Genomic DNA, 515021 nt, shown 5'->3' with positions numbered 1-515021 from the left:
ATCACAGCAAAAAAGTGTAGGTTTCCGTTTTCCGGAAACCTTCCGGATACCTTCAGCAACCTTCAGTTTTCTTGGTACTTTTTCGGATATGTTTTTATGTCTTTCACACTAATTTGAACAAAATGCACCGCCAAGAACTTTTCCGGAAGAGGTTTCCGGAATGTATCCGGGTTGGATTGAAAGTGGGAAGGTATGCAGAAGGTTTCTTTACACCGTTTTCTCTGTGTTTACTCGAAAATAGGCCCTGATATGTCAAGTATACAATATGTTGTACCTGAAATATCACCACACCTTTCCGGCATCGCTGATTGGTTACCCACCGAATGATGGCGGAGTTGGTAGATAACTGGGTTACCCTCACACAATACAATGTATCAACATCAAACGAAGTCAGAAGTAATAGCAACATTTTATTTGCATAGTGATACAATGTAGAATAATGTTGACACGAAGAGGTACCGATATTAGTGGTCTGATTGAAACGTTTTGTCATACATCTTGAAATCATGAACTTGATTAAATACTAGTACCAGAATGATTTCATGCAGATGTGCCCTTCATAATGAGAGCATGTTCGTCTGCCATTGGATAAAACATTCGACAGTGAATACAAAATAACAGCGAGCCATCGCGGGACTTGGGTACTCTGCCCTTTCGTGCGCGATATCTCGCTGATATTTTGTACACACAACCTGGTGTCATCTTGAAATTATCATGTAATACCCAACAGACATTTTACATACATATGAACCAACATCTAACGATAACTTTTCTCACGTCATTCAAAACTATATGTCTTGTAGGACGAGAAGGATATCTACTTTGGGAATACATGTATGGCGGCTCTAATTCCAACAATCGTTTATCTTGAATATTTCAGGTTTACCCGTGTTTACGTACATGTATATGTAGGTCTTTTTTTCTTTAGGATTTGATTAAAAACAAATGGTCATTTAAAACGTCTCTGACCGGCAAATAGCTAGAAAACCTCCAATGTATAAAGTGAAAGGTAGTGTGTAGTGTTGCGTTACACCTTAGTGAAAGAATCTTCATGTTACACATCAACCATAGTACATGTTAAAAATGTCAAATTGGCTGAAGTTTTAGTGGATCTTAGTTCCAGTCCAAAGGAACCAAAGAAGAAAGATTCTTCATATATGAGTTTCCATAAAGAGAAAGTTCGTTCGGAATTAATATAAGAACTAACTGAATTTACTATGAGTAGAAATATAATCAGGGCGAATGTATTTCCTTCAACGTCAAACATCACCGCCTTTCATCCTGACAACGACAGTGTGTTCTCTATGTTCTCAATTTTTTCTGAAAGAGAAGTTTTTAGTCATAAAGCCATATTGTCCAAACATCTGGAATGTCAGGTGTCAGGTCCACACGCTCGCTGTCTTGATAGTGCTACTCTTAAAAATAACCCTCAACATTGTTCAGAACAGATCGTCGAACACCCGGGTATGGTTGTATAGCCCACTGTGGAACAACAATGCCCCGTTGATATCTGTCCCTCATTTCACAACCTGCCTTCTTTTAAACCGTACCTGCTAACACACAGGTACGTATTTGTTATGGCTTGTTTATCGGTTGATTGTTGTTCCACTTCTGTGGAAGTTTTTGGCAATGTCACCTTGAGATCTTGCAACATCGCAGGGTTTTATGCATAATGACCTACAAGCCTCAACCCTGAAGGTCAAGATGACATAAAACGAACTAAAGAATGACTTACGAAAGACTTCACGACCACCTTGAGTCATCACTGATTTTCATTGATTCATTCAGAATATTTTTATCACTATTATGCCTATTACGTTAAATGGAATCTGTTTCTGCAGATAATCGACACTGATAGTTCTCTGGCGATGACGTTTTAAATATATATTTACATTACATTAAGCATTTGTTTAGGTAACAATTACAAATTAGAAATAATTATTGCAGACAAACATGAAAAGTAAAGGTGCACACATTTATGTCAAATATTGAAATAAATGTGAGGTAAATGATGATGTTCTCAATGTCACAACATGGGGAAAGATTTACTTTGCAAAATATAATGTGAAATGTAAATTTGAATGAGTAAAGATGGTAAATAGTTGACTGAATCAGACTACATAATTTTATAACCTTACCTTACCACCTTTTATTTAATTAAAATGACTCTAGCCCATGTGATTATAATAAGACTGAACACTTATTTTGTTTTGCAAATGGAAACGTATCTCCTCCATACTTCTTGGTGAAATTGGCTAGGTCTAACACTGTAGAGCTTTCTACATCGTCTGGGTCATCATATTATACGCTATACGCTTACAGGATTAGCATGTTCATCATTGTATATATACATTGAGTAAAATCAATTTATTCAGTACATCTCCTTTTCTAAAACGTTTTAAGACAAATATAAATAAAATGCACTTTAGGTGGGTCCCTTGACTTCTAGGAAATGGCTACCTGGACGTTTTCCGTGAAAAACTCTCTTACCTGTTACACAAGTTTCCTTGGTTACATCCTGGTAGGTGAGGCTGGGCGTCTTTCGTGCCTACTGAACCGTCACATAGTTTTTAACAGGATATCCCCAGGGATATCGTCGTTTGTGGCTCTGTTGACATCAGCAAATCTAACGAATCTAACAAAATCTGAGTGGGTCATCGCTCCAAATAACCCACGATCTCCATCTACTCATCAACTAAGAGGTTGCAAATCCGGGTAACAGAAAAACAGAAAGAGTGTCTTGGAACATCCGGCGGGTGTTCAGGGTACGTTGCAGTATTACTTATTAAAGGCATTGTAAACTATTCCTGGTTGAAAAAAAACTTATAACGGTCAGACTCGTGAATTTTAATCATTTGATCTTCATGAGTTACAGGGTAATTTGTTGGCTGGTTGGTTTGTTGTTTAACGCCGCACTCAGCAATATTCCAGCTATATGACGGCGGTCTGTAAATAATCGAGTCTGGACCAGACAATCCAGTGATTAATATCATGATCATCGATCCACGCAACTGGAATCGATGACATGCATCAACCAAGTCAGCGAGCCTAACCACCCGATCCCGTTAGTCGCCTTTTACGACAAGCATTGTCACCTTTTACGACAGGTATGGGTTGCTGAAGACCTATTCTACCCCGTACAGGGTAATTACTATTATTTATTAGGTTATGCAAAAAACGAATTTAATTAGTAATTAACCACCCGACAGTTTATATGAACGATTATTGCCATGTTTAAAGGGAAAACATAAGTAAGAATTAATATTCATTTAAACTATTGGCTCAATAGGTGTCTGTATACTCCTTTCCGCCCTACACAGGTACACAGGCCCTACAGACTGATAGCCAATGTCACTGAAACAGTGTTGCTAGATTGCTATGAAAGGTTACCTGATGGCTACAGACTGATGGCCAATGTCACTGATACAGTGTTGCTAGATTGCTATGAAAGGTTACCTGATGGCTACAGACTGATGGCCAATGTCACTGAAACAGTGTTGCTAGATTGCTATGAAAGGTTACCTGATGGCTACAGACTGATGGCCAATGTGACTGATACAGTGTTGCTAGATTGCTATGAAAGGTTACCTGATGGCTACAGACTGATGGCCAATGTCACTGAAACAGTGTTGCTAGATTGCTATGAAAGGTTACCTGATGGCTACAGACTGATGGCCAATGTCACTGAAACAGTGTTGCTAGATTGCTATGAAAGGTTACCTGATGGCTACAGACTGATGGCCAATGTCACTGAAACAGTGTTGCTAGATTGCAATGAAAGGTTACCTGATGGCTACAGACTGATGGCCAATGTGACTGATACAGTGTTGCTAGATTGCTATGAAAGGTTACCTGATGGCTACAGACTGATGGCCAATGTGACTGATACAGTGTTGCTAGATTGCTATGAAAGGTTAGTTAGTTTGGATCAAATTTCGTTTGGTTATCGTCGTTAATGTTCTGATGGAATTGTGCCTTACATAGATTATTGGATCTGATGTTTGAAACAAACAACGTTATAGAGTTATTACTCAGAACAAAACTGCGCATGTTCTGCCCCTAAAGTGGTAGACTCCCTGGTGCAGCAGGACCACAGATGACTGCTGTGTGTAACAACGACATAAACTAAGTTATGGCAGGAATTCAGGTTCAAAACGTCACGTGTTACGGCACAGTGCGATGGTCCACGAATATAGTTGTCTCCATCTATTCAGTAGAAATTGGAGAGTGTTCGGAGTGAACATACGTATCGGCAACAATTAATCACTTAGTAATAAGATTTCAGTAATGTAATTGTTTGAATAGAAAATTATGCTGAATGGTTAAGAGGTTGCCAAGACACCAGTTTCCATTCAAACATTTCAAGTTAAAGGAGTGCCATGTCCATTGTGACATGTATAAAATGATTTCAGATCGAACAAACAATGGCTTGGCTGTAACGGCATCATCCCTGAATGTGCTTCCTGGCTCTTATTCACGTTACCTATGAGACCACCTCTGTGATCTAATACACAGAGCGTCTGCCCGGGGATAGGAACGTCTGTGGTACGATCCCCGACGGCGTCATACCAAAATATGGCACTTGTTGTTGTCCTGCCTGGGGCTCGGCATTAATGGGATAAAATGAGATCTAGATGGCTCGGAGTATTCTGTGTTAATGTGACATTGTATTTTTAAGTCGGCTAGCAAAAAAAGAACCAGTATTAGTCCGGACTAGTTAACAACAGATAAACACACACGTACACACACCACACATACATACATACATGTATGTATGGTACTTGTTGTCTGGCGCACGGAATTAAGGGGCTAACATAAGGACTGGTCGGCTCGGAGTCAGTATACTGTCTGAGTGGGGTAATCATGTTAAACTGTGGGTGGCATGGTATCTCAGAGAGCTGGCACTATAACTCGGCACCAGCCAGGACTAGTACAAGCAGCCACGCACACACACGTGTGCGCACGCGCGCGTACATACACATATACATGTATACACACACAGACCACGCACACATACACATACATACACGCGCGCGCACACACATACACACACGCACACCCACGTTGCTATATGAGTGCAGTTATCATTAACGTGACATCAAACCTCTCCTCGCCTCGCCTCGCCTCACCTCACCTCACCTCACCTCGCCTCGCCTCACCTCACCTCGCCTCGCCTCGCCTCGCCTCGCCTCGCCTCGCCTCACCTCACCTCACCTCACCTCACCTCACCTCACCTCGACGTAAGGTTGGTAAACACTGGTTAATACAGTGCACACATTCCATCTGAGTATCAGCCTTGTTTCCTTTTCGCCATTGCACACTTTCAAATATATGATTGCTTATTCACATCGAATTAAGTTGTCTAAGTCAAAACATGATTTCAACGTAACAGTTTGTAAACAACTTTATTTATCTTTATTTTAGGTGTCTGTCTGTGCTCTGGTCCACGTCAGATGTAGTCAGTGTACCATAGCGTGCAGACACCGCTGGAAATCAAGGGCACAGATGTTTTCACGTGCGCATGACATGGGAGTTACAGGGGAAATTCCCATAGGACCCACTGAACCGTAACAACGTTGCTCGGTAACAATAGAGTTTAAGAGTGACTGCGTTCGACAATAAATACAAGAAATCACCCAGCAACAACACCACAAAACAAACAGCATGTTCATTATCCACTGAGGCTAAGGTTATATGAGTCACATAATGATCTACGACCAAGTTTTTATTCACCTTCAGCAATTCTAGTTTCGCAATTCTGCTAGGGATGTTGCAATACCAAGTGCTTTACTGCCAGCAGTGTTGTATTCCGACTAGGACAGTGTGACATACAACACCTGGTGATTCACTCATGACAAGTATACAAAACGTGCAACAAAGAGTTGGTTTGGTGTTTTGATCAAGTAGCACTGTATGTTGTCGTAAGATCCTCGTTTCTTGATTTAATTGAAGGCATCATTCGATCACTCTCATTGAGGATACTATCATTAATATGTGTCCCTCGGAGTGAGTGAGTATGGTTTTACGACGCTTTTAGCAATATTCTAGCAATATCACGGCGGGGGACACCAGAAATGGGCTTCACACATTGCACCCATGTGGGGAATCGAACCCTGATCTTTGGCGTGACGAGCGAACGTATGAACCACGAGGTTACCCAATCGCCCTGCGTCTCAAGTAAATAGGTTGTTAATTCTCTGTCCCAGAAGTAACATAAATCGGCAAGTCGTCAATATTTGACATCACATTAGTGTTAGACTTAGCATGTCATGTGAAGTGTAATAAGATGGTATATCACAGCACGAGACACTTTGTAGTATGAAATTGCGGTTGGTACGACCAGAATACACTTCAAATGTCGGGATAACCTCATACCCGTCTCGTAAGCAGGTTGATTTTTCCGTTTGACAATGGCTTTCAGTGTAAAATGCATCCTGTTTGGCTAATCCGGGTACTTGGGTATGTAACCACCAGGAGCGTGCATAAAACACGCTCGACCATGTTTGCTCACTCATAAAGAACTTCTCCTGTTGTATTGAAGTCGAGAGGAAGAACTAGAGCGGTATTATCTCACGAGGTAAGTACGCTTGTTTGTACCAGCATCTTACAATATGCATGGTGACACTTCTTAAAAAACAGGACTACTGGTCGTCATGTATGTATAACTAGATAAACCTCTTGAGCCTCTTACATCTATTTCATAAGATTTGGGGGCGAAAGGTATACCTGAATGTGTCTCAACGATCATCTTTTTAATGTTCATTACAATTTGTAATTTAGTTGCTGTCCTCAGTAAGGAGGGTAGACCGTTGTCTATTCAGTAATAGGTGTGAAAAGATGAGGTTGCACACACTGATGCATCGTGTTAATATCTTAATGTACATTACTTGAGTTCCAACACCTTCATCGTCGGATTACCCGGATGAAGCCATTGTTATGGAATCCTAGAACGGTCGTTGTCACAATGTCGCAGTCGCATAAACCTGGCAAACACTGACGAAGGTTCAACGTCGCAACAGCGCGTTGCGTTTTGAATAATTTGTTTTTTTGTTGTTTTTAATCAATGAGCGACAATGCGACAACACGACATTTTTCGAGGTCAGAAAATGTCACGTTGTCGCATTATCACCCTGTCTAATATATGAAATGCGTTAAAAAGTGCGACAACACAACGATGTATTGTTCAGAACGGGATGATACGACAGTTGGTCACAATGTTGCGTTGACGCATTGCCCCGATATTGGATAATAACAGGTATCCTTTTTCATATTAATATCTTTTTTTAAATTAAGTCTTTTCACACACAAAAAAACAACATGCGCATGAAACATCGCCCTGACGACGTATCGATGCATAAACTAATGGCTGCCAATAAAATTGTATACATTCGATAGCATCGGGTTAATGTTGAACTAGTGATTGGGATTGTCACATGGGTCCACGTTATTTATTGATAGCATTGTCACAGTGAGCATCTAGTTTGGCGGCCATGGACCACAAAGACTCAGGTTCTGCCACGTTCGGGGTGGGGAGATAGTAATTCGTCATATTATGCATTACTGTTGGGGAAATATTTCAAACCAACTGCTAATGAGGGCAACTTCAAAATAATATTTATCCAGCTTTTGGTCACTATTTCTGACACCCTGTGAGCCCTATATGGGAGCTGTCTTGTCGATTTCCAAGAAATGACTTGTCGTGGGGATTTCCAAGAAATGACTTGGTTGAGGCTAAGCAGTGCAATTATGCAACAGGTTGCGATGAAATCGCCCTCATGGTAGAATGGACATAAACACACAAAAAGTAACCTCATATTTGTACATTTGAAACCTCGCGCTAACAGGAGGTATCTAAATCCACAGTAGAACTACATCAAATTACAAAACACAGTAGAGTTATCTCCTGGTTACAACCGACCACATATGCAACATGGTCACCAATACCAGCGACCCAACAATGGAGAAGTAGTTATGTTACAGTAATTCATTATAATATTTAAACGGCGATTGTGTGTAAGAACCTAGATTGGCTTCATCGATTGATGTGTCGGGTCTTCTCACATCTGTGCAATGGAATCCCCATTATTATTAACCGAAGGGGATCCGAATGTGTGTTTCATTCTTGATACTGACTGTTTTACAAGATAGGCATTGTCTGCTTGAAACTGAAAATGATACTCAAATTACCGAAATACATGATTTTTTTATGCCACAACTTATACAGGGTGAAAATGATCAACATGTATGTACTGATACTCACCACACACCAAACTACTCATATTATTAATACGAAGCTGCATATGATTTTGTAACACACATTATTGCAATTCCGGAAGTTATGTTTGCCAACATATCGGTCATATTAATTGAAAGTCACTCACAACTTGATTTACCATATTTTTACACGTTTTACATATGTCACAGGTTCTAGAAAATGACTGCATGCTATGATTTAGAAATTAATCTCCCCAAAAGCAAAACAAAGCATGCCAAATGTACTTAGAAAAGTTTGTGATGCTACGAATACATATTCAAAGGAATTCGTTTGTTTTTGATATTACATGAATATATGAGTACAAAAGAAGAGGTTGCGATCTTCAAAGTCACAACATATGGATTCTGCTCATCTGTACCCTGTTTTCGTGCAGTCACAACAACAGGCTGCGTCTTAATTATGATACACAGCATGGTGAGGGACTAACTTTCTTCTGTCGTCTTTAAATGCTAGCGTTTTGGAGAAACAAATTGCTTGCATATGTTCTTTGTGTTATCCTCTACCTCTCATGTTTTACTGTCACGGCCTATTGATACAGGAAGACATTCGAGACAACAAAATAGTGATCTTCACAAGGCGGCCATCTGTGCCTCTTCCTCGCCTTTGCTTTTTCAAGTCTTTTTGGGGAGCATGTCATTTGGACAATATAAACACAAGAGACATATAGAACAGATTGATAAAACATGTTTGTGACATAAAAATGCTAAAAGTTGTACACACAACTACAACATGCTGGCATACTGTACGGTGCGCCAACTGAGCAAACAAAGAACGGGAACGCAAAGATCCAAAGAAAGAGAATCTTTCAATTTATTTTAACATAACCATCTTTGGCCCCCTCGCTCCTCCAGCGACTAGGTTTGAATATTCTATCAGGGATGTCTCTATTGGCTGCCATTTTGGCTCCACCTGACCTCAAACTGTGCAGACCATGGCATTTTATATTAGGTACATGAGGCATGAAGGCTTCAAAACACAACTACCTTATTATTTTACAGTGGTTTGTTCTCGGCTGTAAATGCATAACCATCAATGGCCGAAGTACAGAGTCTAAAAAGATAAATATCAGCATTCGCTTGTTCGTTTAAACCAGAGTGTTTTAGAATCATTCCACAGCATACATCTTTATCACTGTCGAACCAATAATCAACCAACTTCCATCTCAATATATACTGAACCAAATTAAAAACTTCACAATCCTAAAATTTTAACATTTTGACCAGTTATCATTGTGGGCCCTTATTGTGTATTTAAACAGTAATCGCCACGTATTGTCTTCAGATAACACCCGTTTTTGTGCAGGTGAATCGATCAAAATCATGTGCGCAGCACTATAGTGGCAAAAGTGATTTTTCACGTGCAACTGGTCACATGGCCTTAATACCGCACGTGTTTTCAGCCATACTTGTTAGCAGTCATTAACAAAAAAAGACAAACACATGAAAACAAAAGTCTTTACTGCCATTTGCCATGCCACGCCTTTCAAATGTGCAACGTGAACGTGCCATCGGCATGTTGCAGACGGGAACGTGCGTAGGACGATGGGATGTAGTCGACGGACTGTTTATGATTTACAGACTCGTCTACAGCAAAGGGGTACCACCGCTGATCGCCCTCGGCTATGGCGTGTGACGTCACATGCAGAGGATCGTCAGATTGTCTTACGTCACCCCCCTAACCGATTTTTGACGGCTACATCAACCAGAAATGAACTGTTTAGGGGTAGACTGAGTGCGCAAACTGTTCGAAGCCGTCTGAGAACTGCTCACCTTCAAGCACGACGGCCATACTGCGGGCCGATTCTGACTCAATTACACAGACGTCAGTAGTTGTGTGCAGCGGTTTGGGACCGCTCCTGGCTTCTGATTGGTCGGTTGGTCTGATGACGTCACTTTCCGGTATCGGTTTGGTCACGTGACTGCGCATGCGCACAGGGCATGATGGGTCCGGTGGCGTTCGCCTCCAAGAGGGCGTCGCATCCGTTTCCGGGGAGGAGGGGGGAAAACCCAGAGAAGTGGTCGTAAAAAGTGAACAAGATCGACATTGTTGTCCTTTTGTTGTTCTGAACATAGAAGTGGCGGCGGCGGCGGTGGGGAAGGGAGGAGGAGGAGGAGGAGGGAGGAGGAAGGAGGGAGGAGGAGGGATTCACGGAGGGAGGAAGGCGGGAGGGGAGTCGGGTTCTTTGTTTTGTTTTGTTTTGGTGGGTGTGTGGCGATGGCATGTGGAGATGATAGCTCACTGAGACGAGCTTATGACACACAGTCGACGACCCTGCCACTTTGCTGCTAGGTTGACGTCATATCGGCGAAGGATTTTGCAACAACATGTCACAAATCATGTCATCGGGTATGGTGATGTGTTTGTCAACTTTGAGGTGCAAGGTCTCGTTCCACAAGGCGATCGTGTATTGTAGCCCGCTATGACAGTCGTTCGTCTAAGTTAGAAGTCGGTGAGTGGCGAATTTAAAGGTGCTAAAGGTGTTGGCTGAATTCTAAAGGTGAATCGACAGGCACAGACATGAACGTGATGTAGGTATATGCCTGCGTGATGTACTTCGTGTTGCCATGCAAAACGTGGTGTCATGTGTGTGTGTCTTCAAACAGAATGATACCGAGGTGCTGGCACTCGTGTAGGTTGACAGGCGTACTGTCACGCGTGTCTCCATGCACACGTCATGTACTACGTGTTGCCATGCAAACGTGGTGCCATGCGTGACTACAAACAGAGGTTGACGTTGATCCATAGGATGATTATTATTATGAATGAAACCGAGGTGATGGCACTCGTGTAGGTCGACATGCGTACTGCCATGCACACGTGATGTCATGCGTGTGTGTATTGGAGGTGCGCGCACCAACGGAAACGGATGTGCCGCCATCTTGGAGGCGCACGCTACCGGAAACGGATGTGCCGCCATCTTGGAGGCGCACACAGGACCCATCATTTCCTGCGCGCATGTGCAGTCACGTGACCACATCGAAACCGGAAGTTACGTCATCAGACCAACCGACCAATCAGAAGCCAGGAGCGGTCCCAAACCGCTGCACACAACTACTGACGTCAACGTCAGTCGTGGGCACAGCGACACTTACGATGGAATCAAGTCGTCTTCAGTGATGAATCCCGATTTAATCTTCGATTTGCTGATGGTAGGGGGAGGGTGTGAAGGCGCCGTCATGAACGTTACGCCCAGTGTTGTGTACAGGAAGTTGACAGATTTCGAGGCGGAAGTGTCATGGTGTGAGGTGCTTTCTGTGGCAATGCACGTTCCAGGCTTCTTGTCATCCGTGGCAACCTCAACGCTGCTGCTTACCGCGACCAGGTAGTGGCACCAGAACTTCTGCCTTTTATGGCAGCACATGGACCCGGTTTGATATTCCAACACGACAATGCCCGACCCAACACAGCAATTTTGACAAGGAATTTCCTTCTCCCGACCTCAATCCCATCGAACACGTCTGGGATGCTCTTGGCAGAAGTCTGCGCAATCTCAAGAACCAACCACAGAATTTGCAAGATCTTGGCACCAATTTGCAACAACAATGGCGTCGTGTTCCCAAGCATGTGTTCACAAGCATCACAAGGTCCATGTGGAGGCATTGTGTGGCAGTTGTCAACGCACATGGTGGCCATACACGCTGCTGAACTTTTGTGCCATCAGATTCTCGTGCTTGGGACTTATGATTTGAACTGTTGATGTTATTAGACTCTTTTATCTTTAAGAATTTACTCACTTTCGGTTTGTCGCTTATAAACAAATTTATCACCAGTGCGTTGTCCCATAGGTTGGGAAAGCCACCATAACATGAAACTGTCTTACGCTATAGAACGCTGACTACCTGTATCAAGGACAAATAAAGGCACAATATGAGGGAGATAACAGTAACGCTACAAGCATTTAGTTAGACAGAGCCCACATTCTCCAAGCACAGAAACCACAAATCCTGGTTTGGCTTTGGCTTATTCTTTCACGCGTGGTGGTAGTCAGCTATCTAGTCACCAGAAGTATGATCAAAAGCACTTGCAACAAAAAATTAGAAACTGAACCCGAATGGCCATCATGGCATCTTTGTAAGTAGGCAGATAAACTACATGCAAAACAAGCTGTCCTCCAGGCAAAACAATGCCCCCAAACTTGCAGTATTCTAAACAGGTACTATCAACATTGCCCTGCCATGATATATGCTAAAATGTTCTGATCACTTCGATACCAGAATGATGTTGCTTTCAGGTCAATTCTTTGTTAAATACAAAGATCCATATGATCTGGAATAAAATGTTGTTGTTATTTTACATTCAAATTCATCTACGTGAATATTGTGTGTAATCCCCATACTGTGTAAGTCCTGAAATACAAAATCACTGATACCGATGGTCCGTGTACTCTAGCTCACTAAAGTAAACCGATCTGACATCTTCTGACTGGGGTACCCACTGCATCTCCAACAGATTCTGACCTTGTAGAAATACCTGTAAGATATACTTTGCATAGACCCTTTAGCCCCAACCGATTCGACATTTATATTGTCAGAAACATTTCCTGTGCGTATAAGGCAACGCAATTTTTTCAACCGTCCACTCTCCATGAGATGCTCCTCACCAAACTGCATACAGAAATCTCCACTCTACTGGACTGATCACACCATGACCACTTCTCTGTCGATATGTCTATCTCATGTATCCAAACTCGGCTTGATGTTTACTGTACTGTCTCATATTAGCAGACTCGTTCGATGTTAGACTCAACGTCTGCACAGACAACGACCTGGTCATGAGCTGAGTGACAGATCCTACACCCAAGCTCATGCGACTGAAGCCACTTTTCTGACAGGAACAAACCCGCTACCATTCAATAACTGTATGATACCCCACTGTAGCTTATTCATCTACATACGAGGAATCGATATGTTCATAAAACTCGTGTCAATTATCAAAACTAGCCATTTCATTATTGATATGTAATCCATAAAACATTTTCGGGCTTTTTTGTACAAAACAGGACTATGTGCGATTTTGTTTGGGAGCATTTCCAATAACGGTTTTATTAGTCATAGAATCACCGGACAAAATACCATCATCAGGAAAAGTGACAACTGTATATCATTTGTACCGCCAACATTTAACCAGCTGTCTGGTTACTTTTGGTGAAAACATAAGCTTGTGATGTCTTTTCTTTGGAGTATTCGAAAGACAATGACCATAATTATTCATAGTCCCAGTGCAGTATGCTTTGACGCTTAACCCGCTTAACTGCTGTTGTTTTAACGGATTACAACTGAGGGGCCATCTGGTGTGCGATGTCAGTGGTTGTGTTATGCCCCTTGACAACACCCATGACGTTTGCTACGGAAGAGCATGATATTTCAAAGTGGAGGTACCGTAGCAATTTGCATTCAAATATTCAAGACCTATCGAGTGCTACATCTTGACACACACGTATCAAGACGCCGCCAAGACGTGGTACAGCAGCAATGCGATACTGCCACCACAGTGTTCCAAATTATTACGATAGAGTTACGACATCGTCAAGATTTGTTTTGGTTGGCGCAAAACACCACAAGTAAAATCATCCCTGAAACCTGTGATATCATTACTCTTGAAATGGGCGATGAAGTTATGCAATGTCCATGCAAACCGGAAAACACATTCGGCATGTTGTCTCACTGGTTCAGCTGCCTCCTCACTACAACGCAACAACTCCCTCATAGAGTGGGAAGCATCGTAATGGCCTGTAGTGTGATGCAGAACCCCTGGCGATGAAATACCCACGTCAGACTGCACGGATGATAGACATGGAACATCCCAAAACCCATGAAGTGCTCTCTGGTACCTGGCGAGATGACAGAATCCTTTTAACATTGCAGACGCAATGCAGACACTTCTGCCAAGGTGGCCAAGATTCAGAGTAACTACCTCAAGGATTATTACAACTCCCGCTTTGGCCAGTCACGACATACCCGATACCACGACATACTCATACAATGATGCTGCCATGGATCACGATTGTTGTTCCACAACTACAATAGATCACAACTTTTTCACATTCCCGAAAGAATGCGGTGGCCTCGGGTTCCATTACGGTGTGCTTTGGTGGACCACGATTGAACACGAATATGTGTTTGACGCAGTTGCGTTGTAAATACCCAGATAGCATACCCAGACTTTCGCCCAATGTTGTCAATGGTTGGCATTGTTCATTCTGAAATATTAACGCGAGTAATTATTTTCCTGAAATTGAAAACACCACGTTCACTAACTTCCTGACGGAAGCCGAATAATATGTCACTCTGGTGGTTTGCAAATAATAGCATACTATCATCCACACCATGATGAAGGGCAGTCACTATTCGTTATATTCGGGAGGTTTCTGGTCATATTCAAACATGAGCCACAAGGAAAGAAATGTGCGGACATTTCGATCTCACACAGGTATCAGCACGCACAAACACAGCTAGACGTGCAGTAAGGCGTGTTTTCGTGTGAGATATACGATAGTATGTTTGGTGTTTGTGTTGTTCGAAATAAATAATTTTACAGATAAAAAAAAATAACATTTAAAGTTTCATTTACAAGTACTTCGATATGCTCTCCTTTGTCAACACAATTATTGCTGGTGTTGTCGTATGGCGTTGGACACTAAAAAACGGACGAGCTAAATATATACACCTTGCCAGTTTGAGCGTGTATGTGTGTGTGGATATTGTAATAAAATATAAATATATACACCTTGCCAGTTTGAGCGTGTATTTTTATCTGGATATTGTAAAACAATATAAAGATTTGGTGAATCCTGAATTATTTACTCTTTGCTTTGGAGACGACCCCCTCTCAATCCGGATTAAGCAACACAACTGCATGACTGATTTCGAGAAAAATTCACATGACGTTCCAGGAGGGGAAAAAACAGTTGGTCTTGACTTGACCTGTACCCTAAGAAAACTCAAAGTGTTAAGTATTACGTGGGAAAATATGTGACACTGTCAATATGGTGACATGCCGAATGAATATCGAACTTTTTGTCAATACTCAACAACAAAAGTTCCTGTGACACCAATATTTTAGTGTATTTTTCAAACAAGTAAAGTTTGGTTTTCAATATTATAGTACATATGTGGAATCAAGTCACAAAAACGCAACTGCTACAGAAAAGCATGTATTCCATGCAAAAGTTGACTTTTATGCAAGCCCCGTGCATTTCACTACCCACGAATGGGTATAAAAACATGTGCATTAACGGGATTCCATATGCATTGTTTAGCATCGTGTTGACAACAACCACTCAGAAAAACAAAAAACTTACGCAATTATTCAACATTACGAAATGCCACGCCTGTCCGAAAATGAGCGTCTGTGAGCCATTGGTATGCTTGAAGCAGGATCGAGTCAATGTGATGTTGCAAGACAATTTAACGTCCACAGAAACACCATTTTGGTGTTAAAGGCAACGTTGGCAGACGAATGCAGTCAGAGACTACAGTGGTGTAGACAGCGTCTACGCTGGATGGTAATGCAGTGGGGACAAGTTCTATTCACTGACGAGTCTCGTTTTCACCTCAGCCACAGCGATGGACGGATTGGAGTGTACCGACGTCGAGGTGAACGTTACGTCAATCATTGTGTCATGGAAGAAGATTGGTTCGGGGGCGGCAGCGTTATGGTATGGGGTGGGATAACAGCAAGACAGAGGACCCGTTTGATAGCGGTAGAGGGAAACTCAATCGACAGCGCTACCGCGACGAGATCATCGGCCCTGTTGTTCTACCGTTTTTTTGCGTCGTCATGGCCCAGGCATTACCTTTCAACATGACAACGCCCGGTCTAATATTGCTCGACTTGGCCAGGATTCTCTTCAACAAAATAACGTGAATGTCATCCTATGGCCGGCTCGCTCCCCTGATCTCTCATCAATCGAGCACATGTGGAATGAGATGGATCGGCGCCTTCCACGTCAACCACGTGTTCCACAAACACTTCAGGAACTTCGAAAGATGCTCCAGCAGATACTGACAGATATCCCACAGGACTTTGTGCGACGCCTGGTCCATTCCGTGAGACGAAGATGTGTTGCTTGCATCGCAACCAGAGGTGGACACACACGCTATTGATTTGTAAATTGACATTTCGGCATGTTCAAGTTTTATTTATGAAATCATGCATTTTCTGAAGTCAGTTTGACGAATTAAATCATTTGAACACTTACAGGAGTCTTTTATCTGTTGCAAACCGAAATTGTTTCACATAACTTTGCATGTCACAGGAGTAAGTGAGTGAGTGAGTGAGGTTTATGCCGCTTCTACCAATATTCCAGCATTATCACGACGGGGGACACCACAAATGGGCTTCACACATTGTACCCATGTCGGGAATCGATGTCACAGGAACTTTTGTTGTTCAGTATATATACATCATAGCTGTCCTCGATCTTCACATTTCCGATTGTTTCCATACATGCTGGTAAACCAATGACATGTCTAATATCAGTGTCTCTTTACTTCAAAATTGGATTTAGACTGACGAAGAATGTGTTACACTGCCTTTTTGAGTAATTGTGACACAACCCCTCTGATACAAAGTCTGCTTAAATGTAGCAGACTTGTTGCGACTTGAATCTTTACTGGTAGGCGTTGAATCAGACGGGATTTTGTATCCATTTCCTATAACATACAAGACCTAGTATTAAAATTACCACACAAACAAGCAGCGATTTGGTTAATATGTCCACCCCAATAAATTTTACATGACCCGGTTCATACTCAAAATAATGACCAATGAGTAAGGTATGACCTAACCCATACTTAAGTTGAGAGACCGTTATATTATTGACCGCGACATCCTCCTCCTCGTCCTCTAGTCTGAAGAGATCGTTGAATATACATTGTCTATAAACTACTAAAATGTTGGCTTATGGGGGTAGCCTAGTGGTAAAAGCGTTAGCTCGTCACGCCAAAGACCCGGGTTCGATTCCCCGCATTGGCAACATGTGTGAAGCCCATTTCTGGTGCCCTCCGACGTGATATTGGTGGAATATTGCTAAAAGCGGCGTAAAACGATACTAACTCACACCCTCCCTCACCCACACACTCACAAACAAAAGTTGGCTCAGAATCAAGTTTTGATGATACAAAAAATCATCCAACAAATATAGATTAAATTACCCCGGTTCGCAATGATGTGTAACCGCCGTAGGACCACAGTTCCACGATGAACGGTCATGCATGCAGTCATAGGCACTATGTTTTGTTTTGTTTATTTGTTTGTTGTTTAATGCCGCACTCAACAATATTCCAGCTACATGGCGGCGGTCCGTAAATAATGAAGTCTCGACCATACAATCCAGTGATTGACATCATGAGCATCGATCCACGCACTTGGGATAAGATAACATGCATCATCCAAGTCAGCGAGCCTGAACATCCGATCCCGTTGGTAGCCTCTTGCGACAAGCATAGTCGCTTTTACGGCAAGCTTGGGTTCCTGAAGACCTATCCTTTGGATGTACTGTGACAGAATCGTTGAACCTTTTTATCGGAGATTAACAACAACATTTGCTTCTGAAGATGGAAACAACTGAAAGCACTTATGTCCTCTCAGCGTCCGAGACGTCATATGACCGAAGAATTCGGCAGGTGCATAGGCATGCTTGAAACTGGAAGTCACGTTCCAAACGTCTTTGGTGTCAGTCAAAGTATGATCAACAGGCCAAACAATCGATACCAGACGTTTCCAGCGACATGGTCGATAGCGTCCCACCACACAGCGGGATAGACAAGTTTCTCCTGATTGCAGCAAGACGCCATCACTTCATGACTGTTATTATACGTAGAAATGACCAGCGGAACCCCAGTGGCGTTAACGTTTCTATTCAGTCAGTCTGCAATCGTCTCCGTGTGGATGGACTCCGGTCGCGAAGGGTATGCAGTCAATAGAGGTGGAAGAGCCGATCTCCAACAGCGGGACACGATGACAGGTGTGCGCCACAGGGATGACAGTCTGGATGTGTACCTTGAACCGCATGCTTCTGGACCAGACTTCATCCTCATGGACGATAACGCACTCCATTGTGCCAGTGTCGTTGATGCCTGCTTGTGAGCAGGAGACCATTGTCCGCATGGAGTGGCCAGCCCGGTCAACAGACCTCAACCCTGTCAAAAGCATGTGGAAGAGCTGGAGATCGCCCTCTCACAACGCTCTGTCCTCCCAGGAACTCTACAGGAACTCTACAATCTTCCTTGTCAATCATCAAGATACATATTGGGAGCATAGGACGATCACATACGGGCTACTGAGAGATTGTTTAACAGATTTATTTTCTGCTGGTAGGATTTTCTTAAAGTCTTTAAAGTCAGACGGCACATCTCGTGCAAGATAACTGATCATTCAGACTATTTATTCTTGAACTCAGCGTTTTAGTATGCAATGAGAAACGTCAGAATTTGAATGCACGATCGTTCACGAATATCCTCGCTACGACCCATCCCAGAGAACTAAGCGACGAAAGGTATATCAACACTATGGTAGTATCGACTCCGAACCTTCCGCTCTCCGGCCGGAAGCTCTATCACTAGACCACGGAGGCTGTCGGGCCTGGCTAGTCTCCACGTAACGTCTTATACGGTGAGCTAGACACCTCCATACTTCAAATAATGTTTGACAAATTTGATGTTTTTCCTTATTGCAGTTGTCAAGACAAGCAGAAACAGTGCATACCGAATCCCTACAACACGCGTGCTTTTATACCCTGGTTTACATAATCAATAGCATGATTACTGCATGAAAGACACTTTTTGGCTTCAGATCGTGTTTTTTCTGCTGAGGTTGCGTTTGTGTTACATGTATTCATATTTTCGTATCCGATTTGAACACCAGAAAGGTTGTTTGTATCCACTCGATTGTTTGAACTTTTGTTGCTGAGTACATATATTCATTTCAGTGCCGGCTGTCAATCAAGTGCACGTACGCGTGCATCAAGATGCCCTTTCCCCCCTACTTGGGCGTGGCCACAGTGCTGGCCGGGCTGTGTCTAGTGCTTGTGTGTGACGCGGAACCCCACAGCCACCTTAACTGGCTGGTAGGTACATCAGTAGAGTTACTTTGTGTCATTTATACCGTAATCCCACTGTAAAGTACAAGATGTTTTTTTATGACAGGCTTCTTTCGTAATTGATGGTACATACCTACATACATAAAAATATTGAGGCTTAAATGTGCAGCAGTTAAACTTCCTCACTACATTCAAAGTTCTATTCACAAGCCACTATTACTTGACTGCTTGAAGACATTTATCACTTTTAATAAAATGCAGTTGAAATACAGTGCACTAGTAAATTGTTTTCTTGACATTTATTTGTTTTTCATGATGTGGCAGAGGATGTCTTCACTCCGCAAGAAACGCCAGGCGCAGTCGTCAAGTGAGTATAAATCTTTCTCTCCAAATTTTAAAAGTCATGGTGAAATCACACATTTATCAGTCTCGTTAGTCCGAGGCAGTGATCCACGTACTCCGTATCTGCATATTTCAACGGCTGCAGAGAAAAAACTTGCTTAACAATAAACAATCACTGCTTTAAATAAACAAAACATGATAAATCACATGCCTAGATTACCTCAATCTCATCAAAATCGGATACAAGTTCTCGCTACCGCTAAGGACATCCCATTACAGGTCACTTCAGAAAGACCTTTCGCGAACTTTGACCGACCAATGAAATTACTAACAGGACGTCGACTTTAGCCACTAAGAAAGCAGCTTTCTTAAGCATTGCGGCACTAGTTTCAAATTGGCGGCTTCCATTCCAGACTTTGCTTTAAAAAGTATTTTGAATCATTCATACAATCCGTAACAGCAGTTTTATTTCAAACTGTAGAGGCAAACTCCCGCTGACAATGTAACACTACAATATGAATATTTCCTTTACTCGTTATGTTTAATTTTCCTATTTCAATTCTTCCTTGCACGTTTCAGGCACGGCACCCGCCATCACAAGCCCCTCCTACACTACCTGTAAGCCTATTACGACTGTCCAATATTCAATTGATACTATCGTGTCAAGAGAGGCTATCCCGCTTGTGTGTTTTGGGGAGGGTACATACTAGTATCCTGAATAAATATTATGAATTGGACATTGTTTTCATCGAGCCAAGGCGAGCTTAATACATAGCCTTTATTTCTAATACAGGATACTTACTCTCCCTAAACACACAAGCGTGATAAGCTCATTATCATATAAAGTCATTCTTCAATTCTGTGCTCGAAAGTCTCTCTCCATCTCTCACAAACATTACCTCCACATTCAAGTTTTCCTGGAATGTGCGCATTAAGATAATAAGAGATGTGTCAGTCGGAAAATGGCAGTAGCCAATATAGTTCCAACTGAAACCTGTTTCTTAAGCAGTGGTGTAACTACATGCAAAACAACAATTGCCAACGCAAATTGTTTTAACTTGCCTTTCGCTGCCATCCATCGGTCTGTCCGATAGAGCACAGGAGTCCGTATCTAAAAATAGACGCCCTCATGCATATTCATGCCCCTTCGGGCTCGCGTGTGGAGATGGTCATGAATATGCATGAGGGCGTCTTTTTTTTAGACTCCTGTGGATAGAGTAACTGCCAGGGAAGCTACTCTAACCCTAGTCTATGAAACGTCACGGCCACAGCCAGACCTTGTTGACAGTCGGCCTGTCCTGTCATAACATTACGAAGTGCAGTCAAATGTACGTACACACAGCGACAAAACGAAACAAGGTAGCAATTCCAACATATTTCGGCCAAATCCAACTCTTTTAATTTGTGGAAAAGGTTCCAAGCCGCAGAGGTCTACAAGCCAAGATATGGCTACTTATGCCCGCGCAAAATTGTTTCGCAATTTATAAATCCAAAGTTGTCCAAACTTCCGAAATGAATTAGCTACATCACCATTAAGACACTGGTTTTCACTCTATTAGGCTATTCTTTTGATAATGAAAGCAATTGTCACAGTAGTTTTCCAGATTCTCGATGGTTAATTCTGACTCAATCGCCGAATGACAAGGGCGATGCCATGTTTGTTTATAAACAGTGAAAATATTCCGTAATTGACCTTTGATATTTGCATCTCTATCTGAATATGACCCCAACGGATATTGTTTTTATCCGAGAAACCCACCCATTATGATAAATATAAGATACTTGTAATTGCCTAGAATATGGGATAATTGTCACATGCTTTCCTTGTGATCTATGTCACCAGACAGATGAAATACCACTGAACTTGTACAACATACAATCGGTGTGTTACTGTTTCGAATACCGACTCTTGTCCTTGTTCTTGGTCTGCTGGAAGCCACTGCAAAGAAAATACACAATGCATTAGTCTTTTACCTCCATGGGTGAGGTGAGTGAAATTTGTTTGACACCGTTGGTGCAAGCAGTATAGTTCGTAGATGGATCGGCTGGTCAGGCTCGTTGCCTTGGCTTGTGGATCGATGTCCATACTGTCAATCACCTCGATTCTTTACAGACGGCCGTCATATAGTGGGAATATTGCTGAGTGCGGCCTTAGATATAAAATATAGACCCAAAACCCTAATGTAATCAGTTAACACTAAGGATATTAGAAATTAACTGGTTTCATTGACGCAGTCCTTTTACCTCTTTAGACCATATCGATGCCTTCTGTAGATAACATATTCATATTGGATGCCCAATTTACAAGGGCTGGCAGGAACAAGGGCCGGGACTACAAACACTCTTGGATACGACAGGGACACGACCACCAACTCAACCTGTAAGTAACACACACTATGCAAAGACAAGGTTATTTTAGACGTGTACGCTAACCTAACCAAAGCAATGTCTGAATACAACCCGAGTGCAGTTAGTTCACTCACGGCGTATATCACCTTAATGAACCCGTAAAAACCTAGGCGGGACTTGGTCTTCAGCAATGACATTATTCATGCTTGTCGTAAGTGGCGACTTACAGAATTGAGTGGTCAGGTTAGATGACTTGGTTGATGCATGTCATCGTATCCCATTAGCGTAGAACGATGCTGTTACGTATTGATGGCTTGAGAGTTACCTCCCTTACTGTACGCATATAAACACACGTCACTGTGAGCGTCGTCTGATGGCGTTCTAGAAGCTGAGAAGTAAATTCAATGACCAACTTGGTAGTGATGAAGTCTAGTAGCATCAAACACATAACAGATGCCCATGATGTCAAACACTCGATCATGTAGACCGCCGTCAGGTATGGCTGAAATATTGCTGAGTGCAGCGTTAAACAACACACAAACGAAACAAATGAGCAAATTGTGAATCCATTTGACATATTACAATATCGAGGTAACGTCTTTTCCTCCGCCAGCAGCATCATCTCTGTGAAGAAAAGATTGTCATTATTATTCGAAACTGACTGAAATTGTTTTTAAGGCAATTTACAAAACTCCAACATATTTCAGGCAATTTACAAAATTAATATTTTCCAGTCAGATTGACTAAAATTCATAAAACTGTTCAAAAGGTTTCAATCTCATTAAAATTAGATTAGACCATTACGGGTCAAGTCAGAACGATTTTTCATCCGACCAATCAAAGCGTTGCTTACCAGATCATGAAATGTGTTTTCGAATCAGGCAACCTCGAAAACGTTAACACGGGGTATTCTCGATCGGCAGTTGTGGCCCGTATGACTGATTCCGACTGATCTCTCGCTTCCGTGGGATAAACATTTGAACGGAGAAGGGGTTGCACACTACAAAGGATGTAATCGCAACCATATAAATTAGACATTCTGGAATGTTCGTTTGTTCCGTTTTCAAAATTTTAATCGAGAACTGTGTCAACATATTTTTCAAGCGTAGTCTGAAATGGAAGTCGCAAGGTTGAAACGAGTGCCAAGCTCAAGAAAACTGCTTTCTAATTGGCTGATGTCGACTTCTTGCTAGTCGTTTCAGTGGTCGGTCAAAGTTCTCGAAAGGTCGTTCTGACGAGAGCCGTGATGGGATGTACTCAGATCTTTGTTTAGCGGCAGCAAGAACTTAGATCTTATTTTTTGATGATATTGAAAAGGTCTTAAACACATTACAATAGACTAATAACGGTGGGAATAGAAGCCAGAGATATACATCGAGCTTAGTTTTCTCTTCATCCTATAGTTTCAGTCTCTGGGGGTGAACTAGAGAATAGAAATGTTTGGAATTGGTTATATCAATATAAATGGACAATCAATTGCTAAATGACGTGCAGATGATTACAAATGCTATTCTCTTTTACAGTTCCAGCTTATTTTAACATGTAACCTGATCCCCCAAATGAAGATGCATGTACAACTGTACATGACAGAAATATTTATTTATTTGTGTAACCGCCACAGCTTCAAGTCACGTGAGCAAACCTTCTCAGTTTACAATAGACGGATATAGGAAATATATTAATATTTCAGACACCTGTGTGACGGACCTCGACCAGAATAATGGTACAATCCGCAGCCCTGTGACTGAGGGTGGGGTGACCTACCCAGCAGACACCTTGTGTATTTACTACCTCGACCTGGGAGATTCCCTCAAGACTGTTACTTTCACAGTCAGGGTCTTTGATGTAAACTGTGGTGATTACTTCATCGTTAACGGACAGCGTTTCTGTGGAAACAGATTGACCCAGACTACATGTGAGTAGTGAATCAATGTCAATTTCTATGTTTCTTCACGCATTCTACTATTACTACTATCAAGATACCAAATAAACTAAATAAAATGATATTTGTTATTATTATTATACAATGTATACCCCGTTAATAAATGGGTCAGTGGTACACAGATAAAGAGTAAATCTCACTTGACTGATCAGGAATTGTGATCTTGAAAAGTGTGACTTGATCTCAGACACAATAGAGTTTTCAATGTATATATCAACCTAGAATCCACCAAGCTAACACTGTTTACTGGATGTGCGCTTTTTTCTACAGTCCATCTGACAGGGAGGGCCAACATGACCTTCTTGTCCAATAGTTACAGCACAGGACGAGGAGTGGATGTCGACTACCTTGTAACTAATTGTAAGTGGCATTATAGTTTGCTTGTTTGGTGAAAAGAAAAGAAAATGTGTCGATAGATCGATATTTTATCCGTCTTTTCCAAAGAATAGAAGAGCACCATGCCCGAAGTTCAGATGAATTTAGTTTGCAAGTTTTATATATGAAGAACAATCCTTACTCAACCCAACTTTCTTATTCCAGTCATCATACAACAGGTTTCAGCAATTCAGGGTGTACAGTTTCTGAATGAAAGTCATACTCGTTCAGTGTGTTGTGAATTAATTGTTGATTTTGATATAAGTCCGTGTTATACTGGACAGCACTCATTATAACCTTGGCATCCTGTGTAGCAAATTATGACAACATCGTTGTGTTGCAGACACATGTGATCGAGTATATCGTACAACGTCAGGGATTTTGGATTCTTACTCTGTGTCAAGAGTTGCACTCGCACAAGACATGGACTGTGAATACATCGTTCGTCCCCCGTACTACCCTTTCCTCATGACAATGTACTTCAGTCGATTCTTTATGCCGTACAACTTCACGGACAACAACGGCACGTGTTCTGGCAGCTATGTGGAGATCAACGGCACACAGTATTGCGGAACTGTTTATGGCCAGTATCACTGTAAGTACTATACTATACTACTACTACTACTACTACTACTACTACTACTACTACTACTACTACTACTACTACTACTAGTGTATTGTAATATATTTGTTTTAATATAGGGTGTCGCATTGTTATAGGTGTATGCATTTAGAGCAGATAAGTTAAACGAAATTGAAGAAAATGGTTTGTTTGTTTGGTGTTTGACGTTTAATTTATTCCATGACGGCGAGCTGTATATACTCAAATCTGGATGAGACAATCCAGTGATTGATATTATGAGCAACGACTCACGTCGTCATGTGCGATGAAATGCAATCAATCAAATCACTGAGCTTGGCCACACTATCCATTAGCTAGCCTCATACAACCAGCATACACCAGCATATGTTGCTATGGACCTGTTATAACCCAAAATCTCCACGGGACGTCGAACATGTAAAGCACATGGATCACACCTTATCAGCCTTGAAACGCTGTACTGAAAATCCAAAGTGATCAGGTTAAATTGGAATTTGTAATTTGTCATAAGGCCCTACTTCACCAAAAAAACAGAAATCGTAACTTGATATGTTTCCAGTCTCATCCGAGGAGCCTGAGCTGCCTGTTAGGTATCATCACTCTGTTAATTCAGTCACACGGAGGAGGGAAGTCTTTCACATCTACTTCAGCACAAGCCCCGGTAGGTATCTCAGATGACAAATGTGTGATTAAAGATTAACTAGATTTATTGCCCTTGAAATGCTTCTTCAAATACTTATATAAGATAGGTACGAGATAAATCGCAAAGAACAATAAAGAATGAGGCCTGGTTTACTTCACATTAAACATTGTGCTATCATGACGTCATTTCTGGACATTCGAACATACGCTCGCATATTGATAATGTCGTAACTGGATAACGGTATTTTTAGCGGGTAGTGAGTTGTTCCCCAAGATGTAGCTGGGCAAAAGTGGCCAAAAGTGGGCGCGATATTGCTATCTGTATTGGAAGAAGGTACCGATAATAGGAGCGAAAATCGTGAGAATATTCAGAAAATACAAACTTAACCTGCCTGTTTATAAGTTCCGTCCAAATGAATAATGTCAATTTCTCAGTTTCATGTAATATAACGCTGACCGACACTGCGGGCTACATCAACAGCTATTCTGGTCATGGCTATGCGTCAGTGTACAGGCGTTCCTACAACGACGGCACTCACTGTATCTTCACCATAAAGGTGGACGACGATGTGGGTCAGACAATTGTCTTTAGTCTCAATCAGTTCCACCTGGAGGACCCTGACAACAGCACATCTGTCTGTAATGACTATGTGGATATGAATGGCGAAGAGAGACTGTGTGGATACCAATACGGGACTCGCAGCTGTAAGTGAAGGGCTTTTATCCCCTTTATTCAAATAAGAGAAATGTGTTATTATGCGCAGCCAAATGTAATTAATGAATCCGGTTTTAGTCACGTATACAGAAGAGCTCTTGCCTCAAGGTCCATAACAAATAACAATGTTGTAATTGTCCTGGATTATATAGGTGTGATTCGTGATTATCTTTCTTACGTTCTACAGTCTGACATTTTAAAACATATTATACCTCTTTCTGTTACAGTCAACTTTGACGGTACATTTGTCGTGACCTTCATCAGTGACAATAATCAGACAAACGTGGGCTTCAACATCCGTTACAAGATCGTGCCAGGTGACTTTGTCAATAATTAATTTCTCTTTCTTAAAGACTGTCAATGACATGATGCACATTGCTCCGTGTCTGTGATCACAAATCGTTTTCAACCAGAATGATCAGTCACAGACAAAACCCATATTCTTTATAAATTACAAAAAACATTAAGCTGCTGCTGTTTACTTGGATGATACGTTCCTTTTCATGACATTATGTCCATAGAAACAATGGCACCTTGCCCTTCTTTACCAAAATCCTATAATCCTGTTGTTGATCACATAGCATGCATCAATTTTCAGCTGGATGCCTGGTAACGTACAACACCACTGAAGGCACTCTCATCAGCCCCTTGGCAAGCAGTGGTCTGTACCACAACAACCTTGACTGCCGATACACCATGTTAACATCCTACACCCAGACTAAGGTCACGGTCACCGTCAATGCTTTCGACCTTGAATCCCCATCGTACAGTTCGAGCTACTGTTACAACGACTATGTATCATATTCAGACGGGTCCTACACTTCCGGGAGGTACTGTGGTGCCATCGCTGCAGGAACCACGTTTACTTGTGAGTAACGTTCATGTTATTTTCTAAATACAGTAGTACTCATGATTTGTTTATCTTTATTATCATGCTCTTCAAGTAAGACAAATGCACTTTTATTTCTTGAAGGGTACACGAATGCGAGACAATTCGACTTTGTCTTCCATACAAACAACGAGATCAGCAGACAAGGTTTCAATGCGTCCTACACGATTGAAGAAGGTAATGGCATAAATTATACAATATGATATGTTTTAAAAGACAGAAATGGTGGTTCCCTTTCATAAAGGTATGAGATCGTAAATTGACCAGACTGATAAATATCATGCATATAAAAGATCGATGGATTAATAGACTCCCCATACCAATCATCTTGATATATTCCAATATTGATATAACACTTTATTTCCTTCGAAAGACGACATTCTCCCTTGAAAGAAAAGATTTTCGTCATTATCATAATTCTCAATTTGGTATTTCAGATATTTGCGATGAGCTATTTACCGACTCCAATGGCACAATAAGGAGTCCCGTATACAGTACAGGTCTCTACAGACGTAATCTGAACTGCACCTATATCATCAGACCTCCAACGCAGGGTCTTTACAGGTTCAATCTGACGTACTCTCAGTTCGACGTTCAGAGGATGTACTACAACTCCTCATCTTACAGTCTGAGTACATCATGTAGCTACGACTTCGTGGAGACCAAGTTCTCGGGATTCACCGGCACCAGCAGATTGTGTGGCAGGATGAGATCACCAAGAACGTACTTCTGTAAGTCATGACCCCCGTGAGTGTGTCAACTGTGTATACATACATTTGTGCTTCATTGCAGGTACCATGCTACCAAAATCGTTTGAGTTCAAATCAGTGAAATTAATTAGTACAATTCCTATTCCCTGATATCTTATCAAAATTAAAATAATTTTGTGAAAATATTCTATAAAACAGTGTACAAAAGAATTTAACGAAGGAAATAACTATATATTATAATCTTTATAGTAGGATAGGGGCGCCATCACTATTTGCTAATATGCATATCTCTCTTCTACGATTGACAACTAACTTGTACTGTCCGTTACGTGTGGGTTTTATTAAGTTTATTATATACTATTTCACCGCCTCCGTGATCTTGTGGTAGAACGTCCGCCCGGAAAGCGGAAAGTCGGGAGTTCGATCCTTGGCGTCATACCAAAAGACGTTAAAAGATAGCACTTGTTGTTACCCTGCCTGTCGCTCGACATTGAAGGGCTAAAACAAGGACTGGTCGGCACGAAGTCAGTATACTGTGTCTGAGTGGTTTATTCGTGTTAATCTACGGCATGGTATCTCAGTGGGCTAGCATTACAAAATCGACATTAGTCCCGACTTGTACAAACAGCCAAGAACACACAAAGACGTATATGCACGTCGCTATATAAGTGCAATAATCGTGAACGCAACGACGTTAAACCTCATTTCACATCACCTCACCTAATATAATAATTATATTTTCCATGTTTAACTTGTCTGTTTTTTGTCCCATCTACCTTATGAGCATTAATGAGGAATCCTGGGTTAAGAAAGAAATATTCTATTTTGTAAAAGCCCACGTGATTGTTCTTTATACAGATGCGGGAACAATCATCATCAATAAAACACGTAATTGTGGCCAGACATACCATATTTCGAATGTTTTTTGCTCAAAGACACATGTGGCCAGTGATGGACATTGGCAATATAACCATGGGAATATAACCGAGAATTGTGAGAATTTCCAGTAATAGTTAAGTATTTATATTTCAGATAACAGTCTGAATGGAGATGTAGTCATCAAATTTGTGACAAACGGCAACATTGAGAGAAGGGGGTTTGTGCTGAACTATTCATACGACGAAAGTACGTTCACATGTCACATGTTTATTGAATCCATCACTATGCTTGTATATTCGATCACCTGTTAACGATGTCATCAACCATAGGCCATACAAGACGTCATGATCAAATCAACGTGTATATATACGGTTACTGGCGCGAGTTCCCTTAACCATGGACCCTGTTTTCAGTTTTGTGTCTTGATGTCAATATCTACATTGACGGAGATACACGTGTGCAGTTTAAAGTTGTCGATATTATTCCTTTTACTTTTTCATCATGCGTGCGTGTGTTCCCGGTCCGTACGTTTGATGTTTAACGCCGCACTCAGCAATATTCTATCTTTATGAGGCCAGCCTTTAATAAAATATGCTATTCTGGAACAGAAAAATCAGTCACTGACATAAGCAACAAACCATGCCGTTGAGGCAAGATGCCATCAACCAAGTCACAGAACCTGACCACCCTCTCAATTATGTCGTCTCTTGCGACCAACAGAGGAATCACCATGGTGATCCAGATAAAAAGTTGTTTGGGCCATATTTCAATTTCATATATGATAGCCATTGTTTTGGAGTAAAAGATTTACCTTTGTTTCTCATCACGTCTCTCTTTTAAAAATGGTGGCTAATATATTTCACATGTCAGAAAGTTTTGTTGAATGATATTAAAATGTGTATTTCGGTTTTATATATTGTAACCATATTGCAGATACTGTTAAGTTTTGTCTCATTGCTGTGACCTACATCAATGTGTCATCACAATCTGATGACGTGAATGGTCACCCATATTAATGCTGTGTCAAACTTTCTAATATTGCGTAAAACTGCATTCTTTCGTTTGCCATATGATCGATCAGTAAGTAATATTCAGTCTCGAGAAAGATGATGTTTCTGGAAAAATATTTGCTATTGTTATAAGTGTTTTTAACTGTGTATATATATATATCATTGCATTAGTCCAGATTAATGTTGGTATAAAATACAGATCAAATCTTCTTTTGCTTCCTCAACAGACAGCTGTTACCAGGTCCTGACAGATGCTGATGGACAGATTCAGGTCCCTGATGATGGCAGCACCACCTACTCACCTAACCTCGACTGTCTGTTCACCATCAGGCCTCCAGCAGGTCGGCTGTGGGTTGTTAACATCACTCTGGAGGAGTTCGACGTGGAGAGTTATTATTCTTATTACAGTAACAGTTTCTCCACCTCCTGCAGCAAGGACTACATACAGATGCTCTACGATGGCTATTCTTCCTCCAGGATGTGCGGAACCAGGACTTCACCCAAATCTTACATATGTTTGTACCATCAATGCTTGCCATCACCATTTGCTTGATAAAACAATGTTGGTACATGTACACATGACATCTTTAATGTATGTTTAAATGGATTTGCTCGATTGTTGCTCAAAAGATGTGAAACATTGGAACTGCTGGCATATTGCTGGACATAAATGGAAAGTTGATCCATTGGAAAGATGAAGTCATCCTTTCTTTCATCCAGTGTTGTGGATAGTTATTGTTACTTTGAATCTGTAGGCATATATCTTAATCAGATGAGGCAGTCTCTCGGGATTTCTCATCTAATGCTGAGGTGGAGAAATCAGTTGAAGGGAGTTGGCTATTTGACCATTATTGAATGATATCAGATCATCGAAATACCTGACCCTGATGTTAACTTTTTCACTAAATTCCAATGTTCTATTTTTCCAACTAGTGCAGAGATTCTGACTTGTATGCGTAAATAATTAGATCTGCAAGGAGGAAAGCACAGTTGGTGCCCATGGGGATGCCTACATTATTGCATAAATATCATGCTCCCAATGTCACATCGATGCTATCTGTGAGGAAGTCCATCACTTTACGAAGTGTTTTCCAAGGAAACTTCAGATAACATTTGATTCAGTTTTAAGAAAACAAACCTTGGAAGATAGAGATACTAACTACATCTATGGTCTCCACGTTCATGGACAAATGTCCCATGGATCAGAGACCGAAGAAAGACAATTACATGTGTTTAAAATGGTAGTTTATATGTGTATACATTTTACTTCCTTATCTTCAGACAACATCTATGACAGTGATGTGAATATCACTTTCCACAGTGATGACTCCGTTCAGAGGAATGGTTTCAACATATCTTTCTCCTACACTGAAAGTAAGCAGACGTCTTGCAATAGAAGGTTATATGCCCTGATTTTGTGTATACAAATACTCACTAAATGAAGCACAATTAATCTTTATCAATAAATTATCCATGTGCATCTTGAAAGGTGCAGCTTGTTACAAATGCTAATCTCTATTGCAGTTCCAGTCAGTTTAAACTTGTAACCTGATCCCCAAATGAAGATGCATGTACAACTGTACATGACAGAAATATTTCATAAATGTATGTCACCCCCACAGCTTCATGTCAAGTGCTCAAATCTATATATTATAGCAAACTGACATAGCATAATGTGTTGACATTTCAGACACCTGTGTGACGGACCTCGACCAGAATAATGGTACAATCCGCAGCCCTGTGACTGAGGGTGGGGTGACCTACCCAGCAGACACCTTGTGTATTTACTACCTGGACCTGGGAGATTCCCTCAAGACTGTTACTTTCACAGTCAGGGTCTTTGATGTAAACTGTGGTGATTATTTCATCGTTAACGGACAGCGTTTCTGTGGAAACAGATTGACCCAGACTACATGTGAGTAGTGAATCTATGTTAATTTCTATATTTCTTCACGCAGTCTACTATTTAGAGCATATGACTGAAGTGACAACGTCAATGATTTGGCAAATCTCAAGAAACCCAACGATGGTCTTTACACTCAGTCCCGCCAATAAGAATTTCTAATTTTTCATACATTGCCGTCACGTTAAGCCCCTGAATACTGAGTAATGTTTGTAGCGTACATTTTCATATGATCTGGAAAGTGAATGTTGTGCGAAAAATGGACTCGCGTGGCATCAGATCTACCGCTCACCTTAAAATTACGCATGGATGTGGATTATTTATTTTCCCATCTGATGGTGTGAATTTAACTGCAAATCTTGGAAACCTGTTTGAAAAAAGAGAAGACTGCTGAGTGCTTTCCGAGATGATGTAAAGCCTTGTTAAACAGTAAATTTCTCCACTTTCTAGTCTACGCTAATAAAAGTAATGTGCGACAATTTTTGCTATTTAATAGCTCTGAATGACATAAATAAATATCAAATGTATTTTTTGGCTATTATATAACTTTATACATTCAACAAAAAATAGCTTGCCATAAAGGACGAAAATCAATTTTTCTCTATTCATTATTGTACTTGTATAGACTTTCGGATCCAAAATACTATTCCAGAAACATAAATAGTGAGCTACATAGATGATATATTGTCTCAGTGTAATCTAAAATTGGGAATGCCGAAAAACAAGTAGTACGACTTTACTTCAGGGAAAATACAGTTTTCAATGTGTCCATTTAGACCTCATAAAACTACTATTATTTACTGGATGTGCGCTTTTTTTCTTCAGTTCATATGACAGGGAGGGTGAACATGACCTTCTTGTCCAATAGTTACAGAACAGGACGAGGAGTGGATGTCGACTACCTTGTAACAAATTGTAAGTGGCATTATAGTTTGCTTGTTTGGTGAAAAGAAAAGAAAATGCGTCGATAGATCGATATTTTATCCGTCTTTTCCAAAGAATAGAAGAGCACCATGCCCGAAGTTCAGATGAATTTAGTTTGCAAGTTTTATATATGAAGAACAATCCTTACTCAACCCAACTTTCTTATTCCAGTCATCATACAACAGGTTTCAGCAATTCAGGGTGTACAGTTTCTGAATGAAAGTCATACTCGTTCAGTGTGTTGTGAATTAATTGTTGATTTTGATATAAGTCCGTGTTATACTGGACAGCACTCATTATAACCTTGGCATCCTGTGTAGCAAATTATGACAACATCGTTGTGTTGCAGACACATGTGATCGAGTATATCGTACAACGTCAGGGATTTTGGATTCTTACTCTGTGTCAAGAGTTGCACTCGCACAAGACATGGACTGTGAATACATCGTTCGTCCCCCGTACTACCCTTTCCTCATGACAATGTACTTCAGTCGATTCTTTATGCCGTACAACTTCACGGACAACAACGGCACGTGTTCTGGCAGCTATGTGGAGATCAACGGCATACAGTACTGTGGAACCGTTTATGGCCAGTATAACTGTAAGAACTGTACTAAAAGTAAAAAATATAGGGTGTCGCATTGTTATAGTTTTTAGAAATTGAAGAATATGTTTTTTGGTTTGTTTGTCGTTAATGCCACATTCAAGTTATAATATAGCTTTGTGACAGCGGCCTTTAAATAATCGAACCTGGAACAGACAATCCAGTGAGCGATATTGGTAGCAACGATCAACACCGTTGGTGTAAGATGATACGCGTATATATCAGCCACCTTACGTGACAACCCGAACCATTCTCCAAGAGGCTGCGTCCTATGACCAACGCAGCCTGCCGGGGACATTCGTAGCGCAAATACCCAGCAGATAAAGTGCAAGTTATCTATCTTGAAAAGGTGTGCTGAACATCAAACTGATCAGGATACTGACACTAATATATGATGTGTAATAACGCCCTACTTCTCCATATCGAGATAGATGTCGTAACTTGATATGTTTCCAGTCTCATCCGAGGAGCCTGAGCTGCCTGTGAGGTATCATCACTCTGTTAATTCAGTCACAGGGAGGAGGGAAGTCTTTCACATCTACTACAACACAAGGCCCGGTAGGTTATCTCGATGATAAAAAGTGATCAAAGGTGAACTAGGTTTATTGCCCTAAGAATGTTTCTTCATGTGGTTTTATGGTCATTTTCAATAAATTACCCATTCTATATATCGATATACTTTACGTATACACATTTGATAAGTTGCGTCCAGATGAATAATGTCAATTTCTCAGTTTCATGTAATATAACGGTGACCGACACTGCGGGCTACATCAACAGCTACTCTGGTCATGGCTATGCGTCAGTGTACAGGCGTTCCTACAACGACGGCACTCACTGTATCTTCACAATAAATGTGGACGACGTTGTGGATCAGACAATTGTCTTTAGTCTCAATCAGTTCCACCTGGAGGACCCTGACAACAGCACATCTGTCTGTAATGACTATGTGGATATGAATGGCGAAGAGAGACTGTGTGGATACCAATACGGGACTCGCAGCTGTAAGTGAAGGGCTTTTATCCCCTTTATTCAAATAAGAGAAATGTGTTATTATGCGCAGCCAAATGTAATTAATGAATCCGGTTTTAGTCACGTATACAGAAGAGCTCTTGCCTCAAGGTCCATAACAAATAACAATGTTGTAATTGTCCTGGATGATATAGGTGTGATTCGTGATTATCTTTCTTACGTTCTACAGTCTGACATTTTAAAACATATTATACCTCTTTCTGTTACAGTCAACTTTGACGGTACATTTGTCGTGACCTTCATCAGTGACAATAATCAGACAAATGTGGGCTTCAACATGCGTTACAACATTGTGCCAGGTGACTATGTCAATAATTAATTTCTCTTTCTTAAAGACTGTCAATGACATGATGCACATTGCTCCGTGTCTGTGATCACAAATCGTTTTCAACCAGAATGATCAGTCACAGACAAAACCCATATTCTTTATAAATTACAAAAAAACATTAAGCTGCTGCTGTTTACTTGGATGATACGTTCCTTTTCATGACATTATGTCCATAGAAACAATGGCACCTTGCCCTTCTTTACCAAAATCCTATAATCCTGTTGTTGATCACATAGCATGCATCAATTTTCAGCTGGATGCCTGGTAACGTACAACACCACTGAAGGCACTCTCATCAGCCCCTTGGCAAGCAGTGGTCTGTACCACAACAACCTTGACTGCCGATACACCATGTTAACATCCTACACCCAGACTAAGGTCACGGTCACCGTCAATGCTTTCGACCTTGAATCCCCATCGTACAGTTCGGGCAGCTGTGACAACGACTACATATACTTCTCAGACGGGTCCTACACTTCCGGGAGGTACTGTGGTGCCATCGCTGCAGGAACCACGTTTACTTGTGAGTAACGTTCATGTCATTTTCTAAATATAATAGTACTCATGATTTGTTTTTTATCTTTATTATCATGCTCTTCAAGAAAGACAAATTGCAATTTTATTTCTTGAAGGGTACACGAATGCGAGACAATTCGACTTTGTCTTCCATACAAACAACAAGATCAGCAGACAAGGTTTCAATGCGTCCTACACGATTGAAGAAGGTAATGGCATAAATTATACGATATGATATGTTTTAAAAGACAGAAATGGTGGTTCCCTTTCATAAAGGTATGAGATCGTAAATTGACCAGACTGATAAATATCATGCATATAAAAGATCGATGGATTAATAGACTCCCCATACCAATCATCTTGATATATTCCAATATTGATATAACACTTTATTTCCTTCGAAAGACGACATTCTCCCTTGAAAGAAAAGATTTTCGTCATTATCATAATTCTCAATTTGGTATTTCAGATATTTGCGATGAGCTATTTACCGACTCAAATGGCACAATAAGGAGTCCCGTATACAGTACAGGTCTCTACAGACGTAATCTGAACTGCACTTATATCATCAGACCTCCAACGCAGGGTCTTTACAGGTTCAATCTGACGTACTCTCAGTTTGACGTTCAGAGGATGTACTACAACTCCTCATCTTACAGTCTGAGTACATCATGTAGCTACGACTTCGTGGAGACCAAGTTCTCGGGACTCACCGGCACCAGCAGATTGTGTGGCAGGATGAGATCACCAAGAACGTACTTCTGTAAGTCATGACCCCCGTGAGTGTGTCAACTGTGTATACATACATTTGTGCTTCATTGCAGGTACCATGCTACCAAAATCGTTTGAGTTCAAATCAGTGAAATTAATTAGTACAATTCCTATTCCCTGATATCTTATCAAAATTAAAATAATTTTGTGAAAATATTCTATAAAACAGTGTACAAAAGAATTTAACGAAGGAAATAACTATATATTATAATCTTTATAGTAGGATAGGGGCGCCATCACTATTTGCAAATATGCATATCTCTCTTCTACGATTGACAACTAACTTGTACTGTCCGTTACGTGTGGGTTTTATTAAGTTTATTATATACTATTTCACCGCCTCCGTGATCTTGTGGTAGAACGTCCGCCCGGAAAGCGGAAAGTCGGGAGTTCGATCCTTGGCGTCATACCAAAAGACGTTAAAAGATAGCACTTGTTGTTACCCTGCCTGTCGCTCGACATTGAAGGGCTAAAACAAGGACTGGTCGGCACGAAGTCAGTATACTGTGTCTGAGTGGTTTATTCGTGTTAATCTACGGCATGGTATCTCAGTGGGCTAGCATTACAAAATCGACATTAGTCCCGACTTGTACAAACAGCCAAGAACACACAAAGACGTATATGCACGTCGCTATATAAGTGCAATAATCGTGAACGCAACGACGTTAAACCTCATTTCACATCACCTCACCTAATATAATAATTATATTTTCCATGTTTAACTTGTCTGTTTTTTGTCCCATCTACCTTATGAGCATTAATGAGGAATCCTGGATTAAGAAAGAAATATTCTATTTTGTAAAAGCCCACGTGATTGTTCTTTATACAGATGCGGGAACAATCATCATCAATAAAACACGTAATTGTGGCCAGACATACCATATTTCGAATGTTTTTGGCCAGTGATGGACATTGGCAATATAACCATGGGAATATAGCCGAGAATTGTGAGAATTTCCAGTAATAGTTAAGTATTTATATTTCAGATAACAGTCTGAATGGAGATGTAGTCATCAAATTTGTGACAAACGGCAACATTGAGAGAAGGGGGTTTGTGCTGAACTATTCATACGACGAAAGTACGTTCACATGTCACATGTTTATTGAATCCATCACTATGCTTGTATATTCGATCACCTGTTAACGATGTCATCAACCATAGGCCATACAAGACGTCATGATCAAATCAACGTGTATATATACGGTTACTGGCGCGAGTTCCCTTAACCATGGACCCTGTTTTCAGTTTTGTGTCTTGATGTCAATATCTACATTGACGGAGATACACGTGTGCAGTTTAAAGTTGTCGATATTATTCCTTTTACTTTTTCATCATGCGTGCGTGTGTTCCCGGTCCGTACGTTTGATGTTTAACGCCGCACTCAGCAATATTCTATCTTTATGAGGCCAGCCTTTAATAAAATATGCTATTCTGGAACAGAAAAATCAGTCACTGACATAAGCAACAAACCATGCCGTTGAGGCAAGATGCCATCAACCAAGTCACAGAACCTGACCACCCTCTCAATTATGTCGTCTCTTGCGACCAACAGAGGAATCACCATGGTGATCCAGATAAAAAGTTGTTTGGGCCATATTTCAATTTCATATATGATAGCCATTGTTTTGGAGTAAAAGATTTACCTTTGTTTCTCATCACGTCTCTCTTTTAAAAATGGTGGCTAATATATTTCACATGTCAGAAAGTTTTGTTGAATGATATTAAAATGTGTATTTCGGTTTTATATATTGTAACCATATTGCAGATACTGTTAAGTTTTGTCTCATTGCTGTGACCTACATCAATGTGTCATCACAATCTGATGACGTGAATGGTCACCCATATTAATGCTGTGTCAAACTTTCTAATATTGCGTAAAACTGCATTCTTTCGTTTGCCATATGATCGATCAGTAAGTAATATTCAGTCTCGAGAAAGATGATGTTTCTGGAAAAATATTTGCTATTGTTATAAGTGTTTTTAACTGTGTATATATATATCATTGCATTAGTCCAGATTAATGTTGGTATAAAATACAGATCAAATCTTCTTTTGCTTCCTCAACAGACAGCTGTTACCAGGTCCTGACAGATGCTGATGGACAGATTCAGGTCCCTGATGATGGCAGCACCACCTACTCACCTAACCTCGACTGTCTGTTCACCATCAGGCCTCCAGCAGGTCGGCTGTGGGTTGTTAACATCACTCTGGAGGAGTTCGACGTGGAGAGTTATTATTCTTATTACAGTAACAGTTTCTCCACCTCCTGCAGCAAGGACTACATACAGATGCTCTACGATGGCTATTCTTCCTCCAGGATGTGCGGAACCAGGACTTCACCCAAATCTTACATATGTTTGTACCATCAATGCTTGCCATCACCATTTGCTTGATAAAACAATGTTGGTACATGTACACATGACATCTTTAATGTATGTTTAAATGGATTTGCTCGATTGTTGCTCAAAAGATGTGAAACATTGGAACTGCTGGCATATTGCTGGACATAAATGGAAAGTTGATCCATTGGAAAGATGAAGTCATCCTTTCTTTCATCCAGTGTTGTGGATAGTTATTGTTACTTTGAATCTGTAGGCATATATCTTAATCAGATGAGGCAGTCTCTCGGGATTTCTCATCTAATGCTGAGGTGGAGAAATCAGTTGAAGGGAGTTGGCTATTTGACCATTATTGAATGATATCAGATCATCGAAATACCTGACCCTGATGTTAACTTTTTCACTAAATTCCAATGTTCTATTTTTCCAACTAGTGCAGAGATTCTGACTTGTATGCGTAAATAATTAGATCTGCAAGGAGGAAAGCACAGTTGGTGCCCATGGGGATGCCTACATTATTGCATAGATATCATGCTCCCAATGTCACATCGATGCTATCTGTGAGGAAGTCCATCACTTTACGAAGTGTTTTCCAAGGAAACTTCAGATAACATTTGATTCAGTTTTAAGAAAACAAACCTTGGAAGATAGAGATACTAACTACATCTATGGTCTCCACGTTCATGGACAAATGTCCCATGGATCAGAGACCGAAGAAAGACAATTACATGTGTTTAAAATGGTAGTTTATATGTGTATACATTTTACTTCCTTATCTTCAGACAACATCTATGACAGTGATGTGAATATCACTTTCCACAGTGATGACTCCGTTCAGAGGAATGGTTTCAACATATCTTTCTCCTACACTGAAAGTAAGCAGACGTCTTGCAATAGAAGGTTATATGCCCTGATTTTGTGTATACAAATACTCACTAAATGAAGCACAATTAATCTTTATCAATAAATTATCCATGTGCATCTTGAAAGGTGCAGCTTGTTACAAATGCTAATCTCTATTGCAGTTCCAGTCAGTTTAAACTTGTAACCTGATCCCCAAATGAAGATGCATGTACAACTGTACATGACAGAAATATTTCATAAATGTATGTCACCCCCACAGCTTCATGTCAAGTGCTCAAATCTATATATTATAGCAAACTGACATAGCATAATGTGTTGACATTTCAGACACCTGTGTGACGGACCTCGACCAGAATAATGGTACAATCCGCAGCCCTGTGACTGAGGGTGGGGTGACCTACCCAGCAGACACCTTGTGTATTTACTACCTGGACCTGGGAGATTCCCTCAAGACTGTTACTTTCACAGTCAGGGTCTTTGATGTAAACTGTGGTGATTATTTCATCGTTAACGGACAGCGTTTCTGTGGAAACAGATTGACCCAGACTACATGTGAGTAGTGAATCTATGTTAATTTCTATATTTCTTCACGCAGTCTACTATTTAGAGCATATGACTGAAGTGACAACGTCAATGATTTGGCAAATCTCAAGAAACCCAACGATGGTCTTTACACTCAGTCCCGCCAATAAGAATTTCTAATTTTTCATACATTGCCGTCACGTTAAGCCCCTGAATACTGAGTAATGTTTGTAGCGTACATTTTCATATGATCTGGAAAGTGAATGTTGTGCGAAAAATGGACTCGCGTGGCATCAGATCTACCGCTCACCTTAAAATTACGCATGGATGTGGATTATTTATTTTCCCATCTGATGGTGTGAATTTAACTGCAAATCTTGGAAACCTGTTTGAAAAAAGAGAAGACTGCTGAGTGCTTTCCGAGATGATGTAAAGCCTTGTTAAACAGTAAATTTCTCCACTTTCTAGTCTACGCTAATAAAAGTAATGTGCGACAATTTTTGCTATTTAATAGCTCTGAATGACATAAATAAATATCAAATGTATTTTTTGGCTATTATATAACTTTATACATTCAACAAAAAATAGCTTGCCATAAAGGACGAAAATCAATTTTTCTCTATTCATTATTGTACTTGTATAGACTTTCGGATCCAAAATACTATTCCAGAAACATAAATAGTGAGCTTCATAGATGATATATTGTCTCAGTGTAATCTAAAATTGGGAATGCCGAAAAACAAGTAGTACGACTTTACTTCAGGGAAAATACAGTTTTCAATGTGTCCATTTAGACCTCATAAAACTACTATTATTTACTGGATGTGCGCTTTTTTTCTTCAGTTCATATGACAGGGAGGGTCAACATGACCTTCTTGTCCAATAGTTACAGAACAGGACGAGGAGTGGATGTCGACTACCTTGTAACAAATTGTAAGTGGCATTATAGTTTGCTTGTTTGGTGAAAAGAAAAGAAAATGCGTCGATAGATCGATATTTTATCCGTCTTTTCCAAAGAATAGAAGAGCACCATGCCCGAAGTTCAGATGAATTTAGTTTGCAAGTTTTATATATGAAGAACAATCCTTACTCAACCCAACTTTCTTATTCCAGTCATCATACAACAGGTTTCAGCAATTCAGGGTGTACAGTTTCTGAATGAAAGTCATACTCGTTCAGTGTGTTGTGAATTAATTGTTGATTTTGATATAAGTCCGTGTTATACTGGACAGCACTCATTATAACCTTGGCATCCTGTGTAGCAAATTATGACAACATCGTTGTGTTGCAGACACATGTGATCGAGTATATCGTACAACGTCAGGGATTTTGGATTCTTACTCTGTGTCAAGAGTTGCACTCGCACAAGACATGGACTGTGAATACATCGTTCGTCCCCCGTACTACCCTTTCCTCATGACAATGTACTTCAGTCGATTCTTTATGCCGTACAACTTCACGGACAACAACGGCACGTGTTCTGGCAGCTATGTGGAGATCAACGGCATACAGTACTGTGGAACCGTTTATGGCCAGTATAACTGTAAGAACTGTACTAAAAGTAAAAAATATAGGGTGTCGCATTGTTATAGTTTTTAGAAATTGAAGAATATGTTTTTTGGTTTGTTTGTCGTTAATGCCACATTCAAGTTATAATATAGCTTTGTGACAGCGGCCTTTAAATAATCGAACCTGGAACAGACAATCCAGTGAGCGATATTGGTAGCAACGATCAACACCGTTGGTGTAAGATGATACGCGTATATATCAGCCACCTTACGTGACAACCCGAACCATTCTCCAAGAGGCTGCGTCCTATGACCAACGCAGCCTGCCGGGGACATTCGTAGCGCAAATACCCAGCAGATAAAGTGCAAGTTATCTATCTTGAAAAGGTGTGCTGAACATCAAACTGATCAGGATACTGACACTAATATATGATGTGTAATAACGCCCTACTTCTCCATATCGAGATAGATGTCGTAACTTGATATGTTTCCAGTCTCATCCGAGGAGCCTGAGCTGCCTGTGAGGTATCATCACTCTGTTAATTCAGTCACAGGGAGGAGGGAAGTCTTTCACATCTACTACAACACAAGGCCCGGTAGGTTATCTCGATGATAAAAAGTGATCAAAGGTGAACTAGGTTTATTGCCCTAAGAATGTTTCTTTATGTGGTTTTATGGTCATTTTCAATAAATTACCCATTCTATATATCGATATACTTTACGTATACACATTTGATAAGTTGCGTCCAGATGAATAATGTCAATTTCTCAGTTTCATGTAATATAACGCTGACCGACACTGCGGGCTACATCAACAGCTACTCTGGTCATGGCTATGCGTCAGTGTACAGGCGTTCCTACAACGACGGCACTCACTGTATCTTCACAATAAATGTGGACGACGTTGTGGATCAGACAATTGTCTTTAGTCTCAATCAGTTCCACCTGGAGGACCCTGACAACAGCACATCTGTCTGTAATGACTATGTGGATATGAATGGCGAAGAGAGACTGTGTGGATACCAATACGGGACTCGCAGCTGTAAGTGAAGGGCTTTTATCCCCTTTATTCAAATAAGAGAAATGTGTTATTATGCGCAGCCAAATGTAATTAATGAATCCGGTTTTAGTCACGTATACAGAAGAGCTCTTGCCTCAAGGTCCATAACAAATAACTATGTTGTAATTGTCCTGGATTATATAGGTGTGATTCGTGATTATCTTTCTTACGTTCTACAGTCTGACATTTTAAAACATATTATACCTCTTTCTGTTACAGTCAACTTTGACGGTACATTTGTCGTGACCTTCATCAGTGACAATAATCAGACAAATGTGGGCTTCAACATGCGTTACAACATTGTGCCAGGTGACTATTTCAATAATTAATTTCTCTTTCTTAAAGACTGTCAATGACATGATGCACATTGCTCCGTGTCTGTGATCACAAATCGTTTTCAACCAGAATGATCAGTCACAGACAAAACCCATATTCTTTATAAATTACAAAAAACATTAAGCTGCTGCTGTTTACTTGGATGATACGTTCCTTTTCATGACATTATGTCCATAGAAACAATGGCACCTTGCCCTTCTTTACCAAAATCCTATAATTCTGTTGTTGATCACATAGCATGCATCAATTTTCAGCTAGATGCCTGGTAACGTACAACACCACTGAAGGCACTCTCATCAGCCCCTTGGCAAGCAGTGGTCTGTACCACAACAACCTTGACTGCCGATACACCATGTTAACATCCTACACCCAGACTAAGGTCACGGTCACCGTCAATGCTTTCGACCTTGAATCCCCATCGTACAGTTCGGGCAGCTGTGACAACGACTACATATACTTCTCAGACGGGTCCTACACTTCCGGGAGGTACTGTGGTGCCATCGCTGCAGGAACCACGTTTACTTGTGAGTAACGTTCATGTCATTTTCTAAATATAATAGTACTCATGATTTGTTTTTTATCTTTATTATCATGCTCTTCAAGAAAGACAAATTGCAATTTTATTTCTTGAAGGGTACACGAATGCGAGACAATTCGACTTTGTCTTCCATACAAACAACAAGATCAGCAGACAAGGTTTCAATGCGTCCTACACGATTGAAGAAGGTAATGGCATAAATTATACGATATGATATGTTTTAAAAGACAGAAATGGTGGTTCCCTTTCATAAAGGTATGAGATCGTAAATTGACCAGACTGATAAATATCATGCATATAAAAGATCGATGGATTAATAGACTCCCCATACCAATCATCTTGATATATTCCAATATTGATATAACACTTTATTTCCTTCGAAAGACGACATTCTCCCTTGAAAGAAAAGATTTTCGTCATTATCATAATTCTCAATTTGGTATTTCAGATATTTGCGATGAGCTATTTACCGACTCCAATGGCACAATAAGGAGTCCCGTATACAGTACAGGTCTCTACAGACGTAATCTGAACTGCACCTATATCATCAGACCTCCAACGCAGGGTCTTTACAGGTTCAATCTGACGTACTCTCAGTTCGACGTTCAGAGGATGTACTACAACTCCTCATCTTACAGTCTGAGTACATCTTGTAGCTACGACTTCGTGGAGACCAAGTTCTCGGGACTCACCGGCACCAGCAGATTGTGTGGCAGGATGAGATCACCAAGAACGTACTTCTGTAAGTCATGACCCCCGTGAGTGTGTCAACTGTGTATACATACATTTGTGCTTCATTGCAGGTACCATGCTACCAAAATCGTTTGAGTTCAAATCAGTGAAATTAATTAGTACAATTCCTATTCCCTGATATCTTATCAAAATTAAAATAATTTTGTGAAAATATTCTATAAAACAGTGTACAAAAGAATTTAACGAAGGAAATAACTATATATTATAATCTTTATAGTAGGATAGGGGCGCCATCACTATTTGCAAATATGCATATCTCTCTTCTACGATTGACAACTAACTTGTACTGTCCGTTACGTGTGGGTTTTATTAAGTTTATTATATACTATTTCACCGCCTCCGTGATCTTGTGGTAGAACGTCCGCCCGGAAAGCGGAAAGTCGGGAGTTCGATCCTTGGCGTCATACCAAAAGACGTTAAAAGATAGCACTTGTTGTTACCCTGCCTGTCGCTCGACATTGAAGGGCTAAAACAAGGACTGGTCGGCACGAAGTCAATATACTGTGTCTGAGTGGTTTATTCGTGTTAATCTACGGCATGGTATCTCAGTGGGCTAGCATTACAAAATCTACATTAGTCCCGACTTGTACAAACAGCCAAGAACACACAAAGACGTATATGCACGTCGCTATATAAGTGCAATAATCGTGAACGCAACGACGTTAAACCTCATTTCACATCACCTCACCTAATATAATAATTATATTTTCCATGTTTAACTTGTCTGTTTTTTGTCCCATCTACCTTATGAGCATTAATGAGGAATCCTGGATTAAGAAAGAAATATTCTATTTTGTAAAAGCCCACGTGATTGTTCTTTATACAGATGCGGGAACAATCATCATCAATAAAACACGTAATTGTGGCCAGACATACCATATTTCGAATGTTTTTTGCTCAAAGACACATGTGGCCAGTGATGGACATTGGCAATATAACCATGGGAATATAGCCGAGAATTGTGAGAATTTCCAGTAATAGTTAAGTATTTATATTTCAGATAACAGTCTGAATGGAGATGTAGTCATCAAATTTGTGACAAACGGCAACATTGAGAGAAGGGGGTTTGTGCTGAACTATTCATACGACGAAAGTACGTTCACATGTCACATGTTTATTGAATCCATCACTATGCTTGTATATTCGATCACCTGTTAACGATGTCATCAACCATAGGCCACACAAGACGTCATGATCAAATCAACGTGTATATATACGGTTACTGGCGCGAGTTCCCTTAACCATGGACCCTGTTTTCAGTTTTGTGTCTTGATGTCAATATCTACATTGACGGAGATACACGTGTGCAGTTTAAAGTTGTCGATATTATTCCTTTTACTTTTTCATCATGCGTGCGTGTGTTCCCGGTCCGTACGTTTAATGTTTAACGCCGCACTCAGCAATATTCTATTTTTATGAGGCCAGCCTTTAATAAAATATGCTATTCTGGAACAGAAAAATCAGTCACTGACATAAGCAACAAACCATGCCGTTGAGGCAAGATGCCATCAACCAAGTCACAGAACCTGACCACCCTCTCAATTATGTCGTCTCTTGCGACCAACAGAGGAATCACCATGGTGATCCAGATAAAAAGTTGTTTGGGCCATATTTCAATTTCATATATGATAGCCATTGTTTTGGAGTAAAAGATTTACCTTTGTTTCTCATCACGTCTCTCTTTTAAAAATGGTGGCTAATATATTTCACATGTCAGAAAGTTTTGTTGAATGATATTAAAATGTGTATTTCGGTTTTATATATTGTAACCATATTGCAGATACTGTTAAGTTTTGTCTCATTGCTGTGACCTACATCAATGTGTCATCACAATCTGATGACGTGAATGGTCACCCATATTAATGCTGTGTCAAACTTTCTAATATTGCGTAAAACTGCATTCTATCGTTTGCCATATGATCGATCAGTAAGTAATATTCAGTCTCGAGAAAGATGATGTTTCTGGAAAAATATTTGCTATTGTTATAAGTGTTTTTAACTGTGTATATATATATCATTGCATTAGTCCAGATTAATGTTGGTATAACATACAGATCAAATCTTCTTTTGCTTCCTCAACAGACAGCTGTTACCAGGTCCTGACAGATGCTGATGGACAGATTCAGGTCCCTGATGATGGCAGCACCACCTACTCACCTAACCTCGACTGTCTGTTCACCATCAGGCCTCCAGCAGGTCGGCTGTGGGTTGTTAACATTACACTGGAGGAGTTCGACGTGGAGAGGTATTATTCCTCCTACAGTAACAGTTTCTCCACCTCCTGCAGCAAGGACTACATACAGATGCTCTACGATGGCTATTCTTCCTCCAGGATGTGCGGAACCAGGACTTCACCCAAATCTTACATATGTTTGTACCATCAATGCTTGCCATCACCATTTGCTTGATAAAACAATGTTTGTACATGTACACATGACATCTTTAATGTATGTTTAAATGGATTTGCTCGATTGTTGCTCAAAAGATGTGAAACATTGGAACTGCTGGCATATTGCTGGACATAAATGGAAAGTTGATCCATTGGAAAGATGAAGTCATCCTTTCTTTCATCCAGTGTTGTGGATAGTTATTGTTACTTTGAATCTGTAGGCATATATCTTAATCAGATGAGGCAGTCTCTCGGGATTTCTCATCTAATGCTGAGGTGGAGAAATCAGTTGAAGGGAGTTGGCTATTTGACCATTATTGAATGATATCAGATCATCGAAATACCTGACCCTGATGTTAACTTTTTCACTAAATTCCAATGTTCTATTTTTCCAACTAGAGCAGAGATTCTGACTTGTATGCGTAAATAATTAGATCTGCAAGGAGGAAAGCACAGTTGGTGCCCATGGGGATGCCTACATTATTGCATATATATCATGCTCCCAATGTCACATCAATGCTATCTGTGAGGAAGTCCATCACTTTACGAAGTGTTTTCCAAGGAAACTTCAGATAACATTTGATTCAGTTTTAACAAATAGTCCTAAACCTTGGAAGATAGAGATACTAACTACATCTATGGTCTCCACGTTCATGGACAAATGTCCCATGGATCAGAGACCGAAGAAAGACAATTACATGTGTTTAAAATGGTGGTTTATATGTGTATACCTTTTACTACCTTATCTTCAGACAACATCTATGACAGTGATGTGAATATCACTTTCCACAGTGATGACTCCGTTCAGAGGAATGGTTTCAACATATCTTTCTCCTACACTGAAAGTAAGCAGACGTCTTGCAATAGAAGGTTATATGCCCTGATTTTGTGTATACAAATACTCCTTAAATGAAGCACAATTGACCTTTATCAAGGAATTATCCCTGTGCATCTTGAAAGGTGCAGCTTGTCACAAATGCTAATCTCTATTGCAGTTCCAGTCAGTTTTAACTCGTAACCTGATCCCCAAATGAAGATGCATATACAACTGTACATGACAGAAATATTTCATAAATGTATGTCACCCTCACAGCTTCATTTCAAGTGCTCAAATCTATATATTATAGCAAACTGACATAGCATAATGTGTTGACATTTCAGACACCTGTGTGACGGACCTCGACCAGAATACTGGTACAATCCGCAGCCCTGTGATTGAGGGTGGGGTGACCTACCCAGCAGACACCTTGTGTATTTACTACCTGGACCTGGGAGATTCCCTTAAGACTGTTACTTTCACAGTCAGGGTCTTTGATGTAAACTGTGGTGATTATTTCATCGTTAACGGACAGCGTTTCTGTGGAAACAGATTGACCCAGACTACATGTGAGTAGTGAATCTATGTTAATTTCTATATTTCTTCACGCAGTCTACTATTTAGAGCATATGACTGAAGTGACAACGTCAATTACTTGGCAAATCTCAAGAAACCCAACGATGGTCTTTACACTCAATCCCACCAATAAGAATTTCTAATTTTTCATACATTGCCGTTACGTTAAACTCCTGAATACTGAGTAATGTTTGTAGCGCACATTTTCATATGATCTGGAAAGTGAATGTTGTGCGAAAAATGGACTCGCGTGGCATCAGATCTACCGCTCACCTTAAAATTACGCATGGATGTGGATTATTTATTTTCCCATCTGATGGTGTGAATTTAACTGCAAATCTTGGAAACCTGTTTGAAAAAAGAGAAGACTGCTGAGTGCTTTCCGAGATGATGTAAAGCCTTGTTAAACAGTAAATTTCTCCACTTTCTAGTCTACGCTAATAAAAGTAATGTGCGACAATTTTTGCTATTTAATAGCTCTGAATGACATAAATAAATATCAAATGTATTTTTTTGGCTATTATATAACTTTATACATTCAACAAAAAATAGCTTGCCATAAAGGAAGAAAATCATTTTTTCTCTATGACGTCAAAAGACCACACAGAGGTAACATATGCACAAAGAAGTGGGGGTATAACTCTGCTATGTTTAGCATTAGTTCATTGTACCCCTGGTCACTTTTTGAGGATTTGCTGTGGATCAGGACAATATATTTTTGTATGTTTTTTTTCTCGAGGAGCCAAACTACAATCGGTTAGCCGAAATACAGCTAGTATGACCTTACCTCAGGGAAAATACAGTTTTCAATGTGTGTGTGTGTGTTGTGCCCTGTAACACATTTTCTATTTGCTGTGTAATATGTAATGTTATTGCAATCTTGATGATTGTTTATATTTACCTGCACATCCTTGTTCGTTGTGTACCAATGTCTTATTTCCTTTGCCTATTCATTATTGTACTTGTATAGCCTTTCGGATCCAAAATACTATTCCAGAAACATAAATAGTGAGTTACATAGATGATATATTGTCTCAGTATAATCTAAAATTGGGAATGCCGAAAAACAAGTAGTACGACTTTACTTCAGGGAAAATACAGTTTTCAATGTGTCCATTTAGACCTCATAAAACTACTATTATTTACTGGATGTGCGCTTTTTTCCTTCAGTCCATATGACAGGGAGGGTCAACATGACCTTCTTGTCCAATAGTTACAGAACAGGACGAGGAGTGGATGCCGACTACCTTGTAACTAACTGTAAGTGGCATTATAGATTCCTTGTGTGGTGAAAAGAAAAGAAAATGCGTCGATAGTTCGATGAATATATTGTGAATTATTTTCTCTGTCTTTTTCAAAGAACAGAAGAGCATAATGTGTCCAGTCACCGTTCAACAGTTAGAAAATACTTAAAACTTACAGTGCATGAATGATTGTCCCACACACGTTTAGTGTTCTTTAGAATAGTATATGATTTTGTAAATGAGTGAATTGAAATACAGGAAAACACTGATAATCACCTTTGCTATCCCTAAAAGCATATCATGACATCGTTTTCTTTCAGACACATGTGATCGAGTATATCGTTCAACGTCAGGGAATTTGGATTCCTACACTGTATCAAGACTTCCTCTTGCACACGAAATGGACTGTGAATACATCATTCGTCCCCCTTACTACCCATTCATCTTGACGATGTACTTCAGTCCCTTCTATATGCCTTACAACTTTATGAGCAGCAACGGCACGTGTTCTGGCAGCTATGTGGAGATCAACGGCATACAGTACTGTGGAACCGTTTATGGCCAGTATAACTGTAAGAACTGTACTAAAAGTACAAAATATAGGGTGTCGCATTGTTATAGTATTTAGAAATTGAAGAATATGTTTTTTGGTTTGTTTGTCGTTAATGCCACACTCAAGTTATACTATAGCTTTGTGACAGCGGCCTTTAAATAATCGAACCTGGAACAGACAATCCAGTGAGCGATATTGGTAGCAACGATCAACGCCGTTGGTGTAAGATGATACGCGTATATATCAGCCACCTTACGTGACAACCCGAACCATTCTCCAAGAGGCTGCGTCCTATGACCAACGTAGCCTGCTGGGGACATTCGTAGCGCAAATACCCAGCAGATAAAGTGCAAGTTATCTATCTTGAAAAGGTGTGCTGAACATCAAACTGATCAGGATACTGACACTAATATATGATGTGTAATAACGCCCTACTTCTCCATATCGAGATAGATGTCGTAACTTGATATGTTTCCAGTCTCATCCGAGGAGCCTGAGCTGCCTGTGAGGTATCATCACTCTGTTAATTCAGTCACAGGGAGGAGGGAAGTCTTTCACATCTACTACAACACAAGGCCCGGTAGGTTATCTCGATGATAAAAAGTGATCAAAGGTGAACTAGGTTTATTGCCCTAAGAATGTTTCTTCATGTGGTTTTATGGTCATTTTCAATAAATTACCCATTCTATATATCGATATACTTTACGTATACACATTTGATAAGTTGCGTCTATATGAATAATGTCAATTTCTCAGTTTCATGTAATATAACGCTGACCGACACTGCGGGCTACATCAACAGCTACTCTGGTTATGGCTATGCGTCAGTGTTCAGGCGTTCCTACAACGACGGCACTCACTGCATCTTCACAATAAATGTGGACGACGTTGTGGATCAGACAATTGTCTTTAGTCTCAATCAGTTCCACCTGGAGGACCCTGACAACAGCACATCTGTCTGTAATGACTATGTGGATATGAATGGCGAAGAGAGACTGTGTGGATACCAATACGGGACTCGCAGCTGTAAGTGAAGGGCTTTTATCCCCTTTATTCAAATAAGAGAAATGTGTTATTATGCGTAGCCAAATGTAATTAATGAATCCGGTTTTAGTCACGTATATAGAAGAGCTCTTGCCTCAAGGTCCATAACAAATAACAATATTGTAATTGTCCTGGTTGATATAGGTGTGATTCGTGATTATCTTTCTTACGTTCTACAGTCTGACATTTTAAAACATATTATACCTCTTTCTGTTACAGTCAACTTTGACGGTACATTTGTCGTGACCTTCATCAGTGACAACAATCAGACAAATGTGGGCTTCAACATCCGTTACAAGATCGTGCCAGGTGACTTTGTCAATAATTAATTTCTCTTTCTTAAAGACTGTCAATGACATGATGCACATTGCTCCGTGTCTGTGATCACAAATCGTTTTCAACCAGAATGATCAGTCACAGACAAAACCCATATTCTTTATGAATTACAAAAAACATTAAGCTGCTGCTGTTTACTTGGATGATACGTTCCTTTTCATGACATTATGTCCATAGAAACAATGGCACCTTGCCCTTCTTTACCAAAATCCTATAATCCTGTTGTTGATCACATAGCATGCATCAATTTTCAGCTGGATGCCTGGTAACGTACAACACCACTGAAGGCACTCTCATCAGCCCCTTGGCAAGCAGTGGTCTGTACCACAACAACCTTGACTGCCGATACACCATGTTAACATCCTACACCCAGACTAAGGTCACGGTCACCGTCAATGCTTTCGACCTTGAATCCTCATCGTACAGTTCGAGCTACTGTTACAACGACTATGTATCATATTCAGACGGGTCCTACACTTCCGGGAGGTACTGTGGTGCCATCGCTGCAGGAACCACGTTTACTTGTGAGTAACGTTTTATATTATGTTTGTCAATTTGATCATCGTGATTTGTTATCGTCAATGGACTCTTTTACTGCTCTTCAAAGTTAGACCAATACTTTTTATATTTCTTGAAGGGTACACGAATGCGAGACAATTCAACTTGATTCTTCACACAAACAGTGAGATCAGCAGACAAGGTTTCAATATGTCGTACAGGGTTGAAGAAGGTAATGGTATACTTTATGTGATATTCTTAAAAGATTCCCATTCACAAACGAATTAGAATATAAATTGATGAGATTGGCGAATAACATACCAATAACAGATCGAAGGACATGACGGATTCCCAAACCAATCCATTGGATATAAATCAATATCGAGATAACATATTCTCTTTCCTGAGTAAAGAAATCCTAACTATCATTATCATTATTATTCATCATTTTGTTATTTCAGATCTTTGCGATAAGCTATTTACCGACTCCAATGGCATAATAACGAGTCCCGTATATAGCACTGGTCTCTACAGAAATAATCTGAACTGCACCTATATCATCAGACCTCCGACACAGGGTCCTTACAGGTTCACTCTGACGTACTCTCAGTTTGACGTTCAGAGGACGTACTACAACTCCTCATCTTACAGTCTGAGTACATCATGTAGCTACGACTACGTGGAGACCAAGTTCTCAGGACTCACCGGCACCAGCAGACTGTGTGGCAGGATGAGATCACCAAGGACGTATTTCTGTAAGTCTGATTATGCACTTTGAAAACATAGTATAATTCACTCTACACCCGTATGGCAACAACTCCTGTCGTTGTTTTGACGAAAACAACTGTAGAGGTGAAGGCAAATTATGTTCGGGTAAAATCCTGACAAAAATATCACATTTTCTACTCATGTTACACTGTAATACTCTACTAAAACAAAATAAACTCTAACCATGTAGTCATAAACAAACAATACTAAAAGGTGCAACAGTGTCATTCAGTATAGTGATATATATGTTTACAATGTTTGTATAATAAACAATGCATTGTGTAATACGGCCCTCTGAAGTGAGGCATACAAGATGACTGTTGTAGATAAAAGATCTACTGTACTTACGATTACAAGTATGTAACGGTTGTAACCTGTATACATTGAGTTAACATTTTGAATGTACTTGGTGTGACCTGGATGTCTAGCACCCATTATTATTTATCACTTTGTATTTCATACTTAATGAGCGATCTAAGACATGTTGTGCGTTCTAGTCAACTAAGACAATCCTTGTGTGGAGGCATGGATGAAGGCTATCTAAGACATGTTGTGCGTTCTAGTCAACTAAGACAATGCTTGTGTGGAGGCATGGATGAAGGCTATCTAAGACATGTTGTGCGTCCTAGTCAACTAAGACAATCCTTGTGTGGAGGCATGGATGAAGGCTATCTAAGACATGTTGTGCGTTCTAGTCAGCTAAGACAATCTTTGTGTGGAGGCATGGATGAAGGCTATCTAAGACATGTTGTGCGTTCTAGTCAACTAAGACAATGCTTGTATGGAGGCATGGATGAAGGCTATCTAAGACATGTTGTGCGTCCTAGTCAACTAAGACAATCCTTGTGTGGAGGCATGGATGAAGGCTATCTAAGACATCTTGTTCGTTCTAGTCAACTAAGACAATCCTTGTGTGGAGGCATGGATGAAGGCTATCTAAGACATGTTGTGCGTTCTAGTCAACTAAGACAATCCTTGTGTGGAGGCATGGATGAAGACTGCTTTGGAAGCATGTAACAGGGAGGTATAACATATTTGATTTTGAACATTCTTATAACCTTTATTTGCATCAACACAAATGACATATTTCAGATAATGCATTTGGAGGTGATTTTGTCATCAACTTCGTCGCTGATAGATCTATACTAAGACGAGGATTTGTGATGGTTTATTCATATGAACAAAGTAAGTATTAACGAATGTATATTTTTATTTGTAATAGTGAGTAAGTGAACTTGATTAAACGTGACATACGAATGTCCTTACTGCAGCAGATGTACATGTGAATCGCCAAGGCTGCCTTCCATCTGGACTTTTGTACTCTCTCATCGTTACTCTAGAAGCTATTACTAACAAAATATGTTCAGTGAATTTAGGACAAAAGTCTTCCTTAAATAAGCATCACACAGAACCATACCCATAGTCGACATGTCTCCTGCCTCATCCACAGACAGCTGTTACCAGGTCCTGACAGATGCTGTGGGGCAGATTCAGGTCCCTGACGATGGCAGCGCAACCTACTCACCTAACCTCGACTGTCTGTTCACCATCAGGCCTCCAGCAGGTGGGGCGTGGGCTGTTAACATTACACTAGAGGATTTCGACGTACAGAGATATTATTCCTCCTACAGTAACAGTTTCTCCACCTCCTGCAGCATGGACTATGTCCAGGTCCTCTACGACGGCTATACCTCCTCCAGGATGTGCGGAACGAGGATTTCACCTATATCTTACATACGTAAGTCATATGACCGTTTAGGATTATTGGACGTATACCGATTTATGTTAAAAAATGTATACGACCAAATGAGGCTTGAAATAGTTGTCTGTCTGTGTCATTCACTATAGTTTGTAGCCTGGACGATAAGCCAAGTAGGAGGCTTATAAAAATAGGTTATTCCACACCTACTTCATTAAAGGTCTGACTACACGTGCAGGAGAGCCTGCTGGACATTTCTAGGTACCTTTAAATTCCAAATTATAGGGGAAGGAAGTAATTAGAGGCAGTGTATTGCCAGGTACCTATTGTAAAAAACAAAACGTATTTTATGAATATATCTGCATTGAGGGATAGATACAACGTGTGTAAAACTGGTATACGAGTCATAAACTTATGAAACATGGTGCAGAGTAATGTCAGAGACAAAGAATATTTCATTAATTAGCCAATGACAGTTTTTTATCACTTCCATTGCCTCTAACAATAAGATTTAGGCAATGTATATTTCTAAACATATTCAGGTATTATCCCCAATGAAGCATTCAATTTATCTATAAACATGTATCTACCTAATCTATCATAAAACATGCAGTTATATATGTACCATAACGCGACACATCTCTGAAAATGTCCTTCTATTCCAGATAACATCGTTGATGGGGATCTGAACATCACTTTCCACAGTGACAGTTCCACCCAGAAGAGGGGAGTTCTGATCAGATACTCCTACACAGAAAGTGAGTAACATTCCTGGCATTGTCTCAGTCGTATGTTTAATCTTCAGTAGACACAACGTGAGCTCCGTGCAATGAACATATTTTCTCGCACACAGATATTTGTGACTACGTATTCACCGACAGCTACGGAGTGATCGAGAGTCCAAATGGCGGTAATTACTACTACCAGAGCAACACGTTGTGCAGGTACACAATTATAGGCGGGAACGCCCTCTACACCGTTTTCTACAACATCTCCTACTTCGACTTATACTATTCAAGGGGTTGTAGTGGCGACTATCTTCAATTCCCGGATGGTCAGCGGTATTGCGGGACCTACATGAGAAACATATCATGTGAGTTCCCTTAATATTATCCATAAGTATATAACCTTCAGTGTATATGCTACAACACAGAGTCACCTTCATGTTCCCTTAATAATCATCATAAGTATATAACCTTCAGTGTATATGCTACAACACAGGGTTACCTTCATGTCCCCTTAATATTGAACATAAGTATATAACCTTCAGTGTATATGCTACAACACAGGGTTACCTTCATGTCCCCTTAATAATCATCATAAGTATATAACCTTAAGTGTATATGCTACAACACAGGGTTACCTTCATGCTCCCTTAATATTGAACGTAAGTATATAACCTTCAGTGTATATGCTACAACACAGAGTCACCTTCATGTCCCCTTAATATTGAACATAAGTATATAACCTTCAGTGTATATGCTACAACACAGGGTTACCTTCATGTCCCCTTAATAATCATCATAAGTATATAACCTTCAGTGTATATGCTACAACACAGGGTTACCTTCATGCTCCCTTAATATTGAACATAAGTATATAACCTTCAGTGTATATGCTACAACAAAGAGTCACCTTCATGTCCCCTTAATATTGAACATAAGTATATAACCTTCAGTGTATTTGCTACAACACAGGGTTACCTTCATGTCCCCTTAATATTGAACATAAGTATATAACCTTCAGTGTATATGCTACAACACAGGGTTACCTTCATGTCCCCTTAATAATCATCATAAGTATATAACCTTCAGTGTATATGCTACAACACAGGGTTACCTTCATGCTCCCTTAATATTGAACATAAGTATATAACCTTCAGTGTATATGCTACAACACAGGGTTACCTTCATGTCCCCTTAATAATCATCATAAGTATATAACCTTCAGTGTATATGCTACAACACAGGGTTACCTTCATGTCCCCTTAATATTGAACATAAGTATATAACCTTCAGTGTATATGCTACAACACAGGGTTACCTTCATGTCCCCTTAATAATCATCATAAGTATATAACCTTCAGTGTATATGCTACAACACAGGGTTACCTTCATGCTCCCTTAATATTGAACATAAGTATATAACCTTCAGTGTATATGCTACAACACAGGGTTACCTGCATGTACCTTATTGCGATGCCATGGAATATTTTTAGATAGATTTGGATGTTCTGTTTCAGTCAGTCAAAATGTAACCTGTTATAGACTTATGTATTAATTAATGTACATACACAGGACAAGATGGTTTTAAGTAAAAAAGGGAAATCTTTTATAGTCATTTGTTTTATGCTTTGTTCGTGTTTATCTCAACTGGCTAATGCAATCACTGTCAAGCACCTAATGGTGCATATGATAACATTCTAATGTATTCATTACGTTTGATGCATGTATATTCATCAGATTCTACAGTAGGCAACACCAGTTTGACCTTCCGATCAGATGCATCATATTCCCGTCGAGGTTTCCGACTTCATTACAAGGTGCTTCCGTGTACGTCTTGGTATAGCTACAACACCTCAGTAGAAACATAACCAGCAGAGATATCGAAACGGGCTGACATTGTAATGTATGGAAGAATGTGAAATACACTGTTTATATTTTGAAAATGTACTCTCGTATGCAAGAATAAACATTATTTTATTTGGATAAACATCATGCATACAACATACATAAGATTGCTGTTTTCTTTGGTATTCGCTAACTGCATCTATTTTTCCATCTAGTATGATATTTGGAAGTTCTGTTTCTTTCATTTCATTATATTTCTCGTCATTTTTAAGATACGTAACTTGTCTTTGTTAATCAGTCAACTGCTCCCGGGTTTACACAGAGCAGGGTGGCATGATCTCCGACCCTGATCTTTCTGGCGTGGACTTCAGTGGAGACATCAGATGTGACTACACATTCCTTGTGCCCTTCTACCCTTTCATTGTAACCTTCACACCCCTCCTGTTTGGGCTCCAGGACGCGGGCACAGACGGTGTGTGCACTACAGAGTACGTCAGTCAGGACGGGGATCGATTCTGTGGCCAACGCAATGAATCGTGGCAAGGTCAGAACGTGTTTTTCAGTTTGGAGATACAAGTAAAGTTTTCTGTACAAGTCAGCTGCAATATTTGTTTGCTATCGATTCGTCTTTCTTTAAGATTTCACGTTGAAATAAACAGAGCATTTCCAGCTATATGACTCACGAGTGTTCCCATATCGTTTCTAGCAATTTCAGGAGACAACACAATGGAACTGCATTACTTCAGCACTGGCGCCGTGAGGGGAAACTACTCCGTGTTATATCACGTGACTCCAGGTAAGTACACGAAATACACAGCTGGGAATATGAATGACATATATCTCACATAGAGAGAGTGGAGTATCTTTCAAGGGTCGGTGTGGTATGTTTCTCTCTCATGGTGCTTGTGATTCATGACTGTGTATTCCAGGGGTGCCTTTAGTGTGGTATGTTTCTCTCTCATGGTGCTTGTGATTCATGCCTGTGTATGTGAAGGGTGCCTTCAGTGTGGTATGTTTCTCTCTCATGGTGCTTGTGATTCATGACTGTGTATTCCAGGGGTGCCTTCAGTGTGGTATGTTTCTCTCTCATGGTGCTTGTGATTCATGCCTGTGTATTCGAGGGGTGCCTTCAGTGTGGTATGTTTTTCTTTCAGGAATGTGCAACATGACCTACACGGGCCGATCTGGTAGCATCAGTGGCAATATGTCCAGCGATATCAGCAACTCCACATGTTACTACAGGATACAGAACAACATGGCGGCATCACAGATACACATCCGATTGGTCTCGGATGCTGAATGTAACTACCTAGACTTTGATGGCCTTGAGAGGAGATGTGGCAATAATGGAACAAGTGGCACAGAGATATCATGTACGTACTCGTCTTACCATAACATCGTGTATCATGGGTGGATGAGGGTCTGCTAGAGGTCATAGGGGAGTGGGATGGGAGGGGGTTGTGGAGTGTTTTTCTTAATAGTACCATATAGCACGTATCAAGACATGTCATTATCTTACAGATAATTCACTAAAGCTCTAAATACATGTAACATTGATCATAAATATTTTCGAAAAAAATATATATGAGAATTGATAATTGTATAAATGACTACAATGGTCCTTTGACAGCCATAAACGTAGCTTCGCAAATATTCACAAATACATCTAAGCAATTTATTTATATTGATCTTATTCATGGTTTGTGGTGAATTTGCTTTGAGCAAATGACCTGATATTGAGCTTTTCACTTTCCTTCAGATGCCTATGATGGCGACTTTCTGATTACTTTGTTCCATGCGCCTGATATGGAGGCACCGTCGTTCCAATTGTACTACAATATTGTTCCGGGTAAGTTTCAAGTCATAAGGATTCAACATGATATCAATATTTGAAAGAATGATAGAGCATTACCAAAACTATGATTGCGCTCACACAATTTTGAATGCATCAGAAAGAATATGTGTGTCCCTTTCGCAAAATTGTTTTTAAAAAGTACTTTGTCCGAATAATCCATATAATGAGATGATGAACATTTGTTTGATGCTTTAATAGAAAACTGCATCCAACGATTCACATCGGACACGGGATCATTTGCAAGTCCAGCTGATACTGACGGCAACTACGTAAACGATCTTGCGTGCTCCTACACCATCAGTGGCGGTAGTTCCCCATACGTCCTCCTTCTCAACTTTGTTTCCCTCGATCTTCAATACTCCTCCTACTGCAACAACGACTACGTCCGATTCAGCTACAGGGGCTCCTCTGGTTACAATACCACCACTTCAAGATACTGTACAGGGCCTCGCTCACTCAGGTGTAAGTCTTTACTTGTGACACTTGGACATAGCACGTTGTAGATATACAGGTGAAAGTCTTTACTTGTGACACTTGGACATAGCATGTTGTAGATATACAGGTGTAAGTCTTTACTTGTGACACTTGGACAAAACACATTGTAGATATACAGGTGTAAGTCTTTACTTGTGACACTTGGACATAGCACGTTGTAGATATACAGGTGTAAGTCTTTACTTGTGACACTTGGACAAAACACATTGTAGATATACAGGTGTAAGTCTTTACTTGTGACACTTGGACATAGCACGTTGTAGATATACAGGGCCTCGCTCACTCAGGTGTAAGTCTTTCCTTGTGACACTTGGACATAGCACTTTGTAGATATACAGGTGTAATTCTTTACTTGTGACACTTGGACAAAACACTTTGTAGATATACAGGTGTAAGTCTTTACTTGTGACACTTGGACATAACACTTTGTAGATATACAGGTGTAAGTCTTTACTTGTGACACTTGGACATAGCACGTTGTAGATATACAGGGCCTCGCTCACTCAGGTGTAAGTCTTTCCTTGTGACACTTCGACATAGCACTTTGTAGATATACAGGTGTAATTCTTTACTTGTGACACTTGGACATAGCACGTTGTAGATATTCAGGGCCTCGCTCACTCAGGTGTAAGTCTTTCCTTGTGACACTTGGACAAAACACTTTGTAGATATACAGGTGTAAGTCTTTACTTGTGACATTTGGACATAACACTTTGGAGATATACAGGTGTAAGTCTTTACTTGTGACACTTGCACCAAACACATTGTAGATATACAGGTGTAAGTCTTTCCTTGTGACACTTGGACAAAACACTTTGTAGATATACAGGTGTAAGTCTTTACTTGTGACACTTGGACATAACACATTGTAGATATACAGGCGTAAGTCTTTACTTGTGACACTTGGACATAACACATTGTAGATATACAGGGCCTCGCTCACTCAAGTGTACGTGTTTACTTGTGACACTTGATCACAAAACGTTGCGGATATACAGGGCCTCACGAACTCAGATGTGAGTCTCTACTTGTGACACTAGGGCATAACACATTGTAGATATACAGGGCCTCGCTGACACATAGTTAGTCTTTACTTGTGACTCAGGAACGCACGAACACACATACACACACACACACACACACACACACACACATTTGATTTGTTATATATATTAATTTCAGATTCTGTGTCGAGTGGGGATTTCAAGGTATCTTTTGTAACGGACTCTCGTGAAGTAAGGAGTGGATTCAATGTAACATACGTCAAAACACCAGGTAGGTTCAAAGTGGGATACATCAGAACACTGCAAGCTCCTTACACTCTGTCTAATGTTGAGGAAGCACGGCTTTAGTTTACTTGCTGTTGAAAGATCGGTTTGCCTCACTACTTCAGAAATTCACTACAATTTAATTTTATGAAAATAACTTTGAACAATATCAGAAGCTATGTAATATATTCAATTTTATATCATTCATCACAATTTCCTTACGTTGTATTTGCTGTCAATGTTCTGCTTGTGTCTAGTCAGCTGTAACCTGACCTACACGGCCGACGAGGGCACTATAGAGAGCACCCCTGGAGATGGCTCCTACTACCCTAACAACGCCTACTGTACGTACACTGTACAGGGGAACTCCAGCCTGCAGACTCTGCAGCTCACTGTGCAGACCTTCTCCCTGGAGGCTCAGTCCAGCTGCCGTTACGACTCGCTCCAGTTCGGCTCAACTTCCAGCAGGAAATACTGCGGGAGCTCTCTGTACGCCGGCGGGGTTCTCACATGTGAGAATTATATTTTGCTGTTAATATTATTTTGTATCTTTCAACTACTTTATCTTTTGAAGATTAATAGTTTCAACTCGTTATATCAATGGCACAAAACAATGGAATCTAACAAACAAAATCAGAAACGTCGTACATTTCTTTTTTATGTGTGTGTGGCAGGGTGCTGGTGTTAATTCTGGTTTAATGTGGAACACATGTTAAAAATATCATTAAACATGAGGGGCAGGGGCGTCCCTGGGGTCAGTCGCTACAATACGCTTTCGAATGTACTTATAATCAAGAGTCCAAACCCAGATTCGGGTTTGCGAGCGCCGTTCAGTGCTTGTGGGTTTAAAGTGCCGATTCGGGCTTTCTTCACACATGATACGCCATGATCTATCTGAAATATTGATTAAGCTGCGTCAAACCAAACTCACAAAAAGCTGTATCATTAATATTTAGTCATGTGCTTTGTGAGCTTCCATATGCTGGTCAGAATGAGTGTGTAAATGTTGAATTTTTATAATTTAGTTCGTGCCTCTTATATGCCAACAGATACGTTCAGGAACAACTTCATCTTGTACTTCAAGACAGATGGTAGCGTCACCAGGAGGGGATTCGTCATCAACTACAAGAAGGAGCCATGTAGGTGTTTGCTAGCCAGAAACTGTAGAGGGGTAGTCAAGTAATCTTAAGGGAGCGAACAAAAGTGATGTGCACTGAGAAGTTGCGACAGAGTCTGGTAATTGCTACATCCTGGTTTAAAGATGTTTATATTATAGCGGCGCTATACGTTCACTGAAAAAGATGCGAGGAGGTTGACCAAAGCTGTTGTGAAGTATTCATATTGGATACTAAACACATGCATGTTGGTTAAAATGTGATGATTTCGATGCGACTACCAATTACAATCAGACTCCTTGAACATTAGAAATCGAAATGTTTACGAAATGTGATCATGCCTTTTTGGTTATATCTTTTCAGATGTTCCCACAACCACTACAACAACAACAACAGCACCGCCAACACGTACGTATGCATGACATTTCCCGATAGACGTGACACACCGTCGACTCCCCCATGGCATGTCTTGATTCTGATGATGTTTGTTCCTGACGATACACACTTCAGTATACGAGTAGATGGATCTCCCCCTGTTGTAATTAGCATGCGTCTTGCATACAATGTGTCTTGGTACATGTATTTGTTGACACCCTGGTACATGTAAAAAATATCGCTTTATAATATCGTTCTGAATTCAGAATTACTTTTAAATACAGAATTTGTCACGGGAGAGTTTCCAGGAAGTTGGATCGTTGGTATGATAGTTCCTTTCTACAAGTTTTTTGATCAGGTGGATCCGAATATGTTTTGGGTCATCTCACTGTTAAACATTATTGTGGTTAAGCTTTTCACATCTATTCTTGAAATTCGTATAAGATTGCGGTGTGGAGTTGAATAACATCTAAGATGAGTCTCATATAGGTTTTACTCAACATTTCCCAATATATTTTGTTTTGCAATCATTATCCCATACGTATCTGATAATGTTCAAAAATAGGTTTCATGATCAATTAATATACTTCTGTAGAGCGTTTGTATGGAATCCTGGAACGGAACATTGTCGCGTTGTCGTTTTCACGCATTTTCTGCACACATTTGATATGGGGCGATTCCATATGTTTGATTTGATTGATAGAAATACTTGTATGTTGTTATATGTATTGATACTATGAGATGTAGTATAACAAAAGTCTTGTGCTTAAAGAGCTCACATCAAGTCTGAAATATTTAAGTTTTTTTACTACTGAAATAGAGCACAGAGATATTCTGCACAGAGAACTGCCCCGTCTTTGACGACTACGCCACCCATGCCGCTATGGATTTTTTTTCTTAATGGAAATAACATTATTATTATTACCCTTTGGACAGCGGCAATACATTTATTGATGACACAGTTCCATGCATTGGCATGCAAAGACAATAAGATTGATTGGTGTTTTAAGAAAACTGGTTTCGTTAAAGGCACCATATTAAAAAAAATACTGAATGATTAGAAGTATTTTGGTGGCCCTTTATCCAGCATAGGCCATTAAAAAGCATATTTTCATTGTTTTTCGATGTTTAGGAAATATCCAACATTTCCCTATGACATTTTTAGAAATATTCTTGATTCTTTTATGTTGCTCAACATATAATTGTGTGTAAGTAACCTAGTTTCTCCTAAGACAGTTGTTGGAAGATCTTTAGATATATGAATTATGTTTTAGCTATTATAGTAGCTGTCTCAAATACTTACAAATGGAAAATCACCGTTACCCACAGGCTTTTTACCAGATGTTAGAAACGTATGACGAATATTGGACTATAACTAGGAATCCCATGCTAGAAATATAATGTTCCAACAGGATTTTCTCATGTTTAGCTAGCGCAGGATTGTGGACATATTGATATTTCCCATTGCTTATTTCAAACAAAGCTGTAAGGATATTGGATTTCTTTATTGGCACATTAAAATTATTAGCTTATTATTCTTATGTGCGTATTCGTATCACTCCTTGATCCTGAAAAGTATGTATCAAAATTAATGCCACATAAGGATTTTATCGGTATATTGTGTAAGTGTCGTTGATTATTACACATATATTAAATTTGGGGATAAATTTACCATGTTTTCAATGTAGAGCCAAGTTACCTGGAAATTTAAGCGTGCTTAATAGAATTTGGAACCGAACCCGCAGCAACTTCGTGAACCAGCGTGATGTGGGCATACGTAAAGAAAATTAGCAAGACTTGCCAGGTTTAGTTCTTCAATGCACGTCACTATTATGACGTCACACTGTGACGCAGATGATGTCACAGTCGGCTATAGAAAAGTGCCAAAATTCAAGCTCATTCTGGTCCCTAACACTTGAAATATTCTCTTTTTAGGCTATTTCTATCGTCTGTTTTGCCCGAAATGTATTGCCAGACACACTTTTAATATTTGTATCAAACACAAGTCTCCATTTTGCAAATAATAATATTTACCGACGTTGACTGAGAAAGGAGTACTGTTCTATAAATATTAGTCTCTGCGGTGATGCGACCGTCAAATCGTCTGTTTCCATCAGAAGTGTTCATTGTGATTTTTTACCAATCAGTAACTTCCTTATTCATGTTGGAATATACAACAGCTCCGTTTTCATGTTCAGTAAGTGAAGATATTATAATCTGTAATAGGTGTGATAGTTGTCAAAGTATGGACGAATACAATTTTATGTTGATTTGCCCATATCATAATGTGAGCAGAAAACAGCATATTCCAAAATATAATTATCCCTCAGGACGTTCTGTCAACTGATATCTCAAAGTGACACTTATACCCTTATAGGTCTATCTATTTTCTTAAAAAGAAATCTGCCGATATGAAAAACAAAGAAAAAGAGTATGCGTATCTTCATAAGTACCAGGTACCTCTGGATGGACAAAATGTACAATTGTACTCTGAGACATTAGGCCTTTACTACACAATACACGTCTGAACTTGACTTGTCTTTTCTATTATAGGATTTCTGTTTACATATTTCAACATTGAAGTATGAATACCGATGTTCTGTGTGAAAAAACAAGTTTGCTAATGATTAAGCTTTACATGTTTCCAACAATAGGTTTATAACAAAATATCACATAAATCAAAACAAATTCATGGGAAGATAAACAGTTAGAGGTTGTTGTAGGATGACAAATCAGGTGACTACTTATTTATGATCATAAACTGATCAATACGGCTCCCTAGTCAATGGCCGGTCAACGCAACCTTCTTAGATCCTGTCGATCAAGGAAAGATGCGACAAACTGAACTCCAACGCGTTATCAGAACAAACACTTCATAGCAACATTAATTAACGCATTGAGCAAGGAGCTCTGCAGTACGTAGTTTCACATGTCTTTCAGCATAGACGGGAATCTTATTTTATGTATGTTCAGGGACAATAATGATATCAGCTACTTATGATTGGGCTGGTGCTACGATTTTTGCCTACAATCGCTTTGTACGCATGGATTGTAGTCTAAGCCTTAAATCGCTACCTTACAGATGTGCAAAAAATGAAGCGATAAGATCGTTTTGTGCCAGTGAACCTAGCAGCTTGGAGCTCCCCCAATTGTGGTGAAAGCAGTCAGTCTCGGTGGGCGTGGCTTATCTTTTACATATATAATCAAACAGATTTTACGAATTACAATTAATACACAGCCTATTTAATTATATGCCAATACACAGCTGTTTCTACGTAGTTATATTACGAGATACGTGTTCATAGTTGTTGTTGTTGTATTATATGGCAAAGAAATCACATCTTCACAGCTGTTATTTCGTTCTTAAAGTATATTGCTCGTGTTCATAGCTGTAACTTCATACTCATTAGTGAGTGCGTATGGTTTTACGCCGCCTTTAGCAATATTCCAGCAATATCACGGCGGGGGACACCATAAATGGGCTTCACACATTGTACCCATGTCGGGAATCAAACTCGGGTCTTCGGTGTGACGAGCGAACGCTTCAATCACTAAGCTACTCGACCGCACCTTACTTAATGGTAGTACTATATGGCGGTGAAAGCACCTGTTCACAGCTGTTACTACGTACTTATATCATGTGGCATAGTTGTTAATAAATGGTTGTAGTACATGGCTTAGTATATGGGTTTGATGGTATAAACGTAATGTTAAATAACCACGCCTTTCAGCCAACTGTAATGCTACGTTCACCGCATCCAACGGCCAGCTTCGTAGTCCAAACTCCCCCCGCGAGTACCCCAACAACATCTACTGCCGCTACACGTTTGTGGGAAGTGGACAGACCCAGTCTATAACACTGGATTTCACCAGCTTTGCTGTGGAAAACCATGCCAGCTGTAGATGGGATTGGGTCATCATCAGTGGCGGGAACAAGAGGTGTGGCTTCACGGAATTCAGCAGTACATGTACGTATTGTGACGAGCAGACAGACAGTGGGTGTACGCGCTGGGAAGTAGTGTTACAATAAGTGCAAGGCGCTCTTCTCACTGTAGTCGTGTTTGCTCTAGAGCGTATTCATGGTTTCAAGTCATCAATACATTTTATTAATAATGATTTGACAATTACTCATTCGATTTGTTAACATGTTTTGTTGTAAACAAGGTTACCAATCATTTATTAAAGGGTGAGTAAGTTGGGTTTTAACGCCGCTTTTAACAGTATTCCAGTCATATCGCGTGTCAGCTTAATGTGGGAGGAAAGCCCCAGGTGATGCAGGTCCCAGACGTTTACCACTTCGGTGAAACCCGCGAGCACGGATATGGTGCTGACAAACCAAGAAACATAATCGGGGCGAACCGGGATTCGAACCCACATCATAGGTTTCTGGCGTGCCAAGGGACGCAACTCTGCACAGCGAATCGCGGCGCCTTAGACGACTGGGCCAAGCGTGCCCCCTATTAAAGAGTGATCATTGTTATCACAGATATATGTATCATGTTCAATAGACTCACATAAACCACTTGACGACCTTAATCATACATTTTCATGTATGTATTGTTGATATTTTACAGATACATTTGTTGGGAACTTTACGGTGGAATTCCGTACAGATGGAAGTGTCACCTACAGTGGCTTTGTTGCCAACTACGTTGTTAGTGACGGTATGTACAGAGACTCTACCTGGTATAAAGAGTTCATGGCTTCACTCAACGTTCTTACTCCACTATGTCGTATAAATAGTTAACTCATGTGTAACTTCGTGTATCTACACTTCGTCCTTTTGTTCATCTATCAGGATTTAAAGCCATTTGACATTTGACATCAACGAATTTGATGCTATCCTGTCCCGCGAGCCTCACCTATTTTTAAATTTGAATTTACCAACACATGAAGGATGTTGAACATTAATGACATATTCTGATTTATTCTGTTAAAAAGTAGTTCAATTATACTGAATGTACATGTGATATATGGGATGGAAATATTCTTCTGTAACAATAAGATCGTTGATATTTTGCATGGATCATCCCTGTCATGGCATCTGTCAACTTTGCTCACTGAATTAGTTATGATCCGTAATTAAACATACCACGTATGTGTTTTGGAATGTTCACGTTTTGCCCCTGCGGTAAACATTGAGCTCCGCAGGCCCCAGTTGATCCCGTTGAAATCAGTGCTCTCCCCACCCCGATAATATCCTGCTTCCAAAACCTCAGTAGATCCCGTTGAAATCAGTGCTCTCTCCAACCCGATAATGTCCTGCCTCCCACGCCCCAGTAGATCTCGTTGAAATCAGTGCTGTACCCAATCCGATAATGTCCTGCTCCCCACACCCAAGTATATCCCGTTGAAAACAGTGCTTACCCCACTCCGATATTGTCCTGCTTCCCATACCCCAGTAGATCTTGTTGAAATCAGTGCTCTCCCGATCCCGATAATGTCCTGCCTCCCACATCCCAGTAGATCTCGTTGAAACCAGTTCTCCCCCCATCCCGTTGATGTCCTGCCTCCCACATCCAAGTAGATCTTGTTGAAATCAGTGCTCTCCCCACCCCGATAGTGTCCTGCCTCCCACACCCCAGTAGATCTTGTTGAAATTAGTGCTCTCCCCACCCCGATAATGTCCTGCTTGCCACAACCCAGGAGATCTCTTTGAAATCAGTGCTCTCCCCACCCCGATAATGTCCTTGTTCCCACACCTAAGTATATCCCGTTGAAATCAGTGCTCTCCTCACCCCCATAATGTCCTGCTTGCCAAACCCAGTAGATGTCGTTGAAATCAGTGCTCTCCCCACCCCAAATAATGTGTTCAAATGTCCTCAAGTCGTCCCCTTTGGATGGTAGTGTTTGCCATGTCTGTAGATTTTTTGGTATATAGGAAAATGATTGGACCTCTCGTCGTTGGCAATGTTGGGCTAAAAGTAAATCTGAAGACGTTTTTGGGGGGAAATATAAGCATGAGTCTCACTTTTAGTCGATAATTTCTTGAGTTGCTACTGGACAAACGATGTAATAAAAATATTCTCTTTGAGTTTCTCTCTATTTCTGTATTCAGCGTGTACTTGTTCATGAATTAGACTTATTATTATTTAGCCTTCTTAGTATATAAACATATCTGAAATAATGTTACGATTCGTCTCCAAAATTGGACAAGGTCCTAATTTGTGACGCCTGTATTAAATAACGTGTGCAGTGAAGTATATGTTGAGTAGTACTTTAGATATATTTATTACAGATATAAAACGTCAACGCCAGATAACAACTAGTCACGACTATCTAACTCTTTTCATTTCAATTGTAGCGAGTGACGTGCAAAACACAACTTCAAACCCCATTTGGCTGGCGCCAAACAACGGTGAGTGATGTACTTCAATATTAACCCTGCTCATCGTTCAACCTTCAACAGTAGTTTTATATCATTTCATCCGAAGGGTCATGCCAGCTAACGCTGTGTAACGTCGTCAACTGTATTAAGCTGTTTTCCAGGGAACATATAATTGTATCCAAAGTAGCATATTTTGATGCTTTAACTATGTCATCAATGCAATTCCAATGGAATGGTTACATTTTAATTCCTTATGAAATTGGATATGAAATGAGTTGCTCAGTGGATCGCTCCCTCAATCTGATTTCACATATTAGGTTTCTTTGCGTTTGAATTGATCTTTTAGGACGTGATATTCAGTTTACCTAGGATATATACAGTGCTCTCCCCACCCCGATAATGTCCTGCTCCCCACACCCCAGTAGGTCTCGTTGAAATCAGTGCTCCCCCACCCCGATAATGTCCTGCTTCCCATACCCAGTAGATCTCGTTGAAATCAGTGCTCCCCCCACCCCGATAATGTCCTGCCTCCCACACCCCAGTAGATCTAATTGAAATCAGTGCCCCCCCCCACCCCGATAATGTCCTTCCCACACCCCAGTAGATCTCATTGAAATCAGTGCTCCCCCCACCCCGATAATGTCCTTCCCACGCCCCAGTAGATCTCGTTGAAATCAGTGCTCTCCTAACCCCAATAATGTCCTGCTTGCCAAACCCAGTAGATCTTGTTGAAATCAGTGCTCTCCCCACCCCAAATAATGTGCTCAGATGTCCTCAAGTCGTCCCCTTCGGATCGTAGTGTTTTTACCATGTCTGTAGATTTTTTGGAATATAGGAAAATGATTGGACCTCTCGTCGTTGGCAATGTTGGGCTAAAAGTAAATCTGAAGACGTTTTTGGGGGGAAATATAAGCATGAGTCTCACTTTTAGTCGATAATTTCTTGAGTTGCTACTAGACAAACGATGTAATAAAAATATTCTCTTTGAGTGTCTCTCTATTTCTGTATTCAGCGTGTACTTGTTCATGAATTAGACTTATTATCATTTAGCCTTCTTAGTATATAAATATATCTGAAATAATGTTACGATTCGTCTCCAAAATTGCACAAGGTCCTAATTTGTGACGCCTGTATTATATAACATGTGCAGTGAAGTATATGTTGAGTAGTACTTTAGATATATTTATTACAGATATAAAAACGTCAACGCCAGATAACAACTAGTCACGACAGTCTAACTCTTTTTTATTTCAATTGTAGCGAGTGACGTGCAAAACACAACTTCAAACCCCATTTGGCTGGCGTCAAACAACGGTGAGTGATGTACTTCAATATTAACCCTGCTCATCGTTTTATATCATTTCATCCGAAGGGTCATGCCAGCTAACGTCGTCAACTGTATTAAGCTGTTTTCCAGGGAACATATAATTGTATCCAAAGTAGCATATTTTGATGCTTTAACTATGTCATCAATGCAATTCCAATGGAATGGTTACATTTTAATTCCTTATGAAATTGGATATGATTGGAGTTGCTTAGTGGATCGCTCCCTCAATCTGATTTCACATATTAGGTTTCTTTGCGTTTAAATTGATCTTTTAGGACGTAATATTCAGTTTACCTAGGATATATACAGTGCTCTCCCCACCCCGATAATGTCCTGCTCCCCACACCCCAGTAGATCTCGTTGAAATCAGTGCTCCCCCACCCCGATAATGTCCTGCTTCCCATACCCAGTAGATCTCCTTGAAATCAGTGCTCCCCCCACCCCGATAATGTCCTGCCTCCCACACCCCAGTAGATCTCATTGAAATCAGTCCTCCCCCCACCCCGATAATGTCCTTCCCACACCCCAGCAGATCTCTTTGAAATCAGTGCTCTCCCCACCCCGATAATGTCCTGCTTCCCATGCCCCAGTAGATCTCGTTGAAATCAGTGCTCTCCTAACCCCAATAATGTCCTGCTTGCCAAACCCAGTAGATCTTGTTGAAATCAGTGCTCTCCCCACCCCAAATAATGTGCTCAGATGTCCTCAAGTCGTCCCCTTCGGATCGTAGTGTTTTTACCATGTCTGTAGATTTTTTGGAATTTAGGAAAATGATTGGACCTCTCGATGTGGGCAATGTTGGGCTAAAAGTAAATCTGAAGACGTTTTTGGGGGGAAATATAAGCATGAGTCTCACTTTTAGTCGATAATTTCTTGAGTTGCTACTAGACAAACGATGTAATAAAAATATTCTCTTTGAGTGTCTCTCTATTTCTGTATTCAGCGTGTACTTGTTCATGAATTAGACTTATTATCATTTAGCCTTCTTAGTATATAAATATATCTGAAATAATGTTACGATTCGTCTCCAAAATTGGACAAGGTCCTAATTTGTGACGCCTGTATTATATAACATGTGCAGTGAAGTATATGTTGAGTAGTACTTTAGATATATTTATTACAGATATAAAAACGTCAACGCCAGATAACAACTAGTCACGACAGTCTAACTCTTTTTTATTTCAATTGTAGCGAGTGACGTGCAAAACACAACTTCAAACCCCATTTGGCTGGCGTCAAACAACGGTGAGTGATGTACTTCAATATTAACCCTGCTCATCGTTTTATATCATTTCATCCGAAGGGTCATGCCAGCTAACGTCGTCAACTGTATTAAGCTGTTTTCCAGGGAACATATAATTGTATCCAAAGTAGCATATTTTGATGCTTTAACTATGTCATCAATGCAATTCCAATGGAATGGTTACATTTTAATTCCTTATGAAATTGGATATGATTGGAGTTGCTCAGTGGATCGCTCCCTCAATCTGATTTCACATATTAGGTTTCTTTGCGTTTAAATTGATCTTTTAGGACGTAATATTCAGTTTACCTAGGATATATACAGTGCTCTCCCCACCCCGATAATGTCCTGCTCCCCACACCCCAGTAGATCTCGTTGAAATCAGTGCTCCCCCACCCCGATAATGTCCTGCTTCCCATACCCAGTAGATCTCCTTGAAATCAGTGCTCCCCCCACCCCGATAATGTCCTGCCTCCCACACCCCAGTAGATCTCATTGAAATCAGTGCTCCCCCCACCCCGATAATGTCCTTCCCACACCCCAGCAGATCTCTTTGAAATCAGTGCTCTCCCCACCCCGATAATGTCCTGCTTCCCATGCTCAACCGGTAGATCTCGTTGAAATCAGTGCTCTCCTAACCCCAATAATGTCCTGCTTGCCAAACCCAGTAGATCTTGTTGAAATCAGTGCTCTCCCCACCCCAAATAATGTGCTCAGATGTCCTCAAGTCGTCCCCTTCGGATCGTAGTGTTTTTACCATGTCTGTAGATTTTTTGGAATTTAGGAAAATGATTGGACCTCTCGATGTGGGCAATGTTGGGCTAAAAGTAAATCTGAAGACGTTTTTTGGGGGAAATATAAGCATGAGTCTCACTTTTAGTCGATAATTTCTTGAGTTACTACTGGACAAACGATGTAATAAAAATATTCTCTTTGAGTGTCTCTCTATTTCTGTATTCAGCATGTACTTGTTCATGAATTAAACTTATTATTATTTAGCCTTCTTAGTATATAAACATATCTGAAATAATGTTACGATTCGTCTCCAAAATTGCACAAGGTCCTAATTTGTGACGCCTGTATTATATAACATGTGCAGTGAAGTATATGTTGAGTAGTACTTTTGATATATTTATTACAGATATAAAACGTCAACGCCAGATAACAACTAGTCACGACTATCTAACTCTTTTCATTTCAATTGTAGCGAATGACGTGCAAAACACAACTTCAAACCCCATTTGGCTGGCGTCAAACAACGGTGAGTGATGTACTTCAATATTAACCCTGCTCATCGTTCAACCTTCAACAGTAGTTTTATATCATTTCATCCGAAGGGTCATGCCAGCTAATTCTGTGCAACGTCGTCAACTGTATTAAGCTGTTTTCCAGGGAACATATAATTGTATCTAAAGTAGCATATTTTGATGCTTTAACTGTGTCATCAATGCAATTCCAATGGAATGGTTACATTTTAATTCCTTATGAAATTGGATATGAAAGGAGTTGCTCAGTGGATCGCTCCCTCAATCTGATTTCACATATTAGGTTTCTGCTGTGCGTTTGAATTGATCTTTTAGGACGAAATATTCAGTTTACCTAGGACATATACAGTGCTCTTCCCACCCTGATAATGTCCTGCTTCCCACACCCCAGTAGATCTCGTTGACATCAGTGCTCCCCTCACCCTGATAATGTCCTGCTTCCCATACCCAGTAGATCTCGTTGAAATCAGTGCTCCCCTCACCCCGATAATGTCCTTCCCACACCCCAGTAGATCTCTTTGAAATCAGTGCTCCCCCCATCCCGATAATGTCCTTCCCACACCCCAGTAGATCTCTTTGAAATCAGTGCTCTCCCCACCCCGATAATGTCCTGCCTCCCACACCCCAGTAGATCTCGTTGACATCAGCGCTTTCCCCACCCCGATAACGTCCTGCTTCCCACACCCCAGTAGATCTCTTTGAAATCAGTGCTCTCCCCACCCCGATAATGTATTGCTTCCCACGCCCCAGTAGATCTCGTTGAAATCAGTGCTCTCCCCACCCCCAACAATGTGCTCAAATGTCCTCAAGTCGTCCCCTTCGGTTCGTTGTGTTTTTACCATGTCTGTAGATTTTTTGGAATATAGGAAAATGATTGGACCTCTCGATGTGGGCAATGTTGGGCTAAAAGTAAATCTGAAGACGTTTTTTGGGGGAAATATAAGCATGAGTCTCACTTTTAGTCGATAATTTCTTGAGTTGCTACTAGACAAACGATGTAATAAAAATATTCTCTTTGAGTTTCTCTCTATTTCTGTATTCAGCGTGTACTTGTTCATGAATTAGACTTATTATTATTTAGCCTTCTTAGTATATAAACATATCTGAAATAATGTTACGATTCGTCTCCAAAATTGCACAAGGTCCTAATTTGTGACACCAGTATTATATAACATGTGCAGTGAAGTATATGTTGAGTAGTACTTTAGATATATTTATTACAGATATAAAACGTCAACGCCAGGTAACAACTAGTCACGACAGTCTAACTCTTTTCATTTCAGTTGTAGCGAGTGACGTGCAAAACACAACTTCAAACCCCATTTGGCTGGCGTCAAACAACGGTGAGTGATGTACTTCAATATTAACCCTGCTCATCGTTCAACCTTCAACAGTAGTTTTATATCATTTCATCCGAAGGGTCATGCCAGCTAACGCTGTGTAACGTCGTCAACTGTATTAAGCTGTTTTCCAGGGAACATATAATTGTATCCAAAGTAGCATATTTTGATGCTTTAACTATGTCATCAATGCAATTCCAATGGAATGGTTACATTTTAATTCCTTATGAAATTGGATATGAAAGGAGTTGTTCAGTGGATCGCTCCCTCAATCTGATTTCACATATTAGGTTTCTGCTATGCGTTTGAATTGATCTTTTAAGACGTAATATTCAGTTTACCTAGGATATATACAGTGTGGACGCAAAAGGGTTGAAATCAGTCTCGTATGTGGCATAACAATGGCCCAATACCTGGTACAGCAATATATTTATTTCATTTGTCTGTAGTAATTATGACCATTTTCCTCTCGACTCGGACAGAAATATAGTACCTTTTCAAAATGAAGAAGAGCTTGTGAGATATTTAAGTTTAAAAACTATGAATATTGCAGTGTTCACATGACAAAGTTACGATGTATGAAAAATAGATAAAGGTTCTCTCTAAAACTGCTATTATGCTTAATCACAAAACGGCTTCCTATCCAGGTGCCTGTGGCACAACGCTGACATCTTCCACAGGGCGCATCTACTACCCAACTAACGCCAATTACACCAACAACGTCCGTTGCCAGGTTACTATCAGACCTGGGGCTGGACAGACATTCAACGTCACCTTCACAGACTTCGACCTCGAGTCTCACCCTTCCTGCAACCACGACTCACTAGAGTTCCAGATGTACGGGGTCACCTCTACGAAGAACTGCGGTCGTAACAGAGCAGGCCTAACACTTAGCTGTACGTACTTCGTTTCTGAGTCCGGAAAAGTTTTAAAAGACCATTATTGTCAAACGTGCCTAAAATGTGATGTTGATGATTAAATATATCAGTCCTTGAATGTGAAAGTTGCCTAGTTAACTTCTACAGTAAGCATGTCTCAAACTGTTGCAGTCCCCTACACCAGCGGTGACATCGTGGTGAACTTCAGTAGTGATAGCAGCGTCACAGGAAGAGGATTTGATCTCAACTATCAAGTGACCTAGGGTGAGGCGATTGGGTGCAGATGTACATGTATATATAGTGACGGAAAAACGTAACCGTGTTTCATATAAAGTTTGATAAAAACAGATTTATTTTAAAATTAAATAATACATCTTTCAATACATATTCATAAAGACATCTCCTCGACTTTAAAATCGTGATGAACAATTTTCATTTGTCAATGTACGGCGCACAATTTGGATGTTTGAGTGATGTTGTGAGTATGATATTCATTCACGTGGTGTTTGAAAGTGAACAGCACACAATGATTTTTTAGCTATCAGGTGTTCATTTACAATCTTTTGTTTAAGTAACGCCTACGCAATGCCACGACTTGTTAAAAAGAAATCTTCGCGTCTGTGTATGATGCAAACAGAAATGTCGCAAAACGAAGTTGCAATACTGCAATGTTCATCAAAACATAATATCACCTCTTTGAAGACGTTATCTACAGCAGGGCAACACTCATGACTTGCCACGGACCTGCGGTCCACGTGTGACATTACAGCAAGCGTATTCGGTTGGTACATCTACAGAATAGATATCAAACTGCCATAAACTGACACATTAACAGCTCGGACAATTACTGGGTTGAGATCAATTAGTTACATAACCATAACCACATCCGGCAACAACGTCCAGCGATACGCCATATTTCCACGTCACCGCCAGGAATACTTAGCTCAGTGTAGGTATCATCTGAGGTTCAGGGGACGAGACTGGAACAGTATACTGTTGAGAGACAGGTCCAGGTTTCATGTTGTACCCTTTGTACCAAAGCAGGGACGTAACGCCAGGACGCAGCAGGATCATTACTGCCCACATGTTGCACGTCTTGAAACAGAAATTTTGAGGCTGTTAGTAGTGTTAAGACCGAATGTTTGCGAGGATTAATAAGATTAATAAGATTTCTGAATTCAGTTACAACAGTAACCGTACATGTATTTGTGACATTAAGTCATTTCATTCAAATTTGTTTGGTATGATTATGTCTTATAATTATTTTAGGATGGAAGGTACAGTTACCAAATATAATATGATGAAATATCAATTCATTATGACCATCTAACCCTCCTTACATTTAAGATAACTATTTTAAGAATATAGTACTTAAAGACATTGCAACAAACCGAATAATCAGGGGGGAGACTTTATACTGAGGGGGCGCGAAATATATCCGCCCGGGGGAGATTTTATTACCGGTATAGTGGTCACACCCGATATTGACATTGTTAATAGAGTTGTTACACCACCAATTTGTTCGGGCCTGTCACTTTGTCTCCCGTCACTAGGTATGGATTTGTTATAATAAAACATTGATCATAAGAATGACCAAATAATACGTTTATTATTTTCAATAGCATAACATTTACACAACTTTATGTGAAGCACAGTTACTTTTTTTCGTTAAAAACGTCACTATTTGGAAAAGATTCCTACAGTCATAGACCGAGGTTAATGCGCGCAACGACTAACACTTTTTCTATTACATCGTCAAGCGGAACATTTATTGTAGTAGTTTTTACCTGCTCCTTAAATATGAGTAAGGTGCAGTTAGACATACCTTGAGTATCAGCAGTGACCCTAAATTTATACATCCTTTCTATAATATTTAAACATTTACGTTTTAGTGTTGCATTTCCTCACTATATATCAATGAATCAACCCATTTTCAGGACAAGCATGCCTTTCCTGGCCGATGGCTGTACCTGCTGAAGCCCTGTCTTACTTGACCATTGATGAGACGAGTCAGCCATCCAACGTAGACACATGCACCATTAACACCTGTCTGGTGGCATATTACACATGGAAATAATTAATATTTAATCAGAAATCCATATAGCGATAGTGCCTGAAGCTTAGCTTTGTCACACTTATTGTTTTATCCATGCATGTTTACTGTTGTTTTTCTTCTTTTTGATGGTTAATGTTTTGTCTTTGATATATTGTAGCACAAGTGTTCTTCAAGAATTATAGCTTTCTATTAGCTTGACTATCTTTTGTGTTCTTGTTTTCACTTTGTTTTAATATGTATACTGTTAGGATATTTGTAGTATATTTTTTGTGTTTGTTTTACTATCTCTGAAACATTATTTCACATTAAGGATTCCCATGCATATCCCTTTGTTACCCAACTTACATTATGCATTATGCACTGTGTGATAATTAGGCAGTGATTATGATATATTGTTTAGTTTGAATTTCTATTTCACGCTAATTTTATCGAGTTATCAGCTGTTCCATAGCACAGAACATAGAAATAGAGATTACTGTACGGGTATGTATATCGAATGACGTCAACATTCTTCAGCTATGGCGTCATTTCTATTGTGACGTCATTACCACCTTACGTCACAATGATATCCAATGATTCCGGATGACGTAAACAATACACCGGTGTGTGAAGTGATATTTGCCCAATTAACTCGGTTACCTATTACCCTAATAAATAGTATAGTTATAGGCGCAACCACAAGCGCACACAATGACAAAGAGGAAGAGACATGCAAAATGCTTAAATATCCTGAGAGATAATGGTAACGCTAACATTCCCCTCCACATTCAATTGGACATTTTTTCACTTTCGTTTAGTCTCAAATCAATACAATGTTTTCGCAAATGACTAGCTGTAAACCCTCGAGATCTTGGCATCCTATACATTTTAGGATTCTTATATTGTGCTTTTGAAGTGCTGTACTGTACGTCTATTTCCTTGTTGTGAGCAACATCTTAGTTTATTCTATTGTTAGTTAATACTAAACGTTTTGTCATGCACGCTTTAGAAATAAAATTGCAAGAATTAAATGCAATTATATTTATTTGTTATCAATAGATGTTACATTTGTCCATAATATTTATGGAATACAACATGGTGCACGTCACGTTTCCACCAACGGAAGCTCAAGATCTTCGCAAAGATATGGTTCATGTTATGAGAAATATTATCAAAAGACATACGCTCATAATGTTAAGTCTGTTGACGTTTCAATTTCAATTTCATTCACAACGCCAATGCCTGTGATTTTCACATTTGTATCACTGTCGAAAGAACATCACACGAATAAATTGCAGAAACTACACACATGGATCACTATAGATTAAGCACCGGGTTCACGAGTGTGCATGATGTGTAAGCACCAAAATTGTGGCACAAGAAGAGCAAGAAACACGATGTTGTTCAAATATGATTTGATCATTTGTCATCTCTTTTAGAAAAACTCTTTGGTCCCAATGAAATCCATGAAACCTTTTTCCCATTCAGCTTTGGGAAATTCAGAGACTTCGATTTGGAAAAAAAACAAGATTCTGGAAGCCATAATGATAAGAAGGTGTTCGGGTTTCAGTTGGTCTTCGGCAACTGCAATGCTTGTCTTAAGAGGCGACTATGATCATTGGGATCAGGTGGTCAGACGCGCTGACTTCGTAGATGCATGTCATCGTATCCCAATTGCTTAGATCGATGCACATGATGCTAATCACCTGACTGTCTGTTCCAGACTCGATTATTTACAGACCGCCGGTATATAGTTGTAGCTGTGCTGTGGTGTTAAACAAGAAACAAGCAAACAAAACAAATTAAGTTTGCCAACAAGGGCATGGATTTTATCATTTTAGGCAATATTTTCAGAAACGAACATCTCAACATTATTTTCAAAATAAAGAAGCACGAATTTTATCAAGACCATTGCAAGTAAATTATTTAAGCACAAATTCGGTGGCACTTCCAGAAAATACGATTGCCAAACTCCTGCCTTGATAATCTCTGGATAAATGATAATGTTTCCCTTCCACACTTGTGACTAATGTCACGATGCTTAACTAACGATTGCGCAAATTCTTGGGAAATTCTGTCTTAATACATGTAGACATGTACAGGTTCAATTTTCATAAACCTAAAATACTGCCATTGACTTTTATCTAATTCATGTTATAAATGTTGTTTAGTTAATGTTAGACTTTCTTTATTTTCATTGAATATATTTAACGTCTGATTCACACAGGGAATATACATAATCCCTAAATAATCCCTAAATTGTTCAGGTATTATACATATTCGCTGATTTAACACCAAATTTATGCCACTCAAGTCTGACATGTGTCAACAAAAACTAAATTGTTCTTGTTTGTTAAGTCATTTAACATCAAGTTTGTAAGACATATTCCCTGAATTTACTTTTGAGGCTCTCATATGGTCAAACTTGATCAAACAATCGAGAAAACAAATGTATTTGACATGATAACAAATACCTTTCACTTAAGTTAACAATTAGTTTTAACTGTAATCAAAATTGTTTGTTAAGTAGCATTTGATATGGCATTGTTTTGATTACAGTGAAGACTACGGTAATTGGTTAGTTAAGTGAAAGGTATAATTTGTTATCATGTCAAATATATTTGTCTTCTCATAAACAATTTGTGTTTTTTATCAAGTTTGACCATATAAGAGCCTCAAAAGTAATTTCAGGGAATATGCCTTAAAACATTGATGTTAAATCAGGGAATATGTATAATACCTGAAACATTTAGGGATTATATATATTCCCTGAGTGAAAGGGGACATTCAATATTTTCCCTGAAAATTTCAGGGATCATACATATTCCCTAATTATACATATTCCCTGTAACATATATAGAGGTGACACAGATTATTTCACCCTGAACATACTTAGGCGTCACCTTAACTTGAAACAGGGTAGAGACACACCACGTCTATCCAGACAATCGAGACTGAATGAGGACTCATCTGAAAACAGCAGAACATAAACCATCGGCGATTCCCTCAGTTACATTGTGCTCAACACCAGTGGCGTCTGGCTAGAATGTGTCGACGATGGTACAACACGTAGTCATGGACCATGACGACTAGCTGCATGAAGAGAATGTCTAATCGTCAGGTCAGTAACCTGAACTCTGGTGACCTGCTGCGAGTGAATTGCAAGTTGCATGGCTGTTTAGACTCGATTTCTTAACGCCTGATTTCGGATTAGTCGATCCTGAACTTGTGTTGTTGACGTTGGGGGCCCTGTCCGGGGCTGATCATTAACATTTTGTGTCACACTGAGACACATTAAACATACTGACTACCTCTCACTGAAGTCTACCAGTCCGAAGCATGCCAATAGCCTTGGACGTTCATCACGAGAGGACGACGACACATTTCCAATCTGCTCATAAATGAAACATTGAAACAAAACGTGTCACTGAGAGTAATGCATATCAACAATACTAACGGCTAATATCGATATGACGACGTCTTGCCTAAATCAACAATGGTCCCGTGCCCTCGTGCACAGAGGTTCACGTGCATTGTGTCGGGTATGTTGATGCATTTTGGTTCCGAAACTGTTCAATCTGTAACCGATCATACGATTTATATGCATCATACCCGACTTGTTAATGTGCACATGTAAAATATAAGTATAATCCAAAATACATCAATGTACAATGTCAGTGTGCAGCACAGCGATAATAGATTTCTAACACTTGATCATATCTATAACTAACCATAACACGTCAAACTACTTGTAGAAGGGGTCGCTACACTTCATGAAATTAAATTAATTGAATATTGTGTTAAACACCTAACTGGCGCCATCAGTGTCTTCAGAGAATATAACGATTTATGTTCTATTATTGATCTTAAACGTTTGTACAAGCATTTGTTCGATAGCGTCAATCTTAGCTACATGTACAAACGTAGCTGGAAATATTTAGTATTGTGACTCATTATGGTCGCAATAATGAAGATAATAAGATCACAAGATCTTAACTGTTGCGTATCAGTCTTACCACCAAGTGTCAAGATTACCTCACGGAACTCCCAAGCTAGGAAAGGAGGACCAAGGAGGAAACTGAAATCTTTTGTCCAGAGATCTTTCAGCTTCAAGGCAGTTCTCCGGAGTTCATCCCGCTAGAGTGAGTAAGTGAGTGAGTTGGGTTTAACGCCGCTTTTAACAGTATTCCAGTTATATCACGGTGTGTCAGATTAATGTGGAAGGAAAGCACGAAGTGATGCAGGTCTCAGACGTTTACCACTTTGGTGAAACCCACGAGCACGGGTATGGTGCTGACAAACCTAGAAACATAATCGGGGCGAACCGGGATTCGAACCCACAATCAAAGGTTTCTGGTGTGCCCAAGGGACGCTATAAATCAAACTTGCACCATCCATGGACTTCTTCTTTTTTAAATGATTAAAACACTCTTTTTCGGAAAGCACTGTGACATTTCCAACTCGTGGATGCTACACATGGTTGCTCCTATTTGTCTCATTACTATTATTTGCCATCACAATATTCTGCATCTGAAAGGTACATCTAGTTCACAAGCTGTCATAATTTAATCTCCATTAATCTTGTTCTTGACAACATGAAGTAAAAGGAGTAATGCACATATTATGCGCTGTATTCTAAAAGATTGATAAAAAGCCCAAGAAATGAACGCATAGTTGGAAACAATACATACTATAGCGTTAAGCTGAATTGTGCCACTTAGATAACAGTTGAGATTAGTGCCTAAGGTTTAACAAACGTCAGAGGTGACGCAGAGAGTATGTGTTTGTCGTTCACGATTTGTATTTAATGAACACTGTCCCGGATTCTGTGAGTCACACAATTAAGAAAATACAACAAGGACTGATTGGCTCGAAGTCAGTATATTGTGTCTAAATAGGTAACCCGACACGCTAGAATCTATCTATCTACATAGAATCAGTACCTGCATACATACGGTAGATGACAGTCCACCAAACCTTCATGTCGAATGTGCAACATACACGTAGTTGCGTACTTTAGAATTAATCGGTATCCACGATGTATGATCTACAATACCGACCCCGTGCTTGCGTTGAAGCAAGCTTTTTGCCGTGACTCCGCGGCCGTCGTTCGTGTACGATCGCCAATTCGGCACAGTGAGTAAGTATGGCTTAACATCGCTTTTAGCATATGCCACGGCGGGGGACACTATAAATGAGCTTCACACATTGTACCCATGTGGGAAATCGAACCAGGGTCTTCGGCGTTACAAACGATCGCTTTAACCACATGGCTACCCCACCGAACCTACTAGACACAGGGCATTGCACAACTGAACATAAATGCGAACCTTGTAATTTCAAAGGGAGCGGGTCAAAACGGCCTCATGTCATAACGGCCTCAAAAGGTAAAGTCAAAACGGCAACAGAAAAAGTAAAAAAACGCCACAACCTTTAGTCATAACGGCGACAGCAAAAAAGTCATAACACAATATACACACAGCCATTGTCATAGTGTGAGTACACAATCCTCAATGTTTTATATGTATTAAGTTGACACTGAATTTTACTATTCACGAAATGGATAAGTTTGAAATAAAAAAGGTTTCATCATTAGGACAAATTATTGTTCATGTTTCCACAATAGATTGTTACTGCAAGCATGGGTTACTGAAGACCTATACTATCCCGGATCTTCACAGGTCCTAGTATTAATAACAACTTTATTATTACCTGGACATTTGACTTTGTTTACATTGAGATCGAAAACACGCGAAGGCTTACAGTGAAAATGTAACAGGACACTAATGTTTGACAAAAAGCGACGTTTTCTAGATTATAGTTATCCTTGAAGTCCGAACCCATAAAATCCCCCAGTTTGTTTTGTTTGTGCTTTCTGAGTGCGAGATAATTTCTTCACTACAACTGCTACTCTAACGCCGCACGTTTTGTTATTGATGTTGTTAATCCCTTTGGGACACGTGTGCGTTCACCAGTGCTGCACCTGCCTTGTTTGGGCGGGAAACACTTGTGATCATATTTGCGTCATGTTTGGCTTTATGTTTGATGTGCAGCATTTGTGTTGTGATGTGACGTGATGTCCTCATGTGTCGCGTCGGATTATCAATAGTAGAAACATAATCGGGACGAACCGGGATTCGAACCCAAAATCATAGGTTTCTGGTCCTTTGGACATTCCTTTGGAGCACAATTTCCTTTTTGCAAACAACGCGACGACTACCAGATGGAATTAATCCGAGCCCATGAAACCCGTGGGTAGGTGAAGCATTCACTTTGCTGACAATGTTATGTTTCTCCGTTTATATGCCTTTAATGTTATAATGTTTATAATTTAAACACGGCAATTAGATCTCTCGATACTGATCATTTTGTTTTGTGTGGAGATTGGAATAAAATTCAAAATTATTCAAATGATGCATCCAATTACAAAAATGTAAATAACCCAAAAACTATACATAGAACTTAAGGACGAATTGATCTAATAGATGTATGGGTGAACATAACCCCCTCAGTAAAAGATATATACGGCGCTGTGACTACTTCTTAATTTCCCATAATGTGTTGCCTTTCGTTATGAAAAGAGAACTTTGTTTCAGATCGGACCACTCACCAATGACATTGACTTTTAAACTCACAGAGCTCAAAAGGGGCAAGGGTTTTTGGGAAGATCAATTAAAAGACGAAACGTTTCTTAAATTCGTTAAGACTGCCATTGAAGAAACAAAGCAGCAGTATAAAAATGATAATATAATAGAAACCGAATTTTATATAGACTACAGCTTTTCTAGGAAACACTGCTTATTACGATAAGAGGTAAGACAATACATTATTTACTCTACAAAAAGGAAAAGCAACATATACAGGAAAGAAAAACTCAAGAAAAGTTCTTCTGACTAAATATTTTGGTGAATTCCCAGAGCAAAAGAGGAAATTCTACCAGTGATTAAAATAGTTAATATAGATTTAGAAGAAATCATAAAGCATACAACAATAGGTTTAATGGTACGGGCAAAAACACAATGGATGGAGTAAGTTTTAAGAAACTATCGAAATAAAGCTATAAACAGAATAGAACTGGAACATGGCAGAATGATTAAATGATGATATGCCAAAGGAAGCAAAAATCTATTATTCCAAACTGAACTTAAAAAAAGGATATTTCAAAAATAGACCTTATGTCGCTACTAAAATAATAAGATATCCCTAAAGTAACTTATGAAATAGCACAAGGTTAGAAGGTAAGCTGACCTACAAATGAGGTACAAGAAGCTGTTAAACAAATAATAATGACAGGAGTCCTGGACCAGATGGATATATGGCGGAATTTATTTCTTACTGGAATGACCTTGGGAAATATCTAATAAAATCCTTAAATGACGCTAACAATAATGAATTTTTCAATACCACAAAGAAAGGAACTAATAACGTGTATCCCAAACGGAAATAAACCAAAACAACATTTGAAAAACTGGCGACCAGTAAGCTTACTATCAGTATTTTATGAAGTCTCATCATTGGCAATATCACAAAGTGTAATATCTGTCTTAAACATCCTGAATAACGAGGACCAAAAAGGATTTATAGCTGGAAAATGCATTGGTGAAATAATCTACTGGACTACACGGGTACCTATCAGATACCAGGTTTATTATTACTTGTAGATTTTGAAACGACCTTTGATAAAGTTGATTGGAAATTTATAGACGAAACACTCAGCATTTTTGGCTTTGGAATTTCAATAAGAAGATGGATAAAAAACCTTTTACAACGAAATTCAAACACGTGTACCAACTGATGGCTTTGGATGTCCAGTTTTCAAAATAGCTAGGGGTTGCAGACAAGGTGAGCCAAACTCGACAGAAAAATGAGAAGTCAAATTATATGTGAAAGTATGAAATGTCCCCAAATGCTAGAATTAATACATGCGCAATATCAATATCAATATCAATACCAAGGTGGTGTCCAATATTTGACTAAACTACAAGGGTTCCAGTGTCAATTTGTACATCATATATTACCAAGAAACTGTCTTCTTAATAAAATGGGATACGTAGACAGTACAAGTTGTAGCTGTTGTTCTAACGAAACAGAAGATGTTATACATATATGCCCTGTCCTGTATCTTTTTATATATACTGTATATTTGCAAAATGATGAATATGTTGATGGATTAATGTTGTACCTTTAATGGCGGGCTGAGTGTCATAAGTTAGGTTCAGTTAAGGGAAAGGAAACAAAGTGAGCTCTGTCTGGCGAGACATGGAAACACAACACAAAGCCCAGTAACAATATCAAAGCAAAATATTCCTTTTGATTATTTATCCAAAAATAACAATCCTTTAAACCTTATCATTATTTGTCAAAACGAATCATTTTCAACTTTAGAACTAATAACTATTCACCAACATTCCAATTTATACAGGATCTCACTGAATGTTTTAAGTTAACAAAGTATACTTCAGTTATTTATTGTAATAGATATTACTTTCATAAGCTTTGGTCAATCTGTCATGCTTTATTTCTTTGAATATATTATTATGCAAAACCGTTTAAATGCTTAAGAAAATAAAACATAAAAAATATTCGTGTCACTCTTCTCTCATTCATATATCCGTGATCTTATAGGATGTCAATTAGCTAGTTAACACATATTCTCACCAAGGGATATTCAAATATAGACAGTGTGTCTGTGATATGTATCCGATTCAAGGTTGAGAGAGATGTTTGAAATAACTCCACGTTATGATATCTCTCTGCGTGTGTTATGCTACATAGTTCGCTCCATCACCTCAATCACTACCTGACAGTTTATTGCTTCTATTATTGTGTACTTGCTACAACCAGACAACCGCGAGGTGAATGCCCATCTGTCTTTCATGTGTCTGACACTAGATAATGGATAGATCAACGATTTGTGAGTGTGGAGTGGGAAGAAACCTAACATGTGCAAACCAAGTGGGCGTTGTCTTATGCCTCAGGCGCTAAAAGCCAACGTTTTGAAACAAAAATGTCAGATTTTATAGCAACAGAACACCCACTTAACTACGTCAAATAATCAACGGAGATTGTACATCATTGTTTTCTTGCTAAAACCCATTTGTCATTTTGACTTGATAAATTATATATATTATAAAACATGATGAGGCAAATAAAAACTTGCTTGTGTCCATTTCAACGGGAAATATGTCTGTAGAAAATGCCTAACGGAAAGAATTGACGATTGTGTGCTTTATATGATATTGTCAAACATGCAGAATTTCGAATCTGATCATTGCCTTTCTATACGCCGAGGACCATTTTCAGTGAACCAAAGCATGAAGCAAAGAATCGTTAAGCCAATATAAGCCATGTGGTTGTTCAAATGAGTCGGTGTACAAACAACATGATTTACTACCAGGGTTATTTCAAAGAAATGTGCACATAAAACAGGAATATCAGATTTTTGAATAGGCTACAAATCATGTACTAGGAATAGGCATGGCTAAAATGCTAAAACAACGTTATCGTTTAACGTGTACAATTAGATCGACATATATTTACTAGTTATAGGAAAACGTGAAACTGCCACACACATTAGCACATGATAATGACATTAAATCCATATTTCAAAATCATATAGATGTTCCCCCGCAATAATATCTTGGCACACCATGTGGATCAAATATACGTCTGCCTTCGAGCCTTGCAAAGGACACAGTGATGTGGTGTTATCTTTCGCGTTTTAATTTTATAAATATTCTTAAGTTCAATATTCGTAAGTTCAATATTCCTAGATTCAACATTCCTAAATTCAATAAAGATGCATACATTTGGAAACAGTTTGAAAACAATTTGTCTGATCATGAACTGATGGGCGCCTTCTCTTGAGTAGAAGGACAGGATATGCTGTATATTGATTTTGGGCAGATATGTGAGTATGAATACGATGGATGGCTGAAAGGTTCTTAGCCTAACTCGAAAGGTATATGGTACACTCTTACCATTTTGCATATATTTAGAACAATACTTCCAAGGCTTACAGGCTGCATTTGAATCAATTACAAAACCAGGAAGACAAGATATTCTCTGTTGATGAAAAGGGACAAAATTGGCTACGGCACTGTCATCAATGATTTCCAACTGAAGGACTCTAGTAGTCTTTCGTGTGGACATGGTGTCAACAGTTGGGGATGATAGTCCTTCCTTTGCCATTGTTAAGGTGTGGACAGCGGTATTCAATAGGGGAAAAGAGCCTCGACGATGATACAAGACCACGAAGACCTTAAATTGCCACCACGAAAGAAAATGTTAATAAAAAATGTGCTATGATTATGGATGATCGACGACCCACGACACGTTACACAGGCGATATAGTAAACATTTCTCATGAGAGATTTAAGAGCTTTCTGAACTGTAAACGACCAACCAACACAACTTAAGACCTGAGTGAATAAACAATCAATTTATATAAAGAATTAACATAGTTCAAGATAGCGAGTTAGTGAGTTGGGTTTAACGCCGCTTTTAACAGTATTCCAGTTATATCACGGTGTGTCAGCTTAATGTGGGAGGAAAGCCCGAAGTGATGCAGGTCTCAGACGTTTACATCTTCGGTGAAACCCACGACACGGGTATGGTGCTGACAAACCTGAAAACATAATCGGGGCGAACCGGGATTCGAACCCCTAATCAAAGGTTTCTGGTGTGGGACGTAACTCTGCACAGCAAATCGCAGCGCCTTAGACGACCAGGTCACCCGTGCCCCCTCACGATTCGCGACTGTCTGTCGTCCGTATTATTATTACTGGTCCCGGATTATGTCCGATGTGCGTTATCATTTTGACCCTTGGGAGGTTTAATATACTTAAATACAGTTTGTAATATTCCCTATTTTCAATCCTCAATATGTGGCATGTAACGTGATAACATATTTGTAAAACATTTCCCCCTTGTTAATAGTATCCCTTTGTTCTTTTACCATTTTGTCCCGACATTTCCATAAGCAAAATAGAATCCAAGATATTTACATTATAAGAAACAATTTCTGTACGTTCGAAGTGCTCGTCGGGCTTACTGCTTACTACAATGGCATTCTTGATCATACCATCTTCTTGTAAAGCATCTCTGAGTATACCTAAACTTCTACTTAAATATATAGGCAGCATGTACCATAGGGCACTAAAATATACTGACCCTTGAAGATTCCGGGATAGAATAGGTCTTCAGCAACCCATGCTTGCCGTAAAAGGTGACTAACGGGATCGGGTGGTCAGGCTCGCTGACTTGGTTCGTGCATGTCATCGATCCCAATTGCGTGGATCGATGCTCATATCAATCAGTGGATTGTCTGGCCCAGACTCGATTTTTTGAAATCTGTTTTTCAAACTTGACTGTTATCAAAGACGAAGGCTTGAAACTCAATAAAAATGTCATTGCTAATTTTGAATATTGACCTAACACTAATTTATTGCACCCGAACACAACATTTGTTGATTTTTCGCCAATATACAGCATCTTGAAACCAAACTGGGAGAAATTGCATGGAGAAAAAGCTGTAAGCATGCTGCACGTGCAAATACGGCTACTTAACCTTTATACCGACTTTAATATGATGAAAGGATATTTCCTGCATTTCGGCAATGGATCTAAAATATTTTCTAAAATATGTATACTATTGCTATTTATTTTTCATATAATGTCGAAGACTGCTGAGGTATATAAACACACGAGTATGATTTATCAGCATTCACATAGGAAAATGATATATCGAACATTAAAACAATACCTAAATGCATGTATTCATTCTAACAGTACTCGTTTCGTCAGTATTGTTAGTATGCACGCGGTCAACCCACATGTCAGTGTGCTGTGGCCACCTGTTTGTGGTGGCTGGCGTTTATCGCAGGGGACATGTTAATTATAACAAAGGAGTTTAACGTTTTTGAAATAGTCACTCTTGTTAACAGCTTGAAGTTTCTGTAGGGCGGCTCTTTGTCGAGGTATCCCTTGTTTGTTGAGGTGCCTTGGCATGTGTTTGTGACGGTTGTCACCTGTGGGGCAGTAAACTCTCACCGAGGGGTGGTCTCACGCCATTGATATTTTGGAGGTATCACTACACTGAAGAGATCATTTGTTCCGTCGTGGTGTGAAATGGTCAGAGGTCGACATATCATGTATTTGAATGGACATTTAGTTGTCATGTTTACATGTAAGACATGTAAGTGTATGTTTTGTAATGATTATTCCTATGTATGGGTGACCTGTGTTTTTTTAAAGACACGGAAGATGACAGATGACAAGTGTGCATGCAATAGTTCAATGTAAATAAATATAATATATATTCCGTGATGAAAGTTAACTGTAATGACTCATACCTGTGTCATAAAGTATACAGTTATGACAAAGTAATGATCGTGTACAACGTTGATCTTGATTGATGATTGGCGAAAAGTTTTCAATCACAATCCTACATGATTATCCTCGAGACGTTATAGCCTCATCATATACCTCGTAAATCTTTATGTTAATAATCTTCTGGGGCGTCATTGCAAAATCACGCAACTCGCATGTGACTATTAAACAACATAGGATTGCATGAACACAGCATAGCTTGTTCACTTGTTCACATTGAAAAACACTTTACTGTGGCCGTTGACCTATTTTACAAAGTAAAAGTTACAAAGTCAATGAGTGAGTATGGTATTACGCCGCTTTAAGCAATATTCCAGCAATATCAAGGCGAGCGACACCAGAAATTGGCTTCACACATTGCATCCTTTTTGGCAGTCGAATACGTGTAATGCTAAACAAATCTTTAGATTGAAAACATGCCTTTCTGCTCAATCCATATATCTTCTCATATCACCATGGATATATTGTTATGCCCCCATTTCTCTACTGACAAAGTAGGTAATGAAGAAGGCTGCAGTTGGGTTAAGTTGGGGAGTCTTCACATTCTCCGAAAAGGTCTGGGTGGTTTTTCAAGGAGAGGCTATCTGAACGATCGCTTCATCGAGTTTATATGCAGTGTGTTGAGAATATCAGCAACCCTGCAGAGTCCTTCGCTTGGATGAAGTCGGCGGGCTTGAAAAGTTAAACAGAAGGCTGAGGACCTGTCACTTCCCTCTCGAAACCGTCAATGTGCATCAAAATCTCAATATGAAATGTAGATTATGCAATGCATTTAATGAGACTGTCCAACACATTCTCGGTGGATGCCTAGCTTAATCGACATGATGGCGTGGATAGATCTTTCCGTCTCCGCCATGCTTGTGATTTCGAAGAAGTTGAGGTGAAATTTGGTTTAACGTCGCGTCCAAGATTATTGTACTTATATAGCGACGTGCATGTGCGTGTGTGTGTGTTTGTGTGGCTGCTTGTACTAGTCAGGACTGATGCCGATTTATAGTGCCAGCCCACTGAGATACCATGCCGCAGTTTAACATGAATACCCCACTCAGGCACAGCATACTGACTCCGAGCCGACCAGTCCTTAATGCCGAGCGCCAGACCGGGTAACAACATGTACCATCTTTTAACGTCTTTTGGTATGACGCGGCTGGGGATCGAACCCCGGACCTTCCGCTCTCCGGGTGGACGGTCTACCACTAGACCACGGAGGCGGTCTTGATTTCGAAGAATATGTTGGCGTATATAATATAAGGCGTCATGGAAAATGATTCATACAAAATTCTTCGGAATAGGTCCGTATACAGCCTCAAACCAATCAATGCCAACAAACCGGATCTTATCCTTTTTCATGAATCCAATGACATCATTTATATCATTGAATTTTCTGTCCCTTTTTGACACTAATGTGATTGACAAGAATCAGGAAAAACATGGGAAATATGCAGACCTCGTTTTTGAAATGTCACGCTTGCATCCCAAGGACCAAATTGTCCGACTCCCCATTGTTCTCGGTGCCTTAGGTTTGTTACCTCCCAATATGTTGACTGACACTGGGAGAGTGCCCGGGTTTGCTGCCATGAATACAGCCCTTCTGACAATCTGGGTAATGCACAAGGCTGCAGTGTTGGGGAGTCTTCACATTCTCCAAAAAGTCCTCGATGGGTTCGACTATGTGTTGAAATTGATGGGAGCAGACAAGTGATATGGGTGATGGTCGATGTGTTGAGGAGATATTGATGGGAGCAGACAACTGATATGGTGATGATCGATGTGTTGATGAGATAGTCATGGGAACAGACACGTAATATTGGTGATTATCTATGTGTTGAGGAGATGGCCATGGGAGCAGACAAGTAATGTGGGTGATGGGTTGAGGAGATAGTAATGGGGGCAGACAAGTGATGTGGGTGATGGGTTGAGGAGATAGTAATGGGGACAGACAAGTGATGTGGGCGATGGGTTGAGGAGATAGTAATGGGAGCAGACAAGTGATGTGGATGATGGGTTGAGGAGATAGTAATGGGAGTAGACAAGTAATGTGGGTGATGGGTTGAGGAGATTGTCATTGGAATAGCCAAGGTGTGGTGGTTAATGTGGTGATACTATCGTTCTATAAATGGCGATGTTTCAGTCTTTAAGAGGGTGGTAGGACTCGATGAGAATGTCATTCCTGTGTAAATTAAAATCAAAGTCCCCTGAACATGATAGCATGTATGTTGATGTCAAATAGATGCGTCTGTTTTAACGGCTGTCTAGGTTTTTTACAAATGACAAACAATTACAAACATATAGTTTTTGTAATGTTTGATAGGGGATCCATATATGCCAGTTTAGTATGGAGCCACTGTGACACGTTGTCATCTTGTTAATATGTAAGACGAAGCAATCATGCACTTGTCAAAAAGTGTTCCGCACAGATGACTGCCTTGCCGACCGCGTCAGTATAAAAGATAAAGGAGAAGGATACTGTCGTCGAAATTGTTTGCTCTTGATCCATTGGACTGTCGGCGATGTCAGCTGTATCTACACAAGTACTCCTGGTGAGTTCTTATTACTCCACGTAAAGATGTATTTTACAAATGGTTTTTTTCCACAAACGAATTTATTAAAAATTTAATTATGAATTGAGATACTTTATAAGGAAAGTTAATTTGATGAGTTTGGTTGTATATTCTATTACTAGTCTATACTAAGATTGCCTGATGTCACAGAATGTATCTGCATAAGAAGGTATTTCCACGTTATTGATAAGTTATTGGAAATATTAAATGAATCATCTGTATCATTTGTGTAATCATTTGATTAAAATTAGTTGCATATGCATATATACTCGTACATCACTTTGTTTGTGCATGTCCTATATAAAATATAGGCACTGTCAGGCAAACAACACCATGAAAACGCAAAGTGCAATTTCAGAAACAATTTTCAGTGAACTGACGGAAAACAAAGAAATTGGATTGCGGCAGTGAGACCTTAAGGCATGTAACACTGCAATCATGGTGTCATTCACGTTGTCACACCTGGACATAGGCTTCCCGTCACTTGTTACATATCAAGAGTTAAAATCCACTATGCGTTGTCAAAGTGATTCAGTAAAATATCGTGTTGATTTAATACCACATTTATTGGGGACACAGTCTACGTGAACCTAATTATCGTTCATCTTTCCTCGACATTGAGACGTAAAAGACCAACATTACTATTACTAGCCTAAGCATCAATAAGAGTTAATGTTTTTTATGTTACAAGCCGCAAGTGATCAACTATGTTGTCATATCAGGACAACTTTGATCAATACATGTAATTAGATGAATTCGCCCAATGTGCTGATTGCAAACAGGACCAATACTTGTCAGACATGTCTAATTATGGTGTTCTTTAAATACATTTATCATCTTTAAAGACACACATTTATTAGAAATAATAAACAGTGTACATTGAAAAGGGACAGATATTCAAATATATTTACTTCAGGGTCATAGTGTATCTCATGATATCATGCCTTTTGTGCCATCACGTGTGTGCTGATAGTACTACTCGTATATTGTACATGTTCTGTCAGGAACAACAGCATGGTTCAAGTGCCATGTGTTTGTTTGTAGAGCGCCGTGCTGCTGCTGCTGGTGTGGCCCGACGTCAGTCAGGGATGGGGAAGTAATTCTCCCTCAAAGGGGCGTCTTTTGCAGCTGCAACGTTTACGGGCATACAGATCATATTATGCATCAGACGGCGATGGTGACGATGATGACGATGACGACTACCCTTCATACCGTTCATACCCTTCATACAGAAGAAACTCCTGGAGAAATAACCTGGTGTCCATAAGGAGGACAATTGACAGACATGACATTGACGTTGACGACTACCTAGAAGACTATCGCAAGTACAGGCAGCGTGCGTTTTCACGATTACGTCAAATTCGGGATGACTACTACAGAAACCGCAAGAATGGCTCCGGTCGCAGCGATGCTGATGACCACGGCAACCAATCGTTGGGGCAGCGTCGGGCCGCATGGGGAGGTAGACAAGCCAACAATAGAGGAATGAGTCGACTCAATGCCAGGCTCCGAGAGTACTTACAAACCAATGGTGCATCGCCTGCATACAACTAACAGTAGCTCAGTGTGTTCCCACAAGTGATGATTATAAAATAGGATCAATCAGTCACGCTAGCAGTCATCAAACCAACACTTACAACATAGCAGAAAACCTTATGCACACATGTAGTTATCAACAGGTTTGATTAAATGTGATACTCAACCGTTACATTGCGTGTTTATTTGATGTGATACGTACACTTATATTAAACTTGAGCAACTAGCGAGTCTTGGTGTTCGCCCTTTGTTGATGATCTCACCCTATGAGTATGTTCGATACATGTACCGTGTCACCTGAAACCCAACATGAATGACTTAATTTGTGCAGTAAAATGTTAGTATATAGTCAATAGTTGAATGATCACAACACCATTTCGTTCACAGCATCCTTGATGATCTTTTCAAAGATTCAAAGATGCAGGCGATGAACCAGACATGTTCTTGGGTGTGATAGATTGCAAGACCGTCAACTATATGATGAATTACAATAGACAACATTAACAAATCAAAAGGTTCCATAATCGTTATTCGTTTCATCCTTAATATGCCAAATACGTGTATGCCTTTTTGAAAACGTTTGAAGTCATTTGTAACCGGTCTCATTCATCAGAGGTCGAGCTATAAACGTTAATACAACATTTGTCATATCCGACTTAGACACTTGAAATAGATCGATGTTAAAGAAAGAAGATGGTTAGGAACGAGAGTTTAAAAGATGGCAAAGTTTAAAAGAAACATAATTTCACCAAGCTTAGTAGAAGCCGCCATGTAAACTCGTCCAACTTACCAAATCCTGCCAAGGAAAGCGTGAGATTGGTTCCTCCCGTTCTTAAAATAACATCCTCATTGTGCAATATAACACCATTTCTCTTTACACTTAAAGTGTAGCGTCCTTTGAACCCTCTGATTGTCGCTTGTCCCGTGGATAGAGAGCGCGCTTGGTCTACCGTCCTCCAGTCTCGTTTGAACAGCTTCTGCCACCTCTGCCCAGCAGCGTTCGGCTGATGAATTGAACAGTAAACATGACCAGATGAAGCAAAATCTGTTGCATTACTCGGGCATTTAAAAATAAAAAGATGCTTGCCATCGACGGCGAAAGCTTATTCTTATTTCCTTGTGCTGTTCATCGAGTGCTATTCATACAAACATATTTGTGTATAGTCATTCCTCAACAAAAGTTGCAACTCTTAAATGATGAACCAACAAGCTGACATGTACTAACAACTCCACTAAATAACAGAAGGGGGAGACAGTGCCCGGGTACGTCTACCTTTCACGCAGGACGGTGCACCTGGTCTGTCTAGGCACGTAGTTTATTGCGTGATCATTGGAAAGTTTCATCATCCCTTTGGAGCCCCGGTAAGAATACGTCCTCAGCATTATTACTTGCAAGAGGTGACTTAACTAGATTGGGTCGTTTCGCTCGTTGACTAGTTGACAGCGCATCATCGGACCCCGACAACGCAGAACATTGTTTCTGATATGTTTCTGATATGTCTGGATAAGGTTCGATCATTGAAAGTCTGCCTTCATATACCTGCAATGTTGCTGGCAGAGGCTCATTCGCCCACATACTGATCAAAATGTGGAAAGTCATTTACTCCATATCACCATAATCAGTTAATGATTTATATGATCAGATTTACTTTGGAGTTGAATTTACAAAAGTTTATATCATTAGCGTCAGTTCCAAGTATTGCAAACATGAGATTCAGAGATTGTTAATCATGTGTCATATCAATCATCCAAGAAAAGGAAACTGCCGTCTCATTGAAGGTCAGGTAAGAAGCTTACAGTTACACTTTGCCCCGAGGCAATAGCAGCCACAGGTTTGGAGTGTTTGCCATCCCAAAATCCCCAAAACATGATGCCATGTATCTGAGGCGTGCTGAAATACAGTCGGAGAACGTCCTCATACAGGTCTGCCTTGCGGTCTTCCAGTGGCTCGCTGATATCCAGCTCCGTTATCCAAATAGGCAGTCCTGTTGATATTATCTGATCAAGTCGGTACTGGAACATCACACGTCTGCACGTCAGGTATGTCTCGCTTGTATTTAAGATTATTGACAGTGATGATACAAAGCAACCGTAACCTTTTCATGTCAGATTTCCTAATGGCCATCAATGTCATGAAGCAAGCAGGACATATTTCTCTTTTTAGCAAAAGTACGAAATATTCTTATCGAGGTTAGACCTATTATACATTATTAAGAAATATACAACATTTTGTGTGGTCTTCTGCCGTGGTCGTTGCACATTGACCGGGTGCCACCTGGACCGTTACCAATACATGAAAACATAACCGTGTAAGATGTTACCAACGTCTCATTGAGATTATTGTCTCTTCACCTTGAGAACAGATATGTCTATGGGCGGGAAGAGATGACTCTGTATGCCGAGTCCGTAGAGAGGGACATTGGGTGTATTCTTGAACATCATCGCCTGATCGTAGAAGGCCTGAAAAGAAAACATATTAACTGTCAACTAACAACTCAAAATACGAATTGTGAAGACGGTGTGTTTTTACAAACAAACTGGGTGGTCATGAATACCTGTGTGGAATGGCTGTCCTTCACCACACCGAAGTCATTGAGAAAGAGTTTGACATCGGGATCAAGCTTGTGTATCTCTCTGAACATCCACATGGTGGCGTTAGCATCTCCAGTTCCAATTTCGTAGAAGTGGCCGTGCACATTCTCGTTGTTAACGTCCCAGTGCTCAACCCTGTACAAATCAATGACGCGATCTTAGTGCTAAGACTTACAAACGTCCTCTATTGCAGCATATGGCGTGGCGTATGTATGGCTAGTGATATAAAGCATTTAACAATTTCCTGAACTATCAAGTCTAGTCGTCAAGTCAAGTCTTCACTGCAGTATTTTACGCCTCCGGCGCAGACAACATGTTATATATTACTATTTGGTATTTACATATTAACACAGAGAGCGTTCTAAGACACTACAAATCTCGTCATGTTGGTCTATGTCTTGCATCTCCCTGGTTCAATTGCCAGCCTCATCTGAGTCTACACTGAGCAGCTCTCAGTATTTGCAAAGACGAATACATTTTTTTCTGGTTCGAAGAAGAATTTAACCATACTTTAATATCGTAATCTTGTTTGTACATCACCAGTCCAGGTTTGTCTCCAGCAATCCGGTCATATCCTACTCCAAGCCGAGCCAAATCCCACATAATTTAACAACTTCTTCACATATGTTGCCAATGTAAGTCCAAATGATACTCGTTGAAATGACTTGCTTTTTGTGTACCTGGTAGATGGCACATGTAATAATCTCAACCTGTATTTTAAACTATATTTTATGTAATGAACATAAAATAGAACTCTTCCCAATTCACCATATAAAGCTGCTTTCTGTTTAACCTGACATACAGCATATTTTTCTATTTCTGCTTTATGTGCTAATATTTTTTCTGGTCTTATCCCATGAAACTTACATCCATATACTGAACTATGAAATCTATGAATAAGCAATAACAGCTACCTTTGGATTTTGATAAACATTTCTGGACTAAAGACTGCTGTACAAAATGTATTATCACATGAAATGTATCCCTTTCTGTAGCCTGCTTGTTCTTCATCAAAATACATTTTCTATTTCACACTAGTGGACAAGTACGTTGTATATTTTTTTAAGATTTTGACAAATACAGATAATGAACGGACGTTTCACCTTTTTTCTCATGAGAGAAAACAATAGCCTCTGTCCATGCTGAATGGAAAACACTAACTGACATTATTTTATTAAACACTGTGTAAAGAAAAGGCAATAAACATTTGATATTACGAGGACTTTTGGCACACAAGGTTATTTTCATAAATCTAATCACACGAACAAATGATTTTAAGATTTAAGTTGATCAGAGATAATTGTAACCCGTGACCTTCCTGGAAATATTATCAAGTAATAAACATTTTTCCTTTAGTTACATGACTCTGACAACAACAGCAGTTTATTGAATTGCACGACCATTGGAACAGTACGTTGAAATAGGGGTCTCACAACACATATATTCTGATATTAGTATGCTGTGTCATAATTATAGTAATCCAGTAATAGTTTACATATTTATTATATAAGTGAAAAGAGTTCGTTTCTGTATGGTAATCTTGTCCATCAGTATATATTTGATCGAAAATCAAGGGCGCAACCGGGCAAACTCCTAAATGTGATCCCGTATGTACAACCTGTAGTCTTTCTCTTTTTCCGATTGTTTTTTTGCAATTCTGGTTCTGACATCGGAGTTGCTGTTGGTAAGGTGAGGCGTGGTTTGATCAAACCAAACATTTTCCAATCCTTGTCCCCAATAATTCTGACAAACATGTATTTTGCTGTCATTGAACATAGACTTAGTTTACAAATATTGCATTTTGGAACTGTAATATGATGCTCTGCTCTACGTATTCTTTGTAGGTTCGAGATATAATTACTCTATTACATCAGTGTAATCGATGACTAACTTCCATCACATATATCAATGTCATCCAATTCAACTTTATCCAGACGTCTTGAGACGGTCCATAAAACATTCTCATCGTCATCCACAGACTGTTCAACCTTTTCAAGGTAGATACTTCGAGTGCTTCTGGAACTGTTGGTTGCATGAAGTGTTCTATTGATGAAATAGTGTTGTCAAATATATTGCACGTCGCGTTTAGATTCGCGCTTAAAGAAGTTGTAAACCTCTGACAACATACCTCAGCTTCGTCAGAGTCACACAACTGTCCACATCAGTATACGATGATTGTGATGGATAACACCGTGTGGAAAAGTATAGTTGACGGACTATATTAGGGTAACGTAACAATCTGAAAGGCCAGTCATGTTACGGGACCTGTATTTGATTCGAGCAGGCAATAACCGCACTATTAACAGTCTATCTTTGAAGTCCATTTTCTCTGCAATATGTACCACAAGGTTTCAGCAAGATCCGTTTTCAAACATCTGTTTACAGCGTGCACCCCTCGCATATCTACCTGACCATTCACGTTACCCAGAGTAACTAACTAATCACATATAGCCTCACTTTCCCTTTGTCCGAGGTATGACACCCTGTATCCGCCTCTCCATCTGCTTCCACAGCGTCTGTCCAGTCATCCCCTGTTGCCATTTTGGTATGTTTTTGTCTATTCCCCAAAACACGTTATGAGCTCGGATTTTGACCCTGAAACAAAGATAGATATTGAAGTCTCGACACTGTAAGATGTAACACTGTTAAACAGAGATGTGTGTTTTGTGCAGTGAAGGTGATGCCTTTCAAACCTTACATATATTTCTTAGTTTAAGTTTAGATTATGTCCTTGAATTTAAACTCCAATACCCATTTCTCATTTGAGTAGATACTAAAACATTATTTGATAGGCACTCTAAACAAATGACACCAAATTGAATAAGTAACACAAACCTAACTTACCTCGAAATAACGCAAATTGATATTGTTTCAGAAATACATATACCACATAAAAGCTTTGTGTGGACACATTGGTTTAATAACACAATCGATGGCCATGGTGTCGCTGATTCACCCGGGTTATTGTCTTTGGTTGTCAGCAGCAGCATCAAACCTCACCTTCATGTCATATAGCCAAACTCACTAACTTGATATCTGATTACCCGTCTTGAACTGTGAAGTGAACGAACTCACCCACTAATACATTTAGTCTACTAAATATAGTATATGACCTCTTGTGTGTGATATATGTTAACAAAATCTATCTTACATAAGAATGACCACTAGATTCAAATATCAGCGTCTTAAGGTACACCCCAAATTGTAATGTCTGTCATACGAACGCATGCAAAGACAATACTAGGTTGTCGTGGAAAGTACACGTTCATAAATATTTATACTCTAGAATCACCAATGGAACAGAACTAACCCGTGTTTTAGCATGGCGTCGATGGCGTTGAGGGCTGTGTCATAGTCAACATGTCCCTGTAATAATATACACATTGAAACGAATAAGTCCAATAACATGATTGTCGCTATGTGTAGTTGCGGAATGGACCACCAAGACACCTAGTATTATATGTGCTTGACACCCGAGCAATGCATGTTTGCAAATATACTTTACATTTAAGCAACATTCCACTTCATTAAAGTAAGGACAAAATGGTTAAGGATACACATATGAGGGTTCGTTGAAAAGCATTACAGATATATGAATCAACTATGAGTGTTTCGTACCTCAGACCATTCCATTTGCTTCCACTTTAGCTTGTTCTCTATGACACCCCATTCAAAATTATCATAGAAAAAATCTTGGTAAGCTTTGTACTGACTGTCCACTAACATGTCGGCATGGACAGCTGACCCAAAACCGAATTCGTGTTTCTCTTGGTTGACCTGTAAAATCATAACGGAAACAGTTATTATGACAGTGTACTCTGTTTCATCTCCAAATATGTTTCAAGGCTTGTTAGCACCATATCCGTGCTCGTAACTATTTTCACAGAGTAAGCATCAGAAGATCTTTACTATAATTGTCTGTACACTTTGATGGGCGAGATAACGAGAAGACATTATAAACTGATGATCAAAAGAAGGTTGACATGTATATATACCTATATATTGACTGTAAAATGAAAACAAAGACCCAAAAGATGTTGATTCAATTGATTATGTGTATTCAATTCAGTTGTTGTCAGTCATGTAAAATATCAAAACGCATACATACAACTGAACACCAATGGAGGTCAGTGTATATGTCTGGGGATACCCAAAGTCAGTTCTCAAGAGGTTCGTGACATAGACTGTGGCCCATAAGTGGGTGGAAACATCACCAGACACTAAGGTGGTATTGGGCGACGTCATGACACCGCGTATGACCTCCCCCGGCAAAGATGAACGCTTCAATGCGCCGTCTCATGGGTGACCTCAAACGTCTGAAGACGAGTGTCGGAATATGTTGCCAAACACCCTGCGTGGTGTGTTTCAGGTCCTGAAAGTTGTTTGGATGGTTGGGTCGTCTTCTCAGCTCCTCAGCTCTCTACCCAGATGATCCCACAAGTGTTCGACGGGAGACTTGTCGGGAGGACATGAGGGTCAAGGCAGTACGGGCGTTGTTTAGAAAGTCCTGCGTGAACTTGGCGGTGTGTGGTCGGGCGTTATCCTGTTGCAGCAGGATCACCCTGCTGCACCGCTACTCGTTGCTTTACGATTGCCAGTGGACAACAAAGTGTGGTGTCTTCTGGTCGTCATAGATTCGGTCAAACACCATGAGACCACGACCTCCATGGGGATGGACATCTTGTATACACCCCGAAACCATTCTTTCACCCCTACGGCGATAAACATGGACCCTCCCGTCTGCATGGAATAGGTTGAACCTGATCTCATCGGTGAACAAGACACGTTGCTATTCGCGCCGCTGCCAAAGTCGTACATGTCGAGCCGACCGTAGTCTGTCTTGGCGATGTTGTAGACCCAACACCATCCCACTGAATGGCCTGTATGCCCTAATGCCAACAGCACGCTGACAAGTGTTGTGTTCTCACTGTGTAGCGGCGGACACGGTGACCCAATGCCTTCCTGCCAATTCCGTGACTGTCAGGAACCGGTGGCGAAGATGCAAGGTTCGCAGATAGCTATCTTCTAAGGGGTGGTTACACGTGGCCTACCACCCCGACCCCTGTCAGTGGTGTCGCCAGTCCTGTTGCACCGTGTGATCAGTTTGCTGATGATCTGACGTTAGCAACCGAGTTTTCTGGGTATCTGAACTTCTGGAGTCCCCATCATGGTCATACCAATGACCGCCTCTCTCTCTCTCTCTGTTTTAGGGCATATAGTTTGTCGACAGACAGTCGGACAGAGGATAGTAATCGACAGCGCATCATCATCGTCAGTGATTAAGATGGGCCTGGACTGTACGTCGTTGACGGCGACGTGACTGACAGAGGATAAAAGCCGGTTCTGTCTATTCAGAGCTGATGAACGACAGCGTATTTACACCGGCATGCTATAAGGAGGTCGTGCCGTATGGTGAAGGGGGTGTTATGGTGTGCATCTATGTTTTGTGTTTTTCAAAATTAGGGTGATTAGTAAGTATGGTAAAGTTTGTTTTCGCCGTCAGTATATTATTTGCCCAAGTTTAGATTGTGTTCGTTTGCAGTATTTGATAAAACGCTTATAATATGATATGTTTCAGTTTCATATCTGTTGTCTATAGCAGTTATTGTATTTATTGAAAATGTATTTCAGCATAGACCTTTGTTGAACTTCACGCAGTCTTTTCGTTTATTTTTCTTTTACACGATTGGCCGAAGGTCCTCCTGAATCTCTGTATGCTATGATTATACAGAATTTTTTTTATGGTATGAAGAACGCTCCATTTCCTATTTACTAACTCTCTACACAGGAATATATCAAACTGTTACCTCAATGGTCAGGTCTTTTAAGGCACGAAGTGATCCCAACGCTCTGAAAAGGAAAGCCGTTGTGAGAGGAAGCTGGGAATGGGAACTGTTTACTAGTATTTCCGAATGTTGCCTTAACCTGTCAAGGAAAACACCAATCACACGTAAGGAAGTGAAAGAAAGGGTGAATACTTTCAACGATGCATTCAGCGCCATAACAATTTCATCATGACGATGTTGAAGTATTAGACGAGGTTAGAAGATTGCGTTAGCTCTCATGATATGAATACAGTGAGTCCGATCCTCTAATTAATCATTGCTGTCCTGCTCGGACCTGATATTGAGGTCAGCCTTCCTGTATTTCTCAATGGCGACGTCGGCCTCTGCTCTCCAGTTGTTGGGGATGGTAGGAATCTCGTGCAGCGTGGACGTGTCCAGCAGGTAGTTCACATCTGTATCGGTTATCTGGACGTACAGCTGAACAGCCGTTACATCTAAGGACAAAAGTCAACAAAAATACTGAGACCTACCACTTATTCATAACAGTACACATAACACATTTTTCCATTTACTCATTTCACTGTATTTTCTATGACGACACACATACATGTGTACGCCGTTATCTATAATTATAAGTATAAATAAGTAATTATAAGTATATATTTACATGCAATTACATTTAAAGGAAACGTTAACGCGCCTGCTGGTGTGGAGAAATCCCCGCCGATGACCTGCCACATCAGAGGTTCCATGAAGCGCACTTCACTCACCAAGGCATGTTTCACCGACCCTGCAGAGACGGAGACAACATTTAAGCATATAAGTATATAACCTTCAGTGTATATGCTACAACACAGAGTTACCTTCATGGTCCCTTAATATTCAACATAAGTATATAACCTTCAGTGTATATGCTACAACACAGAGTCACCTTCATGTTCCCTTAATATTGAACATAAGTATATATATAACCTTCAGTGTATATGCTACAACACAGAGTTACCTTCATGTTCCCTTAATATTCAACATAAGTATATAACCTTCAGTGTATATGCTACAACACAGAGTTACCTTCATGTTCCCTTAATATTCAACATAAGTATATAACCTTCAGTGTATATGCTACAACACAGAGTTACCTTCATGTTCCCTTAATATTCAACATAAGTATATAACCTTCAGTGTATATGCTACAACACAGAGTTACCTTCATGTTCCCTTAATATTCAACATAAGTATATAACCTTCAGTGTATATGCCACAACACAGAGTTACCTTCATGTTCCCTTAATATTCAACATAAGTATATAACCTTCAGTGTATATGCTACAACACAGAGTTACCTTCATGTTCCCTTAATATTCAACATAAGTATATAACCTTCAGTGTATATGCTACATCACAGAGTTACCTTCGTGTTCCCTTAATATTTAACATAAATATATAACCTTCAGTTTATATGCTACAACACAGAGTTACCTCCATGTTCCCTTAATATTCAACATAAGTATATAATTTTCAATGTATATGCTACAGCACAGAGTTACCTGCATGTTCCCTTAATATTCAACATAAGTATATAACTTTCGGTGTACATGTATATGCTAAAACACAAGAGTTACCTACATGTTCCCTTAATATATAACATAAGTATATAACCTTCAGACCTTCCGATCAAATGCATCATATTCCAGTGTTCACGACATTCTTAGAACATTAATAGGAACATACCTGATGTTGAGTACACAGCCGTCATGACTTGGACCTTGGTGAAGAGACTGCCATGGTGTGTGTTAAGAAGCTTGATCTCGGCTTTGAAGTAGTAGTTCTTGCTGCCAGACAGTGTCACGTTGTACGCCATACCTCCCCATTTCCTCACTCTGGGAATGTTTGTTCATTTAGTCAAATTAGTTATCAAAACCTTTTGAATGGTTTTTGTAGGCATGTTACTTATATTTCATTAATCTTCATGTTGAGATACAGCTGTGAGTGATTAACAAAAAAATACTAATGTCACTGTGCATTGCACATTATGGTGAGGAAAGATCAAAGTCTGGGAGTTAAATCAGTGTTCTGGTGTTTATACAATTCAGCACAATATAGACACATACAATTACATGATCATCAATAATTCTCATAATATATATCCCGTTATGTACAGGTATTTCTTGGTCCCATGCCAAGTATGGAGAGTGTGGTATGGACAGTTGTTGACAAATATGACAAGACTAAATTACCTTCCAGATATATTAAATGCTAGGGCATCAGAGGGGAGCTTCACGTGCAGATTTCAATTTTCTTACCGTTACTAAACAAATTTCCAAGACGACGATAGTTACATAGTTTACAGTGAAACTGGACTAAGCATAAGTTGAATAATGGCAGTAGAACCGATAATGTCACATAGCCATAAAAGCAAAATTAGCTTACCAAGAGGTGCAAAATAAAGAGGTTTAATGTGTTATAGTGTGAGTGACAAATTCCTGGGTCAAAATGATCACATCAAGGGCATGCAAACCATTAGTCAGGAAACACCTACGATTCCGTAAAAAGTGCAACATGCCAAGATTAACAGAAGTGTAAGCAATGTAGCGCCCAGCACCATCACAAGGCTATAGGATCGGTTCCAACAGCATGGGTCAACACGTGATCGGCAAAGGCCGGGACGACCAAGAGTAACCACCCCTGTCCAAGATCGTGATATCCGACGGCGCCACCAACGTGAAAGGGCGACCACAGCCACCTCAACGGCATCCCAAATACGTACCGATAACTGAGATGACAACGATCACCAAGTGTTCTCTCCTCAACATTTTTGCTCAATGCCGTGTACGGTTCCTCGTATAAATGTATTTCCCTACCTCACACAAAGTTGGCTTTGCGTTTCTTATGATGTCTAAACACTAGAGCTGGATAACCAATCAAGATTTTCCGTCCGCAAAACTTATAGTACACTATAGTAATTATGTATTAAACATATTTTCCAATTTTGAGTGAGTGAGCAAAATAGTACTTAGTGTCGTCCCATCAGCAATATGTGCACACCTTTGCTGCATGTAATCAGACAAGATCATCACAATAAACTGTAAGAACTGACATTCGAAACTAACAACTGTATCTATCGTACAGGTGAGTGAGCTGGGTTAAAGCCAATTTGAAAAGTATTCCAGTTAAATCACGTCGTGTCAGCTTGATGTGGAAGGAGACGTTTACCACTTTGGTGAAACACATGAACACTCGATCGTATAAGGTCATATCTTCAGGTACCCTTGAACTAAGTGCTTACTAATAAAAGATATTTTAAACAATGTAAATACGTAACAAATCAATGAAAAGTTCACACACGTGCGGAATAGTGAGCACAGGATACACTGACACGGATCTTCTCCCATCAGAGCAAACGAATGTGTATGATGACAATGTCCAATGCGACGTCAACCGTATCACAACTACATCTTGATGACATACATCATCCTGATTGTGCTTCCCATAAAGAGTTGGATTGCCTGGATGATGACCTGTCTACTTCACACTGCCGACACCATCGTTCACCTTCTGTACAGTTTCTGCTTGTAGTTGGAGACTGCCAACTCACACACTAAGAGTTGATGAAATATTATTTTGTTGATTGCCTGTAAACAGGGCAGACTATCAGAACATATCATATAACTACCCTTTTCAGATTATTCAATATATTAGACAGTTAATGGTATCGCCTTTGCTTCTGCTGTTAAAGTGGAACCTCCATTAGTAAACCTTACAGATATAGTCAGTTGTAACAGCTGCAGCCGATACCTTCTCGACGTCCTATGGTCCATCTGCGTACATGTAATTTGTACATACCAGTTGAACTGACATAATGGTCTTTTTTACTTACCTGTTGATGTTATAATGTATTTGTATCAAACTTTTTCAAGTTCACAAATACTCCCTGGCGGAAGCACAAAACATGCATATACACATGTACCATCATCAACTGGTTTCAAGGTTTTTTTTCCAATTATTGTTTGGTATACATTTTCTGATGTACAAATGCATAATTTATTAGAATTCTGAAAGCATAGCATATTGAGAGCGATGCGTATGTTGAAAAAATGGACTTTCCAGGACACCAAACTCCCAAGACATGACAATTTGACAGTATGTACATAAGGCAAGAAGGGAATTTGATTAAATGATTTCATGGATAAATAGTCAAGAGATTACTAAAATCCTTACTTCCACTGATTAGTCCCGATATAAAATGTTTTGGTTTCTGCCTGTTATTTCTTTCCAATTCATTGGAATACCTGGCAATAGCCGGTGATACTAAACTGTTCCTTTGATATTATACTTTGTTTTCAGTGTATCAAGTAGCATACGACCTCTTGCATTACCTATATATTTTATAGAAGAACGCGTTATTGAACCATTCGTTCTCTAAACGTTTCAGTGGTCACCCTTGGATCATAACTTATCCGCTGCAACACAAGAGGAAGTCGTACGTATTTGCCATGAACGTTCAGGTTCCCAATTTGACGATCTTTCTTCAAGTTCGAAACACCCATTTGTCGCTATTACCTAAATGGTTACTGTCCCGTCGGTTGCAGTCAGTCATACATCCAGAGCCGACCACGGACGCCTAGTCTGGTGTCCTGTGTGCGTTCCAGGCATCACCGACGTCAGTGACACACTGTTTGGTGACTCTTAACATCTTATTCCCAAATATATTCCTGAACTGAACGCTGTGTATAACCATATGCTGAAAGTGTAAAATAATACAAGTTGGTCTGCACCTCATCTTACGTTTGTAATGCCTCCAAATATATTCTGTGAAGAGTTTTGCCAACCTGTTTGTGACCTTAACGCTATGTTTTCCAGCATAGCTGTCAGAGCTCCAGTCAGCGGTGCATCCATTACCGTACCAGCCCCCATCCTCAGGCCGGAACTCCTTCAACTCAAAATCCGAATTGTGTAGAAGTTCTGTTACCCCCAGTACGCTAGGCGCCACAAGTAACACACACACCGTCTTCCACCACATTGCTGCTAATCTATGTGTGCTTGTACGATAAGACGGACATGCCTCTCTGTAGAACAAGCATATGGTTACCCACTTAGGTCAGACAATAGATTGAGTGTAAAGAAGTCAAATGTTAGGGGAGATATGTGCGCCATTTTCAGTAACATTAGTTTGGTGTTATTGTGGTACACTATTTCAAGAAGGTATAAGAACACATGGTTACTGTGTACTTGCTAATACACATGTACATAATTATTAGTTTTGGGTTTGACGTGGAATGTTTGCACTTGTTAAGATTTGTGTCGTGTGCAATACATTGTCGATGCATGAAATTGAGAAAAGATCCCTGATTTCGTAGGACATGACAATGAAGGCCTCCTGTCGATGTTGGTTAAGGGAGTTGTCAGCTCAGCGGATTCGGATGCACAGATAGCTGACTTGAATTTTGTTTTACTGCACGCCTTGAGTGCTGCAGCATACCGCAGTATAAGCAGATAAATCACAGTGGGTTATGCGACAACACAACACTCACTTCTTTATCAGCAGTCAGCAGTTATTTGTGGCAAAAGTTATCTCCCGTTTTCATAAAAGACAAACCAAGGTATAGGATGAGGATTGTAGAGTAGAGTAAAATGGCGTTTAGGTTTCATCAAAATATACATTCGTACGTTTTATCTGTTGTTTTTTGTGATTGTTAATACCCGAACGTAGATATTTGCATCTACAAACTTAGTCTCTAGAGTACGACTGAAGGATATGTATTCGCCTCTACAAACTGTAGGTAGATCCCTTGTGAAATATTTTTTTTCAGTTTACCCACGATTTGCCGACTTGTCATCAAATACCAATAATGTCACTGACAAGGAATGTATGTACATTGTGCGAGTTACAGATACATGTTTGTGCGCATTGATATCGTTTAACCCCGGGGTGATAAAACCTCGATGAGTCTGTTTCCTATCACATATAAGTGCGGAGAGTGTTAGCAACAAACCCAATTCATTTTCATCACACTCACACTCACTCACACATGCTCACTCTCGCTCACTCACTCTCACTCACTCACTCTCACTCACTCACACATGCTCACTCTCACTCTCACTCACTCACACATGCTCACTCTCACTCTCACAGACGCTCACGCTCACTCTCACTCACTCTAAATCACTCTCACTCACACCTGCTCACTCTCACTCTCACACTCTCACACTCTCACACGCTCACACTCTCACACTCGCTCACTCTCACTCTCACTCTCACTCACTCACATTCACTCACACATGCTCACTCTCACGCCCACACCCTCACTCACTCACTCACATTCACTCACACATGCTCACCTCACTCTCACATTCACTCTCACTCTCACACTCTCACTCTCACTCTCACATTCACTCTCACTCTCACACTCTCACTCTCACTCTCACATTCACTCACACATGCTCACTGTCACTCTCACATTCACTCACACATGCTCACTCTCAGTCTCACACTCTCACTCACATTCACTCACACATGCTCACTCTCACTCTCACACTCTCACTCTCACTCTCACATTCACTCACACATGCTCACTCTTACATCACTAAGCAGTGATCACCGTTAATTGTCTAATGTTTCGCTAAGGTATAGCCTTGGTTAGGCTACTTGCTTTGTTTTGAATATCTGATTACCGCCGTGCAATACGTTCTGTATTAAAACATTTTCAAATGTTCATTTCCATTGATCTGACAAGTGGAATCACATCAACGTCAACATTAGTGAGATGGATGGGAATGAAGTGGCGCGATCTTTCCTGACGTGAACCTAGTCACGTAAGCTGGATAATGCAGTGGCTGCATATATGATAGATGTAAGCAGCTATAAGATAGGCAGGTCATGACAGTGTACTTTCATAACTACGGGCATCGGTTTAAGAAAGGCCGCAAAAGAGTCTCACACTCTCACTCACTCAAAAAAAGGCTGCAAAAGATTTTGTACTCATCTACCAAGCGAGAAAAGCCAAGCAATCCCCTCTCAACTACTACTGACCTGTACCCATCATATCAATTTTACTTTCATGTTTTAAGTGCATTGTAATGCAGTTGTTACTGCTGGGCGTCAGGGCAGCTTGACCGATTCAGATTGCTTACAGGTCCAAGCATGCACCAATACGCAGAATATATATGACCGTTTAGAAATGCACGTGTGCTGTCAGTAGATTTATCATCTGCTTTTAATAAAACTCAGCCACATATAATGATTCAAAATCCTTAGGATACGTTTCTAAATGTATTTTAAATGGACTATAAGTTTCATCCGAAAAGGAACTCAGGTAGCTACTGTTGATGGTTGCCCTTCCCTAAACCAAAAGGATCCGTACATCTATTTTTCCCACCACCAACTTCTTAAGTATTAGTTTTAAAACCTTGAGTCCGTTGAATATGGCCACTATTTCAAGACGTCACACACATTTCTCCTTAAGTTGCTTTATAGTTTTCCCTTGGCTGATTTCCATGTCACATCTTAAGTTATTAGCCCTTAAATCGTGTGTCTGTTAAATATGGCCACTATGTTGAAGACGTCATACACTTTTTTCATAAATTGTTCTACAATTTTGTATTGCTTAATTACACCTTCTAAATGCGAAGTGCTATAGGCATTGTAAACACAATCCTGTCTAGTTGCTTTTCGTGTTAATCTGAATTTGTGTCCTCATTTATGTTTTCCGTAAACATAAGCCTTTCCGCGATGTAAACCAAATCGGACAATACAATCTCATCTAATGGCTCTTGCAAATCTGCGATTTATTCAAGTTAAAACCACAAGTAGGCAATGCATGGTACTTTGCGTGCAATAGCACTTGTATTCCTGGGCTAATTTGCATGCTGTCATAAAATATATCCGTCTGTGTGTACATCCCCCAAGAACCGAAAACATTGCTTAGTTTTATCACGCCGTTTATTGCCGTACGCCATTGGCTGTATTTATAGTTCAGTGACTGATGGCCTTGACACTGTAGATACACATGTTCCTACAACACTAGATGGGATAGTGTGTCCTTATTTAGGCTACAGGGAACATACATGTTCAATCCCAAATACATATGAAATGGAACAACAATATATAATTCTTATTTATTCATTCAATCATAATTTTGTAATCGGTTTCCTGTTTCAATATCTAATTTACATATGGCGATATCATGCTTCAGACCTGTCCCTGTTGGTCTTAAGAAATATTTCAAACTCTCAGGTTGGCCTTATTTCCCAATCTCCTTGTTGCTGCCTATCTTATAGAAGCCACATATAGTAATAACTTCGTTTATAATTGAAGTTAGTTATTGATTATTACCTTTAAAGATAATATGTTAAAAATTATATTATGCAGTGATATTCAAGCAATTTGCCAAATTACACAATTTAATTAAGACTATTCCTCTTCCACTAAAATTTTCCATTATAAAAGATAAATATTTCAAAGCATATGTCAATGAGCCTTTTAGATGATTGAAAATGTAATGTAGGAAGTATGATTTTATATAAAACGGTAGTATTTAAACAAACCCAACTTCATTGATTTTGTGACACATGTTCACATGTTCCATAAAACAGAGGAATATACTATTTCAGTACCGATGTTTAGGTCTGAAGAGTATGATTGCTTGTCATCAAAACACTTCGTCCTGTGACCCATTTCGAAGTCATGTCAAATACCAGATGCATTCTAATAATGAGTTGTTTGCACTATTCGCGCACTCGTGGAATTCACCACATCGTACAGTACATTCACGTTTCCATTACTTCGGGCTTTTCCCGCATTGTGCTGACACATCGCGTTGTATACTGCTCTTGAAAAGCGTTAAGTCCGACCCTTTTACTCACTCACTCACTCATTCAAGTCATGACAGCAGGGAATCAAGTTTTCTCTGTCTCTACGCAATTCACTTTGAACAATACGTATTAATCGTGAGGGGGATTCCAATTCTAGCCGACGTTAAAATATCGCTTTGCTCTATGCCAGTACAATGTCAGAACAAATTATGTTTCTTATGGCACCAGGCTAGAGACTGGTCTTTGAGGTCGAGGGGGAATCACGCTGGAATAAACTCCACTGTTATATATGGTATTTCTGTGGAGGTCATTGTCGACATCAGCGTCATTCACGTCATGACCTTGACCTGTTAGGTTACAGATAATCGCTTGGGGATCGCAATCCGCCGAGGCCATACATGTCCTAGAAAAGATAACCAATGTTCTTAAGTTCGGTACATGGATGTAGTGCCAAAACTCATGCCAAATAAGGAGATAAGCATGAGGGAAAATATTGATAACTTGAACTGGTCAACATTATTTTTCACGTAGATATAATGCCAGAGGATTGATATCCTTGGACAATGACATTTATGTTGCAATTAGGAAATTTGTACATTGCATGTGTACCGTTCTTTGCATGTAACACTCAGTTTACAAAATAAGGAATATCTAAGTGTACAGAATTTAAACATGTATGTCATAGGCATATAGTCAGCATATTGCAATGTTTTTCTCATGTTACTGTAATCAACATTACCACGAAAACAAATCTTGCACAGAAAAATGTGTTAGTTCAATATCATAATTGCATTTCTCCACTGTGCCCATATCGATACACCGGAAATTTCTTGAAAAATTCGTGACTCTATATATCCTGTATGAAGATTTCTGATTTGTCGCCATGGCGTGTTTGTGTCATGACTACGTTGAAGACATAACAATGAGGGTTAGTTGATACATTCTGAGCCTTACATAGAAGGCCACACCTAAAGTATTAAAACTATTTATTTTTCGACATAACCCCTTTTTCAAATTGTACCAACGATGTTGGAGTGCGTTTATCACAGTTTCGTAGAATCATTTTTCTTGGATTTCCAAACAGTTCTCCACAACTGCTGTGTCGTCAATCGATTCGAAAATGGTTCCAACTAGAGCTTTCTTTATGAATTATATCTGAAGGAGCCCGATCAGGAAAATCAGGTGGGTGCTGAAGGAATCCAAAGGCTCCACACTCGTGGATTGTAGCAATGACAATAACTGACATGAGCATTAGAGCATTGTATTGATGGAAGAGCACACCTTCTCTCAGGTTAAGAATCTTAGTCTTAGTTGTATCCCGTAATAACCTCAAAAGTGCAGCATTTCCTCAAAATGCAACATAATCTGCACTGCATATTGTCTAACCTTATGATGACACTCCTGGACATCATTAAACATGGAGGTCATAGCCGTTCCAGCAGATGGGATACTCTTTGCCCTCATTGGTGGTGGTGATGGCAAATGTTTCCACAGTTTGGAAGTGGTGAACTTAGGTTTAATCTATAGTTATAAATCGTTACAAGAACCTTTCAATATCAGCTTCAAACAGCTATATTATTACAGGACATGTTGTACCTGGTGCGTCTTTTATCAAATGTTAGAAGTGTTGGAAGTAGACGAGTTGATCGTCGATCTTCCATCCAAGGAGTAAGAAAGTCCCAGTAATTGTATGCAGTTAACCAACCAGAAGGTTCAGTACAACCCTGGCCTGCTTTCTTTGCTACTGAATAACAAAGATAGTACATCCAAGATATGCATCCTGGTTGCCCGGCAGGCTCTTTACCCACGCAACACACAAGACAATACGGTATGTAACATGGTGTATTCAGTGTGTATAAATACATGACAGAAGTTTCAATGTGTTATCCAACAAGAATGTGAGACACTTGCATGGTGTTTCCTGCAATGGAAAACAGAAGATCAAACAGACACCGTTCAAATGATAACAAGCATGACCGCCCCGTCTAACGTTTTACATGTATATCCAGGATTGAAAGATTTAGTGTTCGTAGACCAACATGTATGACTGGAGTTTCCTTATAGTGAGTGAATGTCATGACGCAGTCGGCTATGTTACACTACAGTAGCCCGTAACCCAGTGCGAATCAAGCCGATTGATGGTTAATAGTACCGTATATTAGATCGGCTAAGAGATATGTGAACATACCAAGGCCCGAGGACGGATGAGAGGTGTGAGTAATAAAAGCAGTACCTGATCCACTGACTGTAACGTTAAGGTCCGCCCCTTTACTTGTCAATGTAAACTTTTCCTCCTTTAGTGTGTGACCACCCTTTGTAACTCTTAGGGTGTACTGGCCCCTGAAACCTCGGAGTGAGGCGTGTCCAGATGCTATAGGCGTAGTTATATTGGTCCTTCAGTCTCGCTTGAACAGTTGCTGGTATCTCCGACCAGCAGCGTTAGGCTAAGTACAGGATATGCATAAAAACATAATTAGCTTTCTCAAGATTTCTAAAAAGTCTCAAAGGGTTATGAACAATCCCAATCTGGAATTCTGTAATTGTAATTATATATAAACGTTTTATTTAATTCATTTTTGGAAACCATTTCTCTAAAATTTACTGACAGAATACTTAGCATATTTCTCTTACTTTAAAATCGCTTCCAGTAAACAAAGCCCGGATGGGTGCATGCATATTTCCGTCCCAGAATCCCCAGAATATAATTCCCTCCACTTCTGGTGTGCTGAAGAAGAGTGTGAGCAGGTCCTCCAGATAGTCCGCCCTGCTGTTGTCATCACGTACATCTAGGTCAAACTCCGTGATCCACAGGGGCATTCCGGTTGACACCATCTGGTCCAGGCGGTACTGACATCATATGCATAGGGTTATGATACACATGCTGTGATGACTATGGGCGGTGGGAGCGGTAGGAGCGGTAACACGCATGACATGAACTAATATATTTCAATTAAATTATATCATTATCCAAGTGTACCATGAACATGCAAATTAGTAATGTTTACATTTCGTCATGTTTTGTTGTCTGATTTCAAAGTGTGTAGTATTTGCTACCGTATACCTTGACGACAGACACATCTATAGAAGAGTGCATGTGCGCTTGTATTCCGAGGCCATATAGAGGGGAACATCGGGTCTCGCCTTGAACATCATCGCCTGGTTGTAGTAATCCTGGAGCATAATAAGAGCACTGTGTTGTCCAGTGTCCTCGCCAGAGTTACAAGTAAGAAGTGAAGTAAGTATCTTATCATAATAACCACATGACAAACATTCTTATACAGGTAACTAGCTCCTAGAGATTTGTTACCTGTGTAGAATATCTGTCCTTCACCACGCCGTAGTCGTTCAGAAAAAGCTTGACTGTGGGGTCTACCTTGTGTACCTCCTTGAACATCCACATGGTGATGTTCACGTCGCCTGTGCCGGACTCGAAGAAATTACCGTGGATGTTTTCGTTGTTCACGTCCCAGTGCTCAACTCTGTTCAGATCAAACACATGTCACGAAGAGCTTTATAATAAGTGCCTTGGTAACTTCGTGGCATACAGGGAACTGATACATGATGCAACTGTGGAACACACGAACCGCCTGTGTTAACCCTAGTCGGATCGGGGAAGTAGTAGACACACATAAACAACACTTACAAAAGCCTAAATGCAATCATGCAACTACAGTCAGCATTATTTCATACATAAGATGTTCGCATAGCTGCCGCCTCCGTGGTCTAGATAATAGAAAGTCATGTAAGCGGAAGTTCGGTGGTTTGGTCCCATGGACGCGTCACACTGCAATACTTCAAAAGATGGTAAGTTATGTTACTCTCCATAGCTTTAAGAACGAAGGGTATAAAACAAGGATTGGTCGGTCAATATTATACGTCTGAGGGAAGGATCCATGTTAAACTGTGGATGGCATAATTCAGCGATTTAGCACTTTAAAACCAGCATGTATCCAGACTAGTACCAGCAACAACACACACACACACACACGCACGCACGTACGCACGCATGCATGTCGTCGCTATATAAGTGCAATTATCTTGAACACGCCGTGAACCCACATTTCACCTCCCCCACCTCATACTGTACCCATGTTGCCACTGCATTTAAGATTTTAAATGTTTAATCCTGTTTATGTAAGACCATGACTGTGTTGATAACCGCAGTATGTATTTCAAAGCTCATCTTTCACAAACCAGATCGTTAGCTAATTTCAAATATTGATTTCGCTTTATGAAAGCCTGAACGTACGGTGTAGTACAAGTTGAGCAAGTTTGACATAATGTTTCATACAGAAAACCCGGCAAACAACGCCTTAAAGAGTTTACTGCGTAACGTAGCACCATCAACACAGCTTTTCATTTAGCTGTGACGTACTGTGACGTCATGTCTACCGCGTCACCATGGTTGGGCAACGTTATCCGTTGACATCATGACGTAATAGTGGTGTGTAGTTCAGACGACTGAACGCTGTAATAGATTCATCATTTCCCTGTGGAGGACAGTAAGGATACTGCCTGCAGGATTCGGTTTTGAATGACATTTAACGAGTATCGAATTTACGTCGAAATTACATGGTGAGTTCATCTTCAAATAAGATTGACATTTGGTTTTTAGTAGTGCTGTTTTCATAGATCAAAATATAAATCCCAAAATAAAAGAAAGCACTTGATCATGTCAAACTATATTTTCCAGAGCAAACGGCTTGAACATGGACTTGCGTACCTACGTCGCTAAACAATACTACTACAAGTGCCTATGCGTCCTATGGACCACCAACTGCAGGAGCCTTCCAATATGCCTGTGTGTTGCGATACACTTACAGCTTTCACTTTATATGATGCCTCCTTACAAGTGATGTTCTCTACAACATGAGCTTTACCCAATGCATCCACTCACTCATACAACAGCCCGTCTCAGTTCGTGTAACCATCTTCACTTACTTGCCCTTGGTCCTTGGAACAATGCCATTGATTCTTCTTTCCATTTGCTGAATGAGAGCTTGGCCAGTAGTGTTAGCTAACCAAGCGGGCACATTTGATTTTCGGTCCCAGAACAGGTTGTGTGCTCGTATCTTCGTCCTGGATGCATAAGGGCGTATAATATATCTTTAATTAACAACTGACTTCAATATTTTGTTTGCGGTTATGGAAGTATACACGTACAGCCGGTGTGCACAATGTAGGCGGATTATAACTCCATAAAAGCCAAAACATGTTCATGTTCTTCCACATAAGTACGACAATAATAATAACTACACAGAGTGCTTATTGAATCACACACAAAACTGTTGACAACATTGCAACATCGGTGACATCATTCAGCACATGCAACACAAACCCCGCCCAGCCAATCAGGAAACAGTTATCCGTTGATGGACGTGGCCTATAAATGGTGGTTTAAATAATATTGCTTGGAATCAGTGGCATTTTATTTCTAATTGTAATTGCTTCTATAGCATCTCCTTACCCGTGCGTCAGCATCTCATCAACAGCATTCATAGCGGTGGCATAATTCACTTTTCCCTTGTAAAATTAAAAACAAATGTCTCATATCAGATGAACAATGCATAGAAACACACACTGAATAATGAATATATTTCATTTCAGTTAATTATTGTGAGTCAGTTGGGTTTGATCTCGCTTTTTTATATATTGCTGCGTGTCGAATTGATGCAGGTCTTTCACGTTTACCGCCCACGAGCACGGACGTGGTGCTCACGAACACAAAGACGTGATGAGAGCGAATCAGGGATTCGTTCCAACGATCACAGGTCCCTGATACGCCTAAAGGAAGCAGCTCTACATAGATGACTAGACCATGCGTGCGCCTTAGTGAGTGAGTGAGTGAGTTGGGTTTAACGCCGCTTTTAACAGTATTCCAGTTATATCACGGCGTGTCAGCTTAATGTGGGAGGAAAGCCCGAAGTGATGCAGGTCTCAGACGTTTACCACTTCGCTGAAACCCACGAGCACGGGTATGGTGCTGACAAACCAAGAAACATAATCGGGGCGAACCGGGTTCGAACCCACAATCATAGGTTCCTGGCGTGCCTAAGGGACGCAACTCTGCACAGCGAATCGCGGCGCCTTAGACGACTGGGCCACCCGTGTCCCCTCCGTGCGCCTTAAATATGAGGAACAGTTTTTAAAGACACATCTTTCTGGTCCTCAGATTAGATGTGTAACATGCGTGTATAAACCCGTACCTCTGTCCATTCCATCATGCGCCATTTGAGAAAGTTCTCAATTGTTGCCCATTCAAAATTGTCATAAAAGACTTTCTGGTATGTAGTCTCTTGGGGATTAGTCATTGCACTGGCCTTTACCGCAGAGCCAAAGCCAAACTCGTGCTTGTTCTGGATAACCTAACAACAAAAACAAATTCAGTAAACGTATAACAGTTGTTTCGTAGAAATGTGAGTTGAAATGGGTTTAACGTCGCGTGTAGGATTATAGCACTTATATCCCGACTTGCATCCACGTTTTGTGTAGGTCTGCTTGTACTAGTCTGGACTAATACTCCACTCAAACACAGTATACTGACTCCGAGTCGACCAGTCCTTGTTTCAGCCCCATAATGCCTAGCGCCAGACAGGGTAACAACAAGTACAAGATGTTAACATCTTTTAATATAACGCGGCCGGGATCGAACCCCCGACTTTCCGCTGTCCGCCAGATGCTCTACCACTAGACCACGGGGGTGGTCGTTTCGTAGAAAGAACTATATGACTGTCAACAACGGCTTTACTAGAACTCTATGTCAACTGAGGATATGATATAAAGTATACGCGTGTGACGCTTGGTGCATGACGATCTCACCTCGATGGTGACACCAAGAAGATCCTTTGTTGATGAGTGTCCATAGACGCTAAAACAGTTAAAAAAAGAAGTTTATAATCACAAAGGCAATTTCAATATTGCAGCCAATTAAGGATGAAGGAATGTTGTAGAATAGCAACGTTGACGTTTCGTTAGAATAACAGAGGTATCAGAAGCCCGTGCTACCATCTTTCAAAATGTGCATACTTACATTTATGTAAAACACAACAAATCATACCGCTTTCTTATATAGAGCTACCTTATTGCATGTTCGAACGGAAACACAGTGTTGAACGGTAACTCATTATTAAATCTACTCAGCATGCAAATATATATACAGTATATTTCCATTGTATTATGGGCCGGTGGCCTGGAGTACCGAATACATTTGTCTGTCTGTCTGTCTGTCTGTCTGTCTGTTACACAATGTTGTTCAATACATTGTTGAATCAGTGATACAGATTTTTCTCCTTACCTGACAGTAATATCTGCTTTCCTCATCTTATCGATAGTAGCATTAGCCGTGGTTTTCCAGTTGATCGGGAGGGGTGGTATTTCGACCAGACTAGAGGAATCCAAGAGGTAGTTGACACTCGCGTCCTTTGACTGAATGTACAGTCGAGCGGACGTTAAATCTAATCCAGGAATACACACAATTAAGTACATTACATGCACGCTCGTCACGTGAATTATCGACAGCAACAATTAAACGATTGACTGCAAACTTCTACTTTACCTCGAAACAAACATTTCCAAAGGTCCAGTGTAAAGTAAACTCCAGAATTCTTGCGTTAATTGTCTACGTGTTTGTGGCCTGTCTATTAAGCCAGTCCCAGTACTTAAATGTCACGCCTGCAGGTGTTGAAAAACCTCGCTACTACAGCCTACACGTCGGAATTGGAAATCTTCCAGACTAGGGATTACCAATCGGAGTAGGAAAGTTCCCCAACCAGTGAATACCCGTCCTCTTATTCAGCCCGGCTTACCAGCTGGAGTTATAAAGTCGCCTCCAATAGCTTGCCAGATGTGCGGCTGCATCACCTTGTTCTCAGACAACGTCAGGTACTTAGAACCTCAAACACACAAATTCAACAACTTCACAGAATGGACATGTTGGGATGTGTATATAAAGACCTGTAAGCAGCATAAGGAAGTAATAGGCGGCTGAGTGGCGATAGCCAGGAAATACAGCTTCAGCCATGTGTGACGATGTACCATGTGAGCGAGTGAGTGAGTATGTTTTGTTGCCGCTTATAGCAATAATCAAGCAATATACCCGGCGGGGACACCAGAAATGGGCTTAAAAAATTGTACGCATGTAAGGATCGAACACATGAATGTGTGTGACAATGTAACAGGTGTATTGTTGACATGCAATGTAACAGGTGTATTGTTGACATGCAATGTACCATGTATGTGTACGTCAATGTACCAGTTGTATCTATGACACACAATGGACTGGGTGTATTTATGACATACAATGGACTGGGTGTATTTTTGACATACAATGGACTGGGTGTTTTTTTGACATACAATGGACTGGGTGTATTTATGACATACAATGGACTGGGTGTATTTATGACATACAACGGACTGGGTGTATTTATGACATACAATGGGCTGGTTGTATTCATGACATACAATGGACTGGGTGTATTTTTGACATACAATGGACTGGGTGTATTTATGACATACAATGGACTGGGTGTATTTATTACATACAATGGACTGGGTGTATTTATGACATACAATGGACTGGGTGTATTTATGACATACAATGGACTGGGTGTATTTATGACATGCAATGGACTGGATGTATTTTTGACATACAATGGACTGGGTGTATTTTTGACATACAATGGACTGGGTGTATTTTTGACATACAATGGACTGGGTGTATTTTTGACATACAATGGACTGGGTTTATTTATGACATACAATGGACTGGGTGTATTTATTACATACAATGGACCAGGTTTATTTATGACAGACAATGGACCAGATGTGTCTCTGACAAATACCAGGTGTATGTATGGTCTGTCGAATAAAAAATAAGAACAATGATAATAATCGCGTGTTAACAACCACATTTGATCTTTATCTGAATGATGATGCAACTGAAGACTTTCCAATGTGGAGACGGAGACAATCCAGGACACATTCTTACCGCTGGTCATTTGCAGGAAGACCATCACCTGTGTGTACGCAGTCAGGTCGTGTGTAGGGACATTTTGTAGTTTTATGTGAACCTTGAAGTAATAGTTGGTGCCTGGTTTCAAGGTCAGATGGTAGCTCATTCCCGCCCATGTTCCTCTCCTAGAAATTGTAAATCTAACATGGTACCTTTTTTCTGACTGCAGCTGTGATCCGATGTCTTTATTCATCACATAAACTCACCCAGTGAGTGTATAGCCAATACCGTGTAGTGCCACATCCACACCCAGTGAGTGTATAGCCAATACCGTGTAGTGCCACATCCACACCCAGTGAGTGTATAGCCAATACCGTGTAGTGCCACATCCACACCCAGTGAGTGTATAGCCAATACCGTGTAGTGCCACATCCACACCCAGTGAGTGTACATCCAATACCGTGTAGTGCCACATCCACACCCAGTGAGTGTATAGCCAATACCGTGTAGTGCCACATCCACACCCAGTGAGACACCTAGTATGTGTAATCGTGCCCCAACCACGTGTGTTTACACGTACCAACCTGCTGATTATTAATAACCAAGGCAATTTTAAAACATATATTATTACAATTTGAGTGAAACAAATAACGAGACAAACTCTCACCCGAGATATGAAATATATCAACACATATCAAAAGGGTGGGATTCTATTTATCATTAAACATCACTCTCCCTAAGCTTTTAGTCTGTAAACAGTAATATTTTTAACGAGAGAGTAGAAAGTACAGCTAACTATCTTCAGTGGCAGAACGATTAGTAATGGCATTTCATTTTTGTCTTCACAGTAACCGGTGACGTCACAATGGTCTGCAAATCACCATAGTGACTATATCCTTTGATCTCACCAAAGCGATATCTACTGTGGAAGCCAGTTTTGGACGATAGAAAGGTTCACAAAACCATTCTAATGAGGGACCAGATTTACTACCTGTGGTGATACACGAGTGCGGGACAAACGGACACTAGGACGACTGTGTTTTGAGCAAAGGGTTCATACTTCAGCACTCCGAAAGCACCCCTGAACCCCAGCTTGGTATCTTTGGAAACGTCTTGGAGATATGGTGGGCTAAACAATGCTATACATTGTTTCTGCTTTCGGGGACCCCCGAGCTTCAGGTAACTGTTGCAATGTGTTTGCAGTCTATGTCTGACCTGTTGGTGACGAGCACGCTATGGGCACCGGTGTAGCTGTCGGCTGATGCCGTGGCGGAGCAGCCATTTGCGTACCAGGCTCCAGATGACTCACTGAACGTACTGAGCTCAAAGTCGGCGTTCTTCAGCAAGTTGACTTCTCCAAAGGCGAGACCTATTGCCACAGTTGGTAACAACACCAACACCGACCGATGCGACATGCTGACAACAGGTCACCAGCTGACAGTGAAAGCAGTCACCGTATTTACCTTATCTTTCTTATCTAGTACAGGTGTGCCGACTGCATATACAACGATGCATATAAAATGTAAATACACTCGGTGAAAACACAATATTGAATGTTATGGCCACTCACATGAAACTAGTTTATTTCTAGATGCAAGTGTTTGTGAACTAACATTTGTTCCACTTTGTTGACAGTTGGAATATCATGATTCTCCCTAAACGCATTAATATACCCTGCAATAAACGCAGAATGGTTTTAGATGTATATTTTAATTTATATCATTCAATAATCAACAGCTGGTAATCGATTGTTCAAAATTGGCAAATTACCGTTGACCCAGATTCCATACGACACACATGAAACAGTAGATTTTCAAGATGAAGGTCATCTATTCTCAATATATTTGTATGGCCACCATTTCCAAAACTGACTGGCTTCATCATCCCATCGAAGCAATCAGATCACGAATTGTGGCCTGGGGAATGTTCACCCACTCTGCCTGCAGTGATTGTGCAGTGAGTGTGGGAGATGCTGTGGTTGTTGCTGACGTAATTGCAGTCGTTGATCAAGTGCATCCCATAAATGTCAAATTGGGTTTAACTCTGGAGACCTGGAGGGCCATGGCAGGACCTGGATGTTGCGATTCCTGAAAAGACTGTTGTCAGTCTGGCTGTATGAGGTCGGGCATTGTCTTGCCGGAAAATGATGATCACTTATTGCATACTGGGAAGGACGTGTGGCCATAGACTCTCATCCGTGTGCCGTTAAATTCCCCAGAACTTGCAACAAGTGTGTTCTACCAGTGTAGAAGATCATCACACTGCCACCACCAAATCTGTCCACTCCATGTATGCAGTTTCGTGCATAACGTTCCCCGCGACGCCTGTAAACACGATGTCTACCATCCGCATAACGAAGCATAAAACATGACTCGTCAGTTAAAATTATTTGTCTCCCTCTCAGTTACGGCCATACTTTGTGACCTTGACACCATTGACGTCCCACCCGACGACGCAGTTCCGTTAAAATGACACCTCGAACCTGTCGTCTAGCGAGAATACCTTCAGCGCATAAATGTCTGGACTGATATCCTACGCAACCCTGGTATTGCCGTAGCTGTAGAGGTGGCCGTGGTGGCGTCTGTACCGTGTGTCTGATAACGGTTCCACAGTCTGGTAATGGTGCTTGGTGCTACTTGGAAAAACCTGGCTACAGATGATTCTCGTGTTTGCAATCGACATTGTTGCGTTTGGCTTCCGTCACCCGAGGCATGTTTTCCATGTTCAAGGTCGTAAGGTTGTGAAGGCACATGAAAACCAAACGTGTTTATAGCTAACAAGTGATGTTGCACGTGCATGTCATTTTTTTGTGTCAGCGCCAGGCTCTCACGTGTGTTTTTTGCGATTTTTCCATCTTTTCACCAAATTTCTACAATACCTCATTCTTTCACCACAAATCAATCTCTGTCCATGACAGAATGACCAATTCATTTAGGTATTAATACTGTATGGATGTCGGCAACACTGTCAGATATTTATGATTACACTACTTTTGCATATTTATTTGTTGAGTATACTTCACAAATGTGGAAGGCGTTATGTGGCCTAAACATTTCAAGCTTGACATTAACATTAACAGCTGAATAGTCCCCTCTAATCAGCACTAATTTTCAATGTAGATATTACCCTATCAGTCTAGTCTGAATTGTTTTGACTTTCCAAGCTTCACGAGTAATGAAGTGTTTCAGGTATCAGGCGTACAGGTATCCACTTAATTTGTATTTACGAAATGCCACGTCCCTTTCTCACGTGGAAAGAAAACAAGATAGAACATAATCATGAACGTTCCTTTTATGGAATATGTGTATACAATTGATTCAGAAAATATGCATCATCCCTGATATTGGTCAATCAGGTTCGTGTTCATAAACCAGTTTTAGTTTTAGCAATGCCAAAGGTGAAATGTCATCATTTGTTGATATGACATAAGCATCTTGAATAAGTGATCAATGAAGAGAAAACATCCTAGTGGAGAGAGCGTCTTTAAATATTTTCATTATTCTTCTATGAATAATTTACCATTAAAATTGACCAAAAATGAGCAGAGAACGTAACGTATCTTTAACTCTAGATTCACCTTCCCGTACTTACAATGATCAATTTATTAACGAAATGTATTTGAATTTACTGACATGACGCCATTTCCGTGAATCAAGTGTTTTTATAGTCGGCAGACAATAATGGCCAGCTAAAGATTAAGCGATATCTCTGCTCCGCAGGAACCGAGTGTAAACTGTTGCTCTTGAACAGTTGTCCCATCCTTCTTGACTCGAAGTGAGTAGTTCCCCTTGAATCCACGAGTCCTGACTGTTCTATCCGCCAGAGAATGTGTTTCGTGTGTCCGCCAGTCCTGTTTCACTAGTTGATGCCACCTCAGCCCAGCTGCATTTGGCTACAAAAACAGCAAGACACAGTTGTAATATCTGCCGGAACTAAAACGCTATTGCTCGGATAACAGTTCCGATCTCTCTCTCTCTCTCTCTCTCTCTCTCTCTCTCTCTCTCTCTCTCTCTCTCTCTCTCTCTCGGCAGGTCCATCCTTGACTTTTTAAAGACTGCCGTCATATAGCTTGAACGTTTTTAGTGCGGCGTTAAACAACAAACAAACAAACGTGCCCAGTACATGATGCCAATGTCGGGTTAAAAGAAGACTTCATTCGACATATTTGCACCATGCACACACATCGGGGACAAGTAATCTGCCTCAAGTACAAAGAAACAAATACGGACACTTGACTACATATCTTGTAATATTTACATCAAAGCAATGTTATCTAAATCTACCCTCACTGTTCAGACAGGTAGCCCTATGTTCGATATAGAAGTTTCCTTTAGTGATGTGAAAGATAATACCACCTAAGTATCGCCAACAGTCTTAAGCCTGTCAAATGAACCAAACGAAAATGCCGTTCTCCGTGTACAGGAGAGATTTACGGACGCATCAGGAGGATGACTGAGCGTATGTGTCCACGTGTGAGGGTGTTCACGGTGTGATTGAGTATTGGCGTGTATGCATGTATGCGGGTAATGCGTGTAAGTGTGTGCATGGTGTGGGTGTGGGTGTTAGTACCACAATACGTGTGAGTCCATGTGTGCGGTGTGTGTGTGTGAGAGAGAGAGAGAGAGAGAGCGGGGGGGGGGGGGGGGGTAGCCTTGTGCCAAAAAAAGACAGCTTTAAAGATATCACCCGTTTAATAGATATACAGCTGTATTACACATTGTGTACTACCAAAACGAGTGCAAATATTGAAAGCCCTCAACATCCTTTGGCCTATTCATCGACATTACGTGTGAAGATGATAGATCGCCGAGAGGAGCTTATGCACACCGGATGACCCTATATAGCTAGCAACCAATGTTTCGCCTATGGATCTTGCAACACAATTCCACAAATTACGTCATCGGGTATTGTGACGTGATTGTAAACTTTGTGGTGCAGGGCCCCGTTCCACGAGGCGATCGTACTCTAGCACAACGAAAGTCTATATCAAAGTATTTTGGTTGCGATAACCTTGGTGCTACAATAACTTTGTGGAACGCACGCCTGAATTCTAAACGTGGACCGTTATAAGGTATTAAATTAATACGTTTCAACTTTTCACGTGTTTGAAGTATTATTCTGTAAAACTAAATTGGATTATGCTGTGGATCGTGCAGCTGTCAGTCTATTCACACACGACTGTATAATTCTAAAAAAAGTTTTAAATGGCAAGTAATAGATAAAATACTAAACTAGCTCCCGTGTAAAACCAATTTTATGTATTGGTTTAGTATTCTATATCAATACCATGCCCGGTTCAACTAAAGCCATTGGCAACATCCTTACCGTGACAGATTCTCCGTTAGCCAGAGCAGCATCAGTCTTCCATATCTTGCCGTCCCAGAACCCCCACAGTGTGACGCCGTGTACGGCGGGGGTGCTGAAGTACAGGCGCAGCACGTCCTCCAGGAGTCCAGCCTTCTTGTTCTGGTCAGGCTCGTCAATGTCCAACTCGGTGATCCATATCGGCAGCCCTACCTCCACTATCTGGTCCAGGCGGTGCTGGAAAAAACACGAGATGAGTGCAGAAGATTAAACATATGACCGTGGCAATAGGACACAGTTACACTGTTGACGATTAGATCAATCTGCACCCTAAACACCAGCATCAAGTACACTGGCGTACACTGGTTCATACGGGTCTCACCTTGATGAGCGTCAGATCTAGGGGAGGCTTCAGGTGACTCTGGATCCCTACGCCATACACAGGTGTTTCACTCCGGAACATCATGGCTTGGGTTCGATATGCCTGACACGATGTGAAATACAGAAAATTGTGATCATGACATGTTTCTTACATTTCTGATATCCAAAAGTAATCATAACTAGTTGTGAAATGACATGAAAGACCAGCGATTCCCACTGGTGTGCGAGTCCAGCCTAAGGAACAGTATACTTGTGGAGTGCTGGTATGACTGTTATAATATTTCAGTTACTTGATGGCGTTAGTTCAAGTATGTTAACATAATCAGTGTGCTCTAGGTGTTTGTGATACTCAAAGTTTTGGATGCATGTTTTTTCGTCACATCGTTAGCTTTTGTATATGTTTAAATTCCCGTACCTCCTGCATACCAGTATAGTAGTATTCCACAGCTGTGTTGTTTCTAGTACCAATATACAAGTACACTGTAAAGCTACTTGCTAGGGACAGTTGAACTTGTCTGACGTAGAGTTGAAATAGCTCAATAAGCATGACCCATATGCCAACTTACCCGAATATAGAGTTCTTGTGACTTTAACACTTCGTACAACTTCATACCTGAGTAAACTGTCCTGAACTGACTATAGCAAAGTCATTGAGGAAGAGTTTAGGCTTGGGATCCATGGAGCGGACGGCGGAGAATATGTCCATTGTGATGTTTACATGTCCTGTAGCCTCCTCGTAAAAGTTGCCATGAACGTTTTCATTGTTCACGTCCCAGTGTTCAAGTCTGAAAGGATGACATGTTACAATGTAGACATGTAATCTCTGTGAGACATCAGCATAAGTGCGTGTATCTTAAACCGTACATTCTTCTCTAGCTTGATAACGGTGTAAGAATCTACATAGAAACGTCACTATATGTAATAAACCAAAAGTTGTTAATACCCATAAAAATGTACGTTTTCTTTCTTATTCTTAAAGTGTTTGAATGAACAAATGATGCATGTACTCACTTCCCTAGAGTCCTTGACGTCACATTCATCCCCCGCGCCACCATCGCTTGTACGAGCGCATCCCCTTGTAGAGACTGAACCCAGGCAGGGTCCTTTGTAGGCACGCCCCAGAAGACAGTGTGGCCTCGCACCTTAATGCTTTAAATATAATATGTTTTTAGACGTTATCTTTAGGACAGGACCCGACACTGGTTGCAGTTTAAACTTTTCGTATTAGTTCTGCAAACACCAATACAGTGAAAATCAGAAACAAGCCACACGTCAATATTCGTCCGTGATAATTTTGAACATTTACAAAACCCTTAAGACACTTGGTATGATTTGATGTACTTGGTACATTTATCCTCAGATACAGCTGTAGAAAGGGTGAACACTTCAGTCGTCTTATCGCGTGTAATAGCTGCGTAGGTGTTTCCGCCTGAACAGCCCGTGTTTTCCCTTATGTACAACGATGCAGGTTTCTCAACTCGATTTTTCGATTTTCGAAGACGCCTCACTTTCAGTCGTCAACATTTTCGGCAGATATTGTCTATGTCATGAACATTAGTTTCATTTTGCACCAACTTGATTTTCAAGTTCTCAGTGTTTCAACAACAACTAGAGTTAAAATAAAGTATCTAAAATATTTTATCATTGGTAAAAGGACTAGGTTGAGAAGGTTGTTACTCTATACTGTAGCGTTCAGATGAAAAGAGTGCTGCCTAGACTCAACGAACAGAGACCGTACAGGGAACATGGGAACTACGCCCATCTACATGGGGTTGGGCGACCAGTCTTCAGTTCAGGTAAACCTCCCCGGGAAGTAAGCACATACGTTGGCACAGGTGTCATTGAACTGAATGCTATATAGTGTGTGCGTCTCTGTTTCTCAGTCACCGTGCGTTACCAGAGAGTTGTGTAACTCACCCTCGTTCAACAAGCTCGTTCACAGCGGTCACCCCAACGTCGTAGGTTAAAACATCCTGGCGAACACAAACCGATTATAACACAGCACGTATATAAGACAAGTTTAGTCTACGTACCTAGTTCTCAGCGATATGTAACCAAGTCAATTACAAAAGTACTCATATATTTTCAAATTCTACTAAATTTCTACATGTACATTTGGCTTACATTTTGTTTGTTTTCTGTATGTACAATGCACATTCGTGAAATGAAGTCACGTTAGTTGAACATTAGTTTGTTATTTTTAAGTACAACTGATCACAAGAGCTTATGACTGATGCTCTGAATTATAACGTACATATTCCCGTGTGTGACCTGTCAGTCACCTATGGTCAGAGAATGTTCGAGTTAGGCTAAAACTCAGTGTCCCTCTGTGTTTTAGGTCTACATATGTTTACCTTATTTCTCTCTGTCTGTGACCACTTCAGCTTATTTTCAATAGTTGCCCACTCAAAGTTGTCATAGAAGAAGTTCTGATAGGCTGTGTAGTTGCTGCTTTGGACTATTCTGTCAGCGCTCACTGCAGTGCCGAACCCGAATTCACTTGTTCGTTGTTGTATCTGTAGTAACGATAGGTATCTGTAAAAGCATGCTCCTCAAGGCAGTGGTCATGAAATCCACAACAGTGGCGACTTGACTTGACGTTCTCCGATCTGTACCCACCTGCTGTAGGAGACATATTCAGCCATAACGTTCACTTCCCTAGGAGCGAACATTGTAAATTCCCGTCGTTAAATGAAACACTGCTATGACTCAACAGAAAATTGTAGTTTGTAACATGCGTGTGATGTTTCACTTGATGAGGATGCTTGTGATTCACCTACCTCCACAGTCACTCCATCAACTCTGCCGGAAGTAGCACTGCAAGAAGCCATACATGGAATGTTATGTTAAAATAGAACTAATTACAACTGCAGCAAGGTAACCTGTGAATGGCCTGAGACATAAACTAGAGGGCAAACAAAACGCTACCAAAAAATATTGGTCGTCAGTTTTCAACAGATTTGCCAAAGAGCACGAAACAGTTGGGAACACATAGCTGGGGTGGAACTTACCTATTCCCTGTGAACATGGGCACGTACTTCACATGATTTGCGAGAAAAGTTAATTTAATCACTAAAAAATGTAAAATGTGCACAAAGTTACTCGTATGAAATTCTGGTTGAAAACGTGAGCAGCATTGTACTCTCTCACCACATGAAACCGTTTAAAACAACGAACATGCCTCGACTAACCGCAGAGCAGAGGGAGAAAGCCATCGGTATGTTGCAAATGGGAGCGACGCAGGAGCACGTTGCCAGGATCATGGGCTGCTTCAAGTGCACCAACGCAAGACACGTCACAGGCAAACTGGCAGTACTGCAGTACTGCAGATAGGACGAGGAGTGGAAGACCCAAGGTCACGACTCCACAGGAAGACCGGTATTTACGGGTGCTTCACCTGAGGTCCAGATTCCTAACTGTGACGTCATCATCAGCAAACAGCATTTGACATTCAGTCAGCAGAAGGACCGTTGCTAGAAAACTCGGCCTGTATGGTCACCGTGTCTATCGACCCTTCAAGGGCATGGCGGTAACGTTTCTACACCGACGTCACAGATTGAGTAGGGCCTGGACTCTACAGCAGTGGCAGCAGAGAATTTGGCGAAGACTGCTCTTCAGCGACGAGAGTAGGTGCTAGCTCTTCAAGTGTGATGGGTGGGTTCGAATCTACCGAAGACGTGGTGAACGGACGGCACGTTGTAGTAGTGATATGGTCTGGGGTGGCATCTGCGGGGAGCAGAAGACAGATCTGGTCATCATCGACGGAAATCTTTCTACGTCGTTACGTTGATGAAGTTTTGTGGCCTGTGGTGCTGCCTTTCCTGCAACGACACCCACGGACGCTTTTTCAGCAGGACAACGCCACCCCTCATATAGCTCGAGTCACTAGCGACTTTCTGAACGCCACCAACGCGACGGTATTACAGTGGCCAGCCAGATCACCGGACCTGTCACCCATAGAGCACCTCTGGGACCAACTTGGACGCAGAATTCGGAAACGTCAACAACCGCCATTGACGAGGGATGCCTTGGCAATTGCCCTGCAGTAAGAATGGCGTAGGATACCCAATCAGGATGTCAGGAGACTCGTGTACTCAGTTCGACGTCGTGTTAGGGGGTCACATCCGATACTGAGCCATTTATGAAGCACCGGACTTTAAAAGAGATCGACGTCGATTCTGCGGACGTGATCGAATACTGGACCGTGCACCCAGCATGATAAACGTGTTTGCAGAACTTTAAGTACATGTTTTTTTATCTTGTCATTTCCAAATACCGTTTTTGAAAAATTGTTGTTTTTTTATGATAAAACATCAACTGTTACGTCTGTTTTGTTTTAGACCAGAATGTTGTTTGGTGCCGTTTCTTTTGCCAGTTATATTATATACATGTACTGTTCCCCTTTAACATTCCTTTTCTATACGATTTGGTTTACAATAGCTGCCTTTATTGGATCAGTGATTACATACACAATGTTGATGTCCGTTTTACGAATGGCGTCAATGGTGGCGTCGGCAGCAACGTCCCAGTTCCCAGGCAGCGACGGGAGCTCCGTGAGTGACGTTGTGTCCAGCAGGTAGTCTACCACGGGAGAGTACACTTGTATGTACAGGATGTACTTGTCATATCCTGAAACGGTGAGTGGGGGAACAGCATTTCATTTATACAACGGCGTGTCAGTATAAAGTAGGAATGAATCCCAGGTCTGGGATTCGAACACACGATCACACGATCCTTGCACGTCTTAGAGACGAAACAATACATATCGCCTGAGTGCCTGAGTCTCCCGACACACACACTCACACACACACACACACGCACACACACACCCACGCGCGCGCGCACACGCACACGTATGTGACATACGCACGCACACACACACACACACAAACACGCACGCACACACGCACGCACGCACACACACACTAATATGCATCTTAGTACATCTCACACCCGGTGTTACATATCATTCTGTGCCTGTTTCGGGTCTGTGATGTAACGTTCTCGGTAAATGTTGCTTTGTGTCATTATGAAACGTGAATTCTCTATGAGTTTGTACCTGAAAGGATGGTGATATCCCCGCCAATTCGCTGCCACATGTTGGGCTGCATGAACCTCACACTAGAAACATGCACATACTTCTTCGCACCTGAAGTCAAGAACCACAAACAAACTACACGATCGTCCAATTAGGTTGGGTATCGAACGTGACCTACATTTTATATAACATAGGATTCACTTGTACTAAAGCACTGTCACTTTGATGTTAGTTTGAAAGATGCTAAATTAAAATAGGAAAACTTATTGTAAACTTTTGTTTCAAAGATTCCATTTAGTGAAAATAGGTCCACCTGTCGAGCAATTGGAAAGTAACGCAGTAATGACGAAGCTGCATCGTTTTAGATGTTAGAATGTTACGTGGACATTCGTCCTACCTGTGACGGTATTGCGATAATTGAGCGTGACGGTAACCTCTGCCGTCATCTTGCCAGCAGCTGTGTTGAGAAGTTGGATGAAGCCACTGAAGAAGTATTGTTTCCCTGCCTCTACACTGATGGACTGGGCGATACCTGCCCATTTCGCCTGTCTGAAAGCACATACGAATTAATATGAAACTTATATTTCACCCGACCGCCACCGTGGTCTAGAGGTAGAGCGTCCGCGCGGAGAGCGGAAGGCCCGGGGTTCGATCCCCAGCCGCCTCATACTTTAAAGGTGGTACTAGTTGTTACCCTCTCTGGCGCTCGGATTTAAGGGGCTAGAACAAGGACTGGTTGGCTTGCAGTCTACTGTATGCGGCATGGTATCCCAGTGGGCATTAGTCAAACAGCCAAACACACACATACACACGTGCAAGCACGTCGCTATATAAATGCAATAATCTTGGACATGACGTTAAAGACCAGTGGGGCATTCCGGGTTACATCTGGTCCCCAGCAACTGATGCCGGTCGTAATATTCGTAGGGGTCGGGTGGTGACATGGTCAATTGTGCGTCATCGTATTTACATCCCATGTGTGTATCATTGCACAACACCACGCATCCTTTGACATAACATATCGATATGCCATAACCGTCCCGATGGTTATAAAGGGTATATACGTGATGTCCTATCCTCTGCGTTGATCTAGACTGCTTGTACTGCTTGTGTGTTGACGTTGTATATTTCAAAGACAAAGCGCAGCTGCTGTAAATTAACACACATCTGTGATGTCATTCTATTGTTGAAACGCTCCATTATGTTTCAGGAATGGACAGTTGTTTCTCAATAATACGTTATCTTGGACCAACATTTCAACTAAATTACACTTGGAATAGACGGAACTATATTTTTTATATTTTGACAAGTGAATGATTTCAAATTTTGTCGGAAAATATGTGTTGCCAATGGGGTTGAGGACGTTTTACTGTCAACCTCAGCTACGGCGACACATGACGGTACGGTGTGAAAATCACTACTTGTGTTAAATATTTACAAATGTGTGCATAATCCTAAAAAGCAAAAAAGATAATATGTTTTAGCAGGTACCCTGTACCACTGTTCGTGTTTATTACAATTAGATAAAAACTTTGACGAAAATACTGATCAGGTAAACATATATATATTCATGTTCAGGGCTCTATATTTGAATTTATCCCCGTCAGGTTGTATCAACAACGGGCAATTGACTGTCAATGATAACATACATGTTTAGGACACCACGAAATTATGAAGAGCCGTGTACCATGTATTGGAAATATGAGCTAGCGACGAAGTTAGTTGCACGTGCAACATCAGGAGAGAACGTATTCCTCGTGCATCACGCAAGGCGACTCACACAGTATAACAGTCCACAAACACTTCTGGTTTATATGTAAAATATATTCCACAAGAGAATGTTTGATCAAAGTGTAAAAGGAGGCATGTGTTTTAAGCAGGGCAATATCCTCCGTAACTCTTCAAATAAGGGAGCCCGGGACTTGATCCTGGAAATTGGTCTGCGTGTAATCGGTTCCATTATGTTTGAAGGAATGGCGAATTACTCGCACTTTCCTCTTGACACCCTACAGCACAAATCCGAGCCTCGTTTCATTATAACAGTTCTCATCACCACATTAGATGGGCTATACTGCGGATGAACTTTTTTATAATAGACATGTATTTTAGAATGTACGTAATACAAAAAAATGCTGGCTTGACGACTCGATAGGCACAGATGCGGGTTCTGATGCACATGTTGGATTTCATTTTAAAAGGGGGTGTGGCAAAAATTTCCTAAACAGATAAATGTTTGTGACCTGTTGGATACCCGCACACTGCTGATGCCCGTGTAGCTGTCAGAGCTGAGGGATGTGGAGCAGCTTCTCCCAAACCAGCCACTGTTGGCGTTACTGAAGTCCCCCTGTTCCAGATCGCTGTTGACAAGCAGGTTGACACCAGATGCCGCGCAGGGAAGTAAAATGGCAATCACGAGACTGAATCTTAGCATCCTGAAAATACAATCTGAATACCATAATAAAATTATTTCGCTTCTGTTCATAATTCAAATTAACATGAGTTAGACTAACATATAGGAAACGAACTTTGTGCTGATTCAAAACAGCCATGTACGTTAAGTCATTGAACAGGAAGACGAAGCAGCGACACACACCACGAAGTTCCGCTATGTGATAATACTAACAATATTTCAGATTTGGAATATATATCCATTCATGCCCATTTGAAATCGATACATCCATTTCAATACATTGTACATAGACTAGACCTACTCCATATGAGACCCGTGAAGATTCGGGGTAGAATAGATCTTCAGCAACCCATGCTTGCCGTAAAAGGTGATTATGCTTGTCGTTAGAGGCGCCTATCTGGATCGGGTGATCAAGCTCGCTGACTTGTTTGATGCATGTCATTGTATCCCAATGGCGTGGATTGATGTTCATGATGTTAATCACCAGACTCGATTATATACAGACCGCCGTCGTATAGCTGGAATACTGCTGAGTGCGGCGTTAAACAAGAAACAAACTAACAACCAATGATATTCCTGAACGACAAGCACTATAAAAATATTGGTTGGTGTTTATATCAGTATAATTTAACAGTTTTCATACAAGCGAAAAACATCAGGATATTAACCAGTTAAATCAGGAAAGGATCTTAATCAGTCTGGTGAACTTATGAATAGAGGTAGGAAATTCATAAACTATCTTGACAACTTTGAAGGGTAGGGTAAATATATGTTAAACCCTTAGAAAATGATCTGATTTCTATACTATGCACAACAATGTACTCACTTTGCCGCCACAGTCGCATCTGTTTCCGTGTCCTGTGGCCGCTGTTTATATGAGACTGGTGCTGATAAACACCTGTCTCTATTGACGCTGGTTATCGCCCTGACAATGTACATATAGCTCCGAGGGTGTGTGTTGTGGTACGAACTTAACTGGTGTAACAAGATAATAGGACATTGCCGCGAGGGTGTTTTATGAAAGGTAGTTCAATTGTTTCCCACAGCCATCAACCATCCGGAAGGACTTGGTAGTCGGATAATACCTACGTGTATAGTGAAAAACAATAAAGATGATAGAAAATGCCTCTTTAAATAGCAGCTGATATTAGACGCCGACTGTTTTACACGACAACATTGAACAACTAAGGGTGTTCGTTACAATAGCATAATAGAGCCTGTATTGACCGTACGCCTTATCACAAAGCTATTCCTGCAGTAGTTGCACTTAACGGAAAACGGATGAAGCATCGTTTATAGTTCGGAAACAAGATAAGTTTTATGTGTTTCAGCTATGAATGGATCAGAGTCCATAGCAATAATCTGTATCTCTTCCATTCGTCAGGACAGACGAATATCTATATTACTTTTCCTGAAACTATTCATTAGATTTCGATTCCCATGACGAAAACATTTGGCCATTTCCATTGAATACTTTTATATTTTACCTCTCTACATCCATTGGGTGAGTGAGTGAGTGTTGAACAGTATTGGTGTAATAAATCGTGCATGTAGAAAGGCCATGTTGACATTGTTCGTTTATCCCAGTTGATGAATATGCTTCACGAAGTAAATTATTCCAGTTCTGTTCAACGCCGCTTTGAACAGTATTCCAGTTATATCACGACGTGCAAGGTTAATGTGGGAGGTAAGCCCGAAGTGATGCAGGTCTCAGATATTTACCACTTTGATGAAACCCACGAGCACGGTTATGAGGCTGACAAACCCAGAAATATAATCGAGGATTCGAACCCACAATGATAGATTTATGGCGTGCCTAAGGGACGCAACTCTAAGACGACTGCATCACCCGTGTCCCCACACGTTTATTGAATTTCTGTTTGTTGTTTAACGTCCAGAAACACGAGGGCTGTAAATAATCGTGTCTGGGCCAGACAATCCAGTGATTGAAATGACAAGTAGAACATTCCGAATTACCTTTCATTGAAACTGTATCCTAAGGAGCAAATTATTGTAATCCTTTGCTGTTATGCTTTGCCATGAAATAAACTGTTTATACTAAACAGTCGAAACCGATTACATTCTGATATTTATGTTATATTCATATAAGTAAATGATGCATCTTCTAATTTTAAACTTGGGAAAGTAAAACCTCTACCGTATATGACGTCGCGAAATACATACGGAATTGCTGAACGTTTCACAACACTAACATACCCGCACATTGCTTTGTATGTGAACTGTTGGCAACTTGTCATAGCAATGAGATGCAGCCTAGGAAATAGAAGGACGATCTCCACACTGAGTGCTCGCACCGTGGACATAGTTAACCCACTATAAACTAACTGCTTTAAAAGCTATTTGGAACTATGAGAAATACCATTACAAAGCAGCTCGAAATCGTCTTTTAGTAAATGTAGTTGAGAGAGTGCTGTTACATATATTTATTAAGCAACCACAAGAACTAGAACGTCTGAGAGAATCATGTCGATATATCAGGCAACAGTTAAACACAGCAATTTAAGTGTTGTATATTTCGTTGGCGGGGGATATAGAAACGGGCTCCGTCCGTCCGTCCGACCGTCCGTCACGTTTCGTTTCCGGAGCATAACTCATAAACCGTTCAATATTTTTTCATCAAACTTTGCAGGTCTGTTAGGTACATGCTGAACTGTTGCCTTTTGCTTTTGATAAATTTTATGAATATTTATTTTTTTACGTTTCCATGGCAACAAGATGGACATAGGTTCTGTGAGGGTAGGGTTCGTTTCTTGAGCATAACTCATAAACCGTTCAAATTTGTTCATCAAACTTTGCAGGTCTGTCAGGTACATGCTGTCCTGATGCCTTTTGCTATTGAGAAATTTTAGAAATTTTATTTTTTACGTTTCCATGGCAACAAGATGGACTTAGGTTCCAAACTCATCCTTTTTTACAATTTCCATGACAAGTTCCACCTCGGTTAAAAAAGGTAAGGGTTTGTTTAGATTTAATTATGTCATAAATTCTGCAACAGGGGCGGGGGATATAGCCACGTTAGTGGCAAACTCTTGTTGAACTTGCAATATACATCATGTACCGTGCTTCAGTCATCTAAATCTAAGATATAAAATATGTTGCGTCATCTGTGTTCAGTTTATTGTTCATTACTTTGTTAAATAAGTATAATCGATTAATCAGGCCTAAAACCTACACACGTTTTAGCAGTAATGATCGTTATCTTCTTCAGAAACCGTTTGATTCCAGTACATATTTACGTGGAACGTTGTTTACTGTACAAGACGTCGTACACTTTACTATATATCTGTCATAATATATTATCAAACATTTGTCAAGGCTCATTTACAGCGTGACCATCTAACCATGGTTTATGCACAATCGGATTGTATAAATTGACGCAATTGACCCGAGGCGATAATTATCAATAGCTCCACATATATGAAACGGCTGAATGAAACGAACTGATAAGGTGATATGCGTTAGCGATATATAACAATGTACCTCGGGAACAGACATACCTCTGACGTAGGTTTACATTCTTGGGAATGTTAAAGTCAGCATACCAACAAAACAGACTAATTCCTTCAGTGAGTGAATGAGTGACGCCGTTTCACGCTTGGTAATAATCAGGCCCCTCACAGCAGGGGACACCAATGAGTCACGTCGTTTTGTATACTTGTGGGCAAACTAGTCCGGGCAGACACTATAACTACACTCACAGGCAAATTGTGGTTACGGGATCTAGAGGAAAATTACTTTAACCGTGAAAGTTTGATACACTTACGGCAAGATGTTATTTGGACAATTAGGATATAAAAGCAGTGTAGCTTGTCTTCTGTGGCACCCAGGTCACCGTAATACCACAACGACCAAGTAGAACGAGAAGGGGCAATAGGTATGCTTTGGTTTTTTTGTGGTTTTTTTGTTAAACGCCGCACTCAACAATATTCCAGCTACATGACGGGGCTCTGTAAAATAATTGAGTCTGGGCCTGACAATCCAGTGATTATCGATCCACGCAGTTGGGATTCGATGACGTGCATCAACCAAGACAGCGAGTCTGACCACCAAATCCCGTTAGTTGCCTCATACATCAAGCATAGTCGCATTTCAAGACAAGCACGGGTTGCTGAAGGCCTATTCTACCCCGGATCTTCACGGGACCATTAGGTATGCTACAGATGGGAGCTGAAAATGACCGTGTGTCAAGATTTGTGGGTTGTACCACACTCCAATCAAGAGTATTTACACGTCATACGCCTGAGGAACAGATTCGTCACAGTGACGTCATTGTCAGCAACTGCCCTTGGACATCATGTCAGTCGGAGAACTACATCGAGGAGACTACGACAACAGACGTGCCTTTCAACCTCGACGCCCAGTTGTATTCCCGTACCTACAAAAAAAACACGGACCATATTCCACCAAGACAACGCCCGATCACACACAGCACAAATCAGCATGAACATTCTCAATGCCAACAATGCGAACGCTGTTATGGCCAGACCGATCCCTGACGTGTCTCCAATCAAACATGTGTGGGATCATTTGGGATGTGAGCAAGACAGGTTCCTGGGATGACTAGACAAGGTGTACTGCAAGCACGCTACATTCCATCTCAAGACATTCCGTCCTCCGCTTACCGTCGAGGGAGGGCCTCTATTCATGCCCGTTGTGTGCACATACGATACTGACAACATTTATGACAAACATACGTAAATGCATCATTGAATGATGGAATACATGACAACTTACCCCATCCTCATGATTTTGCACTTGTACACTTTATGTTACCAACCTACCATTGACTACCATAGTATGTTAGTACAAAACATTAAATTTATCAATTACAAATATCATTTCTCAACTCTCCTGTCTCTTCGTCAATGATTGTCATATCTTATAGTTTCTTTTGCTCGTGAGTGTAGTTACCAAACCACCTGTCCTGATTGTTTTTTAAACCTTTTACAACCACGCCACAATATTTAGATGACGGTCCGTAAATCCAGGATGATCATATTAGTTATTACAGTAAATAATACAACAAATCGTGAACTTGTTCAGCCAACATTAACATGGTCTCGTTTAATAATGCAAACAGACAGCAGGAATTTTGTACTTTTTGTAACAAAAAGTCTTGAAAGAGAAATATTTTATATGGTGACATTAGTCCTGGGCATTATTGCCAATCATTTTGTTGCCTTCAAGCAATACCCTTTAAAAAGATTAACATAATCAGTGTACGCCCTTATTTTGCTGCGCCTTCTGCATTTCGTATAAAAACTCGGACGATACAAACATTAACATTAAATTAATTCAGCTGGTATTCGTCTGACTGCAAATTGCATTTTCCATCAAGAACGAATGATATCACTTTATGTCGATTTCTGTTTGAATTGACATCGTTTGGAAAGTATTTCTTAATTACTGTTCATAACAAAGATGATTTACTAGTATGAACACTTTTTTAAATTTAAAATTGTAGTATTTTGGGGGGTTGCCAAATATTACGACTTTCGTCTCCACACTTGCAATAACCTTGGTCTAAAGTTTGAGATATGTTGTGGAACCTCGGACTTTGTTCCTACTAACACCGTATCTTCTGCAAAATGCAATTCAAACTGTCCTTAAATTACAAACGTTACTGGCTGAAGGTTGGCTTCTATAGCCAGCAGTACCAGCGAGACATCTCCCTCCTGTCACACACCTGGTGCACGTCATACGAAGCTTCCTGGCACCCTGGCCTCAGTAGGTGCCAGAGGAGGAGATTCTATCAGATAATCACGTAATGTTCGAGATTCCATGAGATTGCAATGCGCATGCGCGAGTCAGTGCAAACCGCGCTTTTAGCGAGTGTAGACGCATTTAGAGTTGGGACAATTTTCAACTCATTTGCTATCAGACAGTGTATAATTACACTGTGTGGTCATAGTATCTGACAGAGTAAAGTTATTATTAACTTGCTACTAAGTACATCTAAGCGTAAATTACGCTCGAATTTTCCACAAGTCAAAACAATGGCTGAGGCCGTGTTGAAAAGTCCCCGTCCTGTCGACACGGGTGTGTCTAAATCCTCTGTAGGGAAACAAAAAGCCACTAAATCCCCTAAACCGTCAACATCGACGGCTTCTGCCACTTCTCAAGCAGATCATACTTCCCCTCATCTTCTGGGACTTTGCTTGACGAATTTCGCAAGATGAACGAACGCATGGAAAAGAGAATGTCTGATTTTGAAGGCAGAATTGACACCCTTACACAAGATTACGCTTACGATGATGAGCAGAATTTTATTTATGATGATGATGATGATGATTATATTCCGCCAAGTCAGGCACATATTGCGAAAATCTACGAAACGGGGACTGTTGACATAGCAACAGAACTACTTAGTGGCGAGGAAGTCGTGCATGAGCATGACGAAATCAGTGCCGATCCTTCCGGTTTAGAAGTTGTAAACCTCATCAGAGAAACTCTGCCGATAACAACGACTGATGGGGACCCAATTGACACCAAACTGGCTGAATTGGTTCATCAGGTATTCACTACCAAGTTTGATGACGCGGTCATCGCACAGAAACTAAAAGACCTGAAAAAGCCAGCTAACTGTTCTGATTTGAACACGCCCGAAATAAACAAGCTAATATGGGATTCCCTGCAATCTGACACACGTTTGATGGACGTAAAAATGCAGCGTGTCCAGAGTGGAATGATAAAGTCGACCATAGCGGTGACAAATACACTGAACAGTTTAATTGCTCACAAGCAAGAGGTGCCAGCCACTTTGTTCAGAGATATTGTTTCCAAGTTGAGTGACTCACTTACGATGTCGGCTTATGTCCATAGAGAATTAAACCTCAGAAGGAAGGAACTGATAAAACCACAGTTGAATGATCACTATCGTGCACTGTGTACCCCAAGTGCTCCGACAAGTTCAGATTACCTATTCGGGGAGGATGTGGCCAAACACTTGAAAGACATTGCTATGTCAACTCGACTTGGTCACAAGACTACTAGTTATGGACATGGAAGAGGCCGTGGTTGGCATAGATATCAACCCTATCTATATGGTGGTAATAGATGGGCGAGAGTCCGTGGCAGAGGCAGATATTTCCATGGTACGCCTTTTTTAGGGAACGGCAGAGGCCGCTGGAACAAGTTCTCCGAAAAAAGAGGAGGGGGAAAGTCGGCCAAGCAATAGATGGCTGTACACAGACAACAGATGATGGCCAGGTAGGTGAGTACCTTGCTATGTCTGATTGCTCAAATGTTGATTTTATGGCTGGTCGATTATCTTCATGTTTACATGAGCGGGAGAAACTAACAAAGGATCCTTTTATATTGAATGTCATAGAGGGTCTCATAATTGACTTTATTGAAAAGCCAAAACAATTGTTTGAACCTCATCAAATTAGAAATAATCTACAAGAAAGTGCTATCATTAGTGAAGAAATTCAAATCTTACTCAAACAAAATGTTATTGAACCAGCAGAGGAGACTGCTGATCAGTTTGTTTCAAATATTTTTATTAGAAAGAAGAGTAGTGGAAAATACAGACTAATATTAAATTTGAAACAGCTCAATGAATATGTTCAATATCACCACTTTAAAATGGAAAGCTTGCAGAATGTGTTGGACATGATCACTCCAAATGTCTACATGGCATCCATAGATTTGACAAATGCCTACTATTCAGTAAATGTCCATGTTGCACACAGAAAGTATCTCAGATTTAGATGGGGAAATGGTCTCTATCAATTTACATGTATGCCGAATGGCTTAGCTTGTGCCCCTCGGGTATTCACTAAGATACTGAAACCAGTCTATTCCTATCTCAGGTGTCAAGGTAATCAGTGCCTCGGATATATTGACGATTCTTTCACTCAAGCAACAAAAAAAGAAAACTGTTCAGTTTCAGTATGCGAAATGTCAAGAGCCTTCAGTTCACTTGGCTTTACAGTTAATTTTGAGAAATCTGTTTTAGAACCATCTACTAGAATAAAATTTCTTGGTTTCCACATTAACTCAGAGAAAATGACACTGGCTTTACCGGATGACAAAGCTCAGGCTATCCAAACTAAATGTAATTTAGTTTTGACTCAGCAACAATGTTCTGTAAGGACAGTGGCTCAGTTGCTAGGTCTATTTGTAAGCACATTCCATGCTGTCATTTTCGGACCACTGCACTACAGACAACTAGATAGGGAAAAAACGGAGGCACTTCAAGATAATTATGGTGACTTTGATGCAATGATGGTATTATTAGAGGATGCTAAGCAGGAAATAAAATGGTGGAAGGACAATGCCATGGGTGCTGAGAAACACATTACAACTTCCTCCGAGCCAGATATGGAAATTAGTACTGATGCTAGTCTATTAGGATGAGGGGCTTGTAATAACAATAAGTCTATAGGAGGGCGATGGTCACTCCAGGAGAAGCAGCTCCATATTAATGCCTTGGAAATGAAAGCTGTCTATCAAGCCCTTCAAGCTTTCTCACTGACTGAGTCGTTTCAAGGAAAACATGTCCACATTTTATGTGATAATACTACAGCAGTGGCTTACTTAAAAGCTATGGGAGGTTCAAAATCTAAAGTTTGTAATGATCTTGCAAGGGAAATTTGGTTCTGGTGTATAGAACATAGTGTGTGGTTGACAGTGGCTCATGTGCCGGGACTGACAAATGTTGAAGCTGACAGAGCGTCAAGAAATTTTTCTGAGCGAACTGAGTGGTCTTTGGAAAAAACTGTGTTTCAGAAAATCCTTGAACACTTTGGTGTGAATCCAGCCATAGATATGTTTGCTTCACGTTTAAACACGAAGCTTCCACGGTTTGTCAGTTGGCGGCCAGAGCCTGAAGCTGAAGCTGTAGATGCCTCCAGTTTGTCATGGTCAAAAGAGCTAATTTATTGCTTCCCACCTTTTTGTCTCTTGTCTAAGTGCTTGCAGAAAATACAGTCAGATAAAGCAGATGCTCTTGTTATTGCTCCACTATGGTCAACCCAGTCATGGTTTTCGCAATTAATCAAAATGATCTGTTGTAGGCCTGTCAAGTTGCCCAAAGGGAAGACTGTGGTGACGTCACTGGACGGGAAGGTTCACCCGCTAGGAAAGAGACTGAATCTGACAGCTTTCCTACTCTCCGGCAAATATGCGCAGACAGAGGCATTTCTTCGGATGCAACCAGTGTCATCATCAGTTCGTGGCGTTCTGGCACCAGGAAGCAGTACGCTACATATATCCGGAAATGGAGACTCTTTTGTTGTGAAAGGGAAATTGATTTTACTAGACCACATCTAGGACAGGTGTTGGACTTTTTTATGTGTTTATTGAACCAAAAACTTGGTTACAGTTCTATACACACAGCACGATGTGCGTTATCAACATTTATTGATTTGGACGATAGACCTTGTGGATCACACCCTGTAGTGTGTCGGTTTCTGAAGGGTGTTTTCGAGATGTTGCCACCAAAACCACGTTATACAGAGATGTGGAGTGTGACAGATGTTTTGCGTTTTGTTCAGAAGCTTACACCGCTGAAAGATTTATCTTTAAAGGATTTGACTATCAAGTTAGTATTGTTGCTTTCATTAGTGTCTGCCCAGAGAGGTCAGACCTTACACTTGTTAGATATACACCTTATGACAAGGAGTCAGGATGATACTTTGTTTACATTTCATATTGACAAATTAGTCAAGCAGTCTAGACCAGGTAGATTGCCTAAACCATTTGAAGTCAGGGCCTATTCTCATGACGAGTCACTTTGCCCACTGAACACTTTGAAGTGTTACCTCAGCAGAACTGAGAGCATCAGAGGATCGGTTACACAGCTATTTATAACTTACATTAGGCCTCACAAGGCAGTGTCAAGAGACACACTGGCGAGATGGACAAAACTCGGACTTCATAAGTCTGGTGTGGACATTCAGGTATTTAAAGCCCATAGTGTTCGTGCTGCCTCCACCTCTGCAGCGAGGTGTGCATCTGTACCCATTTCAAACATTTTGGAAAAGGCTGATTGGTCATCAGAGAGAACATTTGCCACATTCTATCACAAGCCTATTGTAGAGGACAGAGGTCTGTTTGAATCAGCAGTGTTGGGCAGTGTGATTGAGTAAATATTGCTGGGTTGGAAAAGCTGGCAGGACTTGTCAGTCAATGCAATGTACTTTTAAGTCAGTGTACACAATGTTTATGTGCGACTTATGATGGTTATATTGTCAAGGGTAGCTACCTTCACTGTCATTGTATTTGAGAACAATACATTTAACAATAAAAACTCTTTTGAACGTTGCCATTCTTATTTCATATTTGGAATAAAGGTTTCCATTTATGGTGTATTCCCAGCTCATACGAGTGTATATCAGTCTTTAAAATCTCATGGAATCTCGAACATTATGAGATTAGCTGATAGAATCTAAAAGTTAAACGAGACTTACCTGTAAGTTGAAGGTTGACTGTGGTTCTATCAGGTAATCTTAAGTAATGGAGGGATTACATGCCCTCCCGTGGATTCCCACCTTTTTTCTGGGTATAAGTAATATTTCTGATACACACTCGTACTTTAAAGTCTGACTCGCGCATGCGCATTGCAATCTCATGTAATCCCTCCATTACTTAAGATTAGCTGATAGAACCACAGTCAACCTTCAACTTACAGGTAAGTCTCGTTTAACTTTTAGATTATATCGGAGGTCTGTCGTGTTCATTTCTAGTGCTGATGTCTGTAGTGCATTCTACTGTTGCTCAGTCTATACATTCAATGTGTTGAATGTAACAATGTGTATGATGTCGGCCAATTTTATGGCTTGTACTTGATGCGAATGTATTACGAAGCGCCGTAACTGTGCCGGACTTTCTCACATAGTTCCTTACAGACCTTTCTCGTCTAATTATTATATTGCATTTGTATTTGAATCTATTTGTTTAAATCAAACTACAATTCTTAATGTAGCAATTGGATCATAAATTCTCTCATGTCAACTGTCCTTTTGGGGAACCATTTTATTTCGCGAAAGAGCTGGATGTTATATGGCTGTCTGTAAACACGAAGTCACTGTTATTAAAATGAAGATCCTTCGCGGTTCAAAATAGTTAAACAAAAAAAATAAGAAATGATATTCACTTTGTGTGAGTTCATTGGAGTATGTGTGTAGATGACACTTGGAGGTATATACACATGTTATCTGTTGTTTTACTGTCAGCATTTTTCTATGAATGTATGTTTCTCCACGTTTCTCCTGTCGGACACCTTGTGCACATGGGACGAAGCTTGTGAGTGATCAGTTACTTGATAAACTTAGATGACCTTCACACATGAGTCGCGATTGATACGCAGGTCACGGTCTGTCACATTAGACGCCGATACGCATCAGGGAACATGGCGGTGACACCCTGGCCACAGTAGGCGACAGAGGAGGAAAGGATATCTGAAGTCTGTCGTGTTCATTTCTAGTGCTGATGTATGTAGTGCATTATGCTGTTACTGAATCTAAATTCAATGTGTTGAATGTAAGAAAAGCATGTTTTCTTCAAGTATATTGACCTATCAACTATATCTAATGTAGCAATAGCATACGATGTCCTGGGTACCAAGAATAAACTTCAAAATGCGTATGAATATGAAGAATGATGATATTTTAATCGCATATACAACAGGGACAGGGTGTGGCAAAGCAGCATCCTCAAATAACGGAACAAGTAAAACTCGAGGGGTTTAGTTCCACATCGCACGTCACAGCTCAGTGTGACTCAGAAGATATGACGTCACAGTCGGCTACAGGAAAGCGCCAAAAGTCAAGCTCTCTGCGGTCTCTAAAACTTGAAATACACTCTTTTTGTAGATTTGTATAGTGTTTTCTGCTAAAATTGTACTGCCACACATATTTAGAAAATTGCAGTGACCGCAACTCGGCATTTTGTAACCTATTGTTGTACACATGTCTTAAAAAATTCCTACCGACATTGACTGAGAAAGAAGTGCTTTTCTATAAGCATTAGTCTCCGAGGGGAAGTTTCAATCAGATGTGGTTATTGTGATTTGATACCTCTGATCAGGATCGAGCAATTTCCACATGCATGTGGGTATCTGTAAATAAATTAGCTGTACTAGGTGAAATTGTATGCAATTTGACTTTTACACGGGGACGGGTAGGATACAACTCGAAATCCACATGGTCTTCGACTACAGCTGCATTGGGAACTGTCGTATACGTACGTCAGTAGACAATCATGTTTTTATTGTGAATCTTACACTATACACATCATTTCATTGGAAGAGAGGTCGGTCACATGACCGCGAAGCTGACGTTCAAAAGCGTGTGAAGGACACATTATAAAGTGTATACGTTTTTCCCCAGACTGTATTGAATTTCTTAAAATGACGTAAACCCGACGGACTACTTCCACAGTCCTGGTCCCTGTGAATTCCTTAGCACGAATAAATACAGAGGCATCGTTTCTGATCATTTAGATTCTTTCATATTGAGCTCAAAGCAAACACTGGGAAAAGTCAGGGAGGTTTTGATTGCATGCCCGTTTACGAATACCCTCGCTACGATCAATCCTAGTGAACAAAACGAAGAATCTACTGGATCCGTGTTTAGAATGGCGGTGATAGTCTACGGCAGTCTTTGAATTTACCTCAGAATCTATTTGACATATCTTTAGAATCACCTTCCAGTGATCGGCAAACTGATCAATGATGGCAAACATCTGCAATCACCACACGTTCGCCAAACTTCGGAAATCGGTCATGTCACGTTTTGACGTCTGCACTTGATGTGAATGTATTACGAAGCGCCGTAACTGTGCCGGACTTACTCACATAGTTCCTTACAGACCTTTCTCATCTAATTATTATATTGCATTTGTATTTGAATCTATTTGTTTTAATCAAACTACAATTCTTAACGTAGCAATTGGATCATAACTTCTCTCATGTCAACTGTCCTTTTGGGGAACAATGTTATATGGCTGTCTGTAACCACGAAGTCACTGTTATTAAAATGAGGGTCCATCACGGTTCAAAATACTGAAATACAAAAATATAAGAATTGATATTTATTGGAGTATGTGTGCAGATGACACATGGAAGTATGTACACATGTTATCTGTCTGTTGTTTTACTGTCAGCATTTGTCTATGAATGTATGTTTCTACATGCACATGCATATTCCTACAACATTATGAAGAGTAAATGAAAGGCAATCATTCATCTAGATATAAAACACGAACACACCTTACTAAGTTAAGCCTAGAGCCGCTCAACATTTACAATTGTGCGCGATGTTGACGCCTAGAAACATGAACACTATGCAGGTGGGCATAAGCTGTGTTTTATTATCCTCAGTTGTCAGTTATATGTTGATTACATTGCCACGTTAAAGGTCCTCTACACTCAAAGTCAGATTGTCCTGTATTTTAGAGGGTTACAAATAGTAAATAATTACAGAACGTTTGTGCTGAAGAGAAGGAGCTACAGGTCGGTTCCTAAATAGTGGAGAGTCCATGTGTCTCGTGAAATATCACATTTTTCTCATCGAGTGACGGGGGAGATACTATCTTTTTCACAAGATCAGAGAAACATGATATTTCACGAGACACGTTGAATATCCTGTTTATTATATTTTTGTGCAGTTATCTAGCGGATAATTAATCATTTTATTACAACGTTTCATCACCCCTTGTAAATAGTAGTTCCTTGTTTGCAAAATCATAACAATATCAACAAAAGTTATAAAAATATATTTGATGTCAATAAAAGTCTTTATCTTACATTTGGATATGATTATAATTTATATAAAAAGAACTTTGACAAAAGATATTCTCGAATTCTACGAGACTGTTATTTTAAGCGAAAGGATAAACGTTTTTCAAGTAACAAAAAATGTTGCTTTTGTCGTCTCGATTGACGAATTAAATGAGAAATTTACAATTTATAACGAAACATTTAACTCCATAAATGACCGTCTGTCATGTCAATGAGGAACCAACATAAAATAGGAAGTCAGCAGTATGTGTACGGGAGGGTCACGTACGAAAACGGGAGATAATATGCGGGGAGGTAACTCTTGCAAGACATTACTTCAGTTATGTTCAATGAAATATCAAGTGTTATGTTCACTGCAATGAAAATATCACTTTTCTCAACTTCAGAAAACTCAGACTTTCACACTGAAGTATATTGCATAAAAAGCCATCTCTGAACATGAGTTGTTCATATAAATACATGTTGTTTGTTATTGACCTTCATTTGGTCTCATAAGTGAGCATTACAACGCTCAAATTCATATCACCTATTAACTACGAGTACGATAACTACATGTAAGCATGATATACTCACCGACAAAAGAAACGCGTATACCGTACATGTTTGTTAATATATGAAGAATTACTCATTTTCAAGAGATATTAAATTGATTAGATGCACAAACGAACATACTTTTACTTTGAGTGAACGGACACACGTGAACGCATGTGACGTCATCTCCATGACCCGAGATGCACCATGTGTCTCGTGCAGGATTAGCGAATAACGTCTGGAAATCACATTCAGCATATCGTGATATGAATAAAGACACTGTAGTGACACTTGACTGATTGTCGGTTTGGTCATTGTCAATGGTACATAATGGAAACATCTCTTCTTAACGTACAAACCTCTTCTATATGTTTCTATGGTTCGCGTTTCTTTGGGCAGTGAGTATATGATATATCCATGATATAAGTAATATATGCAACCTAACATCATTGGAAAAAAACTCATTTAAAATACGTTAAGAAAATGCCTCCGAATGGTTCGTAACCGTTTCTGCGATAACGTTAATCTGGAGTCAATGATGTCACTAACCCGACCAACGGAAAAAAGTGTCTGTGCTTCAAATAAAGTTAAATAAAAATAGAGTTATTCTGAAATTAAATAATGCATATTTCAATGCATACTCATAGAGACATCTTCTCGACATTAAGGTCGTAATTCACAATCAACGTCTACGCGCAGTTGGAATGGCACAAAACTAAGTTGCCAGACATTTTAATGTTCATTGAAACACAGTATCATCTCTTTGGAGATCTACACCAGGGCTAAACTCATGACCTACCATGGGCCGACGTAACGTCACCAAGACAACCCTATTCGGTTGGTGCATCTACGGAATCGATACCAAATTGCCACAATAACAGTTCGGAAACTTTCTGGGTTAAGACCCGAACAAAACCGATTGAGGGAGCACAACATCTGGCCCCAGAGTTTAAGACATACGCCCACTTTTGCCTCCATATCACCATCAGGCACACCTCGGTTCTTGTACAGAGCATATGGTTCTGTAGGCAAGACTGGGACAGCTCAGATGGTAATGCAAGGATTTTCAGGCGTACAGGTGAACGTTTTAGCTAAGCTTGTGTTATTCAACGCCATCAGTGTAGGAAGTGGTGACATCATTGTTAGTCGCAATTTGAATTACGCTAACGAGACGACATAGTTCGAGATTAAGTTCCACCCTGTTTGCAAATGCAGCGATGTAACGTCAAGTTGCAAAAGGATACTGCCCGCCCACATGTTGCACGTGTTGTAACAGATTTTTTGAAGCAGGATAGCATCGCTGTACTGCCATGGCTGTCTCCAGACCTCTCCTCCATAGAACATATCTGTCGTGAGATAAGTGGACGCCTACGACAGGACCAGAACCAGCCGTTAACTTTAGCTCAGTTGGACCAATCTTTTGTTGGCATTTGGAACAACATTTCCCAGGTTGTTTTCAATCATCTGGTGTCTTCGATCAACGCCTGCATCAACGCAAATGTCGGTTACTGTCTTCTACAATATTATCAAAAACATATCTCAGCTTTCACTCGGAAACGATATCTCTCTATATGGATCTGAGGGCACCGCCATGGTAGTCGCGTCCAGTGAACCCTGAATGAACCTACGTGACTTCTTGAGCCAGTCGGAGTCAGCGTACGATTTGGCGTCATATGTTTAGCACCTCGATACCTAAATTTCGATCTTATCAAAAGATTGATTTTCAAGATTCAGAAATCAGATCTACTTGTCTAGATCTGTTTCACTCACTTTATATTTAGATATAAGAAGGTTCGATGCAGTAAGGTGTATTCAAAATGTTTGCTGACGCTGTAAGTGAACCGTAAATCATATTTTCAGCATCCACGAACACCGTTGTACCGCTGTCATAGTCTCATACACATACATTTCTACTAGGGTAGACAATACTAAGTCATTATTTACATTGGGTATATAGACGTATAGTCACATACCACATGTTAATAACTGAAAGGTTGCCTTGTTTTTTCAATGAACTTGACCAGTTGAGCTTCATAACTACGGGATTATAACAGAAGGCGCCCAGGTTACCCGCAAGGGATGATGGTGCAACATATTGTTACACTGATCCAAGGTGAATTGATTAATATATAGTCTTTATCAATATCCATTACGCTCATGTAAGATTACCTTTAAGATGACGTGTGTGTTAATGTTTGAAGTCAGGCACATTGCATGCGCTTATTGCGATATAGTTTTCAATGTAAGCGTATTCTCTTCTCTCATAAGGACGTGAGCAGAAAGAGCAATTGTGACCTTTTGTCAGTTTGGTTAAAATATGTGCTTTGTTCCTTGTTGTTTCCGCATTTTGTAATTCCGAATAACAAACATGAATTTGACACTAAGTTATTGTCGTAAGATTCACAGCAAAAATAACTTGTGCAGTGTATGTTAAGAATTGTTGGTAGATTTAATTACTTATTTACTTACTTATTAAATTTTTTATTTAAGCACAAATAACAAATGAAATGTCATCATCAACTCCATGCCCAAATATTTTAGTTAAATATTGTTATGAATGTTTTTTGTGTTCTGTGTCAACCATCATATTTGTTCTTACTTAATGTAAAACCCTTTATATCACCGACATCACACATCAAGTTTCACAGTGAGTTGACGACACGACTGAAAGCTGTACAAATAGAAAACACGACTGGAAGCCCAAATGTTAAGTGAACGACGACAAAACAGTACTTATGGTCATTAACTTTGTTATTGGCTGCTGTAGAGCTGCTGTTTGCATGGTGTTTTTATCGTTTTGTTGTCTTTGTTGTTTTCTTCTTGTATTGTTGTATAGCCTTCGTTTCTGGCTCCACAATCTTGTCAGTCGCCATAGCACCATTATTATTCGGTTTAACCTCGGTTTGCCGGCACCCTGAATGTTATGATAAGAGATTAAATGTGCCAGCAATTTAGATGTTTATCTAAAGGATTATAGGGACCAGTGAACCCTGCTTCATTAACGGTGAGGCGTGGCTGATACGAACTGTTGAACACTTTTCAGTGTCAGTGTCAAACGTGAGTTTCATATCATGAAGAAGATTGCTGCAGACAACAACATTCCCCTAGCCCCATCAAAGACTTTGAAGCAGCTGCGCTGAATGCCGTCAATAATGATCCAGAAACCCATTGTAAAAACCTAACAGACTATATAATAAACGCATCCAAAACCTCCATCCCACGTTCCCAACATGGCACCTCTCTCACTTCACTTCAGGCCTTAACAGGAGAAATGCCACTAAACCTACGTAGGCAACACTTAACCCTTAATTTCTGGGCCTCGTCCCAATCAAACCCTCTCATCCAAAACCTCATAAACGAAAATATCCGCCCTCGTAACCAGGCTCTAACTAGGAAGCACCCTTTACTTACTCCAATATCTCAACGAATTTTCAACTACCTAAACGAAAACCAAATAGATAACCTCCAACAAAACTGCAAACCATCAAATATATTTACCCCAAAACTAAAAATCCCCAAAATAGACACATCTCTGGCAAACTCAATAAACAAACAAACCGATCCAAACATAGCTAAATCCACCACACTAGCTTACATACACGAAAACTGGCCAAATTGGTGCCACATCTACACAGACGGATCTTCAGATCCGATCACAAATCGCACTGGTTTCGGAGTCCACATAGCACAACCAAATAGGAACACTCAATCTTATCGACTCCCAAACAACCAATCCATCTTCACTGCAGAGTTAATGGGCATAGCATCCGCCCTCCATAACCAACATGCTAAAAAACATAAAAAAATCCTAATACTCACAGACTCACTAAGTGGACTACAGGCCCTCCAAAATAGAAACACCAAAAACCGCCCTAAACTCATTAACCAAATACTCAAAAGCGCAAATAACTTAACAGAGGCAGGCAAACAAATAGCATTTATCTGGATCCCAGCCCACGTAGGAATATATGGAAACGAAAACGCCGATCAAGCCGCCAAAAAATCCCTCAAAATTCCTGAAATAAGCCTTAATCTACCAATATCTAAAGCAGAGATCAAAAGCATTAACAAACGTAAAATCACCCAAAAATGGCATAAGACATACCTAAAAACAAACACACAGATAATCAAAATCCTCAAAAAAACTCTAACCAAACCTAAAATCCTCCATCCATCCAAGAAAATTGATAGAATAATCACCAAACTCCAAACAGGTCACACTAAACTAAACAGTCAACTCTTAAAAATAAAAAAAACACGCAACCGGAAAATGCCCACACTGCCCACACCTGGAAACAATAGAACATGCACTCTTACACTGCACGCACTACCAAACCCACCGAGCAACACTCCAAACAAATCTAAAACTAGATAAAGCCATAACCCTAGAATCAATCCTAAATCCACATAACAATATAGAAAAATTTAAAGCACTAGGCGTATACTTAACTAAAACCAATCTAATGATCCGCATCTAAAAACACTCAACCACGCCACATAAACAAACAAACACACACCAACACACTCCCTTAGTACACTACCACACCCCTAGGCATGCATTCCAAATTTCAAAATCTCCAAAACTTATATAAGCAACCACTAAAACCCCCCTCTGGTTGCAACACCTTTATTTTCCCTTCAAAACCACGCTAAATGGCCCGACCGGGCCCGTGTGCGAAATACGCTCCAGTCGGAAAGCGCACGTTAAATCTCCAAACGTAAGTAAGTAAGTAACCTCCATCCCCTTCAAAACATCTAAGACAGGCAAACCGACCGTACCATGGTGTAATGAGGAAATAGAACAGACTAGACGAAAACGTAAGTCAGCCTTCAATAAAGCAGAACGCGACTACAAACATCTAACATAGCCCACGAACTAAACCACCAGGTTCAAAAACTAGTCCAAATAGCCAAAAGTAGAGACTGGATAAATAACCGTACAAATGCCAAAACGGTGTGGCGCAAAATCCACGCCATTAGGGACTTAAAACGACATAAAAAAACACACAGCATTAACAACTCAACCGACCCCGCCCAAAAAGCAAATAATCTCGCCAACCACTTCAGCCAAAAATTCCAAAAAACTTAAAACAGAAAACAAACCAACAAAAGAACCAAACAACAACAATCTGGAAATAAACCAACCCTACACAATGGAGGAGCTCCTCTACGTAATCCAAAACAGGAAAAAGGGCACAGCCCCAGGATTAGACCCAACTTCTTACCAAATAATTAAAAAACTCCCCCTAAAACTACTCCAGGCACTACTCAAACTATACAATCTCATCTACCTAAACGGACAGGTTCCTACTCCCTGGAAACAGGCCCTAGTCATTCCAATCCCTAAATCTAATAAACCAGCTAATCAAGCTAATTCATATAGACCAATATCCCTAACTTCAAACTTATGTAAAGTAATGGAATCAATGGCTAAAAATAGATTACAACATTACCTCACCCAAAATAACATAAACCCAGATCAAAGCGGTTTCACTCATGGCCGCTCAACCCTAGATAACCTCGCCCGACTAGAGCAGGATATTAAGACAGGACAACTAAATAAACAATATACCACAGGCATCTTTTTAGACTTCTCTAAAGCTTTCGACATGGTATGGCACGACGGGCTAATACAAAAACAGCTAAACTTAAATTTCTGGGCCGCGTCCCAATCAAACCCTCTCATCCAAAACTAAATAAACCAAAATATCAGCCCCAAAAAACCAAGATCTAGCTCGTAAACACCCCTTACTTACCCCAATATCCCAAAGAATAACAAACTACCTAAATTAACTACCTAAATTAAATCTTAAACAAAACTGCAAACAATCAAATATCTTCACCCCTAAACTCAAAATACCCAAAATAGACACAACACTAGCTAGCCAAATAAATAAACAAACCGACCCAAACATAGCTAAAACCACCACACTAGCATACATACACGAAAATTGGCCAAATTGGTGTCACATTTACACGGACGGATCTTCAGATCCGACCTCCAAACACACAGGTTTCGGAGACCATAGCACACAACCAACTAAAACCACACAATCCTTCCGACTCCCAAACAACCAATCAATATTCACGGCAGAACTAATGGGCATGGCCTCAGCCCTCCATAATCAAGAATCCAAAAACCACAAAAAAAATCCTAATACTTACCGACTCACTAAGTGGACTGCAAGCCCTCCAAAACAAAAATACAAAAAACCGACCTAAATTAATAAATCAAATACTTAAAAGCTCCAACGACCTAACTAAGGCAGGCAAACAAATAACCTTCTTGTGGATACCCGCCCATGGGAATATGCGGTAATGAAAACGCCGATAAGGCAGCCAAACTATCCCTCAAAATCTCAGAAATAAGCTTAAACTTACCAATCACAAAATCAGAAATTAAAAGCGTAAACAAGCAAAAAATCACCAAAAATGGCATAACCTATATCTAAACTCAAATAGCCAAATCAAAAATGTACTCAGCAAACCACTGACCAAACCGAAAATTCTCCATCCATCAAAAAAAATCGACAGAGTAATCACTAAACTCCAAACAGGACACACCAACCTAAATAACCACCTAAAAAAAATAAAAACACACACTACAGGTAACTGCCCAAACTGCAAACAACTAGAAACCCCAGAACACACACTCATCCACTGCACACACTACCTAACCCATCGAACCGCATTACAAACCGCCCTCAATCTAAACAAGGCTCTCACTCTAGAAGCAATACTAAACCCACAAACTAAACCAGAAAACTTCAAGGCCTTAGGCGTATTCTTAATCAAAACGGAACTAATAAAACGCATCTAAAAAACTATAATCTACCAAATCAAAATCACATAAACAAACAAACAAACATCCACCATACCAAGCTCCCTTAGTTCTGGTAAGCTAGGCAAACAGGGGTCATCCAAATATATTCAACTTCATTGACAGTTTAAAAAAAGAACAGTGTTTTGTAGAGTCACTGCTGCTGCAAATCCAGGCTGGTGGGCGACTTCCTCCAAAGAGGAGGAAGTACCACAATGTGGATAGCGGTATTGAGAGGGAAAAGCAGGAGTTGTTGGCAGAGCTCAAGTCACCAACAGAATATGCTGGTTTATTGGTTTGTGAGTTAAAATGTATGTTAAGTGTAAATAATTAATTTAATTTCTGACTTTAAGTTTATATATTTTGTATGTATGAACACATGTATGATTTATAATGTATGCTGTATGTTCATGAGAAATAAAATAACGAAAGTCATGTTGCCCTCTTTTAAATCCCTTTTTAATCCTCATAATCCCTCTATTGTACACTTGTCTGTAATGGTTGGGTAATGTTTAACCCAGAACAATAGGTGCCGGCAAACCGAGGTGTCCCCCTATTATTCATGTGCTTTACTCATGGCTTTACCTGATGTTTGTCAATGTATTGTACAGCAATCTTCATTGTTTGTTTTGTTGTGTTTATTAGAAATATCAAGATTATCATTTACATGTCCCAACTTAATGATATCACTGAAAGAGTACCCCGGTTCCGTCTCTGTTGCGCAGACACATGTCACGATAGGATACACACATACATGTTACTGAGATTACTGAAGATTGTGCATGCGTCAGGTATAGTGGTCGATATTTCCATCAGTTCCCGTATTTATTCGTCAAACAAGTTAACTGGGACCAGGACGGAACACCAATACCTATTGGGAGATCATCGGACAGGGTGTGACAGATGGACAACATGACGACCATGTGTGACCCAGTATCGAAGTGGTCAAAAATGACTGAATAATGCTATGCTCCAATGCAATTCGCAGAAAATGTTCTAGAAGTGCCTTGTTTTGTAATAAACCTATCAGCCAGTCAGCAACGTGTGGTCAGCAGTCATTCCTAACCAACTGCCGAGCTTGACACAAGGCAGTGTCATAGAGCTACAAACAAACACATAGCAGGTGAAGCCTTACAGCCAGTGTGAAAGGGACAAAGCTTGCTTTACAGACGTTTTGTATTCTCTTGAAACATCTGGAATCTAGTCAACTTGACCTGCTGTCTAATGGGCTGTGGGAGGCGCCAGCTGTAAAGAGGACAGATGGAGCTATGTAGACTAACATTTAGTCTCTGAAATCTTATATTACACAATATCCTTCTTGACTCTAAAAATAAAAAAAATTCCCTATGCTGATTTCAGAGTAGAGCTAGCTTGGGCTGGCTAGACTTGCTTTTGTATTAGCTTCATTACATTGTGGAAACCTTCCTCTGTCTATAGAAAGTGGCAGGTATACCAAGCCTGTGACTCCTTTGGTAAATAGACTTTGTCAACTATGTCAGGAACAGTTAATCGAAGATGAAGTGGTGTGCAAATTCTACAATGTTTTAAGGAAATGTTTATTTGATACATGCAATAATCATTTCAGTGGTTTCTGTGAACTGTCCACGTTAGATAAATATAAGTGGTTGATGAACACTGAATGTATCCAGCTAGAATTGGCGAGATGTGTTCAGAAAATGTATTACAAAAGGCTGCAAGGTGTAAAACAACTTAATTATTGAATTTGAATTTTATATGAAAAGTGTAATTGAGTGTCTGAGGTTATGGGTTATGGGTGTGTGTGGGGAGGGGATATGAAAGATGGTACGGCCAGAAGAAAGGATATGGATTGTGTGTAGATGCATGGGTTTGGGTATGGGTGTATTTGTGAGTGAGGTTGAGTGTGTGTGTGTATGTGTGCGTGCGTGTATGTCTCGAGTGACGGGGTGGGGGATATCTGAATCTGTTTGCGTGTTTGTTTAGTATGTGCGGGAGAATATTAAAATGATTGATTGTGTGCATGCGTGAGTGAGTGCGTGAGTACGTATGTATATACGTGTGTATGCATGGATGCATTATGTGATTGTGTTAGTGAATATGTGTATATGTAGATATTAAGAATGTGCATGATTACTTTTTATATCTAATTGTATTTTAATATTTGTAATACCTTAAGGTGTCATTTCGGCCCACTGAGGCCTGGTGTTTGTATTTTAAGTATGCGCTAAATGTTGTATTGCTTTGTAACACATGACACTGTAATAAACTATATTATTATTATTATTATTATTATTATTATTATTATTATTATTATTATGTATGGATTTCTAGATTATTTTTGTATGCATTTGTAGATTATTTTTTTTCATAAAATAAATATATTCCACGGTCATGGTGCAGGACTAGGAGCTATGTGGTGGCAGAACTACGGCAGCGGTTTTAGATTGCTTTCTGCGAGGAGTAACTACAGAAAGGTTATGAAGTCTTAATAGCTGCGCTTTCTGGTCTTGCAGTTACATGAACAGTAAAACCTGTAGATTATTATTATTTCTCATTGGAATTCAAGATAGAAATTGGAAGACTCAGTGAAGAACAGTAGGTGCTAATAATCCGGGAGCCAAGACTTGTGACATGATGTAAAATTACCCCCTCTGATATAAAATTGTGGTGATTATTTCCAATAAAGGGAACACACTGGCGATTTACAAAAAACAATGTTGGGCAACTGATCACTCTTGCAAAAGCGTTATAGTCAGATTTTGAAAAAGAGTCAATACTTAATTCATTTTGTTTGCACTCTTGACAAAGTAAACGGACTCCTTTTACCTTGTATATTGATATTATTTATCAGAAACGTCATACAATAAGTAAACATATTAATATACACATATATATATATTCTTGACCCGCATAAGAATTATTAAGATGGACGCCTAGATTCAATGAAATTCGTATTCATTCCGGGGGATTTCGTCCTATAACATTGCTATTTTTAAATATATGTGTATGGTTATTATTGTCAATCAAGGGCTTCCTCGGGCAAATGACCGCTCTTGCAGAAACATTATTATTTACGATCATTGTTTTTTTTAAAAATAATGTCAGCATTAGTTTTTCAGTCATTATTGATATATTTTTAGAAAAAACATCACACTGTTAAGCCAACTGTCACTGACTATCTGGATTATGAAAAAATAATAATGTGGAAACACTAATAACACAGTTAAGAAGAAGGAAACATCAATAGAAAAGATTTGATCTGGTATCTTGTATTACAACATGTGCATTCTGCTTATCAGATTCACGATATGGGCATTTGTAACACATGTAATAGTTTTCAAATGCATCACACTAGTGGGATGATTGAGGTGAAAATTGTGCACTTTGATTTAAAGACACCTTGAAATACCGAAAAAATAATCGAATAAAATGAAAATAATCGAAATTTCGAGTTTTTTTAGATAAACTGGAAATAACGAGACAGTATACGAAGTAACGAAAATTCGAGAAGATAACTGAAATAATGAGAAAATTATGCAACCAAAGTGGAGCCATTAGGCTTTCGTAAAAACGGCGACAGATTGTATGTTCAGTTGTACAAATTATGATCCATTCATTGCTTTCAGACTGATGCAATAAGCTTCAAAGCAGCTCAAGCACCTGTAATATTCTTTGTTTAAATATAACGTTGTCTGCTAAACTTACAAATTCTATAAAGAAAAGGACAGCTATATCATAATTCCGTTCAATATGTTATGACTTAGAAGAAGAATATCATTTATTAATAATTTGTGCAACTTATGAAGACCTGAAAAGTAGAAAAATGTTTCATCTAGTCAAATTTCAAATTAGTTTTATTGTTGTCAACCACCAACATAAGATAAGACAACCTTATAGAAACAAATCAATACTGACTTCTCTCTGAACACTTACTTGCCATCACAATCTTACATAAGATAAGACGACCTTATATATACAATTCAATACTGACTTCTCTCTGAACACTTACTTGCCACCACAATCTTACATAAGATAAGACGACCTTATATATACAATTCAATACTTACTTCTCTCTGAACCCTTACTTGCCACCACAATCTTACATAAGATAAGACGACCTTATATTTACAATTCAATACTGACTTCTCTCTGAACCCTTACTTGCCACCACAATCTTACATAAGATAAGACGACCTTATATATACAATTCAATACTGACTTCTCTCTGAACCCTTACTTGCCACCACAATCTTACATAAGATAAGACGACCTTATATTTACAATTCAATACTGACTTCTCTCTGAACCCTTACTTGCCACCACAATCTAACATAAGATAAGACGACCTTATATATACAATTCAATACTTACTTCTCTCTGAACCCTTACTTGCCACCACAATCTTACATAAGATAAGACGACCTTATATATACAATTCAATACTTACTTCTCTCTGAACCCTTACTTGCCACCACAATCTTACATAAGATAAGACGACCTTATATATACAATTCAATACTGACTTCTCTCTGAACCCTTACTTGCCACCACAATCTTACATAAGATAAGACGACCTTATATATACAATTCAATACTTACTTCTCTCTGAACCCTTACTTGCCACCACAATCTTACATAAGATAAGACGACCTTATATTTACAATTCAATACTGACTTCTCTCTGAACCCTTACTTGCCACCACAATCTAACATAAGATAAGACGACCTTATATTTACAATTCAATACTGACTTCTCTCTGAACCCTTACTTGCCACCACAATCTAACATAAGATAAGACGACCTTATATATACAATTCAATACTGACTTCTCTCTGAACCCTTACTTGCCACCACAATCTAACATAAGATAAGACGACCTTATATATACAATTCAATACTGACTTCTCTCTGAACCCTTACTTGCCACCACAATCTAACATAAGATAAGACGACCTTATATATACAATTCAATACTTACTTCTCTCTGAACCCTTACTTGCCACCACAATCTAACATACTTACTTACTTACTTACTTACTTTGGAGATTTAACGTGCGCTTTCCGACTGATGCGTATTTCGCACACGGGCCCGGCCAGGCCATTTAATGTGTTTCCGAAAGGGGCGAGGGTGGTCTGTGCAACCCAAGAGGGGGCTTTTGGGGTTGCTTATATAGAATTTGGGAATTTTGAGATTTGGAATAGATGCTGATGGGGTTGGGGAGGAGAACTAAGGGAGCTGGGTATGGTGGATGATTGTTTGTTTATGTGATTTTGATTTGGTAGGTTATTATGGTTTTAGATGCGTTTTATTAGTTCCGTTTTTATTAAGAATACGCCTAAGGCCTTGAAGTTTTCTAGTTTATTTTGTGGGTTTAGTATTGCTTCTAGAGTGAGAGCCTTGTTTAGATTGAGGGTGGTTTGTAATGCGGTTCGATGTGTTAGGTAGTGTGTGCAGTGGATGAGTGCGTGTTCTGGGGTTTCTGGTTGTTTGCAGTGTGGGCAGTTACCTGTAGTGTGTTTTTTAAAAATTTTTAGGTGGTTATTTAGGTTGGTGTGTCCTGTTTGGAGTTTAGTGATTACTCTGTCGATTTTTTTTGATGGATGGAGAATTTTTGGTTTGGTTAGTGGTTTGCTGAGCACTCTTTTGATTTGGCTATTTGAGTTTAGATATAGGTTATGCCATTTTTTTGTGATTTTTTGTTTGTTTACACTTTTAATTTCTGATTTTGAGATGGGTAAGTTTAAGCTTATTTCTGGGATTTTAAGGGATAGTTTAGCTGCTTTATCGGCGTTTTCATTACCGTATATTCCTACGTGGGCGGGTATCCACAAGAAGGTTATTTGTTTGCCTGCTTTTGTTAGGTCGTTGGAGCTTTTAAGTATTTGATTTATTAATTTAGGTCGGTTTTTGGTATTTTTGTTTTGGAGGGCTTGTAGTCCACTTAGGGAGTCAGTAAGTATTAGGATTTTTTGGTTGTTTTTGGATTCTTGATTGTGGAGGGCTGAGGCCATGCCCATTAGTTCGGCCGTGAATATTGATTGGTTATTTGGGAGTCGGAAGGATTGTGTGGTTTTAGTTGGTTGTGTGGTATGGACTCCGAAACCCGTGTGTTTGGAGGTCGGATCTGAGGATCCGTCCGTGTAAATGTGACACCAATTTGGCCAATTTTTGTGTATGTATGCTAGTGTGGTAGTTTTAGCTATGTTTGAGTCGGTTTGTTTATTTATTTGGCTAGCTAGTGTTGTGTCTATTTTGGGTATTTTAAGTTTAGGGGTGAAGATATTTGATTGTTTGCAGTTTTGTTTAAGATTTTTAATTTGGTGTTCATTTAGGTAGTTTGTTATTCTTTGGGATATTGGGGTAAGTAAGGGGTGTTTACGAGCTAGAGCTTGGTTTTTAGGGCTGATGTTTTGGTTTATTAAGTTTTGGATGAGAGGGTTTGATTGGGACGCGGCCCAGAAATTTAAGCTTAGCTGTTCCCTGCGTAGACTTAGTGGCATTTCTCCTGTTAAGGCCTGAAGTGAGGTGTAGGAGGTGCCATGTTGGGTGCGTGTAATGAGTTTGAGAGCCTGATATTGTATTGAGTCAAGTTTTTTGGATAGAGAGTTGTTTAGGGTGTTGTATATGGCGCAGCCGTAGTCTAGTTTTGATCTAATTAGGGATATGTAGAGAGAGAGGAGAGTATCTTTGGAGGCTCCCCAGTTAGAGCCAGTTAGGCATCTTAGGGTGTTTAGGTCTTTACTGCATTTAGTTGTTAGGTTTTGGATGTGAGCATCCCAGGTGAGATGTTCATCGAAAATAAGTCCTAAGAATTTGGTTTGTTTTTGAAATTTGATTGTTTGGTTGTTTAGCTGGAGGATTGGGGAGGCGGGTTTCATGTTTTTATGTTTGAATACTATTCCTGTTGTTTTTTCTGAGTTAAGGGAGAAGCCCCATTTGTCAGCCCATTGTTGTATTTTATTAAGAGATTTTTGGAGTAGATTTGTGGCCATTTTCATGCTTTTAGTGCGGATCCAGATGGCTCCATCATCCGCGAATTTTGATGTGTTTACTTTAGGGGATAGACCCTCGAATAGATCGTTTATCATTATATTGAAGAGGGTGGGGCTGAGGATACTGCCCTGTGGAGTGCCATTTTCTAGGGGACATTGGTCCGATAGAGTTTGGTCTATACACACGGTTATTTTACGATTGTTTAGGAAGTCCTGGATGTAGTTTATTATCTGACCTTTGAGTCCTATTTTTTTAAGTTTTTGTATTAGCCCATCGTGCCATACCATGTCGAAAGCTTTAGAGAAGTCTAAGAAGATGCCTGTGGTATATTGTTTATTTAGTTGTCCTGTCTTAATATCTTGTTCTAGTCGGGCGAGGTTATCTAGGGTTGAGCGGCCAGGAGTGAAACCGCTTTGATCTGGGTTTATGGTGTTATTTTGGGTTAAGTAATGTTGTAATCTATTTTTAGCCATTGATTCCATTACTTTACATAAGTTTGAAGTTAGGGATATTGGTCTATATGAGTTAGCTTGATTAGCTGGTTTATTAGGTTTAGGTTAGGTTTCTAACATAAGATAAGACGACCTTATATATACAATTCAATACTGACTTCACTCTGAACCCTTACTTGCCACCACAATCTTACATAAGATAAGACGACCTTATATATACAATTCAATACTGACTTCACTCTGAACACTTACTTGCCATCACAATCTAACATAAGCCTGTGTCAACAAATTGAGATGTAAGAATAATACGAGAGTCTCTGATTTCTTAACATGTTCTCTTAGCATGTCCCCTTATACATATAGTGAACACATGAAACTATCTGGCTTCATTGTGGTTGGTATGTGGGACTCGATGCGGGTGAATTCTTTTCCCGACAAGCGGATTTCGTCATGAAACTAAGCATTCCATATTGCGTTTGATAATACTTTTCAGTAAAACGTCTATGTTTTTTCTTACATTCTGCCAACAACGTGAATTCACTTGCCATAGAAGCATATGAGATCATCTATTGTATCATGCTGTTTGGGTACGCGTGAAAGAGAGTGCAAAGGGAAATTGCCGATAAATGTCCCTGTTTATAATGAAAACACACAATGTTTTGTGATATCGACAGTCCGCACACTCGTGACGTAGCTCCATGCAATGAGAGTGTAGAGGAATATATCAAGCCATGACGTTTGCAGAAATTAATGCTGGGTGATGTTAAAAGCCTCATGTTTGTCAGGTGGAATGTGTTGTTTGTCTTCTGAAAGCCTTTAAATGAGGAATATATTGCTGTAATGAATTAGCAAGGGGGGAAAGGCCTGCCATTAAATGACATGGTTTTAACAGTCGCAGTTTGTCTTGCATGTTTCACACAAGTGAGTTTGGTGCAGCCTGGCGTGATGGCTCGAGATCTCTCCTCCTGTCTGGTCCTCGGCTTTCTCCTAGTCCACAACACTGCTTATTGCCATGGCGCACTGACTTCACCAAAAGAGGTTTGTAAACTCTTGATATGGATGTAATCATAAGACATGTCACACTGAGACAAAGACACACTCCTTTATTGAAGCACCATTGCTGTAGCATCAGTTTGGCTGATTAACTTCGATGCATAAAAAGAAAGTCTTTTAGAACTTAAAATCGTTGGGCAACTTTCAGTAAATGCCGGGTTTTTTAGATTATCTTACGTAATGAAAACGTGATACATAGTTTAGGTTGGAAAAATGAGTTTCTTTGCCTTGGTCTGTTACATATATGGATCTGGCGAATATCAAGTATATTGAGGATTGAGGTTGATTTAACCAGGAACAGCGTTTAGCGTTTCAGCAAAATACATCATTTCGACCCCAGCTTCACCTGGTCGGGTGGTAGATTTAGTAGGTATACTAGCAGCACTTTGTATAAAGATATTTTTGCACATATTTTGGTCTTATTCTATTTTCACAAACTTATCTTGTCCATGACTTACATATTTAAATTTACTCTTTATATATATCTAACAAATATCCATTATGCGTCGTCGTCGAAGGCGCCGTGATTCGCTGAGCAGAGTTGCGCCCCCTGGGCACACCAGAAACCTATGATTGTGGGTTCGAATCCCGTTTCGCCCCGATTATGTTTCTAGCGGCGTTAAACCCAACTCCCTCACTCACTACGACATCTATTTGTGTCTGGAGCAAAACATCCCTGTATCCTAGAAGTTGGCATGTTTTAAAATTTAATGCAATTTACCACTGTCCTTGTTGACACACCGTGGTTATGGGGGGCAAACTTGCTGAATTTTCTTTATTTCATCATGGCTACAGATCGAAAATTAGACAAACTCGCAAGGTCAAAAGAAGGTAATTTAGCCAAGAAGTTTAACTTAAGCTTCAGTTATATGGATGATCTAATATCGTTCAGCACTCCCACCCGATTCAACTGAACATGTATGGTGTGAGCCTCAACAAAGCCCGCTATCAAGATCAGTTGCAGTTCCTTGTCGCCATTCTACGGACATGGCACTGCATAGTATGTGCGCTATTTGTATATAACACTTCCCATTTTAATTCTTGAAACCCAATAGTCAAAACTCTATGGTCTTTGCCAAGCCTCGGTCAAAGGTATTTACAAAATTAAACATCTCAATCTTTACACTATGTGGCCCATGGGCGAGAATATTTTCATTTGCTCAAAACTCTTGTATTTGTTTAGCAAGTATCATGACACAAAATTTAACATTGAAATATTTCGCCCATGGGCGAGAAAAAGGTTTGGCTCTTTGTTTGTGGATACATGTATTTGTTTGATAGGTATTACACATTTTCGTTGATATGTGGATATATTAAGCACAAAGACACAAACAGTTTATGAAATATGAATTGGTGCCTTGATATATTCAACGACAACGAATCTTGTATTTTCTCCGCGATCCTGATGTGTATCATCGTTTAATGGGTCATTCATCAAAAGTATGTTGTGAGGCGATATCAAAGGCGCCGCCCAATTTACATAATGTCGTCCGTTTCGCGTGAACTACCACCCCACCCTGTCAGTAAGAGTTATGTAATCGGTACACAAATATCTTTGATGCGGTTTCAGTGTGGAAAGGGTTTGAATTACGTCCGCCACAGAAATCCTCAAAGTATAGTAACGATCAACAAGGTAGACACAATCAAGCCATCAACCTTTCCTCTGCTCACCCAAAACCTGAGATCGAACACCTCCGCCAAGTCTTCACCCGCCTCAATAATTATCCACCCAATCTCGTCGACAAAGTCATCACCTCTGCACATGTACTCCATCCCACACCCAGTCCTGCGACCCTTAAAGGGGCACTGATCTAAACCAATTCCCCGGGACTGGTTGTTGCCTTTGTTATTGTTTTTTTCCATTGAGTACCCGGATGATATATCAGAAATCTAGACTAGTTCGCAACATGTGCTGCACAATTCGTAAGCGCATTTGTCACTATTATTGATTATATGGGGAGTATGGTCACATTGATCAACAAAATGAAATACAGTTTTGGAAATAATATGGAAATGTAGGTATCTTTGTGGGTAGCATCGGTAATGGTGACGAAGTTTTGATAAGTCACTTACTTGGTAATTGTGCGATTTTCGTTTACACTATTTTGATTTACAACACACACAAAAAAATATTTCTCCTTAGCATTGCTTATTTTATCGTGTTAATATTCTTACTGTCAAAATGTGCAAAATTTTTACTTAGCGAATTTATTAAACGCCTAAATATTCAGTTATTTTACAAATTGACTGAAAAATATGTCCATCTGTATTATTATGACAACGAATTCCAAACTTTGTTATCTTTAATATCATCACCAAGAGACTGAAAAGGTTACGATGAAAATTACATTTCTATATTGTTTGGCTTGTAATCCTACATAATAATCTATTGTGATGTTTTTAGACCCTTTTGATCGTCTTAATCCATTTTAGTCTGGACAGATTTTTCAGTCAAAAGTTGCCTGAGAGAATCACATTTTACAAATAGACTGTAATATATACATGCTTACAAAGGAAACAACTTGTGAAAACAACGTCTATCGCGCATCGAAGAATTTCCCAACCAAGGCGTAGAGGAACAAGAATGAATCTGTTCACTACTACAGCAAATGAAGGAAAACGAAATGCAAATTTCATAATTACAACCTACCAAATTTATGGGTATAATTTTAGGCAGCTTCCTTGTTCGAGAAATGTATCCGTGAATATCCACACAAAGGAACAATATCCCACACGTCTGCAAAATGTACAAAGAAACTTATTCGATGTCACTTGTCTCTGTATTTTAAAATATATACTAGTATATCGTTTCGGGGTATTATAACCCGTGTTCGTTTCTCAACCGATCACTTAGATTGTTTCAGGTGTTTCACATAGGTGTCAAGTCTCAAAGGTCGGCTGAGAAAGCCCCCGTGACTATTTTCATAATAGAATTCGAAAAACGAATGACGAATAACGAACCCACTGGTATCTTATATTTGTTATACCAAGTCTGAATAACGATCCTGGTGCTGGTTTGTTTTCGTTAATCAAAAGTACTGAATAACTAAACAGCTTTTGGATGATGATGTAAGACGAACCTGCTGTCATATAATAAATGAGTTAGTGTATTTGACCACATTACCGTTGTTGTTTAATATACAGCCTTTGAATAACGAACCCGGTATTAGCTTGCTTTTCGTTATTCGAAAAACGAATAACGAATAACCAACCCGCTGCTAACTTCAGGCCCCTGTACTAATTACATTTTGAATGTTATCAGTTTTGCGTTCTGAGATACAGTGATGTAAGTATTTTCTACAATCAACAATACATGTATATTTGAAAATTCTTACGAGCAGATACATTAGATTTCTTCTTTGATGGTCATTTAGAAGTTGAAGTATTAAGTATGGTTAAGACTTTATGGATGAACAACTTCTTTATTACAATTAAGAGCGATGTTTCGATGTAGGTTCTAACACCGTTATCAAGCAAGATATAACTTACACCGAAACGTCGCTCTTAATTGTGATAAAGAAGTTGTTCATCCATAAATTGTTATCCTTACTTAGATTCATTAGAGACAGTGACTACGTAATCCGTATCAATCAAAGGTGTAAAAAAAAACTGAAAATCATATCTGACGAAGACCCACCAAATTACCAAGTTTTATTAATTACTTTATTTATTACAATGCAAATACTTAAGTGATACATTTTTCAGAGGAGAGGGCATACACACAAGTATTTTGATTCCGTGTGTGAATGCAGGTTATACTTGGCATCTCAGTTCTCAGCTTCAAACCGGTTGTATATCTGAATTTTTATATGAAACCATGCGTACATCATGACAATTACTTGCTAGTCGTCAGTCTACAACAAAATACGGTCCAACAATTTTTGGCACCGCTTTTGTGCAAGTTGTTTCGTTCAATAATGTTATATTAAAATCTATTTCCATTTCTTTTCGTCACGTTCCCTCCCTATTCCATTCCTTGCATGTTTATGTTGCTACATTGTATTGCTCATGTTCCCAAGTATTATAAAACACTTTAATGTTTCTCCTTTCTAATCTAACGTTATAACATTTCAGGGCATTACCATCATCTAATACACAAGAGATGATACCAAGACATATTTTATTCGGTTTTATGGTCTATGCGGTCTTAATCTTATGTCTAGTGCATATTTTTACAAACAGGGCTGGAATGGTGGAAGACTAAACTCAGAAGTGAAGGTTTAGACGACAGGAGCCAGGTATATTGTAGATGAATGACTAAACTCAGAAGTGAAGGTTTAGACGACAGGAGCCAGGTATATTGTAGATGAATGACTAAACTCAGAAGTGAAGGTTTAGACGACAGGAGCCAGGTATATTGTAGACGGAAGACAAAACTCAGAAGTGAAGGTTTAGACGACAGGAGCCAGGTATATTGTAGATGAATGACTAAACTCAGAAGTGAAGGTTTAGACGACAGGATCCAGGTATAATGTAGGTGGACGACTATTTTCAGAAGTGAAGGTTTAGACGACAGGAGCTAAGTATATTGTAGATGGACGACTAAACTCAGAAGTGAAGGTTTAGACGACAGGAGCTAAGTATATTGTAGATGGACGATTAAACTCAGAAGTGAAGGTTTAGACGACAGGAGCTAAGTATATTGTAGATGGACGACTTAACCCAGAAGTGAAGGTTTAGACGACAAGAGCAATGTATGTTGTATATTGAAGACTGAAGTCAGGGGTGAAGGTTTAGAGGACAGGGGCCAATGTTCCCGATGAGGAGACCCGCGTCACGACTTACTGTACAATTCGTCCACTTCGTTCGACGATCTTGGTCGGTCTCTCTTTTTGAGGTAGATGGTTGATGTAGGTAGATGTATTACATAACGTAGCTGGAAGGTGAGTGACCCACGTACACGTAGGCAGGTGTTAATTATGAGATAACCCAACTGAGTGTTGAAATGTGATATTTCAAATGTATAATGAAGAGGTATATAATCTACATTTGGACTAGCAAATAACAATTATAACATTCAGTTATCTAGTTCGGATGTTTTCGCCCACACAGGGTGCTGGAGCAGTAACAGAGCTCGGGTGTCACACCCACCCAGCTGCCATGGTTCCTGAACGCTGCATCCATGATCGCCTCGGCCCCGTAGACACAGTTAAGCTATGGTCTTCACGAGGACCTTTCCCCAGCGGCTCTGTCTGCGTCTTTCTACTAGGCGAGATACACACTTGTAATCGCTGTGATGGGGGAATCTGGAAGCAGTTTCCTTGTTCTGACTGTAGGTGGCGTTACAGCATTACTTACATACATGTAGGGGTGTCGTGGATGCCTTTTGATAGTTGGGAATGTTTGACATAATTTCCGTAGCAGCAAGTTTAACTTAGACTGAAAATGGGTGTAGTGCTCGTTTCCGGAGCAGATCTTGAAAACCGTACAATATTTCTTCACCAAACGTGGCACATAGATAGGTTGGGATTTTCTTAGAATATTTCCATGGCATTCGTTTCCGCATAACTAAGAAACCGTTTACACATTCTACAAAGAGACCTCTGCAGGGTTGTCTGAGTAGCCTTGACAAATATAATTGTCAGTAGGCACAAATCAAGGAAAGGCCTTAAACATGTAGTTTTTGATGAACACGGGATTGTGGTAAACAAAAAAGGGTTGGATGAGATGACTAGAATGCGGAGTGATCGACTGTTCACCTGGACACATCCTGTACAGAATGGTCTTGGTGCTGGTCTCAAGGTGTTCGATCAGTCAATGCTCATACTGAAGATGTGAAGAATGATATGTTTGTTTGTGTGGTTTATGTTTTGTGTTTAACAGAAACTCATATCAATGATTACAGTAAAATATACTTCCAAGGTTATCAAGTCTAAACAGGAGACACTACACATGGTATTGCTGTTTCACAAACAGTGTGATGTAACGTCATCCCGCAGGATTGAATACATTTCCCTTCTTGTTGGCAAGTTCTGCATTGCTTGTGTGTATGTTCCTCCAAACAAGCCGTGGGTATGGTTCTCGCATTCACTTGTGAACATGTTCTAGTTACTGGGGATTTCAACTGTGATCTGAGTGAAAAACTACAATTTAAGATTTCTTTAATGTGCAGAAAATGACTCAACTCATTCACTCACTGCCTTGGAGCTACACTGGACTTGTTGTTTACTGATCATGCCAGTGCTGTAGCATTCCAGACACCAGTCTACTACTCAGATCATCAGATGATTGGTGCTGTACTTCTCAGTACACCCCATGGTAACCCCTGCTCTCAATGATCTCTAAGTAAAGTAAGAACACCCTTACTTCTCTGACTATTGTTTCAATAATAACACAACTCATCACAAATACAGTTACATATCCTAACATAAACTGCAGATAATAACTTTTTAGTGCTTGCAATTAGGCCATTTACAAAAAGGTCCAGTGAACATAGTTACAAGGGGTAAATTCCTTGCACACAACCGGACATGTCGTATTAGCGGGGGATAGGAGTATTTCATGCTCGTGTTATATAATTAGACCTCAGGGTGGACTTAGTGAAATAAGTTATCTGCTGAGTCATGCTAGTTGACCTGAAGGATTTGTGAATTAAATACAATTGGTCAGCCCCTCCTTTCTAAGGAGATGTTTTAAAGCAGTTCCCTCCCAACTCTCAACTTACCATCCCACCTCCATCCACCCTCAACTTACAATCCAACATCAACCCACCCTCAACTTACCACCCCACATCCACCCGCCGTCAACTTAACACCCTACATCCACCCGCCCTCAACTTAACACCCTACATCCACCCGCCCTCAACTTAACACCCTACATCCACCCGCCCTCAACTTAACACCCTACATCCACCCGCCCTCAACTTAACATCCCACATCCACCCGCCCTCAACTAACAATCCAACATCCACTCACCCTCAACTTACCATCCCACATCCACCCGCCCTCAACTTAACACCCTACATCCACCCGCCCTCAACTTACCATCCCACATCCACCCGCCCTCAACTTAACACCCTACATCCACCCGCCCTCAACTTAACACCCTACATCCACCCGCCCTCAACTTAACATCCCACATCCACCCGCCCTCAACTTAACATCCCACATCCACCCGCCCTCAACTAACAATCCAACATCCACTCACCCTCAACTTACCATCCCACATCCACCCGCCCTCAACTTACCATCCCACATCCACCCACACTTAACTTACCATCCCACATCCACCCGCCCTCAACTTACCACCCCACATCCACCCGCCCTCAAATTAACACCCTACATCCACCCGCCCTCAACTTAACACCCTACATCCACCCACCCTCAACTTAACACCCTACATCCACCCGCCCTCAACTTAACATCCCACATCCACCCGCCCTCAACTTAACATCCCACATCCACCCGCCCTCAACTTACCACCTTACATCCACCCACCCTCAACTTACCACCCCACATCCACCCGCCCTCAACTTAACACCACCATCACACCCCACCTCCACCCCCCCCCTCCACCCCCACACACACACCCCCCCCCCACCCCCCCCACCACCCCCCCTACATAAAAATATGTGTGTGTTGTTCTGCTGCTTAACATATCTGTGTGTTTCTGGAACCTGCTTGGCAGATATCGGCGAGAGGCGGGTAAGGCGTCAGCTAGAAATGGGTCTGCTGCCTGGAGCTGTGTCCCCAGATATGCTTCACATCATGTGCCAGTTCTTCTGCAACAGTATGGGTTCTAACACCGAAGCCAGTGAACGTAAGGGTCACATGCATGGAGTTTATAAACCTATTCATTGGGATCGCTATTAAGTAAGAGACTTCTTTCTATAGGCATTAAGACCTATTGTGAGGTTTTACTTTCCAGTCGAGTTAAATCTCATAAATAGGGACGTGGTAATGTCCCTGGGATTTTATATAATATCCCAGGTATTTTAAATAATGTCCTGGGTATTTTATTCATATAACTTCCGTTCAGATTGTAACATGTAATGAAATGTAAAATCAATTTACATATGTTTTCCGTATATTCCCGAGGATCGAATTCGCAACCTTCATATCTGTAGCCCAGTGAGTGTACGACGAGGCTACGGGGTGTTGATAAGCCTCAATAGGTTTTAGAATGTCCTTTTCAAGATCCGTACGCCGCAACAGATATTTTACGCGCGTTTCCTAAGGTTCATGGAAAGCATGTTCGAAACATAAAAATGTTGATAAATGTTGTTTTAAGTTTCTTTTTTCGGTTTAGAAGCATGGAAAAACACTTTCCCTCGGTTTTGGTAGACAGAGCATGCCCTGGCGAGAGGGAAAAACCAAGGAGGCAAAGACCCCGCGGTTTTTCCCTCTCCCCAGGGCATACTCTGTCTACCAAAACCGAGGGAAAGTGTTTTCTCCAATACATAACATACGGCTGAATACGACTTCATGATAGGTTATTAATAATCAATTCATAGTTAGACAGGTATCACAGTTATATGGTCATTGTTCTACCATGACGTTCAGTTAATATATACTGATGAGCTAGACATTCTGCTTTATGAAACAGATGCAGGTAGCGGGCTATACCAACTCCCCGCCATCGTGTGTCCCTCTGTACCAAGTCCGATCGTGGCGCCCCCTGGAAGAAACTTAGCCGTTGTCAAATGGCAATTACCGCAAGCCAACTCCGCGGATGGTACTTTTCTTCTGTGAGTGACTGAGGACAGGGAATCTTCATAAGTCTTCTAGAGACTCCCTGGCCATGTTTATTTTTGTTCCTTGCTGTTAAGTTTAGATACTAATCTTACAAGATTAGAAGTATTCCATGGTCATTTGAAAAATCAACAAACTTTTATAATATCAAACGGTGAAATTGTGACGTCATTTATCATGTAAATATTGTGTACGTGGTGTGTAGCCTGATGTTGTTAGTTGTCTCTGTTGCGCTATAGCCCCGTGCCTGTGTCGGGGTCCCAGGCGTCGGGGTCGGAGTTCTCTGAGGGCAGACACACCATCACGTACGCCGTCATGGACTCCACTGGCTTCAAGGACACGTGTACATTCTCGTTTGATGTCACAGGTCAGGCCTAAGCATCATATACTTCTCATACACTAAAACGAATAAGCATGTTTTAGCGGATAACGTATTTGTGATTGCATGTCGTATGTATTTTCACTCAATTACAAACAAGTGGTAGAAATGTTGACTGTACAAGGAAAGCGTCAACACACCACGCACACTATAATGGTAATGCACTGGTCGTAACATCTACACTGTGGGGTGAGTGGGGACATGTTGGAAGGACTGTTTGTCTTTTAAATCAATTCCGGAACAGATACTATTTCCGTGTTGCTGCAAGTACTTGCTTCATGTGATTGTTGCACAGTAATAAGGTGTGGAATGCCTGCCTGGCCGCGCAACGGCAACCGAAGTTGTGGACACGGCGACGTGATCTATGGTTCCACCTGCAGCTACACCTGCGACCCTGGCTACACCATGGAGGGCAAGCCACGCATCACCTGCCTCTACGACGGATCGTTCGACTTCCAACCACCATCATGCAGAGGTACATTAAATATCTTGTTTTGGGATTTCTTGGTAAAATCAAATTTTGAAATTGCCATTATGATATCAGAACTATGAAAATAACTCTGTCCTCGGCATGACATCATATCATGATGATATCCTCTCATGCTTAGTTCCTTCTGAAACCCGAGCTATGGGTGTCGTTTCTGATAGGGAAAGTGTGAACTTATTCAATTAATAATTATTTTCTGTAAACCATATTTTCTATTCTGGAATTATAATCAATCAGGGTGTATCTGGACGGACTAATGTACACATTGATGATTTTAGTCATAGAGTCTCAACATATTTTAGATCATGCAGTGGATATATATGTTTTTAAGATTTACATATGTACAGTCGAACTCCGTTATCTCGAACTCCGTTTTCTCGAATATATCGAAATCCCGAACCAACTGTCCGGTCCCAACAGCCTCATTATATAAACACATATACATATGTCGAAGTTGCAACACGGTCGCGCTAGGTTCGCGATAACGAGGTTCGGCTGTTTTTATCAATGTTGGTTCACTGAAACTATTTGTAGTTCGTAACGATTGTGTGGTGTTTGTTATATATGAAAGGGGTAGACGTTCATGATAATTATCATTTCTACTCAGCCAGGACGTGTCCGGGATTGCAGCTGCCCCAACACGGTGTAGGGCACCAATGCACAAACAGCCTTTACTCTGGTAGCGTCTGTGTCCTCGTCTGCAGCAGCGTCCTCGGCTTCCAGGCATCGTCCCCTGGCATCACCTCGTGTCTGTCCACTGGTGCGTGGACAGTGCCACAGCCTCGATGTGTTGGTCAGTACTATACGTCCTATGTAGGATTTACACCGCACCTGCATGCATCTATTTTCATGGTTTGTTTCTCCTTAAACTTATACTTTGGGTTGAAAACTTCCCCAATGATGGGCTAAGTAATGGCAGCTGAATACGACAGCTTCATTCGTTTTGATGTGTAGCCTTACAGTGGGCTGCCACAAGCATGTCCTCCTGTATGAGATCGGCGCTTTATGGGCAATGGTTGTATCCCTAAACTCGTGAGTGAGAGATTTGGTCCTGATGCCCCTTTAATCAACACGCCATGACATACGTGATGTTACCTTGGACAGTGAAGTGTAAATCTATAATTTGGCTATCCACGCCTGTGCACCAAAAACACTTGCACCTATAAAATGTCGCATGGATACTGTAAAAGCCAAAATTGCTGTGTCCCTCTTTCTTTTACTGAACATGTATTCAATTTATGTATTGAAGATCTTCTTCCTCCAACATTTGAGAACTGCCCAGACACGAGCATTGTGATTCAGGCTGAGAAGGGAACGACCACCGCTCTGGTGACGTGGCCGGACATTGTGGCCAAGGACAACTCTGGCTACAGCAATGTCCAGCAGAGCAAAGGTCTTGCTCCAGGGTCAAGGTTTACGCAGGGAGTGACCGAGGTTAGGTACACGGCGGTTGACGGTATTGGCAATACAGCACAGCCCTGTTCCTTCACCATCATCGTTGAAGGTTTGGCATACAACTTCTAGCTGTTTGAATAGACAAATATACTCGTATAACAGTTCATTGGGAGGTGGACAATAACACGGGTTTGACAGCATCCCCTAATGACACCACCGAGTGGACAGTCAGAAAGAATTCACACTTGTTGTTAGCGTAGTCTAGATATCACAAATATGTGTACTCCTTATTTCGCTGTATTGTATTGGCTTATAATTTATCCTATTAGGTAATTTATATGGGGATTTATTAAAAAAGACAAAACTAGATTAGCAAGTTGTATAAAGTCCTGAAGTTTCAAACAACACGTGTTCTTGTTCACGCACTCGACGTGAATGGATAGATCCACCTAGCAGTACCTGCGTGCACTATTGACATCACACTAAATCTAGCCGGGAAATGATAAGCATGCGGTAGACATTGCCGTTTAATAACCAACAATTACCTCAGGTTGATGCAAAGGTTAGCTGAGAACGCCAGGGCAATCTTTGCGTACAAATAACTTCAGAACAAACGCCCTATATTTCAGTACCCAAGTGTTCAGTGCCCAGCTTCAAGGATCGCTACATGGAGGCCGATTGCCCATCGGGGTTTAATTATGGTGCCCGCTGTAACATCTCCTGCAGAATGGGCTTGCCTCTAGAAGGGGCTACCTCGATAACATGTGAAATAGACAACAGCATCTCACCCACTGCATATTGGTACTGGGGGAGAGCACCGACACCCGTATGTAGAGGTCAGTACAACTGATAGTAACGATTATCGTAGTGCATCTACATATTTCCACAAATCAAGTGTTTACTCCCTTCATCCAACTCAAAACATCTAGTTACAATTTGTGTAAATAAACACATCAAACTATTTCTGGCTTATACGTTGTATTGAGTAAATTGTACTATGAGGTAAGGGCGGTTGGGTAGCCTCGTGGTTAAAGCGTTCGCTGTCACCAGGGTTCGATTCCCGACATGTGTACAATGTGTGAAGCCCATTTCTGGTGTCCCGGCGTGATATTGCTGGAATATTGCGAGAAGCGGCGTAAAACCATACTCACTCACTACTATGAAGTTCCTATTATTCCTCTTTGTAGAGAGGCCGTGCGGAGACTTGAACCAGCCGCGGAATGGTGCTGTTGTGTGTGACAGGTGGGCCGGAGGGACCTTATGTCAGATGCAATGCAATGAGAAGTTCGATGTCCCGCGGACGGTGGCCATCTCTCAACATTTCGTCTGTGCCTTCTCGACAGGCCAGTGGAAGCCAGCACCTACTGTGCCGGACTGCACAGGTTTCACAGATATTCTCTTTATATTTTTGTGGTGCAACTGGTTGAGATGTGTGTTTAGTATAATTCAGTCACACAAAAAAACGAATATTTTATGCACATTTATCTCAGGCAGGTGTATAACTCACCGATAACTTGTCTGTATATGACTGCCGCCGCCTTTCTTAACCACATGGTGCTTGGACATCTCAGGGATATCACATGTCACATGTTACATGTCACATATATAGATCGAGGGTGCACGGATGGCCCAGTCGTCTAAGGCGCCGCAACTCGCTGTGCAGAAACCTATGATTGTGGGTTCGAATCCCGGATTCGCCCCGATTATGTTTCTAGGTTTGTCAGCACCATACCCGTGCTCTTGGGTTTCACTGAAGTTGTACCTGAATCATTTCGGGCTTTCCTCCCACATTTAAGCTGACACGCCGTGATATAGCTGGAATAATGTTAAAAGCGGCGTTAAACCCAACTCACTCACTTACTATATAGATCTACTTTAAAGCTGGAAAATTGTTTTCACATATTGTTATATTATGTAAGGGATGTGTTTACCACATATCTCGAGAAGTGATGTCTTGTCTTGTAAGTGATGTCAATACAGCGGAAATTCAGGTTCCTCATTGTGTTAGCTGAAGCTGTACTCGGGTACTTGAAACTGGCATGAGGCTGAAGCAAGTATGCATTTGAACAAACTGAAAGTACGTAATGGTATCACACTGAAAATGCGTAGTGCTTTATAATGATTTCTGTGGACTGTGTTTTTTTAAGTAGTCAGAGAAACATACATCGACTGCTGAGTGCAGATTAAGAATGAATCAGTTTGCGAATGATTTCATACCACACAGTCAATGTAGCATATCAAAGACGGTGGTTTTCTTCTCCGACTTAGATGCAAATAAAACTTGCAAAAGTCTGCATACCTTGTGTGAACAGACTTATCTTATTTAGTTAACTTCAATGATGTCTCGGTCTATATTATTCCCCTTCGTTTCTGGAAATATTCTAGTATTGTTGGTTAGGGCACAAGAGAAATGGAATGTGAGAGGAATGTACTCCGAGCCTCTGGAAAAAAGGCTTCATGATGCTCCCAGATGAATTGGAAATTACTTTATACGAGGGGTGACTACTTAGCACTGAGCCTCACATAGAAAGACTTGTCCTGACGATATTAAAATGATTCCCTTCGTCGCTGATGCACTTCTACCAACTATGTCTGTGTGTGTGTGTGTCTGTGTGTGTGTGTCTGTGTGTGTGTCTGTGTCTGTATGTGTCTCTGTGTCTGTGTGTGTGTGTGTGTCTGTCTGTGTGTGTGTCTGTGTGTATGCCTGTGTGTGTGTCTCTGTGTGTGTGTGTCTGTGTGTGTATGTCTGTGTGAGGGTGTGTCTGTGTGTGTGAGGGTGTGTCTGTGTATGTATGTCTGTGTGTGTGTGTCTGTGTGTGTATGTCTGTGTGTGTGTATGTCTGTGTGTGTCTGTGTATGTCTGTGTGTGTGTGTCTGTGTGTGTGTGTGTGTGTGTGTGTGTGTGTGTGTGCGTGTGTGTGTGTGTGTGTGTGTATGTCTGTGTGTGTGTATGTCTGTGTGTGTCTGTGTATGTCTGTGTGTGTGTGTCTGTGTGTGTGTGTGTGTGTGTGTGTGTGTGTGTGTGTGTGTGTGTGTGCGTGTGTGTGTGTGTGTGTGTGTGCATAATGGAAGGGCAGCATAATATGCTCCCTTTATTGTCTGGCCTTTTTGTCCGCCACCATGATACTCTTGGTATCCCGAACACGGGAGTCATAACCTTTCCTCCTGCCTTTTATGCTGGTGGCGATGTTAAATGCTTCCAGTGTTTTGATGTTGTTTGGACTAAGTATGGACGCGGTGAAACAGGTTTTATACAAAGTCACAAATTGGTGCAAGAAACTGTCTGGCTCAGCTTTAAACAATGCCTTTTAACAATACCTACTGAACTCCCAATGGCAACTGAACTCCCAGTGCCCACGGGACTATCAATATGACGCTGTCATGAGCCATGTTGTGGTTTCTCTGGATCATATCTGGTGTTGCTGATGTCACAGGCCTTCCAGGACGAGGGTCGTTCTCAAGGATCTCCCTGCCATCTTAAACTTTATGGATGGCTTTTGATGTTAAAACTTTTTTTCTGCAAGTACTGCTCGTCCCTCAGGTTTGTCTATCTTTAAAGTTCGCAGACCCCTGCTTATTCTACTGACTTGTCTCAGCGAAACAATTTGCTCAACTGACTCCAGGTTGTGTGTATATTCATCTATGGCATTAAAGTATATCAGCAACAAAGGATTTCTCTAGAAGGCGAACCCTTTTATGTGAGGCTCAGGATTCATCAATCAGCCCTCGTATAAAGCAAATCCATAAACGCTGTATTTTGAAGGCCATTCCAGAAAGTAGATGTTGGAATATTTCTACCCCGTGCATAGTAGTGCAAGACTTATACTTATCTGAAGGCATGTACGGGTTGTCCTTGCTCACCTTTCGTTTTTCAGAGTTACGACGTCCAAAAAGTATGCTGCTGCCGTCGGAGCTGTACTACTACACCGGGAACTGTGGCTCACCCTCTACTGTGGAACTCGTCAAAACCCAATTCATCATGTCCTTAAAAGGTTCTGGCTCGTGGAAAGATGCATGTGCAAAAGATAAAAACTGTAAGGTAGAAAACGTGCAAGTAGAGTGTGGGGACATGCTCCGCCGTCGTCGTCATGCGGCTATGTCCAGTCGGAAAAAGCGGGCGCCGACCCTGGCGGCCCTGTTCACGTGGGACTTCATGGTGGACTTCGAGATGGGCAATATGACTGTGGAGAACGCCATTAACAAACATAAGGATATGCTGAAGGGCATGGCGTCCAGGACCAAGATTGACGTGCAGCAAGGTTTGTACGACATCAACATCACTGGATTCCAGCTTCGACATGATTCGTTCGCCTCTGGCTGGAGTGACTTCTACTGCGGCAAAGGCTTGGTTCCCGTGTATGCTTCAGCGTCATGTGGTGAGAATGCTTCTTATATACATCTTCCCGAGGCAAGAGAGTATACTGACTATAAAAGTCCAGTTTCCACCATTGCCGAACTAGGCTGGTATTATGGAGTTACATTTGGCTGGACTAACGAGTCTATGCATAGTCCAATCAAAGCGCAACGAAATCGAAATCCGCTTCGTAAACTGTCGTGCAGATCTCGATCGATTGCAGGATTTGCAAAGCATGTGCACCGCCAACTCGTTGTCAGCAGATTTTTTCCAAATCTTTTCATGTTTTTAATCAAGGTGCTTACGTGATGTGATGCAGTTCGCGATGTAAGACCCGTTTTATCACAATATAGATCTTGATTATCGATCAGATCGTCCTGACTGAGCGCCACCATTTTGTGTGAAGCAAACGCAAGTGATATGAGATGTGGAATCTGATTAGTCCATTGGAAAGGCTTAGAAGGGACATAATTGGTAACATCCACTGGTGGCGCAACGATCAAGCCCAGTAATTCAAGCCTAGTTCGGCTAGGGTTGAAACTGGACTTATAAAGTCAGTTAACTCCCTTGCCTCGGGAAGATGTGTTATATAGTGCATACAATGCAATGTAATCCCAGTGACCTGGTACAGATTAAAGAACATACTGTATACTGGGACTTGTCAGCACATGCTGCAGCATGACCTATTATGTTTGTTTCAGCGGCATGCCCTACCGGGACGTACTACAACAACATCAGCGACTGCGCCCCCTGCCCGGTGGGGATGTACCAGGACAAGGACGGGGCGTTCTCGTGCAAGACATGTCCAGCTGGAACAAGCTCGCTCACAACAGGGGCTAAGGACATCGCGGAATGAGCAGGTGCTTTTTACCGAAATAGTCCTGCATCTTGATATAAGTTATCAAAGTAATAGAATAACTATTCTAGATTGTTGTTATTATCTTTAGGAATATGAAGCTTCAGTAGTAAATATTATATTTGTCTTCATTTAGGGTGTCATGTTTAAGTCGTTGCGATGCATCGCGAACATGTACAAGGGACATGACATTCCGTTCCTTATCGATGTCGATTCCATATTCATAAACGACTTATGTTAATGTTTGTGTATGTTACTGTATATAAATTCGTGTTTATATTTATCGTGACGGGTGTAAATACATCAACATAATCGGCTCTACATCTTTTTAAGGTTTAAAGTATTTGGTGGTGGTCAATTATGTAAAAAGGAGGCGTTATTGCGAACTTTATCACGGTCAGCCAGTTTAAGGAAAATAAATAATCCGGTAACATATCTCCTTTTAATCATAGTGGTCAAAAATGTTAGAAGATTTAAACTAATCTCAGAGAAAGATTCAGAATAGTTTGTCACTGGATAGAGCTGTGTGGCCCCGGCATGTTTTCCCCGACACGCAGCCTGCCCTGCTCGCCCTGCCCGCACGGCTTCTACCAGCCTCACCACGGAGCAGCGTCGTGTCGTCCCTGCCCTCCCGGCACCACAACGCAGTCAACACACAACAACAACGTCTCAGCCTGCACGGGTACGTCATTTATAACTCATCATTGTGAACATTGTGAATGGACATTGTACCATTGTCACCAAGCGAACATAATACACTTATTGCACACCGCTTCGAAGCAAAACGCTGCACGCTGTTACGAGTCAATGAGAATCACGTGAAACAGCATAAGTTGACCTCAGTTCAATCGAACATTGTTTTCAATTCGTATTAATTTTTTTACAAAGGCAGATTGAAACATGTCAGCAAGCTAAATCCCTTGTAGCAATATATAATCGGGGTATATGTGGTTTAGTATGATACTGATGATGATATTGTTGTTGTTATTGTTGCTTTAAGTGTTGAAGAGGTCGCCTCCTGCCTCAGCAATTTTCAGCTGCTCGATTTATATACGTTCGAGTCCATGCAGAAATAGAGTTAGCTTGGCCCTCGCTATTGCATCTCTTGGCCGGGACGTGGTCTTAACATTCCAGTAACAAGTGAGCAATGGAGTCAGGTTGATTGCAAGTAGGGCATACCTTGTCACAGTGCTTCTTGTCACTGAGTCTTCAACTTTCACTCTAACTGAGCATGGGCATGGGTTTTTGTGGATACTTGGTTTTAATTTGGTATCGCCATCTACCGATCTCATTTGCGCGCAAGTGGGCTGGCCAGTTCGGGGCTGTTTGCTGAAAGGGAATATATGATTAGGCTGTATATGTGTTTTGGCTTTATCCGTCCCTCGTTATGTTTTATAACAGGGGCCTAATTACAGTTCAGATCACCTAATTCTCCTAGAGTCCAGATCACCTAATTATCCTAGAGTCAAGATCACCTTATTCTCAAAGAGTCCAGATCATCTAATTCTATCTAGAGTCCACATCACTAATTCTCCTAGAGTCCAGATCACCTACTTCTAGAGTCCAGATCACCTACTTCTCCTAGAGTCCAGATCACCTACTTCTCCTAGAGTCCAGATCACCTAATTCTCCTAGAGTCGAGATCATCTAATTCTATCTAGAGTCCACATCACTAATTCTCCTAGAGTCGAGATCACCTACTTCTAGAGTCCAGATCACCTACTTCTCCTAGAGTCCAGATCACCTACTTCTCCTAGAGTCCAGATCACCTAATTCTCCTAGAGTCGAGATCATCTAATTCTCCTAGAGTCCAGATCACCTAATTCTCCTAGAGTCCAGATCACCTAATTATCCTAGAGTCAAGATCACCTAATTATCCTTGAGTCCAGATCATCTAATTATCTTAGTGTCCAGATCACCTACTTCTCCTTGAGTCCAGATCACATAATTCTCCTAGAGTCAAGATCACCTACTTCTCCTAGAGTCCAGATCACCTAATTCTCCTAGAGTTCAGATCACCTAATTCTCTTAGAGTCCAGATCACCTACTTCTCCTAGAGTCCAGATCACCTAATTCTCCTAGAGTCCAGATCATCTAATTCTCCTAGAGTCCGGATCACCTAATTCTCCTAGAGTCCAGATCATCTAATTCTCCTAGAGTCCAGATCACCTAATTCTCCTAGAGTCCAGATCATCTAATTATCCTAGAGTCCAGATCACCTAATTCTCCTAGTCCAGATCATCTAATTCTCTTAGAGTCCAGATCACCTAATTCTCTTAGAGTTCAGATCACCTACTTCTCCTAGAGTCCAGATCATCTAATTCTCGTAGAGTTCAGATCGCCTAATTCTCTTAGTGTCCAGATCACCTACTTCTCCTTGAGTCCACATCACCTACTTCTCCTAGAGTCCAGATCACCTACTTCTCCTAGAGTCCACATCACCTACTTCTCCTAGTCCAGATTGCCTAATTCTCCTTGAGTCCAGATCACCTACTTCTCCAAGAGTCCAGATCATCTAATTCTATCTAGAGTCCAGGTCACCTAATATATGTGATCACTGGGAAAGGTCAAGTAGTTACACGGGGTACAGCTACTCTCATTTTACTCTTCTGACGTGTAATTCTTAAAACAACACAACCTACCACATGTTAATGACGGACCACTATTTTAAATTGAAGAGAAAGCTTTACAAGTGTGATATGGAAGAGATTAATATCAAACAAAGGTTCAGTAGTGTACTAACAATATTTGAGAAAAGGTAGGAGAGATGCGCTTCATTTCTCAGCAGGAAACAGAAATATATAAATATATATACAAGTTCCTGTGACACCAATATTTTAGTGTATTTTTAAAAAAAAAAAAAGTTTGGTTTTCAATATTGTAGTACATGTATAGAATCAAGTCACAAAAACGCAACTGCTACAGAAAAGCATGCATTCCATGCAAAAGTTGACTTTTATGCAAGCCCCATGCATTTCACTACCCACGAATGGGTATGAAAACATTTGCGTTAAAGGGATTCCATATGCTGACAATAACCACTCAGAAAAACAACAGAATTACGCAATCATTAAACATTACGAAGTACCATGCCTGTCCGAAAATGTGCGTCTGGGAACCATTGATATCCTTGAAGCAGGATCGAGTCAACGTGATGTTGCAAGACAATTTAACGTCCACAGAAACACCATTTGGTGTTTATGGTAACGTTGGCAATAGACGAATGCAATCAGAGACCATCCTCGGAGTGGCAGGACACGCGTAACCAATAATCGACAAGACAACTGGATTCGAACAACACACATACGAAATCGATTCCAGCCAGCAACTGACTGCAAGAAGCATCCCGGCCCTTCGACGAATATCTTCACAAACCGTACGTCGTCGCCTCAGACTTGGAGGGATTGTCGCCAGAAGACCCACCAGACGTCCCATTTTGACAGAAAACCACCGTCAAGCACGTCTACAGTGGTGCAGACAGCGTCTACGTGCAGTGGGGACAAGTTCTATACACTGACGAGTATCGTTTTAACCTCAGCCAAAGCGATGGACGGATTCGAGTGTACCGACGTCGAGGTGAACGTTACGTCAATCATTGTGTCATGGAAGAAGATCGGTTCGGGCGCGGCAGCGTTATGGTATTGGGTGGGATTACAGCAAGACAGAGGACCCGTTTGATAGTGGTAGAGGGAAATATCAAAGGACAGCGCAACCGCGACGAGATCATGGGCCCTGTTGTTCTACCGTTTTTGCGTCGTCATGGCCCATTCATTACTTTCAACATGACAACGCACGGCCTCATATCGCTCGATTTGTTCAGGATTCTCTTCAACAAAACAATGTGAATGTCATCCCCTGGCCGACTCGCTCCCCTGATCTCTCACCAATCGAGCACATGTGGGATGAGATGGATCGGCGCCTTCGACGTTAACCACGTGTTCCACAGACACTCCAGGAACTTTGAAACATGATCCAGCAGATATGGACAGATATCCCACAGGACTTTGTGCAACGCCTGGTCCATTCCATGAGACGAAGATGTGTTGCTTGCAACCAGAGGTGGACACACACGCTATTGATTTGTAAATTGACATTTTGGCATGTTCATTTTTTTATGAAATCACGCATTTACTGGAGTCTGTATGGCAAATTAAACCATTTTGAACACTTACAGGAGTCTTTTATCTGTTGCAAACCGAAATTGTTTCAGATTTGGTAAAAAACATAACATTTGCATTAAATCTTATTCAATGTCAAAGGAACTTTTGTTGTTCAGTATACATAGAATTCATGTTAGTATTTTCGAGAAAGCGAACGATGCTATAGCAGTGTCTTTCATTAATCATGCGCGCGGAAGTCACGTTTAAAATAGCGTCAAAGGACAGAAAGAAGAGAGATCATACTTGCGGTGCACGGAATCGCACTGCCAGGGAATTCTCCAGACCGTATATGATCGGCTGTTGAAGATTGAACAAGACCACAACCATCCTTCAGCTGTGTATCTGCATGATGTGGGCATTTAAGGCCTGGCGTCTAGACTGTGCTGGGACCGAGATGACATCAATTCCCAAGATCTACGCCTAATGTTATATCTCTGGTTATAATTATGACAAGCCCGAAAAAACCCTCCTCACATCCACAAATTACTTGTACCTATGTTACAGGTGAAAGTTAGGCCTGATTACATGTACCTATGCTGTGCACTCGCCTCTCTGTATTACACTGATTGAGAGATGGGAGTAGTGATAGACTGACCTCTCTGTATTACACTGATTGAGAGATGGGAGTAGTGATGGACTGACCTCTCTGTATTACACTGATTGAGAGATGGGAGTAGTGATGGACTGACCTCTTTGTATTACACTGATTGAGAGATGGGAGTAGTGATGGACTGACCTCTCTGTATTACACTGATTGAGAGTTGGGAGTAGTGATGGACTGACCTCTCTGTATTACACTGATTGAGAGTAGGGAGTAGTGATGGACTGACCTCTCTGTATTACACTGATTGAGAGTTGGGAGTAGTGATGGACTGACCTCTCTGTATTACACTGATTGACAGTTAAGTGTAGTGATGGACTGACCTCTTTGTATTACACTGATTGAGAGATGGGAGTAGTGATGGACTGACCTCTCTGTATTACACTGACTGAGAGTAGGGAGTAGTGATGGACTGATCGCTCTGTATTACACTGATTGAGAGTTGGGAGTAGTGATGGACTGACCTCTCTGTATTACACTGATTGAGAGTTGGGAGTAGTGATAGACTGACCTCTCTGTATTACACTGATTGAGGGTTGTGTGTAATGATGGACTGATCGCTTTGTATTACACTGATTGAGAGTTGGGAGTAGTGATGGACTGACCTCTCTGTATTACAGTGATTGAGAGTAGGGAGTAGTGATGGACTGACCTCTCTGTATTACACTGATTGAGAGTTGGGAGTAGTGATGGACTGACCTCTCTGTATTACACTGATTGAGAGTTGGGAGTAGTGATGGACTGACCTCTCTGTATTACACTGATTGAGAGTTGGGAGTAGTGATGGACTGACCTCTCTGTATTACACTGATTGAGAGTAGGGAGTAGTGATGGACTGACCTCTCTGTATTACACTGATTGAGAGTTGGGAGTAGTGATGGACTGACCTCTCTGTATTACACTGATTGAGAGTTGGGAGTAGTGATAGACTGACCTCTCTGTATTACACTGATTGAGAGTTGGGAGTAGTGATGGACTGACCTCTCTGTATTACACTGATTGAGAGATGGGAGTAGTGATAGACTGACCTCTCTGTATTACACTGATTGAGGGTTGTGTGTAATGATGGACTGATCGCTTTGTATTACACTGATTGAGAGTTGGGAGTAGTGATGGACTGACCTCTCTGTATTACACTGATTGAGAGTTGGGAGTAGTGATAGACTGACCTCTCTGTATTACACTGATTGAGAGTTGGGAGTAGTGATGGACTGACCTCTCTGTATTACACTGATTGAGAGATGGGAGTAGTGATAGACTGACCTCTCTGTATTACACTGATTGAGAGATGGGAGTAGTGATGGACTGACCTCTCTGTATTACACTGATTGAGAGTTGGGAGTAGTGATAGACTGACCTCTCTGTATTACACTGATTGACAGTTAAGTGTAGTGATGGACTGACCTCTTTGTATTACACTGATTGAGAGATGGGAGTAGTGATGGACTGACCTCTCTGTATTACACTGATTGAGAGTAGGGAGTAGTGATGGACTGACCTCTCTGTATTACACTGATTGAGAATAGGGAGTAGTGATGGACTGACCTCTCTGTATTACACTGATTGAGAGTTGGGAGTAGTGATGGACTGACCTCTCTGTATTACACTGATTGAGAGTTGGGAGTAGTGATGGACTGATCGCTCTGTATTACACTGATTGAGAGTTGGGAGTAGTGATGGACTGACCTCTCTGTATTACAGTGATTGAGAGTAGGGAGTAGTGATGGACTGACCTCTCTGTATTACACTGATTGAGAGTTGGGAGTAGTGATGGACTGATCGCTCTGTATTACACTGATTGAGAGTTGGGAGTAGTGATGGACTGACCTCTCTGTATTACACTGATTGAGAGTTGGTAGTAGTGATGGACTGATCGCTCTGTATTACACTGATTGAGAGTTGGGAGTAGTGATGGACTGACCTCTCTGTATTACACTGATTGAGAGTAGGGAGTAGTGATGGACTGACCTCTCTGTATTACACTGATTGAGAGTTGGGAGTAGTGATGGACTGATCGCTCTGTATTACACTGATTGAGAGTTGGGAGTAGTGATGGACTGACCTCTCTGTATTACACTGATTGAGAGTAGGGAGTAGTGATGGACTGACCTCTCTGTATTACACTGATTGAGAGTTGGGAGTAGTGATGGACTGACCTCTCTGTATTACACTGATTGAGAGTTGGGAGTAGTGATGGACTGATCGCTCTGTATTACACTGATTGAGAGTTGGGAGTAGTGATAGACTGACCTCTCTGTATTACACTGATTGAGAGTTGTGTGTAATGATGGACTGATCGCTCTGTATTACACTGATTGAGAGTTGGGAGTAGTGATGGACTGACCTCTCTGTATTACACTGATTGAGAGTTGGGAGTAGTGATGGACTGACCTCTCTGTATTACACTGATTGAGAGTTGTGTGTAATGATGGACTGATCGCTCTGTATTACACTGATTGAGAGTTGGGAGTAGTGATGGACTGACCTCTCTGTATTACACTGATTGAGAGTAGGGAGTAGTGATGGACTGACCTCTCTGTATTACACTGATTGAGAGTTGGGAGTAGTGATAGACTGACCTCTCTGTATTACACTGATTGAGAGTTGGGAGTAGTGATGGACTGACCTCTCTGTATTACACTGATTGAGAGTTGGGAGTAGTGATGGACTGACCTCTCTGTATTACACTGATTGAGAGTTGGGAGTAGTGATGGACTGACCTCTCTGTATTACACTGATTGAGAGTTGGGAGTAGTGATGGACTGACCTCTTTGTATTACACTGATTGAGAGTAGGGAGTAGTGATGGACTGACCTCTCTGTATTACACTGATTGAGAGTAGGGAGTAGTGATGGACTGACCTCTCTGTATTACACTGATTGAGAGTTGGGAGTAGTGATGGACTGATCGCTCTGTATTACACTGATTGAGAGTAGGGAGTAGTGATGGACTGATCGCTCTGTATTACACTGATTGAGAGTTGTGTGTAATGATGGACTGATCGCTCTGCATTACACTGATTGAGAGTAGGGAGTAGTGATGGACTGACCTCTCTGTATTACACTGATTGAGAGTTGTGTGTAATGATGGACTGACCTCTCTGTATTACACTGATTGAGAGTTGTGTGTAATGATGGACTGATCGCTCTGCACAGCTTATGACGTGCTTGTTGTTGGTCCGATCTCCTTCAACATGAGGAACGCCCTGACCGACGACCTTGGCGACTTCACCCTGGTTACATGGATCAAGACAAACGCAGCAGGGGCGACCAACACCGCCATATCTATCACACATCCGCACCGGGGAACTCTCGTCAGCTTGGAACTCGCGCCCACTTCTTGGACTCGGCATGCAAGGCAAGGGAATAGTTTTGTGTTTATAATAATAATCCATAAGGGCGAAAGCCCGAAAGGCTTATTTCGCTATTACCTGCGCTTTGATGAACATTATCTTCTCCAGTTGGAATTCCGAGTGAAAGAAGGTACACGGTACCCTAAGCTTGTGATTTAAGTGGGGATCATCTGGCCAGGCTCTGTGACATGACGCTCATACTTTCAGTCATTGACTACCAAAGTCCACACCCGATTTTCACATTCCGCCATGACAAAGCTTTAATATTGCTGACTGTGACCTCAGAAAAACATTCACTCATTCACTTTTATTCTCTGGAAACTGAAACATCAACTGCAGGTGGTTTGTAACACATGTTAAGTGCGTTTTACATTGTAGTAATGGCAACATATCTTCAACAATAATGTTCCCTGTTGAGACATGGACACACGTAGAGTTATCCTGGCATGAATGGAGAAAGGAGTTGTCAGTCTACGTTGGAGGGGAGCCCGTCGTCACCCGAACCTTCGCAGCAGCATCCTCTCCACTCGTCACTGCTGGAGCAAGCCTGCGTGTCAGCACAGGCCTGCACAGTGGTAAGTAGTTGTGTCACTATCTCATGTCTCTGTATGTACATTGTATCAGGATAACTAGAGGGAGGCGTACAATGAAGAAATCATGATACACATTATGACTTTTAAACACCTTGAACTTGTATCTAAGTGCTGAACTATCTCTGTTGTAGAGGTGCTTCTCCAGGGTCTTTTCCTTCTCAGTTCACGACGTGATGCTCATCAGATCAGAGCAATGGCGCTTACCTGTGATCATCCCACTGAGAGAGCGCTCTTCTCCCTGGACGACATCCCCAAGACAACCAGCAGCAGTATCCTTGTCATCACACCTTCAACATGTGATGGTCAGTGCCAGACAGGAACCACATCAGTCTTAGTACACAGCTACTACAACAACGTTGGCTCATCCCTCCACGTGAACTTTTCTCTATTTGTCTTCAGATACCACGCATACAACTGAAGTTATATAGCGTCGATTTTTTTTAAATCAAGTACAGTTGTAGTCCGTTTCTATTCGGCACTTATGTACTAGTAGCGCGCACCTGTTATTAACAGCACTGTCACTGTCGATATCTGAAATACATCTATAGCTTTTCACGTAAAACTGTTAAAGCCAGTTCTTCTATGCTTCTTTTTTCAACAGCCATCGATGAATGTGAACCCATACCGTGTCCAGGCCACACGTGCATCAATAGACATGGCAGCTACAAATGTCTGTGTCATGACGGCTTCACCGGCAGCAACTGCACAGGTGCGCCCGACTTCTGTGCGGACAACATCTGTTACGGGGGCGCCTCCTGTGTAAACGAAGTGTCCAACTACACGTGCATTTGTCCCCCTTCCTTCACTGGCCGCTACTGCCAGAATAAGATGAGTAAGTTACAACAAGGTGTAAATGTCTATAAATACTCACTTTGATCCTTGAGCAAATGTATATCAATACACACATTGCATCCGTCTGTGTATTGGTCTCTTCTGCAGTTGACGTAGATGGTGGCTGGAATTTGTGGACTGATTGGAGTACGTGTTCGGCCTCGTGTGGTGGAGGGTGGACAGTACGCATGCGTGAATGTAACAGCCCTCCACCTACGTACAATGGAAAGCCATGCAATGGCTCGTCTGTTGAGAAAAAAGAGTGCAACACTAACGAATGCCCTGGTAAGTTCATGACATGATATTTAGAGTAGTATAATGTTCATCTGATTCACTCCCAATATGCAATCTTCAGTGTTACAACGTTTAACAGTAGCTCCAGCTGTGTTTAAGCTGTGTGTGTTTCAGCATGTTTAATGGTAGCTGTGTGTGTTTCAGCATGGTTAATGGAAGCTGTGGGTGTTTCAGCATGCTCAATGTGAGCTGCGTGAGTAGTATAGGGAATGACAGTTCTAGACCACTTCCACTGGCGCTACAGAGGGAATTTTGTAAGCCCAACCCACGATGCGATTCAATGAGTGTCATGAGACTAAGTTACATTGACTCTAGCTCATCACCACGACATACATTTTTATAGGCAATGACAGTATTAGCTCACTTCCACTGGAGCTAGATTGATACCACAGAGGTAATTTTTTATACAAAAAACGATGATGTGATTCGATGAGACTTAACTAAATTGTAATGAAAATATTCTCTAATATTTCTACTTATATGCATACCATTATTTCGAACAAATTTATAATTAACATTTTTCTTCATTCATTTTACTAGGAGACCAGACTGTATACCCTTCATTCGAAATTGAAAAGAAACAATTGATAAACGTATTTGGTTGGTTTGACATCCCTGATATAATATATACCCTGTGGTAATTCTCCATTATTATAGACTTATGTGTGCATTCGTCTAAATGTGACTCAACAATGTATCCAGGAAACAATCTATTCTTAATCTCCAACCAGTTTTTTGGTTTTGCACGGAATAATTTATGTGCTTGTTCCCTGTTCTAAGAACTTTTTTTCTCATCTTCACAAATACCACTGGTCTTACGAGAATTTGAATGAATCTCCTGCTTCATTGTGTTGTATTTGGTTAGTTCTGACAACACAAAACGAAACTCCTCCTCGGATATCTTACAATCAGCCAGTTGAAATATGATCCTCAATGCTATTCAACTTTGTTTTAGCTCCCAAGCCTCATAATAAGTTTCATAATCCAAGTCTCAACTCCCTCTCCTTCTCTATTCGATGTTTTATGTCGCTTATTTCTTGTAAACGAAATCCATCAACAGTATCCATCTTTTCAGATGCTTCATCAAGTATCGGATATAAACCCATAATGTATATTATTATATTATGTAAGAGTTTTAATTGGTCTTGCTTAAATGTCTTGAGAGTATACATCAGCCTTATTAAATGTATATTATATGGCATATCTATCTTAGTAAGCGAAATGCTTTCACTTTTTTTTAACTTGGACCCCCTAAAGGGTTGCAACGAGTGATGCTCCCATATAAACAATGCTGCAACGTTGACGTCGGTGTTTCTTAAGCCATTTAATTGATAGACTCGAATATCTAGGTAATATAGGTAATATCTCGAAGGCATCTTCTGTCGCATCCCCAAACAAGACTTCAATAATAAGTGTAGAAAGATCAGGTATAGCGTTCAAGTTATTCAATAAATCATTGTATTCAGTAACCAAATTTAAACTAACCTTTTTGTAATGATGAACGACTCAATAACATATGGGCTGGGTCATCTGGCAGGGGAGCGACTAACACACTCTTTCGCTTTGAGGGGATATAAGCCCGAGTATGATCCAACTATTCATTATCTTAGTTAAATGATGACCCTTACCCATCGTCACATATGGTGGGGTAATGATGATATTCAGTTGGCACTCGATTTTTGCTTCGAACATAGTCCATTCATTATCATCATTGTGAGTAAGAGTGTATGACGTGTTTTTATTGAGTCTACTAACGTTAACATCATTTAAATCTCCTAGATTAGGTGCAGATGCTGTGAATACAAGTTCTTTCTGCTTGTATACATTATCTTCTAAGTGTAAAGCATATAACTTACCATCTGTACGGGGTTTATCAAATCCTTCTGTGTCTCCAAGATCGGAAAGCGCAATTGTATTACATTGTCTGAGGTTATGCGTTCCAGGGCCTGAAGAATCAACCATTATTTATAATATGGAGTGTTACACTCAAATATCCTATATGTACAGATTGATGTTTTACATCAATGAAGAAATTTTGAGATCTGAAATAATACGCTGCTTTAACTTTTTATATTGTAATGATGAGAAAGATTCCGTTCTACCACTATTGTATTTTTCATCTTTGACTGGAATAGCTAGTAGCAGCATTGAAGGACTTTCAAGTTGACTATTATCTGTTGTACTGATCTGATCAAGATGGATGCACAACTCTTTATAGGGAACAAAATCAGGGAATCTAATTCCATGCACTGTTGTGTTGAGTAATACTTCTTTTCTTATAAATCCAAGTGTATTTATTGCTAAGTTCCTGTGATGAATTATATCCTTTTCTCTACTGCTTAAAATCAGCATCCCCTTTGACTCATTCTGTGTTAGACTAGCTCCAAAAGGCTTCAAATTTGCAAATCATTGAGTGAGCATATGCTGTAATACCCATCAGATATAGTGTGCCAGTCTCTATTTTCTCTAATATCTTACGCTTACTCTACCTGGAACTTTTTGTCTTTACCTAACAGCAGTGGGGAAGATTCGGAAGTCACAGATTTAATTTTAAATGCATCGGATGGTTTCTTCCCGATTAATCTTGTTACATCATTATTTAGCGCTGATACAACAGCTGATAATTGTGTCACCCATTATGTTGATCTTAATCGTTCCAATTTCATTTCAATCCCATACTGATATCCAAACGTTCTGCTAATGTCCGGTTAAATACTTTAACAATAGCTTGACTATGGTGGGCCTCTTTTTCACCACGCCTGATTGCGACATGGTGTTTTGTTAATAGTTTAGTTACTGATCCCATAAACTCGTGACCGGGATCAACTTGAAATAGCTTGGGACATTTTAGTGATCCACATTTATATATGCGGCTCGGTGCATTAGCTACTTCTGTTGAATCTTTTGAGGTTAATGGTGCAGCCTCTTTGTATTGACTAGCCACATCTACTATGGTTAAAGCGTATTTATATGTTTTGCATCTTACCTTATCGTGGGGGAGAAACAAGAGGTCAGCCTGATGAACTTCATTCTTTGTAAAAATATCAAACTTCTTCCTCGGTATATAACGTGGAGCCGGTAAATATATTTGCCATATTGCTTGTTTCTTTAACCAGTCCTTGGCTACATCATTAGATACCTTAGCCACATTGGCTAATTTTTGTATTGATCCTATACCTTTCCAATATCCTCGTGGCCTATAGTAAATTTTATTCATTATCAATTAATATTGATGATTCTTTTAATAAGAGTCATGACGATCATTGAATCGCATCAGCGTTTTTGCATAAAAAAATGTCCTCTGTTGCAGCAGTATAGGGGGGTAAATCTAGCTCCAGTGGAAGTGGTCTAGAACTGTCATTCCCTATACCACTGCGTGTGTTTAATGGAAGCTGTGTGTGTTTTCAGTATGGTTGATGGTAGCTGTGTGTTTTAGCATGTCTAATGGCAACTGTGTTTTTAAGCATGTTTAATGGTAGCTGTGTGTGTTTCAGCATGTTTAATGGCAACTGTGTGTGTTTCAGCCTGTTTAATGGCAACTGTGTGTGTTTCAGCAAGTTTAATGGAAGCTGTGTGAGTTTCAGCATGTTTAATGGAAGCTGTGTGAGTTTCAGCATGGTTAATGTAAGCTGTGTGTGTTTCAGCATGTTTAATGGAAGCTGTGTGTAACTGTGTGTTTCAGCATGGTTAATGGTTGCTGTGCGTGTTTCAGCATGTTTAATTGAAGCTGTGTGCGTTTCAGCATGTTCAATGGAAGCTGTGTGTTTCAGCATGTTTAATGGCAGCTGTGTGTGTTTCAGCATGTTTTGCAATAGACCTGGTACGAGGCTACGGGACACGGCCTACCTGTGTAGGAGACCAACATGACCTGACGTGCTCCGTGTCATGCAGGGATGGTCTCATGTTCATAGAGAACCCACCTCTCTATCGCTGCACTGGTGGTATTTGGAGACCAAGCAACCACATAATACCATGTACACGTATGTTGTTGAAGATTGATTTATTCACTATGATGTTTTCAAAATACATATATGGACAATCTTACATAGGATTGTTCCGTCATCCAGATCTTTATTTATTTCTCCAGGAGCAAATTCTCCCAAGCGACTAGAACTCAGATTCGAAGGACGATACAAATCTGCAAAATGTATAGACAGCGCAAAGGCGAACATCATGTCACAAAAGCTTAAGGACAAATCAGCAGACTTTAACTGCCTTATTGGCAACATGTGCAACATGACTGCCAAAGTAGAGTCTTGCCTACCTATCACCAGACACAAGCGCTCATCACATGACACGGCTATCAGCCTGTCCGTTGTCTTAGCTGTCGACGTGAAGGAAGGTGACTTTGACCTGGAGTCTTATCATACTCATAAAAGAGGTAATTACATAACGCACAGACACAGTTATAACCATTCGTAATGATTCTTAATCCTACTTAAATGGAACTGAGGACAAGCAATATTGTTATTAATTTGTTATTGATGAGGTTACATGTGCGAATTTCATTCCCAGTCAGTCCCCAATTAGCATCTGTCCTGTCAGCTGTGAAGTCCCTGGAAGCAACAGCATCACGGCTGAAGGAGACGGACTACGCCGCCTTTTGTGTGGATGACGACTACATCGTGGAGGACATGGCCATCACATCACATGTCACGTGCCCTGCTGGATTCATCGCTCGGAATGCTTTTTGTGGTAGGAAATGCATTTGTTGTTAAAGTAAAGAAAATGATAACTATGGAAAAGGTCTTCTAAATAATTGTCTCATAAGAGTTTAATGTACACATGCTGGGGAAGGATGAGATAAAACAAGGGCTGCTCGACTGTAAGTCAGTACACTGTGACTGAGACCGGTATCCATGTAACACTCCGGCATGGTATCACAGTGGGCTAGCACTATAAAACCAGCATTGGTCCGGACAAGTACGTCTCAATGGATAGGCTGATTGCCGTGTCATGTGGTGAGCGCTTGTGTCTGGAGATAGGTAGTCAAGGCTCTACTTACGCAGACATGTTTCACAAGTTGCAAATAAAGCAGTTAAAGTCTGCTGATTTGTTCATCAGCTTTTGTGTTAATTCTGGATAGCTGCAAAAATCTTGAACGCAACGTAAAAACACAAGTTCACCTTACCAATGTACACATTGTCACAATGTGTTAACCTTTAACAGTTGCTTGTCCAATGGGAGCGCACTTCAGAGGAGGGAGGTGTTTACTATGTGACGCAGGCACATATCAAAACGAGGCCGGCCAGCGAATCTGTCACCAGTGTCCACCTGGACGAAGCACAGACTTCCGCGGCTCTACGAACACCAGGCAGTGTACACGTAGGTTGTGCTATTTCGATTAAACTTGGTTCCATATATAAGAGGAGATTCTGGGACAGAATAAGGATTCCGCGATTACCATCGGAGCCGGCTTTTGATGATCGGCGGTCACAATGTCTCACCTGGTTTGGTGTAGTGTAATTGGAATTTACTTATAAACTGATAATACCCCTACATGTCTACTATTGATAAGCAATGAACGTGTGCCCATCTTCATAGTACTCACTCACTTATTCATAATAACAGTGTATATCCGGGTTAGAATTTAGGTCTTCAGTATCCAATGCTTGTCGTGAAAGGCGACTATTCTAGGTGACTTAGTGACCTCAGTCACACATCCAGCGATGCCGGGAAAGATTAGTTTACGATGCCCGAAAAGGCTGAAAATCGGCAAAATTAAGAGACGGACGATCATCTGTGAGAATTGGCCGGACGATCATCTGTGAGCATTGGCCATGTTTTTGACATCTGGAAGACCCCGGTGGACACATCGGAAGAAAATAACTCGGAGATATTTTCTTCCGATGTGCCCACCGGTGGTCCACACCCCATCGGTAATGGATCCGTGACACACATTTACAAAATCAACTGAAATGCGATACAGAACTTGCAGCAATGTCAACGGCGAACACGAGCTATGGTCGACCGGGCACTGAGCGGGCTCCTTTTATTGCGATCAGGAAACGGGCGGTGTTCATCCGCGCATCGGATTTGTTCAACCGCACGATTTGGTTTACATCGGACGGGCACAGTCCGGGTATCGGGAGATTACCGGCCGATTCCCGCCAGATGACTGGTCAGTCACTTCACGGTATAAGCCTACCATTTTTACCAAATTCATTCGGACACCCTCCAGCCACCGGTCGATCATCTTTGGTTTCATGACTACTCCACCGATGTGTCACAGATGTGGGCAAAACCACATCGTCCGGCGACCGTTGTATATGTGACTGAGGCATAAGGGGATCGGATGGTTGATGAAAGGCATCGTCTCCAAATGGTGTAGATCGATGCTCATGATATCAATCACTGGATTGTCCTATCCTGGCTCGTCTTTTTACAGACATATAGCTGGAATATTGCTTTGTGTTTAATGTGAAGGGGACAAAAAACGTTCTCAGTTATAAGTTGCGACTACAGGCTGCCACCTCTTCCTCCTTCATGTTTACATCGGTAAACCAGGTTAGAAATGTTCAATTATGCGTTGTTTGCTTAACCGGTTTTATGCCCGTGTCGCGTTTAATGCTTTGTTTGTCTTCCAATGGTGAATGACGGACCATGGCCGATACTGCGAGCATTCATTATATCAACAACGAAAGGTGGCTGAAAAGTTCTAAGGGTGTGTAGTACACCTTTGGCAGTTTGCATTTCTTACATACAATATTCCCCATGCTTTGCGAGGTGAATTTTGAACCACATACACATCCAGGCAGCATATTTGTGCAGGCATCCAAGTGACAAGGTATTCTGTGTCTCTGTGTGTAAACAAGGTTCATCATCTCGCATCTTTAAAAGCAGATCGAGCTGATTTTGTGAGGTGGTTTGTAACCATTAATGAAAAACAGGCTAAAAGTTTCGTCGCCGAAGGATTCCTACAGGTGGACTACACCCCGAAAGGTCAGACCATTAGTGACCAAAATTATTCTGATTTGCTGAGGTAACTGCGTGAAAATACCTAAGCTGAACATCGAGCAAAACTCACATGTGTTCTGTTCCTCCAGGACAATGCACCTGTGCTCAAGTCTGTTGTCGCCATGGCTGCAATGCATGATTTTGAGGTTTCTAGGTACCCATCGTGCAGATACCTTGGACATACCTAGATGCTCATGATTAATGGTTACACCAGTTCCAACTGAAATTTGGAATTCCCTGGAAAGTTCAGATACTTTCACTCGTCGGTCAGACAAAATTCTTCTTTCTATAGCAGCAATGGTTTCCGGTTCCATCTTGAAGGCCTGCCTGACCTTGGGTCATCGTCTATGGACTCCCTACCCCTTTTAAACTGTAGAGACCAACGGCAAACTGTGGAATGGTCAGGAGCATCCTCACCCATCACTTTACACATGCGATCATGGATTTCTTTTTCTTTGCATCCCTCCTTGGTAAGGAACTTTATTACAGCGAGTTGTTCATGTTTGAGAGAATCCATGATTGTGACCACCCTCAGGTGAATGAAGCCATCACATCTAACTTATTGTTGTATCTGGAACTTGTTATGACACGTGTCAGCCTGATGTTATGACTAGTGTCACACCTGCCACAAGTTGACATTGTTTTTGTAAACACAAATGCCCAAGTTTCAAAACTTACCGAACTCCCTCATGCCTGCCATATCCAAAGAAAATACAGGCTGAAAGTTTGGCTCCAGATATTGGTTCAGAGCTTCGCTTATTTTGGGGAACATGCAGTTTCTTGGAATTTGTGCCAAGCTTTGCCCAACTGTGTGACCCACTAGACAATTGACACGAGCCAGTGTTCGACTACATCTCCTTCATCCCAAAACGTGACATCCCAACTTGTTGATGATTCTGAAACCCGTCATGTTCAATTCGCCATACAACACAGACAAAGGTGTTTTGTCACCAGTTCTTCCGAGTTACATTCGTGTTGTTGTTATTCTGCTTTACGTTTCAAATATATTACAAAACTCCGTTCAAATATTAGCTCACCTGGTCCGAAGGACCAAGGTGAGCTTATGCCATACTGTGGCTTCCGTCGTCCATCCGTCGTCCGTACGTCAACAATTAATTTAAACGACTTCTTCTTCTTACTGGAAATTAACGAAATTTGACTGGAAGCATCCAAGTGGTGGGGATTCAAAATTGTACAAATTGCGAGGCTGAGGGGCGGTGACAAATAGGAGTAATTTGGCTTTATTGCTTTAAACAACTTCCTCTCAGATAATGATATCAACCATATTTGGTTGGAAGCATTCTCGGTGGTGAGGATTCAAAATTGTACAAGTGGTGGGACTGACCCCCAAAAGGGGCTGAGGGGCGGGGCCAAGTATAATGAGAGGAATGCACATATGCTACCAGGACTGGCCCTTCTGTTCATCTGTCCGGCAATCCCATAGGAGTTAAAACCTTGACCCTAACATGCAAACCGACATTATACCCACCCTCTAATAAACAGATACATTGTATACATTTGTTTGTTATGAAGAGAATAATACATTTATGCCAATAGGATCTGCCCTGGGGTCCAGCCTTGCCTCTGGAAACTTAGATCCTGGATCAGAACATGGAAACGGTTCAGATCTTTATGCTACAACTGTATCTAGAGAAATACACGTTCATGTTGTCAGATTTGCCATCCACCTATTTGGGGGGGGGGGGGGGGGGGGGGGGGGGGGGGGAGGGGGGGGGGGGTCCGAGTAGCCTAGTGGTTAAAGCGTTCGCTCGTCACGCCGAAGACCCGGGTTCCAATCCCGACATGGGTACAATGTGTGAAGCCCATTTCTGGTGTCCCCCGCCGTTATATTGCTGGAATATTGCTAAAAGCGGCGTAAAACCAGACTCACTCATTCACTCACTCACTCACTCACTCATGTAATGGACCCGTGAAGATCCGGGGTAGAATAGGTCTTCAGCAACACCTGCTTTCCGTAAAAGGCGACTAACGTGATCGGGTGGTCAGGCTCGCTGCCTTGGTTGATGCATGTCATCGATCCCAATTGCGATGCTCATGATGTCAATAACTGGATTGTCTGGTCCAGACTCGATTATTAACAGACCGCCGTCATATAGCTGGAATATGGATGAGTGAGGCGTTAAACAACAAACAAACAAACAAACAATCTTATGTAATGAAACACGAATTGTAAAGTTATACAGTCGAAAGATAACTGCAAAAGTTTCGTGCGGCCATAGCTGTTTGAATGAGTATTACTTTAAACACACGTCATTGTCATCCATTTTCTGGTTTCCATGTACGCAAGTATGCCCATTTTGTTAACACAAACGTAAACTATGTGCCCAAGTTCATGACATTTGTACGAGTTAACGCCCATTTTTGGGGAAGAACCAAGTTAGTTAGAATGGTTTTGAGTATATATCCCTGCTGTTAATGCTTACATTGATGCCCGCACCCTTTTCTCCTCAGAAAAGTATAGTACGGTGCCGTATGTCTTCCTTGTTTCAGAGATGAAAACCAAACCTTCGCATGGCATCGCTTTTGCCCCGGGTGAAAGTCAAAAGTCTCCATTAGATGACGTGACAAATGCTCCAAACCTACATGATGATGGGACCGCCGTCATCGCCATTGTCGTCACCATCTGTGTCGTGGCTGTCGTCGTGGTCGGGAGTTTCAACCTCATCATCATATACAAGAAACTGAAGTATGTGGAAACTGTCTTTGGAACTAACAAGATGAATAAAGCATTTGAAGTGCATTATATTTCTATATTATGACGTCCTTTGTGTGGCTGTATGGTTCATTGTTCATCCACGTGTTTCAGGAGAGATCGGAAAGAATACATGAGCCCTCCCCCTTGGATGTGGTCACTTCTCCGTGGTTCTCAGCACGTTAGGCCTGGCGTCAGGAACCCCACTACAGCTACTACAAGTACCTAACCACCTCAAGAAAGTCAGCGGGACACAACATATACACCCATTACGCAAATTATGCTCCGGCGTCCTCTATTTATTGAGACAAAAGACGAATTTTCACGGTTAAAATAGTGACTGGTTTGGGATGAAGAGCGTAGTTTACATTGGCGATACTGGTACCATGTCCTTCATGGACATGTAAGACTGAAGTACATGAAATCATTCATTACGTGATTTGTGTGCAGATATCACCACGTACACACAACCTCCCTCTTTCTTTACATTATTTTTAATGTTGGCTGTTAGGCATCTGTCACGTGGATTGGCAGTTAATGTTATTAATGTCATTCACTGTTCAGGGTTCACGAACCATGTCTTCTTCCCATCTATATCCATGGTCAGCATCCATTGAAATCCATACAAAACTACCTTCGCGGGTTATATGATAATTTCAGTCTTCACTCGATCACACATACGCCGTACTCAATCACAAATACGCCTACTCGATCACACATACGCCTACTCATCACACATACGCCGTGCTCGATCACACATACGCCGTACTCGATCACACATACGCCGCACTTGACAGAGTACAGCAAACAACTTCCGTATCTGTTTACACTCATTTGTATGACATCATGATTTAGGTTCAGCGGCAGGCGACCTCCTCACTTCCAGATCTGCCGGATTTCGTAGGACAGCGCCATCTTTTTGCGCAGTACACACACTATCAAGATGCATCACGTCATTCACACAAAAGTGCCCACGGTTGTCGGTATTATCTCCATTAACACTTCAGTTAAACTGTGCAAGACAGCCTTATGAAGTGATTAACAATGATGACAATGGGCAGACAAACCATTGTGGGCTACATGTAATTATAAATTAACTTGTACTTCTATATTTCCATATCGAACTCAATGCCATTATAGATCCTAACACAATGTTTGTATAATCTAATTGTTTCGCACGTTTCAGTTGGTAGAATAATAAAGGGTTTACTTGTAGTAGTGGTGAAAATAGTTACTGATATCACGCAATTATAAAACTTCATTCCTAGATCTATGATGCATTTGTTACTAAACGCGGATAGCTTAGATTCCAGTTACTTATCTATCTTCTGAGGTTCAGGACAATTTGTAAAAAGTTAAAGCAAATGTCAAATGGCAAGTTTACTGAGAAAACAATATGTGAAGTGCCGGACTTCCTTATTGATAACATCTATGTAAAATATAGGGGCAAGATATTTGGGCACGAGATGGGCATCCCAATTGACACCAATTGGACTCCCCTGCTTGCTGACCTGCTTCTTTTTGCATATGTATCATAATTTCTTGGCACGATCAGAACGAGATAATTTGGCCAAGAATTGTATTCTTGTAAGCTTCAGGTACATCGATGATCTGATATGTCCAATGACAGTCAATAGCATATTACCTTACACTGATTTACCCACCTGAACTAGAAATATAAGAGACCTGAGAAACCGCCCCATCTGTTTCATATTTAGATCTATGCATTAAGATGCAATGACAACTCTCCACAAAACTGTATGACAAGAGGGATTACTTCAACTTTCCAACAGTCCTTTTTTTGAAGAGCAACCATTCAGCAGCTCCAGCATGTGCTATCAACATTTCACTTTTCAATCTCAACTTTTCAGATACTAATCGAGCATGGCTTTCTATCAAGATTTTCAAAGAGTTTACGACCCTTGCTTCAACTTTCCAATAGTCAGCTTTCCCTTTATGTCAAGCAATATTCCAGAAACTCCAGCCTTCGGTGTCTACATTTCAGAACTTTTCAGATACAGTCGAGCATGCTCCTGTAGGAGCCAGTTTTGGATGATAAATTTGTGAGGCTGAACTCGCAGAACTATGGCAATATGAAACTGAAATGGTGCTGATTAAAAAATTAAAAGCGTCAAAAACATTTCCACATTCGTATGTAATCTCTGCCAATAGCAGGGTCGACTGCACAATTCTGACATTACTTGTATATCATGACTGTGTTTCTGAATCACTATCAGATAGTGATTATACTCGGTGTTCGCAAACAGGTGATCGTAATCCGCCCCATCAGTGGCACCCTTCACAAACACATGTAAAGACAAGTCAATTGTTCACCTGTAAAAACACGAGAACATATGGTAAAAATCAAAATAAGAAATAGCATCAGACAATATTATTGTCACTGAAGCTTTAAATTTGGAAATGTCCTCCACGCATCTGCCATGAAACGTTCTAATAGCTTAACTGAGACCGTACATGTCGTAACCCTGACAAAAAACAGCTTCTGAGCAAGATTCGTAGGTCTCTCTTTGAAATCTTCGTAGAAAGAGCATGCTCGACTGTATCTCAAAAGTTTTGAAATGTAGACACTAAATGAGTGAGTGAGTGCGTTGGGTTTAACCCTGCTTTTAACAGTATTCCAGTTATATCATGGCGTGTCAGCTTAATATGGGAGGAAAGCCTGAAGTGATGCAGGTCTCAGACGTTTACCACTTCGGTGAAACCCACGAGCACGGGTATGGCGCTGACAAACCTAGAAACATAATCGGGGCGAACCGTGATTCGAACCCACAATCAAAGGTTTCTTGCGTGCCCAAGGGACGCAACTCTGCTCAGCGAATCGCGGCGCCTTAGACGACTGGGCCACCCGTGCCCCCTGTAGACACTGAAGGCTGGAGTTTCTGGAATAATGCTCGACATAAAGGGAAAGAGTCTGGAGGAGAGCATCCTGGCATTCTGAATATCTATGCATAGATCTAAATATGAACAGATGAGAATCACTTATTCTAGTTCAGATGGGTATATCAGTGGAAGCTAATTGGCCATTTGATGGTTATTGAATGGTATCAGATCATCCATATACCTGAAGTTTGAGTTAACTTCTTGGCCAAATTACCTTGTTTTGACTGTGCCAATCCAAGCAAAAATGTATATGCATAAAAAAATAAATCAGCAAGAAGTGGAGCACAATTGGTGCCCAAGGATGCCTACTGCTTGCCTAAATGTTTTTCCCCCCAAATAAAGTGGATGTTCATATAGGTGGAGTTTTCTGGCAGCCAATGATGACAGCATACATGATAGTGAGTAGATTTCTTCACCATAAAGATGCTTTTACAAAAAAACAACTTCTGTGTATAACATCATTTGTAGCTCTAAAGGCAACCTGAGGACGCTGAAGTGTACTTCTTGTAACAAGGGAATATACATAGCGCACAAAGGCCATAGCCAGCAACTAAAATGCAATAAGAAAGGGGGAGGAAAGGTATATTGGACTATATCCTTCTAGTATGTATTACCATTTAGTATAAAAACTAGAACAATGATTCCCTTAAGTGTAAGCCAGAATTATCTACTGAATCTTGTGGGTGGACTGGATGATCTGTTCATCCATCATAGATGGTTGGATTACAGTCACTCACACCAACATGTCTGCACATCCAAACTTATTAATGACTTGTGTATTATTAAAAAGTTAATGATTACCATGAGACGTTTAACACATTGGACCAATCACAATGTCTCAATTCCAACTTTCCTGGAAATGGAAATGAACCTCAGCCATGGAATAATTGTGTACTTCCATTTTTTGTAAGTTTTGTGACAAGTAAAATATGATTACCTATAACATGTTTTATTTAGATTGTGTGTGTGTGTGTGTGTGTTAGTTGTGTGTGTTAGAGTGAATAACAAACAACTGATTAGCTTTGATTGGCCAGTTTATTTTTCACGACATCTCCATTATCACAGTTCACGTGGAATTTCACATGTCAGCACAAATTCATTACAGTACATTTAAAGCTGAGAAGTGATACACAAGTTTCCATGTGACAACAAAGAACATGAGCGACTGACGGAGATTACAGTATTTACATCATAATCCTATTCTCATAACTAGCAAATGCCCATGTTACCCCATAAGATGCTACATTAACTGGGACATTATATCCTAACTGCCTTGATGCTATCTATAATCCTGTTTTCAAGTGTCTGCTGCAGAATGCGCTTGTCCGGGCTCTAATACCACCATTATGACCATTTTGCAGTTTTGAGACATCAAATTGGGAAAAACTTTTCGATTAAAAGAAACATGACCACCTGTCTGACATACCCCCTATGAGAAAACGGACATATTCTGATGGCAGCAACCATGACTCCATCTATCTAGGGACACATTCTACACCTGTATCAGTTCCATCCATCACTATGTCCCCACTTACAATGAAAGCTATACCTTTCCATCTATATGTTACCGTGCATACAGAACAAATTCAGTACTTGTAACTTTATAAATAGTATTTAATGCTTAAACAATAATCTTGGACAGTCACACCTAAACCATAAGCTGTGATGATGCCACTGAAGGCAACCATTTAAGTCTTACTGTAAACTGGTAACATATCAATGTCATTATGATGGATGTCACTTCTCAGCTTTTAGCTTTAGTATTTGTACTGATCAACTGGCAAGATATGTCCCTGACTGGAAATACTCTGTCACATGCCCAGCCAGTGGGAGTCGGCAGCTGGCACCAGCCAGGTGACAGCATCATCTCTAATGCCACCCAATGCAACAAGTTTGTACATGTAACACTCACCAACATGAAACAGCTAACCAGAATACCATGCTGACATGTTGCATGGCCATAGGGAAATACAATATTCACATTTTGATTACAAAGACCATATATATATAATATATATATATATATATATTCAAATCTGATGCACCATACAACAGCACGTATGCTGAAATGATGTAGAAATTCCTGCCAGAGTAAAAGAGATCGACATGCGACAAGGTAGGCCATTCTCAATGATTATTTCCTCATTCTACCACAGTTCAGTAGCATACTCTAGCTACAGTCTTCCAAATACAGGAATTCTTTAACATGTTATAATCACTCACCATAACATAACAATAACATAAGAATATAAAATCAGGCTGTAGTTCTGAAGCCGTTTTCACATAACAGAGATTAAATAATTTGTTCTAAAAACTTGATGTCAATAAAGATATCACATTCATTGTAAGCTGGTGATTACCAGGAAATAACCATTGAGGCCAATGTGTATAGCAATACATGAACAAGTTGCCAACAAGCTGTCACACTATATATACAAAAGCCTGCTTTAATACAAATATACAAAGCTAGTGTGGTTAGCATATTCACATGAATGGAGCAAGTCTTCCCATTACTCTCCATTAGGGGTACAGCCATTTGTGAAAAGAAATGAATGTACAAAACATACATTTGTTCAGCAAAGGCTAGCTCCCTTAAATAAGAAGGATTTAAATATTTATCTGTTGAATTCTCATTTAATCTGTCCTTTTATGTCTCCTGTGTTGACACCATGTTCAAGTTGTACTGATTATTACTGAAACTATGACAACAGATGATCATCATGATTACTCTATTTCTCTTTGAAAGTATTACAGTGTGTTTTCTTTATAAGATTAGATAAAAAGTCTTTTCTTGCTACACATACTTTTGTTCCAATGGGAAGTGTAATACATCTAGCAATATCCAAAGACTACCACATCTGTCCCCTAAGCAGGCACATGCACTGGATGACAGGGTTTGTAAAGTCCCATGTTACAATAAATGCGAATAAGAGCACTTGTTGGACAATGCACTTGTAGGTTCCTGATGAGAGATGGAAATGTGGGATGTCTTTACGGTTCCAACACCAATTAATAGTCTATTTACTTGATGGCTCACAAATAGCACAACTACGTCATTCCTCAGAGTACAAACACTAAGAACACCAACTACAAACAAGTTTGTCTTGAAATGTCTGTATAACTATACTTTCTTATACATAGATATATGAGAGGTTCCTGCTTGACCTTCTATGCAAAGACTGTAGTAATCCTGTGTACAGCTATCGATCCCTACACAAGAGGTACAAGTACTAAAAGTAACCAGAAGTAAGTTTAACCTCTCAGCCAAGACACACTGTTGACAAGACAAGGACATGTGAAGTGTGTGAAACTAACTTAAATATAGTCCACTGTCAATGATGCTGCCTTGTTTAGTATGGTGCATGACTTCCACTTGCTGCCAGCAAGCAGCACACATGCCACAAGTGGTCATGGTGAAACTGCTGTTCCATGTCGTCTATGGGGTATGGTACAAAGCAGCATGGAAAACTTGAAATCACTTACAGTTTCAGCAAACCTGAACCATATCCTGAGGGTCAGAAGAAGCATATATCTTTGAAACATGACATGTGGTGTAGCAAGGTGGTGAGTCGTGCCCTTGTCACACCCTCCACTACTGGTTGATCACTAGCGTATCCTAAAAGTAAAAGTGCTCTTACATGCTTCAGAATGGGGTTATAACTTGAGTATTTTGATATGTTTCATCTCAACATCCACACTTCTTGAACTAATACTGTGTGCTGATCTCAATATACCTATATCAGCAGATGCTGCAACGGACAAACATCAATCAAGCATTCTTCACATCACCATTATTTACAATGGTCGACTCGACAAAAATAAACAACTCTCCTGTTGGGAGATAAATTGTGATCTGATTCTGGAGTAAAATATTGGGTAATTTTCCAGGTCACAGTGGTTTTAGTTGAACAAATTGTATGCAGCTTTCAAACAAAATGCAGTATAGCGTTTTTGGTTAAGGTAGCATGAGGGACTAGATGACTAAAACATTCATACTCATAATTGAAGACAGCCAGGTAAGCACTATAAATGGAGCACTACAATCTGTCTTTACTTGTACTACAAGGATTGTACAACACAGAAACGTCACCACAATGGGAAACACTCTTCAATACCTAGTTCTCAATGAAAGACTGATAACAAAACATAACTACAAGATTTGCTGTGATGGAGAGATGTACATTAAGTCATCGTCACTATTTTGTCTGAGATATGTACAAGCTACCTTGCATGGTGTATGCACACCCCGATAAGTGAGGCAACAATGATTGTCAACTCGCCCTGTGTGTTAAAGTCTCTCGTACTTGTAGAACTACTTATTGTATACATCAGTGAGTTTTCCTGGCTAGGATATAAGCGTCAACACAAAGCTGCTATGTCCAGGGCTCTTCCTCCAATCTGCCCTGTTTACGTAAGAGTTGATGGCAGTCTGCCACCTTCCCAGTTTATTTACATGTCATGTACAGAGATAGCTTGCTGTAGTGTCTCTCAGCTGATGACTGATGCACTGATCACACACACATGCTACATGATAGCTGTCTGTTTCCTCACAACCAGCTGCTATTTCTTCTTTGAGTGCAGCATCTCCAGGAGCAAGGTCTGGTCAGGCACTTCTCCACTCAGGTGTTTGTAGTAGAGAAACTCCTCTCCTTGAATACTAATGAGACGGATTTCAGGAAGTCGCAACAGTACTTGACCAAATTTGTCCTTCATTTCTGGGTAGAAATTAAGGCAATATTCAAGGAGTGCAGCATTTACTTTTTCCTGGCTCTGCTCGACATAGTGACGGTTTTCCAATCCTGACACATCTATAAGATATAAAACAGAGAGTCAGACACTGTTTTACAAGGCTGAACGACAAACAAAACAACATAATGTAGACTCAAGCAAGAACAGCTGATCAATAGATAACAGTACAGCTGTCTAATCTGGGGTATAGTGTAATACATAGGACCACTAGATTCAAGGGTGTAGGTGAATGTCAGTCTCAAGGAAATCAAATGAGAAAACAAGTGTAACACCAGACAACAACAAACCACATGTTACATGCTTCAATGATGTCAGAGCTATGCTGATTAATTACAGCTTGTCTCCAGGACATTCCAAAATGGCTGTGATTTTCCGCAAACATCTTTTCCTCACAAGATTTTTTTTCTGCATTGGTTGCAGCATTAGATTGAAACAGTCCTCATACAAGGGTAATCAAGAACAGCCAAAGAGTGACACATTTCTACATAACAGACATAACAACTGCATGTTCACTGAATAACATATTGCTATATCTGTCCTTGTCTGTCAGAAGGCTAACTTACACATTTTCAACATGGCAGTCACAACAGGACATCAGCATGATAAACGCCAAAGTTTGGACAAATATCAAGATTAAACAACACAAAAACTCTTAACATCCTCACTGCATGTTTCACTATAGTCAAATAGAATTTACAATGTGACTGCCATGTTAACCATTAGATCAGAATTCTGGGAGCAAAATGGAGATGCATCATTTCATTGATCTTCCATGCAAAGTGTTAGCTTCAATCAATGGGCAAAAGTATCATTTTCGATAAGGCTGCCATCGTGAACAAATCAAAATTCTCTAAACAGAATAAGGACACATTATCATTAGCATCATGACAGCAATATTTCAGCTTCATAGTGGTGGTTTCAGAGCAGATATAAATGTTCATACCAAACAGACAGACATACCAGACAACAGGATATTAGCATACGTTAACTTTTGGTTCAGGTGAGCAAAATGTAGAGTCACAAGGCTCTGTAGCTCACCTGAATTTGCTTGTTGCATGTACCACCTTGATTTGAACTACCGGTTCAGGAGATGTCAAAATGTAAACATTTAAGACAGTCAATAAAATACTCAAGATACTGTGTGTACAATACAATACATCTAGGTTTTGCTAAGTATCTTTACCAATTGCAGGTTCCATTAGTTGGTGTTAAACAACCATGGTAACAATACTTTCTGAAAGAAATTATTTATAATTCATTTCAAGATAGAATGGCCTTTATACACAAATTAGACATCTGTTATGAGCATATGGTATAGAAAACCAAATGCAGCAGACAAATTGCTCACACTATTCAGCCCCATTTACAGGGAGCTGCCTAATTAGCTGCCCGATAAAGTACCAACTTCAACTAAACACAACTTGAAATTTTCTTTTTCTTACCCACAAAAGTGTTTTGCTATGCTTTCAGGTGAAAGATTGCTTAAATGCTTACCATTCCTGTAACACAAAACACTTCTTAGTGTTTCATATCCAAGTGATAGTCATCAGCAGATATCTTTACTGATGTGAACACAACTGACTTACTAATGTTCCCTTGACATTCAAAATGTTGATGACTTAAGGCATGATAACGTCAACAATGAACAACTTTGTAATAACCTCAGCGATCCACCATTTCATAACACATTGTTTTCTGGACAGGCAGCATGTCCACTTATTCTTTTGGGTGAATATCCCCAGAATATCCAATGGTACCTAGGCTTGTCTTACCGAGCCTCCTCGTTTCATGTGTCTGCATGTGAGTAATAACCTTGTCAAACTTACCTTGTGTTCATGTTGACTTACCTGCTCAACATGTCAATCTTGGATAACTTATATATTCATAATTATGTACAGTGCTAGAGTTCACATGCTTTGTTTCCTATTTCTGACTGATTCAATGGCTGCACACACACCAAGCAATGAGTGTTTTAATGTGTCAGTAAACTACGGTGTACTGCCAGGCATCATCTTGTTCAAAAGGGCATGCATATGGTGCACATTCTAGAATCAACTGATGCATGGCACCAAGCACATACATTATAATTGTAATCACAGAATGAAAAAGCATGTAAGCTACCGGTATTCATATACCAAGCAGAAAATCCTTCAGATCATTTGAGCGTTGCCATGTAGCTTGCAAAACCATACAACTTAGATTCATTAAAATCACATTTGCTATTCATGTAAGGCATGATTGAAGGCATGCATATTCCACATATGTTATTAGTAAATGCATACTTGAACAAGGGGAGTTGTTTGCCCCGAGTCCATCACAACAATCAAGGTCTTGATTAGTAGAAGATGCTACACACACACACATATATATATATATATATATATATATATATATATGTTTCTTAATTAAAATAGATGTTTCTTAATTATTTAAATAAATAAACCATCATTCACATGCTCATGAATATGAACATCAGATGAAAAGTAAACCAGAAATCCTTCACAACAGTGCTCATCTGCGAGCATGTGTAGCCACCGTCCACCTTTATACAGTTGGCTGATTTACAGATACATGTCTACAGATAGGTAAGTTGGCATCCTAGATGAAGTTTAAATGTCCTGAAAGTAATCTTGCACAATTTAATATTGACCAGTTAGGCTGGCTGTAGAATATTCTCCAATGAGGAACTACTAAAGAACCTATCTTATTTGTTAACGGTATTTGTAGCTGTCATGTCATGCTATGGATTTAAACATAACTATACTGCTTGCCTGTCATCTTTGACTTCAATCTACATTTGTACAGTTCAATACAAAAATGAGTCACAGGACAGGTTTACACCTTGGTATGAGGGCTGGTTGACACTGTGTTTGGGGAACTGTTTTCCACGAAATATGTCCACCAACAGCCCTGAATTGGCAGTCTGGTGACTGTGAGCGGTTGTATATAGCAGTGAACTTGGCCAATAAATACACCTTTTTTTCTATCAGTTCATGCTTTTATTGCATGTATGTGGCACACACAGCTAAATATAGCCTAAACATAGGCACCTGACTGCCAAAACTTACCCAGATAGTGATCGTGTAATCAAAACTCAATGATGATGTTCATGGCTAGCAAATTGGATACTTCTTGAAAAGCACACTTTGCAATTTTTGTCATTACTACAAGTAATATCTCTTTTGGAGGAATGGCTTGTTTTAACTTTTATAGTATTAGTACACATGCAGCTATTTTCGTCAATTAATCATCATGATATTTTGTGATTCTATTTCAATTGGCAAGAACTGTAGACCTTGCAGTTTCTTAGAAGACTATTAAAGATTTTCACAAGGTTAATTCTTTTTGATTTTCTTAAAATACAACTTATATAATGTCATTAACAAATCTGAGTGCGATTGTGATGCTAGACATCTTATAAAAGTCTTAGGATCATCCCTTCTGCTGTTTCACAGAAGTTAACAGATGGATGACAAACATGCTATGATTTATAAGCTCACTTGGGCCTTTGGTCCCTGTGAGCCAAGATGTTTCTTCTTCTCATACTGTTTAACAACAAATATTAGTCATGTTTCCATTTTAAAAATACACAGTGCCTCTACAGGTGGAAAACATTACATTAAATTGTCAATGTATTTGGCTCTGTTTATGAATAGAAGTAAGAAATGTAAAATTGTGTAGACTTCTTGGATGAATGTATAACTTCATACACTTGCCAGGTATGTTAGGGATATAATGAAATTACACTTTGACAATCTTACAGAAACATACATGGTAACTCAAGGTGAAATATTTCAGTACATATTTAAGTTTATTTGTTTTTTGTTGTTCAATGCCACATTCAGCATTATTCCAGCTATATAATGGCTCTCTGCAAATAATTGAGTCTGGACCAGACAGTCCAGTGATTGTCATTGTGAGCATCGATCTATTCAACTGGAATGCCATGACATGCATCAAGTGAGCAAGTCTGACCAGCCAATTGGCGTTCAATTGTCTTTGAGGCTTGTTACTTTCTAGTCATAAGGCTAAACAAACTAATAAATATTTGTCATCAACAATTCTCCAATGTTTGATAGGTGGTGTCCCATAAATGAATTGTATTTCTTCCTGTAACCAGGTATCCTGCTACTGATGCAAAGATGCAGGAAGTTTCATGTGGGATGGAAGTGCCCATGACAACACTCATCAGTTTGATGCAGTAGCTGATGCATATTAAAAATAAGTTTTGACATAAATAATCTTTATTGACTGTCACATATTTTTGGCAAATTCGATGGGGAAGTAACTATTTTCAGAAGTAATTAACAACCAGGACGCTCTTTGACAAAAGTAGGCCCATTCCTACCTTTTCCCAAAACACTGCCACCTCAAAAATAAAGCATGAACTATTTGAAGAATGCTGACCTCATCAATATCTATCCCATCTTTAATTTTGTTTAATGAGGCATAACTTAGTCCCATTTCTCTAGCTACTAATTGACAAAGAAATAAGACCTTCCAGTTTATTGACACATTGCCAACACATCTTACTGATTTAGTAATAAAATTTTGAACACCTCTGGTTTAATGACATGATTTCCAGCTTGGTAAAACACAATTCCTAAGCAGTACAACTTTGAAACAGAGTTCTATGCCTCTAGCTGCCTCATTACAAAGATATATGCACTCAGAGTCTTTGGACCTTGACCATAACTCTTGGCCAAAAGCTTCAAAATAAAAGTCACTACAACATAATTTAAACACAGTTTGAATAATTCTGTGATCTGAGCTTGACCCATGGCTAGTGCTTCAGACAGTGTTTTCAAAATCGAGTATTCTGTATTTTGATATGGTTTTATCAGAATCAAAAAGAATCCTCTCAAATAATCATCTACCTTTACATTAAAGTGGAAAACTGTACATGTGTTTTAGAGGATTTCAATGGATGCACTGACAGGGTCTATTCTTTATTGCTGCGGCGACTTATTTGACCCATCGTACTGCATTTTGTGATTGTAAACCCAAAACTGTGTGTTTCTAAATAATTTGTTAACTATTCTATTTGTATTTACAGACTTCAAAATTTAGTTCTGTATGAAACAAATTTCTGGATTACCGGTAACTTCTGTATTTCAATTTGGAAAACACCTCGTAACAACATAAACATTTACAGTCAGCATCACATAGTGTCTTAGTGTAAGACAAGATAACAAATAAGAGTAAATGCTGTGCTGAAATGCTTATTTTTATAGCAATCACTAAAGGTAAAATTTTAATGAAGTTGTTAAATATATGAGATTGTTTTAGACAATTCATCTTCAAATAAGAACAACAAAGAATTCCATTAGATTTCTTATAGATACTTGCACACTTTACGTTTACAATCTATTCACAACATGAGACAAACTTTAACATGCAGTAGTATTATATAAAATGAATTTAAAGGGAATTATGCCTTACCTGGATTGAGCAAAATCAGAAATTTAAGGCACGCATATTCATAGACATCAATCTTAAGGTCCTTGGCCTTTTTTATGAGTTCATAAATTCTAGCCTTTACATCACTCAGGCCCAGTTTGTCCAGCACATCGAAGCCAATCCTATGGCCACTTGCCTGAAACAGTAAAGGAACACAATCAACCAAAAAATATTTTGTATCCAAAAAGTGAAACCACAGGGTTCAGTTGGATCAGTCAGAGTATTTGCAACGTCATAGACCAATATTATTAAAAAACACCATAAAGATAAAACAAGACTCCTAAAATAATTAAAGTACCACAGGCACTGTAGCTCACCTGGAAATGTAGTCTCTTATTACTCAATTAGCTAATATTGCTATTCAAATATTTTCACACACAAATACTGAGGACTAAAAACTTAAAACTAAAATCAAATGATTTGAACAAAACATGATGTCAAGATAAGGAGGAACACACATGCCAGAGCTCAGCTTCCTCAGCCTGGCAGTTCCATAAGAGTATGTTATGCAGACCATTAGAAGTTTCAGCTATCATTGTGGTTGAAAATAAGGTCAAAACTTAAAATAAAGTGTTATGTGGTGGTGTCTAGAGTAAGTTGATTCTGATGATTGTTAGGATCAGTTAATGGAAGTGCTCATAAAATGTCAAGAGTTAATGAGACTGGACCAGAGAGATTGGATGCCTCCTACGATTTGACTTGCAACTTATCTATTTGGGCAGTGTTGACAGCATAGCTTCCAATGCCTGCTTCCAATACAGTTTCATGGACTCAGAGCAGAGCACATGCCTCATTCAAGACATTCAACAATGACAAGTTCTGGACACATGTGAGAGCATTGACTTGTGTAACAGGGTCTGTTATTCATTGCTGCTGCCACATGTTCATGATTAGAAACCTCCAAGCAGGTGTCAGAGCGAGGTCTGGTGTTGTCATGCTGGTTCCAAAGGCTACAAGGAAAGCGTGCATCACCCTTCAGCCAGGTTGCAGTGACATAGTTAATTGTTAATTGTTCAATTTTCCTTCCATCTGCATCCTGCACTTGGTTGATTGGCAGAAGAGGTAAGGCTGCAACTCACGCCTCAGGTTTGGATGAAAAGCCTTTCACAGTTTTCACGTTTTGCTCCAGAAACGACACCTACCTCCCCTTTTGAGACAAAATCCAAATTGTTTCCATGGAAATCGAGAAAAATAAAACTAACTAACTAAGACTAACAGTGAGACGAGGCGTCGACTATATCCCGATAACGTCGATAAAATGTATGTTGAGCCCCACTACTAACTACACATGTATCAAATATTCATTCAACTTTGAACAAGAGTCATCAGAAAGATGGCTTATCCCCCCGGCAGCTGTCTGTAAAGTAACCACAAGTAAATGTGCAATTCTGAATGTAATGAGTCAAGAGTTGAATGTTCTTCAAGAAGCATACATTTTATTTGTTATACTCCATACGTGAACCAACCCTATATTAAAACTTAAATCCAAGTTGTTGCCATGGAAACATAAAAAATAAAATTTATAAAATTCCTGAATAGCAAAAGGCACCAGTTCAGCATGAGTCTGACAGACATGCAAAGTTTTGTTAGAAAGTTTTGAATGGAGTTTTGAGTTTTGCTCTGGAAACGAACTCTACCCTATAGAACCTAAGTCCAACTTGTTGCCATGGAAACGTAAAAAATAGAAATTTATAAAATTCCTTAATAGCAAAAGGCACAACTTCAGTATGTGACTGATAGATTTGCCAAGTTTCGATCAAATACACTGAATAGTTTTCGAGTTCTGCCCCGGAAAAGGAAATGATAACGGACGGACAGACCAACGGACGGACAGACTGGCTGATTGCTATATCCCCCCGCATTATATGCCGGTGGGATAAAAAGAAATGGATAGACATAGGTTTTTCAATATGATTGACGTGGCGGACACATTGAAAAATGGATTTCAGCCTCTTGAATAAATCTTTGTGGGAACGAGCATGTAAGCTTCATTGGCCAATTTGTTTCTGAGAAGACATGATGATGTACTATGCAGGCTGGACAAACGTAACGTCAATTTACTTAAATGTTTTGTTTGTGTGTTTGTTGTTTTACGTCACACTCAGCAATATTCCAGACATGTGATGGCGGTCTGTCAATAATCGAATGTGGACCAGACAATCCAGTGATTGACATCATGAGCATCTATCCTCACAAATGAGATATGATGACATACATCAACCAAGTCTAACCCCCTATCCTGTTAGTTGCTGCTTATGACAAGTAAAGTCGCCTCTTCCTGCAAGCATGGGTTGCTGAAGACCTATTCTAACCCGGATCTTCATGGGTGTTCAGTAAATGTGGCTAAAAGTGGGCCAAAGCTTCATAGACAGTCAGTGTTCTGCAAAAAGATCATTTCATGTACACATGAATTATGGGGGTTACATTCTTAACATGGCTTTCAATCTATGAATGAACATGAATGAACAATGAGAAATTGTTACCCTGACCAGACAGGAGTTTGCATTACATGCAAACACAGAAGTGGACATAAAAAGGATTTTCAATGTGACTGCTATAGCGGCCATATTGAAAATCAGATTTGAACTGCTTGAACAAACTTGGCGTTTTCATTTGTTGGAATAAGCATGTGAAGTTTCAACTTAACCTGTGAAGCTTTTGAGCAAATGTTAACAGTGCATGATGGACACACAGGCCATGACATAAGCTCACTTGATTTTGATTTTTTTTATCAATTCTCTTTGAAAATGTTTGTATTTTGTTACAATAATATTTTGAATATCATATACCGCTGCGTAGAAGGCAGGTTTTTAACACCTAGAATTAGGGCGGCTTTCAAGGGGGGATTGTCTTTTAGACAGGGTTGAGTTTTGATTATTTTTCCCTCCACACAAAGACATTACTGTGAGCATGTTACACCGAAAATACCATGTCAACAAATCAGTACTGAAGTACGCAAACTAATCATGGCATGGTTATAAAAAGTGTTTATTGTATATCTGGACTTATATCTGTAATCTATTTGATCAATTCTATTAAAAATTTCTTTTAATATTGTTTACATTCACTTCGGCGAAATCGTGTAGGGGTAGTTTGAAATAATCTTGAACTTGAGTAATATTTGTTACATTTATCACTACCGCTTTTCAGAACGTTCTCTGAAAGCTATGTACCCTAGTGTAATTACACGTTCCAAGTGACTAACATTTTAAAGTGTTCCAGCCCACTGTCTTTTCATATCTGAGCTTGTATCGCTGCGGATTGATGCATCCTATTTTAACTTGGAAACACGCTCAAATTTCAAAACACAGTAGGTTAATCTCCTAAATGTATGTTAAGAACTACCTCAGTAAGTGAGTCACAGTGCATTGTGATACATTCCAAAGTGAGTTCCAAAGTCATCAATGAAACTGTGGCGATAATGTCTTTGTCATCATTCGACATAACACTGAAGAATGCTGGATTCTGATTAGTTAAATAAGATTAAATCAGGTATCTACTTCCATTTGAAACCTCAGATGAACTGGAATTTCGCTCACAATGATCGTGAAAACCCTGGTAATTGTCAAAAACTTGTCCGCAAGCTCCTCCTGCCTATGTCATTCTGCGGGTATCCATGACCCAGATTTAATTCCCTGTTTCTTCCTTTCGTGGCATGCCAAGTATCATTTGCTTAAGGTCATCCATATATATATATGTGAGTTTCTCATCTCTAACCTCACCAAACAAAAGAGCGGGCAGATGAAACAAAATATAAAATTTAACAAAATTTATTTTCGATAATTGTATAAGTTATTTTAGGTAATATTTTATGGAACTTAAAAACACTTGGTACTAGTCTATAAATTAGTTTATGATAAAAGTCTCTTTGCTTTGAAACAGCTGAAGAAAGATAAAGTTGACCTGGTTCTTTTATGATGGTGCAATAGCAGCAGTAATTAGATCGGTGCACAAATTTCCACAGCTACAGGAAAAGATGAGATACGAAAACTTTATATTATTTCATGAGATGGGGAACTCAGATAAAACATGGAGAGCCTCACATACTTTGAAATGTGGTTCAGATAAATATTTTGTTCACATTTATTCTGCCATGGCATGAACATGGATTTCCACATGATTATAATCAACATTATTAAGGTCGCTGGCTACACGGATCATCATCTCTTGTAACTACTTCGACATGAACACTTTTTTGGGTCTTTCAGCTCAAAGTAACAATGTCACTCTCAGAGGCATTTTTTCTCAATCCATGACAAGCATCTGTCATAATGTCAATGCCTCGACAATCTTCCTGGTCAGTTGGTTTCAACAATGTATACACACAACCTCATTCACGGCGTCATCACAAGATTCCTTCCAATACACCCCACACACACACAATCAGGGTTATGACCTCGGGATGAATTAATAAACAAATTTGTTTTCATTAGTTAAGAATTGTTTTCGTGAATATTATTATAAAAACATGCTGTGCATGGTATTTTATGATTGCACTGCAGGAGTCTAGATTGTAAAACTTTTTGTTTGCCCCTATTCCGACAACGTGATATCCTAGCAGCCATGCCTCAAGCGCGCATCCAAATTTGATTACCGGTACTGCTTATGACAACAGTTTACTGTCAAGTACTTTACAAGTTCGCTTGTCTTCAATATGAGCAAGGAAACATTTTGTGAGACGCTTAATTTGTCGGAAGAGTTGTTCAAGATGATCAGGGGAGCCTTTTGACATTTCCATTTTGACAATGATGACTTTATCGTAGAGAAATTTCCAATTCAAGAAGACATCATTCTGGATGTCAAATCGAATCAACAAGATGGCGCCTCTCATCCCGCCCTTAAAGTGCAACAAAAACTTTGAAAAATTCAGTGCCGATTCTTGGGATCAGTGGATCAGTGTCACAGCCAGATTTCATTGTGGAACCAGTGTAAGGCAAAGATGTCTGTTCACACTGCTTTTGTCAACCATACGTGACACAGCACAGGCAATCTTGGTTTGGGAATGGTGCCCCACCAAGTTGTAGAAATGTTCTCGATTTGAAAACAGTGCTACAAAAACTTCTGGACTGAGCTGAATACACAAAGTTTTTTGAGAGATCCTAAGTACTTGGACTTGGAGAAATGGATATTAAACGTAGCAGCAGATGAAGGATTGGTGTAGAGAAAAGGGAAGTAATGCCAGATAGTGTTTTAAAACTTGTGCGTGAAGTGTGTTCAAATTCACCAAACAAAATAAAAATCTAATGATCTAATGATCAAACTCGTGGGAATTATGTCAAAGAAAAAGATATCCATAATTAACATTGCCTTGGAATATGTGTAACAGATTTTTTGTTTATTGTAAGTACAGTATTATTCAGATAGGCCTAATGTAGGTCAAATCATGTGGTTATATTTTGCTACGTATTTAAGGTAGGGTTATTTTGTCAATTGTTTTTGAATAACTATGTACTTTGTAACCATTATTTTGAACTGGTAAAGAGTATAGTAATTAATCTTGAACTTGAGTAATATTTCTCATGTTTGTTACAAAGTATGACCCCTTTTCTACTCACCAGAATAATGTCACTAGACCAAGACTCGCTGACTTGACGGAATACTAGGTCCAAAATAAGTATTTCACTCCAGGAGTTTTGGAGTAGCTTCATCTGATCTTCCACCTGCAAGAAATATATACTGTGTTAAAAACATGGCTGACATTTGTCAACAAAATTAACCATACGATTGCAAACAAGAAACTCAGGCTTTTGGTTAAAACAAAACATATCTGATGAAAGGCTACAACTCAATAATAAATGCAGACAACAGTCCTAAAGACTGCAGAAAGACCATAACTCTGCTGGAGCTCCCATCACTCAGTAAGAGCTCCCATCACACTACTATGAGCTCCCAACAGTCTGCTATGAGCTCCCATCACTCTGCTAGAGCTCTCATCACTCTGCTAGAGCTCCCATCACACTGCTAGAGCTCCCATCACCCTGCTAGAGCTCCCATCACTCAGTAAGAGCTCCCATCATACTGCTATGAGCTCCCATCAGTCTGCTAGAGCTCCCATGACTCTGCTAGAGCTCCCATCAGTCTGCTAGAGCTCCCATGACTCTGCTAGAGCTCCCATGACTCTGCTAGAGCTCCCATCACTCAGTAAGAGCTCCCATGACTCTGCTATGAGCTCCCATCACTCTGCTAGAGCTCCCATCAGTCTGCTAGAGCTCCCATCAGTCTGCTAGAGCTCCCATCAGTCTGCTATGAGCTCCCATCACTCTGCTAGAGCTCCCATCAGTCTGCTAGAGCTCCCATCAGTCTGCTAGAGCTCCCATCAGTCTGCTAGAGCTCCCATCAGTCTGCTATGAGCTCCCATCACTCTGCTAGAGCTCCCATCAGTCTTCTAGAGCTCCCATCAGTCTGCTATGAGCTCCCATCACTCTGCTAGAGCTCCCATCACTCTGCTAGAGCTCCCATCAGTCTGCTATGAGCTCCCATCACTCTGCTAGAGCTCCCATCACTCTGCTTAAGCTCCCATCACTCTGCTAGAGCTAGACTGGTATAGGAGACCAGACATTGTATCCCCATTGTTTCCAATGGGTACCAGTTGTGCTCCTCTCCCATGACTCTGCTAGAGCTCCCATCACTCAGTAAGAGCTCCCATGACTCTGCTATGAGCTCCCATCACTCTGCTAGAGCTCCCATCAGTCTGCTAGAGCTCCCATCAGTCTGCTAGAGCTCCCATCAGTCTGCTATGAGCTCCCATCACTCTGCTAGAGCTCCCATCAGTCTGCTAGAGCTCCCATCAGTCTGCTAGAGCTCCCATCACTCTGCTAGAGCTCCCATCACTCAGTAAGAGCTCCCATCACTCTGCTATGAGCTCCCATCAGTCTGCTAGAGCTCCCATCACTCTGCTAGAGCTCCCCTCACTCAGTAAGAGCTCCCATCACTCAGTAAGAGCTCCCATCAGTCTGCTAGAGCTCTCATCAGTCTGCTATGAGCTCCCATCACTCTGCTAGAGCTCCCATCACTCTGCTAGAGCTCCCATCAGTCTGCTATGAGCTCCCATAACTCTGCTAGAGCTCCCATCAGTCTGCTAGAGCTCCCATCAGTCTGTTAGAGCTCCCATCACTCTGCTAGAGCTCCCATCAGTCTGCTAGAGCTCCCATCAGTCTGCTATGAGCTCCCATCACTCTGCTAGAGCTCCCATCAGTCTGCTATGAGCTCCCATCACTCTGCTAGAGCTCCCATCACTCTGCTTAAGCTCCCATCACTCTGCTAGAGCTAGACTGGTATAGGAGACCAGACATTGTATCCCCATTGTTTCCAATGGGTACCAGTTGTGCTCCTCTGCCAGTTGATAAGTTACTTTATGCATACCAGTCAGAATTTCTTCTTAGATTGGCAAAATCAAAACAAAGGGATTTTGCCGAGAAGTTTAACATAAGTTTCAGGTATATCGATGATCTGTCACATTCTATTATGGTCAAACAGCCAATTACCTTCCACAGATTTACCCACCTGAACTAGAAATAAAAGAGACCAGTGAAACATGTCTCATCTGTTTCATATTCAGATCTATGCATAAAGATTCAGAGTGATAAAAAAACTCTCCACAAGACTGTATGACAAGAGTGATGACTTTAACTTTGCAACAGTCCTTTTTATTTTTTTGGTAGACCAATTAACCATTCTGCAGCTCCAGCATGTGCTATCAACATTTCACTTTTCAATCTCAACTTTTCAGATACAAATTGAGCATGGTCTTTCTATCAAGATTTGCAAAGAGTTTACGACTCTTGCTCAAAAGTAGTTTGTTCAGGCTTCATACATTCAAGGCCTTGGCAAAAGCCTTATGGTTGACACGGGAGTGTATTCCCGAATTATTTACATCGAATACGGTACTTATGATGCAGTCGGAACAGTACAATAGACTCTGTGCCAGTGTTTTGTCACTTTTATTTTATTGACATGGTGCCAAACCAATCAGCCCAACAATTTGTCTAATGATCCACAAAAAGAGTCCACAGTCAATAAAATACCGACTGGCCAGATGGACCATATTCTGGTACTATCCCAACTGAATCAACAGTTTAAAATGACAACAAAGTCAGCCACTTAACAAAACCTGCTGTCAGCATTGCTATTCAAATTTTTTTTCTGCATAAATACTTGAGACAAAAAGTATCAACAAATATGGAACAATGTTTCTCAATCTGCTAGAAGGTATATATTACCTGTTGTGATACACAAATTAATTTTACACAATTTTTCCCTCTAAGCCTTATATTTCCAAGGAGAATATTTCTGCATTACAATTTTCCCAGAAAACACTACAATTTTAACAAGAAATCATTTGATGCGTTCCTTGAACGCAGTGGCAAAATTTTTGTTTATTAGATTAAATCAACAACAAAATAATTTCCCAAGAATATTTTACAAGCTGTGAACGTCGAAAGGCCGAGAATGGCTGAATCATCTTTATGAATCTTCTATAGTTGGTTTTAGTAAGAGAAACAAGTAAGAACCGAAGCAATCCCTTCACCACTGTATCCCCATGTCACAGGCTGCTTATGATGTAGTATCTACAAGTTCATTTGATCCACATACATCAATGTAAACAAAATGATTTGATTCAAGAACCCTGCGTAAGGCTAATTCCAACCATCATGCCAGTTGCAGCCATCTTACAGGACCTTTCACTTGTGCTCAATTCAGACATCAGTAGGAAATACATGCCTACAAAATACAACCTCAGATCAGGCTCAAATACTTGGCATCTAGCTACCTTTACACAAGAGTCATCAGAAGTTGACAAATCCCCCCGGCCCCCTCCAAATTTGAAAGAACAAATCATCTGACTCTTATTGTAAGTCCAACTTCACGAGAGAATTTCTATTGAATCTGTCTGTTTGTATACAAGAGTAGTTATTGAGCTATCAAAACTATACCATGGGAGTGGGATTCAGAACTTTGTATTTCAATGTTAGGTACACACCACAATGAACCGTGTCAAAATCAAATTAAGGAAAACATTTTTTTTTTCTAAAAATAACCTAAATAGCAAAAGGCACCAGTTGACAACATGGTCTTTGTGTGTGCACAGTTTTGAAAGAATACCAATTAGTCTTAGAGATATGGTCCGGACAAATACACCACTATGAACAGAGTCAAACTTGTAGACATGGAAACAGGAAAAAATCAAATTCCTAAATAGCAAAAGGCACTGCACTCCTAGATTAATACATGTACCAAGTTTGAATGAAAAATGCTGATAGTCTTTTAGTTCTGCTCCGGCAATGAAACCTGCCTCCACAAGTAAATGTGCAATTCTGTATGTAATGAATCAAGAGTTGAATGTTCTTGAAGAAGCATAACATTTTCTAAAATTCCTAAATAGCAAAAAGGCACCAGTTCAGTATGTGCCTGGTAGACATGCAAACTTTTGTAAGGAAGGTATTTAACGGTTTTTGAGTTTTGCTCCTGAAATGAACACCACCCTCATAGAACCTAAGTCAAACTTGTTGCCATGGAAACGTAAAAAATAAAAATTTCTAAAATTCCTAAAGAGCAAAAGGCACAAATTCAGTATGTGACTGATAGATTTGCCAAGTTTTGAATTGTTTTTGAGTTCTGCCCCGGAAAGGAAAAGGAAATTATTACGGACGGACAGACAGATCGCTATATCCCCCACATTATATGCCGGGGGGATAAAAATCTGTAAATAGCAAAAGGTGCCACTTCAGGATCTGTTTGATATATCTGCCAATTTTTGTTGAAACATATTTAACGGTTTTCGAGTTACGCTCTGGAAACGAAATGATTACGGTCGAACGGACGGACAGACGGACGGACGGACGGACGGACGAGGTGTTGACTATATCCCCCTGAATTATATGCTTGGGGAGAAGATGAAAAGGAAAGGCTTTCTGTGACCTTGAAATATAAGCTCAGGATCACCTGATTCATCCATTGTCTGTTGACATTCCAAAGAAACCTTTCATCAAAATTTGAACACAATCCATACTTATAATAGAAATATCTTGCTGACAACCTGGAAATTGGTGAAATGCTTTCTATGATCACCCATTTCAACTTGGGTCAGCAAACACCCATAAATAAAAGCAATAAAATCATTTCCATATTTATAAGAAATCTCTATTGAAAGCACATGTCTATAAATCACATTCAAGTGATGATACCAAGGGTTTGTGTAAAGGTGAGCATATGTACCTTCAGTGGCACCCATCACAAACACATGCAAAGGCAAGTCAATTGTACAACTTAGAAAACATAGAAATATACGGTACAAATAAAAAATAGGGATTAATATCAGACAACATTTTGGTTACTGATGCAACAAATTTGGAAATGTCCTCCACGTGTTACCATAACATCTTTACCGAGGCCTTGAATGTTGTAACTCCCCAAAACAACTTTTGAACTTTGAACATGATTTGAAATGCTAATGAATATGTATCACAGTACCTTTGAAATATACTGGTGTATTGTAGTTTTCAAAATCATGCATATTTTCATCTTGTTGACAAAAGTTTAAGTGGGTGACAAGTCGCAACCATCTTCCTGTATACGATGTGTTTGGTTAAGTGGTCAAAAGTGTGCAAGGAAAGTCCAACGTATGAGTCCATTTTCAGTCAGGTTCATAACATTAGCGGTGAAAGGATACATTGGAAGTTTTCATGCCATGTATTGATACATGTCCCTTTTTTCTGTATTGATACAAAACGATACACTAGCTAAAACAATTACTTACCACTCGTTTGGTGACACACAGCATTTACTTCAGTCAAATGTCGCAAAATGCGTAATTAGGGTTTCAAGTTCACTACCAAACATGGTCACTACTAATGTGTCTGGAGCTAGCTTTATGTTTTGAACCTGCTCTGAAATATTCCATGCCATTTGACGTAAATAGGCATGTCAAGATATCGTGACCTATGTCTTGTGATACGTATCATATCATGACCTTGCAGTAAATATGCATATTGTGATTCGACATAAACATACATATCGTGATACGTATCATATCATGACCTTGCAGTAAATATGCATATCGTGATTTGACATAAACACGCATATCGTGATACGTATCATATCATGACCTTGCAGTATTGTTTCAACCCTAGCACATATCTCAGTACATGATTCCTTATTACAAAAACTTGCAATACAAAAGCCAGGCTAATACCCATCACTAAGGAGTCATATGATGCTCTTTGAAATCTTCATAAATTGAGCATGCTTGATCATACTTCAAAAGTTGTGACATTTTGACACCAAAGGCTGGAGCTGTTAGAATAATGCTAGACTGATTATTGGAAATTTGAAATCGTCCTTCTTGTCACAGAGTCTTTTGAATAGTTTTATGTCATTGAATCCTTCTAGTTCAGGTGGGTAAATATGTGGAAGTAATTTGTCTATTTGACCTTTACTGAGCAAAATCAGATCTTCGATATACCTGACTCTTGTGTCAAACTTCTTGGCTAAATTTGCTTGTTTTGACTATGCCAATCCGGGTAGAAATTCTGATTTATATGCATAAAGAAGCAGATTAGGAAAAAGGGAGCGCAAATGGTGTTCATGGGGATGCCCACATCTTGCCTAAATGTCTTACCCTCAATTTCTACAAAGATGTTATCAATGAGGAAGTCCAGCAGATATGTAACTATATCTATGGTCACCAGGTTTAGTAACAAATGCTCCATGGATCAAGGAATGAAGTTTTCTTTAAGTTTGTCATGTTGGATCTGCGAAGGTGAAAAATCATTTTTTTTACTGAATTGAACTTGGTTCTTTTCTGAGATAAGCAAACACATAACGTTGACGATGGATGCCACCCTGCGCACCCCATGACAACAGCTCCAGCCCAGCACAGATTAGTCAGAACGATGGCATTAAGAAATCGGTTGCAAACTGTCACTCAGATAATGGACCTGCTGCACCAGGCAACTGTGTAAGAGTACATGCTCAGACAGTGCGGAATCATCTGCACAGATGGAATTTGCATGTATGACATCCACGTGTCATCCCACAACTAACGTCACATCATTTGAAACAGAGGCGTCAGTAGTGAAAGGAACGTCAGCACTGGGATAATTGACGTTGTGCTAATGTAATGTTTTCTGACGAATCCAGGTTCATTTTCGACTTTCATGGCTGAAAGAGTTTGGAGACTTCCTAATGAGTGTTTTGGAATGGAATTTAATGTCATATATAGCATGATGGTTTTGGGTCCATAATGGTCTGGGGTGGTATCCCAATGACAGGTCAACATTATCGGGACAACATCATTGGACCACTTGTGGTGCCATGTGCATAATGTGTTGGGCATCTTTCAAGGTGATAATGCTCATGCTCATTGTGCCAGGAATGTAACCCATTCATCCAACAGCAGATATCCATGTCATGCCATGGCCAGCACTCAGTCTTGACCTTTCACCCTTTGAACATGCCTGGGACTTCATTGGCAGATGAGAAAGTCAACGTCAAAATCCACCCACCACCCTCAATGAACTTGGTGTTGCTCTCACTGATTAGCAGAACAACAAGTCAAGCTGACATTGGTTGACCCATCAGAAGCATGAGCCAACGTATTTGAGCACGTCTGGCCAAAAGAGGATGCATACAAGTGACTGCTGCGAAAAGCAAATTTTGAAATTGATCCCCGACATCTTTCATGACCTAGCGTGCCACCATCACACCAACCATTAGAACTCACGTCCTTATTTGAATAACTGACGAAAGTCAGTGATTATATGTGATTATATGATTAGCTGGAATATTGCTGAGTGCGGTGTTAAACAACAAACAAACAAACTTGCAAAAGTGTCCTTCAGACAGCACAAAGGTAGCTTATCTTGGAGACTCGCCACTCCTTTACCAGGACCGACTGCTGACTTCCTAACTGTTAAAGGTGACCCCCTGACCTCTCCTACCCATTTTGGAGCTGTTGTTGACTGTTCAGCCAGCCAGACCTGCTGATGTGGCTGGACGTAGCTGCTACATTCAACTGGTTGCTTGGAAGAAACTGGGACGTGGATCCAAAACATTGTTCACAGCTCCCATGACATCATAGTTCAGTTCTGGACAGAGCTTTCTTCATCGTTGGGAACAGATGGCAGTCTGAAGGCGTGAGATCAGGAGCATAAGGTGGGTGCTGAAGGAGTTCAAGGCAACACTCATGGATTGTAGCCATGGATGATTTGACCACTGGTGCATTGTCCTGATGGAAGAGCACGACTTTTCTCAGCTTCCCACATCTTTGTCTCAATTTTATATCGTAATTGCATCAAAGTGCGGCTGAATATGCTCCATTATTGTCTAGCCGTTAAGGAAACAGTCCACATGATGACACCGCGGCGTCCCAGAACACAAAGACTACAACCTTGCCAGCTGATGCGACAGTCCCTGCCTTCTTTGGTGGTGGCAATGTCAAATGCTCTCACTGATTTGATTGTTGTTGGGACCCAGGCTTGAAGTGTTTCATTCATAGTCACAAATTACCAAACAACCTATCTGGATCAGCTTCAAACAGAGCTAGAATATCACAAAACATGTTGTGCAAGGTGTGTTTGTGATCAGATGTCGGAAGCTTTGGAACCCAACAAACTGATACTTTCTTCAATGACAAAGTTTCTGTGATAATGTTCTGTCTCCTGGGAAATGCCTACTGAACTGGTAATATGATGTTCAGTCATTCGCTTGTCACTATATTGTGGATTCTCTGGATCAGTTCTGGTATTGCTGATGCAACAGACCTTCCAGGAATGGGGTCTTATGCAAGGCTGTCCCGCCAATCGTAAACTCTGCTGCCAACCTCTTTACAGTGGTATATGAAGGACATCCTTCCCTAGTGTTGTGCTTATATCTTCATGGTTGGCTTTTGGTGTTAAGCCCCGTGCCTGCTTTACTTTATCACTGCATGTTCCTGAAGTTCATCCATTTCCAAAAATCACAGACCCCTGCTTATTCTATTGACTTGTTACAGTTACACAATTTGCTCAAATATTTTGTGGAAACATTGTTATGACATCCCCTAATGTGCGCAACAAAAGATTACACTATTACGCAATTCCTTCTACATGAGGCTCAGTACTTATTAGTCAACCCATGTGTGATTATGACATTGAACATGTAGATTGGTTATTGAACCTGCTCTGAATTTACTTGTCAAATCTGACCAATATACAGTCATGCCCCGCTTATACGGACTTCAGATATCCGGAAACCTCGGTTCCCGGACGATTTTCATTCAAAACGAAATAATTACTATATAAATTTACCCGTATATCCGGAAATTCAGTTTCCGGAACCGGACTGTCATTTTCATACACAAAACACTGAAATGCACTCAAAATTGTCTCACTTATCCGGACAATACACTTCCGCTGGTGGTAATCCTTTGATTCGTGAGAAGTCAATTAACCAAGTGACACTGAGTTACGTTTGAGACGAGCTTGTTTATTGTACATGTAATCCCCTTCGATAAATATGGCGTCTGTGGAGGTCAGAGGTCAAAGTTGTGTAAGTATGGCCTGTAAGTATGGCACTGACTTTGGACATACCATAGGAAATTCGACAATTGGTGACAGTTCAAACTTCCATGACAGACTTTGTCATCTGTCATGAGTTGCATAATTGAAGGGAAGTAACTCTTCCAGTAAGAAGCTGGTTTCAGTTATACGGAAATTCGTTTATACGGACGAATTGTGAAATGACGCAAGTGTCCGTATAAACGAGGCACGACTGTACATCAATGTGTTCCAAGTGACAAGCCAGTGCTAATTATCCAGTAAAGAATCACAAACAAGTTGCCGACATGGTAATGAGACCTTAGGCCTACCTACTACAGTCGTGCCTCGTTTATACGGACACTTGCGTCATTTCACAATTCGTCCGTATAAACTTCCCTTCAATTATGCAACTCATGACAAAATTCCTTATACATATTGTTTTTATTAATTTCGGCGAAATCGTGTGTGAAGTGATCGGAAGATCGCACAACTCACCGTTATTAACAGCAACCACGGTCAGAATACCGCTATTGACTCCTTGAAACGAACTTTAGTTGACAGAGAATGGATACATATATCATAAATGCCATACTTTGACTCGTTAAAAGTCATATTTGTTTTTGTTTGACGATTCTATGTCAACATGAAATTCTCGCGATCACGCGATCACGTGTGCGTGAGCCTTGACGGTGACTGGTCAGACTGGTTCCATGTAAAAAATAATACCCGAGAATAGCGATCAGCTGCTTTGCTTAGGGTTATTATTATTTTAAATATGGTTAGTAAAGGCTGCATATAATTAAGAAAATAATGAAATATATTATTCAAAAAAAAAAAAAAGTTTCAGATACCATTGTTGTCGATCCTTGCATTAAAAATCCTATAAAGTTATATCATTGGGTGTGTCTTGACCGAATCACCGGTCGATTCCAAGAAAACGTGTGTACAGCTGATTGCTGTTTCCGGCTTAGTTTACGAGAAAATACACAAGGTAATCTTAATACCTAGATATAAAACAATGCCTCGTAATGTTCTCGTAATACGTAATGAAGTTCAATTTTGACCTCTGACCTCCACAGACGCCATATTTATCGAAGGGGATTACATGTACAATATACAAGCTCGTCTCAAACGTAACTCAGTGTCACTGGTTAATTGACTTCTCACGAATCAAAGATATTACCACCAGCGGAAGTGTATTGTCCGGATAAGTGAGACAGTTTTGAGTGCATTTCAGTGTTTTGAGTATGAAAATGACCGTCCGGTTCCGGAAACTGAATTTCCGGATATACGGGTAAATTTATATAGTAATTATTTCGTTTTGAATGAAAATCGTCCGGGAACCGAGGTTTCCGGATATCTGAAGTCCGTATAAGCGGGGCACGACTGTATTGGCATGAAGTGACTGGTTATTGAACTTGACCTATACTGCAGAAAGGATAATGTTAATATCAAATTGGGTAAAATCAATACTTGTCTACATTATCGTTCTTAAAACCAGTAGGGGGCATGGGTGGCCCAGTCGTCTAAGGTGCCGCGATTCGCTGTGCAGAGTTGCGTCCCTTGGGCACGCCAGAAACCTATGATTGTGGGTTTGAATCCCGGTTCGCCCCTATTATGTTTCTAGGTTTGTCAGCACCATACCCGTGCTCGTGGGTTTCACCGAAGTGGTAAACGTCTGAGACCTGCATCACTTCAGGCTTTCCTCCCACATTAAGCTGACACGCCACGATATAACTGGAATACTGTTAAAATCGGCGTTAAACCCAACTCACTCACTTAAAACCAGTACAGGACTGGATGTGTGATCTTTCACCTATTAATTATTGATTCAGATTGTTATTGAACTTGCCTAAATTATCATCCAATATTATTACATCCCCTCTAAATCATCAACACCAGACACTACTTTGTCACTGATATCTGACCTACCATATATTGCTTTCTATCAACCTTTTAACTGCCTCCTATGAAAGGCAATACATAATCCAAAATCCACTGATTTGAGGTGATCTTGCTTGTGTAGTTGTCAAGTTCTAGGTAAGAACTAAACACCCAATTAGAAAAGTGTCTGCATCACATGCAAAGCAGCCCCCATCCCCTGTAACCTGAATGCCTCCAAACAAGTATCATGAACCATTCTGACCGTATCAAGTCAGGTGACTCCATCCAAGAAATGTATATATGTCTTATCAACTTCTAACTAAAAATATCCAAATTAAAAGATACACAAGCTGTGACCTTCAATCTCATCTAATCACATGCGTTTTGAACATGTTTTGATTTTTCATGAATTAAATCCAAAATGTCATGGAGCCACAAAATGTTACCTGTTGTTAATCTGACCTCATATAAAGGTTACCAACTTCATTCCATTGAGACCCTAGACTGATTTATCCAAGGCGACATAAAATGTATCAGTGACCTCCAGCTTATACAGAGGTCACAAAAAAGTTGCTGTTCCAGATTTCACCATAGCCATATGTATACTGATCAATTCCAATCATAAATACTCTATTAAGTCAAATTAGTGTACTCAAGTCCACAAACATTGTTGATGACTTATTCATATGGCATGACCATGACCGTCAATGTCATCTAATCACTTTTCAGAACAATATAGGAGGTATGAAATCTCTAACAGACGTCATAGCATGTGGGCCAGAAAACCAATAGCGGCTGGGGTGGAGCAAACACATGAAGCAGTCCCCCTTAGGCCCCATAAGGTATTGCTTAAACCATGAGTCATGAAACAAGCATCTCAACTTGACTGTCTTCTCAGTCGCTACCTGCAAAAGATTCCTCTACTCCAAGGGTAGAACTCTGTGACTTGTTACAATGAACGGAAATTTTAAAAAACATCTGAAAATGGACATGGCAGCCACGTCCCAGTAAGTAAAGGAGACATAGATGTCTGATCTTCAGTTTGGTCTCTGAGATGTGTACAGGGAACGTTATGAACACAAAATGAATACTTGAAAGTCATTTTCCAACAAGATGCCTGATCTCCCCCGGCAATACTAAGAACAGACTTTTTGAGTAATCACAACATCCAGGTCCAGCCATGGCCCTCCAGGCCCCGGGATCATGAAAGTGGTCTTAGCTCAAATTTTGCTAAGCACGAATTTTGTCTTAAGTTTTTAAGATTTTGCTTAGCTAAGATTCGGTCTAAGACTGGATCTTGAAACGGTCTCAACAAAATCTTAGCTAAGTCTAAGTCTAAGACTGTCGTCATAGGGACACGCGCACGTAATATCGCACTACTGTAATCATTGGATGCCGAGGTTATTTTTCTGACGCACATTTTCCTAAGATCGGAAAAAGAGAAGGTTGTGCGAGAATTGCACTCACCCGGCACTGGATCTACCTCTGGCTATAAAATTGTAGAATATTAAATTTCCTATCTGATGGTGTAAATTTAACTGTAAATATTAAACAGGTTTGAAAAAAAGACGCTGCTAAGTTTTGTCCGAGAATTTATTCTGCGTCGAAAGACAGGAAATTTCTCCGCTTTTTAGCGTACACCAATAAAAGTACTGTGCAACAAAAAAATTTATTTAGCAGCTTTACCGAAACTGTGAGCGAACATAATACTGCCTAATATTTGAACGACATAAATATATATCAAATGGAGTTATATGAGTATGAATAACGACATAAATTCAATGCACAAAATAGCCTGACGTAAATGACGAAAACTGATTTACCGCTATGACGTCAAAAAGCGACAGAGTGGTTACACACGTTCAAAGGAAAGGGGGCATAACTCTGCTATGCTTCGCACTAGTTTATTGTTACTAGGGTCACTTGGTGAGAATTAGCTGTGGGTAAGGACAGTGTATTTTCGTGGTGTTTTGTTCACGAGGAACCAAACTATTCCAACACAAATATCGATATTGAAACTGTATATGTTTAGGCATAAAAAAACCATCAGAAATGATGAAATTATACTTCATAAAAAATGAGTGAAATGGATGGCCCTATGTAAACCATAAATTAGTCCTTAGATTCCAACATTCTCCTGATTGTGCAAGTGTAATTTGACTAATGTTGCACCTATCTAATTGGATCACTAGCAGTATCATCAAATGTAATTGATTACCAAGAAAATGACACAATTCTATTTGACGTCATGGCTGCTTGTTTGTCTTTGACAACGTCGGAGAAAGACGACACTGGTATTTTGATTGATATATATCTCCCCTAATTTTCGTTCATGATATGGAAAAAGTCCATGTGTTTAAAACGGAATTTGGCGCTTTTTTGACACAACATAAAAAGACTGCGTTTACCATGTAAATAATGTCTTGAATAGATAAACAATTTGATAATGTACAGTGTATCCTAATTGGACAAGACACACACCTGTTTGGCATCAATTTTACGTAATCAAGTACTAAAAATTTTATTTCAAACCAAACAAAATTATTATTCAATATTGTACATGTATTTGTTCATTATTATGTAATTATTTCTCATCATCTTGTCTCAAAATTATACCATAAAAGATGCGAAGAAAGCTCTCTTGGTATAGAATTAACAGGATAATCGTATAAGGATAATCGTCCACCAACTGGGTACATGGCACGGGTTATATTTTAAAACTTTTTACAATTCTTGTAGAAATATAGTAAACAGTTTAATATCATGGGGTCACAATATTTGATAAAGGATGAACCCATTGATTATATAATGCAAAACTAGAGAAATAATTCATAAGTCGTTTGTGACTAACGCGCACCAGGCGAATTGTTAGATATCACTGTTTTGTATATCAAACGGCATAAAAAGAATTCCAAGACAAGGACAATTCTTCTAGAAATGTGTGCATATATTTTAACGAAAAATAATATCAATTTTCTTTAAGTTATATCTTCAGTTTAGTTATACAGCTATTCGTGGACACTGTTTATATGAACCTATAATATTGACTATTACACACCCTAGAAATACATACATGTTGCAGTTGCATTTACATTTCATCTAGTATCGCTTGTCCAAAATAAAGAAATATCGTATACGACACTATAAACTTATCAATTTCATATGTAAACATTGTTCAAATAAACAGGATATTATTAAAGGTTCATACAAGTTGTGGCCTATATCTACTTATGATATCATATTGAACATTGATTAATATCCAAAGTGAAATTAAATGTGTGAAAAAATGTACACAAGACATGCACGATCTACATCATAATTGAAACTGTAAATAGCCTGCTAGGACACAATGATCGTGTGTACTTTCATTCAAGGACCTTCACCTCAAAGAAATTACCTAATATGTACAACATATATTGACGTATGACATCACTACCAGTGACCGACTTTTACAAAATGGCGAGTTGATTGTCAACAGTACGCGGGATTTTACAAGGGGACTTTCATTGATTCAGGGTTCGTATATACATAAATGTGACATGTAAGTAATCAGACCCATTCTGACAATCTGTGTACTGTTATTTGTTGTTATATTTTTCATTGAAACCAACGGAAATTCAGATAAATACTGATAAATACCTACTTACTTACTTACTTACTTTGGAGATTTAACGTGCGCTTTCCGACTGATGCGTATTTCGCACAAGGGCCCTGCCAGGCCATTTAATGTGTTTCCGAAAGGGGCGAAAGTGGTGTGTGCAACCCAAGAGAGGGCTTTAGGGGTTGCTTATATAGAATTTGGGAATTTTGATAAATACCGTTGTCGTTGTGCGTGATTTTGCGTCAGTCATAGCTGGACAGGAACTTCGACAAGTTCTGTTGAAAATATCAAATCATTGCAATGTATATATTCCCTAATTCTCCCTACGATTCTCTTCCCGTGTTTATTCTGAAAATACTGAGCCAATGTACTCAACGAATAGACGAATGGCTTTGTTTACATTTCCAACAAGAGCACTTTTTTCAGCGTTCGTTTCACGACTCATTTATTTTGCTTCATTACATCTAGCCAATTTGTATTGGTGACAAAGACCATTTGGCATTTGATTCTAAAATGTATGAGGCATTCAAGGATGTAGGTATCGCAGCTGATTTTGAAATATACGTGATGGTCTTTTCGTCTCATTACCGGTGTACGTATAACATGATTTTGTAAACACTATCCAATATGGCTGACACAAAGCGACTGAGCAACTGAAGGTGAAAAACCCCAGTAGCAAAAAACTGAAGGAATATCAAAACTTGAATAATAGGTGGGAGACAGTGGGAACGCTGAGTGGGGTAGAATCTATGCCAGTTCATCACCGGTTAGACCAACGATGAAAAAGATGGTAGGACGACGAAATCTATATCTCTCAAAGAGCTCTTCGTCGTTGTACAGATCAAGAGGGTTGAATCGGCCTCGAAATGTCCGATGAATTGCTATTTTGTCCTTTTTAGCCCCTAGGCTACACATGAGGCGAAGAAACTCCGCCATCTTTCTTGCTACAAATTGTGTCTTAAGTCTACTCAGGGGCAGTCTTAGGACTTGAGATCAAATTTTGTCTTAGGCTTAAGATATTCTCATAGATTGTGCTTCGTGATCCCCGATTTAAGACAAAATTTGGTCTTAAGTCTAAATCTTAAGAGTTAAAGACAAAATATGGTCTTAAGTTAGTTTCATGATCCCGGGCCCTGGTCTCCAGATTTTAACCCAATCAACAATGCATGGGAAGCATTGGATCAACGACTGGGAGCATGTCAGCAACAACCACTGAACCTCCTTCAAATAGCACAAGCACTGCAAGCAGAGTGGGTTAACATTCCCCAGGCCCCAATTCGGGATCTGATTGCTTCCAAAGAATGAAAATGATAGTCACTTTTGGACTCTAATGGCGGCCATACAAGATATTGAGAACAGATAATCTTTATCTTGAAAATCTACTGTTCCATGTGTGCCATATGGAACCTGGGTCAATGACAATGATGTGCAATTATTAACTGTTCATTATCTAAATTATATATATCTATATATATATATATATATCTAAAATCACTTCTGCGTTTCTTTTTTTTGCAGAGTATATAATTGTCTATGATACTATTTAAGAAATGACTTTCACATTGTGTGAGTTCCTTGGAGTATGAACCTTCATAGAGAGAGGGCCAAACAGTATGAACGTCGTAACTTGAACTAAGAACCTGTGGTTACATGTTTTAGTCATCACTGATCAATTGGCCGATGATTGAAAGGTGATTTAACATGTGTGAAATGGACACGAAGGTAAATTCATAGATTGCTGTAGACTGAAACTGTCAAATTCAAACTTTGCACTGCACCTCGCCTATTAGTATATAAACTGTACCCCTAGTTAGAAAAGAATCCATGAAGTAGATTTTAAGTTACAGATTTCACAAATGTTGAAGTAAAAAAATATTTTAAGTTGAAAACATGAAAAAAAATCATGTTAATTTTCAGAAAATATAGTTCAAAATTAAACTTTGCACTGCAGCTATTCTTTTAGTACGGAAACTGTTTCCTAATTTTATAGGAATCCATGAAGTAGATTTGACCTCATAGGTCGCACAAACGTTGAAGTAAAAAAAATATTCACAACATCAAAATCATATTTTTTCAGAAAATACACATATCAAAATCAAACTTTGCACTGCACTTCTTCTATTAGTATGGAAACTGTCCCTTATACTTGAAAAAATCCATGCAATAATTTCCTAGTTATAGTTCACACAAATGTTTTTGTAAAACAATTCTAAGTAAAAAAAATGAACAAAAGCTGTAATTGTTTCAGAAAATCCAAATATTGAAATCAAACTTCACACTTCCTATAGGTATAAAAAGTGTCCACCAAGTTAGAAAAGAATCTATGTAGTAGTTTTCAAGTTAAAATATGTCACTAACAAAAATGTCTTTGGAAGGACAGAAGGAAAGAAGTCGAAAGGACGGACAGAAGGACGGAATTCGGTGACATAACTATATATAACACTGCCCTTACAGGTTGGGGGTATAATAATGTAATTGATTATGCATATATGAGGAATACTGTTACAAACTGTAGCTGAAAAATGATCAACCAAAATTATTTAAGAATAATAATTAGAAGACAAAGAGAAATTTACTTTCAAGTAAATCACTTTTGGGTCTAAACATGTTTTAAGATTTCACAAAGATGAAGCTAGATTTTATCACAAAATTATGATGTTAACATTGACATGTTTACAAATCAAGAGCCCCAGCAGACACTTTCGATGAAGAGTAACCACAAACATGGATCTTAACAGATTGGGGATTCTGTGACAATTCCTCTTGTCTGCGTCAACAAAGAATGTTAGCATGAACAACATGCTGAAGACAGAGCTTTTTGATGAATACATGGTTGGGACAACCTTCATGTACTTTGAAAAGACACTTGAGCCATTGGTAAGTGAGCACCTCCCGGCTCGACGTGATGAAGAGGGATACATTCCTTGTCAGACGAAAGGCCTCCCTCTGAAGTGCTTGGGACAAGCAATAGAAAGGTAAAGGTCCAAGGATATTACATCTCTCATCCAAACACTGGCTCAGGGTATCATATCTACTTCAGTACTAATTGTATTACTTATAGAAATTATGTTCTTAGTGCGCGGTATGGCGTCGTTTGAAGACTACTTCTACTGAAAAGGAACTATACTGAACCGCAAAAGAAATATCATCCCAAGTAACATTGCATGAAAAGTTGTCATTTAGATATCTTGGTAATTTTTGTCAAAGTTTCTAAAATTTAACATTACCTTGTCTGGAAAAATGATATTTGATGATAAAAAAACAAAGCAGATGTCAATAAAAGCGATCACCCAAACGCATCACGGCAACGGCTATGGTAACCCCCATGCACGTGAGTTCCGTGCAAATTGAAATGCACATGCCTTCCCCCATTTCTTGCCCTATAAAAATCCACCCAGATCGGATACATTCATTCGTTATTGAATTGCTACCACATGCCAAGATTGACAAGCCCTTTCACGATTGCAAGCTGGACAAACCGCCCCGCAAGTAGCCAATGCATTTCGAGTCCACGTAAGGACCATATACAGGCTCCAGCAACGGTACCAGACCACCAACACTACAGATGACCGACCAAGGGTCAACACCCGCCGTCAGGATCGTCAGATTGTGCGATAGCATCTTCAAGATCGCTTTGTTACTGCTGCAGAAACTGCTCGACAAACCATGGGGACACACCAACGACACATTAGTGTGGACACAAGATCAGTGAAGAAAGTTATGGCCACTGGGATGCAAAGGGTGTGATCCTTGTTGATTACATAGAAAGAAGATTACCGGTGCCTACTATGCTTATTTGTTTCATTGGCTGAGAGATTCTTTCAAAGAAAACTGCTGGAGTTCTACTATTTCATGACTACGCCTCTTCTCACACATCCTGACTTGCAAAGGCTGCTGTGTGACAATGTGGTGTCGAAGAGCTTCCTTCCCCCTCTATACTCTCCAGACCTGGCACCAAGTGATTTCCAGCTAAACTGAAAGGACACCTTTGTGGAAAGCGCCATGATGACAATGATGACCTCAAAGCTGCTGTTAATCGTTTTTTCAGGATGGCTTCAGAAAACTTCTTCCTTACTGGAATTGAAAAGCTTCACTATGGATATGAGAAGTGTATTGAAAAGTAGGGAGATTATGTTCAAAATAAAATTAAAAACACTTTCACAATTGTTTGTATTGCTTTTTTGACCAGCCCTCGTATAGAAAGGAATATACTTTGGCATATTCAGGCAGGTTTCCAGTCACAGAGACAACCAGCAAAATGCAACTGAAATGGTTTTCCAGCCAGCACTCACTTCAGGTACTCATCTGTTGAGTGTTGTGTATTGGATGTGATGCATAAGGCATTTTGTACTTTCATTGAACACAGCTATCTTAAATACTACAAATGTTGGATGTTCCATACTTTGTTGAAATAGTAACATAGCACAATGACTCTCACATTTCTCATTTACCTATTCCCACTACATAACTGTGTATGATCTGAGTCAGCTGAAACATACATAACCACAAGTCCAGTAATAAAGAGTACACTATGATATGGGGAAGAGTGGGCATACCTATGTCGAGTGGATTGAGACAATATACATATCCAGAGTCAGATTGAATGTGAAAATGTTTGTGGTAATATTGATGCTTTATAAATTCATGTTCAGAAGGGAAACCACATGTTTTGCTGGCAGTCATATTTGATTTACATTGATGAGCATTGAACAAACTCTTAACTATGTATGGTGGCTATTTCATCCAGCAACTTTCACACTTCACGCTTTGAAGGAGGAGATTTTTTAAGGTGTTTCAATTTTAACATGGCTACCTGGCTGCATTATTAGAATCACAGTTTCATTGCCTTGCATCAACTTAAACCACACACATTTCTACAGAATCCATCCAGTCATTTCAGAGAATAGAAAAAAAGTTTATGGAATATGACGACAACTGACGACTTGTAATAAGTTTAAGACCAGGCGAGCTAATAATCACAAGTCATTCTGGTCAAAGCTCTTTGTATTGTTTGTTGTGATCTTGACCTTCAAAGTCAGTTATTCCTGTGGTTTTATGCATGAACACTCTTATTAGTATAATCGACATATAGATGACAATTGGATATTCCATTGATTTCACAAACCTCATTTCACCTACCATCCATTTCAAAACATCTTCCAAAGATTTTAAAGTAATGTGGGGAATAGTTCTGTTGGAGAGGATATAGAAGACTGTATTCTCCACTAAATGTGATATGGCAAAAACTGTTTTGAATTTCTGAAAATGAAAAGTATCCTTTGTTGTAGCCCTTGACATTGCACAATGTTATGGTAATATAATATTATAATGTTTGGTAGTTTTGAAGAACAGTTCTTAAGTTCAATAAAAAAGGAAGCATCAATGGATGGATGACAACATAAACTCATGACATATGTTCACTCTGATTATATCAGGGTGCGCTAAAAGCGATATGTGGCAGTGGCAACATTCAAGTTGTAACAAAACCTTAAAGCATCCTCATTTATTTTAGGCTGCTTAAATATCAGCTTCATGAAATCTTCAAGTGTCCTGTAGGTGAACAAGTATCCAAATAAAATAAGCAAAGGTTATTTCATACACCATACATTCGCTGCATATGAGGCATATGAAGATATTTTCAATGAGGCTGCAGTTGCAGACACTATTTTTTTAATTTGTTCATGATCATCCTTGCAAAGTTAAATGTGATGTTCAAAATGCAGTAAATCATGCAGTATGTAAAGAATGCCAAAGGTCAGAACAGAGTCACAAATACAAATTTGCAAAAAGTCATTCCATATGCCATTGAACATATGCCCTTCTTACTGAATAACAATTCATAATTGTACAACCAGAAAAGGCTAACTTAAGAGCCCAAAATGACATTTTCAATAAGATATCCATGTTAAACTTGATTGGAATTCTGTGAGCATGTTTTAGATGTACCATAGCTGTTAACTTCCATGCAAAGTTTCAGACTCATGTCTTGTGGTTTCAGAAGTGATGCTGAAAATGCAAGAGTTAATGACAGATGGATGACAGATGAACATACCATAATAAAATGAACAGAGAATGGTATCTGATGATATAATATATAGTCTTAAAGTATTATCAAGCCATATTTAACAATGGAACACATTCTCGATGGCTTGTGTTGCCGAATCTGAACATGAAGAGCTATTTCTCCAACACATAGCATTCACTGACCCCCAATGTTTTAGAGACATGCAACTTGCCTTGAGTTCCTTGAAAAAGAAGCAGCTGCGTGCCCACTCCACCATGAGGAAGAGCAGCTGGTCAGTCATCTTACACATCAGTTGTAGAAAATGCTCTGGGTGTCCTGCTACATCCAGCTGCCCAAATTCAGTCTGTAGAAATGTTAATAGCTTGTGTTTGACCTCGGCTTCCTCAGCCATACTTGACTTAAGATCTGCCACTAGTTGAGGAGGCATGATTGCTGTGGACATCTGAGGTGTTGACGGGTGGTAGGTGCGCAGAGCATCCATCACTGAGGGGTAGGAGGATGACATAGGATAAGAGTTTAGTGGTGACAGAGCACGATGGTGTGAGGTTAGAGGCAGTGGACTCGAGGTATGTTGGGCAGTGTTGTTTTGGTTACTGTTGCTGTTGCTGTTGCTGTTACTGTTGTTACTGTTGCTATTATTGTTATGGTTACCAAGAGGAGGAGATGGACATGTTATGCTGGTCTGACCACCCATACTTCCAGGGGGTGAATCTATTCTGTAAGAGATGTTTAACAGAGCTGGATCTGGCTTGATGTCTTCTGGGGATCCAGGCATCGCTGCCATACCATTCGCTAGTCTCATCTGGCAATGGGACACTATCTGCTGCTGCTGGCGAAGAGCTTGCTGCTTTAATGCTCTGTCTCGCTTGTACATTGGACCAAACTTGTTTCTTCCTCCTCGCATTCTGTCTGATCTCACAGCTGTAGGAAGAAAAAGAAGGTACGTGAAGGTATATGATAATCAATTTGTAAACCGAACCAGAAGCAGCTCAATCATTACATTCCACCACACATTTCCAGTGTGATGTCCCTTAGTAGGTGGAGTTCAATGTGACAGCAAATACATGGCATATACACAGTCCTCACTTGTCACGTATTCATATAAATTCATTTAACAACTATGTTATACATTAAACATATCTGCAGAAATAGAGATACATGCATGAACACTTTAGGAAGATGTGTAACCACAAAGTGTCTTGTGACCTTTTCATGATTAGTTCTAAAAGAATTTGCCCAGAGACATCTGTAAGAAGTCTGTGGAATAAATATATGATGTCAATAAACTTTGGAGTTGGCCTAAAGAAACCCACCAGGGGCAGGGTAATGTCAACATATGCCAATCAGGTTGTGCTGTGGGAGGTGCTGAGATAACAAACAAAACCACCTCAGAAATGATGACACTAGCTCTGTCTTATGAACATTTATCATACAGAGTATCATTTCTAATCCATCAACGGTTTAATTGCTTTCATCCCATAACGACATTATGGCTTATCAAAATACTATATAGACTGTGCAGATCAGGTTATGCTCACATACCAAGCTGACAGCCTGTAAATGCTACAAACTATTATTTACCTGTTAATATCCAAATGGAAACGCTTGACAAGTCTTTCAAGCTTCAAGTTTTTTTTCTTACTAAAAGTATTGACATAAAAATACATTCTCAACGTATCACTTTGGTACATCGCCAGTTTGTTTTTATACATTAAACAATTTGAAATTGAAGTCAGTGACTGCAAAAACACCTGGAATCCAAGCTACTAATGGACATTCACCAACATGTATCGCTCTTTCCGGCATGTTCAGAAAACCGAAAAACTACTGTTAATCATAAAATTAATGTGCCACCTAATTAATGCAGGCATAAAATGCCTCATGAATTTATTGAAAACTCTACTGATCGGCAGTCAACACCAAGACTGCAGACAGAGAGTGCCATGAGACAACAGTTGGATGATCAGCAGTCAACACCAAGACTGCAGACAGAGAGTGCCATGAGACAACAGTTGGATGATCAGCAGTCAACACCAAGACTGTAGACAGAGAGTGCCATGAGACAACAGTTGGATGATCAGCAGTCAACACCAAGACTGTAGACAGAGAGTGCCATGAGACAACAGTTGGATGATCAGCAGTCAACACCAAGACTGTAGACAGAGAGTGCCATGAGACAACAGTTGGATGATCAGCAGTCAACACCAAGACTGCAGACAGAGAGTGCCATGAGACAACAGTTGGATAATCAGCAGTCAACACCAAGACTGCAGACAGAGAGTGCCATGAGACAACAGTTGGATGATCAGCAGTCAACACCAAGACTGCAGACAGAGAGTGCCAGGAGACAACAGTTGGATGATCAGCACTCAACACCAAGACTGTAGACAGAGTGTGGGTGAGTGAGTGAGTTAATATTTAAAGTCACATCGGCAATATTTCAGCAATATCGTGACTAATGCAATTTATACATAAAAAACAACATTAATTTAGACTATATAAAAACCTGTCAGCAAAGGACGGTAAAATCACTAGACTTATCACTTATTAATTTTTAAAACTAGTATGTGACCATAAAAAGCTATTACTAACCAGAACAATACATTGTAAAAACAGGCTATAGATTGCCGGCAATTGAAGGTAGATCACCATACTAGGGACCATGGGGACTTATAGTACCTTTGCTACCTACATGGACCCCAGCAGGATTTACACCATCCCTTCAGTCACTGGCAATTGTACGGAAGTTTAGCCATTGATTAAAACTAACAAATATAAAACTGATGTAAGAATAAATGTACTTATAAATGTGGTCTTAAATATCCTCTCAGGGGGCTGTAGACAGAGAGTGCCATGAGACAACAGTTGGATTATCAGCAGCAAACACCAAGACTGCCGACAGAGAGTGCAATGAGACAGTGAAGGTGACAGCACTTGGATGATCTTCAGTCAACACCAAGACAGTAGACAGAGAGTGTTACAAGACAGTAAAGGTGACAGCAGTTGGATGATCTTCAGTCAACACCAAGACAGTAGACAGAGATTGCCATGAGACAGTGAAGGTGACAGCACTTGGATGATCAGCAGTCAACACCAAGACAGTAGACAGAGATTGCCATGAGACAGTGAAGGTGACAGCACTTGGATGATCAGCAGTCAACACCAAGACAGAAGACAGAGATTGCCATGAGACAGTGAAGGTGACAGCACTTGGATGTCAAGCAGTCAACACCAAGACAGAAGACAGAGATTGCCATGAGACAGTGAAGGTGGCAGCACTTGAATGATCTTCAGTCAACCCCAAGACAGTAGACAGAGATTGCCATGAGACAGTGAAGGTGGCAGCACTTGAATGATCTTCAGTCAACACCAAGACAGTAGACAGAGAGTGCCATGAGACAGTGAAGGTGGCAGCACTTGAATGATCTTTAGTCAACCCCAAGACAGTAGACAGAGATTGCCATGAGACAGTGAAGGTGGCAGCACTTGAATGATCTTCAGTAAACACCAAGACAGAAGACAGAGATTGCCATGAGACAGTGAAGGTGACAGCACTTGGATGATCAGCAGTAAACACCAAGACAGTAGACAGTGAGTGCCACAAGACAGTGAAGGTGACAGCACTTGGATGATCAGCAGTCAACACCAAGACAGAAGACAGAGATTGCCATGAGACAGTGAAGGTGACAGCACTTGGATGATCAGCGGTCAACACCTAGACTGTAGACAGAGAATGCCATGAGACAGTGAAGGTGACAGCACTTGGATGATCAGCAGTAAACACCAAGACAGAAGACAGAGATTGCCATGAGACAGTGAAGGTGACAGCACTTGGATGATCAGCGGTCAACACCTAGACTGTAGACAGAGAATGCCATGAGACAGTGAAGGTGACAGCACTTGGATGATCAGCAGTCAACACCAAGACAGTAGACAGAGAATGCCATGAGACAGTGAATGTTGACAGCACTTGGATGATCAGCAGTCAACACCAAGACAGTAGACAGAGAGTGCCATGGGACAGTGAAGGTGACAGCACTTGGATGATCAGCAGTAAACACCAAGACAGAAGACAGAGATTGCCATGAGACAGTGAAGGTGACAGCACTTGGATGATCAGCAGTCAACACCTAGACTGTAGACAGAGAATGCCATGAGACAGTGAAGGTGACAGCACTTGGATGATCAGCAGTCAACACCAAGACAGTAGACAGAGAATGCCATGAGACAGTGAAGGTGACAGCACTTGGATGATCAGCAGTCAACACCAAGACAGTAGACAGAGAGTGCCATGGGACAGTGAAGGTGACAGCACTTGGATGATCAGCAGTCAACACCAAGACAGTAGACAGAGAGTGCCATGGGACAGTGAAGGTGACAGCACTTGGATGATCAGCAGTCAACACCAAGACAGTAGACAGAGAGTGCCAAGAGACAGTGAAGGTGACAGCACTTGGATGATCAGCAGTCAACACCAAGACAGTAGACAGAGAGTGCCAAGAGACAGTGAAGGTGACAGCAGTTGGAATGAATCATTGAACTGCACAAACAATTCTTCTCTGTCTTTACATGGTCTCAAATGTCCAGGACCCCAAGAGCAGGATGGTAAAAGGTTTCCAGTGTGGTAACATGAAAAGGTGCAATCCTTTGAACTCACATATGTTTGCAGTGCTTTTAGTTGTAATAATAAGATTATTTTGAAAGGTTACCAAGAACAATCATCATACACGGTCAGCGACTGTCATGACAGCTTGATGAACTGTGTAAACCGACTGAGCACAGTTGGCACAGTACCTGCATGTTGAACACCATCTCACACTCTGTTACACTATACTGGGAGCCTTGTTATGCAAGTCACTGTTTCCGGAATATGCATTCAGCCTTACGCGACCAAGGACTCCAATATGTCCACAGACTCACATTTTTCGGATTAATTTCATGATCTACAGTATCCTGATTTCCTTACTCCATATGATTCCTTACTACATATGATTCCTTACTCCATAAAATTCTTTACTCCATATGATTTCATTACTCCATATAATTCCTTACTCTATATGATTCCTTACTCCATATTTCATTACTCCATATAATTCTTTAGTCCATATGATTTCATTACTCCATATGATTCCTTACTCCATATAATTCCTTACTCCATATGATTCCTTACAAAATAAATGCCTCTCCACCCCCAACTTGGATATGACAGAATTAGACTTACATCACGGTTACTCACAGCTCACAACTGTCAATGGCTGTCAATGTTGTTTACCTAACGCTACACGAAGCAAGATGACAGATGATCTATGATGTGGTTGCATATTAACCTGAAGATTTAGCGGCATCTGCTAAGTGCAAGAGTCTGCTGTCATAGTGGCATCGGCTAACTGCAGGAGTCTGCTGTCATAGTGGCATCTGCTAACTGCAGGAGTCTGCTGTCATAATGGCATCGGCTAACTGCAGGAGTCTGCTGTCATAGTGGCATCGGCTAACTGCAGGAGTCTGCTGTCATAGTGGCATCGGCTAACTGCAGGAGTCTGCTGTCATAGTGGCATCGGCTAACTGCAGGAGTCTGCTGTCATAGTGGCATCGGCTAACTGCAGGAGTCTGCTGTCATAGCGGCATCGGTAAAGTACCAGTTTCTAGTATGCGGTCAAAAAGGTAATACCGGTACCCTAAGGATTTCAGAAATGTATTGTAGTTTGGGTAAACGTTCTGCGCACACTTCGGCCGCGTGAAAAGTAAGCATGTGGATTTATTTATTGCTATTTTGTTACTCTTTGTACAATTTTATCCCCGGCCTTTCCTTGTCTGCATTGAGAGGACTGCCCAGGGCCTGCTCTTTCCACAGATACCATACTGTTTCTTGTTTTCGACATAGGTCTTGAAGTATAAGGGTCTAGTCATAGGCAGTTAAAAATCACTGAAAATTTGGATTTTTTCATAATTTCAAATGGCTATGAAGTCATTATTTTGGTAGTTTGATTTATTTTAGAGAAACTATCAAATGCATATTTCCAAGCTTTCCATATATCTATAACGGATAATATGGTTTCCGAAAGGGGTCCCGCGACCAGCCCCTAATGTATTATGGTCGGAAATTATGTTAAAACCTGGTTTGGGCGTGCAGAGATTATAGGCTAAATTCTTCATATCCTACACAGTTCATTCAACAAATCACAATATATGGGCAAAGGCTTGCAATATTTCAGTCAGTTTTCTTGTGTTGGCCCAACTTTTCCACAACATTCTTCAAGGGAAGCTACTCCTAATTAACACCAAGCAGCCAATACAAAAGGAAGAGACTGCAAACCTTGGATAGATCTGACACTGCAGTCAGTGCTTACTTAATCAATGTGTTTATGACATGTTCAACTCATTTTCAAACATTACATGTGAAAAAAGAAACAATGTCCATTCAAACATAAAAGTAATTATGTGGAATATAATCCTAACGTCCATGTCTAAATCTGTAGAAAATGTCGTAACACTGCAGGTATACATGTGTTTTGATTTTCTAAACACCATATATCAACACACCTCCAAGTCAGAATGATGAGATCTGGTTGGTTCACGTGATCTTGATAAAATACTATCTATCCCGCCTTGGAGGGAAATAAAATTCTCAGCGGGGAGAATAAATACCTTTGACCCCGCCCTGAACAAGGCGGGCTGCATGTGGATTTCTCTGCGCGAGAATAAATCCCTTACACCCTGCTTCAAAGCAAAAAAGCCGCACACTTTTTCAGAGTCAATGAAAGTCAAATGACATACCACAAGTGAACCTCAGCTCAATTGAACTGCTCTTTTCTATCATCTTTGAATTTGTTTTAATTTTTTTACAATGTCATATAAAAACATATTGGTAAGATAAATTCATTGCAGCATTATCACGAGGGGTACACATGTTTTACGGGTCCCGCATTAAGGTTTATACAATGAGCCGGAGTTGTATAAACCTAACGTTGGACGCATAAAACCATATGTAGCCCTCGTGATACTGCTAGCTACAACATATTTCTAGCCAAAAGTAAGGACAAGAGCAAATACAAAGCAAAACAAGATATTATAATTTACAACGTGCGCTCAACTGAGTCGCACTCTCAGGGTCAGCAGGTCACCAGACAGGGACAAGCAAGTGAATAGCCAAACAACCACTTACATACGTATTTAACAATAACAATGTAATTTTCGTGGCAGATAGTTTCTTTACTTTTTAAGAAGTCTGAAACATAATTATTATTTTTAAGAAGCCTGAAACATAATTATTATTTTAAAGCAGTATCGGGGACAATTTATATTTTCGATGAAATCCCAGGTCTCCCCTCACCCAAAATATCAAAAGGTCCGTCCCTTAGTTCTTATTTGTGATGGCTGCGGTGAACATGAAATTCATAATGAGGTGTTCTGAAACTTTAGCATTGCATGTGCATGTCACACAGTCCAGCTAACTCCTACTGATCAATGAACGGAGCTTCAACATTGTCCGCAGGATGTAACCCTGCGAGTTCGGTTCGGTTTCGGTTTTTGACAGGAATGTCATAGTTACTTGCAAATCTTAAAAATTGTTGGGATAAAGCTCGAAACAAAAGCACAGTTCTCTTTGCATGAGATCACTATGTGTTACAAGTCTGGGCAATATTATCTACCTGGATACATACCTATGTATTTGTAATAACGCCATATCATTTTGAGCTATGGCTATATCATGACCAAACATTGGTTGATATTAAGAAATTATGAACTACCATTTAGAGTGAAAGTAAAAGTCATAATTACTTCTTAATAAGGTTACGGGAAATGCTACCGTGCATTTTCCCAACCAGAGGAACATTTGGTAGTCTTATCGGTTAATGAAATTTAAGAACATATGTGATGAAACAAATAGAGGTTATCACTTGAGTGTGATTTGGGCTGGTAAATATCTTGTATTAGGAATAAACATTGTATTTAGCCTTGGTGAACTAAATACATAGTGTTTATTCCTAATACAGGCTATTTACCATACCAAAACATACCATCCTCAAAAGCTCTTTATCTTATACCGTATTAGACGTAAGAAGAGCCCAGGGTGATCTCAAAATCAGAAATAGGGGGGCGCTTATTAGAATATAATTTTTGCGGGAAAAAAACAGAATTGAACGATCATAAATTTTGTGGTTAGGAGTACGCAGAAAACGACTGCTCTAAGTATTTAACCCCTTTAGATAAATATGTCTCTTACAAATACTACTACCTTGCATGCTTGCACATATTAACTTACATATCTATATATTTGTGATAATGCAACTCAACATTAACGATGAGTAAAAATAATTGTTGACACCATTGTTCCACACAGGAAGTACCGGTAAACAGCAGGTAAAGTTGAAAAATAAAACATCCGCTTTGTATTAGTAATTTTCAAATATTACCTTTTATTACTTACATTTATTTTTCGGTGATGATGATGTATTAAATGTTAATTACCTAGTATATCCTCCAGTGGACAGTAAATGTGCTCTGATCTGAGCAGAGATTGTGGAGTTTCAAGTTACAAAATGACATTCCATGAACAGGCTCAGTGCTGGTCCTTATGCAGAGGGGCCTAGGGATGGCTTGTCTTGGAGACATAAAACGGAGATCATATTACCAAGCAAAAACCACTGTGTAACAAAGTATACCGCTTGTGTATTTCAGCTACTCAGTTGTAGAAATGGTGCTGGTCCTGACAGGTCACCAGGTATATCCAGCTTGGGAATGACATACTACAACCACCTACCTGAGATTTATTTATAAACATTTTCTGAAGAAAATGTATGCAAATATCCTAAAACGTAATCTAGTTTTTAATTAATCATCATTTTCAGAAGTAACATAACTTCGCAAAACAGCACTGCCACAGGCTAATTTGCATATCATGTGACCAGACTTTTCTCTCGATTTTAAACAAACGCTGAAATCAGAAAAGACTGACGCTTTACATATTGTTTTGAATAATTATTTGCAACTAAAACTGCAACTGTGAGGTTCACAACAATATATATTTATGTATCAAAGTGATCGTATTGTGACCTCTACATATGGCATCGATGACAGCATGTGATTTGAGATATTTTCTCACTGAAAGTTAACCATGACAAATGTTTATCTTGATGTGTAGACTCGTCAAAAAATAAAACAGAAGAAAATAAGATCATTGTTGCATTGATAAATATGAGTTAGCCGGTATGTGGTAAAGCGGGTTCTATGGAACGAGCTGAATGGAAGTGGTAAGTATTGTAGGGACACGATTTTGCCGAAATTATTATGTTAATTTTATTAAATACAATTTTGAATACAATTAATCAAATAGATTACAAACATAAGTCCAGTTATAAAATGAACACTTAAATAGTGTAACAAAAGGGTTAACTTGCATATTTCAATACAGATTTGTTGATATTCTATTTCCGATGATGGATCATGACAGTCATATATTAATTTGTTTTCAACTTGGACAAATCCATTGAATTTATAATGGTTCATTACAATGTGAAGTAGCTTTGTTTTGCACATAAATGTTATGTTTAATTGTATATTTTTGGGTCTTGGTCACTCAGTTCATTAAATTTCAATATATGTTAAAAATAAATGAATACAAATCATTGCCCAGAAGGCGGTGGCTCATTGGCCAATCCGGTAGATCTATTATAATTTAATCTTGCATTAATACTTCTGCTTGAGTATACCGCCCTAGTGTCCTTGGTGCTGTCAGTTGGAGACCCACTGGGGTATAGCATTGTCTTATTGATACTCCATGGTGGGTGGGGAGCTGGGACGATGAACCTCTATACATTTACCATGATACCCCCAAAACAACTAAAATGTACGTTAGAAGATAGTACATCTGATGATGATACTGTTTCAAGAAACAAGTCTGACGTTTGTTCTCGATTTTTGGTGATCTCAGCATCTGATGATGGACCTTTGAAGATAAATCCCTGTGCTCCTCACAAAGCAATTTAAGGTATCACTGGAGATGTCGTGACCATGAAAAAGATATGATCTGGCTGTATCCTAGTTGAATGTAAATCTGCTTCACAATCAGCTTCACAAACATCATGTTTCTGTGCCAGTTACAGTGTCACTCAACAGTTCTAAAGGCATTGTCAGGGACCGGGAACGTTGTCTTTCGGACATGTCTGAAGATGATATAGCTTTTGAACTGACAGGCCAGGGTGTAACAGGTGTCAAACGATTTACCAAGAGACAAAACGGTCAAATTGAAAAGTTAAACACGTATCTCTTAACCTTTTCTCTTCAGGTTCCACCAAAATCTATCAAAGCAGGTTATTGTAATATTGGTGTGGACAGGTACATACCGATCCACTCCGGTGTTACTCATGTCAACAGTTTGGGCATGGTGCCCAATCATGTACAAACAGAAAGAAGTGTCACCGATGTGGACAATCTGATCATGATACATTAGACTGCTCAAACAATCCGAAATGTGGAAACTGCTCTGGAGATCAAAATCCTGTCCTGTCTGGCAACTACAACACCAGATAGTAAAAATGAAAACTGAGAGGAATATTTCTTTTTCAGATGTCAAACATTTGATAATGTCATCTACCACTCCAACTACAGCTGTATCATATTCAGCAGCCGTTACAAGTACATCTCCAAAAGGCTCCAAATCTGTTCACTCTGTTGAATGCCAGACAGACATCACCTGGGTTAAGACCAAGGAATATTCACTTCTCAATACTCAGTCTGTTGCATCTACCCAAACAAACTCTCCATCCAAATCACCATCTCGTTCAACATCTCGTTCACCATCTCCCTCTGTGGTAAATGCCAGCAAGACATTTAACTATACACAGAAATCTGATTGAATATCAAAAGGTAAACGTAATCCTGTCCAACTTTTCAACAAATTTCAGCTTCTAGAGGACATGGATGTCACACCTCATCCCCGAACGTGAAAAAATAGTCATTCGCCTCGGGCTAGAAACAGATCTCCTGTCCTGTAACATGAACACTAACTACCCACTAATTCAGTGGAACTGCAGAGGACTTAGGACCAATTTTAATGAAGTACAGTTATTGGTACAAGCTGTTAAACCTTCTGTTTTCTGTCTTCAAGAAACATATTTAAAGCAGACAGATAAATTTGATTTGCGTCAGAATAATGCTTACCATTCCTTTTCTCCACCAGTCAACAAAGCCACTGGCGGTTCATCTATCTTGGTGAGGCAGGGTATTATACAAGCCCTGTTCATCTTAACACTACTCTTCAGGCTGTTGCCGTCCGTCTAACTTTGCACCTTGCATTTACTCTGTGCGCTTTGTACATACCTCCATCTTCTACGCTTCAGCGATCTGAGCTTCAGTCCTTATATGACCAGCTCCCTCAGCCCTGCATAATCATGGGTGATTTTAACGGACATAACCCTTTATGGGGAAGTAGCAGCACTAACACCAAGGGGCACACGCTAGAGGATTTCATATCTGACAATAGTCTGTGTTTTTGATGATGGTTCCAAAACATATTTACACCCTGCAACAGGTAGTTATTCAGCCTTGGACCTTTCACTCACAGATGCAACCCTTTCGGATGAATTTTCGTGGTCAGTTCCTGATGATCTATCACTACAATATATCACTTAATTGGCTTCGAACCCTTCAAACCCAGCATATGCCTGTGTATTCAATCCTCTTTATGAGGAACTGTTCTACTGTAAGCCCAATTTTGTTCCACCACTCGGCTATCGTATCCAAACGCATGTCATTGCTGCTAATTTAGATTTATATTGAATCACTTCTTATTGACTTCTGTCTACTCCTCCTTGGCAGTTTGTCAGACCAGAAGTGGACCTCTCACTCACTCAATTAAAGAAATCTGACACAAATGATTTAAATACCAACAGGAATATTTACAAGTATGACGCAAATATTATTCACATCGTTCAATCTTCATGGATGGATCCAAGGATAGTGGTAAAGTTTCCAGTGCCAATGTCATTGGATCAAAAATCATATCTACTAGAATCCCAGACAATAGCTCTATTTTTACTGCTGAGGCAAGCACTATAAAAACACCCTTGGACTTCATTCAACATCAGTCTTACAGTAAACAATTTATCATTTTTTCTGATTCTCTTTCATGCCTTCAAGCTATAAAAAATCTCTCTCTAAATCATCCATGTACTTGTACAATGATCTGTCTACTGGCCAATGCGACATCATATTTTGTTGGTTACCAAGCCATGTTGGCATCGTGGGCAATACAAAAGCTGACGCTGCAGCTAAGGCTGCCCTTGAAAAGTGTGTCTCTAACATTCTGATTCCACACTCTGATTTCAAATCTTGTATAAAAGATTATGTCAAACATTTAAGGCAAAGAAATGAATACCCAGTTAGGTAAGAACAAACTGCAGGCAATAAAACCAACTCTAGGATATACCTACTTGGGTAGCCAGTCACGAAACGAAGAAGTTGTGTTACGACGATGTCGCATACACCCATCAATATTTGCTATCAGGTGAAGATCATCCGTTTTGCGTCCCTTGTGATGAAAGAATTACAGTCAAGCATATTTTGCTTGACTGTATAGACTTTTCTCTCACAAGGTCTTCAAAGGGTCTTTTTATCAACATTCGTTTTATTCTCATTTTTTTTAAAGAAATAGAGTTATTTGATAAATTTTGAATTTTGAATTGTTTTAAATTAGTGTGATATTATTAACAACTGATATTATTGAAGGCGGTGCCATGCACTCGGGGTAATATTTGTATAAAATTATTGTCCTCTTGACTCTGGCACGCAAGTCCATCTAAATAAAAGTGTATAATATCAATTAGTGTTTTAATTACTTGACTACGGTTTGATTTTTTAATATTGGTTAGCACTGAATATGACCACTTGTGACCAAAGTGATGACATAAATCCTGCTGGGAATCATGCAGAAAGCAAAAGCACTGTAAGTCCCCGTGATCCCCAGTTAGGTGGTCTATCTAGCTTTGGTTGCTGGTGGTATATAGCCCAGTTTTATCTTGTATCTAATCTACTGAAGAACTTTTTGTTTTTATTGTGAACTGGTTTGTTTATACCTTAGCTGTGATACATGACTTTCTGTTTTACTGTCCTTTGTCGACAGTAATTTAATAATAATTAACTTGTTTTCATCGCAATATGGCTGCAATATTGCCGATGCGATGTAAATTTTTAACTCACTCACCTCATTCTTTGACAGTGGCATAGCTACATATAGGCAAAATAACAACTGCCCACACATATTGTTTCTATGTGCCTTTCGCTGCAATCCACCAGTCCACCCCATAGAGTAACTGCCCTATATCAAATAGGAATCTACTCTAACCTTAGGCTATGGTACGTCACGTTCGTTTAGAGTCTACCTGTCCTGTCATAACGTTATGAAGTGCAGAATCAGATGTACACACAGCAACAAAATGAAATAAGGTAACAATTTGGACATATTTCGGGCAAATCTAATGATCACAGAGATATGGCAACTGCTAAGCAAGTGTACTTGGCCCAGGTAAATTGTTTTGCAATTTATATTTTTAAAGTTGCCCACACCTGTAAAATGCCTCTGCGAAATCCCAGTTAGACACTGATTTTCACTATCTTTGACTATTTTCTTGATAATGATAACAATTATGCCAGAACAGTTTCTCCATATTCCCGGATATAATATATATGGTAAATTCTGGCTGGATCACATGTCTGTTTGTATATACTGTAAGTAGTACCTACCTGACCTTTCATATTAGCATCATTATCCCTATACTCAAGAGATACTGTTTTTATCTGATGGCTTTGATCCTGCCAGGAAACGTACCCATTATATGATAAAACATTAATATCCAGGGCACTGTTCAAAGGTTGTTGATGCTAAATATATATTACAAGACATCCATGTCATTCATTAAATTAAATTAAAAATAAAGTTAAGAATTTGATGAGGAAAAATAGGTACAGATTTTTCAGGTCTTTAAGTATCCAGTCATGAAAAAACACATTTCATTGTCCTGATTTAAATTTGATTTATTCTAACTAATAGAGACAGATTATTTCACATTATGATGGGCCCTGTACCAGTGTACAGGCAGCAATGTAATTGTACATAAATGACTTGCCCTTTACACTTGCAAAAGAGTGTTTGCATGTACTTTTGTAGCAAAATGTTGGAATAATATTGGAAAAGTTGCACTATTGGTTTATCCTTGTGAATTAATCATATAAGAACTGGAATCTGTTTTTCAGTGACTAGATGCTGGATTAGTTACAAATATTGTCAATATGGGGATTGTCTCACTACATTTCAGTGGATGGATATGGCTATTTTTTTACAGTAAAACTAGCTTCCCTGGAGAGTTATTTGGGCTACAGGCCTCTAGATAAGGGCTGCATGTACAGACAAAGAAACTGTGAGATACCAAAGTATCTGATATCTGACAATCTCATTAAAATCATGTGGCAGTGTCATTTCAATAATTTATCTGTATATATATGGTATTGGTTTTAGACAGTGTAATTGGTGTATTTTATTAGATCATGTACGGTACAAGTTTCCAGCCTGATTGCTCCAAGCTGAACTTGGGCTGGCAAGTTCTTTTGTTTATTGTGAGGGGCGAGAGTATTCTTTTGTCTTGCTTTTAGAGGGCAAGCTTCTATACTAACACAAGCACTAAGTCAGTCTACTATATACAGCTCTCTCTGGACAGTCACGACATGAGAGTCATATTTTGACACGTATTGTGCCCAGGACTTTCACAGCTTCATCTTCACTATAAATCTCCAAAGGTTAGTTTTAATACTAGATTATAAACATTATGTAGGATGTAATATTTGTTTTAGTACAGCATGTATAATTTAAACATTATTTTAGTGTAGATATACTTGTGTGATTTGAGTGTATGAATGTAATTTATGTCATAAGTACAGTAACGATAATAAACACTCCATTCATGGTTATGATTCTCTGATGTAATGTACTATAATATGTTTTTATGATAAAGGCGACAGATATAAGTATTTGTGTCCGCCATATTGTTTGCCATGAGAAATGTGTGTTGTTTATAATCATGAGCATATTACAGCACAGGTAATATGTATATTTATGTAGGTTTATCTATGACATTCTATTTGAGATAATGTTGGTAGTAGGTTTAGATTGAATTAATATGGCAGTAGATTACTATGTATATTATTTTCTGATATTTATATTAAAGTTAGAATGACATGTGTATGTTATTTATAGATGGATCTGAGTGACGAGTGATTTGGCCTACTATCACCTGAGTGCCATACATTCGGTAGGCATAATAATTTAGTTATTCAGTGTTTATATTTCATGTCTGTATTATATACATCTTGTATATTCAAGTGCATTGATGCAGTTGAAGTAATATGGAAACCATCATATAATATTGTGGTGAATGCATTTTAATTATTATATAAATAACGGTGATAAGTGCAATGTTTCAATGAGTATAATTATTTATTTATTATTTGTTCAATTATGTTCCAGGGTGAATATTGGTATGGAAAATAAATTTGTGGCTTTTTGGTCGCAACTCACCCCCAGCAGGCGTTGGTCTTAACTGTGATATTTACACCACCCTAACCTGCTACAATCAGATCTTAGTTCTCGCTATCGCTAAACAGATCTAAGGATGGCCCATTAGGGGTCACGACAGAACAACCTTTCATCCGACCAATCAGTGCGCCGCTTACCAGATCGTGAAAGTCAGAATGTGAATTCTGATCATGCAACCTTGAAAACCTTAACACAGGGTATTCCGAACGATAGTTATAGGCTTAACAACTGAATCGATACAATCTAGACCATCTATTTAGCCATTCCAGAATGTTCTTTTGTTCAGGTTTCAAATTTTTAATCGATAATTATTCAAAATATGTTTCGAAACATAGTCGCCAATTTGAAATTGGGAGAAAGCTGCCTTCTGATTGGCTAATGTCGACTTCTTGTCAGTCAGTCATTTGGTCGGTCAAAGTTCGCACAAGGTCGGTCTCATGTAACCTGTAATGGGGTGTCCTCAGATCTTTGTCTAGCAGTCGCAAGAACAAAGATCTGATTTTAATAAAATTGGATATCTGATAGTATAAACTTTACTATTTACAGCTGTATTTCACAAGTTAAAATGTATCATATCAAACAATATTCCTCTCAATCTCATTAACATCATCATGATCATAGCTAAGTGCTCACTACACAAGCTGCAGGGCATCTTTCATAAATCAGTTTATTCTTATATTATTATTTCATAAAACCTGACGTTGCTTGTTGGCAATATGGATCAACTGAATGATCTCTAAAATGGAGCAGCTGAGAGAGCACTGGTGAAGGGATTAATTTCTTTGGATGTACTAAGAATGACAAACTTATTCCAAGTTTGATAACTAATCAAAACATAAGCATATACTTACAATCATATTCACCCTATTAAGCACACCTGGCACTAACTAAGTCATCTGCCAAAGGGGATGCTTGTTTGGGTACTCCTGGTGGATTGAAAATTTTGTGTCAACCTAACTGGACCAAAACATTGATCGTATGCCTAGGAACTCATGACAGTTAATATTTGTAATGTAGTAATAGGGGGCGCTTATTGGGGGACAGGAGCTTATTCAGAATACAGAAATTATAAAACTTTTTTATAATTTTATTAAAAGTATATAATTAAAAAAGGTTTTATTATTTATTTTATTAATTTGTAACTAAAGAGATTATGGTGACTTGCAACCACCCACAAGGTGGTTTTGTTTTGTGCATGCTCAAAACTATCTTTAAGAACAACTTTCAAATGTTTGAACTGAACTTCAATACAATCACTTCATAGTATACTTTGGCATTATTTGATGTTGTTTGCACATCATTACGCATAACTCAATTTACTTATTTACATAAAACTCATCAATTTACTCATCTACAGGAGTCAAGACTTGAAATAATTGGTAGGTCACCGTTCTAGAAACAACAAAGAGAAATATGGCCACACTTTGGATCTCTACCTGTACTGTATGGGGAGACGTGTAAAAGAAGGCCTTCTCGTCTCTATTACTGAAAGTATTTCAGTAAGTAAAATATGGCAATCATTAACATCATTATTCTCTGTAAAACTGAGACGACATCTTAGTTATACTTTTATTCCAGTATGTGACCAATAAGTAGTTTTGACATATTTGTGAAGTTCATTACTTGTAATTGTCGGAGTACCATGTACAGTGTTCCCTTGCAATTTGCACCCTTCAATATAGCGCTAACTCAGTTATGGCATGCGGTAAATGGCTCCCAAAATATGTGTACATTTATAATAAACTCCGACACTGACATGATGCTTTTCCCCCAACGAAAACACATTACCAGCTGATTACCATGAGCAAGTAACACTGGAAGTACCAGTCAACAGATACGAACTGAAGTACGCAATTTAATCCCATAATCACACTATCTGGCCATAAAAACATGTTCATTTAATATCTGGACTTATGCTTGTAATACTTTTTATATTAACTTCATTCAAACTTTCATTCAATATTGTTTACATTAATTTTGGAGAATATGTTATTTACTCACCGTTATTTGTGGCAACCACGATCAGAAGACCACTATTGATGCCTTGAAATGAACTTAAGTAGCCAGAGAATGGCTACATACAGTGGAATCTGTCCAATCTGGACTTGGTTGGGACTAGCAAAACAATCTGGTTTTCAGCCAGGATTACACAGTCCATTGAGTCACAAGTGATTTCAATAGCAGCGTACACTACCATGCTTTGAATGCTCTAACAACTCCTTGATCGAGTCACTGCAATAAAGAGATGATGTCAGGAGGCAAAGATTTAATTTCCACGTTGGTCAATATGTTTGGATGAGCTGGAGCGTTATCCATAAAAAGAAGAGGGGCGGTCGGGTAGCCTTGTGATTAAAGCAGTTGCTCGTCACGCTGAAGACCCAGGTTCGATTAAGGACTTGGGTACAATGTCTGAAGCCCGATTCTGGTGTCCCCCGCCATCTAATTGGCCGTCCACATAACTTGACATGGTCGTGACAGAGTCAATCTAATTAAGCTGAGTTTCCCATTAACAGGTGAGTAAATTAACTAAGCAGACAACAAAGTGTTTTACTCAATAGGATTACATGCAGGATTAGCTTTTTTGTTTTAGCTGACAATAACTGAGCGTACTTCAAATTGAGAGAGCATTCGGTCCTGTTCGGTCTGGTCCGCTTTAGACAGCTTCTTTTCAATACTAAATTGTTCATTGGACAGTAATTTTTGTCTGAAGTCTGAAGTGCATAAAGTCTGAATTACAGAGTTGTAGGTCAATCCAAATTTGACCCAATTTGGACAGATTCCACTGTTAATGCCATACTTTGACTTGGTAAAAGTTACATTTGTTACTGTTTGACTATTATATTTCAAAATGACGTTTTCACAATTGCCATGTAGGGCAGAAAATCTCAATGGTAACTCATTGCAATCAGCTGAACCAAAGTGGTACGCAAAGTGAACCAAAGCAGGAGTGAATATTTTTTTTTTTTTTCCGTATTGGATACGATACTTGAAACCGTAGTTTCGTACACATGTGCTGATAACTACTGTTACAATTATTTGAAATATATAGCAAAAGCTACAACTAAAATAACACGCTATTGGAATATATTATTCCCAATAAAATAAGTTTCAAATACAATTTTTTCTGATCATTGCTTCAAAATTATTTGAACTGATATTATTAGTATTTTGTAACTGAATCACTGGTAAGAAAGGGAGAAACGTGTGTACAGCTGATTGCTCTTTCCGGCTTAGTTTATGAGAAAATACACATGGGAATCCTAACCTCTGCGTATTAAACAATGCCTCACAGAACAGGAAATACACAAATTCACATTTTTATTAACAATGTTTGTTATCACCTGTTCATTCACCTAACTTTGCTGAAGAGATACGATGTGGTTGTTTACTGTGAATAATACTTGATAATTTCTATTACATTATGAATCGTGAAAAACTGCTATATTCTAATCCTTTTTCAATCTCTCATAGTGCAATGTGTGAGGTGAGGCTATAGTGGTATAGATTGTGTGAGGTAGGCTGAGCATGTACTGTTGTGTTGGTCATCTACCCCCTACAACTCCACCTCTGTTAGACTGCTGATCGTCAAAATAACGCTCATCAATTATTTGGTTTCGTCATATATTCGTGAGTGAAGACGCAGACTTCTACGTGATCCACAGCATAATACAATACAGAATAATACTTCAAACACGTCATAAGTTGACACACATTAACTTAACTAGAAAGTGTTTTTACTCGTAAAAACATATGTCTCCCCCCACTCCCCTAACCCCCATTCATTCGTTTACTTCACGTTAAACCCCATCTCTTCATTCCCACCCTCCATTACTAAATAACAGAGACAAAAATAGAACTCCTAGAAATTTCAAACAACTAATTGGCACCACTTCAGGACTTGGTTAATATGTTACAACTTCATGAAATAATATTGAACAGTTTTTGAGTTATGGTCCGGAAACCAAGCTTACCCCCATTCAGAGTCAATGTTCAAGTTATCTCCATGGAAACGAGAAAAAATAAAAATGTCAAAAATCTCTAAATAGCAAAAGGCACCACTTCAGTGCTGGGTTAATGTGTATACAAAGTTTCGCGAAAAAATATTAAACGGTTCTGAGTTATGGTCAGGAAACAAAGCTTACCCCCATTCAGAGTCTATGTTCATCTTATCTCCATGGAAACGAGAAACAATAAAAATGTCAAAAATCTCTAAATAGCAAAAGGCACCACTTCAGTGCTGGGTTAATGTGTATACAAAGTTTCGCGAAAAAATATTAAACGGTTTCCGAGTTATGGTCCGGAAACCAAGCTTACCCCCATTCAGAGCCTATGTTCAACTTATCTCCATGGAAACGAGAAACAATAAAAATGTCAAAAATCTCTAAATAGCAAAAGGCACCACTTCAGTGCTGGGTTAATGTGTATACAAAGTTTCGCGAAAAAATATTAAACGGTTTCTGAGTTATGGTCAGGAAACAAAGCTTACCCCCATTCAGAGCCTATGTTCAACTTATCTCCATGGAAACGAGAAACAATAAAAATGTCAAAAATCTCTAAATAGCAAAAGGCACCACTTCAGTGCTGGGTTAATGTGTATACAAAGTTTCGCGAAAAAATATTAAACGGTTTCCGAGTTATGGTCCGGAAACAAAGCTTACCCCCATTCAGAGTCAATGTTCAAGTTATCTCCATGGAAACGAGAAAAAATAAAAATGTCAAAAATCTCTAAATAGCAAAAGGCACCACTTCAGTGCTGGGTTAATGTGTATACAAAGTTTCGCGAAAAAATATTAAACAAACAAAAAATCACAAAAAAATGGCATAACCTATATCTAAACTCAAATAGCCAAATCAAAAGAGTGCTCAGCAAACCACTAACCAAACCATCCATCAAAAAAAATAGACAGAGTAATCACTAAACTCCAAACAGGACACACCAACCTAAATAACCACCTAAAAAAATTTAAAAAACACACTACAGGTAACTGCCCACACTGCAAACAACCAGAAACCCTAGAACACGCACTCATCCACTGCACACACTACCTAACACATCAAACCGCATTACAAACCACCCTCAATCTAAACAAGGCTCTCACTCTAGAAGCAATACTAAACCCACAAAATAAACTAGAAAACTTCAAGGCCTTAGGCATATTCTTAATCAAAACGGAACTAATAAAACGCATCTAAAACCATAATAACCTACCAAATCAAAATCACATAAACAAACAATCATCCACCATACCCAGCTCCCTTAGTTCTCCTCCCCAACCCCATCGGCATCTATTCCAAATCTCAAAATTCCCAAATTCTATATAAGCAACCCCTAAAGGCCCCTCTTGGGTTGCACAGACCACCCTCGCCCCTTTCGGAAACACATTAAATGGCCTGGCCGGGCCCGTGTGCGAAATACGCATCAGTCGGAAAGCGCACGTTAAATCTCCAAAGTAAGTAAGTAAGTCTAGTCTACCGTACATCACTTGTATGATAACAGTGTTAGCGCCTACACCAAGACGTCACTCCTAATTGTATCATTATTACTATACATTTATATACCACAGGTACCCAGGTACCAGTATCAGCTCAACTGCTCAGCTCAGTCTTCACACTACTCAGTATTCCAACTATGAAATACCTATCAGAGACGTTAAAGGGGTATCTGCGGTAGGAACTACCACACTCTAGTGGGCGGAGCTTATACAATTGATCTGACAGGCCAATATGATGTCATTAATAACACACACATTTCATTGGTTAATACGTAAACGGGTGATGAGGCGACATGATATGTAAACACCCACCCACATGGCAAAAAGGACGTAGGTTTGTGCAATAATACACTGACAATTAATGGTAATAAATATTCATCAAACTATTCCACGACTTCTCAACAAACGCGTACGTCTTTGGTTTCAAAACTTTCCTGCTATTTTGTCTTCGGTGATAGCGTACATCTTCATAAAATGTCACTGTGAAATGTCCCCGATCTATGTTTTCATTTCAGTCTTACACACACAAATTCGTCCTGTGCTTGTATACAAACACAACCTGTCTCAATAATAATTAATAATTTTGTCCGCGAAGTAAGATGTGTTGTGGAGTATTCTGTCCCCAAACACAGAACCAAAAAAGAACTATTTGTCTGGAATAAAACCAACACACAACCTATCCGGACTGATTAAATCCATTTTGTCCACTGATAATGCATCTAATATTGAAATACCAAAACAATCTTGCATCAATGTTAAGTAAACAAACTTGCGAATGAAGGTGACCTTCGACACACACCAACATGATCAGGGTTATGAACCCGGGATGCACTAAAAAAGAAATATGCATTTTAAAGTAAAGATTTGTTTTCGTGAATCATATTATAAAAACATGATTTACGTGCTATTTTTGGATTGCAATTATTTATATATATTATTTACAAATGGGATAAGGCACAACTTGTTGAAACCATTGTGGATTTCTTCTAATCAATTTCTGAAACTTTTTGCATGCCCCCTTTCCGACCACACAATCTCCTAGCAACCATGTCCCGAGCGCGCATCCAAACTGGATTACTGCTTACAACAACTGTCGAAGAAGTTTGCAAGTTACCTTGTCTTCAATATGAGCAACAAACATTTTAGTGTGACGCTTAATTTGACAGAAGAGTTGTTTCAGATGATCAGAGGAGCCTTTGGTCATGAACAGACGGATGTTAAACGTAGGTGCGGATGTGGGATTGGTGTGGACAAAATGGGAAGTGATGCCAGATTGTGTCTTAAAACTTGTGCGCGAATTATATCCAAATCCACCGAACAAACAATAAATGGGACACATGTGGATCTAATTATAAAACTTGTTTAGATGTGTGAAAAATTTGTGAAAGAAAAGGAAATCAGTGATTAAAATTTTCTTGGAATATGTGCATTGGATTTTTCGTTATCGTAAGTACAAGTACAATATCTAGAATGGTCTAATGTATGTCACAGCATCTAGTCTTGTATCTTTGCCTTTTAGTACAGTTGGTATCAGTTGCTTTTGTGCATTGTTATGCTGATAGACGTGACATGTTGATGCATTGTTGTCAAAGTAAGAAATATTGTCACAACTTCTGGTTTTTTAAATTTAGCATATTACAAAACAATAGTTGTAAAGCCTTATTAATTAACTTTTTAAAAATGTGATCTGGCTATTGTGTGATATGATAGGCTCAACTCTGGAATGCAAGTAACCAAACAAATACCCAAATATTTACATTATTATCCGAAAAAATTGTATAATCTTGTCGCTAAGGTTACTGTTACATTAACCAACAATGTTGTTGTGCTGCTGTTCATCTGTAAATATATACTCCAAATTACAATTTGACAGCAAACTCATCTAAACTGTCACATGAACACATGACCATGTGCTTTGTTATTTATAGCGCACCCGTAAATAAACTCTGCCAAAAGTGTTGATGCCTAACGCGATCGATTCGATTTTTTATGTTTTAGTTCAATACTTTCCATGCTTACAGTCTCTATTTGAAACAAACACACAACCAGGCACCATGTAACTCCTTCCTCTATTACATCATAGCCATTTATTCCTATTTTGGGAAAGAGCGTGTGCACTCCAAAATCGAGATGCACATATTGCAAGGGCTTATCCAAAGATAATTTTGAGAAGCTCTATAAAGCAATTAACTGTCCAAAATCTAGAAACTTTCTACATAAGTCCCTCCCAAAACGAAAACTAAATCAGAAAAGTGTTCTCTCCGGTAAATTGATTTCCTCAGAGAAACACATGGGTGTCAAAGGGGTGATGGATAAAGTGAACCTAGTCTTGCCTTTAGAGGATAGATTATGTTACTCAACCCACCCACCCGGGGACATCAGCCCTTTGCCTGGGTTCAGTGGGTAGTTCCGTCATTCAAGGTTTAAGAGAAACCTCTGAGCCATAACTATTCCACTACCCACCTTGAGTATGAGTGAATTGTCTCAAACACTAACCACGTCTATGTCATATTGGAGAAAAGTTTCCAAGTTATGTCACGTGACTTTGATGCTCTAAAACAATCTGTAAATCCAAAGGAAGATACGACTAGATCCCATGATTCAGGTATAAGCAGAGAGTCCTATTCATACACAGATCACAGGTCAGGCAGTTCACAGGACAAAAAGCGAAGTGTATCCATGGTGATAATAGGCCTTCCTCGCCAAATACATCTGGGACAAAATGACTGTCCAGGCACCCCAGCAGAGTTTTGTTTGCAGAAGAGTGAGGACCTTGGAGGGGATTTTGTTGAAACACCTACCAACTACCTCATCATGAATTCAAAGAGAAAACAATTTGCTTACAATGCTACTCTCAAGCTCAAGGTGGTTGCCTTGCGGAAAGAGCAATAATTGTGCTGCTGCACCTGAGTTTTCAATGAATGAGTCCATAGTTCAGAGTTGGAGAAAAGCGAAACTATCACTGGTGGAAATGCCAAAGACGAAGAAGGTCAAGCAGGGATCAGAGACTCCATTAAAGTCACAGGAAGTTTTTTTCAGTGGATCAGTAACTTGTAACAGTAGGCATGCATGATGATACGGCAGCAAGGTCTCCATATTTATCGGACGAGAAAGGACATGAATCTCCCGAATTCGTTCAAGGCATCGGGAAACTGGTGTTCGCGCTTCTTAAGAAAACACTGAGGCAGAAGACGCACATTCCACAGAAACTTCCTTATGAAGTTGAAATGAAAGGCGATATTTTTCAACAGTTTCTACTCTGTGAGCGGAAGAAGGTTGAATATGAGTTAAGCCAGATCGGAAATATAGACGAAACCCCTCTCAACTTTGACATGCCAGGATCAAGGACCATTGACACCAAGGGGACTTCAACGGTGTCAGTACGAACATGTGGTGCAGAAAAACAACACTTCACCGTGGTGTTGAGCTGTATGGCTAATGGGACCAAGCTGACACAGATGCTGATATTCAAGTGGAAGACGATGCCGAAAGACAAGTTCCTAAGAGGCGTGTACATCACAGTAAAAGGGTGGATTGACACTAGTACACAAGTGGATCGACAATGTCTGGATGGACCTGCTTGAATAGGACATGTTCCGGGCTCATTTGTGCGAAGCTGATCAGGCAGTGATCCCAGGTGGCTGCACATTCCTGTTGCAGCCACTTGATGTTTGTCTCAATAAACCATTTAAGGAGAATGTGAGGTAGGGGTGGAACACGTGGAAGATCAATGGTGATCACACCTATACCAAAACAAACAGAGGAAGGCACCGCTACCAGTTGTTGCAGAATGGGTGAAGGCAGCATGGATGGAACTAGCAGCTGACATGGTTAAGCGAAGCTTCTTGAAGTGTGGTATTGGTAAACACAATGGATGGATCACAGGACAATAGCTTGTTCGAGGATCTGGTTAAGTCGGCTGAAGGCGAGAGCTGACACAACTGACACAGTCGCCGATATCCCAGACCATTTTTAAGATGAATTGAATGAGTATTATGACGACAGAACAGATTCGACAGCCTGGGGCGTTCTGTGTGAGGAAGACTCCGACTCTTGAGTTTGACAGTTTCACTGAGGTCGATTTGTGATTATGTCGTAATGAAAACTATATATGACAGCAGCCTGTAAAATAAGTAAATAAGTCTGGAAGAGACTTGTGTGATTTTATGTATGATTTACGGATTTAAGTATGATTTTGTTTTTGTGTTGTTTAATGCCTGTTATATGACAGCAGCCTGTAAATAATTAACAGAGATTTGTATGAATTTGAGAGTGTGCGGAAACAAATGGCTTATAACTTGAAATATGTTCTCATGTTATTACTTTATTCTACAGGAACCAATTTGGTGTCGCGCCTTGTAAACACAAAATGGCGAGGTGTGCTGGAGTTACACACTCAAGCAATCATCGCAGAAAACCCCCCAAAAATGTCTGGTGTCCCCACTAAAAGCGGCGTAAAACCATACTCATTCACTCACTCACTCACTCACTACATCCAGTTTGCTTTATAGAGGGGGTGTAGGATTTGGGGACGAATTTGAAGGCATGCACAGGGCGGTCGCCTTAAATACCGCCATGTATGGTAACTCCATTAACACAGTCCATCATTGTAAGGCTCAGAACTTTTCAGCCATTTCTCATAATAACGAGGAAGATTACTCAAGCTAAAGGCTCCATCTTGTAGAAAGTCAGTCTCCATCTTAAATGTCTATCCAACAGCTCATTTGCAAGTTTCCATTGTGCACTGCAGTTATCCATATTTAAGTTTGTAGTATTCCTGTTTTCATAAATACATCATATATTATGGAATTAACATGAATACTCTACCGTCTTCTACTACAACCGAGACTTCAACATACTGGAATGCATGTTCCGTGAAGAGACACTGGTAACACTTTCAATAAAAAAGAACACTCACCCTGGGTTCTTGGCATCTTTGTTAGCCACCCTCAACTTATACTCTGACCACCCGATCTTCTATGTCACCTCTTATGACCAGCACATGTTACTGAGCAGTCTGACCACCCAATCTTCTATGACACCTCTTACGACCAGCACATGTTACTGGGCACCCTGATCCACTAAGTCACCTCTTATAACCAGCATATGTTACTGAGCAGTCTGACCACCCGATCCACTAAGTCACCTCTTATGACCAGCATATGTTACTGAGCAGCCTGACCACCCAATCCACTAAGTCCCCTCTTATGACCAGCACATGTTACTGGGCACCCTGATCCACTAAGTCACCTCTTATAACCAGCATATGTTACTGAGCAGTCTGACCACCTGATCCACTACCACACCTCTTATGATCAGCATATGTTATTGAGCAGCCTGACCACCCAATCCACTAAGTCCCCTCTTATGACCAGCATAGGTTACTGGGCAGCCTGACCACCCAATCCTCTAAGTCACATCTTATGACCAGCATATGTTACTGAGCAGTCTGACCACCTGATCCACTAAGACACCTCTTATGATCAGCATATGTTACTGAGCAGCCTGACCACCCGATCCACTAAGTCACATCTTATGATCAGCATATGTTACTTAGAAGCCTGACCACCCGATCCACTAAGTCACATCTTACGACCAGCACATGTTACTGGGCACCCGATCCACTAAGACACCTCTTATGATCAGCATATGTTACTTAGCAGCCTGACCACCCGATCCACTAAGACACCTCTTATGATAAGCATATGTTACTTAGCAGCCTGACCACCCGATCCACTAAGTCACATCTTACGACCAGCACCCGATCCACTAAGACACCTCTTATGAGCAGCACATGTTACTGGGTACCCGATCCACTAAGTCACCTCTTACGACCAGCATATGTTACTGGGCACCCGATCCACTAGGTCACATCTTATGATCAGCATATGTTACTGAGAAGCCTGACCATCCGATCCACTAAGTCACATCTTATGACCAGCATATGTTACTGGGCACCCGATCAACTAAGTCATCTCTTATGACCAGCAAAGGTTACTGGGCAGCCTGACCACCTGATCCACTAAGTCACCTCTTACGACAAGCACATGTTACTGGGCACCCGATCCACCAAGTCACATCTTATGATCAGCATATGTTACTTAGCAGCCTGACCACCCGATCCACTAAGCCACATCTTATGATCAGCATATGTTACTTAGCAGTCTGACCACCCGATCCACTAAGTCACCTCTTACGACCAGCGCATGTTACTGGGCACCCGATCCACTAAGTCACATCTTATGATCAGCATATGTTACTTAGCAGCCTGACCACCTGATCCACTAAGTCACATCTTATGATCAGCATATGTTACTGAGCAGCCTGACCACCCGATCCACTAAGTCACATCTTATGATCAGCATATGTTACTAAGAAGCCTGACCACCCGATCCACCAAGTCACATCTTATGATCAGCACATGTTACTGGGCACCCGATCCACTAAGACACCTCTTATGATCAGCATATGTTACTTAGCAGCCTGACCACCCGATCCACTAAGACACCTCTTATGATAAGCATATGTTACTTAGCAGCCTGACCACCCGATCCACTAAGTCACATCTTACGACCAGCACCCGATCCACTAAGACACCTCTTATGAGCAGCACATGTTACTGGGCACCCGATCCACTAAGTCACCTCTTACGACCAGCACATGTTACTGAGCACCCGATCCACTAGGTCACATCTTATGATCAGCATATGTTACTGAGAAGCCTGACCATCCGATCCACTAAGTCACATCTTATGACCAGCATATGTTACTGGGCACCCGATCAACTAAGTCATCTCTTATGACCAGCAAAGGTTACTGGGCAGCCTGACCACCTGATCCACTAAGTCACCTCTTACGACAAGCACATGTTACTGGGCACCCGATCCACCAAGTCACATCTTATGATCAGCATATGTTACTTAGCAGCCTGACCACCCGATCCACTAAGCCACATCTTATGATCAGCATATGTTACTTAGCAGCCTGACCACCTGATCCACTAAGTCACATCTTATGATCAGCATATGTTACTGAGCAGCCTGACCACCCGATCCACTAAGTCACATCTTATGATCAGCATATGTTACTTAGAAGCCTGACCACCCGATCCACCAAGTCACATCTTATGATCAGCACATGTTACTGGGCACCCGATCCACTAAGACACCTCTTATGATCAGCATATGTTACTTAGCAGCCTGACCACCCGATCCACTAAGACACCTCTTATGATAAGCATATGTTACTTAGCAGCCTGACCACCCGATCCACTAAGTCACATCTTACGACCAGCACCCGATCCACTAAGACACCTCTTATGAGCAGCACATGTTACTGGGCACCCGATCCACTAAGTCACCTCTTACGACCAGCATATGTTACTGGGCACCCGATCCACTAGGTCACATCTTTTGATCAGCATATGTTACTGAGAAGCCTGACCATCCGATCCACTAAGTCACATCTTATGACCAGCATATGTTACTGGGCACCCGATCAACTAAGTCATCTCTTATGACCAGCAAAGGTTACTGGGCAGCCTGACCACCTGATCCACTAAGTCACCTCTTACGACAAGCACATGTTACTGGGCACCCGATCCACCAAGTCACATCTTATGATCAGCATATGTTACTTAGCAGCCTGACCACCCGATCCACTAAGCCACATCTTATGATCAGCATATGTTACTTAGCAGTCTGACCACCCGATCCACTAAGTCACCTCTTACGACCAGCGCATGTTACTGGGCACCCGATCCACTAAGTCACATCTTATGATCAGCATATGTTACTTAGCAGCCTGACCACCCGATCCACTAAGTCACATCTTATGATCAGCATATGTTACTTAGCAGCCTGACCACCCGATCCACTAAGTCACATCTTATGATCAGCATATGTTACTTAGCAGCCTGACCACCCGATCCACTAAGTCACATCTTATGATCAGCATATGTTACTTAGCAGCCTGACCACCCGATACACTAAGTCACATCTTATGATCAGCATATGTTTCTGGGCAGCCTGACCACCTGATCCACTAAATCACCTCTTACGACCAGCACATGTTACTGGGCACCCGATCCACTAAGTCACATCTTATGAGCAGCATATGTTACTGAGCAGCCTGACCACCTGATCCACTAAGTCACCTCTTATGACCAGCATATGTTACATATCATAAGGAGAACTACTACTGCAACAGGAACGTTATGTGCAACAACAGCTAGAGCACCAGGTAAGTAACCAAACTTAGTTTCGCACAATAGGCCCCTGTCTACAATGCCAAATGACAATGTTAATTCTTCACTTTTATTGCCAGCTCTCACATCTGTTACCACAGCTCCTGCCCCTGTCCAGGCCGCTCTGGCAACCACAGCTGATCACCTATCTTAACACTTTTGAGCCATCATGGAACATATCAGAAATAATGATTCCTTCGTCATTTCTTCTAGGCCACCCAACAGTTAGCGGGCTGAGCAATGTTACTGGTTATTCTGCCTGTAATTTCCCCGCATGTCACTGCCTCCCCTCTCCTACATGGCTGACAATATTGGTGCACATGTGAAGCAAGCAATGAGGGAAAGATTTGGAAAGGGGAATATGTGGATCTGGCTGTGCTGTCCCATAAAGTAAACGAAGCCAAAGAAGATGAAGGTACTCTTAGACTGATGACCGACAGCACAGGTAAGGTGGTGTTGACACAAGTACAGCCTCAAAGCTTGCCTGGCAAGTGACTTGGCATTGGTGCATGAACAACATCCTTTCATGTTTTCTATTAACACAGTGCTGGGTATGCTGTCATACATGGAGGCTATACGTAACGCAGTATTCAGAATTGGTGGCGGTGGGTGGTCTACGTATGAGTGGTGGTGGTCTACAGTTTCGTCACCAAATGGAGCAGACCCGATGAGACAATGGTACCGCATCACAATAGGTCAAGGAATCAATCTAGCACAGTAAGTGGTAATACTACTTCAGTTAAGGAAATCCTACAAAACGTTTGTTGGGATTTCAACAAGGGTTCATGCCTCAGGTTTCCATGTACAATTCCAACTTTCTTTCGACCCCCAGAGATCATTAAGACCACTGCTAGCAGCACCCAGCAGAGCAGACAATTCCACTCAGTCAAACATAATGTAAACAGCACCAACACCAGCAAGAATTGAAAACTGGAAGCCTTATTTGCTGCGTTATGCCAGTGTTCACAAACAACATGCAGTTTCATTGTTTTTACGGTTTTCAGTATGCTTTCCGACTTAGGTACCACAGCTTCCGCACATATAGGTTGGCAGACAACTTGAGTTGAGCACAAGGGCCAGAAGCAAGGCACTTGTTCAGGCAAAACTGCATAAGGCTTGGCTTGTTCCGCCCGGCCATTCTACCCAAAGCTTTCATTCGGCCTCTGTCCCAGAACATACAGGTGTCACCAATAGACCTAGTCCATAAAAGCAGGAGTTGGTAACTCCATCTGCTGAAGGTAAGTCACCTGATAGCTTCAGACTAATACATCACCTTTCATACTCGCAGGGTCAGACTATTTCAAGGGCAACATTTCTTCACAGGATTGCTCAGTTACATACTACCTGTTTGATGAAGCAGTGAGGATGGTACAGGAGTTGGGTCCACGAACATTGCTCTCCAAATTTGATGTTTCATCAGCATTTTGCATCTACTTTGATGATTTCTTAACTTGTGGTAAAGCAGGTACGCAGGATTGTAGCAATAACCTACATAAAAGCTGGAAATACTTGAATTCTTTGGAGTCCCCCGTAGCTCCGGAGAAGACGTCACGTTTTTGGGGTTGCAAAATGACACAGTGGCAATGCCGGTTAGGAAAGAAGATCTGTCTACCTGGCTAGAGTTTCTCACCGATAATAATGGTGTCCCAATCTTTCAACAAGCTCAGTTGGATGACAATAATAGTACATTGCAGCTTTTCACTGATGAAGCAGACAATGCAGGTTTTGAGGCTTTTTTCCAGGGTCACTGGGTCAGTGATCATTGGCCACAACAATGGATTGTTCAACTCATGGCCAAGGACTTGACTTTGTTAGAGTTATTTCCAATCGTACTGTTCATCAGACTCTGGGGTAAGTCACATGACAACAAGATGGGACTTTTCTTTTGTAATAACCAGGCAGAAGTCCACATCATCAACAAGCAGTCCTGTAAGGTTCCTAAAACTATGATTCTGGTCCACATCATCAACAAGCAGTCCTGTAAGGTTCCTAAAACTATGGCTCTGGTCCACATCATCAACAAGCAGTCCTGTAAGGTTCCTAAAACTATGATTCTGGTCCACATCATCAACAAGCAGTCCTGTAAGGTTCCTAAAACTATGGCTCTGGTCCACATCATCAACAAGCTGTCCTGTAAGGTTCCTAAAACTATGGCTCTGGTCCACATCATCAACAAGCTGTCCTGTAAGGTTCCTAAAACTATGATTCTGGTCCACATCATCAACAAGCAGTCCTGTAAGGTTCCTAAAACTATGGCTCTAGTCCACATCATCAACAAGCAGTCCTGTAAGGTTCCTAAAACTATGGCTCTAGTCCACATCATCAACAAGCAGTCATGTAAGGTTCCTAAAACTATGGCTCTGGTCCACATCATCAACAAGCCGTCCTGTAAGGTTCCTAAAACTATGGCTCTGGTCCACATCAACAAGCCGTCCTGTAAGGTTCCTAAAACTATGGCTCTGGTCAGACAACCGGTTTTGCTATGCCTCAGGACAATATTCTTTTTAAGGCTATGGATATCAACACAAATGCAAAATTCATTGCTGATACTCTCTCAGGATTCTAGTGGGCTCATCTTCGGGAAGCAGCACCAACAGCAGACCTAGCTCCAACGCTGTTGCCACACAACATAAGGACGTTCTAAAGAAAGAAGGGTGAAGACTACTCAAACAGTCACTGGCCAGTAACATGTAGTCAACATACGAAATGGCGGTCAAGGTGCTGCAGGTTTTCAGAGCAACACATGGGTTGTCTCAGGTTTGGCCAGTTCCAAACATCTCATTTTCAACATCATTGCATATATGTCGGTGAAGGGATTCTCCATTAATATGGTAAGAACCTATGTATCTACTATATCTATGAACCATAAGCTAAGGGGCATGTTGGTCTGCAGCGATCATTTCTTGGTGCGTAAGCTCATATCTGGTATGAGTAAGGGCAAGCACAACACTGACACTTGCAAACCTGTTACAGTCATTTTGCTGCAAGCCATTATTTTAAGCTTACCATTTACAGTAAACTACGGTTATAACGAACTCAAAGAGACCACTAAATTTAGTTCGTTATAAACACATATACAGCATATATACAACAAATGGACGGGACTAAAAAATAAGTTCGTTATATCGGTCAGTTCGTTATAATCGTGTTTGTTATAACCGTAGTTTATTGTATTTGCATGTCAGCTTTTGAAACTTTGGAAACTCTATGCAGCTGTGTTCTCCATTGCTTTCTTTGTGTTTTTCCGAGCGGGTGAGCTGGTACAAAGTAAACCAGACCAATAGAGCGGGGACAGGTAACATTCATCCCAACAGGCTCCATCACCCTTGCAGCTATTCCACATCATCCTCTGCCCAGTCACAGCAGTCAAGGGTTATTTCCATGTCCACCCAACCGGTGCTGACTCAGCATTTGTTCACTTCGGGGGTGCACATTCAGCATCCCAAATTGTGGGGACAGTTTGTATGTCTGTCAAAGGGCTGTAAATTTCCACTCAATCTGCGAAGCCCTGATGTAAGTAGTATGTAAACAAGTAAGTAACACCTAATTCGTCTGTGGATAGTTGTGGGGTCCCTCATGGTTCATGGTTTTTGGTGTGGGTTTAGCACAAGCCACATGGCGTGGTTCTTGTGGGCTAAAAATGTCAATTCCTACTTCATCACCAACTAATCATCAAAATTATCAGGTCCCTGCTCTTCAGCGGGAATCTGTTCAGTCTCTCTGCTTCTCGGCGGATGGGAACCTCTTAGCTTAACGTAATTCATGTCTGCTTTTCATCAGAAACTTAGTATTTTGCTGCTGGCAACATAGTTGCCCATTGCTGTTCTGATGCTGCTGCTACTGCTTGCTGGTAACTCAATTGCCGAATATAACTCATTCTAATAATAACTTAGGGCACACCTATGACCTTGAATCCAACATACACTTTTCTTGTTTCTCTTGCCTTGTCAACTTTAACAGGTCTTGTAATGGTGTTTGGTGATACGTGCAAAAACCTGGCTACAGCTTTAGATGATTCTCGTGTTTGCAGTCAGCCGATGGCATTGTTGCGTTTGGTTTCCATCAGTCATGGCATGTTTTTGCATTCACTTGCTGTAAGATTGTGATGGCATCCAAATGAAACCTCAACAAGTGATGTTGCATGTGCATGTCACATACATGTGTTTTTGAGAAGGGGGATAACACATCGGCTAGGATATATTTGATAATAGATATATGGTGAAAGCATTAGGTCATTTATCACAGCCATCTTGATCATGTAACCCTCTATACAGAATTGATGACAGATTAATTGTTGTGTACCATGTGCACTGTTTGATATTATTTAAAAGAAATAGTACCATGTGTAAGGTCTTCAGCATATTGTAAGATTATCTTCATTGACTTGAAAATATCCTTTTTTCACTGATCATGTCTAGCTCAATCAAGAGTTACCTTCCCTTGGAATAACTTTTTTAACAAGCTCCTTCCCAGCACATGACACCTTCGTCACACTCTCAGCAACATTGCAGCCGCCATTGTGGGCACGGCCATTACAAGAATCTTGAAATTTGCCCTCTCACCTCATATGTGGTAACATAACTCCAACACAAGACACAGAACATACCTATGGTGGGATGTAGTCCTGTGCACAGTGCATGGGTCACAAATCAGGCAAGTCAGCCATAGAGTGTCTTTGGATGTGCAATCTTGTTTGCCAACTTGACTCCTGAGAGTTTCTATGGCTGTGGTCCTACCCCTCACTGAAGCATATGTAGCACATCTGGTGTCACCTACGGCAAGTGACTGTTCGGACTACATCTCTGTTCACCCAGCAGTGAATTGGTACCCGGTAGCATTAGATATTTCTGTCCTCCAACATTCTGTGGTTGTTTGGAGATTTCTGCTTATTTCTGTCCTCCAACATTCTGTGGTTGTTTGGAGATTTCTGCTTATTTCTGTCTCTTGAAGCCTTCAATACAGGCTCAATGTCAATTTGGAGCCTTTGTATACCGACAGTAGCAATAGTATAGGATTGCCCAACATATTTCCAGTGTACTGTTTCTGACTTTTGAAGAGCATATGATACAAGCCTTCAGCTACTTTAATGATCAAGCTATATGCACTTCAGGTTCAAAGTGAGTGTGTGAGTGAGTATGGTTTTATTCCACTCTTAGAAATATTCCAGCAGCATCATGGCGGGCGACACCAGAAATGTAACCATTGTAACCATGTGGGGAATCAAACCCAATCATGTCTTTGGCGTGACGAGCGAATGCTTTAACAAGGCTCCCCCACCACCCCTCAGGTTTAAAGACAAAGTTCAAACTTTGATTTTTTAAATATTCCTATTTTCATTAAATCTGAGGAGTTGGTCCAATTAATGAATCCATGATATTATTAGTTGTAATAAGAAGTAAAAAGCAGTATGAACATCACAAATTGTCTGACAATGATTCATTTTGTAAATGAACAATTAAAATAAATTAACCTGTCAAAATAAATTAACCTGTCATGAATTTTAATGTTTTCATTAACAAGGATATCATTTGTACAAGTTCAAGGCTTTTCAAGCTAGTTGTCATTTTCAAGGCTTTTGTACATTGACACTAACAAATCAAAGCTTTTCAAGAGGGACCTTCAACTACAAGTCCTTTTCCAGTCTTTATGAACCTTGAAGGACCTTGACCCTCAATTCAGCCAATCATATGTCAGAACCTCCCTTGCATCAAACCTACAAATATGAGATCAGAAAATGACTTTAACTCCTTCATCACCGGTCAACCAGAAGCTTTTACTGCTCTCACACCGACTTTCCAGTGTCTCTGGGGTAATGAAGCCTACATTCATCACAGAAAATACCAGCTTGTAAAACATCTTTGCTACTACATGTCATACACCATTTGGAAGGTCTAATCCTACTGTTTATAAATATGAAAATTATGTAAATCACATTTTATAAATAATGCATTATGTTATAGCTTAGCTTATGTTTATATTAAAAATGAACTTAAAACATTCATAAATTTCAGATTAAACATCAATGAAGTGAAAAGTGTGGCGATTTTCAGAAATTGTAAAATTTCATAATATCCACTTACCCATTTCTTTAATATTTTCATTGTTTATGAATTGGAAAATGATCATAAGATGAATTATAAATAACATCTATCATCACCTATTTCTCGATAACAGTGGCTTTCTGCTCAGAGGCATCAGGAAATACATGTACTGGGATATACATCCATTTTTATTAGATATAACACCCTGAACATCAATAATCTCACAGTAACCTCACCAAGAGTTATAATTGTAACATGCAATTCTATTGGATAGAAATTGGTTTCTAATGACAAATTTTTGCCGAAATGCTTGTTTAATGATCAAGGATTGGTCAAATTCAAGCACGTGACCTAAGGCTGCCAGTCCAATTACTGCAATGGATACCGTCCTGCGGTGTTGAAAGAGTTGGATGAGTTGATTCAAATATTTATTCAAAATACAGGGGTCACATAAAAGTTGATTTCATGAAGACTTTACCCCACAAGCTTTCCTTATGCCCAGCTCACACTCAGTGACCTTCAATGTCACAGCACTGTAGCTCACCTGGATAAGGAGTTGACAGTTTAAAATGAACAAAATATTCTGTAAACATTGAGAATGAATGTCTTCACAAATACGTAAGAAGTACTGAACTTAACATCATCTTAAATGAATGTAACATTGAATGATATTGTTGAAATGCAGAACAGTAAAATTCACAATACACAAAGGTTAAACTCTGATTTTGTATGTGCCTTCTATGGAAATATATTTTGCTTATTCTAAACAATTTTTACAAACATTTTATATATACTACTCAAAATTTGATAAGGATCACTAAGTGATATGTGTGTTAGTTACCACAAACATAACAAAAGACATGACTCTGACTCAGAAACGTGTTTAATCATGTTATGAATGAAAATTCATGAACGGCATGAACTTGTATCAATATGGAATGTTTGAAATCTGCAAACACCAAAAGGCATTTCATTAAAAAATGTTAACAGCAAACAAGAGAAAGAATTACACAGTTATGAGGGATAGTCCATCATTACACTTAGTCGATGAAGTGTCAATATCGAGTATGACCTCCCCTTGCATCAATGACGGCCTGACAACGTCGAGATATGCTGTCAATAAGCACCCGGATGTTCCCAATGGGAAGGTTGTTCCACTCTTCCACGAGGGCATGTCCGAGCTCTGCCAAAGTCGTGGGTTGTGGTCTACGGCGTGAAAGGGCAACCTGCAGCATGTTCCAGACATGCTCAATCGGGTTCAAGTCCGGCGAGCGCTCTGGCCAATCCATGCGGACAATTGTCTCCTGCTCAAGGTACTGCTCAACCACCCTGGCGCAATGAGGACGGGCGTTATCATCCATCAGGATGAACTCAGGGCCAACAGCACCAGCGTAGGGTCTGACGTACACATCGAGGATCTCATCCCGGAACCTCACCCCCGTCATTGTTCCTCTCTCCAGGACATGAAGATCTGTCCTTCCATCTCTGTTGATTCCACCCCAGACCATGATAGAACCACCACCATAACGGTCATGTTCACTGATGTTGGCATCATGGAAACGTTCACGTTGTCGTCGCCACACCCGCTGCCTCCTGTCTGTAAAGTCCAAACAATACCTGGACTCATCGGTGAACAGAACTGGAACCCAATCGTTCCGTGTCCAAGTGACATGTTCTTCAGCCCATTCCAATCGCTCCCGCCGGTGTCGAACAGTCAAGGGGATTCGGACACATACCCTTCTGGAGTAGAGACCTGCATTGTGAAGACGATTCCGTATCGTCTGAGTGGACACATTCACCCCCGAGGCGTTCAGGAGGTCGTTACGTAGGCTGGTTGCTGTCCAGAAGGGATGACGTCGTGCCTGAAGAGCCACAAAATGATCTTGGCGTTGGGTTGTCGACCTCTGACGACCACCCCCATGTCGGTGTGCTGCTGTACCAAAATTTTGCTGTCGGGACCAGGCCCTGCTTACAACGCTCTGGCTGACGTTTAGTGCATTGGCAACGTCACGTTGTGAATAGCCAGCATCAAGCATTCCAATACATTTGCCCAGTTGTTCTGTCGTCAGGCGACGCCTTACACGTTGAGGGGGCATTGCGTAGATAAACGTAGTGTAAACACTCAATTGAGTTTAAAGTTTCAGAATAAATCAGACACCGTTGCCTGATTGGAAATCGTGCAATGGTAGCAAAAGCATGAACTGTGATGTGAAACGCATTTCCCATGGCATGAAATGCACGTGCAAGTGTGTTGGAGACGTTTTTGATTTCACTTGAACACAATATTGCCAGTTATGCAGTTATTTTGTTTTTTTATTCAGAAAAATATCTACGATCCTTATCAAATTTTGAGTAGTATATGACAAACATTCCACTTTGATGACTTTCATAAAACAGAACTCCTTAATTGTGACAAACATGACAAATATTCCAGTATGCTGTATCTGAGAGGCTAGAATGTAACATCGCATGAAGTTGTGAGGCCAGCCCTTCAAAATAGGAAGTTGAATACAGTTGGTTGCCAAGGGCTACAGAACAAAATGGCAGTGTGCACGTGATGACAATTTATGTCCTCAAGGTGATTTCTTGATAGTTTTGACCACGACAATACACGACATAAGATACACGACATAAGACATGCAATTGCAGAGCATTAAAAAGATGTTGGAAATTCAAAACTGTTTTCCATTTTCCATTGTAAAAATGTGACATTATTTATGGCTACAAACTTGAATCTTATAAAGCCATTAACATTCACACATAGTTTCTGCTTCTACTTTTTGCAGTTCTTGAGAACGACACTTCACAACAATTTGGCTTCGTCAGTCCAATAGTTCTACAGGAGAAGACATATACAGCAGGGATTCAGATCACCATTGGTCATCGACCATTGTCTAATGGATATTTTGAATTCAATATTTACAGAACTAGATATGATGATTTACGATATCAGTCTACAAGCTTTTTACACAAGGCATTTCCCATATGCAAATAAAAATATTAATGGTGTATATCTTGCAAAATAAGCAAGAAAAATAGCAATCAGCTGTACACACATTTTCTCCTGTAATGTACTGGTTATTCAAGTAAAACATACCCCATATCATAACTAAAAGATTTTTAATGCAATGATCAGAAAAAAGTGTACCAGGAATAATATTTTCTATTATTTTGTTTTATCAGTTGTTGCTTTTACTGTATATATTTAACATTAAAATAACCATAGGTGTGGCAATTTGATATATTGCTGGCTGTTTTGTAATACTGTTTTACACAAATACAGAGAAAGAAAGATTGTGAGCAGAGGGAGAGGAGACAGAAATAGATGCAATCAATTTAAGTGGTGAACCTAACATCTACATACCTTCTAACTTCATGCCCACAGTCAGACATTTTTGAAATCTGCAATATGGACATCTTTTTCGTTGACTCTTGTCTATTTGGCAGCTTCTATTATCTACACAGGAATATACTTTCTTGTTTTGGACTGTTCTCTTGAAGAAACCTGGAAGAAGAACACAATGACTATAACTTAAAGTGTGTATGACAGCTGAAGTAAGCAAACAAATTATGTGTCTGTGTCTGTGTGTGTGTAATTATAGATTTTTTTGTGCACACACACACACACACACTGACTAGAAAAGAACACCTTGTAAGTTCTTCCATGACGTTTGCATGATATTAAACCTGTTTTCCCATGTAATTCCCCAGTGAAAATCATTGAACGCCCAGTGTCATCATGCCACCACTTACCAAGGGCTGCTTAATTAGAAGTTAGCAGTCTCTCATCATTGAGTCCAGGTAACACCCCAGCTGGACTATTACACTGACATTGCAAAGAGGATACCAGTCTCATGAAGACTGGACTGTTCCACTTAGCAAAGGGGTGTTTTCTCAGCTTATGGCATGTGTAACCAATGAGAGACAATCTTCTCAGCATGTCCCATATTCACCCCACTTACTGGTAGGTACAAGTCGTCCAAGTGAACACTATGCATCCTTACCCAAACATTCTTTCTGTTTATATTCTTTTGCTTAATCTTTACATTTATTTGAATACTCTGCAAAATAAAACTCAATTAATTAGTCGCAACTCTCAATGATTAAAACACGCTCAATCTAATGATAAATATGTAAGAATTTTAATCACATTAAACATAAGATATCTTTCTGAACTACCAGAGTTCAATTTGAAATTTACTCTTTTGAAAAGAAATGAGGAAAAGAGCATGAGTATTGTGACAGATCTTAACAAATCTGGACATTAGAAATTAGTTGAGTACATTGCAACTTATTCAACTAACCTTTGGAAGAGAAAAATGGATTTTAGTTCTCAAGAGGATCTTGTCAATGTAATTGCAGTTAGAAACCACAAACAGTAAAAACTATGACCAACAAAATTTAGTTTCAGTCAGTTGAAAAGGTTATTTAAATGTATCTTAAATAACAATGAAAGGACAGTGTTTCCCAACTGAAGAAATTCACTGGCACCAATGGGTCACCCGGCCATGAGTTTCAGTCAGGTGAGCTACATCAGTCCAATGCCATCAAGGATGCCTTGATCAGAATCTGCTTATCACCACTACCACACACACAGACTTTGTTGACTGAAACATGAATGCAAAACATCAACTTCCATCTAACAGACCTTAAGAATATTTTACTGTAAAAAAAGACAACCACTGACCAACATGGCATATTAATTGTTTTTCCAGTATGTTCTGCAGAAATACTGAGGACTAAAACCTTAAACACTGAACACAAGTGAGCTGAACAAACTAGTATCAATTTGTGTCATCACAAGGAGAAACATACTTGCCAAAGTTCAGCATGGCAATTTCAGAGAAGTTTGCAGAGGCATACACAAATGCAGTTGGAGAGAACATGAAAACAATGTACTTCTACTTTGCACAAGAATGGCTGACAGTATAGTTGAACAGCAAATGTCAACTCTAGTTGAAAATTTAAAATATTGCAAAAACTGAACATATACAGCCAGGGGGGATAAACATGACATTTGTGTCTTCACTTCATAACTGTTTTAATATTCATTTTTGTGGTGAGCCCTATATTCTATGACCGATGTTATTTCAGAATATCTTTCACTAAGCCACAATGGCGTTCTCAGCAGAACACTTTTATCCAAGGGTGTAAAAATGAAAAAGGACAAAAACATGTTAGGAAAAATGAATATCACATGTAAAATGAAACAATACTCAAAAATGGAATGAGAGAGAGAGAGTACAATATTTTAACACAAGACATGATTTTCTTTTTCAACTTGAAAATTATGAGTACCTGGTAAAGAACACGGTCAAAATTGAAATGACAGCTGTCAAAAAGTAAAAACAAAGCATATCTGTCATTTGCTTTTAAAATATCACACTGAGTATCCAGAATATTGCCTACGTTCGAGGTCCAATGTGGCTTGTAAGTGCTCAAGGTTGAAGCACATCCGGTAAAGGAGATCAATCAATCTTTCAACTACGCCTATGGGCTAAAAGTGCTTCATTTTTCTGTTTTTAAGACGCTACTAAATAACAATGGGGCTTATGATCTCCAGTGATTCACTTATACCCATTGCTTAAAATAATTTTAAGAAGTATCTATTGTACCAGAAATAAAATACTCTATTATTTTTTTTATTTTAGTTGTTGCTTTTACCATATCTATTTTAGATACAAAATAGCACTTTGGTACATTATCTGAGTCAAGAGTCACTGATTGAGATCACTTTTATGATAGATATATATGTCCGTTCTCTGAAAACTATGGTTCAAGGCGTCAATATCAGAAATCTGATTGTGGTTGCTGTCAGTAATGTTGCAATCTGCCAATCAGTTTTCACACGATTTCACCGAAATTCACTTGTGTCTGTCATGTACCATTTGTCTTACAACTCTTTGTTTGAAAGCATACTGGATGGATACATGTCAAAGGTCTGTAGCTCACTTGAATTTTGTGGATTACTGTGTGATCAGAGATCAAATTAGAAATGTGTTTGCAAGTACAGTGTTCCCTTGCTACTGCACTCTTCACTATAGCTCTAACTTGGTTATGCATGGCCCCAAATCTACTTACATTTTCAATAAACTCAAGTTACACACTGAAATACCAGTCGACAAATCCGAACTGAAATATGCAATTTAATCCTGGTCATAAAAATGTGTTCATTGTATATCTGGGCTTATGTTTGTAATATAATATTATTATTAATTTTATTCAAAAAATTATTCAATATTGTTTACATATATTTCGGTGAAATCGTGCGTGAAGTGATCAGTAAATTGCTCAACTCACTGTTAGCAACCACAGTTAGATTACCGCTATTGGCAAACTATAGTTGACAGAGAATGCATACATATGCCATAAATGCCATACTTTGATTGAAAGTCATGTAATAGTCAAATTGCCACAAGCATGTCAACATGACATTTTCGCAATCGAAATACATGTAGCGCGGGTAAACATGGTGACTGGTCAAATTATTCCATTCGTAAAAAATTCCCTGCAATAGAAATCAGCTGTACCAAAGTGCTATGCATATGGTTCTAATAATTTTAAATATACATAGTAAAAGCTGCAACTAAAATAACAAGATACTGGAACATATCATTCCAGATGAAATAATAATTTCTCCCGAGCATTGCATCAAAGTTCTTTGAAGTTGTATCGTTGGGTTCTTTTAAACTGAAAAACACTGGTCGGTTCATTTGTCACCTCTCACCCCTTTCCCCAACCTTCAAGAAGACTCGTCCCCCTATGGACAAATGTAATGTGCAAAAATACGACAAACCAAACCGATTGCGTGTATGACTTAGTACTTCGGTCAAAGAATCCCACAGGAATAATTTTTGATTATACATTTGTCTTACATCTAAATATATACCCAATCACACTGTATAATACCATAAATAGCATCTGGAATATATATGATATATTAGGGAAATATATGTGAATCAGTTCGCAATGAGTTGACAATTCTTTTAGCTATGCCTATTTGCACTAAGACCCAGTGGTAAAAATAGCCATGAGAGGGGCACGAGTCGCCATTCGTCTTGTCTCGGAATAACAGGAGTTGGTAACGAATGCAGTACATTGGGAGAAAACGTGCGCATTGCTATATACGGCTTAGTTCATGAGAAAATACATGGTAATCTTAATCTCTGCACATAAAACAATGCCTAGGAGAGCAGGAAATACTATTCAAATGGTAAATCATCATCATAGTAATGTTAAAATCAAATTTCATATATTTATTTTCAAGTTTGCTATGCATGTTCGGTCAACTGAATTCACTGAAGGGATATGATGTATTGTTTTTACTGTGCATAACAGTCGATAAATCTTTTTGTAAAACTATGAATCATAAACAACTAGTATTCTAATCTTTTATTCAACACTGAACTTGCAGCGCAGATCAGAGATGTTGAGTTGGTCATCTACCCCCTACGACTCCACCTCGGACAAACCGCTGATCGTCTATAATGGTCATTAATTATTTGGACCCTAAAGGTAGCGTTGGAGTGAGGGATCTTTGTACTTGCAACAATTTTCACAATTGTTTTTTCTTTATTCATCTTAACACCATGAACAAATCTCAGTTAGATAACAAAGCCAGTGGAAGTTAGATCACTTGTCAGATTACTTGTCTGCCATTAGGTTCAACATAAAACACTTGAGACTGTTAAAAAATGCAACATCCATAAATTCTACTTTAGTGTGACGGGGTCTTTTGTTGCTCAATGATCACACATAGTACCACTAGGCTACCCCAATGCCCTAGGACTGCTTACATAGTACCATGCAGGTCTTCCTGCCCACTTGGCTACCCCAATGCCCTAGGACTGCTTACATAGTACCATGCAGGTGCTCCTGCCCCCTAAGCTACCCCAATGCCCTAGGACTGCTTACATAGTACCATGCAGGTCTTCCTGCCCCCTAAGCTACCCACATGCCCTGGGACTGCTTACATAGTACCATGCAGGTGCTCCTGCCCCCTAAGCTACCCCAATGCCCTAGGACTGCTTACATAGTACCATGCAGGTCTTCCTGCCCACTTGGCTATCCCAATGCCCTAGGACTGCTTAGATAGTACCATGCAGGTGCTCCTGCCCCCTAAGCTACCCCAATGCCCTAGGACTGCTTACATAGTACCATGCAGGTCTTCCTGCCCACTTGGCTACCCCAATGCCCTAGGACTGCTTATATAGTACCATGCAGGTCTTCCTGCCCACTTGGCTACCCCAATGCCCTAGGATGTCTAACATTGCACCATGCAGGTGCTCCTGACCACTAGGCTACCCCAATGCCCTGGGACTGCTTACATAAAATTATATAGTTACATAAATAAGAATGTTCCAGGCACTTCCGTTTGAATGATTCCATTTCATGTCTAATGCAAGAGAACTTTAAAACAGAGAGTATCATGCCTCTGGCTTTATCATATACCAATCACTTTACCCAATCACATGACATATTATTTCTTGTTGAAGACATTGGGATAAGTTCTACAACTGGTAATCCTAGGGCAGCTGACAGCAATTATCCATGTTGGATCCATACCATAATACCTGAATCCCCTTGATCGTCTGATCAAAACATGACATCAATAAGGCAAATACAACCTAGTGCAACCTTGTTTCGCTGAAGGGGGTTGGTATTAATTTGAGTGCTCCGAACATAACTTTCAAACTATCTTATGAATGACAGAGCAATGCCTACAAATCTATGTAAAGAAAAAAAAACGAAGGGCTTTGTAAAGCTGATTGCGAGTGGTCTTTTTTTTTCAGTAAACCAATGTTGCAGTTTTCCACTTTCGTTGCTACGGCGGACACATTGGCTGTCAAACGCCGATGTCAGTTCAGAATCCTTTTGTTTTTTTGTGAAAAAGCAAAAAGCTTCTTCTCCTAATAAAAGCATTGAAGAAACACAGAACTGTTTCACACGAGACTGTCAACCATGATGACACCGATAACCATAATAGTAATGAAACTGAGGGGAAATGCAAGGACGATGTATCATGTCCACATGTTTTTCAAAATACATGGTTGCAACTTTACCCATGGCTGTCATTTGACCAACCAGCAAATCGTATATATTTGCTAATAATACAGGTGCTTGACTTCGTCAGTAATTCATAATCACTTTGAATATTTATTGTGTAAACAAATCAGTCAAGCTTGCAACAACAAATTAATAAGCTGATAATTGGACCGCAGTATAAGAATGGTGTGGAGTGGCATGTCCGTGAATGTTACACACTTGTTAGTGACAAGGATAATTACTTCACAAAGACCTCATTTAATTTGACCAAATTTACAAGATAAATGGATAGAGCTAGCTAAAAATAATGAACTAAATAGCGCTCATCTACATCCTGTAGGGCCAAAATCTTAACCATGTTAACAGACAAACACACTTCATGCCACTTGTTAAGTCCAAACTGGCCACCCTGATTCTGCTTCTCGGGTTGACAGCATCATACCTGCATGTGCTCGTGGATTAAAAAAAAAAATTGCAGCAAAGGGTTAAACATCTAAAGCCTGCATTTTTGCCATCATCCTGGGGTTTTTTGTAGCCAAAGTTACATTTTAAGTAAATCCGATCTTCATGCATTTCAACAAGTTTTAAACTGTATTTCAAAATGATAAAGTGGGTATCAACCACATACTTTAGAGACAATTTGGTATCTGGAGGTGAATGTTTAATCATTTCTTACATACAATTATATGTAAACTTTCTAGTTTATCCATACCCCATCTTTCAGCATCTTATTACAGAATAAGTTCCCAATGGACAAGAGCAAGTACACTGCAAGTAATCCCATGGTGAAACTGGCCGGTGCTAAACAAGGACCCGACACTGGTATTGAGGAGGTGGACTCGAGAATAGCAGCTATTAATTCATGCTATGGTAGTCATACACCTGTCCTATTATTAGGGAACTCAATACAAGTGTTGGGTCGATTTATGATTTTTGATTGAAGATGATCAAGACTTTAATTATCTACCAAACACAGATTTGTATTTATCTGAAGAGAGCAATGCAAGACCTTGTAGTGAATAAGTGTGGAAATAAGCATATAGTAGGGAATGCACATTGTAAATGGTTAGAAAATGGGCTGACTTATTACATAGACAATTCCAGGAAGCTGAACTGTCTGAGAATAGAGTGAATGAAATTCTACATTTTGATGTTTATGCTACCACTATGAAGCTAGTGGGGCTCTTGCAACGAATGAGAAATCTTCATTAGAACATTAAAATGGAATATGATTGGTTGATACACGATGGGTTGTGCCCTATGGTTAATGAATGGCTAGACAGAGGGGAATACTTAATCCTGTTAATCCTTTTGGACTGGCACCAATCTTAGTACGAGAATCTGTACTTTACTAAGAAAGTGTTATCCCAAATATAACATTTGTTACATGTGGCATAATGTTGTTGACATATTTACTGGGTGCTTGGAAAGAGATTATGATATCACTATAGACGAGCTTGTATGGCGGCTAATCCTTAATGAGTCTAAATTGAAGTAATTGCTGAATGTTATTCTAATATAGGTGATGACAGATTTACTTAAATAAAATAGTTCAAGGCAATCTATAAGACTATGTAGACATATCTTTTGTCTTATTGGATATTATGTCTGGGAGATGTGTTTTCATTACCTCAGACTAGAATCTATCTAAAAAGCTATTACTGAAACTACTGATATTTTACATTTGCATTTTACCTGATGATATGTATTACTTGCTTAACTATCATTATACGAAATGTTGCAGAGCTCCAGATAAGCTTTTGGTGTTGTGGGTATTTTACCTCTGCATTTCAAAATCATTGGGTATCAGTAATTCTATCTGGGTATTCAAATTTCTGTTACCCACTAGTTTTTACACATGTGGGTATTTAAGTTAAATATTTAAAAACACTACTCATCTAGTCCCTACTTCAAACTGGTGTCGTGTGGGTTCGAGAGCTTTATAGGACTAAAAAATACCACGATACTTCCACAAGAAAGTGTGATGGCAAATGATCATGATGTAACGGTCATCATGGAGTTTGGCAAGGTTGACGGAATGCCCATTTATAATTTCAAAATAAGTTGCTGATTTGCTAATCGAATACGCAGGGTTACTTCACAATATTTTGATGATACGCACAAGTTTTATTTTTGTACCGTATCTGTAATGTTCGTTGCGTATCTGATACGCTTGGATTTTATTTTACTGCTTATTTACGCATTTCTGATGCGTATTTTACGCAAATACACAGCTTATCTGGAGCTCTGTGTTGTATAAATATTACACCATGACAACACATAAAAGCACCTTTTGTGGATCTAATCACCACACAAAAACTTAGTAAAAATGTTACATCATGATAACTTATAAAAGCACTTGCTGTGGATCTAATTATTAAATGAAAACTTCGTATAAATGTTATATCATGATAGAAGCAAACAAATTATTTTCAAGAATTTTCTTGAACAACTTATTTTTTTTTAAAAAACCATCCCAGCCCCAACCCCGAATATCAAATGGTTAGTCCCTAAGGGCTGATCAGCTGCAGGTGTCATCATGATTTATTGACTACTCATGTCATTCCATAAAGGCAAGTGGGGTATACTAAACGCGGGATTACTTAAGAAATAAATGGCAAGTGGGAGCGGCCACACCCCTCATGGTTTATTCTCCCTGCAGTGTTTTATTGCAGGATAAACAACGACCATGAGTCGTTTATTTCTTATATGAGATATCAATATCATGTAAAGGCTCTAAAAATGTACAAGCTTTACAAATATTTACCTGAATTTAAATAATGATGACTCCCTGAACAGAATCTGGTGATGGGTACCACGGAAAATACAGTACGGTACATACCATGGTATTTAAACACACAGAGAAAAGCCTTCATTTAAGCCATTTATACCTTTTTTCTATAAATTCTCTTCAACAATACTGTCTATTGCGTTTTTTCAGGCCAAAATACTTCCATACCGAAAATTGGCCCTTCCGTTTTTCATGGCCACGAAGTCCGCTATTTTGTTATTAAACAGACATGCAGTTCACTCTCGAGACGGGATTTGCACGGGAATTTCAAATAAAACATAACTTTCTATGGAAATTTATTAAATCTGACATCCTTTACTATATATATTAGTTGTTTATAACTCAGGTACATAAAAAATATTACTTAAACTATGAAGAAACGTAATATTCAACATCGGAAATTTCCGTAGCCTACACGGACTCAGGAATTTGCCGAATTTCCGGTATAGTAAGGAAGTTTACCAGTACATACCACAGCTAACAAAAACCATGGTATAGTGGTATACCGGTATACCGGTAATACCACGCACCACTAACAGAATCCGACCTCAGAAATGTTGGACAAGTCCATTTTACAAACTGGTGGGTTAAGTTTGGTATATCCGGCATATTCTCACAATTCTCATGTTGATCATCTGTAACCTTTTTCCTAATACAGATTGTCATATCTCTCCCACTTTTGGATGCGATTGTTTGTTCGATCACTGCGTATATTTGCGTAGTCCAGCTACATCTGTGGGGAACAACTTACTAGATTCTTCCCTCTCAAAGATAACGTCATCCAATATATGACGTCATGAAGTTGCGAGCGCATATTCAAATCTAAAAAAATTACGTCATGATAGAATGATGTTTTATCGTGAAACAAACCACACTTCGTTCTTCATTGTTCTTTGAGATAAATCGCGTAGCTCTCTTATATATATATATATTAAAAAAAACCAATGTGCTTTACTGTGCAAATGTTATTTTAAAAACAGAAGTTGAAATACAACTTCACAAATGTTAATGTAATTGTGTAAACTAAGATAAAGAGATCTACCATATTTTCTTGACTATAGTGCACATCCATGCAGAGGGCGCATCCCCCTCTTGGGGATGCAGTATTTGGGAAAAGTGAAGTATGCGATGTCAAAAGCTACATATCTCTTCAGGTGAACGATGGGAGATAAGAAACTTAGTTGATGAAAATGTGAAATTTGCAGGAAAACATCATTAGAAATAATTATTTACCATTTCAATTGTATTTCCTGCTCTGCTAGGTATGGTTTTATATGCAGCGCTTTAAGATTACTGTGTGTATTTGTTTTGGAAACTATCCCAAAAATAGAATCCGCTGTACAGCAAACAACCAGAGGCCAATAGGGCCTGTATCGCTCACCTGGATATTTATGCAATCATGACAAAATATACATTTGCATTATACATGTATATAATACTGCAAATATTTCGTAGTTTGGACTCTGTCAGCATTTGAAATGGGTGGATGGCAAATCATTATACTCTCAATTGTACATATGGTTATACAGTGGGGATCTTAACTGTGTCAAAGTTATAAACTCTTTTTAGCCCCGCGCCTTAGTCCCCGGGGGTGGGGGTAGGGCTTAGCCCCTCCATTTCTCAATTTGAATCCCTACAATTGAAGAATGCTTCCAAAAATATGCAAATTACCCCTATTTGGCCCCGCCCCTCAGCCCCTTGGGGGGTCAGCCCCACTATTTGTATAATTTTGAATCCCCACCACCTTGGAATGCTTCCAACCATTATGATGATAGCCCCGCCCATCAGAACCTTGAATTCTCACCACTGGAGAATATATGGTTGATATCTATCTCTTAGTTCCAGAGAAGAAGCCGTTTAAAGCAATAAAGCCTACTCCTATTTGGCCCCGCCCCTCTGCCCCTGGGGAGGTCAATTACAGGTACAATTTTGAATCCCCACCACCTCGGGATGCTTCCAGTCAAATTTTGTTAATTTCTAATCAGTGGTTCAGAAGAAAAAGTTGTTTGAATAAATTGTTGACCACGGACTACTGACGGACGACGGACCCCACGGTATGGCATAAGCTCACCTTGGTCCTTCGTACCAGGTGAGCTAATAAGGGAACAAAAGTATTTGAATGCGGCTAGCTATTGTTGAGGTGTACATTTATAATATTGTGGCATTTCAGAGAGTATCGCAATGAACAGACAAAATGGTGAATTGTGGGTACCATAGAGGGGGACATCAATATCCCAAGTTGCCCAATGTTTGGCAAATCAAAAAGTGTAATTTCTCCTGTGGGACAAGTACAGTCAAACTAGTGGGGTTGTAATGAGACCTAGGATAGACACTATGTCATTAAATTAATTGTGCTACATGTTACTTCTATTTTGACATTGTAATTTTTTGGTATATTAATCTTTATTCAAAGAAATTCATTCAGTTCAGCTTGGTATTTTAAATATTTATCTTTTGTTCTTTTTAACAACATTTTTGGTATTTTTGGTTTTTTTCCTGGTTAAAAAAATCCATGTCAGAATGCTCAGGGTATCTTCCTGATTTTAAAGTTACTTCCTGTCATTCAATACCGCATGTTCTCTCAAGACAGACATGTTGAAAGGATTCAAAAGGAAATCATTTAAGATTTAAAGGAATCGCAAAGGATTTAGTATGGGGATGGAAAGTCAACATTATTTGTAAGTGTTTATTTTGTCATTTATTTATTTCAAAATTGATTATTTTATCATAAAATTTCAGTATTTATAAAATGTAAACAAAGTATGTTTGTTTATTTAAAGGTACAAGGTATAATATTTTGGTATAAATTTAAGTCTAATTTAAAGGTGCATTCTCACTATTACATTGATAAATTAAAGGTAAATTTATCGTCTGTTAATTGGATTTATTTTTTATTGTTTTGTTTGTTTGTTTACATTTTTACTTTTGAGTGTTATTGTTTATTTATTTTTGCTTGTACCGGTTAACTGTGTACAGAAACATATTATTTAGCACCCACACTACACAATAGATTCAAATCTGCTCTGTTGTCAATAGAGAATTCTGTACAATAAACGGAAGGAAAATTTCAACATCGACTGTTAAAAGCCATCTCTATGCAGCCCACGTGAAAGCAGTCTTCTTGTGAAGGGTGTGACTCAAACAGCTTACCACAGGCGGGAAAGATTGGGTTGGGCTATAGGCCACATCAGGGACGGGCTGTGCGCCAATGGTGTTACACCATGGCTACAGAAGAAACAAGGTTTTGCTTCTGATTCACAGCTGGCAGAAAACATTGATGACGTAGTGGCGAGCAGTATGCAAGGTTTTTTTAATTTTTGAATACCCTCTAAAATTGTGGATAACCCAATCACAATCAAACCCCTGGGTCTAATACTCCAATAACCAAATTCTTATCTAGATCTCTGCATGGTGTTGGGTGGTATCACACATGACCGGCAATTGTACAAGGACATATTGAGTCATGTCACTAGAATTACTGGCAGAAATTTAGAATTGCAAGATGACAATTGCAGACCACATCATGCAAGATCGTCTTTGTTAGTCTCCGACAAGAATGTATAAAGACACTGCTAAGACCCTGACATGTCCCAAATAGAGCATCTGTGGGATATTCTCAGGCGGAAAGTGATAATATATAATAATAAATAATAACAAAAATAAGTGTAGGATCTTTGAGTGTTGTTGGCGGTATGTACTAAAATCTCCTCAGGGTATGCTGTTAATTTAATTAAGCAGGGTAGGTAACTCTGTACTGCTCATAAACAGATGTGCTCTTCGATATTGGATGCTGCACAGTGTTCGTTTGTTGTTGATCTATGTAGCATTGCATGAGCTTAGAAAACGGTATGAAGAATAAAGAAAACTTACAAATAGTACTACATAACACTGTAATGCAAGGATATTTATAACCTACAATTATCAATGGTGATTTTTGCAGTTGCATGCATTGACAGTACAAAAACACCAGGTTACATCTTGTGTATACTGAAGGAAAGGTTTGAACATATGCTCTGGTTAAACACATCGTTGTGAATTGAGTCAAAGTAAAACATGTTGCCATGAAAACTGAAAAAAACCCATTTCTAAGCATCCCGAAACAGCAAAAGGCAACAGTTGACAACCTGGTCTTTGTGTGTGCAAAGTTTCATAAGAGAATAGTTTTAGAGATGTAATCTAGACAAAACATTATTACGAATGGACAGACAAGCTGATTACTATATCCATCCATATTACAAACCAGGGGAGATAAAAACAAAAAAATTCCAAATCATCAAAAAGGCACCAGTTCACCATAAGACTGATCTGAATAGCAAGTTTCAACAAGAAATATTCACTGGTCTAGCAGTTCTGCTTCATAAACGGAAAACGGACAGACATGCTTATCACTATATTCCCCTGTTAGAGTAAAGTAACAAGAAAACGTATGAGCCTATGCAAAGTGTTAACAACACACATATTTAGCCTTGATATTCTAATTCAGTAGCCAAAGTAGATTAGGCTAATAGTGTCAAGAATTTCCAGTAGGAACTCTTTGGAATCCCAGAACACTGAAGCCATCACCTTGTCAGTAGATGGAAAGATTTTGCCTTTTTCTTCGGAGACGTTAGAAGTTGCCACTGATGAGGAATCTGGAGTATTTCTAATCACAAGCCTTGGAACTTAGTGGTGCAGTTTTCCTGTACTGACACCGTGATGTGTGGTGAGTCGTTGATCATCTATTGTCATGTGCATTTTATCAAACATTTACCACAAGATACAATTCATGTCATTACATGATTCACGCATGATGTTAGGGTGACACAGCAACAACCTTTGTTGTCCTTTTGGAGCTATAGATCTATATTGTTCAAAAAAAGAATTCCTACCTACCTACCCTATTTTAAAAATTGCTGTAATCGGAACCATGACATATTTTTTTGAGTAGCCTTTGAAATAAAAAATATTGTACAAAAAAGGAAACATTTACATTAAATGTACAATTAAATGCCCATCATTTTATTTCACGCCATGAAACCCCAGCAAACATATGTCCTCTCTCAAACTCTTTCTCAGTCAGTCTGGCTCCATGGAAAAAAAGGTTGGCTCCCAAGACTTACATTTGGCTCCTAAAATGTTCATGTTAGGAGTCTTGGGCTATCCGGTCAAAAAACAAACTTTGAGGGCTGAAATCGCCTGAACATACAGATTGCACCTCCTGACTTCTGACGTAACACAATCAAGTGGAATTGATGACAAATGCTATGTTCAATTGACTGCATGCTTGTATTGGAATCTGTGTGTTCTTGGACTAACACTGTGATGTGAAATGCATCCCATTATCACCAAGGGTGCAGGGTTCAAGTTAACTGATCAGATGGATTGTTCAGGACAACTAACACAAGAGGTATAACAGCCAAACTCTTGTGTGTAATTTATGAGTGCTTCAGTAAGTTTCTTAACATCAGATAAACAAAAGTTGCTTCCCCTGAACCATGTTCAGTCTTTCCTTTTATGTTCAAAGTGACTGGATGTAAACAATGCATTAAAACTCAAACGATAATGATTTTTGGTAGCAATTTTGTAATAGCTGGACCGATGTTATTTACATTCCAGCACTTTTCAAGAAATGTCAACAAAATTGGCACACTTTTCCATCACTTAATTTGATGGCCAAATGATGGCAGAATCAAGAACTTTTCATCGGCCATGGTTAAATTCAAGTACTTTTCAAATCTGTGCAAACTGGGGGTATGTTACGGTTCTGGGTGCAGAATCCGAATAAACAAGAGTAACGAAAGAAGCAACAACCTGAGAAATTGTAGGCCAGCACATGAAATCATGATGTAGAAGCAGTTGCTTTTCATGTAGCTGCAGTCTCGAAATGTGGTTAGCAACAGAATATGATGTTTGTTTGTTGTTTTACGTCGCACTTAGCAATATATTTCAGCTATATGACGGCGGTCTGTAAATAATCAAGTCTGAACCAGACAATGCAGTGATTAATATCATGAGCATAGATCCATGCAATCGGGATCGCTGACATGCATCAACCAAGTCAGCGAGCCTGACCACATGATCCCGTTAGTCGCCTCTTACGACAAGCATAGTCACCTTTTATGGCAAGCATGGGTTGCTGAAGACTTATTCTACCCCAAATCTTCAATGGAATATGACAAATTGACAAATCATATATGCACATGTAAGCAAAAGCCAAATAAGTTCATGCTAGTGTTTTCCTTCAGTTACCCAGAACCCTTTTCTAAATTATGCACATGACGGTGTTAGAAAGTGACGGAGAGAGTATTATCCCAGGTGGTTGTTCCACTGTCGGGGGAATATACACCTCTCAAGGAGCTGGCACCTCCACTGTTGAACATTTTCATCTTAGCCAAGATCACATTTGTAAATCCAAGGCATCTTATAAGAATGGAATAAGACTTCGGTATGGTGATTGTAAATCTGATCGTAAGAACGCAGTATCAAGAGTAACTAAGCTTAATCTGTGCAAGCATGTCCAGGTCCCTAGTTTAGAGATCCATTGTACTTCATTTGGTAACAAACTAAGTTTGTAGGTGTAATCGTGTGACCTTGACCTTGGAACTCCTCATGACATAACAGTCACAATAATTTCTTCAAGTCATGTGGAATAAGTACAGGCCTATAGCTGTGATAGGCAGGTAGGCACTACTGGTCTAATGACACTATTCAAGTCTGGCAATCACCTGCTGCTGTGGTATATTTCCATACCCCACTCAGACGTATAACAAAAATATGTTTGGTTCCTAATAATAATACGTGGTAAAATAAAAAAAGGTAGGTAGGCACTATTTACATGGCACATCTATCACTTGAAGTCTCTTGTAGACAGTTTAAAAAAAACAACTTACCAGAGGGAATGCTGGCATGCCTTTCTAAATATTTTAATACTATTATACTATTAATATTTCAAAAGTTTGAATGACGGTAATTATGAAAACAACAATGGTCATTCTAGTGCTGACTGTGAAGCAGTTTGTCATGATTTATTAGACGGAAGCTGAGTAGGAATCAGTGATCTCAAAGGTAACAAAGCCAGTGGCTTAGATGGTATTTGTAAAAGTGTCAGCTTGTCTACTACTGCAAAAGAACCAGAAAACTACAGAGGCATACCACTTATGAGATGTTTGTGCAAGTTCTTCACTTCTATAATCAGTAATAGCCTCCAATCGTATTCTGATTAAGTTAATCTTCTAGGTCTTAACCATGCGGAATTCAGTAAAGGCTATTCAACAACAGATAATATATATGTATAAAATGCCCTCCTTGACATTTGTTCCAGCCAAAAGAAAAAAGCTGTTTTGTGTTTTTGTTGATTTTCAGAAAACGTTTCATACTGTATGGACATATGGACTGTGGTCCAAATTAATAGATAGTAATGTTAAAGGAAAATGTTTTAGAGATATTTTACATGTATCAAAGTATTAAATGATGTGTGTCTAGTGATGGAAACACATTGTCATTCTTCGTCTGCAAAATCTGTGTAAGACAGAGAGTGAAAATCTGTCACCTTTCCTGTTTGCATTGATCTTGAGCAGGACCTTTTACAAAATGATGTCACTGGTTTGAAATATGTTAATGATCAAATGGAGCATAATTTACATATATTTCGAAAGTTTCTCTATTATTATATGCAGATGATACAGTACTAATGGCAGAAACAAATAAGGATCTTCAGAAATCATTGAATGTTTTCAGTGATTATTGCAATCTTTGGAAGCTTAAGATAAATTTAAGCAAAACAAAAGTACTCATTTTTTCAAAATATTCGTTGGAAAAAGAATATAGATTTATTCTACAGGTTTCAGAACTAGATATTGTCAAAAGCTATATGTATATATTTGGGATATATTTACATGTAATGGTGGTCGGTTTTGTAAGACACAAAAGCGCCTCTGCGAGCAAGCCTCAATTGCCATGTTTGTCGTTTTCACAAAGATTCAACAGCTGGAAATGTCCTTCAACTGTTAGTTACATTTGTTTTGCCATTGTTACATTATATGCCCTGAAGTGTGCCTTTGAAAAGTCAGTTATGATTGAAAGAATGCATGTGAAACATTGCAAGCATATGGTGAACTTTGAAGCTACCCACTAGAAATTATCATAACCACTAAAAAGATTTTATGTTGGAGAAAATTTTTACCATCACCAAATAAGCAGTATGTGGGCTTATGTATAAGATGCATCAATGTAACAGTAATTATAATTTCCCACTAAATCAAAACTATACTGGAAAGCATGAGGTTAAATTATGTATGGCTATCTCAGTTGCTTACTAGCATTTCATGGTTGAAGGATAAAGTTAAACAATTCTGATAGATCAATATTATCAGGATTGGAGACAAGAGATGACCTCCTCTTCCAATGGTTTTGTTATTCTATGTTTGAGCAGCTACATATCATTGAACCACACCTATTATCACTGGCTGTAAACCTCAGATTATGTTTAACTCGAAATAGATTAGGTAATCATCATCTCCCAGCAGAAACTGGTCAATGGTTCAGGTATTTGGAATACCGTATTCGATGTTAGAAGCGCCTAGGACACTCTCAAAATTGGAAAAGGTGGGCGCTTACTAGAATGCATTTAAAAAAACAAAATTGAAAGATTGTAAAATTTGTGGTTTGGTGAATGCAGAAAACGTCCTGTGTCCTTATTTTACATTTTCATGTTTATTGTGATATGTGGCAGCCTAATGAAGGAGAAGTATTATCAATGAAAAGAGAACCTGATAACCCATCCATAAAGCATGGTGGTGTGATCACATGCGTCATCCCAGATTCAAAATATCAACATTCAGTAATCCCAGGATCCTTGAGATACTGTGTCAACTACCCTGCTTAGGTTCACCAAGATTAGTTGCCTGACTGAAACAAGTTTTTCAGTCTGAATAAGTAAGTTTTTTGGTACATTGGTCAATCGGAAGGCGCTTATTGGGATTGTTCACTTGCCAATATATTAGCAAATACCACCATTGGCGCTTATAACAGCGAGGCGCTTATTACGTCAAATACGGTATGTACATTATGTAATCTTGGAATTGGTGACGAGGTAATGTTTTATTTTATATTGCTCTAACTTAAATGTCCTCAGAATTGGTATCTTCCAAAATACTATTTGCGAATATCCTTCAATTAACAAATCAAACAATAGTTATCATTGTTGATAATTCTAAGAATACTACCTCTATTACATCATTGCCAAATTCGTGTAATTTGGCTGCAATCACACTAAACTAAAGATTTTCAACAGAAGTCCTCTTCACTGTCAACTCCCTGACAGTAATTCCTGTAAACATCCTGTGATTCCATCACATAAATCTGCTTCAAATTCCCAAGAGTTGACATCCACTGAATCACTTGAAAATGGTGCAGTGGAATAATCAGTCAATATGTGACACCTTCTCTAGAACTACTATCGCTCATATTACCTTTAATTATTATCCCTGTACTCTCTTGGATATCATTATGCATAATTTTTACGTCACTTTCAGACTTTTACTACCAGTTTCTGACGTCACCTCCGGTCTAAATGACATCACTTCTGCCTAGAGGCATCATTTCCGGTTCTTATGATGTCATTTATGACATCACTTCCGGATGTGACATCATTACTGTCTCATCCCCTTCCAATTGTGACATCACTTCCATTCATTCAGTTAACACTCTAACACTCAGTAGCTGAGAAAAAGGAAAGTCACCTTCTGATGCTGTTAGTGAGAAAACCTCGCCCCCACTCCCCCTTTTCTGAGAAGGGATGAAACACTATTGTCTGGTAATTGCCTGTCCTGCAACAATAGGGCCCAGAGAGTAGAGCCCCTGAAGATCAGGCTGTATGTCAAGTAGATAAAGCTGGTAAAGGTGTTCTGTGACCCCCCATTGACAGCCTAAAGGAAACTGAGGTCTTTGACACAAGACTCGTGGCCAGTGCACTAATTTCAAGGGCAGAACACCATCCTAGAAGATGAGAAGTTTGGGCCTGACCAGAACTTAAAGCTGTGGTGGACCAAGAGTCGCTTACGACCTCGTCAATGGGGAATCCTAGCAGCCAGGTAAAGGACACAACAGACGATCCGGATTATCTACGGCTGGTTTAATGTCTGTGACCCAAGGGACCAGTGGTAATAGCATGGTTCTTTGCCATGAATTCCGGAAGAGATCTTTAAGTCCAGTTTGGAGTAATGAGTAAGACTAGAATAGTCTCGTACATGGAGCTCAGAGACCCTAGCCGCTGCAGCCATGGCCGGTAAAAAGGCTGCTTTCTTTGATTTCTTAACCTTTAGCCTGCTGAATTGTTTTCAGACTTCTTGGCCCTGCCTGCTGGATTAATTTTAGCATAAGGCAATGTAAAGAGGGTGGGTGATTTCAAACAGCTGGTGCTTCATTATACAAGGGCCAATTGAAGAAATATTTTGCACATTTATTCCTGACAGAAAAATACACATTACTATGTAAAAAATCCTGATGTTTTCAATCATACCAAGGTTAAGACCAAAACGAACAAAAAATTTGTAAATTTTCGTAATCTTGCCTGAATTACGATATTGAAGGTGGTTTACGTTTCATGTTAGGAACCTTTCTAAATCGTTAAATTTGTGCAAAATGATTTCAATAATCAGATCACCGATATCTTAATTTTAACTGAGTATAAATTCGATTTTTTTTATTGGTAAGTAATAGCGCGGTGGTAAATTATGAACCATTTCTGTAAATTTATTATCAAAACGTTAAACAGAAAAAAAACTAAATTTTCGAGGTCACCATGTCAGTTGCAGAAATACGAACATTCGAGTTAATCTAACATGTCACGTTATCAAATTTGCAGGAAACAATAAATGACTCATGAATATTCACCAATCCTTATTTCAAGTGTTTTGGTTGAATATTTACGATATACGAAAATACAAATACCGTGTCATGATGCTAGCAGACGTTCGAACATCAAACATGGCGCGCTTCGCCCGACCTCGGCGTAACTTATTGCTATTTTAATATCAACAAAGTTTACACTGTCTTCATGTTTATAACTTGGCGAAAGTTGACGATCTTCGCAATCGAACATTGTTTCATTTGTCATTTTCCGTTTAATATGACGAGAGAAAAATGAAAATAAAGATCGTAAATTCTGACAGCAATATTTCAGTTGGCTCAAAGGTCACCGGATGTGATGTCACAGACATGGGTAGTCTGCTGATAATCTTTCGAAACAAAACAATTACAGTCAATTTTGAAATATTTCGCCTGTATTATAAAGAATAAACACAGATCACTACATACTATCAGTAATCACCACTAACATGAAATTACAAAGTGATTTTCACGATATGATTGACGTATTTTTTAATCCTTTGGACCTTGCATGTTCCCGTGACCCGGAAACACGCCACATGCAAGTTTCTCGGTATCTGTTATTTGAACTTTTGTTGATACATAAGGATCACCATTCCATGTTACGTGGAATATAAAGTGATGTGATTCATGTATCTGCGATGTACATGTTGATGACTTTGTTTTCACTATAATAAGTATGTGTTTGAAGCAATATATCCATAGAAATCGTCGATCGGCAACGATCACACCCCACAACAGGTGCGCGAAAATAGGCCTGACAAAACATGTTTCAAAATAGCATTCATGCGATGCCGAATATGGTAGGATATACGCAGGTGGGTGATGTAAATATATATATTAAAAAATACGATATACATATTTTCAGTGTTAGTTTCTAATTAAATGTGGGATATTTAAATATTTTTTCCTTTTATAATTTAATACATTTATCGATTCTAGATCTAGCATGATTTTACAACAATTCATGGATCATCTTAAAATTGATTCCATCAATATAGAGACCGCCATGATTGCATATTGATGATAGATTTGTTAATATTTAATTATATACATCTGTTCATAGCTTCTAAAATATTAAGTTATATTTAGTATCTATTTTTTCCACAATGATTATGTGTATGCATACTAAATATTGGTCAACAGGTCAATGCATCAGCACAGTGTAACTGATCAGACTTTAATTATTATCTTTAGTTTAAACATATTTTATTCAACAATTGTCATCTTTCACCTGAACATAAATTATGTGAATAAGTAACTATTTGATGTCATTATTTAAGTTTAGTATTTCATAAAATAATATAGAAATAGATAAGATCCTTATATGAACCTATACATACACAACTGATATGGACATTAATCTTGTGTATGAAGTTGTTTGTTTCAAAAAAACTAATTCTTAAATATAATTGTAATATGAATACGATACATTAATTTCTTGTAACAGAACATGATATTTTTGTTTGTTTAATCACAAGAACCAGGGTGGCACTTAGCTGGTGAGTTAGCCATATATTTATAAGAGAATGTTATCTTTTGAAAAAGGAATAGGGCACATATACATACATTGACAATTCTTGCAGTTCTGTTCGGTTGGAGAAATGTACATGGAAATATCCTACCTTATGTATTTTTTCAGGGTTCTCACCAATGAAATAATGTGTAATTAGTGTGGCAGGACTTTCCAGGTTTGTTGCAGTATGCTCTCGTGTGCTTGACAGTGACACTCATGCATGTCCCCTGAAGGAACATGAACCATTGTGAAATGTGATCAACAGGTTTTCGTCTTCAGTCAATATGATGTACAAAAATTCTAATTAAATGCAGATCATCACCAGCTTTGGATCTGACATCCTTAATCATTTTGATGGGTTTCTGAATATACAGTCAGTATAGGTCCTTATGTTCTTTGTGTCTCTCAGCCTTCTGGTTGGAATGAAAAGAAATGTCCCTGATACATGATTACCTTTGTCAGATGTATTTTGTCCTGTCAGCCACACCCCTTGACTTTATGTCACCTTATGCTGCAAACCTGCTTTTCCCTTGTATATGCAATCACAGTATCAAACTTAATCAGCTGGTGTGTCACTAGTTCCTCAGTTGGTGTGTATAAAAGTGCCCTTGCCATCATGAAACAAGAAATGCCAAAAACAAAAGCATTTGCAATAACAAAAAACCCACATTTGTCCTTTCTTGAATAATCTTAGGATTAGTGCTTCAAATTTTTTGTGTCATAAATTAATTATTAAATTTCATAAGGATTTTTCTTTGATGGACCAATATCAAACCATCTGACAAGTTAGACTGAATTATTACTTTAAAAGCCCTCATTTCTGAGGTGTCCATATTTTTTTTCTACTTTTAGGACAAAACATGAGCCGTCTACCTGAGCTTGGTTACGAAAACAAATACTTGTTTAAAATGTGAAATGGAATTGCACTGATTAGATATCTTTTTTTTTGTCTCATTGTTCTATGAAATCCATTTGAAATGTGCTTTTTTGTACATAAAATGTCTTGAGAGCTTGTATCCAAACAGGTATGTGCTTTTGTGCCCAGAATATTTTTGTATTACAGTTTTGTAGTTTCAAACTTACACATTGCTTTTTGTATGAAATTTTTTTTTTTTTATTATTATCACTTTTCTGTCAAAACGCTAGATCTACAATTACCTTAAGGTTTACCAATTTACTGGCCTCTTCTCTAGTGACAAGAATTTATTACTTTCCTATCACAATCAGTCAATTTGAGTTCTGCCAATGTGGACTGACTACACTCAAGGACCATGTACATTTAGGTTAGTCATATTATGAACTTGATGATATGTTTTACCATAATGTTCAGCTCATTGTTTGCAATAAACATGAAAAAATAAATATGATCAAAAAGATTTAGTTTAGTTTTTTTGGGTACAAAATCATCAAGTGCTTTGGGTACAATTTTGTTTTGGGTACAAAATCACATAGGCCCTACATCTATCCAGTCGACGTGAGTACCTACTTCCATCCGTTCTGAAGATTGGGGAGGGGGAGTAAACGTTCTAAAAACAATCCTTAATATTCTAAATTGTCATTCTTGCAATGACAGACCAATAACAATATTCTGTTGTTATTATTATGGCATATTAATATGTTAAATCGCTCTCCGCTGTCGTCGTTTTCAGAAAATAATTTTAAAATCATCGAGCGCGGAATCCTTTATGGTTTCGGATTTAGACTTACAAATTTGATGTTACGCATCGACGGCAATCACGTATAAATATGAAACAAATAGGAGTGAAGACTGCTATCCAGATCAATAAATAGTAAACAAATGTCGAAAAAAAGTAAACTAAGTATTTTCTTTTGAATTTGAATCTATTTCGGAATTTGTTTTATGATCGCTTACCAACTTTTGCATCTTTTGCTTCGATGTGTCATGCGGTACGTGCTTCCGGTTTCAGAAATGATAGGTAAAATTGGAAGTATTTCTATTATTTTCCGTAAACTGCATTATATTGCTATTGCATGATTTACCTAGAAATTATAACAGTTCAGATTTTGCGTATCATCCAATATTTGTCATTATTTGCAGTGTTTGTTGACTTTATTCAACTACACAAATCGCGAGTTAGGCCACGCCCAAACGTATCACCGACGTTTGTCGGCTTGTTGATGTGTCCGAAAGTTTATCAAACGAAATCATTTGAAAACTCTATAAAAATGATATTTTTTTACACAGATTTATACATTCGTGTCAATTATTCTAGAAAATGAAGTTAGATGTAACAAAATTATTATAATAGTCTTACGGGATCACTATGCATGTGGAGTTGTTTGTTTACCGCCGTTGCCATGATCGCACAAGTTTCATCCAATCGATGATGTTACGATTCAGATTGTTTTTGTTTATAATTAATTACTTCGAAAATTGCTAATTTTTAGAAATTAAGGAACTTGAGTGTGTTCCTTTCGTCGGCAAACAATAAATTATGATCGATTGTGAAAAATGATAACATTATAAAGAAAATATCGGACTGCATGCCGATCAGCGTGAAGTGCCAAAAGTCAACAATGGCCGTTTGTGGTAGTTGTGTGCCGCGAAGTTTGGCTGAAACTTTTTAAACTCGCGATATTTTCTTTTTGAGGTAAATACACTACTGAAAGTTTTGATATTGAGCAAGCTGAGCATTTATGCATGCCATACGTAATTTAAATGTAACGCAAAGCCTTCTTGGTAAATAGATATGGCGAGTTTTGTTTGTGGGTGTCCTTATGCTATTCGCCTGTTGAACTGGTTCGACAGTAGCAACACTGGTAGTGACAAACTCTGTCGAACTGGTTCGACAGTAGCATTGAGAGCTTTAAGCAAAGTAGCAGATGCAAGAGGTTCAAAGGGTTCTGCTGGTAGAGCTGATAGGACCACCGATAAGTTCCATTTTGGAAATATACATGGGATACAAATATCTTATCGGAGGAATGAACGTATGAGTGTGTTAAAGGTAGGATGATAGCTGATCATAAAACCGTCATGTTAGAAAACTGAATGAAGAGCCGACTGACATCCTTCGATAGTTCCATGAGTAAACTTTTTATCCTTTTGAAGTTGTATGAGAAAATCAGTAACCATGGGGATAGTAATGGCAACATCACCTAGACCATATCATCGTTGCCACTGGAAAAACTTATCCCATCTATTGTTGTAAATGAGAGAAGAAGACATTCTCCACGATTTAGCCACAGCCTCCAAGGCAGATTCAGAGACTCTGACAGCTTGCATCTTTTCCAAGATAACTTTCAGGCAGTGAGATTCGGGCTGGAGAAGATTTTCGTAGAAGAGGTCTGAACAGAAGCACTCGGCAGGGAGGTCGTGGGAGAGGATCTTCCATTAGTAGGGACAGAAGTCCCTGAAATAATGGCCTCCTGGGCCACATCAGAATGATGGTACAGTCCGTGAGTTCTATTTTTTTAATCACCTTGTCTAGGAGAGAACATGCTAGGAATGAGTAAGCGAAGAGATCTGTCCGATCCATCGACAGGGCGTTGATCTGTAATGTCCTTGGGTCTGCTACCAGACTCACGTAAATTGGGAGCCGATGATTCAGGCAAGCTGCAAACAGATTGAGGTACGGCGTTTTCCATATTGACGTGACCCATGTGAAGATATCCGGTAGGAGTGTCCATTCTGTAGCTACAATCTTTCCATGACATGGTGATGAACCCGGGTGTCAAGGGATTGGTTAGTTGATCCTGGCTTGTGGAGGGCATAACTGTAACCTTCCTCTGCAAGTCAGATCCTGGAGAGGGGTTAGCCTTCCGAGCAGGGACATCCACCATCTGACTGGGTGGATAGCAGAGGTAGTGCATCGTCGATCATGAGGAGCATGGAAACATAACGATCTTCCAGTGGACAGAGAATGCATAGAAGGAAACAGGCCCCGATGTTAACCAGGTCCTGAGCGGGTGTGAGTTCAGACTTTGAAGGATGAATGAGGAATCAGAGGGATGTCATGAGTTGTGTCAGAACAGTTTGATTCCGATACGGTTGAGACTTGTCTTGGTCTGCTGCCATGAAATCGTCTAAGTATCCGTGAAGATGAACCAGATGGAGATAAGCAAAACTGATCACTGGTGCCGTTATTCTGGTGAACATCCACAGCGCAATCAAGACACTGAACAGGAGAACAATGCCTGTTTACTGCGAAGCGGACGACAGATGGATGGGCATATGCAGATAGGCAATTTGTAATGAAAGCCAATTTCCCTGTCTTAATGTTAAGCGTAGCTTTTTGAACAGGAGGGATCAGCAAGAATTTGTTGAGCTTCTTGAGATCGATAATCATCCTCATATCGGTCCTATATTTCTTTGGTACCAAGAATACTGGAGAATAAAAACCCTTACTTGTGTCTGTATCTTGGAGTACACGATTGTCTCGTTTATCTAGCAATGTGTTGATGGCAAGATCAGCTGCCTGTACTTTGGCTTCTTCCAGATGGAATCAGTGACCCCGGGGTTGGGACACAGAAGTGGACAGGTCTGGAAGTGTAGCTTGTAGCCCTGAGATACCAGTTTCCAGTTGGCAGCGTAAAACAACACATGTCCCCAACTGGACCGGGGGTCGGTGTTCCGTTGAAAGGTGGTGGTCGTAGATCGTAATCCAAAGACATAGCCAAATCAAAAGGGCTTGTGACTGAAAGGGGAGCGGGGGAAGAGTCATCTATGCGTCCTCCCGAATTGAAACCTCTTCTGCTAGATCTACGATGTTTGTAGTCAGACTGTCGAAAGGAATCCGATTGGTGTTGAGAAAGATTGTCAGAAAGGTTGGAATGATTCTTTGCAAAAGGAATAAACTTCTTCCAAGCTCTTTACCAGCAGATATCGTCTCTGGATTGGTCTCTTAGTCGTTTGGATGATTCATTAGCTTTGACCTCAAGTCGATGGTACACACTTGAAAACTCGCAGCTGTTTCTTGTCTGACCTCATCCACATTCTTCCAGTGTTGACTACTTAATATCTTGGGGGCTGTGATAGGATGGCACATAACCATCCTCTTGGCCTGATTTGATACAGCCCTAGATCTGACCTGTGATAGGAGCTCTTGATGTTGCATCCAAATGCATCCATACGGCGGTCGAAATGTTTTGACTACTGAAGGTTGATGATCAGAGTAGCCCGTGCAGTTCTTATGGCCCACTTGGGAGCCATGCAGTAGCTTATCTGCTGGTTTAACCAGACGGTAGGGGGGACTGTGTGGTGACCGTAACGGACGAGCATCCCTATAGGTTAGGAGGCCATGTGGCCGTAGCACTGGTAGAAGTAGATGGATGTCTCTTCCCCCATGCAGCCTCTTGGCCGGAGGATTCTCCCAAGTCTGGGTGGAATCAAGTCTCTTCAGCTGTTCAGCCAAAAGGCAAGATTCAAATAAAGAGGCCATGTCGGCCTTCTGTTGAGTAAATAATTGCTCCAACAGAGTGCTATGGATGTCAGTAGAAGGAGCCAAAGGTATAGACGTCTGGGGAGTGGTCGGTTGATCAGGCGGTGGTGTAGATATAATGTCAGGTTGAGATATAAATGTCTTTCTTTTGGCCGCATCTTTCCTCTTGGCCTTTGTGAGAGACTCCAAAAGCCTCAAAGTGCCTTTCTTGGAGAGGGGAGTGCAGAGCGCGCAACACTTATCTTCCGTACAGGTGACTTCCCTGCATTTCCAACAGGCTAAGCGAGGGTCGTCCAAGAAAATATAACGGCTCTCGCTTATGACACGCTGAAGGAGGAGAAGATGACGCCATCTCAAAGAGTCAGAAGGAACACCAGTACTTACCTTATGCTCATGTGTCATAAACAGCCAATAAGACTACTATTTTAAAGTAGAAGTAATGATTTGTTTACTGAAATGGACTCGAATATGTAGTGTGACTACAACCAAGTGCTAGAGAAGAGCAGTACGTTGGAAGTTGTTGACTCTAGCACACAGGAAAGAAGTTTTTTCCCCCGCCTTATGCAGGGGAGAGCGCTGTGGGCTGTTGGGTGCTATTGCTTTAACTACTGTTTGTTGTATAGTTGACAGCGAAAAGGATTTCTGTTAAAAACATCTGAAAGTTTTGTTTACTGTGACTGCAGTCAAAGTACAGGAATTTGGCAATGATGTAAAATAAGTAGAGGATTCGTAAGAATTATATATTATCACTAATGTCTATATAGGCCTATCCTTATAAACTTATCCAAGTATATCAATGCATCAATAAATTTCTACAAATAATGTTACTAGTATATATTTGTATATCTGTATACATGGTATATGCTCACACATACTATGCATGTATCTTATATTATTATTATTATTATTATTATTATTATTATTATTATTATTATTATCTATGCATTCTCAACATATCTATGTCTGCATATGTATACATGTATATGTATATTTATTACCCACAGGGTTAGAATGAACAGAGTTCATAAAATCGCACATGCTCTAGCACCAGTGTATTGTTTCAGTCATCCTAACTGCATTGTTGACGTCAATCGAGTCTTATTGTGACATACGGTCACCAGGACATCAGACTAGAAATAACATTAGGGCTGAAGAAACTTGTGTAAGAATTCATGGATTACCCTTGCTCACTTGGGAAACACAAGAATTCTGACACTTGTTTCATAAAATCAGTATGCCACACATGCCTGTATAATAATCTCTGTATAAATCCTCTTTGTATCACATGTTGTGATTTATGAGAATAAACTTGACCTGACTTAACTCGTTGTTATTATTTAATATACTCATGTTTATCAGTCTCATGTATGCAATTGTTGTGGCTGTTAATCCTCCACCTTTATAATTCTGTACATGTCCATTATTTTGTCATGCTTGACAATGGTATAAGGATCTATACCGAAATGTCACCATTACAGTAAAATAAAGAAGTTCTTATCCATAAATTGCGCTTTTTCGGTAAAGATATATATGAACTGTCAATTTTGAAAGCCTTTCCCCTTGATGATGACAAACATCCACATACAGGATCAGAATAATTGGGTCAACTGGAGGTCAGCATCCCCATCCCTATGATGACTGCCTTTTCCAGAAGTCCCAAACTTCAAATGCTTCTGGCTACCTTGATAAGAAAGTTGAATGGATCTTCTTGCATTAATGATGTCACTTGCTGTTTTTCTAATCTGCAAGTTCATCTCTGACTTGACGTCGTAAAATCACCTTACTAAGGTTGACGAAATCCAAATCATATTTATACTTTGTATGCACAAGACCAATGAATACATTACAATTACACCGACCCTGATAAGACTTTCACTGTGGCCATTAGAACTTATTAAGATTACCAACAAATACCAAGTGGAAATATGCAGTATCAGTAAATGTGCAGAAGTAACTACAGTCCGTTTGACCAGGGGTCCGGAAACCGTCATATGCGCCGGACATGTCCGATTGGGAATCTCAAATGTCCGGTTTAAAATATTGCTTACCGGACATTTAAATTTTTCTGTCCGGACATAAAAAGTATTGTCCGGACATTCTTAAATTTTGACCGGACATGATCAACAGTTAGGACTAAGCAATTTCTGTCTGCAGTTGTAACACAATGAAGATTATCTACACTGACAAGCTTTGTTTGTTTTGATTGCTGTAAATACATCGTAGACCTAGAATGATAGTCCAATCGGTCAATCACTGAATAGGCAATAAACTGAGTTGACACTGATTAATTGAGGATTTATTACTGAGAACATCTTGTTAATTTGAGTAAAATGTGTTAACAACTGTACATAAATACCTTGCCTCATCGATGTACCTCATTATCCTCACAATGCTACGATACGTAACCTAAGATAAGAAGCGAAAGCGTGACAACAGCCAGTCGACCGATGCAGATCAGTCGAGCGGATCTGCCAAACCCTCAAAGTCTGAATGATCATTTTGTAAGTCGTGGCTAACGACTTTCACTTGGTTGACATACAATGAGGATTTGCAGATTTTATTGTTTTCAGTAGCTAGTCGTATATTGAATCTTGATTGACCGCCATTTTGCTTTCTGTGACGATCGATATCAATTTTTTTTATGGTCAATAATTAAGTACAGATGAAAAAGTATTCAAATAACTATTGCTATCAACGATAGTTTAGGATTTATGATTATATTATCTGTCTTGTTTTTAAATAATCTTTAGTTTTAAAAAAAACCCTTTTCCGGTGAGGTCACGTGATAACCAAATATGGGATAATAGTCTCGATCCAAATGTTACAACGTGTACACTTGAGCAGACTCATGAATATTAATTAGACCGTTCACAAAGTTGACAGATCGTTATTATAACAGAAACAAACGTATGTTTTCCATATATATCTAAAATGATATTATTTGTTATTAATTGTCCGGTGAATTAAACAATTTAAATTGAAACAATTCATAATTCATCATATTATGAATACGTAACAACTTGTAATTTGTGTGTAAAAAGTCGTACTAAAACACGCTGTTTGAAGGGGGCGTGGTATAAATGTAAATGTCCGATTGGGATTTTAACTTTTCTGGACCCCTGCGTTTGACTCCAAATGAGAACGATGAATTGCAAAATAACTCGAAATCCAGAAAAGTGTATGAAACTCAATACGTTACTTGACCATGAATACCTTGTACCCAACAAAATCTGAATTTTGTTATTTTGAGATCCATGACGGATGGAGTTCTTTAAGAAACTATCATGTAATTTTGTATAGAAATGTGTACATGACATGTAGGGGGACAAACCGTTGAAGGAACAGTGCAAGCACGGTCTGCACGTGCTACAGTGACCGTGTTCATTCAATGACAAGATGCGCTACTCAGCAGATGTTAAACAGTTGATGTTGAATGTGTATGATTTCTTTAGAAGTGAAGCAGAAAGAGCAAAGCCTTTTTATGCAATATAAATTCTTGAAACGAGCTTCAAAAGCTCTTTGTATGTCCCCTCAGAACCTTAAAAATGTTGTTAGTCCACGAGATACAAATAGTCAGGTGGAGGTAGGGAACATGTCAAAACCACGCAAGGTTGATAAATTAGACAGTTTTCAAAGGGATCAAGTCAGATGTGCAATTGTTAAACGGCACTCAGAAAATAAGTACATGTCCCTAAGAATTTTGAAGAAACACCTTGAAACTGACCATGATTTACGTGTTACAAAGTACAAACTATGGCAGCTGTTGCATACATTTGGTAACAAATACAAAAAGATAACTGGAGAAAATAGGGTTGTGTTGTGTGACATTGTTCGTCTCCGAAATCATTACCGGTAACTTTGTACCATCATGCAGAAACGTGAAGAAGGATATAAGCCCGTCTTCTTAGATGAGACATGGGTAAATGCGTCACACACAGCCAGCAGTCAGTGGGTACCCAGTGGGAAATGGGAAAGGGTGAAAGACTCATAGTTCTCTATGCTGGTTCTGCTAGTCAGGGTTTTCTCCCAGACTGTGACCTGGCCAAGGCCAAAGACACCAGGGACTACCACACAGAAATGAATGGCAATGTATTTCTGGAGTGGATGAAAGATAAATTAGTCCCTGCTTTGCCTACCAAGTCTCACATTGTCATGGACAATGCAGCGTATCATAGTGTGCAGGATCCAGAAAGCAAGACTCCAACCTCTAATAACCGTAAAGGAGACATGGTTACTTGGCTGCAACGGAGGAACATTACCTTTCCTTCTCGAGCGACGAAACCACAGCTTTATGAAATCATCAAAACTATGAAACCTAACCCCGTGTATAAAGTTGACAGTTACATCAAGGGTCAGGGTCACGCTGTCTTACGACTGCCACCTTATCACTGTGACCTGAATCCAATCGAGTTGGTATGGGGCATCGACAAGGGTGACGTTGAACGATCGAACACAACGTTCAAATTATGAGACGTTGAACTCATAAAGGAATCCCTTGGTCGGGTAACTGTAGAAACATGGAGGTGTTGTGTGGCCACAGTCGTTGACGAGATAGAGCCACATTATTGGTCACGAGATGGACTACGTCCAGCAACAGTCCAACCTATAATAGTGGCAGTTGGTTCAGGCACCAGCAGTTCAGACGACGAGATCCATGGCATGAGCGAGTCAGATTGCGACTAAAATTATCATGAGACGGCCCCTCTAACGCTGTCATTTCCCCTACCACAGAACGTGCAGTGCATGCGTGCTTGAGCTGTGCCTTCCACGGTTTGTCCCCCCTACGTGTCATGTCCACATTTCTATACAAAATTACATGATAGTTTCTTAAAGAACTTCATCCGTCATGGGTCTTAAAATAAACAAAATTCAGATTTTGTTGGGTACAGGGTATTCACGGTCAAGTACCGTATTGATGTTTCATACACTTTTCTGGATTTCGAGTTATTTTGCAATTCATCGTTCTCATTTGGAGTCAAACGGACTGTAGCAATCAATGACAATTTTCTTGTGACCTGAACAATGACCTTGACCTTCTATAGACATGCCATTGAACATCCAAATATCACACCCATGCCTGTGTCCGACCATTTTTGAGTGAGTGAGTGAGTGAGTATGGTTTTACGCCCCTTTTAGCAATATTTCAGCAACATCATGGCGGGGGACACGAGAAATGGGCTTCACACATTGTACCCATGTCGGTAATCGAACCCGAACGCTTTAACCACTAGGATACCCGACCGCCCCGCCACTAACTGAAATGTTACAGACTATTTTCAGTGATACCAACATTAATACTTAGTGGGCACTTTTAACCTTGACCTCTGACTTGATACTCACATGGTTATGTTGTAACACCTATGAATTTTCTCTTTCCATTAAACAAATGTAGATTATTGATGACCTCGTAACAGTTTAACCTTATTATGGAGAAATCTATGTTTTCTTACATATTTGGTGTAATAGATTTTGAGAAAAATGAGAAATACAGCTACAATCACAAAATGGCAGCAATTAATGCAGTTTTAACTCACTCACTCACTAATTCCCTTCTGTGTCATCGTCTGCAGCCCTAGACTTGAACAACCATTATCATTATCAGTTTGTGATCTCAAGACATGGTGCTCAAGAGTAAAATTTAATATATTTTATTTACTTTTTGTAAATAGTTTTAAATATTTTGGTTTAGAATTTCAACAGGTTGCAGTTTTTCCCTAGCACAAAAAACTCTTTTCTGAACAAGCTAGTTACCGGTAAACATTATTTTCTCTACAAGTACTTTCTTCACACGTGTTTATATCTCCACTGCAACAGTATCAACTTTTGAAGTCTTTGATAACACTATACCAGTCATGGTAGGGAAGTGTGGGGTGGTATGGAAGCAGCATCTATTGAAAAAATTCATTTTAAGTTTATTAAACAAATATTGAGAATAAGAAGCTCAACACCTACAGCTTTTGTGTACGGTGAAATGGGTGTGCTTCCACTAAAAATACCATCAGATTTATTTCATATTGTTAACTATTGTGGATGAAACTTTTGAGCTGTAGGAAGGTACATACAAATCTTTAGAAGTGATACACATAAGGAACAGAATTTATGGATGACAACTTCTTTATTAGTTAAAATAAAAGTATAAAGTATTTACAACTAATAAACAAGACCTTGTTAGAACATGCCAGACATAAACCAGAACGTAAGACTTGGGTTACCTTCATTAGAGATGGTATGGTTGATATGGCATGGTTTTGTGTGGTTATCACAGAGGGTAATAAATAAAACAGGGTTTTTGAGTGAATTCAAGCAAAGATTTAATAACATTTATTCTCAGATATGGTGTAACCAGTTGATGTCTCTTAGCGGAACTAGCAGTAGACTTTATCTGCATATCAAGCAGTCCCTTATAATAGAAAAGTATTTGACTTCAATTGATGTTTCTAAATACAGAATAGTTCTCTGCATTAGCAATAAAGAAGACAAATATCATGTGGTTTTGGTCTGTCCTAAGTATCATTTGAAAACGATATCTACATGATTCATGCATATAAGTTTCCAAATATGCTAAAATTTATCAATTTATTACAAGATGATCACCCTGAAACTGTTTATAATTTATCCAAATTTGTATTTCATATCTTTAAATTTAGAGATTATAATAATTATATATGCCATGAACTATAGGTAATATCCATATTATCTAATCTTGCCTCCAGGGATCGCGTGTATAGGTGGGTTTGGGATAGGGAACACTGTACAAGCCTGTATACAGGCAATTACTGTTTTTTATAGGTGTGGAGTTGTATTTGGCCTTTTGCCCATGTGGAAAGTAGACTAAACTTTAACAAAGCAAGTACCAGAGGTACAGAAGCTAACCTTTTTTCAGTTAAACAACATTTGAATATGACACAAGTTTGCATTAAATTGTATCAAGTGCGCTGATCTTTTTGTGATACTTTATTTGATACTTGGGAGCGAGTAAGAGATCTTGAGATAATACTACTGATGAATTTGATGGGGTTTTTTAATGTAAAATTATTTTTAATTCAAACTAATTTGGGACTAATATATTCTCATGCCTCTGGGGTCATAAGCAATTTGCTTATTTCATCAGTAATAACCCCTTCATTCACAGTCAGCCTGTTACATGTAACAAAGATTAGGTTAACACATGCTACTCAACTGTAGATGAGGACATTTCTTCAATGTACCCAAGGACAAGTATTGACAAGTAGCACAGAAGAGTGTTTTTCATTCACAATCAGAAAATCACAGGTACAGATCCTCACCATGATTCATTGATACCAAATTGTGAATGATAACACTTGAAGGGGAAAACGTGTGTGACTTTAAAACAGAATGTCCTATACATCCAGCTCTCTACATAAGAAAGTCAGAAGCTGTTCTGGTGGAATGACTTTACTTCCACATGTGTAATGCAAGACAACTGATTATTTCTTATTGAGAACAGGGGTGTCCTTTAAACACAGAGGCTACGATGGTTCAGCACACAAAGAGGCAGAACATTCCAGTGTCTCTCCAAACCATACCACTTCAATTCCCAAATCTGATATTTCTTGAGTTATCATGAATTAATGTATAGAATTTTTCAAAGTAAAATCTTGAGAGTAAATTTGACCTTCAATATCAGCTGCAGGTATACTGAGCAACAAAAGTTCCTGTGACATTGAATAAGATTTAATGCAAAGTTATGTTTTTTACCAAATCTGAAACAATTTAGGTTTGCAACAGATAAAAGACTCCTGTAAGTGTTCAAATGGTTTAATTTGCCATACTGGCTTCAGAAAATACGTGATTTCATAAAAAAACATGAACATGCCAAAATGTCAATTTACAAATCAATAGCGTGTGTGTCCACCTCTGGTTGCGATCGATGCAAGCAACACATCTTCGTCTCATGGAATGGATCAGGTGTCGCACAAAGTCCTGTGGGATATCTGTTCATATCTGCTGGAGCATGTTTCGAAGCTCCTGGAGTGTCTGTGGAACACGTGGTTGACGTCGAAGGCGCCGATCCATCTCATTCCACATGTGCTTAATTGGTGAGAGATCAGAGGAGCGAGCCGGCCAGGGAATGACATTCACATTGTTTTGTTGAAGAGAATCCTGAACAAGTCAAGCAATATGAGGCAGGGCGTTTTCATGTTGAAAGGTTATGCCTGGGTCATGACGATACAAAAACGGTAGAACAACAGGGCTAATGATCTAGTCACGGTAGCGCTGTCCATTGATATTTCCCTCTACCACTATCAAACGGGTCCTCTTGCCACCCCATACCATAACCGATCTTCTTCCATGACACAATGATTGATGCAATGTTCACCTCGACGTCGGTACACTCCAATCCGTCCATCACTGTGGCTGAGGTGAAAACTAGACTTGTCAGTGAATAGAACTTGTCCCCGCTGCATGGCTGTCCAGCGTAGATGCTGTCTACACCACTGTAGACGTGCTTTCCTGTCAAAATGGGATGTCTGTCAGGTCTTCTGGCGACAATCCCTGAACATCTGAGGCGACGATGTACAGTTTGTGAAGATATTCGTGGAAGGCCAGGGATGCTTCTTGCAGTGACTGTTGCTGGCTGGAATCGATTTCGTAGGTGTGTTGTTCGAATCCAGTTGTCTTGTCGATTATTGGTTACGTGTGGCCTGCCACACCGAGGATGGTCTCTGACCTGCATTCGTCTGTTGCCAACGTTGCCATAAACACCACATGGTGTTTCTGTAGACGTTAAATTGTCTTGCAACATCACATTGACTCGATCCTGCTTCAAGCATACCAATGGCTCGCAGACGCTCATTTTCGGACAGGCGTGGCATTTCGTACTGTTGTACAATTGCGTAATTTTATTGTTTTTCTGAATGGTTGTTGTCAGCACGATGGAATCCCGTTAATGCACATGTTTTTATACCCATTCTTGGGTAGTGAAATGCATAGGGCTTGCATAAAAGTCAACTTTTGCATGGAATGCAGGCTTTTCTGTAGCAGTTGTGTTTTTGTGACTTGATTCCATACATTTACTTGTTTGAACATACACTAAAATATTGGTCACAGGAACTTTTGTTGTTGAGGATATTACAAGAACATGTCCACAGGCTCTCCAGCACTGTTACAAAGTACAGCATATACTATTTAAAGTAGATTATTGTGACCTAAAGTGGCTTTACTTGTCATATTTGATGTCCTTGATATTTTCATGCACCTCTGGTGTCCTTGAGAAGTACAGCACTGCTTGGTTTCTAATATATACATGGGGTTGTTTCATTGAGAGTTACTGTTAGTAAAGTAGGGAGGTTGGAGGTGAGGAGTGAGGTGGGGAGGAGAAGTGGTTCAACAGTGTGTGGCTAAGGGCTTGAAATATGCAACATACATGAATAGATTGTCAATCTCCCTATCCTGGGTACAATCAATTGCTGAATTGCTGGTAGCTATGGGTTCAAAATAGCAGCGTCATTTCTAAAATTATTAATCAGTCACATGAACGCATTTTGGATATTTGAAGAGAGAAAGTGGTAGACGCCACCAAGACAATTAAATGGTCGGTCGCTATGCATTATAAGTGACCTTGACCATCAATGTGTACCAGTCATGCAATACTTGCCTATGTTACTGTCAGTTATCACAAAGAGACTTTGACAGAGATTTCTTTACACGGGGGAAGCAAAAATATAAGTACTGAACTGGACTCTGAGGTACCCCACTTCTTGGCAATGAAAGGGACAAAATTGTAAAGAAAGCAGTGACCAAATTCTCTTGCCTAAGTGGTCAATCACCAAAGAATATTGCTGAACATTGCATGCTGTTCATAGGGTGTCTGCCCCATGATGTGCCACAACTAAACACTGGGTGAAGGAGTTTCAGCCTGGCAGAGCTTTTGAAACACCCTGGTTCTGGTCGATCCACACCAGCACAACACAAGAAAACACTGATGCCATCCACAACCTGGTACTAAACAATGGACCCATATAGGTCAATGGACCTCTAGAGTCCCGAGAGTAAACAAGAATCCATGGAACGGAAATAGGGTCTCTCAAAAGCAAGAAGCTTAAAGTAAGTGGATCCACTGGCAGTTATGGCCACCTTATTCTTCTTTAGGACATGGGACAGAAGTCACAACAGACATGTTGCTATGAAAGGTGAATATTTTACCAACTTATTGCAAAGATTGCAAGACCTAGGTTCATGCAGATATAGGACACTAAAATTTAAGGCCTTTTCAATGCTTTTTCATTTGGGTTATAACCCTTAGTCTGTCACTTCTTTTTAATCCAGCATACCAGTATGAACATCACAAATTTTCCAACAAGATTTATTTTTACAACCAATAAATATAATAAATTAAGCCATTACTTTTGATACTTTCAGAAACAAGTATATGTCATTTTGTACAATTCAAGGTTTTTCAAGCTATTTTGGTAATTTTCAAGGCTTTTCAAGGTTGACACTAAAAATAAATGCTTTTTCAAGAGGGCCATCTAAATTCAAGGCCTTTTCAAGCCTGTACAAACCTTTCAAGAGTCAACCAAAGAGAAGCATGACAGCGAACTTCAACATGATGTTCCACATTATCAGGACAATGCTCCGGTTCCGACCAGGCATGTTGCAATGTCTGTATGGGGATGTGGGTACAAGCTTCTACCCATCATGCTTGTTTACCAGATCTGGACCCTAGTGACTAGCATCTGTTTCTTAATTGGAACAAAACAACACTTGCATGGTCAGAGCTTTAAACAGGAACAAGAATTGGTTGCTGCTGTGAAAAGACTGGTTGACCGAACAGGATTTAACCTTCTGGTTTAATTTCATTACTTTTGATTTGGGAAAACACACGCCCAATGCAATACAACTTTAAAACAGAGGGCCCATATCCCAATTGAATAAATTGATGCTCATGATGTTAATCAGTGGGTAGTCTGGTCCAGACTAGGACTGGGACGATTCACTGATACATCGATGTATCACGATACATTACAGTTCGATATGACTATCGATTCGTGGGTCTATGTATTGATACAAAACGATACACAGCTGATATACTACGAGTAACAAAACGTATTTGCCACTGTTTACATCGTCTGTTTTGTTCCAACGCAGTCAGTAAAGAAAATCAAGCGATGAAACAAGGGCAAATATGATTGGTTGATTTTCGTAGTACGACTAATCAAATGACTCATATTAGTTTCAGCCTCAAACATGGCAACTGGTTTTCCGGCCAAGAAGCATGGAGTCCTCAGACACCGTAGGCCGGTTTACCGACCAAGCCGTAGTCACGTCAAAATAGTATATATTTTTATGGACCTACCCGTAATATCATTCATTTATTAAATCTATCACATTTCATAATGTCTGAAATACATATTCCAATTCAATTTATCATTTTTTATCGATGAAATTAAAAAAATATTCACTAATTCCCGCGATGATATTGAAATACGGGTCCACATCGGACATGTCAAAGAGCAAAATAAAGACGTTTTAAACAAATCTTTAAATATATTATACAAAGTAATAGATAATATCAACAAAAATATATCTAATCAAATCGCTTGTTATAACAACAGAAAAAAACAGTCGATGTTACGAGAATGTAGATGAAGGAATAAGCTTTCCAGCGATGTGTCATATGTCATTCTTCAACGAACGTTTTATTCATACGAAGCCTCAAAAACGGGGGTATTTCTTCATGTTACAGAGTGGACAGCCGCTGTTATCGGGAAATGGGTGATGACAGAAACTATTAATAATTCTTTTTTTTAAAATCATTTTCCAATTACGTAAACAATGAAAATAAAACAGAAATAGGTAAGTGAATTTTATGAAATCTTATATTTGCTGAAAATCGTCAAGTTTTCACTTCCTTGGTCATTAATCTGAATGTTAACAACGTGTTAGCTTACATTTTTTATTTACAACGAACTTAATTAAGTAAATGCATTATTTTAAATAATGTGAAAAACATAACGTTCATATTTATAAACCATAGGATCAGACCTTTCAAATGGTGTATAACATGTAGTGGCAAATATATTTTACAAGCAGATATTTTCTTTGATAAATGTTGGCTTCATCTATCACACAAGAGTCTCTGGGAACTCGGTGTCCCAGAAGTAAACACTTCTGGTTGACTGGTGTTGAAAGAGTTAATGTTCAGGAGAGGTGAGGTGGTGTGTGTTTGTGTGGCTGCTTGTACTAGTCCGGACTGATGCCGATTTATAGTGCTAGCACACTGAGATACATGAATACCCCACTCAGACACAGTATACTGACTCCGAGCCGACCAGTCCTTGTTTTAGCCCCTTAATGCCGAGCGCCAGACAGGGTAACAAGTACCATCTTTTAACGTCTTTTGGTATGACGCGGCTGGGGATCGAACCCCGGGCCTTCCGCTCTCCGGGCGGACGCTCTACCATTAGGCCACGGAGGCGGTCAGTTAATGTTCAGACATCAGTTAAACATGTCTGACTTTGTGATTTACTAATTAGTGTGATGTTGATTATTCAAGTTCAGAGTTTCAGACTATTTGCCTTTCATTGATCATTGTGAGAAAATCACAAACCAGTGGTTGTTTTTACCAAATATTTCTGCTGTTCAGATGACATTTAGAATGCATTTTTATTGCAGAAAATCCAGGTATTTAGTCAGGCTCCTTAACTCAGGTGTATTGAGTCTTGCTATTGAGTGACATGTGCTGTGTTTGACACCTGTTCTGAAGGAAAATCTGAGTTATTTGATGAGAACTATTTTACATTAAACTTTCATCATCTTCCACCAGCTTGTGACATTATATTTTGTATTGTATCGTACGTATCGTATCGTGACCCCACTATCGTGATACGTATCGTATCGTGACCTTGTGTATTGTCCCAGCCCTAGTCAAGACCAAATATTTTTTACAGACTGCAATTGTATAGCTGGAATATTGCTCAGAGCGGCATTAAAGGACAAACAAACTTTGATAGTTACCTTAGTAACAAAGAAATATGTATGGTAAATTGCAAGTATATGTGGTGTTACTAAATAACTATAATCTTACTTGTGCTGTTAATAGGTCTTTCAATGTATGAATGTCTACTACATTTGTTGAAAAATCAAGCATTCCATGTTTTGACAAATAGAGTTTTGTGTGACCTTGACCTTCAGAGGTCACCAAGAATTTTCTCAAAATTACATCCTAAGACATCAAGAGATCATGTTTTAATCATAAATACTCAAAATATCATGAACGCAAGCTGATATAACACATGGGCACATCGACTTCACACTGAATGACGTTGACCTTCAATCTTCACCATTGACATTCAAAAGCATTTCCAGAGACTTCTGTGGTTTTACAAATAGGGAGTTTACATACCATACTGACCATACTACAAAATCTTGTCATGAGTGAATGACCTTGAAAGTCACTTGACATAATCATGACATACAAAAAGTGTTTTTGCAGTTATTGATTGTTCATTTTCTATGTTTGGGAGCTGCTATGATTTTCCATGAAACAAAAAAACATGTGACCTCAGAAGCCACATAAAACACTATTTGAGACCCCATCCTAGAAATTATGCATGTCAAGTTCTGTCAAATGTCAATAATAAACACTGACATACTGTATGTACATACTGTATAGGATTATACGTCTCTAATGTCTGTCAACATTGTGTGTTCAAGATAACTAATTGAGCCAGTTGTCAAATTTGAGAAAACTTCTACAAACACTGTAGCCAGTCATAATGGACTCTTTTGGTTAGTTCTGAAACATGAAGTCAACCAGATGTTGTTGTTGAGTGTTGTTTAACACCACACTCAGCAATATTCCAGTTATATGACAGCGGACTGTAAATGATTGAGTCTGGACAAGACAATCTAAGTCAGAGTTTACTTTTGTTTTTTGTGTGTTGAACAGTGTTCCTTGGTGTTATAAACATGACACAGCATGACCACAACTGATTCCCCCCTCCCGGTGATGTTGATAACAAGCAGCATGGTCTTGTGGTCATGCTGTGTCATGCTTTCCCTACTCCCTGTGATGTTGAACAACTGATCCTGTTTGTTATCAACATCACAGGGAGTGGGGAGGCCAACATCAGTGGGAGTAGGGAGAGTGAGTGAGTGATTGTGGTTTTATGCCGCTTTTAGCAATATTCCAGCAATATCACGACAGTGGACACCAGAAATGGGCTTCACACATTGTACCCATGTTGGGAATCGAACCCGGGTGTTCGGCGTGACGAGCTAACGCTTTAACCACTAGGCTACCCGACCGCCCCGGGAGTAAGGAGACCAACATCACCGGCAGCAGGGAGAGCAACATCACCAGGAGCAGGGAGACCAACATCACCGGGAGCAAGGAGACCAACATCACCGGGAGCAGGGAGACCAACATCACCAGGAGCAGGGAGACCAACATCACCAGGAGCACGGAGACCAACATCACCGGGAGCAGGGAGACCAACATCACCGGGAGCAGGGAGACCAACATAAACCGGGAGCAGGGAGACCAACATCACCAGGAGTAGGGAGAGCCAGACCAACATCACTGGGAGTAGGGAGACCAGCATCGCCGGGAGTAGGGAGACCAACATCACCGCGAGCAGGGAGACCAGCATCACCGGGAGTAGGGAGAGCAACATCACCAGGAGTAGGGAGACCAGCATCACCGGGAGCAGGGAGAGCAACATCACCAGGAGTAGGGAGACCAGCATCACCGGGAGTAGGGAGACCAACATCACCGCGAGCAGGGAGACCAACATCACCAGGAGTAGGGAGAGCCAGACCAACATCACTGGGAGTAGGGAGACCAGCATCGCCGCGAGTAGGGAGACCAACATCACCGGGAGTAGGGAGATCAGCATCGCCAGGAGTAAGGAGACCAACATCACCGCGAGCAGGGAGACCAGCATCACCGGGAGTAGGGAGACCAACATCACCGCGAGCAGGGAGACCAGCATCACCGGGAGTAGGGAGACCAACATCAGCAGGAGCAGGGAGACCAGCATCACCGCGAGCAGGGAGACCAGCATCACCGGGAGTAGGGAGACCAGCATCACCGGGAGTAGGGAGACCAACATAAACCGGGAGCAGGGAGACCAACATCACCAGGAGTAGGGAGAGCCAGACCAACATCACTGGGAGTAGGGAGACCAGCATCGCCGGGAGTAGGGAGACCAACATCACCGCGAGCAGGGAGACCAGCATCACCGGGAGTAGGGAGACCAACATCACCAGGAGTAGGGAGACCAGCATCACCGGGAGCAGGGAGAGCAACATCACCAGGAGTAGGGAGACCAGCATCACCGGGAGTAGGGAGACCAACATCACCGCGAGCAGGGAGACCAACATCACCAGGAGTAGGGAGAGCCAGACCAACATCACTGGGAGTAGGGAGACCAGCATCGCCGGGAGTAGGGAGACCAGCATCGCCGGGAGTAGGGAGACCAATATCACCGCGAGCAGGGAGACCAGCATCACCGGGAGTAGGGAGACCAACATCACCGCGAGCAGGGAGACCAGCACCACCAGGAGTAGGGAGACCAACATCAGCAGGAGCAGGGAGACCAGCATCACCGGGAGTAGGGAGACCAGCATCACCGGGAGTAGGGAGACCAGCATCACCGGGGGCAGGGAGACCAGCATCACCGGGAGCAAGGAGACCAACATCACCGGGAGTAGGGAGAGCAACATCACCGGGAGCAGGGAGACCAACATCACCGGGAGCAGGGAGACCAGCATCACCGGGAGCAGGGAGACCAGCATCACCGGGAGTAGGGAGACCAGCATCACCGGGAGTAGGGAGACCAGCATCACCGGGAGCAGGGAGACCAACATCACCGGGAGCAGGGAGAGCAACATCACTGGGAGCAGGGAGAGCAACATCACCGGGAGTAGGGAGACCAACATCACCGGGAGCAGGGAGACCAACATCACCGGCAGCAGGGAGAGCAACATCACCGGGAGCAGGGAGACCAACATCAGCAGGAGCAGGGAGACCAACATCACCGGGAGAACGGAGAGCAACATCACCGGGAGCAGGGAGACCAACATCACGGAGAGTAGGGAGACCAACATCACCGGGAGCAGGGAGACCAACATCACCGGGAGCAGGGAGAGCAACATCCCCGGGAGTAGGGAGAGCCAGACCAACATTGGTAATCAGGGAACATTAATGTGGAATGAAACTCATCACATGAAATGTCATCTCTGCAGCCTCATATGGTAACTACTGACATTTGCTATTCTGTGATTGCAGCAAGTATGTTCATGTCCCTATTTTGACTAGTACAAATTAACGAATCTACCTGATCATTGGGTGTGTTTTGAAGAGCCATTTGCAAACAATAGCACAAGGTTACGAAATTGAGTCGAATCACTTCACGAAACTACCACAGCAAATAAATGGAACCAGAAATTTAATTCAGGATATAATGGAATTGCATCCATTTCTCAACTTGTACTTCTGATCATGTAAATCGTTTGTTTCAGGTGTTTTCAGACAAAAGTGATGTTGTGTGTACATGATTCGTAAAAAAGTTGGGATATTTTACTCAGATATGACCATGATAAAGACATACACTATTGGAATTTATTAGAGTGATTCCATCATGACTTAGAGAGTGCAGCTTGTAGGACAGGGGACAACTACATTTTGTTGGGATGTGAGTGTTTTACAAACTTGTTGACCCATGAAGATCCGGTGTAGAATAAGTCTTCAGCAACCCATTTTTGTCTAAGAGGTGAGTAACTGGATCGGTGGGCAGGCTCGCTGACTTGGTTGATGCATGTCATCGATCCTAATTCCATGGATCGCTGCTCATGATATTAATCACTGGATTGTCTGGTCCAGACTCAACTATTTACAGATCGCTGTCATATAGCTGGAATATTGCTCAGTGCGGCATTAAACAAGAAAAATACAACAACAAAAAAGCAAACACACTTGTTACGGAGGACAGAACTTCAATGGAGAGAAGCCTAAGTCAAAGAGTGTCAAGAGCATTGTTTAACCTATTTTGTCAGGAACTTGACCCACAGCCAACATAAGGAATAACAGGCTTTGGAGTGTTGCAGCATACTGTTTGCATACAACGGGGAATGTAAACATTTCCTATAAGTGAAGATCTGAAAGAAGTAATTTCAGGAAAATGGAAGTTTTCAAACTCTGTTTTCGTGATACATGCAGCACACTTTCCAAAAGCTGCTGTACAACATTCTCCATCCTCCTGTCACAGAGATGATGCTCGATGTTGATATGCCTACTGTGGGGAGTGGGTGAGGTGGGTTGGATATAATGATCTGAACAAAACCATATGTCCTCCAAAGAGGGAACATACATGCCATATATTTCAGCTTCCTCAGTCCGGCAATTTCAGAGGGGACACTTTCAGAGCCAAGTATTTTGAGAGAACTCAAGAGCACTACAGTACATGTTGAGCAACAACGGCTGACCAGTGGCCATAACGAGGGATTTCATTATAGCTGCAGTGGGGACAATATTGAAACTCAGATTCAAACCTTGTGAACAAATAAAGACACCATCATTGGTGGGAACAAACATCGGTCAAGTAGTTTCTGAGGAGATGTTAACAGTGAAAGGAAACACAATTTGAGGGAATTTAGGAATATGGTCAATGTGCAAAGGTCAAATTAATAGAACATAATAGAACATATATGTGGAGCCCCACTGCTAACTACCCTTATATCAAATGTTATTACATTTTTCACCAAATTTTAGCTCAATTTGAGGTCATACTTTATACATATGTTCAACCCCACTCCTAACTACACATGTACCAACACTGAATAATGGCCATAAATAGCTTTTTCATTATGGATGAAAATAGGATTTAAACCTCTTGAACAAATTCAGGAGTAAGGATTGGTGGAAACAAACGTGAACTTTCAGCTTCTGAGGAGATGATGCTCGAGATAGATGACTCACGAAATTTGTACTTTATAGTCCAGGAAGACACATCCACACAAAATGTCAGCTGAATCCATTTAAGCCATTTCAGAGAAGAAGTTGAAAATGAAACCAGTTTATGGAACATAATGGACAGCTTGCCATGACATAATTAAATGAGGTGAAATGGTCACATGGAAAGTGCACTTGGTGAAAAAATAGAAAAAAATTCCGGAGTCATTTCAAATTTCTGTGATCCTAACAAAATGTAGACTTTATTTTTGTAGCTATTATATTATACATTAATTTATTTATAATGCTAAATTCCATGTGCTAATTTTCATTCTAATGGCTTTACTTCCTGTTGCATTACATCACTTGTGGTTTTGGGAAAAATGAACAGTGGCTACAGCTAGTATATTGTATGAACAGTCTCAGACTAGTGGCTACTGCTAGTATATTGTATGAACAGTCTCAGACTAGTGGCTACTGCTAGTATATTGTATGAACAGTCTCAGACTAGTGGCTACTGCTAGTATATTGTAAGAACAGTCTCCGACTAGTGGCTACTGCTAGTATATTGTATGAACAGTCTCAGACTAGTGGCTACTGCTAGTATATTGTATGAACAGTCTCCAACTAGTGGCTACAGCTAGTATATTGTATGAAAGTCTCCGTCTAGTGGCTACTGCTAGTATATTGTATGATCAGTCTTCGACTAGTGGCTACTGCTAGTATATTGTATGATCAGTCTCTGACTAGCAGCTACTGCTAGTATATTGTATGATCAGTCTCAGACTAGCAGCTACTGCTAGTATATTGTATGATCAGTCTTCGACTAGTGGCTACAGCTAGTATATTGTATGATCAGTCTCTGACTAGCAGCTACTGCTAGTATATTGTATGATCAGTCTTCAACTAGCAGCTACTGCTAGTATATTGTATGATCAGTCTTCAACTAGCAGCTACTGCTAGTATATTGTATGATCAGTCTCTGACTAGCAGCTACTGCTAGTATATTGTATGATCAGTCTTCAACTAGCAGCTACTGCTAGTATATTGTATGATCAGTCTCTGACTAGCAGCTACTGCTAGTATATTGTATGATCAGTCTTCAACTAGCAGCTACTGCTAGTATATTGTATGATCAGTCTCTGACTAGCAGCTACTGCTAGTATATTGTATTAACAGTCTCCGACTAGTGGCTACTGCTAGTATATTGTATGATCAGTCATCGACTAGTGGCTACTGCTAGTATATTGTATTAACAGTCTCCGACTAGTGGCTTCTGCTAGTATATTGTATGAACAGTCTCCGACTAGTGGCTACTGCTAGTATATTGTATGAACAAGCTTACATGACCATATCAATGTATGGTGCAACGAGTAGGTAGCAGGTACAACAGTAACCAGCACCAATCATATTGCCATGTTTCAGAATTACCCAAAAGATAAAACCAACCTTTGACAGATATTGCACCAACCTTTCATGCGGTAAAGATATATGCAAACATAAAGTTTCATGTCTGCAGAGATAGCCATGACTCAAGAAACTTCCAATGATATATAACCATGTTTTCGTAAAACCTGAATGCTGACCTTGAATTGACATGTTTTCAAGACAAGGTGACAACCTGTAGAAGATATATACCAAGTGTAATGGCACCTGCGTTAATATATCTTGTGGAAGTATAACCACAAGTAATTGTGTGAGTTACTTTCCATCTTGTGACACTGCCCTGAGACATTCTCACTGCATTCTCCTATAGAATTCCCCAGGTCCATGTGGAATCAGTCCACAGAAAGACATCTTCAAATGTCAAAAATCTTTGCAACATAGTCAAGATACAACTACATTTCACAATTACCTCAAAGGTGACCTTAGGATTTGTAAAGAGATCCATGCCTGAAGAGGTAGCCCTGCTTCAGAAACTGACAATGATATCCTTATGTTCTCACTGTCAACAACGTGTGAGTAGTGAGTGAGTGAGTGAGTGAGGGAGTGAGTTGGGTTTAACGCTTCTTTTAACATTTTTCCAGTTATATCACGGCGTGTGAGTAAGTGAGTAAGTGAGTAAGTGAGTATGGTTTTACGCCGCTTATAGCAATATTCCAGTAATATGATGGAGTGGGACACCCCAGAAAATGGGCTCCACACATTGTACCCATGTGAGGAATCAAACACAGGTCTTAAGTGTGACAAGCCAACGTTTTAACAACGAGGCTACACCACCGCCTCTGTCCACAAAGGAAAAACTAACAATTAAGTCTGATGATTAGAACAAAAAATGTCGTCAGATGGAGAAACATGCCAAAGTTCACTTCTCTCAGTCTGGCAATTTCTAAAGAGAAGAACTAAGCATTCTGAGAGAACTCAAAAGCATGGTCAAAAAAGGTACAAATTAATGTGTTAAATCCCACATCAAACTTAACAAAAAACAAATTTCCTTACATTTTGTACACATTCTTGCCACAAATATGTCATGTCACCACCCGCATACAGGACAGGATAATCTGAGGGTGGACAGTACTTCTAGTCTCTCCTAGTATTTATATGAAAAGCTACTTTGATCAAACCTGATTTGTGATGAGAATTCATTAAGTAATTAAACCCTACCCACACAAAACACTAAAATTGGATCTGGATTGTATTGTATTATTTTCTTTTGAATAGCCTATTCCAAACTCTACTGGCAAAGGAGTTGTTTTCTGCAGACTAAATCTACTGGTAAAGGAGTTGTTTTCTGCAGACTAAATCTACTGGTAAAGGAGTTGTTTTCTGCAGACTAAATCTACTGGTAAAGGACTTGTTTTCTGCTGACTAAATCTACTGGTAAAGGAGTTGTTTTCTGCAGACTAAATCTACTGGTAAAGGAGTTGTTTTCTGCAGACTAAATCTACTGGTAAAGGAGTAGTTTTCTGCTGACTGGGGCCACTAGAGTACCAAGCACAGAAAGCAAGCGTTCTATATTTCCATATATGGAAGCAAATGCATGCATAAGTTTCAGAGATAAAAAGCGTACATTTATCATGCAAATCATCTGCTTGTAAAACATCTTTGTTACTACGTGCTAAATAACATTTGAAAGGTCTAGTCCTACTGTTTATACATATTAAAGTCATGTTTATCACATTATTTAAACTTTTATTCACAACTTAATTAGTTAGTCTTAAATAGAAAATGTACGCTAACACGTTTATAACATCACACAATGTGCAGCCCCAGCACTATGTGAAGGTCCCTGGTTGAAAGTGTAACAAATACTACAATACACACCAAGCTGCATGTCCTACCACAAGTAGTGCATGTCAAATGTCCTAACGATACATGCAGAAACGACAACATGGACAAAATAACATTACAAAAAAACCACCAGTCCGGATTGATAATGTCAAAATTTTGTCATGTTGCATAAAGTACATGTTGAGTTTTCAATGGCAGATTTGTTTTGACTCCACGTGATATTTCTTGTGTGTTATTTGTTGCATCTACAGTTGCTGCAATGCTGCGACGCCATGCTCTAGGAAGTCACCGTGACGCCCATCGTTTTGAGTTTGTTTCTCTTCTATGTAGTAATTGACAGTGTTTCGAGGAGTCCATGGACAGCAACCTACCTTTACAACTCTCACAGGTAAGCAGGCCATAGTGGTAGCCTGACACCTTGTCTCCACACACTGGACACAGCTCCTCAAACCCACTCTTGATGTCCGGTGGATACTGGGCATCACTGCTGGAGGTGGACGCTGTAACATGGCAAGGGAGACAATCACCCACATATTCACCACAACACTTCAATTTCAGTGAAAACATTTCAATACTTTAAAAGAGCTCTTTTTCCTGTACTCTACTCACTATCACAAATAGTGCCATGGCACTGTATCTCACCTGGAAATGTAGTCAACAGTTAGGATGTAAACAAAATAGACACTTAACATGAGATGCTTCAAGCAGTCACTGTGAAAATTGGATTTGAGCCTCCTGAATAAATTGGGGCATCATCATTGGTGAGACGAAGCATGGGAAGTGTCAGCTTCATTGGTCCAGTGGTTTCAGGGGAGGATGCTTAGAGTGCAGGGGAATGCAGCATTAGAGAATGTTAGGGCCAAGGTAATGCATGCCTTAGACATTTACACTGTGGTGAACCCAGGAGCACTGCTACGGTGCTCACAATCTGTGAAACATGAACACAGTGTGAAATTCAACCCAACGATCATAGGTCTCTCTACACACCACAGGAACTTTACTTGAGACCTGTAAAGATCACATGACCTACATGACCTGATGACCATACAAAACAAGCATGAAATACTCATATCTCCCGCCAATATGACATGTCCGGTTGTGCAATGCATTAGCTCCTGTGAACTATGTTCACTGGACCTTTTTGTAAATGGCATAATTGCAGCACTTAAAAAAGTTAATGCACTGCAATGGAGTATGCTGCTTCACGTGCCACTTGTAAATTGTGTTTTCACAAAAATTGACCATATACCTTGTCCAAGTTCCTTTGTCAAGTGGTATACATCACAATTAGGTAATCATGGTAACGGTTCTCAGACAACCCTGCATAGATGTTTTTGAAGAATATGTTAACAGTTTCTTAGTTATGCTCTTGCTAAGGAAACATTCGTTGAAACCTCCAAACTATCAAAAGGCACCAGTTTACCTCTAGACCTATTCATATGCCAAGTTTGGCAGAAATATTGTACGGTTTTCAAGATCTGTGCCATGTTTTGTGATTTTCAGTCTAAGTCAAAGTCACTGACAGGGAAACTCGAAAAAAAATTATTTTTTTTAAATCCCAAGCCATCAAAAAGCACCAGTTTACCTCCAGACCTATTTATGTGCCAAGTTTGGTGAAGAAACATTGCATTCTTTTTAAGATCTGCTCCGGACACATAGACTACTGCTATTTTCAATCTAAGTCAAAGTCATTGCCAGTCTGCCTTATCAGTCAAGAAGTATCAGAGAAGAACATACTTAAGAGCATATAGAAAGGTTGGCATTAGGTCAGTCTGCTCAGATTCAGAATAAACACATTTGTTAATAAATGAGAAAAATTCAAGTATCATGATATGTAAATTAGCCTGCGCTCAGTCATTACTGTGCCGGAGTGTGATGACATTTAAGCAGTCAGCTGATACATTCTCACCAATGAAAACTTTCGCTTTGATATTCGCCATATTCTGTCAGAACTCGAAATATTCTGAATGCCAGTCAGTCACTGAGATTACAAGAACTTTGCTATTGATAGCAACAAATATTTCCCATTTCTTATTTGGATTTTTGCCATATATCCTTGACTGAGAAGATGCGGCGTCGCATTCCTTAGACCAAATGCACAGGGTCAAGCCATGGTGACAAGGTGGCATACTCGCTGTTTGAGTGCAGATACCGAATAATGGTGATAGGAAGATAATGTAACACCCTCTGAGCTGTCACTTTACGCCTAGTTCCACGTGAAGGGACACGTCTGCTGTGGCCTCGCATCATACGCATGTGATTTTCAACTCGTCTGGAGTCATGTTGATAGTTGGATGGATACTGATATCTGCCTTCATGACATCTGTGATGAGACGCCCATGAAGCACACTCTTTTTCCCATACATCAAGAGGATCAAACCAAGAAAACCCATAGTAGCTTCATGGGTGAGGAACCAACTGTGGCAGCGTCATTGGCACTCATAAAACATCTCTTATAACAATCAAAAACAACATTCAAATAAACTGATTACTTGAACAGAAATGGCTAAAATATCAGATTTGAACCTCTTGAACAAACTGGGATGTCATCATTGATGGGAACAAGAATGTGAAATTTCAGCTTCATTGGTCCACTGGTTTCTGAGGAGATGATGTTTCTGATGCATGACGACTGGCAAGGCCATGACATAAGCATGGTAAGCTTGCTTGACTTTAAAATAGTGCCACAACAATGAAGCTTATCTGGATATATGTAGTCCAAAGCATGTATGTTACAAAAACAGGCACTAATAAAAGTTGTTGTCAGCATTAGTATAAACATAATTTCTGCATAAACACTGAACTCTTATCATGCTTATTATTTGAACAAATTATGATGATAGCCCCGACCCTCAGTCCCTTGAATTCTCACCACCGGAGAATATATGGTTGATATCTATCTCCTAGTTCCAGAGAAGAAGTTGTTTAAAGCTATATAGCCAAATTACCCCTATTTGGCCCCGCCCCTCAGCCCCTGGGGAGGTCAGCCCCATCATTTGTACAATTTTGAATCCTCACCACAGGAGAATGCTTCCAACCATATGTGGTTGATATCTATCTCTTAGTTCCAGAGAGGGGGCATGGGTGGCCCAGTCGTCTAAGGCGCCGTGATTCGCTGTACAGTGTTGCGTCCCTTTGGCACACCAGAAACCTATGATCGTGGGTTCGAATCCCGGTTCGAATCCCAGTTCGCCCCAATTATGTTTCTAGGTTTGTCAGCACCATACCGGTGCTCATGGGTTTCACCAAAGTGGTAAACGTCTGAGGCCTGCATCACTTCAGGCTTTCCTCCTACATTAAGCAGACACGCTGCGATGTAACTGGAATACTGTTAAAAGCGGAGTTAAACCAAACTCACTCACTCACTCACTAGTTCCAGAGAAGAAGCCGTTTAAAGCAAGACAGCCAAACTACCCCTATTTGGCCCACCATTAGTACAATTTTGAATTTACACTACAAAAACAAACACTGCCTTCACTTGAGCCCTGGAAACAAAGAAAATAAAACTTTCAAATATTCATGAACGGAGACAAGAACCAGTTCAGTGCCTTCCTGATTTATATACAAAGTATTGTGAAGAAGTATTGAACAGTTTAGGAGTTATTCCCTGGAATAGAACATGACGGCTGGATGGAGCCCATCTATGCATCTCCTACAAAACTCCTACTGGTACAGTGAGCTGCATGTGGGAGGGAAAATTGGAAATTGGAGTTCTCTCTAGTTCATGATGGCCATTTTGATTTCTTCGAAACAAAAAGGTTATTTCATTGTAATTAACAATATTATGAACATCCTCAAGTTAGTCAAGTTTGGTCTAATTCTTAGTAAAAAGATTGCTCTGAAGGCTTTGGGATGCAAGGAGAGACCCTGACCGTCCATCAGTGCCAATCACATGCATGAAGATTTGTTGCTGCAACCTTAGATCTCCACACCACACTGCCAACACCTTCTGAATGAAATGAATGAGTAACTGAAGTGACCTTGACAATTGAACCTACTGTGACTGGAGTTTCAATTTTTGTGTTTAAAATATAATTCAAAATGTAACCTCTGATGACCTTGACCTTCAACAGGTCCCTCACAAAGTCATCAAAACCACACCCCACTTGTCAGGCCACATACATCAAGTACACAAGCCTCTTTCCTGCCTAATTCACACAGAGTAACCTTGACGTTCAATATTGGCAAGTCGTATGTGAGAACTTATAGTCACCAACGTAACATTCACTGAGTTTCGGGTCCTCACCAATACACAATAGAGTGGATAGGAATAATGAACAAGTGTAGTATGCTGCAATCCCAAACTCAACAAAGCTGCAGTAAAATCTCCACAACTTCTCACAGCTTGTGCATAAACCCAAGCAAGGTAAATAGAAGTTATCACGCGAGTGTGTTTGGGGATGGTAAATATCCTGCATTAGGAATAAACATTGTATTTAGCGAGCCTTTCCTGGAATGCGTGCATTAATATTTATTACGTCACAGGGTAAGTGAAGTGTCAGTCGGACATTTACGGTAGCCAATATAGTTCCAACTGAAATCTGATTCTTATACAGTGGCGAAGCAACATATATGCAAAACAACAGTTGTTTTTAATTGCCTTTCGCGGCAATCCATCGGTCTGTCCGCTAGAGTAACTGCCCTTTGTCAAAGGGAAGCTACTCTAACCCTTGTCTATGAGACGTCACGGCCACGGTCATACGTTGTTGACAGTCGGTCGGTCCTGTCATAACGTTAAGAAGTGTAGTCAGATGTACACACAGACACAAAACGAAACAAAGGTAACGATTCAAACATATTTCGGCCAAATCCAACTATTTTAATTTGTGGTGGAGGTTTCAAGCCGCAGAGGTCTACAAGCACAGATATGGCTATTGATCCCGCTTGGCTAGGCAAAGCGCAAAAATTGCCCTCGCAAAATTGTTTCGAAATTTATATCTCCAAAGTTGCCAAAACTTATAAAATGCCTTAGCTACGTCACAGTTAGACACTGTTTTTCAGTATATTAGACTGTTCTTTTGATAATGATAGCAATTGTCCCTGTAGTTTATCCAGATTCCTGATGGTTAATTCTGACTCGGTCGCCGAATGACGAGGGCGACGCCATGTTTGTTTATAAACTGAAAGTAGTCCCTACTTGACCTTTGATATTTGCATCTCTATCCGAATATGACCCCAACAGATATCGTTTTTATCCGTTGGCTTTATCTTGCCGAGAAACCTACCCATTATATGATAAATGTCAATACTTGACACAGGATGAAATATTGTATTCATGATCATGAACAGCAACCCATGATCTTAGGATGTGGAATATCATAATTTTCATTTCAGCTCACGTAAAACAAGTAGATATCAGCATAAATCAGAGTTGAAAAATATGGAACAATTAACAAAGCAATGTTTGTTAAACTGCAACATAAAAATTTTATTTTGAAAATCAACAAGAAAGCAGCGTTAGAAATTGGCACTAGTCCTATATTCCTTGCCAAACTGCCCACTAGTTTAGGTGATGTAAGGACAAGTAGACATTTGCCATTTTTAAGGGTTTTGCTATATGTTTATCATTTATAAGGACCAGTGGACTGTAACAGTTAGTTTCTATTGCTGGAAAGGTGTTCGCATAACAGGTTAAAGCAGGAGCATACCCAGACCTTTTCCTGAATGCCTAAAACCTGTCCTGTCACAAAGATATACCGTGAACAATCATAACTTCACCACTTCAGTTCAGTGATAGTGACATCACACATGCCCAATGCAGTACAACTCTGCAACAGAAAGTCCTAAGCCTCTAGCTATCTTAACAAAGTCACAAGCACTTCCAGTTTAATGACATCTCTTCTGGTTCACATAATCACTGTATGCTGGACACTGTACAACTTTGAAATAGAAACTCCTGTGCTTCTGATATTTTAAAAACAAAGTTGTAAGCACTTTGAAATGGTTAGAAAAGTTTCAGAAAGTGTTTGCAGCACAATTACAGGGCTGGGATTATGGAGAACTTTACATTTTGGCTAGACTAACGAGTCTATGCATAGTCCAATCAAAATCGCAAAACAAAATCAAAATCCAGTTAATAAACTGTAATGCATAATTTCGGACGATTGCAGGATTTGCAAAACGTGCACCACCAACTCGTTGTCAACAGATATTTTCTAAATCTTTTCATGTTTTTAATCAATGTGCTCGGGTGATTTGATGCACTTCGCGATGTAAGACCTGTTTTATCACAATATAGATCTTGATTATCCATTAGATCGTCTTGACTAGGCACTGCCATATTGTTTGAAGTAAATGCAAGTGATACTAGAGGTGGGATCTGATTGGTCCATAGGAGAGACATGGAAGGGACATAACTGGTTATAGCCACAGGTGGTGCTACAATCGAGTCCATGAATTCCAGCCTTGTTCGGCAAGGGTAGAAACTGGACTTTTAAAGTCAGTTAATTCTCTTGCTTCGGGAAGATGCTTCCTCACCTGCATCACTACCTAACACCTGCCTTGCATCATTATATTGCCTACAGATGAGCAAAGTCGCCATATTTGTTCCCTTCTGTCTTTACTTAATACGTTGTCCAATCAAACATTCATGATTCATGCAAATCACATCTAAAAAAATTCACATCACCTGATTAGCAAAAGCCACCAGTTCAGCACCTGCCTGATGTGCATACAAAGTTTCATTAAGAAATGCTGAGGCAACGATCCCTACCATGATGTGAACTACAGTAAAACATTCCTGAGCAGCAAAGGACAGCAGTTTAATGCATGCCTGTTGCCTGTCAAGTAAGGAGAGGGTGTCTGGTAAAATGTAATCCGTGCGTTTGATGTCAGAAGACAGCATGGTAATATTATTTTGCTCTTGTGATATCAAACATTATCATAAAGTCTCACCACATTAGATTAACACGTTTCTGATAGGATAAGTTGGATATTATATATTTCCAACATCCTAAGCAAGAGCAGATGGTGCCTAAGAGAAACTTGATCACAGACTTTTAAAGAAATAAATGTAAATGTCAATAACATGATTTATTAATCTGGATCCATCGTAAACCTGGTTATCAGGTTTCTCAGCGAGCTGTGTCGGAGATGATGATGGACATCATTTTCCATAACTGAACCTAAGAATATTATTGACATGTTAATGAAACTCAATGTCAAGGTTAAGCTTGGGTCATAGTTCATAAGAAGAAGTCTATTTTTACTGACGTCACATGTCCGATTCATTTCTCAAACCCAACAATTGAGATCCACACAATGAAGCCAGCAAGAGGACAAGTCATCAATATCCCCGGCGACGATAAATACTTGTCTTGAATAAATATATTAAACTTGTTGCCATGGAAACTCAAAAAATTTCAAACAGACCTATCTATGTGCGAGGTTTGGTAATATTGTAACATTGCAACATTTCAAGGTGTACTCCTGAAACAAATTGAAGAAAAAACTTGTTTTACTTATGAATGAGTTACAATTACTAAATGTCAGCTTGAATAGAATAGAAGATAGTGTTTATCAAAGCCCAGATTACCTAAAAAATAAACAATGAGTGGAAGTTGTTTATCTTACAATAAAACGCTGTGGTATATTCTCCCTGCAGTGTTTTATCCAAAACAGAACAGGTACCCAGCAACCTATACTAGTCATCAGGCGAAGACAAATGGATTGGGTGGTCAGGCTCAGTCACCTGGTTCATTGCATGTCATCATACACTGACGGCCTGGATCATGGCTCACAATAGCAATCGCTAGATATCAAATGGCCACTGTTATTGTAAATCAAAGCCGTACGTCTTTGCATAGGGGTATTTATTGCCAAACAAGACCGCGAAGCATGTTGATTAACACTTCCGTTTGCTAAACCAAACCAGTTTCATTATTCTCTCGGAAGAAGTGCACTTTACCGGTCACACTTTTTCGGATCTAATTAGCGCTGTGTGGGCTCGAACGTGCTTTGCCAGCTCACGGGCTTGGCTTATTAATGTGTTAATTAGCCAATGCTCTACCCCTGGACCACAAGTGCTATCACATGTAATCAGTGCTACTTTTAACGAGTCATCAGCAACCCATTAACATGCATACGTAATTCAGTAAACAACAAGTATTTGTCACAGAGTGACGAAATATCCCCCGCCTGTACACCATAGTACCAAATATGAAGACAATCCAGCGATTAGTTCTTGAGATATTGTGGCAACACCGTTTTCCAACTCCAAAAACAGATTTGCCTGCTGTGACCTTGCAAATGGGGTCAAGGTCACCAAATCTGACAGGTGTATGCAGTGTCTGTATATACACTATAGTTCCAAATATGAAGACAATCAAGCGATTAGTTCTTGAGATATCGCGGCAACACTGTTTTCTAACTCCAAAAGCAGATTTGCCTGCTGTGACCTTGCAAATGGGGTCAAGGTGACCAAAACCGACTGGTGTCTGCGGAGTCTGTATATACACCATAGTTACAAATATGAAGACAATCCAGAGATTAGTTCTTGAGATATTGCGGCAACACCGTTTTCCAACTCCAAAAGCAGATATGCCTGCTGTGACCTTGAAAATGGGGTCAAGGTCACCAAAACCGACTGGTGTCTGCGGAGTCTGTATATACACCATAGTTCCAAATATGAAGACATTCCAGAGATTAGTTCTTGAGATATTGCGGCAACACCGTTTTCCAACTCCAAAAGCAGATATGCCTGCTGTGACCTTGAAAATGGGGTCAAGGTCACTAAAACCAACTGGTGTCTGCGGAGTCTGTATATACACCATAGTTCCAAATATTAAGACAATCCAGAGATTAGTTCTTGAGATATTGCGGCAACACCGTTTTCCAACTCCAAAAGCAGATATGCCTGCTGTGACCTTGAAAATGGGAACAAGGTCACCAAAACCGACTGGTGTCTGCGGAGTCTGTATATACACCATAGTTCCAAATATGAAGACATTCCAGAGATTAGTTCTTGAGATATTGCGGCAACACCGTTTTCCAACTCCAAAAGCAGATATGCCTGCTGTGACCTTGAAAATGGGGTCAAGGTCACCAAAACCGACTGGTGTCTGCGGAGTCTGTATATACACCATAGTTCCAAATATGAAGACAATCCAGTGTTTAGTTCTTGAGATATCGCGGCAACAAACAGGTGGGACGTACGGACGGACGTACGGACGGACGGACGTATGGACGTACGGACGGACGTACGGACGGTCGTGAATACTATATCCCCCGCTTCGCGCTTTCGCGCGGCGGGGGATAATTAATTGCGCATGCGTGACGTCATGGTCCGCTCTCCCATTCATCTTTTCTTGAAACCACACCCGAAATTGTCTATGTCAACATGACCGACCAACTGGATTAACCCGATTAACGCTTGAAAAGGTAAGAATTTCTGGCTAACCCTTGCCCAAAGCAAGCTAACCCTAAGGACCGAAAAGGGGTGTTGGATCATAAAGACGTGTAAGTTTCCCTTAGACCGAAAAAGGTGTAGGGTGGTAAAGACGTGTAAGTTTCCCTAAGACCGAAAACGGGTGTTGGATCGTAAAGACGTGAAAGTTTCTTTAATACCGAAAACTGGAGTTGGATCATAAGGACATTTTAATTGTCCCTACGGCCGAAAACGGTTGGTGAATCGAAACGATGTGTAAGTTTCCCTAAGACCTAAAACGGGTGTTGGATCGTTAAAGGGACCTTGAGGCATGGTAACGGCATAGCGAGACAGCGATGGCACTATACCCAAACCGGGATCTATTTTCGGTTTTGCATGTATTAATCTTCGCTACAGTACAAAGGTTTGCTTCAGCCAATCATGTGCCGCATATCAAGCTGCTCGGATACATTCGTAATTCTTTTAGCTTGATGATTGGTTGATAACATCACAACCTCGTGTCAAACTAAAACTAGCCAGGCACATCAAGTGTATGTACTTCAGAACGTGGTAACAGTGACCCGCAAGATCAGGTCACCATGCAAGTTGGTGCTCTATATCATCGCGGTAGTAAATTTATAATGGATTGTAATGGGGCACGCTTGCAAACTTATTAAATATGTGATACGCAAAATGTTTGTTGTTCTTTGTTCAACTTTTATGACACATAAATTAGGATTGATAGATGCTGATTTTCTTTACCAATTTCGGTAAACAAAGTACCTGTCATTAGCGAATCTTACCGCAGTAAGGTTGTGTGGATTATGTTGTTTACATCACTTCCTGTTTTGTATTTTTATAATCAGTATGCATACGACCGAGGTTGGGTCAAGGGACTTCGTCTGAACAAATGGGTTCTTTTCTTATCAATTTCGAATGGAGGTAGGGGTGATTCCACTTCAAAAACATCCCAGAAACTATAATAAAAAAATTAATGTGTGTATAATTGCAAGTAGCTGTGACACACCGCAACGAGTCCTGTATTCGATCATGCGATGAAATATATCGTGCTTAGATTTGCATAAGTAAACAGTCAACAGGGTGTGTGGGTTACGAGATTTATCGATACGATGAACAAATGCGAATACTGTATTCGACGTAATAAGCGCCTGGGGTGCTCTCAAAATTAGAAAAAGGGGCCTCTTATTAGAATATATTTTTGGTGAGTTGAAAGATAGTAAATTTCGTAGCTTATGCTGACAGCCTGAAATGATACAAAAGAAAAGTATGTGCGTATCCTACGTGACATACATTTCCCAGAATTTAATTGCCCATAATTAAGGTGCATATAACACATGAGTGCGTATTATACACAAACAAATAAGTCATGTGCACATTGATCAATCGGTAGGGGTGCTAATTGGGATTGTTCACTAGCCAATATATTATAGCAAATATCGCCGTGGACGCTTATTAGAGCGGGGCACTTATTACGTCGAATAAGGTACTTGAATGTAAACATTGTTTTTATTTAGCGGACTCTGAACATTTAGTTATTCTACAACAGATTTATCCAGCTCTTAATAATTCACTCTTTGCTGAGTTATATTAAGAATGGCAAAACACATTTTGCCAGAACAGTTATCAGTGTAACTGACATGTTTAAACATCTATAGCACCTGAAATATGTTGACTAGATTTATCAAGGAAATGCTTGATCCTGAATACATTCTTACTAAAAAATGTTCGTTATGCCAATCATGTCATAACTCATTGATGTAATTGTCACAGTTACGACATGAACTCACTACTCAGTACAGTAGCATCAGAACAGCCATTGAACTTGACTGAATCCATAAACTTCAAATCATTGGTAGATCTAGATATAGACATTCACAGAGCTCCAGGTAAGCTTTTGGTGTTGTGTGTATTTTACCCATGCTTTTTACAATCATTGGGTATCAGTAATTCTATCTGGGTATTCAAATTTCTGTTACCCACTAGTTTTTACACATGTGGGTATTTAAGTTAAATAGTTAAAAACACTATTCATCTAGTCCCTGCAAACTGGTGTCGTGTAGGTTCGAGAGCTTTATAGGACTCAAAAATACCACGATACTTTCACAAGAAAGAGTGATGACAAATGATCGTGATGTAACTGTCATCGTGGAGCTTGGCAAGGTTGACGGAATGCCCGTTTATAATTTCAAAATATGTTGCTGATTTGCTAATCGAATACGCAGGGTTACTTCACAATATTTTGATGATACACACAAGGTTTATTTTTGTAGCGTATCTGTAATGTTCGTTGCGTATTTGATACGCTTGAATTTTATTTTACTGCATATTTCTGCATTTCTGATGCGTATTTTACGCAGATACGCAGCTTATCTGGAGCTCTGCATTCACAAATGTCTGTCCCAATGACCCCTTACCAATGGCTGATGACCCGGACTTGTACTGCCTTTTCATTAACGAAGTTAGACATTAACATGGATAATTTTGTGTTAAAATATTCATTAATATCAAATTTCCATTTTAAGAAATTGTTCGTGCCTTAATGTAAACCTCTTGGTCAAGAGAGCAGGATGCACCCTGATGTGAACCTTTCTCTCACTTTGCCTGTTGATATTTTTCAGTTGCAAAAATATTTCTGATTTTTCACGACCACTGTGTTATGTTGTTAATGTTATGTTACAGTGCTATAAGTTGGACCCATCGATTTTTGTTTGGGACCCCTAATTTTATGATGAAGTGGTCCAAGTGACCCCAAGAAAATGTAAGCCAGAGCAGACACTGTTAGGCTTGATTTATTACAGAAGATCTTCAATTTGCTAATGTTGCACAACGTAACAAGTGAGAAGGGTCTGAGTCTTGTGGAGGATGTACCACCAGTGAACATAATGAGGCCTTCATTGAATATATTTTCAAAGTTTATACTTGATCAAATAATAGCTTCAATAGTTTAGTTGCAATGAGGTTCCACTGTAGCAGTAATACATTTGGTCACCTTACAGTGGTATTTTCAGTTACCGGTAAACACTGGCTTTTTGGAATGTGAAAACTAGTTCAATGGCACTGTACTTCACTTTGGATGGATATGTAGGCAACAGAAAATGACAATAACAACCACTTAAAAAAATATGTTAGAGTTGACATAAAAATATTTTCTGCAGAAACAGGAGGAGTTTCCAGGTACTTGCAAAACATAGAAGCAGCCTCTTCACCACCAGTTTCCTCTACGCTCCAAAAATATTTACAGACTGTACATGATTGTCCAATCTGAAAACATTACTTCCAAGGATCCAGCAATTGCCCAAACTTCAGGATTCAACTGATGCAGTTTTATACTGACAATCAAGATGACCTTGGCCTTTGATGGATAATGGCACCAACATTTCACGTGGAAGCATTTGTATAGATACATGCAAATATGAAGTTTAATTCCTGTTGAGGTAACCCCTGACAGAACACCTGACTTCAGACCATGACCTTTGACTTATTTTGACCAAACGCTTTTAATGTAGTTTCATCATACTGCCATATTGAAACTATGATACAACCACACTTGCCCCAAAGAAGACCTTCACCTTTGATATAAATGCAATAGACTTTTGATGAAGTAGGATTTGTTTGAAGCTCATGACAATTAAGTTCCAGTCAGGAACTGACCATGACACACAGGTAACTATTTTACAAAGATGGGACTGTTTATGTTTAGTCCTTGTTTAACTCCTCACTCAGAAATAATCCATCTGTACGACAACAGAAAATAGATTCTGGACTACACAATCCAGTATTTGACATCATGAAGACTGGTCTACATTGTTGGGATATGCTGACATGCAAATCAACCAAGCTACCAAGCCTCAACACCTGATCCATTCAGTCTCCTCTTACCAGCATGGGGTTGCAGTACACCCATACTCTTACCAGCATGGGGTTGCAGTACACCCATACTCTTACCATGCTGTTTCTGTATTCTTAAAACATGTCTTTAAAATGAGGAATGTGTAACTAGATTTAAAATCTAATCATGTACATCCCGTGACAAATGTTAATATCCAATCTGCATTGTACTATGGGCCTTGATGCCTAAATTACTGAATAAGCAGTCTGTCTAACTGTCTGTCTGTCATATTCTTACCTAGAAATCCCCATGAGATAAGTACACCCATATTCTTACCTAGAAATCCCTATCCGATCTTAATGATGACCTTGACCTTTGACTAATCCCCCAAAAGCTATTCAAATGTATTTTTACTATTTTGTGAATATAATTTTTTTAGGTATCCTGCTTTACTCCTTAATGCGTCTACTGCTTACCTTATGACAGAAACAGCATTTTGTGATGGTCCGATTGTCTAGACTACTTACAGACAGTGGTAGACTTTCAGCAGAGACAAATAGATCATATGAGGAATCACCAGATATCAGACATGCGATTGATTAGCAGACAATGGAGATTCAACGTTCCCTCAACCTCTGGCAGCGTGTGGCCGTTCTACGAAAGTTCCCGCCAATTCTCACGTCTATCGGTGTATGTTCAACATTGGCTAACGTTAGTAGACGGACAGAATTTGTTTCATGTTGTGTCTGGTAGACATGGGCTGTATCAAACTTGAAGATCATCACACGTTCACGATCAAGTAGACATTTGACAGAATCGTCATATGCTACCGGGTACCCACCTGTTTGGATCATCACACATTAACGATCAAGTATACATTTGACAGAATCGTCATATGCTACCGGGTACCCACCTGTTGGAATCATCACACATTCATGATCAAGTAGATATTTGACAGAATCGTCATATGCTACTGGGTACCCACCTGTTGGAATCATCACACATTCACGATCCAGTAGACATTTGACAGAATCGTCATATGCTACCGGGTACCCACCTGTTTGGATCATCACACATTCACGATCAAGTAGACATTTGACAGAATCCTCATATGCTACCGGGTACCCACCTGTTGGGATCATCACACATTCACGATCAAGTAGACATTTGACAGAATCGTCATATGCTACCGGGTACCCACCTGTCTTGTACGAAATGCTGCAAAGATTCGATGAGATGCCTGTTGCTGTACATCAATGTGACCACGTCACTACCTTCAGTAGACCACAGTATCCAGGCACCTCCTTTCATCGTCACCTCGACATGAGAACGGGAGCACCCAGGGGATGGAAATGATCACCTTACTTCGTACGATACAATCGTTTCAGACCAAATGCGATCTGTTGGGGAGCGCATTTATTCTACATTGAATCTTGTATTGGTTCACATACGAATATGATTTTCAATGTCTCTTCAAGACACTTCAAGACACGATCAGAAGGCCTTCTGTAGTTTACAGCCTTGTAGACAACCTAATCTAAATCTGCTTCATGCTCTTCAACAGCCGCTTACACATTGTTATAAGCACAGGATTTGACAAGCAGAGGGCATCTGCACCTACATCCAATACAGCAGTTCCTGCTGTCTTACATCAGACATCAGTACCCGTACGTAGCCATCACTCTGCCGTCTCACCTCAAGACATCTCACTTGGACGATAGAATCGAACGTCTTAGGAGGCACCACTTTATACAGAACCAACTCCATTGATACACCTAGACCAGAGCTGTGGTCCCGCGCACAGCAAATATGACACATCAACAGCCTCAAGTTGAAGGTGCTTATTCTGGCAATTTCCCCTTGACAGGAGCGTCTCCGGAACGCTCATCTTGCCATCTTCCGCGACACGGTGGATGGTGCCTGTGCAACCAAGGGACAAAGCACGCTCACTCCCTGCTTCAACAGACGTTTCTGGTGGATCGACTGGGTCTCCAATTTCTAGTCCAGTACATCCCCAGATATTGATCATCTAGTGACCAGCATGGCTATCATTTGAAACCTTCTGAAAGGTCGAAAATCGAAAATCCCACTACAGCGTCACCTCAATTCTTGGCCGAGTACACTTGTGTACCAAACCACACTTGAAAGGCAGCTCCATTACTACATACTTGGTGGTTCTGAATTGAGTGTTGGCCATTCCAGAGGATCTTAAGATGACCAAAGTTCTGGAACTCCTATGCTCATTCAGGCTTGAGGATCAGAAGGTCAAATTTTGTCTCCCTGCTTGGTGGATCGACTGGGTCTACAATTTCTAGTCCAGCCTCTTAGCTTTAGCCACAGCAGCAAGGGTTAGCGAGTTACTCGCACTCAATATTACCTGTGTCCCTTTGTGAGCATGGTACACAGGGTGTGATCCTCTGAGAGCAAACAATCCTCACAAGATAATGGCATTTGCCTCAACCATGGTTCTACATAGCAATTGTGCTAAAAGAGCAATCATGGAAGGATGTATTTGGAGGACTTACACTTTCTGTTACCTAAGAGATGTGGCACATGTGGCACTTGAAGACGTGGAAGGAGTCTAAGCTTTGGCCCTCTGGTTACAGCCCAGCAGGTAACCAACCCCTGACACAAATAATGATCTCATCAGTCCGGAGCCAGTCTTACCCGACTCATGCAGTATTTGGACACGCCCATTGGGGGGATTATCAAGCTTATATCATAGCAGTTTTTAGATTACAGCTCATGCTATTTTCTTCAAACTGTTTTTTATCTGGACTTATCTGCAACTCTCGTTTTCTTCCCGTTCACAGGATTGAGCGAGTAATACCGATAGCCACACCATACCAACACACCATACGGTCCCCTGGACTTATGACCATACAGTCTTATGAGAGTTTATCTATATTGAGGATTACATCTGAAGGTATGCCTACCGCCAGATACATCTGAGGCAGGAATTCTTTATATACTGTAAATCGTGAAATTAATGCGTCTCCAAGAGAATGCGACTGCTGGCCCCTAGCCAAAAATGCGACTCAATATGAATGCGACCCTCCCCTCCTCTCAAGCATCAGTGGATTTATATCTAAAGAAAATGTCCTCTGTCAGTTTGACAGAAGAATCCTCATCTTAATCCTACCTTGCATTAATCCAATCACACACTAAATAGCACCACTTATTAGGGCTGAGTAGAGTACTTCAGCAAAAGCAAAAACAATACATGCGCGCTGGCTCGTGTCGGCCTTTGACGCAGTCGCAAAGAACAAAGACACAGTGTTGCGTGGTTGACCTCTGTCTGGATTTGCATGTGTGATCAGTGATGACATAAATGAGTAGGACTCTTAACTTGACCCCAACCATTTTCGCATTTAATTCACACTCACGTTAATTTCAAGATTGACAGTATTAAACAGAGAGGTCGAGTCTTGGTTGTGTGAATGTTTGTGATCAAGTCGATGCTGTATAATGTCATGTACAGAAGAAAACCAAGTGTTTCTTACTCATGTTACCATGGTAACTGGTGCTATCTATTCACTTGGTTCATTGCATGTCATCGTATCGCAATTGCGTGGAATGATGATCATGATATTATTCATTGGATTGTCTAGTCCGTACTCAATTATTTACAGACTGACATCATACTGTGTTAATATTGCTGAGAACAGAGTTAAACTACTAGAAACAAACTATTTTTTTATTTGGCTTTGACAAACTGACCATTTCAATAATTAATGCATTTTTTTCAACAAAACCAAATGAATGCATTTAAATGCACCACTTCCACTTCATGACACAATTAGAAAGTGATTCAAATCTCATAAACTGTGTTTTCATTGTATGAAAGCTTTCATAAATTACAGTAAACTATGTTCATAATGAACATGTTTATAACAAACTTATCTATATGACTGTTTTTGTGGTCACAACCATTTGCTGTATATATGCTGTATATATAAGCTTATAATGAACTACGGTTATAACGAACAAAACCAGTTTGTCACAACCATGGTTTCCTGTATTACACACAGATGTTCACTCATAATGACTGTCATTATGTTCTCATAACCATGACCATGAAAACATATCACAAAAGTCCACCAAATATCGAAAATATTCTCAGACAATATGATATGCGATACACATACACCTGTACAGATTCATATTTTAATCCTGTACCATTTCACACATGGAAAGTTTACAGTGACAATAACAAACATACACCTTGAAGCACATTTTGTTCGGCAACTTCTGCGATTTCGAGCCTTTAAAATATAAGAGTTCACACATAACTGCAGCGAATTAAGCACTGTGATACATATCGTATTGTGAACAATGTATCATGACACGTATCATATCGGAGATATTCATGTCGCGACATCCAAAGTGAATACCCAATCATAAAATATCAAGTTCTTGGGGTAAGAAGGAGTATTTCCTTCAAAGTCTACAAATCATATGCCTGAAAAATCACATCAATATACATCAGTCAAAACTGTTACATTGTACAAGACAAACTTGGACATTCAACAGATTACAAACACCCTATTTCTAACAAGTACTATGCAAAAATACGTTTTTTAATCTTCAAATATATAGACCTTACCTAATTGCTAAGAAGATCTCATGAAAATCTTCTGAAAATTTGAGAACAATATGTCCAATGATATTTTAGGAAATGTGGTTGGTGCATAGGTTATTTTTTTTCACTACAAAGAGTTGACTGTTGTAGCTTGAGACATGTAGAATGTTGAAATGATATGGAGAGATTTTCAAGAACTTAACATTTAAATGGTCACTTAGATTTTTATTTCTTGGGGAACTAAAAAGTATAACCCTACTATAAAGAATAATAAGTATGAAAGTTTTGGCTAGCATGTTGGGCTATCAACGTCAGCAATGTTCAGGCAGTGTATCGCACAATGGCAGGGATGTGCCAATACCAAGTGTTCAGGCAGTGTATCGCACAATGGCAGGGATGTTCAGGCAGTGTATCGCACAATGGTAGGGATGTTCAAGCAGTGTATCGCACAATGGCAGGGATGTTCAGGCAGTGTATCGCACAATGGTAGGGATGTTCAGGCAGTGTATCGCACAATGGTAGGGATGTTCAGGCAGTGTATCCCACAATGGCAGGGATGTTCAGGCAGTGTATCGCACAATGGTAGGGATGTTCAGGCAGTGTATCGCACAATGGTAGGGATGTTCAGGCAGTGTATCGCACAATGGGAGGGATGTTCAGGCAGTGTATCGCACAATGGCAGGGATGTTCAGGCAGTGTATCACACAATGGTAGGGATGTTCAGGCAGTGTATCGCACAATGGTAGGGATGTTCAGGCAGTGTATCGCACAATGGCAGGGATGTTCAGGCAGTGTATCGCACAATGGCAGGGATGTTCAGGCAGTATATCACACAATGGTAGGGATGTTCAGGCAGTGTATCGCACAATGGTAGGGATGTTCAGGCAGTGTATCGCACAATGGTAGGGATGTTCAGGCAGTGTATCACACAATGGCAGGGATGTTCAGGCAGTGTATCGCACAATGGTAGGGATGTTCAGGCAGTGTATCGCACAATGGTAGGGATGTTCAGGCAGTGTATCGCACAATGGCAGGGATGTGCCAATACGAAGTGTAAGCAGAGACACATAGCCAATATGTGACCTGGCTGTTGTGTTGCCATTCCCTGAAGCAATGGCGATGATGACAGTTTTGGACATTGGTTTGCCTGCCCCCAAGCCCATCTAAACATAGCATGCTGCCTGCCATGGTGTTGTGTACAGAATGTCACACACCTACCCAGCAGACAGACACCGACTATTGGATACAGCAAGCACATTCATCACAGGTCTACAGGAACTGACGGCCATTTGATTCAACATCTTCAAAGTTTCCTCCTGTTCTTGGTCATGCTGGTAGGAACAAAAGTGTCCTCAGAAGTGTCCTCTATTTACTGAGATAAAATTTCCTTCATAGTCAACAAATCATATGCCTGAATAATCACATCAATATACATCGGTGGAAACTGTTTCATTGTACAAGACACTGTGTTAAGACTGGTGTTGGTCCAAGTTTGAGTAGACAGTGGTGTTGGTCCAAGTGAGAGTAGACAGTGGTGTTGGTCCAAGTGAGAGTAGAGAGTGGTGTTGGTCCTAGTGATAGAGTAGACAGTGGTGTTGGTCCAAGTGAGAGTAGACAGTGGTGTTGGTCCAAGTGAGAGAATACAGTGGTGTTGGTCCAAGTGATAGAGTAGACAGTGGTGTTGGTCCAAGTGAGAGTAGACAGTGGTGTTGGTCCAAGTGAGAGTAGACAGTGGTGTTGGTCCTAGTGAGAGAGTAGACAGTGGTGTTGGTCCTAGTGAGAGTAGACAGTGGTGTTGGTCCAAGTGATAGAGTAGACAGTGGTGTTGGTCCAAGTGAGAGTAGACAGTGGTGTTGGTCCAAGTGAGAGAATACAGTGGTGTTGGTCCAAGTGATAGAGTAGACAGTGGTGTTGGTCCAAGTGAGAGTAGACAGTGGTGTTGGTCCAAGTGAGAGTAGACAGTGGTGTTGGTCCTAGTGAGAGTAGACAGTGGTGTTGGTCCAAGTGATAGAGTAGACAGTGGTGTTGGTCCAAGTGAGAGTAGACAGTGGTGTTGGTCCTAGTGAGAGTAGACAGTGGTGTTGGTCCTAGTGAGAGAGTAGACAGTGGTGCTGGTCCTAGTGAGAGTAGACAGTGATATTGGTCCTAGTGAGAGAGTAGACAGTGGTGTTGGTCCTAGTGAGAGTAGACAGTGATATTGGTCCTAGTGATAGAGTAGACAGTGATGTTGGTCCTAGTGATAGAGTAGACAGTGGTGTTGGTCTAAGTGAGAGAGTAGATAGTGGGGGTGGTCCAAGTGATAGTAGACAGTGGTGTTGGTCCTAGTGAGAGAGATTACAGTTGTGTTGGTCCTAGTGAGAGAGTAGACAGTGGTGTTGGTCCAAGTGAGAGAGAATACAGTGGTGTTGGTCCTAGTGAGAGAGAAGACAGTGGTGTTGGTCCAAGTGATAGTAGACAGTGGTGTTGGTCCTAGTGATAGAGTAGACAGTGATGTTGGTCCTAGTGAGAGTAAACAGTGATGTTGGTCCTAGTGATAGAGTAGAGAGTGATGTTGGTCCTAGTGAGAGAGTAGACAGTGGTGTTGGTCCAAGTGATAGTAGACAGTGGTGTTGGTCCAAGTGAGAGAGAAGACAATGGTGTTGGTCCTAGTGAGAGAGTAGACAGTGGTGTTGGTCCAAGTGAGAGAGAATACAGTGGTGTTGGTCCTAGTCAGAGAGTAGACAGTGGTGTTGGTCCTAGTGATAGTAGACAGTGGTGTTGGTCCCAGTGAGAGAAAAGACAGTGGTGTTGGTCCTAGTGAGAGAGTAGACAGTGGTGTTGGTCCCAGTGAGAGAGAATACAGTGGTGTTGGTCCTAGTGAGAGAGTAGATAGTGGGGGTGGTCCAAGTGATAGTAGACAGTGGTGTTGGTCCTAGTGAGAGAGAAGACAGTGGTGTTGGTCCAAGTGAAAGAGTAGACAGTGGTGTTGGTCCAAGTGAAAGAGTAGACAGTGGTGTTGGTCCAAGTGAGAGAGTAGACAGTGATGTTGGTCCTAGTGAGAGAGTAGATAGTGGTTTTGGTCCTAATGAGAGAGAAGACATTTAATGGACCTGCGTCGGCTTGATGTCAATGGTAACAAGGTGAGAGAGCAATGGTGATGGAGACTATGAGAGTCACATTTAATGCTTCACAGTGCTGACGGTAGATGTGGTGATTACAAAACTGCATACAGGAAGTGAACAGATTTGGTGGTGGTAGTGTGATGATGTGGACAGCCATCTCCTACACAAGTAGAACAGACTGGGTACAAGTTCTGCTGAATTTAATGGAACAATGTTACACGGATGAGATTCTTTGGCCACACATCCTTTCCATTCTGAACAAGTGAACGTCATTTTCCAACAAGACAACGCCCAACCTTACACTGCAAGACTGTCCCACAGCAAGACTGACAACATCCTATTTCAAGAATCACAACATCCAGGTCCTGCCATGGCCCTCCAGGTCTCCAGATTTAAACCCAATCTGACTGCAAGTACATCAGCAACAACCACAGAACCTCAGTTGGCACAAGCACTGCAGGCAGAGTGAATAAATCATACACACACAAAAAGTTTTGGACTCTGATGGTGGCCATACAAGATATTGAGGTGACAGATGACCTTCACCTTGAAAAAACATGTGTGCCACATGGAACCTTGGTCAATGACAATGATGTGTGCCAATTTTTAACAATCAATTGAAGAGTTTTGATGTTTTTCCCCCGAACACAAGGACATTACTATCAGCACGTAACATCAGAAATGCCATGTCTACAAATCCGTACTGAAGTACACAATTTAATCATGTAATTACACTGTTATAAAAAGTGTTCTTTGAAAATCTGGACTTATGTTTGTAATCTACTTTATTAATCTTATTCAAAATTTCATTCAATATTGTTTACATTAATTTCAGAGAAATCGATTGTCAAGTGGTCGGAAGATCGCACAACTCACCGTCATTTACAGCAACCATGGTCAGATTACCGCAATTGACGCCTTGAAATGAACTTTAGTGGATAGAGAATGGATATATAATACTGAACAACAAAAGTTCCTGTGACATTGAATAAGATTTAATGCAAAGATCTTTTTTACCAAATCTGAAACAATTTCGGTTTGCAACAGATAAAAGACTCCTGTAAGTGTTCAACTGGTTTAATTTGCCATACTGACTTCAGAAAATGTATGATTTCATAAAAAACGTGAACATGCCAAAATGTCAAATCAATAGCGTGTGTATCCACCTCTGGTTGCGATGCAAGCAACACATCTTCGTCTCATGGAATGGACCAGGCTACACACAAAGTCCTGTGGGATATCTGTCCATATCTGCTGGACTATGTTTCGAAGTTCCTGGAGTGTCTGTGGAACATATGGCTGACGTAGAAGGAGCCGATCCATGCTCGATTGGTGAGAGATCAGGGGGGCAAGCCCCCGAACCAATCTTCACCTCGACGTCGGTACACTCGAATACGTCCATCGCTGTGGCTGAGGTGAAAACGAGGCTCGTCAGTGAATAGAACTTGTCCCCAATGCATGGCTCACCAGCGTAGACGCTGTCTGCACCACTGTAGAAGTGCTTGACCGTGGTTTCCTGTTAAAATGGGATGTCTGGCACATCTGAGGCGACGACGTACGGTTTGTGAAGATATTCATCGAAGGCCCGGGATGCTTCTTGCAGTCACTGTTGCTGGCTGGAATCGATTTCGTAGGTGTGTTGTTTTGAATCCAGTTGTCTTGTCGATTATTTATTACGTGTGGCCTGCCACTCTGAGGATGGTCTCTGACTGCATTCGTCTGTTGCCAACGTCTGTTTCAAGCATACCAATGGCTCGCAGACGCTCATTCTTGGACAGGCGTGGCATTTCGTAATGATGAATAATTGCGTAATTTTGTTGTTTTTCTGAGTGGTTGTTGTCAGCACGATGCTTAACAATGCATATGGAATCCCCTTAACGCACATGTTTTTATACCCATTCTTGGGTAGTTAAATGCATGGGTCTTGCATAAAAGTCAACTTTTGAATGGAATGCATGAATTTCTGTATCAGTTGCGTTTGTATGACTTCATTCCATACATGTACTACAATATTGAAAACCAAACTTTACTTGTTTGAAAAATACACTAAAATATTAGTGTCACAGGAACTTTTGTTGTTGAGTATATATACTCACATGCAAAAGAAACGCAAGTCGGATATGCAGTATACATGTTATTTATTTTCAACAGTAAAGACAAGAAATACTAATAGGGCAAGATTGACAAAAATTTGACTGAAGACAGTTTAATAGATTAAAAGGCAGATGACATAATTGGTTTTTGCAAATGTTAAGGGCTTACACATTTTCGGGGCATTAGCATTGATCACTGCCACACATCTCATGTACATTGAGTGGATCAGATGATTTGTGAAGGCCCTAGGGATCCTCCTGCACACATCCAGAGCAGCTGTGCGAAGTTCATCGGCAGTTGTAGGAACTGGGCGCACATTGTGCAGACGCCTTTGAACCTCATCCCACAAGTGTTCGATGGGGTTCAGATCAGGGCTGGCCACGGTAGAACACGGATGTTGTGTTGTTGCAGAAAGGCCATGGTAGCTCTGGCAACATGGGGATGAGCATTGTCCTGCTGGAAAATGTGTTGTTGATGTTGTGCAAAAAATGGAACAACGTGGGGTCTGATCACTTGGTCGATATACTGCTGAGCAGTGACACCGTGTCCCCGACCTTGACCAACATTCAGAAAGCACAAGTCCTAAGGTCCAAGTCTCGCATTAAGTCCAATCCCTGCCCATATCATGACGCTAGGTCAACCCCATACATCCCTTTCCACAACGTTTCTGTCAGCCAAAAGATCACCTCGACGCCACCAAATTCTGACTCTTACGTCTGCATGGGAGACACAAAAGCGACTTTCATCAGAGAAGATGACACACCTCTACTCAAGATGACACCAATTGTGATGACCCTGTGCCCACTGAAGTCGTGCTTGTCAATGCCGTGGTTGGAGAACAGGACGACGTGCTGGTTGGGGACATCTGAGGTTGTTTATACCCACTACAGTTTGTGACAGTTCATGCATTTTCGATTTCGCGAGAAATGGGTGCATGATCCCCACATATTCATTGAAATGGTGCGTTTTGGCGATTTGTTTCTTATGTTGCGTCACTACAGGCTTCACTACATGCTAAAACTTGTATCAATTTATGGTTCCGTGTTTGTTACCTATTTGCTTAAAACCACTTGCGTTTCTTTTGTGTGTGAGTATATATAGAGAATCTCACCAGAGTGTCTTTTGATATCAAATGACACAAGGATGAGATTTTATTTATCATCCAACATCATTCTTCCAACTTTTCAGTTTGTAGACACTAATAAGCAGAGTCTTAAATGTAAAAAGTACTGCTAACAGCTTCAGTAGCAGAGCCATTAGTGATGTCATTGGATTGTGGCATCATGGTAACCAAAGACGTCACAATGGTCTGCAAAGCAGAGTGATGCAATTTCATTGCAGCGATATCTACAATGTAGATATCGCTTGATCTCACCCAAGCGATATCTCCTGTGGGAGCCAGTTTTGGATGATAAATATACATATTATAAATGCTATACACTGACTGGCTGAAAGTCATATCTGTTGTAGTTTGACTATTATATGTCAACATGAAGTTCTCGTTATCACGAGCTCTTAAGCATCGACAGTGAATGGTCAAATTGTTCCATACGAAGAAATATCTGTCAATAGCGATCAGCTGTACCAAAGTGCTATGTTTATGATTATTAATTTATCTTAAATATATATAGTAAAGCTGTAACTAAACTAACATGATTTTGGAATGAATCATTGGGTAATTCTTAATTCGAATACCCAGCTGATGCTGAGAAACATGTGCACAGCTGATGGTTGCTTCCAGTCAGTTTAAGAGACAATACACACGGTAATCTTAATCTCTGCATATAAAACAATGCCTAGCAAAACAGGAAATACAATTTATCCTTGATTTTGAAGGCTTCTACAGGGGGTGGGGGGGGTGGGGGGTCGCCTTATACATGGGGTCACTTTATAGACTGCGATATACAGTACATGTCACCATAATGTTTTCATGATAGCAGACACAGGAGTTTTGACGGTGACTGGTCAAATTGTTCCATATGTAAGATATATAGGGCAATAGCAATCAGCCATACCAATGTGCGACGCTTATGGTTATTATTATTATTTCAAAAATGAATATTAAAAGCTGCAACTAAAATAAGATATATTGGAATATATTATTCCTCATAAAATAATAGTTTCTGATACAATTCTTCCAATCATTGCATCATAATTCTTTAAAATTATATAATTTACTGGGTATCCGAATCATTGGTAGACTAGGAAAGAATTTGTGTACAGCTGATTGCTATTTCCGGCCTAGTTTACTAGATAATACACGCATAATAATCCCTGCATAGAAAACTATGACTATTAGAACAAGAAATACAACTTAAACATGTTAAATGGTAAATCATAACCTTGTATTCTTTAAATGCTTTCAACTCTTTGCAAGGACATGCATTATGGCACAGTTCAGTAGACAGAGCAATGTAACATACATTATCATATAATGGGTAGGTCTCTTGGCAGGATAAAGCCAATGGATATAAACGATATCCATTGGATTCATATTTGGATAGAGATGCAAAAATCAAAGGTCAAGAATGGACTACTTTCAGTGTTTACAAACATGGCATTCCCCTTGTCATTCGTCGATCAAGTCAGAATTAACCATCGGAATTTGGAGAAACTACTGTGATAATTACTATAATTAGCAAAAGAATAGTCTAAAATACTGAAAATTAGTGCTTAACTGTGACATAGCTAAACTATTTTCCAAGTTTGGGCAACTTTGGAGATATAAATTGCGGAACAATTAAGCGAGGACACTTGCCTTACAGGATCAGTTTCCATATCCATGCTTGTAGACCTCTGCGGGTTGGAACCTTTTCCCCAAAATTAAACAGCTTGCAAAATACATTGTTTATTCGTAATACAGGATATTTACGATCCCCAAACACACTCCCGTGATACCCTCTATATATGTTTAAAATCTACACCATAATTCCACAACAAAATAGCAAAGACATGAAACAATTCTTCAAAGTCACACAATCAACCCCAGTCACCAAGCCTGACCAGTCACCACACGATCCATTAGTTGCCTGCCTCGGACCTGTTTGAACACGGAATTCAACAGGCTTGAACAACAATATATTGAAATATGAAATGGTTTATGGTTTATGCTGCACAAAATGTTTTGGAAACAAAACGTGATGGAAAGAGCCCATTTCTATATCCTCCACAAAACTTTGATTGGGCAGGCGATAATTATCCAATCTGTTCTGCTTGCGTACCTGTGCTTCCATACTGATCATCAGGTACAAGTGATCCAATGCATTTTAAGCAAAATACATTTTAATAAATGAGTACTCATAGTTGAACATGTGATACACAAAGAAAACCTACATATCCAGAATGATTAACCTAATTGCATGGAAGTAATTTCGACAACGGCTCAAAACATTATCGGCAACACGGTTCAGCAGCAACTTATCATACTCATACTAGTCTAAGGATACCTATATGGAACCGACGACACAGTCAACTGTTCAAGCAGCTAGGTAATTCATGATAGCTGAAAGTGGAAAACCAAACCTTTAGAACCAAATCAGCCAAATCACTAACTGGTGGGAATATGCATATTTTAGGTGCCGACTATACAGTCCATGAAAGACGTTCACATGAGCATTAAGTATAGCTGATTTTAAAACTTTCTATGAGTTCAAAAACTATATATTATCAAATTTAATGACGTAGGTACACCTGTCTTTCTTTAAACCAAGATCCTGTCCTGTATACAGTCAAGTCTCGTGTCTCTGACACTGTTAATACCACATTCGGCTTTATCTGACAATAATGAGGGGAACTGATTAAATCAGTGCTATTTAGACCCATTAATCCGACAGCCTAACACTCTGACTATGACACACCAAATTTGCAACCAATTGCTGATATCACTCATTAATCAGTCTCGTTAATCTGACACAGTGATCAGCGTATTCAGTGGTCATCTGCCTCTGAGTACACAGTCTCGCGTTTAGACCTGAAACGAGTCGGATACTGGCTGCATGTTATAATGGCTGCAGAGAAACTTGCTCAACAATAAACAATTTATCATTTAAATAAACAAAACAGGATAAATCACACATGTCTAGATTACGTCCAAATACAGTTTACATCAGAATGACCTTTCGCGAACTTTGACCTGCCAATGAAATGACTAACTGGAAGTCAACATTGCAGCTTTGCCGAACCAGTTTTAACCAGTTTTTCCATTTCAGACTATGCTTTCAAAAGTATTTTGAATCAGTCATACAGCCCGTAACTGTAGGTCGGAACACCCTGTGTTACGCTTTTCGAGGTAGCATGTTTGGAACTTTCTCTATCGTGTAGTTGTCCCATTTTCGATTACGAACGTTGATACTACTGAATTTCCTTTTTCCAACAAACAGTGATCCCTCGCTACAACACTACCTTTGGGGTCCAAATAATTGATGGCGTTATTTTGTTTGTTTGTTGTTTAATGCCGCACTCATCAATATTCCAGCTATATGACGGCGGTCTGTAAATAATCAAGTCTGGACCTGACAATCCAGTGATTGACAACATGAGCATCGATCCATGCAACTGGGACCGATGACATGCATCAACCAAGTCAGTGAGCCTGTCCACCCAATCCCGTTAGTCGTCTCTTACAACAAGCATAGTCGCCTGTAATGTCAAGATGGCGTTATCAACCAAGGTGGAGCTGTATATTGGGTAGATGACCAACACAACAGTACATGCCCTGTCTACCTAACACAATCTACACTGCACTTTCAAAGTTTGAAAAAAGATTAGAATAGTAGTTGTTTATGATTAATAATAAAAAGAGACTCATTGAGTGTCATGAGCTTTAAAAATAACGTCATATCCTTTCGGCAAATTCAGGTGAACGAACAGGTGATAACTCATTAATCCGACATATTCATATGCAACGAGTGGGACTTGACTGTATATTTCTACAGGTTTAAGTGTGTTTTGCATTCATCAAGATATATAAGATTATCTGATAGCCTTCAGCAAATGTTTATCTGACTCTTTTTACTGCAAACATGTCAAATCATTTAAATGTGGTAAAATATCTCTTTGCAAATGGCAGTATATCGAAGAGTAGTTTATACAATGTTCCAGTGTAGTGCACCTAGGCCAGCTGTTGATGATGGTAGGTAGGTGGAGGAATTACATATCCTAGCTACATGCCAGTGATATACTCCTAAGAAGGTCCTACCTGGACCAGTGGATATGTCACAAAGTAAATTCTGTGAAATGCTTTACTTATGTTATCACCTCTGAAATGTTTATTGTGTATATTGTCCATCAATTAACTAATAGTTCAACCTGTGCTTGTCGAAAAAGGCAACTAAATGGATCTGGTGGTCAGGCATTGACAGCAAGTCATGGTATTACAATTGCATGAATCAATGCTCATGATGTCAATCACTGGATTGGCTAGTCAAGTGTCAACTGGTCCACTGGTCCAAGTCTTGTAAACTTTCTTAAGGACCAGTAAAATCAAACAAATGGTGGTCCAGTGGTCTAGTGTTATTTTCGGGACAAAATGATTTAAAGTTTGTATTGATTTGAAATCAGCCATATATTTATTCTAAGCTCTGAGCAACACCAGCAACCTCAACAACACTGCTTGGTGCAGTGGTTACTTCTTTATTGGTTTCTCATACTAATTAGGAGATAAACATACTGTGTTTTCAACTTAGAGCTTTGTTATCTGTAGATTAAACCACACTAAATTGAATTTAGAACCGAATGCGCAGCATGAGGTTTCAAATTCTACCATGACTAAATGAAACGCAAACTCTTTCGTGTTAGCAAATATATTGAGTGAAGCGGCATGGCTTGATGCCAGGGTTTTGAGTGGGTTGTCGATCTGAATTACGGATTCACGGACAACAGCCTTTAAACAAAATATGGCGCTGTATACACTAAGGCAGTTTGTTTACACCGTAATACTTCACTCGAACATGTGACAGGCATTAACAGCATATAAGCATGGCAACTTGGAAAGCTAACATGAGGTGGGCAAACCTAATGAAAGCTAAACAAGCTTTGCAAAGCTTTCTTTCTACACTGCACGTCACCATTATGACGTCCTATCGTTCACTGTGATGCAAAAGATATGACGTCACAATCGTATATAGAAAAGCGCCAAATTCCAAGCTCTCTGTTGGTCTCCAAAACTTAAAATAATTCTCTTTGTTGTTTTCTATCATGTTTTCTGCACGAAATGTATTGCCACACCTTCTTTGAATATTGTAGTAACCTCAACTTTGTATTTTGTAACCTATAATTGTAGGTATAATTATCTAAATACGCCTACTGACTATGACTGAAAAAAGTACAATTCTATAAATATTAGCTTCCGCAGTGATGTGTCCGTCAAACCAACTGTTTCAATCAGAGGGAGTTTATTGTGATTTAATAGCCCTTGATTGACCAATCAGAATTGAGTAATTTCCAAACTCATGTAGGATTATGCATGTTCTTTTGTTTTTTTATGACCAATAGTGTTTCACACTAAAAGAGGAAAGGTGAAAAGTTGACCTGTTGCAAACAAATAAACCTCTGAAGTTAACCAGCATTAACTTGTCTCTTATAACTGTCATTTTGTAAATATGGAGCTTAAAGAATTAGAATGATGAAGTAATGTGATTTAAAACCCCTTTTGGTCAGCACCATTGTGTCTGGTAGAGAATCATCAACAGGACCAGTATATTTTCAATGTGATGGTCTTTTGGAAGACTGACAAATGTTGGTCAGTGTCAAACACTGCCATTACATAGATGCAATACTGCTGTGTGCGGAGTTAAATATCAAACAAACAAACAAACAAACTGACTATGCACTGTTAACATGTGCAGGTGCTGCACATGTTTGATGCATGTATTTTGGGCCTATCAGCTCTATCTACTGAATGAACTACCTGTCTATCCTGGAACCTGTTATTTCCCTGTCTGTGTACATGGTGTACTGGCTTCTGGTCTGGATATACCATATTCAACGTAATAAGCACCCCGCTCTGATAAGCACCCACAGCGATATTTGCTAATATATTGTCTCGTGCACAATCCCAATTAGCACCCCTTTCGATTGATCAATGTACACAAGTCTTATTTATTCGTGTATGATATGACCTCATGTGTTATATGCACCTTTAATTATGGGCAATTAAATTCTGGAAAAATATATCTGTTGTATGTAAACATTTCAGGCTGTCAGCATAAACCACAAAATTTATGATCTTTCAATTCTGTGGGTTTTTTCACCAAAATAATATTCTAATAAGAGCCCCCTATTTCTAATTTTGAGAGCGCCCTGGGCGCTTATTACATCGAATACGGTTTAATATGAGTCTCTGGTCTCTATATACTCTATGGGCTTCTGGTCCCTATATACAATATGGGCTTCTGGTCTCTATACTCTATGGGCTTCTGGTCTTTATATACTCTATGGGCTTCTGGTTTCTATATACTATATTGGCTTCTGGTCTCTATATACTCTATGGGCCTATGGTCCCTATATACAATATGGGCTTCTGGTCTCTATACTCTATGGGCTTCTGGTCTCTATATACTCTATGGGCTTCTGGTCTCTATATACTATATTGGCCTATGGTCTCTATATACTCTAATGGCCTAGGGTCTCTATATACTGTATAGGCTTCTGGTCTCTACTCTGTGGGCCTAAGATCTATATATATACTATATTGGCCTATGGTCTCTATATACTATATTGGCCTAGGGTCTCTATATACTGTATGGGCTTCTGGTCTCTATATACTCTATTGGCCTATGGTCTCTATATACTGTATGGGCTTCTGGTCTCTATATACTCTATGGGCCTATGGTCTCTATATACTCTATGGGCCTATGGTCTCTACATACTCTATGGGCTTATGGTCTCTATATACTCTATGGGCCTAAGATCTATATATACTATATGGGCCTATGGTCTCTATATACTATATTGGCCTAGGGTCTCTATATACTGTATGGGCTTCTGGTCTCTATATACTCTATGGGCCTATGGTCTCTATATACTATATTGGCCTAGGGTCTCTATATACTGTATGGGCTTCTGGTCTCTATATACTCTATGGGCCTATGGTCTCTATATACTCTATGGGCTTGTGGTCTCTATATACTCTATTGGCCTAAGATCTATATATACACTATTGGCCTATGGTCCCTTTTTACAAAATGGGCCTACAAACTGAACAACACTATCTATGTCTTTCCTGGGTCCTGTTATTTCCCTGTCTATGTACATGGTTTATGGTTCTGTGAAGATCAGAGTTAGAATAGGTCTTCAGCAACCCATGCTTGCCGTAGAGGCGACTAACAGGATTGGGGGGACATGCATGCCGACTTCTTTGATGCATGTCATCGTATCCCAATTGTGTAGATTATGCTCATAATGTCAGTCACTGGATTGTCTGGTCCAGAATCAATTTTTTACAGACTGCCGTCAGGTAGCTTGAATATTGTTGAGTGTGGTGCTAAACAACAAACAAACAAACAAACAAACAACAGGGTGTATTGGCCTATGGCTACGGAGAGTGAGTGAGTGAGTTGGGTTTAACGCCGCTTTTAACAGTTTTTCAGTTATAACGCGGCGTGTCAGCTTACTGCTGGAGGAAAGCCCAAAGTAATGCAGGTCTTCACTTAGGTGAAACCCCTTGAGCACGGGTTTGGTGCTGACAAACCTAGAAACATAATCGGGGTGAATTAGTATTCAAACCCACAATCATAGGTTTCTGGCGTGCCCAAGGGACGCAACTCTGCAAAGCGAATCGCGGCACCTTAGACGACTTGGCCAACCGTGCCCCCTCAGGTAAATAAACAGGTGATAACAAACTTGGTCAATAGATATGTGAAGAATTTCAAAACAAACATCTTGAAGAGTGGTGGCTGTCTGGTAAGTGAGGCACAACAGTGTGCATTTGGCACTGTTTGTAATTGAAATTCACTGTCCGGATCCTAACACTGGATTTCTGGATAAATGAAGAATTTTATGTAGTACCTTGGGTCTGGTTAAGTGTTCCACTGTACACCCTATTTACTGAGAAACCATCCATCTGTCTGTCCTGGGTCCTGTTATTTCACTGTCTGAGTACATGGTATACTGGCCTAGCTGTGTTATGATGATGATGAGGCCTGCAAGCTGATTTGTCTATACAACTGGAATTTGGTAGAGGGAACATTTTGAAAATGTCCACCCCAACAGCTGACTTCTCAATAATTATAATTAATCATCACTCTCCCAACTTGGATATATTTCTCAAGCCGAGAGCTACAGCAGACTGTCTGCCACCCCCAGTCCCTTCCCACACACATACTGACAGTCAGGATTAACAAATACTAAATTATGAGGAAGACTTGACCATGTTCATAACTAAAGATTTCCCACAGAAACATACAATACAATGGCACCCAGTATCATGCGTAATACATGTGTACATGAAATGTTAATACTTGCAGCTATGTACCGTATTTTCTTATAAGTCTGCAGTGAAAACTGCATGTTTTACATGCATAACGTTGTGTGCAGGCATCTCTCGGCCACTGAACACTATAATCACATCCAGAAATGATCTGAGAAACACCTGACACTTTGCCATTAATGAAGATGTTGTGCTGGTGGATTTAGGTGGTGTAGTTGTAGCCTACAGTTGGCTACCTCTCCCTGCATGCACAGATGACAGCAGCGAAATATGTCAGTGCTGGGTTACCTCACTCCACAGAAATAGGTCAGCGCTATTTCACAGTACACACAGACAATCCACTCTACATACCCGCACATTCGCCAGAGTAGAACCATTCCGTCTGACCTAACTTTAAATTGTCCACAGTTGTACTCATGACAAAGACTAGGATGAGGTAACACCAAACTCAACATGCTAAACAAGGTATTGATCGGTAGCCATCTTGGATGAACTTAATTTGACCTCTAACACCAAAGAGCTCAGTGTTCTATAGTCTGTTTCAGTCAAGCTGCATGTAAACAACTGGCCTGCTACTTCTGCTGCCGTACAGTGATCCTTATCACTGGGCAATATGCATTTTCACGTTTCTTGTTACCAGGATCATGTCTACTGTTTGGCCTCAAAATAATGTCATGTCGTCTGTTATGCAGTAGTATGACACAATGTCTACTGTTTTGAAGTAGTAGGGTGCCATGTCTACTGTTTTGTAGTAGTAGGATATGATGTCCACTGTTTTGCAGTAGTATGACACAATGTCTACTGTTTTGTAGTAGTAAGACACCATGTCTATTGTTTTGAAGTAGTAGGGTGCCATGTCTACTGTTTTGTAGTTGTTAGACACCATGTCTACTGTTTTGTAGTAGAAAGACACAATGTCTACTGTTTTGTAGGAGTAAGACACGATGTCTATTGTTTTGAAGTAGTAGGGTGCCATGTCCACTGTTTTGCAGTAGTATGACACAATGTCTACTGTTTTGTAGTAGTAAGACACCATGTCTATTGTTTTGAAGTAGTAGGGTGCCATGTCTACTGTTTTGTAGTTGTTAGACACCATGTCTACTGTTTTGTAGTAGTAAGACACGATGTCTACTGTTTTGTAGTATTAGGATGCCATGTCTACTGTTTTGTAGTTGTTAGACACCATGTCTACTGTTTTGTAGTAGTAAGACACGATGTCTACTGTTTTGTAGTATTAGGATGCCATGTCTACTGTTTTGTAGTAGTAAGACACCATGTCTACTGTTTTGTAGTATTAGGATGCCATGTCTACTGTTTTGTAGTAGTAAGACACAATGTCTACTGTTTTGTAGTAGTAAGACACAACGTCTACTGTTTTGTAGTAGTAAGACACCATGTCTACTGTTTTGTAGTATTAGGATGCCATGTCTACTGTTTTGTAGTAGTAAGACACAATGTCTACTGTTTTGTAGTAGTAAGACACAATGTCTATTGTTTTGTAGTTGTTAGACACGATGTCTACTGTTTTGTAGGAGTAAGACACAATGTCTACTGTTTTGTAGTTGTTAGACACAATGTCTACTGTTTTGTAGTAGTAAGACACAATGTCTCCTGTTTTGAAGTAGTAGGGTGCCATGTCTCCTGTTTTGAAGTAGTAGGATGCAATCTCTACTGTTTTGTAGTTGTAAGACACGATGTCTACTGCACATGCACATTATATCACAGGTGTCAATGATTTCTTGATTTCATACCCCAAATATCATAATCATGATGATCATGGAAAACGACAAATGCAAATAAAAGGAAAATTAGTGATGTGGACACAACATCATGCACATTGTAAAATTACATCAACGATGTTCCAATAATGTCCACAAGTAGACGGTATCAAGATGTGACAATCTGTTCTCAGTCTGTGCAGCAACCACTGGCATATCCTATCACACACATGGCCTTTAATGATGAAAAGTATTTTGAGATTCTGGAGATAAGAAAAGTCACTGACAGATGGACAAAACAGACGATGGATGAAACTCTATGTCAGTAGCTTACATTGGGCAGGTAAAGGGGAGCTACCTCCGGCTGTGTCCTCACGACTGACAGGGACCGTCTCACTGCCTGCTCACAGGATTAACTTCCTAGGTCCTATGAAAGCAGGTGTTCCATCAGAAAGTCGGTAGTTTAAATCCCAGCATGGGGTTCTGTAATTCCATGGCCACTACACCCCCAAAACTTCAACCCTATGGAATGACATTTTTAAGTTGGCCTAAATTTTATCTGTTATCAAGACTTGCAAACAAACAACATAATAACAATGCAAATATCCTACATGATCGACAAGAAAAGATTTAATTCTAAGATTTATTCTAAAAACAGAGCATAACTGAAAGTGGGAGAGATGTGTAGTGAACTGAACGCGTGGGAAGTACATGTATTGTAGACAGTCAGCTGGGAGCAGGGGAGGGGACACAGTGGGAGAGATGTGTAGTGAACTGAACGCGTGGGAAGTACATGTATTGTAGACAGTCAGCTGGGAGCAGGGAAGGGGGACACAGTGGGAGAGATGTGTAGTGAACTGAACGCGTGGGAAGTACATGTATTGTAGACAGTCAGCTGGGAGCAGGGGAGGGGACACAGTGGGAGAGATGTGTAGTGAACTGAACGCGTGGGAAGTACATGTATTGTAGACAGTGAGCTGGGAGCAGGGAAGGGGGACACAGTGGGAGAGATGTGTAGTGAACTGAACGCGTGGGAAGTACATGTATTGTAGACAGTGAGCTGGGAGCAGGGGAGGGGACACAGTGGGAGAGATGTGTAGTGAACTGAACACGTGGGAAGTACATGTATTGTAGACAGTGAGCTGGGAGCAGGGGAGGGGGACACAGTGGGAGGGGGAACCCAAGGAAGTCGCTTTCAGCTGCGGCGGCCACCTACACTGCCACGTGAAGACATCGCCTACTCTCATCAAAACACATACCTTCACCAATCACAAAATCAATATTTGACTATTTCACTGCATTTATCTTGGCTGAGATTGTGTCCACTTCCTCATGTTATTGGAGTAAAAGAATATGTGCATAAATTGGCCCTAGTTGACTTCCCTTTATTGCATAGCTTACACTAATGTTGGATAGATGTAGGCTTCGCAAGACCCTTACCTCATGTTCATAACAGAATCTAAAGAATCAATTGTCAGATCTTCAGAAAGATAATTTTCCAAATAATCTTCTTTGGATTTTAGAGCACAATCTGAATGTGAATGTCCAGAAGTTATTTGATTGGTGTCTAGGAGCTCACGTAGACACTGAACATTGGTGTCTAGGAGCTCATTTAGACACTGAACATTGGTGTCAAGGAGCTCATGCAGACACTGAACATTGGTGTCTAGGAGCTCATGTAGACGCTGAACATTGGTGTCTAGGAGCTCATGTAGACAATGAACATTGGTGTCTAGGAGCTCATGTAGACACTGAACATTGGTGTCTAGGAGCTCATGTAGACATTGAACATTGGTGTCTAGGAGCTCATGTAGACACTGAACATTGGTGTCTAGGAGCTCATGTAGACACTGAACAGGAATGGTACAGTTGTCGGTCTATCACAGTAGCAGTTCCTGTTCTGGAAGTGATTCCCAAGCAAAACTAGTCACGTCAAAAACACCATAACTCATTACTTTCAGTCGAGTGACTGGTATTTGATATTATTCAGGGAATGACATGACCGCTTATTTGGTAAGAACAACCTTTTCGCTCCCATTTCTAGTTGTTTCACATGAACCACTTGTCCAAAACAAGATATGAACTAGTTGCATTCAATTCATGGTCGTCTACACCTGTTTATCAACAATCCTAGTGTCATGATGTCTAGAATTATATATCATGGCACAGAAATGAAACAATCATGATTTCAACATTTCTCACTTTAAACTGCCAAAACATGACTGGTCTAAAATATACTGAACTATTAATCAATATTGAGTTCTACCATCCACCAGATATTCCTATTCATTCATTTGAACATCATATTATGTCCACCAGGTTTCTCTTCAACACCCATAAACTTTGAAACAAATATATAGAGGTTAATTATCACGCGAGTGTGTTTGGGGATGATAAATATCCTTCATTAGGAATAAACATTGTATTTAGCGAGCTAAATACATAGCGTTTATTCCTAATACAGGATATTTACCATCCCCAAACACACAAGCGTGATAACCTCTTTATCATATAATGTCATTCTTTAATTCTGTGCTTTAAAATCGCTTTTTCCTCTCTCACAAACATTACCGAAATATTGCGAGTTTTCCTGGAATGCGCGCATTAATATTTATTACGTCACAGGGTAAGTGATGTGACAGTGACAGTAGCCAATATAGTTCCAACTGAAATCTGTTTCTTATACAGTGGCGAAGCAACATATACGCAAAACAACAATTGTTTTTAATTGTCTTTCGCGGCAATCCATCATTCTGTCCAGTAGAGTAACTGCCCTTTGTCAAAGGGAAGCTACTCTAACCCTAGTCTATAAGACATAACAGCCACGGTCATACGTTGTTGACAATCGGTCTGTCCTGTCATAACGTTAAGAAGTGTAGTCAGATGTACACACAGCGACAAAACGAAACAAAGGTAACGATTCAAACATATTTCGGCCAAATCCAACTATTTTTATTTGTGGAGAAGGTTTCAAGCCGCAGAGGTCTACAAGCCCAGATATGGCTACTGATCCCACTTGGCTAGGCCTCGTGCACTCGCAAAATTGTGTCAAAATTTATATCTCCAAAGTTGCCAAAACTTATAAAATGCCTTAGCTACGTCACAGTTAGACACTGATTTTCAGTATATTAGACTGTTCTTTTGATAATAATAGCAATTATTCCTGTAGTTTATCCAGATTCCCGATGGTTAATTCTGACTCGATCGCCGAATGACGAGGGCGACGCCATGTTTGTTTTTAACAGTGAAAGTAGTCGTTTGATATTTGCATCTCTATCCGCATTTGACCCCAACGGATATTGTTTTTATCCGTTGGCTTTATCCTGCCGAGAAACCTATCCATTATATGATAATATTAAATATTCCTCTGTTTTTCTTTGATATTTTCACAATATTGTATGAGTAAATGTAAGCCAAGCCTTCACCACAAAGTTCAGTGAAAAGTCTGCTGGATTCTGTCTGGCATTAGCCTGTTAATGTTTGAAAACTTTAAAATTTGTTTACTGCGCCGCTGTAATTTCAACATGTGTGGCCCACTTCAACCGACAACGTTACACTCACCAGTGTTGACTTGCATTTGTCAAAATTAATTAATTAAATGCAACAAGACATTTCTTACGTTTTGCATGTTATTGTACAAGTGTAAGCAAGGTAAGTGATACGAATATACTACATCTGAAAGGTAATCAGCTCGTAATGTGTTGTGAAAGGTCGCCTGTTTACTGTTGCATACGGATACATTTGATGTTGGTTACAGCTGCAAGAAGTTTCGGAGGTTCTGAGGGATGGGATCTAGAGACGGTTAGAGTAAATTTGATTATTGTTAAGAAACAGAATGACCAAGTCGAAATGTTTATCTTTCCCTTAATTCCTCGTATTTCATTACTTATTCTCATGAAGGCCCGGACTTCGATCCCTGGCCGCATCATACCAAAAGACATTAAAAGATGGTACTTGCTGTTACCCTGCCTGGCCCTTGACATTAAGGGGCTAAAACACTTACCATTGTCGGCTTGGAGTCAGTATACTGTGTCTGGGTGGGTTATTCATGTTAAACTGCATATGTCATTAGGCTAGCACTATAAAATCGGCATCAGTCCGGAACAGTACAAGCAGCCACACACACACATGTGCATGCACATCACTATATAAGTGAAATAATCTTGAATGCGACGTTAAAGCCCCTTTCACGTCACATCACTTATGCTCATATCCTTTACAGGTATATCTGGCAGTATGTACCTAAAAATCTAAATTATTCCTTTAATAGGCAAGTGACTTCAGCTCCAACAAGCTTCTTAGGTAATGCATTGCCATGCAAGACGTCATAATTCATGGAACAATAATGTCACATGGGTATACCAAGGGTACAAGGGAGATAATCATAATGCAAGTCATGATTTCACAATCCATATCATGATTATCTCCCTTGGACACTTGGCATTGAATTCATAATTATCTACAGTAGTACTGATGTCTCGACACAGAAGTATTATGATATATCCATTAATAATAAGATCAATTGTTCTGTAGGTGTAAGGGTAAAAATTACCAATGTAGATCTGGAATTGTTGTCAAATATGAAGCTGATCCATTAAAAGTGAAAAATTGAATTTTAACTGTGGTAAACTTACTACATTTAATTGTTTCTGTGTTAGCGACTTATTAATTTAGTATTGAAATTCCTAATGACATCCCCATGACATGAGCTATGTCACACAGCCAAAGACACAGTCCTCTTTGTGCAGGCCCCGCTTCAGAGGCAGACCATCAACACAAACTATCAGAAGTACGGAAACTCCTGTTCAGGGATATAGATGTTCAGGGGTTAAACCAGTTATTTTGTCTTGAAAACAAACAACACTTGGATATCATACATTTGTTTATTTGTTTCTTTGTTGTTTATCGCCGCACTCAGCAATATTCCAGCTATATGACGGCTGTCTGTAAATAATCAAGTGTGGACAAGATAATCCAGTGATTGACATCATGATCATCGATCCACGCAATTGAGATACGATGACATGTATCAACCAAGTCAATGACCCTGAACATTTGATTCTGTCAGTTGCATCTTACTACAAGCATAGTCGCCTTTTAAGGCGAGCATGGGTTGCTTGACATGATAGAAGTGTTTCCATTCATAGTTATGAACATTTTGTGTAGGCTTTTACCGGGTGCAAATACTGCATTCTGTATGCAAACATATCAAGCATGGAGGCAAATATTGCATCCTGTATGTCAACATATCAAGCATGGAGGCAAATACTGCATCCTGTATGCAAACATATCAAGCATGGAGGCAAATACTGCATCCTGTATGTAAACATATCAAGCATGGAGGCAAATATTGCATCCTGTACGTAAACATATCAAGCATGGAGGCAAATACTGCATCCTGTATGTAAACATATCAAGCATGGAGGCAAATATTGCATCATACATGCAAACATACTGAGCATGGAGGCAAATACTGTATCCTGTATGTAAACATATCAAGCATGGAGGCAAATATTGCATCCTGTATGTAAACATATCAAGCATGGAGGCAAATACTGCATCCTGTATGTAAACATATCAAGCATGGAGGCAAATACTGCATCCTTCATGCAAACATATCAAGCATGGAGGCAAATACTGCATCCTTCATGCAAACATATCAAGCATGGAGGCAAATACTGCATCCTTCATGCAAACATATCAAGCATGGAGGCAAATACTGCATCCTGTATGTAAACATATCAAGCATGGAGGCAAATATTGCATCCTGTATGTAAACATATCAAGCATGGAGGCAAATACTGCATCCTTCATGCAAACATATCAAGCATGGAGGCAAATACTGCATCCTGTATGTTAACATATCAAGCATGGAGGCAAATACTGCATCCTGTATGCAAACATACTGAGTATGGAGGAAAACATTGCATCCTACATGCAAACATATTGAGCATGGAGACAAATATTGCATCCTTCATGCAAACATACTCAGCACGGAGGCAAATATTGCATCCTATATGCAAACATATCAAGCATGGAGGCAAATAATTTACTTTGCGAGTCCCGAGAGATGCAACCAACAGGACAAAGTCATTTCCTGCAATGGTAAATATTTGTCGTGGATATATATATATATATATATATATATATATAATTCGTTGCCAAAGAAACTTGAAAGGTATTTGTTAAGAAATTCATCCAGAAATGAACACAACAACCCGTATGGTATATAGCATGTATAAGTTATTGCAAGTCCAACTTGTTGCCAAGGAAACAGCAAAAGGCACTAGTTCTGCATGTGTTTGCTACATATGCACAGTTTTATAATAAAATATTATACAGTCTCCGAGTTATGTCCCGGTAACGAATGTTTAATATATTTTCTAATGTGCCCCATGACGGGGGAAAAGAAGGACACAGTTTTTTTGTTGAAGTTGTATTGTGCTTTTGTGTTGATGAAAACTAGGTTCAAATTGTACATACATATCGTAATAACATTGGGAATGATTCACATCTACCATCTACGCATTTATCATGTATCTGATCTTAATCTACGTGGCTTAGAATGGTAGTACTTTCTATAACTCATATGTCCACTGCCATGAGTAGAAGCAGGTCATGAACAAGTACTGCACAGCTTCCTACATGATAACATGCTGTGCCACACTGTTGCCAAGTGTTCAACATGACCCAGCTTGGATATCATGGATACTTGATACAACTTAATCAACAGTCAACAATTGATCATTTATAGGTGGACTTAAATGAAATATTAGAATATAGCTCAATATCTTACCTGCAACGACCACATGTTACTTGAATATACCAGATGGGTGCTTTAGAGCCTCATTAATGTAGAACCTTTTGTCAATTTTATTTAATGGTTTCTTAAGCCTTTTTGTTTTTTTCCTAGCATCTACTTACACAGACCATGGAGATCTACTGTAAACAGACCATGTATATCTACTGTACACAGACCATGTACATATACCATACACAGACCATGTATATTTAAAATACACAGACGATGTAGATCTGCTGTATAGACATGTAGATCTACTGTACACAGACCATGTAGATCTACTGTAAACAGACCATGTATATCTACTGTACACAGACCATGTATATCTAATGTACACAGACCATGTATATCTACTGTAAACAGACCATGTATATATACTGTACACAGACCATGTATATCTGCTATAACAGACCATGTATATATATATACTGTATACAGGCCACATATATCTACTGTACATAGATCATGTATATCTACTGTATACCCATGTATATCTCTTGTATACAGACCATGTATATCTAATGTACACAGACCATGTATATCTACTGTAAACAAACATTGTATATCTACTGTATACCCATGTATACCTCCTGTACAAAGACCATGTATATCTACTGTAAACAGACCATGTATATATACTGTATATCATGTATATAGATCATGTATATCTACTGTAAACAGACAATGTATATATATATACTGTATACAGGCCACGTATATCTACTGTACATAGATCATGCATATCTACTGTATATCCATGTATATCTCCTGTACACAGACCATGTATAAATACTGTAAACAGACCATGTATATCGACTGTACACAGACCATGTATATCTCCTGTACAGACCATGTATATCTACTGTACACAGACCATGTATATCTACTGTACACAGACCATGTATATCTATTGTACACAGACCCTGTATATCTACTTACAGACCATGTATATCTGTACAAAGACCATGTATATCTATTGTACACAGACCCTGTACATCTACTGTACAGACCATGTATATCTACTGTACACAGATCATGTATATCTACTGGACACAGACCATGTATATCTACTGTAAACAGACCATGTATATCTACTGTACACAGACCATGTATATCTACTGTACAGAGACCATGTATACCTACTGTACTGACCAATGTATATCTACAGTACATAGACCATGTATATCTCTTGCATACAGACCATGTATATCTACTGTACAAAGACCATGTATATCTACTGTACACAGACCATGTATATCTACGGGACACAGACCATGTATATCTACTGTACATAGACCATGTCAGCGGTAGAAACTAACAGTTTCAGTACACTAGTCCTTATAATGATAGCATACAGCAAAATCTTTAAAAATGTCAAAATTCTACTAGTCCATAGGATACCTTTACTATTGGGCAGTTTGGCAAGGACTATAGGAGAGTGCCAATTTCTAACCCTGCATGTATATCTACTGTACTGACCAATGTATATCTACAGTACATAGACCATGTATATCTACTGTAAACAGACCATGTATATCTACTGTATATCCATGTATATCTAATGTACACAGACCATGTATATCTCTTGTATACAGACTATGTATATCTACTGTAAACAGACCATGTATATCTACTGTACACAGACCATGTATATCTCCCGTACAGACCATGTATATTTCCTGTACAGACCATGTATATCTACTGTACACAGACCATGTATATCTACTGTACATAGACCATGTATATCTACTGTATATAGATCATGTATATCTACTGTAAACAGACAATGTATAAATATACTGTATACAGGCCACGTATATCTACTGTACATAGATCATGTATATCTACTGTATATCCATGTATATCTCCTGTACACAGACCATGTATAAATTCTGTAAACAGACCATGTATATCGACTGTACACAGACCATGTATATCTCCTGTACAGACCATGTATATCTACTGTACACAGACCATTTATATCTACTGTACACAGACCATGTATATCTCTTGTATACAGACCATGTATATCTACTGTAAACAGACCATGTATATCTACTGTACACAGACCATGTATATCTCCCGTACAGACCATGTTTATCTCCTGTACAGACCATGTATATCTACTGTACACAGACCATGTATATCTACTGTACAAAGACCACCATGTATATCTACTGTATATAGATCATGTATATCTACTGTAAACAGACAATGTATATATATACTGTATACAGGCCACGTATATCTACTGGACATAGATCATGTATATCTACTGTATATCCATGTATATCTCCTGTACACAGACCATGTATAAATACTGTAAACAGACCATGTATATTGACCGTACACAGACCATGTATATCTCCTGTACAGACCATGTATATCTACTGTACACAGACCATGTATATCTACTGTACATAGACCATGTATATCTACTGTACACAGACCATGTATATCTACTTACACAGACCATGTATATCTACTGTACTGACCAATGTATATCTACAGTACACAGACCATGTATATCTACTATACACAGATCATGTATATCTACTGTACAGAGTATTTACATCTATTGTACACAAACCATGTAGATCTACTGTACACAAACCATTGTATATCTACTGTACACAGACCATGTATATCTACTATACACACACCATACATATCTACTGTACTGACCAATGTATATCTACAGTACATAGACCATGTATATCTACTGTATAAGACCATGTATATCTACTGTACACAGACCATGTAGATCTACTGTACATAGACCATGTAGATCTACTGTACACAGACCATGTATATCTACAGTACACAGACCATGTATATCTACTGTAAACAGACCATGTAGATCTACTGTAAACAGACCATGTAGATCTACTGTACATAGACCATGTATGTCTACTGTACACAGACCATGTATATCTACTGTACATAGACCATGTAGATCTACTGTACATAGACCAATGTATATCTACAGTACACAGACCATGTATATCTACTATACACAGATCATGTATATCTACTGTACAGAGTATTTACATCTATTGTACACAAACCATGTAGATCTACTGTACACAAACCATTGTATATCTACTGTACACAGACCATGTATATCTACTATACACACACCATACATATCTACTGTACTGACCAATGTATATCTACAGTACATAGACCATGTATATCTACTGTATAAGACCATGTATATCTACTGTACACAGACCATGTAGATCTACTGTACATAGACCATGTAGATCTACTGTACACAGACCATGTATATCTACAGTACACAGACCATGTATATCTACTGTAAACAGACCATGTAGATCTACTGTAAACAGACCATGTAGATCTACTGTACATAGACCATGTATGTCTACTGTACACAGACCATGTATATCTACTGTACATAGACCATGTAGATCTACTGTACATAGACCATGTATATCTACTGTACACAGACCATGTATATCTACTATACACAGATCATGTATATCTACTGTACAGAGTATTTACATCTATTGTACACAAACCATGTAGATCTACTGTACACAAACCATTGTATATCTACTGTACACAGACCATGTATATCTACTGTACACACACCATGTATATCTACTGTACTGACCAATGTATATCTACAGTACATAGACCATGTATATCTACTGTACACAGACCATGTATATCTACTATACACACACTATATATATCTACTGTACTGACCAATGTATATCTACAGTACATAGACCATGTATATCTACTGTATAAGACCATGTATATCTACTGTACACAGACCATGTAGATCTACTGTACATAGACCATGTAGATCTACTGTACACAGACCATGTATATCTACAGGACACAGACCATGTATATCTACTGTAAACAGACCATGTAGATCTACTGTACATAGACCATGTATGTCTACTGTAAACAGACCATGTATATCTACTGTACATAGACCATGTATATCTACTGTACACAGACCATGTATATCTACTGTACACAGACCATGTAGATCTACTGTACACAGACCATGTATATCTACTGTACATAGACCATGTATATCTACTGTACATAGACCATGTATATCTACTGTAAACAGACCATGTATATCTACTGTACACAGACCATGTATATCTCTGTACACAGACCATGTATATCTCTGTACACAGACCATGTAGATCTACTGTACACAGAACATGTATATCTCCCGTACAGACCATGTTTATCTCCTGTACAGACCATGTATATCTACTGTACACAGAACATGTATATCTACTGTACATAGACCATGTATATCTACTGTACATAGACCATGTATATCTACTGTAAACAGACCATGTATATCTACTGTACATAAACCATGTAGATCTACTGTACACAGACCATGTATATCTCCTGTACAGACCATGTAGATCTACTGTACACAGACCATGTAGATCTACTGTACGGACCATGTAGATCTACTGTACACAGACCATGTATGTCTACTGTACAGACCATGTATATCTACTGTACACGCCATGTATATCTACTGTACACAGACCATGTAGATCTACTGTACACAGACCATGTATATCTACTGTACACGCCATGTAGGTCTACTGTACATAGACCATGTATATCTACTGTACACAGGCCATTTTCTTACTCTGACACTCATATATAATTAAGTTCTGAACTGCATGCATTAGGCTAACATTTAGTGTGTCATAGCACTATTTCACAAAATATAATCACAGGTACATGTATGTCAATACAAGTCAAAACTGAAGTACTTTTCCGCAAATAACTTTAATCCATCTACCATTGTTTGGAACAAGCTATAGGCGCAGTGTGTCCACATAGCAGGCTATTTACCATATACACAGCTATATATATATACACATACACCAGAAAACGAGCGTGTATTTCATTAGCAGTCATATCATTTCCTTACTAGCTTAGATTTCACTAACAAGCACTATGGCCAGTGTCAGTGTTCCAGTTTGGCCCAGCTTGTGTTGGCAATGTTGTCAATTCGTCATTGAGCTGGTTCACTGTGTCCAGCTTGGCGAGCTGACCTCACATAAACTCCAGGGAACAGCATGCTTACCGCGAGCTTGTTTGCTAGAATGGCCGGGGAAAGCGTGCCGCGGGGGCCTCGCCTTTCGCCTGACATACTGCAAGCAGAGCTTCACGACCTTCCAAAACAAGGCAAGACACACAGGATTCAATCAGAAAACAAGCTGAGTAGCAAGTGGACGTTACCTTCGACCGAGTTTTCTCTAACCGCCTGTGTTTCGTTCTCAACAGGGTTATGGTCGAAGCTCATATGCCCGACAACTGGGGGTCTGGTTGTGTCCACTTTTTCTGAGGTTTGAATCATCCTCTTCGTTCAGTCACCTCCCATCTGCCAGTCGGGGTACTCCTCGATCGTGGGAATTACTTACTCACGACTGACAAGCACGAATTATGTAATAAAAGAGTGTTTTTCAATATCCTCTGTTTCCTCAAGGGCTACACTCTGGACTTACGCGACACACTGCGCATGCGTAATGTTGATAAAGTGGGTCACCCACGAGATAGTGGTAAACACAGCTTCTCCAGCTTAATGTACTCGCCTGTTACTGTTAGTTGTGCGAACAGTGGCGCGAGCTCTGGTCAGCTTGGAAGCGCTGTCTTATCTCCAGAAAAAGTTACTATGCCACATTTTGTTTCATGTGTAGCAGGGGCTAGGGGTTCGACGCTGACACGTGAGATCTGGGAAAAGAGTAACTTTGAATGTTCTAATCACGGTGATTTATCCCCAGCTAATATACAAAAGATAAGTATGCTTTCTGCTTCGACGTGACAGTGGGTGTATACTATAGTTATATGAAATATTAATAAGGAGGCCTGCTCCAGTGCAGTTTGCATGAAATGCACCTGTCTATAGAAGGATTATGTTTAGTAAAAATGTCCGCGGGTCAGTATAACGTGTGTGGGCTGACATTTAGTCCAAGAAATTTAAAGATTATTTAAACATATCTATCTATTAATATATAAATTCAAATAGAGCCCAGAACAATATGAGGCGACCCAGACTTGACAAATCATTCCAGACTTGTGTTGGACTCTTTTAATTTATTCTCTAGGGACTGGGAGACATTCCTCGATCCCTATACCTTACGAGCTTGACACAAATCAGTATCATTTAAGGACAAACAAACACGTCATGTGCCTATATATAGATAGTGTAAGAGGAACTGCTTCCTGGATATATTGTATTCCCTTGAAAACTCTGAAATCTGGTTCAAACTGACCTGCTGACTTATGGACTGTGACAGGCACAAGCTTTAACTTAAGGACAGATGGAGCTATGTGTGGTGGAAGGCAGGGGGTATCGATTAGTTGAATTCACATACTTTCTGTGATATTTTCATGGGAGTAAAATGCACATTTTCACAGGTATAGTATGCCCCAAACTGTGACATCAGAAACATCTGCTAACGTAAAGCAAAAACGTTTTCGAACAATGTCGAGGCCACGGATAATTTCTTCGGTTGACCTCGATATTCGCAAGAGTTGCGTCCCTTAGACCTGCCAGAATCCAGTGATCGTGGATGTCAAACACGCTCCAAGATCATCAGAAATCGCATTTCCTAGTTCAAGAAAGCAGGACTATATATATAGTCCTCGGCCACTTGAAATAGAATCACGAATTTTCGCGATGATTGATTAAGGGAGATAGCTGTATTCGTGCTAACACTTATAAAGTAAAAACAAGCCATTCGGCTGATAAGGAATATTACTAACAGTAATGACAAAAATGGCAAAGTTCGCTTTAGAAGGAATGTCCATTTCTTTAGCGATAAACATCGTGGAGTTTTGATCACATGGTTACAATCCGCCTGAGTGTCGGCAGTCAGTTGACTATATTAAGCAGGGTGTGCAGCGTACGTACACCATCTGACTGCCGATTCTTACCCGACGTTACACTCCATTTCACCTCACCACACCTTACCTCGTGCTGTCGTGACCGCAGCAGTGGAGATGGGCACCGGACTGCGAATCACGTCCCTTCTTAGAGTCGTGCGGTCGTAACCGCAGCAAGTAAGATGAAGGCGTAAAGCAGTAGATCTGCTCAAACAGTCGTGTCCCATCACCGAATACAACATCGGCCGCACACAGGTGTTCAGTGTCTTGGTCACTCAGTTCGGATCTGACAAGTAGGGTGCCGTGGCCCCTCAGCTCGGATCTGACAAGTAGGGTGCCGTGGCCCCTCAGCTCGGATCTGACTAGTAGGGTGCCGTGGCCCCTCAGTTCGGATCTGACTAGTAGGGTGCCGTGGCCCCTCAGTTCGGATCTGACTAGTAGGGTGCCGTGGCCCCTCAGCTCGGATCTGACAAGTAGGGTGCCGTGGCCCCTCAGCTCGGATCTGACTAGTAGGGTGCCGTGGCCCCTCAGTTCGGATCTGACTAGTAGGGTGCCGTGGCCCCTCAGTTCGGATCTGACTAGTAGGGTGTCGTGGCCCCTCATGCCCGGATCTGACAAGTAGGGTGCCGTGGCCCCTCAGTTCGGATCTGACTAGTAGGGTGCCGTGGCCCCTCAGTTCGGATCTGACTAGTAGGGTGTCGTGGCCCCTCATGCCCGGATCTGACTAGTAAGGTGTCGTTGTCCATCACCTCGGATCTGACCAGTTGGGTGTCGTGGTCCATCACCTCGGATCTTCACGGCTTGAAAGACGTGCCGTACAACCCGGTGACAACACATCTCCAATACTGTTCAACACGCCACGGAACCTGTACACGTCACAGTGCATTTGTTGTCCGCCTCTTACTCTCATTGTGCAATTACCATTTTGATGGTATTTTTGTAGAGTGAATACTTATATAGCATACATTTTAAAATATTTTTGTCATAATATATCGATGTTATTACAATACAGCATATCAAAGCTTTTCGGTAATTTTGATTTTCTAAAACAAGTGCTTTATCTGTGACCTCATTGTGATTTACAGTAACTGTACAGGCAGTCAAGATCTCTTCAGTAATTTTAATCTTTTAGCATTTTATATGTACATACACCCACCTCGCGTGTACTGACTACTAATTATCTGTACATACACCCACCTCGTGTGTACTCACTAATTATATGTCCATACACCCGCCTCGTGCGTACTCACTACTAATTATCTGTACATACAGCCGCCTCGCGTGTACTGACTACTAATTATCTGTACATTCAGCCGCCTCGTCTGAACTCACTACTGATTATCTGTACATACAGCCGCCTCTTGTGAACTCACTACTGATTATCTGTACATACACCCGCCTCGTGTGTACTCACTACTAATAATCTGTACATACACCCACCTCGCGTGTACTGACTTCTAATCATCTGTACATACAGCCGCCTCGCGTGTACTGACTACTAATTATCTGTACATACAGCCGTCTCGTGTGAACTCACTACTGATTATCTGTACATACAGCCGCCTCGTGTGAACTCACTACTAATTATCTGTACATACAGCCGCCTCGTGTGTACGCACTACTAATTATCTGTACATACACCCGCCTCGTGTGTACTCACTACTGATTATCTGTACATACAGCCGCCTCGTGTGTACGCACTACTAATTATCTGTACATACACCCGCCTCGTGTGTACGCACTACTAATTATCTGTACATACACCCGCCTCGTGTGTACGCACTACTAATTATCTGTACATACAGCCGCCTCGTGTGTACGCACTACTAATTATCTGTACATACAGCCGCCTCGTGTGTACGCACTACTAATTATCTGTACATACAGCCGCCTCGTGTGTACGCACTACTAATTATCTGTACATACACCCGCCTCGAGTGTACGCACTACTAATTATCTGTACATACACCCGCCTCGTGTGTACGCACTACTAATTATCTGGAGGAGGTCGGGTAGCCGAGTGGTTAAAGCGTTCGTTCGTCACGCCGAATACCCGGATTCGATTCCCGACATGGGTCCAATGTCTGAAGCCCATTTCTGATGTCCCCCGCCGTGATATTGCTGGAATAGTGCTAAAAGCGGCGTTAAACTATACTCACTCATTCACTAATTACAGTATCTGTAAATAATCCGCCTCGTGTGTACTCACTACTTATTATCTGTAAACACATTTGCCTAGTTAATAACTGTAGACAATAACTGCAAACAATAACTGTAGATAATAACTGTAGGTAATAACTGTAGACATTAATTGTAGATAATAAATGTAGGTAATTACTGTGGACAATAACTGTTGATAATAACTGTAGGTAATACCTGTACACAATAACTGTAGACAATAATTGTAAATATCTGTAGACAATAACTGAAGGTAACAACTGTAGACAATAACTGTACACATTATAACTGTAGCTACTGACAGTCTACATACGCTCTATTGTTCATTGATACCAGTACATGTATTACCCTTGTTTGAATACTGTGACCATATATGGAATAATTGCACCAAGGGTCAAGAATTGTCCCTAGAAATGTTACATCTAGATGCACTAAGGACAATATGTGATGCCGTGAGGGGCACAAGTCATACAAAAATATATAACGAAACCGGCTTATCCTCCTTGGCTGAAAGACGACACTTTCACAAATTATCCATTTTTTTATAAAATGAAAAGTTGGACAGTGCCAAGTTATTTATGTGATATGGTACCTGTAAAAACCTTGGATCGTCAACATTATGAAATACGTAACACCAACGAATACTATGAGCCTAATTGCCGAACTGAATTATTAAACAAATCATTTTTACCTTCCACAGTCTCCGCCTGTTTACCTTTTATTTTCCACATGTAACTTAATATCAAGTCTATACTATTGTATAATTATACTACTGCTGCTTGTTCGAACTTTGTTGGGGAGATATATTTATATAGGCTCTGTCTGATTATCAATCCCCTTTCACTGTACCAAGTGGAAATAAATATTGTTAAAAAAAAGATACTGACAGACAGATAGTATATTCGTATACGTGGCCAAAAGACCAATAGTACATCATGTCTGCCTTAAGGCGTAAATGTTACAATGAGCGCATCTTAATATATGCTGTCCAAGTAACAAAAGACACGTGTTCACAAACGGACTGTTCTCTTGCGAAATATATGACATAATGATAGAGATAGCTTAAATAAGGGACGATCGTCATCAGTCTGTATCAGTGTCAGAAACTTTTCTTACGAGGGCCTGATTACAAAATACTGGGGTAAATATTTAATTCTTATGTCAATGTATGCTGGACAAATCATTACCACGTGATATTCATCTTCTGTTCCTTGGTTGCAGTAAACACATGTAGTATTTTGGAAAATCGGAGTTTTGGAAAATCTGGCAGCTCTGATATGCAAATTATGACTATTACATCTAAATTTTGTTTAATGGTTTTTTTCTGTTAAAAGTTTAAAGTTTTTATAGCTACCTGATATCTCTTTGGCGTGGTTTGAAGCTTGAAATATGAATAGTAAGTTAAGGATTTCGACTCTTTGATATCGTTGTACCACTCTTGTCGGTAAATGTTTTTACATATCTGTTTAAACAGACACAAGAATAGAAATTTATTTCCGACATCTTGGTTTATCCAGGCATTTTCATCTAATTTTCTTTAATAAATCATAACATCGTTTAGAATATCTTGTAGCAGGCTGTCTAGTAACTCTTATCCAGGAGGTTATAACTCTAGAACGGGCATTAATCCATAGAGAAAAGCGATCACATTTTCCCAACATAACTTTCTTCGAAGCCTGCATAAACTAAGTCTTGCAGAATGTAGTAAGAACTTCTTCTATAGAATAATGAAAGTTCATACCCCAGAGCTCCGAACCAATTTAAAAGGATTGGCTGAATTTTCCGATCGAATAATTCAAATACTGAATCAAGAGGCAAGTCTTTATATTTTCTAATAAATCGCTTAAAAACATGCAATTATTTCTCAGCTTGCATAGCTAGTGTCTCACATGCCTTTGTAAAATATGTCTGCATGAAAAGATAATACCTAAATATTTGTTGCATGAGATTACCGTTTTTGCGTTTCCATTAATCGTCCATTCCTCAGTTCTAGCTAATACTACTACTTTCGTCTTGCTTACATAAATAGACAAACCCCATTTTAAGCAATATTCACCTAGGACCTCAATTTTCTTTTGAATAATACAACAGAGGTAGCAAAGATAGCAACATCGTCGGCAAACAACAGTATTGATAAATCATGAATGGTGTCGTCAATAAAGATCCCCCTACTGTCGTTCGAGATTATTACTTTGTACAAATGTAATAATCGATTAAGTTTCCCGTGAATACTAGATTGAAGCAAAAAAACCACAATAACTTCAGTCTACCCACAGAGTCAAAGGCCTTTTAAAAATCTACAAATATACAGTAACATTTCCCACCTTTTCCCATTAGATGTCAGTGAATTAATGAATAAAAAGTAAAGGCATGGTCAGTAGTAGACTAATTTTCTCCAAATCCTGCTTGACATTCTGACAACAAATTTTATGTTGATATCCACGTTTTACGACGATTATTTATTATCGTAAGTGAATAGTTTATTTAAAGTGTTCAACAATTATATATATATCTGTAATTATTTGTTTCAATCTTATCCCCTGATTTGTGCAAGGAACTATTAATCCAACGTTCCAATGTTCATGAAAATTTCCAAAGTCGAGAATACGATTAAATAACTTTCTTAGCAGAGGTAGCAATAAGACACTCGTTTCTTGGAATACTTCAACAGGTACTCCGTCAACAGGTAACTGAAGATAACAACTGTAGACAATAACTATAGATAATAACTGTATGTAATAACTGTAGGTAATAACTGTAGACAGTAACTGTAGACAATAACTGTAGATAATAACTGTAGGTAATAACTGTAGACAATAGCTAGATAATAACTATAGTGAATGAGTATGGTTTTACGCCACTTATGGCAATTTTCCAGCAATATCACGGTGGGGGACACCAGAAATGGGCTTCACACATTGTACCCATGTCCGGATTCCAACCCGGGTCTTCGGCGTAACGAGTGAACACTTTAACCACTTGGCTACCCGACCGTCCCTTTATAACTGTAGGTTATACCTGTAGACAATAACTGTAGGTAAGAACTGTAGTTAATAACTGTAGACAATAACTAAAGGTGATAACTAGATAATAACTGTAGTTTTGATTGGTTTGTTGTTTAACGCCGCACTCAGCAATATTCAAGCTACATGTATCTGACGGCGGTCTGTAAATAATCGAGTCTGGGCCAGACAATCCAGTGATAGACATCATGAGCATCGATCCACGCAAGTGGGATACAATGACATGCATCAACCAAGTCAGCGAGCCTGATCCCCCGATCGCGTTAGTCGCCTATTACGACAAGCATAGTCGCCTTTTACGGCAAGCATGGGTTGCTGAAGACCTATTCTATCCCGGGTCATGTGTACAGTTATTGTCTGCAGTTTTATTATATACTTCAGTGTGAATACTCCACTCGTGAACATATCTCCTCCCCCCTCCCCCCCCCGCCCCCCTGTCACGAGATGAGAGAAACATGATATTTCACTCGACACATGGAATGTCTTATTTATGTTATACTTTTTGTGTAGTTGTCTAGTTTAGTGTTCGCAAAATTTAAAAGAATATAAACAAAAGTATCAACAAATATTTAGGGACACGAAAAATCTTTATCATACATTTCGATATATAGAGAATCTCACCCGAGCGTCTTTAGATATCAAATATATCAACCCGAGTTGATAAAAGTGGAAAAATTCCGAGGCATACCGAGGATTTTTGCCACTTTTATCAACGAGTGTTGATATATTTGATATAAAAAGCCACGAGGGTGAGATTTTATTTATCATCTAACATCATTCTTCCAACTTTTTGTAGACAGTAAATATCACTGTCTTCAGTGTAAAAAGTGCTGCTAACAGCTTCAGTAGCAGAGCCATTAGTGATGTCATTTGATTGTGACGTCTACAGTGTAGATATCGCTTGATCTCACCAAAGCTATATCTCCTGTGGGAGCCAGTATTGGATGATAAAATTATATACATAATCAACTTTAACAACAAATATTCTTGAAAACTAGGAGACCGCTGTTGGAAGCGAAAGAATACACGCTGGTCAAGTAACAAAATTTGGGAAACGAACAGTCTCGATTGATGAGTTAAATGAGAAATTTACAGTTTATTACGAAACATTTTTGAGAGATTAACAAACGTCAAGAAGTGATATTTACTCCATAAATGACCATCTGCCATTATGACCATTGCCTTGTCAATGTGGAACTAAAGTAAAAGGACGTCAACAGTTTGTGTACGGGCGAGACACTTACGATAAGGGAGACAGTTTAAGGGGAGGTAACTCTTTCTATGACACTAATTCCGTTAAAGTGTTATGTTCACTGCAGTGAAATATCAAATATCACTTTTCTCAACTTCTGAAAACTCAGGCTACCACACATAAGTATGTAATTAAACTGCAGACAATAACTGTACACAAGACCCGTGAAGATTCGGGGTAGAATAGGGCTTCAGCAACCCATGCCTGCCGTAAAAGGCGACGATGCCTGTGGTAAAGACGACTAACGGGATCGGGTGGTCAGGCTCGCAGACTTTGTTGATGCATGTCATCGGATCCCAATTGCGTAGATCGAAGCTCATGATGTCAATCACTGTATTGTATGGTCCAAACTCGATTATTTACATACCGCCGTCATATAGCTGAACTATTGCTGAGTGCGGCGTCAAACAACAAACAAAACAAACAACTGCACACAATATCACTGTAGATAGTAGATAATACCTGTAGATAATAACTGCCTTTAGTAGACCTAAGATTCTGTTATACAATTCCCGTCCACGAAACTGACTTGCTCGGAAGTCGCAAATGACTGACAAATATGCAATAGATAGGATCCTCTGTAAGCATTTCATTTATTTTAAGTTTGATATGCAAAATAGATGAGGAAATGAATTAGCATATTTGACCAACAAAAGTACGTATTGGTGTATATATGTTTGTATATTCCTGAAGTACCTGACAGCCCAACATAATGTACCACTGGTCTCCTATAGCTGGTCAATCACACATTATACTCGTTCTGTTCTCTCTGGCGATACCATGCTCAAACTGCTTCCGCGGGACTGTGATTTGTAAGTAGGTATCTAAACATGGGATGTGAAATTGCTCTTAGACGGGACAAGTATGTTGCTAGAGAATTGATATTCAAATAGTGATAATGCTTACCTTCCGAAATAGCTATTATGTCATTTCACCAATGTTGATAAACAAAACATCATTAAGAACTCTCTACACCGGCATGGCTAACTATTGGTGATGGTTTGTACGAGAAAACATCCAGTCAGACACAGGTATTAGGCAAGTGCGACACATAACTTAACCACAGGTAATATTCGAAATCCATTTTCAGTTTGCATACATTAGGTATCAAAGGGGTTAAACAAACATACAGTTGATGTTCGATAAAAATAATAGTTTGATATTCGATATAAGATGCAATGCAAACACATTATATAGCCATCCCTCCGAAAACCAGCTACGCCGGCAATTCGCCGACAGTTCATTGGCATAAATTGTACATAGAAAATGAAGTCACAAAGCGCACGTAAAATATCGCTGGGAGACAAACGCTCAGTTATATATTATTTGACATTAAATATGCCCTTGAGCTGCAAATAAATCTATTCGACAGAGATTTAAGATTTGCGGAAGTGTCAGCCTGTTCCATTCTAAATTACAGACAGACAGACAAATTGATTCGGTACTTCAGGCCACCGGCCCATAATACAATGGAAATATACTGTATATATATTTGCATGCTGAGTAGATTTAATAATGAGTTACGGTTCAACACTGTGTTTCCTTTCGATGTTCATGACTTGGGAGAGAAATTTACCTAAGCTTATAATTTATAATTTATTCGTTTTCAGCTGACATAAGTCTTATAAAATTCTCAATAGAGGGAGGGGTAACGAGACGCTTGGGAAAAGAATTTCTTCTTGCTCTAGAATACTGGTCACAAAGCATAAGAACATGGAATTCATCTTCTACATGGTTATGTCCCTTCAAAAAACAGAAAGTGCAGACACGTTCATTATATGGGATGTTGTTGTGACGCCCCAGTTCAACAGCAAGTCTGAAATTATTACACCGGAACATGGCTATAAGTCTACGTTGGTAAGAAGACATATCACAAGTAATATATGATTCCACATTTAGTAATGACTTGAACTGTGAGTAGTAATTGCATTTCGTTGATGATGTCAGGAAAAAGTGCCAATATTGAGTGAGGCAGTCGTAAAATCTTCGTTTAAAATCTGTCATGAAATGTTGAATATTACCAATGTCTTGGCTTGGCCAAACAAAACCAAATCCAAACTGGAATAAAATCATTCTAATATGGGATGCCCATGTAATTTTACTATTATCATCAAGAGATTTTAGTATATGATAAGCTTGGATGGGTAGCCTGTGTTGTTCCATCTGAATTAGTCTGCACCAGTACTTGACTGCTCTTGACATGTAGTTATACTGTAGGGGATCCTACCACAGTCTCCTGGAACCATGTTGTTGTTTGTGAACTTATTTACTTTCAGATTTGCAGAATCTGTTATCGACACTCTCAATAATGTTACAGTAGCTGGTTCCCCAGATATCTGATCCATAACATACATTCTAAATTATTCAGTTTTAGATCCACGTAGATCCAGATGGGTTGTTAGTGCGCCTAATGACAACGATTGTTATGTGGTACTCGTGTTGATTCAGTTTCTTCTGGTAAAGATGATAACCAAGCCGCATCAGCATCAGCATCGGGAGCGGTTTCAGATACCTTGACACGTAGACGTATTGACTCATTCAGTACACCGTTGCCGCACGCGCATACCTTACAACATATATAAAGAGAAGTGGTTTTACTTCACAATATAGCAGTCATATATTCCAGCCATATTACAGCGGCATGCGGATCTGGGTTAGGAAAACCAGTGGTTGACAGCACGAGCAACGATCCATGTGGTCGTCTGATCAATGTTTCATCATAACAAATTCATTGACAAAACCAAACCCATACCTGGTAAGAAGAGATAGGACGACACGCCCTAGAAGAGGGGTGATGTAACAGCTCACTCAACAATGACAATATCGGGTGTGGCCGCTATCTGCGCTGAGTCGGGCGAGGCAGAGGCGGCGCATTGAAGACACCACATGAAAAATGCTTGTAGATGTTGTTCAAAGTGTCAGTCAAAGATTTGGCCAACTGAGCTAGCATTATCGGTTGGTTCTGGTCCCGTCTTAGGCGTGATTCCATCTCATCCTAGACATGTTCTATGGGGAAGCCACCAGGAGAAACAGCGCCTATGGCAGTACAGCAATGTTATGATTCCCCAAAACGTCTATTACAACACGTGCAACATGTGGGCGGGCATTATCCTGCTGCATGTGCACAAAGGGTAGAACATGATCTCGAACGATGTCGTCCGGGTGGCGTACCCGATTCAAATTGCCATTAACAACGACACACTGACGACGTTGAGTAACGCCGCGTCGCTAAAACATCCCCATGGACGCCCGTAGACCCTTGACGCCCGAACCTGGACTCATCTGTGGACAGTATACTGTCCCAGTCTCGTCTGTCTACACCAAGCTAGGCGTGACGATGAAGTGGAGAATTGGGCTCATCGTTGGATGTCGGGGCCGGATGTTGTGCTCCCTCAACCGGTTGCATACGGTTCTGTAACTGTTTGGCCTTAACCCAGGAATTATCCGAGCTGTTTGTAGCAGTTTGGCATCGATTCCGTAGATGCACCACGGAATATGTTCCATGGCAAGTCACGAGTGTTGCCCTGCTGTAGAAAACGTCTCCAAAGAGTGTGTGTTTCGATGAACAATAAACTGTCTGGCAACTTCGTCTTTTCGCCATCCCTGTTTACAGCACATTCAAGGTGCGTAGACGTGGAAATTCAGCAAGCCGTGCCATTGTGTCAGCGTTAATTACATTTAGACAAACACGTTTAATGAGTACCTGATAGGTACACAGTATCATTGTGTGCTGTTCACCACGTGTGTAAGTGTCATTCTCCCAAGTAACACACAAACATCCAAATTGTACGTCGTGCATGAACATGCACGTACACATTATTAATCAGGACCTTAAAGTCTTCATGAATATGTATAGAAAGATGCATTATTTAATTTCAGAATAGATTCAGTTACCTTTTTCGTTAGTATATATATCATGTAGAAATATCACACATCATTTATAGCATATGCCATATATACATGAAGCAGGTTTGTTCTTTTACGCCGCATTCAGCAATAATCCAGCTGTATGACGGTGGTTTGTAAAGAATCGAGTCTGGACCAGACAATCCAGTGATTGACATCCTGTGCATCGATCTACACATCTTAGATACGATTACATGTGTCAACGGGCTCGTGTTGACGGGGAATTAGCTCTTGGGGGAATAAAGGACAAAATCGACATCACTGTCCCGGAACGCTTTATGCACATGTAAACTATAAACAACATTTGCACAATGAGCGGAATACCTGCTCTGACAACACAAACACAGCGATGAGCGGACCTTCCAGCTCAGGCGTACAAGAGGTGAGCGGACCTTCCAGCTCAGGCGTACAAGAGGTGAGCGGACCTTCCAGCTCACCTGAGGGCGTTTCCTACGAGCGGCACATCCTGCTCGAGGTCGTCCCTACACCAGCACTCGGAATACCAAGCCTGACTAACACCCAAGTAACAGTGTAATGATAGCACATATATAGTAATGAACAACAATGGATAGACAAAGAGACAATGACATTGCTTTGGACATTGGACATATGGACGTGATTAACCAACACAGTTCATGGGATGATCAATTAGGGCAATAAATGCCATACTATAAAAAGCAGTAGTTAAAGGGAAGTGATATGGTAGTCCAGGCTGACTGACAGTCAATCTACAATGAAATGTTGGTGAGGATTAACAACGGGGATTAGCGCCTAAAACGCTATGACACATGCATCAACCAAGTCAACGAGCCTGACCACCCGATCCCGTTGGTCGTCTCTTAAAGACAAACATAGTCGCCTTTACGGCAAGCATGGTTTGCTGAAGGCCTATTCTACCCCGGATCTTCACGGGCACAATGCAGAATCTAGATGTCTCACATCGTTGCAGAAGATGCTAAACATCGGGATATTTGAAATGATGGACAATCAGCCACACAACAGGTTTGTACTTTTTCTGAAAAAAATATCATAAAGTACACAGAAAAAAATTAATAAGCGCCTCGTATATATTTGCATGTTCTTTCTTCAATGACTCTCTCATATGGATATAAGAAATCAATGAGCGTGGTTCTATTGCCAACTTGAATAGTAAGAGTAAGGATACTGGATGTTTTCCCATTATAAATCATCTACTCAGGGTATGTAAGCTGACACGGGCCTATCACCTGCACACGTTAACAGGAAACCCACACGAAGTATGCAGGGTATTATAATGCTTTCATTTCTCACGGCGTGCCACACTCCAGCTTGTTCCGGCAGTAAAGGCCAGTATGTGAGAACAAAGATAGTTTGACGATATAGGATTTTCTCACCACATGGTTGTGGCTACTGTCAATCCTACCAGTTATAGTCGACCACTATAATGTGTTCAGACAGATCCACAAATGACAAACGACTCTTGACAAAAACAGATTGTAATTTGACGCCTTGTGCCGTAGGTTTGCCGTCTAAGATGACTATGGTCGAATTTGTTAATCGATTAGTGGTAATTCCTGGTGGCCGGTAACAAGTGATCTGGTACCCCCCTGTGCTGCTTCCCTCTACCCCTACAATACACCGCTTGTCGGTACCGCCCCCAACTGTGTGGGCTCTCAGTCACCGCCCAAGCCAAGTGGCGACATCCTTTCTCTGCTGAGTTTGGGTCTCGCAAGGTCTCCCCTCGCAGCACGAGACTTAGCGTGCGTAGCACTATGTCGTGTGGCAGCAAACTCACATAACTAGTCATTCAAGGAATTGTGAGTTTCAAATTAACTACTAAATCCTGTTTTAAAATCCCGCATGTAAAAGGAGCTTCAGGAATATCACAGCTATTGTGATAGCCACGTGCGATGAATATGTGGCCAACATGTTCACAGCCGCGTGTCACGCTTGGTTCCCCCGAATAAATATGGTCGAGTATGGGTTTGTCATTATTTACATAACCGGTAATAGATATTGATTAAAGTGTCCCCATGTCGCCGACTGAAGGGCACCGTGGGAACAACACCCAACACTGCACCATATAATGCACAATCAGGAACTCTTCTTTTCTGGAGAAAACCTTGGGAAAATATATTCCCAGGGAACATCAAAGTATTTTAACATTACCTACATACGTAATCAGTAACAATGTTCTATGAAGGGAGGGAGATGTCCACAACCTTGAGCATGCCTGCATCCGTTCTGTTAAGACTGTCACATGGATGAACCTTTTTGTTCAATATGAACACGACCCCTGCATAATCAGTGCCTCCTTGTTAATTGCAGCTGTTGTATTTGTGTTGTTTGTGTTGTTGTTTGTGTTTGTGTTGTTGGTGGCGGATTTTTGGAGCACTTGACTAACCAAACTTAATGAGTCCCTCCTCGCCTCCTCGCCCGCAATAATCACCTTTCATAAGTTGACTGGTGTTAATGCCGGATGTTGGCACCTACTGTTCAAGGCATAAACTTCTCTTTAAAAGAGAAACCGTGCTGACACCTGACAGGTGTATTGCTTTTCTACAACTTACTTCAATCAATAAATATTTGCATGAACATGTGATTTTGGCTTTGAAAACTTGGGCATATACGTCACATACCGTGAGGTGTTTTGCAGCGACCATCACCGTATCTTTGAAGGCTTCTTTATACCCTGTGTTCGGGAAACTCGCAGTAAGTGGGAAATGCGCCATCACCACCTGGTGCGTAAACGGGGATCAGTGACACACGTAGGTGCGACATCGGCTGTTACACCACAGGTGGATGCAAAATTGACTGTTACAACACAGGTAGATGCAAAGTTGACTGTTACACCACAGGTAGATGCAAAGTTGACTGTTACACCACAGGTAGATGCAAAGTTGACTGTTACACCATAGGTAGGTGCAACGTTGACTTTTACACCACAGGTAGATGCAACGTTGACTGTTACAACACAGGCAGGTACAACGTTGACTGCTACAACACAGGTAGATGCAAAGTTGTCTGTTACAACACAGGTAGATGCAACGTACGTTGAATGTTACACCACAGGTAGATGCAACGTTGAATGTTACAACACAGGTAGGTGCAACGTTGAATGTTACACCACAGGTAGATGCAAAGTTGTCTGTTACAACACAGGTATGTGCAACGTTGACTGCTACAACACAGGTAGATGTAACGTTGCCTGTTACACCACAGGTAGGTACAATAACGTTGAGTGTTACACCACAGGTAGATACAACGTTGACTGTTACAACACAGGTAGATACAACGTTGACTGTTACAACACAGGTAGGTGCAACGTTGACTGTTTCATCACAGGTAGGTGTAACGTTGACTATTACAAAACAGGTAGGTGCAACATTGCCTGTTACACCACAGGTAGGTGCAATAACGTTGACTGTTACACCACAGGTAGATGCAACGTTGACTGCTACAACACAGGTAGATACAACGTTGACTGTTACAACACAGGTAGGTGCAACGTTGACTGTTTCACCAAAGTGACATACAACGTTGACTGTTACAACACAGGTAGGTGCAACGTTGAATGTTACAACACAGGTAGGTGCAACGTTGACTGTTACAACACAGGTAGATACAACGTTGAATGTTACAACACAGGTAGGTGCAACGTTGACTGTTACACCATAGGTAGGTGCAACGTTGACTGGTAGAGTCTAGAGAGTAGAGGTTTATGTACACCAGGGTGTAGTGACTAGAGAGTAGAGGATAATGTACACCAGGGTGAAGAGACTTGAGAGTAGATGTTAATATACACCAGGGTGTAGTGACTAGAGAGTAGAGGTTAATGTTCACCAGGGTGTAGTGACTAGAGAGTAGAGGTTAATGTACACCAGGGTATATAGACTTGAGAGTAGATGTTAATATACACCAGGGTGTAGTGACTAGAGAGTAGAGGTTAATCTACACCAGGGTGTAGTGACTAGAGAGTAGAGGTAAATATACACCCGGGTGTAGTGACTAGAGAGTAGAGGTTAATCTACACCAGGGTGTAGTGACTAGAGAGTAGAGGTTAATGTACACCAGGGTATATAGACTTGAGAGTAGATGTTAATATACACCAGGGTGTAGTGACTAGAGAGTAGAGGTTAATCTACACCAGGGTGTAGTGACTAGAGAGTAGAGGTTAATATACACCCGGGTGTAGTGACTAGGGAGTGGAGGTTAATGTACACCAGGGTGTAGTGACTAGAGAGTAGAGGTTAATATACACCCGGGTATAGAGACTTTAGAGTCGATGTTAATGTACACCAGGGTGTAGTGACTAGAGAGCAGAGGTTAATATACACCCGGGTGTAGTGACTAGAGAGTAGAGGTTAATGTACACCAGGGTGTAGTGACTTGAGAGTAGATGTTAATATACACCCGGGTATAGAGACTTTAGAGTAGATGTTAATGTACACCCGGGTGTAGTGACTAGAGAGTAGATGTTAATGTACACCAAGGTGTAGTGACGAGAGAGTAGATGTTAATGTACACCAGGGTGTAGTGACTAGAGAGTAGAGGTTAATGTACACCAGGGTATAGAGACTTGAGAGTAGATGTTAATGTACACCCAGGTGTAGTGACTAGAGAGAGTAGATGTTAATGTACACCAGGGTGTAGTGACTAGAGAGTAGAGGTTAATGTACACCAGGGTGTAGTGACTAGAGAGTAGATGTTAATGTACACCAGGGTGTAGTGACTAGAGAGTAGAGGTTAATGTACACCCGGGTGTAGTGACGAGAGGGAGTGGTAGGTACTGTACACCAGGGTGTAGTGACGAGAGAGAGAGAGCGAGAGAGAGAGAGAGAGATAGAGAGAGACACAGAGACAGACAGAGAGACAGACAGAGAGAGAGACACACAGAGACACAGAGAGAGAGAGAGAGAGAGCAGACACTGTACACTGTACACCAGGGAAAGGTGACTGAGAGTGTGGGTAATAGTAAGGATTGTGGAGAGTAAGGTAAAATGAGAACGAGGTAACAAAGAGGGACAACTAAGCCAGGTAGAGGGTCGGCCCCTACACTCTGTCCATTACGGTAGTCGCAGGGGCTTGTTGGGTCAGGTAGACATAACCTCATCGGTGAAACTAGAGGCCTGCGTCAGAGGCACGGTACACCAACAGGGGTAAACATCAAAATATATAACATTTCATATGTAAACAAATCTTTAAATTGTAGTGTTTTACGTACGCAAAGTGATATAACGTCGGGGGAAAGCCGTCACGCGAGTCATTGCGTTGTTCTTACTAGTCTAGTACACAAAAGCTATTCAGCATGTGTCGGGAGATATCGCGTTATCTGGCTAACATCGGAGGGGCAGCCGATTGTCGTTTCACCCCATTGGTGATTTCAACACTTCCACGGTAATACAATCACGCTCACAAAACCACGTCCTGACTCTAGAAATTCGAAAATTGCACAATTTCTAAAGTAACAACAAAAGACGGCTGGTAAGACAAAACGAAACACTGGCAGTAATAGCAAGGTAACACGCGAGGGTCATAAATCACGATGTATACTGTCTGAGGCGAGGAGGGCTGGCGAGCTGAACACATCTCCCTCCGGGCTGCACACCAACATGCCTCGCACCCACCCTGGTGCACCACATCACTGTCGTCGATAACAACCTTACCGCTCTTCCGCAACATCAATGACGGTGTCAGGCTGTTCATCCACCAATAGAAAAACAGTGTACAGGTTCCCTAAGCTGTGTATATATTTTGCAGATACGTGGAAATCTAATTTGAAAACCCTAGTTAGTATTACCTATCTGAAGCAGGTCACTATTACCCACATGAAACAAGTCACTATTACCTATCTAACGTAAGTCACTATTACCTATCTGAAGCAAGTCGCTATTACCTATCTAATGCAAGTTTGTATTATAGTCAATTTTGCCTATCTGAAGGAAGTCACTATTACCTATCGGAAGTAAGTCAGTATTATAGTCCGTATTACCTATCTGAAGTAAGTCAGTATTATGGTCAGTATTACCTATCTGAAGCAAGTCACTATTACCTATCTGAAGCAAGTCAGTATTATAGTCAGTATTACCTATCTGAAGCAAGTCAGTATTATAGTCAGTATTACCTATCTAAAGCAAGTCACTATTACCTATCTGAAGTAAGTCACTATTACCAATCTGAAGCAAGTCAGTATTATAGTCAGTATTACATAGCTGAAACAAGTCACTCTTACATCTCTTAAACACGTCACTATTATAGTCAGTATTACATATCTGAAGCAACTTACTATTACCTATCTGAAGCAAGTCAGTATTACAGTCAGTATTACATAGCTGAAGCAAGTCACTATTACATCTCTTACACACGTCACTATTATAGTCAGTACTACCTATCTGAAGCAAATCAGTATTATGGTCAGTATTACCTATCTGAAGCAAGTCAGTACTATAGTCAGTATAACCTATTTGAAGCAAGTTACTATAACCTATCTGAAGCAAGTCAGTATTATAGTCAGTATTACCTCTCTGAAGCAAGTCACTATTACGTATCTGAAGGAAGTCACTATTACCTCTCTGAAGCAAGTCACTATTACCTATCTGAAGTAAGTCACTATTACCTATCTCAAGTAAGTCACTATTACCTCTCTGAAGTAAGTCACTATTATCTATTTGAAGTAAGTTATTATTACCTATCTGAAGCAAGTCACTATTACCTATCTGAAGTAAGTCACTATTACCTCTCTGAAAGCAAGTCACTATTACTTCTTTGAAGTAAGTCACTATTACCTCTAAGAAACAAGTCAGTATTACCTATCTGAAGCAAGTCAGTATTACCTATCTGAAGCAAATCAGTATTATGGTCAGTATTACCTATCTGAAGCAAGTCAGTACTATAGTCAGTATAACCTATTTGAAGCAAGTTACTATAACCTATCTGAAGCAAGTCAGTATTATAGTCAGTATTACCTCTCTGAAGCAAGTCACTATTACGTATCTGAAGGAAGTCACTATTACCTCTCTGAAGCAAGTCACTATTACCTATCTCAAGTAAGTCACTATTACCTCTCTGAAGTAAGTCACTATTATCTATTTGAAGTAAGTCACTATTACCTATCTGAAGCAAGTCACTATTACCTATCTGAAGTAAGTCACTATTACCTCTCTGAAAGCAAGTCACTATTACTTCTCTGAAGTAAGTCACTAATACCTCTAAGAAACAAGTCAGTATTACCTATCTGAAGCAAGTCAGTATTACCTATCTGAAGTAAGTCAGTATTATGGTCAGTATTACCTATCTGAAGCAAGTCACTATTACCTATCTGAAGCATATCACAATAACCTATCTGAAGTAATTCACTACTACCTATCTAAAGCAAGTCACAATAACCTATCTGAAGCAAGTCACTATTACCTATCTAAAGCAAGTCACAGTTACCTATCTGAAGTAAGTCACTATTACCTATCTAAAGCAAGTCACAAATACCTATCTGAAGTAAGTCACTATTACCTATCTAAAGCAAGTCACAATAACCTATCTGAAGTAAGTCACTATTACCTATCTAAAGCAAGTCACAATAACCTATCTGAAGTAGGTCACTATTACCTATCTGAAGTAAGTCACTATTACCTATCTGAAGTAAGTCACTTATACCTATCTAAAGCAAGTCACAATAACCTATCTGAAGTAAGTCACTATTACCTATCTAAAGCAAGTCACAATTACCTATCTGAAGTAGGTCACTATTACCTATCTGAAGTAAGTCACTATTACCTATCTGAAGTAAGTCACTATTACCTATCTGAAGTAAGTCACTATTACCTATCTAAAGCAAGTCACAATTACATATCTGAAGTAAGTCACTATTACCTATCTAAAGCAAGTCAAAATAACCTATCTGAAGTAAGTCACTATTACCTATCTGAAGTAAGTCACTATTACCTACCTAAAGCAAGTCACAATAACCTATCTGAAGTAAGTCACTATTACCTATCTGAAGTAAGTCACTATTACCTATCTGAAGTAAGTCACTATTACCTATCTGAAGTAAGTCACTATTACCTACCTAAAGCAAGTCACAATAACCTATCTGAAGTAAGTCACTATTACCTATCTGAAGTAAGGCGTGGCACTATTACCTATCTGAAGTAAGTCACTATTACCTATCCATCCTCCCGAGGCAAGAGAGTTAACTGACTTTAAAAGTCCTGTTTCTATCCTTGCCGAATTAGGCTGGAATTACTGGGCACGACCAGTTATGTCCCTTTTAAGCCTCTCCTATGGACCAATGAAATTCAACCTCTCTCATCACTTGCGTTTGCTTCACACAAAATGGTGGCGCCGAGTCAGTACGATCTGATCGATAATCAAGATCTATATTGTGATAAAACGGGTCTTACATCGCGAAATGCATCAAATCACGTGAGCACCTTCATTAAAAAGATGAAAAGATTTGGAAAATATCTGCTGACAACGAGTCAATCGACCGAAATCTGCACGAGAGTTTACGAACCGGATTTCGATTTCGGTGCACCATTTTGATTGGACTATGCATAGACTCGTTAGTCCAGCCAAAATGTAACTCCATAATACCAGCCTAGTTCGGCAAGGGTGGAAACTGGACTTTTATAGTCAGTTAACTCTCTTGCCTCGGGAAGATGCTACCTATCTGAAGCAAATCACAATTACCTATCTGAAGTAAGCCACTATTACCTATCGTGTACCTTGAATGACAACCGATGTTTGATCAACAGCCCTTTATTCACGTCTGAATGAAACAACAATACAAACACACGATACTTGTTCAGCCTGAACGAAATCTGGGGAGAATTACAGTACTGATGTCACTCCTGATAATCTGACTTGAACCTGGTATGTGAACCATTCCATATCACGTTCTTCCGTCATGCCTGCCTCTGGTAGGGGTAGAATTTCTCACAAAAAAATGTGAGTGTTAATCCCCCTCACAAAATCACTAGCTGTGAGACGACTTTCCTTGCTGGGGTCCACGGGCTGCCACGCCTCATTGAACACCCTCTGGCTTGTGATCAAGGTTGGATAATTGAGAGTTAACGTGTTGGATTAGAAGCTACGACACACGGTGATAGAGATATTGAGAATACACTGTGGCAGTGCACAGACAGAATGGTGATAGGTATATTGTGGGTGAAGAGGCTGTTACTACAGATGGAGCGTTAAGTGATTTATTCAGGTGAATAGTCTGGGATAAGGCGTGTCCTATGCTTGCAGCGCGGGGTGGGTTGTGTTTTGGGTGTCTGGGGTGGGTAGGTATGCAGAGGAGGGTGTAGGTCTGAGCCTCACAAAACATTTAGAAAAATTCTTTTCTGCACATGAATCTTAAATAAAAGATACATAACATTCGATTGTACCTTGATACCTTGGTACCTTGTACCTTGTACCTTGACAGGCGTGCACACACATACGCACGCGCACACATAAGCACAGATATACACACTACATGTTGTTTGTACTACTTATAGTTCTCTGAAATTTCAGGATCTTACAGTCAATGCTTCTTCGAAAAATTAAAAGACTCGGTTATAAAGGAACTAGTGTGCAGGAAACAATTCCGTTCAATTTCAATGCAGACATGCATCGTTTAAGCACTCAAGCTTGTGGAAGGCACACGCCGTGGAACGGATGTCGATATCTGTCAATCACAGTGTGTCATCTCACCTGTACAGGTAGAGACAGTCAATACGAGGAGAGTTGCTGGCAGGGAAACACGACGCTCATGTCTTCCAATCTCAGCCCGTCTAATTGGCGCCCCTACCTGGCAGCACTCGCTGAACTGGAGGTGGCGAGGCAAGGTGTATTCATAGTCTTATTAGGAATCAATTTAATATCTCTTCTGTAGCACTTGAAATTGAGGAGAACCGCAATTGCCATTAGCCGCAAGATGCGAGCGCACACCTGTCACTCTGGTCCATTGATTCCTAACCTGACCGAATACAGTTCTTCATTAGCGAGATTGCAAGGCGACCTAATTATCAACTGTTTTATTGCCTGTCGTTCCTGTCATCTTCTGTTTAAAAGCTTAAACTTTGCTTGTTAATGACGGGATCGACATGATCGATACTTTCACATGTTGTAAAGGGGTTAAAAGCTCTGTGGAATCATTCCACTTCTCCAGGGAACTCTGCGTTAGGTACCAATATCAAAGTGTGAAAAGCGTGTGTCCATATAGTTATCCCGGTAACGGCTAATAGACGACCATTACCAGCACTGATACCACGAAACCCTGTACCCACTACAACCCTCACACAGGAGGTGTCCGCACAGGGGTGTTGGTGTCTGCTGGAATGCTGTTCATGTGTCTGTCGGTGTCCAAGTGTCTGTTGGTGTCCAAGTGTCTGTTGGTGTCCAACTGTCTGTTGGTGTCCAACTGTCTGGTATGCTATTATGACGTGTGGGTGTTTTTTGCGTTGTACGGGTGTCTATGTTGACGTGTGAATGTCTTTGTTGATGTGGTGGTGTCTGTGTTGATGTGCGGGTGTCTTTGTTGATGTGCGCGTGTCTGTGTTGACGTACAAAGGTCTGTGTTGATGAACGAGTGTCTGTGTTGATGTACGGGTGTCTGTGTTGACGTACAAGGGTCTGTGTTGATGTACGAGTGTCCATGTTGATGTACGAGTGTCCATGTTGATGTACGGGTGTCTGTGTTGATGTACGAGTGTCTATGTTGATGTACGGGTGTCTGTGTTGATGTACGAGTGTCTGTGTTGATGTGGTGGTGTCTGTGTTGATGTACGGGTGTCCATGTTGATGTACGGGTGTCTGTGTTGATGTACTAGTTTCCATGTTGATGTACGGGTGTCTGTGTTGATGTACGGGTGTCTGTGTTGATGTACGGGTGTCTGTGTTGATGTACGGGCGTCTGTGTTGATGTACAAGGGTCTGTGTTGATGTACGAGTGTCTGTGTTGATGTACGGGTGTCTGTGTTGATGTACGGGTGTCCATGTTGATGTACGGGTGTCTGTGTTGATGTACGAGTGTCCATGTTGATGTACGGGTGTCTGTGTTGATGTATGGGTGTCCATGTTGATGTACGAGTGTCTGTGTTGATGTGGTGGTGTCTGTGTTGATGTACGGGTGTCCATGTTGATGAACGAGTGTCCATGTTGATGTACGGGTGTCCATGTTGATGTACGGGTGTCTGTGTTGATGTACGAGTGTCCATGTTGATGTACGAGTGTCCATGTTGATGTACGGGTGTCTGTGTTGATGTACGAGTGTCTATGTTGATGTACGGGTGTCTGTGTTGATGTACGAGTGTCTGTGTTGATGTACGGGTGTCTGTATTGACGTAAGGGTGTCTGTGTTGATGTACGAGTGTCTGTGTTGATGTACGGGTGTCCATGTTGATGTGCGGGTGTCTATGTTGATGTTCGAGTGTCCATGTTGATGTACGAGTGTCTGTGTTGATGTTCGAGTGTCTGTGTTGATGTACCGGTGTCTGTGTTGATGTACGAGTGTCCATGTTGATGTACCGGTGTCTGCGTTGATGTGGTTGTGTCTGTGTTGATGTGTGGGTGTCCATGTTGATGTGGTGGTGTCAATGTTGATGTACGAGTGTCTGTGTTGATGTCGTGGTGTCTTATTTTATGTGCAGGTGTCTTTGTGATGTGATGGTGTCCATGTTGATGTGATGGTGTCTATGTTGATGTGATGGTGTCCATGTTGATGTGATGGTGTCCATGTTGATGTGATGGTGTCCATGTTGATGTGATGGTGCCCATGTTGATGTGATGGTGTCCATGTTGATGTGTGGGTGTCCATGTTGATGTGATGGTGTCCATGTTGATGTGATGGTGTCCATGTTGATGTGATGGTGTCCATGTTGATGTGATGGTGTCCATGTTGATGTGATGGTGCCCATGTTGATGTGTGGGTGTCCATGTTGATGTGTGGGTGTCCATGTCGATGTGATGGTGTCAATGTTGATGTGATGGTGTCCATGTTGATGTGATGGTGCCCATGTTGATGTGTGGGTGTCCATGTTGATGTGTGGGTGTCCATGTCGATGTGATGGTGTCCATGTTGATGTGATGGTGTCCATGTTGATGTGATGGTGTCCATGTTGATGTGATGGTGTCCATGTTGATGTGATGGTGTCCATGTTGATGTGTGGGTGTCCATGTTGATGTGATGGTGTCCATGTTGATGTGATGGTGTCCATGTTGATGTGATGGTGTCCATGTCGATGTGATGGTGTCCATGTTGATGTGATGGTGTCCATGTTGATGTGTGGGTGTCCATGTTGATGTGATGGTGTCCATGTCGATGTGATGGTGTCCATGTTGATGTGATGGTGTCCATGTTGATGTGATGGTGTCCATGTCGATGTGATGGTGTCCATGTTGATGTGATGGTGTCCATGTTGATGTGTTATTGTCTGTGTGGATGTGTGGTTGTTCATGTCTATGATCCTATCCCAATGTCTGCTGTTCTACACAGCAAACAACTTGCAAGCCCGCCACGACTACCGACTCCAGCAAACATACCGGTGTGGACAATGTCATTAGACCAGTCAGGTAATGGTTGGTGTGGATTGATCCCACACTTATTATCTGGAGATGCAGAGTCAATCACGACCGCACTGTTTGTCTCGTCGCTCGCGACACAAACTATACAAATTATCTTCAGTTATTAGCAAGACGGTTCTTGATTTATTGCAATTAAGCAAGTGATCAATGCGATCAACTGACGGACATTCCAATGTCAGGTGAAAACCGATCTGGAAGGCTTGGTTATCACAATGCCACTGTCAATGGCAGTCGGATTGCGACAACAATTGGAGCGCCGAGGGGAAACTCATCAAACATCACTGGAACTTGTGCACATTTATTGAAAATTAGAAACAGTTTAACCATCACATTTATTCCTAAACTAAATATCGAGTCAAAATAATGAACGTGAGTGCACTGATTCACATTGCCTGAGATATCTGTTGATATTATCTACAAGTAAATATATTTGTATAATGCGACAACCTGAGTTGTTAAATATCATTGAGTCCAAGCCACATTTCACACCCTACCCGGAGTTTGTGGGTTACCGACGAGTTAGTGGTCGTACATGCGTTGATATCTCACCTCGAGTGTTGCAAGTCAAACATCGGACTGAACTAGCGGCAACGTTTGACGTTTGCACTGTGAGAATCTAACTCATTCGGCCATAGAGAAACAGTGAGTTTCTCGGGACAATGGAACTGACAAGTTGTTGTTGGGAGAACGTGGATGCTTCAAATGATGAGCCATTACAACAAATCGGTGCAAATCATCTGGGTAAAGCGGACTGTAATCCTATGTAGCTGTGCCGTGTTTGAGTGGGATGAGGAAGACGGTGTTGAACTGTGTGCCCAAGGAAAACATCAGGAGGTGACTACGTTCTCAGCTCTCCCTCGCCACTTCTCCTTCAGGACATGTAAACAACATGTACACCACATGCGGGGTCAAAGCTAAAGACAACGTTCGTCAATAATAGAAAACAAATTCCCTGCTCGTTACACTCGGTATCACAGAACCCGGAACTACACATGGCGCAACGCGAGGATGCAGAACTGACTGGGCTAATGAGGGTACACAGACTGGGCTAATGACGGTATACAGACTGGGCTAATGACGGTATACAGACTGGGCTAATGAGGGTACACAGATTGGGCTAATGAGGGTAGACAGACTGGGCTGATGAGGGTAGACAGATTGGGCTAATGAGGGTATACAGACTGGGCTAATGAGGGTACACAGACTGGGCTAATGAGGGTACACAGACTGGGCTAATGAGGGTAGACAGACTGGGCTATAATGAGGGTACACAGACTGAGCTAATGAGGGTAGACAGACTGGGCTAATGAGGGTAGACAGACTGGGCTAATGAGAGTACACAGACTGGGCTATAATGAGGGTACACAGACTGGGCTAATGAGGGTAGACAGACTGGGCTGATGAGGGTACACAGACTGGGCTAATGAGGGTATACAGACTGGGCTAATGAGGGTACACAGACTGGGCTAATGAGGGTACACAGACTGGGCTAATGAGGGTAGACAGACTGGGCTATAATGAGGGTAGACAAACTGGGCTATAATGAGGGTATACAGACTGGGCTGATGAGGGTACACAGACTGGGCTAATGAGGGTATACAGACTGGGCTAATGAGGGTACACAGACTGGGCTAATGAGGGTACACAGACTGGGCTAATGAAGGTAGACAGACTGGGCTATAATGAGGGTACACAGACTGAGCTAATGAGGGTAGACAGACTGGGCTAATGAGGGTACACAGACTGGACTAATTAGGGAAGACAAACTGGGTTAATGAGGGTCGACTGACTGTGCTAATGAGGGTAGACAGACTGGACAAATGAGGATAGACTGACTGGTTTAATGAGGGTGGAGAGACAAGACTGGGCTAATGAGGGTAGACAGAGAGGGCTAATAAGGGTAAAGAGACGCGACTTGGCTAATGAGGGAACACAAACTAGGCTAATGATGGTAGACAGGCTGTGCTAATGAGGGTACACCGACGGTGCTAATGAGGCTAGACAGACTGTGCTAATGAGGGTAGAAAGACTATGCTAATGATGGTAGACAGACTGTGCTAATGAGGGTAGACAGACTGGGCTAATGAGGGTAGACAGACTGGGCTAATAAGGGTAGACAGACTGTGCTAATGAGGGTAGACAGACTTTGCTAATGAGGGTAGACAGACATGGATGATGAGGGTAGACAGACAGGGCTAATTAGGGTAGACAGACTTGGCTAATAAGGGTAAAGAGACGCGACTTGGCTAATGAGGGAACACAAACTAGGCTAATGATGGTAGACAGGCTGTGCTAATGAGGGTAGACAGACTTTGCTAATGAGGGTAGACAGACATGGATGATGAGGGTAGACATACAGGGCTAATTAGGGTAGACAAACGGGTTTAATGATGGTAGATAGACTAGACCGGGCTAATGAGGATAGAGAGACAGAACTTGGCCAATGAGGGAACACAGACTAGACTAATGATGGTAGACAGACTGTGCTAATGAGGGTAGACAGGCAGGACTAATTAGGGTTGACAGACGGGTCTAATGACTGGGCTAATGATGGAAGACAGACTGGGCTAATGAGGGTAGACAGACTGGGCTAATGAGGGTATACAGACTGGGCCAATGACGGTAGAAAGACAGGGCTGATGACGGTAGAAAGACTGGGCCAATGAGGGTACACAGATTGGGCCAATGAGGGTACACAGACTGGGCCAATGAGGGTACGCAGACTGGGCCAATGAGGGTACACAGACTGGGCTAATGAGGGTAGAAAGACTGGGCTAATGAGGGTAGACAGACTGGGCTAATGAGGGTAGACAGACTGGGCCAATGAGGGTACACAGACAGGGCTGATGAGGGTACACAGACTGGGCCAATGAGGGTAGACAGACTGGGCCAATGAGGGTACACAGACAGGGCTAATGAGGGTAGACAGACTGGGCTAATGAGGGTAGACAGACTGGGCTAATGAGGGTACACAGACTGGGCCAATGAGGGTACACAGACTGGGCCAATGAGGGTACACAGATTGGGCCAATGAGGGTAGACAGACTGGGCCAATGAGGGTAGACAGACTGGGCTAATGAGGGTAGACAGACTGGGCTAATGAGGGTAGACAGACTGGGCTAATGAGGGTATACAGACTGGGCCAATGAGGGTACACAGACTGGGCCAATGAGGGTACACAGATTGGGCCAATGAGGGTAGACAGACTGGGCCAATGAGGGTAGACAGACTGGGCTAATGAGGGTAGACAGACTGGGCTAATGAGGGTAGACAGACTGGGCTAATGAGGGTATACAGACTGGGCCAATGACGGTAGAAAGACAGGGCTGATGACGGTAGAAAGACTGGGCCAATGAGGGTACACAGACTGGGCCAATGAGGGTACGCAGACTGGGCCAATGAGGGTACACAGACTGGGCCAATGAGGGTACACAGACTGGGCCAATGAGGGTACACAGACTGGGCCAATGAGGGTAGACAGACTGGGCTAATGAGGGTAGACAGACTGGGCCAATGAGGGTACACAGACAGGGCCGATGAGGGTACACAGACAGGGCTGATGAGGGTACACAGACTGGGCCAATGAGGGTACACAGACTGGGCCAATGAGGGTACACAGACTGGGCTGATGAGGGTACACAGACTGGGCTAATGAGGGTACACAGACTGGGCCAATGAGGGTACACAGACAGGGCTGATGAGGGTACACAGACTGGGCTAATGAGGGTACACAGACTGGGCCAATGAGGGTACACAGACTGGGCCAATGAGGGTACACAGACTGGGCGAATAAGGGTAGACAAACTGGGCTAATGATGGTAGACAGACTGGGCTAATGGGGGTATAGAGACTGGGCCAATGATGGTAGACAGACTGGGCCAATGAGGGTACACAGACTGGGCCAGTAAGGGTAGACAGACTGGGCCAATAAGGGTAGACAGACTGGGCTAATGAGGGTAGACAGTCTGGACTAGACTATGTGGGTAAACGAGAACAGGCGGAACTACTTGACTACTTGCCAAAGTGGTTGGCAGAAATTCTGCACTAACCAGTATAAGTCTTTTTTTTCTTATCAAGAATGTTTGTTACTCTGATTGTCCACGCGGGGTAAAGAACAGTCTCCCTTAATGCCGACCCTGAACCATACCGCAGTCTCGAGCAGCCAGCATCTGTGTGCTGAATGGCGTTACATCACGGGGAATGCACGTATAGTATGGATTATGGTGTGATTCTTTATGTGTCTGTGGCAATATTTACCTTGAGTCGCGATGTCATCAGACATTCGGGGAAGGGGGGAGGGGAGGTGGTGGTCGGGGGGTTACCTACATTCTGCTGCACGCACGTCAAGCTAGATTAACGAGAAGCTACCACCCGATTTGTGTCACTAATTAAAATCAGGTCAGGTAATTATGTCAGCAGTATTAGTAAGTATATTCGCATTTGATTTTTATATTTAGATGGTTATCTGTGAAAGAATACGTGTCGTGAGTTGAAATATAGGCGATTAGCAAACACCATAAGTTGCAGCCATATCTGATGGCGCTACCCCCACACACGCAAGTATCGTTAATCTAGTTAATGCCATCGGATTCAAATTAAAGATGATTAAAGGGCTGAAATATTGACTTCCCCACGCCGCGGCCCTGTGACACACACACTTGGTGCTGGGACACACATGATTGACTGTATGTCAGCTGTATGTGAAGGTATAACGGAGGTACTGGCCAACTTGTAATAGATAGCAACACCAACCTAACACCTCTAATGATGGGTTTAATTCCCTAGATGAAGTTAGTATGTCGCGCTCAGGTGTTAAACTCAGGTGGTAGTCAGGTAGCTACGCCGAGGACCACGTTCACACCGGACATGAACGTTAAGAAAGTGATTAGAGCCTGGTATTGAATGTGTGTACAGGCTCCCACTGACAGAGGCCGACAACAGGGGCTGCGTCTGCCAGCGAGGCCGTCGCGGCAAATCCCAGCTCAGTCGAAACACAAGCATACATAAACAAACAAACATTTTACTTATCTCTGTGACCAGGGTTTCACCTGGAATAACACATTCTACAAATATACGTGAGAATGTCACGAAAACACGCATATTGTCCCCCCAATAATGCAGCCCCTGCACCGCAAACCACTTCCATTATGTCATACACACATGGACGTCTTGTCCACTTATTGCCGTTCGAGGAAGTCAGCTTTATGTTATTGTTGTCCGCCAGAAACACTTCATACGGCTGGTGTTAGATGCATGTATACACTATGGAGAACTGTGTGATCGACTGGGAAGCCAGCGGAGGTGTATGTAAACAGCAAAGAGGGGAACGGGGACGACCGCCCTGCTGACACTCGCCAAACTCCGCTCATCCAGCCGGGATTACTGCGATATAGTATTCACATGGCAAGCTAAAATAGCAATTTTCACAAGACGCGGGGATTACAGGACGTGAAAATACACCGAGAAATGTTGACGGCATTCAGTGTAAATTTTGCTTCGCCCGTTGTTCCACTCATACGTACTTCAATGCTAAGTTATCATTGCCTAAACTGAATACAGTGATCTGTAGAGATTCCATGCCGTCTCCCATGTGTAGGCGACATCATGTACAAGGAAGATCGTGTCAGGTGTATGTAGGCCACTAAGCCGGTGCACGCCGCCGATAAGGGAAGCCAGGGAATCAAGATCACCAGCGGAAGACCTGGTGGACTTATCTCTGGCGCCGAGAACAACACCCCAAGAACAGACCGCCATCCCTATTTCAGACTGGTATAGTGGTTCCCATACAACCACGAACTAATACCACCATATAGAATACCACCAACCTTGTAGTAATATACATCCAATGGAAGCCAGCATGGCAGCAATACCACCACATAGAAGACAGCATAGCAGTAATACCAGGCTGTAACTACTGGGTGTATTTGATATGGAGGTACTACTGGGTGTATTTGATATGGAGGTACTACTGGGTGTATTTGATATGGAGGTACTACTGGGTGTATTTGATATGGAGGTACTACTGGGTGTATTTGATATGGAGGTACTACTGGGTGTATTTAATATGGAGGTACTACTGGGTGTATTAAATCCATTATTGCCAGACATATGATGTCACTAATTCATTAAGTAGAGTTAAGAAGGATGATATATGCTTACAGATAACAAACATATACCACACGCACCGCACAATCTGGTGTTTAAATCAACGTGCCATCAAGTAAAATGTATCCTGCTAAATATGGCAGTATAACCACGAGTGTGCTGCAAAGGGAGGTGACTATTGTTTAGGACGTAATCAGAGCTCAAGAAAATAAGCTTATGTCCTCTCGATACATAGGCATGTTCACAACAGTTTAGCATTTTCTACTTGTCCAACTTACTATAAAACTTCTAACTGAACAATAACACGCTAACGTTCTCTCACCTTTGAGGATGTAGTCAACCACCACAGCGTCTTCTTCCTTGCAGGCAATGGCGTCCAGGGTCAGCCCTGTGGACATGTGGACACCACCGATAAGCTCGGGCATGATGCCGGAATCTGCAACATGAACAAAACGCTGTTATACATCACCCTCCTGTTGACACTGTAATATATCACCCACCTGCTGACACTGTAATACATCACCCACCTACTGACACTGTCATACATCACCCACCTGCTGACACTGTCATACATCACCCACCTGCTGTCACTGTAATATATCACCCACCTGCTGACACTGTCATACATCATCCACCTGCTGTCACTGTAATATATCACCCACCTGCTGACACTGTAATACATCACCCACCTGCTGACACTGTCATACATCACCCACCTGCTGACACTGTAATATATCACCCACCTGCTGACACTGTCATACATCACCCACCTGCTGACACTGTAATAGATCACCCTCCTGTTGACACTGTAATATATCACCCACCTGCTGACACTGTCATACATCACCCACCTGCTGACACTGTCATAGATCACCCTCCTGTTGACACTGTAATATATCACTCACCTGCTGAGACTGTAATACATCACCCACCTGCTGACACTGTAATAGATCACCCACCTGCCGACACTGTAATAGATCACCCTCCTGTTGACACTGTAATATATCACCCACCTGCTGACACTGTCATACATCACCCACCTGCTGACACTGTCATAGATCACCCACCTGCTGACACTGTAATATATCACCCACCTGCTGACACTGTAATACATCACCCACCTGCTGACACTGTCATACATCACCCTCCTGTTGACACTGTAATACATCACCCACCTGCTGACACTGTAATATATCACCCACCTGCTGACACTGTCATACATCACCCACCTGCTGACACTATCATACATCACCCTCCTGTTGACACTGTCATACAACACCCACCTGCTGATTTTGTAATACATCACCCACCTGCTGACACTGCCATACATCACCCACCTGCTGACACTGTCATACATCACCCACCTGCTGATATTGTCATACATCACCCATTTGCTGATATTGTCATACATCACCCACCTGCTGACACTGTAATATATCACCCACCTGCTGACACTGTCATACATCACCCACCTGCTGATATTGTCATACATCACCCACCTGCTGACACGGTCATACATCACCCACCTGCTGACACTGTCATACATCACCCACCTGCTGATATTGTCATACATCACCCACTTGCTGATATTGTCATACATCACCCTCCTGTTGACACTGTTATATATCACCCACCTGCTGACACTGTCATACATCACCCACCTGCTGATATTGTCATACATCACCCACTTGCTGATATTGTCATACATCACCCTCCTGTTGACACTGTTATATATCATCCACCTGCTGACACTGTTATACATCACCCACCTGCTGACACTGTCTAACATCACCCACCTGCCGACACTATCATACGTCACCCACCTGCTGACACTGTCATACATCACCCACCTGTTGATACTGTCATACATCACCCACCTGCTGATATTGTCTTATACAACCCACCTGCTGATATTGTCATACATCACCCACCTGCTGACACTGTCACACATCACCCACTTGCTGATATTGTCATACATCACCCACCTGCTGACATTGTCTTGTACAACCCAGACAGAATCAATAGATATTTTACAGACAGAATCAAGGGATACTGTCATGCAGACGCAATCAAGGAATATTAACAGAGAGAAACAAGGGATATCGTCAGCCAGAAACAAGGGATGGGAACAAACAGAAACAAGGGATATTAACAGACAGATTGAAGGTACATTAAAAGACACAATCAAGGTATAATAACCGACAGAATCAAAATATATTAACTGACAGAATCAGGGAAAATTTACAGACAGAATCAAGGTATTTGCACAGATGGAATTAATGTATATTATCATACGCAAAAAGGGATATTAACAGACAGAATCAATGTATATTAACAGACAGAGTTTATGGATATTAACAGATAGCGTAAAGGGATATGAACAGACAGAGTCAATGAATATTAACAGGCAGAATGAAGGGATATTAACATTCATAATCAAAGGATATTAACAGACAGTATCAAGGGATATTTACAGACAGATTCAAGGGATATTAACAGACTGTTTCAAGTAATATTAAGAGATGTTTACATACAGAATGAATGCATGTTAACAGACAGAATCAAGGGATAATAACAGACAGCGTAATGGCATATTAACAGAAAGGATCAAGGGATATCAATAGACAGTGTAAAGGAATATTAACAGACAGAATCAATGGATATTAACAGATTGCGTAAAGGGATATTAACAGACAGAATCAGGGGATATTTACAGACGGAGTAAATGGATATTCACAGACAGAATGAAGGCATATTAACAGGCAGATTCAAGGGATATTAACAGACAGAGCCAATGGATATTGACAGAGACAAGGGATATTAACAGGCAGAATCAAGGGATATGAACAGACAGAATCAAGGCATGTTAACAGACAGAATCAAGGGATATTAACAGACAGAATCATAGGATATTTACAGAAATAATTAAGGGATATTAACAGAAATAATCAAGGGGTATTAACAGAAAAAACAATGTATACTAACTAACAGAGATATAATCAAGGGATATCATCAGACAGAATCAAGGGATATTTACAGACGAAAAAAATGGATATTAACAGACAGAGTCTAGGGAAATTAAGAAACAGAACTAAGGTATATTAACAGACAGAATGAAGGTATATTAACAGACAGAATGAAGGTATAATCAGACAGAATCAAGATAAATTTACAGGCAGAATGAATATATATTCAAGGACAGAATCAAGAGATATCAACAGACCGAATTAAGGTACATTAACAGATAGAATCAAAGGAGATTTACAGACATAAACAAGATAAATTAACAGATAGAATCAAGGGATTTTGACAGACAGAACCAATGGATATTACCAGGTGGAATCAAGGGGTATTAACATGGAAAATAAAGATATATTTACTGACGGAATCACGTGATGTTAGACGACAAAATTAAGGAATATCTAAACACAGAATCAAGGAATATTATCAAAGAGTATGAAGGGATATCATCAGACAGAATCAAGGGATATTAACAGACAGAATCAAGGGATATTTACAGACATAATCAAGGGATATCAACAGACAGAATCAAGGGATGTTAACAGACAGATTCAAGGGGTATTAACATAGAAAATACAGACTATATATAGACAGCGTAAAAGGATATTAGAAAATAGAATCAAGGAATATTTACACACAGAATCAAGGTATATTTACACACAGAATCAAGGGATATTAACAGACAGAATCAAGGGATATTTACAGACGGAATAAATGGATATCAACAGACAGAATCAAGGGATATTAACAGAAATAATCAAGTGGTATTAAGAGATAGAATCAAGAAGTATTAACAAACAGAAACAAGAGGTATTAACAGAAATAATCAAGGGATATTAACATACAGTATCAGGAGATATTTACAGACGGAATCCAAGGATATTAACAGAAATAATGAAGGGGTATTAAGAAACAGAATCAAGGGATGTAAACAGACAGAATGAAGGATATTAGCAGACAGAATCAAGGGATATGAACAGACCGAATCAAGGGATATCAACAGACAGAATCAAGGGATGTTAACAGACAGAATCACGTGATATTAACAGCTAGAATCAAGAGATATTAACAGACAGAAACAATGGATATTAACAGAAATAATAAAGGGTGTAAACAGACAGAATCGAGGGATATTAACAAAGAGAATCAATGGGTATTAACAGACAGAAAGAAGGGATATCAACAGACAGAATCAAGGAATATTAACAGACAGATCCAGGAGATATTTACAGAAATAATAAAGAGGTATTAAGAGACAGAATCAAGCTGTATTATACAACAGAAACAAGAGATATTAACAGAAATGATCAAGGGATATTAAAAGACAGTATCAGGGGATATTTACAGACGGAATCCAAGGATATTAACAGAAATAATGAAGGGGTATTAAGAAACAGAATCAAGGGATGTAAACAGACAGAATGAAGGATATTAGCAGTAAGAATCAAGGGATATGAACAGACCGAATCAAGGGATATTAACAGACAGAATCAAGGGATATGAACAGACAGAATCAAGGGATGTTAACAGAGAAAATCACGTGATATTAACAGCTAGAAACAATGGATATTAACAGAAATAATGAAGGGATATTAACAGGCAGAAACACGGGATATTAACAGAAATATTCAAGGGTGTAAACAGACAGAATCGAGGGATATTAACAGACAGAAAGAAGGGATATCAACAGACAGAATCAAGGAATATTAACAGTCAGATCCAGGAGATATTAACAGAAATAATAAAGGGGTATTAAGAAACAGAATCAAGTTGTATTAACAGACAGAAACACGAGATATTAACAGAATTGATCAAGGGATATTAACAGACAGTATCAGGGGATATTAACAAACGGAATCAAAGGATAATAACAGAAATAATCAAGGGGTATTAACAGACAGAAGCAAGTTGTATTAACTGACAGAATCAATGGATATTAACAGACAGAAGCAAGGGATATTAACAGAAATCATCAAGGAGTATTAACAGGCAAAATCATTAGATGTTAACAGAAATATTCAAGGGATGTTAACAGACTGAATCGAGGGGTATTAACAAAGAGAATCAAGGGATAACAACAGACAGAATTAAGGGATAACAACAGACAGAATCAAGGGGTATTAACAGACAGAATCAAGGGATATTAACAGACCGAATCAAAGGATGTTAACAGAAAGAATCAAGGGATATTAACACACAGAATCAAGGGATATCAACGGACGGAATGAAGAATATTAGCAGACAGAATGAATATATATTAACAGACAAATTCAAGGGATATATTCTTCACGTCACATTATTTGTATGTCTATGCTGACGACATCAGTTGTATTTTTAGGAGTCATGTTTGTTTCAAGTAGATCTACATTGTAAACACTGTATGCATTCACACATCTAACGGTATTTGTTTCTGAACACTCTGGTCTGTGCATTCTGTGTGCATCTCCGCATGACTGCACTGTTGGAGCGTCCCCTTACAGGACTACGCGGGGTTATTTTGATTAATTGACTACACGAAAGGTGTGACTCCGCACAGGAATACACGGAAGAAGTGACTCCCCACAGAACTATACCAAAGGAGTGATTCCCTACAGGACTAAACGAAAGGAGTGACTCCCTCCAGGACTACACAAAAGGAGTGACTCCCCATAGGAATACACGGGAGGAGTGACTCCTCACAGGACTACAAGGAAGGTAGTGACTTCTCACAGGACAATACGAAAGGAGTGACTCCCCACAGGACTACACGAAAGGTGTGACTTCTCATGGGACAATACGAAAGGAGTGACACCCCACAGGAATACACGGGAGGAGTGACTCCTCACAGTAGTCCACGAAAGGAGTACCACCCTGCAGGAATACACAGGATGAGTTACTTCCCACAGGACTGAACGGAAGGATTGACTCCTCACGGGACAACAGTAAAGGAGTGACTTCCCACAGAACTACACGTGAGGAGTCACTCTCCACGGAACTACGGGAGTCACTCCCCACAGGACTGGACGGAAGAGGTGACTCCCTACAGGAATACACGGGAGGAGTGACTCCTCACAGGACTACACCAAAGGAGTGACTCCTTACAGGACGACACGAAAGGAGTGACTTTCCACAGTATTACACGGGAGGAGTGACTCCTCACAGGACTATACGGAAAGAGTGACTCCCCACACAACTTCACGAAAGGAGTGACTCCTCACAGGACTATACGGAAAGAGTGACTTCCCACACAACTTCACGGGAGGAGTGACTCCCCACACAGCTTCACGAAAGGAGTGACTCCTCACAGGACTATACAGAAAGAGTGACTTCTCACACAACTTCACGGGAGGAGTGACTCCCAACAGGAATACACGGGAGGAGTGACTCCTCACAGGACTACACCAAAGGAGTGAGTCCTCACAGGACGACACGAAAGGAGTGACTCCTCGCAGGAATACACGGGAGGAGTACCTCCCTACAGGACTACATTAAAGGTTTTGACTTCTTATAGGACTATACTAAAGGAGAGACCCCACACAGAACTACACGATATGAGTGACTCCTCACAGAACTACACGATATGAGTGACTCCTCACAGAACTACACGATATGAGTGACTCCTCACAGAACTACACGATATGAGTGACTCCTCACAGAACTACACGATATGAGTGACTCCTCACAGAACTACACGATATGAGTGACTCCTCACAGAACTTCACAATATGAGTGACTCCTCACAGAACTACACGATATGAGTGACTCCACACAGAACTACACGATATGAGTGACTCCTCACAGTACTCGACGAAAGAAGTACCTCCCTAGAGGAATACACAGGGGGGTTACTTCTCACAGGACTGCACGGAAGGAGTGACTCCCCACGTGACTACACTAAAGGTGTGACTCGCCACAGGAATTAACTAAAGGAGTTACTTCTTACAGGACTGCACGGAAGGAGTGACTCCCCACGTGACTACACTAAAGGTGTGACTCGCCACAGGAATTAACTAAAGGAGTTACTTCTCACAGGACTGCACGGAAGGAGTGACTCCCCACGTGACTACACTAAAGGTGTGACTCGCCACAGGAATTAACTAAAGGAGTTACTTCTCACAGGACTGCACGGAAGGAGTGACTCCCCACGTGACTACACTAAAGGTGTGACTCGCCACAGGAATTAACTAAAGGAGTTACTTCTCACAGGACTGCACGGAACGAGTATCTCCCAACAGAACTGCACTAAAGGTATGACTCGCCACAGGAATTAACTAAAGGAGGTACTTTTCACAGGACTGCACGGAAGGAGTGACTCCCCACATGACTACACTAAAGGTATGACTCGCCACAGGACTACACTAAAGGAGGTACTTCTCACAGGACTGCACGAAAGGAGTGGGGACTACGCGGGGTTAGTTTAACAGCCAAACGGCAACCGGGTTAACAATTAGTTTATGTTTGCACATTTAGCTGTAATTATACAAGCAATCAACTGCAGATAATACGCGCCATTGTAACAGATTTGGCTGCTGAGATATACCAGAGGGGCAACTAAGTTTGACTGTGACACGGGATGTTGAAATCAATCGCAGGAAAACGCTAAGTACTAACAGAAACTGCATCTATAACAAGTTCACGTCCGTCCTGTTCGTCTCCTACCGTGAATAAATGGACAAAAAACATTATAGTCTTCAACTTAACTTTCCGAAAATATTATCTTATTAGTAAGTTCATCGGCATGTTAACAAATCAAACCATCTTTTGAAATAGCTTAACATTCAAGGCTGATAAAAAAGTCCGCGGCTGAAAATGTTTTCCAAATAGTTAAATATATTCCATGTAAAAGATACATAACAGACACATTTGTCCTGTATCGATAAATACAGCTGCATTCCTTACAGTCTTCGTTTATAGATGAAATAAATAATGGTGTTTGTTTCCTAGTTCCGTCCTCCCGAGCAATGTCGACCTGGCCAGGCAATGGGTGCACACAGGGTTACATCGTATTGATTGTTAACGGTTGTTTTGAAAGTGTTTGTGTGTGTGTGTGTTTAGCAAACTCTCACATGGGTTTGAGGACGGCGACCTCAGCTCGGACAGGGCCAACTTGCAAGGCGGAAGTACACCAGTGGGTTCTTGGTGCAGTGCAATTCACTCCTCCACAACCCTACACCTTGTTGGCATCCATGTTATCATACCTTGATATTATTAAATAGATATCCATGTTTTTACACCATGATATTATTAAATACATAAACATGCCATTAGACCATGCTATTATGAAATAGACATACATGTTATTATACCATGATTTCATAAAATAGATATCCAAGTTATTATACCATGATATTATGAAATATATATATCCATGTTATTACACTATGATATTTTGAAATAGACATACACGTTATTACACCATGCTATTATAAAATCGATATCCATGTTATTATACCATGATATTATAAAAATGATATCCATGTTATTATAACATGGTATTATGAAATAGATATACATGTTACTTCACCATGATATTATGAAATAGATATCCATGTTATTATACCATGATAATATATAATAGATATGCAAGTCAAAATACCATGAAGCGTTCGAATGAGTAGTGCACCCTACTTCTAGTGACAGGCACCCTATCATAAGTCAGTGGAACAAGAACACCAAATCCCCCGGACCCTTCACAGTGTGATACTAAGACGGCAGTAAGTAATGTATCTACGACAGACACCATACGTGTGGACATATGAAACATCAAGTGCAGCTCACTGGGTTTGAATTATTGAACGGAATGATGTAAACTGGTTTTAGTTATTGCAAATAATGCCCAGTTCGGTGTCTACGTCTACTATATTCAATATTTAATGAATGCTAATTGTAAGAAGTTTTTTTAATTTAAATTCCTCAAAGATAAGTTTGTATTTATTTGTATATGTGAGAGTTAAACTGACAAATGGTCACATGTAAATAAGTCTTTCCGCTTTTCTATATCATGTTCACATAATATATCGTCGCTTCCTGTTTGAAACCTTGACATGCCATTTAACAATTACTTAATAACAGTAAATACAACAATGCGACTTACCAAGGTAGGTTAATCCACGTATAGCAATATATAGCAAGGTTTTCCCCACCTTACTTTCCGAGTAAGAATAGCGTTGTCCTATTACCTAGGGTAGGTAGATAGATAGGTAGGTAGTCCTAGCGCTCTCACTAACCCAGCTGTTGCACGCTCATATGGTTAACACCAATTTGACTCCGTTCATTCTTTGCTACCTAACTGAGGTTTTACCTGAAGCGCGCTTAGCCAATCAGCCGCCTCGTCACAGCTGCGTTGTCTGAGAGCGAACTCGGAGCCTGCGTGGAGGGGGGAGGAAGAAGGGGGAAGCGAGGCGTGTGTATCTGCACTCACAACTGGCAAATAATTTCAGGCTTGGTTAAAGAAGCACCTAAATTTTCAGGCATTTGTTTGTTGGTTTTGTGGGGCTAGGTCTCAATCTGTGCCGTATCTGTGCTACTGTTGCAGTACACAATGATGCAAACATTCTATGTATAAGACTTATAAGTCGGCATTGGACTCTGATTCACACATTTCTTGTGTAGTAAGTAATATGGACACGCGAGGATAAAATCGTTGTGAGGTAACGAGTCCCAAGAGTCCAAAAATAATATATGAAGCCATTCACCAAGAACGGTCAATACATATTCTTAATTTACGATAGGTTTCTAACACCACGGTATATGTGTGGTGATATATATTGACTGTTTATATATTTTTGGTTTTAACGAAAGTGGTAAAACTGCTATTTTTCGAACATAAAATTTTATCATATTTTTCTTGACACGAAAACAAAAGAAAAGGCGACATGATATGCCTTTGTGCCAATCATGCGTGTTTGCTGTCAACAAAACAAAAATATATTTTCTATGGGCATAACCGCTGAAAAAAACAATGGCTTTGACGCGTTTAGAGTGTTAAACATTGGGCATGTTGAAACGGCTAGTGCTCAAAACGGGTGAAAGATCCTAAACACGTGCACAACATGCAATGTAAGATACCCCATGCCTCCCTTGCATATATACACTGACATTTAACACTGTTATATATACACTCACATGTATACACTCACGTGTATACACTGCCATATATACTCACATATAAACATTCACAAATTTACGCTCATATACACTGACATACATACACTGCCATATATACACTCACATATATACACTCGCATATTTACTCTCACATGTATACACTTACATATATACATTCACTTATTTACACTTACATAAATACACTTACATATATACAATTACATTTATACACTTACATATATACACTTACATATTTACACTCACATATTTACACTCATTTACACTGACATAAACACACTCACATATTTACACTTACCTAAAGACACTCACATATTTACACTTACATATATACACTCACATATTTACACTCACATATTTACACTCACTTATTTACACTTACATAAATACACTCACATATTTACACTCATATATTTACACTTACATATATACACCCACATATTTACACTTACATAAATACACTCACATATTTGCACTCACTTATTTACACCCACATATATAGACTTATATATTTACACTCACATATTTACACTCACATTTATACAGTCACGTATATGCACTCAGTATTCAACACAATGGTGACATTATTACATATGGGGCTCCCCATTTGGCATGTCGCGGACATTGATGCTGTGCACATCCACACCCAGAAGTAACCATGCATAACAACTCTTTACACCATTGGTAGATTTTACCATTTAGTAATCATGGGACGCTTCACTCAGTCACATCTGATTCTACACAGCATTAGATATGTCTCAGTACATTTCCGTGCATCCTTAATCCAGAAAGTCTGTCAGTGTCCAAGTCCTGGTTTGCTGACGTCTTAACTCAGATGTAGTTGCAGTACGCGGCGACCCTACAGAACAAACTTGTATTGTGGCAGCGAAGTGCCCGGCCGGGCGGGGCCTCTGGCGGACTGCTGGCAGTGCAAGTCAACAACATTCACACAGCTTCCTCCTTCCACCTGAGCTTCAGGTCCTGGCATCTCGGCAGATCGATGTAGACAAGTCCCCCACATGGTCCCCGTCTACACACACACACACACACACACACACTGCCCATGACCAGCAGCGTGTTACATGCTCACAGCCCTGACCACACACACGCAGTGTGACAAGGGGACTTGGGGGAAGTGGAAGGGGTGAACTTGTTTGCAAAGACTATCCAGGTAGATACAATTATACTCAATAAAACGAGAAAACATAACAACAGAACTAATCCTCATACTATCTGAAATAGGTATTACATGTCATGAGTGGTCAAGTAGATAGGATACGATGCAGATACAGTCAGAACACAAAAGGACACGATGATGGAGGCACAGCCAGAACACACAAGGACATGATGCAGGCACAGTCAGAACACAAAAGGACATGATGCAGGCACAGCCAGAACACACAAGGACATAATGCAGGCACAGTCAGAACACACAAGGACATGATGCAGGCACAGCCAGAACACACAAGGACATGATGCAGGCACAGCCAGAACACACAAGGACATGATGCAGGCACAGTCAGAACACACAAGGACATGATGCAGATACAGCCAGAACACAAAAGGACATGATGCAGATACAGCCAGAACACACAAGGACATGATGCAGGCACAGCCAGAACACACAAGGACATGATGCAGGCACAGTCAGAACACACAAGGACATGATGCAGGCACAGCCAGAACACACAACGACATGATGCAGGCACAGCCAGAACACACAAGGACATAATGCAAGCACAGCACACACAGACAGAAGGACTTTGTGCAGATACAGATGGAACACACACAGACAAAAGGACTTTGTACAGATTTACCAAGAACACACACAGACGGAAGGAATTTGTACAGATACAGATGGAACAAACAGACAGAAGGACTTTGTACAGATACAGATCTACAGGTAGTACATGTTTCGATCTGTCTTGATGGTTGTCACGTTTTTTGAACGAACAATCTTGGTATTGATAATTATTTTTGTGTTGCGTGTTTTTATCGCATTTGAGGGTTTACAACTAACTGCTGTTTATACATCTGGCAGGATCCACCGTGTGTTGTGAGAGTGGTGCGGCCATGCGAGCGGCAGGTAAGCCTGTGAGAGGTGGAGTGTGCGGAGTTGACGCCGCGGCCCTACAGCCAGGGAAACGAGGGGCTCACGCAGGCAACGTGACGGAGCAGTTGCTGGCCAGATGTCACATACCCCTTCGTAGCTCTCACTGTCGCCGACGTCACGATGGCAGTAACATCTCTCAACATCAATAACTTAATTACCATCAAACGTTTGCATAATCGTCTCTCATTCTCCATGATAACACCGCGTAGAGTGTAGAATTACTCCACTTTGTTGACACAGCAGTGATAATCAAGCCACAATATATACAGACGCTTCATCCATATTTACGATTATGGTGGAAATACCTACACTGCTATTAGTGTCTCGAGGCGGTGCATGTGCAGCGCTGTTCAAGGCTAGGCTTACGTGGGTATTATAGTGTTTTCTTACTGAATGTATTAGTTACATATTATTCACCATCTACACCACTGAGTGACAAACTGACCGAATGTGCAAATACCCATAATGTGATACTTATAAAGAGGCAGGACCTGCATGGCACACACAACTCTATACTTAGATATATAGTTATCCGTATGTATATCATCTGTTTGGTGAGTATATGACAGACACGTGACCCATCTATACATATTGCTGCCTACTGATATTAGCACTGCCTCAAGGTATGTGGAGGAAGCTAAAGTCCCATTACTATGATTTCTGCCGGTGTTAATGAAATACATCTATCTTAAATAATGAAACTATTCAGACTACATATAAGATATGTAAAGAAACAAAGCATATTTTAGCCGAGAAACGCGTATCTACATGAACGATTTCGCCCACGTCCAACACAATGCACTGACGTACTGTCTGACAACGACGACCTCCCATATAATACAAAGTTTCCCTCGAGTACTGAGAGGACATAACATATAGCGATCACTCGTCCATCACACACATACACCCAGTAGGAGGAGTACAGGAGACAGTGACGTGTTCATACACAGCCATGACTGTATATCATTTCCAGGTGTGTGTATCAGGAATAAGTCCAGGTCGGTATATCAGATAACAGGGCCCTATGTGTATATCAGATACAGGACCAGGTGTGTATATCAGGTACAGGACCAGGTGTGTATATCAGGTACGTGACCAGATGTGTATATCAGGTATGTGACCAGGTGTGTATATCAGGTATAGGACCAGGTGCGTATATCAGGTACAGGACCAGGTGAGTATATCAGTTACGTGACCAGATGTGTATATCAGGTATGTGACCAGGTGTGTATATCAGGTACAGGACCAGGTATGTATATCAGGTACAGGTCCAGGTGTGTATATCAGGTACAGGACCAGGTGTGTATATCAGGTACATGACCAGGAGTGTATATCAGGTACGTGAACAGATATGTACATCAAGTACAGGACCTGGTGTGTATATCTGGTAAGTGACCAAGTGTGTATATCAGGTACAGGTCCAGGTGTGTATATCAGATGTGTATGTCCGGTACAAGACCAGGTGTGTATATCAGGTGTGTATATCAGGTACAGAAACAGGTTTGAATATCAGGTACAGGACCAGGTGTGTATATCAGGTACATGAACAGGTATGTACATCAAGTACTGGACCTGGTGTGTATATCAGGTCTGTATATCAGATACAAGACCTGGTGTGTATATCAGGTCTGTATATCAGGTACAGGACCAGGTGTGTATATCAGGTACAGGACCAGGTGTGTATATCAGGTACAGGTCCAGGTGTGTATATCAGGTACAGGACCAGGTGTGTATATCAGGTACGTGACCAGATGTGTATATCAGGTATGTGACCAGGTGTGTATATCAGGTACAGTACCAGGTGTGTATATCAGGTACAGGACCAGGTGTGTATATCAGGTACAGGTCCAGGTGTGTATATCAGGTATAGGACCAGGTGTGTATATCAGGTACATGACCAGGAGTGTATATCAGGTACGTGAACAGATATGTACATCAAGTACAGGACCTGGTGCGTATATCTGGTAAGTGACCAAGTGTGTATATCAGGTACAGGTCCAGGTGTGTATATCAGGTACAGGACCAGGTGTGTATATCAGGTACAGGGCCAATGTGCGTATATCAGGTACGTGATCAGGTGTGTATGTCAGGTACTTGACAAGGTGGTGAAAGCATATTGATGACCAGGTACACCGCTAGGTAACAAACGATCGGGTTTCAATGACATCATTCGTGCAATTAACATGAGACAGCTACTGGCATGAACGCCATAGATAGTTCAGGCACATTCAAAGTGGAAGAGTCGAACCAAACACACACACATACGCGTGTATTCATGCAAACACATCGCCGGGGGACAAGCTTTAAGCTGCTGGCTGCCCAATTTTTAAAAATCAGTAGAAAAGGTGAACGAATTAAGAGCATATCGTGCAATTATTTAGCAGACAAATGTATAATTACTAACATGTGTGCGATGAGATATTGACGTCGAGGTTTTGTTTCATACCAAGATTGATTGTTACAGGTCCGGCAACACCCGCTGCAGCTGCTGGGATTTGGGGCGCTGCTACACTCGAGCAGAATTCGTCAACTTTAAGGAGGGAATTTCATATCGCGCGCGTAAAACACATGACACTCACTCAACAAGGGTCAACATGACATTCCATCGAGGGGATGTGATCATCAACCTGAACATCATCTACATGTATCTAGGGGATGTGATCATCAACCTGAACATCATCTACATGTATCTAGGGGATGTGATCATCAACCTGAACATCATCTTCATGTATCAAGGGGAAGTATATCATCAACCTGAACATCATCTTCATTAATCTAGGGGAAGTGCTCATCGACCTGAACATCGTCTTCATATACCTAGGGGAAGAGATCATCAATTTGAACATCATCTTCATGTATCTAGGGGACGTAATCATCAACCTGAACATGGCCTACGTGTATCTAGGGGACGTGATCATCAACCTGAACATCATCTTCATGTATCTAGGGGAAGTAATCATCAACCTGAACATCATCTTCATTAATCTAGGGGAAGTGCTCATCAACCTGAACATCGTCTTCATATATCTAGGGGAAGAGATAATCAATCTGAACATTATCTTCATGTATCTAGGGGAAGAGATCATCAATCTGAACATCATCTTCATGTATCTAGGGGAAGAGATCATCAACCTGAACATCATCTTCATGTATCTAGGGGAAGAGATCATCAATCTGAACATCATCTTCATGTATCTAGGGGACGTAATCATCAACCTGAACATCATCTTCATGTATCTAGGGGACGTAATCATCAACCTGAACATGGCCTACGTGTATCTAGGGGAAGAGATCATCAACCTGAACATCATCTTCATGTATCTAGGGGAAGAGATCATCAACCTGAACATCATCTTCATGTATCTAGGGGAAGAGATCATCAATCTGAACATCATCTTCATGTATCTAGGGGAAGTAATCATCAACCTGAACATGGCCTACGTGTATCTAGGGGAAGAGATCATCAACCTGAACATCATCTTCATGTATCTAGGGGAAGTAATCATCAACCTGAACATCATCTTCATGTATCTAGGGGAAGTGATCAACAATCTGAACATCATCTACATGTATCCAGGAGAAGTGATCATCGACCTGAACATCATCTACATGTATCTAGGGAAAGTGCTCATCAACCTGAACATCATCTTCATGTATCTAGGGGAAGTGATCATCAACCTGAACATCATCTTCACGTATCTAGGGGAAGTGATCATCAACCTGAACATGGCCTACGTGTATCTAGGGAAAGTGATCATCAACTTGAACATCATCTTCATGTATCTAGGGGAAGTGTTCATCAACCTGAACATCATCTTCATGTATCTAGGGGAAGTGATCAACAATCTGAACATCATCTACATGTATCCAGGAGAAGTGATCATCGACCTGAACATCATCTACATGTATCCAGGAGAAGTGATCATCGACCTGAACATCATCTTCATGTATCTAGGGAAAGTGATCATCAACCTGAACATCATCTTCATGTATCTAGGGGAAGTGATCATCAACCTGAACATCATCTTCACGTATCTAGGGGAAGTGATCATCAACCTGAACATGGCCTACGTGTATCTAGGGAAAGTGATCATCAACCTGAACATCATCTTCATGTATCTAGGGGAAGTGATCATCAACCTGAACATCATCTTCACGTATCTAGGGGAAGTGATCATCAACCTGAATATGGTCTACATGTATCTAGGGGAAGAGATCATCAACCTGAACATGGTCTACGTGTATCTAGGGGAAGAGATCATCAACCTGAACATGGTCTACATGTATCTAGGGGAAGAGATCATCAACCTGAACATGGTCTACGTGTATCTAGGGGAAGAGATCATCAAACTGAACATCATCTACATGTATCTAGGGGAAGAGATCATCAAACTGAACATCATCTTCATGTATCTAGGGGAAGAGATCATCAAACTGAACATCATCTTCGTGTATCTAGGGGACGTAATCATCAGCTTGAATATCATCTTCATGTATCTAGGGGAAGTGATCATCAACCTGAACATCATCTTCATGTATCTAGGGAAATTGATCATCAACCTGAATATTATCTTCTTTTATACCGAGATATTCTGTATTGTCTCACTATAAGGTATTCGGATGTTTTCTTATTTTACTGATATTTCCTGTATTTAGACGGTTGATAAATAGAGGTTATCACGCGAGTGTGTTTGGGGATGGTAAATATCCTGCATTAGGAATAAACATTGTATTTAGCGAGCCTTGGCGAGCTAAATACATAGTGTTTATTCCTAATACGGGATATTTACCATCCCCAAACACACAAGTGTGATAACCTCTTTATCATATAATGTCATTCTTTAATTCTTTGCTTCAAAATCACTTTCCCTCTCTCACAAACATAACCGAAACATTGCGAGTTTACCTGGAATGCGCGCATTAATAATTATTACGTCACAGGGTAAGTGAAGTGTCTGTCGGACAGTGACAGTAGCCAATATAGTTCCAACTGAAATAGGTTTCTTATACAGTGGCGAAGCAACATATACGCAAAACAACAATTGTTTTTAATTGCCTTTCGCGGCAATCCATCGGTCTGTCCGCTAGAGTAACTGCCCTTTGTCAAAGGGAAGCTACTCTAACCCTATACTATGAGACGTCACGGCCACGGTCAGGTGTTGTTGACAGTCAGTCTGTCCTGTCATAACGATAAGAAGTGTAGTCAAATGTACACACAGCGACAAAACGAAACAAGGTGCCAATTCGAACATATTTCCGCCAAATCCAACTATTTTAATTTGTGGAGGAGGTTTTAAGCCGCAGAGGTCTACAAGCACAGATATGGCTACTTATCCTGCTTGGCTAGGCCTCGTGCCCTCGCCAAATTGTTTCGAAATTTATATCTCCAAAGTTGCCAAAACTTATAAAATGCCTTAGCTACGTCACAGTTAAACACAGATTTTCAGTATATTAGACTGTTCTTTTGATAATGATAGCAATTATCCCTGTAGTTTATCCAGATTCACGATGGTTAATTCTGACTCGATCGCCGAATGACGAGTGCGACGCCATGTTTGTTTATAAACAGTGAAAGTAGTCCCTACTTGACCTTTGATATTTGCATCTCTATCCGCATATGACCCCAACGGATATCGTTTTTTTCCGTTGGCTTTATCCTGCCGAGAAACCTACCCATTATATGATAAACCTCGGTTTTGACTGAAAATTTGAAACCACACATACACACCAAAATTATCTATGATGAGTCGCTTCATAAGCTGGACAAATCACTTTTCCTCAGGATCACTTGAGATTGTATACCCTGACACTCGGTAACCGATTTCCGGCCACCTTGGTATGTTCCTTCCCGTCAGTGTTTACAATCTCAAGTAATCCCAAGGAGAAGTGGTTTGTTCTTCACCTGTACATCTAGGGGACGTGAATCTATAGTATTACAAGGATATATAAATACAGGGGAAGCGAATGTACTTGGGGGCGTGTCCTCTGATCTTGCTACTCTTAAAGGTTGTGAACAGCGTCACATGCTTATGACTATTTGATTATAATTAACTTGCCGTAGTGAAGTATCTTCGGGTCCATACATTCACCGAAGCGGACTTATAATGTCATTGGGAGTGCCGTTAAATGTGGAGGAGCTTTCTGTGAACATTCATAAATGACAAGAATGAAAAGAATAAATGTACAAAACATGTTCAAAGAAATGCTATGAATGTTACAGTTACGACCCAGCACCGCATGTACGGTGTATCTCGTGATTCAAGCAAGTAGTTCAGCCGTTATGGTGAAACTGATGACTGATACTATGGCAATAAATGCCGTGAACCTTCCTCACAACATGGCAATGCACCGACAGACTATCAAAGAAACAACTTGATTGTTTGTTGTGCTCAGCAAGCCTGGAAAGTGTTCGACTTAATCGACTGTTGAGAGCATGTGCATCGCTCGACTCTCAGGCGAGTCTCAGTATCTAAACCAGCATACAACAAAGTACATCGTTTGCCAGGTTTTGTTTTCTAAATTATGGATTGTGTTACAGATTGCATCAACGTCGTCTTAAACTAAAAAATAGTTCTTTTCTCCTTTTCTTAACGGAAACAAATGACATTTCATTTTCTTATCATGATAGGATAAAGAAAGGTGTATCATAACATTCCAATTACTTTAAACGTTGCGTATACTTTCGGACTATGGCAGAAGCATGAATAAAAGAATGAACTGATTGATTCTCCTAATAATTACTGACATCAGGTTATGGGAGTTGATATGATTCACACACTAAACACGATTTAGCCCCATGTGTAAGAATAAACCTTATGCAGAAACACTGGTTCCGCTAGCGAATATTCCACCAGGCTTCCTGTAATCAATGAGCTACCTCAACTCCATCTATTCCACAGCATACGCCATACGTAATGACATCAGGGATGTTCCTATACAACAAAATGATAAAAGAGGATGTGGCATTCAGGGTAGATTTACCCTTTCTCCCAATGTTTGCCTATAAACCTCAAAAATAGATTTATCCCTTCGTCCTGTTATCTGCCAATGACCTCAAACACGATTTTCTCCCAATCGTTCTTTTAATATGCCCATGGCCTCCACTTACATGTCTGTGTCTCAGTCAAACAGGTGGGAGACCAGGTCACATAGTTGAGAGACCAGGTCACATAGTTGAGAGACCAGGTCACATAGTTGAGAGACCAGGTCACATAGTTGGGAGACCAGGTCACACAGTTGAGAGACCAGGTCACATAGTTGGGAGACCAGGTCACATAGTTGAGAGACTAGGTCACATAGTTGGGAGACCAGGTCACATAGTTGAGAGACTAGGTCACATAGTTGGGAGACCAGGTCACATAGTTGAGAGACCAGGTCACATAGCTGGGAGACTAGGTCACATAGTTGGGAGACCAGGTCACATAGTTGAGAGACCAGGTCACATAGTTGGGAGACCAGGTCACATATTGATAGACCAGGTCACATAGTTGGGAGACTAGGTCACATAGCTGGGAGACTAGATCACATAGCTGGGAGACTAGATCACATAGTTGGCAGTTGGGAGACCAGGTCACATAGTTAGGAGACCAGGTCACATAGTTGGGAGATTAGGTCACATAGTTGGCAGTTGGGAGACCAGGTCACATAGTTAGGAGACCAGGCCACATAGTTGGGAGACTAGGTCACATAGTTGGCAGTTGGGAGACCAGATCACATAGTTGGGAGACTGGGTCACATGGTTGGGAGACCAGGTCACATAGTTGGGAGACCGGGTCACATAGTTGGCAGTTGGAAGACCAGGTCACATAATGGGGCGAGAAGACAGCGTATATGTATATATGCCCTGTCACTGTTGGGTGAGAATGTCTAGCCATATTCCTTGGGAATTACGTTTCTATCCCAGATAACCAGTACTGGCCAGCTCCTTGAACGTGCATCACCTCTTTGCTCCACATAAAGTACAAAGTAAACAGAGATCGTAATTACGTCCTGTGTTATAAAGGAAGTCATCTGTAGCTGTCGGTTTCACCAAACTCCCATTTTAATGAGCGGGGACTTCGATTAGCATCCCCGATCAGTGTCGCACAATAGACCAGCTGTGGAGATCACCTTGAAATTTGTAACCTGATCTGAACGCTAGCGAGCTGTCCCAGTGGGGGAATAGCGCCCAATATCGCGCCTCACTTACCTTCGATTTTACACACTTTACCAATACTTTCAAGGTAATATCTAAAAATGGCAGTGGTATAGTTACAGCCCTTGCCTCAATACATGAGTCTGAGAATGGTATGATGAATATCGTATTTCAATCATATCACATGTATTCGGTGGATTTGTGTATCTGCTGATGGCCTTACCCCAGTTGCCAGACACCCTACATGTCAGACACCCTACATGTCAGACACCCTACATGTCAGACGGTGGAGTAGAGATGACTTGTCAAAACATATGCGATTTCCCTGTTGTGGTAATGGACCAATTCTAATAGCCTTAATCCTTTATATAATTAAGGTCAAGGAAATAAAGTCCTTTGAAGTTAATGTTAATAATTGATTTCCTCAGATACAATAGGATTACATACTGTTTTATTTTCTTCCAAGACAGTTATCAATAATTAACTATCTGATCATGAAAACATCTTTAATTTGTAAGTTCTCATCCCAGTGTCTCACGAAAATGTTGAGTTTTCTCTATGTATATGTTTTCAGTAAATGGTGTATATATTGCCAGAGATTTCTGAATTTGTCACACATATTGCAGGTTTGCAGACAGTTGACTTTGTAACATCGCAGAGAGGTACGCCCCAAGTACTAGTTCAACATCACCTCTACGGCAGGAACAAGATAAGGAAGTTATGTGTTCACTGTAGACGCGTTATTAAAACATATACAGGGAAATGCACGGCAGTCGGGGATACTGTGAGGAGTCACAGTGAACACAACCATCCGCCAGCTGACCATGCCAAGTTCATCAGCACAATGAGTGGGAAACAAACCCGAAAAGAACCGACCCTGCCCATGCCAGCCCTCTACCAGAACGTAGTGCTCCGGTACGATCTACAGGATGTGCTGTTCCTCCACCGCGGAGATGAGTTCCCAAGAGATAAACAGCCGCCTTGGCAGACTCATTGACTCAAGACCAGTTAACTCATGGGGTCATGACCCCAATGCAGTATTTGGATGCTGTGAGATTGGGTTGACTCTTGTTGAATTATTTGAATTATTTGTGTGACTATCATTAAAGCCTATGACTATTCTAACCTATTTGTTTATTATGTCTTATATTTTCGTGAGGTGTCTGACAAATGGGGTATGATCGGGACTAATCCATTTTACCACATGGGGAACATGCATTGGACATTGCGAGAAGTGAACCGTGATGTTTGTGATTTTATGGTGTCTGAAGAGTGGAGTGAGACCCTGCTGATGATGCAGCGTCTCTTCTAATTATACAATACATAAGACCCGAGGGAAGAGGGGCGGGGACATGTAAGACCCGAGGGGAGAGAGCCAAAGGCAAGTAAGACCCAAGGAAAGAGAGGCGATGAGAAGAAGAACCCGAGGGAAGAGAGGCGAGGAGAAGGAAGACCCAAGGGGAGTGGGGCGGGGACATGTAAGACCCAAGGGGAGAGGGGCGGGGACATGTAAGACCCAAGGGGAGAGGGGTGGGGACATGTGAGACCTCTCCCCTCAGGTCCTACCTTTCCTCGCCCTCTCCCCTCATGTCCTACTTTTCCTCGCCCTCTCCCCTCATGTCCTACTTTTCCCCGCCCTCTCCCCTCAGGTCCTACTTTTCCTAGCCCTCTCCCCTCAGGTCCTACTTTTCCTCGCCCTCTCCCCTCAGGTCCTACTTTTCCTAGCCCTCTCCCCTCAGGTCCTACCTTTCCTAGCCCTCTCCCCTCAGGTCCTACCTTTCCTCGCCCTCTCCCCTCAGGTCCTACCTTTCCCCGCCCTCTCCCCTCAGGTCCTACTTTTACTCGCCCTCTCCCCTCAGGTCCTCCTTTTCCTCGCCCTCTCCCCTCAGGTCCTACTTTTCCTAGCCCTCTCCCCTCAGGTCCTACTTTTCCTCGCCCTCTCCCCTCAGGTCCTACTTTTCCTCGCCCTCTCCCCTCAGGTCCTACTTTTCCTAGCCCTCTCCCCTCAGGTCCTACTTTTCCTAGCCCTCTCCCCTCAGGTCCTACTTTTCCTCGCCCTCTCCCCTCAGGTCCTACTATTCCTCTCCCCCCCCCCCCTCTCTCCCCTTCCCCCCCCCCCCCCCCCCCCCCTCCCCCCCCAGGTCCTTTTTTTCTTCCCCTCTGACCTTCCGTTCCTAATTTCCCTAGGCCCTCCTTCAGGTCAAACTTTCCCTCGACCCTCACCCCTGTCACCTCAGGTCCTACTTTCCCTCTCTCCTCAGGTCCTACTTTCCCTCGACCCTCTGGTGCTACGTTCCCTTGCCCCTCTACCCTCAGGTCCTACTTTCCCCCGACGCTCTTCCTTCAGGTCCTACTTTTCCTAGCCCCCTCCCCTCAGGTGCTACTTTCCCTGGCTTCTCTCCCCTTGGGTCCAACTTTTCCTCAACTCTTTCCCCTCAGGTGCTACTTTTATTCGCCTCTTTCCCCTTAGGACCTTCTTTTCCTCGCCTCTCTCTCCTTAGATCCTACTTTCCCTCGCCCCTTTTTCCTCAGGTCCTACTTTCCCCCGCCCCTCTTTCCAATCCAAATAAACATAACCGCAAAATCGTGCATTACCAGGTGATAGGAGGACATCATGTCCCGCATAACAACCATAAAACTGGCACGGGGACATCAATTCTCCAATAAAAACAAATCAACAAATTATAATATGACGTAGATTATGTGCATGAATTCATGTAGATGACACGTCAGTGAGATTGCGAGGTCATCGTGATTATATTCCCCAGCGATGGGTGACAGATGCATGATATGAACGCTTATTCAGGGCTGTGGATGCTATCAGAAAGAGCCAGACAATGTATAGATGTGTTACTGCAGTGGTACATCAACACCATTAACCTGTCACTTCAGATTTCGGGGAAATACTACACAAATTACAAGGCAGCCTTTAACAAATGCCCGGCCTCTCCGCCGTTGTGTTTGTGCTATACATATATACACAGAGCTATAAACTACACTTTATATTGCGCCGCCAATGACCACCTAGCGCCTAGGCCTGCACATCCACGCGTCAGTTTGTAACAGGCCGAACCTGTACTCTGCCTGCTCCCTGTAATCCGATGCTATATAACCTATTAATCTTTCGTCGTAAAACTAAGAGAATCCCTTGTAAGTATGGTGTCTACAGGAGAGTGTATAGTATCACAGCTGCTGGAGACGTGGAGCCAGGGTCCTGGGTACACAAGTGCAAGTCATAAACTTGGGACCAGGGCACTTAATGTGTTCACGCCGCCAAAAATAAATATGTATCCTTGGTTATCAGAACATGACTTACCGAACGCCGTCAGATTGGTGTAACACTTTCAGTGGCGTACTTAGTGCGGTAAGTTTCAGCTTGCGAACAGCAGTGATTCAATGTCCTATTGGCTACAACAAACACCTTGTAATAGTACACGTGACCACCTTTTAAAAGAACAGTCTCAAAGATATTGCTCGTGTTTAAATGTGAAAAAAGGATATTGTTCTTTTTTTAAAATATTAAAAATATCCCTTTTTAGTTCCAGTTGTATCGCATTTGACACACATTTAGTATTTTCAGTCGTATGTACTTTCATCGGATATATTGAAAATGTCTCCATGTCGTTAACCTATTTATGCCATTGACAGCGTTAACCGCTGCCAACAATACAGTTACCATTTTGTTCCTTTGTGTATTGCCTTACATTTTTAATATTGAACTGAATCCTTAACAAATAATACTTTTAAGGAAATTCAGACACTATAACACCAGTGGAATAAACACTATAACGTCAGATAAAACCGTAGGAGACACCGAAACGTCAGATAGCACTATTGGAGACGCTATAACGTCAGGAGGTAACACTACAAGAGACACTTTCACATCAGAAACACTAACACTAGTGGACACTGGATGATGACGGTATAGGAGACACTGTAATGCCAGATGATAACGCCACAGAAGACACTGACAAACCTAGAAACCAGTCGGGGCGAAGCGGGATTCGAACCCACAATCATAGGTTTCTAGCGTGCCCAAGGGACGCAACTCAGCACACCGAATCGCGGCGTCATAGACGACTGGGCCACACGTGCCCCCTCTTAAGTACAAATTAATCATAGTATAAGTACTAAGAAAATACACAAAATCTTGCACGCCTGTTTCAAGCCTAAGAAAATATATTTTAGCAAGACAGTGTACTGTGTAAGTGTTATTTGTACTAAACAGAATTACAGCTTCTGGTAGGATGGAAAGGTACAATGATATGGTGGTAAAATGTGCTCTCTTAGGTCAGAATAAAATGGACACTGTAATATAAAATGGAATTCCGATTCCTGAATTGGTATTATACACAATGGACATAACCTCTCTTCAGGTGGAATATTAAACTTTCTCCCCTCTATCAATCACCAAAATGTCATTTGAGCATCGGAGTTTACACAGTGCGTCAAAATGCAGAGATGAAAGGTAGATTATAACAAAATTTAATATTTCTATAAGAGCTTGCCTGTTTATCAGTGTCACCACATCTCTGTTTGAACATACCAATAAAACCCCTTACATTTCCAACACCTTGCTCTATCCAAGTTAAACCAAAAAAAAAGACTGAACAATAAGTTTCTTACTTTCCAAGCCAAACAATCTATTTGTTCTGGTAGAAATAAACATGTCTTATAATGATATTGTCCTGTTGTTACAATAGATGCCAAAATAGCAGCCAAACTCAGCTCTCGAGACAATATTTGGTATACTTCTACCAAGATGTAAAATATCCTTCAGAAATAGATCATGAACATGGGGAATGTCAGGTGAAGGACGGAATCCCCAAACTTCACAACCATACATCAAGACTGGGAGAAGCGTCCAAAAAAATATATGAACTAATACATCAGGTAGGTGAACATAATTATGTAGCGTTAGATCTTACGATTGACGAAACCTTGATAGCTTGCTGTGATAGCCTTTTGAGAGGTAAACCAAGAGCCAGGAGAAGAAAATTGAAGTCCTAAGTATTTATAACAATTATTATTGTTACTTTACTCTTATCACCACTGAACTTTAATTGCCATAGGTCACAATATGTAGTAAACTTATAAATTCTTCTCTGAGAAACCTCTAACGGTGATATCAAGCATGACGATATTATCTGCAAAAAGTAAGATAAATAATTCCAACAAATCAATGCACCTCTGATTGTCGAAAGACAAATTTTCAACAATATTATTTAGAAAGAACGAAAATAAGAACGGCGACATCTGACATCCCTGCCGAACCCCGAACAAACATTCAACAATGACTGTGTTGCCATCTTGTAGCGAAACACATGACTTCACTTTCTTATAATATTGTTTATTAATCGAAATATTTTACCTTTCACATTTCCAATCCATAATTATAAAAACAGACCCTTTCTAAAAAAATGAATCGAAAGCCGACGTCAAATCAATAAAAACAGAATACACACTGCATTTATAAAGAGGCAAAAGCTTTGAGGTAATAGTATCAGGTATACAAATATTCTCTACAGTCTGGAAACCTTTCCTAATTTTTGTATTTTAAATCCATCGTTTTCAGATACAAAAAGTTCTCATCTTAAGCACATCTACTCCTGGAGCCTTCATAGACTGCATGTTATGTATAGACACTGCAATGTCAGATGACGCTGTCGGAGATACTATAATGTCAGTTGACACTGTCGGAGACACTATAATTGTCAGGTGACGCTTTCGGAGACACTACAATGTCGGGTGACTCTGTCGTAGACACGATAATGTCAGATGACGCTGTGGGAGACACTACAATGTCAGATGACGCTGTCGGAGACATTATAATGTCAGGTGACGCTGTCGGAGACACTATAATGTCAGATGACGCTGTCCGAGACACTTTAATGTCAGGTGACGCTGTCGGAGACACTATAATGTCAGGTGACGTTGTCGGAGACACTATAATGTCAGATGACGCTGTCGGAGACACTATAATGTCAGATGACGCTGTCGGAGACACTATAATGTCAGGTGACGTTGTCGGAGACACTATAATGTCAGATGACGCTGTCGGAGACACTATAATATCAGGTGACGCTGTCGGAGACACTATAATATCAGGTGACGCTGTCGGAGACATTATAATGTCAGTTGACGCTGTCGGAGATACTATAATGTCAGATGACGCTGTCGGAGACACTATAATATCAGATGACGCTGTCGGAGACATTATAATGTCAGGTTACTGAATGTGAAGATATTTCACGCCTTGTTGTTGCACCTGACGTGAAAAGTCTTAAACTTAACGCAATTACGATTCCACGACAATTACAATGAACTTTCCCCTGTAGGTGGAGTACAGTTATATATACTTGCTAAAGTACTTGTAAGTATATGTATATTACATGTACCCTGTAAGCCTATTTATGTACCGTGTAAACATTTTTATGCACCGTGTAAGCATATTTATGTACGTTGTAAACATGTTTATGTACCGTGTAAGCATATTTATGTACTTGTAAGCATATATATAGATTACATGTACCCTGTAAGCATATTTATGTACCTTGCAACTATAATAATTTGTTTTATTTTTCAGTCCTTTTGACTTTGTAAATAGATCTAGTTATAATAGTTTTCAGCATGTTTGTGAATGTTAAAAGGGAATGTCAATTCGTCAATTACGATTCCACGACAGTTTACATTAAACTTTCCCCTGTAGGTGGACTACAGTTATATACATGCACATATGTACGGCAACTACCCAAGCATGAAAGGAAACCAAAGTCACTTTCAGCAGCCAGCAAAACAGAATAACAACATACACTTCTCTTTGAGTAAAACCTCTGCTTTACAGTGAAAAAGTGGGATGAATAGTGTCACTGTGAAACTCTGTTGTGAAGCTCTACCCCGCTCTACCACACACAGCTCCTACAAACGACATATCAGGTTCTATGCACCATCTAATGATCCACCTTGCTTCTTTGCATATCAGTATTGTTCTAATTGCTATATCACCTGATAAATCCGCTCACCTGCAAATACACTGACTGATAAATCAAGACAAGTGATAGAATTATTTCAATAAGACGACCTACATACAGTCGTCTGATATATATAGTAGAAAATCTACCTTTTCAGTTTGTTTTGGCCCGACGCCATCAAAGCTCCTTTGTTGCATTAATTGAACACTATTTTCACAAAAGGTTATTTACTGGGTACCAGGGTATCTGAAAGACAGTCTAGTTCTGCACTGATACAATGCGTTAACTAATGATATAATTATTAAGTTAATTGATAATACAAAATCTATGCAACCGAATTTGTTGTATCCAGGTACAATATCATCACATTACATACACTGTAAAACATGTGTCTACATCCTTAACACAAACTTATACACGTTCCATATCCCATATTTTGACATGTTTAGGTCTTAACATGTTTACGATTGTGTTTAACAGCTAATCGTGTTTAGGGCCTATATGTGTATACACCCCTTGAAATTCATTTTAGGTAATTTAAAAAGGGATACTCTCATTGTTTTTATTAGCATTTAATAGGGATACAGAAGTGAGTGTGTATTGGCTACCATGGGCAGTATAAATGGATTAATTTTAGGGTGGGTGGGTGGATGGTGGTAACTACAAAAAGTTAAGGGCCTATCGTGGTAATCATATATATTGTCAGCTTCCTGTATGAGAGAAATACTACGAGTCATACAGCAACAACACATTTATGAACACATAGATTCTTAAACCTCGCCGGGATACGAACCTGCAACATTTTGCACCACCTGTGCTACGGAGACTGTTATCGTCAAAAGTGTCACTTTTCCTAGTCACCATTAAACGAGTTTGGTTTAGTTGTACATATTTATGGTAATGGTGAACTAAGTTCGTTATGAGTCCTGATGGTATGCGTGTTATGCAAGTGCCTGTGAACCTGATTTGCACATCTAATTTCGATATATATTATACTTCTTATCCATAGTTGACATATTGCCTAATGATATGCACTTTATTGAAACAGGTTAAAATTCTAAACTGGTTCAAAACATGTTGAAATTAGAAACATGTTTAAATGTATTTACATTTTAGCATGTTTAAAATCTAAACATGTTTAAAATATGTTTAAAATCTAAACATGTTTTGAAGCGTTTAAATTCTAAACATGTTTAGATTGTGGGCATGTTGTGTTTCGTAGGTGTTAAGGCTGTGAGACAACAGCTGATTTCATGTGTTGAGACCTAAATTTAATTATTATCATTATTATTATTATTATTATTATTATTATTATTATTTTAAACTGTTTCTACTTTTACATTGATATATATGGTGAACTGTTTTACATTTCTTCTTTACACAGGGAATTGCACAGCATGGACGGAAATTACTTATGTGAGCAACAAACTTAAGCACTGCGTACAAATAAAACAATTAATTCTAGAACCAAAACGAATTGAGATTCCTTTCTGAACATGGTATTGAAATAGTTTGTTGAGAATGCCAACCCTGGTTCCAGGTTTGATTCAAAAATATTTTATTGACACCGTTTGCAAAAGGCTTACTTCATTGCCTTGGATTTCTGTATTTGAAATGTTTCCCAGAGTTATCTATTCTGAAAGGAGATAGAAATATTTCGGGAAAATGCAATTTGTTTAATTTCATAATTCATAGCGAAATCTAAATGGTTGGAATCGCAATATTAACGAAATGCAGATGTTTATACCCTTTATATGTATGACATATGCTATTAACATGAAATGTATATTGACTTGTAAGCATATTTATGTAACTTGCAAGCATATCTATGTACCGTGTACGCATATTTATATACCGTGTAAGCATATTTATGTACCGTGTAAACATATTTATGTACCGTGTAACCATATCTATGTACTTGTAAGCGTAAGTATATTACATGTACCCTGTAAGCACATTGATGTACCTGGCAACTATACTAAATTGTTTTATTTTTCAGTCCTTTGACTTTGTAAATAGATTAAGTTATAATAGTTTTAAGCATCTTTGTGAATGTTAAAAGGGAATGCTAATTCGTGTTGGTTTCAGAAAAAAAATCATTGGTAAACTAATATTACCAAAACTATTTTACCATATTTGATTCTGCTACAAACTGATTTTGAAAGAAGAAGATACACAGTAGAATGCCACAGGGACATGGTAACACACTGTAGTTACAAACTCATGGTCGTAGTATGTACTTTCTGAATAAATGACTTTCTTATAAAGATTTTAATAGGAGCTTTATTCATCTAAAAAAAGCCTTAAAACTCTCCTGATCTTAATACGATTGTAAACACATCTTTATGCGTGCGCATAGTCTGTTCGAGTTTCTAGTTCGTTGTTTTGATAGTTATAAACATTATAATTTCGGTACGACGACATCATGAGCACCCTGTCACTGCAACAAGAAATACATTCTTAGTTTTAATTCTGATGCACAGTCATTTTTCCCGAATATATGCTGTGGCGTAAGATTGCCTTGTTTCCTTGTTTGTGGCAGACAGCATACACACCAGGAATGCAATAATCTTACAGGGAAAAGGGAAATATATGTGAATACAATTTAGAATAGTTTCCAAGACACTTGTGGTGACATGCAGATAGCCGTTTAAAGGTGAAACAAATATTTGCTTTTCAAGATTGATTCCAGTACGTTGTGGTATTGTTTAGCACTGACGTCACGGAGGTCCCAGTTGTGTAATAGTGTTCGATAGTGTGTACACCATTCGTTCATTTGCCATTGTCTCTGCGTGAGAGTAGATTCAACAGCGTTATAATTGCCATTTCCGGGTTACTCAGCATTTTACATTTTTTCCTTTGTATGTGAAAGCATCATCGCCAAGAATAATCGACACTAATTAATTTAGCCTGTTCTATCGGTTACCGTGCGTGAGAGTAGATTCAACAGCGTTATAATTGTCATTTCCAGGTTACATAACAATTTACATTTTTTCCTTTGTATGTGAAAGCATCATCGCCAAGAATAATCGCCAGTTATTAATTTGGCCTGTACTATCGATGACATGGGTAAGAGATATTACCTCACCAATACACCAGAGATATACATGCCATGCTGTATGTTTTTTTTCTGTCAAATAGTTGTTTTTTTTGCAATTTATTGGTCCCAGCCAATATAACATCGCACATCTACTTTAGATGCAGAATTTCTGCAAGCATATCATTTCAATTTAATGTTGTGCAAGTTAATTTTTCGTTTTACAAAGTTTGTTTATTTATCTCAACATACCAGCGCATGTTGAGTGCTGAGCATTTGTGTGGGTGCTCATCCTGGTCATCTTGTAGAATTACTACTTATAGTGTATATACATAAGATGCTGTGTTCGGGCGTGAGTTACCACTGAAGGCCATGGTGTAGCTGGGATCTGCGTGTCCGGCCCAATCTGCAGCGCACAACCCCCTCAGATAAGTAAGGATTCCAGCCGTGGGAACATATACATCCATAAGACCATTTTTTCCAATCACATTTCGGATTTCACTTTCATGCCAAGATTGTAAATTTTAACGAGAATTTGCATGCGAATTAGACGTAATCACTTGAGCAGAATCATAAGATAAAATTTACGATCATTTGAAACCCTAGCCGGTAGGTTTGACTAAGTTAGTGTTGAGAGGTAGGTGAAACTAAGCACGGCCAGGCACGCAAGCCTGCGCTGGTCGTGGGAACACTGCGTCACGGCTCGCTCTCATCACCTACAGAAACCTTCACGGTGAAAAAGTTTAAACTGAACTAAATAAAAACAATTTCAGCAGTTGACCAAATATCATCGTAATACTGCTGCTAAGTTGTGCATCTAGTATCAATGATCTTACATATGTTAGGGTCGTATATATCAATATTAACATACCAGTAAAGAAGAACTACGGGTATGTGTTTAAAGTATTCCACATCATTGTTCACAAATTACATAATAGTTGGTATTTTCAGGAAAATAAAAGTTTACAGAAAAATATATATTTTTCGCTAAGTTTTAGCCTCACAAGGCTGAATGAATTATAATTAAAGACCAACACTGAGATTTCAAACACAAAGTGCGGTACAGGTTGATAATAATGTCCTTTTCATAGTACTTTTAAAAAAAAGAAATATTATTTCTACAGTTTTGTCGTTTGCATTAAGCATTCCAATGCACTTCTACGAGTTTCGTTTTTTAAATCCAATGTCAGTAGTTTACTGTATCCCGCGGCCTCCCAACACTCTACAAGTAGTGGCCTAATTATAGATGATGTATTTCATGTAGATACAGTCGTAATTGGAGATAGAGTTAATTAATTATTCAAAAAGAACACAAAATGTAATTTTATTTTTAATCCTGGTCAGAACAAGTTAGTAGATGTTCCCAAAACACACTTTAGAGTAAATGACGTTTATATGTATGTTCACAAAACATAGTTAAGTAAAATAATATAGTGAGTGGGCAGAATCTATTGAAGCAGATGTGTGTTGATTTGGTGATTGATATGAAGGCACAATTACATTTGAAGTCACAACGTAACTTATTCAAAGACACAAACAACTCCAACACTGCCCTATACTCACGCGCTGTGGCCATGCTGTATGTGTACGTCCGTTCCATGTGGTCCAACAGGCGAGTGTGCAGGTCCGGCTGTGAGGGAGTCGCCGTGGAGGCGTGACGGGTACGTAGAGAGTAGGTGCTCTCCCTGCTACTCCGCTCACCAGTCTCCGGCACTCTTGCAGCTTGACTGATATACTTCACTTGACACTAACAACACACGTTTTCAATTTTCTACGTTATGATTCAATTTTAAACGAATCATTATGTCAAAGATTGATTCTTGTACAGTTGTTATAAATGCACCTGAAAAAGTAACTTCAATGAAGTTGGCCTATTATTCCACAACTGAAACAGATGTGCTGGTGTTTCAAAGGATCAATTATAAATAAAATGTTCTTCATCCTGAAGTAAAGCGTCGATAAGTATTTAGATTTGTATGCGAGTGTGATGCCGTACTGCGATACTCTAGACACTTTGTTCATCGGGTGTGACCGCCATCTGCTATCTAACCAATGCTCTGTTTTCAGTTTTATGTGTGTAATGACAGATTATAACAATGTCATTTTGTTGCAGTCACATTTGTATATTGAAAAAAAAGCGTTCGCGCAGACAGTGAAGCAAACATTGATCCGAAATATTAAATAAGCCGCCATCAGCCAAATATGTTAGGTTTTTTTTCAAATACACAGCAGATATTAATATCGCAATAGACAGTAATAATGTTCTGTACTCTGGTAAGTCGGTAAATAAACAATAACTCATTTAAATCTCATCTTTTTTTCTTTTTTCTTTACTTTTAAGTTGGAGACATAGATGCAATGTCCGTTTTGTTCATTTGTTTCCTCATCTTTATTACATCATAATTCCACATCGACAGACGTGTACAGCACCCTACACAACACCACGTGGACAGACGTGTACAGACGTGTACAACACCCTGTACAACACCACGTGGACAGACGTGTACAACACTGTACACAAAACCACGTGGACAGACGTGTACAACACCCTATACAATACTACGTGTACAGACGTGTTCAACACCCTGTACAACACCACGTGGACAGACGTGTACAACACTGTACACAAAACCACGTGGACAGACGTGTACAACACCCTATACAATACTACGTGTACAGACGTGTACAATACCCTGTACAACACCACGTGGACAGACGTGTACAACACTGTACACAAAACCACGTGGACAGACGTGTACAACACCCTATACAATACTACGTGTACAGACGTGTACAACACCCTGTACAACACCACGTGGACAGACGTGTACAACACTGTACACAAAACCACGTGGACAGACGTGTACAACACCCTATACAATACTACGTGGACAGACGTGTACAACACCCTATACAATACCACGTGGACAGACGTGTACAACACCCTATACAATACTACGTGGACAGACGTGTACAACACCCTATACAATACCACGTGGACAGACGTGTACAACACCCTATACAATACTACGTGGACAGACGTGTACACCCTGTACAATACCACGTGGACGGGCGTATCAGTGGGTATTGTTTCCATGTTAAAAGTAAATAAGATAATATTTATTAAATGAGCTCAAGAATAGTTTTTATTTTGGATGCAATGGGTGACGTGATATGCTTCAGTAATTTGTAGTGTAAAAGTCATGTTGACAAACTGAGCACCCCGCGAGACATATACACATGAAGAGGAAACTCAGCCCCAGGAGAACAAACCTGCACCCTACGCCCTGTTGTGAACATTGGGATGAAGTACAGGACGACTGTGGTCAATATTGTAATATGATGCTTCTCTCCGTGGCGCGGGATGTTCACGTTCAAGGTAACTAAGGACAAAGGCCCATATGCCCAAGTACTAGTACATACTAGCTAGAAAATATGTAATCCAGCACGCTAATTACATGGAGGCCGAAGAACAAATATTGTGATACGATATAAAAAAAATGTATTTTTTTACTCAGCCTGATACGCCTCTCATAAGAATATTTTGTTGTTGTTTTTTTATGTTCACGGATAGCACATATAACTTGAATATTGTTGAAATGTCTAAGATAGTAAGTTTCAGTTGAAGACTCCCAGTCTGTGAATGTAATGCACACACATAGTTACGATACAAATCAAAGATGAATGAATACTCCAGTATCGTTATGTGGTGCCCCAATCTAGGTTGCTTTGTTCGTGAACATCTACGCTTATAGCATCAGAGTGCAACACCTCGCATTCCACACAATACGCCAGCAAATATCACCACGGAAATCGACCAAGCTTCACTCTTGACGTTTCACAGTTGAAATAGATTTTTGTCTTCATGTGTATAGCTCCATCGCCCTGGGTAGTGATTTTATCAGAGTATCAGTACAAACAAAGGCTTTGTAGAAATCAAATTTATCACGGTCAAACCCAGAACATTTCATATGACCAGTTACAAGAATTGCGGCAGCTTTGCTTGGTTTATCCGACCGTGTCACAACCATGACAAAAGGCCTGCAGAACGCACGAGTGTTGTTCGCCGACATGATATATGTTGATATAATGGTCAATTGTAAGATGATGTTTGTTCGTTTTTTGTTTCACGCCACGATATTCGGTCTTTAATTAATCGAGTCTGGACCAGACAATCCAGTGATTGATATCACGAACATCGACCTACGCAATCGGGATACGATGACATGCATCAACTAAGTCAGCGAGCAGTAACCATAACAACACTGAGTTTCAGCAGTAGAGGATACGAGTGACAACATCACTTCTGATTGGGTAATGTCAAATTTTGGTTTTGCTACCGATTATCCAATATAATACATGTATATATCGATCTGTTGAAATAAATGTTCCAATATTTCTTTACGTTTGTAACAACAATGTTACGAAATAATCGTCACAATGGTCCGCTCTGGCTGTGTTGTGACGTCATACAGGAACATCGCCGTTGACTTGCCTTGGACTGATGACCATATGCAAATGTACCTTATAGGTTTTACAAAAGGACAACATGTATGACATCTATATTCTTCAAAAAGACTGTATATACTGTACCGTTGTTAAATACTCTTAACTTCAGCTATTTGTAAATACTGTACTGCACACACACACACACACACACACACACACACACACACACACACACACCTATATATCTATATCTATGATTAAGATTGTGATTGCGTTTATGATTAACAACACTGTTATCTACGTAGCAGAGATATTTAGAACAATGATAATACATTCTGATTATTATTATTATGTCGTGTATATTGTACTTTGTGCCACGTGGCCTTTAATGTCGACTAAATTTTGTTGTGATTTCATGATTCGTTCCTTCATATATAAAGTGGTGGTTAGGTTACATAAGCCGAATTACTATGTTTTAAAAGGTATGTTCCTGCGCCGCCCAGTGATGGACCCTGCTACTGTGTAGATCGCCTCAAACATGGTGCTGCAATTTAACAATATTGTTGGCCTGATAAATATTTTTTATATCAAATATATGAGCCTTGGTCGCCTTCGTAGCCAATGACTTGCCGAGGATTGTTTCTTCTTTGATCGTCTCCTTGCTCAGATTTCTCTAAATATCCTTTTTTATATCATAGAGACAATAAAGCAAAAATGACATTAGCAATAACTGAAAGTGGTATTCTTAAACAGACAATACTCACAAATCGCCCCATACAATATATAACAGGAAGAAAGCAGGGTCATGATTATGATTGTGACTGTGATTGTGATTAACAACACTCTGTTATCTAGGTAGCAGAGATTTTTAGAACAATTATAACGCGTGCTGGTTATATGGAAGGAATCCACAATATAGCAAAGAACAGAAGTCAGAAGGAAATGCTGAAGACTTCCAATGCAGCTACGCAAAAACACACTGTAGATTCACTTAACCAGTGTCACTGGAAGTCACACAGCGAATGAATCGAGATACAATCAGCGTCTTTTTAACAGTAATCGACGTTAAAATCCATTTCCCCACACCTCACCTCACCTTGTCCTGAGTTGATAATTCAAATCGAGATGTTTCTGTGATCAAAAATTTCGGGAATAGGTCCCTTCTGTGTTCACATAGCCTCAATGGCAATTAGAAGTGGCGGTGTTTAAACACTTGCCCGTGCTGGGCGTCGTTTTGTACAAGCCACATTATGTAAGGTGTTTCCGGGGGTAGCTGTGTCCACCGCTTCTCCCCTCACAGTTGAATGATCTCCCACTTTTAGATATCTGGGTGTTCATTTCACTCAGTTGTGTTCGCATCGAAGAGTTGCAGCTGGCCCTGATAAATGAAGTAACCACAAAATACCTTCTTTTGCTGAATATATAGTGAGCAGCAAACATTTTGTTTGACACTAAGATTAACTTCTCCATATGATCACAAAGATATATTTGACTCCCATTTGGCAAGGAAGTGTATTTTGACTTACTACACCGTTGGAACAAAACAAAACACCTGATCGAAAGGTTCTGAGCCTGACTGACTTTCAACTATGGGACATAACAAAGTGAACTAGTCAATACAGTACATTGTTTGAGTAGTTCATTGCACGTGTATTTGGTCTGTTGAGGCCGTAAGTGACAGCCAGTTGAACGTGATTGGGGTCCAAAATGGACACAGAAATGAAACAGAACGAATACCCAGCAGTCATCAAGTTTTTTTACTTTAGAGAGAGGTACTTCCCAAGAAATAAATGATCGCATGTCACAAGTGTATGGGGATAAATGCCCTACCTATTCCACTTTTAGACGTTGGGCAACTATGTTAAAGGTTGGGAGATCAAGCTTTGATGATGACCCTAGGTCGGACGCCCCTCAACCCCCATCAATGAAGATTCGTACAAAGAGATAGAAAAAACCTGTACTGTCATAAAGATATATTACCATTGCTGAACTTAAAGAAGACACAGATCTAAGCCATGGATCTGCTCGTTGGGTGCCAAAGTTTCTAAATTCTTAAGGAAAAAAGAACTGACATTGCCGGAGACAATTTAGAGGTAATTTAGGAGGATTTCGTCAAATTCAAAAAGAGAATAGTAACGGGTGATGAATCATGGGTCCACCACTATGATCCTGGGTCAAAACGTCAACCCTTGGAATTTGACTATTCCACTTCTTCCTCACCAAGGAAATTCAAGTATTCAAGATCAGGTAAGACAGTTACAGCCCCTGTATTCCGGGATGCATTGGGTGTGATCCTTGTTGGGTGTGCTTCATCGCCCAAGAGATTCTATCAAAGAGGGGTGGGTGAGTGGGTGGGTGAGTGGGTGGGTGGGGGTGTTGACTGCTTGAGTTTCGTTCCTTCATGTCAATGTCAATGCCTCTTTTGACACCTCTCGACTTGCAAAGATTGCTGTGCGGCAATAATATGGGTTCGAAGAGCTTCCCCATCCTCCATACTCGCCAGACCTGGCGCCAAGTGATTTCTCCACCTGTTTCCTAAACAGAAGGAATACCTTGGAAAGCGCTATGGCGACAACGTTGACCTCAAAGCTGCCGCGAATGGATTTTTCAGAGTGGCTTCAGAAAAAAAATTCCTGACTGGAATTGCAAAGTTTCACTGTCGAAATGAGAAGTGTATTGAAAAGCAGGCAGATTATGTTGTAATATAAAATTAAAATCACTTTTACATTTGTTCGTTTTGTTTGTTACGGTTTTGGACCAGCCCTCATATATATACATATGTCTGCACGACCATGGCATCTTGGGAATGAAAACATACATATCATGGATAAGAACAATACACTGTCCATGTATACGGCCCATAGTGCTCAATTACTGAAGACACCACCTACATCACATCAATGTGTTCAGCAGACACTGAATGCAATTACTCAATACACCACCTACATCACATCAATGTGTTCAGCAGACACTGAATGCAATTACTCAATACACCACCTACATCACATCAATGTGTTCAGCAGACACTGAATGCAATTACTCAATACACCACCTACATCACATCAATGTGTTCAGCAGACACTGAATGCAATTACTCAATACACCACCTACATCACATCAATGTGTTCAGCAGACACTGAATGCAATTACTCAATACACCACCTACATCACATCAATGTGTTCAGCAGACACTGAATGCAATTACTGAAGACACCACCTACATCACATCAATGTGTTCAGCAGACACTGAATGCAATTACTCAATACACCACCTACATCACATCAATGTGTTCAGCAGACACTGAATGCAATTACTCAATACACCACCTACATCACATCAATGTGTTCAGCAGACACTGAATGCAATTACTGAAGACACCACCGACATCATATCTCATTGCTCGGACACTGAATACAGTTACTGAATAGACCACCGACGTCACATCTTAGTGATCAGACACTGAATACAATTACTCAATACACCACCTACATCACATCAATGTGTTCAGCAGACACTGAATGCAATTACTCAATACACCACCTACATCACATCAATGTGTTCAGCAGACACTGAATGCAATTACTCAATACACCACCTACATCACATCAATGTGTTCAGCAGACACTGAATGCAATTACTGAAGACACCACCTACATCACATCAATGTGTTCAGCAGACACTGAATGCAATTACTCAATACACCACCTACATCACATCAATGTGTTCAGCAGACACTGAATGCAATTACTCAATACACCACCTACATCACATCAATGTGTTCAGCAGACACTGAATGCAATTACTGAAGACACCACCGACATCATATCTCATTGCTCGGACACTGAATACAGTTACTGAATAGACCACCGACGTCACATCTTAGTGATCAGACACTGAATACAATGACTCAATACACCACCGACATCATATCTCATAGCTCAGACACTGAATACAATGACTCAATACATCACCGACATCACATCTTAGTGATCAGACACTAAATACAATTACTCAATACACCACCGATACCATATCACATAGCTCAGACACTGAATACAATTACTCAATACACTATCGATACCATATCACAAAGCTCAGATATTGTACACAATGACTCTAGACAGAACCGTCATCATGTCTCATATCTCAGACACTGCGTACGATTACACAGTACTCAACTGTCGTATACACAGTTTTGTACAAAATGTCGTTATAGAATAAGAGATTTGCCTTTGAATACAACCGTATACAATTTTGCATTAGACGTGTTTATTGATTACGAGAGACACCTCTGATTACTGTCGGTATTATTGATGGTGTAGCGCAGCATTGGTTAACAGCTGGTATGTGAACCCGTCATCGATGCCATCAGGTCGTGGATAATTGTATCCAGTTATTACGCCCTGCAACTTATTTGTGAGGAATTCTCAACAGAGATGCTCAGCATGTGCTATTTTTCCTCAAACCTTGTTATAACCTAGCAACGAGATGGTACTGGGGTTGTGTTTTGGACACGAGCCCACCTCCCGTTTTAAGGAAGCATTGTTCCCCGCAACGGAGGTCACATGATACTTGTCTGTCAGGTCACATGATACTTGTCTGTCAGGTCACATGATACTTGTCTGTCAGGTCACATGATACTTGTCAGTCAGGTCACATGATACTTGTCTGTCAGGTCACATGATACTTGTCTGTCAGGTCACATGATACTTGTCTGTCATGTATAAACGACACTTAATTAGGATACGAATGACTTTCTCATTATGAAGATAAATTCTTAGCTTCAAAAAGAATACAAAAATGAGTAGTGAGTATAAAATCAGATATGGGTAGCTATTTCCACTGCTGGACGCGCACCGCTAGCAAGTCGTTTTGTTGGATGCAGGCTGTGTACCGTTATCCTGTGTTCCGTTATCCTGTGTACCGTTATCCTGTGTACCATTATCCTGTGTACCGTTATCCTGTGTACCATTATCCTGTGTACCATTATACTGTTACCGTTATCCTGTGTACCATTATCCTGTGTACCATTATCCTGTGTACCATTATCCTGTGTACCGTTATCCTGTGTACCGTTATCCTGTGTACCGTTATCCTGTGTACCATTATCCTGTGTACCGTTATCCTGTGTACCGTTATCCTGTGTACCATTATCCTGTGTACCATTATACTGTTACCGTTATCCTGTGTACCATTATCCTGTGTACCATTATCCTGTGTACCATTATCCTGTGTACCGTTATCCTGTGTACCGTTATCCTGTGTACCGTTATCCTGTGTACCATTATCCTGTGTACCGTTATCCTGTGTACCGTTATCCTGTGTACCGTTATCCTGTGTATCATTATCCTGTGTACCGTTATCCTGTGTACCGTTATCCTGTGTACCGCTATCCTGTGTTCCGTTATCCTGTGTACCGTTATCCTGTGTACCGTTATCCTGTGTATCATTATCCTGTGTACCGTTATCCTGTGTACCGTTATCCTGTGTACCGTTATCCTGTGTTCCGTTATCCTGTGTACCATTATCCTGTGTACCGTTATCCTGTGTACCGTTATCCTGTGTTCCGTTATCCTGTGTACCATTATCCTGTGTACCGTTATCCTGTGTACCGTTATCCTGTGTACCATTATCCTGTGTATCATTATCCTGTGTACCGTTATCCTGTGTACCGTTATCCTGTGTACCGTTATCCTGTGTACCGTTATCCTGTGTTCCGTTATCCTGTGTACCATTATCCTGTGTACCATTATACTGTTACCGTTATCCTGTGTACCATTATCCTGTGTACCATTATCCTGTGTACCATTATCCTTTGTACCGTTATCCCGTGTACTATTTTCCTGTGTACCAATGTCCCGTGTACCATTATATTTCTACTGAACACGTAGTATATGTTCTACTGAACACGTAGTATATGTTCTACTGAAGACGTGACATATGTGCCCTATATATGTTCTACTGAACACGTGTACATAAGTGTTCTATGTGTGTTCTACTGAACACGTGGCATATGTTGCCTTATGGTCATTGTCTGATGAAATGGTCTCAAGTATATGCTCTGTACATCACCGTTCGAATTGATTGCATTTAAGCATGTTTTATTTCCAAATATCGAAAGGATAGTAAATAGGTGAAACACTTGCTAGGACCTCTATTTTTATACACGTGATTACATGGCAATTTACATTGTATACAGTGTGTTACAAGAACTCTAGTTGGAGCACTCTTCCAAACAAGATCTTGCAAAATTAGCGCACTCTCGCCATGGCCAGTTGATCACACGTAGAGGTCAGCCTCGGACGAAGACGTACTCTCGCCATGGCCAGTTGATCACACGTAGAGGTCAGCCTCGGACGAAGACGTACTCTCGCCATGGCCAGTTGATCACACGTAGGGGTCAGCCTCGGATGAAGACGTACTCTCGCCATGGCCAGTTGATCACGCGTAGAGGTCAGCCTCGGACGAAGACGTACTCTCGCCATGGCCAGTTGATCACGCGTAGAGGTCAGCCTCGGTCGAAGCCTTACTCTCGCCATGGCCAGTTGATCACACGTAGAGGTCAGCCTCGGACGAAGACGTACACACTCGGTGGTCTGCTGACCACCCCGTATGATGTGACGTCGGAAACATGCCGTTACGTACAAATGTCTTAGACTGAAATCGAAGCACCACTAAAATACCTGTATTTGGCTCACAAACCGATTTCCAACTCACTCACGCACCCCTAAATAAAACGACATTTCAACTATAACCACGATGTTATGAGATGAACTGTATACCTCACTCTCATATTGTCCAATGAATGTTACTGGCACTTCTGTGTATTTGGCTGCAGACACGTCCGAGGATGAATAAATCATTTTTTGTTGCTGTATATTTTTGAGGAGTATAACAGTTGTTGCATTCTTTTACATTTATGTTTATTACATAGATGGAGATGTTACACTGATTAACTTGGAGAACACTGTGGCTAATTATCGGAAAGAAAAACAGTTAATTGTCAGTAATACTCAAGTTGTTGCATAATTCGTAAATAACTGAGTCCTATTGTTATGGTTCTGTATAATTTATTCACTCTAAGACAGGACTATACGTAATTATGATAGGTGACCATCCCTAAGATCAGACCAATGGAATGCAAGGAGATCCGGCGAAACTTAATGAACACGTACTGCTACCGGGACGGTTCACTCCCAAAACTTCTACATGCCAAAACACCTACAGAGAGTTGTCATGGCTGATTCAGTTAATCTGTTGTTATAATGGTATAGTCCTCCTGTAATTAAGAAGACTCATTAACTTCTTTACGGTGTTGTTTTAGAAAGGCAAGGAAGGGTACTTTGGGAAGATTAAATAGTAACAACTTATTTGGAGATAAAGAAGATTATAATGAAAAGACCCGTCACTTACAATGAAAATAACTGGTTTAGGAAATCACAATTATACACTGTTTAAGATCAAAAATTGAGAGTAGTTTGTACCTTAAATTGGGTTTACTCAATTTATTGTGGACTAACACTATAGTATATAACTAGAGTCCATCATGATGACAATTACTCCAACGACCTAACAAAAGCAGGCAAACAAATAACCTTCTTGTGGATACCCGCCCACGTAGGAATATACGGTAATGAAAACGCCGATAAAGCAGCTAAACTATCCCTTAAAATCCCAGAAATAAGCTTAAACTTACCCATCTCAAAAACAGAAATTAAAAGTGTAAACAAACAAAAAATCACAAAAAAATGGCATAACCTATATCTAAACTCAAATAGCAAAATCAAAAGAGTGCTCAGCAAACCACTAACCAAACCAAAAATTCTCCATCCATCAAAAAAAATCGACAGAGTAATCACTAAACTCCAAACAGGACACACCAACCTAAATAACCACCTAAAAAAAAATTAAAAAACACACTACAGGTAACTGCCCACACTGCAAACAACCAGAAACCCCAGAACACGCACTCATCTACTGCACACACTACCTAACACATCGAACCGCATTACAAACCACCCTCAATCTAAACAAGGCTCTCACTCTAGAAGCAATACTAAACCCACAAAATAAACTAGAAAACTTCAAGGCCTTAGGCGTATTCTTAATAAAAACGGAACTAATAAAACGCATCTAAAACCATAATAACCTACCAAATCAAAATCACATAAACAAACAATCATCCACCATACCCAGCTCCCTTAGTTCTCCTCCCCAACCCCATCAGCATCTATTCCAAATCTCAAAATTCCCAAATTCTATATAAGCAACCCCTAAAGCCCCCTCTTGGGTTGCACAGACCACCCTCGCCCCTTTCGGAAACACATTAAATGGCCTGGCCGGGCCCGTGTGCGAAATACGCATCAGTCGGAAAGCGCACGTTAAATCTCCAAAGTAAGTAAGTAAGTAAGATGACAATTACGGGCTAATACAAAAACTTCAAAAAATAGGACTCAGAGGTCAGATAATAAACTACATCCAGGACTTCCTAAACAATCGTAAAATAACCATGGGTATAGACCAAACACTATCGGACCAATGTCCCCTAGAAAATGGCACTCCCAGGGCAGTATCCTCAGCCCCACCCTCTTCAATATAATGATAAACGATCTATTCGAGGGCCTATCCCCTAAAGTAAACACATCGAAATTCGCGGAAGATGGAGCCCTCTGGATCCGCACTAAAAGCATTAAAATGGCTCCAAATTTACTCCAAAAATCTCTTAATAAAATACAACAATGGGCTGACAAATGAGCTTCTCCCTTAACTCAGAAAAAACAACAGGAATAGTATTCAAACATAAAAACATGAAACCCGCCTCCCCAATCATCCAGCTCAAAAACCAAACAATCAAATTTCAAAAACAAACCAAATTCTTAGGACTTATTTTCGATGAACATCTCACCTGGGATGCTCACATCCAAAACCTAACAATTAAAGCAGTAAAGACCTTAACACCCTAAGATGCCTAACTGGCTCTAACTGGGGAGCCTCCAAAGATATCCTCCTCTCTCTCTACATATCACTAATTAGATCAAAACTAGACTACAGCTGCGCCATATACAACACCCTGAACAACTCTCTATCTAAAAAACTTGACTCAATACAATATCAGGCTCTCAAGCTAATTACACGCACCCAACATGGCACCTCCTACACCTCACTTCAGGCCTTAACAGGAGAAATGCCACTAAGTCTACGCAGGGAACAACTAAGCTTAAATTTCAGGGCCGCGTCCCAATCAAACCCTCTCATCCAAAACTTAATAAACCAAAATATCAGCCCCCAAAACCAAGCTCTAGCTCGTAAACACCCCTTACTTACCCCAATATCCCAAAGAATAACAAACTACCTCAATGAACACCAAATTAAAAATCTTAAACAAAACTTCAAACAATCAAATATATTCACCCCTAAACTTAAAATACCCAAAATAGACACAACACTAGCTAGCCAAATAAATAAACAAACCGACCCAAACATAGCTAAAACTACTTCAGCTCCGACCTCCAAACACACAGGTTTCGGAGTCCATACCACACAACCAACTGAAACCACACAATCCTTCCGACTCCCAAACAACCAATCAATATTCACGGCAGAACTAATGGGCATGGCCTCAGCCCTCCATAATCAAGAATCCCCAAACCACAAAAAAATCCTAATACTTACCGACTCCTTAAGTGGGCTGCAAGCCCTCCAAAACAAAAACACCAAAAACCGACCTAAATTAATAAATCAAATACTTAAAAGCTCCAACTAAGGCAGGCAAACAAATAACATTCTTATGGATCCCCGCCCACATAGGAATATACGGTAATGAAAACGCCGATAAAGCAGCCAAACTATCCCTCAAAATCCCAGAAATAAGCTTAAACTTACCCATCTCAAAATCAGAAATTAAAAGTGTAAACAAACCAAAAAATCACACCAAAATGGCATAACCTATATCTAAACTCAAATAGCCAAATCAAAAAAGTACTCAGCAAACGACTAACCAAACCAAACATTTTCCATCCATCAAAAAAAATCGACAGAGTAATCACTAAACTCCAAACAGGACACACCAACCTAAATAACCACCTAATTTTTTTATAAAAAAAACACTACAGGAAACTGCCCACACTGCAAACAACTAGAAACCCCAGAACACGCACTCATCCACTGCACACACTACCTAACACATCCATCGAACCGCATTACAAACCAACCTCAATCTAAAACAAGGCTCTCACTCTAGAAGCAATACTAAACCCACAAAATAAACTAGTACAACGATGAGGTAGCTACAGAAGACCAGCCACAGCTGCTGCCATCGTTCCTATCCATGAGAAGTGCCTTGTACCAACACAGACGGAAGAACATCCCAGCACTCCCACAGACAAGAGCTGAAGTCCAACTTGAAGGAAACTGGACTGAAACAACAGACAGCCGCCAATTCCTGCTGTTCACTGATGTAGATGCCAATCCCATGACCAACTCCAAGCTTTGCAGTCTGCAGAACCTTACCCCACCGCCACCCGAATATCTACCGATTTGTAGAAGTGATTAAGAAGATTTGCAGGACAAATCGTACAGTTAGACTTTTGTGCCGCCCCACCCAGCAGGAAGCGAGTTTACAGAGAGAGTGAAAATCGCCTGAGACGTCGTAAGGACATGTTGACTCAAGGACAGAAAACCCCTATCGAGTTCCTTGATGACTTGTTGGCCATCTTCTCAAACTTGGTTAAGAGACTTGAAATATAGTAATTTTAGTGCTGTATGTGACAGAGTGTGTACTATTCATTTATACCAGTGCTATATGAGTAAATTGTCTTCATTGTCTTCAAATTGTTTTGTTTTGTTGTATGTTGAACACTTAATTAATTGGACTGTTCCAATCAATGCCCAAGAGGTAATAGCCAGGAAATTAGTGGTGCAGTGGACCATAAACTTTGTTGTTTTAAGCTGTAGAAGTTTTGGCATGTAGAAGTTTTGGGAGGACACCACCGGGACTTGTGAAAATATCGATTAAACTGCAAATCCGAAGTTAATTTAGTTTGATGGGGTGGGGGATTGAAGCTCATTTAGTTTCTCAATCTACATCGATTTATATTCGCGAAAGTGTTTCAAAAGGCATACAGCCACATGAATTCTTTCTACTGATTTTTTTCACATTCCTCAGTATCTGACTTAAGCTCTTAAATTAAATTACTCAAATTAGAAATGAGAAACTATGAACTAATTCGTCAATGTCATGAAGCGACGCCTTGTACACAAGAAGCGAGGAATGGGGGTAGTAAGGGGAGAGACACCTTGTATACAGGTAGCGAGAAGAGAGGGTAGTGAGGGAAGAGACGCATTGTATACAGGAAGTGAGGATTGGGGGTAGTGAGGGAAGAGACGCCTTGTACACAGGAAGCGAGGAGAGAGGGTAGTGAGGGAAGAGGACGCATTGTACACAGGAAGCGAGGAATATGGGTATTGAGGGAAGAGACTCCTTGAATACAGGGAGCGAGGAGAGAAGGTAGTGAGGGAAGAGGACGCATTGTATACAGGAAGCGAGGAGAGAAGGTAGTGAGGGAAGAGGACGCATTGTACACAGGAAGCGAGGAGAGAAGGCAGTGAGGGAAGAGGACGCATTGTATACAGGAAGCGAGGAGAGAAAGTAGTGAGGGAAGAGGACACATTGTATACAGGAAGCGAGGAGAGAAGGTAGTGAGGGAAGAGGCGCCTTGTACACAGGAAGCGAGGAGAGAAGGTAGTGAGGGAAGAGGACACATTGTATACAGGAAGCGAGGAGAGAAGGTAGTGAGGGAAGAGGACGCATTGTATACAGGAAGCGAGGAGAGAAGGTATTGAGGGAAGAGACGCCTTGTACACAGGGAGCGAGGAGAGAAGGTAGTGAGGGAAGAGGACGCATTGTATACAGGAAGCGAGGAGAGAAGGTAGTGAGGGAAGAGACGCCTTGTACACAGGAAGCGAGGAGAGAAGGTAGTGAGGGAAGAGGACGCATTGTACACAGGAAGTGAGGAATGGGGGTAGTGAGGGAAGAGGACGCCTTTTACACAGGAAGCGAGGAATGTGGGTAGTGAGAAAAGAGGCTCCTTGTTCACAGGAAGCGAGGAGAGAGGGTAGTGAGGGAAGAGGACACATTGTACACAGGAAGCGAGGAGAGAGGGTAGTGAGGGAAGAGGACACATTGTATACAGGAAGCGAGGAGAGAGGGTAGTGAGGGAAGAGGACACATTGTACACAGGAAGCGAGGAGAGAGGATAGTGAGGGAAGAGACTCCTTGTACACAGGAAGCGAGGAGTGAGGGTAGTGAGGGAAGAGGCTCCTTGTACACAGGAAGCAAGGAGTGAGGGTAGTGAGGGAAGAGACTCCTTGTACACAGGAAGCGAGGAGTGAGGGTAGTGAGAGAAGAGACTCCTTGTACACAGGAAGTGAGGAATGGGGGTATTGAAGGAAGAGATGCCTGGAAGCGAGGAGAGAGGGTAGTGAGGGAATAGATGCCTTGTACACAGGAAGTGAGGAGAGAGGGTAGTGAGGGAATAGATGCCTTGTACACAGGAAGCGAGGAGAGAGGGTAGTGAGGGAATAGATGCCTTGTACACAGGAAGCGAGGAGAGAGGGTAGTGAGGGAATAGATGCCTTGTACACAGGAAGCGAGGAGAGAGGGTAGTGAGGGAAGAGGCTCCTTGTACACAGGAAGTGAGGAGAGAGGGTAGTGAGGGAAGAGATGCCTTGTACACAGGAAGCGAGGAGAGAGGGTAGTGAGGGAAGAGGCTCCTTGTTCACAGGAAGTGAGGAGAGAGGGTAGTGACGGAAGGGGACGCCTTATACACAGGAAGCGAGGCATTGGGGTAGTGAGAGAAGACACTCCTTGTACACAGGAAGCGAGGAATGTGGGTAGTGAGAGAAGACACTCCTTGTACACAGGAAGCGAGGAATGTGGGTAGTGAGAGAAGACACTCCTTGTACACAGGAAGCGAGGAATGTGGGTAGTGAGAGAAGACACTCCTTGTACACAGGAAGCGAGGAATGTGGGTAGTGAGAGAAGACACTCCTTGTACACAGGAAGCGAGGAATGTGGGTAGTGAGAGAAGACACTCCTTGTACACAGGAAGCGAGGAGTGAGGGTTGTGAGGGAAGAGGACACCTTGTACACATCTCCAAATCTCCAAACCTCTCACCGATTGAACTCCTTTTCGTTTAAAGAATTTCCATGTATACAATCGGGTCATGTACCATATATTGATTGAATTCCACAACGTCATTTCTGTAACTCATCATTTCTGAAAAAAATGGGGGTTTACGGAATATTATTTCTCAAATGTCATGAGAGGGAAAGAGTTCCCACAGAAAATGGATGCGTTGGTATCGGCGTGATATTATATAAGGAGAGATTTGCCACGACGAGGAATGTTGTCATGATAAGGATGAGGTATGTCCTTGTCAGATTACTGACCACAGTGATTGGTGGACGAGACGGAGAGCTGGAAAGGTAAATACATACAAAGCGTTTGATAGCTAGGACAGCTTAAGCCACAATGCCGTTTGATACTATGGATCTCGACTTGACACAGAAGCAAAATACAAAACTTATCAGTTTGCATGGATGACAACCTTTCGATATTTAACATGTCCATGCATACACATTGCTTGTTATTAGCTTACACGCGCTTCTTCTTTGCCAATTAAAGAATAAGCAAAATACGGTTTCCCAATAGCTGACACACTGCGAGTATAAACAAAACACGAATTGAATCTGCATGTATATGAGCGTGACCTGAAGACAGCTTCATGTGACTGGTCAGTTCGTTGTTATTAGCGTTAGCCCGGTGGCGGACTGTTTCAACTCAGGATGGACTTTCGTTTCCTATGGCGAACGTTGACGCCGGCTCGCATCAGTCTACTAGGCCAGCTCTCCATCAAACACATATCAAATAAACTTGGCGGGACATTCAATAGGCTGCCCTCAAGGTAGCCCCCACAATCGATAGATCAAATTCCCTGTGCTTCTCTCAGATGACGTTCGTCTTGAGGTTCACCGCTCCACAAGACATTGATTTGTATGGATTCAAGCATGGATGAAACGACCGAAACCTCCACTCACAATACGGCTTTCTTACAAGTATTGACTCATATTCCGATCGCTTCAGATTAAATTCAACAAATAACAATGTTTACTCGTGCAATTTAGTACCCAATTTCTGGAGACCTAGTCGATTTCTTTCTGGGGGTTTCTTAAATGACGTTGGTGGTTAAAGGTAAATATCACGTTATCTTCTACATTCAGTGGCGAAGGCTGGTCTGCCGTCCGTCTGCAGGTTTAATGTCATAGACATGTATTGTCATTATGCTAGTATCTAGATCTCCTGACAATTGCTACTAGTTACTCTCACTAAAGGTTATTATTCTGTTCACGGTAGCCGTCCGAGACCTCTCTGAGAGTGACTGTCTGTGGTCTTCTGATGTGAATGCCAATGCCCCTCTGAGAGTGATATTCAAGCCTAATTTAATGGACGAAGGACGAATAGCAGTTGTCAACATATCGCCCCATCGGGAAAGAAAAAGAACTGGATATCTCCTAACCATGATATACGTTTGACGTTCAGACAATGCTATATCAGTATTAAAGACCATTTCATATAATCTTTCATTATTGGAGGCCAGTTACTGTGGGCTAGCAGTACTGAACACCATTAAATATTAAGCATCGGCACTGGCTTGTTAATCTTGCAGTAATAGTACCTTGCAGATCTGTAATATAACTTGTTGCTGAAAACACCTGAAACGTAACCTGATAGATCTGTATTGTAACTTGTTGCTGAATGTATCCGATTCTCAGCCTGACAGATCTGTACTGTAACTTGTTGCTGAATGTAGCCGATGCTCAGCTTGACAGTTCTGTACTGTAACTTGTTGCTGAATGTAGCCGATGCTCAGCTTGACAGTTCTGTACTGTAACTTGTTGCTGAATGTAGCCGATGCTCAGCCTGACAGATCTGTACTGTAACTTGTTGCTGAATGTAGCTAATGCTCAGCTTGACAGTTCTGTATTGTAACTTGTTGCTGAATGTAGTCGATGCTCAGCTTGACAGATATGCACTGTAACTTGTTGCTGAATGTAGCCGATGCTCAGCTTGACAGTTCTGTACTGTAACTTGTTGCTGAATGTAGCCGATGCTCAGCCTGACAGATCTGTACTGTAACTTGTTGCTGAATGTAGCCGATGCTCAGCCTGACAGATCTGTATTGTAACTTGTTGCTGTTGCTGAATGTAGCCGATTCTAAACCTGGCAGATACTGACACTATGTATAGTTTGCTAATGAACTGACTGTTTCTGGTGCAAATCACTTCACATGGTTGCTGCCGACTTTCCCTGTTGCTGAACACCGACCATGGCAGGACAGTAATGCAGACTCTAATATGACCAATATGTTGTAGGATGATCTAGCAATAATAAGGCCATCTTTTTCACTCGTAGTTCGCTTTCTTGGCGGTAGATCGCAAAGCCGAGGATGCGTTCGTAAAAACGCTCCATGAAATTCAATATAGCTGCGGTATGCTCATTTAGCGGTTTGTGTACATACATATTCCTCTCCCAATTTGAAAGTGTCCATGCCTAGAAACACATCACCAAAGCGACGAAGGAATATGTATGAAATACTGTTATAAATATTTCATTCAGGGTAAAAGTCACTCGATATCGGAATAATTCCTATGGTTCACAAGTGCATCAATCAGATAGATGACATGCGCGATCAGTTTTCTCTCCATTATGTGCAGCGTCGTCAGTGAAGTTCCTTTACATTGGTCAATACTCTCTGGTCAATATCTATGGAGGCGCAGAGCACTTGGCGCCAACGTCAAACTGGACGTTTCCGGTGTACAAGGGGGATAAACTCTGGCGTGATGATACTATCTTCACAGCTATTCTCCCTGTAGAGTCTGCGGCGCGGTTTGAGTGCAGGGCACTGAAAATTGGTCGAATTTGGGAACTCCGCTGCCCGTTGAAAAGAACACTGAAGTGTCTTGCCAAGCCGAAGCGTAACCATATAAACGTCTCTATCACGCCGCCATCTCAATGCATGACGTCATGAGCCAGCGATAGGCCTTCACAGCAAGCGTAATGTCGATGTTATAAATTTCAACTGTGGACTTCCATGCATTGTATCGGTGGCAGACCCCCATGCAAGGTGTAGTGTCAACGATCGACATCCATGCATACCGTAACTCTCATTTATGGAATATTCTCAGCACTACAGACAGTGGACCTCTATGCATGGATAGTGCTGCAGGTGCATCTCCGTACGCTCTTCAGGAACGTTTTATTGACATTGAGCCTCCATGCATGGCATAACGTCAACGATCTACCTTGTCATTTTATTAGCAATCGGCGTCACAATACATGTCACAATGGCAAAAGTGGACGTGCATGTACGTCACAGTGACAAAAATGGACTTATATGAGTGTCACAATGGCAAACAATGGACCTACATGCATGTTAAGATAGCAACAGAGGACATACATGCATGTCGCAATGGCAGTAGTGGACATACATGCATGATGCAATGGCAGCAGACGACCTACATGAATGTCACAATGGCAACAGAGGACCTACATGCATGTCACAATGGTAGCAGAGGACGCACATGCATGTCACTATGGTAGCAGAGGACACACATGCGTGTCACAATGGCAACAGAGGACCTACATGTATATCACAAAGGCAGCAGACGACCTACATGCATGTCACAATGGCAGCAGACGACCTACATGCATGTCACAATGGCAACAGAGGACGCACATGCATGTCACTATGGTAGCAGAGGACGCACATTCATGTCACAATGGCAACAGAGGACCTACATGCATGTCACAATGGTAGCAGAGGACGCACATGCATATCATAATGGCAACAGAAGACCTACATGCATATCACAATGGCAGCAGACGACTTACATGCATGTCACAATGGTAGCAGAGGACGCACATTCATGTCACAATGGCAACAGAGGACCTACATGCATATCACAATGGTAGCAGAGGACGCACATGCATATCACAATGGTAGCAAAGGACGCACATTCATGTCACAATGGCAACAGAGGACCTACATGCATGTCACAATGGCAGCAGTGGGCCTACATGCATGTCACAATGGCAGCAGACGACCTACATGCATATCACAATGGCATCAGTTGACCTACATGCATGCCGCAATGGCAGCAGTGGACCTGCATGCATGTCACAATGGCAGCAGTGGGCGCACATGCATATCATAATGGCAACAGAAGACCTACATGCATATCACAATGGCAGCAGACGACTTACATGCATGTCACAATGGTAGCAGAGGACGCACATTCATGTCACAATGGCAACAGAGGACCTACATGCATATCACAATGGTAGCAGAGGACGCACATTCATGTCACAATGGCAACAGAGGACCTACATGCATATCACAATGGTAGCAGAGGACGCACATGCATATCACAATGGTAGCAGAGGACGCACATTCATGTCACAATGGCAGCAGCGGACCTACATGCATGTCACAATGGTAGCAGTGGACCTACATGCATGTCACAATGGCAGCAGTGGACCTAAATGCATGTCACAATGGCAGCAGTGGGCGCACATGCATGTCACAATGGCAGCAGTGGGCGCACATGCATGTCACAATGGCAGCAGCGGACCTACATGCATATCACAATGGTAGCAGTGGACATACATGCATGTCACAATGGAATCAGTTGACCTACATGCATGCCGCAATGGCAGCAGACGACCTACATGCATGTCACAATGGTAGCAGATGACCTACATGCATGTCACTATGGCAGCAGACGACCTAAATGCATGTCACAATGGTAGCAGTGGAACTACATGATAGATAGATAGATATTCTGTTTTTCCTCCAATTGAATGAAGATTACAATATGCAGATATAATTATGTTACATGTTTAATTCGAATTGGGGGTATATTTACATATGTTCATAAACATACAAGTTTTTAAGCAGCTATCGCCATTTCCTTTTAAGCGACTTACATTATTTTTTAGTTTTGGACACACATCTCTTTCTTGTTCCATAATACACTCTATTGGCATCCACCAAGTAAAAACACAAGAATAACATCGTCATCTTTCTCCTTGATCTTAACAAAAACATTTACATCCAGGATATCACATATGGTGTTAAAAAGTATATTTCGGTCATTCATATTGATCATGCAGGACATAAACACGTGCTGTACAATATCATTGGCAACAGTTTTACAAAAGCATTCTCTGGACACAATTTCTGCTGATCCACAGAATACAAGTCTTGCAATATTAGTTAAATGGTCATACTTATCCAAGCCTAGTTTCCAGAGATAGTGTTCATTACTTGATCCTATTCAAACATATCTTGACAGACTGAGTCTTGAATTAAGATGGACATAAAATTTATCATCACGATGAGATTTAATAGCATCATTCACGGCCTTGGACCAGCATTTCTTATTAATATATTGATAATTATTGACATAGTTAAAAGTGTATCACTTAGGTTATACTTCTGTACAAGTTGTAGCATATTATATATCGGAGATTTTCTACTCCATACATTGCATGTAAAACTATCTGTACACATAAATTGACCCAGGCGAACTAGAAACATTTCTTTAAAAACACAGTTATACTTTGCATTTCATAGCTTTCCTAAGAAGTATTGTGCTCTTTAATCTATGTAATACTGTAGTGGCATGATACCGATAGCATCCAAAACAACAATACTGGGAGTGCGCCTGTGAAGTCTCTGAACTTTTATTTTACAAAATTGACGTTGTACAACTTCAAGCATTTCATACTTTTTAGAGGCAGTTTATCCCATACGGTACATCCATAGAGTTCATATGATAAGATTACCCTCTCCCAGATACGTGCTGCTGATATAGGATTCAGACCACCAAAATACAACCCAGTATTATGGTTAGTGTTGATGAGTACACGTAACTTTTCACATGCAGATTCTGTACATTCAAGCGATTATTCATCTGTACTAAGATATGCACCTGCATATTTAATAGATTTTCTTTGTGGAACATGCATATCGCCAATTGATATATTAGTGGTTTGAACCTTATTGTTTGGGCATCCAAAGTATAAAACTGCACTCTTGGTTACATTATATTTTGCTGCCACATATGATCATAGTTTTGAACGACATCAAGAAGATTTTGCAGGCCTTTATTTGAGATACTCCATTAAGTAATGTCGTCAGCAAGAAGGATCCCAGGGCATTTACCCCATGGCAGAATTAAGCCAGAATCTGAGTTTTCAAGTTCATATAGATCATTAATAAATAGCGTGCAAAGCCAGGCGGACATGACTCTACCTTCACCTACTCCTTGATTCACGGGGAATGCATCCGACTTAAATCCTTCAAAGCATACAAATGATTAAATAGAGCTGTAGGAGAGTCTTTATATTCTCCATAGTTTACCCGTTATTCCTATATCATACAGTTTAATAAATAATCCATAAAACCATACCCGATCAAATGCTTTTTCGTTATCTATTATTAATCATGTTACAATGGCAGCAGGCGAGCTACATGCATATCACAATAGACCTACATGCATGTCCCAATGGCAGCAGGCGACCTACATGCATGTCACAATGACAGCAGTGGGCCTACATGCATGTCACAATGGCAGCAGTGGGCGCACATGCATGCCATAATGGCAGCAGCGGACCTACATGGATATAACAATGGCAGCAGTGGTCCTACATGCATGTCCCAATGTTAGCAGGCGACCTACATGCATGTCCCAATGGCAGCAGACAACCTACATGCATGTCACAATAGACCTACATGCATGTCCCAATGGCAGCAGACGACCTACATGAATGTCCCAATGGCAGCAGATAACCTACATGCATGTTACGATAGACCTACATGCATGGCCCAATGGCAACAGACGACCTACATGCATGTCCCAATTGCAGCAGCAGACCTACATGCATATCACAATGGTAGCAGTGGACCTACATGCATGTCCCAATGGCAGCAGACGACCTACATGCATGTCCCAATGGCAGCAGACGAACTACATGCATGTCCCAATGGCAGCAGACGACCTACATGCATGTCACAATGGCAGCAGACGACCTACATGCATGTCCCAATGGCAGCAGACAACCTACATGCATGTCACAATAGACCTACATGCATGTCCCAATGGCAGCACACGACCTACATGAATGTCCCAATGGCAGCAGATAACCTACATGCATGTCACAATAGACCTACATGCATGTCCCAATGGCAGCAGGCGACCTACATGCATGTCACAATAGACCTACATGCATGTCACAATAGACCTACATGCATGTCCCAACGGCAGCAGGCGACCTACATGCATGTCACAATAGACCTACATGCATGTCACAATAGACCAACATGCATGTCACAATAGCAGCAGGCGACCTACATGCATGTCACAATAGACCTTCATGCATGTCCCAATGGCAGCATACGACCTACATGCATATCCCAATGGCAGCAGACGACCTAAATGCATGTCCCAATGGCAGCAGACGTACCTACATGCATATCACAATAGGCCTACATGAATGTCACAATGGCAGCAGGCGAGCTACATGCATGTCTCAATGACAACAGTGAACCTACATGCACATCACAATGGCAGCAGACAACCTACATGCACATCACATTGGCAGCAGACGACCTATATGCATGTCACAATGGCAGCAGACGACCTACATGCATTGGGTGAAGGCGGGGCTGTACTATGTCTGTAGTACTGTACTCGTATACACGTTTGTTGAATCTAGCGCATTTTTATGAAGCCTTAGAGTGAGTTGGAATATTTCCCCACGTCTGAAGGCATGCATCTGTATGAGATCATCTCGTGAGTGAAGAGTGGACAGTCGGGTCTCCTCTTATGAACGTATGGGTCACGTATCTGTGCGAGTAGACTCTGTGTCTCTGTCTATCAACAACAGTTGTTCCGCACATCAATGTGTTGAACGAAATGAACATATGATCATGATCAAGTATATAAATGTTCGGCCGAAAGGTGAATACAGAAATAAATATGACACACTACTTAACTGTTCTCACATAAGTGTTTATTGTTTATAAAACTATATGTTAACAAAACCCAGCATACAGTCGTCAAGGAAATACGTAGTAAAATATTTGAGACAGAGAAAGGAAGAATTCCGTATGTATGAGTGACGACGCTGTACAAATTCGCCCTCCTCATTTGCAGCGAGACCAACCCCATACAAGCGCCATAATGAGTTAACGTTTATACAAAAGACATGATGGACACATCTCATCAATTATTCTGTCGGTTGATATATTCACAGTTTGAGCTACGTTCTTCAGTGGCGGATCCGGCAAATTAAGATTTCAAAATCCTCCTCTATAGTAGTCACGGTTAACACATGCACAAACATTGTACACTTTACAGTCGGTATTGAACATAAACACTTGTAACAACTGGGGCAGAGGTAACCGACTTGAAAACTTGGAAGCTAAATAAGGTATTTTCCTGAAGGGAGGTATTGGTAGTATGTGAAGTCTACCCCTGGTCTGGCGTGTTCCACCTGACATGTATGTAATGTGCTGCGTGTAGGACACGGGCACGTCTGTTTTCCACCGAACCCTGCACGGAGGCCCTGAAAGTCGCACGGAGGCCCTGGAAGTCCCACGCAGGATCTGTGGTAGCGCCTCGTAATTACTTCCATAGAAAATTTACAGGAAGGCCTAGAGTGTTTCTCCAAAAGACACTATCGGCTACCCTTCCTATCAGAGGCCAGGAGCTAACACAGGAACATATTTGTATACGCCTCGGCCGTCATAGAACTGGAACATTAACATTAAGTCAGTAAGGAAGGAACCTGGGCTGTGACGACCGTCATGCGAGATATTATGTATGCATGACACTGGGCTATGACGACCGTCATGCGAGATATTATGTACGCATGACACTGGGCTGTGGCGACCGCCATGCGAGATATTATGTATGCATGACACTGGGCTATGACGACCGTCATGCGAGATATTATGTACGCATGACACTAGGCTGTGACGACCGTCATGCGAGATATTATGTACGCATGACACTGGGCTGTGACGTCCGTCATGCGAGATATTATGTATGCATGACACTGGGCTGTGACGTCCGTCATGCGAGATATTATGTATGCATGACACTGGGATGCTAACAGTATATATGCAATGAACGAATAACATATAACACTACTTCAAATCCAACTTCTAAAATTACTTACTTATATATATTCATAAGAAAATAAACGGGATCATGAATAGTCTCTCTTTTATAAAATATTTGAACGCATTTAATTAGAATAGTAAAAACAGTATGGTCCACATTTCATGCACTGTAATATGAATGCATCTCACAAATGAATGATTCGACATCTATATAACCTTAAGAGTAATGCTCTATTTACAGATCTTACAGGAATGTCACAACTACGTATGCCGTCGAGCAATAGTACCTTTCTGTATCCACAACCCACCGGAAACACTCTGTATACATTGGTGAATGCAAGCACTGGAATGTTATGCTCTGTTCCAAACATTGGCATTTTAACGCTGGAATGATATGCTCTGTTCCAAACATTGGCATTTTAACGCTGGAATTATATGCTCTATTCCAAGCACTGGCATTTTAACACGTGGGTGATATGCTGTTCCAAGCACTGGCATCTTAACGCTTGGGTGATATGCTCTGATCCAGGCACTGGCATCGTAACGGTGAGATGTCATGCTCTGTTGCAAGCACTGGCATCTTAACACTTGGGTGCTATGCTCTGTTCCAAACACTGGCATCTTAACGCTTAGATAGTATGCTCTGTTGCAAGCACTGGCATCTTAACACTTTGGTGCTATGCTCTGTTGCAAGCACTGACATCTCAACGCTTGGGTGATATGCTTGTGCAAGCACTGGCATCTTAACACTTGGGTGATATGCTCTGATCCAAACACTGGCATCTTAACACTTGGGTGATATGCTCTGATCCAGGCACTGGCATCGTAACGCTGAGATGTCATGCTCTGTTGCAAGCACTGGCATCTTAACACTTAGATGGTATGCTCTGTTCCAAGCACTGGCATTTTAACACTTGGGTGCTATGCTCTGTTGCAAGCACTGACATCTTAACGCTTAGATAGTATGCTCTGTTCCAAACTCTGCCTCTTACCGCTTGGGTGATATGCTCTGTTGCAAACACCGGCATCTTAACGCTTGGGGGATACGCTCTGTTCCAAGCCCTGTCATCTTAACACTTGGGTGATACGCTCTGTTCCAAGCCCTGTCATCTTAACGCTTGGGGGATATGATCTGTTTCAAGCACTGGCATCTTAACGCTAGGGGGATATGCTCTGTTCCAAGCACTGACATCTTAACGCTAGGGGGATATGATCTGTTTCAAGCACCGGCATCTTAACGCTTGGGGGATATGCTCCGTTTCAAGCACCGGCATCTTAACGCTTGGGTGATATGCTCTGTTTCAAGCACTGGCAGCTCGATCAGTAAAGGCCATGGCTCTAAGATGTAAAGATCTATATATGGAATGCTACGTTTCTATGTTACATTTAACACTCGATATCCCACCTTTCCACTGTCTCGCTGTGCAAAGCAAGGTTTCATTAACTCAAACAGATCCCGGAAATTGAAAACGGCTGAAGTCGTTTAAATATTTATCTGGCGCCCGAGATGATAAGTCTGTGCTTTGGCATAGTGTTGTGAAATCACGGAACTCACTGGTGTCTCTGTAACCACCACCTTCATATTGTTACCTCTGTCCGACTCTCAACAACCATAGTAATGTATCATTCTGTGATGTTTCCAGTAAACACGATTGGCGTCTGACACAACGTCACAAGATGCAGGTATACATGGCAGGGTAGACTGATGATAACAGCACCAACACATCAGTAGTTCCGATATTGAGCAGTATTAGCACGGGCTGCCGTCCTCGCTGTCTACTGTCTTAGGAAACCTCCGTTCATAAAGCGGGTTATAGAACGAGACCTCTTCTGAGTTGAACTCACTACAAAACCAAGACATACAGCATTATCATGTGAACTTGAAGACAAATAACATAGTCATGTGTAATTGAAGACAAATAACGTTACTCTATGTTAATGAAGACAGATTACGAACATGTGTGTAATTGAAGGCAAAAAACGTTAACTACACAGTGTACTTGAAGATAAAAAACGATACCCTGTACATGCGTGCATTTAAAGACAACTAACGTTCATATGTGTATGTGAAGACAAAAATCGTTACTCAGTGTAACTGAAGACAAATATCTTTCATATGTCTAATTGAAGACAAAGACGTTACTCAAATAAGGTTACTCAGTGTAATTGAACACAAATACCATTACTCAGTGCAATTGAAGACAAATACCGTTATTCAGTGTAACTGAAGACAAATACCGTTACTCAGTGTAACTGAAGACAAAAACCGTTATTCAGTGTAACTGAAGACAAATATCGTACATATGTCTAATTGAAGACAAAAACGTTACTCAAATAAGGTTACTCAGAGTAATTGAACACAAATACCATTACTCAGTGCAATTGAAGACAAATACCGTTTTTCAGTGTAACTGAAGACAAATACCGTTACTCAGTGTAACTGAAGACAAAAACCGTTATTCAGTGTAACTGAAGACAAATATCGTACATATTTCTAATTGAAGACAGGACGTTGTTCAGTGTTATTGAAGACAAATACCGTTACTCGGGGCAATTGAAGACAAATACTGTTACTCAGTATAACTGAAGACAAATAACGTACATGTGTCTAAGTGAGGACACATAGTGTTACTCTGCCATTGTATAACTGACAAAAAGCTGCAACTGACGTTGTTCGGGGAACACATTTTATTCCAAACGCCAACAGGTAAGGGCCTAGTGTCTTAGGTGCACCAATACATCACTCGGACACTTTACAAGGAATAACAGAATGTCTGGGGATTAGACGACAAAAGATCTCGTCATTGCATGAAACTCAACATCACAATATTGCCACGCAGTGGGAAAGCCACCTCACCAGCAATCCACACATATGCAACACACGATCACTTTATCCACGGAACATCAAACGTATTTCCCATAGCCGGTGGAACATCGTGTGTACTAAAAACTCTACAACTAGTTCAGCTTGTCGGATTAATATATTGCACTGTAATATTTCCGATGTACTGAGCTGGACCTGAATGTCGATGAGCTCAGTGTTAGCAGCAGCAACAACAGCTAATACTCCCACTGCGATCAAGGCATGAGCGGATAAATATATGTGTGTCTCACCGCCACTGCAGCACCGCCATGGATAAGGAAAGTAGTGCGACGTCTGTGTGCACCTTGATGTTTGTGGATACGCAATATGCATCTGACAAACATTACTTGATCAATCAATGTGACACGTGTAACCCGTGTCATATGGGTCTATCAGCCTCTCAGTGACATAAACATGCCCTCAAGAATATACTCTCTACCCACGATATTTCATGCATGTATATACTCTCTACACATGATATGTCATGCATGTATATACTCTCTACGCACGATATGTCATGCATGTCTATACTCTCTACCCACGATATATCATACATGTATATACTCTCTACCCACGATATGTCATGCATGTATATACTCTCTACCCACGATATGTCATGCATGTATATACTCTCTACCCACGATATGTCATGCATGTATATGCTCTCTACCCACGATATGCCTGCATGTATATACTCTCTACCCACGATATGTCATGCATGTATATACTCTCTACCCACGATATTTCATGCATGTATATACTCTCTACCCACGATATGTCATGCATGTAGATACTCTCTACCCACGATATGTCCTGCATGTATATACTCTCTACCCACGATATGTCATGCATGTATATACTCTCTACCCACGATATATCATGCATGTATATACTCTCTACCCACGATATGTCATGCATGTATATACTCTCTACCCACGATATGCCCTGCATGTATATACTCTCTACCCACGATATTTCAGGCATGTATATACTCTGTACTCACGATATATCATGCATGTATATACTCTCTACCCACGATATGTCATGCATGTATACACTCTCTACCCACGATATGTCATGCATGTATACACTCTCTACCCACGATATTTCATGCATGTATATAATCTCTACCCACGATATGTCATGCATGTATATACTCTTTATCCACGATATGCCTGCATGTGTATACTCTCTACCCACGATATGTCATGCATGTATATACTCTTTACCCACGGTATGCCTGCATGTATATACTCTTTACCCACGGTATGCCTGCATGTATATACTCTTTACCCACGGTATGCCTGCATGTATATACTCTCTACCCACGATATGTCCTGCATGTATATACTCTCTACCCACGGTATGCCTGCATGTATATACTCTCTACCCACGGTATGCCTGCATGTATATACTCTTTACCTACGGAATGCCTGCATGTATATACTCTCTGCCCACGATACGCCATGCATATACTCTTTACCCACGGTATATAATCCATACTTAAATCCAACATTCTCTTCACACGGTATGTGGTTGTATTTGTGTCCAATGATCCCCGTGACTGGGCGCGCGTGTTGTACTCACCTGGCACACGCGGGACTCTCCTGGGTCTCGCTGTCCTCGCACTGGGCGTTCAGCATGCTGCAGTTAGAGTGGATAGGTTTCAGTAGGTTATTTCTGGAGTGAGTGCGTGAATATTTCTTCATGTCGCACCAGTGATGCGGCACCGGTCTGCGCACATCTGTACAAAGGCAGTGTACTGATTGTGTGAAGAATGGAAACATTTTCAACTGTCAGCTGCCCTAAATGGTTTGTCAACCAGCCGCCTGTACATACCACGCAGCGTAAAAAGGAAATATGGAATTTTAAAATATCTTACTTGTCTTTCTCATACAAAGAGAGGTTCACCTCGGTGAAGGCATAGTTGGGGACATTGCGGCGCTTGGGCAGTCTTCGCCTGAAACAAGGAACACTTTATATAACATGATGTCTGCATACCCTGAAACAAGGAACACTTTATATAACATGATGTCTGCATACCCTGAAACAAGGAACACTTTATATAACATGATGTCTGCATACCCTGAAACAAGGAACACTTTATATCACATGATGTCTGCATACCCTGAAACAAGGAACACTTTATATCACATGATGTCTGCATACCCTGAAACAAGGAACACTTTATATCACATGATGTCTGCATACCCTGAAACAAGGAACACTTTATATCACATGATGTCTGCATACCCTGAAACAAGGAACACTTTATATCACATGATGTCTGCATACCCTGAAACAAGGAACACTTTATATCACATGATGTCTGCATACCCTGAAACAAGGAACACTTTATATCACATGATGTCTGCATACCCTGAAACAAGGAACACTTTATATCACATGATGTCTGCATACCCTGAAACAAGGAACACTTTATATCACATGATGTCTGCATACCCTGAAACAAGGAACACTTTATATCACATGATGTCTGCATACCCTGAAACAAAGTGGGATCAGCACAGCTGTCTGCAGTCTCACTAGGTGACCATGGGATGTGTTGCAGTAGCGCCTCACACATCATCCAAGTGCTCCTAACATTGTGCTAACTCTGACCATGTACGCATAGTGCCTGATGGTGTATACGAATTTAGCGATGTCGTGCGTCAAATGTTCATAAACCTTATGTAAATTTAGAAAATGCGCTACAATGAGCCGCGGGTGTTAGACCTTGACTGTAATTCCAACTGTATTGAATCACATGCATGGCCTGGACAGCAGCGACACTACATCCTCAGCTTATCCTGCTCACAGTTTCAAGTTTCAGTTGAGTTTTACTCCCCTGCTGCTATTCTGAGACACACGATGGTGTAACCAATGTTAACAACGTAGTTTCATTATATCCCGCTGTTACGCGCATGGTTAAAAAGAGGCAGCACTTTGCTCCACGTCTGGTATTGGAGAAAGAAAGCCGACTTTTCTTGATCTATGTGTTCGATATGCACGACTGCTAATTGCATATAAAACGAAGTGGGTTAGATGGCAGACACAATAGTGATGCTGCTGGACAAATGATTTATATAGTTTAGATGAGCATTCGATAATTAATCTATTCCACACTATCTGTTATTGATCGCCAGGACTCGCTGGACTGAATCTCCGTGTTCATCACACACTGGTCATCGGAGCTGTCCAAGGCTACACAAATCTTGAAGGTACAATAACACCTACTTCCGCTTGAGACTTGTCTATATTTAACTTAAATCAATAATTTGAAAACTGCCAGTGTACAGGGCTGATTATATGAGTAGTGTTCTGTATATTGTTAAAGGCTGAGATAGTGCAGGCGACTGAGGGGAAGTAGCCCTCTCTTATTAGGTTAAAGCGGCGGCGGCCAGTGACAGGGTAATGAGGTGCTGCGCGCTCCGCCAGCCTGCTATCTCCCATAGGGAAACGATAAATAGCCCGGTAATTGCCTCAGTAGGTTTCTTATCACACACCATTTCAACATCAATGTATCACAATGCTTCCGAAAACAGTATCGTAAGAAAAGGAAAGCCGATAGTTTGATAAATAAAATGAAATACGGTGTGGCATATTGTATGAAATATGGGATTTTGTTGCTCCGGCTTATCCAGCTTAAAGCACCGTGATGCCCCTGATACACGAGAGATACGAGGCAATGCGACTACCCCCGGCGGCCCCGCGACAACCTCCTACCCACGCTTGGAGTAATTGTACAGACAGAGTGCTGAGAGGCTGATACGGTGACATGTCTTTAGGAAATAGAATGTGGCAGTCTGAAGCCGACAACAGGCTACACACACGACGGAATTATATGACGCCATGTATATAGCGGTAAGATTGAGATGACCTTAAAGTAGGTCACCTGGACACGGGGCACAGACGTGCACTTCTTGCTTTCTTTTGTCAACTATAACACTAACAGAGACATCAAACACTAGTACAAGATATACGGTTCTTGGTTGAGTTTCAAGCAGATCTGAAGTAATTATTCTGGAATTTTAAAATCGATAAATATATATACTGAACAACAAAAGTTCCTGTGATATTGAATAAGATTTAATGCAAAGTTATGTTTATTACCAAATCTGAAACAATTTCGGTTTGCAAAAGATAAAAGACTCCTGTAAGTGTTCAAATGGTTGAATTTGCCATACTGACTTCAGAAAATGCGTGATTTCATAAAAATAAAACATGAACATGCCAAAATGTCAATTTACAAATCAATAGCGTGCGTGTCCATCTCTGGTTGTATGCAGCACCTAACCCCGGTACCTCTAGATGCAAGCATAGCGTTGTATTGTATACTTTAGTGTACGTTGCTGTTGTTTAGTACACTTCAGTGTTCATGTTGTTCAGTACACTTCATTGTTGCTGTTTTACACTTTAGTATTGCTGGCTGTTGTATAGTCCACTTTAGTGTTGATGTTATATAGTACATTTGGTGTTGCTGTTGTTTAGTACACTTCAGTGTTGCTGTTGTTTAGTACACTTTAGCGTTCCTGTCATTGAGTACATTTCAGTGTTGCTGTTGTTTAGTAAACTTCAGTGTTGCTGTTGTTTAGTACACTTCAGTGTTGCTGTTGTTTAGTACATTTCAGTGTTGCGGTTGTTTAGTACACTTTAGTGTAGCTGTTGTTTACCACACTTTAGTGTTGCTGTTGTTTAGTACACTTTAGTGTTGCTGTTGTTTAGTACACTTCAGTGTTGCTGTTGTTTAGTACACTTCAGTGTTGCTGTTGTTTAGTACACTTCAGTGTTGCTGTTGTTTAGTACACTTCAGTGTTGATGTTGTTTACCACACTTCAGTGTTGCTGTTGTTTAGTACACTTTAGTGTGGCTGTTGTTTACCACACTTTAGTGTTGCTGTTGTTTAGTACACTTTAGTGTTGCGGCTGTTTAGTACACTTTAGTGTGGCTGTTGTTTACCACACTTTAGTGTTGCTGTTGTTTAGTACACTTTAGTGTTGCTGTTGTTAAGTACACTTCAGTGTTGCGGTTGTTTAGTACACTTTAGTGTGGCTGTTGTTTAGTACACTTTAGTGTTGCTGTTGTTTAGTACACTTTAGTGTTGCTGTTGTTTAGTACACTTTAGTGTTGCGGTTGTTTAGTACACTTTAGTGTTGCTGTTGTTTAGTACACTTTAGTGTTGCGGTTGTTTAGTACACTTTAGTGTGGCTGTTGTTTACCACACTTTTGTGTTGCTGTTGTTTAGTACACTTTAGTGTTGCTGTTGTTTAGTACACTGCAGTGTTGCGGCTGTTTAGTACACTTTAGTGTTGCTGTTGTTAAGTACACTTCAGTGTTGCTGTTGTTTAGTACACTTCAGTGTTGCGGTTGTTTAGTACACTTCAGTGTTGCTGTTGTTTAGTACACTTTAGTGTTGGTGTTGTTTAGTACACTTTAGTGTTGCGGTTGTTTAGTACACTTTAGTGTTGCTGTTGTTTACCACACTTTAGTGTTGCTGTTGTTTAGTACACTTTAGTGTTGCTGTTGTTTAGTACACTTTAGTGTGGCTGTTGTTTACCACACTTTAGTGTTGCTGTTGTTTAGTACACTGCAGTGTTGCTGTTGTTTAGTACACTTTAGTGTTGCTGTTGTTTAGTACACTTTAGTGTTGCTGTTGTTTAGTACACTTTAGTGTTGCTGTTGTTTAGTACACTTTAGTGTTGCTGTTGTTTACCACACTTCAGTGTTGTTGTTGTTTAGTACACATTAGTGCTGCAGATGTTTAGTACACTTCAGTGTTGCTGTTGTTTAGTACACATTAGTGTTGCAGATGTTTAGTACACCTCAGTGTTCCAGATGTTTAGTACACCTCAGTGTTTCAGATGTTTAGTACACTTTAGTGTTGCTGTTATATAACAATCGTGCATGCTTCTGCATATTACTCTTAGTACGGCATCTGTATACTTTTTTAAGATTAAATCCAATTTCTCTATATTGGGTAAGTGAAATGTGACCAATGCTGAAGAAATTTTGGTGGATTCCTGTCTCATTGTTGTTGAGCAGGGTTACGAAGCTGATAAACCAAAAACATGATTCGAACCCACGATCATGATATACGTGAACGCCTAAGGAAGATACTGCGGCGCATTGGGCAGCTGGACCGCCACATATCAAATTATTATGATTGAGTTAAATACACCTTATCCCTTTCTATATACATTTCATAAATAGCTTCCAGTCTTATCGGTGTATCAAAGGACGCAGAGAACATGGTGATGGCCTCGTGAGCTGTGTGTCAGCCTGTGTCAGTATGGCCACTTCTGTGCTTCTGGTGGCCACAGTGCTGGCGAATTCCTTGCACAGTCCGGGAACACACAACAAGAAAATAACATGAACAATAACTGTCCCGGATGAGGGCCGAAAGTCAAACAATAATTGATTACGAAAAGGGGAAAAGTATAATTAATGTGGAAAAGTCTCTTACTCGAGACTACATGCCTACATAAATACACGAGTATTGTGTTACTCCCAAAAGCATTTCTTTAAAATTGATTAACACTATTTACACAAGTGATCAAATGTACCATTTAGCCGTCCTAACGATGACTTGCGCTGTTAACGAAAATCATTGATGCATATTCCAGAAAGAGTTGTGAATTGTGTTGTTTGTTCTTCACACACAGCCTTAAGAACTATCGATCGCGTCTCCTGTTTGCACCAATACTGTCGCCCGAGTCTCACGTGGTATATGCGCTCAAAGTCTGTAAGGTCATGTATTTTGTGAGGTACAGGTGTTGAGATAAGTATTGGCTTAATTACCAATCCCGTTTAATCTTCATTGTGAAAAAAACAATATGTAGAAAATAGCATGTAGCCTGTTTACAGCGGTTTGCATATTGAGCATTGTTTATCGCGAACTGCATGTAGCGTGTTTACAACAAACTGCTCAATGAATATTGTTTATCGCGAACTACATGTAGCGTGTTTACAACAGACTGCTCAATGAATATTGTTTATCGCGAACTGCATGTAGCGAGTTTACAACAGACTGCTCAATGAATATTGTTTATCGCGAACTGCATGTAGCGTGATTACAACAAACTGCTCAATGAATATTGTTTATCGCGAACTACATGTAGCGTGTTTACAACAGACTGCTCAATGAATACTGTTTATCGCGAACTCCATGTAGCGTGTTTACAACAGACTGCTCAATGAATATTGTTTATCGCGAACTGCATGTAGCGTGTTTACAACAAACTGCTCAATGAATATTGTTTATCGCGAACTACATGTAGCGTGTTTACAACAGACTGCTCAATGAATATTGTTTATCGCGAACTCCATGTAGCGTGTTTACAACAAACTGCCCAATGAATATTGTTTATCGCGAACTGCATGTAGCGAGTTTACAACAGACTGCTCAATGAATATTGTTTATCGCGAACTGCATGTAGCGTGTTTACAACAGACTGCTCAATGAATATTGTTTATCGCGAACTGCATGTAGCGTGTTTACAACAGACTGCCCAATGAATATTGTTTATCGCGAACAGTATGCAACGTGTTAACATGGAAATATTTGTGCTGTGAACCTTGTGTGGATTGTGAAGTTATTTCGATATTACTTTGGCTTATGATTGCGGAGTTTAAATATAAATATGACGCCTCTTGTGGTCAATATCGATCGCAACTGAGTCGAAACTGTTGAAATAATGCCATTAAGACGCACATTAGCTGTTATCAGTTTGATATGGAGGGAGTGTCGAAATGATGCTATAATGTAACTTACTTGTAATATCTACAGACAACGACAAGGACAATGATGACGATGATGAGCATGACAAAGAGCGAGGTGACCAGTGTCCACATGATGTAGAGGTACTGATTGTCTTCAGCTGGACTCTCGGCATCCATAACGCCTACCAGAACTCCACCGTCCTCACCTGCAAAACAGCATGCACAGATTACTGACACTTATGTACAGACATAAGTCAACTGGGCTGTTTCAGAGTTATACAATTCATAAATAAATGTTCACCCAGCAACAGCCTTAACTAATCGGATGTTCAAACCTTGACGTCCTTGTACATCACGCGTGGTGGTCATATTTGTGGCACTGTTCAAACTCTGTTCACTGTTAGAGAAGTCGTACGTTGGCTCCAAAAAATCAGCCGTCAGTACACTCTGAAGAGAGGAGTCGTTGAGTTCTGGGTGTTCCTGATGTACCTTCACTCCGAGCCGAACTGCCGTTGTCGGCACTACACTGGGGGAGCTGGTCACTTTGTACAGGAATTTATAGGTTGCATGGAACCCAGTTCTTTCCTTAGAAGAGTCGGAATGGAACTTGACTAGCAATGTATTGTAGCGTGATGTGATGGAGGAGGGGGCCTCGGACCCACACAGGATGCTGAGGCGCGCGGCAGCAGGGGATTCCCCGTCGTACACTTCCACGCTGTCGTAATGTTCATTACATCGACCCAACCCATATTTTGGGAAGTCTACGTTAGTGAAGTGGAGAAACACCCTGGCGTCAGGAGGTGCTGTGATTGTCCATACACATGTCTGGTCGGCCGCATACTGCTGGGGCCATCCAGGCGACGCAAACTCACCAAAGTCGGTTGTCAGGAGGGCATGGCAGGGCCAGTCTGGAAAAGTGTCAGGTTTACATATTACGTAACCATTTAACAAACCCCAACTTGACAAAAATAGCGTCCCCGGTGGACTACCGAAATATGAATAGCCAGGGCAAAACGTAAAGCTGCATACAATAAAGCAAAAAGGGATCAATCCACATTCCCTCAGGCAAGGCTAAATAAAAACAAAACGAGAATAGTCGTAATAAAAGAAACTTAAGGGAATCTAAATACAAAAAACTCAACGATAGCTTAACATCTTAAACAAATAGTAAAAAGACACAAAGCCTCAACATGCCGCCAAAACAAACTAACGGACTCCACACTGGTCACATAGACCTAAACAGCCATAAGCACAAAATTAAAAAGCATCTTAAAGGCCACTTCCCCCACTGTCCCACAGTTGAGGACATAAACCACCTAATATTCCAATCTAAACACTCCAACGTACACCGCAACAAACTCTAAGTGAAATAGGCACTCACATCACCACAACTCCTCACTAAATCCTCCGACTATCACCACCTCGGCAATTACCTAATCAAAACCAAATTAAACGGTAGGATCTGAATGCCCTACCCATAAAAACAAACAAAAGCAACCAAACATCACACTTTCATATCAGTTCGGTCAGCTACGTTTAGGACCATGTTCCCAATTAACCCTATTACTCTTGTGTAATCATCATCATCATCATCATCATCACCACCATCATCATACACATTAGGGATATCCGCAATTATATCAGGAACGTGCAGAAAATACAAGTAGTTCCAAAGTCTCATGACACAGGTTCGTATCAATAAATTTCGGATTTTACACCTCAGATGGATAGAAAACACTTTTATTGTAATAAACAGTTTTTTATGGCAGTATTGCACGCCATTAAGTAAAATCTCTGGCCATTTGAATGTTCCTTTTGGGCTTTTTACTTGAAGATAACATTGGTTAAGTGCATGTGCAAGCATTGTTAACCTCCTTGTATGGGTTTCCAGCTATTCCTCTGTTTGACTGATGACATTGGGTAAATGTGATCATTACTTCTGCAGAGTCACACAGAGAATCAGCATTCAAGCATTCAAAGTAAGTCATATGACCATATTGGTTAAGGTCTTTGTTAAAAAAACGGTGGATGAAAGAAGGAAAGGATGACAAAAATAAGAGAGAAACACAAATGTAGACAGAATCAGTTTCTTTTTTCAGGTAACAGAAACACCCCATTTCAATACCTGTCTCATAGAAGACTCTGAATCCCTGTGCATCGTGCTGCCCATTGGTGACCAGCTGAATGGTGATGTTGTTGGACTGACTTACGTAGGAACCAATATTCTGATCAGCACAGAAGCGCACAGGCCCATGTGACGTCATCTCCATAACCATCAGTTTGTCATTGACTTCATCACACGGGTTGTGCGTCTTGCGTCCGAGGACCAAATGAGTGAAAGTAAACTTGACTACCTAAAATGACAAATATGCCAATATATTCCACATTGATGTGACCCATAAAACGAAGCATCAAAGGCAATGAAAAGGGAAAAGAACCAGTTTTGAGAACACAATCACTCACTCTACAGTTCCTGCAAAAAAAGGGTATTTATTGTAAAGATCATTTTGAATACATTAAGTAATCATTAACTGTTAAACAATGTCCTGTAAAACTCCTCAGTACTAGTGACAGACACTTGTCGGCCTACCTTAATTTGGGGGTACATTGATCTGCCAGAACACCCCAGTACTTGCGACCACACAGTTGTTTGTCAACCTACCTTGTGTTGGCATACATTGACCTGTAGGAGAACACCCCAGTACTGGCGACCAGACAGTTGTTTGTCAACCTACCTTGTGTTGGGGTACATTGACCTGCTAGGAGAACACCCCAGTACTAGCGACCAGACAGCTGTTTGTCAACCTACCTTGTGTTGGGGTACATTGATGTGCCACGAGAACACCCCACTACTATCGACCAGACAGCTGTTTGTCAACCTACCTTGTGTTGGGGTACATTGACCTGCTAGGAGAACACCCCAGTACTTGCGACCAGACAGTTGTTTGTCAACCTACCTTGTGTTGAGGTACATTGACCTGTAGGAGAACACCCCAGTACTGGCGACCAGACAGTTGTTTGTCAACCCACCTTGTGTTGTCATACATTGATGTGCCAGGATAACACCCCAGTACAGGCGACCAGACAGCTGTTTGTTAACCTACCTTGTGTTGGGGTACATTGACCTGTAGGAGAACACCCCAGTACTGGCGACCAGACAGCTGTTTGTCAACCTACCTTGTGTTGGGGTACATTGACCTGTAGGAGAACACCCCAGTACTGGCGACCAGACAGCTGTTTGTCAACCTACCTTGTGTTGGGGTACATTGACCTGTAGGAGAACACCCCAGTACTGGCGACCAGACAGCTGTTTGTCAACCTACCTTGTGTTGGGGTACATTGACCTGTAGGAGAACACCCCAGTACTGGCGACCAGACAGCTGTTTGTCAACCTACCTTGTGTTGGGGTACATTGACCTGTAGGAGAACACCCCAGTACTGGCGACCAGACAGCTGTTTGTCAACCTACCTTGTGTTGGGGTACATTGACCTGTAGGAGAACACCCCAGTACTGGCGACCAGACAGTTGTTTGTCAACCTACCTTGTGTTGGGGTACATTGACCTGTAGGAGAACACCCCAGTACTGGCGACCAGACAGCTGTTTGTCAACCTACCTTGTGTTGGGGTACATTGACCTATAGGAGAACACCCCAGTACTGGCGACCAGACAGTTGTTTGTCAACCTACCTTGTGTTGGGGTACATTGACCTGTAGGAGAACACCCCAGTACTGGCGACCAGACAGCTGTTTGTCAACCTACCTTGTGTTGGGGTACATTGACCTGTAGGAGAACACCCCAGTACTGGCGACCAGACAGTTGTTTGTCAACCTACCTTGTGTTGGGGTACATTGATGTGCCACGAGAACACCTCACTACTGGCGACCAGACAGTTGTTTGTCAACCTACCTTGTGTTGGGGTACATTGACGTGCCAGGAGCAGTTCAGGTGGTGGGCATATTTCCGGGGCCAGTTTGGGCTTGCGAAATTGCCAGTTGCAGTAGTCATCACACCGCCACAATCTGGGAGCATATAGTAAAATGTTATGAGCAACTACACACGCAAAGAGTAATAGGTTGGGGCTGTTGCCGGTATTACAAATGAATAATATTTTTTATACGATGAGGTCAAATGGGCTATCCGCTTCCGCTATCCGGGAAGACGCTCTATCCACCGGACGATGGAGACAGTCTCGCAGATAGTGACTGATTTTGAGTGACACATGAGGTTTCAATCATATCTGCGTAAACATCTTACAGCTACAATGGATAGAATTATCATAAAAATGCCCAATTGTTATCAAAAATCTTTAACTTGATAGCAGCAAGCATTTCCCTGACGACGGGCTCCTGTCTATTCTATTGTTATGTGACGTCACTGGCGTCACGTTTCTTGTTTGTGACGCCATCCTTATATTATGTTCTGTGACGTTGCTATTTGTAAAACAATGACTTTCATTGTGTGTGTTTTTAATACAGCTACTCCATTTCCACTGTTGTGTGTTGTTTTGTTCATTTTGGGGATTAACCACACATTCTATCCATTTAGCCATAATATCGGTAACGTGTTTTTCAGGCCTTTTCATTTGCAGAAGTTCTGCTCCTTCGTCGGGCAGTTAATGGCAGACCTCGGGCTTCTGCAGATGATAACGCCCTGATAAATACGTTCTATTGTCAATCCGACAACGCGCGACTACACTCCGTGTAATGAAAGGGTGGGATGGTACGTGTGTTCATACTGTGTAACCAATAGCCATTGTCTGTTTGAATTAATTCTGTATATGGATATTTGATGTTTTCTAACTACAATACTGCAGTGGCACATGCTGAGACTTCCAGCAAGTATGTGTTCTTTACATTAGAGGCATTGCCGTTGTATCCTCAGCTGTTCGAAAGTATTGAATATATAGCGATGGGTGGTACGTTATTGATTAATATCTTTAGCTTTATCTTAGGTGATCTTCAGCCTCCACATAATAAGTACAAGCATCTCCTGATCGCCTGGCTCCTGTTGACTGACTCCTGCAGTATAGACGGTAGTTCCTGCGACACTTCAGTACAAACGTACCGGCTAACGTTACAAAGTATGTATTATGTTTCTACACACAACGATGTTGTGTTTCCTAGCAACTAGTAGATTGAGAGTATAACGTTGGTATTATTACCCGCCTCCTCCTTGATCCTGTAACTAATATAGAACAACGTACAGCAATTGCTTAATTATCCAGCAGAATTTGCAGCAGACATAAAAAGACGAACAAGCAAAGAACGTACTGTGGAGTGTGTGATCATTGAGAGCCACAGAGAGAGCTTGTTACTGATAGAGCTGTTCTCGTGTCATGTGCAGCGGAGATGAGGAACAAGAGTATACCAGATATTGCAGGCATACCATTTACATGGTGTCGATCACGATCGCAAAACCGTGCACACTGCTTTGTTTCTTTTGGAACACGGACACGAATACACTGGTAAACTGAACGCATACACTTTGAAGTACTTGAAACAATAATCCAGAACGACTTTCGTCGAATACGCATATATCAGGAACTTAAATACCAGACATCTCCAAAACTGCACCCTGCCATACACGGCGGATGAAGTCTTGTGAGGGCGTCTCTGTCGCTAGATCTATTTTCTGTAGACACTATGAAGCAGGGCGTCTTACAGTTATGCGATATATTTCTGATATAAATAGCATAATGTTCCCTCATAAGTGTTTGCCTAAGACAGTGGGTGACATACCTAGAAATGGCTTCATCTCGAAATGATGAACTTGGGCAGCTCCTTGGTCGTACAGGCCTCCTACATCACTTCCGGTCTTGGAACTCAGCATGCAGGTGGCATCCTGTATCTAGAACACAGATAGTACATGGCCTGCAGTTACCACCCCAGCCACATCACCCCTCATCCTGCATCTAGAACACAGATAGTACATGGCCTGCAGTTACCACCCCAGCCACATCACCCCTCATCCTGCATCTAGAACACAGATAGTACATGGCCTGCAGTTACCACCCCACCCACATCACCCCTCATCCTGTATCTAGAACACAGATAGTACAAGGCCTGCAGTTACCACCCCACCCACATCACCCCTCATCCTGCATCTAGAACACAGATAGTACATGGTCTGCAGTTACCACCCCACCCACATCACCCCTCATCCTGCATCTAGAACACAGATAGTACATGGCCTGCAGTTACCACCCCACCCACATCACCCCTCATCCTGTATCTAGAACACAGATAGTACATGGCCTGCAGTTACCACCCCACCCACATCACCCCTTATCCTGCATCTAGAACACAGATAGTACATGGCCTGCAGTTACCACCCCACCCACATCACCCCTCATCCTGTATCTAGAACACAGATAGTACAAGGCCTGCAGTTACCACCCCACCCACTTCACCCCTCATCCTGCATCTAGAACACAGATAGTACATGGCCTGCAGTTACCACCCCACCCACATCACCCCTCATCCTGCATCTAGAACACAGATAGTACATGGCCTGCAGTTACCACCCCACCCACTTCACCCCTCATCCTGCATCTAGAACACAGATAGTACATGGCCTGCAGTTACCACCCCACCCACTTCACCCCTCATCCTGCATCTAGAACACAGATAGTACATGGCCTGCAGTTACCACCCCACCCACTTCACCCCTCATCCCGCATCTAGAACACAGATAGTACATGGCCTGCAGTTACCACCCCACCCACTTCACCCCTCATCCTGTATCTAGAACACAGATAGTACATGGTCTGCAGTTACCACCCCACCCACTTCATCCCTCATCCTGCATCTAGAACGCAGATAGTACATGGCCTGCAGTTACCACCCCACCCACTTCATCCCTCATCCTGCATCTAGAACGCAGATAGTACATGGTCTGCAGTTACCACCCCACCCACTTCATCCCTCATCCTGCATCTAGAACGCAGATAGTACATGGCCTGCAGTTACCACCCCACCCACTTCATCCCTCATCCTGCATCTAGAACGCAGATAGTACATGGCCTTGGGGGGAACTAAATGTTCGCTATAACGGATATGTTGTAGGCGTGGGCCACTATAGAGTAATACTGCACTGCTAAGCATGGATGTAACAGTCGGTGTGAAGACTATAGTGCGCATAACAATGTGTTTAAAGCTTGAGGCGGTTATTACAGTGGGGTTAAAGAATGCTGTGGGTATTGCAGACGGTTTAAAGACTGTTGTGCGTATTAGAGTGCATTTAAAGAGTTGTGTGTGTATTACAGTGTTTTTAAAGAGTAGTGTGGGTATTAGGGAGGTTTTAAAGAGAGTTGTGAATATTACAGTGAGTGTAAAGATTGTTGTGGGTAGAGGACTGGATTTGAAAGCTGTTGTGTTTATTGTATTGGATTTAAAGTGTGTTGTGGATATCATAGTGTATATAAAGACTGTTGTGTGTCTATTGTTACACATGTTTTGGGTGTTACACATGAGCATGTTGAAGGAATGTTTTGGGTGTTACACATGAGCATGTTGAAAGAATGTTTTGGGTATTACACATGAGCATGATGAAGGAATGTCTTGGGTATTACACATGAGCATGTTGAAGGAATGTCTTGGGTATTACACATGTGCATGTTGAAGGAATGTTTTGGGTATTACACATGAGCATGTTGAAGGAATGTTTAGGGTATTACACATGAGCATGATGAAGGAATGTCTTGGGTGTTACACATGAGCATGTTGAAGGAATATTTTGGGTGTTACACATGAGCATGATGAAGGAATGTCTTGGGTATTACACATGAGCATGATGAAGGAATGTTTTGGGTATTACACATGAGCATGTTGAAGGAATGTCTTGGGTATTACACATGAGCATGTTGAAGGAATGTTTTGGGTGTTACACATGAGCATGTTGAAGGAATATTTTGGGTGTTACACATGAGCATGATGAAGGAATGTTTTGGGTATTACACATGTGCATGTTGAAGGAATGTCTTGGGTATTACACATGAGCATGTTGAAGGAATTTCTTGGGTGTTACACATGAGACTGTTGAAGGAATGTTTTGGGTGTTACACATGAGCATGTTGAAGGAATATTTTGGGTATTACACATGAGCATGTTGAAGGAATGTCTTGGGTGTTACACATGAGCATGTTGAAGGAATGTTTTGGGTGTTACACATGAGCATGTTGAAGGAATGTCTTGGGTATTACACATGAGCATGTTGAAGGAATGTTTTGGGTGTTACACATGAGACTGTTGAAGGAATATTTTGGGTGTTACACATGAGCATGTTGAAGGAATGTTTTGGGTATTACACATGAGCATGTTGAAGGAATGTTTTGGGTATTACACATGAGCATGTTGAAGGAATGTTTTGGGTGTTACACATGAGACTGTTGAAGGAATGTTTTGGGTATTACACATGAGCATGATGAAGGAATGTTTTGGGTATTACACATGAGCATGTTGAAGGAATGTTTTGGGTATTACACATGAGCATGTTGAAGGAATGTCTTGGGTGTTACACATGAGACTGTTGAAGGAATGTTTTGGGTGTTACACATGAGCATGATGAAGGAATGTTTTGGGTATTACACATGAGCATGTTGAAGGAATGTCTTGGGTATTACACATGAGCATGTTGAAGGAATGTCTTGGGTGTTACACATGAGACTGTTGAAGGAATGTTTTGGGTGTTACACATGAGCATGATGAAGGAATGTTTTGGGTATTACACATGAGCATGTTGAAGGAATGTTTTGGGTATTACACATGAGCATGTTGAAGGAATGTCTTGGGTATTACACATGAGCATGTTGAAGGAATGTTTTGAGTATTACACATGAGCATGTTGAAGGAATGTTTTGGGTGTTACACATGAGCATGTTGAAGGAATATTTTGGGTGTTACACATGAGCATGTTGAAGGAATATTTTGGGTGTTACACATGAGCATGATGAAGGAATGTTTTGGGTATTACACATGAGCATGTTGAAGGAATGTTTTGGGTATTACACATGAGCATGTTGAAGGAATGTTTTGGGTGTTACACATGAGCATGTTGAAGGAATGTTTTGGGTATTACACATGAGCATGTTGAAGGAATGTTTTGGGTGTTACACATGAGCATGTTGAAGGAATGTTTTGGGTGTTACACATGAGCATGTTGAAGGAATGTTTTGGGTATTACACATGAGCATGTTGAAGGAATGTTTTGGGTGTTACACATGAGCATGTTGAAGGAATGTTTTGGGTGTTACACATGAGCATGTTGAAGGAATGTTTTGGGTATTACACATGAGCATGTTGAAGGAATGTTTTGGGTATTACACATGAGCATGTTGAAGGAATGTTTTGGGTGTTACACATGAGCATGTTGAAGGAATGTTTTGGGTGTTACACATGAGCATGTTGAAGGAATGTCTTGGGTGTTACACATGAGCATGATGAAGGAATGTTTTGGGTATTACACATGAGCATGTTGAAGGAATGTTTTGGGTATTACACATGAGCATGTTGAAGGAATGTTTTGGGTGTTACACATGAGCATGTTGAAGGAATGTTTTGGGTATTACACATGAGCATGTTGAAGGAATGTTTTGGGTATTACACATGAGCATGATGAAGGAATGTCTTGGGTGTTACACATGAGCATGTTGAAGGAATGTCTTGGGTATTACACATGAGCATGTTGAAGGAATGTTTTGGGTATTACACATGAGCATGTTGAAGGAATGTTTTGGGTGTTACACATGAGCATGTTGAAGGAATGTTTTGGGTATTACACATGAGCATGTTGAAGGAATGTTTAGGGTATTACACATGAGCATGTTGAAGGAATGTTTTGGGTATTACACATGAGCATGTTGAAGGAATGTCTTGGGTATTACACATGTGCATGTTGAAGGAATGTCTTGGGTATTACACATGAGCATGTTGAAGGAATATTTTGGGTGTTACACATGAGCATGATGAAGGAATGTTTTGGGTATTACACATGTGCATGTTGAAGGAATGTCTTGGGTATTACACATGAGCATGTTGAAGGAATTTCTTGGGTGTTACACATGAGACTGTTGAAGGAATGTTTTGGGTGTTACACATGAGCATGTTGAAGGAATATTTTGGGTATTACACATGAGCATGTTGAAGGAATGTCTTGGGTGTTACACATGAGCATGTTGAAGGAATGTTTTGGGTGTTACACATGAGCATGTTGAAGGAATGTCTTGGGTATTACACATGAGCATGTTGAAGGAATGTTTTGGGTGTTACACATGAGACTGTTGAAGGAATATTTTGGGTGTTACACATGAGCATGTTGAAGGAATGTTTTGGGTATTACACATGAGCATGTTGAAGGAATGTTTTGGGTATTACACATGAGCATGTTGAAGGAATGTTTTGGGTGTTACACATGAGACTGTTGAAGGAATGTTTTGGGTATTACACATGAGCATGATGAAGGAATGTTTTGGGTATTACACATGAGCATGTTGAAGGAATGTCTTGGGTATTACACATGAGCATGTTGAAGGAATGTCTTGGGTGTTACACATGAGACTGTTGAAGGAATGTTTTGGGTGTTACACATGAGCATGATGAAGGAATGTTTTGGGTATTACACATGAGCATGTTGAAGGAATGTCTTGGGTATTACACATGAGCATGTTGAAGGAATGTCTTGGGTGTTACACATGAGACTGTTGAAGGAATGTTTTGGGTGTTACACATGAGCATGATGAAGGAATGTTTTGAGTATTACACATGAGCATGTTGAAGGAATATTTTGGGTGTTACACATGAGCATGATGAAGGAATGTTTTGGGTATTACACATGAGCATGTTGAAGGAATGTTTTGGGTATTACACATGAGCATGTTGAAGGAATGTTTTGGGTGTTACACATGAGCATGTTGAAGGAATGTTTTGGGTATTACACATGAGCATGTTGAAGGAATGTTTTGGGTGTTACACATGAGCATGTTGAAGGAATGTTTTGGGTGTTACACATGAGCATGTTGAAGGAATGTTTTGGGTATTACACATGAGCATGTTGAAGGAATGTTTTGGGTGTTACACATGAGCATGTTGAAGGAATGTTTTGGGTGTTACACATGAGCATGTTGAAGGAATGTTTTGGGTATTACACATGAGCATGTTGAAGGAATGTTTTGGGTATTACACATGAGCATGTTGAAGGAATGTTTTGGGTGTTACACATGAGCATGTTGAAGGAATGTTTTGGGTGTTACACATGAGCATGTTGAAGGAATGTCTTGGGTGTTACACATGAGCATGATGAAGGAATGTTTTGGGTATTACACATGAGCATGTTGAAGGAATGTTTTGGGTATTACACATGAGCATGTTGAAGGAATGTTTTGGGTGTTACACATGAGCATGTTGAAGGAATGTTTTGGGTATTACACATGAGCATGTTGAAGGAATGTTTTGGGTATTACACATGAGCATGATGAAGGAATGTCTTGGGTGTTACACATGAGCATGTTGAAGGAATGTCTTGGGTATTACACATGAGCATGTTGAAGGAATGTTTTGGGTATTACACATGAGCATGTTGAAGGAATGTTTTGGGTGTTACACATGAGCATGTTGAAGGAATGTTTTGGGTATTACACATGAGCATGTTGAAGGAATGTTTTGGGTATTACACATGAGCATGTTGAAGGAATGTTTTGGGTATTACACATGAGCATGTTGAAGGAATGTCTTGGGTATTACACATGTGCATGTTGAAGGAATGTCTTGGGTATTACACATGAGCATGTTGAAGGAATATTTTGGGTGTTACACATGAGACTGTTGAAGGAATGTTTTGGGTATTACACATGAGCATGTTGAAGGAATGTTTTGGGCATTACACATGAGCATGTTGAAGGAATGTTTTGTTTATTACACATGATCATGTTGAAGGAATGTTTTGGGTATTACACATGAGACTGTTGAAGGAATGTTTTGGGTATTACACATGAGCATGTTGAAGGAATGTTTTGGGTATTACACATGAGCATGTTGAAGGAATGTTTTGGGTGTTACACATGAGCATGTTGAAGGAATGTTTTAAGCGAAATTCTGCTTCCCATTCATGTTGAAAAATTGATACTCATAATGAATACGAAGAGTCGGCAGAAAGATACTATTAGTTTTGAGAACTTAACTCTGCTGTACTTAGTATTGCAATCATGCCAATGTATCTCCAAATAAGGAAATAATACTGCACTGGGTCCCGGCGACAGAAATCACACAATTCATTTTCCTCGTTCAGGGATCAACTACTCTCATCTAAAAACATGACCAATGTGATCATAATCTCCGCTATAGGAAATTAAAAATCTTATTTTACACAAATGTGCCCTACATTTCCGGCATGAAAAGGCGGGTCTGTGGCGTCCTTGTTTGCAACAACATAAACGCTCAATCAGTCGATCGCTTAGACTTGTCGTCCCGCTGGGAATATCGATCACTGAAAGATCAATGAGTAATGAGCCTAACAAGGCGAATAAGCCTCTTGTCCGTCAACCCCCACCACGCCTGCCCAACTGACAGACACTTGCATGTGTACACTCCTCATGCGTACTCACAAGAACATGTGTACGTGTACATGCGCCATTTCCTGCCCACACTGACACACGCATGCATCTGTACACCCACAACACATGCTTACATTAACACACACGTGCACCAACCAGTCCTGTCCACACTGATACACCCGTTCACCTACACAACACTCCTGCCGACACTGACACACCCGTTCACCTACATCCACAATACTGTCCACACTGATACACCCGTTCACCTACACCCACAATACTGTCCACACTGATACACCCGTTCACCTACACCCACAATACTGTCCACACTGATACACCCGTTCACCTACACCCACAATACTGTCCACACTGACACACCCATTCACGTACATCCACACTCCTGTCCACACTGATACACCCGTTCACCTACACCCACAATACTGTCCACACTGATACACCCGTTCACCTACACCCACAATACTGTCCACACTGATACACCCGTTCACCTACACCCACAATACTGTCCACACTGATACACCCGTTCACCTACACCCACAATACTGTCCACACTGATGCACCCGTTCACCTACACCCACAATACTGTCCACACTGATACACCCGTTCACCTACACCCACAATACTGTCCACACTGATACACCCGTTTACGTACACCCACACTCCTGTCCACACTGACACACCCGTTCACCTACACCCACAATACTGTCCACACTGATACACCCGTTCACCTACACCCACAATACTGTCCACACTGATACACCCGTTTACGTACATCCACACTCCTGTCCACACTGACACACCCGTTTACGTACACCCACACTCCTGTCCACACTGACACACCCGTTCACCTACATTTGTACACCCACCTCTCCTGCCCACAGTTGATACTTCCGTTCAAGCGTACACCCGGCTCACCAATGATCCATCTATACATTGGTTACACCGCCTGAGATTTGCATGTAAATGATATGCGAGGAAAATAAGTAAAACTATGTGTATTCAAATATTGAGTACTTTTCCATTCTGCAAACCAGACCCCTTTGTCCTTGTTTTGTCCACCATCAATAATCGGTATTCACCTACTCTGCTACAGAAAACTCAAAACCTTCACTGATTAAAAATCAAAGCATGGTAATGACTTGGCTGTGGAGAAATATCGATCCCGCCGTCTCTCAGTGAGTGTCACTTCCGCACATCCGGTGTAATTCTCACCTGCCTTCCTCACCTGCGGCGTTGAGTCGCTATATTGATCTCTACCCCAACAGCCAACCCTCCTTCCCCACCGTCCCATCAACTTCTCCCCATCCCATCCCACACACTGCCTCCCCGCCAGACTCAGCTACAGATGACGGTATAGTTAAGCAGCGTGTCTGATTTACTCCTGCATAATTATGTCACTCATAGATCCATTTCTTGCCGTGCTTGGTTATCGTCAGTTGACTTATATTTCAGTTTTGTTTGTTTGTTTGCTGTTTAACACCACACAATATTCTATGACGGCGGTCTGTAAATAATCGAGTCTGTACCAACAATCCAGTGATTGATGTCATTGGCATCGATCCACGCAATTGGGATACGATGACATACATCATATTTTAGTAGACTGATATCTTCATGTTAACTGATTATTTAGTAGACTTATCTATTTTTGTTGACTGATCGTGATATCTTATGTTGGTTGATATATTTATGTTGACTGAAATATTTATTATAGTCAATATATTTATGTCGACTGATATATTCATGTTAGTTAATATATTAAGATTGATTAATATGTTTATGCTAGTTATAATATTCATGTTGACTAAAATATTCATGTTGTTACAATTTGATTGACTGATATTCTTAAGTTTGTTTAGATCATTTTTTACTAATATCTTCAGTCAACATCTGATATCATCAGTTAATGTATGAATGGAGGTGGTTGTCTTTGACATGTCATGTTCATTGTGGTGTACAACTCAGGAAACTCACCCTCATCTCAATATCTCCCATTCCCAAACCTCACCTCTATATCTCTAATTCCCCTTCCTCACCTCAATATCTCCCATTCCCAACCCTCACCGCTATATCTCCCATTCTCCATGCCCCCCTCTATATCTCCAATAACCAGCCCTCACCTCTATACCCCCCATTCCCCATCCTCACCTCTATATCTCCAAAAACCAACCCTCACCTCTATATCCCCCATTCCCCATCCTCACCTCTATATCTCCAAAAACCAACCCTCACCTCTATACCCCCCATTCCCCATCCTCACCTCTATATCTCCAATAACCAACCCTCACCTCTATACCCCCCATTCCCCATCCTCACCTCTATATCTCCAAAAACCAACCCTCACCTCTATATCCCCCATTCCCCATCCTCACCTCTATATCTCCAAAAACCAACCCTCACCTCTATATCCCCCATTCCCCATCCTCACCTCTATATCTCCAATAACCAACCCTCACGTCTATATCCCCCATTCCCCATCCTCACCTCTATATCTCCAATAACCAACCCTCACCTCTATATCTCCCCTTCCCCATCCTCACCTCAACATATCCCACTCCCCCATCCTCACTTCTGTAACACCCATTCCCCACCCTCACCTCTATTTCACCCACTCCCAACCCACACTTCTTTATCTCCCCTTCCCCACCCTCACCTCTATATCACCCACTCCCAACCCTCACTTCAATATCTCCCATTACCCCACCCTCACTTCTATAACACCAACTCCCCATCCTCACCTCTATATCTCCAATAACCAACCCTCACCTCTATATCTCCCCTTCCCCATCCTCACCTCAACATATCCCACTCTCCAATTCTCACCTCTGTAACTCACATTCCCCATCCTCACCTCTATAACACCCACTCCCCATCCTCACCTCTATATCTCCAATAACCAACCCTCACCTCTTTACCTCCCATTCCCCATCCTCACCACTGTAACTCCCATTCCCCATCCTCACGTCTGTAACTCCCATTCTCCACCCTCACCTCTGTAACTCCCATTCTCCACCCTCACTTCAATATCTCCCATTCTCCACCCTCACCTCCATATCTCCCATTCCCCACCCTTACCTCGGTAACTCCCATTCCCCATCCTCACCTCTGTAACTCCCATTCTCCACCCTCACCTCTGTAACTCCCATTCTCCACCCTCACCTCTGTAACTCCCATTCTCCATCCTCACCTCTGTAACTCCCATTCTCCACCCTCACTTCAATATCTCCCATTCCCCATCCTCACCTCTATAACACCCACTCCCCATCCTCACCTCTATATCTCCAAGAACCAACCCTCACCTCTTTACCTCCCATTCCCCACCCTCACCTCTGTAACTCCCATTCCCCATCCTCACCTCTGTAACTCCCATTCTCCACCCTCACCTCTGTAACTCCCATTCTCCACCCTCACTTCAATATCTCCCCTTCCCCACCCTCACCTCTGTAACTCACATTCTCCACCCTCACCTCTGTAACTCCCATTCTCCACCCTCACTTCAATATCTCCCATTCCCCATCCTCACCTCTATAACACCCACTCCCCATCCTCACCTCTATATCTCCAAGAACCAACCCTCACCTCTTTACCTCCCATTCCCCACCCTCACCTCTGTAACTCCCATTCTCCACCCTCACTTCAATATCTCCCATTCTCCACCCTCACCTCCATATCTCCCATTCCCCACCCTCACCTCGGTAACTCCCATTCCCCATCCTCACCTCTGTAACTCCCATTCTCCACCCTCACCCCTGTAACTCCCATTCTCCACCCTCACCTCTGTAACTCACATTCTCCACCCTCACCTCTGTAACTCCCATTCTCCACCCTCACTTCAATATCTCCCATTCCCCATCCTCACCTCTGTAACTCCCATTCTCCATCCTCACCTCTGTAACTCCCATTCTCCACCCTCACTTCAATATCTCCCATTCCCCATCCTCACCTCTATAACACCCACTCCCCATCCTCACCTCTATATCTCCAAGAACCAACCCTCACCTCTTTACCTCCCATTCCCCATCCTCACCTCTGTAACTCCCATTCTCCACCCTCACTTCAATATCTCCCATTCCCCATCCTCACCTCTGTAACTCCCATTCTCCACCCTCACCTCTGTAACTCCCATTCTCCACCCTCACTTCAATATCTCCCCTTCCCCACCCTCACCTCTGTAACTCACATTCTCCACCCTCACCTCTGTAACTCCCATTCTCCACCCTCACTTCAATATCTCCCATTCCCCATCCTCACCTCTATAACACCCACTCCCCATCCTCACCTCTATATCTCCAAGAACCAACCCTCACCTCTTTACCTCCCATTCCCCACCCTCACCTCTGTAACTCCCATTCTCCACCCTCACTTCAATATCTCCCATTCTCCACCCTCACCTCCATATCTCCCATTCCCCACCCTCACCTCGGTAACTCCCATTCCCCATCCTCACCTCTGTAACTCCCATTCTCCACCCTCACCCCTGTAACTCCCATTCTCCACCCTCACCTCTGTAACTCACATTCTCCACCCTCACCTCTGTAACTCCCATTCTCCACCCTCACTTCAATATCTCCCATTCCCCATCCTCACCTCTATATCTCCAAGAACCAACCCTCACCTCTTTACCTCCCATTCCCCATCCTCACCTCTGTAACTCCCATTCTCCACCCTCACTTCAATATCTCCCATTCTCCACCCTCACCTCTGTAACTCCCATTCCCCATCCTCACCTCTGTAACTCCCATGCCCCACCCTCACCTCTGTAACTCCCATTCCCCATCTTCACTTCAATATCTCCCATTCCCCACCCACATCTCCATATCTCCCATTCCCCACCCTCACCTCCATATCTCCCATTCCCCATCCTCACCTCCATATCTCCCATTCCCCATCCTCACCTCTGTAACTCCCATTCCCCATCCTCACCTCTTTACCTCCCATTCCCCACCCTCACCTCTGTAACTCCCATTCTCCATCCTCACCTCTGTAACTCCCATTCCCCATCCTCACCTCTGTAACTCCCATTCCCCATCCTCACCTCTGTAACTCCCATTCCCCATCCTCACCTCTGTAACTCCCATTCCCCATCCTCACCTCTGTAACTCCCATTCCCCATCCTCACCTCTGTAACTCCCATTCCCCATCCTCACCTCCATATCTCCCATTCCCCATCCTCACCTCTGTAACTCCCATTCCCCATCCTCACCTCTGTAACTCCCATTCCCCATCTTCACTTCAATATCTCCCATTCTCCACCCTCACTTCAATATCTCCCCTTCCCCTACCTCACCTCTATATCTTCCATTCCCCTACCTCACCTCTATATTTCCCATTTCCCACCCTCACCTCTATATCTCCCCTTCCCCACTCTCACCTCCATATCTCCCCTTCCCCACCCTCACCTCTATATCTCCCATTCTCTACTCTCACCTCTATATCTCCCATTCCCCACCCTCACTTCAATATCTCCCATTCCCCACCCTCACCTCTGTATCTCCCGACCGCCTCCGTGGTCTAGTGGTAGAGCGCCCGCCCGGAGAGCGGAAGGTCCGGGGTTCGATCCCCGGCCGTGTCATACCAAAAGACGTTAAAAGATGGTAATTGTTGTTACAATGTCTGGCGCTCGGCTTTAAGGTGACAAAACAAGGACTGGTCGGCTCGGAGTCAGTATACTGTGTCTGGGTGGGGTATTCATGTTAAACTGCGGCATGGTATCTCAGTGAGCTAGCACTATAATTCGGCATCAGTCCGGACTAGTACAAGCAGCCACACAAACACACACACACGTACATTCACGTCGCTATATAAGTGCAATAATCTTGGACGCGACGTTAAACCCCAGTTCACCTCACCTCACCTCACCTCACCTCTTTATCTCCCATTCCCCATCCTCACCTCCATATCTCCAATTCCCCACCCTCTCCTCTATATCGTTCACCACCCTCACCTCTACTTCTCCCATTCCCCACCTTCACCACTACATATCCCATTCCGCACCCTCGCCATGTATCTCTAATTCCCATTCCCACTATTATCATCAACCCCGCACCTTCCAGTGTGTCTTCAGTGTCCCATCCTTACCTTTGTATTTCCCGAAAACTACTCTCACCAATGTATAAACCACCCAATCCGAACCCTCGCATATGTACCTCCCAATTTCCATGTGATCACCGATGTAACTCAACCCCTAACACCCTGTTCTTGGTATTGCCCAGTCACCGCCATCACCCATGTCATGTTACCTGTGTTTCTACAAATCCCCACCCAAGTATGTCATTCTCAAAACAGATCCATGATTTGTTATCAACTGTTCATTTCCATAGTTTGAGATAAGTAGTCCTACCTGATAATCGAAGGATCGGCAAACGAACTTGGTCTCTTCGAGGCAGCTGCGTGCACATCTGTTGGGTGTGACCCTCTCGAATGTCCGCTCGTTGTTGCCCAGGACTACGGCATATGGCGTAGGGTAGAAGTAATCCAGGTAGGGAGCTGCAATAATACACATGTACCTATGACATTGGTCATTTTTGCATGTGCTGGGATTAATTTGTGTGGAAATACTGCTAAAATTGGTGTAAAGATGAAAAAACCGCAACACGACCATGTGAGAGCCTGGCGGCGAAACACACGAAGATGATTTGTACGTGCAACTTCACTTGTTGGGCTATAAATTTTCGTTTGCGTGCCATCACAATCTCACAGCTAGTTAACAGCAAAACATGCCCATCGGCCGACCTCAAACAGGAGACACATCTTCAGCTCGTTTGTATCCATGTACCACCAAGCACCATTACTGTGGAACCGTTATCAGACTCACAGGACGAACCGGTCGACCACGTATCACTACGAGAGCACAGGGCAGATTCATACGGCTACCTCACTTGCGTGAAAGAACCACCACGGCCACCTCTACAACTACGGCAATACCAGGGTTGCGTAGGATATCAGGCCTGGCAGTAAAGAACCATTTACGCGCTGAAGGTATTCGAGCGAGACGACCAGTTGGAGGTCAATGGTGTCAAGATCATAGAGTATGGCCACAACTGCGATGGAGATTTGATTCAGTGACGAGTTACGTTTTATGCTTTGCCGTGCGGATGGCAGACGGCGTGTTTACAGGCGTCGCAGGGAACGTTATGCACGAAACTGCATACTTGGATAGATTTGGTGGTGGTAGTGTGTTGATGTGGGCAGCTATGTCCTACACTGGTAGAACATACTTGATGCAAGTTCTGGGGAATTTAACGGCACAACGTTACACGAATGAGATTGCTTTGATTGCACGTCCTTTCAAAAAGGCAACAAGCGAAAGTCATTTTTTAAACAAGACAACTCCCGACCTCTCATGGCAAGGCTGATAACAGCTTTTTTAGGAATCACAGCATCCAAATCCTGCCATGGCCGTCCAGGTCTCCAGATTTAAACCCAATCGAAATTTATAGGATGCACTTGATCAATGACTGCGAGCACGTCAGCAACAACCACAGAACCTCAGACAGTTGACACAAGCACTGCACAATTAGGGATTTGATTGCTTCCAAGTCAGTTTTGGACTCGAATGGTTGTCCTACAAGATATTGAGAACAGATGACCTTCACCTGAAAGGTCTACTGTTCCATGTGTGCCATATTGAGCCTGGTTCAATGACAATGACGTGTGTCAGTTTTAAACAATCTATTACCATCTGTTGATTTTTCATATGATATATAAAATATACAATCATCTAAACACACTTTTGCGTTTCTCGTTTTGCAGAGTACACATTTAGTGAGAGTATATATATATATATATATATATATATATATATATATATATATATATATATATATATATATATATATATATATATACACACACACACACACATCCAGTATTTGTTACAGCTATAGCAGGAATGATATACGCATTTGCTGGGAACTTGCGAACACCGTAATATTTCGCGCGACATTTCATAAATCTAATTCCGAAAATCAATCTTTTGCTGTAATTGGAAAATTACTAGATAATATGAAGAGTTTTCGTTGGTGGGAACCGATGACAGAACAGCCCGAAGGCTTGGCAATATGGCGGTGGCAAGCTGACTGTGAGACCGTACAGCAGCACCGTCACGGACAGAACACGATGGTTAAACTCTGTAGCCATATTCCGTGTCGGGCTATACACATATACGTTCGTGTCCGCCAAGCTGTATGTAAATTAGCCGAAACATATTGAACATGTAGCAGGAGAAAGGGCACATGTAGCAGGACAAGGGCGCATGTAGCTGAATAAGGAGCGCATGTAGCAGGACAAGGGCGCATGTAGCAGGAGAAGGGGCACATGTAAAAGGAGAAGGGACGCATGTAGCTAAATAAGGGGGCATATAGCAGGAGAAGGGGCATATGTAGCAGGAGAAGGGGTGCATGTAGCAGGAGAAGGGGCGCATGTAGCAGGAGAAGGGGTACATGCAGCTAAATAAGGGGCACATGGGGCAGGAGAAGGGGTACATGTAGCTAAATAAGGGGCGCATGTAGCAGGAGAAGGGGCATATGTAGCAGGAGAAGGGGCGCATGTAGCAGGAGAAGGGGCGCATGTAGCTGAATAAGGGGCGCATGTAGCAGGAGAAGGGACGCATGTAGCAGGAGAAGGGGCACATGTAGCAGGAGAAGGGGCATATCTAGCAGGAGAAGGGGCTCATGTTGCAGGAGAAGGGGCACATGTAGCAGGAGAAGGGGCATATGTAGCAGGAACAGGGGCACATGTAGCAGGAGAAGGGGCATATGTAGCAAGAGAAGGGGCATATGTAGCAGGAGAAGGGACATATGTAGCAGGAGAAGGGGCGCATGTAGCAGGAGAAGGGGCACATGTAGCAGTAGAAGGGGTACATGTAGCTAAATAAGGGGCACATGTGGCAAGAGAAGGGGTACATGTAGCTAAATAAGGGTCACATGTGGCAGTAGAAGGGGTACATGTAGCTAAATAAGGGGCACATGTAGCAGGAGAAGGGGTACATGTAGCTAAATAAGGGGCACATGTGGCAGGAGAAGGGGTACATGTGGCTAAATAAGGGGTATATGTAGCAGGAGAAGGGGTGCATGTAGCAGGAGAAGGGGCACATGTAGCAGGAGAAGGGGCGCATGTAGCAGTAAAAGGGGTATATGTGGCAGGAGAAGGGGCGCATGTAGCAGGAGAAGAGGCATATGTAGCAGGAGAAGGGGCGCATGTAACAGAAGAAGGGGTACATGTAGCTAAATAAGGGGCACATGTGGCAGGAGAAGGGGCGCATGTAGCAGGAGAAGGGACGCATGTAGCAGGAGAAGGGGCACATGTGGCAGGAGAAGGGGCGCATGTAGCAGGAGAAGGGGCGCATGTAGCTAAATAAGGGGCGCATGTGGCAGGAGAAGGGGCGCATGTAGCAGGAGAAGAGGCATATGTAGCAGGAGAAGGGGCGCATGTAACAGAAGAAGGGACACATGTAGCAGGAGAAGGGGCGCATGTACTTAAATAAGGGGGCATGTAGCAGGAAAAGGGGCACATGTAGCAGGAAAAGGGGCACATGTAGCAGGAAAAGGGGCACATGTAGCAGGAGAAGGGGCGCATGTAGCAGGAGAAGGGGCGTATGTACCTAAATAAGGGGGCATGTAGCAGGAGAAGGGGCGCATGTAGCAGGAGAAGGGGCACATGTAGCAGAAGGGGCGTATACAGCAGGAGAAGGGGCTCATATAGCAGGAGAAGGGGCGCATGTAGCTGGAGAAAGGGCGCTTGTAGCTGGAGAAGGGGCGCATGTAGTTGGAGAAGGGAATCCGGTGACGGGAGAAGCGGGCACATATTAAGGGTAAAAGAGAATAACGTAATAGAAGAAATCATTGTAAGGGGAGAAGTGATATATTGTATTGAGGATGGGAAATATGTTACAAGAAAACAGGATATAAGTTAGAGATAAATGTGGTTACGCCTTCAGATCGTTCATCTCAAGAAGCGATGGAAACATGACTATTTTTGAATATATGAAACAATGGTTGGAATTGAGGCTATGACATATTCGCATTTCTCGACTGGGTGTTGTTCCTTGTCAATACATCCATGCCAATATTCCTCTGCGCTTACAGGTAACAGGTGGATGTAGTATTTTTGTCTACACAAATAACAACTTCACAGCTGTGTTAACATTCACATTGATCGACCTTTCACAAAATTATTAAACGATACGTTGAAGTTACTGATGTGTACGATTTTGTTATAATGGGCATTGAAATATCACATTCTACCAGAGGGTATGGCACTTGAAGCATGAAGATGTGACATGTGCATCATATGGGACTCGTTTACTGTAGTTTAATATTCAACTGACAAATTAATTTGGCTTCATCTAAAATACCACTATGCACAAACATGACAACCAATTACGATATTCATCAGAACCACATCAATCAATACATTTCTAGCATTTCTGATTCTACAAATACACCTGTAGGACATGATTCGACATCTACACATGGAGGACTTGATCCAACATCTACACATGGAGGACTTGATGCTACATCTACACTTGGAAGTCCTGATTCCACATCTACACATGGAGGACTTGATCCTACATCTACACATGGAGGACATGATTCTACATCTACACATGGAGGACATGATTCTACATCTACACATGTAGGGCCTGATTCTACATCTACACCTATATTACCTGATTCTACATCTACATATATAGGACCTAATGCTACATGTACACGTGCAGGACCTGATCCTACCTCTACACACGGAGGTCCTGATTCTACATCTACATATGGAGGACATGATCCTACATCTACACATGGAGGACTTGATCCTACATCTACACATGGAGGTCCTAATTCTACATCTACATATGGAGGACATGAACCTACATCTACACTTGGGGGACTTGATCCTACATCTACACATGGGGGTCATGATTCTACATCTACACATTGAGGTCATGATTCAACATCTACATATGGAGGACATGATTCTACATCTACACTTGGAGGACATGATCCTACATCTACACATGGAGGACATGATTCTACAGCTTCACATGGAGGTCCTGATTCTACATCTACATATGGAGGTCGTCATTCTACATCTACATATAGAGGACATGATTCTACATCTACACATGGAGGACATGATTCTACATCTACCTATGGAGGTCCTGATTCTTCATCTACACCTTGAACACCTTATTCTGTATCTACAGATGATGGACCTGATTGTATATCTACAAATCGAACACCCGATTCCACCTCTTATCAAGGAGTCTCCAATTTGACCTCCATATATTGAAGATTTGATTTTACACGTGGAGGACCTGCTTTTATCTCCACGCATGTAGCACCTGATTCAACATGTACGCATGGAGGACAGTCTTTGACAGTCACAACATGTAGCTCCTACACACAATGCAATTACTGAGTAGTCACTTGAACAACTAATTTGAGCACATTAACTCCACACACTGAGTGGATGTAACAGATGATGTCGGTCCCAATAAGATTAATGACAGAATAGAATGTAGGCCGATCAATAGTTTAATTAGTTAGACATTGGCACTGTGAAGGCGACTAGTCACTACCTAATTACCATGGCCAGCGGCCCCGTGCCTGCTCCGTGTCACTGCTGACCAACGTATAGACTCAGTATGCATATGGGTGTGAAACTAACTTTGTTTCCCCATCACCATCCGTTACACTACAAGGATAACTAATCAACCAGGACATTTACGTGAACCCATGATAGAAGCTGACATACAAAAAGCAACAATGAATAACTGTCTGCAGTAACGTATCTGTAAAGATATAATGACTAATGTCTATATTGAATATCGTTGTGTTTGATTACCAGTGATGATGCATCTACAGTTTACGAATTGTATTATGGAAGTAGAATCAGGTACTTCCTGTAGATGTAAGATCAGGTCCTACATGTGTAGATGTACAATCATGTCATCCACGTGTAGATGTAGAATCAGGTCATACATGTGTAGAGGTAGGATCAGGTCCTGCACGTGTACATGTAGCATTAGGTCCTATATATGTAGATGTAGAATCAGGTAATATAGGTGTAGATGTAGAATCAGGCCCTACATGTGTAGATGTAGAATCATGTCCTCCATGTGTAGATGTAGAATCAGGACGCTCCCTACATCAAGCGTAGAAACAATCACGTGATGCTTCCTAAATCAGGCGTAGAAACCATCACGTGATGCTCCTTACATCAGGCGTAGAAACCATCACGTGATGCTCCCTATATCAAGCGTAGAAACTGTCACCTGATGCTTCCTAAATCAGGCGTAGAAACCATCACGTGATGCTCCCTACATCAGGCGTAGAAACTGTCACGTGATGCTTCCTACATCAGGCGTAGAAACCATCACGTGATGCTCCCTACATCAGGCGTAGAAACTGTCACGTGATGCTTCCTATCTGAGCCGGGGAAACCGTCATTTGAAACATCCTACATTAGTTGTGTCACAGTGCTTTCCAGTGGAGATGTTGGTGTTTCTGTCAACCATCTTGAGCAGAATAAATACCGACATTACCAAATTCAATAAATGAGACGTCACTAGATGCCTTATTTTGTGCTAACGCCAGTCTGTACTTATGACTGAAACAAACCAAAGTAACATGTCTATGATGTTAGGTAAACATGTCTGTTGTTCATACAAACGTATATACTCAAGCACAGAAAGACCGTGTTTTATAAATATCTGTCAGCATTAGCGAACACAGACACTCGCTCGAAGCCAAATCCTTGCTGGAAGTTTCAGATTGATCCATCGCCTATTGCATGAAAAGTAATGGATGTGATGGGCGCCAGCACCATCTGTTGGCTTTCCCTTGGATTTAGCACGGAATCAGCCATGAAATGCTCGACCTTTCATCAAATGAGCAACAGTCAGCTCCTCAAGCACTTAAGTAATTGGCCAGAAAGCAGCGCGCTCTTTGTGAGCAGTCTATAGCACTCGTCTCGTCAGCAAACAGTGACACGCTGAGCAGGCTAGTCGACTCACAGATGACAAACTCACTTTGCATCGATCGTGGAAACCCAGGTCATATGCTTTCAATGTATGTTCCTATCCTGATTTTGTCCTGATTTGGGGACAATCTGAACACAATCTAAAATGGATACTAGTCCCTCATGAACTATGAAACAGGGCGTTTAACACAGTTAGTACAATTCTGCAGATGTCGGTTGAGAAATGTAAATGTGGTAAAAATACTCACACGTAAATAGTGCATGTGCCTAAAGGCACTGTGCTCTGCTCCTCATACAGTGTGGTCAAGTTGGGTTTGGTCACGTAAAAGAACGATTGGTCGGACATTTAATTATCAAATAGACGGAACATAAATATACACACTTTTAACAACATTAACTGTTGTCTACTTACCTTTCTTCTCGTAGTGCATCACCGCATTGTGATCTATGTGGTCCCGGGTAACACCGTTCACATTGGCAGCAATGTATTGGCTCATGTGACACGCCTTCTCCTCAAAGTAGTAGTCAAAACTACAACACTCAAACGTTTGTTCAGATGTACACAACTGTGCACATGCATCCAGTGTCACTCCAAGCATAACCCGGTTATATATTTGGTGTCCTTCCAACGACGGCAATGATCCACTCCCATAACATACAAATTTGCTCAGTGGGCCCTCTGTGGAAATGAAATGCTTAGATATAGTAAACTGATTGGACTTCTGTTAAATTCAAAACACGTATTAATTAGTATGCACGAGTAGCTGAAGGAGTACTCCTTAACTAGAGTAGCATGAAGGTATCAATATTAATGGGTAACTAGATTTGGGGGGTTAATGGCAATGTATGGACTTGTTGGTTTGTGTGCGGCTGATGGAGCTTTATGGTGTTTTATGGGATTTTATTGCATTGCATGGGGTAGTATTGGGTTGCATGGGGTTTTCGGGGGTGTTTTGGGGTTGTATGGGGGTTTTCCTCACCTGGGGACCTCCTGTAGTAGTCTGCTCCCTTGTGAGATCGAACTCCGCCTGCTGTCTCCGGGGTGTCTTCTGTCAACCAACAACTCCGAAGCTCAGGCTCATAGTCGAAACCTTCACACTTAAATCCAACTTCAAAAACGCACCTTCGTGAACACTCTTCTACGCTGACACGCGACACTTTACGGTTGTGGCGTAATGTAACCACGTGGTTTGGTAGACGATTAAATAGCTTTTCAAAGGCACCTGTGGAAAATGGAAAGAAAATATAAAGAACATTTCCTTATCTCCCCAATCTGATGGTTAACCGTGCCACAGCCTGCACAGCTAACCCCTTTACTACGACACATTAGCCGACCATGGGACAAAGTTCATCAGATGTTTGCAATCATTGATTTTACTTCTTGACCTTATTATTTAATAATTACGACATAGTATCTTTGTACTTATGATAATGATAGACTCACTTCTGTAGTGATCTGTGATGTGTGCTACCTGCAACACCCCTTTCTCGTGACTAATGTTATATAGCATACACTTCCTCAGAGAGTTATCCACGTCAAACGACTGACAGTCGAAATGTGTTTCCTGTGTGCAGTAGCGGGCACAGGCCTCCACAGTGCAGTTCGTGTATACACGGGCCGGCGGACCTGACAACTTCAGTAGCGGCATGCGTACAAATAAACCAAGGAACGTCTTCACCTCCACTGGAAATAGATGTTTACTGTAATGATATACATGGCAATATACATCATACGACAGAGCACGAATAATGTTCTATACTGTACTATATTATTTATGTAGCATTGTAGATCTGCACCTCCCCTAATCTACTCCAGACGTTATAGACGACATAGAGGTGTTCACTGGATTTACGTTATAGGAGTGATGATTAATAATTCCCTTGACTCCAATTTAAGTAATTGCGTAATTTTGCTGTGAATATTACATGATGTCATAGACGTAATTGGTTCGCTGTGACAAAATCAGTTAATTAGGCAGGGATATGTGACCTTTGCTAACTGGACAAACGTGAGGAAAGAGCAGGTGATCAAGGACTTGCAGGAAACGTGCTGAATATTAAAAGCCATCCATTAAGATATGAGTACAACACTAGGGAAGGAAGGAGGTAGCACCGGAAGCAACACCAGAAATGATCCAGAGAATCCTAGATTTGGTAATGCGATCGTAGAATGAATGCGTCATATTACTAGATCAGTAGACATTACTCAAGAGAGAGTACATTTCATTAAAACAGAAACTTTGACAATGAAGAAAGTATCAGCCCGTTCGACACCTGATCAGAAAAGCACCAGGAACAACATTTCTCTTGATAATCTAGCTTTGTTTGAAATGTTCTTGCAACGATAAAAGTGAGTCCAAACAACAATCAAATCAGTGAAAGGATTTGACATCACCAGCACCAAACAAGGCAGGGACTGTCCCATCAGCTGGCAAGGTTATGGTCTCTGTGTTCTGGGATGCCGAGGGGTCATCATGGTGGACTTTCTTCCATGAGTTCAGACAATAATGGAACATATTATGCTGCACGTTTGGGTCATTTGCGGAATGGAATTAAACCTATGAGACCCGAGAAGCCGACAAAAGGTGTTCCCTCCATCAAGACAATACGGCAGTGCACAAATCAGTCATCATTTGAACTCATTCGACACCCTCTTGTTCTGATCTGGCTCCGTCAGACTTCCATCTGTTCCCATTTATGCAAACAGCCTAAGGAGCAGCCCATTTCGACTCGAACGATGACGTCATAGCAGTCATGGGGATATTTTTGGACAGCCAAGAGAAGGAGTTCAACAAATCCCTCCATCGTCGTTTGCAATGTCTATCAATGTGGAAGGGGATTATGTTGAAAAAACATATCATTATAATATCTTTAGGTGACGTCTTTCTATGTGAGGCTCAGAACATAGTAATCACACCGCGTTCGCTCAAAGCTTGGGTATTTCCAGACACTTGAGACTTCTTCTGGGTGTTTAGTGGACACTGGACGCTCGTTCTTGTGCTGACACCGTACTTACATTTATCAAGTGTGTGACAAGCTGTGCATTGTATGTATTGTTCTTCAGATAAATGTGCCTTGTTGACAAAAAGAAAGAAATAATAAACAAATAACTGGAGTCTAAGGAAGGGGGAGCCTTGTGGAATACAATTCTACTATTCTAAAGGCATATGTTATAATAAAATAAAATAATCAGTTAAAAGGTTTGTCTGTATACGTGTCCAGATTTCCGGGGACAATTATTGTCTTGTTGATAGATTATGTGTGCGTGAAAACCAGAAAGTGTGTACACAGAGGGTGATTGGATAGTAAATACAAGTTTTAGAATAATGTTATAACTGTTATTGTTGTGATAACAATGACGGCTCACCACTACTTATAGAACATTTAAGTTTATGTCCCGAGTGGAATACGTTTTACTTGGTTCAAGAGGGACATGTACATAAACTTTATACGAATTGGCAACGAGTTGTATTTCCTATTCATTACCAACGGTGACCTTTAATCAGTAATGAACAAAATGAATAGCATGTCTAAGTGTCCGCATAACGAGTGCAAATAATGTTTAGATATACCATGTGAAATTTTAAATAAAGCCGCATACCTTCCTGCATGCATACCAGAACACTCCAAATTATTTGAGAAATCAATCCTAATATCAAACTTTTGTCACAACAAATTCTTCTTTAATTCAAGTTTTTGTTACATATACATATTTAAATCGACGAAACGACACGTTTTCCCTTGAAATTACTGTATATATTTGATTTTCCATCGCGACTATGCTCAGCTTGGCTGCTATTGCCGTACTGGCGATTAAGGTTAGTTGCTGATATCGTGGATGATTGTCGCCGATTTTAGTTGAGACGAAATTCATCGCTGTAGCTATATCGTTCTACAAACACAAGTTATATATACCTCACCCAAAGTGGCAGTGTCAAGTCAGATGAAAGTATGAGATAAACATGCTGAGATCACCCATCTTTTGTACTGGAATCCATACATGATAGACCATAGTATTTAGTTGGTACTACAACTTCATCAACATCAGTAAGTCACCTTACATTTAGCCTACTTTTGCTATCCGAGATCAGTAAGTCGCCTTACATTTAGCCTACTTTTGCTATCCGAGATCAGTAAGTCGCCTTACATTTAGCCTACTTTTGCTATCCGAGATCAGTAAGTCGCATTACATTTAGCCTACTTTTGCTATCCGAGATCAGTAAGTCGCCTTACATTTAGCCTACTTTTGCTATCCGAGATCAGTAGGTCGCCTTACATTCAGATTACTTTTGCTATCAGAGATCAGTAAGTCGCCTTACATTCAGATTACTTTTGCTATCCGGGATACTTCTTGTTAATTCTCCTGACATCTGCAAATCGATTTTGTACTGAAACCACACAAAGTATAATAGGTCAGTATTTGTCTATATTGAATTTGTCTACGTGGATGCATTCGGCATTGAGGGGCTAAACAAGGACATGTCGGCTCTGAGTCAGTATACTGCGTTTGATTGGGGTATTCATGTTTAACTGCGGCATGGTATCTCAATGGGCTTGTAAAACTGACATAGTGCAAGCAGCTACACACACGCACACACGTCGCAACATGCATATAAATGCAATAATCTTGAGTGCGACGTTCAACCCCATCTCACCTCACCTCATTACTATACATCAGAAATAAAGTTGACTGCAGCTCTCACATGGTCATACTTACTTCTTATAATACTATACATTACCCATGCACATTCTTCGGTCATAAAATAAACAATATACGTGAGCTATCAAAAATGTCAAAAACTTTATTAAAACCTAGACGAATACAATAAAATCTACCACCTTTTTGAGTAATTACTTGTAAACAATAGAGCACAAGTTCTACATGCCGATAATCTAGACTGGTTAGTCTCTTGCGCTTGCAAATTCTATTGTGTTGTGGAGTATCCCACCAAAGGTCTGATTGATTCCCTTTGTTCGCCGATGTTTTCCCAGTAGATCAGACAACCGGCTATTCTTAATGAAACTGTATTTACATCTACTTGTATCTAGACCAGAACACTACAGTATATATGCAATGTATGTGTAGATGATGATACAGTTATGTATCTATTTAAGTGCATCATGTATACAATAGTAATAAGGTATCATTCTTGATGCGTTTGTGAACACTCTTATGGATGAGATAATGAATCGATCAAAAGTAGTACCAGCAAGGTCACGGTTCGCACATCCGATAAAATTCCAAGCAAGTGACACAAGTGTTTCCTAGCAGTTTGTTACGTTACCTGTTCAGGCAGGACCAGGCAGGTAATAATGAATTAGTCATTAGTTACGGTAATCAATGTGTGTACGGACTGCATGTGTGTTATAGCATGGGGCAGCCGTGTTCAGATACTTGGTGCTGGTCACAGTTTGAGAAAATCATATCACCTCCTTAACTAGAGAAAACCTCTGTGCTACAAAAGAACGTGAAGGGCAGGGTTTTAATACCAAACAACAATCCGACATAATGCCGTTGATGACAGTCTAAACGCATCAGTGTAATGAGTATTGATTCTGTGCCATCAACCATACAGATAGAGGCAGCTAGTGACTCGGGGAGCACGACCAGTGGCTAGCAATTGCCTCAACAAGTTTTTATGACAAGTGTGTGATGGCGAGCGGTGTTGGTGTGAAATTGGGAAGATGTGTGTGGATCGATGAAGAGCGGACCTCCCAGTGTTATCGTCTTCTGTGCCGCAGGGGAGTCCAACTTGTTAACTGTCTGCGCACCAGCCATGTGAGCTTGGAATTTGCCAGAGTAATCATTGTGGTATTTCTTCACTACTGATAACTGTAGCTAAACGTTTAATGTCGACTGTCACATCTGAAGTTGTGACGAATAAACGTCGAATATCGTGTTTCTATATACTAAATGGAACATCTGTGGCCGCCAATGTCTGTGCTTCTCAACTACTGTGAAGGAAGGAGTACAATGATTTTCAGATGTATACAGCACATACACTAAGATCTACACCCAGAAGTATACTTCACACACACCAGGATCGTCACCAAAGATTATACTATACATACACTGAGGTCTTCATCAGAGATGTAACACCAGACAGATACTAAGATCTTTACCAGAAATATACACTACACAAATACTAAGATGTTCACCAGAAATATACACTATACAAATACTAAGATGTTCACCAGAAATATACACTACATAAATACTAAGATGTTCACCAGAAATATGCACTACACAAATTATAAGATCTTCACCAGAAATGTACACTACACAAATAATAAGATGTTCACCATCAATGTACACTACACAAATACTCAGATTTTCCCCAGAAATATACACTACACAAATAATAAGATGTTCACTATCAATATACACTACACAAATAATAAGATCTTTATCAGAAATATACACTACACAAATAATAAGATCTTCCCCAGAAATATACACTACACAAATACTCAGATCTTCCCCAGAAATATACACTACACAAATAATAAGATCTTCACCAGAGATGTACACTACACAAATAATTAGATCTTCACCAGAGATGTACAATACATACGCAATCCAAGCTCAATACCAACATCCTTTTCCTCATGACGTAATTAGATCACCACTTTTTTGTAATTGTCAAGATGTTAATAGTGCATGTAACTAAGAAGTTAGTTTTCGAATTTGAATGAAGCCAATGTGCGTTCATGTTACTCTTACCAAAGACGGTATGGTGACACTGGCAACATGTGCTTGTGACGGCTGTAACGTTATGTATATGATGCTTATTGCGTTCTTGTGGCTATTTGCAGACAATAGAAGTGATGATTAACGGCTGATGTTCTATTGTACAGGCAGATGGTTATTTTGGGTTCAGACATTGAAGTGGGATTGACTTCTCTTCTCGTTTCTATAGAAACATTGACACTTTCTTCTATATAGTTATTATCATCACTCGGTCGCAATGGATGGTTATCTCTGATAAATAGAAGAATATACACGTTACGGGCGAACGTTTCTGTGAGTGTTCTCGTGGGTTCGAAGTACACAAGTCTTTGTATTTGTACGGATGGGGATCTGTTCGGCAACCTTGAACCTTCATCTCGCTGTTGCAAGGAATACTGTAGGCAGCGTTAGACACACGATTGTGTTTAACCAGAAACAATGCACCTGTTCAGGTGCAATATCTGAACATACTTGGCATGCGTTTGTTACTTGGATAATCCACGGCACGTGATACTGGGACCATTTCTGACTCGAAACCACTACAGAGAGATGAAAATGGGGAATGATGACCTTCATTCTGCCCCGAAAACAAAACAGGGGGACAAATATGGGTTACAGGGGATCTTCATACTGCCCCGGATACACAACAGGGGTGACAAATATGGGTTACTGGGTACTTGTTCTGTCTTGGAACCACTATATGTAGATAAATACATGGAACTGGGACTGATGTTCCCCGGGAACACCCCATGGTAACGGCTGGGGGGGGGGGGGGGGGGACTGGCACAGGAAGTAACTATATAATAATATTTTATTGTTATATTATTTGTTCTGCTTCTGCTAAATCAAAACTAAAACAACTTTTTTCTTGACTTGAAACAAGAAACCCTTGTATTAAAGATAACTCTCCACAAATAGTGGTCAATAGGCTGACGATGACACACATGCTTCTACTTGTCATGCAGACGGTTGACTTGTCTTGGTTGTCTGAGAGCTCTGTAATCTATAATCAAACAGCGGGCTCCAAGAGCGTCGTTCAACCGTGCAGCCTGCATGAGAATATTGTTATATACTGTAAAGACAACTGGGAAATACGTAAACACAAACCCCCAAAAAAGATACTTAATAATATTCAAGTTTGTAATCAAAATGCTATATTCTAGGAACGTTGATATCAATTTCTCAACGCCAGTGACACTATTTAGCCTTCTATATGTTTCGGGTGCTAGACTTACCTGCCATACCAGGTAAAAGAGCCAGTGTAAGTACAAACGTTGTTTCCCAACTGGACGCCATGACCGAATACTTTCCTGCAACACACAGCGCTTACACTCTCCTTCAATAACACTTTAACTTTGACTTAATCCACGCCAACTTGGGAAGTATTCCTCATGCTAGTTCGCACAGAGAAGGCTGACATCCACGTCTATCCGAGGCAGCCACTGTATTGAATAAGGCCTGGGCCCATATCGAGCCACTAGTCTTCGTGTCTGGCAGACTGGGAGGCGTGCACTACTACAGCATACTTCCATACTCGCGGATCGATCCTGTCGATACCACTATCCGCCATAGCTAATAAACCCTACAAGTTGCAACCAGGAAATAACTGGTATTTCCACCAAACTAGCATTAATTGAAATATGAGAGGGACTTGGCCTTTTGCATTTTCAAGAATAAGAAAAGGAGATTTAGCAACGGCGACGTAGTCGTAACAAGAGAAGCTTGTTAATAGACAAGTTAGCTTTACATCTTACAAAAAGGATGTTCAGTACATATATATTACAATAAGTACCCATATACCTTTTTACCTTCCTTACAGTTACCGGCGACCAGAACATCACAGATGAATCTGGACAACACTACCATGGACTGCCGTCTGTGCTTCATGTATGACCTACTGTCCATGGTAAATATGTGGGAGTTCACTTTAACAAAACACAGTACATTATAGGCGGTAAATACACAGTACATTATAGGCGGTAAATACACAGTACATTGTAGGCGGTAAATACACAGTATATTATAGGCGGTAAATACACAGTACATTATAGGCGGTAAATACACAGTACATTGTAGGCGGTAAATACACAGTACATTATAGGCGGTAAATACACAGTACATTGTAGGCGGTAAATACACAGTACATTATAGGCGGTAAATACACAGTACATTATAGGCGGTAAATACACAGTACATTATAGGCGGTAAATGCACAGTACATTGTAGGCGGTAAATACACAGTACATTATAGGCGGTAAATACACAGTACATTGTAGGCGGTAAATACACAGTACATTGTAGGCGGTAAATACACAGTACACCGTACATTGTACAATGTAAATATATTCAGTGTTTTTGTCCATAAAAGAGAAACAATACTCCCTCATCGACTTATATATCTGGACATCCTACATGTAAAGACTGTTTAACGCATTTACTTGAATATTTTCAGGACGCGCAGATAAAAAGTGAATGAGTTAAACAGTCTTTACATGTAAGACATATGGATGTAAGTTAAGGTGTTAAACAGTCTTTACTTGTAGGACGCATGGATATAAGTGAAGGAGTTAAACAGTCTTAACATGTGAGACGCATGGATGTAAGTAAAAAAGTCAAAACTGTCTTTACATGTGAGACGCATGGATCGAAATAAAGAAGTTAAACAATCTTTACATGTAAGACGCACAGATATAAGTAAAGCAGTTAAATAGTCTTTACATGTAAGACGCATGGATCGAAATAAAGAAGTTAAACAGTCTTTACATGTAAGATGCATGGATCGAAGAGAAGGAGTTAAACAGTCTTTACATGTAAGACGCACACATATAAGTAAAGCAGTTAAATAGTCTTTACATGTAAGACGCATGGATCGAAATAAAGAAGTTAAACAGTCTTTACATGTAAGATGCATGGATCGACGAGAAGGAGTTAAACAGTCTTTACATGTAAGACGCACAGATATAAGTAAAGCAGTTAAATAGTCTTTACATGTAAGACGCATGGATCGAAATAAAGAAGTTAAACAGTCTTTACATGTAAGATGCATGGATCGAAGAGAAGGAGTTAAACAGTCTTTACATGTAAGACGCACAGATATAAGTAAAGCAGTTAAATAGTCTTTACATGTAAGACGCATGGATCGAAATAAAGAAGTTAAACAGTCTTTACATGTAAGACGCACAGATATAAGTGAAGGAGTTAAATAGTCTTTACATGTAAGACGCATGGATCGACGAGAAGGAGTTAAACAATCTTTACATGTAAGACGCACAGATATAAGTGAAGGAGTTAAACAGTATTTACATGTGAGACGCATGGATCGAAGAGAAGGAGTTAAACAGTCTTTACATGTAAGAAGCATGGATGTAAGTGAAGGAGTTAAACACTCAGTCTTTAAATGTAAGACGCATGGATATAAGTGAAGGAGTTAAACAGTCTTTACATGTAAGACGCATGGATGTAAGTGAAGGAGTTAAACAGTCTTTACATGTAAGACGCATGGAGGAAGACATAAAGAGTTAAACACTCAGTCTTAACATGTAAGACGCATGGATATAAGTGAAGGAGTTAAACAGTCTTTACATGTAAGACGCATGGATATAAGTGAAGGAGTTAAACAGTCTTTACATGTAAGACGCATGGATATACATGTAAGTGAAGGAGTTAAACAGTCTTTACATGTAGGACGCACAGGTTTGTAAGTGAAGAAGTTAAACAGTCTTTACATGTAGGACGCACAGGTATGTTAGTGAAGAAGTTAAACAGTCTTTACATGTAGGACACACAGGTATGTAAGTGAAGAAGTTAAACAGTCTTTACATGTAGGACGCACAGGTATGTTAGTGAAGGAGTTAAACAGTCTTTACATGTAGGACGCACAGGTATGTATGTGAAGGAGTTAAACAGTCTTTACATGTAGGACGCACAGGTATGTTAGTGAAGGAGTTAAACAGTCTTTACATGTAGGACGCACAGGTATGTATGTGAAGGAGTTAAACAGTCTCTACATGTAGGACGCACAGGTATGTTAGTGAAGGAGTTTAACAGTCTTTACATGTAGGACGCACAGGTATGTATGTGAAGGAGTTAAACAGTCTCTACATGTAGGACGCACAGGTATGTTAGTGAAGGAGTTAAACAGTCTCTACATGTAGGACGCACAGGTATGTATGTGAAGGAGTTAAACAGTCTCTACATGTAGGACGCACAGGTATGTTAGTGAAGGAGTTTAACAGTCTTTACATGTAGGACGCACAGGTATGTATGTGAAGGAGTTAAACAGTCTCTACATGTAGGACGCACAGGTATGTTAGTGAAGGAGTTAAACAGTCTCTACATGTAGGACGCACAGGTATGTATGTGAAGGAGTTAAACAGTCTCTACATGTAGGACGCACAGGTATGTTAGTGAAGGAGTTTAACAGTCTTTACATGTAGGACGCACAGGTATGTATGTGAAGGAGTTAAACAGTCTCTACATGTAGGACGCACAGGTATGTATGTGAAGGAGTTAAACAGTCTCTACATGTAGGACGCACAGGTATGTTAGTGAAGGAGTTAAACAGTCTCTACATGTAGGACGCACAGGTATGTTAGTGAAGGAGTTAAACAGTCTCTACATGTAGGACGCACAGGTATGTTAGTGAAGGAGTTAAACAGTCTTTACATGTAGGACTCACAGGTATGTTAGTGAAGGAGTTAAACAGTCTCTACATGTAGGACGCACAGGTATGTATGTGAAGGAGTTAAACAGTCTTTACATGTAGGACGCCCAGGTATGTTAGTGAAGGAGTTAAACAGTCTTTACATGTAGGACGCACAGGTATATATATTTCGAGGTAAATGAGAGTTGTAATTATCCGATTCATGGAACGTAAATTAGATTGATAGATTTCATTATCCAGGGCCAGGTGTAAACTCAACCCACCTACAAGTTTTACTGAGCGTTTAATACCCTTATGTTATTTTGCATTAAGCAATGTTAAGGTGCCTATCATGTAGCGGGTGAGTTAGGTAGATAGGTGTGAAGTATGGCTGTCGCACACACAACCCCCACTATTGGAGTGGGATGACGGGAAGCATCACATTTGTCTAACCAGCTCGATGGAACCTGAACCAAAGTCAATTCATCACCGAGGCAGGTGAGATGAAACAACAGATACTGGGCTATGATAAATCTCTGTCAGTCATGTTGTAGCTCCCTTGAACAATGGGAATAATTGGCTCCCTGATCGATCACTCCCTACTTGATTATCGATTACCCACACTGTACAAAGTGTGTTTAGATCCTGAACATATACATAAGCACGTTCCGTGTCCCATGATTGTAAAGTGTTTATAGGCCCAAAACGTTACAGCGGTAAGGGCACGTCTAGGATGTAAACATTGGGATCAAGGACCCTGCTTGTTTGTTTTCAGGATCTAAGTACATGTTTCCAATTTTACCTGTAAAAGTAAAGCTGCATCTGTGAAAGGGGTGCACAGAACCAGGAGTCACATGTTTCTAGTATATCATTGCACTTGGCGCCTTGTTGCACTAACTTCTTGTACTATGACCAAAGACATCATAATCATTAACGTTCATTACCAGACTTTTTTGCGAGTGGCGCTTGTAAATGTAACATGTAAATAAACCAACATAAGTATATTACAAAAGGACACCATTCACACTGAACTTGCCATTTTATATAATTTTGACTATGTTCTCAGAAAAGTCGTTCTGTTTTATAAGCTTCACAACCTTATCCACATCACTGCTTCTGTTCATTTCAGAGCTGATTCAGCATGATAAACAATAACCGCGCCTTCTGATTCATTGTTTCAGATAAACACGTTCACTGTTTGTCTTGTTTCTTTCACGGACTTTCCAGGAATGTCGCCATGTTATGAGAACCAGTAAACCACGAATAAAGCCGAAATACTAAATGATGATCCATTGTTTACTTCTCATCCATTGAATACCTTCATCTTCATCTATGCCAGATGAAACTGTTATGAGCGTGACATGAACGTAAAGTAACACATCACCACATAGAAAACAGCTCAATTGCGGTGACACGGAAAGCATGCATTATACATAAAATATGCATCATCAATTAACACATCTTAATGATCATAAAAGGATCATCATAGAACATATACCAATATATTCTAACACATTTTAATTATTATTATCCTCAAGCAAATCGAACTCAATGCCAAATTCATTTGTTATCAGTATGATTGAAATCTAAACATGTTTAGGTTATTTGGAATGTGTGTTTAGTCGGGTGATACTGGACCTTTCAATGTGTCTAAGCTCTATCCACGTTTAGATTTAACACGTAAAACTTTCATGACGACATCATCTGGTCAGTCGTTCATTCGCCGATCTCACGCTTGATAATTAATATGTAAGACAATAACACACACAATACAAAGGGGGGCGGTCGGGTAGCCCAGTGGTGAAAGCGTTCGCTCGTCACGCCGAAGACCCGAGTTCGATTCCCGACATGGGTACAATGTGAGAAGCCCATTTCTGGTGTCCCCCGCCGTGATATTCCTTGAATATTGCTAAAAGCGGCGTAAAAACCATACTCACTCACTCACAATACAAATGTGAGACAATGACGCCCCACAATACAAATGTAAGAAATAACGCCTCACAATATAGATTTAAGACAATGACGCCCAACAACACAAATGTAAGACAATAACCCCCTACAATACAAATGTGAAACAATAACGCCCCACAGTACAAATGTTAGACAAAAACGCCCAACGATACAAATTTAGGACAATTACGCCCAACAATATAAACTAAGGATAATAACGCCCTACAATACAAATGTGAGACAATAACGCCCCACAATACAAATGAAAGGCAATAACGCCAAACAATGCAAACTTCGGACAACAACGCCCCACAATACAAATGTTATAAGGGTAACGCTATTTTTCAGGGCATTATCATTTGTAGAAGCCCGAGGTTTTCCATAAACTGCCCGACGAAGGAGGGCAGTTGAAAAGACCGAGGGCTTCTGCAAATGATAATGCCCTGAAAAAGAGCGTTACCGTTATTATAGCTAAAATGGATGGAATTTGTAATCAAATAAAAAGAAACAACAACATCGGTTTTGAAACATTTACTGCAATCACTGACCACATTTTACAAATATAGAACAAACTGGATGACGTCACTATAATTCGTGACGTCATTTTCTCTACCCTATGACGTCACCTAACAACGGGCTTGATAATGGCCCGTCGTCAAGCAATATGAGGGCATTATCAAGTTACAGTGGCCCGCTCATTTCTGATAACGTACGGGCGGTTTAATGATAATTCTATCCATTTTAGCTATAATAGACAATAACGCCCCACAATACAAATGTGAGACAAAAACGCCCATCAATGAAATATTAGGACAATAACGCCCAAAAAATACAAATGTAAGGCAATCACGCGCCACAATACAAATGTAAGGCAATAACGCCAAACAATGCAAACTTAGGACAATGACGCCCCACAATACAAATGTAAGACAATAACGCCCCACAATACAAATGTAAGACAATAACGCCCAACAATATAAATGTAAGGCAATAATGCCAAACAATGCAAACTTAGGACAATAACGCCCCACAATACAAATGTTAGACAATAACGTCCCACTGTACAAATGTGAGACAATAACGCCCTAAAATACAAATGTGAGACAATAACGCCCATCAATACAATTTTAGGACAATAACGCCCCGCAATACAAATGTAAGACAATAACGCCCCACAATACAAATGTATGACAATTACGCCCAACAATACAAATGTTTGACAATCACGCCCCACAATACAAATGTGAGACAATCACGCCCCACAATACAAATATGAGACAATAGCGCCCCCTCAATATCGGATCTCTCAATACCATGATCAACGCCATCATACCTAAGAGGAACAGCGACAAGATTATTAATCATAGGAGTACCAAGGGCAAGGTTATTAGTACTCTGTACAACATACGAAAGTAGCATGAACAACCTATTCAGTGCTAACCATTTACCCCTCTGCTTGACCTCCAACTGCATGGCAGCACAGAACATGACGTGTCATTGATCCATTCTCGTCAACTCTGCAAACAACACCGAAATTCGATCCAATTGTTTGTTATAGATTTTCCACATATTTAGATCGTTTGTATGAGAAACATAAGACATATTGCAACGACAAAACAAAGCAAAACCGACCTAGAAAAAAACGAAAGTGCTCACTACAAGCATTCTGGGTCATTTCTAATGTAAATAGTGAGGATCAATGGGCGTTCGTAGCAATCTTTAGATAAGCTGAGCCGCTTGTGAGGCGCATACAAAACATTCAATAAACGTGAAAATGGAAGTATGTATATATACATCCTTTATAAAACACTTTGCTATATACATTAAACTAAAAACAGCATCTCGATTCCTCCTGAACATAAAAAACGATCTAGTCTAAAAAGGCAAAACTAGAGGCTTGGGAACTTTCGTTTGAGAATCTGTCAAAACGGAAAGTATCTCGTCCGGAAACATCCTTGTTCCAACCATGCATGCCACCATTTAATAATCATCACCCAAACATATAACGAAAACATTGTTAAATTCGCACTCAATGATTATATATGTTGTCAAACCCTGCCATAGTTGATGTTTATGCACAAAATCCACGTCACTAGTTTAGGACGAATCCACGTGTATGTGATATTGTATGAGAGCTTCGAATAATCAAGGATATCACTGCTGCATTCGTGGCCAACTCGTGTGTTTCCGGGACATCTTCCTGCAGGTTACGGAAAGAGCCGATTGGTGACGAATGCTCACTGCCACTGTCTGATGTGGAGTTTGCTGTACTCTGCAGCGAGGACGGCATTAAATTGTGGGGGATGTTTATATGATATCGCAGTGTGATTGCGTTTCTAAATGTTGACACATTGTTTGGTAATGCAACCTGGGAATAGTAAATACGCAGTCCTTGTTAATTCCTGGTTTTCAGTTTTTTTGCGAAGCAGGTTATATCACTTTTGACAGAAAGTCACAATATACAACAGTATTCAGCTGGCTGTAGAGTAATAGGGTGTCACTCTCTATTGGTTCACCACACAACATATTTTGTTTTTAATGTTCTGCTTTGTGTTTCACATAAACAGTAGTGTTATGTCAACAGTTAGACCCGTGAAGATCCGGTGTAGAATAGGCTTTCAGTAACCCATGCTTGTCGTGAACGGCGACTAACGTAACCGGGTGGTCAGGACCGCTGACTTGGTTGATTGCGTAGATCGATGCTCATGATGTCAATCACTGGATTGTCTGGTCCATACCAGGTTACTTGCTGGAATATTGCTGAGTGCGGCGTTAAACAGCAACAACCAACCAATAGGTACAAACGAGGGCTGGTCAGTTCTAAGCTTACCAAACAAAACCAACAATTGTGAAAGTGTTTTTGTTTTTATTTTTCAACATAATCTCCCTGCCTTTCAATATACTCATATCGATAGTGAAGCTTTTCAGTTCCTTTTAGGAAGAAGTTTTCTGAAGCCACCCTGAAAAAACCTATTCAAGGCAGCTTTGGGGTCTTCGTTGTAGTTACAGCGCTTTCCACAAAAGTGTTCTTTCAGTTTAGAAAGCAATTGGATATCATTTGGTGCTAGGTCTCACGAGTATTGAGGGTGAGGAAACTCTTCGAACCCAAATTGTCGCACAACAGCCTTTGTTAGTCGAGGTGTGAGATGAGACATTGTCATGAAATAGTAGAACTCCAGTAGTCAGCATTCCTCGCCGCTTTTCTTTGATAGAATTTCTCAGGCAATGACGCAAATTAGCATAGTAGGCACCGGTAATCGTCTTTTGATTTTCTTAGTAATCATCAAGGATCACGCCCTTTGCACCCCAGAATAATGTGGCCATAACTTTCGTCACTGATCTTGAAGACTTGAAGTTCTTCGTGCCGGAGAAGTGGAATGGTGCCATTTCCTGGGTTGACGTTTTGACTGGGGATCTCAGTAGTAGGCCCATGTTTCCACCTCAGTGCTCTCTCAATTTCAGTTCTTTTTTCCTTAAGATCAGAATTTAGAAACTTTGGCACCAAATGAGCAGATATCTTATTCATCTGTAAATGTTCATGAATAATAGTTTCAATGGATCCGTGGCTTAGACCTGTGTCTTCCTCAAGTTCAGGAATGGTAATATGCCTATCTGACAGGATGCGTTTTTCTATCTCCTTGATTGAATCTTCATTGATGGAAGTTGAAGGGCCTATGGTCATCATCAAGGCTTCACCTCCTAACCTTTAACATAGCTCCCCAACGTTTAACGGTGGAATAGCTAGGGCACTTATCCCATACACTTGTGACATGCGGTCATGTATGTCTTGGGGAGTACTTTTCTCTGAAGTCAAAAACTTGATGACTGCTCGGTACTTTTCATTTCTGTGTCCATGTGCACCCCATCACGTTCAACTGACAGTCACTAATATACACACGAACTCAACAGACCAAATACACGTGCAATGAACTACTGAAACAATGTACTACATTGACTAGTTCACTTTGTTTTGTCCCATAGTTGAAAGTCAGTCAGGTTTAGAACTTCTTGACCCGCCCCTGTACGTGGCCTGGTTGATTGTGTATCATTATCTAGACAAAGCTTTGATTTTCCTGACTTGGTCTTTGGGTGGATTCGCGTCCAGATTATAGTTGTTGTCATCATTTCCTTGTGATTTTAATGTCAGTGTTAATCATGGAACACTTGTGGGGCTACAGACTTGACACGCAGCGTTTTCCAAGGTCACCACTTACAGCTGTTAGGGAGACGAGGGACAGTCTGTTGACAAAGTAGATATTGTGTTATGCTTCTTCTGGTAAATTTCTGTTTTCGTGGAATCAAGGAACTTAAATATTGTCTACAGTGCTGGAAGTCAGCTAACTGTGTATCAGGGCGATAGACAGTCCGGTTGAGCCTCTTCTCGGAAAAGTGCAGAAAGAGAAAGAGCACGTTGTTCAGTTTGACGATGTTCTGTTTAGCTGCATTTGCACTACTGATAATCCAGCCATGGTACTCGTTAAAGCTTGATAATAATGTTTGTGCATTTATCGAAGGACAACAGTCACAAATTGTATACAACCATGTATTCTAAATGTGTGATGACATTCCTCCTTTATCAGACGTCTCCACATGTCATCTTCCTTTTCATGTTATTGTATATCATAGACCGAGCTTGTAGTTTTTCAGATTTACAAGAACTAACGATCGAGCTGATCGATGTTGAATCGAGCGACGAAACAGAAGGCCGTTCGGAGGTAATATCGTGACTGCTAAGAAAGTTTATGTTTCATAAGTTGAAAGCTGATGCACAGTCGCGAGGTCACGAGGAATCCCTTTCAAGAAAGTACTTCCGCACTTATCGGAAAATTACTTTTCATAAGTTTTGATTCGAGGTCAGCTTATCAGAATCCCGGAATACAGAAAAACATGACGTGGCATATTATGTGTGTAGAGTAACATCAACCTCCAGTGTGACGTGGGGTATTCTATGTTTAGAGTAACAACAACGTCCAGTGTGACGTGGGGTATTCTGTGTGTAGAGTAACAACCACCTCCAGTGTGACGTGGGGTATTCTGTGTGTAGAGTAACAACCACCTCCAGTGTGACATGGCATATTCTGTGTGCAGAGTAACAACCACCTCCAGTGTGACATGGCATATTCTGTGTGCAGAGTAACAACCACCTCCAGTGTGACATGGCATATTCTGTGTGCAGAGTAACAACAACGTCCAGTGTGACGTGGGGTATTCTGTGTGTAGAGTAACAACAACCTCCAGTGTGACGTGGGGTATTCTGTGTGTAGAGTAACAACAACGTCCAGGGTGACATGGCATATTCTGTGTGCAGAGTAACAACCACCTCCAGTGTGACATGGCATATTCTGTGTGCAGAGAAACAACAACCTCCAGAGTGATGTGGGGTATTCTGAGTTTAGAGTAACAAGAACCTCCAGTGTGACGTGGGGTATTCTGTGTGTAGAGTAACAACAACGTCCAGGGTGACATGGCATATTCTGTGTGCAGAGTAACAACCACCTCCAGTGTGACATGGCATATTCTGTGTGCAGAGAAACAACAACCTCCAGAGTGATGTGGGGTATTCTGAGTTTAGAGTAACAAGAACCTCCAGTGTGACGTGGGGTATTCTGTGTGTAGAGTAACAACAACGTCCAGGGTGACATGGCATATTCTGTGTGCAGAGTAACAACCACCTCCAGTGTGACATGGCATATTCTGTGTGCAGAGAAACAACAACCTCCAGAGTGATGTGGGGTATTCTGAGTTTAGAGTAACAAGAACCTCCAGTGTGACGTGGGGTATTCTGTGTGTAGAGTAACAAAACAACAACTTCCAGTGCGATGTTGGGTATTATGTATATCTAGATTAACAACAACGTCCAGCTTGACGTGGGGTATTCTGTGTGTAGAGTAACAACAACCTCCAGAGTGATGTGGGGTATTCTGAGTTTAGAGTAACAACAACCTCCAGAGTGATGTGGGGTATTCTGTGTGTAGAGTAACAACAACGTCCAGTGTGACGTGGGGTATTCTGTGTGTAGAGTAACAACAATATCCAGTAGGAGACTGGAGATATAACCGAGATGTTCTGATGATGTTCGTCGGAGCGTCTCTCTGTAGCAGATAATTTAGACGAGTTGATAAGAAAGTGCTTCAAGATTTATTTCAGAAACACAAGATCATTTAGACATAATTATGTGAGTATATTAGTCATAGAGGCAAGAACACCACGGATTGTCAGGGTTATAGTAGCTGCATATTGCTTCAGGCACACCTTCAGTATTTACACAACAAATGACAACAATTAAAGGGTGTATAGCCGTGTATTTTCGATGTGTGTTCCAAAAGCTGATTTCTTAATCTGAAGTGCGTCGATTAAAAGGGCCGTGATTTCCCATTCGCAAAACAAACAATATGAACTCTGAACCTTCAGTTGGCATGTGATAAGGTCTTCTAACCAGACTGATTTCGCAATCCATTATTTCGAAGCTATTTTAGTACACACAGAAATGAAATGCTATGGAAATTCTGAAGCACTTTTGTCTTTGTTTGTACGTAACGTTTGTGTTTGTTTTTACGTAACGTTTGGATTTGTACGAGTGTGTATTTGTTTGTAGGTAAATTTTGCATTTGTGTGTACGTGACGTTTGGATTTGTTTGTAGGTAAATTTTGTATTTGTTTATATGTGACGTTTCTATTTTGTAACGTTTGTATCTGTGTGTACGTAACGTTTGTATTTGTGTGTACGTGACGTTTGTATTTGTTTGCAGGTAACGTTTGTATTTGTTTATATGTGACGTTTGTATTTTGTAACGTTTGTATCAGTGTGTACGTAACGTTTGTATTTGTGTGTACGTAACGTTTGTATTTGTGTGTACGTGACGTTTATATTTGTATGTACGTGTTGTTTGTATTTGTGTGTACGTGACGTTTGTATTTTGTAACGTTTGTATTTGTGTGTACGTGACGTTTGTATTTGTGTGTACGTGAAGTTTGTATTTGTGTGTACGTGACGTTTGTATTTGTGTGTACGTGACGTTTGTATCTGTGTGTACGTGACGTTTGTATTTGTGTGTATGTGACGTTTGTATTTTTGTGTATGTAACGTTTGCGTGTCTGTAACCAGAGTAGTTTCAAAAAGGTTTTCTAGTATTTGATGCCCAGAAACACTCCCAACATTTCCAGATTTCGCTCATCTTCAAAACACGGGATGTTTGTCGTCATGTTACCAACTGGTTTGCTTACCAACATACGCTTCATTGCTCACGATGTATAATTGAGCGTAGATCCGCTCTACCACTACTGTTGACTGAAGCAAGCTGCGGTCATTCCACACTGCGAGTGTTGGGTGTAACGCCACCAGTACATCTAAGTTATATCACGGCCCGTTGATCGAAAGACCAAACTCACAAAGGTAATCTACTAGCAATTAGCATTGTGTAGTCGTATCAATTTGTTTTAATCTAATCACCGAATTAGTTAGTAGTTAGTCACAGTGCAAACATTTGTGTATGCTCTATAAAAGAGGCAGTGTGCATCCCTATTCAGGATCTGTGGCAGGTTCCAGGGGGGCTTGCAATATATGTGTACAATACTCAACAACAGGTTAAAGTAACTCAACAGATACCACAACAGCTGGTTTACATAACAAGGTTATAGGTTAGGCAGACTGTACTTGACATGTATTCACATGTATTATGTATATCAACCTCTACAGGGGCATCTGCTGGCTGCAAGTGCGGTGCACCGTAGTGCACGTTTCCCAGGAAACAAGGCAGGTGCTGTGCTCCATCAGATGTCAGAAACATGTTGGAAGGGTGAGCACTTGGTACTACAAGAATGAGCAAGACGGAGAATGGCCATACACAGAATAGTTGACCAGTGCAGCTGTCACGGTGCAGCCTGTTCGTGGGACGCTGTGTTGTCTCCCCTGGTGCGCCACCTGCAATCAAATCAGTCACAACTTAGATCGTTCTCTTGCACAGATTTACAGATACACGTACAATCAATATATCAAATGGCAGAATGGAACGGAAAGAAGAGAAACAGCAAAACGTATGTATGTACCTTCTAATAGGGTACGTAGTTATGTATGTACCTTCTAATAGGGTACGTAGTTATGTATGTACCTTCTAATAGGGTACGTAGTTATGTATGTACCTTCTAATAGGTGTACGTAGTTATGTATGTACCTTCTAATAGGTGTACGTAGTTATGTATGTACCTTCTAATAGGTGTACGTAGTTATGTATGTACCTTCTAATAGGGTACGTAGTTATGTATGTACCTTCTAATAGGGTACGTAGTTATGTATGTACCTTCTAATAGGTGTACGTAGTTATGTATGTACCTTCTAATAGGTGTACGTAGTTATGTATGTACCTTCTTATAGGTGTACGTAGTTATGTATGTACCTTCTAATAGGTGTACGTAGTTATGTATGTACCTTCTTATAGGTGTACGTAGTTATGTATGTACCTTCTTATAGGTGTACGCAGTTATGTATGTACCTTCTTATAGGTGTACGTAGTTATGTATGTACCTTCTTATAGGTGTACGTAGTTATGTATGTACCTTCTTATAGGTCCTGGATACACATGGAGAAGTAGAGGCAGAACACATTATACCTTACATACACTCTTCAAAAAATAGAAACGCATGGGTGTTTTGAGAATTGCAACTAGATTTTTTTCCCAGCTATCGTCATAAAGACAATTCTTATGTTTGATTCCCGTTAATCATGTTATGTTTGTTGTGCATTGCGCGCAAACACATCTCAAAATGCTTTTTTGTAAACGTTTATCATCAAAAAGGATGCACGGAAATTACTTTCAGAAAAGGTTTTCAGCACAATGCACGTGCAAAGTGTTGGAAACAAGAGTAGATACGCTGACTATAAAAGACCGTTTTATTTTCATCAGTTCATTACGAATTTTCTGACGTGAACTGAGATCGTAAAATGCCAAGACTGCAGCTGACCGAAATATCGCCACTGGACGTTTGGGAGCAGGGGAGTCCAAGTCTGCCGTTGCAAGACTCTTCAACGTTCACCAAAGCACCATATCTCGACTATGGGATCGATATACCCGCACTAATTCGACTCAAGATCATCCCAGAAGTGGAAGACCAAGAGTGACCCCCCCCCCCCTGCTCAGGATCGCGGTACATCCGGTTGCATCATCCCCGGAATCGATTTGCTACAGCTACGAACACTGCAGGACAAGTGCCTTGTATGCGACAAATGTCCGACCAAACCATCAGAAATCGTCTGAGGGAAGTGGGAATTTGAACGTTTTGCGCCGAACTGCGTTCGACAGGTGGACCGATTTGGTGAAGGGAGTGTCATGGTTTAGGGAGCCATATACTACACGGGTAGATCACAGTAAGGGGCTGTCCAGGGCAATCTTACATCAAACCGATACATAGACCAAATTCTGCGTCCTCACCTCCTCCCAACTTTGGACCGCCAGAGGGAGTTGTTCCAACATGACAACGCTCGGCCCCACACAGCACGTGCAACATTAATTTCCTTGTTAACGAGAACATCAATGCCTTCCATGGCCGTCCAAATCGACTGATCTCAA

At 40.5% G+C, this 515021-nt stretch overlaps 5 protein-coding genes and 3 pseudogenes across 10 annotated transcripts; 4 read left to right on the top strand and 4 right to left on the bottom strand.

Moving 5' to 3' along the window:
• The first annotated feature begins 19244 nt into the window (after positions 1 to 19244).
• LOC139473084 (cubilin-like) lies at positions 19245 to 76730 on the top strand. The gene is made up of 71 exons (XM_071255596.1): positions 19245 to 19343; positions 19641 to 19683; positions 20238 to 20276; positions 21967 to 22038; positions 24668 to 24919; positions 25485 to 25586; positions 26003 to 26272; positions 26510 to 26599; positions 26881 to 27150; positions 27256 to 27348; positions 27609 to 27902; positions 28914 to 29006; positions 29998 to 30285; positions 31052 to 31144; positions 31461 to 31685; positions 32499 to 32588; positions 32947 to 33198; positions 33658 to 33759; positions 33936 to 34205; positions 34443 to 34532; positions 34815 to 35084; positions 35194 to 35286; positions 35547 to 35840; positions 36835 to 36927; positions 37917 to 38204; positions 38971 to 39063; positions 39380 to 39604; positions 40418 to 40507; positions 40866 to 41117; positions 41577 to 41678; positions 41855 to 42124; positions 42362 to 42451; positions 42733 to 43002; positions 43112 to 43204; positions 43465 to 43758; positions 44770 to 44862; positions 45852 to 46139; positions 46911 to 47003; positions 47320 to 47544; positions 48722 to 48811; positions 49116 to 49367; positions 49827 to 49928; positions 50105 to 50374; positions 50612 to 50701; positions 50983 to 51252; positions 51366 to 51458; positions 51688 to 51981; positions 53087 to 53179; positions 53445 to 53732; positions 54359 to 54451; positions 54547 to 54786; positions 56156 to 56245; positions 56562 to 56807; positions 56970 to 57059; positions 57418 to 57636; positions 58023 to 58112; positions 58317 to 58580; positions 59796 to 59888; positions 60139 to 60393; positions 60931 to 61020; positions 61360 to 61404; positions 65103 to 65339; positions 65946 to 66035; positions 67676 to 67729; positions 68960 to 69013; positions 70218 to 70271; positions 71477 to 71530; positions 72818 to 72877; positions 73522 to 73770; positions 73924 to 74016; positions 75690 to 76730. Exons 1-70 carry the CDS (start codon positions 19245 to 19247, stop codon positions 74013 to 74015), a joined length of 11244 nt encoding a protein of 3747 aa, XP_071111697.1. The 3' UTR covers position 74016; positions 75690 to 76730.
• Positions 76731 to 90687: 13957 nt separating this feature from the next.
• On the top strand, positions 90688 to 92292 carry LOC139472927 (uncharacterized). Its single transcript, XM_071255406.1, has 2 exons — positions 90688 to 90717; positions 91783 to 92292. The coding sequence occupies exons 1-2, from the start codon at positions 90688 to 90690 to the stop codon at positions 92290 to 92292; spliced, it is 540 nt and encodes a 179-aa protein (XP_071111507.1).
• A 128-nt stretch (positions 92293 to 92420) lies between these two features.
• Positions 92421 to 119840, bottom strand: LOC139472926 (uncharacterized; annotated as a pseudogene).
• Positions 119841 to 121721: 1881 nt separating this feature from the next.
• LOC139473060 (uncharacterized) lies at positions 121722 to 132485 on the bottom strand. The gene is made up of 13 exons (XM_071255570.1): positions 132373 to 132485; positions 131377 to 131568; positions 129534 to 129685; positions 129158 to 129247; positions 128568 to 128727; positions 126879 to 126915; positions 126453 to 126614; positions 126016 to 126071; positions 125110 to 125247; positions 124712 to 124883; positions 124100 to 124201; positions 123739 to 123954; positions 121722 to 122305 (listed from the first exon to the last, which is right to left on the bottom strand). The coding sequence occupies exons 1-13, from the start codon at positions 132483 to 132485 to the stop codon at positions 122102 to 122104; spliced, it is 1794 nt and encodes a 597-aa protein (XP_071111671.1). The 3' UTR covers positions 121722 to 122101.
• Positions 132486 to 137359: 4874 nt separating this feature from the next.
• On the top strand, positions 137360 to 138744 carry LOC139473057 (uncharacterized; annotated as a pseudogene).
• A 22292-nt stretch (positions 138745 to 161036) lies between these two features.
• LOC139473101 (sushi, von Willebrand factor type A, EGF and pentraxin domain-containing protein 1-like) lies at positions 161037 to 197035 on the top strand (annotated as a pseudogene).
• Positions 197036 to 200732: 3697 nt separating this feature from the next.
• LOC139473085 (nuclear receptor subfamily 5 group A member 2-like) lies at positions 200733 to 430920 on the bottom strand. Of its 3 annotated transcripts, XM_071255598.1 has the most exons (8): positions 430875 to 430920; positions 399254 to 399367; positions 322446 to 322574; positions 274671 to 274811; positions 236154 to 236863; positions 215472 to 215576; positions 209899 to 210052; positions 200733 to 204515 (listed from the first exon to the last, which is right to left on the bottom strand). In XM_071255598.1, exons 1-8 carry the CDS (start codon positions 430909 to 430911, stop codon positions 204268 to 204270), a joined length of 1638 nt encoding a protein of 545 aa, XP_071111699.1. In that variant the 5' UTR covers positions 430912 to 430920; the 3' UTR covers positions 200733 to 204267. The 3 variants fall into 3 exon arrangements, with proteins under 3 accessions (XP_071111699.1, XP_071111700.1, XP_071111701.1); XM_071255599.1 differs by lacking the exons at positions 399254 to 399367; positions 430875 to 430920 and adding an exon at positions 368278 to 368545; XM_071255600.1 differs by lacking the exons at positions 399254 to 399367; positions 430875 to 430920 and adding an exon at positions 354844 to 354985.
• Positions 430921 to 454312: 23392 nt separating this feature from the next.
• Positions 454313 to 500295, bottom strand: LOC139473064 (uncharacterized). Of its 4 annotated transcripts, none has more exons than XM_071255573.1 (13): positions 500102 to 500295; positions 493581 to 493820; positions 493117 to 493359; positions 492549 to 492815; positions 485499 to 485644; positions 472335 to 472443; positions 470503 to 470615; positions 468720 to 468948; positions 466930 to 467502; positions 466647 to 466800; positions 460758 to 460835; positions 460463 to 460519; positions 454313 to 457856 (listed from the first exon to the last, which is right to left on the bottom strand). In XM_071255573.1, the coding sequence occupies exons 1-13, from the start codon at positions 500160 to 500162 to the stop codon at positions 457763 to 457765; spliced, it is 2364 nt and encodes a 787-aa protein (XP_071111674.1). In that variant the 5' UTR covers positions 500163 to 500295; the 3' UTR covers positions 454313 to 457762. The 4 variants fall into 4 exon arrangements, with proteins under 4 accessions (XP_071111674.1, XP_071111675.1, XP_071111676.1 ...); XM_071255574.1 differs by having other exon boundaries at positions 500111 to 500295; XM_071255575.1 differs by lacking the exon at positions 460463 to 460519.
• Positions 500296 to 515021: the final 14726 nt, after the last annotated feature.

Source organism: Haliotis cracherodii, unplaced genomic scaffold, assembly GCF_022045235.1.
Source record: "Haliotis cracherodii isolate W230 unplaced genomic scaffold, xgHalCrac1.p SCAF_26, whole genome shotgun sequence".
In the NCBI taxonomy this organism is placed as follows: domain Eukaryota; kingdom Metazoa; phylum Mollusca; class Gastropoda; order Lepetellida; family Haliotidae; genus Haliotis; species Haliotis cracherodii.
Note: the sequence above shows the minus strand (reverse complement) of the source record. Positions and strands in the feature narration are given on the sequence as shown.

Excerpts from the sequence above, each read along its gene's own strand:
- LOC139473064 (XM_071255573.1), bottom strand. The coding sequence starts at position 500,162 with ATGGCGTCCAGTTGGGAAACAACGTTTGTACTTACACTGGCTCTTTTA. Across the intron at positions 493,821-500,101 it reads TCTTTTACCTGGTATGGCAG|TGGAGGTGAAGACGTTCCTT; the intron begins GTAAGTCTAGCA and ends ATCTATTTCCAG. Across the intron at positions 460,520-460,757 it reads TCTTTGTATGAGAAAGACAA|CATGCTGAACGCCCAGTGCG; the intron begins GTAAGATATTTT and ends CTCTAACTGCAG.
- LOC139473085 (XM_071255598.1), bottom strand. The coding sequence starts at position 430,911 with ATGGAACGGACGTACACATACAGCATGGCCACAGCGC. Across the intron at positions 215,577-236,153 it reads TCTTTTTCAAGGAACTCAAG|GTGGAAGATCAGATGAAGCT; the intron begins GCAAGTTGCATG and ends TATTTCTTGCAG. Across the intron at positions 210,053-215,471 it reads GGTCTAGTGACATTATTCTG|GCAAGTGGCCATAGGATTGG; the intron begins GTGAGTAGAAAA and ends TTACTGTTTCAG.
- LOC139473060 (XM_071255570.1), bottom strand. The coding sequence starts at position 132,485 with ATGTACATTGTCAGGGCGATAACCAGCGTCAATAGAGACAGGTGTTTA. Across the intron at positions 126,072-126,452 it reads CACAGACAGAGAGAAATAAG|GATGTTTTAACCTACGACGT; the intron begins GTAAACATATGT and ends TGTGTTCGCCAG. Across the intron at positions 124,202-124,711 it reads GTTCAGGACAGTTTACTCAG|GCATATCGAACCCAAGCCAT; the intron begins GTATGAAGTTGT and ends ACATCGTGTCAG.
- LOC139473084 (XM_071255596.1), top strand. The coding sequence starts at position 19,245 with ATGCCCTTTCCCCCCTACTTGGGCGTGGCCACAGTGCTGGCCGGGCTG. Across the intron at positions 22,039-24,667 it reads CACGACCACCAACTCAACCT|ACACATGTGATCGAGTATAT; the intron begins GTAAGTAACACA and ends GTTGTGTTGCAG. Across the intron at positions 32,589-32,946 it reads CGACTACCTTGTAACAAATT|ACACATGTGATCGAGTATAT; the intron begins GTAAGTGGCATT and ends GTTGTGTTGCAG.
- LOC139472927 (XM_071255406.1), top strand. The coding sequence starts at position 90,688 with ATGTCAGCTGTATCTACACAAGTACTCCTG. Across the intron at positions 90,718-91,782 it reads TATCTACACAAGTACTCCTG|AGCGCCGTGCTGCTGCTGCT; the intron begins GTGAGTTCTTAT and ends GTTTGTTTGTAG.